This window comes from Mauremys mutica, chromosome 9 (genome assembly GCF_020497125.1).
Source record: "Mauremys mutica isolate MM-2020 ecotype Southern chromosome 9, ASM2049712v1, whole genome shotgun sequence".
Lineage (NCBI taxonomy): Eukaryota > Metazoa > Chordata > Testudines > Geoemydidae > Mauremys > Mauremys mutica.
The window spans coordinates 21,935,070-22,511,785 of NC_059080.1; the positions used below are offsets into that span (position 1 = coordinate 21,935,070).

The 576,716-nt window shown below is 44.5% G+C and overlaps 6 protein-coding genes and 1 long non-coding RNA gene across 29 annotated transcripts; 4 read left to right on the top strand and 3 right to left on the bottom strand.

Moving 5' to 3' along the window:
* Nucleotides 1-23,869: 23,869 nt before the first annotated feature.
* LOC123377525 (protein shisa-1-like) lies at nt 23,870-26,428 on the top strand. Its single transcript, XM_045030558.1, has 3 exons — nt 23,870-24,137; nt 24,928-25,269; nt 26,373-26,428. The coding sequence occupies exons 1-3, from the start codon at nt 23,870-23,872 to the stop codon at nt 26,426-26,428; spliced, it is 666 nt and encodes a 221-aa protein (XP_044886493.1).
* A 53,351-nt stretch (nt 26,429-79,779) lies between these two features.
* Nucleotides 79,780-314,806, top strand: C9H8orf48 (chromosome 9 C8orf48 homolog). 11 transcript variants are annotated; one of them, XR_006582174.1, is made up of 12 exons: nt 79,782-80,052; nt 84,405-84,540; nt 90,849-91,111; nt 97,354-97,479; nt 113,713-113,945; nt 116,629-116,781; nt 118,227-118,317; nt 143,270-143,364; nt 218,793-218,866; nt 233,129-233,252; nt 300,583-300,713; nt 314,688-314,806. XR_006582174.1 is itself a non-coding variant. In XM_045030090.1 (9 exons), exons 3-8 carry the CDS (start codon nt 90,904-90,906, stop codon nt 143,347-143,349), a joined length of 891 nt encoding a protein of 296 aa, XP_044886025.1. In that variant the 5' UTR covers nt 79,782-80,052; nt 84,405-84,540; nt 90,849-90,903; the 3' UTR covers nt 143,350-143,364; nt 152,276-152,294. The 11 variants fall into 11 exon arrangements, 4 of the variants coding, with proteins under 4 accessions (XP_044886027.1, XP_044886025.1, XP_044886024.1 ...); XR_006582178.1 differs by lacking the exon at nt 233,129-233,252; XR_006582175.1 differs by lacking the exon at nt 84,405-84,540.
* Nucleotides 123,093-157,432, bottom strand: LOC123377330. The gene is made up of 3 exons (XR_006582182.1): nt 157,043-157,432; nt 135,815-135,929; nt 123,093-124,858 (listed from the first exon to the last, which is right to left on the bottom strand). It is a non-coding gene; the product is annotated as an uncharacterized LOC123377330 (long non-coding RNA).
* Nucleotides 314,807-314,960: 154 nt separating the features above from the next.
* ZC4H2 (zinc finger C4H2-type containing) lies at nt 314,961-328,997 on the bottom strand. Of its 3 annotated transcripts, XM_045030094.1 has the most exons (6): nt 328,852-328,997; nt 328,091-328,164; nt 319,851-320,022; nt 318,317-318,489; nt 316,800-316,962; nt 314,961-315,117 (listed from the first exon to the last, which is right to left on the bottom strand). In XM_045030094.1, exons 2-6 carry the CDS (start codon nt 328,141-328,143, stop codon nt 315,004-315,006), a joined length of 675 nt encoding a protein of 224 aa, XP_044886029.1. In that variant the 5' UTR covers nt 328,144-328,164; nt 328,852-328,997; the 3' UTR covers nt 314,961-315,003. The 3 variants fall into 3 exon arrangements, with proteins under 3 accessions (XP_044886029.1, XP_044886028.1, XP_044886030.1); XM_045030093.1 differs by lacking the exon at nt 328,852-328,997 and having other exon boundaries at nt 328,091-328,469; XM_045030095.1 differs by lacking the exons at nt 316,800-316,962; nt 328,852-328,997 and having other exon boundaries at nt 328,091-328,474.
* A 19,286-nt stretch (nt 328,998-348,283) lies between these two features.
* On the top strand, nt 348,284-440,954 carry ZC3H12B (zinc finger CCCH-type containing 12B). 6 transcript variants are annotated; one of them, XM_045029235.1, is made up of 8 exons: nt 348,284-348,542; nt 409,782-409,917; nt 427,012-427,207; nt 427,743-428,517; nt 436,071-436,210; nt 437,055-437,289; nt 437,374-437,480; nt 439,043-440,954. In XM_045029235.1, exons 4-8 carry the CDS (start codon nt 427,907-427,909, stop codon nt 440,464-440,466), a joined length of 2,517 nt encoding a protein of 838 aa, XP_044885170.1. In that variant the 5' UTR covers nt 348,284-348,542; nt 409,782-409,917; nt 427,012-427,207; nt 427,743-427,906; the 3' UTR covers nt 440,467-440,954. The 6 variants fall into 6 exon arrangements, with proteins under 6 accessions (XP_044885170.1, XP_044885171.1, XP_044885173.1 ...); XM_045029237.1 differs by lacking the exon at nt 348,284-348,542 and adding an exon at nt 391,119-391,204; XM_045029236.1 differs by lacking the exon at nt 427,012-427,207.
* Nucleotides 440,955-447,666: 6,712 nt separating this feature from the next.
* On the bottom strand, nt 447,667-505,424 carry LAS1L (LAS1 like ribosome biogenesis factor). Of its 3 annotated transcripts, XM_045031366.1 has the most exons (14): nt 505,156-505,357; nt 503,668-503,793; nt 503,394-503,463; nt 501,511-501,592; nt 499,151-499,345; nt 495,093-495,139; nt 488,732-488,841; nt 470,046-470,131; nt 468,760-468,975; nt 467,816-467,954; nt 466,792-467,174; nt 463,516-463,663; nt 456,406-456,451; nt 447,667-448,070 (listed from the first exon to the last, which is right to left on the bottom strand). In XM_045031366.1, the coding sequence occupies exons 1-13, from the start codon at nt 505,341-505,343 to the stop codon at nt 456,448-456,450; spliced, it is 1,794 nt and encodes a 597-aa protein (XP_044887301.1). In that variant the 5' UTR covers nt 505,344-505,357; the 3' UTR covers nt 447,667-448,070; nt 456,406-456,447. The 3 variants fall into 3 exon arrangements, with proteins under 3 accessions (XP_044887301.1, XP_044887302.1, XP_044887299.1); XM_045031367.1 differs by lacking the exons at nt 456,406-456,451; nt 505,156-505,357 and adding an exon at nt 505,364-505,424 and having other exon boundaries at nt 447,669-448,070; XM_045031364.1 differs by lacking the exon at nt 456,406-456,451 and having other exon boundaries at nt 447,669-448,070.
* A 102-nt stretch (nt 505,425-505,526) lies between these two features.
* On the top strand, nt 505,527-531,590 carry LOC123376960 (potassium voltage-gated channel subfamily C member 1-like). 4 transcript variants are annotated; one of them, XM_045029261.1, is made up of 6 exons: nt 505,527-505,553; nt 519,086-519,264; nt 520,404-520,520; nt 525,474-525,589; nt 527,622-528,173; nt 530,241-531,590. In XM_045029261.1, exons 5-6 carry the CDS (start codon nt 527,682-527,684, stop codon nt 531,042-531,044), a joined length of 1,296 nt encoding a protein of 431 aa, XP_044885196.1. In that variant the 5' UTR covers nt 505,527-505,553; nt 519,086-519,264; nt 520,404-520,520; nt 525,474-525,589; nt 527,622-527,681; the 3' UTR covers nt 531,045-531,590. The 4 variants fall into 4 exon arrangements, with proteins under 4 accessions (XP_044885196.1, XP_044885199.1, XP_044885198.1 ...); XM_045029264.1 differs by having other exon boundaries at nt 525,545-525,589; XM_045029263.1 differs by lacking the exons at nt 505,527-505,553; nt 519,086-519,264; nt 520,404-520,520 and adding an exon at nt 521,885-521,938.
* The last annotated feature ends 45,126 nt before the right edge of the window (nt 531,591-576,716 follow it).

Here is a 576,716-nt window from a genome sequence, read left to right on the forward strand (position 1 = left end):
TTCTATGGCCATTCCACATTCTGACATTCAGTCTGGCTACCTGTTTTACTATGGGGGTAAGGTTGGAATTAATTTTGGCTACAGTATGTTACTCTCCAGTGAAATGCCTGTGAACTCATTTTCAATGTACATGCCCATACTTTGGGAATCTTATAAGCAAAAGCTAAGCTTTGCTACATACACTAGCCAAATGCCCATCAATATAACAGTTAGGTTTTGGGTAATTGGACCAGTTACATTTTGTGCAGGAGACACTCAGGAAGCATTTTATGATGCCATTTTTATGGAGTACAGAATGAGAGGGTAATTTTCAGACATCTATCTCTTCAGACTCCTGTAAAGCATGTCCAAGTAGCTGCTCACAAAAGGTGTCTAATTTAACACTGGTAGCAGGAGGAAGTTGCCAAAAATACTGACATCAAGACGATGTGCTTAGATGGGATTAAAGAAACAATTTCAGAGAAAATGCTCTGAGTCCTGAGGACATGCTGAGTTCTGTAGTTTTGCAAGTGAACAGCACATTGCAAAGACTGCTCTTGCTGTGAAACAAAATTCCCCAGCTAATTGATTCTGCTTGGCTGATCCTGGTAGTGTAGCCACATGCATTTCTGAAATACCATTTTGAAGGACACTCCTTTCAGAAATTAACCAAATGCAAGAAACATGATCTGTACTAACAATATGACACACTGTGTATTTAGGAGCCAACTTCATTACAGGTGCAATGACAGTCAATTCAGTGGAATGGCTAGGGTTGCCAGGCACCCGGTTTTCGACTGGAATGCCCGGTCGAACAGGGCCCCTGGCAGCTCCAGTCAACACCACTGATCAGGCCATTAAAAGTCCGGTTAGCGGCACAGCAGAGCTAAGGCAGGCTCCCTGCCTGCTCTGGCGCTGTGCAATTCCCAGAAGTGACCAGCATGTCTCTGCAGCCCCTACATGCAGGGGCCAGGGAGACTCTACGTGCTGCCCCCGTCCTGAGAGTCAGGCAGCATGCAGAGCCGCCTGGCCGTGCCTCCACCTAGGGGCTGCAGGGACATGCCAGCCACTTCTGGGAGCCACCTAAGGTAAGCACTCCAAACTCCCTCCCTCACCCCAATCCCCTGTTCCAACCATGAGCCCCTTTCCAGAACCCAACTCCCTCCCAGACCCCGCACCCCGCCCTGCACGCCGAACCCCTTAGCCCCAGCCCAGAGCCCCCTCCTGCACCCCAAACCTCTCATCCTCAGCCCCAGCCCAGAGCCCACATCCCCAGCTGGAGCTCTCATCCCATCCTGCACCCCAACCCCCTGCCCCAGCCCCAAGCCCCCTCCCACACGCTGAACTCCTTGGCCCCACCCCCCAGCCCAGAGCCTTCTCCTGCACCCCACACCCCTCATCCCCAGTTCCACCCGAGAGCTCAGACCCCTAGCCAGAGCCTTCACTCTCTTCAGCACCCAATCCCCTTGCCCTAGCCTGGTGAAAATGAGCAAGGATGGGTGAGAGTGAGCGAGGGGGGATGGAGTCAGCAGGGGCAGGGCCATGGAGATGGGCTGGGGTGGGGCAGGGCAGCGGCGGGGCAAAGGCGAGGTTCAGTTTTCTGCAATCAGAAAGTTGGCAACCCTAGGAATAACAACAGGCGTACTTGTGAATTTGAGCTCAAATAATTGTGTTAGTCTCTAAGGTGCCACAAGTAATCCTGTTCTTTTTGCGGATACAAACTGCTGCTACTCTGCTACTCTGAACCCTAGGAATGACACCAGGGATGAATTTGGCCCCCCCCCTTTAATGGCACTCAAGAAATAGCTGTCTTTTCAGGAGACTTAAGTGCCTTAGGCCAGGGGACAAGATAATCTGGATTTTTTTCCTTCATATTTTAGGATTTTGACAGTTCTTACATAGCTTCCCAGAGGAGAAAATTTTAAAAAGGAAGTAGCCCAATCCAGGAAACCTGAGGCCACCCAGGAGCATGAAGGTAGAGCTGGGCATAAATACCTATAAATGCTGCGACCTCAGGGGTTCCCATTATTCTAAAGGGATCTTTCGTGGAAGCAGGTTTTAAAGACATGAGCTTTAACAGGTGCCAGAGCAGTTTTGATGAGGCTTTGTATGATTTCAGGACAGCCCTCCACAAAAGACACCTATTGCTATTTAGCTTCTGGGAATCCTCTAAAGAAAGCCCCTCCCCTGAAGCTTTAAGTAGATCCATAGTGTGAGGAACACCTTGCAATATTTGTTCCTATTTTGGCTGGCTGGCCACTTCCCTAGTACAAGATGACTACGTCAATTGCAGTAGATCAAAGACCTTCTACTGGCTGATGGGACCGAGATTCTGATTTTCAGAAATGAAGTCTTGTGACATTAAGGTTTACCTTTTCCAAAACATGATGCTGGGTTGTAGATCATGTCTCATTAATTTAAGAAGGAGTCACACATCTAACATAGCATGCACTGCTAGTCTGAGATTTTATCCCTAAAGTCAATCAACAATTGTGCTGTTTAAACAGAGCCCTATGCAGCCCCAACTCTCACCTTCAAACTGTTTTACTCTGAAGAAGAGGTTGCAAATGCAGACAAATGAGCAACACGCAATCTGCATGAAAAGACCATCCCTTTGTTAAATGCAGCACTATCAAATGGGGAGGCTCAGGTGTCCATGGTATTTTTAGACTCCCCAGTTGCATTTCTTCAGACTGATAATCTGCTAGACATGCTGTGATGGGGCTGTGGCACACCACCTCTAACCTGCTCCGATTCAGAGGATTTTCAGCTAAATAAGGCATCGCTTGCAGAGATTGAAAATCACTAAGGGGCTATCCGGTAGGAAAATGTTCAGATGAGTGTATTTATTTTTATAGCTGTTGTGGCTAGATATTTTTAATGGAAAGAAAACAAAAGACATCAGCAGCCACTCAGATGAAATCTCCTTGTACTTGATCCACTCTCAGCAGAGTTTAGGAAGCTAATTGGTGAACCCTGTGTTTGTAAGATATTTTTATCTAGTTTGTTGCACTTGGAGCAAAGCAAATAATTTTATAATGGATAATTTATTCCCTTTTCCTATGAAGATCTGCAAATAGATTGTGATTTTTTCTTAGGTTCATTGGTTATTCAAAATTATTCCATACAATTTTCAATAAAAGTGATTAACTCTGTGTTTTGCAAATCAAAATTTGAGATGTGTTGCTTAGTTGTGAATTGTCAGAACCTCAGAACAGTCTTTCTGGGTCAGACCAATGACCCATCTAGCCCAGAATCCTGTCTCTGACAGTGGCCAGTGTCAGATGTTTCAGAGGGATTGAACAGAACAGGGAAATTATCGAGTGATCCATCCTCTGTCCTCCAGTTCCAGCTTCTGGCAGTTGGAGGTTTAGGGACATCCAGAGCATTGGCTTGTGTACCTGCCCATCCTGGCTAGTAGCCACTGATGGACTTGTCCTCCATGAACTTATCTAATTCTTTTTTTAATCCAGTCATATGTTTGGTCTTCACAACTTTCCAAGGCAACGAGTTCCACAATTGCTGTGTGAAGAAGTACATCCTTTTGTTTGGTTTAAACCAGCTGCCTATTCATTTCATTAGGTGACCCCCTACCTAGTTCTTGACATGGTAAATAACATTTCCCTGTTCACTTTCTCCATACCGTTCATGCTATTATAGACCTATATCATATCCCCACTCTTTTCTAAGATGAACAGTCCCAGTCTTTTTTAATCACTCCTCATATATAAGCTGTTTCATAACCCTAATCATTTTAATTGCCTTTCTTAGCACCTTTTCCAATTCTAATATATATTTCTGATATCCCATATGTTACATGGTATTGTTTCTCTTTCCTGAATAGATTCACTCTCCAGGAGCATGATGAGGCATGCTCATGTGAAAGGCACTGTTTGCAAACATTCAAGCTACTAAAACTCAGTTTCAGGAACGTTCATGGAATGGAAATGGAAAAGAAGTTTGAGGAAAGCCAGAGTGCACACATTTATGATTTCAAACAAATTCCTGCAGAAAATATTTTGCAATGGTTTCCCACCTCTAAGTTCTCAAACCCCACAGATCATGGATTTTCCCTGGGGATGCCCATCTATCCTCTCTGGTCCGTCTGGCTTTGGTGGGGTTTATGTGTATGCAGTTTTCTTGGAACCCTTCCTTAAAGGAGATACCATAGTGCTGAGAGACTCTGCTCTCATTAACCCCGGATGAATTTCTTGTGAGTTAAGAGATTATTTGTATTCCTTTTAGCACTGCCTTTGGTTGCACTAGGGTAGCTAAGGGCTGAATTTGGCTCACAATGTTTAGTTACGTCTGTAAATGGAGAGATAAAACTTATGGGTAAAGGACTCTTCAGAGCTATTTACAGCAGTGGATAAAGGAGATCGTGTTGCATTGGACCTAAAACAAGTAGGCATTTCCATATATTGATCTGGCAGGTCACCCTTTCTGATTTTTCTCTAGCATAAATGACCATCTAACCAAAGAGAAGAGGTACAGTGCTTAAGAAACAGGATGTTGTAGAGAGACTTTCTCAAATACAATAGCTTTTGCAATATCAACAAGCTTTACACTCCTGAGTTGTTTATTCCAGTAAACAAAACTGTGACCCAAAAGAGTTTGTCAGCAGTGGCAGTTTTAATGTTAACTTTATTTTTCATTGGGTGAATATGGAGTTGTACTTTTTCCAAAGGCTGGACTCAATCCACAGTGACAAAGGACGGATTATCTGCCTCTCAGCAAGCTACTGAAACTTATCAAAGTGAATTCTGATGTGAGTTTAGGGAAGCTATTGAAAACATGCCAAAGATTGCACTGTATCGTGAAAAGGTGTGGGTATTGAAATGCAGTATTATATTAGAACACTGGCAGTATTTGGAGAACTGAGACAGAGACTGTTTGGCGAAGGTACAGAAGGGGATATAATTCAGGACTACAGCCAATCACTAGTTTTATGTGGCTGGAAACAGAATTTCCTCTAGGGTTTTGCCCTGCCACATTCAGATAATTGGTCTTTCTTTTCTGTAATTAAGCTTAAATTTCAGAATGGCTTACAGGTTTGGTATCTTCCCTAGTGGGAATGCTACCAGAGACCCAGACCTCATCCCAAGGTGAACAAGAGAACTGTTGGAGATGGCAGCTTGTTAAAGACTAAATCAAGGGGGATTTCTCTTGTGCCTACAATGCAAAAGGTACTATGGAACTGTTGTATACTAGACTCCAGACTCTCTCTCTCTATGTTGTGCATATCTGTGAACCTGGTTCTGTTTAGCAGTAACACTTGTAGCCGTCATTACTCACATTTCATTTTCCATAGTAAACAAAGGGAGAATTATAAGCTACAGTTTACCCACTTCTTTGCCTTCAGGTGGCTGCATAAATTTTTCTCTTTTTTTTAAATTGATTGATTATTTCATTCAGTGTAAGGAGGAGGCAAAGCATCTGACTAGGCAAGTGTCAGAAAACATTGTCAAAGTAGACACATAAGGCCAAATTCCCCTCTCCTGAGGTTATTGGCATATACGAAAGAATTGGCCTAGACACTTGAAGCTAGAATCCTTCTTCGCTCTGCTTTATAAATCTGTGGAACTACTGCTGTGCCATGCCGGTGAAATCATAGACTTTCTAGAAGAAGCCAGAAAGCATTATGAAGTCTTGGGAAACAGAATACAGCTAGCACTCAGATCTTAATTATCTTTTTATATATCAGGTGCCCATATTCAACCCTGTACTGTCGAGTAAATGCTTCCCTGTTGGTCTTCAGTGCAGATATTCCTCATTTTGTTTTCTCTGTTTCATTGCCTTTTGTGAACCTGAGCTAGATCTTTAAATGCCAAAGTCATTCAATCTCCCATCTGCAAAGGAAGCAAGAAAAAATCTGCTGCTTGCCTTTAATTTTCCCGGGCAGAGCACGTTGCCCTCTGACTTAAAGGATATAGGCAAATCTGCAAGATTTAATTAAAAAAATAAAAGGATGTAGCAGGGCAATGGAAAAAGTTACCTTTTAGCCCATGGGTGAAGGCTTTTTAATAACTAAAGATAATAAAATGTGTGTGGGGGTGGGGACTAATAGTCTATTGTTCATAGGAACTAAAACTGGTTTCTTGTTCTTGTCGAACTGTAGGTTTTATAAAAGAAAGGGCAATTGTTCACATACTTGTTTCATTCAACTGTTACTTACTATGGGCACAGAAGAGGAGCAGGTATCAGGGCTGACTGTAGCAGTTAAAAAAAAATGAATCAAGCAAAGGACAGTCCTGTTTAAAAGGCAATTCTAGACTTCTGCTAAGTGCATCAGATACGGTGCAATGTAGGCCAAACCCTCCTTGAGGAACTGAATTCACTGGAGAAACAGTAGGAGGAATTTGGCCATTTCAGAAATAAAGCTGAACTGGGAGATAAAAATAATCCACAAGCCCTAAATCTTCTTACCAAGATGACCAAAATCATTTGTGACACTGACAGTTTTGCTTCCCTTTTCCTGAGGTCCATTCAGTTTGTGCATTAACCAGGCCTTCATTTTCTGCCCCTTATTTGTGAAGTGTTTAACAAAACTCCCTAATAGCCTCTCCTCCCCACTCTCTAGTACCAGGGAGATCTCGGGCACAGGAGAAAATCTGCCCCTTTGTGGCTCTGCATAACTGTTTCAATATCATCAAATTCTGAGACTTCCACCTATAGAGAGAACTCAATATTTCTTATTCAATGGTATTTTTGGTAACTTTGGTAATTTTTCTCCCAATAATTCTGTATTGTGGTGCAATACCAAATGAGGACCATGATCCTGCAAAGTGATCCACCTATCCAGATCCCTATGCCTGTGCAAAATCCCATTTATTTCAGTGGAACACATCCAGGACTGCTCATCCTTGATCCTGTAAAGAGATAATCCTGGTTTGTTCTAATGACCGTTCTCCATTGGAGTTTCTCCAGCACCACTTGTGTCATCTCATGGACAATAGCCTGTACAACTGAATCTATATAACAATTTATGTTGAGCTCTCCACAAGCTGTAAGTGGGGGTCCTACTGCTGGTATATTATATAATCTCATTCCATTCTTCCTCTTCCAAATGGAAATCAAAAGCTTTTCCCTCTCCTATCTGTATACATTATTTTGTTAATTTTATTCAGATTGTGTCAATTTTTATATATTCCATCTATAATCCTGTTCCATTGAGAATCCAGGAATGAAATTGTCTCTCAGTCAATTAATCTTTTATTTATTTATTTATTGGCAAATCTCCATAACTGAAAAAATGGAAAGGGTAATTATGAAGTTTTTCCAATTTCTGTTATGATCTTATGTAAAAAAATTCTCCATCCTCAAAGCAGGTTCTGTAACAATTTGTGCTGCTTTCCAAATTATTTAAACCCTCTGAAGCAAAAAATGTAAATTCAGTAATTAGAGTAAATGAAGTTGCCTTATTCGATATTCCCAATAGTCAAGTCCATCTCTCCAGTGTTGCCATAATAAAGGGCGTGTTTAAGGTCCCCCAGTCCTGCAACTGACAGCATGTAGGTGGAATGCTGCATCTGGACAGAGACCAATTCCTGTTCAGCCACATGCTGTTAATGGCAGGATCAGGGCCTAAGTGTGTATTTCCCAGTCTTGGCCTCTGGAAGAGAATAGGAAGACTTAATTTGGACAGTCTCTTTTTCCATCTGAATCTCGCATAAATCCTGTTTTCCATTATTCCAAGCCTCTCAGTAATAGCTGGGAGTCCAGTGCCTGCCTTTTCTGAGGATAACTGTATAATATTATTTTTAATTTGAGAGTTATTAAAGGCCTGCAATAATTGAACATCGGGCTTTCCTCGCTTTATCAAAAAAAATTGGATAACTTTATTGAGAGCATATAGAAATAGTGAAAGACATGAGGCAACCAGTTCATACATATAGTAAATCATCTACCTACCCAGTTGCATAGATTTATTTCAGGCTCTGGTTTCTCTTGGAATTTTTGCAGTCAAGGAGTTAGCCCTATGAAGTGAATCTAGAGCCTCCTGAGTTCTGTTGCATGTTCTCCTGCTATTTAGCTGTGTGATCACTTTGTGTAAGTCACTTATCTTCTGTGTGCATCAGTTTTCCTGTCTGTAAAATGGGGATAATAATTTATCATTACCTACGTCTGAAAGGATGGAGAGAGATTTGAGTGGGGGATGGGAAACCCCAAGATTAACCTAGCTAGGGGAGCCCAGAATGTTAAGGCTAACACTGCCTGTAGCAATCCTGTTGTTCTTGTTTATGAGAATAATTTCTTACCTTCTTTTTACTCTCCAACTAAAAATTCGTAAGAATGCACAGTAAAAAACAAATATAATCACTTGATTGATTTTGGCCAGAGGACCCCAAACCAGACCTACTTGGGGAGTGAGGGGAAGGAAATCAGATTACAAACATTGGACAACTGCATGTAAGTGTAGGCCTGTGTTTGAGTGATGATTCAATGTATGTGATCTGTGTGAGGCAGAGTTGCCATCCAGTTTATACAACCACTAACCAGGATTCCACAGACACTACCAGATGTGTCAGTAATAGGTTGACCAATAACCAGTATGTTACAGTTTGGAAGTCAATAAACACAACGGTTCTTCTGATTCACTGTACATATCAAACTTCATCCATCTTGCATGGAACTACAGGCAAAGCACCGCACATTATACTGTAGGAAACAATCCTGCTCTGGAAGGGAGGTAGACAAGATGTCCTAATAGGCCTTTTCCATCTGTAGTTTTTCTGACTGTATGATGTGATTCTATTTTATTGATCCCCAGCCTCTGTCATGCCCAAGAAGGAATGTGTGCTTTAAATCAGCCTTTGCACTTCCCTGATCTTGGGCTGGTTGTGCACCAACCAGTCCCCCACTGTAAGTTAGAGTAGCCTGAAGGCTGCTGTAATGGCCTCAGCTACCAAGGGCCCCAAAAGGACAGTCATGACAGCAAGGCTTGACACAGGGAAACTCCAGTCATGCTCTAGCAGGAGGAGGTAGTATAGGAACCACTCTAAAATTGGGTGATCTTTTTCTGGCTACTCTGGCTTTCGGGCTACACCACCAAGCAACCTTAATGCAGGGTGAAATTGGACAATTAGGGTTACATTCTCCTCTGTCCTTTGATTTCCCTTTGGCTTGCCATGTCTGCCACCCTGGGTCCCATTATGTGAGACAAATAATCAGTGATATGTTTTTATTTAGTAAAGCTGCAGGAAGTTCCAAGTTCAGTTTATCCACCTGAGTCAAAATAGGGACTTGGCAAAATTTGGTTTTCAAACACCTGATGATCATGTTAGACACGTCCCCAGCGTTATTAGCAATACACTCAAATGTTGTGCTCTTTGTCACAGTAAGGCAACGTGCAAGTTGCCCCAACACAGCTCTGCCAATACAATTTCATCCTGACCTGCAACAACCCTTATTCCAGTCCTGAGGCTCGACAGTGCAGTTTAGTCCTGACCTACATCACCATCTGCTATTGCAGCCAGGACTTCTCCCGTTTAGTCTGTCAGCTGTTGATGAACTGTTCCAATTTACTGACACTTTTATGTTTTGGGAAAACATCAACTGAGACTCAAAACTTAGTTTGCATGTGACCTATGTGGCTGTGCCTCATTTGCACCCATAGATTAAAACTGATCCTTTAGGACTATGATACCAGTTATCTCTGCCATTTCTCCCTATCTCATACCCTGGTAGATTGTCTATAAAGCAGTTATAGGGTGACCAAAGGGAAAATAAGACACTGTGCGGGGCTAGCACAAGCCTCCCCGCCCCCCCACGTGGGGCTGGCCCAGCCGCTCATTGAAGCCATCCCCTCCCCTCCCGCACGCGGGGGTGGCCTGAGCCCCCTCCCCAATGCAGGGTTGGTGTTGCTGCTCTCCCGAGCCCTTTGTGAGCCCTGCCTCCCCGCTGCACGGAGCCGGCATCACTGCTCGCCCCCGCGCACGTTCCTCTGCATCCCACTGATCAAGCTGGTGAGAGCAAACAGGACAAATGGCCACTTTTGCCAAAAAAGTTGGGACGTATGGGACAGGGCTTAAAAAAGGGACTGTCCTCGCCAAAATGGGACGTCATAGCGTCGCCCTAAGCAGTTATTCCAGAAGAGTAATGCTGAAGATCTGATTCATTAAGATTCTAAAGTGCAATTCCACTGTGAAAAGTAACTTTGTCAAAACAAAAAAACAAACCAAAGACCCTCATCATGGAGCTACTCGTACATTGTGTCTAAATAATTCTATATCACACTTGCCAGTTAGCAAGTAAAAGAGTATTTGTTTCCTAACTGCTAGTCCTGCACACCCTGTCTAAACTTTTGCAGTCGATCTGGGTTCTTTCTGGCACATGGATCATCACTAGTAAACATATGCAGGCCAAATAGTGCCATCCATTACACAAGTGGAACCCTACTGCTTTTAGTGAGAGAGCACAAGTGTAACTGGTGGCTGGATTTGAAGACCAGGGGACTGCACAGGTTGCTTTGCAACTGGAATTTGAGCCTTTGCCACTCCTGCTATGCTGGCAGAGCCCCCTAGTGCAGACACAGCATAAGCTGACATAAGGAGTTCTGCAAGCATAGCTAAACCACCTCTCTGAATGACATTAGCTAAGTCGACAGAAGTACTCTTCGGTCGGCTCATTGCATTTACACTGTAGGGTTTGCTCGCATAGCTATTTTACACTCCTAAATGACATCAGGAGTGGCCCTAGCCATTCTGCTGGCCAGGGCAGAAAACATTTTCAGCGTGCTCTCCCTCCCTCCCCCCCCTCACACACACACCCCTTCAGCAGCTGAGCAAAAACAAAAACAAAAAACCCCACACAATCAGCCATTCAACAGAAGGGGGGCGGGGACTCAAGCAGTACAGGCGTCAGGCACCCCCTGGAAGTTGTCTCCCAAGGCAACTGCCCTGTTCGCCCTGCTCGAACAAGCCCCAGCAGCAATAGATATGCCAACAAAACTTGATAGTGTAGACTAAGCCTTAGTTAACACATCTGTTCATAATGCACAAGCCAAAATAGACTCTAGCTCACTCTCCCAAAGCTGTGTTGGCTCAGAATGGCTAGCAGGAGTAAAAAGTAGTAAAAACGTGCCTTTGTAACTAAGCCAAGCAGCTGTGATTTTTGATTATACAAGCAAAATAAACATGGCAGGTGAAAAGGTGCCACTTTTACCCTTGCTGTCAGAGTGGCCTCAGTTACCTCAGCTCAGGTAAATCCCATTATATAGATTTACTCAAGATGAGGACCTGGCCCTTTAATTTTAATTTTTTCCAGGGGCACTGGGAAAACTACCCAGTGGAACCTGGGTAGTTCCAGGGGACCTGAACAGATTAATTGGGGGTAGGTTCCCACATGTGAACTGTGGAGTCCTAAAATACACCCCAGGACTGTTTTCCAGCTCACTCTATCACAAATATGGAGCTGCGGCCCCTGGAAACTAATGATTTGAACATAACAGAGACCCAAGCCAACTGTTTCTCTTGAATGGCTCTGTGACTGCTTTAGTATTTTATTGAACTCAGCCAACAAGCCATTTCTCTCCTTGTAGTAAGGAAGCTGTAAATATGAACAACTATTATGGCTGCATGTCTTCAGCTTTTTTATTTTGGAAGCTTGTGAACATATGGGTCTCAGCCCTAGTCTCTTGGCAAGCTGCAGCTGTGGTCCCCAGTCTCTCAATCAATGGCTCCCCCTGGTGGATGGCAACACCAGCAGGATTTCATTGTTGAAACGAGTGATCAGAAAGAGCCTTGTCTGGAAGGAAAGGTTTAGACTGAAGCCTGGTCTACACTACGCGTTTAAACCGGTTTTAGGAGCGTAAAACCGATTTAACGCCACACCCGTCCACACTAAGAGGCCTGTTGAAGAAAAACTTAGTTTTTGCTTTTTGTTTGGGTGCAGCAAGATTAAATACTTTATTATTTTTTTAGTAATTACCATGGAGGGAGAGAGTGCCATAGGACACAGGGTCCTGGACAGGTTTTTTAACTGGTAAACAATTACATTAAGCCTTTATACTTTTTTTACAGACAATTTCTAGCAATCATGGAGACACTAAAAAGCAACAAATACATTTTGTTTATACATAAGCTTTTTTGCTATTTTACTAGAAAAACAAGACTGCAAGACTGCATATTGCAAGGTTGTAATAACTTTCACACAATTCACTTTGTTTTACATTATTTTGCTTTTTTACCAAGCTACCTCTTGCTTTTGCACAGGCGAGAAATATGAGACTGACTAAACGTAGGCACTTTTGCTTCCCATCCCAGCTGGAAGCCATTTGTATCGATTTTGTTAGTCTATGAATGATTCCTAGTCAGGATTTTTACTGTGCCCATTCGATGCAGGGGTGGTGATGCAGTTAAAAATCAAAATAAAGAAAGAGCTCCCGCATGGACGATGCGGACGTGATCACTGTAAGGGCAGGCAAATCTGTTCTATCAGCGCTCCGTTACAGAAGACGAAATTCAAAATCATTTTAAAAAAATCTCCAGACAGACGCCATAGCAGGGACTCAGCTCACTGCTGCGTGACAAGCGTAACGGAAAGCCAAAGAATCAAATGGACGCTCATGGACTGGAGGACTCAAGCTATCCCACAGTTCCTGCAGTCTCTGAAAAGCATTTGCATTCTTGGCTGAGCTCCAAATGCTTCTAGGGTCAAAAACAGTGTCCGCGGTGGGTCAGGGCATAGCTAGGCAATTTACGCACCCACCCACCCACCCCCAGAAGTGAAAGGGAAAACAATCCTCTCTTGACTCTTTTACATGTCACCCTATCTTTACTGAATGCTGCAGATAGACGCGATGGTGCAGCACTCAACACCAACATCCTTGCTCCCCCCACGCTATGGATGGCTGATGGTACAATACGACTGGTATCCGTCCTCATCATCAGCCTATTGGCACATGGGGCAGTGCAAAAGGACTGGTAACCATGCTGACTAGCATCTGTTAGGTCGATCAAGGGCGCCTGGCCCTAATTTTTCCTGGTAGATGGTACAGTATGGCTGATAACCATCGTCATCATAGCAACAGGGGGCTGAGCTCCATCAGCCCCCACCCTTCATGTGTAAAGAAAAGATTCAGTTGCCCCTGAACTAGCAGAGGGATGCTGGGCTCCTCTCCTACACACTCCTTACTGTCCTGTCTGGACTATCATAGCAGCTGGAGGCTGCCTTCCACTCATATCTCACTAACAAGTCACTGTGTCTTATTCCTGCATTCTTTATTACTTCATCACACAAGTGGGGGGACAATGCTACGGTAGCCCAGGAAGGCTGAGGGAAGAACGGAATCAACAGGTGGGGTTGTTGCAGGAGCACCCCCTGTGAATAGAATACAGCTCATAATTTCTGCAGGATCTGACACAGAGCAGCTGTGCTCTCTGGTTCTCTGATACAGTGGTTCTCTAGTACACTTGCCCATATTCTAGGCAGGACTGATTCTATTTTTAGATACCAAAAAGGAGGGATTGACTCAGGGAGTCATTCCCAATTTTGGCTTTTGCGCCCCTGGCTAAGAGCAGCCAGGGGCACTTATGACAGCAGCAAATAGCACAGTGCAAAAGGACTGGTAGCCACGATCATCTTATTACCAATTTATGGTATGGTAGATGGTACAATATGGCTGATAACCATCTCTGCTATCAAGCAAAAGCAAAAGCATGCTGCTGTGTAGCGCTGCTGAATCGCCTCTGTGAGCGGCATCTAGTATACATACGGTGACAGTCACAAAAGGCGAAACAGGCTCCATGATTGCCATGCTATGGCATCTTCCAGGGCAATCCAGGGAAAAAAGGCATGAAATGCTTGTCTGCCGTTGCTTTCCCAGCGGAAGGAGTGACTGACGACATTTACCCAGAACCACCCGCGACAATGATTTTTGCCGCATCAGGCACTGGGATCTCAACCCGGAAATTCATTGGGGCGGGGGAAGCTGCGGGAACTATGGGATAGGTACGGAATAGCTACCCACAGTGCAATGCTCCAGAAATCGACGCTAGCCTCGGACCGTGGACGCACACCACCGATTTAATGTGTTTAGTGTGGCCGCGCACACTCGATTTTATACAATCTGTTTTGTTAAACCGGTTTATGTAAATTCGGAATAATCCCGTAGTGTAGACGTACCCTAAGAAAAGGCAGATCTTGCTGAACTCCTACTGTGTTGTTGCTGACCAACCAGCAGATACATCCGTTTTACTTTCTACAGCCTTCCCTATTCACCCTAAGGTTCTGCTGCTTTGTGTCTGTTTCAGAAGATTTGTAAGATAATGAGACTTGGGAGTTTACTGGTTCTGTATTAATCCAAGAGAAAAATTAAAGTCTAGTTTCTCCTCAGTATATGCCTACCCCCTGTTGATGCTAATGAGAGCTGACATGCACATATTGAGAGGAAACCAGACATCTTTATAAGAGAGGGCTCAGCAGAGACTGAGGCCCAAAAGCTGCAAAAAGCTGTGCCACGACACTGCTGCTAATGCAGCTTTGGCTGCTGGGCCCCTGTGCAGAGGAGAGGGAATTTGCTCAAGGCTCTGCATAATTAAGGATGCATTGTTCACACCTCTGCCCATTCCTTATTTCCAGCACCCTGGGCATATGCTACTGTAGATGAACTGATGGAGCCTCTGGAAGAGCATATCTCTGCAGCCTGCAAAGGCTGTGGATGCCTTACATCTGTACAGGCTCTCAACAGCTGTACAGGCTTTCTCCCACCATGCTGCCAGACTGCACCAGCTCCATTGTCATTTGAGCAGTATGTGTCCCTAGCAGGTGGGGATGGGTTGCAGGATTTGCATTATTAAGAGTGAAATAAATCCTTAAAAGAGGACAAGAGGGAGAGGTGGATCATGGATTGCCAACTACAACTAGTTATCTACAGCAGTCATTGTCAACTACATCAATTAGTCTATAGCTATATCTTCACTGCAAAATGGTTTCGGGGTGGGGGGGGATTGACAACAGGATAACTAACACTCGTTAGCTATCCTGCTGTAAAATCCCAGTGGAGACACAGAACTGTAGTGCTTATAGCAAGGTAGCTAGGCTAGGCCAACATGTGTCGCTAGGACTTCTGGGGGCATATCCCATGATTCTTTGTACCGCAGTAAGCTGAACTGCTCTATGATTCTTTCCTAGCGAAAGTGTGGGAGAATTTGACTGTCTTTCTGGGCACACAGGGGGAATTGTGGGAAGGCATTGGAGGACAATCAACACTTCTGTGGTTTAGCCTGAGTCCTCATTGCCAAGTGGATGGGTTACCAGCCCAAATGAAAGTGTCTCACTCCCTAGCTCTAGCTTATTCAGCCAGGCCAGCAAGCTTGGGTTTAAAGAACCATCAAACTCAGATGAGATGTTTTTGTGTGTGGATCGGAGGGGGATTAGGGGTGACACCCCAAGAGCCCAAGTTAACTCTGCAGTGAAGACACATCCCAAGATGCTAGAAAAGGAAGAACAGGGGTAAGAGAACTGGGACTGAGCTTCAAAACATCAGTTTAAATTGCTCACTTTTTTTGGCTCGCAGATTATTTTGCATTATATCTGAGATCAGTAGGGGAGAAGAAGAGAAAGACTTTGAGCATAAGACCAAAGTAGCACATGACAGAACTCTTCAGTGTTTTAATGTCTAGTGGATTTAGTCTCTTATCTCCGATACCAGCTGGGGAGGAAAATTAAAACATCACTTATAAGAAGTAATGGTCAAACAGCAAAAGGGTCTGAGGTCAGGTTGGTTTTCATTAAGCACCCAAAAGTGAGGAAGCTTCTCCGAATGGGCCAAACCTCTTGGTTCTATTTGGGGGGATAGAAATCAAATTTCTAGAGTAATTTCCGCTACCTCTTGCTTTTGCACAGGCGAGAAATATGAGACTGACTAAACGTAGGCACTTTTGCTTCCCATCCCAGCTGGAAGCCATTTGTATCGATTTTGTTACTCTATGAATGATTCCTAGTCAGGATTTTTACTGTGCCCATTCGATGGAAAGCAAAAATAGTGAAAATAAGGTTACTAAACTATTCCAAACCTCTAGGAAGGTTTGGCTCATATGGGATAGTTGAATGTAGGGCAACAGTTTGGATCAATGTTTATTTCATACAAATCACTCTCCCAGCCTGAATCACAAATGCTCTGTTTTAATCTACATGTTTTTGCTTGCAGTTCCCAGCTGGCATCCCTTGCCTTGCTCTACCATGTTGAATTATTCCTCACCACAGTATCATGTGACTAGAACCGTGCAAAACTCACTGATTTTGGTTCATGTGGGTTTTGTCAGCATTTTTAAGCAATTTGTGCCAAATTCATCCCATGTGTAACTCTGGGGAAGTGAATGGAATTGCATCAGGAAGGAATTTAGTCCTTTGTGCTCACATGGTTTTGTATCGTGGTGAGTTTTGCTTTCGTCTAACCCCATATGGTGAAGCTATAACTCAACATTGAAGCAGTGCGTTTCATCCACCTTGACTGGTTTTGCTCAGAAATAACTCTGGGTCCATCTGAACTGATGACCTAGAGGTGTAAGGTTCTATAGACCATATTCCATGCACTATTCCCCGAGTCTTCCCGTCACTCTGACCACATGCCCCTTTTGGTTTCTTTTATTACAAACTAAAGCCTTCATTGCAGTCAACACAGGCTAAGCGTTGTGCTGTGATAAATCTTATCAGGGAAATCATTAAAAAGGAATTAAAATGATGGATTGTGACAGGTGGCCACAAAAACACAAGCAAATGAGGATACAGCTGAACTCCACAGTGAATCTGTGAGTGGTGCATTATCTGACAGTAAATTCAAAACCATTATAAGGTGACTGGCATGCAAGGTAGCTCTCAAACAAGCAATTCCAGAACTGCCAAGTAGATCACAACCTGTGTCTACAGCAAGTAAGAAAATGTCATGCAAAAAGATCTCAGGAAAAACTAAAGTCATTTCAAGAGAGAAAAAAGCGATAAACAGAAAACACTATGAAGATTCACACCAAGAAACATCAGTTTGAGGTTTGCAACTGACATCTCCTAAATCACTGCTTCATTCAATTCCCTGTGGGGTGAGTGCTTCACTGCAGCATCTGTCCATAAGCAGTACTGTCCTGGGTCAATCACCAAGTACATCAGCTCCGTTCTGGTGAATGCTTCTGAAATACCTCAGACAATATCATTGTTTAAAGACACTGACCTTCTGCGTTTTGAATTCTTGTCTGGCTATCAAATGTAGACCATGTGTCAGGGGCTGCTTCCCCTTTCACCAGGGCTGAATGAGACCCAGAATCTGTGGATGGCAAGTTCCAACACTCCATTTACTTCATCCCTCTGCCCTACAGATTGTGCATCTCATAGAATCATAGACAATAGAGATGGAAAAGACGTATTAGGGCACCCACTCTCTCCTCCCCAGAAAACAGTGCAGGATTAGTCCCTACTGCTTTCTCTACCTTAGTTTTCAATGTCTCATGTAATGGAGCTTCCACCAGTATTCTTAGGAGAAGCTCTTGTTCAGGATCTCCTCATCTCATGTATTCCTGCAACACCTTTTGTCTGGCTTTGACAAATGCAATCTTGCCCCATTCATATGCAATCAGAATGTTACTGCAAAGATTGTTTGCCTAGCCCATCATTTTGACCGCATCACCCTTCTTTGGAATCCTTTGCTGGCTTCCCCTTCTGTATTGCACCAAATATAAACTTTGCTTTCAAGGTCCTTCATGTCCTATTCCCACCCTACCTAACTTCTCATTTACCATTAAGATGTCAACTCCTGCCTCCAATCGGCCCTTGCCCTCTTGTTAAATTTTCAAACAAGCACCTTGGTGCTTTCTCCCTGCTTCCCTCCCAGTTTGGAGGAGCGCCCTGTAAACATCTGCAAAGTTACCTCATTACCCTCCTTCAAACTCTCCTTTTTGGGATGCCTCTGAAAAACCAGACAATGGCGGCTGGCATACAGCGATCACAGCCTGGCATGCTAACCAATATTGTCTCATTCTTTCCTCCATCTGTCTGCAGAGACGACTCGCGCCTGCCATTACCGGGGAGGGGCACAATGAAAAGATGGGGGCCGGTGCACTCTCCCCACAGTTACCTGCAGGATGGGGGAGAGCTCTGTCCATCTCCCACTGTTACAACAAAGACACAATGCGTATTGCGAAAAAGCTCCAAGCCTATGGTATCTCAGTGACTCCACATCAGGGTTCTGTGTTCCTAATGTTTGACTGTGGCCCTTGCTCTGGCATTATTGTCCACAATCGCACTGATGAAACACAGCAAGAGGCTGCTCACCTAGACACACAACACTGAAGCCAGCCAGGAGGTTTCTAATAAGGGATTAATGGAATGGTGTAAAACAAGCAGAAAATTGTGCCTCACTTTCATGCTATCCCCTTTTCCCAAACGAATAACCTTATCAGGCTCCTCTCACTCTGCTTCTGATCCAAGAGCCACACTGGCAGATACTGTGTCTTGTTGATTCTCTGATCTACTTTCACCTGGCTCCTGACTGAGGCATTTACCGAATAAGCAAAGTCTGTTCCTTGCTGAGGGATTTTTTTTTCCAGTGTAAGAATAGCTTGGCATCATATGCAGTGAGCTCCAGGGGAGGGGGCGGAAAACAGGGACACAGAGACATAAGCAAATCAGACAACATGATCTGATCCATTTCTTCAGAGACTGGCACATGCTGCCTCCTCCTCCTCCTCTACATTACATCAAGCAAGGAAGTGATTATCAGCTTGTCCTGTGGTTTCTTCATTAAAACAGCAGCACTCTGGCTCTGCTAAATTACTATCCACAGCATGCCTCCTTCTCCTAAGATGAAGCCCCTTCACTAATCAACCTCAGCTAATGATCTGCAGAAAGAGGTGTGTACCTGCCGGTCATCTCATCAGATGGGCCTCCTGAGTTCTAGCTCGCATTGTTATGGTTTTATGCAGCGTTGTTGTAGCTGTGTTGGTTCCAAGATATTAGAGGGGCAAGGTGGGTGAGGTAATATCTTTTATTGGACCAACTTCTGTTGGTGAGAGAGACAAGTTCTCAGGCTACACAGAACTCTTTGTCAGGCCTGGGAAATAAAGAAGAGCTCTTTGAGGCTCGAAAGCTTGTCTCTCTCATCAACAGAAGTTGGTTCAATAAACGATATTACCTCACCCACCTTGCCTCTTTGTTATTGTTTATTTTTCAGCATCCTCTCCTTGAATAATAAGGTCATAAGCACCATCCTCATCATTAATACTGTGACACCTGCATTAAGGGACCCAACCTTGCCCAAAGCAATGACCCTGACTTGTCCTCAACCATTTTATAGTGTGATAATTAAGATAATTAAGAATACTGATTCTCCACTTGCTTAGACCACTGTAAATCAGGAGTAGCTCCAATCAGCTGAGTTGCTCAACTATAAATGAGTGAGAATCAGGCCCCAATTCCCTAATGAGACCAGAAACTGCTCAGAACTGATTTTAGATATAATAGCATCAAGGCCAGCTAGACAGCTTTGCTCTTCAGTGCCCATAAAGCACTCACACTGCACACACATGGTGAAAACCTTACCTAACCAATCCCAGCCTCCACCTCATGGGCTCTGCATTCCCATCCCAGTCTCTTTGCACAACCAGCCCCGGTCTCCCATCCAGACCACCCATCCAAGTCCCAGTTTTTCCTCAACCTTGGCTTCCAGTGCCAATCTCCTTGTCCAGCTAGTCCCAGTCTCCCCCTGGGCTTCTTATCCAATCTCAATCTCCCCACTTCCCCCTCTGAGTGCCAGTTTCCCTCTCCAGGCACTTTGTCCCATTCTCCCCAACTCATGCTTCTTCTTCTAATCTGTCATCACCCATCTTTGTCCCAGTCTCCCCGTCCCAGGCTCCTTGTCCAGTTTCTGTATTGCCATTCCCACTGGCTCCCATTCCTATTCTCGCCCCAGTAATTAAAGCTGGACTCTGAACTAGCCCCTCATCTCATGGGTTGACCCCTCTACATGCGTTAAGGAATATTGGCAGATCAGTGAAGAAGAAACCTGTGGTATTTCCACTTGTTCTTTAGCTAAACAAAACAATCCAGTGTCCAAGGCAGTCAAGGCAGCACTTTCACCAACCCTAAATCTCCACTCCTCAGAAAAGATGGCGGTCTTGCAGCATTGTGAGGTACACCCGTGAGTTGTAGCGAGGGCCCCGCCTGGTGGTTAGCAAATGAGGCAGATGACATTAATGGTGCACAGCCAACATGGGATAGGATGAGATGGGCTGAATTACAGTGTGTGCATATACAGAAATACATTGTGGTATGTGACTGGTTATCTATAATTGAATTTTGTATAATTTCTCATAGGCAAAATGTATTCAATAACTGCACTCATGAAATGTAAAGAGCTTAGTGACTGCAGGGCACCAAAGACATTTCCCAAAGTATTTGAACAGGAATTAGTGAGACAGTTCTCAGTAGGCACAAGTTGTTAGGGGCATTTTGTCAAAAACATTTCATTGCTGCTGCAGGACAACTGCTAATAGCGAATGTTCTTATTTAATGTACTTATGCCTCATGTAGTACCATGTATTTATTATAGGCCCCGTCCTGTGAGGAGCTGAATGTTGAGAGTGACTGTTTTCAGGGAATTAGAATGGAATAGAATAGAATGGAAACTGTTATCATTTCACATTTATTACAGCTGTTTGCAACCAGCACCCAGTCTGTCTGTATAGAGCTTTTCAGGGGAAAGGATCCCAAAGTAGTTCACAAGTTACATATGCACATACAATCTTTGGACCATCCACACCACATCTATAGCGCAGCCGGCTCTGTGGCAGCAGCCAGGTGGATGACGAGAGCACAGTCCACTTCACAACCATGTGAAGAGGGGAGATTTTGGACAAGGGCACTAGAGCAGCCCCCTGAATTTATAAAAAATGCTCCAGGACATTCATGTCCATGCAGAACATGTGAGCTCAGGTTTTAAGGATTTACCTGTGCACTGAATGAGGAAAAAAAGGAATACATGACCATGTAATTAATGACTGTATCATAATGCACAAAGAGGTTGAACCAAGGTTGCACAGACAATCTTAATTCAGGCATTTCCTAACTTCAGAGTGCTTGATTTTGCAACCTCAATAGTGTACTTTCATTGTAACAGGTGTAGGGGGTTAATTTGATTATTTTTATTGATGCTTATTTTATTGTGACAAACCCTGAGAAGTGCTGAGCACCTTCCCAGAGCCTCTCAGCGTTTATTCTTAATCATTAATAATCAAGATGGAAGTTAGTTTGGTTTAATATAGCTAGGGGTCTATGCCTAAATAAACCATCATTTGCTTTAAGACAAATTTGACAGCTTGTGACTGGACAGAATATAGAGCATCTTCCCAGTTGTTTATGGGCCCAGTCCTGCAAGGTGCTGTGCTCCCTCACCTCTCATTTTCTTCAGACTGGGCGCCGTACCTTGTAGGGGGTGCTCAGCACTTTGCAGGATCAGGTCCTTTGCAAATCAGTCACGCTGTCTCTTGCAAAGCTAAGATGCAGCAGGGCAGAAAGTATATCTCAGTTCACTGAGCAGCGTTTGGAAATCTCTCTTGTTAAATGAAATCTCTATTTAGATTTCAGAGTAACATTTTGAGCAGAGAAGAGGAATCTCCATAAACATATTTGCCAAAGAGCCAATTAAAGAGTGATGCATGAAAGGTGACAGACTGCCAAAGGTGATGAGAGCTGAAGTTTTTGGCAGATTAGAAATACGATTCAACTGAATCTATGAAATTGTCAATACAGCATAAATGTGCATGCCAGTCTATAATGTTATAATAGGAGTAATCAGAGGGGAGATCATTTTGTGCTGTGTTTCTGTGCGTTTGCAGAACTGGACTCTATTCTGTATCCACTATCCATAATTAATGGCAAAACTCCCTTTAAACTCAATGGAAGTCAAGCTTTTATGTGCATTAATGAATGCTGCATCTGTAAAGAGTTTTACATCTTGGAATCTTAAAGCAATTTGCAAATACTGCTGCCAATTGTTCTGATAGGGGAGTGAAAGATGTTGCCTTACCTGCTGTGAGCCTGATTGTCTCATGTGATAAGCACACAACCATAGGCGCAGGAACTAGAGGTGCGGGGGATGCTTCAGTACCCCCAGGTTTTATGCAGGGCTTTGCTTCCGGCCCCGTAAGCGGGGGCTCAGCTCCTGGCCCTGCACCCGGGCTACTGGCCCTTCATGCAGGCTCTGCACCTAGGGGTCCCGACTGCCGGCCCTAGCCTCGGTCCCCTTACTCCTGTCTGGGTGCCCTCCTCTCAGAGACATGGCCCTACTCCCAGCCCCAGTTCAGGGAAGGGGGGGCAGCGGACAGGGGAAGGGGGCTGGCTTTTCAGCTCCATGATGAAAAATGTTCCAGTGCCACTGACCACAACTTCCACTGAGGTCAATGGGAACTGTAGGTACTCAGGATCTTGGCCCCATCTAGTTCCCTCCTCACCTATGACCATGTGCTTAAGTGTTTGCAGGATCAGGGCCTTGAAGTTTTGCAGGGCTTTAGTACTGTTCAGGAACATAGATCTTGTCTACACCATTTAGGTCCGGATCTACAAATGTATTCAAATCAATGGAAGTTAGGAGCCTAAATACCTTTTTGGATCTGGGCCTTACCTAAGAATGTAATTGCAGGGACACTGGTCCCCAAACACTAGAGGTTTACACCCATGCTATATACTAGGGTTTTTTCTAATAGAGCTACATCAGTGTAGCGGCCCCAGACCCCAAATCCCTGCTGAAGACATGCCAGTAGCAAAGCATAGTCTTTTCCTATTTATAATGAAAGAGAGTCAGGCACTCCTGTGTTGGAAAAGGGTCTTGGCAAAACAGTGATTTTTCCTATGTAAATGTTACCGAGGGCTTCTTAAAATATGCATCTTGTTCCCTTGATATGCTTTTGGATTCATGGATTGCTCTGAGCTTTGTGAGGCAGATGTGTGGCAGGTTCTTTGCAATTTTCAGCCTCCGCACCTTTAACTATGCGCAGAAAACAGCATGGCTTGGGTAGGATTTGGAAATGTAGGCCTCTCAAGATGTATTTTGCCAAAACTTTTACACCAAAATCCTGTTCTGTATATTTACATACTTGATTATCCATGTTAAACAAGGCGAACAGTGGCTTATCTTCCATGGTGTTATATAAACGTCCCTTAGCAATTTGTACCAATTACACTAAAGAGCCCTCTGGAAGCTGGCAGTAGATGTGCTTTCCCTCTGCTTGTGAAATTTAATTTCTCACTTGTCATCATGCATTGTTTTTGCTCATTCCCCAGCTGCCCCTCTCTGAGAGCTCATCTGCAGGCCCCTAAGGGAATGGTTCTTTGGTACCAGGCTAGCCCTGTGCTTGCTGCATCCCCCACTCTTAAGTGTTGGCTAACTGTGCCCTTGTTCGGGACAATGGCTAATCAAGTGTGTGAGATGTGCCATCTCCAGCAGGAAACAGAGGCTCTTCCCTGCTGGAGTTTAAGATGGGGAATGGGGGCGGGGGGGGGGGGGTAGATAAGCCAGGAGGAGCTGGGAATGGTTTCAAATTGAGTGGGTCCTTCTTTGTTGTTGGGAGGGAGGGGGAGAGAGAATTGGAGGCAGGTCACTGGACAGGGGATAAAACCTCCTGAGGGCTGAACTGAGCAGAGCTCTACACCAGGCCAGTGGGAAGGCAGTACAAACAGCTCACAGACTGGCGGGAGGAGGCAGCGGCAGCCATACATCCTGGTGGGCTGATTGTGGGTGCAGGGGCATCCTGGTGGGAGGAAGCCTGGTCTGTGCTTCTCAGAAGTGCCCTAAGCAACTGGGGAGTTCAGAGCACGTGGACTAACCAAGGGACAGGCTAGGGAGGGCTCCAGTCTGAGCCCTCTGAAGGAGGGGACGAAAGGCAGGAACGCCGAAAGTTTCTGTGCCATGGAGAGGGGGCCATTGTGTGTCCTGGTGCTGTTGCTGACTCGGGGAAGCACCTCTGGGCAGGATGGAGAGTACTGCCATGGCTGGGAGGACGGCTCACAGCTCTGGCATAGGGGCTTTCGGTGCCCAGAGCACTACGACAGCCCAGAGGCTACTCTGTGCTGTGGCACCTGCAACCTGCGCTACTGCTGCTCAACCAGAGAGGCCCGGCTGGACCAAGGCTTGTGTCCTAGTGACCATCATCAGACCAGTCCCAAGCCTCCATCAGGTAACAGGCTCCTTCTGCACCTGCAGGATAGGGGGTGGACATCAGAGACCTGGGTTCTGCAGTGCACTGTAGGGAGCTGGGATGCTTTTAGATCCATCACTTCAAAACTCTCCTTTTACAGTTCCACATCTTACCCAACTAGCCCATGCCTCCCTCTACAGCTCCACATCTAATCCCCAGCTTCACCACCTTCAAAGCTCCAGCTGCTCAACTCAAGCCTGCTCCCTCGTTAGAGCTCTAGACAACTTGACCCACGGTGGGACCCTGTTTAAAGGGGAATGAGCTAGTGAGTAAAGAAGAGTATTTCTGGGCCCCTCTCCCCCATCATTTTAAAATGGAAGTCTAGTTCCCTTGTAGAATACAAAGTGGCCCCCATAGCTGGTATTGACAGCAAACTGCCTGGGCATTAGGCTACGCTTATACCTGAAAACAATAGGTGTGAAATGCTACCAGATCAGAATACTAGTGTCAAAAGCACTCTGCATAGGTGTAAATGATTATCATAATTTGAAAAAGCAATGGCGCCCACCTCTGACCTAATACCCGGGTTTAGGCAAAGACTTCACTCTAGTTTCTCATTGGCAAGAGCCCATCTTGGTCCTGCTATTCATTTGGAGAGTTAATGGGCTCAGAACTCTTGCTGGTAGGGCGCAAGACTTTGCGGTGATGCTTTAAAGATTTAGTGAAACCACTAGGTATGAGACATAATATAGCTAGGGAAACTTCTGTAAATGAGGACCTTAGTAAAGACTACATGACTGACTTATCTCTCTGTATTTTCCATTTCCAGTGCCCATGTACTTACCTTTCCTCCTTGTTGGGTCCATATTTGTGGCTTTCATTGTCATTGGGGCCTTCATTGGTATTTGCTGCTGTAGATGCCTGAAATCCCAGGATGAAGAGCAGCAACATGGGCCTGCACCAATCCAGAGTCGGCTGCTGGAAGCTGCTGCTCCTCCTTGGTTCTCCAGTTCCAGCTCCAGTTCAGCCACCAGATGCTCCTTGGGTAGTCATCCTCAGACCAATAACATCTGCCTGAGCATGGCTCCACCTTTTCCCATCATAGGGTCCTCTCAAGGAGCCCAGTTCTTGCCTCCTACATCAACCAATGGATCCCTTTTGCAGCCTGTGTGTACTAATTATGGAATACCAATGGATCATACTATCATAACAACTCCAGCATCTTTCCTTAATAGAGCAGTCTATGGACAAACTTCTTATTATCATTTTCCTGTAAGTGCCATGCATGGTGACCAAACAATGTACTCAGGAGCTCATGTCTAAGATGACTTGTAACTGCAGAACTCCATATTATAAAAATGTAGGGTGCTTTTTAGACAAAGTAACAAATGGGAAGTAACACAAACTTCTGAAATCATTAGCATGTGTGAAATGAGAATCCTGTCTTTATATCTATTTCGGAAAAATAGGTCTCATTTTAATTAACTAGTTAATTCAGTATGTACTATCTTGGGGCTCAGGTTCAGTCTCCATGGTTCATTCATTTCTTGGCATGTTTTCTCATGGTAGGGCTAATCTTAGTGGGGGTTTTAATTGTGGACAGCTGCCCAGTGGGAATTGGAGCAACATTGCCGTACTTCTTCCCATAAGCAGCAAACAGCCAGCTGATCTTGGAACTCCTGGTCAGTTACTAACTTAGGCTGAATTTGAACCCAGCTACCTACAGGGCTTTCTTACACATTACCAAATGCCTTAGCCATTCTGCAATCTTAATAAGACTCCATACCTTTATATTTAAAATACTTGTAGAGTACTTTCTCTGATTAAAAACTACTGGTTTTATCTTAAAGGGACATTGTCAAATCATGTCTTTGCCTAAATTTTTATCTACATCTGACTGTTGCAACACAAGCTTATTCTAAGCAAAAGGGATTAGAGAGGAGAATAAAGTGTCTTGTTTTTGACTATACTATGCTGGTATTAGCATTATGCATAGTCAGTTTCACTGTTGATTGCATGGGCCCATATTGATGGTGAACAAAATAATGTTCAGAAAATGTGAATGACTGCAAAAGCAAAAGTTGGAAGAGGGACTAGAAAGCAGGTGGAGTATCTGAAACTATTTTTTACATTTTCCCCCCCCAAATTGCTGGATGTCAAGTTCATGGTGACTGTAAGACTGAACATGTTGCTGAAGAGCTGTCAGTTAAGTGCTGCTACACGAGCAGCTTTTAGGCCAAACCTTTTTGTAAAATGCACTTTGTGTCTGTGCAGATTATTGGGGAAAAAATAATTTTGTGCTGGTGTATGTGTTGCTCTCAGTCTTGTAATGGTTTAGTGAGGCTCTAGCTATGCAACATCGACAAAAAGAGACCCATTAACTGATAAGACATTATGAAAAGGCTTTTTTATAACTGGGTGGTAAAAAGGAGTGAAATGTGGCAAGACCCTCCACCTGTATAACACTACTTCTTTTGTCTTTAGCTTCTAGTAGAGAAGAAAACCCTCTCTATTTTGACTTAAAATACTGTTTACACTCTCAATAAGGAATTATCTTCAGATGTGCACTGCCTAACTGCAGCCATCCTTCACAGCAGGAGTTAACAGCAGGATGCTGATATGTAGAGGTTGACAAAGTATGTTGATCCCAGCTGCTGGAGTATCTAACACTTCCTTTGGTCCAAAAAAAAAATGGGGGGGGGGCCGGAAATAATTACACCAGAGGCACATTAAAATAACTCCACAGACATTGCCAGTAGCAGCAGGTGCCAAGGATTAAAGTTGTGTGAGTAAAAAACAAGAACTTAATCTTCAGCTGATTGGTCAGGATCTTAAAATCTGCATAATAAAGAGGCTTTGGTGACTTCCCTTGGAAGCAGATGGGCTAAATATCTGTTCTGTAAACATAAAATCCATCAGAATATTTGTGTTGATGTGGAGGCATCTCCCATCTAATACTATTGTATAATGTAATGTATCCCATCATATAGATGCTAGAAAGGGCACACATTTCTTAGTATCCTGGCTTGTAGTGGGGGAAGCAATCTGTTCTGGTAAGATAGGCTCAAATTCTCCCCTCATTTGCACTGATGTAAATCAAGAGCATTTCCACTGAAATTAATGGATTTACAGTAGAGTAAGAGAAGGGGAAATTGGTCCCAGTATATCAAAGTTTGCTGTAAGGGATGTAACTTTGGGCCTAATCTGTGTGCTGTACAGGGAAAGAAGTAATAAATGTTTACATGACACAAAGAATTTTGAATTTACTCAAAATTAGTTATCTGGTGGTTTTTTAAAATGAGGATGAAGAGGGAAGACCACCAATATAAAGTACCAACCAAAGCTTAATGGTGCTGAGGGAGGCTGAGCCTAGTTTGTCATGTCACCCAATGCCCTGTCACTGAAAGTAATTGAGGACCTATTTTACCATGGGTTGTATTTCACAGCATCCAGAGCTGGTGTGATAAGAATGGTAACATGTAGCTGTACATTTGCTTTAACTAAATGCCTATTTTTAGAGGGACTGTTGTCTAAGGTCCCACATTTTGGTGGATTCCATGTCCTTTTTCTTAGTAAAAAGATCAGATAAGGGCTAACACCTTTGAGGACAGAACCTAAATCCAGTTATTTATGGAGTATTTCTACCATGTTCCTTCCTGTTTAGAGATACAAAGGTACATTACAATGAAAATGGATGTTACAGCTCTAGTTTCAGGGTCCAGAATCCATACAGTGAAGTGTTAACAAAATGCATAGCTTACAGGGGTGTTAAACAGCACCTTATCGGCAGCAAGCATTGTTACCAGTCACTGCAAGGGAGCATGGACTGTATTTACCTTTCTAATTTGATCAAGTGTGTACATGCCAGACATTTGTTTTAAATTGGTTATATTATATACCCTGCCTTCTCCAATTATAACTTATTTCAATCAATTAGTATTGCTAACCCTCAAGCATTTAAAAATATGAGTCCACCCTATCACAAGATTGATTTAAAGATCATGAGACTTAAAAAATGAAGTGGGTTCTCTATTTGCCTGCTGACTCTTGAGCTTTTAGGGTACAGGTGGTTTACGTTTTCAAGATTTAGTTAAAAAGCTGAGGGCTAGACATCTTTTTACTGAAAGCTGAGATTCCACTGTGATCACTTGATGCCAGAAGCTGAAGCTTTAGGAAAAAACACAGAATATTGTGAGATGTGCAACACAGGTTTATGTTCTCAATTATAATAGTGCCCTGAAACAAAACCTTGTTTCTGAAGGCAGTTTTCAATAGCAAATTATCTCTCTAAGAAGAGAAGGATTAGAGTCTTGGATGATTTGATTTCCTAGCTCTGCCACAAACTTGGTCAAGTTTTTCATTTGCAAAGTGAGGATAACCCCTCCTTCAAAGGTCTGGGATGAGGCTTCATGCACTAATATTCATGAAGTGCTTTGCTATCATTGGGACGAGTGCTGGGAGTGCAACGCACATTAGAATTTATTAAAAATTTAATTAGTTAACGTCTTATTTTTCACTATCAACTTAAAAATGTTGCTGCTGTATTCCCCTCCGCCCCCATGTTTGCTTCTGCAATTTCATAACTTTCACATATTTCTAGGACAGCCTCTGTGTTAACAAGTTTGAGGTCAGTCTGGAAATGAGAACAAAATAGACCAGTAGTTCCCAAACTTGTTCTGCCCTTTGTACAGGGACAGGCTGCAGGTTCGGGCAATCGCAGCTCCCAGTGGCCGCGGTTCGCTGTTCCAGGCCAATGGGAGCTGCTGGAAGAGGCGCGGGCAGAGGAACATACTGGCTGCTGCTTCCAGCAGATCCCATTGGCCTGGAGCAGCGAACCGCAGCCACTGGGAGCCACGATCAGCCGAACCTGCGGATGGGGCAGGTAAACAAACCGGCCTAGCCCGCCAGGGGCTTTCCCTGCATAAGCAGTGGAACAAGTTTGGGAACCACTGAAATAGACTAAAAATGAAAGAGCCTTTGAAGACACTGGAAACACTAATGGAAACCACAGTTCTCCACACTTTCAGCAATGCAGAAAGGGTTCAACAACAGTTTTCGCTCTTTGGAGGCTGGGAAAACAAACAAACTAAACCACAAAGTGTGCAGGGAAGCCAAGAAAGCAAGAACAAATGTTGATCCAAGTGTGAACATGCAAAAGTTATTTAAGTTGTATTTCAACGCAATTTATGTCGACTTAATTTTGTAGCATGGACTTGCCCTTAGTATGTTATGTATAAATCACTTTGCAAACATTACCTAATTAATCTTCATTTAGGATTACCAAGGCACCAGGTAAGTATCACCATCAGTTTCACAGATAGGGAAACTGAGGCACAGAGCATCAAAGTAATTTACCCAAGAATACACAGACAATCACTGTTGGAGCTGGGATCAGAAGTCAGGAGTTTGTCTCCTGACCACAGTGCTTTCTATAATGATGAGTAATGTTATGTCTACATTATGGAGCCTATGTCAGTGTAGATGCAGATGACCCAGAGAATGAGGTTTTCTGTCACCGTAGGAATACTACCTCTCTGAATAACATCAGCTACATTGATAGCAGTGCTCTTCCATTGACATAGCAGCATCTACCTTGGCATAGCTATGTTGGTCACAGTTGTGGTTTTCTCACACCCCTGACCAACACAGGGATACCAATATGACTTTAAGGTTAGACCAAGTCTTAGACATCTAATGCAACTCCAGTGTTCAGTACCAAGTAGGAAATGCTAGGAATAGGAAAGATAACCAAATAGGAAGGAAAAAATAGATAAGCAGAAAATAAAATGCTTTGTATGTTCTTGAAAAGGCCCCATGAATAGTAATCAGCCTGACACATATTTGTTAGTCAGCATAGTTAGCGCAACACAGCAGAGGCAAATGTTTGGTTTGAACAAATTGATCACTTCTAATGGTTCTATTTAAAAATTATGTCACAGGAGAGAGAACAAGGGAAGCAAATGCCATTTCTTTCTCTCCAAAGACTGAGGTGATGCAGTGATGCTGGAACTACAGGTGCTGCCATAACAACAACAAATAGCATATGTATGGTTTCTATCATCTGCACCCCCACTATAAAAATTGTTCCAGCACCCTGAGGAGATGTATTTTCCAAGAGACAAGGCGGACAGGATAATATCTTTTATTGAATCAGCTTCTGCTGGTGTAAGAGACAAGCTTTTGAGAGCTCTTTAGGTCTGGGAAAGGTACTCAGAGGGCAAGTCTACACTGCAATAAAAAATCCATGGCAAGAAGTCTCAGAGCCCAGGTCAGCTGACTGCGGAAAAATTATAAAAGACAAATACACTGCATCACTCTTTGGTGAACACTTTTCACAAAAAGATCACTCCATACCTGACCTGTCAGTCCTCATCCTCAAAGGAAACCTACACATCACCTTCAGACCAGCCTGAGTTTAAATTCATAACTTTGCTAGACACTAAAAATAATGGTCTTAATAAAACCATCCGGTGTCTTTATTACAACAGTCTATAACCCACTAGTCCCCCCCTCTCCCTCTTTGGCTTCTGACTGCAAGGGTGTTAACCAGCCACTTCACCTTAAATTGTCCCATAGAATGTGTGTTAACTACTTATGCTAAACAATCTGTTCCCAACAAGGAAAATAACAGAACACCACTGACCATCACATACAGCCCCCAGCTAAAACCTCTCCAGCACATCATCAACGATCTACAACCTATCCTGGAAAACAATCCCTCACTCTCACAGACCTTGGGAGACAGGCCAGTCCTCCCTTACAGACAGCCTCCCCCCAACCTGAAGCAAATACTCACCAGCAACTACACACCACACCACAGAGCTGTGACAAACCTTGTTACCTACTCTCTCCCCGTATCTATTCTAGCTACACCAGAGGACCCAACCACATTAGCCACACCATCAGGGACTCATTCACCTGCACATCTACTAATGTTATATATGCCATCATGTGCCAGCAATGTCCCTCTGCCATGTACATTGGCCAAATCAGACAGTCTCTACGTAAAAGAATAAATGGACACAAATTGTACATCAGGAATGGTAACATACAAAAGCCAGTAGGAGAACACTTCAATCTCCCTGGATATTTAACAACAGATTTAAAAGTAGCCATACTTGAACAAAAAAACCCTTCAGAAACAGACTTCAAAGAGAAATTGCAGAACTAAAATTAATTTGCAAATTTAACACCATTAATTTGGGCTTGAATAGGGACTAGCTGGCTCACTACAGAAGTAGCTTTGCCTCTCCTGGAATTGCCACCTCCTCATCAATTATTGGGAGTGGATGACATTCACCCTGATTGAATTGGCCCTGTCAACACTGATTCTCCACTTGTGAAGAATCTCCCCTCCCTTCTCTTCATGTGTCAGTATATAATGCCTGCATCTGTAATTTTCACTCCATGTATCTGAAGAAGTGGGTTTTTTACCCACAAAAGCTTATGCCCAAATAAATCTGTTAGTCTTTAAGGTGCCACTGGACTCCTTGTTGAATTTGTTCCATTGTGTATTTAGCTGGGACTCTACTTTTCCCAGACCTGAAGAAGAGCTTTCTGTAGCTCAGAAGCTTCTCTCTTTCAGTAACAATAGTTGGTCCAATAAAAGATATCACTCATCTTGTCTCTCTAATACCCTGGGATCAACACAGATAACAACGTTATTTTCCTAGAGACAATTTACTTTTAAAAATCCTCCACCAAGCAGCCTTGTAAACGGTGGGATGGTTCTGTGACCCAATTAGCATTTTCATTAAAAATGGATCAACTCATGAGGCAGGAAAATGAAAGCTAAGTGTCTTTTATGGAGATTCCATCCCTTACTAACTTTGGGAATCTTGTTGTTTGGCTTAGCATATCCTTAGAAAGCTGGGATATTTTTATGCTGATGACCTTCTTCCTAAAGGAAGATGAAATAGTTAGTAAAGCCTAATTGTCTATTTGCCACCTATTGCACCAAAGTGCTTTGTATTGTTTGACTAATGATAACTCCATCCCTTCCCCCAAATTCTAGTTTAGAATCAATTTACACTATTTCCACCTTAATCTTCCCTAAATACATGGGGGCTATTCTTGATGGATTCTTTCTAAACACAAGAAGAATTGAACTGAGCTAATAAAGAATAGAGCCTTATCACCCAAACCCTTATAGCAGTGGGTCTTAGGATAGAACCCCTACATTTAAGTATAGGGCCTTGTCTACACACACACAATTGCACTAGTTTAAACCAGCTCAGTTAAACTGGTGCAACCTCCTGTGTGGACACATTTCAATTAAAGAGGCTTATTTTTATTTAGCTAAATTGACTGAAGATAAACAATAAGCCTGGGTTAAACCAAAATAAGAGTGTCCACTCAGAGCTTGTCTACACTTGACAAACACTACCTATGCCAACTGGAGGGGATTTGACAATCAGCACACAGTAATCCACCTCTCTGAGGCATCATTCAGTTGTGTGGATTTTTCACTCCCCTAAGCAATGTAGCTGGGTTAACCTAATTTTTTAGCATAGACCAAGTCTCAGCTTATTGCACCACTTTCACTAAATTGGTTTAAAAATAAACCAGTGCAATTCTGTGTGCAGCCACGTAAGTCTACACTGTATAACTCACTCATCCCTTTTGGGTATTCAGTCATGGTACAGAAACAATGCAGGGCACTAACCAATCAATTCTTTATTAATAAAACCTATAATATTAGGTTTCACTGTCGCACCTATAATCCAAAGGTTTCACAATGCTTCCAAACCCCACGTAAAGGTGCAGGACTCACCCCTGGGGTGCCTCCTGCTGGTCACCCAGGGAATTAGCATCTCCAGCCTCCAGAGCACCCTCTGCAGGCCCCCTGTGTCCCTCCTGGACCCTGGTGCCCCTTTACCCAGGGGCTGCCCCTTGGCAATACCCCCACCAGTCTCTATGGGTCTCCCCTCTCTGGGAAACCCCTAACACTCTAATCTCCACCTTGCCTCAGTCTGGGCTACTGCCAGTCATCACCAAGCTCCCACGCCCTGGGGCAGACTGCAGTGTAAAAGCCACTCATCATAGGCAAGGGGGTTCTGACCTGCTGCCTTTCTCTGCCTCCCTGGGCCTTGGACTAGGCCCTGCAGCCTGGGGAGTTGCCAGCCTGGAGTACCCCTGCTCCTCTGGCTCTCCCAGCCCTGCTTCACTCTGAGTACCCTTGCTCAGGCAGGACCTGCTCTCTCCCAGCCTAGATAGACTCCCCTTAGACCTCTAGCTCATAGCCTTCTTATAAGGGCCAGCTGGGCCCGCATTAAGCCAGCCACAGCTGTGGCTGCTTTCCAATCAGCCCAGCCTTTCCCCTGCCACAGCCCTCTCCCAGGGCTGTTTTAAGCCCTTCAGGGCAGGAGTGGGGTAACCACCCCACAAACCCCTGTATGGGAGGTAAGTATTACCAACATTTTATAGTTGGAGAAACTGAGATCCAGAGAGGTTAAGTCACTCTCCTAAGACCACACAGGATGTCAGTGGCAGAACTGGGGAGAGAAACCAGGAGTCCTGGTTCCATATTCTAAAGACTAGAGAGCACCCTCCTTACTGGTATAAACAGTATAACAAATTCTATTTGCTATAAACAGCTATTGGTATCTGCCTAGTATTAAGTTGTTTGCAGTTTACTTTTTATTTTTCGATGGCTTCACTTTTATTCATCATTACTACAATTTTTCAAATGTCACATAGTAAAGCAGCAGAGCTGAATGCTGCTGATGCCATATCTTTCTTTTCATTTTTACATTCAGTGTTTCAAAGGGGTACCATCTGCAACAATTTGTCTCAATCAAGTCGGTTCAAACATCAGCTGAAATGAGACATCTCCCTTATTTTTCAGGGAAAGCTGCCTTGATTCAGTTTTCATCAGCACCAGGTTTTTTGGCAAAGGGTCAAGGGCCATCAGAGTGGGAAAACTCATCAGCACTACAGACTTTTATCAACTCTGAATGAAGCGGTAACAATACATAGTCTGCGCTCAGAGACAACATGGCATATGGCACAAGCACTGGCTTTTTCCTTTGCCCAAGGGTGCTCAACCCCTGCTCAGCCCCAGGCCCTGCCCCCACTCCATCCCTTCTCCCAAACCCCTATCCCTCCCAGTTCCATCCCCTCCCCCGAGCACCCCATCCCCCCTCACTCCCAGCACCTCCTGCCTTGTGCAGAACAGCTGATCATAGGAGGCAGAAGGCACTGGGAAGAAGGGGGAGGAGTTGATAGGTGGGGCCACCAGTGGGCAGGAGGTGCTGCGGGGTGGGGGGAGCTGGCTGCCAGTGGCTGCTAAGCACCCATTAATTTTTTTCCCCATGTGTGCTCCAGCCCTTGAACACCCATGGAGTCAGCACCTATGGCACCCAGTTCCTAAGGCCCTTTCTGAAATACAGCAGACCTGGTTAGAATATAGTTAAAAGCTGTAGTGTAAATCAGACTTAGCCACATCTTTTTAATGCTGTTTAGGTCCCACCTACACCACAACTTTTAACTGTGTTGCAACTGGGTCACCTAACTTGGTTATAGTAGTATGACAGGTGGCTCCTAAACAAGGCCTATTCTACACTAGAGAAGGTTTGCCAGCATAACTATGCTGGCACCCCATCCTAGTGCAGATGCAGCTTATACTGGCAAAAGAGTGCTTTTGCCAGTGTAGCTTGTACTGGTTCCCAGAGCAAAATAAATAATACCAGCAAAAAGACTTTTATGCTGGTATAATTGCATGAAGCCTAGGGTGTTTGACAGTATCAGAACGTCATACAAAACCCCCCATGCCCCTAATCAACATTACTATACCAGCAAAAGCATCTAATGTAGACCTGGTCCATAGGTCAACACTGCTCATGAACATGGCAAATGTCAGGTTCTCACACTATGCTTCTGCTGAAGGTCATCACCTAACCATGCCTCTGTAACTGGGTTAGGCAGTGTTCTTGCCTCCTACGTGTCTGTGCAGAAGTACATCCCAAAGGATTTGCCCCATGTGAAAAATACCCCCAGACCTCTGACCTCAAAGCACCATGGGATAGCTGCCCAGTTTTCACCAGAATACCTGATGCAAACACAGCAGTGCAGTGCAGTACGCATGGACAGACTGACATGGCCAGGAGCCCTGCTTCTGGGAGCAGGTGCTGGACTCTGCTTGCTATAGCCCTGCATCAGAGAATGGTTACAATTGACGTGGTTCTATCTGTAATACAAATGGGGCTGGACGGAGATCGCAAGCTGAGCTAATAGAGTGAGTTTCCACTAAAATAAATGGGACTCCATAGGCTGAAGAGACTGCCGTCTATGCACTGGTATGGGATTTGTTGGGATGGACTGATAAAGATCGGAACCCAAGTTGATGGAGTGAATGGCTCTCTCACTATAGTTTCAATTGCTGATTATTTCGGTGGGCAGACACCACACCCATCTCTTTCTCCAGAACTGTTCAGGTGTCCACTGCCTGAATAGAAATGTCTGAGCCTGAAGCTGCCATACACAGAGATAATGATGCTGCATTTTACTAAGCCAGGTTTTTATTTTGTCAAATCCATTCCTTTTGATGGCATCTATCTGCCACTCAAATTCTAAAGCCCAGAAATACAACAGTCCATGTATGTTTATTATTATTTCTGCTGCTGTAAGCTCTAGGAGCCCCAGTCATGGACTGGAACCCTTTTTGCTAGTTTCTGTACAAACCCAGAACTCTCTCTTTGCCTGTATGGATCTGATAGCGTACTTAATCCAAGCAGTTTTCTCTCCGACCACCTGATAGATTAACAACATTTGAGAGCATGAGCTAAACTCCATCTGACATGGCTGATAATTCCAGTTCCTTTGTACTTCATCTTTAGGTATCCGGGGAACACTGTGGGTGAGATAGCACCAGGATCCAATATTAGTCTCATGGACATGCCACTAGAGCTGGGGAGCCTCTGTGGATAATTGTTTCAGCCTAGAGAGGGGTCTTCTGACCCAAATACATCCCAAGTTTTGGAGAAGTTTGGATCTAGATCTGAACTTCACAAATAGCCCTTAGATTGTGTGCAGCCACGTAACTGTCACACCTAGGGTTCACTAGACTGCACTGTACCAGGGTGGACATTCACTTAGGTACCCCTCCTGGCCAGAGTTCACTTGGTGGTGCCCTGCTACCCATTTCTCTCCTCTGCAGGGCCCCTGAATAACTCACCATCCACAGGCAATTACGGTAAAACATTCCCCTCCTGAGGTCTTATTTATTGAGTCTTTACATCCAGGTGCCAACCCCAGTTGAGGTTTCAGAGTAGCAGGCGTGTTAGTCTGTATAAGGAAAAACAATGAGAAGTCCTTGTAGCACCTTAGAAACTAACACATTTATTTGTGCATAAGCACAACCCCACTTCAGTTGCTCTCTTCCTTTAGGGAGGGAGTCTCCAGCCCCTCTTCCCATTGCAGAGTCTTTCAGGCCTTACCTGGCTGGACCTCAGCCCTATGACTTCCAGGCCCCCAACCCCGTCTCCCACTCAGGGTCTCTAGTAGGAACTAGGCCCAGTACTCCCAGGCTTTACCTGGCCAAAACTCAACAACCTCCCTGCTTCATTGCAACCTCCTGCAGCTCTTTATAGGGGAAGCTCTCTGTTCTCTCCCTGGTGTGGCTCATTCTGAATCAGAGTTGGCAAGCCCCAATCTTTCAGCTGTGACCACCCTGTTACATTCCCCTTTAACCTCAAAGGACTCTGCTGTTTGCAGACATGCCAGCAGCTGTTTTGTAATCTCTTCAATACAGACTGTCACACTACAGGCTCTCTAACGGAGACTTTACTTTTGTTCTTTCGTGTTTTGCTGTCTCGATCTATAATGCAAGCCATTCAGAGTGAAAGTATATGGTTGGTATTTGTATATGGGGGAAAAACAGTTTCTCTCTCTCAACAATTGGCTACCCCCTTCCCCCAATAAAAAACATCAATGGTGTTCAAGCCCATCTCTTACTTGCCATTGACTTTATGACAGATGCCACGCTCATCTTTTAAGCTTTTCTTTCCATCCCCTTCATCTCCTTAATACAAACAGCACCTTCTAATCGGGATTCCAAGCAGGCTATTCCATAAAGAGCCTGCATGATAAGCTTCCACTGGAAGAGCCTAAGATTCTTTGCATATGCTACTGCCCTGATCATTGAGAAAATTAATCCAAAATCTGTGCAGTGCCCACTTCTGTGATCCTATCACACCGGGCGCTCAGAGATAAGTTAAGAGACAGGAAAGGCAGATTTAGAAACAAATTCATGTTGTTTTTGTCAAAAATCTCTGCCTCGCAGACCTAGAATGAACCTGCTGGAGGGGCTGTTTTGGTTTTTTTTTTTTTTTGGAGAGAGGGAGGGTTGTGCCTGTTTAGATAAAAGTAAAGACATTTCTCCTAAGGTTTCATGGATAATTTTCAATTAACTGCCTTAAACAAGGTTTTCTTAATTTCCCTGTGTGGTTCGCTCACATTCTCTGGCTATCAAATTAATCTTTCACCTGAAGATATAATTTTCATGTCTGCTACATAAGCGCAACAATGAAAAGAAAGAGAGCGAGAGAGCGCAATGCATGGAAAAATATGCACCAGAGCTCCAGAGCGTTAGAATAATGGCAGTGGCAAGGTCCTTCCAGTTCTACACTTCTATGAATTGCAAAGACTTTTTTTTTTAAACAGTAGAATGTTTTGTGCATATCAATCAAGGTAACTGACCCGTTCTGTAGTACAGAGTGTAGTAAGAGGAGTTGAATGTACTTAGGGCTTATATGATACTTTATTGCCAGATTCCCTTCTCTGCTTCCAGATTGAGTCCCTGGCCCTGAAACTATTTCGAACTGCTAGTTTTGTGCCACTGACATAAGAACATTAATGGCTCCTGTGCCAGTGGAGGAGCTCTGCCAAGCCCCCTCCTTACTCGCCAATCAGCTCTTATGCTCTAGGGCAGACATTAAGTATTCCTTACAAAATTCCTGTTAAGCAAGCGGTCACTATTTAAAAAGTATCAGAGGGGTATAGCCGTGTTAGTCTGGTTCTGTAGAAGCAGCAAAGAATCCTGTGGCACCTTATAGACTAAGAGACGTTTTGCAGCATGAGCTTTTCACCCACGAAAGCTCATGCTGCAAAACGTCTGTTAGTCTATAAGTGCCACAGGATTCTTTGCTGCTTCTACTATTTAAAAAAAAAATCAACACGTGCAAACAGATCACACTTATTTCCGTCGCTACACACAAGGGAAACTGTGGGAGTTCAGCTATCAACCTGTTGTAACTGGTGGCAAATGCTGATCTGTTAATGATGACCACTGTTAATATCTGTATCCCCATTTAACAGATGGGGAAAGTCAGGCAGAGAGATCAAGGACCAAATTTTCAGAAGTAGCCACTGATATTTGGGGTCTCCATTTTTGGATGTCCAACTTGAAATGCCTGGGGTCAGATTTTCAGAGATGTTGAGCACTCACAACTCCAGCAGAAGTGAATGGGAGCTGTGGGTGCCCTGTGCCTCTGAAAGTCAGGTGCCAGGTGTCTCAGATTGGACACACAAAAATGGAGATACCCAAAATCAGAAGCCACTTATGAAAATTGGGTCTTAAGTGAGTTGCCAGGTAGAGGGTCGGTTTCAGATTCCCAGTTAGAACTCAGCAGTTCCTGGCTCTCAGTCCTCTATTGAGACCATACTATCTTTTAATTTAGGTAAGTTATCAAATGAAAATACTGCACTACAAGTGAAGCCCTTCATGATGCTTTGGAAATTATATTGTTGGTTTTAGTAGGAACAAACATGCTCACCTTGAGAATTTTTATAAGTACAATAATCTGAACAAATTTATTTTACAGTTTGGTATGCAATGACCATGCTCAAGGTTTGAACTAAAACTCTCACGATCGCCACACCAAGCTTTTCCAGTGGGAAAGAGTTTCTGCAAGGAGTTAACTGAATAAATTGTGAAAAGACTCCTATCACTGAGCGAGGCATCTGCACTTGTGGGAGCTTTTTTTCCCCTCTCTCTATTTGATAGGAGCGGTGTATGGATTTCTAAAATGCTAAACTATCATACCTCAGGCAGCCAGGTGCACTGGTAGCTAATTTTTTAGCATAGACCAAGTCTCAGCTTATTGCACCACTTTCACTAAATTGGTTTAAAAATAAACCAGTGCAATTCTGTGTGCAGCCACGTAAGTCTACACTGTATAACTCACTCATTCCTTTTGGGTATTCAGTCATGGTACAGAAACAATGCAGGGCACTAGCTGTCTAGCACTTCATCATGTATAAAAAAAATAACTGAAGTCTGTATAAAAGACCACCCTTATAAGGCATCTTCTCATCTTATTAGAACACACTAGAGAATCCCCTACCTTACTTTACACAGTTCTGCTTCACTTGCAGTAGAAAATCTGCCTCTGTTAAGAAGCTAATTTTTTGTCAGTCCCTTTAGACAGTTTTCACGGTAGGTCTGGTAGTTTGTAAATGGATGGTTCATCCCACCTAGTGCATTAAAAGCCATTGGTTATCAATGCAGAAAGGTAGGTGATATTAAGTGGCATTGAAAAAAATGATGCAAACAGAAAGAGCGATTAGCTAGCTGATCAGCAATAGAAGGCCTCTTATGGACGTCTTCATGAAGAAAGTTTCCCAGAGTGACTTGCTGTTGTGTGAGACAGCGTGAGCTTCGGCCCAAAGCACAAGTATAATCCGAGTGTTCTCCATTATATTGGTGGGACACAGCAGGAGGATAATCCTGCAAGTAACTGGGCCCTAGATAATGACTTCGTACATCAACAATGTGACCTTGTGGGTCAGCCATTGAATGACTGGTTGCCTGTGCAGGTTAGAGGGAGAACACAGCCACTTCCAATGGTCCTATGCTGAGGATTTTATTTCAAATAACCTTTTTTGTAATTTGGCAGATGCCTAGATACTCAGGGGCTTGGAGCTCTGTAAATACCTAAGATGGATAGAGAGGAGCAATCATACAGCTGGGTTCCTGACAATGCTGCAGCTTCCTATCGACTTTAAGAGAAGGCCCAGAAGGAGAGGAAGCCAATAATCTGTACAATACATATCCCATCTAATTAAAATATAGCTTGGTAGGTATTTCATAGGGCTAAACCTGAAAGTAGAATTTTAAATAGTGGTAGACTACAGATCTCATGCTGTGTACCCACGTTGTTATAAATTACGTATAGATTGCCTCGGAGGGCAGCAGCAGCAAAATATATTGCCCAAGGTTTTAAAATATTTCCCTATTGTCTGAAGCTGAAATTACATCATCTTTGGAGATATGAAAAATATTGAGCCAGATCCTTGACCGTGCTCTGTCCCTTTGTGCCAGAGGGAAAACTGGCTAAAACAGTCAGCTGCGGATTCCCCTTGTGCAGTTGCCCCTCCAAGGAGGGTAAAGCTATCTGGTCCTGGGCCCACTTGGTGTGGAGGGCATCTCCCTGAAGAGAAATGTCGGGAACTCCAAGGGAGAGGATTAAAGTGGGCTGTGCTTTAACAATACTGAGCTGGCAGTAGCAGGCTTTTACTGCCAGTAAAGGTTAGGGCTAGAGCCCTTAGGCTGGGGTATCCACCCTACACCTGCCCCTAGGATCAAGGAAGATGGGGAGATGGGAGAAAGGCATCTGTGCTTTCCCCTCCCCACAAGCCATCAGCTATGCCAAGTGCTGCTCAAGTGCACTTGAGGATCTAGTCCACTGTATCCAGCTGAAAGGTTGGGAGACAGTGTGTAACATTCCCCAATTAAAATTTGGCCAAGGTATGGAGAATAATCCCTTGTTGTTGTGTAAAGTCTCATGGGATCTTTAAGGAGTGTTAAGGAGCTTGGGTTTAGTACTCGCCCAAAAGACAGCACCTCCTCTAGCCCAGCAGAAGGGTTGCTGGTTGACCCCATGCTGTGGGTTGCTGGTTCAGTATTAATTCTATGAGACGTCAAATCATGCAAAGTAAACACACTTTCCAAAAGAAAACCAGCTGACGAGCCCAAAGGCTCAGAGGAAGAAAAACTAACAAACCCCTTCCTGATCAGAATTTCACCTGGTGTTCTTTATGGGCTTAACGTGTCAGAGGTGGCCACCTTACAAACCTGCTGGGTTTTGAACACAGGAGCTGGGACCTGTAGTGACATGCTAGGTGAATCACTACATGTTGCTGAAGATGGCTGCGGAATGCTTTATCTAATAACCAGTGACCGAGCATTCTAGATGCTTTGCTTCTTAAACTCCAACACACTAAAATCCACAAACAGATCTGTGGCCGCTTTGGCACCAAGGCCTCTCAGAATTTGATGGTATCATTGGGGCTAAAACTCAGCCTCCTGCTCTAAGATCACAGGCCCCTGACAGTCTGAGCGAAAGGAAAATCCCTACCAGTTGTTAACAGAATACGGCCTAGGACGCACAGAGGAGCAGTTCTGATTCTATCCAGTAGGGAGCAATGGTACACACATGCACCATTTAAGATGATTACAATACTTACTTTGTGAACTTTCAGAAACTCTTTTTTAGGATACCGGGTATGTGCCATTAAAGCTAAGAACGTGGTACTTCCTTTGTGCAGCTGCGGCACAACACAGACGATGATGCACATTATCAATGAATGCCTGCTGGCTAGGTTCAGCGGTGACCTGGAAGAACTGCATCACGCCTCTGAAGATGCCACTGCTTGGCTAGATGACTATGCACATGCTAAATACATAAATAAAATCTATAGGAATTTCTGTTTTCTGATAAATATGAAAATATATCAAACAAGCCTCTGTTAAATCAATACCATGGACCAAAGGAAGGATAATTGGTGAGCTTAAGCATCCAGGGAAAAGCAGTGTATTGATATGTCTGGATGAAAACACTCAATCAGCCAGGGACCAATATAATTCATTACCTAGTTAACTTCTGTTAAGTATCTTCAAAAGCGCATTCCTGGTGGTCCTAGATAAGAGATTTTTCACAGTTCACTGACTGAGCAGAGTACAAACATATTTCCCAGGTCAAAGGCAGGGGCGGCTCTAGGCACCAGCAAAACAAGCTGCTGCCTAGGGCGGCAAAATATAGGGGGCGGCAAAAGGCTGGGGCTGGGGCCCCAGCTCATCCTGCCGCTGCGAGCCGAGGAGCGGCCCGTCCCCTGCAGCCAGGTGGGGCCGCGCTACCGGCTCCGCTTGGGGGAGAGGGGGGGGCCCTTACCGGTAGCGCGGCCCCGCCTGGCTGCAGGGGACGGGCCGCTCCTCCTCCGCTTGTTCCCCGGGTCCTAAACAGCCCGGCAGCCGCTTGCCTGGGGGGGCGGGGCTGAGCTCCGCCCCGCTCAGAGCCGTGTGGTCAGGGGGCGGGGCTACAAGCTCCGGGCCGAGCGGAGACAGCTGAGCTTAGCTTGGAGCTTGCAGCCCCGCCCCCTCCCCACGCGGCTCTGAGCGGGGAAGAGCTCAGCCCCCTCCGGAGCCATGCGGCTGCCGCGCGGTGAGCCGGGGGTAAGCAGCCGGGGCGGGGGTGGCTAAGGGGCAGGGAGTCCCGGGGACACTCAGGGGGCACAGGTTCTGTCGGGGGGGGGGGGCGGTCAGGGGCCAGGGAAGGGGGGTTGGATTGGGGGGGTCTCAGGGAGGTGTTTGTCAGGCACCCCCCGACCCCATTACCCCCCAGACCCAGCTCTGACCCCCAGCTCTGAGCCCAGCCCCTCTAAGGTGGGCACCCCCCTCACCCCATTCCCCCCACAGCCCTGACCCCCAGCTCCGAGCCCAGCCCCTCTGATCCAGACACCCCCCTCACCCCATTCCCCCCACAGCCCTGACTCCCAGCTCCAAGCCCAGCCCCTCTGATCCGGACACCCCCCTCACCCATTCCCCCCACAGCCCTGACCCCCAGCTCCGAGCCCAGCCCTTCTGATCCAGACTCCTCCCTGACCCCATTCCCCCCACAGCCCTGACCCCCAGCTCTGAGCCCAGCCCCTCTGAGCTGGGCACCCCTGACCCCATCCCCCACAGCCCTGACCCCCAGCTCTGAGCCCAGCCCCTCTGAGCTGGGCACCCCCCTGACCCCATTCCCCCCACAGCCCTGACCCCCAGCTCCGAGCCCAGCCCCTCTGATCCAGACACCCCCCTCACCCCATTCCCCCCACAGCCCTGACCCCCAGCTCCGAGCCCAGCCCCTCTGATCCGGACACCTCCCTGAACCCATTCCCCCCACAGCCCTGACCCCTAGCTCTGAGCCCAGCTGCTCTGAGGTGGGCACCTCCTGACACTATTTCCCTCACCCGAGACCCCCAGCTCCGAGCCCAGCCCCTCTGATCCGGACACCTCCCTGACCCCATTCCCCCCACAGCCCTGACCCCTAGCTCTGAGCCCAGCCCCTCTGATCCGGACACCCCCAACCCCATCCCCCACTGCCCTGACCCCGAGCCCAGCTGCTCTGAGGTGGGCACCTCCTGACACTATTTCCCTCACCCGAGACCCCCAGCTCCGAGCCCAGCCCCTCTGATCCGGACACCCCCAACCCCATCCCCCACTGCCCTGACCCCCAGCTCTGAGCCCAGCTGCTCTGAGGTGGGCACCTCCTGACACTATTTCCCTCACCCGAGACCCCCAGCTCCGAGCCCAGCCCCATTGAGCCGGGCACCCCCCGACCCCATCCCCCCACCCCAGACCCCCCGCTCTGAGGTGAGCCCCTCTGATCCAGACAACCTCCAACCCCATCTCCTCACAGTCCTGAGCCCAGCCCCTGTGAGCCGGGCACCCCCCAGAGCCCAGCTCCCCACCCAGCCCTGGGCAACAGCAGCACCACCTCCAGGCAGTGACAGCCCATTGGCACCAACCATCACCATCACCCAGCAACAGCCCATTTTGTAATTGCAAATGTATACAGACCAGTAAAGCATTTAATGTTTTTAAATAATGTATTTGGTGTATTTTCAAATTATTACAAATTAATTTTCACTAGTTATTTTTTACATTTCCAAATACATGTTACTATAGTATTGCAACTTTTTTTTATGGAAGGGGCCCCCAAAATTGCTTTGCCCTGAATCCTCTGGGCAGCCCTACCCAGTGTGTGTGAGGAGCCGAGGAGGGAGGGAAACGGGGTCCCCTGGAGCCGAGCCCGGGCTGCGATGGTGGCGAGGGGCTCCTGGAGTGTGTGAGGAGGTGAGCGGCCGGCTGGGTTTGTCGGTGCTGAGCAGGTAGCCCCGCAGCCGGAGATCCTCGCCTTCCCTCCTGCCAGGGCTGGGCCAGGGCACCGTGAGGCTGAAGAGCAGCAGGTCCAGGGGGCTCTCCAGGTCTTTGGCCGCCAGCATGTCGAGGGTGAGGGCGGTGAGCACGAACTGATCCACCTTGGCCACCAGCAGTGCTGCGAAGCCCAGGGAGGGGGCCGTATTCTTTGCGCCACCCCGTAGCTGTGCCACCACCTGGAAGTACTCCCGCTCCGTGCTGCCCAGCAGCTCCACCCACATGGGGACAGAGTCGCAGCTGGGCCAGGGCTTGGCTGCAGTGTGCTGGTAGCGGATCCCACATTTTGGGGGGAGGCCAGTGCTGGGGCAACAGGGGGTGTGAGTGGGGGGTACTGGTGGGTGGGGGGGCTCATGTCTGGGGGCGGGGTGGGGGGCAGCCAAAAATTTTTTTGCTTGGGGCGGCAAAAAACCTAGAGCCGGCCCTGGTCAAAGGTTTAGTTCTTTGCTAACTCGCTGATGATTTGAATACCTCCTGCTAATGTGGTTCTATAGATGGCTCAGCTAGCTATCTAGGTTCTTATTTTGGTGCCCTCACCCTATTCTGGAGCCTCTCTTATTTAAAAAGACACAATATAATGTGAAACAATGGATCATAAAGGAAAAGTCTGTTGTTACTGCTGATGGTGAGAAATAGGCAATTTGAAATATTAAACCAAAAATAAATATAAAAAGCTATTTGAGGAGCATCGTGTTTTCATTCATGGGGGCTTTGTGTCATCATGTACACCTATGCAAAGTGAGTGGTAGATTCCGGGTTAGAGCATTGCACACCCATTCTGCTCAGGTGAAAATGACAAAACCAGAAACAAGGCAGTGAAGAATCAGGCCCACTGCATTTCCTTAACTTTCTTCCCTGGGAGTCTGAGCCCAGCAGAAGCAGCAGGGGGATGCAGCTATGCTAAACAGAGCTCCTGATCCTTGGGTTTCACAAAACAGGAGGACAAGAGGTAAATTGATCCTGACAGGGTTAGCATCCACTTACCTGCTGTCTCAGGGAGAGGGAATGGCGCTATAGAGAATAGCCACCCCCTCCCACCAGCCTCTCTCTTCCTCCCATAGCATTGAGTCTGGTCGCTGTGGAGCCCCAGATAAGCTATAGAATCTGTGCATTGACCAATCATTTACAAAATGCTTGAAAATGGCTTCCTCCTGTGTTTGCCTGCCCAGTGCTGAGTTCAGGGCTGAAGCTCCAGGGAAGACTGCATGGGCTTCTGCCAACTTTTCAAAGGATTAATGAGCCCAAGACCTGTTTGTTTCTATCAGGGATACAGATTATATTTTGGATGCAATGTAAAACCAAGGTCCTGAATGATTCCCATTAAAGATCCCACTGCACTTTCCATCTTAGCCCCAGTATCCTAGCCAAACAGCAACTAGGGTCATTTACAATCTATCTGCCTAACCAGCTTTTTGGTATACAGTGTTCTTTGCTTCACTGTCTGCCCTAAACTGTTGTGTGGTATTGCTATGGGGTGTTAAAAAAAGTTGTCACTATGCACCCAAAAGATGGATGAATGATAGTGATGGGCAAAGCTATGCATCCTTTCTTAGATACTATGATGAGTGGTGCCATAGTAAAACCCAAGACTGATGGATAAATTAGATAGCTCTTCCCTCTAATTTGCAGAATGACTGAGGTCATTCAGAATAAAGGGGGCTATTTTTGTATTTTTTTTTATGTGGATTAATTTACAGTGGCAACCACTGAAAAATGTAAGCCTCATTTCTGCAGGTCCCCTGGGATGATCACAGCATTTTAATGGATATTAGCTACAGAATCCAAGAAGATCTGCTTTGGGATTAGATTTAGTGACCATTCCTGTAAATGGTCTCATTGACAATGTATTGCATCCTCTTTATAAATTTGTCCTTGAGAGCTACAATGGAATTGACAATGCATTGCTATGAATCACAGCCACAAGATTTATCACTGCAGGAAGAGGAATCAAAAGCATCTCGAAAGAAGATGAGATTTCCAGCAACATCTGTCAGAGGTATCCCTATAACTGATGAGAGACAGTCCTGTAGTTGGAGGTGGCAAGGTTCACTAATCGGTGAGATAGTTTGCCTCTATTTTACAGAGACAAAGCATATGTGATTGCTCAGTTCTAACCACAGATGAATTCTACAGCAGTGATACCCAAACCACAATCCTCATATATACACACACAAGTCCCATCAGGCAGTAATAACAGAGCTGATTATTACAAGAGAAAAACATTTATTTCAGTGCCTTGACTACAAAAAACCCTCCCACACAAATAGAGGAATAATACGTATGAAATGCATTTTGTCAAATAAAGTGTGATGCATCTTCTGGGACAACATTAGTCATTTTTCCTCATTGTTTCCCCAGCTTCTTTTGCTGAATAAACAAGCACAAGTGATTCCCCTTCTCCAGATGATCTGTCCAAGCAAATCATCTTTTCATTTATTTTTCCTTGCTTAGGAGAACATTTTTCGTTTCTATTAAAAGATTGTGGCATGGGAATTCTAGTCAATGGGCTATGAAATGAGAGAGAGAGAGAGAGAGAGAGAAATTCTCTGCTGATAATTTAGATAAAGAAGATATATTTTCTCCCCTGTACTCCCATTAAGGCATGTTCCTAATTTATCCTTATTGTAATGATCATTTCACAAACATAGTGGTAACAACATTGTAGTTGCAATGGTATGTATATATATGCACCACTTTCCTCAGCTGGATTGAATCAGATGTGCGCCACAGGTCCTGTGTTGATAAGAACTAATGGAGATTCTCCTGTAGCTCAGGTGTTAAGAACCTGTGTTTTAGGCACAGAGAATCCAAATTCCAGCACCATAAAGTTCTGAGTAGCCTCAATATACAGCATAGTGACAACCGTAAAGTGCCCAGGTGACTGCAGGTTTGTTCTAATGTAAATCAATGTTTTAAGGGGGGGAAATGTTGTGGGACACTAAACACATTTAATCCTTATTGTCTATTGTTGTTTTATTAGATTATAAACTCCTTGGAATTGGTGCTTTGTTTACTCCAGGTTCTATACAGCAGTGAGCACATTACCAGAACTCCAAAAATAAGAATAAATCTGTTCTCAGCACAACTTGCCCCATATCTGGTCTAATAAGACATTTAACATCTCCTAGCCAAGAGTTTTCAAAAGGATTATCAATTTTGGGTGGCCAACTTTTAATACATTTAAAGGGAGTTGAGTTTCAGAAAGCAGGACTCTTTAAGGTGTGTCTGGTTGTGTCCCTAGAAATTGAGGCACCCCAAGTGACTTGTTACAGCTGAAAATCTTGGGCCATGTATATGCCTGCCCCAGGCTAGTGGTGGTTGTGGGATTGCTTCTTTACCCTAGCTGGTGATCTAGGCATGCCCTGAAGCAGCAGGTTTGATGGCACATGTATTTTTATCCTACCTAGTGTCACTGTAGATGCTCTTCTTATTCATATAATTGTTTAATCCTTATTTGAAACTTCCTAAGCTATTTGCCTCAACAATATTATTTTAATTCCTATTCTGAGGTTTGTGGGAACAGAGCACAGTGTCTCCTGCAAGAAAGATACAAATGATGTTTTTCTCCACTGGAATTTAATCTTTTCTAAGCGACACCTCTTTTCCCTAGTGCTTTGCTTACCAGAGCTTAGTTCTCCTCTGTGTGTGTGTGTGTGTGTGTGTGTGTGTGTGTGTGTGTGTGTGTGTGTGTGTGTGTAGGAATGCAAATCTGCAAAATTGTGGCGGTTCATCTAAAATAGTACTAAAACCATAAAGCCTTCCATCTGCAGAGCACACGGTGCCCATTATTGTAGTATCTCAGTGCCTCCCAAATTTATGAAGTGCTCACATAACAGAATATTTCTCTCCCTTCCCTTCAGGCAGCAGGGACTGGCCTTACTTTTCTTTTCAGAGGCGTTAGCGTGGACTGCTCAAAGAAGTAGGATTTGCATTTTGCTCTGAAGATGCTACTTAAGTTCATGGTGATCCTGGTGTCTGTGGGAGTGAATTCCAGACCCAGGGGTCAAGCATTCTCAAAGCACTTTAGAACCATTATGATTAAGACTCATGGTCCTCCTGAAGGAGGCAAAGTGAAGATACAGATGGAGAGATGGGGGTAAAGTGATTTACCCAAGGTCACTCAGTAAGGCAATGGCAGAGCTTGGAGTGCTGCCCGGGTCTCCTAATTCCAAGTCTGATTTAGTGGCCAGATCATTCTTCCAGATACAGTACAACTGGCAGAAAGAAAGGAAAACAACCAAACCTGCCAGGCACATCACAGTGAATGGAGGTGGAAGCAGGTGGAAAGCACCACTGGCTCCATGTAATAGAAACATTTACTAATAATAGGGTCAGGAAGGAGCTGGACCATGGGTCTGTCCCCTCTCTCTATACCAGCCAGAGAGAGGTGGCTCCAGGCATCAGCACGCCAAGCCCATGCGTGGGGCAGCAAGCCCTGGTCCTGCGGCTTTGGTGGACCTCCCGCAGGCTGCTGCCGAATTCGCAGGACCAGGGACCTCCTGCAGGCAAGCCGCCAAAGGCAGCCTGCCTGCCGTGCTTGGGGCAGCAAAATACCTAGAGCCGCCCCTGCAGCCAGCTGCAGGGATGAGCCATTGCTTCATCCTCCAAAAGGGATATAGCAGCAAGTGCACTTCCATCATTCACAACATGGGCCTGTGTCACGATGGTACAATCTGGCTTCAATTCTGCAGACCCAAGAGGAATAGAGAAGGTCAGGGAGAGTATCTGAATTTTTGGTATCAGAGGGGTAGCCGTGTTTGTCTGGATCTGTAAAAAGCTACAAAGAGTTTTGTGGCACCTTATAGACTAACAGACGTATTGGCGCATAAGTTTTCGAGGGTGAATACTCACTTCGTCAGATCAATATTTTAGTCACATCTGAATCAAACCATCAAATTACCACTACGGTGCATGGCTTCCTGATGTGTGGGATTCTGCAGTGCACATTAAGAATTGCCCTTCTCCCTCTCCACTGTTGTCAGAGCATGTACAGACAATAATATTCTAAGATAAATTTTAGATCTGAAAACAGTACTGCTCCCAAAAGGCTTCACTCACATAATTGCAAATACTTGTTGTTCTCGCAAAACCTCATAACTCCAACCTGCAGTGATTAAACTGAAATTCCCAACCTTGATCCATGGGAACATGAGTCATTAATAACAACTGTTGTGTCGCAACATCGCATCCAGCCATCCTAGTAAACTCTTTTAAGACGCATCTGCAATCACGTTATTAAACCAGGAAAGGCCAGAGAGGATTTGCTGGTCTTGGACAGGAATTTTACTTAAAATAACAAAGTTCATGTCATCAGCATTAAAAATCCAACAAGGCAACATTCGTATTGTAAATCCCAGAAACAGTAATAAACAGAAACTCTGTGTTTTGTGTCTCTTTAATACACGACTAGGTTACATTCAAATTACTCAGCAATCAAAGAGAAATTGGATGGGGATTTTCCCCCCTACTATATGCTGCAATACTAGTTTAGATCCAATTAATTATTCAAAAAAGAAAGCATTGCTTCAGGTTTATCATGGTGAGATTAAACTCCTCTTTTGTGACAAGATTCAACTAATACAATATGGGCCTCCATGTTATGAAGCAGTAAAAGAAAAAGAAAAATCCTAAGGAGTAACTAATGAGTAACTGTCCTCTGCAGCACATTATTCCTACACATGGCCACCACATAATCAGGATCAGGCATTTGAGAGTCGGTGTTTTTGTTTTTAAATGAATCAGCGGGAGAAGTCAAGTTTTGAAGATGACCTTGCTGAGCATTTTCAAATGGCTAAGCAGAGAATCCCAAGCCATGGCTCATGTTATAAACCACACGTGGATAAATAGAAAGAAGATTCAGTTCATGCTCTTGACAATGTTGTAATATATGTTTTTGTTTTCATTCCTTTAGCAAAGCAAAAGCCCCTTTGGAAGAGCACTATAATCACTTTTATTAACTAGGATCATTATATGGGGTATTGTTGCCCAGGCTTGAGAGCACAGACTGATCTCCAGTTTGTGTCAGTTCCAGCTTCCTCTTCTCTTCAGTGAATAGTTACTGCCCAATGTGGCTTATTCTGGTGGTGGGGAAGATACTGATTCTCTGAAGCAGTTTGCAGGGGTCACTGTCCAAGAATACCAGATTACTGTTCTGTTTCAGTATGGCAATTTTTTAAGATGTATAGATAACAGAACCTCATTGTTCCATTAATGTTCAACAAAACTTTGCTCCTACAGTGTAAAACTGTGTATGTCATCCTGCAGAATTGGCACCTGGTGACTGGCACCAGATTCTGAGCACCTGCATTAGCCTAGCCTAGATGTCAGTAGGCACATTCCAATGCCATGCCTAAGTAACTGTGTCCTCACAGGTGCTAAACTCCTGTGTGTGTGTTGCTAGGACTTCTGGAGTCTCTGTGTTACACTAAGCTGAGTTATAGGCGTCTTTTGAATTGTGGGAGAACTTGTTTGCTCTGGTGGGCATCCTGGGCTGGAGGGAATTGTGGAAAGGCATTGGAAGACTGTCTAGCCTGCGTTCTCACTTCCAAGTGAGTGGGTTACCAACCCAAATGAAAGTTGAGTCCAGGCTCTAACCCAACCCCCACCACCCAGCAGGCCAGCTAGCCTGAGCTGGAAGCACCACTTAACTCAGGTGACAGGTTTTGGTGTGGGTAGAAGGGGAATTGGGGGCAATAGCCAAGTAAGAGCCCGGGATAACTGCAGTGAAGACATACCCTAAAGGCCTGGTCTACACTAGAAAATTAGGTCAGTTTAACTACATTTGTCAGGGGTGTGAAAAATCCCTACCTCTCAGTGGTGTAATTTAGCTGGCCTAAGACCCTGTGTAGACCGCCTCTTGGGGAGATGAATTATCTACGCCGACGGGAGAATCCCTCCCGTCAGCATAAGCAGTGTCTACACTGAAGTGCTGCAGCGGCGCAGCTGTGCCACAGTAGCATTTTAAGTATAGACAGTGCCTACATCAACTCCATTCCCATAATAGAGCCTAGAGTTATAGATCAAGCTTCAGTCTCCTGTGATGGCATCATCCAAGTCTTCCATAGATCTTACCTAAGTCCTCCTAAAAGACAGGGGTCATTCCTAATTTAAAAAAAAATAAAATTAAATCTTCCTGAACTTTACAAATTCACTTTCATACATGATCAAGAAGCACAAACACATTTTTGTGTGTGTTTCGCAGTTCACCTTTGAAGAACCAAAACAGCCCAACTGGCCTATATTTCTTTTCACATTGAGGCTGGTGGCTGGGCATTTAACCTCCATCCCGATTGTAACTTCAACAAGTAATCAAAAGGAAGACAAGCAGTAAGCACAGAGACTAGGTCAATAGGTCAGCCTCATGCTTTGTTATATGGTTTCTGATAGATTACTCTCATTAAGTCTGCCATTTCTTATTCTACAGTGTCCTAAGGAAAAGGAAGGCTTAAACGGTGAGATAATTAAAGAGGGGCTGCAGCCTACTTTCTGAAGGACTGAATTTAACACCTTTATTTTTCAGTAGTGTATACAAACACCCACACCTCTCAATCTCGCCTCTACTGTAGGTGCCCTTATATTAGTTTAAAAGATAATGAAGCATAGTCCAAAGCCTCGTCTCACCCAAACTGAGAGTACACAATTTCTCTGACACTGGATGGAATATATGCAGCTGAGCATAAGTATAATGTATTGTATATATTAAGTAAACGTGGATTCATGCAATAAAATTCAAATCTGGATTTTGGATAGCAAAAAGTTTGGAGGTGTCCAGATCTGGGATTTTACTTCAGCCCTTTATGAAGATAGGAACTGTTTGCAAAGTTAGATCTGAAGCCAGTTTTGGATTTCAAACACCCTTGAAGCTGTGGTTCCTCAGATACAGAAGTCAGAAATGTTTGCTGGAGAGGTACATCCTATGATCAGAACACAGGCTGAGGCACCAGGAAGTCCAGAGTTCTAAAACCAGCTCAGCTAATGACTCCCTCTAGGCCTTTTCGGCAAGCCACTTAGGCATTGTGACACTGAGCATCACAGCGCCTAACTTCTAGGCACATAGAAAATCACAGGAGCCACTCTGCGATCCACAAACCCAAGTTAAGCACCTAAGCTCCTATACAATGAATGGGGAAGAGATAGGCACCTAGGAATGAGATCCACAAACCATCACGCTAGTCAATGGAAGGTGCTGACAAGAGGGATGCATGCTAAACCCTGTCCTCTCACAGAGATAGGCGCCTAAGTCTGGGCTTTAGGGAGGCACTTGTCTCTGGTTGAGAGTCACAGATCGGGGGAGATAAGTGTTGAGCTGCCTAAGTCATGTACAGGGCCCAATCCCAGGAGGGATGTTCAGAGGCCACCTACCAGATGGGGGCACACAAAACAGCCAGGGGGATGGGAAAAGCAGAAGGAGGAAACTGCCTCTCTTTAGCATAGTGGATAGGGTGCTCACTCAGGATGTGGAAGAGCTGTGGTTCAATTCCCCCACCTCTGCCTGACAAGGAGAAAGGTAGCAGATCCCTATTCAAACCCTCTCACATGAGTGCTCTATCCACTAGGCTATAGTGTCACTCTGTCTGGCCCAATTAATATTTAATTATTCAATTATTTAATTAAAAGTGGAACAACTTCAATAGGCGAGTTTGAGGGACATCAAAATATATCATAGCCTAGTGGCTAGGGCACTCATGGGGCTATTTTGTGTGAACTTGTCTGAGGGGTCTGATCCAGCAGATAACCTCTGAGCATGCCTTCTGGATCGGGCCCTGCACACACTTAGGCATCTGGCCACCTGTCTTCCCACATCTGTGAATCACTCTGGGGCTTAGTCAGGAGAGAGGCACCTGGGTATCTAGAGCGAGACAGTGGTCTTCATGCCCAGAGGCAAAAGCTTAGGGGCCAGGTGAGTTTAGGCACCTTCAGGGTTAGGCAGCAGCTAAGTGGGAGTTTTGTGGTTCGCAGTCATTCCTTAGCGCGTAAGTGGCTGATGGATCGCATCCTTACGCTCACTGCCTCAGCTTATGCCTCTGTAAAGTGGGGCTGCTATGCTGGAAGTTGGATGGAACTTCACTGAAGCTGGTGGGCATAACAGTCACCTTTCATTCTGGAGAAATGTAAGAAGCAGTTAAGCTCTTTTTAGAATAAAATACCCGAAACAATAGCAGCTTCTGCCCCAAGCACAGACAACATGCAAGGCTGGTCAGAAGCTGAGTTATGTGTTTGCAGGGGGTTTCCCTCAGGGCTGAATGCAAGTGCTTGTGGAGGTTTGTGTGTCAGGAAGCAGAAGCAGTTAGGAAGAGAAGCACTGGTGATGTGGCCATGAGAGAAAGCCGAGAGAGAGCTCTGTTGGGTGGCAGTGTTGGATGAAAAGAGACTTGGAACTGTGAGCAAAGGAACTACCTTGGGTTGTTTGATTTTTTTTTTTACTGTATTTGTGGAAACAGGACTTCGTGTTCATTCTTTGTAAATAAACAGAATTGTACCAAGGAAATATCTGACTCCATCATCAATTTCTCCTCCTAATAGAAACAACCCACCAGACCCTGAATATATGAGCCAATCACTGAGGTCAAAAGGGATAACAAAGGACAATAAAATGTACTTACTTAACCCTTAAATTGCCCCTATGAGCTAACAACTACAGTACTAAACTTTTATCTCTTTTATGCTCCTACAACTTAAAAAGTACCCTTGTTTGGAAACATCCAAATAAGCTGCAAGTAATCACCCTCCAAAAAGCAAAAATTAATTCTGTTTTAATGAAGACAAAAAGACAATAACGACCCTCCTCAGAGCAATGAGTCTGTGCTGCGAACTGAGTCATGGAAGGATAAGGGGGGCTTGCTTGCAGAGTATTTGGTTTGCTGCTTCCAATCTTGTCTGTTAATTGGCATTTTGCCGCTGAGTACAATGAAAGCAGAATGACCTCTTCACTGGTGCTTTTCTGAAGAGGAGTTTGTGCTTCTTTTCTCTGACTCAGAAAAGAGGGGGCTCTCTTCTTCGAATTTCTATCACCAAACTGATGGGAAGGCAGGGATGATTTACCTACTCCATGATGGAGTCACCCTTTCTCTGCATACCGACTAAAGCAACTCTGCCAGAGAACTCATTAAAAACCCTATCCTGGGATTCAAAGATCTTCAGAAGAGCAAACATGTTCCTTACACATTGAGCATAGGTGCTGGAACTAGAGATGCGAGGGGTGCTGCAGCACCCCCTGGCTTGAAGTGGTTTCTATTATACACAGGGTTTACAGTTTGGTTCAATGGCTTTCAGCACCCCCACTGTAAAAATTGTTCTAGCACCCCTGAGATTGAGCATTCTGCTATACTAACAAGAGATTCTCAACACATTGTTCAGGAATAAAATGCAGCCTAATGTAACTATTTGCCCAGTGGTGTTGCCTCTGTGCTTGGCTGTGGTAGTGAGAAAGAATATTTTATTGAAAGGGGAACACTGAACACGAATAGATTTCCTAGTCCCTTCAGCCTCCCCTATGCAGCACACACTCTCCAACTAGACACAGTTTATTTTAGGCCAAAGGGAGAAAATGGTTGTAGGAGTCCCTTGTTAAAATACAGGCAGCAGGACACTGCTATGACTTTGATTGCAAACATCACATGCTATAGGTCTCCTAGATCAGTGATGTGTTTTGGTGTTATAATTTCTATTCTAACAGTCAAAAGACAGTATACTTTTTAAATGGGATTCTTTTTAAATAGCTGCTGCCTCCTGTTGGGAGTAAGCAGGTGTCACAGAGGGGCTTGATCTCAGTATCCTGCAAAACCTATACATAGCAGCCTGCAGGACAGCTGTTACATGTGTGAGCTCCATCTCCGCACAATTTATTGGCAGCTTGGGACTCAACTGCAAAGAGTGAAGATACAGACCACTTGCTAATGTGCAAAAGAGCAATAAAATATAGACACTGAATGGCAGTAGAAGAGTGTGGGGGAAAAGCCCGGGGAGAAGTGGCACCCTTCTGATGAAGTGTTAAAGCAAGGTCTGTCTTGCACACCTTTGGTGATTCGCTAGTGAGTTGATAGATGCCCAAACTTTGCCACGCCAAAACTACATTAGCAGCTTGCCAAGACTCTGAATGTGACACCTTATTTGTATAGGAATTAAAAAAAAAAGCTAACATCAAAAGTAAAAATATGCCACATGCCTATTCATTTGAATGTGTATCCTCAGTTAACAGGCATCACTAGCAATAAGCACCTTTAGTTGATCTGCTTTGTTTTACTCTTTGCCTTATCAATAGGAGGAGAGAGAAGCTGCAGGCAAAAATTTGTAGGCTACCGCAAGTTGCTGTTGGTGCTCGGGCTGTGTTCTACATCCCTGTGATCCAGGTGGAAGGGAAAGATACCAAAAGTTACTTTTCCAAAAGACAAAGGGGATAACCCCAGTTTCCTGTCCAACACATTTATGTTCTCTAAGTGAAAGCTATTGGGTGAGCTTATGCCAGGTTGTTTAAGAGAGAGCCACGATGCCTGTCCTGATGGGAGGTGAGATTCAATGAAAAGGGGCATCCCTTCATTCCAGCAACTGAATTCCATCTCTGGATATTGTTGAGCTTGTGATGGGACGGCTGCTCTATTTGTACACACAGGCCACCATTCTGCCCACAGAGACACAGGTGCCCCCTTTCATTTACATCAGCATATCTGCAGGCAAAATTGAATCCCTAGACTCTGTGCTACTTATAGTCTTTTGTGCAACCCATTGCTGGATACCCTATAAAAGATATTTAAGAAAGCTAAAATTCTCTTTTATTAAACCCCATAATGCTGCTGATTAAAGGCATCAGCCTGCATTCCTTATACACCCAAAACTCCCATGCAGCAGGAATTTTGGATGTTCAGGATTAGGAGCTCGATACATCATTCCCTGATTCAAACATTTTTTAAAGTCTCATCATCCCTTGGCACCACAGGCTGAGTTTGGTGACAGGATGCTGCAGTACAGTCAATAGCTCCTTAAACCTTTTTGTCATTCCATTGACTGAATAATACCTTCATCCTTTCACTCAAGCCTGGCATGCTCCCTTGCACTGTGTATCTGCAGGATACCAGGCCTCTGGTAGCATGCTAAGTGTTATCTCGGTTAAAAAGCAAGAGCTAGGTATACTTGCTCATACAGTTTATTTCCTGAGAAGTACTAAATTTCTGCTCAATACTGAATAAAAGCCTCATGTTGCTTTATTTTCTATCAATCATAAAAATAGCACAAACTCTCTCTGGAACTGCATTGTAACAAAATGAAATGCAATGAGTAGGGATTGGATATTTACTTCTACACTAGATTGTTGTAATTCTATAACATTGCAATCCATTGCAATGAACACTGTAACTGTTTTTGAGGTTATTTGGTAAATTCCTGCATAATTATGAGGTACAATCAAAATACAGTCTGTAATCACTATGAAGTTATAGAGTCTACACTAATGTGGTTACAAGCTATTTAGTGTCTTCTAAAAAAAATCTGTGGAATTTTGACTCAGTGTCATTTGCATTACAAGACCCAATTGCAGGGACAACGTTAGCAGCATTAAATTTCTGCAGTAAGGATTCTTCAGTCTACATCACTGACCAGAGATTACTGAACCTTTGTGAAACCTGCAAGTGACACTGGCCAGTGATACTGATCACAGCCAGAGCCTATGCTCTGGAAATTCATCACAGTGATGGCAAAGCCATAACAGTAGGAGACAGAGATTGTGGCCACCACCAGCTTTTCATCTCTGACTATCAGAGTGAGGCTGGGTCACAAACAACTTTACATTTTTATTGAACTTTTTACAAGCAAAAAGCCATGCCAAGGCCCTTTACAGGAAGGGAGGAGTGTTCATTTCAAAAGCTAAACAAATCAATGATGTCTTATGGTGAGATTTAAAAAAAAAAAGTAACAGTTTTAGAATCATTATATATGAGAGAGAGAGAGCGCGAGCGCGCGCGCACTTAATTCTTCGCATACACACACAGAGTAAATTTAGTGATGGCAAAAGGAGCTGGACTGACAGCCCTGGAAACTGATGTCCACTGTCCACAGTACTTGAAGAATTAAGTGCAATTCCACCAGTGGGTAATAAATCTCATTAAGAGAGCCAGGGGCGGCTCCAGGCACCAGCACGCCAAGCACGTGCCTGGGGCGGCAAGCCACGGGGGGGGGCGCTCTGCCGGTCTCCGCAAGGGCGGCAGGCAGGTTGCCTTCGGCAGCATGCCTGCGGAGGGTCTGCTGGTCCCGCGGCTTCAGCGGACCTCGCGCAGGCTGCTGCCGAATCCGCAGGACCAGGGACCTCCCACAGGCAAGCTGCAGAAGGCAGCCTGCCTGCCGTGCTTGGGGCGGCAAAATATCTAGAGCCGCCCCTGAAGAGAGCCCAATTAATTCTGTCTACGTTAACTGAGAAACGCACACATTGGTCAAGTACGGATGCTTATGCAGCCCTATGGTTAAAGGATATTGCAGTCATAATGGAAAGAGAAATCAGAAAGCACATTCAACAATTGTGTTTAAAATTTACCATAACATATGAAGAGATGGGCTACAATAAAAGCCTATCAGTGCTTCTCACGCAGCACTATTTACAGTTCTGTGCAGCAAAGAACACCCAGACATTAGTGTTAGTAAATCTTAATATTCTCTGACACAACTGGGTTGGGCCATCCATTAGCACCTTCAAATCCTTTAAAAACAAATATCAGTTCAAAGAATTATGCTGTTAAAAATATGAACTTCCTAGGCACCAAGTGGGACATGATTAACTGACCTATTTAGGAAAGACCAACAAAAAGGATTATTTGTCTTGTGTAGCTATTATTACTTCTATTTATGCAGTGCCATCTTCATTTAAGTTGTGCTGTGTTTGTCAGGGATTTCCATGCTGATCAGCTGTCACCACCAGCCATTTACAGGAGCTCAACTGCTATCTATTACAATTCTGACCTTGATAGACATTTCTGTCATGTCATACTCTGATATTCAGTGCTAGCCTGGGCAAGAATATCATACCCAGGGGCGTCTCCAGCCCCCAGCATGCCAAGCACGTGCTTGGGGAGGCATGCCGCGGGGGGCGCTCTGTGGGAGGTCCACCAGAGCCGCGGGACCAGCGGACCCTCCGCAGGCACATCTGCAGGAGGTCCACCGGAGCCGCGGGACCGGTGACCGGCAGAGCACCCCCCGCAGCATGCCGTCGTGCTTGGGGCGGCGAAATGGCTAGAGCCGCCCCTGATCATACCACTTCCTTAGCCATGGAGAACTCTATCTGCAACTAGGAGCAGGGGTTTGAATAAAGTGCCTTCATTAAAAGAAATTTGACGCTGTCTACTATCCAGGTAAGATGTGAAGAAGGTGAAAGCTTCAGCATAAAGATATAGATGTTATAATAGGATTGCCTGGTCAGCACAGCATCAAAAGAAGTTCTCAAATCCACAAGCACCAACATGAATATTCATCCAAAACCTGTGGTAATATATAAGGAGTTTACTGCTCTGATAGTTGATCCTGCACAATAAAGTGCTCAGAAAAGTCAGGGGCTTTTTAAATTGTGGACGTGCTAGCTACAGATATTCAGTCTTCTACCCTTGCAAAGTTTGAGAGGGGGATGGGACACATGCATCTTCCTGTGGTTTAATACTTAGCACTGTATTATACCCAAGAGCAATACTCTTGCTAGTTTGCGCTGCATTTTGCCTACTTTCTCATAGTATAGCAGATGCACATGACACTATATTGGAGGGATGGCCAAACTTACTGACCCTCCAAGCCACACACGACAATCTCCAGAAGTTCGAGATCCGAGGCACAGCTGCCAGGGCTCAGGGCTTCAGACCCACAGGAGGCACCAGCCAGAGAGTGTGGGGCTTTAGCCCCACTCCTGCTGAAGCTCTGAGCCCTGGCAGGCATGCCCTGTGGGGCTGAAACCCCAAGACCTCCCCTTACTTGCTGGGCAGAAGCCCCTTCCCCAGCACTCTGCTGCAAGGCCAAGGCCACAAACTGCCCCCTCCCCCGCCAAAGCCTGGTAGGTGAAGAATGTGGGGGAAGTGCGGGGCTCCGAGAGTCGCATTTTAACTCTAAAAGAGCCACATGTGGTTCATGAGCCATGGGTTGGCCACCCTTGCTATACTGCATGATTTATAATTTAATGAGTATTGGCGTTGGCACCACACAGACTACATATTGAATTACACTTGAATACTTGAAAGTCTAAACAATTTATGGCCACTGGTAATGCTAATACTTTATCATGCGTTGTCTTAAATAAGTTCTAACACAGCAAGTCTGTTGGTCATTGTGCACAGGGATGTGAGTTGTGTTTCCGACATTTAGTGCCAAACTCCCTGTAACATCAGCACACACTGTGCTCACTGCTTTTCACTTCTCCCAGATAACCCAATACTCAGCCCTCCTCACCTGATCATCTCATTGTGGAGCTTTTGAGGACACTGAAGAATTATATGAAGAAACTAGGGACTCCTGGAAGCCCACCTAAAAGCAGTTGCTAGTCAAGGTACCTATCAAAGGAACTGTTATAATAGGAATGCCCAAATGATGACTAGAGCTGCTCAAATAGTATGCCTCATAGTAAGGAAGGAACAGGACTTGGTTGTAATGAATATAAAGGAGATTCTTCACTGAAATTACTGGTCTCAGGCACTGTGACTGCCTAATGTCACCACAAAATGTCTTCCAAATTCATAGCTTAGAGTAATCACTTCTGGAAGAGACTGGCCGCAGACCACCAATTCATTCCACTTCTACAAGTGAACCAGTATTACATGGTAGTGGCTTTAGGTTACTACAGCTTTGACATGCATTTGAACTGGCAACCCAAAGGGGAAAGGTTCCATACTCCATTACCACGTCTCATAAGCCCATGCACATGCTGCAACAGATCTGCTGGAACTAAAAACTTTCCCAAAGTTAGAAATTGTACAGAATTGGAGGGGTTTGGTTCAAGCCCACATGGAGTCCAGGGTAATAAGACAGCTCTGGTAATTCACAAAGTTGGTCCCTGCTTTTCCTACTCCAGTCCAAATGTACATGGTGCCCCAAGTTCAGGCAACTGAATTTTAAGTCTAGGATACTATCTCCCCCACGTGCCCTGTTGCACAGAGATCAGTATAATGTCATGTAGCAAAGACTATAATGCTTAAGAAGCATCTAAAAAATGGAGAAAGATGATGCGTCTCTCCAGTTGATATAACAAGACATTAACTGCATTTGACAGGATTTGTGAGCTGCTCTTTAGGTATGCTGAAAATTGCCTTTCATGCACAGACATTGGCAACCCCAATGTACATCATCATTTAACCTGTCTGCCAACTGAGTATTAGCTTTCTGCCATCTATCTCCTTTCCTGACACCTATCTCCGCCCTCCTGTAGGTGGTTCTGCGACCCAGTAAAGTGAAAGACATGCAATTATTCTTCAGAAATATCCATCATATTACATTGTGAGAAATAGCATAAGATATATATTTTAAGTGTTTATCCTGCTATGTACTCAAGAACTCTATGGTATGGTGATTCACTCTGCATGATAATGTATCCAGTGTGAAAGGAATAAGAAAATAAAAAATGGGAATGTATTTTCATGATCAGATCAGGAATGTTATGAAAATATGAAGGATCTGCGTCTTGTCATAGCAAGGGATGAGGAGTCAGGACTCCTGGATTCTATTTGTGTGAACCTGGGCAAATAATTTAACCTCTGTGCTTCAGTTTCCCTCTCTGTACAGTGTCTAACTTATATGTTGTGTAAGAATGTAATTAATGTTTCAAATATGCTTTGAGATTCTGTGATGAATCAATGCAGAATTTGGCCCAATAATTTATACATTGTACATAAAAAAAGCAACCAATCTGCTCAGAACAATACATGACAGTATGCATCATATGAACTCTGCCTAACCTCTAAGAAATTAGATATTTTAATAAATTAAATTAATTTATATTCCATAATCAAGCTACATGAATTTGAAATTCCTGGTGCTAATGGGAACTCACTTAAAAAGTTATTTTTTCCCCCCCAACTATCTCAATTTTTCCTACAATCAATTAAAATGCATCTGAGGGGATGACAAACCTGCTTGGTGGTTGCAATACCATTCAATTAAGAGCCATTAGTGTGTGCACAAAAGAAGAGCTGGAGGCATCTTATTGATATCTGATGGCCACAGCTAGCTATCAAAAAGGAGCTGGTAGCACCAGCTCAGTTTCTAGTGAACTGCCATTCACATCACAAGAGAGGATAAGTGAACAGATAATATAGCAATGAGTAAAGAGCTAGACAGACATATAGACAGAATATCAAATGTCTGGGATGTTTGCCTTAGTCTATCACCCCAAAATACAAATATATCAGGAGTTTATTGCCTGTTCCCTGACATGCCCCCTATAAGGTGTGTATATGTACTGACATATACACACACTAACTCAGGGGTGGGCAAACTTTTTTGGCCTAACAGCCACATATGGGTATGGAAAATGTATGGTGGGCCATGAATGCTCATGAAATTGGGGGTTGGGGTGCAGGAGGGGGTGAGGGCTCCAGCTGGGGGTGAAGGCTCTGGGGTGGGGCTGGGAATGAGGGGTTGGGGGTGCAGGAGGGTGCTCCGGGCTGGTACTGAGAGGTTCGGAGGGGGGGGGATCAGGGCTGGGGTAGGGGGTTGGGGCATAGGAGGGGATTAGGTGTGCAGGCGCTGGGCGACACTTACTTCAAGCAGCTCCTGGAAGCAGCGGCATGTCCCGCCTCTGGCTCCTACGTGGAGGCACGGCCAGGCAGCTCTGTATGCTGCCCCGTCTGCAGGCACCGCCTCTGCAGCTCCCATTGGCCGCAGTTCCCTGCCAATGGGAGCTATGAGGGCGGTGCTTGGGGCAGTGGCAGTGTGCAGAGTGGAGCCCCTGGCTGCCCCTTCACATAGGAGCCGGAGGCGGGACATGCCGCTGCTTCCAGGAGCCGTGTGGAGCTACGGCATGCATGGAGCAGGGCAAGCCCCCAATCCTGCTCCCCAGCTGGAGCGTGGCAAGCCCTGGACCCACCCACACTCCAGTGGGAGCTCAAGGGCCTGATTAAAACATCTGAAGGGCCAGATGCGGCCCCCAGGCCATAGTGTGCCCACCCCTTCTCTAACTAAAGAAAATGTCCATCTGCTTGTGACCAGATGCCAAATTCAAGGTTCTGGTGCCACTTTTCAAAGCCCTGATGGGATAAGCCCAAGCTACCTAAAAAATTGCCTCTTCCTCCACAAGTATGACCATCTGTAATAGCTAGTCTGTTCCTCTGGAACAGGGGTTCTCAAACTTGGTTTGCGGCTTGTTCAAGGTAAGCCCCTGGTGGGCCACTAGACACTTTGTTTACCGGAGTGTCTACAGGTACAGCCACTTGCAGCTCCAAGTGGCCGTGGTTCACTGTTCCCAGCCAATGGGAGCTGCGGGAAGGAAGCAGTGGCCCAGCTCACGCCACCGCTTCCTGCAACTACCATTGGCTGGGAATGGTGAACTGCGGCCACTGGGAGCTGTGAGCGGCCATACCTGCGGACGCTCAGGTAAACAAAGCGTCCCACAGCCTGCCAGGGACTTACCCTGAACAAGCCACAAACCAAGTTTGGGAACCCTTGCTCTGGAACAATCAAATGCTGAACCACAAGGGTGAGACTCATGCTCATAGAAGACTTCTCAGAAACTGGTCTGTGATTGTCTTTCTTCATTTAAACAAAATATTAGAAAGACCATGAATCTCAATGTGTTTGAAATAACATATGAAGTCACTTCTTCAGCTTGGATTTCTCTAATAATGATAGTAACCAATCAACAGAGGGATGGCAGGGGAGAAGCAGAGATCCTTGCTAATGCTTTTAGAATCTGTAAGATTCTCAGATAACACAGTGATAAGCATGATATAAAAACCTAGTTAAGAAGCCAGTTAAATATTTGTTTAAATGGTAGAGTGATAAGTTAAACACTGTTTCTGTGGAAAGGCTTCAATTTCTAATAGAAGGTATTCACTGAAGTGTCAAAATGGCTCATCATTTTGAAACAGAGTCTGACAGATTCCAAAGGGAGCCAACCTATTATTGAGGAAAGCTGTTTAGCTGCTTCCAGTACTGATCTGAGCGAAGCCTGTGTTGAGCTCTGCTTTCCCTTGAAAAGCTCTCCCTGTAGCAGCAGGCTGGGAGTGCTTCAGAAAAGTCCATGGAAAAATCCCAAGTGAAAACAATAAAAAAAGGAAGAAAACTCAAGCATTTACTATACATGTTCTGGATTCACTTCTCTTTCAGACTCTGACTAATTTCAAGGATACACACAACCTGCCTAAAGAAACAACTACAGATGCACTATATTAAAGTACTTGGATATGCAAAGAGTATCCAAAAAAGCACCTGTGATATTTGCAAACTAACTATTTTGCACTGGGAAAAAAATGCACATTACTCTTGCAAACAGGTACACATGAAGGCAAATGGTTAAAAATCCACATGCTAATTAAAGCACTGTGTATTTGGGAAGAAATCTAAAAATGATGAAAATGGGAAGACAGGCAATAAGGTAAAGATAGAGGGCTGATTTTGTTCTCCCACTGGTGTAAATGAGGAGTGTAACATTTCAGGGCAATTGCACCTGTATTTCCCCTCAGTGGTCCTGCAAGGGAATCCACTCTCAGGCTTCTGGATTCCATGGCTATTTCCTCTCTTGGGTTGAGACCAACATCTCTCTCCCTTCTGACCAGGGTATTTCCAGGTTGTACAGTTCCCTGCCTTCACTGTGTTATCCCCAGCAAACGACAGTTTGCCTAAGCAGGCCTGCTTGTTTTCTATTCTGAGGTGGTTAACCACATACTTCTTTCTAAGCATGCCTATTTTATCTTAAGAGAAAACATGTTAAAAACAATAAAATAACCTACATGCATGCAAATAAGCCGACCAGAGATCACCCCAACCCTAACATGGGCTCTGGCAGGAGCAGTCCTTCCAAACCCCACCCAAAAGGGTTTCCTTGTGGTTTCAAGTATCTCACAACTTCAGCTCAGAACAAGCATAGTCTTATATGGCCTCAGTAGCAGGGGCGGCTCTAGGAATTCGGCCGCCCCCAAGCATGCAGGGGGAGCGCTGCCAGTCCCTGAGGCTCCCGGGGACCTCTTCCAGACGCGCCTGCGGAGGGTGCGCTGGGAGGGCGGCAGGCGGCTCTGGCGGACCTTCCACAGTCATGCCTGCGGGAGGTCCACCCGAGCTGCAGGACCAGCGAACCCTCCGCAGTCATGCCTGCGGGTAGTCCACTGGTCCTGCAGCTCCGGTGGACCTCCCGCAGGCATGACTGCGGAAGGTCCGCCGGAGCCGCCTGCCGCCCTGCCGGCAAAATGCCGCCCCAAGCGCGCGCTTGGCGTGCTGGGGTCTGGAGCCGGCCCTGCTCAGTAGGGTCAGTCCTTCTAACATTTCCCTAAGGATTGAGGCCCGCTGTGCTGGATCAGGAAGAAGGACCTGAGCCTGTATAAAACCAGGCTATTTATCCAAAAATCCTTTCTTTGTCTGGTTGTCCCTGGAGAATCCAGTTTAAACTAGCATATGTGAACCTCTCCAGGGGCTTGCTTCAAAGGGTCTGATAACCCGAGCAATTATGTTACCATCCCCTCCTTCTAGAGGAGTTACATATAATCTACACCACCACATACACAATTGCATTTTTAATACAATGGACGCTAAAGGTATTAAACCTAATTCAATAAGGTTTAACTTAATTCAGTAAAGTTTATCTTAATTCTACAAGATTTGTCCAGGATGTTGCAGAATATTGTTCAGTCTGTCACAAGTAGTAACTCTTTTGAAGTTAGTGGAATTATACTGGTGTAAGGTAGATAAAACTCAAACCTAAGGAACCCAAGGACATGGAGGTGCAGGCAGAGGCAGTTATTTTGAAGACAGCTTAATACTAGAACAGGGAACTCACTGTGCTTTGTTATTGACCCAGTTTGGTTGCCAGTTGCTGCTTGATAAACAGATGACATATAGATTTCAATTGATCTTGCCGGAGAAATTGATAAAATGTATAACATGAACATCATGAATTTAGCTATGCAATTTCCAAAAGAACAAGGTATCATACTCTCTGGAAATGTTTGGGATGCTGAAAAAAAAAAATCACTGACATTGCATTACATATTCTTGAACTAACAGGCGTTACCATAAAAAAATCACTCTCTGAAAAACATTTTAAACTTCCTTTTTCAGATGCTGTTTTTGCCTCCCACTTAGTTTCCCATCCCATTGAATTTGTAATAAATGGAAAAAAATTGATAGTGTGTTTGTGTTTCCTCATACAGAAAGGTGAGTCTATCATCATTTTGAAGTGATGGTGGGAGGAAGTGGCTGCACTTTCCTATGGATTTTAATGAGCTCCTCAAACCAATTTTAGGATTGTCTTATTTGAATTATGATCTGCTTTGTGTCTCATATTTTGTTTAATTACACTGTAATCGTAAGATGAGAAGGATCCAAAAGCACCTTACTGTCTACATATGCCTTTCCCATTGAAATGTTGCCAACTGTGAGGATGAACATGTGTGTCAGCTGTTTAACAGCACAGCACATTAGGACAAAAAGTAAATAATAATATATCCACTTGAAAGTGCAAATTAAAATTAGGAAAGCACAATATAATTACTCAGCTTGGAATCTAGGGCAAGTCACAAAGCCTAATACACAAATCTTTGCAAAAACAGACTCGTGAGCCTTAGTGATCAAAGTGGTAAAGTATCTTATTGTTTTAAGTCTCATCTAAAGACAACACTTTCAACAGCATAATGTCCTCTAGCACCACATGGAGGTAACAGATTTGTTACTGACATGGAGCAAAAAAATGCTAATTACTTGATCTATCATAGCACTTCCTTCAGGACCAGTGCTTTTCTTGGAAGTCTCTCATCCACATACTTACCAAGTCTGATCTAACTTTGCCTATAAAAGCTGACAAGATCACAATACAAGACAGTATGGCTGCTTCTAAAAAGGAAGTTTACCTTTTTCACAAAAGATTGTAGCCCCTCCCCATGCTATTCTGTAGCTCAATGGAAGTAACACCCTACTGTGTCTTCTTTCTGCCAGGCAGAGCATAATTAAAAACAGACACCTGCTAGTCACTCCATTACTGTAATAAAATGATTCTTTTTTATGTGCAGTGGCTCATGACTGGAGTTCTAAATATTTTTTACCATGGAGTCCCTATTCCCTTCTGTCTGGCACCAAATACTTATGAAATTAAGTCACTCAATTTTAACAAGGCGCTTGTCCTTCAGCCAAGTAGTCCAGCCAAGATTACATAAACTGCATGTTTCCATAGCCACCAGAATATGAATAATTCTTTATTTTCAAGATTTAAATAATTCTATAAAATTCAATATTTACCCATTAGAAAAATTCTTCAGTTTCTCACAAACACCGATCTGTAACATTGTTATTCCATTTCATCTTGCAGCACCATTTAATTCCTGTCTACTTAAACCTGTATAGTAATGATGGTTATTAATATTTCATCTGTGTGCACAACTTCTGATCTGCATGGACAACTGCCAGTCTCAAAACAACACTAAGCCGCAGACCAGTCCATTTCCTAATTGAAGATATGGATTAATTGGAATTGAAACCACCATTTTCAAATGCAGCAGGACCTCTGCAGTAACCCCTCAGAGAGAAACATATTCCATACCATTTTCTGTGCAATATTTTTAAGTTAAGCATTCTGTTCAATGATTTACAGAGTCTGGGTGCTACTTGGCAGCACTTTCAATGACTACGCTGGTAAAGAAAAAAAAATATTGATTTTTTTACTCTAACACACTTATTTCTCAGATTTCAAATATTTGAGTTCTAAAGTTTCTGGGTAAAACACCTGGGTATATTTCATTAACGAGTTACATAAATTTTACCCATTATCAGAGTATGGTGTAAGGCCCAATTAGTTCTGTCCACAAGGTAAATGGGTTACAGTCACCTGGGAAATGCACACACCTATCAAGTATGGATTCTTATGCAGCCCTATGGTTAAAAGGGATATTGCATTCTCAGCCCTGGTCTACACTATGAGTTTAGGTCAAAATTAGCAGCTTTAGATCGATTTAACCCTGCACCCATCCACATGACAAAGCCGTTATTTTTTACTTAAAGGGCTGTTAAAATCAATTTCGGTACTCCTCCCCTGATGAGGGGATTAGTGCTGAAATTGACCTTGCTGGGTCGAATTTAGGGTAATGTGGTTGCAATTCAATGGTATTGGCCTCCGGAAGCTGTCCCAGAGTCCTCCATTGTGACCGCTCTGGACAGCGCTCTCAACTCCGATGTACTGGTCAGGTAGACAGGAAAAGGCCCGCAAACTTTTGAATCTCATTTCCTGTTTGGCCAGCATGGCGATCTGCAGGTGAGTGCAGATCTCATCAGCAGAAGAGACCATGATGGAGACCCAGAATCGCAAAAGAGCCCCAGCATAGACCGAACGGGAGGTACGGGATCTGATCACTGTATGGGGAGATGAATCCGTGCTATCAGAACTCTGTTCCAAAAGATGAAATGTGCAAACATTTGAAAAAAATCTCAAAGGGCATGAAGGACAGAGGCTATAACAGGGACCCGCAGCAGTGCTGCGTGAAACTTAAAGAGCTGAGGCAAGCCTACCAAAAAACCAGAGAGGCAAACAGCTGCTCCAGGTCAGAGCCACAGACATGCCTCTTCTATGATGAGATGCATGCCATTCTAGGGGGTGCCCCTACAACTACCCCACCCCTGTGCTTTGACTCCGTCAATGGTGTAGCACGCAACAGGGATGCGGGTTTGGGGGGATGAGGAAGATGATGAAGAGGAGGTTGAAGATACCTCACAGCAAGGAAGTGGAGAAACTGTTTCCCCCCCCCCCCCCAACAGCCAGGAACTGTTTCTCACCCTGGACCTGGAGTCAGTATCCCCCCGAACCCACCCAAGGCTGCTTCCTGGACCTGCCAGGTGGAGAAGGGACCTCTGGTGAGTGTACCTTTGTAAATATTAGACATGGTTTAAAAGCAAGTGTGTTTAATGATTAATTTGCCCTGGCATTCGTGGCCAGTACAGCTACTGGAAAGTCTGTTAATGTGTCTGGGGATGGAGTGGAAATCCTCCAGGGACATCTCCATAAAGCTCTCCTGGATGTACTGCCAAAGCCTTTCTGGGGAGGGCAGCTTTATTCTGTCCTCCATGGTAGGACACTTTACCACACCAGGCCAGTAGCACGTAGTCTGGAATCATTGCATAACAAAGCATGGCAGCGTATGGTCCCAGTGTTTGCTGGCATTCAAACAGCATCCGTTCTTTATCTCTCTGTGTTATCCTCAGGAGAGTGGTATCATTCCTGGTCACCTGGTTGAAATAAGGTGATTTTATTAACGGGACATTCAGAGGTGCTCATTCCTGCTGGGCTGTTTGCCTGTAGCTAAACTGAAATGTTCCCTGCTGTTAGCCACGTTGTGGGGGGAGGGGTGAAGCAATCATCCCAGAGAATTGTGTGTGGGGGGAGGAGGGGGGGTTAGTTGGGTTTGTGCTGCACGTTAAAAGGAGGAGGAGCTGCGGTTTTCGGGTTAAATGGCCAACCCAGCAGCTGCTTGGTATGGGAAATGAGGGCACTGCTGTTTGAAACCATTCCCACATGTTATGAAGGTTAAAGAAGCCAAAAGACTGTCTTACCATGGCTGCCTGCAAGACAAATTCTGTTTCCTGGCCCTGCACGAAAGATCTCTCACACCAAAGCGGCATACTCTCAATAAGAGGCAAAATGCAACCTTGTACCAAAAGCACATGTGCTATGTAATGTTAACAGCAAGGCTTACCGTGAAAGAGTCTACCCATTGTTTTCTAAAATGTGTCTTTTTAACTACCACTCTTCCTTTTTTTTCCCTCCACCAGCTACAAATGTTTCAATGCTCACACTATCTTCTCCTTCCCAGAGGCTAGCGAAGATTAGAAGATGAAAAACATGCACTTGCAATGAAATGTTCTGAGCTCACACACTGAAAGAGCCCAGCAGAATGTGTGGAGGCAGACAATGTCAGAGTGCAGGAAAGCACAATATGAACGTGAGGACAGGTGGCAGGCTGAAGATAATAGGTGGCATCAGCTTGATGACAGAAGGGAAGAGGCAATGCTGAGGCTACTGGAGGAACAAACTGATATGCTCTGGCGTATGGCTGAGGTTCAAGAAAGGCAGCTTGAGCACAGACCGCCGCTACAGCCCCTGTGTAACCAACTGCCCTCCTCCCCAAGTTCCATAGCCTCCTCACCCAGACACCCAAGAATGCAGGGCGGGGGGGGGGGAAGACCCTCCAGGCACCCAACCACTGCACCCCACAGGACTGCCCAAGCAACAGAAGGCTGGCATTCAATAAGTTTTAAAGTGCAGTATGGCCTTGTCCTTCCCTCCTCCCCCACCCCACCCAGTGCTTCCCTCCTTCCCCACCCCTCCCGGGCTACCTTGGCAGTTATCCCCCTATTTGTGTGATGAATTAATAAAGAATTCATGAATGTGAAGCAACAATGACTTTATTGCCTCTGCAAGTGGTGATCAAAGGTGGGGAGGGTGGTTAGCTTACAGGGAAGTAGAGTGAACCAAGGGGTTGGGGGAGGATTCATCAAGGAGAAACAAACAGAACTTTCACACCATAGCCTGGCCAGTCATGAAACTGGTTTTCAAAGCTTCTCTGATGCGCACCGCACCCTCCTGTACTTTGCTAACCACCCTGGTGTCTGGCTGCGCGTAATCAGCGGCCAGGCGATTTGCCTCAACCTCCCACCGCACCATAAACATCTCTCCCTTACTCTCACAGATATTGTGAAGCGCACAGCAAGCGGTAATAACCATGGGGATACTGGTTTTGCTGAGGTCTATCTGAGTCAGTAAACTGCGCCAGTGCGCTTTTAAACGTCCAAATGCACATACTACCACCATTCTGCACTTGCACAGCCTATAGTTGAACAGCTTCTGACTACTGTCCAGGCTGCCTGTGTATGGCTTCATGAGCCATGGCATTAAGGGGTAGGCTGGGTCCCCAAGGATAACTATAGGCATTTCAACATCCCCAACGGTTATTTTCTGGTCTGGGAAGAAAGTCCCTTGCTGCAGCTTTTGAAACAGACCAGAGTTCCTGAATATGCGAGCGTCATGTACCTTTCCTGGCCATCCCACATTGATGTTGGTGAAACATCCCTTGTGATGCACCAGTGCTTGCAGCACTATTGAAAAGTACCCCTTTCGGTTTATGTACTCGCTGGCTTGGTGCTCCGGTGCTAAGATAGGGATATGGGTTCCATCTATCGCCCCACCACAGTTAGGGAACCCCATTGCAGCAAAGCCATCCACTATGACCTGCACATTTCCCAGAGTCACTACCCTTGATATCAGCAGCTCTTTGATTGCATTGGCTGCTTGGATCACAGCAGCCCCCACAGTAGATCTGCCCACTCCAAACTGATGCCCGACTGACCGGTAGCTGTCTGGCGTTGGAAGCTTCCACAGGGCTATCGCCACTTGCTTGTGAACTGTGAGGGTTGCTCTCATCTTGGTATTCTTGCGCTTCAGGGCAGGGGAAAGCAAGTCACAAAGTTCCATGAAAGTGCCCTTACGCATGCGAAAGTTTCACAGCCACTGGGAATCATCTCAGACATGCAACACTATGTGGTCCCACCAGTCTGTGCTTGTTTCCCGGGCCCAGAATCAGCGTTCCATTGCATGAACCTGCCCCATTAACACCATGATGTCCACATTGCAGGGGCCCATACTTTGTGAGAAGTCTATGTCCATGTCTATATCCTCATCACCGCGCTGCCATCGCCTACTCGCACTTTTGCAGGTTCTGGTTCTGCATATACTGCAGGATAATGTGCATGGTGTTTACAGTGCTCATAATTGCGGCGATGATCTGAGCGGGTTCCATGCTTGCCATGCTATGGCGTCTGTGCTGAAAAAAGGTGTGAAACAGTCTACTGTTGCTCTGATGGAGGGAGGGGCAACTGATGACATGGCTTACAGGGTTGTCACAGAATGGCCCCCTCAAGGATTGAGCTCACAACCCTGGGTTTAGCAGGCCAATGCTTGAACCACTGAGCTATCCCTCACCCCACTATTCATGGAGGGAGGGGGGAAAGCAAATGAATACAAAACACATCCGGTCTCTTTCTTATTTTGATCCACTCCACCACTCTTATACATCTTAGGCTGGCAGCAGACAGTGCAGTACGACTGCTAGCCATCGGCGTCTCCCGGCTGCTTGCCAGAAGACAGTGCAGTACGACTGCTGGTCATCGTTTTCTCCCATTTATGTCCAGGCACCCCCGGCTGACCTCACCAAGGCCAGCCAGGAGTACACATCTGCCTAGGCGCCTCCGACCGACCTCACCGAGGTCAGCTAAAAGAGCACCCAGGAGACGATGATGGCTACCAATTGTAATGCACTGTCTGCTGCCAAAAGGCAATGAGCTGCTGCTGTGCAGCAATGCAGTACCATGGTCTGGCAGCACCCAGGAGACATACGGTGACAGAGAGCTGAGTGGGCTCCATGCTTGCCGTGGTATGTCATCTGCACGGGTAACCCAGGAAAAAAAGGCAAGAAATGATTTATTGCCATTGCTTTCACGCGGGGGGGGGGGGGAGGGGGGAGGTTGATGACATTTACCCAGAATCACCAGCAACAATGTTTTTGTCCCATCAGGCATTGGGAGCTCAACCCAGAATTCCAGTGGGCGGCAGAGACTGCAGGAACTGTGGGATAGCTACCCACAGTGCAATGCTCCAGAAGTCGACGCTAGCCTCGGTACTGTGGATGCACTCTGCCGAGTTAATGGTCTTAAGTGGGGACACACACAATTGACTGTATAAAATCGATTTCTAAACAATCTACTTCTATAAATCCAACCTAATTTCGTAGTGTAGACATACCCTTAGTGGATGGAGGCATCAGAAAGCATTTGCCTGTACTAAGGCCTGGTCTACACTACGCATTTAAACCGAATTTAGCAGCATTATACCGATTTAACCCTGCACCCGTCCACACAATGAGGCCCTTTATATCGATATAAAGGGCTCTTTAAACCGGTTTCTGTACTCCTCCCCAACGAGAGGAGTAGCGCTGAAATCGGTATTGCCATGTTGGATTAGGGTTAGTGTAGCCGCAAATCGACGGTATTGGCCTCCAGGAGCTATCCCACAGTGCACCATTGTGACCGCTCTGGAAAGCCATCTGAACTCGGATGCACTGGCCAGGTAGACAGGAAAAGCCCCGCGAACTTTTGAATTTCATTTCCTGTTTGCCCAGCGTGGAGCTCTGATCAGCATGGGTGGCGATGCAGTCCCAAATCCAAAAAGAGCTCCAGCATGGACCGTACGGGAGATACTGGATCTGATCGCTGTATGGGGAGACAAATCTGTTGTATCAGAGCTCCGTTACAGAACACGAAATGACAAAGCATTTGAAAAAAATCTCCAGGCTATGATAGACAGAGGCCACAGCAGGGACTCAGCACAGCGCTGCGTGAGAAGCGTAACGGAAAGCCAAAGAATCAAATGGACGCTCATGGAGGTGGGGGGGGGGACTGAGGACTCCAGCTATCCCACAGTCCCCGCAGTCTCTGAAAAGCATTTGCATTCTTGGCCGGGCTCCAAGTGCCTGAAGGGTCAAAAACATTTTCCCGGGTGTTTCAGGGTGTATGTCGTCAATTTACACCCTTCCCCCCCCCCCCGAAAGAAAAGGGAAAAAAATCGTTTCTCGCCTTTTTTCAGTGTCACCATATGTCTACTGCATGCTGCTGGTAGACAGGGTGCTGGAGCGCTAAATAGCAGCATCCTCTCCTCTCCCCTCCCCTCCCCGGTGGCAGATGGTACAGTGCAGAAGGACTGGTATCCGTCCTCGTCATCAGCCCATGAGTACTCCTGGCTGGCCTCGGTGAGGTCGGCCGGGGGTACCTGGGTAAAAATAGGAATGACTCCTGGTCATTCCCAGCAGATGGTACAGAACGGCTGGTAACTGTCCTCATCATAGCAACTGGGGGCTGAGCTCTATCAGCCCTCCCCACCCCCCGTCATGTGTAAAGAAAAGATTCTGTACTGCCTGGACTATCATAGCAGCAGAAGGCTGCGCTCCTCTCCCCCCCTACCCTTTAATGTCCTGCCTGGACTATCATAGCAGCTGGAGGCTTCCTCCACCTCATTTTATCTCACTAAAAAGTCTGTGTTTCTTATTCCTGCATTCTTTATTACTTCATCACACAAATGGGGGGGACACTGCCACGGTAGCCCAGGAGGGTTGGGGGAGGAGGGAAGCAACAGGTGGGGTTGTTGCAGGGGCACCCCCTAGAATGGCATGCAGCTCATCATTTCTGCGGGATCTCCGGGGCTCTGACATGGAGCAGCTGTACTCTCTGGTTCTCTAGTACACTTGCCCCATACTCTAGGCTGGACTGACTATTTTTAGACAAAACATAGGAAGGGAATGACCCAGGAAGTCATTCCCATTTTTGCCTATGTGCCCCCGGCCGACCTCAGCGAGGCCAGCCAGGAGCACCCATGATAGCAGCAGATGGTACAGAACAACTGATAACCATCATCTCATCGCCAATTTACAATGGCAGACGGTGCAATATGACTGGTAACCGTCTCTGCTTTCTTGCAAAGGCAAATGAATGCTGTTGTGTAGCCGTGCAGTACCACGTCTGTCAGCAGCATCCAGTACACATATGGTGACAGTGACAAAAGGCAAAACGGGCTCCATGATTGCCATGCTATGGAGTCTGCCAGGGCAATCCAGGGGAAAAGGGTGCGAAGTGATTGTCTGCCGTTGCTTTCCCGGAGGAAGGATTGAGTGACGACATTTACCCAGAATCACCCACGACACTGTTTTTGCATTGGGATCTCAACCCAGAATTCCAATGGGCAGGGGAGACTGCTGGAAATATGGGATAGCTACCCACAGTGCAACGCTCCGGAAATCAACACTAGCCTCGGTACATGGACACACACCGCCGAATTAATGTGCTTAGTGTGGCCGCGTGCACTCGATTTTATACAATCTGTTTTACAAAACCGTTTTGTGTAAAATCGGAATAATCCCGTAGTGTAGACATACCCAAAGTGTGGCAGAGCTCCGACCTTGTCCCTGTGGGTCCCACGCTTCTAGGTGGTTTATGCTAGCCTCAGTGGCTCACTGTGACCCTCCACGTAGCCCTTCTCACTCTAGGGCCAGGGTTACAGTCTACTGAGCCCTTTTCATCATAAGCCAGCAAGGAGGTTGGTGAGAGAACTCCCACAGTCTCTGTTGTCCCTAGGGCTTATTTCAGAACAGTTTAGCCTCCTGTCCTGACAAGGGCCTGTCTTCCCTTCCCAGGAGGTGTTTCTGTAATAGCAGGTTGGGAGGGAACCCAGGTCTGCCCTCTACTCCGGGTTCCGGCCCAGGGACCCTAATGGTAGCAGCTATTGGCAGCCAACCTTTCACTGCCAGAGTTGCTACATTTCCCTGAGCCACTTCCCCACAGCTCTCCTGCTTCTCCCTTCTTCACCCTTACCTTAGGGCTCCTTTATCGATGGCTTGAGGGTGTCTTCATTAACCAGCCCTTCAGTCACACTTCCTCTCCTCTGGAGTGAGCCCTTTTATAGTATGAAAAGGGCCTTTAATTAGAGTCAGGTGTTCACATTACCTTAATGGACTCACCTGACTCTTTGCAGGTTAATTGGAGTCAGGTGTTCTCATTAGTCTGGAGCAGCCCCTGCTCTGGTCAGTCAGGGAAAAGAAAACTGCTAATCCAGTAGAGTGTATATCTGCCTTCTACTACTTTGTTGTACCCAACTGGCCTGGGTCTATCACATAAGACATTCAACAATTATGTTAAATGTAAATATAACATATGATGAAGAGATGAGCTGCAGTAAAAGCCTATCAGTGCTTCTCACACAACACTATTTACGGTTCTGTATAGAAAAAACTCCAGTACATTAGTGCTAGCAAATCTTAATATCCTCTGACATAACTGGGTTGGACAATCCATTAGCATCTTCAAATCCTTTAGAAACAAATATCAGTTCAAAGAATATGCTGTTCAAAATATGAACTTCCTAGGCATCAAATGGTACATTACAACGATAAACTGACCTGTTTAAGAAAGAGAAAAAAGAAAAAAGAAAAAAGAATTATATGTATCCTGGACTCCAAACCAAATGACTCAAACATGAAGATAATACTTTCCCTGAGTAAATGTCAAAGGAATAAACCTGTTAGAGTAATATATTTTTCATGCACCAAAATTATTAATTTAAAAGGGATTGGGTGGATCAGGAGATTGAAATGAAACGTCAGAATCTTTCATCTCAAGGAAATCAATTCAAATTCTGACCAAGTCAGTAACCTAAAGTCATTACCTATTTTCATAAAAATGGGTAATGAGGGTTGGCCTAAGCTGGTGATCATTTATGTCCCAGAGCATGAAAACAGGAAGCCTATCTTAAATGACTCCAAATTGTGTTCTTATTCATTTTGGAATCTTACTATGCTGTTAGCTTCACTAAACTCCTGAGACGAAAATACAACAATAAATAACAGGTGAATCCTTGGGTTAGAGATGTATTAGCACATGGTACACATTTTCTTGATATAGAGGGCAGACCTTTCTGAATATAATTTTTTTTTTTACATTTTCTCATAGTGGACCACAACTATGTGTGTGTTCTCTTTTCACTGTCACAGCACCAACTCTCATTTTCTGTCATGTGCATTATTTCCCCTCCCATTCACAATCACTCAAAATCTCTGTAGCATCTTTAGCAATTTCACAAATGGAAAAATAATATGAGGAAAGTACTTAATGCAGGTGTTGCTTTTTTGATTTGGCAGGCTGAGTAGAAAGGAGAAGGGCCAGCACAGTGTGAGCAGCCAGCTCTCTGTACATGCCAGCAAATGCTCTGCAGACCACAGCCTGAGAACCATTGCTCCAAAGCATTGCCACCTCCATCTTGCGCTTTACTGTCGCTCTTCAATTATGCAGTCATTAGCTACACCGTGTATCCTGATCTACAGTGGCTAACCTGTCTTTTGTACATTATTCTTTTGTATTACAGCAATGCCCAGAAGCCTCCTTCAAGACCAGGGCCCCAGGGTGCTAAAAGGTGCCCAATGCTAGCCAAACATGGGCGAAGACGAGGTTCCTACTTTGAAGCTCTCACAGTCCAAACGTGACCCCAACAGCGCAAGCCAAGCACAGATCAGGACAAAACACTCCAGTGACATGCTGCAGGAGGCAGAAGGCCAAGCCCTGGGAAATCCAGCACCTGGGGGGATTTGTTGTCCCACCCCAACCTCCTTGCCCTTGGCTTTGTCTTGACTAAGGCTCTCTGCAAACAAAGGGCAGGTTTTCACCACCAGCCAACTCCAGACTGGCCACTGTCAGTAGACAGGATCCTGGGCTTGATGGGCCTTTAGTCTGACCCAGTAGGGCCCTTCTTATCAGGGCCGGCCTTAAGCCGATTTGGCCGATTCCCCTGAATCGGGCCCCGCCCCTGACAGGGCCCCCGCTCTGCAGCGTCTCTCCCGGAAGCAAAGCTCTGCGTCTCCCGGAAGCAGCAGCTGTTGCTAGGCAACTAGAGACGCTGGCCGGCTGAGGCAGAGGGGGCCCCTGGCTGTACTTGCAGGTCAGGAGGGGGGAGGGGGGAGAAGGCACATGTGCTTTGCAGCCTTCCTTCCCCTTCCCCTCCCCCTCCCCCACCCCCAGCACTCACCTGGAGGAGACGCCGAGGGAGCTTCTGGTCTGTGGCAGACAGGAATCTCTGCAGTGCACCCTTCCAGCGGTGAGTGTCTGACCCTGCGATTTCCCCAAGGGTTGTAATATTGGGCTGGTTTTGTGGTTTACGTGGTGTTGCTGTTTGAGGGTGAGTCTGTGCCTGCCTGTGTCTGTTTCAAAACTAAAGTTGGGATCATGTAACCCAGGAAAAAAGCCCCGAGCCGGTACTTAGTGCTGTGAACTCCAGGTGAGAGAGAGAGGGAGGTTTGGAGGAGGAAATCAAATACATCAAGAGGGGAGAATGCAAAAGGTCTGCAACAGGGCAGGCTGAGACTTTTATCTCCCTCCCCCCCCTGCAGGAGGGGAAACTGAGGCACTGAGTGATCAGATTCCCCTCTCCAAATTATTTGCAAAGGAGGAGGACGGGGGCTCCTGTCCAAACCAGTTCCCTTCCCATCAACTCTGCTTTCCCTGCTGCAAGACCGCTGTAGGGGATGAATATTTCCATTAAACTATGGCTCCTTCGTTTGCCCTGCAACAATGAAATAGACCGGCTTGGGGGGGGGAATAGCCCCCCCTAAAGCTTTGTGGATATTAAGGGTTTTTGGGGGGGGGCATGATAATATTCTAGATCAATCAAATGCCCAGCTCAGCTTTCTAGCCATCCAGCAGCTTTAGGGCAGGGAAGGTAGGTGCTCTTGGTGCAGAGTGGTCGCAAAACAGGGGTGAATTTAGCGGGGGTTTGTGGGGTCTGCTTGAAATCCCACCCGATGCAGCCACACAGAATCATTGGCAGCGCTGGGAGAGGCCAGGAGTGGAAGCAGGTGCCCTGGGGGTGGGGGACATTTGCCCTCAGTCCTGGGCTCTGGGATGGACTAGGCTGGGTGGTGGGTTCAGTCTAGTCTTCCAGCCTGTTGCTCTCATTGGGGTTTGTGGTTTTCATCTGGCTCCACCAAAAAGATCAAACAAGCCCAGTAGAAAAGGGGAGTGAGAAAGGCGGGAAGGAGTTTGTAAGGGGTTTAAGTGACCCATCAGCGAAAGAGTAAAAACAGAGTTTGACTGGGTTTCCCCCCAGCCACCACTCCTGCAAACACTGGGCAAGGGGCAGCTCCATCCCCCACTGAGGCTATGGTGAGGGACAACAGGGGAGGAAGGAAGCCACATGGCAGTCCCTTCCCCCCAGCACCCCCCTCCAGCCCCCAAACTCTGTCCCAAAGCCTGCACCCACCCCTCCGCACTCCCTCCCAGAGCCTGCACCCCTCCACCCTTCCTGCACCCCACCCCGTGCCCCAGCCCGGAGCCTGCACCCAGCACCCAAACTCCGTCCCACTCAGCCCTGGGCAAAGCTCCTTGGTCTGGCTCCCAGTCCCTCTCCAAGGGTTGCAGCTGTCTGGAGGTGCCTGCCTTCCACACCTTCCTCATTCACACCTCATTCATTCATTCAATAGGGCAATTGATTACAAAGTGGAGAGAAGATCTTATTCTACTTCTAGCAAAAAGACATTTCTTTTACCTTAATTACACTACCTTAGGGGCCTGCTATAACATATTACTAAGGTTCAATACAAAGTCATGTAAAAGTTATACAAAAATGCATAATGCAGAGATTTATCTACAACTCCATTGATTGACTGCTGTGTGCAGTAATATAGTGACCCCTGGGTCTTTGAATAAGGCTATATACTGCAGGGGGGGGGGTGCAGCAGCGAGTCGGGGGCGAGCGGGTGGGCAAGTGGCAGGTGGGCACAGAGGTGAGCAGTGAGCCAGCAGGGGGTTTAGGGGCAGGCATGGGGGTTTCTGGCAGGGGAGGGAGAAAGTGAAAGGAGGTGAGTGGTGGGTGGGGGACTGACTAGGAGGGACGCAGCAAGTCAGTGGGGGACTAGGGGGTGAAGAGGAGTGTGATGGTGGGGCTGAGCGGGGAGGGGGTGGGTCCTATTTTACTGCTGTGATCTGGTCACCCTATGTGTGCCAGGTTTCAGAGTAGCAGCCGTGTTAGTCTGTATCTACAAAAAGAACAGGAGTACTTGTGGCACCTTAGAGACTAACAAATTTATTTCAGCATGAGCTTTCTTCGGATGCATAGAATGGAATACTTCTTTTTGCCTATGGGTGCCGTTTCTGCCCCCTCCCCCTCAAACCGTCCTCTTTGGCCCACAGCTGTTTTGATGGGGTGGCGCTGAGGAAGGAGGGTTTGTTTCTGCGAGGCGAGCGGCGCTGGTGGGGGCAGTGTTTCCACGGGGCTGGGCAGTGCTGGGGGGAAGGAGGGGGCATAAAATAAACATTATTGAAGAAAATCAGTTGTACAACTATCAAAACAAATTATTTTCCTAATATGAAAGTGAAAATCTATAATTAATATTTTTAGAATGTGGTGACTTCTATCAATATGGGCAAGAGATCAAGAGATATTGGTAGAAAGTACCCAAGTGGGAGTAAGAAAAGAGCCATATACAATATTATGTAGTAATATATAATTTTGTTATTATGTATCTAGTCATGGAAAGTAAATAATACATGTAAGAAATGAAAGGTGGGGGGTTTTAAGGTTTTTTTTTTTTTTTTTTTTTTTAAGTCATCCCTGCCGGGGCCCCGTCAAAACTGTTCGAATTGGGCCCCGCACTTCCTAAAGCCGGCCCTGCTTCTTATGTGCGGACACGGCCCTGGGGGCTTCTACCGCCCCGGAGCTAGCAGGGGTCAGCCCTAGGCTGAGCTTCATTAGCTGAGGCAGCCGGGCCCGCGCCCAGCCAGGCTGCCCGGGCGCTTTCCCCGTCCGCCACTGGCAGGCCCGGAGTCCGGGCCCCCTTCCCCCGCAGCAGTAGCTGCAGCGGAGCCAGTCGGGCCCCCGCCCCGCGCGGCTAGAGAGCCGGGCGCCGCGGCCGCGCTCGGAACCGAAGCGCGGGCTCTGGGGAGGCGAGCGAGGGGAGGCGCCGCGGCGCCCGGGGCGGGGAGAGAGGCCGGGCTGGCTGCCTGGGCAACGGGAGCGGCCTGCAGGAGGAGGTGAGGCGCGGGTTTCCCGTTCGGAGTTTCGTTCCTCCAGAGCGGCTCCCCCGTGCGGGGGAGGGGGCGACGCAAAGCCCCTTCCCCGGTTTGAGGTGTCCCCGTGTTCCGGGGTGGGGGTGGGGGTGCGCAGAGCCTCTCCTAGTTCTGGGGTCTGCCCGTGTTGGGGTGGGGCACAGCACCCCTCCCCGGGTTCTGGGGTCTCCCCGTGCTTGGGGGGCACAGCGCCTCTCCTAGTTCTGGGGTCTCCCCATACTGGGGGGGGGGCACACAGAGCCCCTCCCCAGGTTCTGGGGTCTCTCCGTGCTGGGGGGGCACAATGCCTCTCCTAGTTCTGGGGTCTCCCCATACTGGGGGGGGACGACACACAGAGCCCCTCCCCAGGTTCTGGGGTCTCCCCGTGCTGGGGGGGGGGCGCGCACAGACTCCCTCCCCGGGTTCTGGGGGCTCTTCCTCTGCTAGAAGAAGGGGGAATTTTAGTGCAGGAGCCTTTGCAATAACATTGGCTGGATCTTTGACACAATACGTGCTGGCCTTTTGCATCTCTCATGCCCTGTGGGATCAAGCCTGGCTTAGAAAATGGCAAGGCAACACTCCAGCTTGCAGGAAATTGTGTTAGCACTTGGCAGTTCATTGTGGTATTGTCCTTCAGTGTGTCCTAGAAGTGCTGCTATGGAAGGGGGTGTGAGCAAGATGGGATGTGCACCGGAGGATTAATGTAAAGCATGAGTACACACTGCTGGTCTAGGTCCAGCAGTGGATGGGAGCAGCAGGCCACATTCATTATTTCTTCTGCACTCTGCAGCAACTGGATGTAGGCTGCTTGGTTACATGGAGTGGGAGGCCCTGAAGTTTATCTTGAGCTTGAGAATTCCTCTCCTCGGCCTTGCTGTACTTCACTGTATTTTCCTCAAGTAAAGTGCTTTCTTTGTGCTTTTCTCCAGTTTTCAGGAATATTTATGCCATATAAAGATCCTTCAGCTCATTTAGGAAGAATTGGGATGGTAACACCAATGTATTCCTGATCAATTTCCAGTTTGAGTTACTGCATTCTGCCTCCCTGCATTTCCCTTTCAGTTTCAATTGAGTACAGTGCTGATCACTTCATGTTCTAAAATGTTGGATAATTTAGCTGTGAGTTGCCCTATTCCCCACCAGAGTTAGCTGCATTTTCAGTCATGAGGAAAGCAATCCCCTTATAGTTTGCTCTAGGATCCCGGAGAATGAACATTTCAGTGCATAATATATACTATCTTTTCCTTTTAATAGCTGCCTTTGTATTTCTAATAAGAACTACAGGTGGAATTTGAGTAATCAGAATTATAGATCCCCAATATGTATTTTTCAGTGACAATTTAGTAGCTGTTATTACATGCAAATATAGGGGTTGTTTTCCCTTGCACACATAGGAGAAAAAATATTTGAAAACATTATCTGACAGATTATGGGGGTGTCAAGGAAACACATGACAACTCTATTTTTCCCCCTTATTCTCAGCTGCCAAACCTTCTTACAATGCCTAATGTAGTTGCCTCTCAACCACCTTCCCACTGCCAAACAGTTCTGCAGCCATAATTCAGGTTGGGGTACTAAGTGTTGCAGAAATGTTTAATGATAAACATCTCCTAAATCCATTATATTCTTGATCGTAACTTAGAACACCAACTTAACCAGTAGAAAGCATCCCCATTCCTGACGGTCGTACTACCAAATCCTGACACGTCCCTGTCCTGATCACAAGTAGCCTCCTCTGCTCTTTGTCACTGTCTTTTTTCTATTGGGGTGTTTAGAATTGTACACACTATTCCAGGTGCAATGTCACCAATATCACACAAGGAGAAACTGTGGCCTCCATAACTCACCACATGGTACCTCTGCATTTTTTTTTTTAAAAAAAGAATATCTTTATGCACAGTGAGTTGCAAGTTTTCCATGTGTTTGTGAACTTCTGTGATGAGCTCTTATTTCTATGTGACATAAGCCTAATAAACAAAAATGTGATTTTTGTAAAACCTTCCTTTGTCAGAAAATTAGGCAGTATTCTGAAAGAAGATGCGATCACTACTAGAGTCTCAAGGGAAAAGAGAGAGCAGTCAAAAATGTTAACAATATTAGGAACCACTAGGTGAGGGATAGATAAGAAGACAGAAAATATCATAATGCCACAGTATAAATCCATGGTACGCCCACACCTTAAATACTGTGTGCAATTCTGGTCACTCCATCTCAAAGAAGATATATTGGAATTGGAAAAAGTACAGAGAAAGCCAACAAAAATGGTTAGAGGTATGAAATAGTTTCTGTAGGAGGAGAGATTAAAAAGACTGGGACCATTCAGCTTAGAGAAGGGATAAGTAAGGGGGGATATGATGCAGGTCTATAAAAATCATGAATTGTGTGGAGAATGTAAATAAGGAAGTGTTATTTACTCCATCACATAACACAACAACTAGAGGTCACCCAATGAAATTAATAGGCAGCAGGTTTAAAACAAACATAAGGAAGTATTTCACACAATGTACGGTCAACCTATGCAACTTGTTGCTATGAGATGTTGTGATGGTCAAAAGTATGTTAAAGAAAGAATTAGATAATTCATGGAGATTATGTCCATCAGTGGCTATTAGCTAAGATGATCAGGGATGTAACCCCATGCTCTCTGGGTGTTCCTAAGCCTCTGACTGCCAGAAGCTGGGACTAGCAGCAGCTCATGGGGAGTCTCTCTCTTGATAAATAGCCCTGTTCCGTTCATTGCCTCTGAAGCAGCTGACTCCAACCACTGTTGGAAGACAGGATACTGGGCTAAATGGACCATTGTTAGGAAGTAGACTGAAATGAGTGATGTAAATTTTGTTCCCTTCCATCTAACAAGTTACATACCTTGCAAGCAGAACACACTTAGGCCATGTCACACTAGCGAGCTTACAACAGCACAGCTGTGCAATTGCTCATGTAGCTCCTCTGTGCATATGGGAGAGAGCTCTCCCATTGACATAATTAAGCCACCACCAGTAAGTGGCAGTAGCTATGTTGGCAAGAGAGCTTCTCCCGCCGAGATAGTGTTGTCCACACTGGTGCTTCTGTCGGTGTAACCTATGTCGCTCAGAGGGGTGGTTTTTAATATACACCTGAGCGACATAAGTGATACTGCCAAAAGTGCTAGTGTAGACATAGCCTTAGTCTATGACTGCACAAGTTAATTTGCTGACATTTGTTCATCATTGGAAACATACTGCTGCTAAGACTGCAAGTGGTCCTGATGCTAGTGCAAACAGAACAGTGTTGCTAAAAGATGTCCAGAATAGTGCTGGGTGGTAAACAGTTTTCCTGTTCTGCATAGGAATGATCTTGAAACATTTAGAAGCTTTTTGTGAAAAACAAGAACAAAAAACCCTCATTCCCCCATTAGCTAATAGCTCACTGGTTAAGGGACTACTTATTTGGTATGTGGGAGATCCTTGTTCAAATCCTTGCTCTGCCTGGGTTCAAGTCCTGATCTAAATTACACAGAGCAGAGATTTGAATTAGGGTCTTCCACATCCCAGGTGAGTAGCCCAATCACTGGGCAATTGGCTATTCTGGGGTTAAATTCCATCCTGGATGGGAAAAACCTTTCCTGATGAGTGTTTCATTGAAGCTGGTGCATTCCTGCAAAAAGAATTGATTTCAACAAATCAATATTTTTCAATTAAAAACATTAAATCAAAAGTTTCCTGAATAGCTGTCGTTCAGAACATGTGGTTTGTGAAATCAATTTCCAAATGAGAAATATCAATTATAGTATTATACTTTGTGATAGAGCTTTACAAAAAATATTCTTCCTGCACAGGAATTACAAGTTTTTGAATGTTTCTTTTTCTTTATTTCAAACACTAGTCTACATAGAGAATAGTTTCTTCCCTGATTTTACTTGCTAGTGCTTTAAATAGTTTGAGAATGCGGTGGTCCATTTGGAGTGTGAATTACTGCCTACAAAGAGAGAAGAGAGCACCTCTTTTCCTCTAGAATCCTTCCCATGTTCTCTGGCCTCATGTTACAGCAACCTTTTATTGCCACTTCTGTAGCTGGCCAAGGGAGTTACTACAGAGCATTTCAAACCATATCACCTCGATGATTCCTCTCTCCCAAAACCCTCAATAGAGAATTGAGCCTGCTGTTTGCAAAAGCAAGTACATATCTCCCACATCCTCATTATTTTACACAAGACCTGCTGTAGTAGGAGCACATCTAATTTGGTCTGAAGTCTGTTTAGCTGTAATTTTAGCTTTCCAGTATATTCCAGCCTTGTGTGAAAGATTGCTGCTAATACTTAATTCAGCTTGTTTAGTAAGTTACCATTTTGTATTGTAAAGGCAAGGTGATGTTGGTTACATTTGATGTTATGAAATGGTTCCAGCTCAGCCAATCCATCATTTTGCTGAATTCCTCCAGTTCCTTCCCCTTCTATGCCTACTGTGACTGAAACTTCACTTAACACCAAGATATTAGGTAAGTGTTTGCGTTAGAGTACTAATTGACTCCCAGCTTGCATTTCTTATTGTTATCCTCCCGTGGCCTTGAACTCAATAACCAGTTTCAATCCTGCATTAATGCTTCTGTAACAAGCAGAAGAATTACATCAATGTTTATTAATATTAGAAGTTTAGATCAGAAAGTTCTTTTGATTGTTGAACCAGCCTAAAAGCAAAATAGAAACCCTTTTACAATCTGACATTGAGACCCTAGCCTATTACCTTCATAACCTATTCATCATTATGGCAGCCACTAACAGATGCAGTAGATAATAGGCTGTGAAACACTAATTCGTATTTCCATAAGTAGCTCTTAAAGCTTAATACATTACAAACCATCCTTAATTGAGCCTCACAACCTCCATATGTGATATTTTACAGATGGGCAGGCCAAAGCCTAGGGCTTAATTTGAGAGGTGCTAAGTACTGGCAGTTTCTGTCAAAGTTAGTTGGAGCTGAAGTAGAGCATCTTTGAAAATCTGCCCATAAGGGCTATATATTAAAAGGTATTTATGTGCTTAAATATCCAATTAGGTGCCTAAGTGGGGTTTTCAAAAGCACCTAAACAGATTAAATATCTAACACCAGTTGAAATTAATACTAGTTTGGTGCCTAAGTTGCTTGGCACTTCTGAAAATCCCACTGCATCTTTACGTGCTTAAATACCTTTGAAAATCTGGCTTTCACCAACCTCACAGTGAGTCGAGCATACTGAACTGCAAATAGAAGCCAGGAATCCTGCTCTAGACAGTAGGGCCCAGATCCACAGGGACTTAGGTAATGTAGCAGACAGCATCTTGGTGCCTAACTTTTAGGCACCTAGAAAGTCACAGGAACAGCACTGTGATCCACAAAGCTTGAGTTAGGTGCCTTGATTTCCTACCTACCAGGCTACAGAGGATACATCTACACTGCAATAAAAATATCTGCAGCACCAAGTCTCAGAGCCCGGGTCAATTGACATGGGCACAAAGGACTCCGGTTGGAGCCTTGGCTCTGAAACCCCATGAGAGGGGAGCGTCTCAGAGTCTGGATTCCAACCTGAGCCCAAATGTCTATACGGCTATTTTTAGCCCTGCAGCTCTAGTCAATTGACCTCAGTTCTGGGATGCGATGCCTTGAGTTTTTTATTGCAGTATAGCCATACCCAGAGGCAGTCTCACTCTCTTTCTCTCTGGGCTAATGACTATTTAAGTATTTATCTACAGTGGAACAGTCACTGGGGCAGAGAGAGATTGACTCTGTAGCCTAGAAGTGAGGGCACTCAAATGGGAAATGGGAGACTAAAGTCCAGTCCCTAGTCCCCCTTAACCACTCTCTCTTTCTTTAGAGACATTGGAACAGTGTCAATAGGAGAGATTGAGGGAGTCCCCACATCAGAATACCATATAGGCAGTGGTTAGAGTACTCACCTAAGAGGTAGGAAACCCCTCTTCAAATCCTTACTTCCCCAGTTAGTGGATTTTGTTGGAAGAAGACCAGGCTGACCCACAGGCGGATTTGAGTAGATGGGCTTCTGTATTGCAGTACTTGTTCCCCTGGACCCAATTGTCCAGTAAGCACTAGATTAGTTACATCGTACTCTTTTTATCTACATTAGTATGTAAATTCCTACATTTATTACAACACCCCCAAAACCCTTATGGAGTAATATGAACACCCATACAATGAATATTGATAACACTATACTGAATATAATTATCCCTGCCCCTGATTACTATTTACCTCATTAACATATTCTACCAATACATTTTACTTGAAGATATACTTTTCTGCTATAATTGCGGTCATGAACTCCTTGGATCAGCAGTTTGCAGGGAAAGGAGAAAGGGGCCATGACCCCAAACTCGCCTGTGCAGCTGGGAAAGAAAGGGAGAAGGAGATGATACTACTTTACCCAAAAAGGCATCCTTTTGATCCCCACATTCTTCAGGCAGCTTCAGCCTTATCAAACCCTTAACAAGGAGAAGTGAGGGGAGAGGGGTAGCCCTAAATATACCAGACACAGAAAGATGCCTTCACTTTATCTGTCAAGCACAGAAGCGGTGCTTGCCCGTGCCTTTACTCCCTAATGCCATCTCTGTTCACCAGCAGTTTGCCAGTTTTCTGCTTTAACCCTTACATATCCCAACAGATTTCTCTGGGGCTTAGGCAGGAGATAGGCATCCAGACACCAAAAGTAAGGCAGCGGCATGCATGTCCAGAGGGAGAAACTTAGGTGTTGAGTGAATTTAGGTATCTGCAAGGTTTGGCAAGAGTTTTGGAGATCGCAGTAGAGCTTAAAACTGGGACTAAGGTGCATAAACCTCAAATTTAGGGATGTAAATCTTGGATTTGTGGATTGGGACCTAGTGTCAGGAGCCAGGGTGGTGGAAGTCATGGCCAATGGTTAGAGCCATATGCTGTCAGGCCTGAGGGGTCAAGCCAGAATCAGTAGCCAGGATCCAGAGCCAAGGGTCCAGTTGGAGTCAATAGCCAGGAATCAGAGAACTGGCTGAGGAGGCAGGAACAAGGGAGTTTATCTCAGCAGCAGATCAGAGATTTGCCTTGATGCATAGACTATTTCTTGGTATTTCCTCCAGGCCTAAATAGTAGGTCTGGGCCAATCAGAGGTGACAGATGGAGCTGCTAGTCATCTCTACCATTGGTGGTACTTCCCTGCAAAGATTGGTCTTCCAGGATGTATGGGGCATTGACAGTAGCATTGTTGAGGCTGCCTATTAGCAGCATGGAAGCACTGCCCACCTGATGCCCTGCAGATCCATGGTTAAGTCCAACAAATCCTCACACCTAGATCATGCTAATTCTCTGCTGATTTTTAATTTAAAAAAGAAGCAAACAAAATATTTCAACAAAATTAAAATAACATTTAGAATTTAGGGAAAGATGTTTCTTGCCATATGAACTTTCAAGAGTCCCATATTGAGTTAATATAAGAACTGTCTTGACTGCTAAAATAATGTTTGTGGACAGTATCTCAGGAATTTATTATCTGTGGGTTTAGAACTATTTTTGCATTATTAGCTCATTCAGAATTGACAGTAGAAATAAAGACAGACATGGTTGCAGGAGATGGACATTTGTGTTCTGAAGCCTGGGAGAACAGGAGCAGCAGCTATTATTGATCAGATCTTCAGGGATACATACCATAAACCAGTGCAATGCCATTGAAGTCAGTGAGTTCCCAAGTGGCAGAATTTGGCCCTTAGTGATACGTAGGGTTTGTTTAATTAGATAGACTCATATATGTTTACTTTGGCAAGCAGATGATATTAGCTAATACATGGATGTGACTTGGTGTCAGGTCAGATATTTTCTTATGTATGTTGTAACTGTATATTTAAGATTGAGGACAGATGAAAGAATCTCAGAGGTTTTACAGCACAAAGATTATTACCCAGCTTGTCTCAAACAAAATGCCATAGGTGATGTTATCAATACACAGTTCCCATAACTTTTTTTTTTTACAGAAACTGTTCAAGGTACATGATAACATTGACAGAGGTAACACTTTTAGAGAGGTGTTAAGTTTCTGATCTTGTACCTAAAGGCTTGCAACATGACCCGTATAAAATGGATTTACAAATATATTTCTGGTTAGAAATGAGGAATGCCTGTATATGGACAAGGTTCAGATTAATGTGTCACACCATTCAGCCAACTATAATAGATCTTTTTTATTTTTTTTTGGCCCTGATCCTGCGCTATGGAACTCAATGGGAGTTCTGCCATTAGCTTCATTGAGAACAAATTCAAGCCCTTTGTGTTCTGGTCTTCTGTTCACCACTATACACAGATCAATGTTAGCTGAAATTTAGGAGTATACTTAGAACATTGAATGCAACATATAATTTGGAAGTTAAATCTCTGTGTTGCAAACTTTTGCTTTGTGGCATTTGGAGGGTGCATATTCAGCTAAGATCACTTTAGTTTTATAATTATATCAATGGGAAAAAGAGTAGCTGTTGATTGTCTGGGGTCTGATCGTGCAGTCCTTATGCAGGGAAAATTTCCATTGAGGTCAAAGATGGCAGTTACATGCATGTCTGAACGCAAAGTTAAATAATATGGGTGAAATCCTGTCTCAGCTGAAGTCAGTGGCACCCATTGGTTTTAATGGAGCCAGGATTTCACCTTATGTATGTACTGCAAACTCAAGCATTCTAATTAGTTATGTGTCACTGTTAGTTGTATATCCATGTTTTGCTCTCTTATTGTACCAACTTAATGTTTGTATGTGTAGAGTTGAAGTGTAGGCCCTGATCCTGTAAAGACGAATGCTAGTGCAAAACTTCAAGCACCTGAATAGTCCTGGTGACTTCAAAAAAACAAACTATCAGAAGAAAACAGTATTTATATACATAATTGGCCATGGATCTTGCTTATTTTATCCTCTTGATCTTGCTTATTTTATCCTCTTCCACTAGGATAGTGACCTACCCACTATTTCCTTATTCATGAAAATCTTGCTCCAGTATATATTTTGAGTACTCAGTGGGACTACTCTTGCTTAACATTTAAGCACCTGCATATTTGCAGGATTAGGGCCTTAGTCCTTCATTCCAGCATTCTTCCTTTACAGGAGTTATTTTTTGTGAATCTGTTTTTAAATGTTGCCATCATTATAAAGACTTTGTTCACAGAATAAATCATTTTTAACATGGGAGTACCTGTCCTCAGAATCTTTAGCCTCAGATAAAGAAAAATAATGACTTTCTCTCCAAGGAACAATTGTTTTGTTAAATTATAATCTTTTTTTCAATAAGAGGTTGAGCTGTATTTAAATAGAGATTGGCCTTTTTTTTAATTTGACTTGGGCATTTGAAGTTTGGAACTGATCTGTTTTACATGAATGAACAAGAAATGCAGATTGGATCTAAAATGGATGGCAGTTTTTATTACTCAAGAAATGTGGGATTAATATTTTATTAAACAACCTAAATTAAAGACTAGGGAAGGAAGGGTACCTATAAGTACTTAATCATGTAAAGACATTTGTAGGCATACAAAAAACTCTGATCAAGCTGCTTCTAATTCCCTGTTAGCTGTGCTATAACAGTACCTAAATTGAGCAGTGCGTTTCCATGATTAGAGTGGAGGAAATGATGGTTAAGACATAATCCTAATGAAAGAGGATAAAGTAAGCACATTTGATGCTTTAAAATGTATTAATGACCAGTTATGTATGTGAGTATTGTTTTCTTCCCGTAGTTTGGGTTTTTGGGTTGGTTTTTTTGTTTGTTCATTTTCTTTTTTCAGATTTGGAATAAATCCCCATTAATTTAAGTATACCAAGCAGTTGATGTCTTTGTTTTCTTTCTAATTTTCAAAACATAAAGCTGAGTAGTCCAAGGACGTTTTGTATTTCTGAGTGGCCAGTCAGAGGGATAAAAATCCACAGTAACATAATTTCAATTTCTTGGTCATTTTTTTCATATTCATATGAAAAAATATTACCCACAATTTAGTGTAAATTCTTAACATTAATTCTTAATACCACAGTTGCATGGTTTCTTTTTAAAGTCCTGTTATGAAAGCTGAGCTATCAAAACTTCTGCTATAGAAGGCAGTCATCATAAATGGTGATAGCCTGAATTCCTTACTTAGGGCTACAACCTTGTTTACATTGAGTAGTACATTACTCCAGGAATAGCTCTCCTATGAATAAGGTTGGTAAAATGTGGTGGTCTGTTTTTACTCAGGCAAAATGTCCATTGACTTGAGTGGGAATTTTGCTTAAGTAAGGAATTCATAACTTGGCCTAAGTCTATTCGTAAATCTGTGAAAAGTATAAAAAAATAGAAATTCAGCTAATTTGACACATTATCTGGTTCTGCACATTTTTAGAAATTAAATGATATTGTCTTATGGTAGTTTTGATATCAATAGACTTCAAGTATATAGTTTAATCTTTTGTGAGCAACTACAGTGATAAGCCAGATTTAGTACAGTTATGGCTGATGTAATGAGCTGTACTTATCTGCAGTAGTAGGTTATAGGGTATGTACCTCTGCAATGATGTTAAAATAAAATCACTTAAATTTTGATATATTGCAAATTCATGAAATAACTATTTCAGACTCATATTTTGAGGTTGACCTATACCTTGCACGCGCACACGCACACACATGCACGCACGCACACACACAAGTCTGTAACAGCTATTTGCAACTTGACTGAGTAAATTGCACTGATGATTTACAGAGCAGTAGTCCAGCTGAATCTTTCTAAGAGCCATGTGTTACCAAATCTGTTATGGGTTTTTCTTTTTATTATTATTTTTAGTATTCTACTTTGGTGACCAGCTGGATTGAATACTCGGTGCTTTGAAGAGGAGTAGATGGAATCAGGCCAGAGTTGCAGCACTACTCTTTCAGACTATTTTGAGGATACATTTGAATCCTTCAGTGAGGAGGAGGAGGAAGCCTGCAGGCAATATGAGAGTGAACCATTTGAATCTTATTGTTCCACAGAGGAGTTGGAGTGGCCTGCTGCTGTGTCAGATATATCTGAAAGCGTATGGCAGTCAGTAAGCCAGGATGCTGAAGGTATGCAAGGTTTCTGTGCATTTGAGTCAGTCCTCCACCCAATTTTAAAATTACACAGAAGGGCACAGATCAGCGAAAACAAAATAAAAAATAAAAATTACATCCAATTTTCTTGCTGTGCACAGCAACAGAAGCCTCAAAACATTGGCTTCCTCAGCCAGATCTGTAATTTTGCTGAATCAAGACTTAATGGAGAGTATATGAGGAGGTATAATGTACCAAATTGAGTGTTTAGGTATGGAAGCCCTTATTCAGTCTTCCTGTGTGCTGGAGTTTTATTGGTATGATAAACAGCTCTTAAAGATACCTTGACTGAATTTCCATTTCAGAAAAATAGCTAGACTGTAAAATAGTTTCCCAAGGGAATTGTGGAAGCTCCATCACTAGGGACATTTAAAAGTAGACTAGAGAAAGACCTGAAAATGTACTGTTGTTGTAATCATGTTGGTCTTAGGATATGAGAGAGCCAGGGTGGTTGGAATAATATATTTTATTGGACCAAGTATCAGAGGGGTAGCCGTGTTAGTCTGGATCTGTAAAAGCAGCAAAGAGTCCTGTGGCACCTTATAGACTAACAGACGTTTTGGAGCATGAGCTTTCGTGGGTGAATACCCACTTCGTCAGATGCATGACGACGAAGTGGGTATTCACCCATGAAAGCTCATGCTCCAAAACGTCTGTTTGTCTATAAGGTGCCACAGGACTCTTTGCTGCTTTTATTGGACCAATTTCTGTTGGTGGAAGAGAGAAGCTTTCGAGCTATACAGAACTCTTCTTTTGACCTGGAGAAGAGCTCTGTATAGCTCAAAAGCTTCTCTCTTCCACCATGAGAAGTTAGTCCAATACAATATATTACGTCACCCACCTTATCACTCTAAAAAATATATGTAACATTAACAAACCTACAGCAGGTAAGGGTAAAAGAAGCAGAAGGAGGGGATAAAACAACTAACATAATAGGTGTCTTCCTTCTTTGACATTTTGGTAGTGTTCCCCATCCTCCTGCAGTCTCCTTTTCTACCCTTTTGTTTCGTCTGGGAGATACAGTGGTATCTTCAAGCCATTGATCAGCTGCTATTTTAAGCCTGCCACATTTTCTTGGTGTAAGGGTTTGTTTACTCTAAGATAAATAATTTATTTTTAAAATGTGTTAGCTAAAGTGGTTTAACTAACATGTTTTAAAAACTAATATAGACAGAGTAAGTTGCGTTTTAACTTGCGGTAGTTGTTTGTGTCATAACCCAGCCTCTCACTTTGGGTTCACCTTGGCTGGCTAACAAATGTTAAAATATAGTTAACCCTGTCTGAACTAGAATTTTAAAACGGGTTAGCTTAAAACATTAGCTAACATATGCCTTTTATCCTAGTGCTCCTTAAGGTACGTCTACACTGCAATAAAATACCCAGGGCACAGCCATGGCTGGCTTGGGTCAGCTGACTCGGGCTTAGGGGACTCAGGCTGCAAGGCTAAAAAATGCAGTGTAGATGTTCAAAGTGGGGCTGAGGTTAGCACCTGGGCTTTGAAACCCCTAGAGAGAGAGGGAGTCTCAGAGCCCAGGCTCCAACCCACTACACTACAATTTTTAGCCCTGTAAACTTGAGTCAGTTGATTCGGGCTCTGAGACTTTGGGGAGTGGGGTGGGGGGGGGTTTGACTGCGGGTTTTTTATTGCAGTATAGATGTATCCTGAGTGTCTTTCCTTCCCTCCCTGACCCAACAATACATTTGACCTTTCTCTCTACAAAAGTAACTGGCACTGCTACAGTTAAGGATCCAGCATAAAACTTATTTAGGCATGAAAGCTTATTATAGGCCAGTTTCTGCCCTTGGATTCACATGTCTTAAATGGAAATTGTGTGCACCCAAGGGCAGAACTTAGCCTTATAGATCAATGTGCCAAAGATCTGTGTAATGAGATAATGTTTGCCTTGGTAACTTGTTCATGCCACATTATATAAGTGTCTTCTTCTTCTAGCCTTAGTTCCATCTGTTTGGGGTCAGCTCTTCTAGTCCCTCCTTCTGGGAAACACCCTAGTTCATATGGGGCATATTAAGGACTCATTTAATTGATTTCTTTGGCAGTTTTACAGCCAGCTGTCAGCCTGACACCATTCCTCCTCCTTTTTCAACCAGCCTTGGGACCAGATATGATGGAATTTAAATGAATTGTCTGATATGTTAAATTTAGTGAGTTGGTTCTGGATCTCTGTTTTCATAGTGCATACATTTTAATAAACTATTCCTTTTTCTGCAGAAGGTTTTTTTTAAAAAGTGCTCGTTATACAGCCAGAACAGCATATCTAGAGGAATAATCATCCAGCACACAAAAGTAAAATATGGAAGAAATTGACTAGTATAAGGAATACATATAAAAAGTGAGACAGCCTTTTCTTGTAAAGAATACTTGTTAAAGAGGGGAAAAATCTGCAAGATTTGACAGTTTTCAGCTGTGCTGTATACCTGTTTTAGGGAAAGTCTACGCTTAAAACGCTGCATTGGCACAGCTACGCCGTTGTAGCGTTTTAATGAAGACACTCTGCACTGACGGGAGAGAGCTCTCCTATCAGCACAGTTAATCCACCTCCCCAAGAAGTGATAGCTGTGTTGATGGGAGAAGCTCTCCCTCTGACATAGGACTGTCCTCACCAGAGATTAAGTCGGTATAACTGTGTTGCGTTGGGGTGTGGATTTTCCAATGGAAGTCTGTACAGTAACTCCTCTACTTAAAGTCATCCCAGTTAACGTTGTTTCGTTGTTACATTGCTGATCAATTAGGGAACATGCTCATTTAAAGTTGTGCAATGCTCCCTTATAACATTGTTTGGCAGCCGCCTGCTTTGTCCACTGCTTGCAGGAAGAGCAGCCCATTGCAGCTAGCTGGTGGGGGCTTGGAACCAGGGTGGACCTGCAGCCCCCCCATCCGTTCCCCTCTCCCCTAAGTTCCCTGTGCAGCAGCCGCCCAGCAGGCTACCAATTGCTGGCAGTTCAGCTGTCCCTCTCCCCACTGCCATGTGCTGCTCCTGCCCTCCGCCTTGGAGCTGCTCCCAGGAGCCTCCTGCTTGCTGTGCAGGGGAGGGGGGAAGAGGTGGGCTAATGTCAGGGTGTCCCCCTCCCCCCCCCACTCCTGTAGCCCTATCTCATATACCTTATCTCCATGGGGGGTGGGGATGGACACAACAGGGCTCAGGACGGAGGGAACTTGCTGGCTGAAGCTGCTGTCTCAAATTCCCGATCTTTTTAAAGTCAATGTACTTAGAGAGGTGTCAGCGTACTTAAAGGGGCAATGCGCATCTCTCTGTCTCTCTCTCCCACAAACAGGGTGTGTGTCTCTGTCTCTGTCTGCCATGCTGTCTCCCCTCTCTCCATTCATGCTGCATTGTAAAGTGTGAGGCTACATTAACAACAGTGTGTTAACCCTTGAGGGCTCAGCCGAATGCTAGTTTATCGTTTAGCAGTAAGGCATTCCCTGGGAAATATCCCACCCTCTTCCACCCTCTAACTTCACCACCTCAACCAAGCTTCACAATCATCATTGCTGTGTACAGTCTTAAATTGTTTGTTTAAAACTTATACTGTGTGTGTATATATATATATTGTGGCAAATTGCCGGCACTATTATGATGGGTCCTGCACTTTCTCCTCTTGTGGGGGTTCAGGGCACCGTTTCTCACCCCTGAACTGGGGTATCAGCTGTCCCACTAGTATCCCAGAAAAGGGGAGTGGAGAGGGAGGGACCTGGGCCCACCCTCTACTCCAGGTCCCAGCCCAGGGGCCCTAGGGATAGTGGTGAACCACTTGAACTAGCGATTCCTTCCCCTGGGCTACTTCCCTCTCTGGCCCTTCAGCTTGTGGGGCTTCCTGCCCTCTCTCTGCTTGGGCCAAGTTTCTCCCAACCCCTTGTGTCTGTAGAGTCTCTCTGCTCTACACAAGTCGGGTTTCCCTTTACCTACGGTCTTGGTCTTCTGGCACGCCACAACTCTCCTCCAAACTGCTTTCCTCCAAACTGCTCTGCACTCCAACACCAAACAACTCTGCTTCAACTCCTTCAAACTGCTTTCCTCCAAACTGCTCTCCGCTCCAACACCAAATCACTCTGCTTCAACAAATCCAGCTGTCTGATTGAAGCAGGGTTTTTTTTATCAGATGACTGGCTTCAGGTGCTCTAATTACATAAGAACATAAGAACGGCTGTACTGGGTCAGACCAATGGTCCATCTAGCCCAGTATCCTGTCTACCAACAGTGGCCAATGCCAGGTGCCCCAGAGGGAGTGAATGTAACAGGTAATGATCAAGTGATCTCTCTCCTGCCATCCATCCCCACCCTCTGACAAACAGAGGCTAGGGACACCATTCCTTACCCATCCTGGCTAATAGCCATTAATGGACTTAACCTCCATGAATTTATCCAGTTCTCTTTTAAACGCTGTTATAGTCCTAGCCTTCACAACCTCCTCATGCAAGGAGTTCCACAAGTTTACTGTGCGCTGTGTGAAGAAGAATTTCCTTTTATTTGTTTTAAACCTGCTGCCCATTAATTTCATTTGGTGACCCCTAGTTCTTGTATTATGGGAATAAGTAAATAACTTTTCCTTATTTACTTTCTCCACACCACTCATGATTTTATACACCTCTATCATATCCCCCCTTAGTCTCTTCTTTTCCAAGCTGAAAAGTCCTAGCCTCTTTAATCTCTCCTCATATGGACTCGTTCCAAATCCCTAATCAGTTTAGTTGCCCTTCTCTGAACCTTTTCTAGTGCCAGTATATCTTTTTTGGCTTAATAGGTTTCAGGTGCTCTAATTAATCTGTAGCAGCCTCTCTTCCCTCTACAGGGAATAAGGCTTTCATCATCCTGGGGTTTACATATCTCCCATCTATCACTCTCCTGCTGCCCTCTGGCCGTGCTATATCACTATATATATATATATAATATAGTTTTTTGTGTGGTGAAAAAAATTTCCCTGGAACCTAACCTCCTCTCTTTACATTAATTCTTATGGGGAAATTGGATTCGCTTAACATCATTTTGCTTAAAGTCGCATTTTTCAGGAACATAACTACAACGTTAAGTGAGGAGTTACTGTAGTGTAGACAAGACTTTAGAGCAGGGTTAGTTAGCAGAGTTTTCCATATGGCGGGGGGAGGGCTTGCTGAGTCAGATTCTCAAGTGGTGTAACTCCATTGAAGTCACCATCAAGTCCCATTGAAAACAGTGGTATTTAAGGGGACTCAGTAAGTTGCAGAAGCTGCTCAGCAGTCTGCAAGTTTGGCCCTAAGCTTCAGTCTCTGAAAGTTTCTCTTTGTGTATCCTATACCAGATTTTTCTGGTGTATTTAGAGAAGAACAATCTACGAGGTTCTTAATACTCTGTAATAGAAATTGGGTAATTTTTGAAGGTGAAAATCCACATATTTCCTTCATTTGTTCCTGTGGCTTTGAGTTTCTTTCCTTACATTTAGGTAGTGTTCCATTTCACAGAGCGAAACTCAGTAACATCCAGGCAGAGAATTCTTTGACTTCTCCATTTGGTTTTATTTTGTCTCACTTCTCTTCTTTCAGCAATGCATTTTCTAAGCTAACTTATTTTTATAGCGACAAAGAGTCCGGTGGCACCTTGTAGATGTATTGGAGCATAAGCTTTCGTGGGTGAATACCCACTTCGTCAGATGCACGTAGTGGAAATTTCCAGAGGCAGATATAAATATGCAGGCAAGAATCAGTCTAGAGATAATGAGGTTAGTTAAATCAGGGAGGATGAGGCCCTCTTCTAGCAGTTGAGGTGTGAACACCAAGGGAGGAGAAACTGCTTTTGTAGTTGACTAGCCATTCACAGTCATTGTTTAATTCTGAGCTGATGGTGTCAAATTTGCAAATGAACTGAAGCTTAGCAGTTTCTCTTTGAAGTCTGTTCCTGAAGTTTTTTTGCTGCAGGATGGCTACCTTTAAATCTGCTATTGTGTGTCCAGGGAGATTGAAGTGTTCTCCTACAGGTTTTTGTATATTGCCATTCCTAATAACTGACTTGTATCCATTTATCGTAGGAGAACACTTCAATCTTCTTGCCTGCATATTTATACCTGCCTCTGGAAATTTCCACTACATGCATCTGACGAAGTGAGTATTCACCCACGAAAGCTTATGCTCCAATACGTCTGTTAGTCTATAAGGTGCCACAAGACTCTTTGTCGCTTTTTACAGATCCAGACTAACACGGCTATCCCTCTGATACTTATTTTTATAGGTGATCAGTCATTGTTGTCAGACTCTGAAACTATAGAAAAAAAGTTGACTGGAAAATGGATCAGCTGTCTCAAAAATAAAGAAGATAACATTAAGCAAGGCAAATCTATCATCAAAACACACACAGGTGAGTTCAAAATCTGTATTAAAATCATTGCTTTTTAAATCTGAATTTTTCATATTTTAGTGTGTATATTTTCAAGTCTGTCCAATAAATGAAAAAAACACATTTTTTCTTTCATTCCTTCTCTAAGTTTGTTTTAGAGACACCTCTTTGCCTTCTGCATCTTGTATAAATTTTGTATCTGTGAAATAGTGATATCGGAGACCCCATAGGCACATTAGTCACTAGAGTTATGTGAAGTTTTTTTAAAATTTAGATTTGACAAAATTTCATTTTGATTAAAAAAAAAACCTTCAAAATTTTGATTCATTTTTTTAACCAGCTACAGAGCTGGTTGGAGTTTTTTTTTTTTTTTTTTAATTTGTTTCAATTACATTTTGTTTAATGAAATGTACATTTCCCCCCACCCCTATCCCCACAGTGGTTCTGTTGGCTGTAACATTAGCTGCTCCTAATCTGTGACAACATAACAGCTTTAACCAAGACAATGTAGTATTATGTAAATAGAGAGAGAGGAATGCTATTCGCATGTGCTTGGCATGCCTACAAGAGTGCTGTCTTCAGGGGAAGGTGTTTAAGTCCCTCTCAAATTTTTCTAAGGAGGTCAGAACCTAAGTTCCCTGTAAGCTGCATGGCCACATGGCCATGCAGCAGCCTATTAAGCGCCGTGCAGGAGCTCAGGGAACCTCCCCTGGCCCCAGCCTAGCCTGGCCCCCAACCTGCCACAGCCGGAGCAGCCCCTGGGCCCAATTTTGCCGAAGCCCGGACCTTCTGTAGCCCGGGGACCCCTATCCCGGGGTGAACCTGGCTGGGGTGGCATGGCCCTGACCCAGCCACGGCTGGGGGCAGCGTGGCACGAACCCAGGTGGCTTGGCCTGGATCCAGTCGGGGCAGCGCAGTCTGAACCCAGCTGCGGCAACCCAGCCCAGACCCAGCCGTGGCGGCCCGGCCTGGACCCAGCCATGGCCAAGGTGGCCTGGCCCAAACCTGAGCAGCCCAGCCTGGGCCTCTCGCGGGGTACCCCGCCCCGAAGCCAGCCCCGGCCCAGACCTGAAGCGGCCGGGGCGCCCCTCCCTGAACCTAGCCCTGGCCGGACCTGCGGGGACCAGGGGAAGGGTACCTATCCTGCGGCCTCAGACCCAGAGCTGCCACGCCGGGTACAGGCGCCTCTCCTCTCCAGCCCAGGTGCTGCTGTTGGGAGAGAGGGTTGGGGGGAGAGAGGGTTGGGGGGAGTGCTCTCTCCCCACCGTAGTCCCAGAACACCCTCCTGCACTCCAAGCCATAGCCCTCATCCCCAGCCCCATCCCAAAGCCCAGACCCCAAGCCAGAGCCCTCACCCCCTGCACCCAACCCTCTGCCCCAGCCCTGAGCCCCTCATCCCCAGCCCCACCCCAGAGCCCGCACCCCCAGTCAGAGCCCTCACCCCCCTGCACCCCAAACCTCTGCCCCAGCCCTGAGCCCCGTCCCACACTCTGAACCCCTCGGCCCCACCCCCACCACATGAATTTTGTTATGTGCACTGATATGGAGGTGATATGTCACACATCACCTCCATATTGCTGCACATAATAAAAGTCATTCTGCACATGGGTGGGAAAAATTAGAGGGAACACTGGGCAGAGCCACAATTATTTAATTTAAAAAAATTATGAAACAAGGACTTTGCCAACAACAATTGAAATAAAAGTGAATTTTCTTGAGTGAACGAACTCAGAATTCTTTGGGTCATCCCTAAGTCCTTGCTCCAGCAGTCAGATCTCAGCCAAGTGAAGTCCTATGGTATCTGGGTCCCCAACCCTTTTTAACCCCTCTTCACCATAAAGACCACCCCCCCCAAAATTATAAAACAAGCAGGGAGGGGAAGGGGCCATAAGCCCAAACCCTTTTTAAATTCACACTTAAGCATGTGGCCAGTAGCCACACAGTTGTGAGTCAGAATTCCTGACTCCCAGTCTGTAGCTCTGACTGTTCTATTAAAGAGCTCAGGAATGCCATATATGACAGTGTGATGTGGTGTATCTACCCTACGACACTTGGTATAGAGTGCAGGCAATGATAAGGACCTGCTAAAAGGTCCAGATAAGGAGGAACAGATGACGAAACCCTCGTGGCTAATATGGAGACAGAGAAGCTCCTGAAGTGGATGCTGGAGAGACAGCAGCAGCAAGTGGCCCACAGACAACAGCAGCAGGCCCAGCAGATAGCCACCCAGCAACAGATCTAGATGGTCCAGGATCAGGAGCAGCAACAGCAGTTGGTCCAGGAGCTGGCTGCCCAACACCAGACGCGGAAGGAGTGCGTGGTTCAACAGATGGTGATGCTGCTGCAACTGACCAGGCCACCTAGACTTGCCCTGGTGGGACCAGAGGCAGGGAACTTCTTGGCGGGGTACCGTGCAACTCAGCCAGATGGACCCAGTGATGATCCAGAGGCATTCCTTGTCACTTTTGAGCGGGTCAGCACTGCCACCCGATGGCTGCAGAGCACTGGGAAGCCCTGGTGGCTCCATATTTGACTGGCCTAGCACAGTCTGCCTACCGTAACTTGGATTCTCATGAGGTACCGGATAACCCCAAAGTGAAGGCAATCATCCTGGGCCACACCACCATTAGCCCGAACACCTACCGGCAGCTGTTCTGCCAGGAATGCTATCCGCCCTTGGAGCCTGACCTCAGGCGGTGTTTCAGTGCCGTCAGGACTGTTGCTGGAGATGGCTAAACCCAGAGAAGTTGACTAAACCCCAAGTGACGGAGGTGGTAGCCTTGGAGCGATTCACCCAGATCCTCCCCATCGGGAGAAAAGAGTGGGTGCAATGTCATCACCTGGCAAACCTTGCAGAGGTGGTATCCTTGGTGGAGGACTATCTGACCACTGAAGGGCCCAAACAGCAGAACCCTAAACCAGGGAACCCAGGGGCCGGACCGCCAATAGAGGGAAGCATAGGCCCAAAATGGAGAGGCCCCAGAACAACCCTGGGCTGCTGCTGACCAACTCATGGCGGGAGCCAAACAACACATCCACCCTACTGTGAAAAAGAGTCCCATCAGGTGGACTTGGGGTACTGAGATCTGACCCGTGCATGGGAATACCCAAAAACCGATGCTATGAGTGTGGTCAATGAGGGGGACTTCCAGTGTGATTGCTGTTTTATGGACTGCAGCCATGGCCAGGCATGGGTGAATAGCACCCCAGTGACGGCCCTCATCGATTCAGGGTGCCATACTGGTCTGGGCTAACCTGGCGAAGTCCCCAGACCCGCTGGGGGCTCCTGTCCACCTGCAGTGCATCCACGGGGATGTATAACCGTGCCTGACCGCCAGGGTGTGCCTTGAGTGTGCCTCGGTGAAGTATGTTGGGTTGGCTTAGCCCCAGCACTGGCGTACCCAGTGATCCTGGGACACGACTGGCATGGTTCAGAGAAGTCCTGCGTGAGTGGGAAAACCAAATCTAGAGGAAGGGAGCCCTGGGCCAGCAAAGAGGGGACTTCTGGGCCCTGAGGGACCTGAGGACCCGGATGTAGGTCCCCCAGACTGGCCATAAACACCAGTATAACGCCCTGTCAAAACCAAGACATTGGATGAAGCTGGACAGGAATGTCTGGCAGTTGATGGGAACTTCCTAAGGGAGCAGAGGGAAGACCTGACCCTAAGGCCTTGAAACAAGTCACAGACCCCGAAGAGGAGGGGGGCATACACCAATGGCTACCCCAGGGGACACATTTTGAGGTCCATAACAACCACCTTTACTGGCTGACCAAGGATCCTCAAGCACAAGAGGACCTCTGATAATTGCTGGTCCTCTGGAGATTCCAACAAGTCCTGCTACTGCTGGCCCATTCAGTGCCCTGGGCACGTAGGGTGAGAAAAAACCTTGCAAAGGGTGGCTGTGACTAGGGTTCCAAGGAAGCCACACTGAGATTGCTCAATTAGGGCAAACTGTAAAGAATGGGACAGACAATCCCCCAAACTGGTGGTTATTCTAATACTTGGATTTACCAAGCCAGCAACAAAACAGCTTCTACAATAGCTTACTGGTGGCACAGAAGCCAAAACACAGTTTCCTTAAAGCAGCCCAGCCTTGGGCTTCCACCCAGACAGCCAAGTCTAATACGATGAGGATTATTGAAAATCTTGTTCATCATATAAAAAGTTCTACCAATCCTAAAGGATTGGACACATTAACTTCCAGGTTAATACATTTTTCAGATCTTACCCAAATATACACTTACAGCCAATTCTTATTAAGTAAACTAAAATGTATTAAAAAAAGAAAAGAGAGAGAGAGAGTATTGGTTAAAAGATCATTATACATTCAGAAATTAATACAGTACTTAGGTTAGTTTCATAGTAGATATAGTGAGCTTTAGAATTGCTAAGAGTCGTTTTTAGAATTAGTTTATAAATAAGTTCAATATCCAAATATTCAATATCAGGGCGGTCCAGATGGGACTGGAGACGACCGTCTTACAACTCAAACTTCCTGTGAATGAAGCTTAAGCAGATCTGAGATGAAAGGATCAGGTCCCAAAAGCCCTTTATACATTTTCCGGGCATCCTCTTGACCCATGCAGTCTTTGGGTGAACAATAGGCTTTTGAAGTAACCCTCTATTTCCTAAGCATCACCGCTAATTAGCTACATGGATTAACATAAGGCAATTGCCTATCTCCTCCATTTGCAGGTGATTTGCTATATATTTCAAAGAGAAATCGAAACAGTGATATCACTATATTTACAGTTCATTTAAATGTTAATATCTTCTTTTGATCTCTGAATTAAGAGAATACAGCAATAGACAGGAACTGTTTGATTACATTCTAACAATATATATGTAAACACACAAAACCACAAACATTATCTATCAATATGTCTCTAAAGATTGAATCTTGGTCAATTGGCATGCAAATTGCTTAACCCTTTCTGCCCCGTGTCACACTGGCGCTTCAGTTCTGACCCAGCATGCACAGGAGGTGCGAGACTTTTGTGCCTCGTGCCCATTATGTCAGCAAGCCGGCCTGAGGGGAATACTGGGGGCACTCCTGATCCCACTCCTAGTCGCAATGCCCTTGAGAGAATCGGCATGGACTTGGTGGGATCCTTGGAGAAGAGCAGGTCAGAGTTCTGTTACATACTTATAGTTGTGGACTACGCAACTCGGTACCCCGAGGCTGTCCCACTACGTGCGACCACAGCCCCCACCATAGCCACTGAGCTCCTCAAGATCTTTGCCAGGGTTTGGGTACCCTGGGAGATACTAACAGACCGGGAAACAAATGTGTTGTCTAAAATGCTGGCAGAATTGTGCCGCCTATCAAACATCTGAGCCCTCAAAACGGTGTGCCACCTACAAGCCAATGGCCTGGTAGAGAGGTTCAACGGAACCCTGAAGGCCATGCTCAAGAAGTTTGTGGACGACGACCCACGGCAGTGGGACAAGCTGCTGCCCGTGCTATTATTTGCGGTGGGTGAGGTCCCCCAAGCCTCTACAGGATTCTCCTCATTTGACCTCCTTTATGGGAGACAGCCCAGGGGGATCCTGGACCTGCTCTGAGAGAGCTGGGAGAAGTCCAGGGTCATGGGGTCGGTCCCCTATATCTTATAGATTCGGGAATGTCTCCAGGGTTCACACAGGAGAATTTACTTCAGGCACAATGAACCCAAGAAGTTAAGTACAATCGGGGGACCAAGCTGTGAGCCTTTGAGTCCAGGAACACGTCCTACTCTTATTGCCATTGTCAGAATCCAAGTTACTTGCCAAGTGGCAGAGACTGTTTGAAGTAGTTCAGAGGGTGGGACCAGTGGATTAAGAGATCTGGCTACTGAGATGACGGAGGGATCTCCAGATATATCATGTTAAGCTCCTGAAAGTGCGGAAGGCCTGAGAAGGCCTGCTGATTACCCTTTACCCTCCCACACCCAAGCTGGGGCTGCTTTATTGGGAAAGACCTTGACCAGAGCATCAGCTACAATTACAACAGCTGGCCCAGGCCTTCGTCACCGTGTTGTCACCCACCCCAGGCAGACGGGTGTAACCAGCCACCATATAGCCACCAGCGCAGGGCAGAAGGTCTGAGATCATCACTGTCCGCTTCCCAAAAGATGTGGGAAGTGGTCTGGAAGGAGCTTGAGGTGATGCTTGCCCTGGGAGTCATGGAAGAGTCCTGGAGTGAAAGCCCAACGGGACAGTGAGGTTCTGCATAGACTTCAGAAGGGTCAACGCCATCTCACGTTTCAATATCTACCTGATGCCATAGATAGATGAGCTGCTGGAATGGCTGGGAAGTGCAAATTTTTTATCGACCCTAGGCTTGACCAAGGGATACTCGCCCTCTGACCCCGACGTGAAAGAAGATGGCCTTCCCTACATCATTTCAGCTTATACCAATTTGTCAGCATGCTGTTCGGACTGCATGGGGCCACAGCCACATTCCAATGGCTGATGGGTTGACTGCTGCAGCCACACAATTGGTATGCAGGAACCATTCCTGTTTCATCTGGACTTTTCAAAACCCTTCATCCTCCAGACGGACACCTCAGAAGTCGGAGTTGGGGCAGTACAGTCACAGGAGCTGGATGGGGAGGAACATCCCATGCTCTACCTAAGCCAAAGATTGTTCCCCTGGGAGACTAAATATTCAATGATTGAGAAGGAGGCCTTGGCAGTGAAGTGGGTATTCAAGGCCCTGAGATATTATCTGATAGGGAGCCCCTTTCACCTCGTTACTGACCATGCACCCCTAGGGTGGATCAACACCATGTAGGACACAAATGCCCAGTTTATGCAGTGGTACCTCTTCCTCCACCCTGTGAGTTCAGCGTACTACATCATCCAGGCAGGGCCCATGCTAATGAACACTTCTTCTCCCAGGTGGGAGGAGAGGATGAAGAGGGAGGGCCCCCGCCGGGTCCTATCCTGAGGGGAAGGATGTGTGACAGGGTGTATCTATCTTGTGAAAGACAGTCACAAATACAGACACAGTTTTATGGATCATGTATCGTCAGTAGGGGAGAGGCACTGCGGATTTATCTGGGGAATCCCTAAGACCATTGTTTTTTAAAATACGTCAGAATCATATAATTTTCTCATTTAGAAAGATCTTTATACTCCGGGGCCCACTAATTTGTGCTCATTTAAGGAGTGATAAACAATGATATAGCATTAAGGAAATCTTTCACCTCTGATATTTTTCCCCTCAGGGTTAGGGATTGGCAGGTTTAATCCTTTGAATCCATAATTATATTTCTCACCAGAGCAGTGAAGGAAAAAAATGAAGGGAGACGAGGGGAGAGAAAGAGTTTCAAATGTTGTGGCCTACAAATGTCTATTCCTCTCGGAGTTAATCAATGCTATAGTCTGTAGCCATGAGAGCCTCTTATTGTTTTATCTACTCGGAGACTATCTTGATTACTTCTTAATTGTTTTTATACATAATTGAAGATGAGCTCATCTAATACTAGACTGCTGTATAATTAATGTCCCGTCAGTAAACTTAGTGAAATTCTATCAGTATACACATTGAAATATTACTCTTCAGGTAGGGCAGCAAATTTTTTCCAAATCTTACCAGTGACATTGTTAGATATTAATAAATCACATGCCTGCCTATGGGAATATCCTGAAATAGCCTTTTATGTTTTAAGTTGTAGTTTTCCTTCTTTCAGGTTCCAGATAAAACTGGGATATTTGCTTTAAGAAAACAAGAAAGCTTCTCTCTTTATTATTCTTTCCTTCCTACCTTCTTAGCCTGTTTTATTGAGTACATGCACTTCAGAAGTGACTGTATGCTAATTATACAAAAAAGATGTCATATACCTATATAAAATGACTAACATTAACTATAAAATTTACCACCAAAAGCAACAATTCCTAAATTGCAGATGTCTGTATTTCTGAAAGTTCAACTGGGAGAATTTAATAAAAAGGTTTAGACAAGTGCTTAATTTAGAAGTCTAATTTCACCTCTGTGGGCTTGTCAATGCTGAGCCTTTTCTCTTAAAATTTCTCCCATATGGTACCACTGCATCAGTTGAAGCAGCAGTGAGAGCTCTAATATATCCATTTTAGCTGCTGGGTTGTCTAGAACGGTTGTGAGCAGGGTTTGATGACATGGTAGTTAAAATACATGTCAACACTAGCACTTCCACCATCACTGGTGTGAATGGAGCTGCACCAGTGGTAGCAACACAGGGAAATTTTAAAGTAAAAAAGGCTCAAATAGATATAAGCAGTGAGTACATATAAACTTCTATTTCAGTGGGGCATATGTGTTTTTGTATATGCATAAAGGGGAGCAGAGAGACCTATTTCTGTGCATCTGAGGATTTTTTTTAACCTGGCCTCATATATTCCTGACTGCTGAATAGATATAGTTTTTCATTTTGGTGTGCACAGGTTTCCACATGCCCAGAGGCAGTAACTATTGACATATTTAACACACTACCCAACTAGGCTTTAAGGAGCTGTAAGGTTGAGAGGCAAACCATGATCATCTTGTGCTGGTCGATAGCCTCTTTCATCTGAGGGCCTCTCAGCATATAACATGCATTAATGAATTAAACATCACAACATCCCTGAGCGGCGGGTGGGTATTATCACCCATTATACAGAGAGAGGAACTAAGGCCCAAAGAGACTGAATGACTTTCCAAGGTCACACAACAAACCTAAAGTAGTGCCAGAAAGAGATCCCAGACCTTTGGACTTTGCCTTTGCTGTAACTACTCTTCCCTGCTTCCTGTCCTCTCTGTGCTCTCAAGAAAAGCAAGACAATGCAGAATAGTTAAGGCTGACCGGTTCTGTTGTACTTAGATATGACAAATACATGAAGGGTTATGGAATACATAGAAACATACGAGGTGTCACACCAGAGTGAACTAGTCAGGTACGTTGCCTCTGGCTGATATTCTGGTTCTGATGCCAAGCCCAAGTAAACAGGCTTGTCGTAGGAGAGGATTCAAGAGGCGGTTTTTGGTGATGGAACCCTCCCCCACCCCATAAGCTGTGGAGGGCAGCAGACTGCACTGGAGAAGGGAGAGTTTGGACAATAGATCACACATAGACAAAATCCAATGGCTGCATACCTGGACCCACTCTCCTCTCCCCTGAAACCTCCAGCACCATGGATTACAGTTCTGTAATATGCAGGGGGGGTGGAATTCCTGCAGGAGCCCCCAGCAAACTGCTCCCCAGTGTTGGGAAGGACAGGGCAAGAATTCTGTCTACTTCGGTTTGAATTGCAAGATTTTTGTACTGCATTGGCTTATAGCTGACACTCAGAGGAAGGGAGAGGCATCCCTCTCATAATGTTGATTGTACAATATGATTTCAAGGATCTGCTTCTTGACCAGACTCACCCGACCCCTTCCGACATAGCCAGTTTGTTCCCTGAAACACGAGGGATATATACATTTGAGTTCCCTGCAATAGCTATACACAATTGACCTAGTTAAGAACACAGAGCCTGTCTTCTCTTTTAATCTGTCTCCTATTAGTTTGCTCAGCAATTTTACTGTTGTCAGGTAAAATAATAATATATGGCACCTTTCCTCCAAAGAGATCCCAAAGCACTTCACAAATATGTACCATGCCACTGAAATCTAGCCACCTCTGAGGTAAACTTCTAGTGCACAACCTGGGGTGTAAAGGGAAATGAGGAAGTTCTGTGGCTATACTGGAGCTCAGACTAGATCAGGGGTCCCCAACCCCCGGGCCGCGGCCCGGTACTGGGCCGCGGCCTCTTACAAACCGGGCCGCGAACCGACCCAGTGGACCTCCCGCAGGCGTGCCTGCGGGAGTTCTACCCGAGCCGCGGGACGAGCGCTCCCTCCGCAGGCATGCCTGCGGGCGGTCCAGCTGAGCCGTGCGACCAGCGAACCATCCGCAGTCATGCCTGCGGCAGCTCAACCGGAGCCGGTGGACCTCCCGCAGGCACGCCTGCGGGCGGTCCAGCTGAGCCGCGGGACGAGCGCTCCCTCCGCAGGCATGACCGGTCCCTGGTCCTGAAAAGGTTGGGGACCCCTGGACTAGATGATCACAGTTGTCCCTTTTGGTCTTAGAATCTATGAATCTATAAACCCTCACCCTTAAGAAAAGTGCTGTTAAAGCTTTAATGTCCATGGAGAGCCAATAAAGCAAAGACAAATACCTTTATAATGTCTCATCTGGAAGACCTTGATCCTGCAAGGTGCTGAGAGCCCTCAATTCCTGTTGACATCAGTCTTAACCAGGCAGGAGGCATTCACACCTTACCAGATGTGGCTCCAAATGATCAAATACTTATACACCTCTACCCCGATATAACGCAACCTGATATAACACGAATTTGGATATAATGTGGTAAAGCAGTGCTCCGGGGGGGGGGGAAGGCTGCGCACTCCGGGAGATCAAAGCAAGTTCGATATAACGCGGTTTCACCTAGAACACGGTAAGATTTTTTGGCTCCCAAGGACAGCGTTATATCGAGGTAGAGGTGTATTTAATAATAGTAACCTGATTTACCACTAGCCTATAGCTACTCTGTATTATCCAGTATACACAAATATTGTGAATTCCTTTTTTGCCTATTAGGCATGCAGCCTGTTAATCCGTATCTGAACTGTCTACATATTTAGACAATTTTGAAAATTGATCTTGATACGCAGAGTTAAAATCTTTCTGAACAGCACTTATCATTCAAGCATGGGTGCTGCTTTTCCAAATTAATTTTCCTTTACCCATTTTACAATTTCTCTTTTTAAAATACCAGAAATTGGTAGAACAAAATAACAACAAAATGCTTGCCAAGTTTCTAGTATTAAATCAAAGTCTGATTTGAATGATAAAAAGTGCAAAATAAATGAAACACTGAAAAACTATACATTTCTTTTTATTTTATTTTCACTTATATAACATTCAAACTGTTTTTTCTAAGTGCACTTCCATGTGGAAAGCAAAAACCATGTAGGTCAGTGAGTTATAAACCACAAAGCAGGGTTTAAAATATAAACACAGCGACTTGCTTATCTACATGGTGTGTGTTCAATGCCATTATAATGAGAGCGGCTGGGTGAATCAGTTTGTTGTACTTGAATTCCCTAATGTTCAATGTTTTATGATCTTATGAAGTATGTAAAATACAATTCTATTTTGGTGCCCTTCTCTGAGCCCCTGAAAATAAGGACTTGGGGATGACCCAACATGCAGGGTCCTGGGAAACCAAGCATCAATGAAGCATGTTTCTGGAACAGTAATCAGCACTGTCAGGGATTGTCTGTAGAGAGATACACAGTGACATTTACGTCTGCCACCGCAAATGGAGAGTGAGCATTCAAGCATGTCTAGCCCAAAGATGGAAAGAAGAGAGAAAAGACAGAGAAAAAAACTGTATTAAAACCAAACACTCTGTATATGCCCTTTCTTAGCATGTGAAAGACAGGCCAATACTGTACATATATGCAGGAGTCTGAAAGGATTAGAGATTAATAACAATGTACAATGGTATGGAATACCAGTTTTTACAAATTTACAGTGTGTAGTAACTTAAATCATTCCTTTTTATTAGCTGCCTCTTGTTTCAGTAAAATTTGAGTCCAGGATTCTCCAACTGTTCATGTTAAAAAAATAGTCTGACATTGATTGTGTCTGCCGAGACATTAAATCAGTGACTTATGATATGTTGTGCATCTGAGAGTCGAAGATCCCATTGCTTATTTAAAGGAATAAAGGACAATCTCACAACCCTTGCCAACATTCTTTCTCACAATAAATTTGACTCTTATTTCTAGATTCATAGTTTCCAGGGCCAGAAAGGACCATTGTGATCATCTCTAGTCTGGCCTCCTGCATAGCGCAGGCCATTGAATATCCTCAAAATAATTCTTTTTTTGAATTAGAGACTATCATCTAGAAAAACATTGTCTTGATTTAAAAATTGCCAGTGATAGAGAATCCATTACAACCCTTGGTAAATGTTCCAGTGGTTAATTACCCTGACTGTTAAAAGTTTATGCCTGATTTCCATCCATATTTGTCTAGCTTCGACTTCCAACCATTGGATCTTGCTGCTAGAGGGTCCAAAGGTGAGCATGAGCTTTTGCAGGGTTCATGGCAGCTGATGTGTTTGCATAGTCTGAACTAACATATGCTGATGCAAATCAGATGTAATGCCATTTAAGTTAATGAAGTTAGGCTGGTTTTAAAATGGGGTGAGATGTGGATTGAACGCCTATATTTTACTTTACTAAAATGTAATATATAACTTGGTAACATGCTATGACAGAGCTGGCATATGTAAGGCGCTGTTTCAGAATACATTTAATTCCATTTTAATTCAAATGAGCCATATACATTCATGCTGTATGTTAACTCCTAACTTTCCAGGCTATGATTTTTGTCATTGCTTGACAATGATTCTATGCACCACCTCCCACCTAGAATATTACTTTTTAAAAGGAAGGTGAAAGTTTTTAGGGCAGCCTTGCAAAGTGGTGCATATTTACCAGCCTTGCACAGAATATTTTTGCCCAGCCTTAACATGATAATGAAAATATATATTTTACATGCCCATAAAAAAGACAAAGAAAAAAGAAGTCTCTCCATTACCCCCCACAGATTAGTATGTAAATAGATATTGACAAAGATGATGTACCAGCTATTACTAGGACAGGGAATAAATGTTCAGAAATGTATGGGCTGTGTTTCTGTCCCTAAGCCCTGCCTGAGAAAGTCCTCTACTGCTCCGATCCTCAGAGGTTCTGTGAAGTTACCTCTCACTTGATTTTAAGAGGAGCTAGTTTTGGAACAGAAAACCTTTCTAGGGAGCTTGAGCCTGAGAGGTGCTGACCACCTACAGGAATTTTGAGGATCATGACCAGAATTTGGTCTAGTGGCTTAAGACTTAAGAATGATGGCTCAAAATCAACCTTAAACTTGCAGCTTCCTGTTAATCATTTGATATTGGCAGACAGAAAACCAGATTAGGGGGACCTGATCGGGCTTGGTATTTCCTATCTTCCTATAATTTCTGTGATTGTCTGAGAATTAAAGAATATATACATAGACTTAGGGAGAAGTTGCTTAAAAGTGACCTGAAGAACTTTTTACTTTTCAAAAACTTCATTCAGGATTTTGTGTTTCTCCTTCCATCAGGTGATGGTAGAATTAATTCCAAAAGTGACTGAAAGAGCTGGAAGTCCTTATGCTGTTTCTGGTGCTTATGATACTGTCAGAGTCTTGGCAGATAATCAAAGGAAGAGCTGAGTTTTCAAGTGTTCTGTTTTCAACTGTGTTAATTTGTAATTTTTAAGTCTGCACATAATATCTGTTATTGACTTGGGATTCTGTAAAAAAAAATTCAGTTCCTTAGTAACATGCATTAAAAAAAGTATGTGCAATGACCGAGGCATGTGTGGGTCAAGCCTAATGGTCAGAGCAGAGAGTCAAAACCAAAGACAGTGTGAGGTACCAAGCCAAAGGTCAGAGTCGGAGTCAGGTGCCGAGCCAAGGGTCAGAGCCAGAGACAGCATCGGGGTAAGGCAGAGGAGCAGGGGCCTGGAGTAGTATAGGACAGCAGGAACTGGGAGTAGATGGGGGTCTGGAATGGGGGACAGGTACCAGGAGCATGCAGAGAAGCAGGAAACAGGAGCAGATAGGAATGAAGGGCTCAGGAGACAGGTAAGCAGAAAGCGTCCAACATCACAGCCAGCCAAAGATTTCTTCTTGTGCAGACAATTTCCTATTGTTACTTCCTGGTTTATATAGTACTCCTTAGCCAGTCGGGGGACTGGATGTTTCCCCCAAGCAGGAGATTTGGAGATGAGGCCCTCTGTGAGCTAGTCCTTCCCTGGACTCTTCCCTAGTTACTCAGGTGAGTTGCTGGGTGGCAGTCATGGCCTGAGGGCTGCCTGTGGGCTCGGGTTTGAGCCCTGTGATTCCTCACAGTATGTTGTATATATGTGTCTCTGTGAAATAAATACAACTCAAGTACTGAATTTTTGCACTGGTAGTTTTCTTTTTTGCTTTATCCATTGAGTTCATTACATGTGAACACGTGCACAGTTGATTAGTGTAATTAAAACTCGATGCCTCTCCAGTGTATCAGTCCAACTTTGTAACATGGCCTATGTGCTGCGCTTGTAGGAGAAAGGACTTGATGGCTGCAATTATCTTTTCCAGTCAAAACTCTGTGATCTTACCTAAGAAAAAGGCAATTTTGTTGTAATGATTTTAAAGTATGGCTCATTCTTATTCATGTAAGCGGGATACGAGGTAATACCATGTCTTGCTTTATCGTTAGTGGAATTGATACACCAAGTCATAAGGAGGAATAAATTACCTTGCTATAATTGATTCTGAACTGTGGCTGTTACAGTTCACTCGCTTTCCTTGTCGTCCCATAAAGAAGGCTTACTGATTTCAACTTCACTTAATCTTAAATATAGATCGCTTGCTCTTTATAAAGATAGGCTGCATTTCTGAAAGGATGTTCTGTTTCCTTCCAAGATGCCAGAGCTACATCTTGTAGACATCACACTAAATTCATCACGACATATTTAAGAGGAATTTTGTACTATAGCGTATTATTATTTTTGTAATATTTGTATTGTGGGGAGGCCCTAAGGCACCAGACAGAATTGGAGGACTACTGTGCGAGGTGCTAGGATGTCGCTCTGGAATCTTGGTGTTGGTCTCTGAGGAAGACCTGGTGTCTGCCCTGAAGAGTTTACTATCAAATTTTAGACAAGATACTACAAAGGAGTGGAACAGCCTATCGGAGGGAATTGTTACAGTGGTACAATTACACTGTCACATAGACTTGGCAGGGCACAGCTTGATGTTTCTGAATAATATGAATTTAAGCACATGCAGTTGGGTTTTGGCAATCATGCAAAAGCGAGTTGAATGTGGATATAGGGCAGGGCTTCTCAAACAGGGGTCGCCGCTTGTGTAGGGAAAGCCCCTGGTGGGCTGGGCCGGTGTGTTTAGCTGCCCCGTCTGCAGGTCCGGCCGATCACAGATCCCACTGGCCGCGGTTCGCTGCTCCGGGCTAATGGGAGCTGCTGGAAGCGGCGTGGGCCAAGGGACTTACTGGCCGCTGCTTCCAGCAGCTCCCATTGGCCCGGAGCAGCGATCTACAGCCAGTGGGAGCTGCAATCGGCCGGACCTGCGGATGGGGCAGGTAAACACACCGGCCCGGCCCGCCAGGGGCTTTCTCTACACAAGCGGCTTCTCCTGTTTGAGAAACCCTGAGAAATACTCTTTGCCCTCCATAAAACACTTAAAAACAGTGCAACAGATGAAAGCTGCATGGAGCCATCACTCAACAAAGCAATGCTGCTAATGAAATATGCAAATAGTAACCACAAGAAATTTGTTACTCATTTTATCTGGTCTTTATGGGCTGGATCCAGTGCCCATTGAAGTCAATGGAATGACTCAAGTGACTTCAATGGGTGTTGGGTCTGGCCTTAAATTCATTATTACGCTACTATCTTAATTGTAATTTCTCACTTTTTTATTTATTATTAAATGCCACCTGAAAGGAAGAAGGAAATGAGAGAGTGAAAGATAATGTTTAAACAGAACCAAATAAAGAATTTATTAGATGAGCATTGAAACTTGGGAGGAAAGTGTTTGCTAATGAAATAACATTGTCCTTTTAAAAAAAAATGTATGAAGATGAACTGTAGATTATATAAATATATTTTAAGTGTTTTCCAGCTGTTGCTTTTAATAGAACTGTAACTACTAAATGTGTGTGTGGTTTGCTATCAGATCTGGAGTTCTGACTTCAAATGTTAATGCATTTTGCTCTAGCAGATTGCAGTTCCTGCTAAGAAGGGGTTAAATCCAAATTAAGCAATCATATGGTCTCCATTAGTGTATTTAGTGTCTAAACTAAGAGTAACCTCTGTATTGTTTTATTTACCACGTTTACTTTTTCTCTTTAATAAATCTGCATTTGTCTTGTGTGCTCTACATCAAGTATTTTCTTTGCATGTGATCATTAGCCTATCCCCTTTCTTTTGGACTGTGTTTCCTTTTTGGTGCATCATAGAGGTGTTTATACTTTGTATTTTTCTAAATGGATTATACCAGATTTACATGTAAATGTTGCATTGCTATTATGAATGCAAATACTTTCATACCTGATGTTGCAGGATTTTTTTAACTACATGATAAGAGATCACAATAGAAGACTTGAGATTCTTCTCTCTGATATAGTAATTGCGATTTTTGTTTTGTTGATGCACTGTTGACAGAAATCACTGAAGTATCAGATGAAGAATTGGATGCTCTGCAGTCTTTTTGCGCCATTAAGATAAGCCAGATCCATCGTCAGTTGAACTCTAAGCAATCAAACAGCAGCAAACATAAAGATCTGCAGCATGGATTTACTTCAGAGAAGCCAGTGACAGGTGACTTGAACTGTACTATTCCTGATCAGCTAGTGAACAGAATCCATCTGAAAAATATCAGTGAAACAATGAAACAGGTACTGTAACCAAAACATAAATCATGCCTGTTGGTTGGTTGGGTGGTTGGTTTTGGAGGGCTGCTAAAGAAAAATTGAAACGATACAGGTCAAATCCTGCTATCCTTACTCATGCAAAACTCCCATTGACTTCATTGTGAGTTTTGCCTTAGTGAGGACTACAGGATTTGTGTTTCTGATTTTCTCATTAAAGACCATGCTGCAGAAATGCTTTTAGTAAGTAGCAAAATTATATAAAATGTTGCCTACTGACAAAATTCTGATTTTTCACTGAGACATTATATACGATATGAGTAATTCACAGAGGCAGGGGTGGATAGTTATTGTCAACCTCTATGACCGTTAGGTTAACTGGGGAGTAGAGTTGTAAGTGATGCTTGTCAGGCTGCCCGTGCCCTTTTGTGTACAGAACTGTTCTGGAAGTGACTTGTGGAAATGTGCTCACTTTCCAGGAGGTTTGGCCATCCCCACTATAACAGTGCCCCCATTGGTTAATGTACAAAGTGGCATTGGCTCTGCTCAAAAGAGGTAAGAAGCTGTCTTGCTACTTCAGCCACAGAGTGCTGACAGGATTGCAGTCAAAAGAAGTGGTGGATGACTGAAACCTCCAGGGCAGCCTGGGAAAGTAAAATATGAGAGCCCTTCCTCTCCCCTTATACAAGAGTTTTGTATAAACTCTTTATTGTAGTCCGGAATTAGGACTGGCTATCAAGACACCAGCACAAAAACAGAAATATGTGTAAATATACACTTGACCAGAGCTAATACATTCTGGGCCAGATGTTTCCTGATTGCAAGAAGGGAAGGCACGAAAAAGCTCACCCCTTATGCCTTTTCTCTGCCCTGGTTGCAGTCCCTGGTGTCTCCTGAGGTCATACTTCTCTAGGGAATATATGAATGTGGCAAGTAGGGGAGTGTTTTTTCAGAAGGGTAAATATTGCTGGATAGATCTTCACCTTAGGGTCACTTGGCCATGGATGTATCTGGCCTGTGGCATGGTTTAGCTTTTGACTGGAAAACTGACATCAGTGTTCCTAGATAAAAAAGATAATATCCACGGAGACAAAGGTAAAATATTTTAGCACATAGGTATGACTTTAGCCCTTTCACTGTGAATGACACATTAGCAAAATACCTTTTAAGCTAAGATTACATGGAAAATTGTTGGCTTTTATTTGTCACTCTTTTGCACGAAAAACAAGAAGTGTTTAGACATATTTTAATAGAAACATTCCTAAATTCCTGATTCTTTGATTATTTTTTTTGGCCAACCTTTAATTTTTAACACTTGCCTAAAGAATAAAATGTGCCTGATAGAATCTGGGTTGCATCAGTGAGTTTGGTAAGATGTGCATGTGTCATTTTAACAGTTTGAAGGACTTTTCTTTTCTGCCAGCCCAGTGCTCCTTTCCCATAGGACAGGCAGACTGAGACAAACAACGCCTCTTTCCACTGTGTGTGTGTCAGGAATCACAAAACTGTTGTTTATTCTCCAGTGATCCTTGAATTCTAACTTAGTATTTGTAAGGGGTTTTGAATATGTTACTGTGACAGTCATCACCTACAGATGCCTTTACCAATAAATCTTGGTGTTGGAAAGTGTCTGTGCCTCGTTTGAAATGGGTACAGCATGTCTGCATTGGAGAATAATATTGATAGAACCAAAAAATGAGTGTTGAATAATAATTGCAGTCATGTATTTTGCTTCAGTTACTACCACATACATTTGCTTTAATTTACTGCCATACAGCATGTAAAAGTAATTGTTAAACCATTCATCAGCTAACCCTGTGCCAAGTGAGCAGAGAATAGTGGGGTTTGGTTTTTTTTACTTGTTTCTTTCTTTTTGGTGTTTTTGAAAGTCAGTTCTGGGATATCGAGAGCTTCATTTTTTAAACAGTTTTGAAATTACAGCTACTTACCTCCTTTCACTACGCTAAAATGTAATAAAAAAACAGCTACTAATAAATTTGTTACAGTCTGTAAGCCTGACTCTTCTTTGCTTACATTGGTTTTACTCTGGTGTAATTCCATGGAGTTAGTCCTGATTTACATCTATGCAAGTGAGATCAAACTCAAATCCTATATAGATATTCTATCCTGAGATTTGTATAAAGCCTTTAAGCACACTCAAGATTTTGTGGTAAATAAACTAACACAGACTTTAATAAATATTGTTATTCAACACTTGAAGGAAACTGCTTGTACAATTTTACTTTGGTTTTAATTCAGAACTGTATATACATATTTGAACCAATATCGCTTTAGGGTTCTTTTTCTTAAAAGTTTCTTTTTCTTAAAAGTTGTGAAGATATTTATTATCTTTTAAAAGATGGCATGTAGGTTTCAGTTAGCCTACTACAAGAAAAATCTGTTGTATTACCAGTCAGTGATATGATGGCTGAAAAAAAATCAGATTAACCTTAAATGAAACAAAGTTACTGCTGCTAGAAAGGGTAGCACATGGGGGAAAGCAAATGTAGTTTAGTGTAAAAGTCATTCAGATCGGCTCATCGAGATGATATTGTGAAAAAGATTATGAAGTAATTTATGGCTCCCTAGAAGAGCAATTCTTTCTGTTCAAAAGCTATATATATATATATTATTTGTTATTTTTAATAGAAGCAATCACCTTGCTAAGATATATGTTACTCATTCATTTTTTCAACTTCTCATCTTACAGGTGAAAGAAACTAAACTACACCAGCCTTCACAATGCCATGATTGTAAGAAAAAGTGGACAGAACTGGCCAAGATTACCTTTCTCAGACAAAAGAAGACTTTAGTGGAGAATGCTTTATTCCAAGATAAATTAGAAGAACAGATTTATGTCAAAGTAAGCAAATGTTATTAAAACAAACCCTCCGGTGCATTTTGTACACACTTGCAGTTGAGGAATCCGTGAGCCAAATTGCATCCTGATTTATGACCATGCGGTCGCATAGACCTGCATGCAGTGTGAGTTGGGATGGAATCTGGACCCATGTTGTTACTAACCTGCATGGGGCTAGATCCTCACCTTGTGCTGATCATATCTATGGAGCTACTCTGGTTTATATCAGCTGAAAATCTGGCTCACCATTTTCCAGAGATTTTTTATTTTGGCTGTGTCTGGATTGATTTCCCATGATCTGTTTTCTGATTGGCTAGCCAGGAACATAGTAAATTATATCATTGTTATATGATGCTTGCTGGTTACATCCACACATGCTTCCATCCCATTTTCTCTCTTTTCAGGGAATGGGGTGCAAGGTGACTGCCGCATTGCATGGATGCAGAGGCAGTTTTACTGTCGCGGAGGCTGTTCCTACTCCTCTTTCTTAACCATGACTGTATTATGGTGCTGCCATTTGAATTTCATCAAAATAAAAAGTGTTCTCATGAGGTTTCAGATAGAAACCTTGTCTATTTTTCCTTAAAGCTTCAATGAGCTCAAGATGGCAGCCACCTTGTGAACTGTAGATCTGGAAGGCAGAAGTTTTTCATTTACAATATTCTCCTGCTTGGCATGCACACTTCATCCCTTATCTTATGGATTCTCAAATCACCCTATCTTGTACCTGAAGCGAGTTTTGTAGTTGCTAGTTTCCCCACTACTCTTCATTCTAACCTATCTAAGTATGTACACCATACTCATCATCAGGGTTCATGAGTACCTGATGCAACGGAGGGGAGTGAAAACTGGCCATAGACTCAGGGAAAGAGGAGGAAGAGTGGCTCTGTAACATACTCTTTCCATCTGTCAGTGTTACAGAAGCCCTTCCAACTCCATATTCTGCTATTCAGACTCTTTGTTTCTGTATTATGCCTGGGGAGATGGGTGGTCTGCAGCATCATTGACAGATCGAAAGGGATTTCCTCTTGGAAGATAATGTTGACCCGATTAGCATTCTGTCCCATGGATTCCTACTTTCATGCTAGGAAAGCCTTCTGGAGTGGGTTGCAGTAGGCCCTGACAGCATGGGCGTGCACCTAGGGAACTGAGTAAAGGCAGTGAGCCTCTTTGCCCCTGCCCATCTCAGATGTCCTGAGATCCCTGGGATTTCTCTGGTTTGCTGGTTCTCACATCCTGCTCACTCTGATGTGGGGAGAATCCTCATTCTCTGATGCAATGTTCTGCAGGATATTGTGAGCTGTAACTCATTAAATTTGCTGGCCCTTCTATGGGTAGCTCTGCACAAGGGATAATTTGGCCCTTAAGATGGCCTGTATCATTATAGTATGTGACAGATGGTAGGTGTCCAAAATAAAATGCCTCACTGCAGTTTTCTTTTATTTCAGGACTCGCTCACACTCATAGGAGAAATACACAAAAACCTCCCCAAGCTTTCAGAGGATCCAAGGATTATATGGCAAAGACTGAATGAGAAAGGTCAGAAAGTGTAGGGCCTGGTTATGATGAGTATTAATCAAAGAATGTAAGAGCTGGCAAAAATCTTCTGGTGAAACTCATGTGCCTAATGCCTACTAATGAGAACTGTTTTGTTAGTGACAAACTGATCAGTGGGCAAATATTCCTGCAGGTAGAACCAGATATTCCCAGAGCACAGGATTCCAGATGACAGTCCTGCTTTGTGTCCTTCCCGAATGCAAAAGTTGCGGTACAGTGTAATCCAACCAAATACATTTTTCAAATTATGGAAGCTGACATTTTTGTTATTATTATTCTGACAAGCAATAACTATTGTTTTTGTGGGTTTGCTTATGGGATTTCAGAGCAGCTCACTGCTTCTTCCATCTGTACAAAAAATAGATGGTTCTGTTTTTCTGGGTGGGGAGGTGTAATTATTGGGCTTCAGCTCAATCTTTACCTTCTGCCTCCTGATAAATTGAAAGCTAGAGCCCCAGGTGGAGGAGAGAAAGAGAAGGTTGCAGAGTAACTGTAAAAGGAATAAAATGAAACTAGGCATTTATAGAACTGAAATAATGAGAATATGAACTGAAATAAATCAGTAACCCTGAGAATGCCAATAGGACAAGAAATGGAATTAAATTAATCATAGAACCTGTCTGGGGTGGATGTTTAGAAAGAGAAAGAAAACAAAATACAGAATAAAAGTGGAATAAAATGTCAATTAAGATAATATTTTGACTGTTTTCTGAACTTGCTGATGCATTTGCTGTCACTTTCTATCGATTCCTGAAAAGGAATGTCACTATCTCATTGAGATTATCTCTGGGTGAAAGTCTGGTACTAATAGGAAGTCCAAGTAAAGGGGCTTTGCACAGGAGAACTCTGGGGGCTGGAAGCAATGAAATCCTTCTGCTCACTCCAAGCAAGGCATGTGGGCAGCAGAACTATGACCACTACTATGGTCAACATCATGGCTTCTACTGACAGCCGTAGCGTATTCCATCATCCCTCACTGGGGATATGTAGCCAATGGATCCACATGAGTTGCAGACCCACTGGCCTCCTCAACCTCCATATTTTCAGCACGTTTGGGCCTTCCACAGCAATTGAGGATCGGGGAAGACATTTGTCTATCAAATGTGTATATGAAGGAGATCACTGCCTAATAGTTCAGTGGCATGTTGAGACATTAGAATGGTACTTTGGTGTTGCGTTTTTTTCCCTTTTGGTAAAAGAAAATCTATTGATGGGGTTGATTTGATGTTCTGTTTAAACCAACTACAGGTATGTAGTTGTTACATATACTATGTACTGTAGCTATCAGATCAGTGTACCCAGGGTTGTGTGTTTGGCCACATGGTTTCATGATGCACAAATCAATATAAAGCATGAAAATAAATTAGGATGGCGGGAATTAGAGGTTCACTTAGATTATCCTTGATCTTGTGGTATAAATAACCTCCATGAACGATTTCATTAGTTTTGCCTGAGTAGGTTAGGCCTTCAGTGAATCTCTAGAGCAGTCTTAAATTCTTTAATACTAGCTGTTCTCATTCTTTCACTGGCAGCTTATTCCACCTTTTAACAATCCTCTGGGCATAGTAGCCCATCCTAAGAACTCCCATTAGCATCACTTTCAGTTTTAGATCACGACTGCAACTTATATAGCTATCTTATATGGTGAGCAAGATGCCACTGGATTTTTTTGTTAATGCACGAGCCTTAGGTATCTTAAAATCCCCCATAAGTCTTCTGTCTTCCACTTTTATAACCCTGTTCACATTAGACATTCCATCTCTGCCCCATATTTGTCTTGTGATTCCACTCCCCCTCCCTTCCCAAACTCTGGCTAATTCTTTGTTGACCTTTTTTGAACTCCATTAGCTAAAGTTCCCCCGTTACTCAACATAAGGTCTCATAAGGGCTCTGTTATGGAGCAATGGTAGCAAAGTGCACACACAGAAAGGGAGGCCATGCCTAAGACCCTTTGAAAATTTACCCTTGCATAACACAGTGCAAGATAATACACCAGTGTAGCTTTGTTTCATTACTAAAAACAGGCAATATTAGATACAGGGTTCTAAATACATATTGATAGGACACAACAGTGCATTTGAACTCTGCTTTTGGTGTCCAGATTGTCATTGGAAATCTTGAAGTATTTCTTTTTAACTCTTAGTTCTCAACTGTTTGTTTAAATACACTGAATTATAAGTTCTTTGGATCAAGCACTTAACGATTTTATTTTCCCGCAGTGCACCATTCACACCCAATTTAGAGAGGCAGTTCAGAAAATTCATTTAAAAATTCAGCACCCGTATGATCTGTGGTGTGTATCTTTTTCTGCTGCTCAGTACTGCAAGCTCAGAACAGTTTTGGAGTTCTTCTCTTCCATATTTTATCAACAGTAACTCTGAGATCTGAACACTTATTTTCTGTTACCTGGTTGCAGCTATTGCTGATGTACAGTATGAAGCAAATGAGAGCGGTTGCCCTGTAAATTACTTATTTCATACTCCTGCAGAGACTGAGACTAGTAACCAAAGAATTTTGACATGGAGACCACAGAAAGGCGCCTAGATCAGTGCTCTTCCTTTTACACTCCCCAGGAGCCATTTATTTTTTTGAGAGAGATTTTTGTTTTGATCTGGAGAAACATCTTTAAAACTGTGATCAAGAAAAATTTATTCATCTGGTTTCCTTGTCTGTGCTCATTGGGGTATAAAAGGAGCGAGACTGATGAGGGGTGAGTCATACAATAAGCAGATGTGGCACTGAAACAAATTAGTCCATCCATTGTTAAGTGTCATTTAGAGTTTTTCTTTTTTGGTTTTCATACTGCACACTCTTACCCTTTTTTAATCCTCTGAATGATTTGTGAAGCACTAGAGTTTATTGCTATGAACATCTTGCAAATGCAGAAGTGATTTGTTTTGTTACATACACTGATTTATTTTACATATTCATTAGTAATGGTTTTTGTTAGGCTGCACTTTGTTGCTAACGTGACCATGAATGTTGCTGAATTGACAACCTGAAAGATTATTATCTTGAAACTAGCACCAGACTGATACAGCATTGGCTGCTATGGCAGTGCATTCTTCCCCTGAACTGTCCCACCTCTCTCTGAAGAGGTCAACTCCAAGCCCATTCATTCCTTAGCCTCTTTTCTGAGCACCAGTTACAGAAGTGGACTCTATGATATGGATGCTTGCCACTAGAAAATAGGCCAAAATGTCCATTTCATTCCCCATAGGCCACTGCAATGCCTTAAGATGGTAATGATGTTCGATTGCGACTGACTTGAACTGGATTTAAACAAGGGCAGAGGTGAAAAACTGTATCTCTCATTTCCAATCCCTTGTGCTACCTGCTGCTTGGCTAGTTTCTTTACCAGTAAGCCTTATAGCAGTTTTAAATTTCTTCATTGTGTGCAGGCCACACTCACTGTGAGAGAAGTTTAGAAGTGCCAGAAACACTCTAGTGCCCCCTGCCTGGTCAGAAACTCATCCCTGATCAACAACCTACATAGCTTCATTGGTGCCAAGATTATACAAATTCACCTTTCCTTCCTTGAGACACCTTTCACTGTAGCCAATGTCATCAGAGCCAATGAAGCCCGTCCAATCCCATTAATTCAAATAGAAAGTTTGTCAGGAGCGTTGAACTGGTGGCAATGAAGTGAAAGGTTTACTGCTTTAAAGAATAGTGCCCTCCTGTGGGGATGAATCATCGTATTGTCACAGTGCCCAGCTTCTACGCCACTGCAAATCTGGACTAACTCTACTGATTTCAGTGCAGTTAACCCAGAATATATACCCTGGTATCGAGTTTGAAAGTTGTTCTAATATGTATATATTTAAAAATAATAATGTGCCCCGTGTCTTCAAGTTACAACTTAAATATTATCTGGTATAACAAAGAAATTACCTTTTATTGTCTCCACTGAATAAAAATGTAGCTGGACACACAAACATGCGGAAATTGCTGCTGCATACAGTATAGATCTTATAGTAAGTGGCACTTTGTTAAAAATTTAAAATGTTTCAGAGTTTTTTATTTTGACAAATGTATATGTCAATAATGTATGGATTAGGTTTGCATTTTTGTCCTCCCCAGTCTACTGTCCCTTTCTCTCACGTAGTTGATATACTATAGGTCTTTACCTACACAGACATGAAAATGGGATTGATGAGTTGTGAAGGGTGGTGGCGGGGATGCCACTTTGCCCTTTCCCCAAATAAGGTAGTGGGTACCTTGTTCTTTTCAGAATATGCCTTTCAAGTTACTAATAAAATAGACCAGGGGGCCGTATGAAAGCATTATCCACCTTCTGGACATGGGCAGTCACTGCTTGCTTGCTTGCTTATTTATTTTTTATTTATTTATTAATAAAATAGTACTGTTTGTTCTCACAATGAATAGTGTATGATCCATAAATACATTGTAAAATAGATCCATAGCATGTAACAGAGTCTGCCTTTAGAATATCCTATGAAAATCCGTATTTTTGTTGTTAGCACTGTTAAGAACATTTACATCTTTAATCTTCTTGCCAGTTTTTAAACTGAACTTTTTTGCCTACAGAAGCAAGTGTACAGCAATATCACAGTATTATAGCTTGTTTAAAAATACATACAGCACCGGCTAATGGTAATTGCAAGCAAGCTATATACTTGAGCAGGGTTTTTGTTTGCATTTTTTACATATTTTCTACATTTTAAAACAGCTTCTTATACTGATGTTACATCCAACACTTTGTTAGAAAATATTACTTACATATGTTACCCACAATAGAGTCGGCATCTTTTGCATGACATAACATTACAGGCTACAAAAATAGAAACACGCCATTGTAAGCCTGGTTAAAAATAATTGCAAGCTTTAAAAAAGTGTGTTCAGCTTGCATGCTCCTTAATAAATCTGGGACCATCATGTGAGGTGCTGAGTGCCCTCAATTCCCATGGACCCTAAACAAAATAAATGGAATTATTATCAACATACAGTCTGCTAGCAAACATAGGGCTCAATCCTGCAAGCCCTCTGTGCATGGAACTCTTCTTGAAGTCTTTGGGAGTTCTGCCCCAGAAGGCTTTCAGGATTAGGTGGTAATTGGGTAAAATCCTGTGGCCCTTACTCAGATAAAGCTCTCATTTGAGCCAGATCATCTGCTAAAGCAAATCATCATAGTTCTATCAACTCCCATCAGCTATGCTGATTGGAACGAGCTGAGACTCTGGCCCCTTGACTTCCATGGGAGTTTTGATAGAATAAGGACAGCAGGGTTTGACCTACTGTTTTTTAGTAAATAAAATGCAGATTAAAATACATGGTTGCATTTATTTTACTTTGCACAGATGAGACAACTGAATATTTTTGATTTATAAGGAAGCTGTTGGAAATTTCCAAACCATTAAAAATTCTTACAAATTAGGTAAAACCAGGATATATTTAGGTGGCTGTTTCAATATGTAGCTTCCAGTAGTTAGTTATTTTTCACTTTCAGGTAATGCAGGAATATTTCATGTTGGATTGATTTCTTTTATGAAACAAGTCCTGACATGCTTTGGAACATGCTCTTTTCATGGTCTCGCTGATATTCCTCTTGCGCTTTCTGCAGTTTTTTACCCCTCAGTTGCCACTTGTGGAAACAGTAGGTCACTAAGGATGTCATTATCAAAGAGAAAATAATGATCAGCACTATTATTAGTGCAACTGTGGACGAGAGGGACCCTTCTAGCTGTTTAGTTTCAGTGTCTCCTGTTGCATTCAGCTTAGCAAAGTTTTCATATTCCGTCAAAGCCAAAAGTGCAGGTACAGGAGTTTCATTGAACTTGGGCCTCATTGGGATTCAGTAGTTGCTCTCACTCACTCAAAATTTCTGAACAAACATGAACTAGGATTCCCACGTAGCCGACGTTGTCCATAAGAATTTTTTTTCTCAGCTTCTCAAGGCATAGATGGGGCTCAGAAGTATTGTTTGTTTATGAAGCCATGCAGGTTATAAGGAAGAGGATGTGTCAGAAAGTTAACAATGCACGTCATCTATATCCAAACGGTGTATAAGTCAGAAACTGGTGCTCACTGTCACCTTCTCTGTCAGAAGAAAAAGCTGCTGATCTCACTGCCAGTTTTTGAATCTTTGTTTTCTTGAATGGATAATCAGAGAAAATCAAATCAATTTTCCTGTAACATTCTGGTGGCAGGGCTCCTCCTCAGGCTTAAAGGAAAAATAAGTGCTACAATGAGCATAGTTTACATCTTATGAATTTGCTTCACCGTGAGTGTTTTCTTTCCCCTGAAGTATTCCCCAAAGAGAATAAAATCAAAGGCAGATTTTTTGCTGAGAGACAGACTTGGTTTTTCTAACATCATAGTTTCTAACAAAATCAGTTACAGGAAAAAATCTTTCATTCTAATGAAGGGCTTTTGTTTCCTCTTCTTTAATATTTGTTCTCACATTCACCTTGTCTGGAAGAGATTTTATTTTTTGTCCTTTCTAAGCTGGAAATTCAGAGATGTCATCACTGATTGCAAAGCTGGGGTCTGGAAAAATTACCTAGGTTAAGAATAACATAGGGTTAGGTAAGAGTTTTGCTTTCATCAACTGTTACATGAGCTAAAAGCTAGAATCTTAAAGACTTGATTTTGTATACTTGTGATATAGCTTAAAACCACAAGAATTGTTTTATTACTGTTTGCCGTGAATATTGACATAGAACCCAATCTTGCAAAAATGTAATAATGCGAGCAGTTCCACTGAAGTCAAAAGGGGCTAGTCTAGTGAAGGACAACTGGTGTGAGGAAGGGTTTGCAGGATCAGAACCTCATTGCGCTTCAGATGTCATTTTGAAGTTCAGTTTAAAGTTAGGAGGGACCATACTCTGCTGTCCTGGCTCTGGCAGAACTGCCATTGAAGTCATTTATTTCTCCCTCCAGGATAGCAGGATTTGGCACCAACATTTTCTTTTGGGAAGGAGAGTGATGAACATCTGTAGAGCTATTTATTTGAAATAACAGATTGCTCCAAACCCCCTCCACCCGACTTCCAAATGCTTCAAGGCCAAAATTCGGTCTTGGAGATGTTGCATCACAAGCATTTGTTCTAAGATTCTCCATATAACAGGATGCAGTTGTAACTGATCCTACTTATGAAAATCTGTGGCTCATCCCACTCAGGCTAGCAGAGAACTGAGGGTCTGTTTTACTAATTAACAGCACTTCTAAGCCATTCTTGACTGTAATAAAGACTGTTTACTAATGATTAGCATTCTGTTGATGTTAGAAGATGTAAATGAGCAGTTCTTGCCAGTTAGAAACAATATGTTCACTAAGTGAAAAATAAATGTCTATTTTAAAGAAAGTTTAAAAGCCAGCATTTAGTTTAGCTTAGGACAACAAAAAACTTGTTGATAAAGCTGATTGCAAGTTTATTGCATATAAGAAAACTATAGGTGGAGAACACCCAGCTTCTTTAATGAGTAAGTCTACTGGTTGCACTGTTCAAAAAGGATATCTCAGGAGGTTTTGAGCAACACGGTTATTATAATGCTATCCAACTCACAAACAGCACCGTTGTCAAGCAGCCTAAGGCAGGAAACTGGAATGAAGGGATTTAAGACCATTAGGAACTGCCTGTCTGATTTTCAGTGTTGCTGAAAGCCCACCACTCACTCTGAAGTCTATGGGCATGGAGTATGCTCAGTGCCTCTGAAAAATTAGGTCTTGTCATATCTTACCCAACCAATCATCCATCTAACGTAGTATTCCTTCTCTAACTGGCTTTTACCAGATACATCAGAAAAAGATGTAAAATCTTCATAAGACACCCGGACAGGTATACAATACTATAATGTGAAGATGAGTGGGGATTCTTCCCGGCTCCATTTGACAATCAGTGAAGGTGGCCATGTTTTCAAAATCAAAATTGGGGTGCTTTTATGTCAAGATATTTTAGGACTGTAAACTAGAGCTCTGAATTCTTGCTCCTTTCTTTGGTTGAAAAGCAACAATGGTCTTCTGGGTAAGGGGAAGTTCTACGGCCTATGTTATAGATGAGATCAGACTAGATGATGACAATGGTCCCTTCTGAACTTAGAATCTGTTTATCTGTAAGGCAACTGGATTGACAATCGGAATCAGGAGGTCTCAGCATTCAGTTCCTAGCTCTGACACAGTTTCCCTCTGTGATTTTGGGCAAATCACGTATAAGAAAACAACAGGTGCCTTAATTCCCCATCTGTAGAATGGGGATGTTAATGTTTCTTTTGTCTGTCTTGTCTATTCAATTTGTAAGCTTGTTGGGGCAGGGAATATATTTTACTATATGTTTATGCATGCTTTGGAGAGTGGGTCCCCAATATCAGTCAAGGCATCTAGGCACTACAGTGATAAATAATAATCTGCTCTGCCTGCAGCAGTGGAGTAGCTCAAAGAAAAGCTTTTCTTTGCCTCTTCCTCCTGCATGTCTATCCATTGCTGCCCTCCCGTTCATGCTTCTGGCAACCATAGAGAGGAGGGAAGTGAGAGACAAAGGAACCACAGGGTACCCCCTCTTTCCCAGCCGGAGCAGAGCTTTTGTACTGCCTAGACTGAAACTTCTACGCATCAGAAACACACTGCAGTGTTGTCATCTGACATGTTATCACAAGAATTGACCCTGTACACTGGTTGAAGCAAAACCAATACTCCTTATATGAAGAGTTAGACATGTTAAAAAAATGTATAGCAGTACAGCTACCTCTGGAACAAACACCTAGTAAATATAAAAACCTGCGGGAAATACCTTTTCACACAATGTTTAATTAGACTGCGGAACTCATAGCCACAGCAAGACCAAGAATGTAGCAAGATTCAAAAAAGGATTGGACACTTTTATGGATAACAAGAATATCCAGAGTTATAAAAAGTTAATGCTAAAAAAGAATGTTGGAATGGACATAAAATGTTATGTTTCAAGGTTTAAGCCAATCTCAAACTGTAAGAGAGCAGGATGAGACTTTCATAAAATAACTGATTATCCCACTGCCTACTGCAAAGTTTTTTGTACCTTCTTCTGAAACGTGGTGCTGGACATGGTCAGAGTCTGGACTAGATGGACCATAGGTCTGATCCGGTCTGGTAATTCCTATGTCCCTATGAATCTTTTGACTGATGAAATTAAAGCACAAGGTATTTCAGGGATCCCTGAACAACATGTGAAAAATCAGAATTGTCCCAGGATGTATTTTACAATCAGTTTATGCTCAAAACATGAGTATTAGTAGCTCTGGGCTTTTATTTTAGCCCATGGTACGGCACATATTATTATTTTTCATAAAAGTGTTTAATCCTTTTTTAAATAAAACATCCTCCAACTGAGGCGATTTCATCCTTTTTCTTATTCAGCCTGCATTTTAAAAGTGCAAACTATACTATGTTGTTATCTGTAATTCTCATCAGTCTTTTAAGTAAAACAGAGTACTTTAAAAGTAATGACCTTCAAAGAGCCCAATCTCCACTTAGCAATTAATTTGTGTTCATATGATCTGTTCTTTTGAGCAGAAGGGTAGCAGTTAAAATTTCCAACCACCTGCAGTATTTTGCAAAAACTGTTGCAGAACCTTGGAAGATGAATACATTTCCTGCATAGTGAATGTATAAGAGAAGAAAGAAATCCTAGCATCTGCTTCTATTGAAGTAACTTATATTTTTGCTCCTGAAACCTCTGCTGACAGGATGGGGCCCTTAGTGCTACATTTAAATTTGGCCCAGGGCCTTTAGGGTTGCCTTTAAATCATCATATTAGCCACACACAAAAAAGTACACATATCAAATTTCAGAGTGGTAGCCGTGTTAGTCTGTATCAGCAAAAAGAACGAGGAGTACTTGTGGCACCTTAGCCCTGGTCTACACTGGAGGGGGGAGGGGGATCGACCTAAGTTACGCAACTTCAGCTATGGGAATAACATAGCTGAAGTCGACGTACTTAGATCTACTTACCACGGTGTCTTCACTACGGTGAGTCAACTGCTGCCACTCCCCTGTCGACTCTGCCTGCGCCTCTTGCTGAGCTGGAGCACAGAAGTCGACAGGAGAGCGCTCGGGGATCGATTTATCGCGTCGATCCCCGCTGGATTGATCGCTGCCTGCCGATCTGGCTGGTAGTGAAGACATAACCTTAGAGACTAACAAATGTATTTGGGCATAAGCTTTTGCCCAAATAAATTTGTGAGTCTCTAAAGGGCCACAAGTACTCCTCTTTCTTTTTACATATCAAACTGTGAATGTAAGGTCAACTGCTCCTCCCACTGAAATGTAAAAGTCAACAGCCTCTCATGGGGAAACTTCTCATTTAAAAACTATTCAATAGGATCTAGGCCCTTTTTTAATACCTAATTTCTTTCGCACAGCCATTTAGGACCAGAAACAGCCATGGGCCCTTAATATGTAGGAGAGTTCTGCTGTATTTATCATATACACTGCTAAACTTGTGCCAGAGGAGAGGGAAAAAACACTTCCAAGTGGAGAGTTTGCCTGCCTCTGCTGGTTTTTCACTACCTGAACTTTTTAGAATTTAAAGACTCAGGGTGAAATTCTCGCTCCATTGAAATCAGTGAGAGTTTTCAAGCAAGGACCAGTAGTTAATTACAGTGTAAATGGGAAAAAAAAACAAAGGCAGATTTGTTTCTAAATTAAATGGTTTTCAGAGGTTTTTTTTTACTAGTTATCAATGCATCTTTTGAATGACAAAAGAATCTTTAATGTGGAACATATATTAAAAGCTAAAAGTATTTCATAGTAAAAGCTCACACAAAACAAGAATGTCCCTCCTTGAAGCTGACCCTCAGCAATAAAAATGCAAATGTATTGGTTCATTCTGAACATTGGGCAACACGTTATTTCTTATGTTGTTTGGTTGTTTTCATGTATCAGTGAAATGTCTTTGGTATCTCTTGCTTAAGCATTGCTGGAGTTCACTTTCTTAGAGATCTAATACCGCAATAATGTATACACCTAAATTCCATTAACTTTTACAAGTATATTGAGCACATTACAATGGAGTGAATAAAACCTGTTAATTTTAAGGTGACAAAATGTCTCACACTAAGGATGTATAAGGTGGCTCAGATTGTTGATCAGAAACAAAAGAGTATGCTCTTGGTACAATAGGTATCACAGTTTAGAGTCAGGTTCTGCCACCCTTGCTCATGTTGAGTAGCATCTTCTTATTCTGAGCGACAGTACTACTCAATTTGAGTTAGGGAAGCAGAATTGGATTGTAAGATCCTTAATGCAGGGATTGTCTTTTCTTGTGTGTTGGCCTCTAATAATTTTATTTGATTGAACAAATATACATTCCTGAAGTGTGTTCTCTATACGTCTAAATGGAATTCTCCAATAGGGAGTCAGCAGGTGGATTTTGAATTTTCTTCCAGTTTTGGGGGAGAGAGGAAAAATGGAATGTTTGATTATCATTTGCATGAAAAGCATTCTTGGTCCTCCCCTTCTTTGCCCTCCCCCCAAATGAAAGAGTGCCTCAGACAAATGTTAATCAACAGCTTTGTGACTTCATATAGGAAGTTGCCCGCCCTGTATGTGAGAGCAGAATATGGCCTATTCTATTTATCACTGCGCTTTTTAATAATAAACTAACAATTTGCATTTGACTCATTTGCAGAATCCTTTAAAACTAAACACTGGGTGGGAGACAGAGCTTTCCTCATGTTTTTTTTCCTATTTCCTTTTTGTATAACTAGGTTTTGCCAATCTTCATTGCAGTTAAATTAGGAAGGGCTGAATATTGTGAGGTGCTGTTGACCTTTACCTCCACTGGAAAGACTGGGCCCAGAATTTTCAGGTTAGGTATGAGAAATGTTAATGAGAGTCTATTAATATATACTGTGCATTTTTGTAATTGATCCAGATCTTGCTTGTCTGAATTTCAGATTGTATCAGCTGAATAGGAATGGATTAGAGGGTCTTATAAATCACCAACAAATGTGAGATGTGGTGTCATCCACTAGTGGCCAAAAGATCTTCTCTACGGCTATTGGTGTAGGCTATAATTCTGAAATCAAAGGCAAAATTCACTTTGGTTTCAGTACAAGCAAGATGTCTGGCCCCTGAGTTGTAACATACACATCCTCCATTTTTAAATAAAATAGTATTATCTTTAGCAGTTGTAGCATCTTAAATATATATTTGGGGATTTTTGTATATCTAGTTATAGGGTGTCATTCTTCCTTCAGATATCTTGTAGATTTTCCTGCTGCCTTTTGAATGGTATATTGTGTTTTATTGTATTACGGAATAGTGTTCCTGGTTTTTCTGTATTTACATCTGTTTGATGTAGGGATATTTGTAGTAAATATATCCATCATAGTGTAAACCAGATATGTAAATGTTGCCTCTCTTTCTTCAGAGCCTGTGTGGCAAGACAATGAGTAATACACTCCTATGCAAACCAGCAGATGAAAACCAGAGTGGGAACAAATAAGGGGCAGGGAAAGACTTCAAGAAGCAAATAGTATGAGGTTTCTGGCTGGCAAATGAATTTTGGTTGTGCAAGGGATTTTTCATAGTCTCCGGCATAGGACCAATGGACATATTTTTTAAGGTGTTTAGGCATCCTACGTTGCAGATAGGCACTTCAATGGTATTTTCAAAAGCACTTAGAGCCTAGGCACTTCTGCAAATCCCACTAGGTGTCTGCCTGCATCTTTAGGCACTTAAATACCTTTGTAAAACTGGCCCTCCGTTCCTGAACCTGTGAAGAGCTGAGGAACCTGAACTCCTGCTAACGTCATGGGGAGCTGACAGTGGTTCATACATCACAGAAGGTGCTGGACGCCTTTTAATATAAGGACTTAAAAGTAAACTTGGGGATATTACAGAGCAGAAGCCTCATCTCAAGGCATGCTTGTGATGTCACTAAGTGTAGGAGTCAGCACCTGATCAGTTTAGTTGAGAAGTCCAGAAATACAACCCACTTTTATTTTAACCTTCCTGATCTTGTGTCCCAAAGTAAAGCCACAACCTGTGCTACACCAGACTTACATTTATGCACACACTCCTCCCAAAATTAACATTTTGCATTTTAAAAAAAAAGCCCATTGCTATTATGTCCTGTGATATAACAGGACACTTAGATGAAGATTTAAGCAAGTCAATTAGTTCTTTAATTAAATCTATAAAATTCCAGCCCTAATCTCTTAGCATATTTTACTCTATTTTATCTTAATGAGAGAGAGAACTCAGCTTTTAACAGTTTTCAGTCTGGTGACTCCTGTTTAGCTTCATTAAACTGTATTCTGAAATATGATTTTGCTTTTCTAGCTGTTTTAATAGATCTGTTTTGTGGAGGGATAGTGTTTATTTCCTATTTCTTTTTCTGTGTTGGTGCCTTCTCCACTGCAAAACAAGGCTGCAGCCTTTAGCGTTACTCATAATACTCTTTTCAGCATTGGTGTGAGATTCATGAACTCAACAGAAGACCCGGTCCTGTTCCTATAGACACCAACTCTAATGAGACTAATTTCTCCAAGAAAACACTATAGTATTTTCAGGTAGCTTTTAGGTACAGATTTAAATTGACAAAAGCAAGTCACTTCAGAGCTGAAACTGCCACTGTCCTTAAGAACATAAAAATGGCCAATGGTCCATCCAGCCTAGTAGCCTGTATTTGACAATGGCCAATTCCAGCTGTTTCAGAGGTATTTAGACTGAAGCATCCCCTGTCATCCAATCTGAGCTTCTGGCAGTTGGAGGTTTAAGAACACCCGGAGCATAGGGTTGCATCCCTGACCATCCTGACTAATGGCCATAGATGGACCTATCTTCCATGAACTTATCTAATTATTTTTTGAATGCAGTTATACTTTTGGCCTTCATAGCATTCCATGACAACAAGTTCCACAGGTTGATTATGCATTGTGTGAAGTAGTACTTCTTGTTGTTTGTTTCAAATCTGCTACCTATTGATTTCATTGGATGACCCCTAGTTCTTGTCTTATATGATGGAGTACATAACACTTCTGTATTCACTTTCTCCACACTGTTCATGATTTTATAGACCTCTGTCTTATCTCCCCTTACTTGTCTCTTTTCTAAGCTGAACAGACCCATTCTTTTTGATCTCTCCTAGTACTGAAGCTGTTCCATACCTGTAATCATTTTTGTTGCCCTTCTCTGTACCTTTTCCAATTCTAATATCCTTTTGGAATTCCAATTCTAATGTTCTTGGTAGCTCAGTGAGCTAAATTCTGAGATGCTGAGCACACACAATTCCCAATTATTTAGATTTAGTGCAGCACTATTCAGCATGTGGCTTCTTTTGCCTATATATTGCAGAAGTCTCTAATATGTGTTTTCATACACCATATTTGCTGCTCAACTTAGGCAAAATATAGCATGTTAAGGATTACTAAATTTCCTCACTTTTTCTGGTTTATATAAAACTCTTAAGGATTTATATTTGATTTTTAATTTTTTTTATTTTAAACTAGAAAATCTCGAAGTACAGGAAAGATGAAGCAACAGACCTATTTTATTGTTTTGTGTTTCACCTATTTTTGAAATTCATATTTATCTCATTGACTTAATGGTTTCTTCTCAGCTGTGGTGGTCTAACATGTTAATTGTGTGCAGCTATGACTTAATACACATTAATGTCTTCTTAGGCATGATTACTGTCTTTCATGCACTGCATATTTTTATGGATTAATGCCCCCCAAATCAGTGCTTTTCTAGTTATACATGTGCAACACTTATTTTAACTTCAGTGTGTATGTTGGGGTGAAAGGGTGGCTGATAGTCTTAAGCTCTGAGGAACTTGTTTGCCAATATTTTACAGTGCAGTTGTGAACCTGTAGGATTAAGTAATGATAATGGTTGTGTTGAATAACCCTTACCTATAGCAGCCCTTCTGGGCTATAATGCAGAGTTTTAGCCACTTCATAGGGTGTTGTTCCTTTCAGGTGTCCACATTTAATTTATTTAAAATACAAGGTAGGAAATCAGTATATGGAGAACCATGTTGTATTGTAATGTTATTCTCTGAGCATTTGAACAGGTCTGTTCCTTTAACGTATGCACTTAGAAGTAGGCTTCAGTGCATTGTTAAAATTGTTTTGATATTTCTGGTCTCAAAAGTACATACAATATATTTCCCCTCAAAGGATGGTTCTTGCAGATAAGCCACAATTTGTTTTTCATGTCAGAAAAACAGTCTTATATAATCAGATCCAAAATGTCCCTCACACCAAAATGTCCCTCACATAACCAGGCACATCCTTTCTTCCTTCTTGGACAACTTTTTTCTTCTTTTAGTTCCACATTCTTGTCCTTCCATACCTGGTCTCTACACTGATTCCCACCTCTCTCACCTTTCAAAATCAGGGGGAATTATCAAGCATTCTAGGAGATCTATAAATGGGCTGGATTTTTATGATACATTATTCTGTGAAAACACAATTCTGAATTCCGAACAGACCCTAATGTGTCTCGGAACCTGCAAATCTGATGCTTAAAATCTCTCAGTGAATGTATGGTAATTTTTTTAGAGATCAGCTTGTCCCCAGTGCTCCATCTTACATCTCTCAGAGTCAGAGCAAATGCTTACTAGACCAGATCCAAGTAGATTGTTTTAGTCAACCCATAAATCGTGGAATGGATTAAAAACCTGAAAGCTGCTTGGAACTGAAATTTTTTTTTTAAACCGGAAGCAGAATCCTCACAAAATAAATTAAAATCTCAAAACCTTCATTTCCCTTTCCATTAACTTCTGATTTTCTTTGCAGATGCAGGAAGGTTCTGGTTCAGAGTTAATGGATTGGTTGTAAAAGGGAAATGAATGAATGAGTCTCTCTTCTCCCCCCACCCCTTCCCTTTTTTCCTTTACCATGCTCGTGATAAATATAATTATGGATGGGATGTTTCCATGGATTTTAAATGAAAAAAAATGGCAAGACTGAAACTCATACAGGGATAATATTTTTTGAAGTTGCCAGAGAGCAGAAGATAATGTTGTGAACATTCAATTGCTCATCTAACTTATTTAAAAAAGAAAGACTCTTTCACCTTCCAGCCAGTGTGCCTGTTCTGGATGAACAGACCCAGCATAACACTGTAATGTATTCAGCACTGTGGGAATTGCACCTTCCAAGATGTGCAGGAAAAATAACAAGTTGGAGGAAAGAAGTGGAGCGGAGGGGGCGGGCAGTGACGGATGGTATTTTGGATGCACACGGAGAGTATCTCTGGATTTCTGGAAGGAGATCACATTTATTTATCTTTCCTCCCACTCCCATTCGTGGGCTGGGTGTTGTCTGGATCCCTAACAATAAAGGGTGATAGAGCAGGAAAAGCATCAAGCCTCCTGTTTCCCCCACCCACACTTTAAAACAGAAGTAATCTCCTTTTGGGGATAGAAGAACAAAGGTGCAGTGGAGCTGGGCTCTGTCTGAGCTGAGGCTGAAGAACAATGCAGTGAAGGAGAGGGAGACAGACTTTCCTTTGACATTCCTGGATATTCTAATGGGGGCTCACTTTGCCTTTAACTTGAAAGAACATAGAGAACTGAGAAGTTATATGAACTGCATTACAGATCAATGGGCATGACATATATTAGTGTGTGTTACATGTATGGGTGTAGGCATGTGAAAGGAAGGTTACATGTTATAGGTATGTGTGGAAGAGAATGTATGGTATGTGTGTAAGGGTGGGTTACATGTTATGTGTGTGGAAGAAGGGTGCATGTTCCATGTGTGGAAGGGGGTCCCTGATGAGTGCATGTGTGTGGAAGGGATGGGGGAACAGTTAACTGTGTGGGAGGGGTAGGGTGCCTGTTATATGTATGTAAAGAAGGGGTGTGTGCATGGCATGGAAGGGGGAAGGGGTGCATGTTATCTGTGAGAGGGCAAGGGGCTGTGTGCGGGGGGGTGCATAGTGTATGTGTGTGGGGAAAGGGACTGCATGTTATATGTGTGTGAATGCATCATGTATGTTTATATAGAGTTGGGTCACATAAAAGGAGTCCATTAAACCGCTCAAAGTGCAGCAAACCGCCAGGGTTGCCTTGTAGCTTTGCCATCATCGGAAGTGGTTTATCTCTCCAAACACTGTGCCGTGCGGGTCTGGAGCTGTCCAGGTGCTGAATTTCTCTCCAGCCCGTTTTATGCAAAGAGGCGACGGCTTGCGGTAGCTGACTAAAGCAAAATGCAACGCTGCAACTTCCTGCCAGCCGCTCTCTTTGCGATGCAGCCGCCTGCCCCTCCGGACTAAAGGCACGTCTGGAGCATGCATTGTTCAGTGCTCTGATCGCCTCACGCTTTCCCCTTCTTCAAGCCCCAGGTGGTCACAAAATCAGCTCGTTAGACAGGTTTCCCGGGAAAAGGCCACGCGTGCCCCCTGCCCCGTGTGCACAACAGGAAAATAAAGGGGTTAGAATTTGTTTTAAAACAAAAACACTCCCTGCCGACCTCGCCACTCCGCACAAAGGATACAACTGGATTCATTAGAACCGTGCAGCACTTACCTTGCCCGGCCACAGGAGCTACTTTGGAGAGGGAGGGTTGTCAGGGGCTGGCAAAACAGAGCCCCAAGCATGAAATCTGCCACGGTGTTAACTAACCATTCTCATCCGCCGTGGTCTGTAAAACGAAGAGGCAGATAGTGCCGAGTATGCGGGTTGGTCGTGCTGCAGACCCTGCGAGGCTGGAGTAGCTGCACACACCAGCCACCTCAGCAGCACTCACTGATCCCAGCCAAAATGTTCAACTTTATTTAGGAGGGAGAATGGATCACATGAGGAGCTTCACCAAGCTGGGAGGAGCATGTTAGTGCAAAATCAGGTCACTAACGTAAAAAGCCAGGACTTAGTCATAGACACAAAGATTAATAGTGTTAGCATAATCCAGGCATATAAAGCAGGCTGAGACAAAGCCAGGAGATACTCACAGGAATTAAAAGCATCGCTGTTTTCCTCTCTTGTCTATGTCATTTATCAGGCTAATCTATTGCTCTTTTTAACAGGCGAGTTTTACTCATTTAGTCAAGAATAAATTAGAATGGGAAAGAACAGTTTTCACCTTCCAAGTGCTGTTGGCATTTCTCGCTCTCTCTCGCTCTCTCTTTTTTTTTTTTTTTACCGGCTGTTAGTTTAAGATTTGTACAGGTTTGTTTGTTTTGTTCTATTTTGGGCAGGTTATTTTTTAAAGCAAGGACTCAAAATTATTTACCTTGTCTATCCCTCTGTCTATATCCTGGATATTTGGAGGGTTTCCTGTATGATCTAGTCATAGACACATCCCCAAACATATCAAAATCCCACAGGGAATAATATCATTTTTACAATGGTGTCTGTGATTCCAATTCTCAATTTATATCTGTTGATCAAACAAAAGAGAGAGGCCTGATAGTCAAGATCACAGTGTCTCAGTGGCTGAAGAGCGGTGGTAGAAGTTTCTGCAGTCTCCTGTATAGAACAATGGCCTATGGCCACCATCCTCCTCCTCCTGTTGACTTCAGTGGGAGCATAGTTAGGAAAAGAGCTATCCATCAGTTCTGAAAGATTTGTTACAGCATGACCAGATATGTAATTGCCTTGTCTGTTCCACCACCAAATACACATTCAAAACCCCACACGATCTAGGATGGACTTAGATAAATCGCATTTAGATAAATTAAACTTAGTGGCCAAAATGTTCAAACTTGGATACCTAAACCTGGGAACCTAAGCACATATTTCGGCACCTGCTTTCTGTAAGTTGCCTGATATTTATAGAAGCTGAGTAACTGTTGCTCCTTTTTTCAATATGCTTTTATTTTGCATCCCTCCCCATGCCACCTTTTCTTTGTCTGCATTTTATTTTAGACTGTAAACTCAATGGGAAAGAAGAGCGCTAAGCACCTCTGAAAATCAGGCTACATTTTTATGTGCTGAAATAAATTTCCTATCCCAAACAGGTTATAAAAAAAAATACAGACAAAGGGAAATCAGTAAGGGAATGGATATGTAGGACTGAGCCCTGATCAACCCCCTTCCCCCTGCCACCCCCCATATTAAACCAGCCTTTGGTGAAACTCAGGGAGTTAACCATAAAGATGCACCATAAAGCCAAAATGAGTAGCATATATTCTGTTAAAATAAAATTATTTGGAAAAGGGCTATGCACTCCAAACAACAAAAAATGACTCAGCCAACTAACAGAGTGCAACTATTCACAGAGTAGCATTCTCTCTTCCGAACTAGTAGTGTGGTGCAGTGGCTGCCCCACACAGGAAGAAGAAGGGGTTAAAAGCAGCACCAGGGAAGCTGTGCAGAACCCACTAATCAGGAAAGGATTTATTGAGCCCACCAATAGGGGGAAGGCTTGCTGGAGCAGCTAATCAAGGCCCGCAAGGGCCATATATAAAGGGCTGCTCAGGAAAGCAGAAGGGAGTCTCTCCCTGGAAGGCAAGGGAGGAGGCTGCCTGAAGAAGTGCTGCAGGGGCAGGGGCAGGGGCAGGGGCAGGGGCAGGGTGAGCTGCTGACTGACTGACCACTGCCAGACTATGGCCTCGCTATAAAGTCTGAGAGAGTGCTGGGGCTACAGGGGAAGTGGCTCAGGGACAATAGGCAGCAGGTTGGATGAGGGCAGTAGGTGGCTGCTGGCTTCAGGGTCCCTGGGTCGGGACCCAGAGTAGTGGGTGGGCCTGGACCCCCCCAACCCCTTGTATCCCATCTAACAATGAGGAGAGTGGCTGGTATCCAGACTGCAGTTTGCCCCTGAAGTGAGGGGCTGGACCTTGAACTGCAGTTGGCCGCTGAGGTAAGTGGTGGGACTAAGGACTGCTGGTTCCCCGGAAGCAGGGAGATACTGGAGTGGGGGCACAGCTGGAGTACTGTGCCCAGAAGAGGATGCTGCGGTCTGGAGAGCAACATGGGTCCAAAGAGTGGAGACAGCAGTGATGGCAGGCGTGACACCACTAGCTGAGGATCCGAGAGCTAATTTCCAGGACAGCCAGCAGGAAGTGCCGCGGTGGTGGGTTCTGCTTGTTACAAGCAGAAAATAAACCAGCTTTGGCAGTTAGACTGAAGCATTGACTATTCCCCCTTTCAAATTATTGTTATACACACACCTTCTACTGAAATGTCTTTTTCAGTTGAAAGAGCTGTGTGGCCAGTTACAAAGCTCTAACAATTGAAGCTTCTACTAGGTTGGATTAATGCAAGTGAGGTTTTTTCTCTTCATTTTAATAGGCACATTTTAATAGGCTTCCATCCACCTCTACTGCACCCTTCCCCATGCACTTTTTTGAAAGAGGGTTTTTTTTGTTTGTTTGGTTTTTTTTGTCTCTGAACACTACTGGACAAAAAGACATCCTTGTATCTGCGGGAGTGTTTGAAAGTATTCTCATTTATTTTTATGCTACATAGACTTATTTTCTACAACATTTGTTTTTAGTCTAGCAACTTGCCTAACAAGCTAAAATGGTCTGCAGTCCATCGGATTTTCAGAAGAATATCACTGGATAAAAAGACTATCAACCCATTAGAAGAATGATATAGAAAATGTATTTGTGTGGCATCACTCTGTCTCTTTCAGAAAGATGATCTTAAGAAATCCAAAGGTGCAATAAATCATCTATATCATAGTTGCGTTCATGACAAGACACAATGGCCATGAGCCTGATCCAAAGCCCATTGAAGTCAAAGGAAAGACCATATTCTATTCTCACAGATGAAGGCTTGAAAACGAACAGCTGGACAAGATCTTCAGGCACTGAAATGGACTGAGAGATTTTCTCCTAATCTGCAGTGAAATGCTCTTTGTTTTTTATCATGGAAATCTTTGGCATCCCAATCAAATTATTGACATTTCAACTGCTCATTGTGTCTGTAGCATTTTATTTTATTTAAAGTAAATTTTATAACGTGGTATTACACCACTGTGGGTTTGGCTCTGGCAGCTACAGTTTCAAGTTTAACAAAGTGAAAGTCACCTTTGCTACTTGCTTCAGAGTTAGTCTCTAGGAATACAAATAACAAAGGTAGTGACCACACATACATTCACAAGTACAAGGTCTAGACATTTTACAAGTTTTATTAAAGTTACGATTACCCAGGTATAGAGAAATTCTATATGGACCTATGTACAAGTTACAAATATAGTTATACTCACATCCTTAACACTAGCGTTAGGGTGTAATGGATCTCATGGATTGATCATCTGTAGAGGGATGGTTCCTGCTGGAGTGTCCCATAGAGAGCTCAATTTTTCCGTTCTGGGCATCCCCTTCTTATAATGTGATTCTGTCTATACTTACATTCTGCGCATGTTCATAAAAGTGTCAACCCTCTTTTCTCTTATTGGTCTGTCCCCCCTGGAAACTTAAGGGACCCCAATTTTCTATAGGCTGTGTCAGTTCCATTTATTCTCATTAGCATTGACTCACAACCTGTATCCTGTGGTTAAGACACATGTTGGAGACAGATGCAACTTTACAGTATTTTTATGATCTAATAGTTATCTTCTGGGTAATTTTTTTGCAGTCTTACCAGTTGGTACCTCTTTTCCCATCGTCTTAGGGCATCGGGTTATTTTCTGGTCATGTATGTCATCATTTCTTGTCTCCAAGGCCTAAAATAGCTAAGCTAAAGTCTTGCAGGCCTCAGCCTACAGGTTCTTGCATTTCAGCTTGTCTTACCCATGTCTAATACTTTGATCAGTATATAGAGGAACCATTTTTATACTTTTGTAATTCTACAAATTCATTCTAATTAACATACAATGAATATATATGATATAACATTGATATATCATAACATCACACAATAAATGGATAATAAACTAAAATAATTGGCTACATGTCTTAAAAATTATATAATTAGTAACACTTCACACCTCTAGACTGGCTTTTATCTAAGGGTTTAAAGTGCTTTATAAACATTAACTCAGTTTGACGCTGACTGTGTGGCATAGGTAAAAGGTATATAGGGATTGCTTTCAAGGTAATGTTTTACCATATCTTATCTTCAGCACTTATTTTGTTGTCAAAGTGATATCTCATTATGTAAAAATTTCAGCAGAAAACCCTTTAGATGTAATGATTACTCTTTCACCTTGCTACAGAGAAAAAGGAATGTAGCATTACTTATGATTTTTGCTTTATATGGAACTATTGGAATCCAAAACTGAACAGACATATGTTAAAAAAAGAGTGATTAAAAGTTAAATTTCTCATCAAAAACAGGCCATCAGATCTCCTCTTCATGTGGTGAAGTTATAAATATTGACTGCATGAAAAGAGCCAAGATTATTTGCCAAACATAATGAAATAAAATCAAGTTACGTAAAAAGCTTCAATGACTTGTATTTGTTGTTCTTTCTGTCAAGTATTAGGGAGAAAGTATGATTTTATTGGTAGACATAAAATTTATTTTATTGAAAAATCAGTTTACACTTTACTCCTGGAAGAGAACATAGTACAAAAATGGCTCACATCAGTGCTGTCACCATATGAACTGTTATCACTAACTTTAACTTGCTCATAAAACACAGAGGGCTGAAAGTAGATTTCAAATAAATTGTTTAGAGTTATCAGCAAATGTCCTACTAACAGGTGTAATATTGTACATGGGTATTCATGGAATTCTGTATGAGGGCATATTGAAAAGTTGGGAACTGTTTTTTTCAGAAAGGAAGCAAATGAGAAGGAACATGATAGAGCTACATAAAATAATGAATTATATAGAGAAGGTAAATCAAGAGCTCCTATTTTTCCTGCCTCAGAATATAAGAACAAGGAGGCACTCAATGAAACTGAAAGGCAATATATTTAAAATTGTTAAAAGGAAATACTTTTTAACGTAGCACATTGTTAACCTGTGGAACTCATTGCTACAAGATAGCACCAAGGGCTGGAGCTTAGTAGGATTCAACATTCACAGGGGAATGAGAGCATTCATAATTAAATATAGTATGTTAATACGATAGGATAATTTTTAAAAAATGTATAGGGGACATAAACCATCATGTTTCAGGCTATAATCCAGTCACTACCTGACAGAGTTAGAAGGAAACTTCTTCTTTGAGCAGGTTAGTCTTTAATTTTCCATTAGATGGTTTAATTCACCTTCCTCTGAAGTATCTGAAACTGGCCAGTTTCAGGGCCAGAGGACTAGATGGACCACTGGTCTGATCCATTGAGTCAATTTGTATGTTCCTACCATAAAAATGGTTCTACCACCTCTCCCAGACAAAAATACAGATTCCGATCTCAGTTACATCCATATAAATCTTGAGTAACTTCCTTGCGGTCAACTACTGGGATGCAACTGTATGAATGTACACATGCATAATTTTCTGACTAGCTAGAAAATGACTGGTTTCAGAGTAGCAGCCGTGTTAGTCTGTATCCGCAAAAAAAACAGGAGTACTTGTGGCACCTTAAAGACTAACAAATTTATTGTAGCATGAGCTTTCGTGAGCTAAAGCTCACTTCTTCGGATGCATAGAATGGAACACACAGACAGGAGATATTTATACATACAGAGAACATGAAAAGGTGGAAGTATGCATACCAACAGGCAGAGTCTAATCAATTGAGATGAGCTATCGTTAGCAGGAGGAAAAAAAACTTTTTGAAGTGATAATTAAGATGGCCCATAGAAGGTGTGAGGAGAACTTAACATAGGGAAATAGATTCAATTGGTGTAATGACCCAACCATTCCCAGTCTTTATTTAGACCACAGTTAATGGTATCAAACTAGATACCATTAACTGTGGTCTAAATAAAGACTGGGAATGGTTGGGTCATTACACCAATTGAATCTATTTCCCTATGTTAAGTTCTCCTCACACCTTCTATGGGCCATCTTAATTATCACTTCAAAAAGTTTTTTTTCCTCCTGCTAACGATAGCTCATCTCAATTGATTAGACTCTGCCTGTTGGTATGCATACTTCCACCTTTTCATGTTCTCTGTATGTATAAATATCTCCTGTCTGTGTGTTCCATTCTATGCATCCGAAGAAGTGAGCTTTAGCTCACGAAAGCTCATGCTACAATAAATTTGTTAGTCTTTAAGGTGCCACAAGTACTCCTGTTTTTTTAGAAAATGACTGATACCATTAACTGTGGTCTAAATAAAGACTGGGAATGGTTGGGTCATTACACCAATTGAATCTATTTCCCTATGTTAAGTTCTCCTCACACCTTCTATGGGCCATCTTAATTATCACTTCAAAAAGTTTTTTTTCCTCCTGCTAACGATAGCTCATCTCAATTGATTAGACTCTGCCTGTTGGTATGCATACTTCCACCTTTTCATGTTCTCTGTATGTATAAATATCTCCTGTCTGTGTGTTCCATTCTATGCATCCGAAGAAGTGAGCTTTAGCTCACGAAAGCTCATGCTACAATAAATTTGTTAGTCTTTAAGGTGCCACAAGTACTCCTGTTTTTTTAGAAAATGACTGTTTCTTTGGGAAGATAAAAAAAAACTATAAAAGAAATATTCTGGAATACAGAAATCTAATAAGAGTATTCTAATGCATGTAAGATAGGTATGTCTTGTTTTACACTGCTGTATTGCAAAGGTCAACTGTTAAAGAATCCAACATGCTTTCAAAATGGCCCAGAGTAATCCCAGAATAGATCTCTGCCAGCACCAACCTTGTCATTTCTTGGAGGTTCTTTTGTTGTCTTTCTTGACTCAGAGAGAGAGCCAGTTAAATTTAAACACCAATCACATCTCTGGATGGCAACTTTCACTTTACCCAGAGAAGTAGAAGTATTTTCCTGTAAATGAAGTTTCAACCACTATACATATCTTCATTTGTTTTGTATCTGCAGTTGACTTTTTCCTCTGATTTTCATTTTAAAAAGAAAATAGAGAAGCTTTCAGAGGGGAGGAAGGGCCCATCCATCAGTTGGCAGATCTAAGGTTAACAGGCTCATTTTCTTTCAAAAGGGAATCTACAACAACTGCCTCTCTTTACTGCAGGGATTGCTTGGAAACTTAGCCATGGAGGGAATGTGCCTGGGCTTTTCTGCAGGGAATTACCTACTCTGATGGGTCTGTAGGAGAAGGAAGCTCTGGTAAGTCTGCTGATATGGTCTGCATTTATCTGTCTTTCTACCTCTCTTGCACCCATCACAATAGTATTTGAGTGCAAGGGGTCAACATTTTGACTCCCTTTATTTGAACCTCCAGATTCCTGGGCTTTTTGATCTTTACCTGACCTTGGCTCTCCTGACCTGTTATATGCTCTCCTCACCATGGGATGCAACCCATTCATTTCCCCTGGATCACAAAGAAATACACTTTTGTAAAACTCCCTATTGAGGATATCATTGTTCAAAAGCTACTGACTGTGTATGTATGATTTTGTCTTGGCTAACACATTGTCATTATGTTCCGTAACATCTGGTGGCGTCAGCCTTGTCATGCTGACACAAATCAGCTTGTGTTGAGAATCCAGATTTTTTCAAGGGCAATAGCAAATAGTTGGGTTGCACTTGTCTTTAAAGAGAGCCACATTTTTCATGAACAGCTTGTGATGTCATTACATAAATCAGCCTTTGTGTTAGTGGATTCTTAGCATGGTAAGAACTTTCAATTTACAGCCACAGAGTGTACTTTAGACCTTTCAGCCATGTTTTGAATGCCTGTGCGGCATGCACTTAGCAAAAGAACTACAACACTCTGGGCCCACTTCTGCCACACTTGCATGTAGAGTACATCATCACTAGATTTTTGTACCTGGAGTTAATTGACTGCCAGTTAACTCAAAGTAGTTAAAATGTTTGTAAAAGCTAGTATGGACAATCCCCACGTGTTTGGTCTACAACACTAAAATCTTTTGTTCTTTACCCAGTGATGATCCCTAGCATAAAAAAAACAAATGTTTGTAGCCTGGATGAAATGTGTGGAGTGTGTCCATACTAGCCGTTACAAACGTGCAACTACCTTGAGTTAATTTGCAATCAGCTAGTGAAGACTTCCCTCAGTAGCACCATACTTCTCAAGTAGTTTCACTGAATTCCTACCTGAGGAGTAAGACTTTTCCGAGATTTAGGCTCTCTGAAGTGTATTCAGCCTTCTGTTTCCACCAGCAATTTATATGTCCTCTAACTGACCACAAAAATGTGTTAGAGTGGAGTATTTCATATCTTGTCTACAACTGTATTGTGAAATAAAACAGAGATAAAAGACTGTAGATGCAAGAGTATGACAGAATTGCAGGGAAATTAACATTTTCTATCCACTTCACAAGGTGTTGTGAGACTCAGTTCATTAAAGTTTGTAACCTGTTTTGATGCCCTTAGAAAAACTTGCAGCATATACATGCAAATTAATATTCTAGCACTCAGAATGCATATACATATATACATCTAATCAAAGCAAAATGCATTATTGTGCTAATAAAATGTCTGTTATGTATTTATGTATTTGCACCTCTATATATGTGATGATAGAGATACATGCCCTACACTCAATCAGAAAATAATAGTGTAACACATTTATAGCTACTATAAACCATTTTTATTTCATTTTATTTAATATAGAATCCCGAACTCAAGGTCGGATTTAACCATCTCACCCAGTAAAATCCAAACCTCTTTGGTTCTGATAGCAGTCTGTCTGAATGTAATGTGATTCAGGAAGAAAGCCAGAGTTTCTATTAAATCCTGATTTTTTTAGAACAAACTCTGTTTTCACCCATAAACTCACATATGTTCTAGATTTTGGAACCTAAGCTTTGACAGTAGAATGACATCATTATCTCTATCTCCGCATTCCACCTTGGCCCAGCCTATGTATGCTGCTGCTGTGGTGTAATGGGACTGGAAAAAGCTGGCCAGGAGAATTCCCAGCTGATTCTGACATAGGGCAGTGTAGTGTGCTGGGGGAGGAGGGACAGGGACAAGGACAGGAGACGCTTGTTGGGGATGGAAGGGACAGGGCTGCAGGGCATAGTGCAGTGGAGATTGTGAGTAGTACTGTGACCTATGTGCAGCTGGGCAAAGGTTGCATATGTTGCAGTGAGGGCTACACCAGCTCCCAGAACAGTCTAGATTTGGGAGGATGCAAAAATGGATTCAAGTCAGTTTAGCCTCCCCGCTCTGGACTACTCCCGTGCTGTGCGTGTATAGGAGGGTCAAACACTTAGTTGCTTCTGTAGACCAACCCCATCACACACAAACCAGGCGTTCCTTACGTTCCTCCATCTCCCCCACCCCTAAGCTTCCTGTATGCTACCCTCCCTTCCCCTCTATTTCAGGGACTCCCTGCAACCCACACCTCATCCCCTTCCTCATGCCTGGGGCTCTGTGTCCCACATTCCCCCTTCCCCTATACCTTTCTCTGCCCTCTTCCTCTGATGCCAGGGGTTCTGTGTGTGCTGCCATTACCCCCCTTCTCCCTGTGTCCCCACCCATTCACCCCTTCCAGGATCTCATTCTCCTTCCCGCCCTCCCATGTCAGAGGCTCCTTGTGCCCTCTCATTCCCCCTTTTCTCCCCTTTTCCACCCTAGTAGGAGCTCTGTGTGCCCTCCCATCTCCACCTCCACCACATGCCAGTGGCTGTGTGTCCCCCTCACTCCCCACATCACTGTCTCCTATTCTTCCCTTCCGGGCACAGGTTTCGTGTGCCCTCATTTCCCTCTTCCCATCCTCCTACCGTTTCTTATTTATTTTCTTTTAGTCTGGGAGATAAGTCATTCAGGGTGTCCCCTTTTTAAACTATACTGGGAAAATGGGCAGAGGTGAGATGTGGGGTACTGTTATGCTGGGAGGTGTTAATGAGAGCCTGGGGTCTTTGATCTATAGACAGTTACTGAGGTGTTTGAACTTGTGGGGTCTATTTACCACATGTCAGGGGCACCATGTGTCACCCATTCTCCCTTTCTGTGCATTGCATGATACAGTGGTCTGGGGGAAATAAATAGTGTATAATCATATAATTAAAGACTGTGGCATAGAGCATATGCACAAGGGGGTCAAATTAAGTTTGCACAGGCAACTTTACTTATGGCATTTCCTAATTTTTGAGTGCTTGACTTTGTAACCTGAATAATGTTCTGTTAATATCGTGTGTGTGTGTGTATAAATACTGTTTTATAATAAAACTGGCTTGTCTCCAAATCATGTCAGTTTCACACTGCCTGCTGTTACCATATTCAAAGTGGAAGCAGCTGGTATGCTAAAATGAGCTATGGACTTTGGAATCCTTTAAGGTTAGGAACTGAGTGGTTGGAGTGAGATATTTACACAGGATGGAATCTTTGTTGGCCTGTTGGATTCCTCCCACCATTTTTCTCCACTGTATTTCATAGAGCAAAATAAAAAAAACCAAACCTCTCTCTGAGGTGTGCTGCTGTTCTATTCTGACAAGTGACTCTAAAAATGCCATGGTGGGGTTTTGTGGTTAACGTGTCTCCGTGATGTCTCTATCAAATATGCCCAATTCACAAGTAAAAAGATGCTTATTTTTTTCTTCATAACTGCCAGCTGCAAACACAGCATGGGAACTGAGAGTCAAGCTGAGGTCTGCTCTGTCACATATCACTAACAAAAAAGATTCTGCAGTCAGAACTTAGTTAACTATTCTGTTGATAATGCTAGCGCCAGAATACAATCTAGCTCCCTCTCCTATTTCTGGGTGGGCTCTGCATTGCTAACTAGAGCAGGGGTCAGCAACCTTTCAGAAGCGGTGTGCTGAGTCTTCATTTATTCACTCTAATTTAAGGTTTTGCATGCCAGTAATACATTTTAACGTTTCTAGAAGGTCTCTTTCCAGAAGTCTATAATATATAACTAAACTATTGTTGTATGTAAAGTAAATAAGGTTTTTAAAATAAATTAAAATGCAGAGCCCCCTGGACCGGTGGCCAGGACCCAGACAGTGTGAGTGCACTAAAAATCAGCTCACGTGTCGCCTTCGGCACGCGTGTCATAGGTTGCCTACCCCTGAACTAGAATTTTTAAAAAATAGCAAAAATATATACTAGTTATTAAAATAAGCAAATATATATTTGAATACACACAGGGAACAGGTCTTTTGAATAGGAAAGTATGGTTTTTACTTAGACACTTCAGAGCAGAACCACATTTTAAGGTACCTCTTTCGTGATCTTAGGGAAATGGAACCTTAGAGAAGTCCTGTTTGGATTATTCAGAAATAAAGAGCAGAGTGAAATCTGAGTATTCTGTCCACTTTACCCTATCCTAGAATCTTTATACAAGAGAAAGGTCAATACATTTGGAACTAATGATGTAAATAACTTTTAAAGGCCACTTTTAGAATATTTACAACAGAAGGATATCATGAAAAATATCATGGATAGGATTTTAGGACCTATAGTTGTTTCATTTGCAAAATTCCCATTGAAGCCAGTGTATAGAGTGGCTGCACATAGTCTAGATTTGATCTGATAATCTCTTATAACAGTGGAGAGTAAATCGATGACCTGTAGGTATCCAGAAGGCATGTTCCCCCCAAAGCACAGCATTGCTCAGCTGGTCAGATGTAATGGGCTGGAGGTTCATCCTCTAATTACATCAGGTGTTGGCCGCAGCTGATGGCAGGGAATCAGAATAAATTGACCAATGGTCTGATATGTGTGGGAGTACAATTCCCATGCTTCTACCTCTCCTGCTAGAATTTAAATTAGGCAATTCTAAAAAGATAATTTCAATGAGTTTAGGAAACTCAAGTGACAACATGGTTTTGTGCCATCACAAACAGCATTTAATTACTATGTTTATAGTTTGTCAGGCCAAATCCTGAAGACCTTACTTGTCTTTTAATCCAAAGTCCTATTAACATCAGTGAGGGGTTTGACCTGAGTAACAATAGAATGAGAAATGAGTGAGGATTTTAGGATTTCATCCGTTATGCATAAAGAATAATCTTTTCATTCTGGTAGTAGTTTCCTTGACCTGTGTGAGATACTCTTCCTGCACTGAATCCTTTGCCTCTGGTACTGTAACTGTAGAAGCAGATATCTGATTGCTAAAAAGGACAAGACAGGACTCCTAGTTCATACCCCTAAGGGTTCAGTGAACCTTAGATAGAGGTAAGAGGAAATAGGGTCACACAGATGAGTTTTGGAAACTCACAATACTGTGTGTCACTTCCTTGCTGATTCATGTACAAATACATCAAGAAGGAAGTGACACACTTTATAGAGAGGTGTTATACTGCACTCAGCAGAAAAACTGGCATCTTATTTCAATAAGTGTTTAAAACTACTCAGTGTCAGATTATCTGTAAATTCCCAAGAAAGGTTTCCAGAGAGGAGCAAATGCTAGGGCTCTGGATCTGCCAGTGGAACTCTCAGCTATTAATGAACTCTTCAATGTTTTACTTTATGTCCAGCAGTGGTGGAATTAATGCTGAGTCTAGCCACAAAGTAGGGGTGATTACTTAGTGTTCTAAACAGGACTTTAGAAACATATAGACTACCTGAAACCACCAGTTTAACTCCTGGCAGGATGAGTTTACCCTATCATCCTTCCCATGTAGATAAATTCAATTCCACATAGTTTGCTACGTGGCCTCTTTCAGTGACACCTTAAAAGCGGTAAACTAAAGGTCTTATGGTAGTGTTTTGTAAGAATAGGGATTTCCCCAGTGTCTTTGCCCATTACTGTGCCACAGGTTTGCCATGTGTTTTTCTCCCAGGTGCTGTCCATTATCCCTAGAGGTAGCTACAGTTTGGTGGTGAAGAGATTCCTGTGTGATTGCTCAGTTCTTTGAGATCCCCTACAATGAAAAGCACTGTATAAATGCTAATTGTTTAGTTTTCTCTACCTGAACTAGAGGGAAAGTCAGTTCAGGGTTGAAAACATCTTCCAGCTGAAGCATTATTTTATTATTTCTATTCTTATTTTGATTTTTTCCTCTGTGCCCTTCATTCTTATCCTCTTTCTTATTTAATTTATTTATCCATGTGCATGGATTTTGATGCCTTGTGGTTGTTTGATGGTCTGAACACAGGACTGGGAGCCAGGAACCCCTGAGCATTTGTCCTGGCTCTGACATGCCATGCGGTGTTAGGCAAGTCCCATAACCTCTCTGTGACCCTTCCTCCCCGTCTGTAAAATAATAATACCCACCAAGGTATTATGAGAATTAATTTGCTAATGATTGTAAGGGGCTTTGAAGATTAGTGCTATATGTTACTTATTCCTGTTAGCAGGAAAGTCATAAAATAATACTGCACCACATTTCTGTGGAGAAATTTTTTTTTCAGTGGGGAAAAGGAAATTTTTCTCCCATATTTTATTTTATTTAGAAATCCCCTTTGTCTGACAGAATTTTTTCCATACATGCCAGAAGCGATAGTCTCAATGGTTGGCATTATCGAGCAGTTTTTGGCTTCCACTGTCTAGATCTGAAATGGGCACTCTTAGGGAAGGGCTTTTGATTCAGTAATTTGCTTTCCCAATTGGCCCAGATTGCTGGCATTCAGGGAAGGCTAGGCTAGGCTCTCCTCTTCACTCAGGCTTTTGTTTGAAGGACAGGACCTGAATAGCGCAACTGGCTGCTGTGACTGCATGCATTTGTGTGGTGGGGAGAGGGGCAATGGTCATTATCTCTGGGTTAGCATTCATCAGTGTGTTACTCTGGAACTGCATAGGGTAGGAACTGTTCTTCATGCACCCAGAAGTTTATGCTGGATGAAATTTTGTGAACTGAAAAGTAAACAAAATAAATATGAATCAGACTCTACAGCCCTAAAATATCAGAAAGCAGAGGATTAATTAGGTGGATCTGATGCCTTCAGACTAGATATATCTGAGCTAGTATGATTTAAACACTCCTATCTGATTTAAAAGTGCCTAGGTTTTTATAAAACTTTTTACATTATGATCTTTAAGTTTAAATTTTGCCAGACAAGATTGCTTCCTGATTATGCAGACTTAAACAGCAAACAGCTCATGTATCACACTGTGAGACCCTGCAGTACCACTGGTACAGCAAACATAACACATGCCTTCTGATAAAAGGCAGCATAAAAAAAGCTCCCTCCAAATAAAGAAGACATGGCACAACTGCAGAATGACTTGTGATACCTATTTCTCTCAAATAAGTCACTTTGCCATCTGAAGAGCACTCAAGCAATGAACCAGACATTTCCCAGATAATAAACAACAATGGAAATAAAGTTCCTACCACACATTAGACTGGACAGAGCACTAGAGGACATACTGCAGAGAACAATCCTGTACTTACCCACCTGAGGACAGATTATGTGACCTACTGAATGGCAGAATTTAGAGATGGAAGAGACCTATAGGATTATGCAGTCCACCCCGAAGTGCCAGTGTTTTGTCCATTCTAGTTTAAAAGCCTCAGGCAATGATTCTTTCAGTGATTCCCTTGGGAGATTATTCCATAGCCTAATACATCTAACCTAATAACTGTACAAGTTATAGGAATCATCGATTGCTGCTTTGATTCCATGACATTTCTGCATTTTCCTAATATCTGGACTCAAGCTGTAAAATTTGGATCTTTGGATCTGGATTTCAAACACTCCAACCCCAATGTTCTTGAGTATCTTGATTTGGGATTTTAGCTCACCCATTATAAAGGTAGGGACAATTTGGATCTAGATTTGAATATTAGTGATGATGTCAGACCCTGAGTTTTAGTTTGGGCCTATCTTTCCTGACATTATATACAGGTCACAGAGTTTCTTCAAGTAATTGCGCATTTCCTTTCCAATGTAGGTGTGTGCACATCCCAAACACAGTCACTGGAAAATTTGCCCTCAGTGGTATCCATCGCGTTGGCTCTGGCGCCTTCTGGTCCTGTGTGCGCATAGCACCAGTATAAAGAGCCCAGCCAACCCTGTGGCCCCTCAGTTACTACTTACCACCCACGATAGTCGCTGAAACTGTTCTCGCTCTTGCAACTTTTCTCCGTGGACTTTGTTTCTCTGTTATTTGTATATAATTCCCAGTATAGTTGTACATAGTTGTACATAGTTGATTAAGTCTTAGCAGTTAGTTTCTCCATTGTTAGTGGAGTTTCAACTGCTCCCAGTACCGAGCTGCTCTTTGAGTATGGAGAAACTATACTTTTCTGACAGTACACCGAACCTAGCTCATATATGTGCCGTGGTCTGTGTAGCTGGAATAATTACTCCTTCCTGTGAAGAAAATGAATTTGCTCCCAGAAAAAATTGAGATAATATGTTTAGCTCCCAAAACAGCTTGTGATTTGTTTTGACTTGTCTTGTGTTGACTTGTGGAAAGTTTTGTTTACACTCATGTGTGATCACAGTACTGTCACTTTTCCCATTTCAAAGACCTTAGTATTTCATGCTCTTCCAACTTGTTCAGGAAAAGGCTGTAAAATGAGTCCTGAAGTGCTTTGCTCCCTTCTTTCCCCCGGCCAGTTGCTACTGGATCTCATGGCTTTCCTAACCCTCCATTCAGTAGCTGTCATTTTCTGTATTATAGCTGTCAGCAAAGGCGTGGCTTATACTTAAGTTTTGCTGGCATACCTATGTCAGTTAGGGGTGCAAAATTTTTTTTATACCCTTATCACTATGCTGTTAAAAACCTTACTATAGATGCAGTTGTATAACTGTGCTTACACCAATGTAGCTTACGCTGGTTTCCAGCATTTCTATACTGCTCTAATGGCATTCATGCTAGAGAGTTTTGCTGCTTTAACTATGTATAAATATATCCACAAAACCCTCTTATTATAAACCCCTAAAACCCCATTTTTCAGAATATTTTTGGTATCATTAAAAGTGCTGTGAAATTCTGCTGTGTTGTGCCATAGATTCTGCAGTGTACAGGGAATGTGGGAAAGCTCCCTCAAAAGACAGTTAATTAAAAAAAAAAAATCCTGTCAAACATGCCACTTCTCAGAAGGCTATTTCTCCAACCTTCTGTTTTAGCGGCTTAAGTTTTATTAGCCGCTAAATCTGTCTTCATAATGACAGAACTGCTTAAAGCTGATATTTCACATGCACATTTCAGGTCCCAGACGCTCAGCAACTGCTGAACACCCAGAATAAATGATCCACAAATACACATCTTTGAGGCTGTAGCTGTGGGATTCCAGACCATCTGTTGCTTAAAGGAAGACAGTAGCCTGTTCTCTTCATGTTTCTCCCTTGCAAGAGCTACAAGGCTCTGAACTTCCTCTTCCCCTCTTAACTTTAAATCACTTGACAAGTTAATCGGCACCTCCTCATTGCCTGGAGCTATGGTGCTTTGAATGAAGTCCAAACAAATTAACTATTCAACAAGTTATGAACCAGCTCAGTGTGAACTGACTTGAATAAGCTGAGGATCAAAGCAAGTGGCTGTAAAATGAGTCCTGAAGTGCTAATAACGTGTAATAACTTTTAAAGGCTTAAATGAGAATGAATTAAACAGGGGTGGGGGGGTTGTTGAATTCTGCTCATTTAAAAAAAATAAAAGCACAGACTGTGGCTATGTTGTGGTTGTGTTTTGACAGAAGAAAGCTGGTGATGAGCAGTATAGAACTGCATTCTATTTCTAATGCTGTTTATTCCAAAAGTGACAGTGTACAAATGGCCAAGCCTGACAGATATGTTTCCTGTGCATACTAAGTCATATCTGCTTCATTCATTGACAGAAATAATTTTTACTGCTGTATAGTCTCATATGCCCTAATGAGCCAGTGCCACCCTGGGAGACTGAGCTAGAGTCTTCTTTCTTGAGCATCAGCATTGTATACTAAATTCAAATCTGAATCACCTGTGCAAACCCGTGGCCTGCAATGTGTTTACCCAGCAGTGAATGAGGGCTTAATTTAGCCTGCAGGACTTTTACTACTGCTGCTAACATGTGAGGGACTTGAGCTGTGTTCTGATACCTTACACAGTTAAAAAACTGTATCTTTATTTTTTTCTGAGCATGTTTGATAACGCAAGAGACAATCAACATGCAAAAAAATGCCTGTTATGACATTTTAGTCATGTTTCAGTCAAGAACTACTGTGACAGGTTCCCCCACCTGGAACTGGGGTACCACTGAGCTCTCTGACCCACCGACCTAGGTTCCCTTTCACACTGTGCTGCTGTGACAAGCTGCAAAGCCCTCCAACCTGCACTTTCACCAGCATTCACACAGGTAGGGATACACCCAGCTGCAATTACACACAGGCTGTCTAACCATCAGCTTCCCAGGCTAGGACCCCACAGGAGTACTATCCTGCCCTGGGCAAATCTGGCCAGTATACAGGTTTAATACCCGGTCCGCCTCTCCCTCAATCTAAAGAAAACAATGCACACTTGTGGTAACCAAATGGAGATTTCCCCCAAGCACTCCAGTCAAAGCTTACTAGTTTAGATAAAGCAAAAACAAGTTTATTAACCAGAGAAGATTGATCTGTTTGCTATCACTTGAAATCTAAGCAGATTACCTAGCAAATAAGAAAAATGCAAACTAAGCTTAATATACTAGATAGCTAGGGTGAGAATCTACTATTCATATCCAAACCGATGGTACAGGCAGATTTGTAGATTCTTAAGGTGCAAGCTACACTTGTTTTGCAGCTTGGAATCCCCAGATGTTTCATACACAGGGTAGAAATCCCTTTAGCCTAGGTCCAGCACTTCACCCAGGTCAGTCTTTGTTCCTCAGGTCTTTCTAGGAGTCATCTTGTGTGGGGAGTGAAGGACCACAGATGTCACTCCCTGTCTTTTATAGCATTAGCATATGGTGGGAACCTTTTGTTTCAAAGCCTGGTTCCTGGACTGGTTTGTGTAAAAATACTGACATCCCACGATGGAGTTCAGAATCATGTGGCCTGGTCACATGTCCTTGTAGAGCCTTAGCAGCCATTATTTACAGGCCATCTGGAGTGTTCTCAGGAAGCTCACCAGGTGCGAGATAAGCTTCTCCTAAGGCCTATTGTTTTCTCTAATGGCTTATTGCCCTGAATTGGCTCTTCCCAACCAGCTATGTAGCCTGAAAGCATCTCATCTAGTGGAGGTTACACAGATATAACTACATTTGAAGTACAGATACACAGTATTTATAACTTCAGATACAAGAATGATCATGCATACAAATAGGATATTCATATTCAGCAAATCATAAATCATATGAGGGGTCATTGGAAAAGTTATCTTGCATAAAATACATCATAATTATGCTTAATCATATCATAATATCACTGAAGAATATAGGGTGCAGTGTCACAACCAGACTTACGGCTAACTCAAAAACTTTCCATCCTAACTTTGGTCCTCGATCTTTTCTCTTGTCTTGGCTCCCACTAATGTTATCAAGTAGCTTGTGTTATTAAACACTTTGTGTCCTCCTTATTAATGCAGGGAGAGCTTATATTTAACAGTTGATTATTTTATTGTAAACATTACATTATGTGACAGACCCAGACCAGTGGGATAGAGGAGTCTGGTCGAGGGCAAATATACTGGTCACTGGATGAGTAGTTTTCTGTTCCCTGAGTGACCAGAGCAGAGGCTGCACTAGAGTAATCAGGAACCTGCTAGAACCAATTAAGGCAGACAGGCTGATTAGATCACCTGCAGCCAATCACACCAGGCTAATCAGGGCACCTGGGTTTAAAAAGGAGCTCACCCCAGTCAGGCAAGGAGGAGCCAGAGAAGAGAAAGTGTGTGAGGAGCTGGGAGCAAGAGGTGCAAGGAGCTGAGAGGGAGTGCTACTGGAGGACTAAGGAGTACAAGCGTTATCAGACACCAGGAGAAAGGTCCTGTGGTGAGGATAAAGAAGGTGTTTGGAGGAGGCCATGGGGAAGTAGCCCAAGGAGTTGTAGCTGTCATGCAGCTGTTACAAGAGGCACTATAGACATCTGCAATCCACAGGGCCCTGGGCTGGAACCTGGAGTAGAGGGTGGGCCTTGGTTCCCCCCGCAAACCTCCCAACTCCTGATCAGACACAGGAGGAGTTGACCCAGACTGTGGGGAAGATCACTGAGGTGAGCAAATCTGCCAATAAGTGCAGGACCCACCAGAGTAGAGGAGAAACTTTGTCATAACTAAATAGTAGCAACCAGAGACTGGTGTTGGTTGTATATCCTCTGGGCTCTTTTCTGTCCTAAGCTCTGTCTTCCAAAATGGAGGAATGGCCTTTGGTCTCTGCAGCCACAACTCACATGTGCATAACAATAGCAGTCCTGCCAATCCCAAGCATTAAAAAATCATAAGATTTTTAAAATAAGCTTGGTGCTCTTTATTTGCTTTCTGGTTGATAAACCCGTACATTCATGTTTCCCAGACTTTCTATACAGCATAAAGGCTAGAAACTTTTTAATATAATTAAAATGAGTCTCAACTCCAGCATCTGGGGCCTTAAGAAAAATATCACGAGATCAGTGATAAAATTGTGGGAGCTGGCAATACAGCAACAGCATCTCCTCAACACAGGTATTTCATGTACTAACTCCTGCTTCTTTCAATTGCCCAAAGCTGCAACAGCTTCCTTCTGTAGACATGGACTGCCCTGCTTATTAGTGCTGCAAAATTAGAAGATATAAAATGGACCTGGAGGTTTGTGTGTCTGTGAATCTCTGGATTCGTGCAGTAGATGCAATGTGTAATTCAGAATGGGAACACCAGTTTTCATAAGCTCAAAAGACCATCCCAAATTTAATTCAAACTTGAACTGTTTAAGCTTGAAAAAAATTTAATGAGCTTTTTGTCCCTGTAATGGGGTGGCACCCACATCTCATGCATGCCCTTTTCCCTGGTCAATAGTGCCTGCAAACAGTTCTTTTCAAGCAGCAGGACACACCTATCTTTCATGGAGGGCCCCTTTTCTCTCAATTAGGTGTGAGCCTGCTTTTATTTTTCAGTCTTACATCAGGGTGACACTTGCCTCTCATAAGCACCCTCCCCACCGCTGGTTCTCTTAGCTGGTCTTCAGCAGCTCAGCCCCCCGGCTGAGTGGCACACATTTTCCCCCCTTCTGGCGTATACAGTCCAAGTTCATTCTTGGCCCTGGTATGGGGCACTAGCTCTTAGGCTTCTTCACCAAGTCACTGCCTTCTTCACCACCCAGCCAGGGTCCATCTCAGCACTCTTCACTGGTGTCCTTTTCAGCAGCCCTACCTGGGCTCAGTCCACAACCAGACCAGCAGGGCCCTTGCTGGTCTGGCCAGGTCCTAGGCTCAGTTCTCTGAGCTCAGCCTGCCTGCACTGACCTTTTCATGGTCCTCCTGTTACTCTATCCAGCCAGGCACCAGGTCTTTAGCAGCCTTCCCTTGGCTCAGTTCTGCCTGGTGAGCTCTCTGTAGTGAGCTGTCCAAGGCCTGCTGCTCATCTAGCCAGCCAGACACCCAGTCCTCCCTCATCAAGCTCCATACAGCAACTGAACTTTTATGCGCTACTGTTTATCTTTTATAGGGCCTTTCTGGCCTTGGATTGGCTGCTCCATCAGCCCCTCTGATTGGCCACTCTTCTGCAGCCACTCTAGGCTGCCTGGAGGGTTTCTCGCTGCTCTGTCCTGGGGCAGGGTGATGCAGTCATACAAGGCCTCCAGCAGGGGGCCTCTGCACTTAGTCCACCCTGACACAGTCCCCCAAATATTTTTTTTAGGGATTGGTGATAGCACACACAGCCTTCAATCTCTAGGCCACAGTTTGGAATCCATTTCAGCTATATCATGGCTAAAAGTCATTACCATCCAGTGACTATCTAATGGCTTATGAGAAATGAAATGGGGGTCTCAGAGAGGCCAGTTCTTAGTGAAACACACAGAAACCCTCTATCCTATTGAAAATGAACTTACATCTGTGTTGGCAGCCTTAGCATAGGGATGAGGACAAAGGTTGAATAAGCCATGGAGACTAGACTTCCCTCTTGTCCCTATAGATAACTCTGATTATGTCACAATGGCAAGGAGAGCTTGCATTGTTGTAGCCTATGTTGCAACTGTTCTGTGGCTAAATGTTGCCTAGATACCATGTGAAGGGTGCATTAGAAATTAGATTGATAGATTCGATCAGATAATTGAACTCTCCAGGTTTCTCAGTTTGGTAACCACTACCAGTACCAAATTCACTGAAGAAATTAAAAGACATTTTAGTTATAAAAAGATTGAAAATAGGCCCAGAAAGAAAATTAGTGGAAGGAGCTCATTAGGTGTCAGTGGATCACTTTGCACCAGCATGCTGATTCTGAGCTGGTGTTCGACTGGAATTCTGCCTGATTCTGGGTAGGTTTAGAGCTGCTTGGATGGGGATGAGCAGCTCTCTGGTGTTGTAGTCTCCAATGGGAAGGAAAGAGGAGCCTTTGCAAAAGCACATTTGACACAAACAGCAGACACTGCAGCCCGCAGCACTTCAGGAGGGAGTGAATGACAGCTGAGCATTCCATGCCCATGTTGAGTAGCATATTTTCTAATTACCACCTTGCTCCTCCCACCTCTCCACAATACTATCTCTTGGATTCTGTCCCTTTGAGTTTTGCATTTCTGTCACTCTGAGTTAGGTCACGGTACAGTGCAGGTTGTCACTTTGGGTTACATTTGATTGCGCTGTCTGGAATGGGATCCAACATAATGTAACATGACATGGTTATAATGGAATTTAACCTGTCAGAATCCTTCCAGCAAACCTTTCACATTGTGTCATCTGCCTGCTATGGAGTTGAGTGCTGAGTGCCTGATGTGAAAGTCTGCTGAATCCAGGAGGAATGGTGTAGAGAACAAGATGCCCCTTGCTGACCAAAAGTCCAGTCTCTTCTGAATGCTTAGCACATTGCTTCTAGCTTCACTGTCACTTCTTGAGGAGGCAGACACCTTTTCACGTATTCAAGTTCATACACTGCAATTTTACTTTATGTGAAACAAGAATGTAAATTTTCTTCTTTTAAAAAATTCAGTAATATAGTGCCTTTCATCCAAGGATCTCAAGGTGATTTACAAGCATTAATTAAGCCCCTCAGCAGCCCCATGAAGCAAGCATTTTTGTCTTCACTTTACAGGTAGATGAACTAGAGTACAGGGAGGCTATGGCCTACATTATCAAAGTGCACATTCGTTGTGGGGTTTCTCACCTTTTGGGTGCTCAATTTAATAAACTAGAGCTGGATTTTCAAAGATGCTGAGCACTCACAATTCCAATTCACTTGAGGGGGACCAGCAGGTGTGCAGTGTCTCTGAAAATCAGATCCTCTGTGTCTAAAAGTTCCTCATCAGAAACAGAAGAACCCATGATTACTAGACCAATATTTTCAAAAGTATCCAAGCGACTTGCTCAAGGCACACACTGAAGCAGAACCAACCATGGAACCCAGGAATCCTGGCCCTAATCTTGTGCAGTTACAGCTGGACCATGTTTCCACAGTTGATGAGGTCAGATATGCTGCGCAAGTTTTCCCTGCACAGGTAGAAATGCATCTTAATTCTGACTTTCTGATCCCTTTTTACTGGAGTTTTATGCCTTTCCTAAGCAAAGACAGGGTGGGTGGTGGTTTGTGTGATGTAGACAGACCAGTATGAAATCAGCAAGGGCCTGATTGTCCTCTCATAGTGGCTTTACAGCAATATATCTCTAAGAGATGATTTACACCACTGTGAGAGGAGAATTAGGCCCTATATTCATATATAGAAGGCAAAATTATGTAGCCTGTTATGCAGAAAGTCAGATTATATTATTATAATGGTCCCTTCTGGCCTTAAAAAAATCTATAAATTTAACTGGAACCTAAGCTGGATCTGAATCCACGTTTTCAGGGATGGAAAGCCTAAGGTTTGGGCTACACTAGCAACTTATGTTGGTATTGTGCCTTTACACTCCATATTCCTTATGGAAATCTGCTTATGATATGGATATGGCATAACTGAGATATACTTTATGCAAGATGGCTTGTGTAAGATATCATTGGAAAGGTTGTGATTTACTGAATGTGATTATCCAGTTTGTGTGCCTGTATCATTTCTGTATCTGAAGTTAGGAATATAGACCATGTATCTGTATTTCAAATGTGTTACTTCGGGTGACACCCACAACTAGCCCTTCAGGTACAACAATGAAAAAGCTAGACAGGGCTTATGGCCCATCAGCAAAGACAATGGACTGTGAAAGAGCTTAGTCTTCCTGTGGATGCTCCAGATAGCCTACGAGTAATGGCTGCTACAACTCTGCCTAGACATATGACTGAGGCACCTGCTACTGGACCCGTCCCCTCCCCCCGTTGGAATGCCAAGTGTTTTTCCACTGCAAGACAAAGGGTTCCCGCCATACACAAAAACTATGTAAGGCAGGGTAGTGACATCATCATGGTTCTTCTCTGCCTCTCCACCCAAAGAGACACTGAAAAACACCTGGAAAGAAGAACTGAACTGAGGGGAGAAGAGTTGAGCCCAGTCTGGAAGGGCATCTAGCCTATGAGTAATAATACCTGAAATTTCAAGCTGCAGGTCAGTGCAGCTGGCCTTCAAGACTCTCTGTAATCTGCCTGTGACAATATTTAGGGTGAGAAATTACTATATGTAGTAATTTCATTAGTGAATCAAGCTTAGTTTGCGTGTTTTGTTTTATTTGCTTAATAATCTGCTTTGCTCTGTTTGCTACCCCTTATATTCACTTTAAATCTGCCTTTTATAGTTAATACATTTGTTTTGTTTATTATTAAACCTAGTTGATGCAATTTCTAATTGTGGGGGCAAGAAGTTGTGCAGAAGAGGGTGAATTTTTATGAGCTTGTGCTTGTGCTGTGCAGATTTTGCTATACAGCACAAGACAATATACCTTTGGGTTTATCTCCCAAAAGGTGTGTGCACGTGAGTGCTCGGTGAGTCTTCTCACACAGAGCTGACTTCAGTCTGTGTCTGCAGCTGGGTGTGGCCTTACCTGTGTGTGTGTGTGTGCGTGCTACAAGAGGCTGGAGAGCCTAATTCAGCAAAACAGAGAGAGGGAATCCAGGCTGGTGGAGCAGGAGAGGCTCAGTGAAACACCAGTATATCAGGTGGCATCCCAGACGGGGATCCAGCCCATCACAAGTATAACTACATTACTCAGAGGTGTGGAAAATCCACACCTCTGAGTGATGCACTTACAAGGACCTAACTCCTGGTGTAGACAGTTCTATGTTGACAGGTGGGCTTCTCCCGTCAACATAGCTACTGCCTCTCGGGGAAGTGGCTTACCTACACCAACAGGAGAAGCCTGCCCATCAGCATCTTCACTGAAGAGCTACAGCAGCGCAGCCTTTTAAGTGTACACAAGCCCTAATTCATTAAGCATTTGCACTACCTATCCCATCCACCAGTCCTAGTCAGATTAGTCTTGCTAGTGGAATTCTGGGCAGCTGGCTAAGGATACTGTCTCCTCTTCAACGAAATTATTTTGCCAATAGAGCAGATGTATGGTAGTTTGGGTACTTGAGGGCCAATTATGGCAAAGCAGATAACCCAGATTTAACTCTACGCACTATGTGCGAAGCCTGATCCTGCTGCCACTGAAATCTGCGGTAAGACTGGTCCATGACTGGGCCCAAAGAGATACAAATGGCAGCTTGTGCCCAGTATTTGCAACAGCTTGGCCTACAAAAGAAAGCACATGTTGAGGCAGCACCCTTGCAGCCCACAGAATGTAATGACACTCCAGTAAAAACATTGTAGCTTGGTAATGTTTCATTAGCTGGTCAGCTGTAATGAGCACTCTCCTTTGATAGTCATGTCCTGAAATGCTCTGGCTGCCCTCAAAGAGTTTGGCTAAACAAGATGCTATAGAGATCAGGGGACCCCGTCTTTTACAAACTGAAAGTAATAGTACATTTACATTATTGACATTACTGCAGGATTGTGGCCACAAATTAACAAGCAGCACAAATTCAATCCATGGGCACAGAACCCCTCTTTTGTTCTCTCCACATGCCAATCACTGCATAAGATAATGATACCTTCAGCGAAACATGATGTTATTAGGAAATCAATGTTTTGTTTGTGCCATGGGTGTTCCTAAACCACTGTTTTTTCAATGTGACCATAGGGGGATGACTCAAATTACTATGCTGTCAACACATCTGTTTCCTATATAATTTGTTGTTGCATTAAGTTACAAGAAGTTATTTTAACAAGTACTGAGGCAGCCATATTAAGTATGTGCACTACAGAGCTTGCACTACAGTGTCTTCTAACAAGACACATCTGTTATTTATCTTATTCAGTTTAACATGGGCTCTGTGATAAACTATTCAGATAATGCTGGACTTGCCAACAAATAGGCTCTTGTATACTACAGAGACCAGGCACGGTTCAAGCACTGTTATTTTAACACTTAGAGTTAAGCCAGCTTCTACCTGAATTCCATATCCTACTGGATGCTCTGCACTCCTGAAAAGATGTTTCCCCTCATTGCCCAAGAGAAAAGGGGAAATGGCTTCTCACCACTCTGACAAGCCATCCAGATGGGGATCTCACTTTCTCCCAGCTGTCATATTCAGACCTTAACAAAGCAGCCTGGTAAAGCATGCATTGAAAATGGTGCTGTTGATTCATGTTCTAGTCATGGAATTCTTTTCTCTGATCCATGCTTCAGAGCTTCTATTAATGCAGGAAGCAAGGGCTGAGTTTGAGAGTGCTTTTTTGAACAGCAATGGACAGCCCTCATCCAAGAAATGGGAGATTTGCCTGGAATTTAAGAAACCCAAGGATTACCACCCATCTCTACCTCCCGTGTTTCTGTTGTACATATTAGAGTCTTATCCTCATTTCACAGGCACAGGAAATACAAAATAAGACTTTGGGCAGTGAGTGAGGTTGTCTGACATGAGCACTATGTCCAATTGTTTTTTCAAAAAGGGTCACACTCATGAATTGTTGGCCTTGCTGGTCAGTTTGGCAAAATCCAAGAACTGTAAAAATCATACAAGCAGGTGTTTGCGAGTCTCTTTCTACGGCAGGGTCTTCCAAAAATGCGAAGCCTCATGCGTAGAGACATTCCTACAAGTTCTCTCTCCCCTGCAAAGTATAAGATGGATGGAACATAGACTGATTCCTAAAGTAACATTTTCAGAATAATATAGCTGGACCGGGCCTCCAAGCCAAATATCCCAGAACTTTGGACAAGTTTGGATCCAGATCCAGAATAAGAATCTCGGGCCTATTTCTTTGTTATAGCTTCCTCTCCAGAAGACATGAAAGGGCTACAGGAGTGGCTAGAAATCAAAGCCCAAAACAACACTTAAGTTTTTACCCACCCTCATCCCCTGAGAAAAGCATGGAAGAATGGAGATGGGGGCTGACCTTTTCTTTACCCAGTGATTCCTTTTATTTCATGACCTGCCAGAAACCTGATCCAAACAGAGAAAACCAGACACCTTTAAGATTTCCCCCCAATCCCCATACACACTTCTTTAAACCCAGGAAAACATCAGCCCTTTCATGTCTGATTTTCCTGGGAGGGGTGGGGAATGAGGAGAGGTGATTTTATTTTCCTAAATCTGAACTCCATCAGGTAGAGAGAGAAACAGAAGGAAAGGGTTTACTGATTTGGACTATATACCAAAGTTCAGTGAATCGCAGTCCAAAAGATACGGAGAAAGGGAAAGTTAGAAAAGAGAGCCCTATGTTACCTTACAACCAGGGTCCTCACCACTGCCTCTGCAGAGTTTTATGGTTGTGTTGTTGCTATTAGATCTCTGTCCACATACTGCAGAGCTAAAGCTTAGTTAGGGTCTGATCCTGAGAGTTGCTGAGCATCCATAATCCCCACTTTCGCTAACAGGAGTTTTGGGTTCCCAGCAACTCTCAGGATCAGGCCCATAGCTCAACAGAGTATTCAGGTTTACATCAGTATAAATATCCTATTGTTTTGGGGGCAGGAATGCTACTTACTTCTACCCCTTGGCTACAGTCTTTGTTGCACTCCCTACAATGAGATGAGCAAGAAGAGACTCTCAGATACCATGACGATTGGCATAGTTAAGAACCACATATAAATGGGTCTAGATAGATTAGACAAGTCCTAGTGGAGACTCAGAGGGCTCTTGTGTTCTGTAGCGTACACAGGAGTGTGCAATGCATCCATGCAGTAGAGGTTTCCCTGAGGGGATGGAACAGAAATGTCACCACTTTAGACCTAACTTCATCGCTCTGTTATACAGTGGGGAACAAAAGGTTTCAGAGGAAGGAGTGCAGTTCCCTGAGCTGCTTTCGGTGTTAGTATTTGCAGGACACAACACACAAACACCCTGAGGGTTTGGTTCAAATCCTTTCAAGTTTACTTCAAGAACCTTTGTGTGTGCAGAACTAGCCTGCCATCCAAGAGAGTATCGGTTTCTTTGTACACTTCACACTTAGCCTGTGTTCCCATGTAGCATAACTGGGAGCTCAGCCTGTTAGCTTCAGATATCAAGCGTGTTGTTGATCTGTTTGCTTTGATCTGAAATGGACGTGAGCTGTCCTCTGGTTCTTCCCCTCTCAGTGGAGCACTTTGTGGTCGCACCAATAAAAGGAGCAGTGAATGATTTCCTTTCACGCAAGTGTGGGGGAGCCAGTGGCTGAGCCCCTTTGCTGGATTACAGTCAGGAGTGAACAAGCTCTGCCTGCTGGTGTGTGAGTAGCAAAGGTATTTCCTGGTGTCTTATGGACACACTTGGGGGGAGGGACTCCTAAATCCCTGAAGGGAGCAGGGTCACTAACAGACCCACGCTTTTTCCAGGGCAAATAATCTTTTGTGGGGCAGATTGTGCTATTGAGGTACAGGCCTACATTGGTAGTGGGAGGAGAACTCGGGGAAGCAATCCATGAGATGGAGAGAGAATGATGGAGGAAAGGAGGCAGGTGACTTCCTCTGCAGCTGCACAGGCAGCAGGGAAAGAGCCCTTGATTTGCTGAGAATTCCCACTGTTACTGTCTCCTCCCATTGCCAGCTCTGCTTCCTCTCCTTTGGGCCTCAGAATCCTCCACCTCATAGGGACATCAGTTTTCTTTCATCTACGTAAAACATCTTAAATCACAGCAGATTCTGAAAGGTCAGTTGTCTCTTGGTCAGTGCGCCTGTCATCTCCATAGACCTTACAGACAGACCTAGGGGTTCTCTTACCTCCTCTTAATTCTGCTCTTTCCTGGCTCCTGGGAAATGTATCCTGCTCTCTCACAGATGGCTGCCGAGAGGGGACACCTGGCACTTCGTGGCACTCTTTACACTGTTCAGATAACATTAATTACATCTCCCAGGGAAATGGCCACCTGCCAGCCTTTGACTCAAGATTATGTGCACAGTGAATGGCATGCAGCTCCACTCTCTCTCCGCAGACATGTAGCTCACCCTGCTGAGAATAATTAATCGCCACTTTCCAGGCGTTCATGCACGCCCTCCTCCTCATCCGCCAAGACACATCACAAGCATCATCTAAGTGGGGGAAGGTGTGGTGTTGTGGTTAAAGCACCACGCTTGGAATCAGATGTTGAGAGTGACGACTCTGGCTCTGTCACATACTACTGGCCTAATCTTGAGCAAGTAATTTAACCTCCAAGTGCGTGCATGTCCCTATTGGTAAAGAATATTTGTTTGTGTCACAGGAGTGTTGCAAGGTTCAGTTTACTGAACTGTGTAAAGTACTTTGAGATCCTGGGATGGAAGGTAGGAGGCATTATATTTTATTCATGATTCTTTCCCTCTGTGTTTCACAAAAGTATGTCTGGCTTTTTCCACAGGCAGGGAGCTAAGCATTCTTCCCACCCCATCCACTACACTCTTACACACATGCACAATCAGGACTTTCCTCCCTGGGCAGACATAGCAGGAGTGCTCTCCATTGGCAGGAGAAGTGAGAAGACACCAAATGAGGGAGATTCAGCAGCCCTCTGCACCCCGGGAATGGGAGTAAATGGACTCTCATTCCTATAACATTCAAAGGGGATGGGGTTCTCTGGAACCATCCAACCTGTCTTTCCTCCTTCTCTACACCCCTGCTGTAGCCTTTTAGCTACATCCTTTCTGAGTCATAATTTCTTGTTTCCAGTCACAGATCCCATTAGCAGATCACAGCCATTTTGCAATTATTGTCCACTGGGATTTGTTAAGTGTCTCACTGTGGAAGTGTTTAGTTTTTCTCCAGCAGAATGCATTTGCTAGGTCTGCTTGACATGTCTGTGACTCTGATTGAGTTCATTGCATGAGACCCCTCTCAGTTGCAGTATGGAACATCTTAAGAGGCTTATCCCAATGGGGTGGAATTTTCATAAATAAATGCTCCAATCAGCTTGTTTTCTGCTAAGTGCCTCAGAGCAGCATCTGAAGTTGTCTCTGCATTTCTCTTCCTTGAGTAATCAGATTGTTCCTTAGGCAGGAAGGGCAGTGTGGCTCATTGATGTCTGTTCAGTTCCCTGTAAAACACTAGGCAAAGGAAGAAGCTTCCAAACCTCAGTTATGATGTCTGGAGAAGATTGGTTGATTCAGGGCTTTGTTAATAGACTATGGAACTATCCCTCAGTAGGCTGATGGATATCCTATGTGCAATGAGTGGCTGATCTCTCTTCAATTCCTGAGGTATCTTCATTACAACTGGCCCTTTAGTTGGCAGTTTCAAGAGAAAGTTGAACAGAATGGCCCCGCAGATGGAGCTACTCTTAGGGTATGTCTACACAGCTGCAGCAGCGCTTTAACATGGCTGTTTAGTCGCGGCTGTAATAAAACCACCTCCGTGAGGGGAATAGTTACCCATCCTGGGAGCATGGCTCCCAGCACTGGAGCACTATCTACACTGCCACTTTACAGCACTGAAACTTACATTGCTCAGGGGTGTGTTTTTTAACACCCCTGAGTGAAGAAAGTTTCAGCGCTGTAAGTGGCAGTGTAGAGAAGGCCTCAGACACACATGCGAGGCCTTCTGTCAGAAGCTGAAGCCTGGATGGTCAGGTTCAGTGGCTAGAACCATAGGCAGCTGGACTTGAGGGGTTGAGGCAGCCAAAGTCTGGAGCCAAAGATCAATAGCTGGAGTCTGGAGCCTAGAGTCGAGCTGGAGTCAATAGCCAGGAACCATAGCCAAGGGTCAACCAGAGTCAATAGCTAGGAACGGGAGTCAAGGGTCAGACTGGAGTCAGTAGCCGGTAACTGGATCCAGGGGTCAAGCCAGAGTCAAGAGCCAGGAACCAGAAGGATGGGCAAGGAGGCAGGAGCAAGGCAGAGTCTATCTCAGCAGCAGGTCAGAGATCTGCCTTTTTTCACAGACAACTTCCTGGTACTCCCTCCAGACTTAAACAGTAGGTCTGGATCAATCAGCAGTCATAGGAGGGGCTGCCATTTATTTCCAACATGGGTGGCACTTCCTGTAGAGTCTGGTCTCGCAGGATGTATGGTGCATTGACCATGGCCCTGCCAAGGCAATCTGTTGATGATATGGAAGCACTGCCTACCCAGAGCCTGCAGACCGAGGTTCAAATCCCTGAATTCTCCCATCTTCTTTGAGCAAGAATGATGAAAGGAAAAGGGAGGTTAGTTTATTTGCCCCAATGAAAAGAAAGATAGGAGAGAAGGCAGCTATTGTCCCCAGGCAACAGAGGAAGGGCTAGATCCCCAATCAAAATGTGAATCACAGCTGTTTATTTCAGTCCCTCCCAGGGCTAACTGCATAAGGACTAAGCATAGATGTCAGTTCATACGCAGGTTTAGCAAAATTGACATGTGCTTATCTCTTCGAACTCTGAAGAACAAGTCAACTCATCTGAAGGATGGGTGAGTAGGTCGGCGGGTATGCACTATGCATACAGTGCTCAGAAAGCAGCAGCACTCAACAAAGCCCCCAGCTTTATTTCTTTCCTGACTCTTGTATTACAATAGAGTAGGATCTGAGCCAAAGACCATTTCCAAACTCTTTGTCCATATCATGCACCAAACGAGACCTGTGGATCCAAACATTTCTGAACTTGGGAGGAGTTTGAAATCTTCTCACATTGCAGGGGGTTTGGATTCTTCCCATCAGAGAGATACACTGGAACATAGGCGCTGACTCTGTGCAGTCCTGGAGCACCCATGGACAAAAATTAGTGGTGCTGAGTACCCACCGGCAGCCAGCTCTCCCACTCCCTCACAGCACCTCCCACTCACCACAACCAGGTGTTCAGAGGTGTGCAGAAGGCGCTGAGGGGGAGGGGGAAGAGTGGGGATGGGGTACACTTCAGGGAGGGGGTGGAAGTGGACGGGAAGAGGCAGGATGGGGGTGGAGCAGAGATGGGAAGAGGTGGGGCAGGGCCGGGGGTGGAGTGGGGAGTTGAGCATCCCCAGGACCCGGAGGAAGCTGGCGCCTGTTCACTGGAGTGGCCCACTTGGCTCCAAACACAGCTCTGTGTCTGGGGTTCTGGTTTGGGCCCATCTCTGCAGAGCAGTAACAATTCGTTCCTGCTTCTCTGCTGTTTGGCCATCAAAAGCAAACCTTACCACTTTGCACACAAATCTCTATGTGTGGGTAAAATGACTTACCCAAGGTCACACAGTGAGTCTGTTGCAAACCTGGTCATAGAACCCAAATCTCCTGACTGTCCTGTGCCTTGATCACAACACTGTCCTTTCTCCTTCATATGTTCTACTCATGAAAAACAGTATCCTATCCCTGGAATTTCCTCCCTATCTCTGTCTCCCTACTCCTTGATGGTCTGCATTCTGGAGATCACCTAATACAGCTGGTTTAAAAATTTCCAACATTTTTCTGTCAGAAAATGCTGATTCAGTGAAATCAAACCATTTCACGAGAATGTATCAATTTAGTTTAAATTTTCAATGAAAAATTATCAAAACATTTTGTTTCTATAAAGTCAAAGGACTTCATTTCAACGTTATTGATTTCACCATATATTATATTATATTATATTTATATTTATTATAAGAAATGATAAAGTTGAAACAAAGCATTTTGATAAGGTCCTTTCACTGTTTCCTAAATTAAATTTTTCTGAATTTTCATTTTGCAGTAAATTTTGAAATTTCAATTTTTCATTCTGATCCAGGATGAAAGAAAATTTTGAAATGTCAAAATTTCCCATGCAATGGAAATTCTGAGTTTAAAGCAGCTTTAGATCCTATGTTTTAATATATTATACTTAAAGAACTACCAAGATGCCTAGAAAATAAGCAAAGCTTCTTATGATCTTTCACTGCTGTATCCCTGTCTTCCCATCCACCCTTACCCTATTGTCTTCCCTTGCTATGTTCCAACTGTAACTTGAGGAATTCCTGTGTTCCTGCCATGCACACCTATAGTGCTGTACAGATAATCACACAGAAAGCATATTTGTGAAATGCTCCAGTTCATGGCTGGTTTTAAAAAATATACACATGACATGTCCCCCATCAGACAGATGTGAAATTGAGATTCCTTCCATCTGTCTCTCCTGGCCCTTCCAGGTGGGAGTCAGAAACACCATGACTCATTTAAAGAGAGAAGAGGATAACAGCGTCCTGGCCATCATCCCCAGTTATAGCAAAATGGGTTCTAATGACCAAGGCATATGTGAGTGAGTGAAGGCTAAGCATGTTAGAGTTTCTCTAACTGCCTGCACAGTCATTGAGCTGCTGATATTTAACTTATTATTATGTACAACTATGTGAAATACCTTGTCTGAGTGGCACTGTACTTAACACTACATCTTACTCCACAGCTTCACAAGGAGCTTATTGGGAGTGGAGAAAGCCCAGCATTTTGCAAAATTGAGACCAAGCACCTGGCAGGATCATGTTCTTAACTTTGGACTGCTGTACATCCTGTATTCAAAACTAAAACATTTCACAGTTTCACAAGTGCCACAAACAGCTTCTAAAAAATAATGATTCCTGACTTTCCGTTCTTTCCTTGATACAAATTATTCATCACTAAAAGAGAACAGGCATAGAGCACTCTGGAGATGCGGGTCTCTCATCACCAAAAGTGTGTTATAAATTTGAATGCAGCTTTCTCTCCAGGGCTGGTTGGCCTGCCACTTGAAGCACACTCCTTGGCAATCAGCTGAAACATAACAAAGCAAATGCCAGCTAAGCCACTTACTAATTTATTGGACCTGACATCAGGGGGATGCAAGAGCACTTCACTATGCCGAAAATAAAGGCAAAGAAACCAAACACCAACCTAGAGCAGCCTGGGCAGTTGGCAGAGCTCTTTTTAAGCATTTACATTATTTCACCTTTTGTAAGCATTTACATAGCACTTTTGTTGTCTTATACTTTCCAGATTGCTTGGCACGCCATTATCCTCTCTGCCAAAGTGCATTGCAGAAATGAGCATTGTACAGTCCCACTTTTAGTAATGATTTGTTCTGTTTGTAGCAGCATCAATGGGTATGAGCCCATTATATAGCTAAATCTGTATTATGCAGGGTAAACAGTTGAGATTGAAATTGTTTGATGTTGCTATTCAGCTAAGTCTGAATGCAAACATTGCCATTTACCATAATTAGTTTTACTTCCTGCCCCACTCCCTCCCTTCCATCTTATTCCTTTCATCATTTTCCTTTGCAAGGATGTCACACTTTGCTATTCAAATGACAACTCCATTCTCTGCAACATTCCATGAAACTCCCAGGGGACCAGAAAGGAGGGGCAAAGAGTTAAAGCTATCAAGGAAAGTAACAAACTAGCATGATAATTTTACTATATATAAAAAAATCTTTGTTTTCTGAAATTTCAGCTCCTTCCCACCAACATAATGATTACAGGTGGAAGACCACATTGGACTCATCCATAATATGACCCTCAGCTGAGAATGTTCTATACAGGATTGGAGATCAGATGTAATCAATAGTTACCTAGGCCCTACACTCCATTAGATCAAAGGCATGTCCTCATAGAGAGAGCTCTTTTTCTGAGAATCGCACATTGTTTTTCGTTATCGTTCCAAATGACTCTGTTCCAACTTTCCCTAGTAAAGGAGAAAAAAAACTTTGATTGGCTGCTGCAAGTTCTCCTGGAGTCCTGACAGCAGAACTTTTCTTTCCTACCTTATCTGTCTGTCAGGAGAAGAGTTGGTCAGGCAACTTTTTTCCATCCTGTGAAAATCTTTGAGATATCAAAACAATTTCTTGTTCTGAATTAGAATATAAAGTTAAAATCTGGAAAATTTTCATGAACTGAAAATCAAAAAAGAAAGAAAAATGGTTTGGTTCAATTAATACATTTCATTTTGATAATTTTAAAATGTTTCAATTGATTATTGACCATTTTTAATTTGTTAAAAATTTACTATAGTTTGCTTAAATTTCAAAACAAAACATCATTTTGAACTGAAAAATGAGAATTTTTAATTTTGATAATGTCAAAACATTTCATTTAAACAATTTTTTTGAGTAAAAAATTAATTGAAACTGACACTTTTCCATAAAAAGTTTAAGTTTTGGAAAATCAGCATTTTCTGACAAAAAATGTTTTGTCAAAAAATCCGTAAGCGCTTTAGTCAAGAGTCTTTGGTGAAATTGGATTATTTGTTTCTCTTCCTTGGTAATGGATTTGGGAATGAATAGCTTCTCTTTAAAATCCCCATTGATTGTATGAATGTCTTTACAAATTGTTACAATTTATAAAAAGATAAGTTGTTCCCAAACAGTTGTCTGGATCAGTTTAAAGGGACATGGATTCTTCTAGCGTCATGAGAGAGGATGCTTCTGCAGGCATTTGAAGATCTGCAGATGGTGAACCTCCAGCACTCGAGGGTCAAAAAACTGACTGAAGGTGAGTTACTGGAGCCGTGTCATCCAGAAAACATTTGTTTTCAGGAAAATTGCATTGGAGTATATCCATGGATATATGGGACTTCGCAGGCCTCATCATTTTGCAAATACTGTATCCACTTGTAACTTTGTGGCACTGATGAGGGCAGGAGCCAGATAAGCTCAGACACCTATTTCTTGATCTAAAGGAGAATCTCTGATAACTCTGCAGCATAGAAGCTACGATACAGACATAAGCTGTTGCAATGTAGTGTGTCTAAAAAAACAAAAGAAGGTTGGGGAAGGGAGACACTCTGTTCTCCAAACTCTCACTTCCCTCCTTAATGGTGTAGCCTTCAAGCCCATCCTGTTGACCAGTCGGTAGGGTTTTGTGCTCTCTGCACTGCCCCTCTCATTCCTTTCTTTCTCAATAGGAATTTCATGCTGCGGCTTCTCTGGCACCAGACTATCAACTCTGCCTCTCCCAGAAAAGTTAAAGCTATGTGTGGTTGTCTGGACAGAGAACAAGTTTTAGCCTAAGTCTGTATCTGATTCTGGACTTGAATCTCAGTGTCAATATTCGTGATGCTGAAATGTTCATTTATATTTAGACTCTATATGAATTGCTTTTTTTATTCCTATTCGCTGAGATTTTTTTTTATCCACCTAGAACCCCTTTCATATGAACAGCCCATTTTCCCCCTTTAATTCTGCCAAACCTGGTGTCTTATTGATTTACTAAGTGAAGAAGAGTGGTGGATGTACAGGGCAATGGATGTTTCCTCCCCTTGGGAAGGCTGATAAATTCTACATGAAGTGCTTCTGTGGGAAATGTTTTCTCCAAGTGCTATTACAGTGGCATTGGAAGGAAGTATCATTCACTACAGCTTCATCTTAGATATGCATAATCAGAGAGATTCTTTGGTCTCAAGATTTCTCCTGTAACTAATGCCATAAATGTGAACTGCTTATGTATGAAAATGGCTTAAAAGGATACACAGTAACCCCAAGGCCTCAATCTGCAGCTGCTTCAAGGAAGTGCTCCTTTGTGGCTCCTTGATACTGGAGCCATTATGAACTAGAACTGACTGGCTGTGGTTCCAAAGGGCCATCTGGGAACTGCCAGAGCCCAGTGCACTTGCCTATGCCCCTTCCCTTCACGTGAGGAATCCACAACTGGGGAAACCTGCCTGCTTACCAGCCTCTTTGTGCCACTAGAGGAGGGGTCAGGATAGAGCACAATATTAATTTTGGAGCTTTCAGACTCATAATTTCATCAACAGATTAAGGCAAGACAAGGCAAGGTTGTGGGGGCACCCCAGGGCTCCACCCCTGCAGCTCCACTCCCATGCTGCCATCTTCTTGGCCAACAGATGAGGGATTGAATCAGGAACCTCGAGAACTAAACACTTGAGCTAAAGAACCATAGACTCGTATCCTGTATGGATCAGGCACTGAGGGTGACCTGTAACACTTATTCACCAGTGGGTTACACAAGCTTCCGTGCACACCCTCTCTAGCCAGTGTGACTCATCCTTGGCCTGTCAGAAGAAGAACAGAGTTCAGGCTCCCCATCCTTGGATTTATGAGACTGCAGACAGGGGGCTGGTTAGTGATGATTATCATGGTGTAATCTGTAACATAGAACTTTGTTCTCTAAGAACTGGCCTGAGATCCATCACTCAGTTCCCACGGGCCACTAAGCAGCCATCAGATACTTCAAGTCACTTCGTTGCATTTCTTATGGTATCATTAAAAAGGCAGTACTGAGTTTGCTGTTTGGTGTGTCCACATGGAGAACAATACCGTGTCCAGTATATCTAGAATCCTTGGCTGTAAAAGCATTACCAGAGCTAAACAACAATTTTACTCCCAACCTCCTTCACTTTTCATTGCCAAGTACAACTCATAACTGAAAGACAGGAAAATAATTTGTAATTCAGACTTGCCCCCAAGAATTCTCTTTCCCTCTCTGCTTCGATGTGAACTTGAGAACCAACCAGCACCCTTTGATGTTTACAACTACTTTGTCAGGAAAAATCTTGCCTTTGGTTTGGCTCTGACCCTTTGCAGGCAAGAAAAAGTACCTTGTCCTTCCTCTGTAAAGGGCAGAGAGCAAATCTATGTGAGCAAAGCACTGGAATAATGAAGCAAATGGCAGCATATGCCACTTGAAACAAAAGACAAGACATTGACACTGACTCTCCTCTCTCACTGGCTTGGCACGTTGGAGAATTGGGCCCATCATTTTAGCCTGGTAAGGAGGTTGGAATATATTGAAATGAGTTCCAGGTGAGTCAGGAAATAGACTTTAAAGTTTCCTTAACATTTTAACAAGACATGATCTGACTTCAAGCCTCTTTTGTGTGCAGCTTTGTTTAAACTCTTGCTAAAGTTTCCCTTTGTTGATACAGTCCCTTTCACGGTAATGTGAAGGAGTGAGGGCAGAAAAAGAGAGTATGTGTAAAAGCCTATAGGCTCCCACCTCCAACCTAATAAAGCTCTGCAGATCTAAGCAACTTGTTGCCTTTCCATGTTCCATGTCTTGGCTGACTGGGTCATGTTGCTTATGAAACGCCTTGCTTAGTGAGGGCACTGACTGAGATGATTGACAGCCTCTGCCTGTCAAAGGACCAAACTGGCACAATCCGCTGCAGGGAGCTTTAAAGCCTTTAAAAAGAGTCGAGTCTCTTCTGCTCACAGGAGCCCATTAGTGATTTTCTGCTTTTGAATCCTAGTTTAGGAGGTACCATTAGGATCCCAGATAACCTTCTCATCGACGTCGAAGGGATTTAGTGAGAAACACTCGCTGTTTGATTCCCTTCTCACCACAGTAACCAAAAAAAAAAAAGGCAGTTAGAATGGAAAATATTACCTCAGTGAGGATTCTGTGGGATTCTAAAGCTTTAGCACATAGCATTAAGAGTGTGAGATATTGATTATTAGGTACTAGAGGACAACATATTAATAATAGAATATCACTGTTTAATCAGACAGTGTATAATAAGTGAAGTGTCTGATCACAATGTGATAGCAAGTCTCTGTAACAGAGGTGTCTCAAATCTGCAGTGGATTGTAATTAGATCCCCTGCCACCCCCCGGTCTGGTATGATACTCTTGCCACTTCTGCAATTTTTGCTGTCAAGATTGAAGAGTCAAATGAGGCCATGTCTGATCTTCCACCATAACCAGCGTTCCCTGTGTCTTGTTAACATTGTCAGATCCTATCAGAAAAGAGACACAAATGGCTGCAGCAGCCCTCTGCCTGACTGCTTCTGCCACTACTCAGAAGCACAGGAGCAGACGAATGTGGCATCATTGCCTGTTATCTTTAGCTAGCACCAGCCAGGACACAGAAGATCTATGAGATTTTTTTCCTTATATACTGCTGCAACTTCCAGAGTTCACCTAATGTCATCAAATAGCAGAGAGATATTTTTTTTTAATTTCCAATTACAGGTTTCCTCTTTCAGGTGTTCATCAAGATAAATTGCAGCTGCTGCTCTGTTGCAGTGGGGTACAGTTTAACAGGGACCAAGCACTCCCATGCCACTGTCAGAGTGTCATGTCAGGGAACATTGTAGGTTGTATCTCAGTTGCTCATTTCCTGAGAGGTTGCATGAAAAAGCCTCATCTTATCACAGAACTATAACTGTAACCTAGATCTCTGCCCTCCACCCAGCTGCAGTGCAAAGCAATCAGGAAGTTACCCTAATGGGGCATTTGGGGAATCCCCAGTGGCAGAAAGTCATTCTAGCAGGCTCTATAACACATACTCCCGGGCACAAAAGGGCATGTCAGGGCCAGAGCTGCAGCACTTTGTACTCTGGGGATCTCCAACCAATGGAAAGTATCAGAGAGGTAGCCGTGTTAGTCTGGTTCTGTAGAAGCAGCAAAGAATCCTGTGGCACCTTATAGACTAACAGACGTTTTGCAGCATGAGCTTTCGTGGGTGAATGCCCACCGTGGGCATTCACCCACGAAAACCAATGGAAAGTTCCTTTGGGCTGTTCTGAGTTATGCTGAAGGTTTTACTTGATCACAGCTGTCCTCAGGATCAAAGGTGCAGAAAGGTGGCTCAGAGCTACTTTTCTCCCCCACCCTCCTCATGCACGTATGCCAAACAGAGCTCGGTTTGGCCCTCTATTTTCTTTTCTTCATACTCTTGGGACCTGGTCTCTTCTCTCTAAATTGGTGTATATCAGGAGTAACTCCATCAAAGTCAGTGGAGTTCCACTGGTGCAAAACTAGTGTAAAAGGAGGATCAGGCCCTTGATCTAGCATATGCTGAGCTCTGAATCCAAGCACACATCTGAATTTTCCAGCTACCTTCCTTCTCTGTTTTTGGACAATACTAAACCACTGATCTGAGCTTTGAAGTGGAGGAAGGGTCTAAAAAATACAGATCTGGACTGTGTGGTTTGGGTCCTTCTCTGCACTGCATAAAAAATGGGGCATCCTTGCCACCCGCCCCTCATGGTAGAGATTGTAATGACCCAGTAAGAGTAGCTAAATTGTGCCTGGCAGATGCCGATGAGTGAAGGTTTGGATTGCATAATTAAGTGTGTGTGGCAGGCTGCAGACAGGGATCCTTGAGTGGTGATGCTCTGAGCTGGGGCTGTGTAAGCTTCTGGGATAAAGCAGGCTCCCTTTTTGATGTGACAAGCGTGTTTCATGCTAATTTTATTAAGGTGACCTCCCTTCAGGCCTGCAGCAGGTCCCCAAGTCTTTGCAGTAATTATTACGTCCATGAAGTTCTTAAAGAGGAATTTCTCCATAAGGCAAACTTGAAAAATGAAATCAGAATTTGTGCAGGATAGAGCTCCCAAAGCACCTAACAAAAGGCTGGTGCTGTCTCAGTAAACAGTAATTTCTTAGAGCCATGTTCTGCCACCATTGCTCATGCTGAGTAGTACTTTACTCCATGAGGAGGCCCATTGATTTCATGGAGCTCAGAGCTGGGACTGTGTAAGCTTCCAGGATAAAGCAGATTCCCTCTCTGTCCTCACAAGGATATTTCAGTGTAAGGGTGGCAGAATCCAGACCTTTTTTAAAGCTGCGAGGGTCAACTGTGAGAGAAGATCTGAGTAGCTCTGATTCTCCTAGTGCTGCATACTTTTTCATTTTTGTCTTTCTTCCTGTCTTTCAGGATAGAGTCTTATCTGGGTCCTTCAGTCTGGGCGTGAGGCAGCATATGCGGCTTTTGAAATGTTTGCACATACTGCAAAGGTCTCTTTTTGCTGTTATCTTGCCAGGGTGCAGCTGAGACTCCATGAGAGAATTTAAGATCAAAACAACTTTCATATTTGTTTCCTATTCTTCATTCAGTATCCTGACTGGAGCCTCTTGGGCTCTGTGGTGGGGTGTCCAAACCTCACATTGGAACGGAAGAGGTTAGAGAGCTGCTCTTGGGCCCAAGCGGCCCCACCTCACCTACAAAGCCTGCACAGGCCAGAGGAGGAGCAGAGTAGCTCAGTGACAGGCAGATGGTGGAGGTGAGCAGCCTGACACTCTGAGCTCCTGAGAAGGAGCACTGGAGGACTGTTTGCTGCCTGGATATAGTGAGCTGACCAAGCCGGCAAAGAAGGCACTGGTGACTCTTTGAAGGTCATAGACTTTATCTTTGTGTTTTAGTTCCTTACTTTACTCTGTGGGAAGAGAGGGGACTGGTATGAAGTGATCCAGGGGGACAGCTACATAGCACTGATGGGTGCAGGACTTAACTGCCTACCGTTTGGTCCCCGATTGGAGCATGGTGGAGAGGGTGGTTCTGGGCTCCCCTACCAACCACTAAAGAGGGACAACTACAGAGGCCTGTTCTCTGATGTGGGGAACTTAGTTGAAGGAAGAAAATCCTGAAGAAAAAGGGTCTGGGCTGTGAGATCTTAACCAAAGAGGAGGAGTCCTGAGTCCTCCTGCTTAATCCTGAAAGCTCCCCCATTGTTGGATTCTTTATGCATACCCTGAAAGGGACAGGCTTGAATATGTGACCTGGCTGGTAAGCAAAGACAGATTACTGCAAAGTAGAGTAGCAGTGAGAAAGGGGGTTGCCCGGGAAAAAGACAACTTGCCACATGCCCACCTATCCAGTAGGCAGGGCCGGCTCCAGACCCCAACGCGCCAAGCAGGCGCGTGGGGCGGCACTTTGCCGGCAAGGCGGCATTTGGCTCCGGTGGACCTCCCGCAGTCATGCCTGCGGGAGGTCCACCGGAGCCCCGGGACGAGCGGACCTGCCGCAGACATGACTGCGGAGGGTCCCCTCTTCCCTCGGCTCCGCTCGAGCTCCCGCAGGCATGACTGCGGCGGGTGCGCTGGTCCCGTGGCTCGGACGGAGCTCCCGCAGGCATGCCTGCGGATGCTCCACCGGAGCCGCGGGACCACTAGACGGTTCGCAGGCACTTCTGCCCCGGCCGCGGGACCGGGGAAGGGCGATGCGAGCGGCGCGGCGCGGCGCACCGCCCTGCTTGGGGCGGCGGATTTTCTAGAGCTGCCCCTGCCAGTAGGTGGTGCTGTGGGTGAGTAACCCCTTTGCAGGTCCCTGGGATGGTGATTTCTCAGTAGCCAATGAACCTTTACAAAGCATTAGGATAGAACTCTAGAATGAATTGCTTCATCCTCAGAGAGTAACAGAGGCTAAAGTTCACTAAAGTTCAGGGAGAGTCAAATGCAGCTATGTTAGATTCTAAAACAAGAGACACACACACTGAATGGGGAATTCTTCGCTTCTGCTTGGTTTTAGGCACTGTCATTCAAGCTGATCCAGACTGAAGCACAGTGTTTTCCTGGGGCTGTGTAGTGATCCTGTTTTCCTGATGGGAAAACAGCCCACACAGATGTATTCCCATCTGAATCACATCTGCTAATTAGAAAACACTGTCACCAAATATTTTATCTGATGTCATGAAAAGTCATTTTGGGTGTTGTACCAGCGTCCACACATTTTGATAACAAGCATGATGATATAATATAAATTGGTACATGCTGGTTTAAAACACAGTTCACTAATCAGTATCGTTCTAGCTGAGATTGTGCTAGGATTTTCACTGTAAAACGTCCCTTTCAGGATCTCTCTCTCATTATTGTGCCTCCATACTTCAAAAGCAACTTTAAAATCACACATTCTGCTAAGATCCATTTCCCCGGCCCCTCTGGGGCCAGTTCCATACACCAGCATTTGCCCCCTGGTAACACTGTTTCACAGAATGATACAGTCTATGGCAGTGGTTCTCAACCAGGGGTACACATACCCTGGGGGTACTCAGAGATCTTCAAGGGGGTACATCAGCTCATCTAGATATTTGCCTGGTTTTACAACAGGCTACTTAAATAGCACTAGTGAAGTCAGTACAAACTAAAATTTCAAACAGACAATGACTTGTTTATATTGCTCTATATACTAAGGAATGTGTAGAAACGGAAGGCAAACATCCTGGACCAAGACGCACTCTATATACTACACACTGAAATGTAAATACAATATTTATATTCCAATTGATTTATTTTATAACTATATGGTAAAAATGAGAAAGTAAACAATTTTTCAGTTACAGTGTGCTGGGACACTTTTGTATTTTTACATCAGATTTTGTAAGCAAGTAGTTTTTAAGTGAGGTGAAACTTGGGGGTACGCAAGACAAATCAGACTCCTGAAAGCAGTACAGTAGTCTGGAAAGGTTGAGAACTACTGGTCTAGGGGGTGAAGATTTGCTGAACAGGACAGAGGGATTCTATGGGAACGGAAAACCATTGTAAATATTGTAGTGCCCAGGTTTTGGGTTTTTTTATGTGCTGAATGACCCTTCTTAGCCAGATGTGTGTGTTTGAGGGGAGAGGCCAGAATGTTCCCCTTCTTAGCTAGGTTTGTGAGGTTATACTCCCCCCTTCTTAGTCTGGGGTGTATGTAGTTCCCTTTTAAGGAAAGCCAAGCACCCCATCTCTTTCCCGATTTTGTGGGATCTGGCTACCTCCACCTTCTCCTCAGTGTCTGCCTTCTCACTGTGTTGTCTTCGCCCCTCATTCCTGGAGGGGAGTCAGGTCTTGGCTGACATTTTCTGCTCATGGTGCTTAGGAAAAGACCAAGACCAGATTGTCATCTTCATTTACCAGACAACTGCTAGGAGCAGAAATGGACCAGGAGACTTCTTGGACCTGTCTAATTGTCCCTGTGTTCACTAGTAGGTGCAAGTTTAACAATTCAGGGCAACTGCACTTGTAGTTCCCCTCAGTAGTCCACCAAGGGCACCCACTTTTAGACTTCTGGCTTCAAGACATCACTTCTCTTGGGGAAAAACCCACATCTTTCTCCCTCCTGACCAGGGAATCTTTAAGGCTGCACAGTTTTCTGTTGACACAGATATTCCTCAGCAAGTCCAACTGCCTAAAGAAGCCGGCATCTATGCTTTGCTTTCTCTCTGAAGGCTATGAACTATGTGATTGCCAGCAGTCACAAGCTACCACACAGCTCTTTCTAAGTAAGCCCATTTATTCTTAAAGTGAAAGCATTACAGAGAAAATCTATTAAAAATAATAAAACCATACACACATGCTAATAAACTTAGCAGAGGACACCCCAGCTCCAACTTTGGGTTCTGGTAGATGTCAGTCCTTCAGAACCCACACCTGAGTTTTCCCCATGGTTACAAGTTCATAATTATCTCAGATTCAGAACCAGAACACAGGCTGGGCAGTTTAGCCACTTCTTTGTACAGCTTGGGCCTTTGATTTCTGGTCTCTGGGAAGTTAATTAGCAGACAATGATCCACTTCTCAGGGCATAGCTTCAAAAGGCTGGATTTTTGCATAACTAGAGGCGGGGAATTTGCATTAATCTCTCCCTAGGTATTTGTCAGGAAAGCCACTTCATACTTATTGTCCCAAAAGTCTATTCTTATCTAGCCCACTTTCAGTATAGTCCTTTGAACTCCCAGACCTCACATCACATCTTCCCCCTTAAACAGGATACATGCAATCCCCTCCCACAATAATACATAAACTTTGCATTTAATAGAATTAACCCCAGAGATACTTAAACTTGATTCAATAAGATCCTAAGGATATGCAGGAAATTACCATGTCTGTCACAAAGTGCACTTTGGTTCATATTCAAAAGAGCCATTATTCAGAGCTAAGGGATTTCTGAAGTCCTTTCCATCCTCTTATGGGTGTTAATCATCCTTTCCTTGGGCTTGTGTGTTATTATCAGAAAACTTCATCATGATGAAAGGCTCTGAAAAAGATTTACCTGGCCCTCATGCAGGGATCTGAGTTTGGGTCCTGATCTCCCGACTCAATCCCTGGGATCCTCCCATCAATAACTCTACTGAGAAATGGGAAGGACAGAAGGTCAGCATGAAAAGCCTTTGAAAGGGAATTTTTAAAGTGGGAGGGAATGAAGGTATTGCAGAGGGCATCCCCCTTACCTTCCAAAAACAAATGGTTCAGAGAGGAAACTCACTATACATGCTAATTTTAATAAAATATTTCCTTTCCTTTAAAAAGCATCCCACTTCCGTACAAGATACAAGGCCACTCCCATGGGAGTGAGAGCTGCGGTACTGGTCCTACACTTTTCAGAATGACTTTAATTGTGATACTTACATTTTAAATGAAGATTTGTATGGTGAATTCATGTCAGTGAACACGAAAGCACATTCCCAAAATTCAGTAAGGACCTGATCTAGGAAAGCATTTAAGCAGCTGCTTAACTTTAAGCACATTAATTTGAAATGGATTTAAAGTTAAGCATTTGCGTAATTGCTTTGCTAATTTGATGGAGGGGCTATGAGAGCAGTTCACCTTTGGGAGGACTGTACCATTATTGCTGGATCCTTCCCTGGGGCCAGTGATTCAGGAGAAATGATTCAGCGCTGTATGTTATTCCCCACAGGGAGGTGGAGTACGGACAGCGCTGGGAGAGCTCTCTCCCAGCGCTGGCGCTTTGACTACTCTTAGCACTTCAAAGCGCTGCCGCGGCAGCGCTTTGAAATGCAAGTGTAGCCATAGCCTGAGTGAGGTCTTTGTTCACCCACAGAAAGAGTAAGTGAGAGAGAAATAGGGAGGAAAAGAGAGAAGGGAAGAGACAGAGGTGGGAGGGACAGTAAACTCATCAAGTCTCAAATGCTAATTCCTTTGGAAGAGCAGTCAGTAATATAGCCAAAATCGCTACAGTATTCCCTTATTGTGAAGAAACATGTTACTGCAACCTCCTGCCATCCCCAAAGCATCAGCAGGAGGGTGGACCATTAAACCTCCATACAAAAGGTTATTAATCACAAGAAGACCTTGAACATCTCCTGCATTCCCTAAGAGAACCCGTTCACATTCTGTTCTCCTCACAGACTCATTCTGGTTGATCACTCTCACTTGTGTATAAATAAAAATATAGTAATTCAGGAAGAACCATAAACCTCTTTCTGAAATAATAACTTGCAGATACAGTTGAGTGGAAATAGGACACCTATATACCCTAAATTTGATGTTTGGTTATCAATGCAGCAGGTATATAGAATTGTTCCAGGAAATTACACTGTCTGGAATGCCTATATGGGTTTTTTCAAGTATCTCCTAGGTGCATCTTAAAAACCATGATCATTAGATGAGATTTCTGAATTGATACAATATAATATAACTCATGCTAATATAATGCCTTTTATGCATTGCATTGCCTTTCTTTTTTCAAAGGAGTAACACAAAGCCACACTCATTCATGGGGAAAAAAGATGGGGCTTAGTTAAATTTAGGTTCCAAAACTTGAGATAGGCTGATTTGTCCGTAGATGGACATATAATGAACAGTTGCACAATGAATTCAGATTAAGGGAAGGCATGGAAAAAAAGTAATTTTTAAAAAGATCTTCAAGTTCCATTTCAGATTTGTCTAAAAAGGAAATTGAGAATCCAGGAAAATGGAATTTTCTGTTGCTTAGTGTCATTACATGTAATAATCACATGATGTTACAGTAATATGCACCAGACTCCTTTAGAGGTATGTGTAGTCTTATCCTGAGTGTACTGAACCTGCATCTCACAGATTACTGAAGGTTCTGCTTCTCTCTTGAATGTTGCCATATTTGTATAGCTTGTCATGCCAACAATATATCATTGACCTGTATGTGTAGCTGCTTGTGAAGCAGCAGGGGCAGATGGAGGGGTTGTGCAGCTAGGGGGGCAGAAATGTCAGCAGAAGCCAGGAGCAGATCCATGAGTGGCAGCAGTGCAGAAATATATTCAGAAAGAGCAACAGCATGGGCAAAGGTAGGAATAGGAGCAGGGACAGCGGATGAAACAACTGTCAGCAGCAATGGTTTCTCCTCCCAGTCTGCTCTCAGACCAGCTGCTACAGGCACTCTTACCTCCCTGAGCCAGCCCCTACGTTGAATACATGAGGTCCTGCTGCTGCAGCAGTTGTTATTGATGACATTACTAATTTATTTAGCAGGCAGGAGTATTTGGAATGGGAGGGAGCATTCATCTGTAATGTTCACATTCCCCCTCTGATATAGGCTGCCCTTGGCAATGGGCCTGCTGTTAGTCTCAAGCCTGTTACAAATTATTTGTTTCGTTCCGCTGTTTAATCCACTTCTTTGGTTTGAATTGCTAATTCGTGTGTGTCAGAAATATAAAACTATTGGTTTGGTATGGTCCCTGAGTTGCCATCTCTGCACAACACCTGAAGTGCCATCTGCCACCTTGTTTTTAATCATTTCATTTACAGCAACATATGGATCTGGGGGTGAGGGGGAGGGGTTGTGTGTATGTTGTTATGCATGCTAGTGTATGCTAACTGCTTGGGTGTGGTTGTATTTGTCTTTGTCCAGTGTTTGTGAGCAGGGTATGTATCTGTGTGTTTAATTTCATATACTCATCTATATGTGTGCTGTTCTGTCTACTTGTGTTTGTGTGTATTGGACTGTACATGTATACCTCTGTGTGACTGCATCTATAGCTACTTGTGTGCTAGGCACATGGAAACAGTTTTTTTGCTCCCAGTTGCATCTTTCTTTGATTTTGTTTCAGAGTCTGTTGATCTCAGGAGCAGTAGCTGAGCCTGTGCCCCACTCATAGGAGGGCAAGGGCTGGTTATCCCCTAACACAAAGCCCTGTTTCGCTGTCAGTATTCAGGCTCTGTTTTGGTCCTAGCAGGGGGGTGGTGTGTCTTACAGTCACTTAGTTATTTTTAAAAGTTGCATGATCCAATCTTGTCAGGAGTCAGTTGATGTTACAGGGATAAGCCAATGCTTAAAATGGTTCTAAAGGTTCAGTCATGTTTGGCAATACCAATGGAGGCAAAAGACTGGGTAGAATAAAGTTCTGTCTCTAGGTTATAAGCCCTAGATGGAGATGTCTTAGGAGATGATAAAACACTGTCGTCTCCTCAGAGGTGGGAGCCACATCGCCTCTTAATAACACTAATAATAATAGTTCAGAAGGTACAGACCCAGTCAGTTCTTAGTGGCAGACTGACAAGAACAATGTAGGAATTGGTACTGACAATTCATTTGGCAGCAATCTTTGTTCTTTCTCATAGCTCATGCCACTAGGAGGTGCTGGTTAGAGAGAGGTACTGTCCTTCAAATGTGGCATAAAATCAAGGCCCTGACTGCTTGCACTTATTGAAGATTTCGTGGCAGTTTTTGCAAGTGCAGTTTTGTCACTCCCAGAGCATTTTCCAATGTAGTAACTATACTGAGCCTTCCTAGATACCCCGTCCCATTTGGACACAGTATTCTTCTTGCAATTCCTGTCCTAAACTGTTATATGTATTATTATACAGCTGGCATATTCCACCCTACCGGTGCCCCTCACACCAAAGATTGGCAGCAGTGAAAAAGAGCCAGGCCTACCCCCCTGGGAGCCGTGATTGATTAAAGAGCAGGCACAAGCAGAGAGAGAGAGGGCCTGATCCAAGTATGCTGTCAGCTAGGGGACTCAGAAGAAATCTCTCCCCTGTCTTCTTGGTGCCAGCCCACCTCCTGTCCCCACTGGAAAGAAGGAATGCTGTTCTGAGAAGGAGCACAGTCCTGCCCAAGTGGGGGCAAGAGACAGGCTCTGGGACATTTGACTGACATGGGGGAGAAGTCATACACGGAAGCATGTGTTGTTGATGATGGAGGGAGCATCATCTCAGGTAGCATGCTGGGGCCATGGCTGCAGCCAGGCCAGAAGGAGCAGCCTAGACTCAGAACAGGAGTCCTGACCAGCTTGGCAATCATTGGATACCAGGCAATGCAACCGGGAGACTGGGATGCATCCTCCCACCACACACAAGCACCAGCCATCAGTGCTAGGGCAGAAGGTACCTAATTTGGGACTAGAGATTGGGGCTGGTGGGCTTTGGACTCAGGTTAGAGATAGCACTTCTCTGTATATTTAGGCAATGGGGGTGCAGTACGGTCAGGGCCGGCTCCAGGCACCAGCTTATCAAGCAGGTGCTTGGGGCAGCCACTCCGGAGCGGGGCAGCACTTTCAAGGATTCGGCGGCAATTCAGCGGAGGGTCCCTCACTCCTGCTCGGAGCGAAGGACCTCCTGCTGAATTGCCGCAGATCACAATTGCGATCGCGGCTTTTTTTTTTTTTTTATTATTGGCTGCTTGGGGCGGCAACAGGGGCGGCTCCAGGCCCCAGCATGCCGAGGGCGGCAGGCAGGCTGCGGGAGGTCCGCCAAAGCCACGGGACCAGCGGCCCCTCCGCAGGCAAGTCTCAGAAGGCAGCCTGCCTGCCGTGCTTGGGGCAGCAGAATGCCTAGAGCCACCCCTGGGCGGCAAAACCCCTGGAGCCGGCCCTGAGTATGGCTGGGAGTGAGGGGTAAGATTGACTTCCACAGGGTCCCTTGTTTTGATCAAAGGTTTGTCTCTGCTCATATAACAATGTTGTAGAGTTGTGTGCAGCAGTTTCTGGAGCTAATTCCTCTCTCCTTGAGAGTGTGGCAGGGTACTTTGGGGTGGGGGTAGTGGGAATCAAGCAGATTGTCTCAGAGGCATATGGCTTGGCACTTGGGATCCACGTAACAAACCCAAAGTGCCCCCGCCATGTTGCCTATCAGAGGTGGATGAAGTGATTCATGGGGAGTGTTTGTGTAAAGTTTGTCAAGATATTTTATTTGGACAGTCCAGCAAAGACTGATATTCTTGCTTTATTGCAGTTTTTACAATAAGCTATTTTATGAATGGTAGGTGGTGGTGTGCGGGATTGTACTTAAAAGAAATAATTCAAATAATAAATACTTTACTCCTCTGTTTGGTATTTGCTGGCACAGGAGTCTCAGAAAACAAACAAACTGCTAGCTCAGCATATCATTATTTGTTTTCAAGATTTATGGCTATAAAGCACTGATATTAATTGCATGATAATATTCTTTGAATGCAAGGATCCTATTTACTTTGTTACACTTTGTCTACACTGCAGTTCATAACCCACGGCTGGACTGTGCCAGCTGTCTCAGGCTCGCAGGGCTTGGGCTAAGGATTTGTTGAACTGCAGTGGGATCCTTTGGGATCAGGCTGGAGCTCTCCCCTCCCCCCCCGCAGGGTGCCAGAGCTTGGGCATGAGCCTGAGCCCAAACGTCTACACTGCAGTTAAACAGGCCCTTAGCCTGAGTCCCGTCAGCCTGAGTCAGCTGGCACAGGCCTGCTCCAGGTGTCTAATTGCAGCATAGACATCCTCTGAGGCCACAGGAGGGTTTGAGGATCCTCTGTTTGTCAAATATGAGTTAATTCTTCTGTCAGCGTGTTACTGAATATTTGTGTCTGCTGTTAGCATCAGAATTGCTGTTTTGTTCAGAAACAGATAATCTGAACTGACTCTACCGTCAAAGGTTAAGCAAATAAATAAATAGTTTTAAGCCATTATGTGCCTGTAGTGGGAATATTAACTCAGGTGTTTTATGTTAATCAATTAACATAATCACTATAGAGAAATGCTGATTATGAATAGAGAGTGGGTTGTGGTTTTTTGTTTTGTTTAAAGCTAATGGCTTCTAGACCAATCTGTAGCCCAACTTCCCTCTTGTTGAGAGATATTCAAGAGCCACAGCTGAAATATTTTAATTAGAACTGGCCAGGAAATGACTTCCCTGTCTTGGGGAAAAAAATGGGATTTTGAGAAGTTCTCTCATTCTGAATCGGGACAAAAATTCTAAATTGCAATGATTTTCGTGAACCAAAAATCCAGAAAACCTTCAGTTCAGGTCAATCAGTGTTTTGTTTTCATGATTTCAAAATGTTTCTTTTCAAATTTGACCTTTCTCTTTTTTGAATGTTACTATAAGTTAACTTTCAAAACAAAAATCTATTTTGAACCCCAAAAATGGAAAACTTTGTTTAGAAAACATCAAAATGAGATGTTTCAATAACTTTGAAACTTTTTTCAATTTTTTTTCAAAACAAGAAATTTGAAAGTGACCCTTTTCCACAGAAAAATTGTTTTTGACCAATTGAGAAACCCTTTCCCTCTTTAAAACCACTGCATGTTTTTGAAATGATAGGTGTGCTCACCAAGTCAAACAAACATCACTCCCTTGTTGTTTGAAACTGCCCTACCGACCATGCCATCTAAACGCTCTAGAGGTGCACCTGCCTGGAGTAGAAAGGAAGTATTGGATCTTCTGGCCCTATGCGGAAAAGAGGCTGTACAGCTACGGACCAGTCATAGAAATGTGGACATCTCCAAAAAGATTTCACACAGGATGGAGGCAAAAGGGTATGACAGGGATCAGCAACAGGGGCACGTGAAAGCGAAGAAACAGCAGCAGGCATACCACAAGGCCAGGGAGGCCAACAGTCAATCTGATGTCAAACCGCAGACCTGCCACTTATACAATGAGTTGTACACCGTACTGGTGGAGATCCCACCAGCACCCCGCAGACAACCATGGATACCTTAGTGGAGCCCTTGACAAAGACCCCTGCCATGAACATCAAGGAGGAGAAGGGACAAGGGGGGGGTCCAGCTATGTAGTGAGCCAGGATCTTTTCAAGACTCCACTATAGTCTAGTGAGCACTGACAGCTGAGCACAGACAAGCCAAGTTAGCAGGACACGGATCTCTACTTTTCATTGTCTTACTTGTGCAAGAAGAGGTAGAGGTACAACAGAGGGAGAGTTATCTGGTTTTCATTCCCCTCTAGGGGGAGGCAGGGAGGCATGCGGAGCAATTTATGTACATAGTGATGACCCTTGAATCCTCCTGAAAGATCTTGATTAAACTTTCATGGAAGTACTCTGCAATTCTGTCCTGAAGGCTTCTGGTGATGGCTGCCTTATTTCTTTGTGGTAGGACACTTTCCCATGCCACTCTGCGATGACTTCACCAGGGACTGTTGCTGTGCACAGGCCAGGTGCATGTGGCTAAAGATGGTTTTGGGACACCAGGAGCAGCTATGTTCTGTGCCTTTGTGACTCTCAGGAGTGAGATCAGCTACCATCATCACCGCCTGTGGAAAATAGTTCCAGTACTCAGTGCATTGCCATTATCCAGGACACAACAGTCATCTATAATCACTGAGCTACCTTCTCACTGAGATCTAATCTAGTGTGTAAACACTGCTAATGCCCCTTCTATCTGCCAGAAGTACCTTCAATTGTCATTCTGCACCTGCTGAGCCAGTAGTTGAATCTTTTCTTACAGCTGCCAATGGGGCCAGTGTATAGCTTCATGAACAAGGGGTCCTCTGGGTTCCCCTATGATCACTATTTGCATTTCACCATTACCAATGGTAATCTGCCAGTCGGGGACAAAATGTCCTGCTTGCAGCTTTCTGAACAGTCTTGTGTTCTTAAAGATGTGAGCATCATGCACCTTCCCTGACCTGCCACATTGATATCAGTGAAGCGCCCGTGGTGATCTAACGATGCTTGTGTAACCATAGAAAAGTAGCCTTTCCTGTGCTCTGTGGAAGGTGGGCTGGGACCAAAGTAGGGATGTGCATACTGTCTATTGCCCACCACAGTTTGGGAACCCTATAGCTGCAAATCCAGCCACGTTGCCTAGTGTTACAGTCCTGTGCAGCAGGATACAATTAATGGCCCTACACACTTTGATGACAATGGCCCTGACTGTGGATTTTCCAGCTCCAAAATTATTTCCTACTGACTGATAGCAGTCCTGCATTACAAGCTTCCACAGAGCAACCAACACTCACTTCTCAGCTACGTGCTGGAGGCCTGGGGCAAGCTCAGCACACAGATCCAGGAACATCAAAAGTTTTACAGCCACTGCTCAGAATTACAATGCAATCCCACGAGTCAGTGCTCGTTTCCTGGGCCTAAAGCAGTGCTCTACCACCTGCAGCTGCTGACCATGAATGTCACCAACAAGTTGGAATTGGTTTTTCCTCTGCCCCTGAACGACCTGTCCTCAAAGAAGTTGTCATGTTCCCCATTACTGTGATACATTCTGCAGCTCTGCAAATACCAAATCATTCATCCTGTATTTGCAATATTCATTATAGTGCAGAGCTGTACAGGCTCCATGCTTCAGAGAGCAACAAGGGTTGTGTGCATTTGTAGGATTTTAAAAAAAGATGAGACTTGTGCGATAGGAATAGCATTAAGAGATGGAGAAAGTCGTATGATGGGAACTTGACCCCTTGCAGAACTCCTGTGTGCCCCGCAATGCATTGCTAAAATTCCCCAAAAGGCATTGTGATACAAGACCTACCTACCCCTAGTGCACTGCACTTTGCATCAACACTAGCAGTCCTGATGAGTATGTGAAGTGCCAGTGCAAGCAGCCAAGTATGCATGAACAAGAGCAACATATTAATTGTGGCAGATTTACGCCAACATAATTTGTCCACCAAAGTTTGAAGTATAGACATGGCCTCAGACCTTTTTGAGGTTTAGATGTAATGGTTGGCTGTATCATCTGGGAGCAAATCTGGAAGCCCCAAACTTTGCTGCTATGCCAGTTCAGAATGTCCTCTGAATTCCATTCCACAATACACAGCCCCCCTGATCCCTAGCTAAACTGATGGGCACTGTGGTGTTCAGTGATTATGGGGCTTACAAGAGATCTGCTTCATTTTGTGTCCAATTCCAGCCGGCTATACGTAACATGATCTTCACTGTGTTCCACACAAACTCTCTGGGAAGCTCAGTCCTCAATACAACAGACACCAGCGTATAGGTGTTTCAGGAATCAAACTCCTGAAAGAATGTTCTGGGACCTCTGTGGAAGCACCTTTCCATAGTTCCAGATGACTTTCTCCACCCCTGCAAAATAACATAGCTAATAGAGTGATCCACGTGGCTGAATGTTTTTAGGTGCTTTGAAATAGACCCTGTCAATGTCAGCCAGTGGCTTTATTCCCACTGTCCTATGGCTGTTCTTGTTGGTTTCTATGTTAGTGGGAAGGAGTGAATTCCTTTGTCTGAGACTGCAGCCTCTTACTCTTAAGACTCCTTGGTATGATCTATCTTATATCCATTACAAGATGTCCCGTTCCCACCCCCGAGATTGCATCCAGATGAATGTGTTTTTATTCACAAGCAGAGCAAGTTAATTTACAAGGGTTCCCAGTACTCAGAACACAGGAGCACTGGTACTTTTGAAACATTCCTTGTGTATGATGGATGGGGCACATTATCTAAATGCTAATAAATACTAAGCCACAAATTAGCTTCATTTTTCTTCATTCTTCTGTTGCCTGTGGTCTTTGAATGACACTAAATCTAACATCTGACACATTATAATACTAACTAGTTCCAATTTCTTTCTTTGTTTTTTGGGGTTTTTTTTTCAGTTGGACAATACAGATGTGCCTGGGTTTGTATTACAGCCTCATAGTCTTAGATCCTCAGATACAGCCTAAGAGCAGATTGTATAGTTTGGCATGGAGGGTGGAAAGGGGGCATAAAGCTCACCTGGTACAGGAGTCTGTAGGCTAGTTTATAAAGTCTATAGAAAGTTTCATATTCACTACTAAATTGCATAAGACTTTTGCATAAGGGCAGTGTCCTCTAAAAATGCACATTTGACCACATCTGTGTAGCATAATCTACTTTAGCTGATAACCACTTTGTATAACATTTTCAGTTATAACTCTTTAAAGTCTTATAGCCTGCTCGATATTAGGCCCTTAAACAAAGGTAGATGAATATAGGTTTTTTTAAAATAGGAACTGTCACGTGAATTTTGAGACAAAATTTCAAGTGCAGGTATCTGAGCTATGTTTACACAAATCTGCATGCACATCTGCTGCACCCATGTAACCCTGACAATGCTATGTGCAGTTAATCATTTTACGCAGGATCATGCTCATTTGCTTGTGCAAAAGGTGAACTCATTGGTGCAGCTCATGTGCAGTTTACAAATGCAAGGAAGGTGTATCTTTGAAAATCTGCCACAGCATGTTCCCTGTGTTAATATACATTTGCAGTTGTTTGTGTTAAGAGCATACTCAGCTATAGTATCTGCTGGCCAGACATGAAGCAAACAAGCCATCCAGCAATGGATTCTGCACATTCATCCTACGTGTTATTGCAGATGAGATTCAAAGCAGGAGCCTTTTGCTGCCTATGGACCACCTCTACCTGGAGAACTAAGGGGCATCTTCTTCAATAGGGACCATGCTGAGTTCCTCTCAGCTGGAAGCTGCCCTTTGAGTATCGTACACTAGCAGGTGATTTAGAATAAATACTAGAAAATTGCCTGTGTACTTTTTTTTTTTTTTTTTTTTTTTAGACCTGATCCTACAAGGTGCTAGGCTCCCTCAACTCCCTTTGGGTATATCAACACAGCAATAAAATACCCATGGCTGGCCCATGTCAGCTGACTTGGGTTCACTAGGCTTGGACTCTTAGAGACTAACAAATTTTTATTTGCATGGAGTGGAAAATACAGGTATTTATACCTGCTACTATATTTTCCACTCATGTATCTGATGAAGTGGGTTCTAGCCCACGAAAGCTTATGCCCAAATAAATTTGCTAGTCTCTAAGGTGCTACAAGGATTCCTTTTTTTTTTTTTGCTGATACAGACTAACACGGCTTCCCCTCTGAAACCTGGGCTTGGATTGCGGGTCTGTAAAATTGCAATGTAAATCTCTGGGCTTGGGTTGGAGCCTGGGCTCTAGGACCCTCTCCCCTCACAGGGTCCAGCCCAAGCTTGGATATCTACCCTGCAATTTTATAGCCCTAGCCTGAGTCAGCTGACATGGGCCAGCATGTGTGTTTTATTGCAATATAGACATACCCTTTGAGGTCAGTAGGAGTTGAAGATGCTCAGTACTTCACAGGATTAGACTGTATGTTAGGTAAGTGTGAAAGAAGCTACTGTGGACATCAGTGAAGTGGAACAGGCTGAACGAAACAGGATTTTTCATAGGTAAATTAGTCTATTACATTTATAATGTGCATACCACTGAAGAATCATATACTCAGTCTCTGAAATGCAGCCAACATTGAATGTTAACAGGCCATCCAATATATTCTGTGCCCCACACACTGTTCTGGTGAGAGAGCCGTAGTGGGTTTGCATTCCAATAGTGTTGGAGGTGACTGGCCATTCCTCTTGCACCAAGCAGTTCATGGGACAGTAGTGAGTTGTAAATGGACTGTGGTGAGAAGGGATTTGGTCATTAAAACTATTAATAGATGGGTGTGTGGTTGCTATGAGAACCAATCAAGGTCTTACCTGCTAGGTGTGAAAGCAACAGTTCTCCCAAGACATCTAGGCAGACTTCTAGTGAGTGCTGGAGAAGAGGCTCTGATTATGGTACATATTTGTACCAGTGACATAAGGACGTGTAGGAGAGAGGCCCTGGAAGCTAAATTTAGATGGTTAGAAAAAAGGCTCAGTTCTTTGACCTTAACCCCTACTATAGTCTCATAGTTCATGAAATGCCCAGATCTCTTTGATTTTTTTTTAAAGAGGGGTGGGAGAGAGAGAGAGGCAGGAAATGTCCCATTCTTCACCATGCTGGCATTTAAATCACCCCAGATCTTGCAAGAACAGTACACGAGAGGCTGATAATATTGAATCTGATCCAAAAGTCTGTTCCTGATTCAGACTCAAACTCAATCCATGGCTAAAACCCGACCCAGATCTGAACACAGCCTACTTGACCCATATTTAACTTGTATGTCGCTGCATTGTTATTGGCTTCTATGTTTGTTCTTTTAAGCCCCATCCTGATCCCATTGAGACCATTGGTTTCAATGGGATCATATTTGATTATTTTTTTGTTGTTCATTTCATTAAAAAAGACTGATAAAAAGCACCTGATGAAGGAAATAACTGTTCAGTGGACAGAGCACTGCACTATTCGTGTGCCATTTGTAAACATTGAAGAGTCGATCCTAACAGGCCTGTGATTTGATCACATTCCTCCATATACAAATATAAATGAGACAATCTCATTAAAAAATTGAAGTGGCATTAAGTTCAGGTCTTTCACATTTAATTCTATTCAGCTCTCCTGCCATTTATTTCATTGCTCTTCACAAAGAAATTATGTTTCCAAGTTTCAACATTTGTTCTTATCTGTACCACCAGCTCCCAGCAGACCTCCCTATTTCAGCCCATAATATCACAGCGTGTATCCATAGAGATTGGAGTAAAGTGATAAATAAATGTGGTTGGGAAGAGCATGCTTTCACCTTGTGTAGCTGGGACAGAAACAGGGAGGAGATCACCAGCACCTCATAGGCTAGATTGGGACTAACTTTGAATATGGGGAGGGAGGCCATGAAGAGCCTTCATCTGCACCCTCAGGTGCTGACTCTGTGGGTGCTCACTGGCAGCCCCATGGATCAGCGCCTCCTGCTCCTTCGCCCCCAGTGCCTCCCATCCACTGAGTTGCCCTGCTGGTCAGCGCCTCCCCCGCCCTCCCAGTGCCTCTTGCCCAGCATGATCAGCTGTTCAGTGGTGTGCAGGAGGTGCTGGGGGGGGAGAAGTGGGGGCAGGAAGAGGTGGGGGATGGGGCAGGAAGAGGTGGGGTTGGGTCAGGGTGGGAAGAGGCAGGGCGGGGGTGGGGCTTGAGGGGAAGGGTGGAGTGGGGATGGGGCAGGGGCAGGAACAGGCAGGGCAGGAGTGGGGGCTTGGGGGAAGGGGTCGAGTGGGAGCAGAGTGGGGGTCGAGCACCCTCTGGGAACAGAGGAAGTCGGCACCTGTGTCTGCACCCCTCCATTTCACCCTGAGCAGAGGCTAGTCAGGATCACAGTCCTTGCACTCCCAGAATGCAATACTCTGTAAGGTATTAGCATCCCTCAGTAGTACAGAACAAAGACAAGACATGCCCATACGGCGGGTCCCTGGTGTGCATCGGGGTTGTGTTCTTGAAAAGGGTGACAGATACCAAAACAACAGATACTGGGGACCCGCTGGTACAACAGTGACATAGACAGGAAGGACACTTGGGTGGGTTCTGGGAAGGTGGGCAATGATGGGGGGCGGAGGGGTAGGAGCGATCGGACCACCTCTTCTCCCCTCCAGTCGGCCTGGTGGAGGGGAGGGGATGATAGACGCTCTGGCCAGGGTCTCCCGGAAAAATGGGGGGACCTGTAAAAATGTATGCCCCTGCACCTCACCCGCTCTGCCCACCTGCCGGGGAGTGGGATCAGGGAGTTGGGGCTTGCCCCGCTCTGCCTGGCGCTGGAGCAGAGCCAGGACTTTAGGGGGTGAGACTGGATGTTAAATGGGTGGGTCGCGGCCCACCTTGGCTATGCATATCTGTCACATATCCCTCACTCATCAGTAAGGGAACATGTTCCAATTCACGTCAGTCCTGATCCATATATCTGTCGTTTGCAACTTATAGTACAGTACTGCAAATGATGGATATGCAGATCGGGACCAACATGAATTGGAACATGTTCCCTTATTGATGAGCGAGGGATATGCGAAACAACGGATAAGAGGGAGACATATACTGGGGACCCCCTGTAACCACACTCCCCTCTGCACTAGCCAACGGAGTCAAGCTGGTGCACTGGGTGCATGTGCACACAGTCCTCTGTCCACTGATGTAGCATGGCTGGCTTCCACTGTGTTGTGTACCTCCACAGTGCCAATGTCTTAATAGTCATGTTTTATCCCGGTATGCACACAGGGTGTACAGTATAGAATATATTAATGATGATATAGGACTTGGTGTGCTCCAGTGGATGGAGCACAGCCTGGGAGTCAGGAAACCTAAGTTCAAGTCTCAGCTGTGTCACTGACCTGCTGTGTAACCTGGGGCAAATTGCTTCACCTCTCTGTGCCTCTGACCTTTCCACCTTTAATCAATTTAGATTATAAGACCTTTGGGGCAGGGACTTTCACTGTGCGGCCTTGGTCTTGGGTGGGGGCCCCTGGTCACTACTCAAATACAAATCTGTATAAAATTCCAGGATTATCACTGTGTGACACTGTGAAGCCTAGAATTGCTGTTAAATCTGTGTGATGTGATGGAAACAGCTGCAAGCATGGCTGAGAGCTCTTTTTGTGCAGAATATCACTAGGTTCAATCATCACTGGGATTCATGATTTATTACCATCCAGTTCTTAAGTTCTCAGTATTTTGATTTTATAAATTACACCTGTGTGTCAGCAAGGCATGTATCTATGTTATCATGCCAAGAGACCTAGACCATTGTGATACCAGATGGATACTCAGTGGACCATCCTTACGCTACAGTTAATTTGCATGCAACAGTTTCTTTGGCTAGATGAGGAAGACTGCACAGATGAATTACTTGTCCCAACTGCCACATCTTTTGTAAACCACCCATACAACAACAAGTACAGCAGATACAATAACGCCAAACACATACAGCACACACCTCTCATTCGCCACCCGCACACTTCGACACATGTCTCCTGGGACTGTCACTCTATCTGTGTGTCACTGTGAAGCCCAGAATGTCTGAGTCTGTATGATGCAACGGAAACAGCGACAAGCATGGTGGCGAGCTCTTTCTGTTTACAGTATCACCCGCTTCAGTCATTACGGGGCCTTGTGAGAACCAGATGGAATGTTGGAGCCCAAAGGTTCTGTGGCGGTTGGAATGTGACAGTTGATCAGAGAAGGTGGGAGTAACAGCTCTGTGGGACAAGAAGCAGGTGGCTGTGCCTCCAGCCGGAGGGAAGAGCTGTGCACAAACTTAGGGGAACATGTGCAAACAGCAACATTGCTCACCACAGCCCAGTGCCTGGAAACAAGAGTCCCGTTTCTGGCTTTTTTACATAAGACTTTATGAATTACATCCGTGCGGCAGCTGGGCTTTCAGCTACTAGTAATAGTAATAATAATAATTAATGAAAGTTAAATTCAGGAATCCTCCTTAGTGTTTGTTTTCATCTGCACACATGCAGATATTGCTGTTACCGATTCTGCCCATTAAAGCTCTGATTTCCAAGTGCAGTGGTAAACTCTAGTGAACCTGTCTTTGTAATGAAAGTAGAAACACAGTGAGCCTTGTGTGGATTAGAATTACCCTTTTTATCAATCCCTACTTAGAAGGAAGTTGTTCTCAAGATAAGAATGGCCTTGGCTGTTGGAGGGTTCCACTTCATTTGTGACACGTCTGTAAACATTTGCTCTCAGTATAGAGCAGGTAAAATTTTTCACACTTTCAAATATCGTTATTTAAACTTCAGATGGTCTCCATACAAAATCCTGGCCCGAACATACCTATCTGTTGGGAAGTTAAAATCTGAACCCAGATTTAAGTTTTGTGCCTGGCCCATCTCTAATTCAAAGAAATCTGATTGAAAGTAGAAGTACCAGATTGGGGAAGACTTTTCCTTGTGTCAGATGTGAAACATAAATCTGTTTACCTTTCACTTTTTTCATCACAGTCTCTTTATCTTGCCACATTTGTTAATTATTGAAGATACTGTATTTGTCCATCAACAAGAGTCTGCTCTTTCACATCATCCCCTTATTAATATTGTTAGTATTCATTATTTATATTCTACTGTGAAGTCACAATGCTAATTTTTTTGTCATTTCGTGAATTTTCCAAAGTAGTGAGCACTGGTTGATGGTCACTGCAAGAAATTAATGCTTCAGTAAGAGGCTGACTTCTCTGTGATCTAGTACTGAACCAATACTGCAGTATGATACTAGGTACAATGTGCTACTGAAAGTTCCATCTTTAACATGAGATTTCAAACCAAAGTATTTTATTTTTCCATGGCACTTCTGGTGAGTGTGGGGGTGGTTTGCCAGATTTCAGTTTGGGTATTTTCATTCTATCATCCTAAAATCCCCCTCTAGTTTTTCCCTCTGGCTATAAGTCACAGACTGATGTGTAGTGTTCCTCTGCACTATGAAGCACCCCAGAAGTGGTAGCATTTCATTAAGTGGTGGAAGAGATTCATGTACATAATGTATATTGGGATGAAAGGCATAGTAGGATGGGACATAACAAACTATTACTTCACTGATTGTTACCACGATTAATGGATTGTGTCAGCATGTATACCCCTTACAACACTGGCCACTGTGCTCCCATGCATGTATTAATAATTGTGAAATATAAGCCCATCTCCTACAGAAACTTATGCTGATGTATAACTTTACACATTGCAAGCAGTCCCTTTGGATTTTGCAATGCTGGTGGAGGGACTAGAGATCACAGGCCCATCTGATCTGAGGACACAAGGACCAGAATCATGCCTGGTGCCTATAGCGTAAGTGAAAGGAAGAAAAGGCTCTTTAAACCCTCTTCTGTTCCCCATAGCCTCCTCCTCTGCTTAGGACCAAGTGCTATTTGGGCCCCTAACTTTAAAAGGATACAGAAAACGAAAGTACATCAGGGACCTTCATGTCCTTTCTAGAATCCTGTTTCATAGTTAGTCCCATTAGCCTAAGGAAGAAATGATCATGGTGCCATCCCTGGAAGCATAAAGGTTAACAACCATGGAAGTAATGAAAAAAGATTCATGCTGATGTGAAGAAGAAAGATGCATGTGCGGTTCAAGTTCATCTTGGAAGAGTCACATGGAAAATGCCAATCCAGCAATTTGAATGCTGTCTGGAAATGAGATGTACGAGGGGGCTGTGAAAGTAATGAGTGTGAGAGCTACAGCCCAGGAGGCTGCAGTCACTAATAACTCCCCGCTTCCCCTCCCCCCCCCCGTCTCCCTCCCAAGTGCACAAGGTGATTCTCCTCCACGAATACACATCAAGGTGACTGAAGACACCAATAAAGAGATGGTTTGTTTATCTTGCTGGGCAGTTGCTGCTTTCTGGTGAGAGAGACTGTTGCTGACAGCAGTGGCTTAGGCGAATGCCTTTACCTATGACTTTGGGGCTAGTCTGGCTGGAGGGTGCGGGATCTGGGGTGGGGCTGGGGATGAGGAGTTTGGTATGTAGGAGGGGGATCAGGGCTGGGGCAGGGGTTTGCGGTGCAGGAAGGGGTGCAGGTTCCAGCTGGGGGTGCAGGCTCTGGGGTGGGGCTAGAGATGAGAGGTTTGGGGTGCAGGAGGGTGCTCCTGGGTGGGATCGAGGGGTTTGGAGCGCAGGAGGGGGATCAGGGTTGGGGTAGGGGGTCGGGGCATGGGGAGAGGCTCAGGGGTCTAGGCTCTGAGCGGCGCTTACTTCAAGCGACTCCCAGAAGCAGTGGCATGTTCCTTCTCTGGCTCCTACGCGGACGTGCGGCCAGGCAGCTCTGCACGCTGCCTCATCCACAGGCACCACCTCTGCAGCTCCCATTGGAGCACCGGAGGGGGCCATTTGTGTGCGTAGGAGCTGGAGTGGGGCCATGCCATGGCTTCCGGGAGCCACATGATGTGGCCCCCGACCCTGCTCTCTGGCTGGAGCGCCAGAGCGGAGCCATGCTGCGGCTTCCGGGAGCCCCTGCACCCCGGCTGGAGCGCCAGAGGGGGGCAAGCCCCAGACCCCACTCCCCAGCGGGAGCTCACGGGCCGGCTTAAAATGGCTCGCGGGCCGGATTCGGCCTGCAGGCCGTAGTTTGCCCACCCCTGCCTTAGAGTCTGATCCTGTTTCCATTGCAAATCTGACTTCAGTGAGAGTAGCATGAGGCCCTAAGAGAAGAGCCAGCAGGTTTTATTGGACACATTTGGCATGACCTGTATCCACCTAAAATGCTTTGGATCCATTTCTATCATTCCAAAACCCTGGGCTGAAATACTGATGGAATGAGAGCCCATTGCATAGAAAAGTAGGAGGAGTGAGGAAAGTGATTACAGAAGGGTACCTCACATTAACAACCCCTCTATGAGTTTCAGAACAAGACAGTGCAGCCTTTCAAATGCTAGTAAAAAAACCCAATATTATTATTGCAGCAAAAAACTAGTTGTTTTCAAACTGATTTCCAGTATAAACCCATTTTTATATAGCATAATAATAATAATATTCTTATCTCTATAGTGCCTTTCACCATGAATCCCAAAAATGCTTCACAAACCACACCTTACCAGCCACAAAAAATTGGCCATTTTAGCAGTGTTTGTTTTTTAAAAGATTAGTTGAGAATTGAAAAATATCCTTCAGAGCCTTAGAACAATTCTTAATAAGGGCTGTGTTGAATCCTCTTGTTGTTCCCTGTGGTTCTCACAAACCTCAACAAAGAATATTTACTGGAAAGACTAAAATAATCCTGGACTGGAACATTCCTTCTAGAAAACAGAACAAAAATTGCAATGGCAACATATGTAAAATACAACTTTATTTTGAAACCTTATCCCAAGATATTTAACAGAGCTAAATAGCTTGCTTACAGAGTCACACAGAGGGAAAAAGAATTTAAGAAGGCTGCAAAGGGAAATTTCCAGATCAGAGCTGAACTTAGTCAGTCATAAAGACAAGGATATAGAGAAAGTCTCTTTAATATTAAAAAAACAAAAAAACTGTAAGGGAGAAGAATCTTGCACCAATGCAGATGAAACTGTGAGAAGGGAGAGGGAGGAATCTGGTGTCAAGTGTAGGGAGGGAAGGAGGGAGAGATGAGATCAATGAGTTAAAATGATGAAAGTATAGTGGGGTTTAAAACGAGGAGGGCAGTTTTGAACAGGTCCTGAAGGGATTATCTTTATGAATTATTCATGTTGCAGTTGCTCCCGAAGTGTGCTGGGGGCTATTTCAACACACTGGGGCTCAGACATTGTCTCCCTAAGAGCTTACTGTCTCTGAGACTGAAGGGTGCAGAGGAAAGGACTGTTAAAGTAAGAGAGAGGAGGGAAACTGAAGGGGAGAGGGGTAGAAACTGGGATACAGGAGAGATGAAGGGTGGGAAACACAAGCAGAGTGGGGACAATGAGATTAGGCAGTTTAGGGGCTGTAATGGAATGGGAGGGGAGGGATGAAGGGGACCAACAACCAGTGGCAATATATCAAATTAGAACAATCCAGAGTCAGAAGTAAATGAACGATGCTGTGAAGACTCCTCTTGGCTTCTACGTCTCTTCAGGTGGCGGGGACACTGCTGGGTCCAGTGTTCTGAGTCCAGTGTGGGAATTGGGAGGAAATGCAAGTTCTTGACTCTACCCACTACATCATTGGTTGTACCTAGGGCTGGCTGCTTTAAGGAAGATGCCCTCGGATCTGTGACTTTTTTTACCTTATAAGCTCTTTCTGGCTGTTGCGGCTGTTCTCCATATAGAGCTGCTAGGTCTGGTGCCCTGATAGACCCCTGTTGGCCTGTGGCGGGGAGGGCTTTGGAAAGCTCTGACTTACCTCCCACACCTGAGCAGGTATAGATGGTATAGGTGGTACTCATCACATGTCTTTGTGTATGTTTGTGTGTAAAAGATTATTATTTAGGTTGCAAAGTCAAGCACTGCAAAGTCAAGCACAGTGACAGGATAAATGGGCCATGCATGTACGGAGCCTGGCCCAGCTGTCTTCTTCAGCAGCTCCCTAGCATCCCCAGTGCAGTGCTGTTGATTTAGCAGCAGCGCACCATGACTCCAGGCCAGCCTTGGAATGTTCAGGGATTTTTGGAAGACTGCCAAAATGTCCCTGAGGTACAAAAGTGGGACAAGGGATGTGGGAATTTTCAACACTTTCTATCTCAGCCAAATCAGAATGAGATAAATTAGTAGCCTGAGAGGATTCCCCTTGCTGAAAATCAAAGATCTGCTATGAAAAATGCAGGTCACAAGAATCCTTTATAAAGGAAACTGTTGGGTAACTAACATATAGGGGTTGCTACCAGCCCTGCTATAATGCAAGACACTGTGACAGGGTCTAAAGGTCTTGCCTAGGGCTAACAACTAATGCCTTGCTTAGGCCTCACCCTCAGGTGCCATGAGTGCAGGGGACTGGACTAGATAACCGCTTGAGGTCCCTTCCAGTCCTATGATTCTATATAGTGAGCTAATCAGGGGAGGGAAAGGTGGCTGGCTGTTAGGGGATGAGGGGGTCACCTAAGCTGGAAGGGGTTTCTAAAGGGGTCTCTTGTAACCAGTGTGTTCAAAACACCTCAGGAATGAAACCCTGAGGAAGAAAACTGAGGGCAGGTCTACACTGCAGCAGAGCAGCCGCTGCAGCGCTTCAGTGAAGATGCTACCTACGCTGACAGGAGGGCTTTTCCCATTGGCGTAGGTATTCCACCTCCCTGAGAGGCGGTAGCTACGTCAATAGAAGAAGCTCTTCCATCGACAGAGAGTTGTCTACACCAGGATTAGGTCGGTTTAACTGTGTCACTCAGGGATGTGGATTTTTCACACCTGAGCTACAGAGTTATACTGACCCAATTTCCTAGCGTAGACCTGGCCTGAGTGAAAGACTATTGAGGTGGGGTGAGTTTTTTGAACTGGCTGATCCACCCCACATGAAAATTGCACATGCTGGAGAGCTGCGAATTAAGAAGGTCCTTGAGAAAGGCATTTCTGTACTGGAGGCAAGAGGAGAGGAAGGCTTGGATATTTTTACAGGGTAAGTAGCCTTCAAGTGGTTTTTTGACAGAAATGTTTTGAGTGAAACTACACTCAAAAGTGCCAGTTGGAAAATATTGAAACATTGTTTGCCACTGTTGCAGTGATTGAAATCATGGCAAGACCCCTGAGTCTAATATAATTTTGATTTGAATCTGTGAGCCAGATGTACGCTCCCAAAGAAGAGACTAGTTGGAGGCAATAGGCTAAACTCTGTTCTCAGTTATGCTGGTGTAATCTGATCATTGTCAACTGTTGTAGTGTATCTGTTAAATAGTTGTCATGTTCCTCCCCAGAGGTGGCCATATCTTATAGGTAGTTAAGGACATTCAATGGGATTGCATCTGTGTAAACGAAAGCAGAATTTGACCCAGAATTTAAGGCTGGGTTTCAGATAGTGAGAACAGATTTTTTTTGTTAAAGGGACACACTTATGATGTAGTTCACTTTTTTTCTGTACCTATTAAACCCTCTGAAGCTTGAAACAGAAATCTGTTTCTCTGCTATCTCTTTTCCCCACTCCCTTGTTCACGTGCACATGTGTGTGTACACATGAAATTGTATGACTACTGTGACAGACCCAGACCAGTGGGGTAGAGGAGTCTGGTCCTATTAGTATCCAGGAAGTGGGCGGGCAAAGCCCGCCCACTGCTAAAGGACCTCCCCCCAGCCTAAGGGGAGGATCCACAGGGCCGGGACACTAACTAAGTACGTGGGACAACCAATGAAAAAAACAGGATCGGGAGTGAGGTCATAGGGCTAAACGAAGGGAACCTGATGGGGACACCGAGCAGAGAACCCCGGACAACGCCCACTGCTCCTCGAAGGCATCAAGGGAGCCAGTGGACGCCGCCCAGAGGAACTCCGCCCGGATGCGTGAACGGACGGAGGAGCGGAAATAGGCCCCACAGTTGCAGGAAATCCCATCGGCCAACCTCCTCTCTCTGGTTTTATAGATGGCCAGTTTGGCCAGGACTAAGAGGAGGTTGACAAGGAGATCCCGCGACTTCGTGGGGCCACGGATAGGGAGTGCATAGATAAACAGGTGAGGGGAAAAGTGCAACCAAAAACGCAACAGGAGATCCAAGAGGAGCCGGAACAGGGGCTGCAACCTGGCGCACTCTAAATAAACATGCGCCAGGGTCTCCTTCACGCCGCAAAAGGGGCAGGTGTTGGGGACAGGGGTAAACCGCGCCAAGTACACGCCCGTGCTCACGGCCCCGTGAAGGAGCCGCCAACTGACATCCCCGGCGGGCCTCGGGACTAGGGCAGAATACAGGCTGGCCCACCGGGGCTCCTCACCCTCGAGAGGTGGCAGGAGGTCCCGCCATTTCGTATCGGGGCGGGACGCGAGGGTGAGGTAGTGAAGCGTGTGGAGCACGAGCGTGTACAGATGTTTTCTTGGCGCGGTCTGAAACAAAACCGGCTGCAGATCGGGCAGCCGGCTTGCAGTGAAAGGGCGAGGGGGGTGATTGGGGCCACGGGGCAGGGGCCCGATAAAAAGATCCACAGGGCCCGGGGTGGAAGGTGGGCGGGGCGTGCCCTCTCGCAGGACCCGGTCGAGGTAAACCCGAGCAGCGGGCAGTAAAGCGGCCTTCACCTCCTGAAGTACGCGCCGGGGGGTACGAGGGCTGGAGAGCCCCATGCGCTGAGCGAGCGTCAGGGGATCCAGCCAGTCTCCCCGGTCGTAGTCCAGGAGGTCTCCGACCCTGGTGACTCCTGCCAAGACCAGCCTCTGGCGCACCGCGGGGGACTCCGCCACCTGCACACGGAGCTGGGGGTTGTGTAGCAGGGGCTCCGCGAGGAGATCGACCCCCACGGTGGCCGCCACGGACCTGGTCGTTGAAAAGAGCTTCCAGGTCCGGAGGAGGTCTTGGTAGAAGACCGGCAGCCCAGAGAGGTCTCGCGGAAGACCTCTCGGATGGAGAGAAAAGAGCTGCCGGTCGTATCGGAGCCCTCGGAAGCGACGGAGGAAGGTGTGTGCCAAGACGCTCCACGCCGGACTACCCACACCGTACAGGAGCCTCTGCAGGGCCTGGAGGCGGAAGACGTGGACCTGAGTGCGCAAGCACTTCAGGCCCTGCCCCCCCTCCTCCAGGGGCAGGTGGAGGACCCCTGCAGAGACCCAGTGCGTTCCTGGCCAGAAGAACTCCAGAACCGCCGTCCGGAGGTTGGCCAGGAAATCCGGGGCCGGGACCAGGGTGTTGAGCCGGTACCAGAGCATGGACAGGACTAATTGATTCAGCACCAGCGCCCTCCCTCGAAGAGAGAGGCACCGGAGTAGCCCTGTCCATTTCCGGAGCCGCGCCCTCACCCCGCCCTCTAAACCATGCCAGTTCTCCGGCGGAGACGGATGCGTGGCAGAAAGGTAAACGCCGAGATAGAGCAGCGGACCCGCGCTCCACCGGATGGCCTGAAGCGCGGGTGGGAGGGAGCTCGCCTGCCACCCGTCCCCTACCACCAGGCCAGAGCTCTTGACCCAGTTGACCCGGGCGGAGGAGGCCGCCGAATAAATGGCCTGGCAAGCCTCCACCCGCGCCAAGTCGCCCGGGTCCTGGACCACGAGGAGCACATCGTCGGCGTACGCCGACAGGACCAGCCGCAGCTCCGGCTCCCGGAGCACCAACCCCGTCAACCTCCGACGGAGGAGACAGAGGAAGGGCTCGATCGCCAGAGCGTACAGCTGACCCGAGAGGGGGCACCCCTGCCGTACTCCTCGCCCGAAGCTGACCGGCTCGGTCAGGGTCCAGTTGAGCCTGACCAGACACTCAGCGGAAGTGTACAGCACCTGGAGAAAACCCACAAACTGGGGTCCGAAGCCTAACGCTTGCAGAGTGCCCAGGAGATACCCGTGATCCACCCTGTCGAACGCCTTCTCCTGATCCAGGGACAGGAGGGCGAACGACAGACCATCCCTACACCCTAATTCCAGAAGGTCCCGGACCAGATACAAGTTATCAAAGATCGTGCGGCCCGGGACGGTGTAGGTCTGGTCCGGGTGGACCACGTCCGCCAGCACGGACCCTAGCCGAATCGAAATGGCCTTCGCAACGATTTTATAGTCCGTGCTGAGGAGCGAGATGGGACGCCAATTCCGTAAATCGCGGAGGTCCCCCCTCTTCGGCAATAAGGCGAGCACGGCTCGCCTGCACGAAAGAGGGAGGACCCCGCTCCGCAAAGACTCGGCCCAGACGGTGACTAGGTCTGGGCCGAGGACGTCCCAGAACACGCGGTAGAACTCCACGGTCAGCCCGTCCATGCCCGGAGATTTATTGGTGGGCATGCGACGGAGGGCTTCCGAGAACTCGGCCAGAGTGAGAGGCAGCTCTAGCCGGTCCCGGTCGCCCGCGCTGACCGTCGGGAGTCCGTCCCAGAGCACTTTGCAAGCGTTAAGATCGGTCGGATCCGGGGAGAAAAGAGCCGCGTAGAAGGCCCTGGCCCTCCCGCAGATCTCCGCCGGATCCGTGAGGGGGGTGCCGTCCTCCGCCAGGAGGCAGGTGACGTGCTTTTGGGCCCCCCTCCTTTTCTCCAGGGCGTAGAAGAAGCGGGAGCCGCGATCCATCTCCCGAAGGAGGCGGATGCGGGATCGAACAAAGGCACCCCGGGCTCGATGATCCTCGAGGGCCCGGAGCTCCTCCCGCTTCTCCCGGCACGCTCCGCAGAGGGATGGATCCTCGGGGCTGGCGGCCAGACGCCTCTCCAGCTTCAAAACCTCCCGTTCCAACTGCTCTATCGCCGCATCCCTCCGTCGGCTGGCGCCCCGGGTGTAGTCGCGGCAGAAGAGCCGGGCGCGCACCTTCCCCAGGTCCCACCATCGCCGCGCCGAGGGAAAGGCGCGTCTCTGCCCTCGCCAGGCCAGCCAGAACTCCCGGAAGGACGCCACGAAGCCCACGTCCTCCAGCAAACTATTATTAAAATGCCAGTAGGCCGGCCCCGGCCTCTCCGCGCAGAGAGAGGCCGTCACGGTGGCAAGGTGGTGATCAGAAAAGGGGGCCGGCCGAACGCTGGAGGAGTGGGCTCGTGAAAGGTGGAAACGTGACAGATAAATGCGGTCCAGCCGGGAGTGGCGCGACCGATGGGCCTCCACCCGGACGAAGGTGAAAGTCGAGACGTCGTCCGGGTGGTGGTCGCGCCAGACGTCCACCAGGGAGTGGCGTTCGACGATCTCCCGGAGGACGTCCGCTGCGGCCGGGCACTGCTCGGTCCCCGAGCGGTCCCGTTCCTCGAGGGTGGTGTTAAAGTCCCCGCCCAGGACCAGGCACTCACGAGGATCCAGAGAGCCGAGGAAGGCGGACGCCTGCCGATAAAAACGCAACCTCTCCGGGCCCGATGTCGGGGCGTAGACGTTGACGAGATTAACCACAAGCCCCTCCATGCGGACCCGGAGGTGCAGCAGGCGGCCCGGCACAGCCTCGGCGACCCCCAGCACCTCGGGCCGTAGGTCGGGGGAGAACAGGGTCGCCACTCCCGCCGAGCGAACCGAGAGGTGGCTAAAGTAGACCCTGTCCCCCCACTCCAGCCGCCAGCTAGCTTCAGCGGCCGGATCCGTATGGGTCTCCTGCAGGAAAACCACAGAGTACCCCCCGACCCGAAGGAAGGAGAGCACCTGGCTCCTGCGGAGACCCATCCTACAGCCCCGGGCGTTCAAAGTGGCAAAGATGATCGTCGCCATGAGGAGTGCTGGGGGGGATCCTCGCTGGCAGACACGCCCACGGCCTCCGTCGGGCCGCGCAGCAATCCGTGACCAAACCCGTGGGTGAGGAGAGAGTCACGGAAGAGGCAGACCCGCCGGTAGGTCGCGGCGGCCTGCTTCCCGGTCCCCTTACCCTCCCCTATGAGGGCCTTTGCGGCCCGGAGGATTAGATGGAAATCCCCCCACCGCTGGAGCGCGAGTTGGACTTTGTTACGGGAGCCACGGACGTCCTCAAGGAACGCCCGCAGCTCCTCCCTCAGCGCATGGGGGGGCGGGGTAACGGATCGATGACCGTCCCCCAGCGGGGCCCCCATCACAGCCCCGTGGCCCACCAAGGCGGGCAGGCAGGGGGCAGACCCTCGACGTGGCGTCCGATGGGCCGACGCCACGCGGCCCGCCCCGCTCCCCAGTTCAACAGGGGGCGGCGGAAGGAGAGCAGCAGCCCCTGATGGGTCAGAGCAGGGAAAAACAACTAAGGCCGCACCCTGGGGAGTATCCCGAGGGGCGGCAATGGCATCACGGGAGGTGGAGGGGACAAGAGTAGGGCAAGGGGTTGGTTGGCCCACACCCAAGAGGGACACCCCCTGGGAATCGGGTCCGGGCAGCGGGGCATCGGCCGTCGCCTCGATGGGCTCGGCGGCCGTCAGCGGGGTGCCACCCGCAGCCGGGATGATGGAGGATCCCAGGGGACCCTCAGAGGCAGGAGCAGAAGCGGCAGTCAGGGGAGGGGAAACCGGGGACAGGGGGACCGAGGTGAGGTCACTCAGATCGAGGCCCGCTAGTAAAGGGTCGTCCTCCCCCTGCGTAACCGGGGTCAGACCCAGGGCCTCGATCTCCTCGTAGATGGAGGGGAGATCGCCGTCCGCCACCCCGGGGCCCTCCCTGCCAGCACCCGAAGCGACGCCCACCTCAGCGCTCGCAGGGGGTGCGGATGGCAAGCGGGCAAGAGGGGCTCCCTTGGGGGCGTTCTCGGGAAAGGACCCCAGAGGAGGGGCAGCGTCACCGTCCGGTGCTGCCACGTCGTGCCCAGCCAGCACCACAAAACGGGCGTCGTCAGGGGGCAAAGCGGAAGGTTCGTCATCAGAGACCCCCTTCCTGCTCTTCCGGGGGGCCTCCGAATCCGAAAGATGTAATGGGACCGGAGCCTTCCGCTTGCCCCGCTTCCCCTGCACTAAGGACCAGCCCTCCATGGCATCATCCGGGGGCTGGCTAACAGGGGTCAGGTCTGGGGGCAAGGGCAGCGGCTTAGGGACTCGGGGAGGCAACGGAGGGGCGACAGGAACGAGGGAGGAGTCTCCCTGGGGCGGGCCCTCTCCCACGCCCGGCATTATCTCCGCCGCACCCTCTTCCACAGCGGTGGACTGAGAAGGAGGAGGGGCAGCGTCAGGTGCTGGGCAGCTAGGGGCACTGGCGGTGACGGGGCCGGCGCCATACCGGGGCTCGGGGGTCCCGGACGCTCCTCCGTGCCGGGCCAAGGGGCAGTCCCTCCGGACGTGCCCCATCGCCCGGCAGAGGTAGCACCGGGCCTCCCCCGTTGAATAATGCACCCGGTAGCGGGCTCCCTGGTAGGGGACCACAAAGGACCCCTCGAGCGCCTCTCCGTCACGTGCCGCCGGCGGCAGTTGAAGCTGCACCTGCCGGCGGAACGAGAGGACGTGACGGAGGGCGGGGTCCTTGCAGCCCAACGGGAGAGGGCTGATGACAGAAATAGGGCGCCCCAGGGCAGAAAGGGCGGGCAGCAGGGCGGCATTGGGCAGGAAGGGAGGGACGGAGGTCAGGACCAAGCGGACCCCCAGGTCTTCCAAGGGTTCCAGGGGCACAAACACGCCCCCCACCGCCAGACCCGTCTCCACCGCTTCCTGGGCGGCGGCCTCCGACGCCAGGAAGAAGACCACCTTCCCGTACATTTTGGAGGCCGCCACAATGGCCGTGGGCCCCACTACCCTCGCCAACGCCCTCACATAGGTTTCAACGTGGGGCGAGGCGGGCACCAGGAGGCAACGGACGCCGTGCTTCCTAGTCAAGGTAGGAAAGGGGCCCCGGCCGCTAAAGATGGTAGTGGAAGCGGCAGGCGGAGGAGTAGCGGCAGGCGGGGGGGCCGCCGCCACCTGGGCATATGCCCTGTGGGCCGGGGGAGGGACACCTGCGGAGCTGGTAGAGGGAACAGCGGGGAGGGATGCCGCGGCCGGTAGCGGGACCACGGCAGCGGGGGTAGTCCCCGCCATGGAGGGCCTGGTCTTTATAGCTGGGCCCTTACCCTTCTTCCCACCCCGACCTTTCCGACCGGCTGGGGGGGGTCCCTCCGAATCGGAAGGGGCGAAGGACGTGGCAGCAGCGGACGTCTCCCCGATACTCGCCGTTGCCGGTGCCCCAGCGGGGGCAGTGGCAGGTAAACCGGCAGCGGCGGTCGAGGTAGAGGCTTGGGGATCGGACACGGGGGTTTCGGGAGGAGGGGCGGTGGGAGCATCGCGAGGGGTCTCCCCCGCCGCGTCCCCTGCCATAACGAGAGCGGGAAGGGGGACAAACAGCGAGGGGAGGGGAGGGAAAGGAGACGACCACTCCTCCCCGCTAGGCTGCAGGCAGGGGAGGAGGGTGCCAGAAAGGGAAGGCTAAAGGGGCATGGGGAGCAAGCAAGGACCCAGGGGCGGGAGGGTGGCAGGCCACCGACCCAGAGGGGAATTCCGGCTCCTCTAGTTGCACTAGAGGATCAGGGGGGCTAACAGCATGGGGGGGGTGCAGTGAACAAGGGCAAACTCAAATGGGGGAAGGGCACAAGTGCATGGGAGGGGGCATGGGCGCACGAGGGGAGGGGCCAATCAGGGCTGGGGGATCACAGGGCCGGGGGGGAAAATCAAACTAGGAACAGGGCAGTGGGACCACGGGGCTAGCTGCAGGGCTGGGGCAGGACAGTCAGGGCCTCAGAGGAAATGGGTGGGGCAGACAAATGTGGCAAAGGAAAGGGGGCCAGGCCAAGGGTGGGGGGTGCGCCCACGGGCACTTGTGCAAAAAGTCAATGCAGCTGGCTGCTGCTGCAAGCCCAAATGGTGGAGGTGGGCGTGGCAAGCCAGGTGAGCAGCTCAGTCCCAGAGGCAGGAGAATGAGGCAGATGGAAAAGCGCCAGCGGGGGTGGTGGAGGGGGCAACGACGGTGGTGGGGGCAAAGGGGGACACAGATGGACCGGGGGCAGGCTCCACACCACACCCCCAGTGTCCCAACAGACACAGTCCAAGCCCCCACCACAAGAGCACAGTCCGAAAAATACTCAGTCCTTAGGTGCCCCCTCCACGGTGGCCTTCAGAGTCTCTACGTGGTCCTCCAGCAGCAGCAGGCAGCACTCTCCTTCTCCTCGGGGCTCCAGCAGCTCCCCAGCAGCTAACACAGCAGCTCCAGCAGCTCCAGGTGGTGGTCTGGTGGCTAGGCAGGAGGGACCCCGCTCAGAAGATGGTGGTGGTGGCTGCCTCAGCAACAAGGACTGGAGCTGGGGTCCCTCACTCCCCTCCTCCGGGGAGCGGGCCAGCAGCCCCCCCCCAAGGGGCTGTGGGTGGAGCAACAGCAGCAACTGGGTGGTGGGGGGGAAATCTACTAGCCAGCCAGCAAGCAGACAGCAGAGAAAGGGGGTGGGTGGTGGTGTCTAGCCCAGCCAGGGGAGCAGCCGGAGCAGGAACAGCAGCAGCAGCGAGGGCCCAGCAGGAACAGCAACAGCAGCAGCAGCCCTCTCCCTCCTAGCCTCTACAGCAGAGGAGTCAAAGGGGGATCTTCTGGCCACTGGAGAAAGAATTTTCTGTTCCCTGAGTGACCAGAGCAGGGGCTGCACTAGAGTAATCAGGAACCTGCTAGAACCAATTAAGGCAGACAGGCTGATTAGATCACCTGTAGCCAAACAAGGCAGGCTAATCAGGGCACCTGGGTTTAAAAAGGAGCTCACTTCAGTTTGTGGTGTGCATGTGAGGAGCTGTGAGTGAGAGGGTGTGCTGCTGGAGAACTAAGGAGTACAAGCATTATCAAACACCAGGAGGAAGGTCCTGTGGTGAGGATAAAGAAGGTGTTTGGAGGAGGCCATGGGGAAGTATTCCAGGGAGTTATAGCTGTCATGCAGCTGTTACAAGAGGTACTATAGACAGCTGCAGTCCACAGGGCCCTGGGCTGGAACCTGGAGTAGAGGGTGGGCCTGGGTTCCCCCCAAACCTCCCAACTCCTGATCAACAAGAGTTGACCCAGACTGTGGGTTCTACCAGAGGGGAAGATCACTGAGGTGAGCAAATCTGTCAATAAGCGCAGGACCCACCAAGGTAGAAGAGGAACTTTGTCACGCTACATAGAAGATAGGGTGACCAGATAGCAAGTGTGAAAAATCGGACACTTTTTTTCAAGGGTGGGGGTATGTTGCATATATATATATATATATATATATATATATGACAAAGCATCTAATAGTGGGATGGTCCTGATAATATTGGGATGTCTGGTCACCATAGAGGAGAACACTTCAGAGTCAATGTCACAATGACAAGCTGGTTTGGTTGTTTAGAACACAGCCAGCTCTTGTGAGTTTAGCATCACTCTCTGAGCTATTTTTCCCACCCTACCATGAACTATTCTGGTCTCTGCTTTATACATGACTTGCGTACACTTAGTTTTGTAAGGCTGACTCTCCATTTCTAGCTCTGTGAAAGAACTGATCTATGTACCCTGTTAGTGCTTCATAGACCATGGACAATACAACGAAATCTATAGAAAGACAGACCCATTTTTAGGCAATTTCTTGCACTTGAAAGACAACGTGAAGCACACTGAATACAATCATCTTACACTTTGTTAAATTTATTTATCGCTAGTCTCATGTGGATACATAAGACAGGTTTGCCTGCATTGATTTTCCTCTGCAGACCATTTGAGCTCTCAGACACTTTGAACTGGTCCCTGTGTGTTTGACATGGTTTGTTGCCTTTGGATATATAGCAGCACAGGACAGGCTTCTGAGTCTCTGAAACCAGTTGTTTTGCATTTGAACTTTCTTGGTCTTTTCATCGTGAGGCTGACATGCAAGAGCAGCTTCTGGCTGATATTTTGAAAACTTCTTGCTAGCTTCCTTATATGTGTCCTAGTCAAGTTGATTAGCCCATGACAGCAAAAGAAAGTTTGCCCATTGGGAGGAAGTCTGTGCTGGATGCTGACTGTAGGGTGACCGGATAGCAAGTGTGAAAAATTGGGATGGGGTGGGGGGTAATAGGAGCCTATGTAAGAAAAAGCCCCAAATATCAGGACTGTTCCTATAAAATTGGGACATCTGGTCACCTTAGCTGACTGAGGGTTGATTTTGCTCTGTTACACTAGTGCAAATTTTGGAGTAACTCTGGTATAACAGAGAACAGAATGGGACCCCACCCCAGTTCCCTTGACAGGGTTTGCAGACACAATGGGACAAATTCAACTCTGGTGTCATCAATGGAGTTACACTAGAGATCATGCTGGGCCAGTGTCTCTTTCTTGCACCCCATATGGTGAGACTTGAGCCCTGATTGTGGGTTACATGTGACTCCAGTACAGGGTCTACCATTTGGGAATACCGCTAATGTAAGGAGCTACCCCAGACAGCATAGAGAGAGTGGAATATCTTTATGCTGCCCCCTGCCCCTTATCATCCTGCAGAAGAGGAAGTATTGCTAGAGCAGTCAATTCTAACCATTCTGGCCATTGCAGGATGCTCTAATCCTTAATCTGGAGATTGGAACAGTGGCATAAAGTCCCTTGACTCCCTCAGCCTATGAGTTGCACTGAGCTTGGAGCCAGAGCCTTTGCATTCAGTTCCTGGCATGTTAATACCAGAAAGATGTAGACAAATTGGAGGAAAGGCAGAGAGATAATAAAAATGATTAAGGGTCTGGAGGGACTGACTTGGAGAAAAGACTAAAATAACCAAAAATGTATTGCTTGCCTTAAGGGCAACTCGGGAGACTATGATAATGGTCTGTGGAGGATCTCATTACTAAGGGCTGGGGGTAAAGGAATTGTTTAGGTGATCCAGGAGGCAGCATGGTCTAGCTCTTGTATAGCACTTTTCATCAGATCTCAAAGTGCTTCACAATGGAGGTCAGTATCATCATCCCCACTTACAAATGGGGAAACTGAGGCACAGAATGGGGAAGTGACTTGCCCAAGGTCACCAAGCAGGCCAGTGGTAAAGCCAGGAACAGCACCCAGATCTCAAAAGTTCCAGTCTAGTATTCTATCCAGCAGGCAATGCTGCCTCCCTGAAGCAGCATGTTCTAGTGAACAGGGCAAGGATCACAGGGTTAGAAGTGGGATCTCTTCCCAGCTCTGCAACTGACTTGTCGAATGATCTTGCACAAATTGCTTCATTTCTTTGTGTCTCAGTTTTCTCCTGTGCAAAGCCTTTTGCTTTTTATGTATTGCAACTTTCTGTTTCTAATAATCTGTGTGCAAAAGCCATTTTGTTCCCAGAGATCAGTGCAGGCTGTTGGAAAGGACACACTGTAAGCTTTCCCAGGGAAACTTTACTTCTGTTCTTTCTTATCTCTTAATTTAAGAAAGCTGGTTTTCTCTGTGCATAGAAATAAGTACCTTTCCCTCCCCATCCCCCAGAATAACTGAGATTATGAATTTTTTTGAGCTGTGTTGAGATCTATGGATTAAAAAGCCCTAACATTATATTTAAAAGATACTGGACTGTTAAAAGTAATGCAAAAGCGGTACTGCAGTAGCTTGTGTGTCTAACAGAGTACTGTATAGTACCTCATCTAAATGGTTATAGGTGGGAGTAATTGAGCAATGAAATATTGTACGCTTGCCACAAGAAAATTCTGACTGGTGAGATCCAGTTGAGATAGTGATAGTCTCCCAAATGAAGCTGGAGTAGTTTCAGCACTTGAACATACTTAAAACTGGACTGGACAAAAAGAACAAGAGTACTTGTGGCACCTTGAGAATATACTGTAGGAATAGTCTTCTAACCTTCCAGCCCTTTGGCAGGACTGTGTGAAACAGGCCTTTCCGTGTCTAATTTTTAAGACTCTTGCCAGGGGGTGGAGGAGGAAGGGCAAATGTGGAACCGCATTGTCCTGCTCCAACTGGTTTGTGGTGCACATGCATCCACAGCACCTGAGCTCATGCTAGTAGGCAGCCACACACTTTTGCATAAGCAAGCATTTAAAAGCAAGAGGAAGAATATATCTTACAAGGCACTGTAGTAATCAGTGTGCTCTCAGGAAAGTCCCTGAGATCTGCTAAGGTTAATTGGCTATTTAAAGCTGTCACCACAGAGTCTCCTGACAAACATGATTTTACTGACTGAAGTTGGCAGTTGTTTGTCACCTGGCTATGTGACTTGCAAATGAGTTGCTGTTCTCACTTGAAGTTGAAAAGTCTAAGGCGACTGACTGTGAAGTGACTAGTCTGTATGTGTGGCTCTGCCCTCTACTGGCTAGAACTGGACCCCAACTGTGTCATAGAACTTATACAGTGAGATGTTTAGAGTCTCCTCAACTAGGCCAAGCAGTAGGGTCTTGTGCTCTTGGAGCAGGAGGATCCAAGTTCTGTTCCTGTAGGCAGAATAGTGACTGCCCTGGAGTCCTGGGTGGCCATGGGTGTGTTAAAATATGAAGTCTTATGTATTCGATACCAGAAATAATTCAAAAATATTACTTAGGGTTTTTTTCTCAATTGTATCAGCTAGCAGGTTAAATGCCAGCCACTGCATAGCCAGCTGATCTCTGCTTATGTGCAAACACACCAGTAGGTTTTACATGGCTCCATCACATAGCAGAAGTTCTGTGACACTTGTTTGCAACATCACAGTACAGTGTGTGAAGCCTCATGACAGGAAGCTCAGATACTGCGCTCAGGTACAGTCAGATGAGGTTAAGGTGGCTAAAATGATTCTGAAAATGCCAGTATGGGTGTTCACAAAGATTCTGTGGTTCCTGGAGTGATTCCCATGCTCCAGAGAGGGGATGGTCTCTGACAGACACTCCCAATAAAGCCCTGATCTCAAAGGCAAGACCTTTATGGCCAAGGTTCCTCATGAACAATTAAACATGTCTCAGTGGGATGTTTCTAGATTTAGGGGATGCATCAAAGAACTAACACCGCACCAGGTCAAAAAGTTAAATAGTCTCCAAAACACTAATAGGCACATCAAAAATGTGTGCATATAGATTAAAAAAAAACCCTCTCTAGTTTAGGCTGCATAGCAATCTCCATTCAAAGGCCTCTCTAAAACTCTTGCTCTTTTGGCAGACGTTTTCAATGCTTAGGGGTCCAATCCCTGCAAATAGCCATATGAGTAATGTTAGTCATGTGTAAATATTTGCAGCATCAGGGTCTTGGGCCCTGATCCACAAAGGCATTTAGGCACCTAACTCCCATTGGTTTCAGTTGATTCTCAAACACTTTTTGAGAATATGGGCCTCAATTTATACAACATTATTTATTTATTTATTTGTTTATTTAGCCAAAAATTCAGCCATGTCAGCACAAGAGTGCAGAAATATTTCCATTATTTAAAAATATATATGTGACTTAAATGCTTAACCATGCACCCTTAATACTTTGTGTAGCTTGTCTGTGTATATTTCATACAAATGTAAAACTGCTGCACATGCTTCTAGTCTAGAATGATGAACAATGGGATCAGTACACAGGCACTGTGACAGAATTTGTATTCTGGTGTTGTGGGGTTCTTCACTTATTTGGAAGTCTCCGTTAGGCAATGGTGCTTGGTTTAATTTTGTGGTTTTCCTTTGTTTTTTATCTCTCCAAGGGGTGGGGAAGGGGAGGAAATAGTTAATAATTACAGTTTTCATTCTCAGGCATTCTGTATATGTAACCCTTCTTCCAGGCTGAGTTGATAGCAGCAAGGGCTGGGTTCAGTACATAGGGGTCCCCTCCCAACAACGTAATGCAAAACCAGCTTGAGCCCCCACCCAGTGACCTGGGAAAATCTTACACACACCCCTGGGCACCTCAAAGAGGCAATACTTCCCCTCTTGCAAGCACAGAGTCTCGGTGTAGCAGAAAATGTTTAATAACATGAGGTAAACGACCTCAGCATTAAATTGGGAAAACACCACAACTAGGGTTCATAGACCAAACCATGAGCAAAGACCCACCTCAGCAAATTGGGCCACATCCTTTCCCTTTGGTTCTTGAGTCCAGCAACCCAAAAATCACCCAAAGTCCCAAAAGTCTCTGTCCCTAGTCAGTGCAGCCCCAGAGTTCAAAAGTTTATCTGCAGAGTTTTACCCCCTCCCCAGCCTGGGTGGAAATAGAGGGGGGAAAGGGGCATCTTACATGGTCCAAGGCCAACTGCCCCGCCTCTCCATGGGGTTCTGCTGCAACCTTCACCACAAGCCGCTCCACTCCACCAGCCGTCCCATGAGCTGCTCCAGCCATCCCTCAAACTGCTCTGCTCTGCCACTCCACCAGCCGTCCTGTGGGCTGCTCCAACCATCCCACAACCTGCTCCGCTTCACTCACCATCCCATGGGCCGCTCCAACCATCCCGCAACCTGCTCCGCTCTGCTTCACTCGCCATCCCATGGGCCGCTCCAACCATCCCGCAACCTGCTCTGCTCTCCCAGCCACTTAGCAATATATCTTCAGGCTCCGCCCCTAGTTAACTCAGCACTCAGTGATTTCAGCTTGTAGTAGGGGAGCCCCAGTGCTGGTGCACCATTGGCCCAAAGTGAATTCAGCACAGCAGCCTGTAACTAGACTCTTAATAGAATCAAAATTAGCTCTGCTTTTCAACAGTGGAGAGAAGAGGAGGTGCAAATGACATTTCAGGCCCTCAAAGGGAGCCCACATGACCAGGCACAAATACCCAGCCCCCAGCCTCCCTCCCTCCCTCTCTCTCTCACTCACTCAATTCACTGGGTTTTGGAACCCATGTCCCTTATCTAGCAAGTGCTACTTAGTTGATGGTGAATCCCTCTGTCATAAAACAGTTCCACTGGCCTTGATTCACATAATCAGGGTAACAACACTTTATTCTTCCTGCCCCATAACAGAGAAACTGGGGATTCCACAGCAGCCAAAGTGACCATTTGGGTGGCTGTGGGCTCATGCTAGGCGGGATGGGTGTGCCTATGCAAACAAGACCAGCCCCTGAAGTTGTTTTGCACAACTTGCCATAATTCACCACCAGATGTCAGGGTAGAGCTCATCCTGACTCCGCTTACACATAAATAAATGAATCAAGGTGGTAGGGTGGCTTAAGGGATTTGGAATGGATGTCAAGCTTTTATTATGGTGCTTTGAATCCAACCAAAGCTAGTATGTTAGTGACAAAAAGTTATCACCATCTGATGGCTCTTTGGCCAAGGTTTCAATCTATTTCCTAATATACAGAAAACCCCCCTATCCCTCATGCCACACATTGCTCCCTTCTTCATGACAATCTTGGTGGAGAGCTGAAGTAACGTGCCCAGTGCTATAGAAGGAATTGGTGGCAGAGCTGTAAATGGAATCCAGGAGTCCTGGCCCAATACATGATGAAGCCCCAGCCCCAAGCATGTTCAGGTGGTGGAATATGTCATTGCTCTTTCTGTTTAACATTCTCTGACTCTTCTCATATTAGATATTTACTGAAGCTAGGTCTTTCTAATGCACTTCAAAAAAAAAAGTGGTGTATTTGTGTGGGATAGCACACCTATCTGCTCTTCCATTCACAGAAAACTTCCCTAAGCCTCTAGTAATGCAGGAAAATATTGCATGTATCTGCACCTCTGTTTATCTGTATGTCATCATATGTGCAGTATATGCAGATTTGAAACTGTCATGTCTTTTATTTCCTGGGTACTCCACCCTTCAACTTCTACATACTGTCCCTGTGTATATCCTTTAGGAGTTATTGTGTTCTTAGAGTTGCTGTAGCCTGTTGCAGAGCAGGACACAATCTGTTCTCAGACTCAGTTCTTTCTTGTTGTCCTAAACTTTTTATAAAAAGGTACGTGTGGCTGAAAATTCTTTTGCTCTTTCTATATTGAAACATTACAGTATGACTGGGGACATATCTGTTTCTGTATGTATAGTAAGTGAGCATTAGTGGAGAGTGGGACAGAGAGAGCAGGTAGTACGCTGAAGAACAAAACTGAAGTGAAAAATTTCCTACAGCTTTTGCCATTGTTTGGGTAGGGCACAAGAGAAGATGCTGTTGGTAGGGATATCAAGGTTTTCTGAAAGAATCATCCAACTTAAAATAACAGAAGCAGCATTTACCCGCACCCAACACAGAGCTAGGGAAATCGCACTGATTTTATACGGTATTTACCCAGGGGTTTCTCATTACAGTTGAGGTGTTTTCTTGTTTCCTCTCATGTATAGTTCAAATCTGTTGTGCATACACAGATAAAACACAGATGCACACACAAAATCAGGCAAAGATGCAGATGTGGGCAGACAGAAATGGACATTCAGACCCAGACGCACATGCCACTCGTTTATGTCTTGTATATATAGAAATGTTCCTTCCTCTATGGCAGAGCTTTGTAAGGTAAGATTGAAGACAGATTTAAAAGTAGATTGTACCCCAGGGGAGCTCATGCCTCTGAAACATTGGAGATGGGATGGCAGAGTTTTCCAGACCCCAGAATAATGACCCTGAAAATGAGCTCTGACAGGTTGGATGTGATACTGCAGGGCTTACTGGGCAGGGGAACAATTTCCATATCAATATTCAGAGAGCCTTCGGGTGCAATAGCCTGTGCAGGGACAAATATTCATTTGATTTTAGATGGGAAGAAAAGGCCTCACTTTATACTGGGGCTTAAATAAATATATGGAGATATTCCTATCTCACAGAACTGGAAGGAACCCTGAAAGGTGATTGAGTCTAGCCCCCTGCCTTCACTAGCAGGACCAAGTACTGATTTTGCCCTAGATACCTAAGTGGCCCCCTCAAGGATTGAACTCAGAGTTTAGCAGGCCAATGCTCAAACCACTGAGCTATCCCTCCCCCCTTCTTTACAAGCTGAGTCAACAAAAGGTCAAGAGTTCAGCATGCACCAATATGAAACCAGCGTTCTTCAGAAAAGTCCAGTGCCACTGTTGAGTTTGGGAACGTGAACCAAGGAGGTATCGGATTCATCAGTGTTGTGATGATGCAATGTATTAGGGCTCTAGCCTCTTTGTGCTGGAGACCCAAATTCAAATTTAGGCTTGTCTGGAACGTCCCATTCTTGTTCTGTTTGTGTAAACCCCCAAATAATGACAAATCGACACAACTGGACTTCTCCAGTCAAGGGGCTAGAGAGTGGAATAAGCAGTAGATAGTTCATGTCAAGGCTGAGATGCATCAGAAGAGCTGTGGAAGGGCACAGAAGCAGAGTAAGCAGAGGCTGTAACAGGTCTGGACTGAGGTGCATTGATAGAATTGGGGTTGAAAGCAGGACTTGTGGTAGGATGTGTTGCAAATCTGGACTAAGATGCATTGGCAGAGCTGTGTTTTGAGAAGGGGTGTCTATATTGCTACAGCAGGGGTGTTGCAAGTTCACCTAAGTTCCACAGGCAGAGCTGTGGAAGGGAAGTTCACACAACACCTGCGTGCTCTGTCACAAACATTACATTTGTTCACTTGAAAAAAAAAAAGTAATGTGTGTTAGTAAATATATAAGAACAGAGTTTTCCATTGGAAAACCAAGCCACAACTTCCTGACTGAGTCTTCCTTCTGAGTTTCTCTGTCAGTGCTCTGTCCACTGTTTTCTTTCCCATCCAGCAACACAACAAATAATAAGGGAGAAGAAAGGAACCAAATTTTTGCATACTTCCAAAAATAAGAGTTGAGCTGTGGCTGGAATATGGCTTTATTCCTAGGCAAAGGTTTGTTGAGGTTACCTAGCAGCCCAGTGTGTTTGGCACTCTCCAAAACACACACGCATTCTGATTGTAACAGAATTGGTATTGTCCTTCAGTTGAAGCTAAAGGTGTAGCATGACTCTGTTCCCTGTGGGTTCATCTCAGAACCAAGGGATTCTGGGACTTATAGTTCCCAGGATGGTTAGAGATGTAGGCCTAGCAGCAACAAATGTTGGGAAGGAAAGCTGCATTTTGCTCCATCTGACGGGTTTTGCTGTTGGGTCCTTTACGTCAAAGGGCTTTGGAAGAGCCTCAGGCCAGGGCTAAAGGGAGAACAAAAGGACTGGATAAAGTTTCTTGAGGAAGAGATGGGGGGGGAGGTTTGGCTAAAAAGCCTGAGAGAGCTGAGCCCTGGGAGGGGAATTAAGGAGCAACTGGGGGTATCATTATTATAACTTGGAAAGGAGAGCATAGCTGGAGAATTTGTTTCATGTGGACATCTTTTTGCATTGGACCTAGGAAGGAATGGATGATTGATGATGATGTTGTTGTTATTATTATTAGGTTTGGCTGGAGACTTAAATGAACTCCCAAGAGCAAGGGAAACTCAGGAAGGGACTGTACCTGATAGCAGAAAGGTAAGCAACTGTTACACTACCTCAACAAATACTAAAATTTGGTATTAAGTGAAGAATTGGCTACTTTATTGAACACATACAGCACAACAGGAGCATACACTAAACAAGCCTTGTGAAAGTTCTACTTACCTATTAGCCTGAGAGGAGTTTCTCTTTTTTTTAAGGCCAAGTAAAATATCACTCCAAAATGTTTTTTTCCTTTTTCATCATTGTAAGGAGCGGGTGAGGAGATTGTGCTCAGGCTGGTAAGTTTACTCCAGCCTTGTGAAATAGTCTTGAAAACTCTCCTGTAGTGTCCTGAAACAGTGCTTATTGGGTCTTATTTGAAAATGGGGAGGGATTTTTTGGGGAGTATCTCTACTACTACAGTTATCTTAAAGTCCATTTCCTGGGCATTACATTCTAGAGATTGTGAATTATACCTGGGATTGAAAACAATATATATATGAATATCAAAACCTTCCCTCTGCTAAAAGCCAGCCCTCTTTCCTGATGAGAGAACCTGTTAGGTTTTTGGGTGAGATCTTTCTGACTGCCTTAGCTTGAACTGAGCTGCAAGAAGGCCATGTGATTTGCCCCGACCCGCCCACTTCCCACTGAGAAATTCAGGCCACCACATGCCCTGTGGGTTTGACAACTCTGCCTATAGGTAGCCCTGTCTCTCTCTCTCTCATTTTTATAATACTCTACACATGGGGTTGCTGACTTGTCATACAACCTTCGGGTATCAAAATAATTTCCAAATTCCTGTTCCCCTTCTTTCCTCAACTATCTTTCTAAGTTTATTAATAACAAAACTGAGACCAGGTAAAATATTTGCATGAAAACGAGTACTTATTCCCAGTACATCAAAACTCTTAGCTCAGAAAAGTAATCTTCAATCCTACCCTGTTCCAAGAACTGTGAAAACTATATCTTCCTATCCCACTAATAATAGCAAGTTCTTGGAAGCTCTTATTTCCCTGCTGGCAAATTCAAACTGCTTAGTGGAAAATAAATGATCTGAATTATTTTTCCTTTATAAATTCTGAATAACTCTTAAAAAATACTGCAGGTATCTTGAGGTGACATTTGCAGCCACACACCATGTGGATATTTATTCACAGTGTGTGTAAAGCAAAGGCATGTTCACTTCTGTAATAAGTGCTGCTAGCCAACAATGATTCTGAAGTATCAGCTATCTTCCAAGACCAGATAACAGCAGCAACACAACATTTAATATGGATGTCCTTTCCAAAAGCAGAATCGTAGAAAATGATTACTAGGATTTGAAACTGGCTTCTGTCCAGTACAATCTCTGCAGAGCTAAGCACACATTGCATCCTATTGATTATGAAGTCTAGTTAAGTTTTGCAGGGACTGTGAAAAAGAGAAACTTTCTATGACTTACAGGCATAAAGAGAGACTTAAAAAAAGCCAGAGAAACTTGTCTTCTCAAACAGATAATTAAATATATCCATAGTACCTTCCATTAGAAAATCTCACAGTACCTTATAAACATGAACAAATTAAGTTCTCTGAGAGAGAACTGATCCCCATTTTATAGATTTGGAGACGGGGACAAGAGTAGGTGGTACACTGAGAGAAGTGACTTACCGCAGGCACCCAAGAAGACCTATGCCAGAGTTGGGACTAAAAGCTGTAATATCTGCACTCACTCCTATCAATATACTACCATGGCTATAGGTCAGCTCTCATAGAGCTATGCCTTAAACCACTGAAGTCCATGGCAAAGCTCCCAGTGACTTCAAATAGAACCAGAATTGTTTTTTTCAGGATTGCCTAGGAAGACACACCCAAACAGCACAGGACTGATGTATGAAGAAAACATACATTAAGAGATTAGAGAGCAACCCACAAGCAGCTATCCTGTGCAAAGAAATAGCTTAACACGTTTGAGCTAAACATGGTGTTTTGTGATGGGAGAGTAGGAGGAAGCAGACGGTGTTAAGAAGGAAAGAGAAATGCAAAGGGGCAGACCATTGGGGCAGATGGAGTAAGAGGTAGGAGTAGAGTTATAAAGGAAGGAAGGGAGGGAAGGGTGTGGGAGTGGAAGGAAAAACGGGACAGATGGAGGTAAAGGAGAGTGGGAGTAAAATGGAGGATTAAATATGGTAAGGCAGGAAGGTGAAAAGGGAAGGAAGGAGATAAGAGCTGAGTAAAGGTAAGAGAGAACAGAGAGGGAGATGCAACTTGAACTGCAGGTGGTCTCTCATGTACCCATAATACCAACTGTGGCTTTGCCTATTTCAAAGTTTCCAAAACAAAAAAGGAGAGTTCCAATCTAGCTTCCTCTGACTAGTCTGTTGCTCTGTATCTTTCCTTTTGCCTCAGTTCTCAAGGGAGGGAGGGGGAGACAAAGGACTTAAGTCATTTAAAAAAATTAAAATACTTGGTCTCTTCCAGAGTTAGTTTGAAGGCTCATTTAATAGGAAAAACTTTGCATTTAATCCAAGGGTAGATGAGGGCAAAAGACACAGCAGGAGCTAGTTAGACTGTCAGGCAAAGAATAGACTTGCTAGTAAACCTCTAGTTCTCACTATAATCCCAGAATTAGAACTTGGAAGATCCTGGCACCCAGACCTGTCCATAGACTACTTTTCTTTTTCTCATCTTCTCTGATAGATTTGGGGAATATATACAATATGTGGATAGATCCTGCATGCATTTTAGAACATAAAGGATTGGCATGAGACCACTGAACTTGCCATAAATGTCCCTAAAATCAGATTGTGAGCACTTGGAGGTCAACAAAGACTTCTTATTTCTCTGTCAGAAATGAAGAGTACTTTATAAATAGTTTTTGTATATAGTCTACGTATCAAAGAAACTCTGATTCAAAGTGGCTTCCCCCCAAAGCATAAAGCCTTCCTATGAATCAGAATCCCAAATGTTAGCAGAGCCCACAGCTCTTGAATGTCTGCATTGCTTTACAGGAAGAGATACTGGTGATCAAAAAAAACCCTGTATTCACACACTGGACATCATTGTAATAATCTGTGTAAAATATGCCTTGTGAAGTATCATTTAAAAGCTAATAATACACTGATCATCAATATTCTTGAGTAATGTATGTACAACATGCGTACTGAGGTACGAACATAAGCTCAAATTATCACTATGATGTGCTTATCAGACAACTCTGTGGAGGGGTAAACCAGTTTCTCAAAGACAAAGGACAAACTGATACCTTAGCCAGGTGTCATCAAAGTTGATTGGCAATCACCTGTCCAGTGGCCATAGTTTGGCAATGAAGAGGGGCAGGAACAGATCAATTTGCATTTTAGCAAACAACCACATGGAACCTCTTTCACCCTAGACTCCATGTCTCCTTTCTCACAGCTAGAATGAACTTTATCTAGGGTAGCCCTTGGGGAAAATGCATTTCAAATGGTGACTGGACTATACAAGTGAAGGGCAAAAATACCACAAGCTATCTCTCTCTCTCTCTCTCTCACCTAAGAAAACCAAGGAACCGATCTTTGACTTTGGGCTTTAATCCTGAGAATTTGGTCAGACATGTTGCTGGTAACCTGTTATAAGGATTTTACCTTGAATCAAGTCTAGCTTGTTAAGTTTTAGCTACTAGAAAGTGTCTTATCTTTATTTGTCTTGTAACCATTTCTAACTGATACTTGTACTCACTTAAAATCTCTCTCTCTCTGTAGTTAAATAAACTTGTTTTATTTTTAATCTGAACCCATCCAGTGCTGTGTTTAAACTGAACTGTTTGGTAAGCAAACTGGCATGCTGACCCTTTACAGGGGCAATGGACCTTTAATCTCTGAACTGTCCAGGAGAAGGCTGGACAGTGCAGAACACAAATGTTGGGGAAAATTTGGGACTGGAAGTGTGTTGGGGTCACCCTGCAAGTAGTAACCAAGACTGGTGGAAGCTAGAATGTGATTGGTGTGTTGCTGATAGGTGCTGAGGTCAGAGTTGCTGGACCAGGGCTGCAGCTATACACAGACACTGAAGGTGTGACCTGCATGCTGGTAGGCTGTGTGTGAGTGGCTCTGGTTGAGAGCTGCAACAGCAAAGCATTGTAAGACACCCAAGGCTACGGTGCAGCTAGTGACACAACCCCTCACTGGTCTGGATTGCTCCCCGGAATGTTACAATACTATCCTTAAGATGCCTCAAAGTTCTTCTTGCTTTGCCTGCCAAGACACATCTGAGAGGTTAGGTATTTGAAAGGGGAGGAAGTTGGCAGCTGTCCTTTGTGCAATCCAATTTCTCTCTTTGGAATTTCAGTCTTCTTGCTCTGCTGAGATATGGCCTTTTGGATCAACTGAGATACAGTTTGGAAAATCAATAGCTTTTCAGCCTTTATGACAAAAGGCAGCAACATCACATGCTTGTTTCTTATTATTCTAAGTATTGTTTTTTTTGTTTTGAGAAGAAAAGCATCTCTACCTAGTTGTCAGATTTTGGGCACCATATCAAAGAACATAAAATAGTTATCTTTCACCATAAGTAGGACACATTTATCTGTCTCTTTTTTTGTGTAACGCTCAAATCCAATATAGGAAATGAGGGACCTGTTAAATGTCTCTCTTTTGTGAACAGCAATGTAGTCAGTTTTAGACACACAGAACAAATATGAAGAGTATGAAAGATGCCTTTCAAGTCATGGATTCATGGGGGTGGAGGGGTATAAACTGAAACAATAGCTCCATGTACCAGGCTTGTTTATATAGAAGACTTGCATTCTTTGGGTTTTTTGGTGTCAGTCTTTGTGCAAATTATTTTATCTTTTAAGCCATAATAATCAGCATTTTAAATAATATCCACATATGAACAACAAATTGGTGGTTACTGTGCCATAAATTCAATATTTCTGCAGCAGAATTTGCAATTGATATCAAAGGGTAACTTGCCTTGTTATTTTCCTGATATTTTCCTGTTGCCTGTATACTCAAATAATTTAAAATCAAATTTATTATAACTGTATAATTTTAAAGCATTTTTAGATGAAATCCGAGTCATGTTGAAGCTAATTGGATTCTTTTTCCTTTGACCTCAGAGTTCCAATATTGATTTTTCACAATTTTGTGCTAAATTCAGCAGACTTAAAAGTGGGATGGTGTTGGTCATTTGACCCATTTACTTGCTAGTAAAAGGGCTACACTTCTGGTGATGGATGTTTGTATATGCTAGGACCTGCAGGCAGAATGTAGAGGAAGCTGACTACCTGGATTCTGCTTCCTCCAGGAATTGCTATACTAGTTTGGGCCAGTAAAACCACCTAGTCCAGTATCCCATCTTCAGCATTATACAGTATGAGCAGCTTCTCAGGAAGATATAAGGATCCTTGTAATAAACAATTATAAAATAACCTGCGCAAAGGGAAAGCTTCTTTGTGTAACTCCAGCAACTATGGTTGGCTTATGTCCTGAAGCAAAGGAGTTTATACCTTTTTTTTCCCCCCTCTCCAATATAACGGTAGATGTTCACACTGGAGCAGCTCCTCAGCTAGTGTAAATTGTCATAGCTCCATTGCAGTCAATAGAGCTATGACAACTTACACTAGCTGAGGATCTGCCCCGTTATCTGTATAAATACCTAAACCATTTTGAATCTTACTTTGTTTTCTGACTCTTACCCAGTTTCCGATCCCTGACGGTACAAGGCTCTTATCTCCCAGTACTTAGTCCCCTTAACTTCTTAGGCAAAACTTATATCAGACTTTTTTGAAAGTCCAGATAAATTATATCAATCAGCTCTTCTGTATACACTATTTAGTTTACATGTTCAAGTGAATTCAAGTAGATTAGATAGATCTGACTTTTCTTTGCAGAAGTCATGCTGGTTGGTTCCTCTCACCCTATTCAACTAGATGTTCTATAATGTTCTCTTTAATCATTGTTTCACCAGTTTACCTGGTACTTAAATGAGGTTCAGTGAGCTGTAATTCTCAGGATCACCCTTGTGCCGTTTGTAATGATTGTTACAACACTTGCTGTTCTCCAATATCAGCAGCTGACTTTAATGGAAAGTTGGCATGTATTTGTTAGCAGCTCAGTGGCTTCATTTGGAAATCCCCTTGAATTTTTGGACATCCTAGGGATTTGTTGCTTTTCTTTTTTATAAGTCCTAGCACTGCTTTGGATATTTCACGTTCTCGCAGCTCTGTCTTTCTGTTACCTCAGTCCTACTCATTTCGGGTATGTGTATCCACAACATCCTCTGTGGTGCAAAGAAATCATTTAGCTTCTTTCCAATGTCCCTATCCCCCTCAGTTGGCTCCCTTACTCCCTGGTAGTCTGTTGGAGCAACTGATTGAATTCTGAGTAGTTTTATATGAGTAAGGACTGCAGCATGAGACCAGATACATAGGCGCTGGAGCACCCACAGAAAAAAATTAGCAGGTGCTTGGCAGTTCCCCTCTCCGCCCCAGCGCCTCCCATCAGCCAGCAGCCCTGCTGATCAACTCCTCCCCCTCCCTGCCAGTGCCTCCTGCCTGCTTCCATCAGCTGTTTCGTGGCATGCAGGAGGCTTAGGGAGGAGTGGGGATGGGGCATGCTTGGGGGAGGGGGTGGGAAGAGGCAGGGTGGGGTAGGGACTTGGGAGAAGGGATGGGTGGGAGCAGGGCTTGGGATGGAGCAGGGGCAGGAAGAGGTGGGATGCGAATGGGGGTTTCGGGAAAGGGGTCAGGTGTGGGCTTAAGTTCCCTCTAAGCTGCCTGGCCATGCAACAGGCTATAAAGGACCATGCAGCCACAGCAGCCTGGAGAAGAGAGAGGTAGAGGGTGGGTGGAGATGGAGAGGGGAGAAAGTTGGGGCGTGCAGGGCTGCCCCGGGCTTCTCCCTCAGCTCCAGAGCTCCATGCTGGCCCTAGCCCCAGGACTGCCTGCACCCCAAACTCCTCATCCCTGGTCCCACCCCAGAGATCACACCCTCAACTGGAGCCCTCACCCACCCCATACCCCAGTGCTCTGCCCCAGCCCTTGAGCCCCCTCCCACACCTTAAACCCCTCATCCCCACCCCAGACCCCTCACCCCCTTGTACCCCAACCCTCTGCCTCAGCCCTGAGCCCCATCCTGCACCCCAAAACCCTCATCCCAGCCCACCCCAGAGCCTGCACCTGCAGCCAGAGCCCTCATTCCACCGCATCCCAACCCTCTGACCCAGCCCTGAGCCCCTTCTCACACTCCAAACCCCTCAGCCTCACCCACGCCACACATCACCTCCATATTGGTGCACATCATAAAATTCATTCCACGCATAGATATAAAAAATTAGAGGGAACATTGGTGGGGGCTGGGCCTGGGATGGAGCAGGAGGCCCCAGCCCCTGAGGAAGCCAGTGCCTATGCCCAGATAAGACAGATGCCCTAGTCAATAATTGCTGACTTGCAGAATAACTACCAAATCATTCTTTGTTCTAAGCATGCTCCTGATAGGTCCCTCTTCTTGACCAGATGTAGTAACAGCCCTAACTTCAACCCTTAGGAGAATTTGCTGTTCATCAGGAAAATTTGCTCTGAAGCCAAGGACCTGACAACTCCTCTTGGAAGAGAGAGAACTCTAGGAAGGAAACTAAGACTGTATTGTACTGTTAAAGGTGATTTATAGAGGTTTACTACTGATCAGCAAATCAATTTGTAGGATGCATTCTGCCTTGCAGGGCATGGGCATAAAGATTTTGGCATTGGAGGGACTGAAGCAGCTAAATGTATATAATTTAGAAAAAAAGACTGCTCCAAGGGGGCATAAGCAAAAAGACTCTAAATGTCTTCAAGATAACAATATGAACAAAGTTAGGAAAATACTCTGTTTTAAAGATTCATAGATTCCAATTCCAGAAGGAACCATTGTGATCCTCTAGTCTGACCTTGTGTACAATAACAGGCCATAGAACTTACACAAAATAATTCCTAGAGCAGATCTTGTAGGAAAAAAAAAATCCAAGCTTGGATTTAAAAATTGTCAGTGATGGAGAAACCACCACAACCCGTGGCAAACTGTTCCAATGGTTAATTACCTCAGTCAAAATTTTACACTTTATTTCCAGTCAGATTTTGTCTAGCTTCAACTTCCAGCCATTGGCTCATGTTATACCTTCCCTGCTAGACTGAAGCACCCATTATTAAATAGTTGTTCCGCAGGTAGATACTTATAGACTGTAACTGAGTCACACTTTAAGCTTCTCTTTGTTAAGCTAAATAGATTGAAGTCTTTGAGTCTATTACTGTAAAGTGTGATTTCTAATCATTTAATCATCCTCATGGCTCTTCTCTGAACCCTTTCCAATTTATCAACATCAGTGACTTGAAGCTAAGGATGGAAAAGTTTAAGCTAAACATTAGGAAAATATTCATTTTAACTCAAAAAGCAACTGAATCCTGGTGGTGATGGTCGGGGGGTGAGGGGGGAACATGATAGAGTCAGGTATCATCTTATGGGAATTACAGGCTAATGGTTAATGAAGAAAAGCTAACTCCTCACTATTAATTAGATTGACTTATAGATGTCAGAAACCAGCAGTAGTTTAGCGAGTCCATATTCTTGCTGTAGTTGGTGGTAGGAAAAATATTACCAACATTAATAGCATGGGTAAGGGTTATATTGAGTTGGAGAACAAAGGTCTCGGATCTGTTTAAATCACGTTTATCATTCCAGTAAGTGTTGCCAGCATTAGCATTATTTTGATTGCCATTATATGGCCAGGAAACACTCTGGATCATAGCCAAACTCCTAAAAGCATAAACGGAGAAGCCCTTGATTGGTTGTATTCCTGAAAACAAGCAAAGTTAGGTAGAGACCAGGTTTTATTTACTTCTGTAAATAACTCACAGAATGATTTTAGTTATTACCATGCAAGAAAATAGAAGTTCAGTTTAGTGCTGATTAATGCTATAGTATGGGATAGTAAAAAAAAACCCTGTATTTAAAGTGTTAAGGTTGCAAAATCAAGAACTCACAAGTTAGGAAATGCCAGATTAACATTCCCATGAAACTTTAATTCAGCCCCATTGTGCATATGCACAATAGAACACTGGTCTGTCAGTTCAAACCAACAGAAGAGCCTTTCACCTATGATTGACCTAATTAGGGTCAGAAGAAACTGTTATGGCTAAAACAAGAATTAGCATAAAACAAAACTTTACTGGAACTGAAACATTTTTGAAACTCTGACAAAAACAAACACAACAACAACTGGTTTGTTGTAGGTAGTTGGTGAGGGTTTTGGCCTTTTTTTTGTTTGTTTTTGTGAATCTGACAGACTGAATGTGAAAGTATATTGGTTCTTATACTTCATGTTTTTAGTCAGTTTTGAAGTCTGGGTTTCATGCACTAATACAACCTTTAGGCTTTGTCTACACTGGAACTTCATCAGCAAAACTTTTGTCATTCAGGATTATTAAAAAAAAAAAACACCCCCCGAACAACAAAAGTTTTACTGACGAAAAGCACCGCTATGAACAGCGCTTTGTCAGAGGAGCACTCTGGTCTCGTGGGGGGTGGAAGTTTTGTGTCAGCAGGAGAGCTCTCCTGCCTGATAAATAGCAGCTACACTGCACACCATGGCTGTGGTGACACAAGGTAGTGTAGACAAAGCCTTAGTTCTAGTACTCTGCAGGAGAATGTTTACACTTAAAAAAAAAAAAAAAAAAAGAAACATTTCCATCCATACGAGATTCTGCAGTGTGTGTATATACTAAAACTAATGTTTTGAGAGCATCTCTTTTAACTGTTCTTGGCTAAAACAATATTACTATAAGAGCAAAGTACGCCAGAAGAGCTCAGGGTTGTGTCTTCATAGTGGAAGACTACAGGATACTGATGGAGATGAAAAGATTGTTGCAAGGGGTATAAAATCTTCTGGGAGTTTAAAGTATTTACAACTCACTTGGTGCAGTTGCTCAGCAGAACTAAAAATGAATTGTTCTTTAATATCTTATTTACGGGCCTATTCATCACTATGATTCTGCCATTGTCAAGGTATACAGCCAGGAAGGGACTCAGTCTATCATGATTTCCTATTGCTGTTTTGCACTGAGGAAATCCTATATCTTATAATATACTAGAGTAAAAAGGACCCAATAAATCAAAACAATGAAATAGCCCCTTTTGTTTTTTCACTTAAATTTGAGGTAAATATTTTCGGAGTAAATCCAGCTCTGCTATCCCGAAGTTGGAAGCATGACGGTGCAGCTGATACACCAGGACAAACTTGGCATTTGGGTGTTGTCCTGATGGTAATGCTTAATGCACCTAATATATACAAGCCTTTTCTTCAATGAACATCACAATCACTAGTTTAAAAAAAACTTTGAAAGTGGAGCAAGCCTAAATCCTGGTTCAGTAAAAGCAGCGTTTCGGGGGACAGAAGGAGGGGAAGAGATATAAATATTCCCCTGCAATGTTGAAAATCCCAAAGCAACAGTGTTGAGCTTATGCATGAAAAAGGAAGTGAAACTGACAAGGTTGGTTTTGATCTCTAAACCAGGGTGGATTTATTTAAACCAAAGCTATTTGAATCAACTCTTCTAATTGTGATTTAAATAAGCAGTAAACCTTGGTCTAAATCAAACTTTAATCATGTTTTGCATTTGTACTTCAGTTATTTTCTTAACGAAAGATTGATTGTCATTAGTTCATAGCCATTAAAACATGTTATTTGCAAATGAATATAGCTTTTACACTAAATTTGGTGCTACTTTTTGCTAACCAAAAGGATACATTACTTAAGCAATTTGATAGCTTAACTTACATTTATTCAGAATCTTAGTTTTTACATTCTTTATTATCTTAACATGGTAAGTGATGCATTTCTTATTTATTCAATTTATTAATTTTTTACTTGTGATGTTTCAAGCTCTATTTGGATGGAAACTAAAAGTCAATTAAAATGCACAGAACAGTATTTAGATTTTTTATTAAATAAAACTGCCTTAAAAGTGCTGATACATAAACTTATCAAAACATGTTTTGCATTTAAAACTCATTTAATAAGCACAGGAAATATTTGTAGTTAATAAATTAAGTGATTGTTTCTGGTCACCACATGCTTCAGGATTTTAGAATTAGTAGATCTCACCTTCTCACACCTAGTTTTTATTCACAGATTGGAAGAGGAAAACAAGCTTTCCTGCTTTTTCTGCTTCCAATTAGTTTCTTAACTTTAAACGAACTAGTCACTGAACTGAACTAGTTGACTAAACTGAATTGAAGAAAAAAATATATATATATAGCCCCTTCAGAAGAGGTGACTGCTCTCAAAGCTGGTTTAGCATGTCAATAAACTCTGATTCCAGATGTTTAGCCATTAACTTCCACTAGTTCAGCAGTATGACTTCCTTTAAAAATTGGCAGAAAAAAATATACTGCTTAAAATTATTTTTTTTTAATTTTGTTTCAATGATTTTAACATGTAATAAGTTTGAGCCTTAAAACAGGTTATCAATTTCAAATTTAATTTTATATAGACCTATTTAAAAATAAACCTGTTTAAATAAAATCTGATTTAAGTTTAAAAATCAGATTTTCTTACTATAGATTTTTATGCATCCTGCTCTGAACTGAGTGACATATAAAAATGTGAATTAACATCAGTGATGGGGAAATCAAATTATCACATTTGCCACCTCAATCTAAGGGTATGTCTACACTATGAAATTAGGTCGATTTAATATGTCAATTTTTAGAAATCGATTTGACACAGTCAATTGTGTATGTCCCCACTTAAGACCATTAAGTTGGTGGAGTGTGTCCACAGTACCGGCTAGCATCAACTTTCAGAGCGTTGCACTGTGAGTAGCTATCCCACAGTTCCCGCAGTCGCCTCCGCCCATTGGAATTCTGGGTTGAGCTCCCAATGCCTGATGGGGCAAAAACATTGTCACGGGTGGTTCTGGGTACATGTCGTCAGCCCCTTGCCCCCCTCCTCCCCCGCCCCGTGAAAGCAACAGCAACAAATATTTTCTCGCCTTTTTTCCTGGGTTACCCATGCAGACGACATACTATGGCAAGCATGGAGCCTGCTCAGCTCACTGTCACCATACGTCTCCTGGGTGCTGCTGGCAGATGTGGTGCTGCAGTGCTACACAGCAGCAGCTCCTTGCCTTCGCAGGTTAGCAAAGACGGTTAGCAGCTGTATTGTACTGTCTGCTGCTGTCTCCTGGTTCCTTCTGGCTGGCCTCGGTGAGGTCAGTCGGGGGCGCCTGGGCAGACCTGGGTGCTCCTGCATGGCCTTGGTGAGGTCGGTCAGGGGCACCTGGACATAAATGGGAGTGACTCCAGGTCATTCCCTTCTTTAAGTTTCACCTAATGGAGAGTCAGTCCTGTCTGTAGAAGCAGCAAAGAATCGTGTGGCACCTTATAGACTAACAGACGTTTTGCAGCATGAGCTTTCGTGGGTGAATACCCACTTCTTCAGATGCAAGTCCTGTCTGGAATATCAGGCAAGCCTACCAAAGAACCAGAGAGGCAAACGGCCGCTCTGGGTCAGAGCTCCAGACATCCCGCTTCTATGATGAGCTGCATGCCATTCTAGGGGGTGCCCCAACAACTACCCCACCCCTGTGCTTCCCTCCTCCCCCACCCCTCCTGGGCTACCTTGGCAGTTATCCCCCCATTTATGTGATGAATTAATAAAGAATGCATGAATGTGAAGCAACAGTGACTTTATTGCCTCTGCAAGCGGAGATCAGAGGAGAGAGGGGAGGGCGGTTGGCTTACAGGGAAGTAGAGTGAACCAAAGGGGCGGGTTTTCATCAAGTAGAAACAAACAGAACTTTCACACTGTAGCCTGGCCAATCATGAAACTGGTTTTCAAAGCTTTTCTCATGTGCAGCATGCCCTGCTGCGCTCTTCTAACCGCCCTGGTGTCTGGCTGCGCTTAATCATTTCATCTTTTAGAAGGGAGTTCTGAGAGCACAGATTCGTCTCCCCATACAGCAATCAGATCCAGTACCTCCCGTTTGGTCCATGCTGGAGCTCTTTTGCAATCCTGGGACTCCATGGTCACCTGTGCTGCTGAGCTCTGCATGGTCACCTGTGCTGATCAGCTCGCCACAGTGGCCAAACAGAAAATGAAATTCAAAAGTTCGCAGGGCTTTTCCTGTCTACCTGGCCAGTGCATCTAATTTGAGAGTTCTGTCCAGACTGGTCACAATTGAGCACTCTGGGATAGCTCCCGGAAGCCAATACCATCGAACTGCGTCCACACTACCCCAAATTTGGCCCAGCAGGGTCGATTTCAGCGCTAATCCCCTCGTCAGGGAGGAGTACAGAAATTGATTTTAAGAGCCCTTTAAGTCAATAAAAATGGCTTCGTCGTGTGGACAGGTGCAGGTCTAAATTGAACCTAAACTCGTAGTGTAGACCAGGGCTAAGATTTTGCTGGTATGAGAAATAAGGAGTTATTAAATATGTCTTTCTTGATAGTGTTTCCCTTTCAGGTTTTATGTGACTGGTTAGGTCATTCCAGATTAGCCTTACTTTTACAATAACAAAGGCACAGAAGGATCAGGTAATATCTCAGCATATTCCAGGCCCATCTCTTTCTTAAAGCTACATGGCGACCTTTCCTTTTCAAAGATCCCAGAAGACTAGCTATTCCTTCTGGAGACCTTGATTAGGTATTGCATGCCAAGCAGAATAAGCAACAAGGAACAGTGTGTGTTTGTCATTCTGCTAGTCTTTCTTTGTCCTCTTTGTTGATTGTTCAGTTCCATTTAACAATCTGGGGTATATGCCCTCTATTCTGGCAGTTTGACCTGAGATTAATGCTCTTAGCTGTGTCCCAAGCCAGGCAGAGTAAAAGGGTGTTTGTCAATGAGGCAAATAGTTGGTAGCTTCTGGAGAGAGGCAGGGAGGAGTGTGAGGAGAATACCAGAAGACCCATTCTGAAGCCAGACTGGCGTGTGCTAGCTGGCAGTGGCGAGGATGAGCTTGGGCAGTCTGAGTTCTGGCCAATTAGCAGAAAGAGGGAGGGCTGCCAAGGGGAAGATTAGGAAAGAGGATTTGTTTCTCTGCTATTTTTCTATGAGCAAAGGGCTGCAGGGACTGTTGCAAACTCTGAACTAATGGCACACGGGGAGCCTCTTAAGTAACCATTGGGAAACCCAGGTGATCCAAACTCCTCCACACTTTAATGCAGGTTTGAGTTTGAATTTTTGAGCGGCAGCTCAGATTTAGGGTTGTCACCTCTGAGGATTGGAACCAAAAAATGGGACATCCTGGATGTCCCTGCGCTCATAAAACTGGACAGCTGGTGGTATGTACTGAGCACCCTTACATATTTTGTATGCAGCTACCTCAAAAAAGGGATGATCCTGGAAAAGCTCCAAAGTTAAGCAAAGATTGCTAGCCTGCTGCACCTCACCCTGATGCTCACTCCAGCACCCCTTCTCTCCATCTCCGAATACCAACAGCAGGTAAGCTCTCCTGGCTTGAAGTATGATTTCAGGATCAGGCCTGTAATGTTGTATATTGAGGAAGTCTTTCTTTTTAGCTGTAGGTGCTTTTAAAAAACACAGCACCCTCACATTTGATTGTAAAATACCGCACCCATCCCAAGACGCTAACACACCAGCATTTCTGGCAACAGGATAGGGCAGTGTTTCAGAGCACTTGTCTTTAATTCACGCTATGCTGAGAGCCACCTGCAAGCTTTCATTAGTCCTTTGCTTCTGAGAGGTTGAGTGGTGGTGGATTTGCATCTCTCTTCATTCACAAGTTAGAAGATATTGTTTTCCCTTCACTCATGTACAGGGCCAGTGCTACCGTTAAGGCAAACTAGGCGGTTGCCTAGGGTGCCAAGATTTGGGGGCACCAAAAAGCGGTGCCCCCAATTTTTTTTACAGCGTTCCTCCCCAAGCGTGCGGTCGCTGCTCCACTTCTCCCGCCTCCCAGACTTGCAGTACCAATCAGCTGTTTGGCGCTGCAAGCCTGGGAGGAGAATTAGAGTGGGGGCGGGGTGCTCGGGGAGGAGGCGGAGCAGAGGTGAGCTGGGGTGGGGAGGTGACACACGGCTCGGGGGGGGGGAGGAGAAGCTGCCACAGGGGGGGTGCCTCAGGGCAGGGGGGAGCTGCCACGGGTGGGTGCCTCAGGGTGGGAGGGGGCAGGGAGCTGCAGCAGGGTTGCGGAGGGGGGGCGCAAGGTGGAAGTTTTGCCTAGGGCACGAAACTTCCTTGCACCGGCCCTGCTCATGTACTAGAAAGGGGATTGTGTGCAGACAGCTGGCCAGACCTGAGGCTGTTAGCTTCAATCCTTAATTCTCTCTTCAGCTCATGGACAGTTGAGGCAGCAGGCATATGATGTTGCTAAACTGCCTGAGACCGCTACTGACGTTAGTGAATGGTAATAAATCCTTGTGTTAGGGCCTTTATCAAACTGATTTTGACAGGGTTCTTCTTTAAAAACAATAATAAATGAAAGTAGCTGTCTCCTCCTGCCCAGTCCCACCACCCTTCCTTCGGTGGCCACCTTATGGCCACACACAAGGCACTTTGCTCTTAGCCTGGATTCACATTTCAAAATAATAGCTTGTCATCCCTATCTCAGTCTTAATTAAATAACAAGCCAAGCATGGGCAGAGAGGAGATTTAACACTGCCGGGCTGCCAGCTCTGGAGAGGAGATCCAGGTAATTTGTCTTAACTAGACAATTTATTAGCTTTTTATTCTTTAAATGGAGGATCGCAAATCTTTTGACTATTACCAAACGAAAAACCACTTTTGTGAATGAAGAACTGGTAGATGTTCAGAAGAAGGATGGTCCATGGGTGTTGTGACGATAAACATATATTAAAAAGATGGTGAAGTGTTCTGAGATCTACTGATGCAAAGCGCTGTATAAAAATAGGCATTGTTATTATTTTATTATCTCCCCAGGACCTATTTAGAATTATTATCTCCCCAGAACCAATTTTTCTCCCCAGGACCTATTTAGAATTGCACCCACACAGAGCCTACTCTTAGTAAGCCAACTGTTGCCAAAATGGTACCAATGGTGGAATCAGTCTAAGATGGGCCCTTGGCATTTAAGGAGAAGCCCCTGATGATTGTGTAGTGGAAGGTCACACTAAAGAAATAAATTAATCTATTTGTTCTCTCCTTAGTGGATGCTTGGCAAAACCCTGCAGAATCTGGCCTTTCCCAACAACTTGCCGTTGAGTCCCAGGAAGGGCTGCAGGTCCCGGGGTGAGGTGTTGGCAGTGCTGAGTGGGGGGCCCAAGACTGGAATAGCAGGCAGGGCTGTGGGTCCCAGGGTGAGGTGTCGGCAGTGCTGAGTGGGGGGAGCCCCAGGGCTGGAATAGCAGGCAGGGCTGTGGGTCCCGGGGTGAGGTGTCGGCTGTGCTGAGTGGGGGGCCCAAGGCTGGAATAGCAGGCAGGGCTGTGGGTCCCGGGGTGAGGTGTTGGCAGTGCTGAGTGTGGGGCCCAAGGCTGGAATAGCAGGCAGGGCTGTGGGTCCGGGGTGAGGTGTCGGCAGTGCTGAGTGAGGGGCCCAAGGCTGGAATAGCAGGCAGGGCTGTGGGTCCCAGGGTGAGGTGTCGGCAGTGCTGAGTGGGGGGCCCAAGACTGGAATAGCAGGCAGGGCTGTGGGTCCCGGGGTGAGGTGTCGGCAGTGCTGAGTGGGGGGGCCCAAGGCTGGAATAGCAGGCAGGGCTGTGGGTCCCAGGGTGAGGTGTCGGCAGTGCTGAGTGGGGAGCCCCAGGGCTGGAATAGCAGGCAGGGCTGTGGGTCCCGGGGTGAGGTGTTGGCAGTGCTGAGTGAGGGGCCCAAGGCTGGAATAGCAGGCAGGGCTGTGGGTCCCGGGGTGAGGTGTCGGCAGTGCTGAGTGCAGGGCCCAAGGCTGGAATAGCAGGCAGGGCTGTGGGTCCCGGGGTGAGGTGTCGGCAGTGCTGAGTGGGGGGCCCAGGGCTGGAATAGCAGGCAGGGCTGTGGGTCCCAGGTTGAGGTGTTGGCAGTGCTGAGTGCGGGGCCCAGGGCTGGAATAGCAGGCAGGGCTGTGGGTCCCGGGGTGAGGTGTCGGCAGTGCTGAGTGGGGGGCCCAGGGCTGGAATAGCAGGCAGGGCTGTGGGTCCCGGGGTGAGGTGTTGGCAGTGCTGAGTGCGGGGCCCAGGGCTGGAATAGCAGGCAGGGCTGTGGGTCCCGGGGTGAGGTGTCGGCAGTGCTGAGTGGGGGGCCCAGGGCTGGAATAGCAGGCAGGGCTGTGGGTCCCGGGGTGAGGTGTTGGCAGTGCTGAGTGCGGGGCCCAGGGCTGGAATAGCAGGAAGGGCTGTGGGTCCCGGGGTGAGGTGTCGGCAGTTCTGAGTGGGGGGCCCAAGGCTGGAATAGCAGGCAGGGCTGTGGGTCCCGGGGTGAGGTGTTGGCAGTGCTGAGTGCGGGGTCCAGGGCTGGAATAGCAGGAAGGGCTGTGGGTCCGGGGTGAGGTGTCAGCAGTGCTGAGTGCGGGGCCCAGGACTGGAATAGCAGGAAGGGCTGCGGGTCCCAAGGTGAGGTGTCGGCAGTGCTGAGTGCAGGGCCCAGGGCTGGAATAGCAGGCAGGGCTGTGGGTCCCGGGGTGAGGTGTCGGCAGTGCTGAGTGAGGGGCCCAAGGCTGGAATAGCAGGCAGGGCTGCGGGTCCCAGGGTGAGGTGTTAGCAGTGCTGAGTGGGGGGCCCAGGGCTGGAATAGCAGGCAGGGCTGCGGGTCCCAGGGTGAGGTGTTGGCAGTGCTGAGTGGGGGGAGCCCCAGGCCTGGAATAGCAGGCAGGGCTGTGGGTCCCGGGGTGAGGTGTCGGCAGTGCTGAGTGGGGGGCCCAAGGCTGGAATAGCAGGCAGGGCTGTGGGTCCCGGGGTGAGGTGTCGGCAGTGCTGAGTGGGGAGCCCCAGGGCTGGAATAGCAGGCAGGGCTGCGGGTCCCGGGGTGAGGTGTCGGCAGTGCTGAGTGAGGGGCCCAAGGCTGGAATAGCAGGCAGGGCTGTGGGTCCCAGGGTGAGGTGTCGGCAGTGCTGAGTGGGGGGCCCAAGGCTGGAATAGCAGGCAGGGCTGCGGGTCCTGGGGTGAGGTATCGGCAGTGCTGAGTGGGGAGGCCCAGGGCTGGAATAGCAGGCAGGGCTGTGGGTCCGGGGTGAGGTGTCGGCAGTGCTGAGTGGGGAGGCCCAAGGCTGGAATAGCAGGCAGGGCTGTGGGTCCGGGGTGAGGTGTCGGCAGTGCTGAGTGAGGGGCCCAAGGCTGGAATAGCAGGCAGGGCTGTGGGTCCCAGGGTGAGGTGTCGGCAGTGCTGAGTGGGGGGCCCAAGGCTGGAATAGCAGGCAGGGCTGTGGGTCCGGGGTGAGGTGTCGGCAGTGCTGAGTGAGGGGCCCAAGGCTGGAATAGCAGGCAGGGCTGTGGGTCCGGGGTGAGGTGTCGGCAGTGCTGAGTGAGGGGCCCAAGGCTGGAATAGCAGGAAGGGCTGCGGGTCCCGGGGTGAGGTGTCGGCAGTGCTGAGTGGGGGGCCCAAGGCTGGAATAGCAGGCAGGGCTGTGGGTCCCGGGGTGAGGTGTCGGCAGTGCTGAGTGGGGGGCCCAAGGCTGGAATAGCAGGCAGGGCTGTGGGTCCCAGGGTGAGGTGTCGTCAGTGCTGAGTGGGGGGCCCCAGGGCTGGAATAGCAGGCAGGGCTGCGGGTCCCAGGGTGAGGTGTCGGCAGTGCTGAGTGAGGGGCCCAAGGCTGGAATAGCAGGAAGGGCTGCGGGTCCCGGGGTGAGGTGTCGGCAGTGCTGAGTGGGGGGCCCAAGGCTGGAATAGCAGGCAGGGCTGTGGGTCCCGGGGTGAGGTGTCGTCAGTGCTGAGTGGGGGGCCCAAGGCTGGAATAGCAGGCAGGGCTGTGGGTCCCAGGGTGAGGTGTCGTCAGTGCTGAGTGAGGGGCCCAAGGCTGGAATAGCAGGCAGGGCTGCGGGTCCCAAGGTGAGGTGTCGGCAGTGCTGAGTGGGGGGCCCAGGGCTGGAATAGCAGGCAGGGCTGTGGGTCCCGGGGTGAGGTGTCGGCAGTGCTGAGTGGGGTGCCCAGGGCTGGAATAGCAGGCAGGGCTGTGGGTCCCGGGGTGAGGTGTCGGCAGTGCTGAGTGGGGGGCCCAAGGCTGGAATAGCAGGCAGGGCTGTGGGTCCGGGGTGAGGTGTCGGCAGTGCTGAGTGAGGGGCCCAAGGCTGGAATAGCAGGAAGGGCTGTGGGTCCCGGGGTGAGGTGTTGGCAGTGCTGAGTGTGGGGCCCAAGGCTGGAATAGCAGGCAGGGCTGCGGGTCCCAAGGTGAGGTGTCGGCAGTGCTGAGTGGGGGGCCCAGGGCTGGAATAGCAGGCAGGGCTGTGGGTCCCGGGGTGAGGTGTCGGCAGTGCTGAGTGGGGTGCCCAGGGCTGGAATAGCAGGCAGGGCTGTGGGTCCCGGGGTGAGGTGTCGGCAGTGCTGAGTGGGGGGCCCAAGGCTGGAATAGCAGGCAGGGCTGTGGGTCCGGGGTGAGGTGTCGGCAGTGCTGAGTGAGGGGCCCAAGGCTGGAATAGCAGGAAGGGCTGTGGGTCCCAGGGTGAGGTGTCGGCAGTGCTGAGTGAGGGGCCCAAGGCTGGAATAGCAGGCAGGGCTGCGGGTCCCGGGGTGAGGTGTCGGCAGTGCTGAGTCGGGGGAGCCCCAGGGCTGGAATAGCAGGCAGTGCTGTGGGTCCGGGGTGAGGTGTCGGCAGTGCTGAGTGGGGGGCCCAAGGCTGGAATAGCAGGCAGGGCTGTGGGTCCCGGGGTGAGGTGTCGGCAGTGCTGAGTGGGGGGCCCAAGGCTGGAATAGCAGGCAGGGCTGTGGGTCCGGGGTGAGGTGTCGGCAGTGCTGAGTGAGGGGCCCAAGGCTGGAATAGCAGGAAGGGCTGTGGGTCCCAGGGTGAGGTGTCGGCAGTGCTGAGTGAGGGGCCCAAGGCTGGAATAGCAGGCAGGGCTGCGGGTCCCAAGGTGAGGTGTCGGCAGTGCTGAGTGGGGGGCCCAAGGCTGGAATAGCAGGCAGGGCTGTGGGTCCCGGGGTGAGGTGTCGGCAGTGCTGAGTGGGGGGCCCAGGGCTGGAATAGCAGGCAGGGCTGCGGGTCCCAGGGTGAGGTGTCGGCAGTGCTGAGTGTGGGGAGCCCCAGGGCTGGAATAGCAGGCAGGGCTGTGGGTCCCAGGGTGAGGTGTTGGCAGTGCTGAGTGGGGGGCCCAGGGCTGGAATAGCAGGCAGGGCTGTGGGTCCCGGGGTGAGGTGTCGGCAGTGCTGAGTGGGGGGAGCCCCAGGGCTGGAATAGCAGGCAGGGCTGTGGGTCCGGGGTGAGGTGTCGGCAGTGCTGAGTGGGGGGCCCAGGGCTGGAATAGCAGGCAGGGCTGTGGGTCCCAGGGTGAGGTGTCGGCAGTGCTGAGTGGGGAGCCCCAGGGCTGGAATAGCAGGCAGGGCTGCGGGTCCCAGGGTGAGGTGTCGGCAGTGCTGAGTGGGGGGAGCCCCAGGGCTGGAATAGCAGGCAGGGCTGTGGGTCCCAGGGTGAGGTGTCGGCAGTGCTGAGTGGGGGGAGCCCCAGGGCTGGAATAGCAGGCAGGGCTGCGGGTCCCAGGGTGAGGTGTCGGCAGTGCTGAGTGAGGGGCCCAAGGCTGGAATAGCAGGCAGGGCTGCGGGTCCCAGGGTGAGGTGTCGGCAGTGCTGAGTGGGGGGGCCCAAGGCTGGAATAGCAGGCAGGGCTGTGGGTCCGGGGTGAGGTGTCGGCAGTGCTGAGTGGGGGGCCCAGGGCTGGAATAGCAGGCAGGGCTGTGGGTCCCAGGGTGAGGTGTCGGCAGTGCTGAGTGAGGGGCCCAAGGCTGGAATAGCAGGCAGGGCTGTGGGTCCCAAGGTGAGGTGTCGGCAGTGCTGAGTGCAGGGCCGAAGGCTGGAATAGCAGGCAGGGCTGTGGGTCCCGGGGTGAGGTGTCGGCAGTGCTGAGTGGGGAGCCCCAGGGCTGGAATAGCAGGCAGGGCTGCCGGTCCCAGGGTGAGGTGTCGGCAGTGCTGAGTGGGGGGCCCAAGGCTGGAATAGCAGGCAGGGCTGCGGGTCCCGGGGTGAGGTGTCGGCAGTGCTGAGTCGGGGGAGCCCCAGGGCTGGAATAGCAGGCAGGGCTGTGGGTCCGGGGTGAGGTGTCGGCAGTGCTGAGTGGGGGGCCCAAGGCTGGAATAGCAGGCAGGGCTGTGGGTCCCAGGGTGAGGTGTCGGCAGTGCTGAGTGAGGGGCCCAAGGCTGGAATAGCAGGAAGGGCTGTGGGTCCCGGGGTGAGGTGTCGGCAGTGCTGAGTGAGGGGCCCAAGGCTGGAATAGCAGGCAGGGCTGCGGGTCCCGGGGTGAGGTGTCGGCAGTGCTGAGTCGGGGGAGCCCCAGGGCTGGAATAGCAGGCAGTGCTGTGGGTCCGGGGTGAGGTGTCGGCAGTGCTGAGTGGGGGGCCCAAGGCTGGAATAGCAGGCAGGGCTGTGGGTCCCAGGGTGAGGTGTCGGCAGTGCTGAGTGAGGGGCCCAAGGCTGGAATAGCAGGCAGGGCTGCGGGTCCCGGGGTGAGGTGTCGGCAGTGCTGAGTGGGGGGGCCCAAGGCTGGAATAGCAGGCAGGGCTGCGGGTCCCAGGGTGAGGTGTCGGCAGTGCTGAGTGGGGGGCCCAAGGCTGGAATAGCAGGCAGGGCTGCGGGTCCCGGGGTGAGGTGTCGGCAGTGCTGAGTGGGGGGGCCCAGGGCTGGAATAGGAGACAGGACAAAAGGCCCTATTGTTTATATTGCAGTAGTGCCCCAGATGTTCTAGGTGTTGCACAAACACACCATGGATCAGATACCAGCTTCAGCTTGTGTTCTCACTCTGACCCTTCCAACAGGTCGGAGTGAATTTTTCCTAGGAAATGCTACTGGCCCTGAACACTCCTGATTTTCCAACATCAGGCCTGACTGTGCAGATTTCTGCTGGATGAGGGAGAGGAAAGAGAATGTTGTTAGAAAGCTTAGGCAGTGTTCAAAACCCGGATCTGAATTTTGCAAATGATTCCTGCCTTTATAGCAAGCCTGAGATCTGAAAACCCATGCATTCAGAATGAAGAACTGAACTTACCTTGTGTGACTCCTCTGTGGGGGAGAAATCCTAGCTCTGTATCTTTCCTGTCTCTTTCAGCTGTGTGACACTAGAAACTTGTTTACAGCAAACAAAACCTATATAGGAATTATATGGACTTAGCTTAATAATGCAGGGCAAGAAGCATGACCTAAGTAACAGCCTTATGGCCTGCTCTCCAGGAAGTAGCTTCCTCTGTACCTCACACTGCTGCACAGCAGAGAATGAGGGATAAAAGGTATTAATAGGAATCCACGCAGGCTGTGAGGTCAGCATGCTGTTTGGGGGAGCATGTTGGTGCATCTTCACTAATAGATCAGGATCATTATCACTCCAGAGAAGAAAGAAAAAACCCAAAGTAAAGGCATCTGGTATGAGTTATGTCTCTGAGCCTGCTGGAACTCTCCATCTTCCTGAAGTACTTGCCTCCACTAAGCCTCACAGCTCGCCAGCAGCCATTAATCCAGCACATGCCTGCCAGAAAGCTGATACTGGGCAGAAGTCAAATATTTCTTCTCTCTGACAGGTTGAATTTTTTTAATATATATTTGCTGTAAGGAGTCAGAGTCCAGAAGTAGTGAGAGCTGTTCAGCAGAGTCCATTGGCATGTGTGTCAATAGGAGAGAAAAAAAATTCAGGCCAGCTTCCTCTTCATAACAAGTTAGAATATGCTCCTGTGCTGGCAGCCAACAGGATAAATAAAGGAAGGACTTAGAGCTGCTGGGTACTAGGGCTAGATTATAGCAATGCGTGCCTCTATAGTAACCCATTCATACACAGTAGCTCCTTCAACGCAGTAGTTTCCCTTCTTCATGATACTAGGAGTGAAATAGAAGTCAGTGGCAAATACTATTGAATTCAGTGGGGCCTAAATTTCACTCCAGATGCCTTAGAGCCAACTCCCAAAAGCATTTGCTCATGCACTAGACCCATTCTGTTTTTCTTTGTGTGGGGGTTTCTTAGATTGCAGTTTTATTGGGCAAGGACAATGCGATCACAGTATTAGTTGGAATGTGTACAAACTATGGCAATAGATGTGTTTTGAACAAAGCTCTGCTTATCCGTGTAGAATGGTGTATATTAATTGTTTCCAAATGAACACACCCAACGGTTGGGCAGGGTCTGAAGCTCTGGCTCTCAAGCTGCTCCACTTTGCACGTGGCATGTTTTGAAGAATGAGGATGGGTGGCTGGATGAATGAATGAAATATCATCCCAGAAATGTTGATTTGCAAAGCCTGATGGCCAGTGTTCTTGGGGAGTTGAGAAAGAACTGGATGTGCTGGATGTTTACCAAAACATACCATCTGGATAATGCAGAGGAGTGAATCTCACACACAGATTTCTTTACACTTTTCCTCCTGTTAGAGAACTACCCGAGGCAGCATAACACCAAAGGCTCCCTGAAGCTTTGGTATAGCCAACCTCAGTTGCAGTTTAAAGCTTTCTGGGTCCCATTAGCTGCTTCCAAGTATGACTCTAAAACAATTGCCAACTGACCTTTGTGTAAGAGGAGAGATCCCACATTCATTCATTTTCCCTAAATCCCAAACTCGGTAGACACTGAATTTATTTTATCTGAAACTCCAGTTATCCAAACATTTTTGATCTTCCCTCAGACATTCAGATAATGGGCCTAACTTTTCATCACCCTGCACTTTGTGTAGTCATTTACACCAGTGAAAACAGTACCAATCCTGATTTTAGATGAGCTGCAGGGCAGCAGCGAATTGGGCCCAGTGAGTTTACCTGTAAATAATATCTGGCAACTCAGGTTGCTGGCATTATTGGCTGCTAAGAGTCATGAGCCCGCCTGCATCCACCTGCATCTACTGCAGCTTTTCTTTTAATTTCATAGTTCTGGAATAAGAACCTATCACCCAAGTAGTTTAATATTGGACACACTAAATGTTTTACATCAACATATACAGGTATTATGGTGGTAGGTAGTGAATAAAAACCAGGGTAGAGAAGTATGTGCTATGAATAAGCATATAGTACCTTTCAACTGTGGTTCTTAAAGCACAGTACAAACATTAACTAATTCTCACTTCTAGTCTCCCACACTGTGTGTGTGCGTGTGTGCTATTATCCTCCTTTTATAGATGAGGAAATCACAGCTGTATCTATGGCAGAGCCAGGAGAGAACATGAGTATCCTTACTGCTAGCTCCCTGCTCTGACCAAACACTCTAGACACACCCCTTCCTTAAAACACATTTTACACATGTACATTTTGCCTTCTTGTTTCCACAAACTGGACATATGATTTTAAAAACTGGCTCAGCCTGGATTGCTACTGTGGGGCCCAATTCTGCTGCTTTTACTCACCTGGATAATTCCACCAACTTCATTGGAACTACTCATCAGAGAAAGGCTTGCAGGATCAGGGCTTGAAAGAAAGAACTTGATCTCATAGTCAGAGAATGAACTATAATCAAGTGGATTAGGGATATGTAGCACAGGAAGCAGATTCACTCAGCCAGTAAATTGACTGCCTCGTTACAGGTCTTCTTGCTACTTCAGGTTCCAAAGTGCAGTATAATTGGGACTCTGTTCAGAAAACTCATTTATTTTAATGGAATGAGTAGTATAAGCAGATCACTGTTTTTATATTGAATTGAAATCTGGATTTAAAAAATGGAAAGCAAATTTGATGTCCAAACTACTGTGGATTTAATAATTCCCATATACCACTGCAGTCTGTAAGGGTGCACGAGCCAATAGTTGACCCTCAAAGTTGCTGAGCTAGTGAATTTCCCAAAAAGCAGGTGAGTGCCGAGTATGGAAGAAAAGTACTGGAGTTTATCTTTGAGTTGCTAAAACTTATCAAAGGCAGGATAAACTGATAAAGAGCAGGCATAGCCCTTTAGATAGTAAATACTGTGAATACTAACATTTTGTTATGAAATAATCACTGCAGCATGATCATTGTTATTTTCTGTCACAGATTACTGCTCACTGATGCTCAATGTCATAAGTGCAAACTAGGTTTCCATGAACCATACAGTTTCTATTTAAAAGAGTAAAATGCAGAACATTTCACTGCAGTGATAGCATCTCTGGGTCAATTTAGTGATAAAGCAAATTTGCAATGGGAATGGTTGGGTGGAGGTGGTATAATTTTTCTAAACTGAATTGTCTTTCTGGAATTCTTTATCATAGGCATTTAGGTCTAGAGCCACTTTGCATCAGCTCCTTCCACCCCTCCCCATATCCCTCAAAATAATATGCATACCGCTCAGATGATGTTCCAGGAATTACCATGATCAGAAGGTGGGGCTTCTGAAAATGGCAGAAAAGGACACATACCATTTGCCTTAAATGCAGTTGAAGTTGTGGACCATAATGTATTCAGTTTGAATGTTATTTGAGATTCTTGATGGACTTGTTATTTGAGCTTTAAAACAAATATCCTATTAGCACAGTTCTCTGGATCTCCCAGTATGTTTCCAAGCCCCTTGTTTGACTGCAAATTTAAACAACTTATGCCAAATGTACTATGGTGCAGCTGGCATGCCACCAAGCATACCTGATACAGCTGATGGATATACCTCCACTGCTACCAAGTGCATCCAGCATATCCTAAATGTATCTCTGGTACTGGGCACCTTTTGATCCACCAGATGTACTAGCCAGGTGTCATGAATACAACACAAGTGCTACAAAGCATAATGCATATATCTAGTGGAATGGACTTTTTAAGTTACCAGACATCTGGTATGTGTAGTGGAAAGTATCTGCAGTGCTACCAACCATATCAGGCTGTGCCATTGAAATATACGTTCCACTGTTACTGAATGGATCATGCACTTCCATTGCTACCAAACAGATGGCAGTACATCCAGGAGAGTGACTATCCAGTGCTACCAGGTACCCAAGCTATATCCTCTGGCATGCCCCAGGGTGGAGCATGTCTAATGAAATGCACCTCCAGTGATAAGCCTACTAGGTACTAGAGCTGTTTGTAAGATGTCTATGAAACTTTTTATTTAAATTGACAAAATCTAAATGATTTTTTTGCAAAAATTTCATTTTTGTTTTTCAGCCAGCTCAACTGGCTATAGCCTATTTCCTGATATGCTGTGCTTCAACTGGACTTCCATAAACTACAACAAGTGGTGCAGAGGACTAGAACATGGGATGAAATTCATCCCTCATGTTATAAAATTGAAATGACAGTGAATTTGTCCCATGGTCGAACTGCAGGCCATGTAAACTGCTCCTTCTGCTCAGCAGTTAGTCAGAGTACATTCATGATAAACCCTGGTAAGAATGGGCATTTTGCCTTCTAAAACCAACTCCAAAATTCCCTAGCTCCCTCTGCAGGCTTGATCCCTCACATACCTTTCACTGAAGGAATCATTCATGTTCATATTACTAGCTATTAATTAAAATAATTTTGTAGTCATTATTTTACATTATGTTTTTCCATCCAAGAGAAAAAGAAAGATGGAAAGAAAAAAAAAGGGTCCCTTTCAGTATTTCTCTGCATTTATGTCTGACTTGTGCTACAGAACATTCATTTATACATGAATAAAGTACTAACAACAGGTCTTACTCACAAGCAATTCCTCTTGTGATGTTGTCATCAGCAGCAGAACAGATTTTAATAACCAAGATGCAGTTTTATCCTAGTAAGCGTCATTGGTCTACAACTACTGATCCTTGGGGCACCTTTGTCTAAATATTACTAAGAAGAAATTACAAATGAAGACACTTTGTGCAGCTCAGCTAGAACAAGTGTCATCCATTGATGGCAATAATGCAACATCTAGAGCTCAAAGTGACTCAGGAGGCAGGATTTTGGAGTCTTGCAACCCCACGCAGGTGGGATAGGCTACCTGCTGTTATTACTTATACTGCACTAAAGGTGGCTCTGGTGCACTACAGGCAAAAATAAAAGACAGGGTCCCTGCCTTGAGGCACGTACTAGCTAAGCCTTCTGAGTAACTGACAGTGGATGTGGGTGGGTTTGGGCAGGAAAATGGTAAACCAAAGGAGAGTGATAGTAACACTAATATTGAGTTATTTAGACTGTATGTATGGGCAGGGAGTGGGTCTTGTAAATTGCTATATAAATGAAAGATGCTACATAAATGTTTTATAATAACAATGATTAATGCAGCCTTTTGGGGTGTGGGAGGGACAGGGAGTGAAAAGGAAAAGCTGGGAGTGTTACAAATTTCAAGTTGCACTTTTTTTTTACACTGGGGACATTTTTCTTATCAACTTGTGCATGGAGCTGAGAAAATATAGGCTGAATGTTGCATATTAAAAGAATCTATGCGGAATCTGAGTTCTAAGTGCATAATTCATCTTCTATTAAATCAGACTCAGGACGGGGGGTTTCTGCTGCTTTTGTCTAAGATTGATAATAGAATTAAAGAGATGAATTCCCACCAGAGACTCTCAGAGCTGCTGTTTAAAGTCTGAGATTTCATCTATGCAAAACTGTATGCTCTAGTCCAGTGGTGGGCAACCTGCAGCCCACAGGCTGCATGCAGCTCATCAGGGTAATCTGCTGGCGGGCCGCCAGACAGTTTGTTTACATTTGCACGGCTGCCCGCAGCTCCCAGTGGCTGCATTTCACCGTTCCTGGCCAATGGGAGCTGCAGGAAGTGGCGCAGGGACATGCTGGTCGCCACTTCCCGCAGCTCCCATTGGCCGGGAATGGCGAATTGTGGATTACCCTGAGGCGGATTACCCTGCGGGGCCGCAGGTTGCTCACCACTGCTCTAGTCTTAGTAAAATGAATCTCAGAAACCAGATTACTTGGCAAACTGAAACACAGCCTATGGAGACAGTGCAAGAATGATTTATTGAATAAATATATTTCAATTGGGGTGGGAGGCTGCTATCATAGCTCTATGAACAAATAGGATGAAGTCAGTGTGCCTGCTTCTGTGTTTGTGTGGTCCAAGCAATGTATTACTTTGTTTGCACTGATGTATCATTTCAAAAGCTTCTGAGAATTCAACAAAGATTGTTCATTATGCAGAGCGATGGGAATGTTGTTGGAAAACAAACTCATTGTGTGGCTAACCTGTACTATAGACTATGTTAAAAAATAACCTTTCTGTATCACATGGGATTTGCTGATTTGGGGAGAAATTACAGCAAAATGCAGTGGGCCAGATTCTGCTTTCACTTTCACAGCTATAAATCAGGAGCAACTCCATGTCCTTAAATGCACTGAGTCTGGTTTTACAGTGATGTCACCAGATCAGAATTTGGCCCAGTGCTTTGGCTGTGTACATGCTATGGTGTCTCAAAAAGGTGATATTCTGCACCTGCTATTTACAGACTCCTCTACTGTGTCACAAAAACAAGAACAATGCTTTCCAGCAATGGGTTTTCTGCTTTTTAAAATCTGACACAATGCAGGTTACATTGAGATTTTGTAGTCTGATATTGGGTGCCTTCAAGGAGGTAGATGAAACAGTAACTGTACAGCAGTGTAACTCTATAAACTTCACTAATTTACCCAGCATAAAGCTGAAGTAATGCAATGGTGAATAAGGCCCATGATCTTTAGCAGCACTTGAATTGGATTGTTTTAATTCTAGCGTACAGCCTGTACAGTGGAGTTCTGGGGTCACTAAGTGTCTAAAAGCTAATAAAAAGAAAAGGAGTGGGGGTAGACACAGTTCTACTAAACTGACCCTTCAGTAGTAGGTTAAGGTAATTCCAGTAGGTTGAAATAGTTCTGTCGAGTCTAGCTTTTTGCTTGCAAACTAATGTCATGGGAACCTCAGAACTTTTAATGAGAAGTTGTTCTCACTCCATCCTGGTGCAGAGGTGTGTGCTATGAAGCAAGTGAGAGAATCCATCCATCTGTTCTTAAAGTATCACAGAATAGATGATGAAACCAGTCAAATAATTCCGTGCACACCAAAAAATTAATCCCCAGTACCTCATCTTAAATCCGTGTTGACTTTTGGGTGTTTTTTGTTCGGTGTTGCTTGGTTTTAGTAAGTTAAAGGTGATTTCTGTCAGGTCTAGTTTAGTTAAGAAGGTTGAAGGTGGCTTAGGCTCCACTGGGCCTTGGGCATGTTGGTGTTACTTTTAGCTGGCGATGGATTTAGAGTGGCTCAGGCTCTGGCTTAGTTTTGGCAGAGTTATGGATGGTTTTGTAGTACATGAGCTATGATATGCTGACTTCTTCCACAGGTTAAGGTGATCTAGTCTAGTTATTATGGCTGCTTGCTGCTGGTGATGGGCGGTGGCTTTGATTAGGCCATAGACTATGTTTCTGATTCAATTCCATATGTCTGTGATAATGACAAGAAGTTAAAGGTGTTTAGTAGCGGAGTCAGGAGATGATGGCAGGTGCCTGGTTGTGGGATGTTCCAGAATCTTTGAATTATTCTGGCTTAGTACAGGCAGCTTGTGGCTTGGGTGCTTCCAGCATTTGGCTGAAATTCCTGCCTTCCTTCAACCCCCTTCTGTTGTGCTACCTAAAGGTGTAGACCAGATCCACAGTTCATGTAAATTGATGTAGCTGTATGGATTTCTGTGGAGCTATGTGGATTTACTCCAACTAAGGATCTGGCCCAATGTCTACAGACTGATCTAACTTTTTCCACTGAAAAGTTATTGTCTGTCTGGAGAGCATGATGGGCTTAGGTCATCAGTTCCACAGAGATTCTAAAACAGCTTGTACAGCATATTTTAGCTAAGTGAGGACTTATAACTTCCAGAAGCAAAGTGATTTTTCAGTGACATAGAACTGAACTTTGATCAGTGGACCCATAATTACTGTTTTAATCTTAAGAGTTAATTCACCTTCAGACATGATAGTAAAAACATAGCTTGCAACAGTAGAAATCAATGCAGAAATCCAGGGAAAGGCCTGCTACTAAAACGTGAATCTAATAACTTTATTTTGCTACCTAATGCGTGGATTAGAGATTTATACAGTAGTTCATCCTCAGCTTGAACTCTGCAAACTAATCAATCATAACAATAGTAGGTCTTGTCAAAAACTCCCTCTGACCTATATTAAAATAGAAATCCATTCTATGCAAAACCTGAGTGCATTTTTTTTAAACAGACCAATCCCTTTTGAAGGACTTATTTAAAAAACTCATCTTTTCTGTGTCTTGTTGGAGAGAAAATGCATCCTTGAGGGCCAATCTGTATGCAAAACAAGTCAACTTTCTGTTTCCATTTATTTTCCCATCCAGTCATGCTGTCTAGCTCCCACTGAAATAAGCAGCAAAATTGTCCAGCTTCACTGGGAGCCGGGTTAGGCCCGTAAGTACAGTATTGCAAACTATGCTGAAATCGTGGGATGGAGGCCTTTGTGATTTTCTGCAGGAAATCTGAACTCCAATTACAGATAACCTGCAATAAAACTCTTTATGCTAACAGCTTGATCTGATATTCACAGTGGATGCCTATCTATAAAATGGGCCAAAGCAAACTCCCCACGTTTGTAGGTGGTTGAAATCTGGATTCAGAACCAAAACTAGCAGCTCAGGCTCATCTGTAACTTATTAGGGATCTTCTTGCAATCCTGTTCCTTATTCATCAAAAGAAAATTTCATTCATTGCAGCCCATCTAGAAAATTATCCTGAGGGAATTCCATTCATCACAGTTTGCTTGTATCTTATATAGGCTTTCGCTTAAATGATAAATTGTAATTCCTTAGGAAATCACTAGGTGGCACATGGCTATGTGTTGTCACTGAAATCTTAGTGAGCTGCAGAAAAGTCTGCTTGTATGTGCTGTAATAAAGAAGCATTAGAGTCATACCATGGTCATCTGCTTTTACCTGGATAATCCATTTGATCAGATACTTGTTGAAATGCTGTTTGGTAAAGTAAGGAGCAGGAAATCTGTCTCAGGAAGGTCTAGGTCAGGGGTCTCAAACTCAAATGACCACGAGGGCCACATGAGGACTAGTACATTGGCCCGAGGGCCGCATTACTGACACCTCCCCTCCACGCCGCCCTCGGCCCCGCCCCCACTCCACCCCTTCCATGAGGCCCCGCCCCTGTCCTGCCTCTTCTCCACCCCTTCCCTGCCTCCATTACAACCCCCTTCCCTGAAATCCCCACCTCAACTCCACCCCCTCCCTGCCCCCAGGAAGGGGATTGAGGTGCAGCAGGGGGCTCAGGGCAGGGGGTCAGGGTGCAGGGTACGGCAGGGGGTCAGGGTGTGGCAGGGGGCTCAGAGCAGTGGTTTGGGGTGCAGGAGGGGTGTGGCAGGGGGTCGGGGTGCAGGGTGCGACGGGGCTCAGGCAGGGGGTTCAATTGCAAGAGGGGCTCGGGGGGCGGGCTCTGGCTCGGCGCACATCAGGGGCAGGGCAGGCTCCCTGCCTGTCTGCCCTGCCCCTGCGCCACTCCGCTCCAGGAAGCGGCTGGAACATGGGGGAGGAGAGGCGCAGGGGTGTGTGTTGCTGTTGCTTCAGGCACCGCCCCAGCATCTCCCATTGGCCGGGAACGGGGAACCGCGGCCAATGGGAGCTTCTGGGGGCAGTCCCTGAAGCAACAGCAACACACACCCCTGCGCCTCTCTTCCCCCACGTTCTTTCCGCTTCCCGGAGCAGCGCGGGGGCAGGGTAGGCAGGCTGGCAGGGAGTCTGCCCTGCCCCTGGTGCGCGCCGGGCCAGAGCCGCTCTAGGTAAAGGCTGCGGGAGGGCAGGGGGGCCACGAGGAGCTCGCGGGCTGCATGCGGCCCACGGCCCGCGTGTTTGAGACCCCTGGTCTAGGTCTTCATCAGCTTTTAGTGCTGCAGGTTGCTATCCAAGTCTGTCGAACCATCATGGAGCAGGGCTTGTGTACAGTGATTAAGGCTACTTCTTTGACATAGCAACATATGCAAAAGTAATAGTTTGATAAAAATGAAAAGTGTTGGCACATTATTTTTGATATTGTTTCTTTTCCATTAGAAAAGTGATATGAAGAGATTACAGGTAGTTTAAAAGCATATAAAGAGAGCAAACATCAAAATCTATATAGAATATATAAATGTTATCAAACACTTCCTAGTATGTCTTGTTTTGACAAAGCATGTTTCCCATCCTAAGTATAGTTTAAAATCATTTAGAAACTGAAGGAACTCTCCCATATTCCACTATATTGGGCATGTCTCAAGCCAAATATGTAAAAACTCATGGAGTCTTGCTCTGTAAACGTCAGGCTGGGTGACAAACACCAGAAATTTTCATTTTGGGTTTTTCAAATATATTTATTTATTTTAAAGGTTCTTAGTTTTGTCATGACAGTGACACATGCAGTGTTAGTAATGGGTGTCCATTTCATCTGGGTAAATGCTATTTTGTTTCAAATATCCCAATTAATGCTGGATGTAGACTATCTAACGCACCTATTTCCTTAATATCTAAACCCCAGTTCTGAAGCAAAGCAGAATTCTTATCATGTGTTGATATGTCCATCATCTTTACCCAGCATTAGAGATGAGCAGAGGATGGAAGTTCTGTTTTGCAAAGGAGTTTGAGATTTCAAAATTATTCTTCTTTCCAAATCAGAATGAAAACAGAAAATTTCAAAATTCTCTGAAGGAAAATCTGGGGGAAAAAAATCATTTTGGGTCAATCGAAAGATTTAGTTTTGACAATCGAAGCATTTCATTTTGATTCAGCTTTGTTTTTTATTATAATATTGATATAAAATTTTAAAACAGCCATTTCAAAATAAAATAATGAAACATTTAATTATGAAAAAGAGAAAATAGGATGTTTCCACGTTGCTGGAACTTTTTTTTCCAAGTTTTCTTTCAAAACACAATTCCTGTGAAATTTAGCACGTTTGATTTTCAACTGAACTGCGTAATCCAATGGAATATGGTTCTGTTGAAATGTTTCTGGCCAGCTCTACCCAGGATACCTTTTTAACTCAACTCCTTCATGGGAGGCCTGGTAACTGAGCTCTGAGAACAAACATAGAGGGAGTTTCAGTTACATTGAATTCTTTCTGGGTCTGATCTGATGCCCAGAGAAGTCAGTGGAAAACCTCTCATTGACTTCGTTTACCTTTGGTCAGGTCCTTCCTGCATGCTTTGAACAAAATCTTTCCAGCCACAGGATGTTCCTCTGAAATGCAAAGGGAGAGAGAACTGAAGCAAAAGTTCCCACTTTCTCTGTAGCATGTTCTCTGTACCTCAGAGTCACTGCTTTGATTTTTGCACCCAAACTTGCTTTATTGCAGTCTCCTCAGTGTGTGGGCTCTTAAATGCTTGAACCTGTGTCTGCTTTCCACCCACCCAGCCTAACAAATACCCACTGAGCTTGAACAAAAAGAGACATAGCAGATATCCTCAGATGTACCCTTACTGCAACAGAAGGTATCTGATGAGATCATTCACACATTACATAAGAGATACTTTATATTCAGAGAAAGTCCAACCATGGACCAAACTCATCCTGAAAACCAACATACAGTCCCCTAATCCTCTTACTCAATGTGGAAATTAGAGGAATTTGAGAAAGAATGGCATGGTTTAGAGCAAGATGTGTCATGAGAAGAGGAAAGAGAATAGAAAAGATCTCCAGTATGACATGCCTAAGCATCAGCATTAAGAGTCTTAACCTAATGAGTTTCCAATGTTGAACATTGCACAGGCACCATTTGATTATACCCTGACAGCAGCTGTTGCTATTCTTGTTACTGACCCAAACCGCTTTCAGTTCATTCTATCTAATCAGATAAATAGTAGCAGATTACATTTATATAGGACCTTTGATCTCAGTCTAATGGGCCACGATCAATTTGTACTTCAGAGCAGAGGGCCAATACTAGCCATATGCCCTATTTAAACTCAAAGTTAATGGCCAAATCTTCATTGCAGTTCTTAAGCAAGGTTGTTGGGTTGGGCAGACACACAGGAGGGAGAAATCCAGTTGCAGAGACACTTCATGAAGCCTACTTACAGACCAATGGCTCAAGCAGCCCTCTGCTTCCCTTATGCACCCCCATATGAAGGACTGGAAAATGGGTGCAGGGGCAGAGCTGTTGGCTCCTCCCACAGCCAGCTCCTCCTACAGCCGGCTCCAGCCATGCCCACTTGTACACTGCTGCTCAGGAAGCCCCTTGAGAAAGTGTACCACATTGTGGCTGTGTCCAAATCCTCCACTCTTCATGTAGCAGAACCACACAAGAGCTGATGATCCTCCAAGGCCGTGGAAACCGGGGCAGGATCTGAAGCAGTGCATGGCACTTCATGAAGGCTCATTGTGCTGGGCTGAATTTCTCTCCTTTTGGGGGCAACTCTTGAATGAGTCAAAGTTGACCCTGCTCAGTATTTTGATACCCCAAATTATATCTCATGTGTTCATGACCTTCACTGATGGACTTGGAACTCTCCCAGGGTTTTCCTGTCTGTTAGTGCATGCTCCTTCGAAACTCAGGAAAGAATCTAATGTAGCACTATAGATTAATTCTCCCTGTTGTTGCTGGACATCCACAGCAGTATTACACAGTGCAGCTGTTATTAAGCTTTCTCTGAGCCACATTCTCAAACTGCATGGAAAGCTTCCTCCCTCCCCCAGATGAACAGGTTATCCCAGGAGTCTGTTCTAGCCCCAACCTTGTTCAAGCTATACATCAGTGACCTGCCATCAACCCAGTCATGGAAGTTCATCTATGCAGACGACATCTGCTATGGGCTATAGACTCTGACTTTCTCTGAGCTGGAGAAGACCCTGAGTGACGATGCTGCAAAGCTGGCCGACTACTGCAGGACATGGTGTCTTCAGCGTAGCACTAGCAAGACAGTCTCTAACACATTCCACCTCCACCATGCCAATGCTAAGAGGCAACTAAACATCATAATGAACGGGCAGAGGCTGAAGCATAAAGCTTACCCAATTTATTGAGGCGCGACCCTTGACCGAACACGGACATATAAAAGCCACGTGAGCAAGATAACAGTGAAGATCAAGACATGCAACAACCTTCCCAGCCAACATGCAGGTTCTTCTTGGGGAGTGGATGCTCCAACCCTAATAATCTCAGCCCTTGCCATCTTGTACTCAATACTGGAGTACTGTGCACCAGTTTTGAGTCGGTTGGCTTACACCAAACTTGTTAAGGTGCAGCTCAACTGTATCATCACAGGAACTCTCTGACTGACTCATTTTCCATGGCTTCCAGTTCTGAGCCACATTGCTTCCCCTTCCATCAGGAGGGAGATTGCAGGTGGCAAGCTGCTTGGGAAGGTACGTGACAACCAGGGCCGGTTCCAGACCCCAGCATGCCAAGTGCGTGCTTGGGGCGGCATGCCGTGGGGGGCACTCTGCCGGTCGCCAGGAGGGTGGCAGGCGGCTCCGGCGGACCTCCCGCAGACGTGTCTGCAGAGGGTCCGCTGGTCCTGTGGCTTTGGTGGAGCATCCGCAGGCGTGCCTGCAGGAGGTCCACCGGAGCAGCGGGACCGGTGACCAGCAGAGCGCCCCCCGCGGCGTGCCGCCATGCTTGGGGCAGCGAAATCACTAGAGCCGCCCCTGGTGACAACCCAAGCTTGCCCATATTCAGTGACCTTTTTAGCCCACCAACTACATGTCTTTCATCATGACACCCACTGTGGCTAAGGCTGCCATGCCAGCACATGACAGTGGAGTCCCTGTTGTTAACATCAACCACCAATCAGTTCCTTGTCACAGATCCTACTGCTCGCTCGCCTGGTGAGATTTGTCCTGTTATATCTCACATAGTTTGAGATGCAGGTTTTCACCCTGCAATCCACAGACCATTGTGGTATATGAAGAAATCTAGGGAAAGGTGTCTAGTTCTGATCCACCGCTATATCACTTGGTAATGTGTGATGCCAGGCCTTTGAAAGAACTAAAACAATTGCAATGAACTGCCTCTATTGCCCTCTGCTGAGCAAAATGTATACATCAAACCTACTCAGGAGCTTAACCGCATTGCCTTTTCTGGCTTAAACTAATCAAACTGCTCGCTGGAGAGAGCCAGAGTGGGTGGAGCTGAATGTGATAGGTCCTATTCCCGCTGCTCCCTTTATGTGGTTGTAACAATGGCTTGTGACGGTTAGGTAGATACTTACATTTTCTGTGCATAGCAATAATGGATTCCAATATGCCTGGCACATTCTGATTGCTCTGTTACCCAGTACTTTTCCTGTAACAGAAACGGCTACTCTCTTATGCCCAGAGGTTCTGAAATAAAGCAGGCAGGAGAAGTAGCCCAAGGAATGCTGAATTTGCCACGGCCATCTCAAGAGACAACATAACTCTTCCCCCACTGTTGAAATGTATTCAGATTGTTCAAATACCTGCCTCCCATCTGCCTATATCTCTAATCTGTCTCTCACTTAATTTATTAGTTTTCAGTGCACCAAGAAATAGTAGTGAAGGTCATCTCTGCTCAGCCGGCTCTGATTGGACACATTTGTCTTTCTGATGACAGCCTGTCAAATGTCAAGCATTCTCTTGATTGAATGCAAGTCGGTTTTGACAATCAGCTTTTGAGAACAGAATAAAAATCAGTTGAGGTACCGTCCCATTTACATTTTCTGTGAAACAGCAAGGGGCCAAGCAGATGAAGATAAGAAAGTTTTTTTTTTTCTCTGCCTCTTTTTCTGTAATGATCTAATTATTATGCACACATGGGGACCTGTCGGAACAGCATAGCTATGAAATTCATGAGAGCATTTGGTTTGAAAAAAAAAATCCACCAGACTCCAGAGCCTATTTCTCTAGATCATTGTGTGATTTTTAGTTAAACTGTAACACAAACCAGGAGCTAATTTAAGGTGTCAGAATGTTCCATGCTCTTACTTGGCGCATATGTTTCTGCTGAAAATAGATTCTTAGAAACTTAGGGAAAAAAAACAAGAAAACTCTCAGCACAGACAGTCTTGACCTTGCACCTCTTGTTAATTCCCTGAATTTGAATAGCACTGTTCGGACATGTACATCCAGGTGTCCCAAAGGCAACTCAAATGAAACCAAATACCTTCCCTTACAAAAAAGCAAAACATACACACAATACAAACCACTGTGGAGTTTTTGTAGGTCTATTGGCTTGTCAAAATTACTCCAAATATAAGGTCTGATAGGGCAAGATGCTGAGTACCCGCTGGGAGGACCTGAGAACTGGCCAAATTCTAGCTTGGATAATTTGCTCTCCTTTTATTCAACCTGCAGTTTCAATTAGATACAGGCGTTCTCAAACTTCATTGCACCATGACTCCCTTCTGACAACAAAAATTACTACACAACCCCAGGGAGGTAGGAGGGGACTTAAGCCTGAGTCTGCCGGAGCCCCGCTGCCCCAGGAGGAGGTGGGGGAGAAACCAAAGCCTGAGCCCCACCATCCTGGGGGGGGGGAAGCTGAAGCCCAAGGGCTTGAGCCCCAGGCAGAAGGCTTGTAACCTGAGCCCCGTCACGCAGGGCTGAAGCTCTTGGCCTTCAGCTTCAGTGGGGCTAGGGCTTTGTCTTTGGCCCCAGGTGGTGGGGTTTGGGCTTTGGTTTCAGCCCCGGGCCCCAGCAAATCTAAGCCAGCCGTGGCAACCCCATTAAAATGGGGTCCTGACCCACTTAGGGGTCCTGACCCACAGTTTGAGAACTGCTGAGGTAGGACATTCTCTTTCACTTCCTGCCTTAAATTGTAGTGTAGTGTTGTGACCGCTGTCTGATAGAGCACAACTATAAACCTCAGTGGTGGCTGCATTTTGGGTTGGGTAGGGATTTCTGTCTATGGCATTTATGAATTGCTTTAGTGGACATCAGGATCAAAGGTGCTTTATAAATATTTATTATTGTTATGTGAATTTAGTTTGAAATTATATATTTAAAGACAGCATTTCCTTTTGGTGTTTACTGAATGCATGAATGTCCCAGATCTTTTCTGCTATTGGTTTGCCTTGTCAATAGGTTCATGACTACACAGTTCAATGATTGTTGATTTTACCTCAGTATAACCCCTCCTTGGGTGAGACAAAGATTGCTACATAGAATTAGCTTTTCCGATGGTACCTTTGATTCTTCTCTTCCCTTTGAGAACCGAGCTCTCTACAAACTTGTATAAACACATTAGCTCATCTGTATTGAGCTGTTCAGATTGCTCCTTGCCTGAATTATCTAGTGAGCTGAGGCTGTGGTGCTCATGCAGCACTGCACTTTAATTATTGCTCATGTTTCTTGCTGACCCAGATACAGTTCTTGGTGGGTGACAGGCAGTGCAAAAGCTACAGCACATCTTGGCTGCGATCAAAAAATAAACTGAAGTTTTCTAAAACACAGGCTTCCTTCTCTGCATGTCTCCTGGAATTTCAGATGTATTTTCTTCTATTTAAAAAAAAAAAGGCATTCTTAATGTAACATAAATTCTCCTTTAAAATGAGTGTACCCACTATAGCTCACTGGTGATTTTGCTGATATAGTACAAATGGTTTGCAAATGAATCCAATAAATATAAAAATGCTAACAGATATAAGAATTGTTTAGGCGGAACATTGGTTAGTCTCAGTCCTGTTCTTAGTGGATAAGTATTGACAGTACAAAATTCACCCTCACCATTGGCATGTTCTAATAGAGAGGTCATGGACTGAATGGGCCATGGAGACTGAATTCATTTTCCAGCCCAAGAACGATTTCTGCCAGGTTAGAGTTGAGGCACGTTGACAGAGCAGAATGGGGAAGCTTCCATGGCAGTTATCCATGTTGTATCTGCTCTGTGGATAAACAGAGATCTTAGATCCCTCGGGTTGTCAATATGGCATGTTTCCCTCACTTCAGTTCACACACACATAAGCAGAAATTTTGTCCTTGCTTTGCTGCTTCTTTGTCCTTGACTTGATCTGATATTAAGAAAGGGAAATATCTATTCCATCTATCTAGGGCTGGATTCACTAGTATGCTCTGGCTATTTGTGCTGCTCTAGCAACACAAAGCAGCCATAAACCTGACTTAACAGACCAGTTATATCAAGTTGATGGCTGCTCTGCATCGTTGAAGTGGTACATAGCGTCCAAAGTGTTACCGGGAATCTGGCACTTAGTATTTATATTGTACCATCACTGTCATATCTGAGTGCCTAATTTAGGCAGCTATCAGGAAAAACCTCTTAGCAGAGAGATTAGGCTGTGATAGTCTTGTAAGGGCATTGGTAAAACCCCCCTCACTCGGGACGTTTCAAATTAGACTGAACAAAGCACTAGCAAATGTACCATAGGGAACAATCCTGCACTGGTAGAGAAATGAACTGGCTTATCTAATGGCCTCTTTCATTTCTAACTTGTGATTCTGGTGTCTGTGTGAGGTCTAGTTAGGCAGCACCAACTGTCTAAAAGAGTCTTATAATAATGTTGGAGATCTAATAAGAACTATGGTGAGTACTTGCACAGCACTTTGCATTTTCCAAGCCATTGCAGAGAAGTTAGTGCTGGGTGAATAAGTAGTAATGAATAACTTATTTGATGAATAGCATCTCCTTTTCAGGTTACAAGTTAGTCTGTGAGCAGATTATGGTTTTCTTGAATTTATCACTATTCTACAAATACTATAAAATGAATGATTCTTGGATCTGTACCTAGTTTGTGATCAGTTCACTAGAGTATTCAAAATTCAAACTGCTCTGACTTGTTACATGCAGTAGGTGACATGGAATTGTTTCTCTTCCTGTTGGATGAAAGTAACTCTTTCAGGCCACGGGTCAGGACTTTAAGCATGTGCTTAAGGGCTGTATTGAAGAGGGAAGTTTCCCAGACTTGGGGCCACAGTGAGGTTTCTGGTGCAACTGCAAATATTCATGTTTATGAAGCTGAAACATTTTCTGTAGTTATTCTGTAATATTCACTGATTCCATAAACATTCTTGCCAGTAAACATGTACTCTAGAATAGTCTCAGAAAGCAAATGGGGCATGAATGTGGCTGGAGCCAGTTTTCTTAAAGATTTATGTTTTTTAAATTCACTGAAAACATTTTCCAGTCTTCACTCGGCTTTGTTAATGAATCTTCACAACACACTTGGAGGTAAGTTAGTGAGTATTATTATCCCAAACTTATTATGGGAAACTAAGACATGGACAAATTCTGGCCTGGGCTTCAGGGGTGCAGCATTAGGACTGGCTTTTGCCACAGAGAGATTAAGTGATTCTCCATAGCCACACAGTCATATAAGCAGAATGGATGTTCCTGTCATCCAGTCCTGTGCTCACTCCACTATACCATACTGCCTCTGTTTTTCATCTTTGGGGACAAGCCTTCTCTGAAAAGATGTCCTTACAATCATCCTATACCTTCTGCTGACCTAAATACCCTGTAGTTTCAGCAGGAGATGCTATTCTTCATCTTCTCTCCTCCAGGAAAAATCCTGTCTTAAATTGCTGGGTAGGATGGTTTCTGCATGGTGGCTGCATTGCATTGATGGGTGAAGTAATCCCTGTATATACCATCTGCAAAAGTATTCTGAGGTCCTTTAAGACCAAAGTACAATACAAATGAAAGACTGCAATTACCAAGGATGTCAAAGCCTTCCCATCCATCACCCAGGGGTTTTACAGTTCTTGGAAGCTATATGTGCCCCTCAAACTGCTAGTCTCGGGCAGGCATGGAATTCCCTCTCTCCCCCACCCCCATGCACAGCCCCATTGACCTAAACTGGATTGGAGCTGCCTCCCCAAATATAGAAGGCAAACTATACCTATGGCATTAAGTAAGCTTTAACTAACTAGCCTTTGCAACATTGCTGTGAGATATTATTCCCATTTTACAGATGGGAAAACATAGACAAAGTTAAATTACTTTCCCAATGTTACACAGGAAGCCTATATACTAATCACATTGCTTAGGCCACTGCTGGCAGGCCCTCAGATATCATGGTGTTGTGGGATAGAATAGCAAAGGCAATCTTAGGACTCAGGCATTTGTAGCTCCCAGTCCCATGCTCAGGTCACAGCCCAGGGCTTTCTACATTACCTTTCTCTGTAAATACATACTTTTTCCTCAATCCATATTTTACAGGCACCTTTCCAGGGCATGTGACTTATTTTCCCCCCTTTTGCCCCTAGAAATTTTAACAAGGGATCTTATACTAAAGCACTCGGAAATTGAATATTTTTCAAAAGGACTTTGCCATTCTTCAGTATTGTTATTCATCGTCTTGTTGCTATTATTACTGTGCAGAGCTGTAGTTTCTGGCTTGAGGTATTTCAGCTGGTGAAACATTAAGCCCAATTGGAATGAACTTTTGTGAAACATGTAATGAGACTCACCATGACCCTAATTTCAGAAGTGGCACATTTTACATTATTACACAGCTAAGATGGGGAAACAATAAGCACAGCCTCAGCAGGGGAAAAAAACCTAAAGTGGCCTCTTTCTGTCAGCAGTCCTGAGCTCCCAGGCTTAATTTCTTTCCTTTTCTTTCATCTCAAGAAAATGTCCTTTCTGATTTCCATTTGCTCTTGATCATTTCCAGGTGACAGGCCTGTCTTGTTCTGCTCTGTTTTCTCTCTGCTGCTGCGTGTTCAGTCTTTCCATAGGTGAAGCCAGCTCAGTGTTAACCTTCTCTTTTGTTGTTAGTCAGTGACTCAGCATCCAGATTCCAAGGTGGTGGGCACCCTTGCTAGCTGGTTTATGATGGGAAATCGGAGAAGGTAGAGAAGGCAAATACCTTTTGAGTCATCTAGCCCATTTCCTCTCACATGCTTCAGCTAATGCATAATTGTTCTCTTATTCTGTGTGCTTTGGCCTATTCATTTTTAAATGACCAGCCTCTTTAAGAGATTGTTCTACAGTCCAACAGATCTTACAGTTAAGATATATCCTAATATTAAACCCGAGTTTTCCTTTGCTTGTATTCATTCTTTTACTCGTTCTTTATATGCCCTTGGAGCGCCCTAACTAATTCTTGTCATTCCTTGGCCTCTCAAGTACTCGTATAAGGGTTATAATTTCCACTTTTTAATTATTGTTTAATATTTCCTCATGAATCAGGAATTAATCATGTGAATTCTCTTCTCTGAATTATTTCCACTATACTAACATCTTGCTGGTACTGAGATAGTGAGAAGTGAGTGTACTATAGCTGGTTTGGATCCACTAGGCCACAGGGAGATGAATTGTCACCTTCCTGCTCCATGACGATGCCTTGGTGTATGCAGCCCAGAATCACACAGCGCATTTTGGTGTGTTTTTTGCTGTGTTGTGTCGCGCTGCAAGCTCATAACTGGTTTTCCTGCTGCCTGTTTCTCCTAGGTTTTTCCAGCATTCCTGCTCTGCTTGTGTCTCCTACTCATTGACAATCCATATCTCAGTTTCTTTTTCTCCAGCTGTGGAGGTGCTATACAGAACAGGCTTAAACTTCCTGCAGAAACGATGCTATTGGTTCATTAGATTAGAGCCCATATTGCTCATGTGGCACCCAACTATCATATCACTGTCATGGTTTGTGCTTACACCAACAGTTTGTGATGATGTGAAGATTGGTCTTAGACACTTGTGGTGGAGGGGCCATCTAGCTAACGTCCATGGTAACTGACATCACTATCCTGTGAGGATTCAGAGATGAGATAGTGTGTGCTTGTGAGTGTCCTTTCCATCTTCATACGTCCCCCAGCCATTTCTTTTCATAGTGCCACACCTCCAGTCCCGTGAGCTAAGAATCCACTCCCAAGTATGATTACAACTGTGACAGGTTGCCCCCCTTAGGATGCCACCTGCCTGTTATGCCAACCTGGGCACCCTTTTTACCTGTCTTGCTGAGCCAAGCTATTAAGCTTCCTCCAGCACACACACAGGCAGGGCCACACCAAACTGCAGAACGAAACAGACAGTGAAATCAGTTCTGGGAATGCTCAGCCTAGGGACTTGCCCAGCACTCAGGTGTCCACCTCCCTTGGAGTGCAGACCCAAAGATATATTATGAAATCCACCTCCTCCCTCAATGTGGAGGAGGGTATGCACAGCCTCTCCCTATGAATTGTACACACAGGTTATGTTATACATAAAAATAAGTTTATTAACTACAAAAGGTGAATTTTAAGTGACTATAAGAAATTACAGACAGAACAAAGCAGATTACTGAGCAAATAAACCAAAGTACACAAGCTAAACTCAATATACTTAAGAAGCAGGTTACAAAATATAATTTCTTACCCTAAAGAAATTTTAGGGAGGTTGCAAAGTTTTTGTGGTTCAGAGTTCCAGTTATATTTCTTTTCAGACTGGCCTCCTGTCTCAGTCTGGACCTTCCCCCACCTTCCCTTCAGGTCGCTTCAGCAGTCTTTCTTCTTGGGCTGACAGGTCATGGAGAGGAAGATCCTGTTTGCCTTCCTCCCCACCCTGAAATAGGATTCCTTCCTTATGTAAATCCTTTCTTTCCCAAACTTGACCCCCCTTCCTTTCCAGTGGAAAGTTACAAGAAGTCCCAGGTAATGTTTAGTATCAGGAGACAAGACCACCTGACCGTAGTATCACAGTGTCCATGAGTCAGTGGCAGTATGGAGCGTTGGCAGGAAGGCCAAGCCTTTTCACAGTCCATTATCCTCTCTGATGGGCCATCAACCCTGTCTGGCTTTTCCATTGTTGTACCTGAAGTGTTAGCAGTGGATGTCACCCAAAGTAGCCTAGTTGAAATTCAGATACATAATCAATATTCCTAACTTCAGATACAGAAATGATACAGGCATACAAACTGGATAATCACATTCAGTAAATTATAACCTTTCCAATGATATCTTACAAGACCCATCTTGCATAAAGTACACCTTGGTTATGTCATATTTTATATCATAAGCATACAGTAACTCCTCACTTAATGTTGTAGTTATGTTCCTGAAAAATGCAACTTTAAGTGAAACAATGCTAAGCGAATCCAATTTCCCCATAAGAATTAATGTAAATAGGGGGGATTAGGTCCCAGGGAAATTTTTTTTTGCCAGACAAAAGGCATTATATACATTTTAAACAAGCAATTTAATACAGGTACTGTACTATAGTTGGGAGGTGCCCCTGCCTTACCCTACACAGGCATAGCCCACTGGCACTGGAGGTGATGCAGGCAAGGAGAAGCACGTTGTGCAGCAGCAGCAGCTTCCCCTACTCTGCAAGCACCAGGGGCAGGGGGCTCAACCCTTAGCCCACCCACTCCCCCCAAGCCCCCATCCTTGACCTGCCTCTTCTCTCCCCCCATCTCCTCCCCCTTTACTTCCCACGCTGCGTCCTTGCTCCTTCTCCCTTCCCTTCCCTCCCTTCTAAACGCCGCAAGCCAGCTGATTTCCCTGGGCGGGAGGCAGGGGAGGGAGGGGGATCCTGCACGCCGAGTCCTCGCTTCTCCCCCCTCCCTCCTACCCGGGGCAATCAGCTGGCTTGCAGTGTTTAGAAGGGAGGGGAGGGAGGGGGAGCCTGCGCACTGAGTCCTCGCTCCTCCCCGCTCCCTCCTGCCCCCCAGACGCCGCAAGCCAGCTGATTGCTGTGGGCAGGATGTGGGAGAGGAGGGGGAAGGCGCTGATCCGTGGGGTCTGCCAGCAGGCGGGAGGCGTTGTGGGGAGGGTGAGCATAAGGAGGCTGCCAGCTGTGGAAAAAGCAGGCAGCCAAACAACCTAAGAGTGGAGCTTTGCACAACTTTAAATGAGCATGTTCCCTAATTGATCAGCAATGTAACAACAAAACAACGTTAACCGCGATGACTTAAAGTGAGGAGTTACTGTATTTTCATAAAGAATATGGAGTGAAACGTCACAACAACTCCTCAGTACAGAAAGTGTAGCAGTTGGCAGTGTGCCCATACAAGCAGGAAAGCAGCTAATCCCAGCAGCTCTTAATAAAGCAATGATTTTATGGTTTGATGTCCTTGTTGTTGTCTTTTCTCAGTTCAGCAAAGATGGTGGCATGCCCCAAGGGCCAGCCCTGTATGCTGTCCTAGCTGGGAGTAATGCATGCGGTCAGATAGCAGGCCCGATGGATTGAAATATGGTGACCTAAATGAGAGAAGAAAAGCAATGAAATTATTTCATGTCTTTATGCAATATTCTGAAGGGACAGTTCTGTGGACTGTACCATATGTCATTGGAGCAGGGAAGCTGGAGAAAAACATTTCAGAAGTCTGGTGGGCAGTGCTTAATTTGTAATGAAAGAAGTGTTGGGGCTCAAGCTATTTTTTGCCTTTACTTTCAAAACTGAGGCAGCAAGTCCAGAGGTGCCAGGGCTGTAAACTGCCAAGCCTAGAAGTGCCGTGGCTCAGCCTTGGCACTCCCTGGCACAAATTAAGCACTGCTGGTGGAGGACAGGAAAGAAGAGGAATCAGACGAGATCTTTGTAACAGAAGGGAAATTCTGGCTATCCTCATTGCACAAGCATTGATATCTTTCATTCATTCACAGAAAGGATGTCAAGGAAACCTTTTGAGACTTTTTTCAAATCACTGCCAGGACCTTGAGTAAATCAGATCTTATTGTTCATTCACAGGGTGACATTTACTGCCATTGACATTACAGTGAAAATTGCAGTAAGTGGTTGTGCCTTACCCAAATAACGGGGTCCCGTGTGCTTGGCATAATTTAACCTACACAGTAATGTCAATCTAATGAGTTACTTATTTGCTTTTGTAAAGCAAGAGCTTCACATTGATGGTTCAATAATCGATTTGGCCTTTTGCTAAAATGAAGCAAATAAAACCCACTTTAAAAGCAAAATCTTTGTTAGCAGCAGGAAGCCTGAGAGTCTTTTAACTTTAATACGTTTGCTAGCCAACTTTTGGAGTTAAAAATAAAGTTAAGAAATTGGAGGACTGGATTGTCTAAAGCTAACAGCTGTTGTTCTCCCAACAAAATCCATTCTCTTCCCCCAGTGCATGTGTCTCAAATTCCTCAGAGAGCCCTAAGGGTTCATCCACTACCAGCAGTTTTTCACACTTTAACTTAAGGTGATTAGAGATACTATTTTGGTCAAGGAGGACTGGATGGGATTCTGTTGGGACCTGGGTAATACCTGCCTTTAGTGCTATGGTGGCTGTGGGCCCTGCCTCCATCTATGGGCATGGATTGGATGAAACAGTGAATCTAGGAGAGCAGGAGGGAGAAGCACAGCTCACAGCTGAGGGCAGCCAACTCGCTTCCCTTATGGGGGAGGAAGCACAGCCCTCAGGAGTGACGGGAAGCAGATAAGGGACCAGCTGGAGGCTGGGAGGAAGAATCTATCTGAAGTTGTTTTACAAGCATATGCCATTCTGGTAGATCCAGTCCATAGCCTTATATACCTTCAATTCACTCTTGTCCATTCGAGGTCTGCTGTGGTGCTACCTTAGCTCAGAGCATGCCAGTTCCTTCCACTCAGCAAGAAGGGAAGCTCACCACTTGGAGGGGAATCCTTGCTGAGTCCCACACAGCCAACCCGGAAGGTTGACTTTCATCCGTTGTGGGTCAATGCCCATGCTTACGGAGGCTCAGTGATACAGTGGCCTCACTTGCTAGCCTTCCATTTATGGAGACAAAGACTCAAATCCTGTTTAGGTTGCATCTAGATATTGCTAGCCATTTATCCAGATGCACCCCTACTGTCTACTCGAGAGAAGCCCAGAAATAAAGCAGATGACGTTTCTGCACATTATGATTGAGGAGTTATGGCAGAGCAGCATTGGGAGAAGCCCTGCCCTTCTCATTCTCCAGCTTGTGTGATCAATCTCTCTTTTATTAGCCTTAAATCCACTCTGAACATTTTAAAGAAAAAAAGACACTTTTTGCTAGTTATGACTTGAGCAAATTAATTTCTTTGGGGCTCTGGGGGGAAGGTTTGTTGCCGGTAAATATAAGCTTTTAGCTCATGCTAGTAATAGTGTCTGGTTAAGTAGCAACTTCAGCATATGGGCTAGTTTGCTGTGTTCTCTTCCCTGGAGAAGAACTCCATAATATCTAGAGCTGTAGGAGAGGTTGGAAAGACCACCTCCTGGTGAACAAGTGCTCTTTTTGAAAAATAATAATAACAATAAACAGATCTCCAAGCTCATAAACCCCAGCAACAGCCTAATTACAGTTACATGTGTTTGCTGCAAGGCACGCCTGTGCCCGTTTGGATGCTGCAGTCTGTGATGACTGAGGAGATGGGGAGGGGTGTTAAAGGACAGCAAAGGGCTGTCTATCAGAGCATCTATTTAATCTCAAATTACCTTTTCAACACCTCAAAGATTTACCAAAGAGGCTTTTGAGTAGCATCAGGATAAGCCAGCCTAGGCTTCACCAACTTCTTTATCCACTGGGGACTGAAAACATCCCATCCTAATACCCAGTTAAGAAATCAGTTCATTTAAGATAAAGGTAACAATCCTTCCTTCTTTAAGATAAAGATAAACAATCCTTCTGCCCCCTTGCTCTAATGCCCATGACTGCAGAATCCTCTTCCCGTCTCTCTTTCTACCTCTTATCATAGGAACATCTCCAACCCCTTCCAGGGTTTCACATCACACTTCATGATGATTTCAAGGTCACCCTCTTCCCCTCTTGAAGGGAAGGATGGTCTAGTGCAGTGGTTCTCAGGATATGCAAAGGTCTTCCAGGGGGTACATCAACTCACTTAGATATTTGCCTAGTTTTACAACAGCCTACATAAAAAGCACTAGCGAAGTCAGTGAAAACTAAAATTTCATACAGACCATGACTTGTTTTTATTGCTCTATATACTATACACTGAAATGTAAGTACAATATTTATATTCAATTTGATTTTTTTTATAATTATATGGTAAAAATCAGAAAGTGAGCAATTTTTCAGTAATAGTGTGCTGTGGGACTTGTATTTTTATGACTGATTTTGTAAGCAAGTAGTTTTTAAGTGAGGTGTAACTTGAGGGTATGCAAGACAAATCGGACTCCTGAAATGAGCACAGTAGTTTGAAAGGGTTGAGAACCATTGGTCTAGTGTTTGAAGTGCTGGCCTGGAGGTCTGGATTCTTTTCTTGGCTCATTGTGGGCAAGTCACTTCTCTCTATGTCTCAGCTTCCTTATCTATAATAATATTTCATGAGGAGGATAGTCGGGGGAGGCTGAATACGTTAATGCTCAAAGCTGGTGATAAGCATCATAGAAAACACAGTAGGTATATCAGATAAATACCAGTGCTAGAGGCCTCAAATTAAGATAGTGTTGTCACTAGGACTAATTAAAGCATATGCCCATGGCAGAGCTGTTGCTTTGATATCTGAAGGACCCTGATTCAAGGCCCTGAGGGTCTGATGAGTGGAAGATTGACACCCAGCAGGGCTGGCAGCAGTAATGTCTTCTGATAAACTAAGTCAGGATTTGAACTTTTCCCTTATTCAGAGCTATTCATTCTATTGTTTATGCCAACACATTCCAGCCTCGGGGTTGCTCTCAAACTACTGAACACAGCTACTGCTTTGGATATTTGCTGTTCATCATCCATTATTCATGGATTTATTCCACTACTTGGAGTGTATATTCTTTGGGGTAGGAACCATCGTTTGGTAACATATTTGTACAGTGCCTGGTACAACAGGGCTGAGGCCTCCAGGAGCTCCAAGGGATTTTGTGATGGCCATGAATACTCATGCAAATACATTTGTATGTATGCACACATGCAAATCCATATTGGCACAACTACTTGTGATACTGTCCCATTCTGTGAACATTCTTGGGAACATAATTTCATTTCCATGAATGTTTGTGAAAGCTAATACAAGTGGGGTGAATTTGCAGTTTCTGTTTGAACAAACGTTTTTGCAAATACTTTTTGGCAGGATTCACTGCAGTCCCAATTTCAGTGATACCACCTTTTTCCTCAGAAGAATATTATTATTGATTATTTTTACGACAGTACTAGCTGGTGGCCAACTGGACACTGTACGAACGTAGAATTAGAAACAGTCCTTGTCCTGAAGAGTTTACAATCTAAGTAGACAAGACGGACAAAGGACGGGGGAAAGGGATATAATGTATGAGCATAGTGATGGTTTGCAAACATGCTCTGCATCTCCCCCTGGTTTGTATTGAAGAAGTTTCTTGATGCTTATGCTTCTGAAATTGAAACAGTGACTAACAACACCAGAGAGATTTGAGGTGCGTAAGTAAATCAATTCTAACAATGCCCAGCAATTGACTATGCTCTTTGCACACATAATTCCAGCAGGGCTGTGATGTATGGTGCAATCTGACACTAGGGACAGATGGCACATAAGTCTAACCCTGAAGCATAATTCTATTGTCCGTCATACTCATTACCCGCTTGCAAAAGTGACCCTTCTCCTTTTCCCCATGTTAATTAGTTCATCCTAATTAATGCCAACTTCTTGCTAACCTTACCCTAGGGGGTTCAGAAATAGCAAAGCCACAAACTCTGTATGGCATACAAAAATAGGACACTGAACCATACAACAATATCACTGAAGCATTACTCTGTAGTGCAATTAATGTCAGCTCAGGGCCTTCATTTATTTTGAGGAAATCTCTAAAGCTATAACAGTTATTGTCAAGGCTAAATCCCCACTCTGGCACTTCAAGTGCAGAAGGTGGGGGCCCACAAGGATTCTAAAAATTAATACTGTCCACTCCAGGCTTGTATTAAACTCCCAAGGTTACAGCTTTCCTCTGAACTTGGATGAATAGATTCTGCCACCACCCAAGTGCAAAACCCCTTTGAGAACCCAGGAAGGTGCACTAGGGAATTCCTTCCTGTGGGGTACTCTCAAGCCCTTTCCCCACCACCCTCCAGGGAAGAGCTGCAAAAGAAAAAACAAAGAAAAACAGCTGCTGCCACCAGCTAATAAAAAAAAAAAAAACATGCACAAGCCTCTTAAGACAACAGAACTCCAATCCTGTTCTTAAAAAAGGTAAATTTTATTAAGAAAGAAAGAAAATACATCTGAAAACTCAGGCTATTGCTAGATTTAAAAAGAGCAAATACAAGAATTAAGCATCAAGAATAGCTTTCTTGAGGTCCAGCTTAAAGGTTACAAGCAAAACAAAAGCACCTGGGGTTAGCACAGAGAAATCCATAAGCCATAAAAAAATAAGAACTAAACCTAATCGCATCTTCCTAGACATTTCCTGATCTACTTACATATCTGGGGTTTCAAAAGAGTAATTTCTAGGTATGATACAGATGATTTTTTCATACCTGGCCCAAAGCTTCTTACAGCATCACTGCTCTGCCCTCCTCTTCCCAGAGAACAACCACAGACAAAGGGGAAGTTTTTTCTCAATTTTAAAAAGTTCTAGCCTTCCCATTGGCTCTTTTGGTCAGGTGCCCACTCAATTCCTTTTACCTATCCATAGCAGTGAGACTTCTTTACCTGTAAAGGGTTAAACAAGTAGAGAACAGCTACTAAGAGGGATTTTATAGCTAACTGTCTGGCTGGGTGTCCATAACAGGGAGTTACCCCTCCCCGCCTTCATTTATCACAGTTGTACTTTACTCCAGCAGATGAAGTAAAGTTTTCTGGAAAATGCCAATATGAGATTACCTGTAGGTTTGGGATGGGTTTTTTTTTTAAATAAAAGTTGAAGCTGGCCAGCTATCACAGCATCACTTGCAGATTTAAAAAAAAAACTCAGAAAAGAGAGAACCCAACAATAAACCAGTCCGAGAATCACCTGAAATCTGCCACAGTCTCTCTCACAAGCAACGTAATTTCAGCCCCCCCTCAGACTTCCAACCATCTCTTAACCTGTTTCCACTACACCAGTGGAGTGATGTTTAAAGAAGACACACATGAGATTAATGGAGGTACTATAGATTTTGGACCAAATCCATTCCTGTGGTAACTCCATGGCCTTCAGCAGGCTTACTCCAGGAATGAAAGTGGTTTGCTGACTCTAGACAATGCGACTCTGTGCAAGAGGAAGGGTCCACAAAGGTGGATCCCATTGAGGAACTGGAGCCTAATTCTAACAAGGAGGTCTTTGTCAGGAAGGATACCAAAGATTGCCTCCCTCTCTATTGCACCTGCAACCTGGTACATCATTCCTTGGTATGCAGGGCTTATCACCAACTAATGGAGGTAAAAGATTTGTGGAAGCCCTTTCATACAGGTTGGGTAGCCCAGGATAACTGTCTCATCATGAATATTACAAAGACTGAATGAATATGACTAGTAGTTTGAAGTAGTCTTGAACTGTTTCTGTGTCAGTCATGGTCTTATTTTTTACCCATGCTGATTCCACAGGGTCTCCATTTAAAGATACGCTTGGAGGGATTTGATTTTTATGGGCAAAAGTTGGTAAATGCCGATTTCACCATACACACACAAACTGATGAAAAATATTTCTATTGATAATTAAAATGTATAGATTGGAAAAGAAGAAAAATGCTGCTTGATAATTTATTAGCATTTGATTTAAGGCAGTGGTGGGCAACCGGCTCATCAGGGTAATCTGATTGCGAGATGTGAGACATTTGGCTGACATTGACCATTCGCAGGCACGGCCCCCAACAGCTCCCAGCCACTGGGAGCTGCAGCAAGCGGCGGTCAGCACAACCCTGCAGCCTGCCACTTCCCGCAGCTCTCATTGGCCAGGAACAGCCAACTGCAGCCACCGGGAGCTGCAGGGAGCCGTGCCTGTGGACTGTCAACATCAGCAACATGTCTCACGGCCTGCAATCAGATTACCTTGATGGGCCGCGTGTGGCTCTGAGGCCGCAGATTGGCCACCACTGATTTAAGGATATTTACTTTGTATATTTTGATGTGATGTTGCCAGTTTGTGTTTTAATGGTTACAAAACTTTAACTTTTTCAATCTCAGTCTCTACTGTTATTAAATAATTACTGTCTCACCCCCAGTAACTTCTTGCAATTGTGAAAATTTAAATAAATCAAAATTTAAAAATGTTCAAACCCATAATTTTGAGCAACTATGAAAACTCATAGATAAAAATTAAAAAATGCTTAAAAATTAACTATATTATATCTGTCAATTATAAAAGAATAAAAATAGAATTCTGACAATAAGTAATAGAAACAAAATCCTCCCTCTTAATTTGTGTTTGAATTTCCCCATCTCCATCAGCTGATTACACCTGGCAGTCATACAGCACAAGATCTTCCTCTAGGTCCATATCTGAATGTTGTTATTGAGTCTTCTGTACAGAATCAGTCTGACATCCCTACTGTGGTGGGACCAATTCAGCAAAGGCTGTGGATGCAGCAGCACTTGGAGGGTCAGAAAGAGTCAGCATCAGGGCTCAGAGCAGGGAAAGACTGAACTCAACATGCCATAAACCTGTTTTTTCCCCACTCTTAGCTCCTGGAAGCTACTAGTTTGCTGCTAGATCATTTGGAAAATGACCTTTCTGCACTGAAACTTAAAACAGTCTAAAGGTGCGGGATGCAACTGGAGTGGGTTATTTGAGAGAGGGTTCATTATAATCGGCACTTAAGGAGGAGATTGACTGGAGCCCACCTGGTTGCCAAGTGTCTTGTGGGTCTTTGTTGATGAGGAAGTAGCATTCCCTTTGTTCCCCATAGGCAGGTAGCATACAGATGTGCAACTGAAATATTTATGATTCCTCCAGTCCTTCCTCTTAGTTAGGTGCAAAACATTCCCATGGCAACAGGCCATGTTTATTGCACTGAGAAGGCTGTGCCCCAGCTTGATGCACATTTCCATCCAATTTCCTTTATTTCACCTGGATCTTCACCTAATGGGTCATTAAGCTCATTTGTAAGAGATTCCTTGGAGGGAGCAGTAAGTGGCAGCACAGTATCCATAGAAGGATTTGATTATAGGTATAGCATCTAGTTAGAAACACCTAGCTCCCTGCAAGCCTGCAGATTTTAATACTGGCTAGGTTGACTTGGCTCTGTACCCTGCATACAATCTGTGGTGTTTTTCATCTATATACCAGTTAAGAATTATTATTTATTACATCCTGCCAAGATTAACCATTTCACTGCTAGACTAACAGATATATTGGAGCATAAGCTTTCATGGGAGAATACCCACTTCGTCAGACGCATGAGTCTGATGAAGTGGGTATTCACCCATGAAAGCTTATGCTCCAATACGTCTGTTAGTCTATAAGGTGCCACAGGACTCTTTGTTGCTTTTTACAGATCCAGACTAACACGGCTACCCCTCTGATACATTTCACTGCTGAATTTCTTATTTGAGTTTTCAAGTAAGGATTTGCAAGGGGCAGAAATTAGTGGCAGTTTGGATGGTTCAGAGAAGCACTTAAGCATGTGTGTATGTCCATCTCTATTTAGAGCAGCACTTATACACATGGTTAACTTTAAGCATGTGCTTAAATCCCATTGATTTAAAGATAATCACATGCTTATGTGCCTTCCTGAATAAGATTGCTTTTCTTAACTGGGTCTGAGTGGATCAAGTGAGTAATGAAATGGGAGGGGAGGCACTGGAGCAGTGGGCAAAGAAAACCTGAGCAATGGGTGGCAGAGGTAGCAGCTATGCCAGGTGGCAGAGGAAGGGAGCTGCAGCTACTTTCTAGCTGCCCAACACAGGCAAAGAGCTGCCTGTTGGTTGTGGTAGTGGGGCTGTGGTGTGTGCTGGTGAGAGCTAGCTCTGTGTTAAGAATTGTGCATATGGGGGTTGCTAAATTCTAATTATTTTCTCAGGTGGGTTTGGGGTAATTTTGAGTGACACCTCAGAAGCCCTATCTGCTCTGGGACAACACCTAGCATATATAAAATGCCTTTCAAGCTGAAGAATTCCAAATGGAATTATAAACTGGAGGTATAGGGATCACTTGCTTCCCACTTTAAAATGCAGCCATCTCTTGGGAGCAAGAAATGCTGTAATAATTCTGTGTTGGCTACATCCCTTCCTCTAGGAGGAGAAGTAAAGAACTTCTCTACTGGACCCACAGCTAGTCGTTTGGGATGTAATGAACCTAACTGGAATTGCTCCAGGATACCCTTGCTCTTGCAAAAATAAATAAATCAGGTTTACATTTCATCCAAAAGAAGACCCAAGTATCGGCCCCTGACACCATGCTGGAGAGCCTTTTTTGTTTGTTTGTTTTGTTTTTGTAGTGACAAATAGGGGAGGGATCCTCCATGTAGTGAATCACCGATATCACTTCTTACAGTAGTAGGTTTTCCTGATAAATCTCCCCTTCAGGTACTGATCAGGGCTGCTACTACTTAGCTCATGAGATTTGACAAGCTCCCTGCCTAAAGTGCAGTAGAATGGAAAAGTAAACAAAGACAGACAAAAGTATTGATCTAGAGACATACCAGCATTTCCTCTTTGTTTTTAATTCATAGTGATCAGTTTTCATTCACCCCACAAAAGTAAGGTATTGGGAACCCCAAAGAGAGAAAGACAAGCAGCTGTGTTCAAGCCTCTTTGCTTTGCAGAGATGTTTCCCTCATGCTGTCTGAGATGTCTAGCCCCAGCCTTTGATGTTCTGTGGTGTACCTAGAATGACACCGTCTAAAACCGGCAAGGGATGTATTTTCCTTTCAACTTTTTTCCATGAAACTATTCACTCTGAAGTTGTCCCCCAAGCACCCTCTTTTTCATCAGACCCCAGTGACTGAGTTGTCATATATGAACAGTGATTTCCCTACACCCCCCCTGAATTTTCCCAACACCCCCCCCCAGTTTTGTGCATAGGCGGCAGGTTATATACATTTGCGGTGCTCGGGCTCCAGGAATATTCAGGGCCGGGTGCCCTGCTCCAGCAATATTTGGAGCTGGGTCTCTCCCCCGGCCCTGCCTGGATCGGGCCCTGGCTCCCGCCCCCCGCCGCATCCCTGCCTGACAGAAAGCAGCGCGGCACCTCTCCCCTGCCTGCTTCTGCTGCCGGAGTAGAACGGCTCCCGGCAGAACTGCTGTCTGCTGCCCCAGGGTCCTAATGGCAAGGCAGGCTGCCCTTACCCCGTCCTTCCACCCTAGCACTGAGCCTCTCCAACGCCCCAAATCCTCATCCCCAGCCAGAGCCCTCATCCCCCTGCACCCTAATCCTCTGCCACAGCTCTGAGCCCCCCCTGCAGCATGAACCCCTCATCCTCAGCCCCACAACCCTCACCCCTGCACTCCCTCCTATTCTCAGTCTCCCTCCCAGAGCCTGCACCCCCTCTCAGAGCGTGCACTACCTCCCCTTTCCCACACACCCCTTCCCACCCCCAAACTCCCTCCCAGAGCCTGCACCCCTCACCCCTTCCTACACCCCCACCCCCAGCCCAGAGCCTGCACCCAAACTCTGTCCCAAAGCCTGCACCCCACACCCCCTCCTGCACACCCACCCCCTGCTCCATCCCAAAGCCTGCACCCTGCACCCCTCCTGCACCTTAATCCCCAGCCCAGGACCTGCACCCCAGACCTCCCCCCCCCAAACCCCTCCCAGAGCCTTAGGCAGGTGGGGGCGGAGTTTGGGGGGGCGGGTTCTGGGCACCACCAAAATTTTTACAAACTTGCCACCCATGGTTTTGTGAGCTAGTTACATAGCAATTTAGTGACTGTTTGGAAATCTGAATTTAAACTGAAACATTAATACTTCAAAAGCTTATACAGTGTATGATAAAATACGTGTATCTGAAAAAGTATATTAGATTTGAAAAGTATGAACATAGACTAGCTTCCTTATACAGCTGTTTTTTATGATGTCAGTGCATTCATTTCGGTGATGTTGGCCAACCTAATAATTTCAAATGATGATTTGTAAGCAAAGTCTAAATGAGCTCTCCCTGACAGCTAGTGATGAGCTGGGGGTTAAGGCTTCAGGGCCAGATTATATTTACAGTCACACCTAATCTACCTAGGTATCCAGCAAACAGAGCTGTGTTGTCCAAGTGATAGATTTTAGCTGGGGTTGGGTTACAAACCACTTGAATGTGGAGGTAAGGGGGGATGAAATGTTGTTCTTATTGTATGAGTAAAGGGCAGTAGAACTGTATTTTGCCTGTGATGATTTGAAGGCATCAAGAGAGAGGGTGGGGACCTGTCCCTCTCCACTGTTTAAAGACAGAGCTGATTAGGCTCCATAGATAGTCTTTTGTTCTGTTAAGTGACCACTGCAGCCGAAATCACTGACAATCAGGTCTAAGTGCTTAGTCCTGTTGTGGGGACAGTGTTCCTGTGGGACAGTGTTTTTGTGTAAGAGACAGCCCAGACTGCACTAGCAGCGAGGTTCCCGCACTGAGAGCTCAGCTGAAATCACTGAGAGCTGGTGGAACCTCAAGAGACCAACTCACAGAGGTCACAGTGGTAGGTGACAGCAGAGGGTGACTGTGCAGGGCCATTGGCAACAGAGCGGTGGAGTAAACGGTGGCACAACGAACAGCCATGGCCAGAGCAAACTGTGCCTTTTTGTCCCCCACCTGGGAGGTGAACTCACGTGAAAGCACCTCTGAACTCTGAGTCTCCACTGACCAAGGACAACACCGGTGAGCGGGGTGCAGTGGAGGGAAAAGTGAGGGGCACGTTAAATAAACATTTGTTTGCTGGACTATATTTTAGTCACTTTGCTCCAGAATGCTAGATTTGTGACTGGGAATGGAAACTTATGTTTCCTAGTAGGCCAAGATTTTTAAAATGCAGTATTTGCCAAGGTTGTTATCTCACATTGTTGCTATCTTGGGAGGTCATTATGTTGGGGAGTTTCTGTACTAAACATTTTTATTATAATTAATTTTTACATAAGAATGGTCATACTGGGTCAGACCCATGGTCCATCTAGCCCAGTACCCTGTCTTACAACAGTGGTCAAGGCCAGGTGCTTCAGAGGGAATGAACAGAACAGGGAATCATCAAGTGACCATCCCCTGTTGCCCATTCCCAGCTTCTGGCAAACAGGCTAGGGACACTCAGAGCATGGCGTTGCATCCCTCTCATCCTGGCTAATAGCCACAGATGGACCTGTTCTCCAGGAATTTATCTAGTTCTTTTTAAAATCCTGTTATAGTTTTGGTCTTCACAGCATCCCCTGGCAAAGAGTTCCCTGGGTTGACTTATATTGTGTGAAGAAATACTTCCTTTTGTTTTTTTTAAAACCTGCTACCTATTAATTTCATTGGGTGACTGCTAGTTCTTGTGTTATCTGAAGGATTAAATAAAATTTCCTTATTCACTTTCTTCGCACCAGTCAAGATTTTGTAGACCTCTATCATATCCCCATTAGTCATCTCTTTTCTAAACTGAAAATTCCCAGTCACTTTAATCTCTCCTCCTGTTTCATACCCCTGATCATTTTAGTTGCCCATCTCTGTACCTTTTCCAATTCCAATATATATATTTTTAGGATGGGTGACCAGATCTGCACACACTATACAACGTGTGCACGTACCATGGATTTATATAGAGGCAATATGATATTTTCTGTCTTATTATCTATCCCTTTCTTAATGACTCCCAACATTGTTTGCTTTTGTGACTGTTGCTGCACATTGAGTGGATGTTTTCAGAGATCTATCCACAATGACTCCAAGATCTCTTCCTTGAGTGTTAACAGCTAATTCAGATGCCATCATTTTGTATGTATAGTTGAGATTGCTTTCCAATGTTCATTACTTTGCATTTATCAACATTGAATTTAATTTGCCATTTTGTTGCCCAGTCACCCAGTTTTGTGAGATCCCTTTGTAGCTCTTCGCAGTCTGCCTGGGACTTAACTATCTTGAGCAGTTTTGTATCATCTGCAAATGTTGCCACCTCACTGTTTATTTACCCATTTTTCCAGATGAATATGTTGAATAGGACTGGTCCCAGTAGTGACCCCTCAAGGATACCACTATTTATCTCTCTCCATTCTGAAAACTGATAATTTATTCCTACCCTTTGTTTCCCATCTTTTAACCAGCTACTGATCCATGAGAGGATCTTCTCTCTTACCCCATGATGGCTTACTTTTCAAAAGTCAATTTAAATTAAATACTTTTTTTTAAATTATATATATTTTTAGAAATCTAGATCTGTTATGTGTTTTGGTGTAACTTGCATTTTCCTTATGTTAAATTTGCATTATCCTAACAAAACATTTACTTTATTCACTTTCTTCACATCAGTCAAGATTTTATAGACCTTTAGCATATTCCCCCTTAGTCGTCTCTTTTCTAAGCTGAAAATTCCCAGTCATTTTAATTTCTTCTCCTGTTTCATACCCCTAATCATTTCAGTTGCCCATCTCTATACTTTTTGCATTTCCAGTATGTCTTTTTTGGGATGAGGTAACCAGATCTGCACACAGTATTCAAGGTGTACATGTGCCATGGATTTATATAGCGGCAATATGATATTTTCTGTCTTATTATCTATCCCTTTCTTAAAAAAGCAAAGGTTTCAGAGTAGCAGCTGTGTTAGTCTGTACTGCAAAAAGAACATAAGCTTTCGTGGGCTACATCCGATGAAGTGGACTGTAGCCCACGAAAGCTTATGCTCAAATAAATTTGTTAGTCTCTAAGGTGCCACAAGTGCTCCTGTTCTTTTTAAAAAAGCAAACAGAATGTTGGGAATCACTGACTGCGGCTGCACATTGAGTGGATGTTTTCAGAGAACTATCCACAATGACTGCAAGATCTTTCTTGAGTGTTAACAGCTAATTCAGACTCCTTCATTTTGTATGTATAGCTGAGATTGTTTTCCAGTGTACATTACTTTGCATTTATCAACATTAAATTTCATCTGCCGTTTTTGTTGCCCAGTCACCCAGTTTTATGAGATCCGTTTGTAGCTCTTCGCAGTCTGCCTGGGACTTAACTATCTTGAATAGTTTTGTATCATCTGCAAATGTTGCCACCTCACTGTTTACCCATTTTTCCAGATGAATATGTTGAATAGGACTGGTCCCAGTACTGACCCCTCAAGGATACCACTATTTATCTCTCTCCATTCTGAAAACTGATAATTTATTCCTACCCTTTGTTTCCCATGTTTTAACCAGTTACTGATTCATGAGAGGACTTTCCTCTTACCCCATGATGGCTTACTTTTCAAAAGTCAATTTAAATTAAATACTTTTTTTTAAATGTATATTTTTTTAGAAATCTAGACATGTTATGTGTTTTGGTGTAACTTGCATTATACTTATGTTAAATTTGCATAATCCTAACAAAACATTTACTTTATTCATATCTCTTTTATATATTTCATTGGTCCTGACACCCCCCTAAATTCGAACACCCCCCCTAATTTCAATTCCTGGGGAAACCACTGTATATGAATCTTGATTATGCAGCACACCAAACAAGCATGGCAAGGTGCTGAATCATCTAAATACAGGAGAACGAAAGGACAGAAAACTTACAGAGTTCATTTTCTCCAATCAGTCAGGCTTTCAGTTAATGCCTTAAATCATACCATACGAACTGGTTCAGATGAAGATGTGCATTCATGACTGGGAAGGCAGTGTGTGCATGTGGCACGGAAAGGGAGAGGAGGGGAAAAGAGCAATCATTGAATCTTCTCTCTGGAAACTTAAGCCAGCCCTGGAAAGGCACAGCCTGATGTTACCTGAGAGTGTGGCTTCAGCTCACTAACATAGAACTCTACACGTTGCAAGTTCAAAGCACTATGGACATTAGATAACTAAGTCAAACAACAGCCCTGTGATACGGCCCCCACTTTAAAGATAATTCTATGATTCTGATTTAGCTCCAGTCTAATTCATTTGGGTGCCTTTATATTTTATTTTTATTTTATTATTTGTTTTGCATCTAAGTAGCATCACAATCAAGTTTCTTAACTCCTATCCATGTGGACTGGTGTTCGGTTGCATCACAGCAGATCCACAGTATTTCAAGTCCAAAACACTTTTTATTCCCATTTAGGCCAATTTAAATAAAACAGTAATGACATTTATTCTAAAAAAAGAAGAGTTATTTGTCAGTGAATCATGTTCTCTGTTTCTTGCTGAACTCTAATGTTTTGCCTGTATGTGCTTACCACACCCTTCTGGACTTTGAAACATGCATTTTCTACCTTTTTGGCTGTAAAATTTATGACTATGTAATGTGCCTATGTCACAACTGCCCTCTGCTGGACAGAATGATAGACCTGCTCAAGTGCGTGCTGTGTCCATAAACTGTAATGTTGCTGAAGTTGAAGAGGGCTGTGCTTCTGAAGTAGGAAAATGTGAACTCTCTTCCTCCCTATAAGTGAGAAGTTCTTGATGGTGTGCTCCCTTGTACTGACCAAAAAATACACATGCATTCTGCCTCCAAATTTCAGGTAATGCCTCTATCTTTAAACTAGCTCCATTCTCAGTTTGACCGAGTAGCAACACATCCACAGTGGACAATACAGTTTGGCTGGTGGGTGGAGACCAGTTCTCAAAATAACAGCCAAGGACTTATTAGCCCAGTAAGGAGACCTTGGTTGATATTGTAACCTTTGCAACATGGCATGATGGAACTACTGTGTGCAGAACATCCCTTTGAAGCTGAAGTCCCCTTATTCTATCGTTGATCATCTAAGATCATCCAAAGCATACCAGCCCACTGAAGCTAAAAAGTAGTTCTTACTAGGTTGTGGGTTCGGGAAACATCTGTGAGCAGTCATGGTGAAGGAATATTTCTAACTCCATGTGCAATGTCATGGGAAATCCTCTCCAGCTATGTGATCGAGGATTCAATCAATCAAAGAAGAGATTGGACTTGAAGAATCCAAATAAGATTTACCCCAGATTCACCCCAACAGGAATTTGAGAGCTTAGTGCTGGGTAGATGACTGCATGGTTATGGACTCATTCAATAGACAGGATAGTCATTTTCATACGAAGTCTGGGAGATGCTTGCTTGTTGGGGATTACTGTGAAAATCAGGGGAGGGGGGTGTCTTCCTACATGTTTATATTTAATTTCAGAATCCAGTTCAAAAAGCAAAACAAAGCTCTCTTCTGTATGTGATTTGCATATATTTTTGGGTAGATCAGACCGTCCTTCTCCACACCCTAAGACTTCTGGCTCCCTCTTACTAGAATTTCTGACATTTTCCCACTGCTGTAAATTAATCCATTGACAGCACAAACTACCCCAAATCCTGGTTTGTTTTTATAAAAGCCCTGCACTTCTATTTCTGACACAAATAACAGATACATTTCCTATCATTTCCAATTTTAAGCTGTAGTTTTAGAAGCTGAAATAATCAGGCACAAGAAACCATTTCACTGTGTATCTCAAAATATCCCAGGAGAATTCTCCTTTGGCAGTGAGCAGTAACACTTTACCCATTAACAAGGTTTTACTAGATCTTCAGGAGAAGCACAGAACTGCTTCATGAGAAAACAGAGCATCTAGAGGTCAGTGACATTTTCAACCAAGCTGAGAATTGATGTCTAGTTCTGAAGAGCCAAGCTTTTTGTTTACCTGGTGCAGAAGTAGAGATGAAAAGATGAAGCTTGGGGAAACTTTATAGCCTCCATTTACAATCGTCACTTTCGGGCAACAAACTGATCCTAAGACAAACACCTTGTGTTGCAATCTTGTGATGCTGCATCATCAAGTCAAGTCACTTTCTCATCACAGCACAACTTGATGGTTTTGTGCTACAGCATAACGTCATTATGGAATAAGATTTTGCCAGTCTGAAAATACTTTGCAAGGCATTTAAGTAATTGTACAAGGCTAGAGGACCTAAAACTGCCCTTGGAGAGCCTAACCAACAGAAGAATTTTGAGTGGACTCCAAGAGGGGAAATTAAAATCTAACGTCACCTGTGATTGCACATGAAGAGACTGAAAAATACCCAGACAAGGGAGATTTTGTTTTAAAAAATCATTGAAAGCTATATTTGCATTAGACCTGGGCTTTCAGGCTACTGACCAGATGAACCATTGAATGGTGACCCACACAGAAGTCAGCCAATAGGTAAATTGTGTGTGCATTTGCTCCTTTGTGCCCATGCACTCAGGCACTTCAAACCCTAATTGCATAATTGCAGGGATCTATTTTGTTTTTTAATGAGAAAATGTAGACAAACCTCTTGTTTCCCTGTAAAACACATATTCCAGTATGTGTGTGATTTGATCAGAGCAGAGATGTTATAGTGTCTGGGGTAAACATGCTTTTTGATGGGCAGGCAGGATCAGTCTGCAAAATCATGTGAATGGCATGCTACAGTCTCTTGTGTAAATCTGTCTTAGTTGTTTATAGGTTTTTAATCCCAATACACCATAACAGCAGCAATATACCAGCAGAGCTTTTCCAGTCTCCCTTGCCAATCTGCCTGCCAAGTACATGGTTGGAGGGATACCCTCGTTTTTACTAGTGGGATTTTTTAACCTTTTAGCTGCTGCCTTCCCTGTGTTCCACTGGAATGCTGGCAGTGGCATCTCAAAGGGATGCCCAATATCTTGTATCATTCATAAGCAGTAAGTGACAGGCTCTGCATTCAGCTTCTGGAAACTCTGGCTGGTAAGCATTCTTTGTTAATTAAGCATCACAGGGTACCTCTACCAAGTGTCTTTACAGTACTATTGTTTGTGCTCCAGGTACATCACATCATAGCTGCAGTTATGTGGAGCTCCCTTCCTGCTCTCTGGCTCAGCCTTTTATAATGCTTGCTTTCTTCTCAGAGCTATCCCTCTGGTGAGCTGATTACCTCATTAGCTCATGGGTGCAAGTGATCCCTCCTTCCCTTCCAAACCCAAACTACCTAAGTCCCTCCTACTTTAAATACACCCAGTGCCCTGGGTATTCTAAGGGTACACAGCAATTAAACACACATGGCTGGCCTGGGCTCTTGGGCTCGGGCTGCGGGGCTAAAAACTGTTAGGTAGATATTCAGGCTCAGGCTGGAGCCCGAGCTCTGGGGTCCTGCGAGGGGAGAGGGGCCCAGTGACAAGGCTCCAGCATGAACCTGAACATCTACATAGCAATTTTTAGACCCACAGCCCAAGCCCCAGTTAACAAACCCAGGTGAGCTGTGCCTGTGCCGCAAATCTTTTATTGCAGTGTAGACATACCCTCTGTGACCAGGATGCTGGCGTCCAAAGCTCTCAATTTATAGCTGCTAACAGCACCCTGTCACAGTCCTCTGGTATACCAGAAATTTTATGCAGAAGTCTAGCAAATTGAGTTCTGGCCTGACAGCTCTAGCAACTGAAGACCTCCACAAAACAGGGATACTGCTACATGTGGCAATGCATCCAGCACAGCTCAGATTCAAAGTCAGGACAAGTCTTGTATTATTGCAGTTCACCAAATTAAGGCCTGTACTTAGCATTATGTGAAAACTCTTCCACTCAGTTTCTGATGTTGTCATATTAACCACATATGACAATCCTTGTCCATGTTATCAGTATGTCATCATTAATCTATTTTATTATGAGCTGTGTTTATATCAGCCTCTCATAAACTGCTACGTGAAGGAGTAAAGTGATCTCTTTTTGTGGATGATCAAATGTTTTTTATAAACACACTAAAATTACAGATTGTTACAAAGACAGATAGGAGGGGGCAGTGGTTGACAATGTCAGTTAGACTACCATCTCAATAGACAATTTTAAAAAAAAAAGGACTTCCTTGTGTTGCTTGGTTGGTTGGTTAGTTAGTTTTAGTTATTTGTGTGCTGATTATGTACTTGGCATTGTACAGATATATTTGGAGAAGAAAAATAATATTGTGGTTCCATACCAGGAGGAAGAAAAATTCTGTGTTTTTAAAATTAGTCTAATTTAATCTGATACTACAAACACTAAAATGCCTTAATCATATGGTTATTGTAAGGTGTCACTACAGGGCAGAGATAAAAGTTTTTTGGGTGCCCAAACTGTGCATTTCCTTACCTTAATTTGTGTGTTTGTTTTCAATGTGTAACCTGAACTCTGATTTTCCTGGTTTTGTAATGCTTGGGTTTGGGATTACATTTCAGGGACGCTGTAGTTTATTACCCTAAATTACTGATATACACTCTCAACCTTAATTCTGTTTTACTGTAGTTTTTGCCTGGGATTTACATAGTACCTATCACTGTGGTATGTAAGTGCCTGCATTACTGCAGTGTTACACTGTAAAAATGGGTTGCTCTGGAAAAGGCTCACTCGGGTTTATCATGAAGAACTCTCATGACAGCTTCAGCAATAATGCTAGCAAATATAATACAGAAGTATTTTTACATATGAACCTTTCATGTCAGTTCCTTTAGTTGACGAGAACTCCAACAGAGAGCAAAGACAAGATGACTTTAGTACTTGGCAACCCTGCGTCTCCCCTATTCTGAACAACTGTAAAATCAAATGCAAACAATGAGAGCCTTGGATTGAGACTAGTTGATGATGGCCTTTCCTTCCATTACCTCTCCTACAGCAATCATCCATTTGATAGTCACTTGTTTATAGTCATGCACCTCGCCCTTCAATTACTAAAGGTGGCATGGCATGGCCTAGCATCAGGAGATAGAAGGCTTGAAAAAACTATATAGATCTGCCTGCTGCAAGAGACAGAATCAAATGCTTTCTTTTTTTAATCTGATATCTTTTGGTGTGTGGGTGTGTGTGGAATCTTATGTCACTATATCTTTCTCACTCTTAGCTCCATCTGTATATAGAATAAAGTGCCGTAACTGTCCAAAACGCCAACAAAGCGTTACAAATAGATTTTTAGTCCACTGTGTTCTCTGGGAAAAAATGATTTCTCTAGCTTGTCTTCACCACTCACTGCTGTTCTGTCTGCTGAATGGTGGCCAGACTCAGGGACAGACTTGTGTGATTAGCTGAGGATATCCCATCTGGCAGCCAGACTCCTTATACGTGTGCATCCTGCATATTACTGTAGTTCCACATTCAAATCAGGGACCTTCTTGATCTATGGGCTGCAGCTCTGCTGGGTGAGTCCAAAAGCCAAAATGGGCTCAGCTGGAAGTTGTTCTTGCATATCTAACAGCTTTCTGCACTGTGGCTTTAAGGCTAGTCTACCAAGGCAATCCTGTTATAAAATGATTTGGTACTACCTATATCAGGGGTAGGCAACCTATGGCACGCGTGCGGAAAGCGGCACGTGAGCTGATTTTCAGTGGCACTCACACTGCCCGGGTCCTGGCCACCAGTCCGGGGGGCTCTGAATTTTAATTTATTTTTAAATGAAGCTTCTTAAACATTTTAAAAACCTTATTTACTTTACATACAACAATAGTTTAGTTATATATTATAGACTTATAGAAAGAGACCTTCTAAAAATGTTAAAATGTGTTACTGGCACGCGAAACCTTAAATTAGAGTGAATAAATGAAGACTCAGCACACCACTACTGAAAGGTTGCCAACCCCTGGCCTATATAGATAGAATCTGACTGTCCCCATAACTGAACTATAGTGTTGGACTGCCCAGGGTTTAACCTGGTTACAGGGACACAGGTCCCATCTGTAATAAAAATTTTAACAGTAGAATCAAGTTAGGGGACAACTATAAGCCTGAAAGGGGTCACTTTTATGAATTAATCAAGGTGCCAGTTAGATTTTAAAGCTGAGATCTGACAAACTAGATTTGCCAATTGTACATGTGTTATAGCAAATATTAGAATGGAATATAATAGGATAACCTCTTTTTACTGAGACATGGATGTGTTGGCCTACTAATTTAACTCCAGGTTCTTTTCAGGTCATCTTTTGCCTTGAACGGTATCTCTCAAATCGAACACTTGGGTGCTCTCAACCAATGAACGGTTTGTTAATTTACTCAGTCAGAACCACATAAGCATACAAGCAATAGTGCACCAATCAAGTGGAGACGCAACCAATATTCTAGCCATGTACTGAATACCGATAGTGTCTCGCAAGCATTTGTCAAACACTAGAGTTGAGGCTCAGCAGTTACACCAAGGAACAATGTACATAACCACAATTTCTTATAATGTTTATGATGATCAATTCTTTATTACTTAACACATTTGTCTCACTGCCAGTGTTTCTCCAAGGAGTAAGGATGCACTTGTCTCTAAGGCATTTTTAAGAATGTGGTCCCTGCTATTGGAATGGGTTGGCCTGAAAGGGACAAGTTCAGAATATCAAAAACAGTTACTTAAAGTTATGGTTCAGTACTCTTTTTGACCAATTTACTTGGACTTGCAAATCTAAAATATCATTACATTAGGTCTTACTAAAGAGTGTAAACTCAGCAAGATGACCTACAGTTATTTATGTTAAAGATAAATATGTCAAAGAACAGACTGGATAGTACAATCTTTGATATGAAATCTCACCACACCATCTTATCCTGTTAACCTGAGATGAGGGGAGAGTCCTTTTCACATCATTGTATGTGAAACCATCAGCAGAGAACCCCTGAAAAATGTGGATCATTTTCCATACCTTGGCAGCCACCTCTGACAAACAGCCAGCATTGACACAGAAATTGAATCCTTTAGAAGACTATTCAAATGAGTCTTCAATGATAGGAATCTGCAAACAGGCACCAAGATCTTGGTTTACAAGGCAGTTGTCATCCCCACCCTTCTCTATGTGTGAGAGATCCAGGTAACCTACAAACGACATCTCAAGCGGCTGGAGTGGTTCCAACAGCGCTGCCTCAGGAGGATTCTCAGGATCAGCTGGGAAGACCAATGCAGTAAAATCAGCGCTCTCTCTGCAGCCAACATCAGCAATATAGAAGCGCAGGTCATGAAACATCAACTCTGCTGAGCTGGCCCATGTATACAGATGCCTGACACTCACCTCCCGAAGCAAATACTCTTCTTTCAGTTAAGTTAAGGGGAGAAGGACTCGCAGAGGGCAGCAGAAGCACTTCAAAGACATACTCCCCATCTTAAAAAGGGAGCCATCAACCCAACAAACTGGGAAGACTCAGCACTGAACAGAACACAGTGACGCCACACCATACACCAAGCCACTGCTCACTTTGAGGAGAACAGACATGCTCATGAGACAGAGAAGCGACAAAGGAGGAAAGAAAGGGCACAACAGTCCAGCCAACAACTATGTCTCCTCCAAGACTACACCTGTCACTTCTGTGGTAAAATCTGCAGGGCATGAATTGGGCTCCTCAGCCACCTAAAAATTCACCATCCTTACATAGAGGGATAGCTGAAGAAGAGGAAGGCCCCACCCAGATCAGCCATGGGATAGGCAGGAGCCCAGTAACTCTTAACAGGGCTCCAAGTATGTAACACCCTGTCATATGGAGCTGAGCTTAGTGGCAAGCGGGCTCTACACTACGAAATTAGGTCCATTTTATAGAAGTCAATCTTTAGAAAGTGATTTTATACAGTCGATTGTGTATGTCCGCACTAAGCGCAGTAGCTTGGCAGAGTGCGTCCTCAATACCGTGGTTAACACTGACTCACAGAGTGATGCACTGTGGGAAGCTATCCCACAGTCCCTGCTTCCCATTGGAATTCTGGGTTATGCTCCCAATGCCTGATGGGGCAAAAACATTGTCATGGGTGGTTTTGGGTACATGTCATCAGTCTCCCCTCCCTCTCTCACTCCCTCCTTGAAAGCAACAGCAAACAATCCTTTTGCGCCTTTTTTCCTGGGTTACCCATGCAGTGTTATTTTCTGCATGGGTAATCAGTGTGGGTGGACTGCATGAGCTTGGAAAACATGTCATCGCAAGTGCGTTTTTTTTCGCCTTCCAATCTGCAATAACCTCAGGGACAGAGATGATACGGGGAGCATAGAAACATTTGCACCTGTGGGGGGGGATAAAAAGGAAGAGTAAAATTTAAGAAGATACATTTCTGAGAACAAAAAGGAGACTCTTTCACAGTGAATCAAGCAATTCACAGCAGATAGCACATGTGCTTTAGGTACAAGGTCGCATTTGCCTTTTATATTGAGCACCTGCCAGTATGGTGACACATCACACATGGCTGGGCAACAGAATTCGGTTTCCAGGCAGCCATGGTAAGCCAAAGGGTACACAGGGTTGGCTTCTTCCACCTTCATAACATGTGGGAATGGTTTCAAACTTCAGCGCCCTCCTTTCCCATAGCAAGCAATGCCGGTTGGGTTTGCTGTTTAAAAGGAGGGGGCTGCGGTTTTGGGTTGGATGTGCAGCACACCTCTCCCCCCATCGCATGGCTATTCTCCAGGGTGATCCCTTTTAGCCAAGCGCAAACAGCCCAGCATGAATGGGGTCCTTTTGCTGTTCTCTTACAAAAATTCCCCTATTTCAACCAAGTGACCATGAATGATATCACTCTTCTGAGGCTGACACAGAAAGATAAAGACCGAATATTGCATGAATATGACCCAAACCCAGGACTATTTGCTGCCATGCTTTGTGCTGCAATGATTCCAGACTACTTGCTACTGGCGTGACGTGGTAAAGTGTCCTACTGTGGAAGACGAAATAAGGCAGCCCTCCCAGAAACCTTCTGGAAAGGCTTTCAGAGTACCTCCAGGAGAGCTTCATGAAGATGTCCCTGGAGGATTCCCGCTCCATCCCCAAAAATGTTAACAGACTTATCCAGTAGCTGTACTGGCCACAAATGCATCCCAATTCTTCAGGGCAAATCAAACATTAAACACAATGGATTTTAACCCCTGCAGTGTAGTTACAAATGTGCATTCACCAGAGGTGCCTTCTCCGCCTTCAGGGTCCGGGAACCCGCCTTGGGAGGGTATCGGCTCCAGGGTGATGAAAAGGTCGTAGCTGCCAGGGAGAATGGATTCTCCACTTGCCTGCTGCACATTCTCCTCCTCCTCTTCCTCATCCACAAAATCCTCCTCCATGTTGCGTGAGACTCCCCCCTTGCAGGTGTCCACAGACAGTGGTGGGGTACTAGTAGGGTCCCCCCCTAGAATGGCATGCAGCTGATCATAGAAGCGGCATGTATGGGGCTCTGACCCGGAGCGACTGTTTTCTCCTTTGTCTTTTGGTAGGCTTGCCTGAGCTCCTTAAGTTTCACGCGGGACTGCTGTGTGTCCCTGGTGTAGCCTTTTCCACCATGCCTTGTGTGATTTTGGCATATATATTAGCATTTCTTCTTTTTGATCAGAGTTCCACCTGCACAGATTCTTCTCCCCATACAGCAATCAGATCCGGTGTCTCCCGTTCGCTCCATGCTGGAGCTCATTTGTGATTCTGGGGGGACTGCATGGTCACCTGTGCTGCTGAGCTCGCCACGCTGACCAAACAGGAAATGAAATTCAAAGTTCCCAGGGCTTTTCCTGTGTATCTGGCTAGTGCATCAGAGTTGAAAGTGCTGTCCAGAGCGGTCACATTGGTGCACTCTGGGATAGCTCCTGGAGGCCAATGCCGTCAAATTGCACTACGTTGCGTCTGCACTACCCCCAATTCGACCCAAGAAGGGTGATTTTAGTGCTACTCCCTTCGCCGGGGAGGAATACAGCAGTTGATTTGAAGAGACGATGGAATGGGGTTGGTTGTGTAGCTGCATTGCTTATAAAATCGACCAAACACGGCTAAATTCGACCTAACCTCGTAGTGTAGACCAGGGCTGACTGATGGTCAGAAAGTGGATCCAGGCTCTGCCAGACCAAGGAGGGGAGTGAGTGCGTTCCAGACTCAAGGCCCACTCAGTCAGAATGTTCCACTGCCTTTTAAATTAGAACTAGAGGACTTGTAGCATGAGTGCCCCTGGTGGTGGCAGCTACACTGCATCACAGGGTGAGAGAGACAGTTTACTAATTGAAGGTCTGACTCTCATCTCCCCTTTGAGTAAACGGGAATCTACCCATTTACATCAGTGGACATTGACTCAGGCCCTAAACATGCAAGGGCCAAGCAAGGGATAGTAAATAAGTCATGGAGAGCCTCCCATTTACAAAGCAGAGTTATTTAGTGCCAAGCTTGCAGGGGAATGAGGATCATTACAAATGAGTGTGAATCTGACTCTGTAGATTTTCCTTATTTATTGGCTATAATGTGCCTGAATCACAACACATAGCTAAACTGCATGCTGTAATTCCTGTCACTAGTAACACATATAGGCCATCCATCTCCAACATAAAAAATACATGAGGTTGGGGACCTGTTTGGGTAAGCAGGGGTTTTGTTTGGTTTGTTTTTTTCCTCCTGAATTTACGTTGTTAGAAATTTCCTTCATTGATTTATTGCATCTGCTTTTGTTCTAGCACAACCCTGATTGTAGAATGACCAGCTTCAGATGTAGCAGATTTTAAAGGCTTTTTATTTCACATGGCTTTTGGTTTTATTTTTCAGAGAGAATAACATGGCCTAGTGTTCAGATCAAAGAACAGGGAGCCTGGAACTTCTTAGCTTTGATGCTTTTGACACTGTTTGCCATTGGGCAACTCAACATCTCTTCTTCAGTTTCCCCCACTGTAGCATGGTTACCTATTTGCCTGTTTACTTAACTGAACCACCAAGCTCTTACCACAAACTGGGTAACTATGTGATCTGATTGCCTTCACTCTTCTTACATCCATCTTCACTATTATTACTCTCATTCTTCCTGTCATGTCAAAATAAAAGAATTTTGAGACAGAGACCATATCTTTCTATTTGTCTTGTAACGCACGAGCATACCCCTGGGCACTGTAAAAATAATAACAATGGGAAGATGTGAAACTTAATATTTGCAGTGTTTCGATGATAAAAACTGCTAATAATATTTTATGACTTTATCCACTTTTCAACTGTTGTGGCAACTTCAAATGTTTTAGCCTTTAGGGCCTAATTTTATTGAAGTCAACAGCAAAACTCATAATAATGTCAGTGAGAACAAGATCAGGCACTTAATGCCTTATCCTGTAATCCTTACGTGTTCAGGAAGGACTGTGTGTGCAGGAGGACTACCCCAAAATCTGCTGTTTTATTGTAAAGCATCAAGGCTATTTTAGGATAAATTCCATATAAAGAATCATTTTATTATAAATGATTTAGCACCTAGATTTTAGTCCTTGCTTTGTGTTCTCCATTTAGTCAATAAAAAGTTGCTAGATTGTATGTGAGCAAGAAAGACTGAAGCTGTTATCCACTGGGGAGAGTTTGTTTAGGAGAGAGGATGCCGCACAATATCATACACAAGTAACTTACCGATGTGCCAGATGCAAAATGATCTGCCAGATTTGTGCATTTATTTTTCATTAGCAAATTTCAATGCAGAGCAGGTCGTTGCTTTACTCCCCAGAGAAAAAGGTTCAGGATTCATTGTGAAGAATTATCACAAGTGAACTGAATTTGGAGCAAGACAAAGAAATTAAAGCAGGGTGTTTGCTTGAAGAAAGCCACTGCTGTTGTAGGAATATTTCTTCAAACTAATGTTTGATCACCACCTTGTGCTTAAGAGAGTGAATTACAGCTCACTGCATTATTGTTTGTACACTACTGAAAGTTGCCAAATATGTTACCTTTCTTTTCGGTCTGAAATTTTTCATATGTTCTCATATTTGCCCAGCAAAAGTAATACTATTCATTCAAGCAAACACTGTGGTCTAGTGGAGTCAAGAGACCTGGGCATCAATCCTGATTCTGACACTGCCTCACTGTGTGATCTTGTGCAAATCACTACTCAGAGAGTCTCAGTTTTCACATCGGTAAACTGAGGGCAATGTTACTTCTTAGAGGCAATCAGCACACCTGCCTCTCCACTTGAAATCCCTATTGTCTTCAGAGCTTCAGGCCCCACTTTCTCTGGTGACAGCGCTACATTTTGACACTTGTTGAACTTCTCTGCACACGTTGCCATAATAAACACTTCCCCAGCATCTGCTGGATCCCTGCAACTCTGACACTGGCCTTCCCTTCATCCTTATCACCAACCCTACTCCCTTTCCTGTCACCATTTCTATCCTCATGGACTCTCCCTCTGAAGCTCACAATATTCCCCACCCTTCTCTCCTCACATCTCCCCTTTTCCTGATTTTTTCCTGATCCAGTGATTAAATCAAGAGCCTGAGAATCAAGACTCCTGCCCATTGGTCTCAAACATATTATATAGAACCAAGTGTGGAGTGGCAAGCACTTCTTGTGATAAGTTATGTAGATTTCAAGAAGGCTTTTGATAGCATACATGGAGACAGTCTTTGGAAAATTATGGCATGCTACAGAATACCAGCAAAAATAATTAGAATAATCAAGGATCTGTATGATAATACTGAATATGTAGTCAGAGATGGTGACACCATTAGGCAATGGTTTGCAGTGACAACTAGAGTAAGGCAAGGGTGTTTTATTTCCCCACTATTGTTTTCATTGATCAATGAAAAGTAACTGGAGCAATCAAGGAATTTTATGGACAAATGAGAAAGTACAATTTGATTACCTCATTTTTGCTGATGACATTGTCCTGCTTAGTTCAACACATCCCTTAATGGAAGAAAAGACCCAACTTTTGACAAATATAAGCTGGTTTATTCATAAGCAAGGGAGAGACAAAATATCGGTGCAGCTTCACCTCTGTAAGCTCTCTAGTGTAGCTGTGCCCTTAGTTTCAGACAGGTGAAATCTTTGGCCCATTGTGAAAATGCTTTCAGGATTATTTTCCTTCTTATGTGAATGGCTGATGCAGGAGCTTTTTCTGATACAGTTTTGACAAACATGGTGTATCAGAAGTTCTTTCTGGCAGCGATGTGACTGAGATCAACCCTATTCTGAACTCCAGACCTAATTAATGAATGGTCATTTCCCCCATACTAGCTGCATTGTATTATGAGCAAAGCATTTTGCCTCCTTATTTCCAAAGACAGCCCTTTGTCTGGTTTGATTCTATGTATTATTATATGTGCCTCTGGCACATGTTACCGTATGCCATTAGGGATTCCATCAAATTACCAGCTCAAAGAGCTGTATGTGTTGTTAGGATGTTTTTGCATAATCAGAAATTGGAACACCTCACATAAACCCAAAAGAACAAACAGTGCCCACCAGCTTTAAATTTGCCCTCTAAAATTTGCACTAACATCTACTTAGATCAAAATAAGAAAATATTATTAATTTGTAAAATTAGCATTTGAAATTAGGGCAGATTTTCACTTCTCAGTGTCCCTTTTAAAATTACATATGCAGCTCCCAGCCAGCCAAAACGAACTCTCCTCGGCCTGTGATTCCTCAGGTGAATGTAGATTGGCAGAAGTACCATCAATCAGTTAAAATAACATTAAAATTAGAGAGGGGAAAAGCACAAAGAAGTAGAAGCTCTTCAGATGTTTTATCTTCAAATGTAAAGTTCAGAGTGGGTAAAATTGAGCAATGGTACAATTCAAACAGCTCATTTGCTGCAGTAAAACTTCTATCTGATCTCCCACTAGCCAGGATCTTTAATTGAAAGGAATGTATGCAGCACTTTAAAAGGAATCAGTCCCTCCTCTTTATGTTCCCTTTAGGTGTTCCTGGCCAGCGATAGCTCTAACTCTTTCTTTTAAGGTTTTCTTTATTCTCATCCTCAGTTTCCCACTTGGTGCCATTTTGTCAGAATTAGGTACCATAAGAGAACAAAGGTAAAGAGAGACACAATCCAATGACTGAAGTATATTGTATAATGTGTTTTAATTCAAATACTTCCTTTAATCAGCTTCATAGCTCACTTCCCAACCCAAAATCTCCCCTCAGTTGCTAAACCTAACTGCTCACTTTTTCTTGCAGGAATCCTCTGGAGATGTAGGGGAAAGGAGATTGAACTGGAAAAGGGAGGGGAGGGAAGAAGCCATCATTGGGGTAGGGAGAAATAAAGAGTCTGGTAAAGGTGTGGAATGTGGTTTAGTCAATGTGTGGTGGGCAGGTAGAAGCCAGAATGGGATTGTGAGTTAGGGGTGTGGACACCAGCATGGCAGGAAAAAGGTGGAAGGGGTGTTGGACTTGGAGGCCAACTTTATGTGTGCAGGAGTAGGGTTTTCTTGGGCAGAGGGATGCTGGCTTGGCAGACTTGTGTGGGGAAGAGGAAGGCTGAAATAGGGCTTTTGTGGTGGATAAGGAAAGGTTGTCTTGAGGGAAGTGTTGTGGTGAATTGTGGTCTGGAATGGAGTTGTGGGACGGGGAGGGAAGCTGGAGTGGGATCATGTGTGTGGGAGATGGAAGGCTGGAGGGGGATTTGTGTTGGGGGAAGCCTGGTGTGGGGATGTTGGAGGCTGTCATGGGGTTATGCAGGAGGTGGCTGTGTGCTGCAGATATATGTTGGTGTGGGAGCAGATGAGTGGGCATATGCAGGCAGACATGGGGTGGAGAGAAAAGGTTGTGTGCTCTGTGCACAAAGTTAGGCTTGTGTGGTCATGTGCTGGGGGGAGGCTGGTGTGGGTTACAGAGTGGGGGAAGGCTGGAGTGGTGGGGGAAGAGGCTGATGTTTGTTTTATGTCCATAGAGGGGAGGCAAGTGCGGCACAGGGTTGCACTGGCATGGGGAGCACCAGGGCTGGCACCAGCGCAGCAAGCAGGTGCTTGGGGTGGCGGGTCCTGCTCGGAGGGAAGAACCTGCCACCGAAGTGCCGCTGAAGAAGCAAGCAGCGCGGTGGAGCTGCCGCCAAAGTGCTGGTGATCGTGGCTTTTTGTTTTTTTCCCCTGCCACTTGGAGTGGCAAAAACCCTGGAGCCGGCCCTGGAGAGCACAGGCCAGGAAAGGAATTGGAGCACAATGGAAGATACAGCGAGACCTGTCTGGTGTAGCTCTTGGGGTGACTGGGGACACTCTGCTACTCATGTCCCTCTGTATATTCCCTTTGACCTGCAGTAACGATGTCCACTTTAGAAGCCTCTCTCTTATCCTCTCATTGATGGAGAGGGTTGTCACTCTGCCCTTATGCCCGCCTTCCCTGCATTCTGCGCTGGGCCAGAAGAGAGCATGGGACCAGTGAGTGGGTGTGTCCCCACATGGACTGTGTGAGATTGGCCAGCAGTGGTTCTCATTCACGCACAGTTGTGGATTGTTACAGTGCCCTGCCCCAGCTGGTCCTCTCTCCACTGCACAGTGAGTTCAGTTCTCAGGTGGCAGAGATGATGGCCTTGGTTGTGTAGGGTCCATCTGTCTTGTGGGGACAATGGGCCACAGGGCTCCTGGTCTGGATCTAGAATGGTGACCGTACCCTGAAAGCTGGGGGCCCTAGTTGTTGAACCTTCTCCCAGTGGGTGAAGGTGGTGCTAACTAGGTATTAGCCCCCTCGCTTTTCAGGCTGCTGTGAGTGGTAGCAGGGCTGTCAGTGTTGGTTCGCTCCCTGCTCAGTGATGCCCCCATCTATAGGCAACACAGCTCCTCCTGTTTGCCATGACAGGTGCAGGCCCCTCATGGATTGCCCAGTATGGCCCCCCAGCCTCCTGAGATCCCTGCTGCTCTGGACCACCCCTGAGGGGATACAGTGGTCAGTTGGCAGCTCCTGTAATGGAGCACTCACAGACCCCAGCCTGCTGTACAGGAATAACTGGTGGAGAGGTGATTTGGCTCCTATGTGGAACAGGTCATCCCCCTCCCCACAAGGTTGCATGTCTGTCCTTCCCTAGCTGAGGAGCTGAATTTGTAGGACTGTCAAGTGGGCCCCTTTCTTATTTGGAGAGTTGGGGTAGGAAGATGGAGTGGGTTCAGACTACTTACACAGGGCAAGAAGCTACTGTGTAAATACAGCTGCTATTTTTCAAACTCTGTAAAAATATGATTTAAATAAAAGTTCCGGTTTGTCACAGGATCATGTACTGGGAATTGATCATTGTATGTATTCTGTTCAAAGCTAAGAGTACTAGCAAACCCCCTCAAAGATCTCCAAAGAAAGATAGGCATAGCCCAATCTGTGAGAAATATGTAAAAGGTAAGGAGTTGAAGGCCCAGTCCTGGTCTCTCTGCTTTGAAATCAATGAGACTACTCATGGTAGTAATGGAAATACATTCATGTACTTTGGTGTGTGTGTCTGTGTCTGCATGCGCATGCACATCTGAATGCATTCAAAGTCAGAACAATCCTGTAGCACCTGGCCTCCTGTGAACAGAAGCCCGAGATTGAGTACCAAAGAGGTTAACTTGCGAGTCTACAACATTTATAGAAGTTTTACTAATATACATAGTGTGCGTATAAATGACCAATAATTAAGACTCCATGTTTTGTACAGCAAATACTTGTGAATACCACAGCACTATCCTCCTCCATTTCAGTACAGTGCAATCAAAACAGTAGCTGTTACTATTAATTTTGCTATTAAATTCAGCTTATTCTGAGTAGTGTTCAGTATTCTGCAGATCTTTGTAATGGAAAAACATAGAAGCATATAGGAATCTAATTATTAAGCTAACTGACTGTTAAATAGTTGACAGTGTTGACTCTACAACCTAATGAGGACATTAACACTCTATTGCCCTGAATGGGTCAATTAACACCTTTCATTGTGTTGGGTTTTCTACAGACTGGTGATATAAAGGAGTCCTCAATTTAAAAAAAAAAAATCTTCACACGCATAAGAGCTAGAGCTTTTCAAATGGAAAGATTGGATTAGGAAGTGCAATTATATAGTAAATGGGGGAGAGGAAGGAGAAGAAGGAAGTAGCTATGTAAGGGCTTGGCTACACTTGCAAGTTGCAGCGCTGGTAGAGGCTTTCCAGCGCTGCAATTAGTAACTGTCCACACCTGCAAGGCACATCCAGCGCTGCAACTCCCTGGCTGCAGCGCTGGCTGTACACCTGGCCAGGTTGGGGTGTAGCGATTGAAGCGCTGGTGATCCAGCGCTGCTCATCAAGTGTGGACACACACCAGCGCTTTTATTGGCCTCCAGGGAATAAGGAGATATCCCAGAATGCTTTAAACTAAATTACTCCCTTTGTTTTGTTATGCAGCCTCTCTTTGTTTTGTTGTGAACCTCCGGAGCTTCCCGTTTCTACCGGAGCTGCTTATCAGCTCCTGTTTGCTGTGATCAATCTGTGAACAATCAAATGAGATCCTCCTCCCTGTTGTGAATGAGCTCTGTGGAGCTCCTCCGTTGCTGCTGCTATCTAAAAAACAAACACAGCTCCTGTTTGCTGTGATCATCTGTACCTGGCTGTAAACAATCAAATGAGAGGCAGGCAGGGAAACAGCGGGGAGTCGTGTTGCCTGCATGCTGTTTGCAATTAAGAGTTAAGACTAAGGGGTCGGAAAAATGTTCTGATTTTTCAAGTCAGGAAGCTAACACACAGTGTTGGCTCCAAAAATCCACTCTCTCTTTCCCCCCGCTCCCTGTCACACTAGACCCCACTCCACCCCCCTCTTTTGAAAAGCACGTTGCGGCCACTTGAATGCTGGGATAGCTGCCCATAATGCATCACTCCCAACAGCGCTGCTAATACTGCAAATGTGGCCACACACCAGCGCTGGTAGCTGTGAGTGTGGCCACACACCAGCGCTGCTCCTACACAGCTGGATGACCAGCGCTGCAAACTGTAAGTGTAGCCAAGCCCTAAGTGACTGTATACCCAGACACTACATAGAGCCCTGCTGATAACAACAAACCTCAGTAGAAAATGTGCTGACATATGTGAAGAGAGAATCCTTACTGGAATCTGGAAAGTTGATTGATTGATTGATTGATTTCTTTGATGAATTTATCAGTATGGTACTGGAATCACACATCCTTTGCTTTTGTTGCAATTATGGCTGCAATTTCAACTGCTAGTAGAGTGAAAAATTCTTAGACCTATAAAGGCTGGACAAAATGGTTATGAATGATATGGGGCTAAGTCTTCATGATGTGCTTTCTTGAGGGCAGCCCTTAGCCCTCCGTCCTCAAGCCAAGGTACCACTGCACAGCGGGGCCATTTGCAGGTGGTGGAGAGAGAAGTGAACACCAGGGAAATGGGAAACTCCAAATAGGAAGAGTTGGAACTGAATCAAAAGGGCAGAAAGAGGGCTGAGGATGAGCTGTGCACAAAAACTGGTTGGATAGGAGGGAGGGAACTAAGCTACACATGAAAATAGCTTCACTTGATTATGGAGGCACTAAAGATTACATATGAAATTTTGCTGGTTTAAAATTCTTTTGCTATCACTATATAATAACTGGCTATAATACTGCAATTGGTACAGGCTTGGCTAAATTCTGTATTTATATGGAGCTAGGGCCTAATCCTGCAAACATTTAAGCATGTGCATAACTTGTCATGTGAGTAGCCCTGCTGAATTCAAGGAGATTGGTTTCACTGATGGGGGAGTGGCACAGTCTGTGAAGGAAAGCATAGAGTCAAGTACAGTAAAAATCTTAAATGAATCAAGCTGTACCACAAAATGAGTAGAAATATTTGTCTGACCACCTCACCAGGAAGGTGACAGTGAGCGTGAAATGCTTGGGGAGATTAGCGTAGCTACAAAAACAGAAAACCCAATAATAAGGGGGGATTTCAACTATCCCTATGTTGACTGGGAACATATCACCTCAGGATGGGATGGAGAGAAAAAAAATCTAGATACCATTAATGACTGTGTCTTGGAGCAGCTAGTGCTGTAACCCACAAGAGAAGAGGCAATTCTTGATTTAGTCCTAAGTGACACACAGGATCTGATCCAAGAGGTTAATATAGCTGAACCACTCAGTAATAGTGACTGCCATGTAATTAAATTTAACGGGGGGGGGGAATACCAAAGAAAGCCACCACAGTAGCATTAAACTTCAAAAAGAAAAACTACACAGAAAGGAGCAGGCTAGTTCAATGGAAATTAAAAGGAACAATTACAAGAGCAAAATGCCTGCAGGCTGCAGGGAAACTTTTAAAAACACAATACTAGAGGTTTGAAAACTATATGTATACCCCAAATAATTAAAAAAAGCAAGAGGCCAAAAAATGCTACCGTGGCTAAACAGAGTAAAAGAGGCAGCTAGAGACAAAAAGGCATTCTTTAAAAAGTGGAAATCAAATCCTACTCAGGAAAATAGAAAGGAACATAGACTCTGGGAGGTCAAGTGTAAAAGTATAATTAGGCAGGCCAAAAAAGAATTTGAAGAGCAACTAGCAAAAGACACAAAAACAGCAAAATTATTTTTAAGTACATCAGAAGCAGGAAGCCAAACAAGCAGTGGAGCCACTGGATGATTGAGATGCTAAAGGAGCACTCAGGGGGGACCAGGCCATTGAAGAGAAGCTAAATTAATTCTTTGCATCAATCTTCACTGCAGAGGATGTGAAGGAGAGTCCAACACCTGAGCCATTCTTTTTAGGTGACAAATCTGAGGAACTGTTCCCAATTGAGGTGTCAATAGAGGAGGTTTTGGAACAAATTGGTAAATTAAACAGTAGCAAGTCAGCAGGACCAGATGGTATTCATCCACATGTTCTGAAGGAACTCAAATATGAAATTTCAGAACTACTAATTGTGGTATGTAACCTATCATTTAAATCAGTTTCTGTACCAGATGACTGGAAGATAGCTAATGACACCAATTTAAAAAAAAAAAAGTTCCAGAGGTGATCCTGGTAATTACAGGCAAGTAAGCCTAACTTCGGTACCAGCCAAATTGGTTGAAACTATAGTAAAGAACAGTATCAGACACATAGATGAACCCGATTTGTTGGGAAAGAGTCACAGCTTTTATAAAGGGAAACCATGCCTCACCAATCTATTAGAATTCTTTAAGGGGATCAACAAATATGTGGACAAGGGTGATCCAGTTGATGAAGTGGGTTCTAGCCCATGAAAGCTTATGTCCAAATAAATTGGTTAGTCTCTAAGGTACCACAAGGGTTTCCCTTTATAAAAGCTGATTCCTCTTTCAGAAAGCCTTTGACAAGGTCCCTCACCAAAGGCTCTTAAGCAAAGTAAACAGTCATGGGATAAGAGGGAAGGTCCTCTCATGGATCAGCAACTGGTTAAAAGATAGGAAACAAAGGGTAGGAATAAATGGTCAGTTTTTCAAATTGAGATAGGTAAATAGTGGGGTCCCCCAGGCATCTTTACTGGAACCAGTATTGTTCAAAATATTCATAAATGATCTGAAAAAGGGATTATACCAGTGAGGCAGCAAAATTTGCAGATAATACACAATTACTCAAGATAGTTAAACCCAAAGCTGACTGCAAAGAGTTACAAAGGGCTCTCACTAAACTGGGTGATGGGGTGACAAAATGGCAGATGAAATTGTGTTGATAAATGCATAGTATTGCACACTGGAAAACATAATCCCAACTCTACATACAAAATGATGGGGGTCTAAATTAGCTATTACCACTCAAGAAAGATCTTGGTGTCATTGTACTAATTCTCTGAAAACGTCTGCTTAATATGCTGCAGCAGTTTAAAAAAAAAAAAGCCTCACAGAATGTCAGGACTCATTAGGGAAGAAAGAAATAACAAAACAGGAAATATAGTGCCACTATATAAATCCATAGTATGCCCACACTTTGAATATTGCATGAAGCTCTGGTCGCTCCATCTCAAAAAAGATGTATTACAATTGGAAAAGGTGCAGAGATGGGCAACAAAAAATAAAAAAAACCTGGGACTGTTCATCTTAGAAAAGAGATGAATAAGGGGGATGTGACAAAGGTCTATAAAATCATGAATGGTATGGAGAAAGTGAAGTGTTATTTACACTGTTGCATAACACAGAACGAGGAGTCACATGGTGAAATTAATAGGTAGCAGGTTTAAAACAAATATAAGGAATTACTTCACACAATGCATAGTCAACTTGTGGAACTCATTGCCAGGGGATGTTGTGAAGGCCAAAAGTATAACTGGGTTCAATGACAGAGTACAATTTTTAGCTTTATAATCCACTAGGTTATTTGGTTTCTAATTGTTTTATAGCTTTGTTGACCTGATTATTTTAAGCTTGTTATCTGCTCATAAAACTACATGCTAAAATAGTGAAATGATGCTGTTCAGGTGAAAAAAATTGCATGGCTGGGTTTGCTTTGTGTAGATGCACTTATGGTATGAAATGCTTGCCAGGTGAACAAAAAATGTCAGTTTGTCATTTGTGGAAATATTTTTTTTAAAAGCTTGAGATGCCAAAGAAGGAATTTTTATTTTTGTGTAAATTTGTCTGCCTGTGGATGCTAACCTCTGAAATTTGAGCTCATAAAATATGTATTTAAGTAAACGACTTCTAGATTATCAATTCCTCAGGACAGAGACTGAGGTGTTTTTTATGCCAGAGCATCTCATTAGTACTTAACTAATTATTAAAATTAATAATTAGTGATGATCACAAATAGATCTCAGCTATATTTGTGAAAATTGCCTCCTTGTGGTAAATAATGAATACTGCATCACACTGTTGTACCACAGTCTCTTGTCACTGCCAATAATAATGTATGCATTATATATAATACATAGGTATAATGTGTCTATTTCAGTATAGTGTGAGTGATTTTAAAATTGTTTGAAAATATTGTTTCAAAACATTTGTTTTCCATCATTTGTATAAAGCAAAACCTTTTTGAAGGATGTGCGTTTTCATTAATGTCCTTCCAGTTGTATTAATAAATCAACACAGAAGGAATTACAGCCATAAGTCTTGTCTGTTCATGGAGTTATTATTGATTAACTCTTCCTGATTAACTCTCTATATAGACACACTTAGATATAAAAGTGAGTAGCTTAACCCACATGGTTTAAGGGAGTTATTCCTGATGAACTATCCCTAATTACATGTGTATACAAATCCATAATTGCTAAACTTCCAGTTTCTAATTTCTGTTCAGATGTCTATAGCTTGCAAACAAAAGTGGTGATCTTTGAAACTACTAGGTAAAAGGTTTTCAAAACCTTGTCTTCTTGCAGAGATCCAATTGTGTTGACAAGATGACTTGCTGATTTTTTTTTTTTTATTTTTTTTTTAGCAAAACTCCATTTTTCTGGGGCAAAAAAAAATGAGTTTGACTTGATGTTATTTGCACAGGTTTAGTCACAGTCAGTGATATTACTATCTAGATGCTAATTCTAGATGCTACATGGGATTATCTGACAGACATAGCAGAAAAGTCTTGTTAAAGCTAAACTTTATAACAATTTCCTTATTGTTCTTTCCTTTTTTAGAAGCTGTGACAACTACTAATGATGGTGGCACTATTTTTAAGCTGCTGGAAGTGGAACATTTAGCGCCCACATGGTTGTGTGAATTGGCAGAACTACAAGATAAGGAGTCTGGAGATGGAACAATGTAATTGGTACATATAGCATGAATGAGTTTGAATAGATAAGGGAATAATTTATGCTGCCTTCGCCTAGCCAAAATAAAAATAGAAGCCATAGAAGTTACCATACAGGATTGGACCCAGTGCTCACCCAGTCCAGTATCTTGTTTCTAACAATGGTCAGCACCAGCCTTTATAAAAGTTCTCACAGCTATCCCATTTGGGAAAGGTGGTTACATACCTGCTGATAGATAACTGTAAATGTGATTTTTATGCATGGAACTAACTACAGACAGTAGTTGCTCACAGTGGTAGAGACTTTACTCAAATGAATTCCTGTCACATTCAAGACTAGGGTGACCAGATGTCTGGATTTTATAGAGACAGTCCTGATTTTGGGGTCTTTTTCTTATAGGCTCCTGTTACACCCCCCTCCCCCATCCTGATTTTTCACACTTGCTGTCTGGTCACCCTATTCAAGATTGACAAAGCCTAACTTGTTCCTAATTCTCCCTTTCAAAAAGCTGAAATAATCCAGCACTAGGCTGTACCTAGTCACAGAACTCTGATAGCTAGCTAGAATAATAGGGTTGGAAGGGTCCTCAGGATATCATCTAGTCCAACCCGCTGCTCAAAGCAGGACCAATCCCCAAATGGCCCCCCTCAAGAATTGAACTCACAACCCTGGGTTTAGCGAACAATGCTCAAACCACTGAGCTATCCCTCCCCCCAGCTCTTCTTTTACTAGAAAAATCAGGGAGATCATTTTTAAAATAAAATGATTTTCTGACTAATCTGGAAGGTGAATATCACATCACTTGTGTATGCATTGAGAATGTTAGTGGTAGCCACAGCACTTTGTACCTGTGTTTGTAAATAGAGAGGAGAGCACTAACCTAAACCATACTTTCACTGTTTTGAACAGGGCATCTCTCTCTCATAGTATTTCCCTTTATTCTCAATTAAGCACATTTCCCTCTGTACTCTTCTCAAGCTCCCAGCTCCCCTTGTTTTTCCCCTTCCTCTGCATAAGAGAAGTCTAATTGTGTTTAAGGTGCAGAACGAGGAGTTCAAAAGATCTGGAATCTGTTCCCAGCTTTGCTGCAGACTGACTGACTAGCCCTAAGCAAGTCCTTTAGCCTCTGTGCACAAGGGTAAAACAAGAATAACCTCAAGATACCTTTGAGAGATGGGGGAAAACAATATTGGAGTTGCTCTGATATTATGAGGATGTGTCAAATGCGTATAAGGAGAAATTTAATTAAGGGTCACATTCTTTGGTGTTTTGAAAGTGCCAGTGACCTTGATATCTAAGCACTGATTTCTCTCCATGACTCGTTCTTATCTGAACAATCTTAGCTACAGCTGTTCATCCCTACCCTCTTCTAAAAGAGTGCTCTATCTGCCCAAAACATCCCCGCTTAAATGCATGCATGCAGGCCATATGTACTTTTCTAGATATGTTTGCTTCAGTTCTGAGAGTTCTTCAGAATGTAATAAAAAACCAGAGTTACACTAACAGCAACCACTGCTGACAGTTTGATAGATTCCATGTGTAGTACAATACATACATCCCTACTTTTCTCACAATCACTACATACCAGTTCACTGATTTGAATAAGTAAGATACTCATCTCTTCAAAATAATTTGTTTGGATAAGTCTGATGTCCACAATTTGATCTCCAGTAAAGTATGGCAGACCTCCTTCTTTAGAACATTCCAAGTGAAGATACTAACCTGCCAATTTACATCTTCAAAATGTTGTACAAATATTACTTAATGTACTGTACTCCATTAGAATTCAATTTCTTAGCTTTAGAGTGCCGAAGTCTGCCAAATGTAGTTGTCGTTTCTTGGTGTGGATGCTGAGTCAGCTACAGTCTGAGTCTTAAACATTAATATTTGGAACGTGTTTTTTAACTTGTCCAGTGAACCATAGCATTCAGCTTTTCATGTGTTTTCCCCATAGGTAACCCATTTTACCCAGAAGCCCTCTTATCTTGTGATTCTGATTACACCTAACACTCTGTGCATGTGAATGAAGGTGTCAATCCTCTTTTTTCCCTTATCTGTATTGCACCCCATTTTTCATAGGTTGTTTGTAGTTCCTTTTATTTTCCAGGTTCTTACAAACTAGTTGTTTAATAGTTAGTTCCAGTATCTTTCCAGGTATCAAAATTAGGCTGACTGGCCTAAGATTGCCCAGGTCCTCTTTGTTCCCCCTTTTAAAGATAAGTAATATATTTGCTCTTTTCCAGTCTTCTGGGACCACATCTGTCCTCCAAAAGTTTTCAAAGATAATTGCCAATGGTTCTGAGATTGCTTCAGCTAAATTCCTTAAGTATCCTAGAATGAATTTATTTCCCTATTTTGGCTTGCATTAATTCCTCCTTGTTAACATTACTTGTGTTGAGTATCTGATCACCATTAACCTCTTTACTGAAGGGTGAAGCAAAATAGGAATTAAACACTTCATCTTTCTGGATGTCATCCATTATTAGCTCTCCTCCCCCTCTAAGTAGAGGACCTATACTTTCCTTCATCTTAGTCTTGCTCCTAATTGCCTTTTATGTCCCTTGCTAGTTGTAAATCATTTTGTGCCTTAGCCTTTCTGATTTTGTCCCTACATGCTCATGCTAGTCTTTTGTACTCCTCTTTAGCCATTTGTCCATGTTTCCTTTTTGATTTTCAGGTAATTAAAGAGCTCCTGATGGAACCATATTGGCCTCTTACTGTTCTTCCTATCTTTCCTTTGCATCAGGATAATTTGCAGTTAGTTGTGCCTTTAATATTGTCTCCTGGAGAAATTGCCAGCTCTCCTGAACTCCTTTTTCCCTCAGGTTTTCTTTGACAAGAACTTCAAGCTCTTGCTTTGTAAGAATGCATTGGTATTATCTTTATCACCACTAGCCTGTATTTATGTATAAATATCTACATGGTGAATGGCACATGGAATGGATAAAATTGATAGTTTTCCCACCAGCAAAGAGAAAATGGGAAATAATGAGACTTTCTCCCTTTTGCTACTTGTAATAATTTTCTTGTGTCTAGACAGCATAATTTCTTTCCTTTCCATTTCCCCTGTAGCAACGTGGGACTCACCCCTGAAGCACCTCCTGCTGGTTGTCTCTGGGAATTAGCTCATCCAGCCCTTGGAGCGCCCTCTGCAGGCTGGTGTCCCACTGCCACTTGGCCTCCCATGTCCCTCCCAGACCCAGTGCCCTGCTATCTGGGATGCTGCCCCCTGGCTGTACACCCTTCAGTCTCAGGGTCTCCCCTCCCCAGGGAACCCCCACCCACTATCCTCACCTCACCTCAGTATTAGGCTACTGCCAGTCATCATCTAGCCCAGGGGTTGGCAACCGGTGGCTCGCGGCTTGCCAGGGTAAGCACCCTGGCGGGCCGGCCCGGTTTGTTTATCTGCCGCGTCGGCAAGTTCGGCCGATCGCGGCTCCCGCTGGCCGCGGTTCGCGGTCCCAGGCCAATGCGGGAGGCAGGAAGCCGCGGCCAGAACATCCATCGGCTCGCGCCGCTTCCTGCCTCCCGCATTGGCCTGGGACCGCGAACCGCGGCCAGTGGGAGCCGCGATCGGCCGAACTTGCCGACGCGGCAGATAAACAAACCGGGCCGGCCCGCCAGGGTGCTTACCCTGGCGAGCCGCGAGCCACCGGTTGCCGACCTCTGATCTAGCCCCAGCACCCTGGGATAGACTGCAGTTCAGCCTACTCATCACTGGCAAGGTGGGGTTGGGACCTGCTGCCTTTGCCTAACCCTGGGCTGCCCTCTGCAACCCCCAGTACCTATTTGCCTTATGCTAGGCCACAGTCTGGGGTTTTCCAGGCTGGCGCTCCCCAGCTCCTCTGCCTTTCCCCAGCCCTGCTCCACTCAGGTACTCTGTCTCTAGCTCCCTGCAGCCAGGCCTAGCTCCCTCTACAGCTAGAGAGAGAGACTGACTGTTCTCCTGGCTCAAAGCCTTTTTACAGAGGCTAGCTGTGGTCTGTTTGGGGCATGGCTCCCAGCTGTGCCTACTTTCCCACTCAGCCTGGGAGCTGCTTGCCCCAGCCACAGCTCTTTGCTGGGCTGTTCTAAGCCCCCCAGGGCAGGAGCGGGTGACTACCCCGCTAGTGGGCGCTGTCCGGGGTTCTCTGCTCGGTGTCCCTGTCAGGCTCCCTCCTTATGACCCTTTGACCTCACTCCTGTCCCTGTTCTTTTATTAGTTGTCCCCCGCAATTAGTGGGTTTCTGAGGCCCTGTGGTACCTCCCCTTAGGCTGGGGGGGGTTCCGTTAGCATGGGGCGGGCTTTGCCCGCCCCGTTTCCCGGAAACCCAATAGATACATCCCCTACTCAGGACACGTGGAACTTTAAAGTTGACTAAACAAAACACGTTTTGAGTGCTAGCTAGTTTACTTTATAACAAATCATTTACCACTGCTAGATAATCTAAGAAGCTTTTTTCCTTTCCCATTTCTTGCCTGGATGTTTCCCTACATCATTAGCACTTGTCTACACTTTTGATCACCCCTCCTTTCTCATAAACTTGTGCTGGCCTCTTCGCCTGTTTTGTCACTGGTCCCTGCACAGAGTGAGCTTCCCTGCAATAAAATGGAATAGATATAGATATAAATATTGGTAACTATCTTTTTTTTTCAAAATGTTTTGTATGGAAGGGATTCAAATAAATATTTAGGCTTTCTTAAACTAGGCTTGGCCTGGATCTCTTCAGTGGCAAAGCCAGAGATAAAAAACAAGCTCTGTCGTAGACAAAGAGCATAAAATTTTCTACAGAGGCAGCTATTGCCATTTTGTGCATTGGTAATCTATCTCATCCAATTGGTACCAGATGAGGTGAAGGTGGGAAGTTTCTCTGCAAAGGAGCAGAAGCAGCAAGCTGGAGAATGCCCCCTGCAAAGTCAACTGAAGATCACATGCTACTAGCATTTCAGGAAAGCACTTTGTTCTGAAAAGTTAATGATTCAAAAATACGTGTCTGGCCAATGCAAGGGAAACCCACACGTAATATCCCATTGCCCCCATTGCACAAAATTAGGAGTTAGGGGGAACTGTTGGCGCTTTGATACCTAGATCAAGAACGCCTCCAGTGTGTGACTAACATAAATCCTCCACATTCTTTCCTTAATGTGAATTCTCAGCATGCTTTTATGCTTCATGAATGTTGCAGTTCTTAAACTTGCAGCAATCGACTCATGAAAGGGCTGATTTAAAACTGCTGCTCTCATTTAGTATAAAAATTTAAAATTGCTTCATGTCTTTAGAACTGTTTGTTCAGGGGCAGTGCTATGGGGTAGACTATGCTACTGCTATTTTTGGTGCATAATATTTCTGCCTTTGCTGTCAGCACTGGGTCAGCGGATTGTGGTGTTCTGGCAATAAGCTAGTTAGTGTGCTGCGGGGAGAAGTTGACAATGAAACAGTAATTAATGCAGTCTTCCTGTATTCCTGACTAAGACAGAACATCAATAGAGATTAATATAATTGTAGTTGACTGAATTAAATGTGGCTTATGTTGGTGATGAGACTTTCTGTTTGATAATGCTTATATTAAGTGGAATTAAGTTGAGGCTGAATTAATCCATTGGAAGTGTGACTTCACACTCTTTGTATTTGACTCAGAACAGTAAGTCTAAATCTGGTTTCTAAGAGAGTAAGCAGATAGTCTGGCACTCTTTGTCAAATTTCTTATTTCTGTGCCAGTAACGATTATGGACCAAGAGGTCTATCCTCTTCCCATTATGTACATGTAATCTCTTGACATTAACAGGAGGTGTATGGAAAAGGGAGGGGACCCCTTTTAGGACGCTATTTACATTCAGAAAATGACCTTGTGGAAATGGTTGTAAGTTATTTCCCTTCCCACAATACCTGAGGCTCCTGTGCCAGAGTCAACGGGATAAAACAGTTTCCCCACCATCAGATGTACGATGGTCAGCCACTCAATCTCAATCATGCTAAAAACGGTGATCATTCTTGTCTTATCTTTGCTAGCAACTAACCTTATATACCCCAACTGAGGAAGGGCAAAGGGGATAGGTTGCCGACAATCACTGTTGGCAGTGGGTTACTTTCTCAACGCTGCCTCTCTGTCTGTGAAGAGTATTTTTCAAACCAGCCCAGCAAAGCACGCGTTTACACATGGAAGTTAAAGTTGTTAAGAACTTGCACTGTGACTTGCCTATTGAACCCCCTCTCTTGGTTTCTTGTAGCTCTGACAGTACTGGCATGCGAAAGATGCTGGTGCCAGGCAGTGAGGAGCAGGAAAGGGGCAGCATTCCAAACAACACAGAAGTAACTTGCCCAGAAAGCTACTTCTGGCTATGGGTGGCTCTGACTCGGGGAACACGTCCTTGCAGTGCCTGTGCCTCCCTACCTCTACTTGTCACCACCCTCCACAGAAACCCACTTTAGAAACAAACCTGAACATATTTTTAATAAAAATCCTCTTCACAGAAGCATCTGAACTCACAGCAAGCATTCAGACAAATGTCTTACGAATTTAGGACCAAACCGGTCTGTTTGAGGTAGCTGAAATATTTCTTTAGCAGTTGAATGTGCAGAGGCTGGAGCTTAGCTCTAGATGGTGTTTAGTACCTCACAGACTTCGGGCTCTGTGATCTCATTATGTGCCCAAGGAAGGTTTATGGGAGTTTTGCTGCTGATTTGTATGGAAGCAGAATCTGGAACGGAGGAGGAGAATCAAAATGAAGCTGAACCAAATGCTCATTAACAAAGTGAATACCCTGGGGGGATTTTTGGTGTTGCTTAGATAAGTGGCTCTCAACCTTTCCAGACTACTGTACCCCTTTCAGGAGTCTGATTTGTCTTGTGTACCCCAAAGTTTCACCTCACTTAAAAACTATTTGCTTAGAAAATCACACATAAAAATACAAAAGTGTCACAGCTCACTATCACTGAAAAATTGCTTAGTTTCTTATTTTTGCCATATAATTATAAAATAAATCAATTGGAATATAAATATTATCCTTACATTTCAATGTCTAGTATATAGAGCAGTATAAACAAGTCATAGTCTGTATGAAATTTTAGTTTGTACTGACTTCGCTGGTGCTTTTTATATAGCCTGTTGTTAAACTAGGCAAATATCTAGATGAGCTGACATACCCCCTGAAAGACCTCTGCTTACCCCCAGGAGTATGCATAGCCCTACTTGAGAACCACACTCAGATAATGCGAAGAGAGTTCATAGATTCAACCAAGGAGGACAGCGGGGTAGCAGAGGAAGGAAAATTCCAAAATGGTCTAGAACTATTTCCAAATTGAGTCCAATCCTATTTCATCTTTCTGAATGGGTGACGCTTTCCAAAAGTTCCATTTTGGGTATCAGTTTAATAGCTTAAACATCATTTGATCATTTAAGGAAAAAGCTCCCACTACTGTTCACAGTGAAAACTACCTCTTCAGGGTATATAGAGATCTAACTTGGGAAAGAAAGAGCTCTATCCAAAACCCATTTTTTAAGACGCTCTTGCCATGTCTTTATCTTAAACAGCTGGCAGATTCTTCTAAAGGATTCCTGTGTCCCACATCTCGTCAGCTTCTCCGTGGCTCACTGAACCAGTGGTTCCTGTTGACAGTGTTTTTAAGGGCTGAAATCTGAGTCCCTAAAATTAGGCTCCTGAATCCATGTCCAAGTGGTCTAACATCCCACATCCCACTCGGTATTGAGCACCCACAAATTCCACTCAAGTGATTTTAAACAGACTAGTTAACTAGTGAAAAAGGTTGTGGACATTTATGTCAGTTCAAGAGTGGCTTGTTTTCTATTAGCTGAAGTCAAGCTAAACTGCACTAAAGCCATTAGTAAGCTGAAAAGGGAAGCCTGCTCAGTAGTTTCCTCTGGGTTAACTAAACTGCAACAAACTTGTGTGTAGATAGCTTTTTAAACTGGATCACAGTAAAAAGAGGTTTCTTTGTCCTCTTGTGGGTCTGATGTTCACAACTGAACACCTCCAAGTGTACGGTAATTGCACAGGCAAAATAGGCATTCAGGTGCATCTAAACAGGGTCTTTGTGTAAATGGTCAGGGGGAGCTGTGAATACTTCCATGTGAAAATACCTGCTTGTGAAAGTCAAGACTCTGTTTCTTGGCATCATTCTATCTGGATTCAGAAATCTTTTGAATACAAACAGAATAGATAGTGTTCCAGGAATGTGACTGGGAAGCTTGGATAGTGCCAAGCACTGTTCAGGCCTGGCCTTGTCTTATCTTCCTTTCTACTCCTCACTCCTTCCAAACAGAAGCTCATTGCACAGGGACCTTTATTTCCTTTAGTCTGTAGCACCTTCAACTTCATCAGCTTGCTGTAAGAGGGGTATTTCTAACTGTATTCTAAACTAAGGAACTGAGCTTTTAGCTTGCAAAACATTGGCTAATCATGACTAATGCAATCAAATATATGTGAAAATACTCCACAGAAAGAAATGTGGCATGAAACAATGTTTATTAAAAAGGACTGTACAGACACGCTGAACATTTAGCACATTACTCCAACTGGGCACAGGAGTATAATATTTAAAACACAGAACCCATTGAAACTCAAGGCTAGCACTAATGCGGGAAAGGCAGAAGGCTCTCAAATAAGGATGAACAGTGTCTTTTGTATTTTACTTACTAGGGATGTTAGTTAGCTCTTACCTGAGCCCTGCTGGAGCAGTCTGATCTTAGAAGCAAAACAGCTGGGGCTATACTTGCAGAAATGGCCTCTAATTTTGTAACTTGAAGTTGAAGGCAGGTTCATTTAATTGCAAGCATGCCTGATGGTAGGGTTGCCAACTTTCTAATTGCAGAAAACTGAACATCACTGCCCCTTCCCTGAGGCCCTGCCCCCCCCTCACTCCATCCTCTCTCCCTCCGTCGCTCCCTCTCCCCCACCTTCATTCACTGTCACCAGGCTGGGGCAGGGGGTTGGGGTGTGGGAGGAGGTCAGGGCTCCGGCTGGGGGTGTGGTCTCTGGGGTGGGGCTGGGGCTGAGGGGTTTGGAGTGTGGGAGGGATCTCCGGCTTGAGGATGGGGTACGGGCTCTGGGCTGGGGGCAAAAATGAGGGGTTCAGGATGTGGGAGGGGGCTCCAGGCTGGGGCAGGGGTACAGGAGGGGGTGAGGGCTCTGGCTGGGGGTATGGGCTCTGGGGTGGGGGCCAGGGATGAAGGGTTCAGGGTGTGGGAGGGGGCTTAGGGCTGGGGTAGGGGGTTGGGGAACAGGAAGGGGTTCGGGGTGCGGACTCTGGGTGGCACTTACCTCAGGCAGCTCCTGGGGAGTGACCACATGTCTCTCCAGCTCCTAGGCGACGGTGCGGCCAGGGGGCTCTGCGTGCCTGCAGGGGCTGCCTCTGCAGCTCCCATTGGCTGTGATTCCCAGCCAATGGGATCCACAGAGCCGACACTCGGGGTGGGGGCAGCACGCAGAGCCTCCTAGGCAGAGGGACATGCCAGCCACTTCGTGGGAGCTGGCTATGGAACCTGCCTATATCGCCAACTGGACTTTTAATGGCCCAGTCAGCACTGCTGACCGGAACCGCCAGAGTCCCTTTTCGACCGGGTGTTCCAGTCAAAAACTCAACACCTGGCAACCATCAGTTAAGTCCTGAGTGCACATATTAAAATATGAATTGTTATAGGTGCAAAATTAGAGGCCACTGTTGATCTGTAGAAGCTTTTACTTTACCAGAAAATACAGAAGTTATATAATAAGATCTATGGTGCAGATAGTTTGCTCATATGCCTAAAAAAAGCAAGAAATCAATAAGGGTGTCATTTCTGAAAAATTCTGGATGGGGGGGTGACAAAATTGTGTCATCATATAGAAAATTATATGTGATTATATTATAATCCTGCAAAGTCGGGGGGGGGGGGGATGGGAGGGGGATTGCAAAAAACAGAAGACATAATGGAGCATACAGACCTATGAGAAATCTCGGGGGACCACTACCCCCCTTTCCCCATAGCAAATGAGGCCCCTAAAAATCAATATTTCATAATATAGGTTTGTATAGTCTCTTAACGAGAAAAAAGATGAGTGGAAAAGAAAGGGCCCAGTGCTGTCATGTCAGAAGCCATCCAATAATCTTCCTGCAATCTGCAATAGGGGTAACAGGGGAATACTGTTTTCCCTATGAAAGAACCCCTCTCCCTTAAATACATAAACTACTTTTCACTCCTTGGTGTCATAGTTTGACTTACTACTAGAAATACACATTATTCATATGGCACAATTTTGTAAAAAAGAAAAAAAATACAAAAACAAAGCACGCTATTGATATGGCACTGCTTTGTAAAGAATATGAAAACAGCCATGTAAATACTAATACATGATTGGTATAAACTAGATATGCTACATGCACATATTATAAAAATGTGTTTTTCCTTATTTAAAAAAAAAAGTTAGCTTGTTGAACACGAAGATGCCAGAGACTAGATTTAAAAAGAAAAGTGCAGTGCACTGACAGTGCATCTCCAAGCACTCTTCAGTTCAGTCAGAGCTCTGCTCTAGAAATCCCCAACGAGGAAGTAACTCTGGAATGTAACAGTGAGGTTAGAGTAGTCAGGACAGAGTCTATCCCTTCAGCTATCCACAGGACAGGATGTCACAAGGACTTTACAAATCTACTTTTCTGAGCAAACTACTTCATTGCAGAACCATTTGCCCAATGTCCATTGTCACTACTTTTTGAAGTTATGTATATATGCTATTAACAGGATGATGCTGCCTCTCATGAATTCAGATTAAGGGCCCTTATGCTGCCTTCTAACTATACACATTTTCCATTCACCCCAACAGGAGTCGCACTATTGAGGAAAGGTAGCATATAACATTTAAACATTTAAAAGTAGAATACAGCGTTTATTTTTATTTTTAACAAACAGGAGTCAGGACATAAGACTGTCAGTCAATGTCACCACTGCCCTCTACTGAATGGAATGTCAGCTTTGATCAAGAATGTGTCTGATCGGATTACCTTCTAGTGGCTATATCCCACAGAGGCTCTTAGTCCTAATACTAAATCTAACAGAAAAATGCCCATTTATATTGAGTGGTAGAGGCCTGTATTTTCAGAAGCAGAAGGTTCTGAGTGCTCTCGCTGCTGATAGATGTTTATATGGTTATAAAACTATTACAACACTACAAGATTAACTAAACTTGCAATAAGTGGCTTATTTCAATAAAATCCCGTTGGGACAACTGGGCCTATAACGTTTTGCCTGTTGGGAATTAATCATGAAAAGTAGGTCAAGTTATTTTTTATGCAGAATGATATAAACAGGTGCAAGAAAACCAGACAGAAAAACTGAATTTGTCCAAACTCAAGAGTGTACTGTAAAACTCTAGGATGGTGTTGAGAAGTGAACAAGAAGGAAAATGTGAGTGTGGCAATTAATTAACTAAAACTAGTATGTTAGAAACCTGGCCTAACTGGTGGACAAATTAGAGAGGAGAAGAGCTATTTCACCCACCATTCCCTTTGTGGGTCCTTAAAGAAAGAGACTTTGTGGGGAAAATACAGAATAACAGACAGACAACTGAAGCAAGCTTCAACATCCTGGCTGCCACTCCCACCATTTCCTGGGACCCCAAGCCTTTGCCTTCTTCATGCTGAGAGATGTCCTGACCAGACCGGGCCAGAGAGAGGGACTCAGGTGACATCACCACCTCTATTGGCTCCAGCTGACTCCCAACCACCACCTGGGAGGAAATGGGATCAGACTTTAACAAGAACAACAACAGCTCCAGCCCAGCTCAACTAACTTCTTCTCTTTTCCCCAATAGGAGCGTTATTACCATCTTTGAGACTGTCCAACAAGAGATTTTTCCTTCTAAAACTCTTACCAGCTAAAGGGAACAAGGGATGTTGTTAAAATTAAAGCCTTATTTAATACTGCCCATTTCAAATGCTTTAACTGTTTTTCCTTCTTTTCTGTATCTTTAATAAAAGGTTAATAAGGTTTTTAATGGTGTGTTTGCCATGGTACTAAGCAGGCTGATGTCTCTGTATAGCAAACTCTGGACAGAGACTGGGTTATGTTAAGACCTTTGGCACATTTATTCCATCTAAATAATACAACCACACAGTCACCCTGTGGCAAGCAGCTGTGGACTTAGGGCAATTCATGTGCTTTGGCCAGCAAAAGCTTTTTATGTGGGCTTGTACAGTCCCCAGTAGCCGGTAAAGTCTCATCACCAGAGGCCAGGGTGTGGCTTATTCTGTGTTTAACTAACAAACAAAAATCCTTAATACCGTGGTCCCCCAACTTTTTCTGTCACGCCTCCCCTTACCAGTAATGGAATCTATTCTCCCCCCACCCCCGAGGAGCTGTGGTCGGGAGACGGGTCAGGGCCCGGGGCTGGGAGTGGAGCTGTGTTCAGGATCAGCAGCCAGGGGCCCAGGCTGGGGCTGGAGCAGAACTGGGGGCAGAGCGGGGCTGTGTGTCCCTCCCTCTCCAGGGGGGCTGGCCTGGCCTGCCCCAAACCTGAACACTCCTCTATGCCCTCCTGGGGGGGGGGGGAGAATGTCCCACAGTTTGAGGACCTCTGCCTTAATACAACCACTCCAGCACAAGTATGGATGAAGGATTGGGGCAATGGAGAGGGGAGAATAAAAATTTAGGGAGGGGGCTCCCTCCTTCTGTAATCCCAAGTGTTATTGAAAAGAATATTTAGTACTTTAGAAATATTCTTAATATTCAAGGCTCTTTAATTTGCACAATTCCCCTGTGAGACAAGTCAGTATTATCAGCCCTACTGAAGAGTGTCAATCACAAAGCAGTTAGTTATGTTCTCAAGGCACCAGGAGTAAGTGGTATAGTTGGGATTAGAAACCAGGAGGTTCTAGGTCCCTGTTCTTGCCCTTCCTCAGAGAAGCTACTCTTACTTTGGCTGAAATAAGGAAAGGCGCTCACCCTATATCGGGGGATTCTGATAGATACTCCAGCCGGAGCTCTGTTGGCACATGTGTAGAGCAAGAAGTCAAAGTCAGCTCTGGAGTAGAACTGGTTGGAAAATGGCTTTTTTCTGTGGAAAATTTAGATTTTTTTTGTTGGAAAACAAGAAGTTTTTATAGGAAAGTGCACTCGTCTGGTGAAAACTTCCTTTTGTCAAAAACTCAGTTTTCAACCAGTACTACTGAGGAGTATACAAGTGAAATTCCTTGTGACTTCAATGGGCGTTGTACCTGCCTACTCTAAAGCTGATTTTGACCCATAGTTGTAAGGGGGAGAAGAGGTTTAGAATGGCTAATATTGCAGTCAATGATCACTAAAATCCAGGGTATTTTATGATTTCCCCTGAAGAACTAGGATTAGCTCTTTGGCTCAGAGCCCAGGAAGTCCACAAATGCTGTTGAGGCCCTAGTTAGTTCTTAATTGAATTGAAGTCTGTTTTACGATTGCTGAAAATGGCCTAATTAAGATGCTAAACATAATTTTATATTAATATGGATACAATGGCTTGATCCCCTTCCCAAATTTTAATCCAGTTCTGTAGGAACTGGATAATCAAACCCCATAAAACTGAACTATATGTTGATCTCCCGTGTGCCCATATCCCTATTTTTTCTGGTCATTTCAGACATACCCCCAAATCCTTGGATATGATGAGTTTTACTCTATATCTAGCCCATGTAATCTTGCTGGTTAGGTCAAGGCATGGGTCTCTAGCATAGCAAATGGATATTCAGCAACTTCTGTGCCTCAAGTGGGTTTCTGTTAGGAGAAAATTAGAGTAATCTTTTAGCAACAACTCTCTCTCGCTCAAAAAACAAACAAACAAACAAAAAAAACCGAACTTGCTGTAGTAACACTTAAATCATTAAGAATATTATAGTTGTATAGCCAGTGCCTGCTTTTTAGCAAAAGATACTGTGTGGCAAACAGTGTAGGGCTAGAAAAACACAGGGACATTTTGGCAAGTACAGTAGAGGTACCTTAGGTCTAATGTATTTAACTATGAAACATGTATCTTCAAATATATCTTCACAGGAGGAACCATCTGTCCTTCTCTGCAAAATGCTCATCAGCATTGAGACTACTTGCATTAGAGGTTCCACTTGACTTAGGAGTCAGAAAGATGGAATGACTAAAATGTTAAAGTGTAGCACCATCAGCACTTCTCCTAAAACCAGAATGTGAGGACTGGATGGAAATTAAGACGGAACAGAAACATTGTGCTTACGTCACATTAACTAGAAAACAATGGGTAAGTTAAGTCTGCACTTCAATAAACTGGCCACGTTTACAGTTCTACTGGAAAGGGATTAGGATGGGTCACATGTTTTTTCCATGGATTTTCTGTGTTTCACTCATCCTGTTTCCTCTTGGGTTTTTTGGGATTCCGAGACCGGCTCTTTGCTTTGCAGAGTGGACATATTGGTGCGTTCCGATGAATTTGCTGGTGACATGATAAACAGGCCTGCAATGCAATGTTACATTTTATTAATTTATTTATATTGAAATAGTGCCCAGGAGTCCCAGTCATGGACCAGGACCCTGTTAGCAACCTATTTCTCTGTGAGGTAATAAACCCATGAAGTTCTGTTGAGACACACTGCTTATTGAGCATGTTACCTGCTCTAATAAGTTAACTTACTGTACAGGAAAAATAAGTAAGGCCTTGCATACTCAGTGGTGAACTGGAACTAAATTCTGCGGCAAGGTTCCTAGATCCTACAACAACTTCAGGTCAGTTGAAAACTAAAGGATTTATTTAATTAAATTTTCAAATGAATAAAACTGCCAGTGCAGCCCCACTTTATCATTTATTTTGATATTAAATTCAAATCTATTTTGAGCTTTCCCTCACATTTTCGAGATTTTTGTACTGACAATGTCTGACTGTATCAGAAAAATTGTTTAGGAGGCCAGTTGTGATTTCATAGATTTTTAAGTCAGAAGGCTCCTCTATCTAGCTCATCTAGTTTGACCCCGTTTACAACAGGTCATAGAATTCTACTCACTTATCCCTGTATTGAGCCCAATAACTTGTGCTTGACTAAACCGTATCTTTCAGGATATGTCTGCAGTGGAGCTGGAGATGTAAACTTCCAGCTCGGGGAGACGTGCCCATGCTAGCTCTGATTGAACTAGTGCCCTAACAAGAAGCCAGGTAGCCATGGCTACATGGGTGGTGGGACAGGCTGGCCACCCAAAATACATACGTAGGCTACTTGGAGTGGCTAGTCCATCCCAGGCACCCATGTAGCTGCAGCTTCAAGTCTAGTTTTAAGCATGCTAGCTCAGTCAAGGCTAGCACAGGTACGCCTCTCCAACGTGGAAGTTACACCTCCACATCCAGTAGGCATACCCTCAGAAAGGCATCTAGTTTTAATCTGAAGACATCAAGAGATGGAGACTCAACTACTTTCCTTAGCCATGTCTATACGCAGCAGCATAGTTGTACCAATGCAGCTGCGCCGCTGCAGCACGTCTGGTGAAGACATTATGCGGACAGGAGAGAGCTCTGCCGTCGCCATAATAAAACCACCTCCACAAACGGCAGATGCTACGCTGGCGGGAGACACTCTCCCGCTGATATAGCGCTGTGCACATAATGCTGGTGTAACTTATGTTGCTCAGGAGAGTGGTTTATTCACACCCCTGAGTGACATAAGTTATGCTGACATAAGCTGTAGTGTAGACATAGACTTAGTAGTTTCTTCTAATGGTTAATCATCTTCTCTGTTAAAAATGTGCGGCATATGTCTGATTTGAAACTGGCTTCAACTTCCAGCCACTAGTTCTTGTCATGCCTTTCTCTGTTGGGCTGAAGAACCCATTAGTACCTGATATTTTCTCCTTGTGACAATGTTTCTCAAGCTCAGGAAGCACAGAGAGTAGAAACTGGCAGTACCTGTCCTATGACTGAAGAGTCCCTACGGGGGGAGTCATACAAGATACAGAGCCTGATTCTGAACTCTCACTGACTGGTGCAGCTCGATTAACTTCAGTGGAATTGCCCTTTGTTTACCCTAAAGCAGGCAAAATAAGAATTGGGCACATCATTATTTTCAGTGCTAATTCCTTTATGAACATGATATGTTCCAATCACCCAAGAGAAAAGCCTGTATATTTGACCCCCAAGAGACAACGCCTCACCTTCATTGGAGGTGGCTGTTGTCTGAAAGTGGCTGTCTGTCTGGTGTCCTGTTTCCTAGCCACTTGTAGCTGTTGGGCAGCAGCTGCAGCTGCAGCCAGAGATTCTGGAATGGGAGGTTCCTGTGGTTCTGTCTGCCATTCAGCTTTCTGCTTTTCAAAGTAACTATACAAAAACAAACCAAAATTATAATCAACTGTTGGCCTGTCATTTATTTATTTAACAAGCATTGATTTGTAATGACTCTTCTGTGCTAAAACATCATGGGCCAAACTCAACTCTGGTTTTCTTCTTCTAGAATCAAATGACTTGCACCAAGGACTCATTTGGATCAAGTTTTTTAAAATGGGATAATGAAAAATAGTTAAAATACTACATGAGGCCAAAACCACAGGCCCACTGACAATCATTAATTAAGGTTCATCCTAATATAGATGGAGAAGACTTGTCAAGTAATGAATTCCATCCACTCTCAAGATCTAGGTTTTTGCAAAGTTTTTAAAGTTAATGAGCCAGATTTGATCATGTAACTAGTTAGTGGAATAACTATAGCAAAGTTGATATATTATGTTTCAGGTTCTTGTTTTCAAAGTTTTATCTGCAACAACAAGCCCTAAGAAATGTTTTTTACTCTTCATTTTTAATATCAACTGAGATTTTGGAGCACAATTCTGCAGCAAGGGATGAACGGCATAGTTATTAATTTAATATGTTCCAGGGGTAAGAGTTGATTTTATATATTTAAGACCACAGGAGGATCAGGTTATTCATAGTGGATCAGGAAGAAATCTCCATGTCCCCACCCAATAATATCACATGAGCCAAAGCAGAGAATTTGTCCCCTTCCCTTCAAGCATGAGGGGTTGGTCTCTGCTGGATACAAGGCTAGATGGGTCATTCTCGATAGAAGCATTAACGTCCTCCCTGGTTTTCAAAAAGAAGAGCATATCCTTTATATTTCTTCCATAGATCCAAACATTTGGATTCAGCCACAGTTTACCAGATCAGATTCTGTGATTTATTTATTTTTTTAACTGCTGCAGCACAAATTTGAACTCTGACCAAGACTCACTAAAGCCACCCTGTAGTAGAAGACATAGTGTGGGTGATAGTTTTGGGTTCCTCTCCTCTCTTGCATCATATCCATACCTGCTACTCAAATGGAAGGAATGGATCCTTTGGAAAAAGTATCATGTAATGTAAAAAAAAAAAAAAGAACCAAAACCTTAGATTCAAACACCGTTTAATTTGCAGGTCAGAGCTGAGGTTTGCAGCTTTGGCTGATCTAAATGTAACTTCGATCTTTGCCCCATATTCAGACAGAACCCTTCTGGAGGCTTGTAAAAGGCTGGCTAATTTGTGTCGCACATACATGCTTCCTCCACTTTCAATTAATTTTGTTTTTCATGATTGCCTCTGAGTTCCTACATTCCAGCTGGGCCCAGAAACAAAAATGACAAAATGCCAACAGAATCATAACTGGTTACAAGGCGAAATAATGTTTGATCTGGAGACTTACTCAAGAGAGAGTTTCTCTTCCTCCTCACACAGATCTGGCAGCCTCTGCAAGCCCAGAGTCATCCGTAGGGCATCTACATGCTCCTTAAGGGGCTTGTACTCTTCATGCAGGCGCCGAGTGGACTCCAAGAGCTTGTTGAGGTCATTCTCAGACTGCTTGATGGTGTTCTCCATCTGAAACAGGAGACGACATTTGCTTAACAGATTGCTCCATTCACAGCTCTCTGATTCACCAGCCAGAGGTGGCAGAGTGCAAAGATGATGTTGCCCTTTAGAAAGTGGAGCTTTTCACATTCAGATGGGTGCAGAATAGTCAGACAATGAAATGGACAAATAAGGAGTTAACATTCTGTGGGGCGGAATATGGGCAGGGAAAAAGCAGCTGGAAGCAATTAGGCCAGGCAGTGTTTTTTGTGTTAAACATGTGAGAGGTAGTGTCAAGAAAGGATTCAGCTTGCACCTCCTTCCTCTGCACAGCAGCGCAGGGAGGGGAATGTGGTAACCGCTTAGCTGGATCACCAAATGCAGGCACTTTGGAAAGATTCTCAAGGAAGGTTATAAAAATAACCTTAAAAAAAAATCTCCACTGGGGCAGGGCCAACTCATTTGCATTATTTCAAGCCTTTCCAAATACACCATGGTTTCAAAAGTTTAACTCTGATGTTGTTGAGTACATGTTCCACTTGGGAAAGAGAGTGAGAGAAGCAGCAGAGAGAAAGATAATCTGATGAAATCATCGAGTGCAAGTGGGACAGTGTGAAAGAGAAGCAGGGAGTAGAGGGGGTGAGAACATTCTAATGACAAATGAAGGTGGTGTATGTGCCATATATTCAAGGCACCCACTTGTGCCTTCCCACTGTTTGGGAGCTTTTCCATCCCTAATACAGAGCACAGGCTTCCCTTTAGCTCAACATTTTAAAAATATTTACTCGCCCTTAAGAAAAGGAAAAAGTGTGGGTCTAAAATTGCAGGTGAATGGAGTTGCTAATTCAGAATGGTTTTGCAAACCCAGCAGTTCCCAAATCCTCAGCACTCTCCAGTGTACCCCTCTAATAATTAGTCTCCCTATTTTGTATTAATATCCTTCACTCTCCTGCTTGTTTTACTATTTGTATTGCAGCAGTGCTTAGTTGTCTCAGGGAGAAATCGAGGCTCCCTGATTCTAGGCACTATGCAAACATAACAAACCAGGTTCTAGGTGTTAAATTAGGCAGCACTAAGAGGGTTATTTGCTAGAAAGAGTCAGAATAACGTTACTATGGCTGCTGGTACCATTGCAGCAGCAATGGGTTTCGTTGTTCATTCCCTTTGACCTAAATCCCTCCCATGTCTATTATTGAAAATCATCTTGCCTGATACAGACAAGCACTAACAGTGACTAACTTTAACTCATTTGATACCATCCATATAATCCTTTCATGCTGTCAGGAAAGCTCAGGTTGCATATCTCTAATCTGTCAACTGAATATCCTTAGGACAATCCATATGGAACTATATATAAAGTATATCCTGCCCACAATCCCCCTGCTACGTACCACATTTATGTCAGCATGGATCAGCCGCAGCTCCTCCACATGGGCCATCTTTTCCTGCAGCAGAAGGTCCATCTCCTGCTTGTATTCCTTCAGGTGCCTCTCCTCTGATTCCAGGGCTTCGAACTCTGCCTTCAGGCGTGCCTTGATCTTTTCCATCTGCAAAGTCTTATTCCTACAACCCACCGGAAATTACAAATATAAAGGGACAACTGCCATAATGTCAATGTAAATTCTGTTTGCTCAGAGACATCACTATACAAGCAAATGTGTTCACATCGATAGCAAGGGGTTGGCAAAAGTTGACAAGGTCAGAACTACAGTATATCTGTGGCTTGCAATGTGCAGGAGGTCAGACTAGATGATCATAATGGTCCCTTCTGACCTTAAAGTCTATGAAAGACTGGGGTGGTCTGTGCAGAATCCTGGAATCAGGGAACTCCTGGGTTCTAATCCCAACTCTGTCACTGGTCTTGTCTCCACTACAACTTTTTTATTGTATTGGACAATAGAGTTAGATTACATGAAATTTACCACGATTTAGCAGTTACTGTAGATCAGGACAATTGTGTTCAGCATTGTATCAGTCGTGATTAAACCTTAATCACAAGAGAGGAAATTCTAGAGAAATGTTCATTCCTGCTGGGCTTTAAAGGAGCTTCTGAGAAATGGGAGTATAGGATGCAAATGCCAACTATCTCAACAGTAGACTGAGCCACTAAAATGCAGACTTATGCTTTATACAAAGGATGCTCCAAGATATCAAAAGTTCTGATGGCATTTCAAAGCATCTAAAAATTCTACCTGCAGTCCACAGGGTAGTCTCAGTTTTCTGCTGACCTCCATCACATTTAATGCTATTTGTAACTGCAGCTCCCTTTGTTCTACATTCCAGTTTTTGTTTCTTCTTTTTAAAATGGTGCAACCCCATATTTCTACACATAAAAGCTATGGAGTCCGGAACAATGTCTTTCCCTCCAAAGCTAGGAGAGAGAGACTGGCTGTTTAAGCAACATAGCCGAGCTATGCTTACTATTAGTTGAATCGACACGGCTTCATGACCATCTCCATTTTAAAACAGTTGCCCAGACAGTCAAGAACCTGTTCTAGTTCCCAATCCAGTTTAGCCAGGCCATGATTCAATTGTATTCCAGTCTTCACTTGCCAAAGACATGATCTTAGAGATACAGCCCCTGCTTTCATCAGAACTGTGCCCACCAGCTCTGCTATTGTGAAGGCTTTGGAGTTGCTTCTGTTACCCCTCCTCTTACATCCCTTGTGTCCAGTTCCAAGAACAAATACAATACCTGCCTAAGCCTCCGGTACTTCTGATCCCTCCCCTGTGCATTTTTAAAGTAGTCTATAGCTTCAAAAGATCGAAAATGAAAACCAGAGGAACTGTGATCATTCTGTTGAGAAATCAAAATCTGACCAAAGAACTTCAAAGGGACCAGGATCAAGTCTTTGGGTAACAAATTCTGGCTCCGATCATGAGTTTTATGGGTGGGACTGAGATAACTGCAGGAGATCCAAAATATAGCACCATGGGTTATTTTTCTAGGGTGTAACAAACCCATAGCAGAAATGTCCAACACTGATATCAATAAAAGGAGACTTTAAAAAAAAATCCTGAGTGAAATTTTACATGCTTCCTTGGAACAAAATACAACGAAGTCCTTCATCACATGAGACATTTTAAAAATAGCCTTAAAAATAAAAAAAAATCTCCCTCTAGACATTGGATTAATGTTGCTTCTGATCAGCACCATTACACTGGGGAATAGAAAAGCTGGAAGCAGAGATGTGCACAGTAGAAAGCCAGACATGGAATTGGATTGACTCAGAGGTCACCCAGAGACATTTACAAAGATATTCACCTAGATGAATATTTTACAGTTACAGTAGGGTTGCCACCTTTCTAAATGCTGGTAACCAGATCCTTAAGGATCCGCGCCGTACCCTGCCTATTCCACCAAGACCCCACTCTGCCCCCACCTCCATCACTCACTCCTCTCTCCCCACACCCGCTTTGCTTGCAGAATTGTTTCCACGTACCCCCCCCCCCCCCGCACACACACCCGTGCCACCCAGCTGGGCTCCCTCTGCTCCAGAGCTGGAATGGGAGCTGCTGCAGCATGACTAGGAGCCTGTGTGCAGGCAGGAGGTAGCCCCAGCTGAACAGGGGCTGGTGTGGGTTAATGACGTAGCGCCTCCCTCTACCCCACCCAGACCAGACTTTTGATGTCCATCAGTACATCTGACCAGACACTGCCAGGTCCCCTTTTGACCAGACTTTCCGGTCAAAAACCAGGCTCCTGGCAACCCTAAATGGCACCCAGACACAGAAGCCAAAAACCGGACTGTGTGGGTAAAATCTGGACGAGTGGCAACCCTAAGCTATAGGCATGTATATTTCATATGGTATATGCCATGTATTATTAAAGAGAATATTATATATTTTATATAGATACAAACATTTTTTTAAAGGAAGCCAACTGACTCAGTTTTGAAGAATGAGAATCAGCCCATGAAAGTAAAAATGGCTGGAAAAAAAAACAGTTAGCTATAAAAGCATTATATCGATAAAAGTCATCCCTAATCAAACCAGAGATCATTTTGTCAAAACAAATGGCTACCTGAATGCATAGATTTCTACAGCCAGAGTTTCAACAAGAAAGTAGTTGCTGACTGGACTTCAGTTCCAGTGGCCCAAATCAAAGTATATTAGGCTCTGTGAAGAATTAATGGTCACTTAAGAGTTTTTAAAACGACCGCAGTAAACTCTGGGGAGTTATTTAGTAATAATAATAAAAGTTGTCATACTTTTTACTTTCAGGATTAATAGTGCCATTTTCTCTATATGAAGCAAACATTCATAACGGATAATCTGATGAAAATTAAGAAGAAAAACATATTATACAACTCTCTCTAACTCACAAATTTACAAGAGTTTGGAGAGAAGTCTTTCATCTACTGAGGAGACAGGATGTGCATGATGTCATAACAGTTTTAGAAAATGAATGCATATTTATTTTATATTAAGATTTATTACTTTTGAGTGGGAGGATGAAGAGAATTAGAGCAACTGGTATTAAAATTGGTTATTCTTACAGTGTTAGGGCCCAATCTTACAGAGATTTACACAAGTGCTTAACTTTATGCACTGTGAGTAATGTGAATTTTTCAGTGCACTGTTATTAATTATGTGCTTTCCAGGAGCATCCATAATATGCTCGGCATTCTCACTAAGACAGAAGACAGTCAATGCCCAGAAGAGTTTACAGTCTAAGGCCCCAGTCCTGCATCCAGATCTGTTAGCACTGAACTCTGACTCCATGTGCCGTGCCATTGACCTCAATAGGACTTTGCAAAGGAAGAGGGGGTTGGACCAATACATTTGGAAGCAAGAGTAGGGTGGGACAGAGGGATTCAATCAAAATATATGCACTTTTAAATTTACATTATGTAATTTTAAAAAGTAAATATATTAACTATACTGTCCATTATACTTGGTCAATTTCTTGTAGCCATCACAAAAGAAGTAGAGCTGTCGATTAATCGCAGTTAACTCATGCGATTAACTCAAAAAAATTGTGATTAAAAAAATTAATCGTAATTAATCACACAAACAATAGAATACCAATTGAAATTAAATATTTTTGGAAGTTTTTCTACATTTTCAAATATATTGATTTCTATTTCAACACAATACAAAGTATACAGTGCTCACTTTATATTATTTTGATTACAAATATTTGCACTGTAAAAATGATAAACAAAAGAAATAGTATTTTCCAATTCACCTAATACAAGTACTGTAGTGCAATCCCATGCATCCAACGAAGTGGGTATTCACCCACGAAAGCTCATGCTCCAAAACGTCTGTTAGTCTATAAGGTGCCACAGGACTCTCTGCTCTCTTTATTGTGAAAGTGTAACTTACAAATGTAGATTTTTGTTTGTTTGTTACATAACTGCACTCAAAAACAAAACGATGTAAAACTTTAGAGCCTACAACTCCACTCAGTCCTACTTCTTGTTCAGCCAATCACTAAAACAAACAAGTTTGTTTATATTTGCGGGAGATACTGTAAGTAAGAAGCAGGCTGCAGTATCACCTGAAAGTGAGAATAGGTGTTCGCATGGCACTTTTGTTGCTGGTGTTGCAAGGTATTTCTTTGCTGTTACTAGTCAGTTTCATTTTCTAATTCCAGCATACTGCCAGAATGCAACAACATTGGAGTTTCAGGGGACTGTTCCAACCCAAACAATTAACTTTTAATATTAAACAAAGTACACCTGAATTATGAAGACATTTCCATTAATATTAGGGCATTTAAAATATTTATTTTTGAAAACAAAAACCTAAATTTGAGACCTACCCTAAATAGTTGATTTTGCTCTCATTTCTATTCTTTTTCCATTCTAAGTTCCTATACTGCCCTCCTCAGCATACTGTCTGAGGGTTTGTCTACACTACAAAAATCAAGCTGACCTCGAGCCCCCGAATGAAGTTGATAGTACGTGGCCACACCATGCTCATTGTCTCGATGGAGTGCATCCTCGCTAGCAGTGCCCACATCGATGCACAAAGCAGTCCTTCGTGGGTAGCTATGCCCAAGTGCAACTTGCTGCAGTGTGTGTTGGGAAGTTTGTGCAATGCCTCATGGGACCAAAACATTGTCGCAGGGGAGAATGGGAACATTGCATCGGCATCCCATGATGCACTGTGCTCAATGGCAAACAACCCAGTGGTTTTCGCACCTTAAAACCGCCGCGCATGCACCATAACCCCAGCCTGCTCAGTTGTGCACTCTTGCTGTGAGCATCTCAAATACCTCGCACCTTCTCCTGCAGTATTTCCAGAGCAAAAGTAGGGTCTTCTGCATGGAACATAGCGGTGTCCTGCAAGCAGCCCTGCTGCAAGCCATTGAAGAAAACAATTCACAATTGCTGCTGGCAGTCACAGAGCAGCTGAACTCTGTTAAGCGCCGTTTCTGGTCCCGTGGAACAAGCACTGATGGGTGGGACTGCATCATTTTGCAGGTATGGGATGATGAGCAGTGGCTGCAGAACTTTCAAATGCAGAAGGCCACTTTCCAGGAACTTTGTGCAGCCCTTTCCCCTGCCCTGCAGTTCAATAACACAAAAATGAGAGCTGCTCTGACAGTGAAGAAGCACGTGGTGATCACTATTTGGAGGCTTACAACACCAGACAGTTACTGGTCAGAGTAGGTAAATCAACCGTGGGAGCTGCTGTGCTCCAATTATGCAGGGCCATTAACCAACTTCTGCTACGAAGGGTAGTGAGTCTGGGAAATGTGCAGGACATAGTGGATGGTTTTTCTGTGATGGGGTCTCCTAATTGTGGTGGGGCGATAGATGGCACACATATCCCCATCTTGGCACCAGACCACCTTGCCAAAGAGTACATAAACCGAAAGGGATACTTTTCAATGGTGTTGCAAGCACTGGTGGATCACAGGCGGTGTTTCACCAGCATCAACGTAGAATGGTCGGGAAAGGTTCATGACGTGAGCATTTTTAGGAACTCGGGTCTGTTAAAAAAGCTGCAATCCGGGACTTTCTTTCCAGATCACAAAATGAACACTGATGACGTTGAGATGCCTATAGTTATCCTGGGGGACCCAGCCTATCCCTTGCTCCCATGGCTCATGAAGCCATACACTGGCCATCTGGACAGCGGTAAGAAACGGTTCAACTATAGCTTCAGCAAGTGCAGAATGGTGGTTGAATGTGCCTTTGGTTGTTTGAAAGAGCGCTGGAGAAGTTTCCTAACAAGGTTGGACTTTGGCCCTTGGCCCGTGCCGCTTCCAGCAGATCCCATTGGCCTACAGCAGCAAACCACGGCCAGTGGGAGCCACGATCGGCCGAACCTGCGGACACGGCAGGTAAACAAACAGGCCCAGCCCGCCAGGGGCTTTCCCTGCACAAGCGGTGGAACAAGTTTGGGAACCACTGAATTAGAGTATGGTGGAGCCTTTTAAGTACATCAAATCTGTCTATGTACTTTAAAATAAATCAGGCATAAAAGTACAACTATCCAGAGCTTGTGATTTCTTATCTGGCCTATTTTGGGCCAAAACCAACATGCCTTATTCACCTGATCTGTCCCAGTTAAATGTGGCTGTCTATTTAGGCCAATATGGTAATCAGGATTTAGTTCTTTCATGTAGAAGGATTCTTAGATTTCACAGATCTTCATTTCGCTTTCATAATTTACAAGGTCAATAACTACAACAGCAAAGTGTGTCAAATTAAATAATTACAGTTAAATTCACCTTTGAATCAAAAAAGTAATGTACTTGATGTTCCCAAATACAAAGTATTGTAAGAACCAAGCAGAAAATAAATCATATATTTAAATCCAATTTTACAACAATCAGGTCTCAACAGAACTTCTAACTGGCTGATGATCTGTTTTAAAAGATGACAATTATGGCAGTTGAGCACAGAAGTTTCAGAGCCTCAGTATTAATCCGGAACATGTTCACTGTCCTGTCTCTCATTGTATGTATTTTGGTATACAAAAATAATTTGAGGCCTGTCTTGCCACCATTATTCATGTGAGCAGTCTTTGCGTGAGGAAGGGCTTGGCCCTTGTATGGTAGAATAATTTGCTTCTACATACTCAGACAGTATTCCAACTAGGAGATTTTGTTAAAGGTGTAATGGCTATAAAAACTATAGTAATTGAATTGTTGCTTATTCTGTGGTTTGATTTCAGTTTCTTTTCTCAATCGATTAATACAGGTTTAAAACTGACCATGCGACAGTGACTTTTTTATTCTTTGTTTTATTGATTTCCCCCTCCCCACCCGCACTCCACAGATAACCTGTCTCTTACATTTTCCTGATACAAAAATATAAAAACACAACTCAGCATGCTGATAAGCATGGTATAAATACCTACATATATATCCCAGTCACAGCTATTTGTTCTTCCTCCCAGCTACTTTCAAAATTATTGCACTTTCCTTATTACATGCTTTTGCTGTTAAATGCACAAATTAATGTTACGTGCGCAACTCAGGCAGTAACTGGAACATCATGTTCATAAACTAAAAGGTGCAAACTGAGCATTTAAAGCCAGACAAAACAATCCACCCTGGTGCCATACATTGTTGCTTATGATTGACTATTCCTGCAACATGTCCTGTGACTCACTCTATGAAGGCCACTATATAAAAATTAATGGTATATTGGATTGCACTGAAGAATGGAGAGACCCAGCTTCCTGCCTTGCTGGTAAACCTCTTTAAGGGAAAGTAATAGCAGCCTTAGTGCCATTGTGTCCCTGCTTCATCATCATCATCATTCCACCCTATGCCCCCAATAACTCCTTCAGAGGAGAGGACCACCATCAACATCAGGAAGGGAACAGGGAAAAGAACATTCACCAGTCTGACTTCACACAACACCCTTAACCCTAACTCCTTCCTCCAAATGGGGGTGAGAGAGAGAAAGAGAAAGGTGTCAGCTGGCTAAACAGATCTCCCAAGATGCAGTTTTCTTTCCTTTCAATCCTTCCCCACAAGAACCCACCAAATTCCTCTGCAAGCCACAACACTGTTGCAATGCATACTACCCAACGCATTAGCTATACAGACACTTTTGCAGGGTATTATAAGTGATTCCAGCCAAATCAATAAATTTTATTTAAACAAACAAACAAAACCCCACTTCCCAACCCTACCTCCCTGATTTCAAAGCAGCTTCTGTGCTCTGGATGCATATTTGGCTCACGTACATACATCATATTCTGTAATTTTCTCCCCCACCTCCCTTCAAACATTTCCTAGATGCAGCCACCCAGAAGAATGCTAGGAATGAATGAGTAAAAAAAAAAAATCCTAACAGTTTACTGGAATAAATAATAATTAAAAAACAACAACCGCTTTAAAACAGATCTCCAGTTGTCCATTCATAGCTGCCACCTTCCCCGCCCCCTCCCCTTTTTATTACTTAAGGCTAATCTCTGGAAATACATGACAATCACCGCCCCGTAATGCATGTTTCACGGCACCCACTCTCACAGATGCTTCTTTTCCTACTTTCAAAAATTATCTCCAGCTTTCATCCCAGGGTTTTTCGTTGTGGTGTTTATTTTATTTTATTTTGTAACATAACAGTAGATTCTTCAAATCGGTGTAACTCATTCACTCCTTCAAAGAGAGGGAAAATAGCTTAGTGTTACTGATGCTGCACAAAAGAAAACATACCTGATCTCTTTGATGCTTTCCAGTTTGCACATGATTTCTTGCTCATCAGCCATGCTTTTCACTCCAATGTAAGCCTCCCGTGATGTACAAAATGCCAGCCCCCCCAAAAAAACAAAACAAAACAAAAATCAACTCATACAATAGACACAATGTAGCCACCCACTCCGGGTATATGGACTCTGAGCCTGTGCGGTATAATCTAATGGGAACTATGGGAGTTGGAGTCCAGTTCCTTATTGCAGCCCAGGCCTGTGCAAGAGGAAAGACTACAACGCCCACAAGGCAGAGCAGAGCTTTCTTACTCCTCTTCCTGCAGTCACACTTTAAATCAATTTGTCACAGCTAATTATGTCAAAGGTTGCTAGTAGTGTAAGGGAGCCGAGTTCCTCCCCCTGAGGGGTGTGGGTTGCTCTTTTAACTGAAACGATACACTGACGTATAAATGACTACTGAGAATCACTTGGAAACATTCATGATTTTGAGGAAAAGGTAAATTAAATCACACAGAAAAAATGCTCCGAACAGTTTTGAGAGACAGGCAGTTTCATGTTTAACATTTTAATTGATGCTCAGTTGTCCAAAGATATGCAGAGGCACTGAGGTTTCTTTGGGCTTTTGTTTTCACTCTCAGTCAATACAACGGACAATATAAGTGATACAAAAGAAGAAATAAATCACAAATGTAACCTTTGTTATTAAAAATTAAGATTTAGAGTGATCCTCAGGCACCTTTCATGAGGCTCTCAAAGAGATATACATACATTGATGAATTAGTCTCACAGTCCCCTATGAGACTGTTAATTATTTTTGTCTGGCTTCCACAATGTGTTATCTGCAATGTAGACAGTCACAAAGACAAGGGGTGAGATTTTCCAAACATAAATTACTTAGGTTCTCTCCCTTTGTCCTGAAGAATTTATGAGCAATAAACTCTGCACTAGTGGACCCATATGTGAGCATGGGGCTCCCCATTGGTGTGGGGGGGTGTCACTCCATGCAGAGCTCATTATAGGTTCAGGGCCTAAATAGGCAACAGAGGGCCTGATCCTGCAAACACCTACTAATGAGTGTAACTTCACTCACATGGGTACTATCAGTGAGACTACTCACAGGAGTAGTGTTTGCAGGATAAACCCAAAGAATGAGGAGAAAAATTCCAAACGCCTTGGTTTAAACATAGGGAAACTGAGTCACAGAGAGGTGAAGGGATTTGCCCAACGTCCCATAGCAATCCAGAGGCAGAGGTTAGAACAGAATCAAGATCTTGCTGCCAGGCCATTCCCTGAATGACAAGCCCAGTCTTCCTCTGCTTTTTTGCTGCACGAAGCCTCAGCATTAAAATTGCTTCTCATCACTGACTCCCCATCCAAACATAATTGAGTAAAAGCAGGTTGTCCACAATGCATCCTGCATAGAATACTGGTTTCCGTGTATGGTACATGACTGAGCATCTTGAAAATCTGTCCTGGATGATTTTGTTTGCATGCTTTTGCTTGTTTTTATGGGGTATGTGAGTGGTTAGGTTTGCTTATAGAAAGAGGAGGAAAGAGTTATAATGATTACCCTTGGTTTCTATTACATTAATAATAATTAGTAATTAAAATAGTTTTCTTGGCATCTTCACAAATATTAATTAATTGAGTCTCACAGCATTCCATTAGGCAGTGGCAATGAAAATTAATTTCACACCCAAATCCCCTTGAATGCTGTAGATTTCAGACCTGTACCCAAACTTTGCCTGAGTTGCTATCACTCAGTTTACAGATGAGGAGATGGAGGCACAGTGAAGTTAAGGGACTTACCCAAGTCCATGCTGTGAGTCAGTAGCAGGGCTGGGAGTAGGGCCTTAAACTTCTACTGTCCAGTCCCCTGATTCAATCACTAATCAAACTACCTTTTGATGAATAATGTATCTGAACACGATTATACACACACACACACACACACACACACACATATATATACACATTGTAAATCATTTAACTGTGATACTAAATTGCTTTTAGAAATGGAGTCCTATTACTGAATAATTCTACTTTGCACTCTTCTTCTGAACTCCTCACAGTGCTTTGCAAAGATGGGTAAGAAAGAGAGCCACAGAGGGTATGTCTACATTGCAAAGACCCATAGCAACAAGTCTCTGAGCCCGGGTCAACTGACTGGTGCTTATGCTACTGGGCTAAAAATAGCAGCATAGACATTTGGACTCAGGCTGGAGCTTGGGCTCAGAAACCTTGGGCGGGGAGGGCAGCATCTTGGAGTCAGGGCTCCAGCCACTAATTTTGATACTTGACTATGGATTTAAGTGTCTAACTTTTCGGCAACCAGATGTCCATCGAATCTGGAAACTGTTGTCTATCTGTAGTATCATAATGGGTAGCTGTGGGCATTTGTGCTGCTGCTGGTCTCCTCTGAAGAGATTGATCTGTGTTCTCATGGAGTCCCTGATGTATGTGTGTCAAACAGTGCTAGTTGTGAGGAATATTGCCATTTATAAACTGGCATGATAAGGAAGGCCACAAATCTCCTGGGTACTCAGCTAAGCTGGAATTAAACCACAAAAGAAATTTCATCTGATGTCTCTGTACAAACAATACACATGGTCTGAAATAAATGGGCAACAGCCAACAGCAAAGAAATATATTGGAAAATTGGGCACAGAAAGGTGTAAATTATACTTCCTTTCACCAGCAAAGCTACCTGAATGGCAAGGCAGATTCACCCTTATTGAAGAGATGGTGGCATCTATCTCAGCCCTCTTATGGGTCCCTCACCAGGAAGCGGGTGGTATGTTTAACTTCCACTGGGGCTTTCTATGAGCTCTGCCAATAGGTGAGTCTCCAAAGAGCCTATGAATACATGCTGATTGCCCTGGACACACACCTTTTCTGCCCAGCACCATCTTATTTTGATGCTGAACCCCTTGGTAATTGGAGTTGAAAGTATTTGGACCACCATCAGCTGGATTTTTTTTACCTTCTACCCAAATTAAATATGGGATGTCAACGTGTGTGATGCGGGACCAATCTATCAATATCTGGACCCCAAGAGAGGTGTGAATTTTGAATGGTGAGAATAATTAACCTTTGGAACAATTTACCAAGAGTTGCAGTGGATTCTCCATTGCTGACCATTTTAAAATCAAGATTGGATGTTTTTTCTAAAAGCTCTGCTCTAGGAATTATATTGGGGTGGTTCTATAGCCAGTGCCATACAGGAGGTCAGACTAGATGATTACAATGATCCCTTCAGGCTTTGGAATCTATGAATTCCATGAAAAGTTTGACAAATGGCAACTCTAGTCCCCAAAACTCCAGCTTGTCACCTCCTAAATTCAGCCTGAGCTCCACTGATCCAGGAAGCATAAGAAACTAGTTCAGTTGTGAAATTTCTCGAGCACACAAGGCTGATATCAAATCCCCCCCCCCCCCACATTGTAGCTTTTTATTAACCTCTTTCTTAAAAGAAGTAACTTGGAGCTTAATCCTGAATTCTTTGTATACTCTCAAATCCCTATGAAGTTAGTGGGAGTTTGGGATGAGCAAGGAATGCAAGAGCAGACCCCCGGATAGTTTTAGAAGTGGATTTTTTTAATGGCAAAAACTATTAATCTTCATCATGCACAAATGGGCTGAATGATTTCCCCTCTATGTTGTTTGCTGTCTTCTCCAGTCAGCTGTTACCTCTCAATTGTTCTCTGCAGAAAATTGCTCTTTTCCAAGTGTGGTTCACCCACTTCTATTTGCCACTGTTTTTCCCACATGTAGGCTTGCCTTGGCCCTTTGGAGCAGGGATCCTATTTTTATATTTGCCGTTGAAATGTCATGCACTCCTATAGTGCCATAAAGCAAACACAAATCTTAGAATGTAACCAGTTAGTGATATTTTAATGGTCTAAATAACGGTTGTCAGGGTAAAGAACTTGTGACTGATTTTGAAAACTCTCCATGCATTGAAGTCAGTGGGAGTTGCCATGTGAGATTTGTGTAGTGAACAGAAGGCTTGAAAATCAGACCTCTTTCATGCCAGTTTTCTACCCAGAGTCCAGTTTGTAGGAAAGTTATAAACTGAAGCTATGAATGGGAGGAGAATGGGGCTCTCCAGCGGGAGGGAATAAAAAGCCAGGCTTCAAAGGTGAGGTTCCCTGACACCCATCCTGGGTCTGAGGAAGAATGGTCCTGGGGAATAGACTGAACAGCCCTGAGCTAGGAACTCTAAGAGCAGCCACTCCTGGGGAAAAGGCTTGGATTGAACTTCACATGGTCTTATTTTTCATTTGTTTGTTAATAAAGTCAAGCCCCAGTAAGGGGGTGAGTTTTGAGTCTATATGGGGCAGGCAGACTGGCTTAGAACAGCTAGGAAAACCACCTGCTCCCAGGGTATAGTGGTGGAAACATTGATGCACTCGTTGCATTGAATCTTGGAAGGCTTTGATTTTATTATAATAATAATTAAATTAATAATGTGTAGCTCTTATATAGTAATTTTCATCTTTAGATCTCAAAATGCTTTACAATGGAGATCAGTATCAGTACCCTCCTTTTATAGATGGGGAAACTGAGGCACAGAGCAGTGACATGCCCAAAATCAACTAGCAGGAGCAGCGGCAGAGCTGGGAATTGAATTTTTATCAGCAAGGGTCTGGTTTTTTTAGAAATGCTGAGCACTCACAACTGCCACAAAATAAATAGAAGTGGCAGTACCTCTGAAAATTCAGGCCTAAGTTATTATTATTTGTATTGCATTAGCATCTAACAGCCCCCTTTGGACCAGCACCCCATTGTGCTAAGCATTGTACAAACACAGAACAAAAAGATGGTCCTTGCCCCAAAGAGTTCTAAGTTTGAGTATAAGACAGGTAGATACAGGAGACAAGAAAGCACAAGGGAATTAGGATACAATACTGGTCAGCATCATAGGTAGTGGTCTCAGCACACCCAGCTGATAATTAACCAAAAGGCAGTAACTGTCTATTTTTCCCTTCTCACAAAGACAAAATATGATTATTATTAATATTCTAATTGTTATTCATTATTGTTAATACTCTACATTTACAGGAAAGGAAAGATAAAAACCCATGTTGCACTTGTAGATAATGACTGCCCTCTCTTTCTATCAGTTCAGACTGGCAGTCAATTAAGATATTAATATGGGAAGTTACAATTATTATTAAATATGATTTTATTTCCAAGTCTGCTATGAATCTTCAAGGTAATAATGTTGAGGATTTATCGGTAATATGCAAATATAATTTATGTAAATTCACTCCTTGTGGCCATTGCAGAAAAAGAAGAATTTCTCAAATAAAAAAATGAATTTATAGCATTTGTGAATGGTAGCGATGCTTTGGTGATTTTGATCAATATTTCAGGACTTCCCCCTATGAAGCTGCCATGCCATTTTCTTACACACACACACACACACAAAGGGGGGGGGGTCCACAACCATCTTCTTTATCATTATACATCTTTTATACTAAGCTGGGATATTCAAGGCCTGATCCTCCTTCTACTGAAGTCAATTGGCAAACGTCCATTGGCTTAAATAGTATAGGATTGGGCCCTTTGTGAGCTGTGTGTTCAAAAGAGGCAGGCTTCTTTGATGCGTGATTTAAATGGATGAACTAATTGATTTGAGGGGGTAGAAGGAAAGTTAGCTGCGGTGGGCCAGCCAGTCTCTTGTTGCTAAGACACTGAGGGAGCGAGAGCAGTTGGGGTGAGGAAATGACAGCATGAGAAGGGATGATGCCATATAAAATATGAGACATGAGTGATGAGAACCCCACTCTCCCAGCATGAAGGATAATGATTCAGATTTTTATTTATTTTCAGTTATGAGCTAAAATTTGCAGGTTGAAAAATTAAAACACTGACCTTGTAGCTTCATAGTTCACCAGTGATTTCAAAGAAATTTTAAAAGACATTCACAAATTGTGACAAAATATTCAGATTCTCGGAAGAGCAAGGAGTCTTCTCATTAGCTACAGCAACAGTCTACCTATTTCAAGTGATATTCAGGTGCTAATGGACTCTGAATTGGCTGTAATGTTTCCTTCATTTATTCTTGCAGACTTTCACCTATTGACTCTTTTGTGCTGACCCTTAGCTGGACAACATCAGGTATACTTCTAGTGCTCTCTAAATAATAACAAAGGGATAAGTCCTGTAGCTAATATTCAGGCAAATGAACTTATGTCTTTTAAAACCAACAGATGTTAAATTTAATGCACTCTTTTTGTTGTTTGTTGTTTTATTCAGGTTCATATACTGCACCCAACCCTGTGGTATTGCAGCTTCTTCCAAAAATGTAGTAAGGGTCATGACTAGCATCTGTTGTGTAGTGATTCTTTTTTTCTCCCTTCCTCTCCCCAGAGGGGGAAAGCCATGTGAGAATTTAACATTTTTATTGTATTTTATTTTATTAATACTTTCTTATATAAGTGATGTGCTCTGTGTTTATATTGGCAAAAGCAAAGTCTAAGACATGTGGCTTGTGCTGAGAATGGAAAGTGGTAAGGTTTCAGGGTTTTTCGATTCTGCAGGAGTTCATTGTCCTGTCAGAGTCCATTCTGCCATCTTGGACAGCCCCCTGAGAAAGCTCTGTCTTCTGCACAGACAAGCTTTATCTTCAGCTCTGTTAGAGGCTGAGAGTCTTGTCCTTATTAGGGAGGAATTTAAAGAGAACGCTGCTTCTCTGAAGGAGCAATTATTAGAATTATCAGACATGACAGGGTCAATATAAAGTTTGTCAACACATCATCTGAAATCACTAAAATTCTCAGCTAAAGAAACAGCTGAATTGATTTCACCCACAAAATTACTAACGTTAGAAATAAAAACACCGAAGTGGGCTATCCAGTCCATCACTTTGCAAATGCAGGATTGTTCCCTAATATACGTTATCTATTTCTGTATCCAGTCCAATTGTTGCAAAGTGATGAGTTTCCATCATTCCGCATGGAAAACTCCTCCCCACTCGAGTTGATTTCACTGTTAGGCTGCAAAGCTGCACAGGGTTTCTTAAAAAGGTGGTGTATTTTAAATATTGTAAAGTGTGTCCCTAGCCTCTATTTGCAAGAAGCTGGGAATGAGTGACAGGGGATGGATCACTTGAGGATTACTTGTTCTTTCATTCCCTCTGAAGCACCTGGCATTGGCCACTGTCAGAAGACAGGATACTGGACTAGATGGACCTTTGGTCTGACCTAGTATGGCCATTCTTATGTTCTTAAATATTTAATATATGAAAAGTACAAAATGATTTTGACAAAAGTTTCCTATCTGCTTATGTCAATGCTTACTTCAGCGAATTCAAGGAGATATGGGATGCTTAACATAAATGAACAGGATAATGGTATAGGCCACACACACATATAGTAATAAATATTATGACCACTATATATTTATATGCTAACGAGTAAATATTAGTCAACATTAATTTCATCATTATTTGTACAAGAATTTTCATAATTAATTACATAGCATAAGTAAGGGAGAAACAGGGTATGCACAAGTATTAATATTAGGGCCTGATCCAAACCACATTGAAGTCAGTGCGTAGACACCCGCTGGCTTCAGTGGGTTTTGGAGCAGGCTCTAAATCAGTGGTTCTCAACCTATTTACCAGCTCTCTCTGTGTTGTGTGCAGCATCCACCCAATATATATATTACCTGTATGGCCCTGAGGAAGTCACATGGGCCACAGCTGTGTGGTGATTGGGCCTCAAGCAGCTCGCAGGTTGAGAACCACTGCTCTAAATTAATACTAATCCTCTGAACTGTGTACCTACCTCAGGCCCAACTTGAGTTCACCAGTCACCATAGGCAATCTCTGTTGTTTTAACCAATTTTCTGCTCACTAGAGTGTAGAGATCTGGTATCAAATTATGGGTAGGAGTTCCATCTCCCTATGTCCTTTACCTTTACTGCCTCGGGGTACTGTAATCTTCATTGCTGGAATCCTTTGAACTTTCTCCATGTTTGATAGCCCAGAGGCTTTTTTCCCCAACCATAAAAGAGTCCATTTATTTTTGTACAGCTCTTGCTACTAAACTTCTAAATTAATATTTTTTCCAGCAAACACAGAAGCACAAAAACAGGTGGGGAGTAACTAGGTTCTCAGTGCAATCATATTCAGCTAATTGTGTGGGGAAGGCACAGCTGATCCTGGAGGCTGACATCTCTCAGTATTCCAGTGAAGATGAAATGTCTCAAGATTCATGCCAATTTGCACAGAGAAAAACTCCTTTCCAAATCTAAATCTAATGATCAGTATAATCATGAGGGAGTGGTGTCTAATGCAGAGGTGGGCAAATTACGGCCCGGTAGCTGCATCTGGCCCTCCAGACGTTTTAATCCGGCCCTCAAGCTCCTGCTGGGGAGCGGGGCCTGGGGCTTGCCTCGCTCTGGTGCTCCAGACAGGGAACAGGGTAGGGGGGAACCACAACCAATGGGAGCTGCAGGGGTAGTGCCTGAAGACAGGGCAGCGCGCAGAGCCACCTGGCTACGCCTCCGCATAGGAGCTGGAGGGGGGACATGCCACTGCTTTTGGGAGCTGCTTGAGGTAAGCGTCGCCCAAAGCCTGCACCCCTGCCCTCCTCCTGCACCCCAACCCCTGCCCCAGCCCTGATTCCCCTCCTGCCCTCCAAACCCCTCGGTCCCAGCCCAGAGCACCCTCCTGCACCCCACACCTCTCATCCCAGCCCCATCCCAGAGCCTGCACCCCCAGCCAGAGCCCTCCCCCTCTGCATCCCAGCCCCCTTCCCCAGCCTGGAGCCCCCTCCCACACCCTGAACTCCTAATTTCTAATTTCTTGTCCCACCCCAGAGCCCACACCCTCAACCTAAGCCCTCACCCCCTCCCGCACCCCAACCCCCAATTTCATGAGCATTCATGGCCTGCCATACAATTTCCATACCCAGATGTGGAGCCTCAGGCCAAAAAGTTTGCCCACCCATGGTCTAATGGGTAGAACATGAGTTTAGTAACTCAGGCATCTGGGTTTATTCACATACTGATGCTTATTTCCAAACCTATTTACACTGAAGGTGAATGATAGCTTTCCACTCTGGCTTAGTGATCTTGGGCAAGTCACTTAACCTCTCTGTGCCTTAGTTTCCTTGCACATAAAATAGGAATGATACTTACTTACTTCACGGGGGTGATATGAGAGGTGTTTGTAAAGCACTTTGGAATTGTTGGTTAAAAGGCAGTCTTTAATGGAATGTCTACACTGCAATGTAAGCCTGGGGTCAGGCTCAAGACCAAACACCACTTCTGTCTACACACAATTTTGTCTTACTTGAGCCAGTAAGCCCTCTGGGCCCAGGCCCTAGGTCCCGACAAGGGGGACTCAAGTCCAAACTCCATGGTTTTGCCATGTGGACACAGCTCAGGCTCAGGTCCCCCAGACTTGTCCTGAGAGTACCCCAATGCTATCCTACAATCCCATCAACCATTGTTTCCTGTCCCTTCTATCCCAAGACTAACCAATCAGCTCCTAGAAAATGGAAGCAACCCCCTTGGTTCAAGTACAGCAGCTCAGGCGTTAACTCTGCCATTTTATTCTGACTGTTAAGCAGGAAACAGAGTGACCAGTCTCATGTTTGCAATGGCTACCAACAAGAAGTCTTTTGCCATGGGATCACAACCAGAGAACTGGCAAAGGCCGAGGACTTCGAGACCTTCAAAAGCCTGACGGACAGACTGACTGCAGAACTCTGCGGAAATTGCTGCCAGAAGGAGGGAACCCCAGGAGGCCTCACAGGCCACGCGCAGATTCCCCGCGCCGGGCCGTAACAACACCGCCAGAGAAGGCAGGAGAGGGCACGTCGGCTGCCGCTACAATCCGGCAGCTGCATCCCATATACAGGAACTATACAGGACAAACCGGCCGAAAGCCATGAGGGAGATCCTCAACAGGACCTCCTCATACTGTGCCATCCAGCCCAAGAGACTCCACTCTTACTTCAAGGATGTGTTCGATAACGAGGCCCAGACCAACTTGCGACGCCCGGAGTGCCTTCTCCCGCTACCCCGAATCGACCTCACAGAAGATCTGGAGCGAGATTTCTCCCCCAAGGAGGTGCAGACAAGGCTGACGAGGACCAAAAACACCGCCCCTGGAAAAGATGGCATCCGCTACCACCTGCTGAGGAAGCAAGACCTCGGCTGCTTGGTGCTTGCTGCCATCTTCACCAAATGCAAGCAGTTCCTTCGTGTTCCTCGCTCCTGGAAAAAGTCCATGACCTTCCTCATTCACAAAAAAGGGGACCGAGACGACCCCGGCAACTGGAGGCCCATCTCCCTCTGCTCCTTCATCTACAAGCTGTACGCCAGCTGCTTCGCGGCAAGGATCACGGAGTGGTCAGTTTGCAGGGGCACTGTCAGCTCAGTCCAGAAGGGCGTCATGTCCGCCGAGGGATGCTACAGCATAACTTCCTCCTTCAGACTGCCATCCAGGAGGCCAGGAGGTCCAAGAGGCAGTGCGTCGTAGCATGGCTCGACCTGACCAATGCCTTCGGGTCCATACCCCACCACCACATCTTCGCCACCCTGGGAGAGTTCGGGATGACAGCTACCTTCATTCAGATCCTCCAGAACCTTTACAAGGACTGCACCACCACCATCCGTGTCATGGACGGAGAGACAGACGCCATCCCCATCCGCCGTGGCGTGAAACAAGGATGCCCCCTCAGTCCCATCATTTTCAACCTGGCCATGGAACCACTCATCCGAGCCATCTCCAGCGGCCTGACCAGCTTCGACCTGCATGACAAGAAAATCAGCATTCTGGCCTACACGGATGATCTGGCCCTGGTCGCTGACAGCTCAGAAAGCCTCCAGCAAATGCTCGACGTCACCACCCAAGCCGCCGAGTGGATGGGCCTGCGTTTTAACCCCAAAAAGTGTGCCTCCCTCCACGTCGACGGTGGCACAAGGGCACTGGTCCGGCCTTCGCGGTTCCTTATCCAGGGCGAGTCCATGACCTCCCTTGAAGAGGGAGAGATATACCAACACCTCAGCACACCCACAGGAGTCCGCGTCCAGCAGACCCCCGAAGACACCATCGCGGAGATCCTGCGAGATGCGGCCCAAATCGACTCCTCCCTGCTCGCCCCCTGGCAAAAGATCAATGCCCTCAACACCTTCCTGATCCCCCGCATCTCCTTTGTTCTCAGGGGATTGGCCGTGGCCAAGGTGCCCCTGAACAAGGCCGACAGCACCATCAGACAGCTGGTGAAGAAATGGCTCCACTTTCCCCAGAGGGCGTGCACAGACATCATCTACATTTCCCACAGACAGGGCGGTGCCAACGTACCTCGGATGGGTGACCTGTGCGACGTTGCGGTGATGACCCACGCCTTCCGCCTCCTGACGTGCCTGGACCCAACAGTGAGGAGCATCGGACGGGAGGCCGTATGGGATGTGGTCAGGAAACGCATCGCCAGGGCCCCCTCCGAGCGGGACGTTGCCACTTACCTCAGCGGCTCCCTGGAGGCTGAGTTCGGGAGAGAGGGGGGAGACCTATCCTCTCTCTGGTCCCGCGCCCGCAACGCCTCAAGACGTCTGGGTAAGAGGATCGGCTGCTGCTGGAAGTGGTGCGAGGAACGCCGGGAGCTGGGAATACTGGTGCCACGCGTAAAGACCCCGGACCACACCATCGTCACCCTGACCGCCAGAGCCATGCTAGAAAGGTCCCTGAAAGATGCCATCCACTACCACTACGCCGGGAACCTCAAGCGGAAGCCGGACCAGGGCAAGGTGTTCGAGGTGTCCAGCAAGTGAGACGCCAGTAACCACTTCCTCCCCGGGGGCAGCTTCACCAGGTTCGCCGACTGGCGGTTCATCCACAGGGCCCGACTCAACTGCGTTCCCCTCAATGGAGCCATCTGCCACGGCAACCGGGACAAGCGCTGCAGGAAGTGCGGCTACGTGAACGAGACCCTGCCGCACGTCCTGTGTGGATGCAAGCAGCACTCCGGAGCCTGGCGGCACCGCCACAACGCCATCCAGAACCGGCTAGTGAAAGCCATCCCACCGTCCCTGGGGAAGATCACCGTCGACTCCGCCATCCTAGGGACAGACAGCCGACTGCGACCCGAAATCGTCGTGACGGACGCAGAAAAGAAGAAGGTCCTCCTGGTAGACATCACGGTGCCTTTCGAAAACCGGTCACCTGCCTTCCACGAGGCCCGAGCATGGAAGGAGTCGAAGTATGCCCCGCTGGCCGAGACCCTGAGAGCCCAGGGCTACGAAGTCCAGGTACACGCCCTGATCGTGGGAGCCTTGGGCTCATGGGACCCCCGCAACGAGCCGGTTCTGAGAGCGTGTGGGGTTGGTCGACGCTACACCCGGCTCATGAGACAGCTCATGGTGTCCGACACCATCAGGTGGTCCAGAGACATTTATACCGAACACATCACCGGACACCGCCAATACCACACTGAGTAATTGAGACAGCCGACCAGGGAAATAACCCACTTCCTTCCCTGAGGGACCAAGGGATGCACCCCACCCATGTACCTATCCGCTCCATTGATACTGACTTGGACTTCTTATTCATTCCATGGGTGGCGAACCCAAGCCCACTTATTCACTGACACTTTAAAAACCCTTGCACCCCAATCTGGGTGTATGCTGGTTATGCGATATGTATGTATCTTTTCATCCTTGCAAACGATATCTGTAACCCCCCATAACCCAAGCCTGACCCCAGATGTACAGTACCTTCCCTCTCAACCTGTGTATATTTCATTTTAAACATTTACTTTAATAAAATTTTTAAATCTGTTCTTAAAAAATCTCTAATGCAAGGCAAGCAAAACATCCGACTTCATGAATAACCATGTGTACCAGGAAATAGCAAAGAAGCCTGGCAGCATTGTGGATTCATTGGATGGGTGACCAGTGCATGGAACAATTAAGCCACCCAAGAGTGATTATCATAAAGTCAGGAATGAGAACCACACCTCTGGCAACTCCCTGTCATCCTGCCTCTTTTACAAGGAGTTTGACTAGGTGCTGGGTACTGTGTGAAGCATGAGCCAACAGCAATTCAAAGTAGCCTGATCAGCTGGGCTGGTGATCTTCTGACCCCAGAAACTAATATAGAACCAGAGGGGGCCTGGCAGGTGCTAAATCAGGCTAATGAAGTGACTCTGGTGCTCATATCGATCCCCAAGGAGGCTTTGCCACTGGAGCAGCTGCAGCGTGTCCTGGGTCCATACTCAGAGGAGCTGTTTGATAACCTCCAGGAGGAGCAGCCTGCCATGGAGTAAGCAGCAGAAGCAGGAACGGCAGAAATAGCCTTGGAGCTTGTTGAGTTTCTGGCCCTGTATTTATTGTTATTAGCATAAGAATGGGAGGGATTTACAGTTTATGACCCAGTGCAAAATTTAGTACAAGACAAAGGTCACAATGTGTATCCGTTAATGGCGGAATGCATGCCAGCACCTTGGTGTCACCTTACCACCACCATGTAGAATTCAGAATGGATCCCAGGATGTGCGAACAACAGTTAAATAAGCATTTACATTTTATTTTGTACTTGATACTCATGTGTGCCAGGGTGTTAAAAGTAAGACCCTTATATTGTCTCCTTTTTAGTATGTTGCTCCATATGAATCTGCCATACCAGAGTAACAAGCCACCTGTAAACAGTAAACTGTTCTGGGGGGAGGAGAGGAAAATGTAGGCCATGGGTGACAAAATCAATATGTGAAATATGGCTGTGGGTTTGTATGTAGTCCAGAAACATGTGGCGGGGGGAAGAAGAGGAGTAGGGAGGATGGCTGTGTAGTTCTCTGAGAAGCTGTATTATTGTATGTGTCCGCATGTAGTCTATAGGCAGATATAGTCAGAGCAGTCTGTATTGGAAGTCATTGCTAGGATCACCACACTTATGTACAGTATCTAGTCTAGTCCTGTTTACACTGTCAGATACTTCTTGGATCCAACTAATTGCCCATTTTCTTCCCTGAATCTTACCGTAGGACCCAGGTTGAGCTTTTCAAAGCTGATTAGGGGACTTTGCCACACAATTCTCAGTGGAATTAATGGAAGTTGTGTGGCTAAATCCTTTAGTTGACTCTGAAAAACTCAACTCTAACTATTATCATATTTAATCCAGTTTAAAACCAAGATTGACAGACAAATTTTTTAAAAAGTTTCAACATTAAGCGGATTGAAGTCAATGATAAATCCCCCATTTACTTCAATGAGTGCAGAATCAGTTCCATTACAGTTGACCTAAGAAATGTGTTATTTACATTTTATTTTATATGATCCAACAAATTCTATAGTGAACATTTCCCAATGTAGTAATATTTTAAATACTTGTCGTCTGGTATATTTTGCTGCTCCCTTTGTCAGAGCATCTCAAAGAGCTTTACAAACAAATAATGAATTACGTCTCATAACCTCCACTGATATGGGCAGAGGCAATACTAGCCCATTGGAGCCCTAAGCAAGAATATTTTGGGGTCCCTGTAAACAGGTCAACTCACCCCTGCGGCACCTCCTGCTGGTTGCTCTGCAAATTTAGCTCAGTCCAGCCCTGGAGCACCCTCTGCAGGCTGGTGATCCACCTGTTCGTAGGCCCCCGGGTCCCTCCCTGGACCCGGTGCCCTTTTACATGGGGCGCTGCCCCCTAGCAGCAACCCCTTTCTCTCTGGGTCTCCCTTTCTCTCTCAGGGAACCCCCACCCTCTATCCCTACCTTGCCTCAGTTTTTGGCTACTGCCAGTCATTGTCTAGCCCCACACTCTGGGGCAGACTGCAGTCTCAGCCAACTCATCCCTGGCAAGGAGGGTTTGGACCTGCTGCTTTGTCCTACCCTTGGGCCGCCCTCTGCAACCCACAGTACCTATTGGCCCACTGCTAGGCCGCAGCCTGGGGCTTTCCAGGCCAGAGCTCCCCAGCTCCTTAGCCTGTCCCCAGCCCTGCTTCACTCAGGTCCCTGGTCTCTATTTCCCAGTAGCTAGGCCCATCTCTCTCTATAGCCAGAGAGAGAGACTGTCTAGCTCCTGGCTTCTCTGGCCTTTTATAAGGCCTGTGGCTCAGTTTGGGGCGTGGCCCCAGCTGCAGCCACTTCCCCAATCAGCCTAGCCTGAAGGCTGTCTTCTCAAGCCCTGCCAGGCCACTTTTTAAACCCCTTCGGGCAGGAGCAGGGTCCACCCTGCTACAGTCCCCCATATCCCGTACTTACCCCCTAAAAATACTAATTGCATTATTTCCACAAACCAAAAAACATACCAACACAACACATACTAATACATTTGTTAAGAAGTCCAAGTTAAATAAGATGAATAGTATCGGGGCTCCTTGGAGCTGCTAGGGGCCCTAACGGTTGCTTAGTCTGCTTATGCCTAGATCCAGCACTGGAGGCAGGCATTATCTCCACTTTACAAATATGGAAGATGAGGTGAGTTGTTCAGAGATTTTCCCAACTGACATGGCAAGTTTGTGACATAGCCAGGAATAGACCCAGGATCTCCTGACTCACAGTCATAAGCTATACTCACAGAATTTATTGAACCGAGTTAATTCATGGGGTGTAAATCTAACGGGAGAATGAATCAGGTTCATAAGGCTTTGGTCCCTACTTTGACACTGAAAATTTGTGTGTGTAGCAAAGTCGAGACTCGCCGGTGTGGCACCTCCTGCTGGTTGTCTTGGGAATTAGCTCTTCACCAGCTTATGGAGCTGCTGTCTGGTGTCTCACCTGCTGCTGGTCCCGTGTCCCTCCCAGACCCCAGTGCCCTTTACCTCGGGGTTCTGCCCCAGGAGTACCTCCACTCTCTGGGTCTCCCCTCCCAGGGGAACCCCCAACTCTCTAAACCCACCTTGCCTCAGTGGCTGCTGCCAGTCATCGTCTAGCACCCACTCATTGGGGCAGACTGCAGTCTGTAGTGGCCACTCATCATTGGCAAGGGGTTAGGACCAGCTGCCTCTGCCTATTCCCATGTACCTCTGTAGCCCCAGTACCTCTGTAGGCAGCCTGGGGGTTAACCAGGCTGGAGCTCCCCAGCTCCCTTGCCCTATTCCCCAGCATTGCTCCAGTTCAGGTACCTTTCTCTCAGGCAGCCAGCCCTTCTCCCTCCAGGGCTGGAGAGAGGCTCCTCAGAGCTCCTGGCTCACAGCCCTCTTATCAGCCTAGCTTCGCTGCTTTTAACCCCTGCCTATCAGAGTGGGGCAGCTACCCCACTACAGTATGCAACACATTTTATTAATAGATTAAGAAAATTTAGACATTTTAGTTACATTTTTCACATTGGCCTGGGGACCACAACGTAGCTACTTTGCTTTTCTCCTTCAGTGAACCAAGTTGTAAAATTGCCTTAGCAAGGGCAGATCAATACAGGATAGGAAAAATACAATATGACTCACCATAGAATTTCTCTAATAAATTATTGAAGTGTGCTCTATAGCCATGTCAATAAAAGTTGAACTCATCTCACTTCACACACTGTTGTAAATACACTTTAATTTGTGATGCTGTTTTGTACATCACAATTCAGAAAAAAAAAATGTTAGAAAAGCCACAGCATCCTACGGATGGAAAAGGGATGCCTGATGCTTAAAATGGGTGATAGCATGATTCAGTAGATAGGGCCCTGGACTGGGAGTCAGACCTGGATTGTGTTCCCAGCTGTGCAGGTGACCTGCCTTATGAGACTTTGGGTAAGTGACTTTACCTCTCTGTGGTGCCATTTCCCCATCTGTAAAACTGGGATAATGATCACCTTCCTTTGTAAACCACACTGAGATCTGAGATGACTGAGATGAAATAAATAATCAGGGTTGGATTAACCCTTTTGTGGGCCTGGCGCCAAACATATTTGTGCGCCCCCATTGAGGCAATGGAGCATGGTGCGGGGAGGTCAGTCCCCGGACCAAGGGGCTAGCCGGGGGCATGGCATGGCATGGCAGGGGCGGCCCTGCTCCGCCTAGCCCAGTGCGAGGGCACTATTTACAAACTAGCAGTTGCCAGACGCACAGTGTCCCTGTGATACCAGCATGCCCCTTCCCCTCGGGGGGCAGGCCCATGCCACAGAGCCCCCCACCCAACACCCCCCTGACTCCCTATAATCAGAGCCCCCCTAGACCCACTATGCCCAGCGCCCCCCCGATCTCCTCCAGAAATGCACAACACCCTACACAACACCACCCCTGTCCAGCACTCCCCTGCCCACAGCCCCACCACAACCGCCCAGCACCCCCTACAGAACCCCCACTCTCTAGTGTTCCAATAAACAGATCTTCCCTGCCCCCTCACAGCCCAGCACCTCTCCCCCCCAACTCCCCAGAGACCCACTCCCCCACGCCCTGCCTCCTGGCTGCACTCACCGACCCTGCTGGGAGGTGACTGTGTCTGCTGGGCTGAGCAGGCAGCGCAGCCAGGGCTGGTCCTGGGGCTAGGAATTGCTCCGTCCCTTCAGGAGTGGTGCGATCAGCCAGGCCTGGGCCTGCCCTGGCCAGGCTCCCTCAAAATGCACTTGCCTGGAGGGGCCCAGCCAAGCCCCCCACACTGTCCGTCCCCCCAGGCTGAGACTGGACAGGTTTCTGCACCCAGGCGGCTCAGCTCTGGGGAGACAGGCGGAGCACCACAGGCCTGGAGCCAGGGGTGCACTGGGGTGGGGTCCTGCCGGGGGGCAGAAAGGAGCAGGGGGTGGGGCCAGGGAGCGTAGAGGAGCCCTCGGCCTGCCATGAGGCAGGCCGAGAGGAGCAAGTGGTCAGTGAGGGGAGAAGTGGGGTCTCGAGGCGCAGTGCAAGTAGAGCAGGCCGGGGCCCCTTCTGAGCATGGGCCCGGCTCCATTAAGCCACTGGTGCCATTGTAAACCTGGCACTGTAATAATATCAATATTATCTCATTGGCATGGAGATTACAATAAGTGATGAAATCAAGAGGAAATGTACCCCAGTATTTGGAGCTCTGGAGACCTCTGTCCCATATGAACCCTCCAGAAGGAATAGAAATTAAAACAAATAAACATAGTCTTTTGTTTGGATTTCAACCTTCCCCTGCAGTACTGGAAAGTCTGGAGATTCAGGGTATGGCTACACTTGCAAGTGTACAGCGCTGCCGTGGCAGCGCTTTGAAGTGTGAGTGTGGTTGCAGCGCCGGCGCTGGGAGAGAGCTCTCCCAGCGCTGCAGGTACTCCACCTCCCCGAGGGGATTAGCTTACAGTGCTGGGAGCCGCGCTCCCAGCACTGGGGCACTGTTTACACTGGCGCTTTGCAGCGCTGTAACTTGCTGCGCTCAGGGGGGTGTTTTTTCACACCCCTGAGCGAGAAAGTTGCAGTGCTGTAAAGCGCCAGTGTAGCCAAGGCCTCAGAAACAAAAGCCTCATGCTGGTGCAGGAGAACCTGAAAGTGAAACTGACCAGTCTGATGGCCCTGTCCAAGCAGAATGAAATGAAAAAAATAAACAAACAAATTTTTATTTTTTAAAAGAATTGTGTTGAAATGTCTCCAAACCTCTGTCTGGCCTTGGTATGTGGATACTCCTCATGCTTATGTCCTAAGCATTTCTGGGAGCCCTCCTCTTGCTTCTCCCAGTGTGATGAATCTGCTGGAAGTCATGAGTCAGTAGAGGACAGCATGAATCTACTAAGGAGTGAATCTACTGTTCTTTCTCTCTGCGTTGGTCTGCAGGAGGGGGGGCATTCTGGGGAGTTGCAAGGAGTTTGGCAGAGTGCCAGGAGTTTTAGGGCCTCTGCCATATCTGGGTGGAAGAACAATGCAGAAGGGCTCCCAATGAGATGTACTGCAGGACTGAACCCTGGCCAGGGGACTGCAGCAAATGTAAGTACCTGAAGCAGAGGAATGGATTGCAGTATTGCCAGCCCTAAAGTTTAAAAATCATGTCAGGCGCCCGACAAAAATCATGAGATTACAAAAATAAAATATGGTTATTTTTATGTCTTGATTTTTGAACCTTTAGAATACACTTGGATCAAATTTTCAAACTTTTCTTCACAGTAAGTCTAAAGACTTACTTTTTTAAGGAAAGCTGAGACTCTCATGAAATAACATAACCCTTGGAGCTGGGGCATTAAGAAAGACATCCAATTGCATGAGACTCGTGATAAAACCACAGGAGTTGGCAACATTGGTGCATCCAGGTACTAGTCCTGCGGAGCCCTATCTTTTGGATATTTAATTGTAACTTATCAATCTTGTGAACCTGGGGTATTTGCAACATTTTCTGCCAGCCCTAGTAAATCATCCTTTTGAGTAATCTGTGTGTAGGAGTGATTATTACCCACCAGATACTTGACTACAGGGTCTAGCAGCTGACGTGCCTTGAATGCTTGTACATGTGTCATGGTACTCTTAGCACACTATGATGTACTTTATCAGAAAAAAGCTGATGCACAATAGTGACCCCAAGGGTGACCTCCAGTGTTCCTGACTTTAACATTTCAGGTGCCCTTCACAGTGAATCAAGAGTTGCCTTGCTTGCAGTGTCCTGCATAGGTTGTTGACAGTTCCATGGAAACCCATATAGATAATGCAGGTGAGAGAGATGTGTGTCTGATTTGATAGATCCCATACTGTTGGCCTAAGGCAGGTTAATAGAGCTATGAAAGTGCAGCAGAAAAAATAAGGACAGCATCAATTTCCCATGTGTGCTCCACAGTGTATGTATACTTCATGATTCATGCATACTTCCTGCTGTTTAGCACAACCTGATGCATTCATGCTGGAGACAGACTATAGGGGGCACATGTAGCATAATGTATCTTTCGCGGTATAAGCTCTTCTATCTACAAGAGATAAATTATGTACACCTAATTTTGTGAGGTGCTCATCTACCAAGGTGAAGAGGAGACGCCTAAACGGCTGTAGCATGCTGCACAACTGGGTGCGCTGCATACCTATGGCGCACATTTTGCACACTAATGATAAATGGATGGAGACGGCAGTGAACATATTGCTGTCCTAGAGCGGGCACAGGCGTTCAATGCAGCCTTCAAGCATGCTGCGTGCTCCCTGGATACAAGCTGCACTGCCGCTGCACGCATGCAGCCCTCCAATGCCCGAAGCACTAAGAAGTGGATCGTGCGCAGGCTTCGGTGAGTGGCGGGAGCGCGCGGGCCTCGCTCGGAGACTCGCGCCGGCAGCAGTGGGCAGAGTGGGCGCGAGCTCAGCGGGGCCGGGCGCCGTTGCTAGGAGACGGCGCTCGGGCAGGCCGGTTGAGGCGAAAGCAGGATGAGGCGAAAGCAGCGGCCCCCGGGCCCCCCTTGGCGCTGAGCCCGCGGGAGGAGCCCGTCTCCCGCCGCTCCCAGAGCCCCCGGGTTCCCCGGCCCCCGATGCGGTGGGAGCTGGTGGAAACGGCCGCAGCGGGGCCCCTGCAGCGGCGGCGCCAGCCCCCGCCCGTCGCCAGGTCGGGGCGCGGCTGTGCCCCCAGCCCCCGAAGGGAGCCGCCAGCAGCGTCTCGGAGACCGGGTGAGGCAGCGGCCGGGGCCGGGGCGGGCAGAGGGTCTCCGTGCCTGCCGCAGGCACGGAACGGGGAAGGCCCCGCCCAAGCAGCCTCTCTGCCTCCGCCCTCCTCCGCCGGCTTCGGGAGCCGGTGCTGGTCCTCCCTCCGCAGGAGAGCGGCCTCCAGAAGGCCTAGCGGGTGATGGGGCCTGCCATGGGTGGGCCTCCCTCCAGCACAGGTGGCCTCGTCCTCCTGGGCCGATCCCACCGCACCCACGCCGGGCCCGGGTTGGGCATCACCGCTGCGCCGGGGGTAGCCCTGTGGGGCTCGGTGTGGGCGGTGTCACCCCCTCCCCCCCTCCCGGACAGGATGGGCCATAACCCCTGGTGATGCTGTTCTGGGCCCCCAGCTCTCGGTGCGAAGTGTACTTAGCAAAATGCTTGTTGGGTGAAAGAGGCTGTTGTGTCAGGGTCATTGCAGTGGCTAAGTCAATTGGGTACAGGACTGGAAGTCAGGTTATTCTCTCCCACTTTCCTTGTATGACTGGTGGAAAGGGGGTTGCATTTGAATCCTGCCTAAGAGCTGTCCTCAATTTAGAGAAGGGACTCCAGGGAAATGAAAACTGTCCCAGTGACAAAAGAAGGTGATTTTATTGTGACATTGAAGGGGTACCTGCTGACCACCATTTACGCTTCCATTAGTTTCTCATATAAAGTAACTGTGGTTAATAAAGAAGTCACTTATTACAGTTAAAACTTGAGAGAGGCTTGAGGAGCTAATTTTTTATTTTAATCTTATGGTTTAAAATTAAATTCTCGTTTAAAAAAGTTAATGTTGCACATTTGTCTATTTTGCTAATTGTCAGCTAGTTCTGTTGGATATTGTATTTAACTGCTGTGAGTTTCCTTCACAAGTTAGTCAGTATACAATAAAGTGTAATGGAAAGGTCATATTGTGTCTTGATTTGGTAAATTGTGCAATAATTCTAGAGCCAAGTGAATATTTGCTTGTATTTATCTACTGATGTATTGGTTTGGTCTTAGTATCTTGGAATTGTCTTCAGTGACATGTATGTCCAGTTGTTAGGGTGAGCAGACAGCAAATGTGAAAAATCAGGATGGGGGTGGGGAGTAATAGGAGCCTATATAAGAAAAAGACCCCAAAATCGGGACTGTCCCTATAAAATCAGGACATCTGGTCACCCTACCTGTTGTAAACAAGAAGTTCTGAGTACAGGAAAAATATGAAATACAACAGTCTTAAAAATTGGTGCTGCTTATGTCACTGATGCTTTATAGCAGGGACCATGCAGTATTTCAGATCCATGTTCTTACAATCAACACTTTTAGTCTTTTAAATTGATGTGGCTATAACATTGTTTTTTACTCAGAAAATAACTTGTATTAAGATGGTATATTTTTTAATTGGAAAGGAATTATGGACAGAGTATAGGATATGGTACTGGAAAGATCAGTGTGTAATTTGTAATGAAAGAGGTGCCAGGGCTCAAGCATTTTTTTTACATTCATAACTGATGTAGCAAGCCCAGAGGTGCTGGGACTATGAACTGCCAAGCCAAGGGGTGCTGGGGCTCAACACTTGCGAGCCCTAGCACAAATTAAACACTGTGAAAGGTATATTTTGAAGGTGTGATCAGTGCACCCAACTTTAAAATGAGCTTTGTTTCTGGCTGGAAAATGGGATAGTGGAGAGTCTGGAGTCAGTCCCAGATATGGGAAAGGTTAGGTGATCTTTTTGCAGAATACTTTTCCCATAACAGCAAGTGTAGAATGACTCTGAATGACTCCTTTGTTTTGCTCTTCTGGATCTCTCTTTGCTTTGTCTTCTAAAGCGAGGCAATGTTTAGCTACTTTTGGAAAAATCTGTTGGGAAGCTTCCTATATAAATTAAATTGATTTTTTTCATGTCCGTCTTGAAGGATTCACTTGCTAATAAAAAAAGATACATCCCTACAAAATCTTTTGTATCAGCGCCAGTGAGATCCAGGTCCAAATGACTAGTAAGAAACTCAGCTCTTATTCCCAACTACTAGGAATGGGAAGAGAGCTCGAGTTCCATTAGGGAGCTATGGTTAGTTGCTTCTCAGGGTGAGTCTACACTTTGAGCTGGGGGTATGATTTCCAGCTCAAGGAGATGTACTTGTGCTAGCTCTGATTAAGCTAGAATGCTAAAAATAGTGCATCTTCAATAGTTTGAGTGGTGGGAGGGGCTAGCTGTCCAAAGTATGTGCCCATCAGAGGCTCTAGGTACATACTTGAAGTGATAGCCTTTGCCACTGCTCACACTGTTGCAGCTGTGTTCTATTTTTAGTGCACTAGCTCATTCAGAGCTAGCCTGAGTATGTTTCCTTGAACTGTGAGTCAGACCCTCAGCTCAAATTGAAGACATACCCTCAGAGGCTCAGTATTTTATACCAGTGAGTCTCTGAATAGCATGTGACTCATATTTGAAGCTCCCCTTCCACTCCGCTCTGATTGCTGGAAAGGAGAAAATTTTCTGTGCTTCAAGGGTGTGTCTGCTACTTTGCCCTTCTCAGCATCCTTTTTCTTTTTGTTTCCTTGAGGGATGTCTTTCCTCATCTGTGAATTGCTCCATTGCCTGCTTCTGTTGCTGTTCAGCTTTCCCAACCATCAGCAGAATGAAATTGACATAATATCTGTGAGTTTTTCTTCTACTCAAGAGTAAGGAGCAATAAAATTAATTAGTGTTGTGGCTTTTACTCTGCTGCTGCTGCTTAGAAAAGTAGAGGCACTGATGTTGTCCGGACTCAGAAAGACAGCGCTGCAGAAGTTCATATTTGGAAGCAGGACTAGAAAAATGTACTCACTTGTAGCAAATAGTAATCTTTCCTGAGCAAGTGCTGCCAAAGTCTGCAGAATTTAAGCTTTCATTTTTGGGAAAAAATAAACTCCAACCTTTGTGGTTGTCAAGAAAACCTTCAGAATGTGAACAGAATGTAAACTGTTGTAGTATCTTTCTGACCTTGTAGATGGATAGTGCCATCACTGTTAATCAGAGCTTGACCATGAAAGCTGCAGAGGGTTCAGCACTTTTGAAAATTCATTTATGGAGGTGCCTAAGTATATATTTATTTTTAGAAACCCATTTGTTTTTGTTTTAGAAACTAGCCCTAAATCTAGTAGGGGTAGCATATATTTTTCAAATCCCATTTGGAAGATTTTCTTCTTCAAGACATTGATTCCACAGAGCTTGCCTGACTAATAAATGCAACTGTGAAGTGGCATTTTGTATTTGTCCCTCTTTTTCCCCACTAGACCATCCAGACTGCTGTTGTAAACTATGATATATGCTGGCTAGACCTTAGACCAGCGGTTGGCAACCTTTCAGTGTGCTGAGTCTTCATTTATTCACTCTAATTTAAGGTTTCACGTGCCTGTAATACATTTTAACATTTTTAGAAGGTCTCTTTCTATAAGTCTATAATATATAACTAAACTATTGTTGTATGTAAAGTAAATAAGGTTTTAAAAATGTTTAAGAAGCTTCATCTAAAATTAAATTAAAATTCAGAGCCCCCTGGACAGATGGCCAGGACCCAGGCAGTGTGAGTGCCACTGAAAATCAGCTCGCATGCCGCCTTTGGCACGTGTGCCATAGGTTGCCTACCTCTGCCTTAGACAATGCAGCTGGAAGGTTAGGTGCTCTTCAAGCACCTGCAAAAACTGAACCATTCCAGTAACAGATATTGTAGTTAACAAAGCAAACACAATGCTATGTGGCAAATATATAAATCTCTTTTATGTAAAAATATATAAATATGCAAGGCCAGGTACTACACAGTCTTCTAAAGGTATAGCTATTTTGTTCTGAAGACAAATGGCATGCTCAACCAGCTATAGTAATACAGACAGGCAACTTCATTAGCTGCCAATCTTAGTTGAAATGGAGATTACAAATAGCAAATATAAATACTTTAGCCAATATATTAATTCACTGTCTTTCAGCCTTAAAGATAACAAAATGCAATGAAGACTTTCTTACATAAACCAAGTCAAAAGCAGCATATGTGGCAGCAAGTCATATTGAGCTATCATGTGACAATGGATTTTAAGGCTTGCACGGCTTGTTGTGGGTCTGTTCTGGACCCACATTGAGCTCTATGGTGAGGTACAAAACTGAACTATAGTGTGTATACTAGCTCCCTTTACCAAGTGTTTTGGATATAAAGGTATTAACTTTAATAGGGGTAAACCCCACATCAGCAAGAAAATAAATCCCTTTTATGCAGTTGTTTTCCTAATTCTGTTCACAATTTGTGTTAGAAGTCTCAGATCTCATTTTGGTGTGTGTCATTAAAATACCAGGCCCCAAACGTAGAATATTAATTTTGAAGTGTTTTTAGCAGTTTCATGTCACTGTGTATAAATTCAGAGTATAGTTCCTGTGTAGTTGGATATCAGCTGATCTTGCTGTCCCCCCCCTCCCTTTTTTTTTTTCGGCTGATGCTTTTAAAATAGGCTAAATCAGTGTTTTCCAAACTTGGGACGCTGCTTGTGTAGGGAAAGCCCTGGCGGGCTGGGCTGGTTTGTTTACCTGCCGCGTCCGCAGGTCCGGCCAATCGCGGCTCCCACTGGCTGCGGTTTGCTGCTCCAGGCCAATGGGAGCTGCTGGAAGGGGCGCGGGCTGAGGGATGTACTGGCTTCCGCTTCCAGCAGCTCCCATTGGCCTGGAGCAGCGAACTGCGGCCAGTGGGAACCGCGATTGGCTGGACCTGTGAACGTGGCTGGTAAACAAACTGGCCTGGCCCGCCAGAGGCTTTCCCTACACAAGCAGTGTCCCAAGTTTGGGAAACACTGGGCTAAATGATTGAGTTGACCAAAAAGCAAATCAAAAGAACATGTGAGTATGACTAGTTTTATTAATGGCTGCTTTGGTTCTTTGGTCATGTCTATACTATCTGAACTATAGCGGCACCTGTGGCACTGTAGCTATGCTGACATAACCTTATAGTGGAAGCACATCTTAAGGCGATGGAAGAGGTTTTTCTGGGTCACTGTAGGAACACTATGTCCCTATGCAAAGGTAGTGAGGTTGACGAAAGCATTCTTCAGTGGATCTAGTTGCGTCTATGCCAGGTGTTAGGTTGGCATAGGTATGGCATTCGGGGTGTTGATTTTTCACAACCCTGAGCGCTGTAGCTATTGTGGCAAATTGCCGGCACTATTATGATGGGTCTCACGCTTTCTCTTCTTTGGGGGAGTTCAGGGCGCCATTTCTTGCCCCTAAATTGGAATATTAATTGCCCCATTAGTGCCCCAGAGGAGGGGAGTGGAGAGGAGGGGCCTGGGCCCGTCCTCTACTCCAGGTCCCAGCCCAGGGGCCCTGAGGATAGTGGTGAACCACTTGAACTGACGGTTCCTTCCCCTGGGCTACTTCCCTCTCCTGCCCTTCAGCTTGTGGGGGGCTTCCTGCCCTTCCTCTGCACAAGCCAGGTGCCCTTTACCTAGGGTCTAGGACTTCTTAGCCCACCGCAGCACTTCTCCAAACTGTCCTCTGCTTCAACACCAATTTTCTGCTCCAACTCCTCCAAACTGTTCTCTGCTCCAACACCAATCCTTTCTGCTCCTACTCCCACACTGTCTGATTGAAGCAGGGGGGTTTTATCATGTGACTGACTGCAGGTGCTCTAATTGGCATCAGGTGCTCTAATTGGCGTCAGGTGCTCTAGTTAATCTATAGCAAACTTTCTTCCCCGTACAGGGAATGAGGGTACGTCTTCACTACCCGCCGTATTGCAGGTAGCAATCGATTTCTCGGGGATCGATATATCGTGTCTCACCTAGACGCGATATATCGATCCCCGAACGCGCTCCTGTCGACTCCGGAACTCCACCAACCCGAACGGCGGTAGCGGAGTTGACATGGGGAGCCGCGGACATCGATCCCGCGCCGTGAGGACGGTAGGTAATTCGATATAAGATACTTCGACTTCAGCTACGTTATTCACGTAGCTGAAGTTGCGTATCTTAGATCGATTTTCCCCCGTAGTGTAGACCAGCCCTAAGGCTCCCTTCTAACCCTCTCCTGCTGCCCTCTGGCCATGCTGTATCACACTATATTGACCTAATTTTTAAGTGTGGACCAGGCCTTTAAAAATAAAGAAATCAAAATATCTGACAGAAAAGAAGACAGGAGCGGGCAAAGGATGGATTAATGAAAAGCAAAGAGAAAAGAAAATGAAAGAAGAATTAATTGTGGGCAGTCTGCTGGAAGAAGCGCAAATAGAAAATCTGCATTGTTTTTTCAGTTTGGTAGATTAAAGAAAACAAAAAGAAAACCTATTTTGATTTGTCTCCTCAGCCTTCCCCCTCCAACAAATAACAAATAAGAAGATATTACTTTTCCTAATGTGCAAAAATGATTTTTCTCTTTCCAATATAACTAAATAGTTGAAGGAAAAAATCTCAGTCTATGGCTTGTTTGAGCTACAATACTGTATCTCATCATAATGCTTAAAGTACTGATTTTCCATGATAACCAGTTGCTGATCAAAGAGATATTGTCAAGGCTGACAGGCCAAAATATGACTGTTTTCAAGTTCAGTGCTCTATAAAAGCTAGGAAGACATAGCTCTAAGGAGCTCAGTTTCTCACTCTTTCAAGAACTTGGTATCATTACATTACTTTTGTAAATGCATTCCTAATGCAGGAAGGATTCCAGCCTCCAAATTGAGAGATGTAATATTCTTAGTATTAGAATTTTCTAGGAAAAATTACTTTCTAGAAAAATGCAACCTTACACGAACAAGGCAGAGAGAATCTAAATTTTGAATACACGGGACAGTCCCAATTAGTATTTCTCCAAAGAGAATAAAAACGAGTTAAACCCAATGGAAAATTAAATCTGTCAAAATAGTTATTTTTTTCACATATGGTAAAATAAATCAATTTATTTATAAACAATTTGACATTATATCAGAACTTGCAACTGAAAGATTGTGTATTACACACAATTTTCACAACATGCTGAGGTAGGAAATATTATATTCATTTAACAAATGGATAAACTGAGGCACAGACCAGGGAAATGTGTGACTGGACAAATCATTTAGTAAATGGCAGAGATGTGACTAGAGTTCATGTACCCCTTTCACATTTTTTTCATAGGTGGTTTATTTTTTTTTATTATTATTTTTGTTGGCATTTGGCTAATTACCCAAACTGCATGAGTAAAGAAGAACATCCTCCACTTTTCTCTTCCTAGTTTTGTGCAATGAAGTCACAATGCTGAATTTATGACCTTGCAATTACTTCCAAAGCATCAGCAGACTTCTGGGAACATGAAATGTAGTCATTTCAGTGTACAGGACTATATCTATATGGAACCTGTGAAGGACCATGTTCCTCTGCTGTTATTTGTAGGAGACCAGACCCAGAAACCCTCCCCCCCACTTTGGTGCAGTCTTGTCTGAGTCTGGACTTTAAACGTTTTTTTTTAAAGGACAGAGAAAAATAGGAAAAAGCTGTTTGGAAAATGATATCCCGTTGTTTCTTCCTGCATTTGAAATCATGAGATATCTTTTTATAGTTATTAAATATCTGATTGGTGCTTGATACTTTAACTCTCTGGATGCTGCAGATATACAGTTTTCTTAAGTGAAAAGGTATTGGACTCACAGCCCTTTGGCCTGAAGTTTCCTATCCACTGAACAGGAATACTACAGGGATTAACCATGTAAACTCCTCACATCTCAATCCATCAGTGTGTGATTATGACCTAGAAGTGAGCTGAGGGATGTCTCACTTTCCAGAATGATTTAATTCTCTGCTTATCTTCTGAGACTGCCAGCAAGAGTAGACAGGTGCTTACCCTGGAAACATGTATAACTCTTGTTAAAGCCAATGGAACAATTAATGCCAACTGCAATAGTGGTTTTTGTTGTGTAAACATCTGGTTCTTAGAAATTGGAATAAGACCAATTCAGCCCAACTGCTAAAGCAATAAACATTCCATAAATCAATCAAGTCATTTCGTATAGGTCTCCAAACAGCCATTGGAAGGTGATGACTTTCAGAAACTATTCATTGTACATCCTGAAGAGTCTTATTGGGGGAAATAATGAGGCTGTTGAGCAGAGCTATTCAGACACCCCCAAAGCAGGCATAGTGCACTAAATTAATTCCTAAGTGTAGCATAATTGAAGTGAATGGAGTTATACTAGAGGTGTATTTGGCCTACTATGAATTTTTATTTTCATAGTATATCATATTTGAAAGCCAGGGCTTTACAGATTTTGGAAGCTGAGTCTCCCTTCAGGAAAATGAAATTACTATTACTTACAGTTTGTGTTTTATTGTAGCACCTAGGAGCTTTGGTCATGGACCAGTACTCCATTGCGCTAGGCAGTGTACAAACACAGAATAAAAAGATAGTGCCTGCCTCAAAGAGCTTGCAATTGCAGTATAAGTCAAGAGACAACAGATGGAATTACAGATAGACTGACTGGGAGTACTAGGCAACAATGAGACAATATGGTCCTTTGAGGAAAGATTGGAAAAAAAATGAATTTGTTTAGTGTGGAGAAGAGAAGACCAAGGGACATAAGACTTCAAATACACCTCTAACTCGATATAATGCTGTCCTTGGGAGCCAAAAAATCTTACCGTGTTATAGGTGAAACCGTGTTATATTGAACTTGCTTTGATCCACTGGAGTGCGCAGACCCCCCCCTCCCTGGAGCACTGCTTTACTGCGTTATATCCAAATTCGTGTTCTATTGGGTGGCGTTATATTGAGGTAGCAGTGTATGTAAAAGGTTGTTATAAAGAGAAGGCTGAAAAATTGTCCTGAGGATAGGATAAGAAATAATGGTCTTAAATTTCAGCAAGGGAAATTTAGGCTAGACATTAGGAAAAACGTCCTAACTGTAAGGGTGGTTAAGCACTGGAACAAATTACCGTGGGAGGTTGTAGAATTGCAGGTTTTAAGAATAGGTTAGACAAACAGCTGTCAGGGATGGGTCTAGATAATACTTAGTCTTACCTCAGTGTAGGGGACTGGACTAGATGACCTATCAAGACATTCCTGCAGCCCCACCATATGGTGGTAAAGGTCTTCTGAGACCTTAAAAACATAAAAATGGCCATACTGGGTTAGACCAGTAGTCTTATCTAGCCCAGTATCCTGTCTTCTGACAGTGGTCAGTGCCAGGTGCTTCAGAGAGAATGAATAGAACAGGCAATCATCAAGTGATCCATCCCTTGTTATCCACTCCCAGCTTCTGGCAAACAGATGCTAGGGACACTCAGAGCATGGTGTCGTATCCCTGACTATCATGGCTAATAGTCCATGAAATTATCTAGTTTTTTTTTTTAAACCCTGTTATAATTTTGGCTTTCACAATGTCCCCTGGCAATGAGTTTCACAAGTTGACTGTGCATTGTGTGAAGAAGTACTTCCTTTTGTTTGTTTTAAACCCGCTACCTGTTAATTTGATTGGGTGAATAAATACATTTCCTTATTCACTTTCTCTACACCAGTGAAGATTTTATAGACCTCTGTCAGCTCCCCCTTAGTCATCTCTTTTCCAAGCTGAAAAGTCCCAATCTTTTTAATCTCTCCTCACATGGAAGCTGTTCCATACCCCTAATAATTTTTGTTGCCCTTCTCTGTACCTTTTCCAATTCTAACATATATTTTTTTGAGATGGGGTGACCAGAACTGCACCCAGTATTCAACATGTGGGTGTACCTTGAATTTATATAGAGGCATTATGATATTTTTGTCTTATTATTTACCCCTTTCCTAATGGTTCCTAACATTGTATTAACTTTTTTACTACCCCTGCATATTGAGTGGATGTTTCCAGAGAAGTATCCACAATCACTCCAAGATCTCTCTCTTGAGTGGTAACAGCTAATTTAGACCACATCATTTTGTATATATAGTTGGGAATAGGGTGACCAGACGTCCCGATTTTATCGGGACTGTCCCGATATTTGCTTGTTTGTCCCGCGTCCCGACCAATGTTAGGTCGGGACACTGGACAAACAAGCAAAGGCTCCGGAGCCCGAAGGGCTCGTGCCCTCCCCTGCCCCGACTCCGCCCCCTCCTTTCCCCATTGGATCCTTCCCCAAATCCTCGCCCCCATCCCCGCCCCCTCACTGCCCCATTGTCTCCCTCCCCAAATCTCCGCCTCTTGCCAAGCATGCCATGCCCAGGAGACTCAGGGGAGTGCGGGGCTGGGGTGAGTGTGAGTCTGGCCTGGCCCCGAGCAGGCAGGACTCGGGCGCGGTACCTGGAGGGAGAGTAGGGGGGCGGCCCGTGGGGCTAGGCGGCGGCTGTTCTCCCCACCTGGGCAGCGGGACTCGGGAGCAGCCGCTGCTGCAGCTCCCACTGCTGCGGGGGGAGGAAGTGGCCAAGCACCTGGCGCTCGGCGGATGCGGTGCCCGGGCCTGAATCCCTCGAGCCCGGGCCTGCTGCGGGGCAGCGCGCACACTGCGCTCAGCCCCTGGCCAGTCGCGTCTGGGCTGGCTGCCCAGCTGGTGCAATCCCGCGGCGGAGGCATCGGCAGCCCAGTCCCTTTCGTTCCCCTGCAGGACCCGAGCGGGATGCGGGGGGCTGGGGCCTGCTGCCCCCACTCCGAGGCCGCCCGCGGGATTGCACCAGCTGGGCAGCCAGCCCAGATGCGAGTGGCCAGGGGCTGGGTATGCGCAGCGTGCGTGCTGGGTCCCCGCAGCAGGCCTGGACTCGGGGGGTTCGTGGGCGCCAGAGCTGCAGCTGCCGAGCTTGGCCAGCGGCCGCTTCCTCCCCCCGCGGCAGTGGGAGCTGCAGCAGCGGCTGCTCCCGAGTCCTGCTGCCCAGGTGGGGAGAACAGCCGCCGCCTGGCCCCGCAGGCCACCCCGTACTCTCCCTCCAGATACCGCGCCTGAGTCCTGCCTGCTCGGGGCCAGGCTGGACTCACACTCACCCCGGCCCCGTGCTCCCTGAGTCTCCCGGGCCTTCCTCCAGCGCTTGCGGAGGGAGGAGGAATCGGGGGTGGGGGATTTTTTTTTTTTGCTCTGCCGCCATTTTTTCCCCCTCTGCCCCCACCCCGCTCCCCCACGTCCCGATATTTGACCTGGGTGATCTGGTCACCCTAGTTGGGAATATGTTTTCCAGTGTGCATTGAATTTTATCTGCCATTTTGTTGCCCAGTCACCCAGTTTAGTGAAATGCTTCTTTGCAGACTGCTTTGGCCTTTACAAAATTATTCAAAATAGTTTTATCTGCAGTTTTTGCTGCCACACTGTTTACCCCTTTTTCCAGATAATTTATGAATGTGTTGAACAGCACTGGTCCCAGTACAGACCCCTGCGGAACACCACCATTTACCTCTCTCCCTTCTGAAAACTGACACTATATCATCCAACCCTTTGTTTCCTATCTTTTAACCAGTGACTGATTCATGAGAGGACCTTTCCTCCTATCCCATGACACCATACTTTGCTTTAGAGTCTTTGGTAAGGGACCTTGTCAAAGGCTTTCTGAAAGTCTAAGTACACTATATTCACTGGATCACCCTTGTCCATATGTTTGTTGACCTTAATTTATATATCTTCCATTTCCCTTTGGCTGCCCCTCTGCCTCCTGCTTTCCCTTGGGGGTGGGGAGAGTGAGTGTGGGAGAAGTCATTTCATATTTTGGGAAACACTGTCCTAAGTATTCATCTGGCTGGCAGTTTGGAAATGCCAGCACTCTAGGGGAAGAGTTATTGACTTAGGACAAAATTCACTTTTAATTTTTTGTGCGGCAAAGAAGTAATCAAAGGGACATGAAGATATATACATTTAGATCAGAAGGCCTTTAATACCACATGGTGGGGCTGCAGGAATGGCATGATAGATTGAGAGCAGCTAGGCTGCTTGTGTGCAGAGACCACAGCCCACCATGCTGACTCTAGAATTATAGAAATGTAGGATTGCAAGGGACCTCAATAGGTCATCTACAAAAGACCGACAATTTCTAAATCTGGCTTTTAGGAATTGGAATACTTTTTTAATTACTTTTTGTCCCCAGTGTTTAACGTGACTCTAACTGAAGTTGAAAAAAATATTTTGTATTCACATGGAATAATCAGGCAGTTTTCCAGTTGCATTCTATTAATAAGAAATGTAAAGTTTTCCCTATTAAAGGTTAGGTGTAACTGAACTATTTTGACTTTTAAAATTTTAAAAATGAGCTTTAGATAAGCTATTTCAGCTCTAAACCAAAGTGTTTTTCAAATGTAGTAATCACTCAGGAACTTATCTCTCTCTCTAAAAATTACAACCTGTGCCAGTGGTCCCCAAAGTGTGGAGCATGACCCCCTAAGGGAGAACGGAGGAACGTTCGTGGGGGGCACATGGGAGGCCCTGGGCCAGCCCCCAAGGAGGGTGTGGAGGGAGCGCCACCCAGCCCCGCTGTGTCCCTGCTGCAGATTCACTCTGCCCCGCCCACCCAGGCCACCTCCGGCCCCAGCTGTAGCTCTGCCCTCGTTCCCTCTCCACCACCAGGCCTGCTCTGCCTCTAGCCCCAGCTCCTCCCCCATCTCGAGTTCTGCCCACAGCTCCGCCTTCAGCCCAAGCTCCTGTGTTGAGGAAGCCTTGGCTGTGCAGACAGATTCCATTACTGGTAAGGGAGGGCGTGACAGGAAGAGGTTGGGCACCAATCCCCTATATGCTTGTGATTGTACTAGTTATTTGTACACACTATTTTAATTATCATACTAGTGCATAGAATGCATCAATATGTAATAATGTTGCTCCATATGCAGTACAAGCCTTACTCCTATTGCCTGATAAAGCTACACAAATCTTGAACCATCCATTTTTATACCTATCCATATATAATAATTCCACACCTATAGCCACATATATAGTGCCAGCATATAAAATTGCTGTACATAATATATAACTACCTACTACTTGTGTACAGATGGATATTTTGGAACTTTGCCTCTAGACTCTGTTAACTATTTGCTTTTAACATCTAGGTACATCTCTACCCCCATATAACGCTGTCCTCAGGAGCCAAAAAATCTTACCACGTTATAGGAGAAACCACATTATTTTGAACGTGCTTTGATCCGCCAGAGTGCGTAGTCCCGCCCCCCTGGAGTGCTGCTTTTCTGTGTTGTATCCGAATTCGTGTTATATCGGGTCACGTTATATCGGGGTAGAGGTGTAATTAAGTTTGACCGTCTACTCAGTGGTCCTCCAAGGCCTATGTGAGGACCTCATTAAACCATCCAGTCAGTAATAGTGAAGAGTGATGTGTACAAAGGACAGGGACTTAATCAGCGCAAGCTTATGACCTGCCCTTACTGGGAATTCTTCGTTCGTGGGGAATAATGGGTAGGCATAAGGTAGGCATATGCTGAGCCAGTCAATGTAGCACACTTGCAGCTCCAGACATCTAAGGGTGTCACAGAACTGTTATTGCTCAGTCTTGGGTAGCTGAATGCCACTTTTAAAAATGGCTAAGATATTCAGGAACAATTGTGGATCCCATTCATTGTGCAGTTTAAAGTCTTAATGTTAGTTATTTTTCATTTTCTTAGTGATATATAAAGGTCTTTTGAGTCTAGGTGTGCTGCAAGAATTGAAATAATTTTAATTAGTGCTTCTCTTTATGCTGGGAAAAAATATTCTATAGAATTATTATGGAATTGAAATCCTCTTTGAAATTGATGGTAGATATGCTTGCCAGATTCACTGTGGAAATTGTCCTAATGCAAATTTGGCTTATTTCTTTGTAAGGGGGAAGAAAAAAGTTAAGCACTAATTTTTACAAAACGTACTTAGAAAATGATACAGTCCTGATTAATTTTATGAACAAGGTTAAGAGAAACGTTATAATAGGACGTATCAGAAATTGTGAATTTCAAGGGCAAAGTAGTCTCAATATACTAAATTTTCTGCAAGCAAGGGGTTATGGCTTAAGGGTGACCTGTTAATGGAAAAAAATTGGTCTTGTGCCTTTTTTGCTTCTTCATTATGTATTAGGATGGCCTGAAATTGTGGTGGTTTTTGTTTGTTTGTTTTAAACAACTTCTTAGTACTTCTTTTTGACATTAGCAAATTGGGTCCTGTGTATCCTGGAAGACTGTATGGCTGCATCTATACTAGGCTTTGTTGCTAAAAGTTTCCCACTCTTGCTACCAGTGGTTCAGCCCTGCCATGGTAGACTACTGTTGTATATTAGGTGCTGGTGGCTCTGATGTTTTTACCACCATGCTGTCTTACTCTGCTCAAAGCAGGTATAGATGACAGAGTAGTAAAAATGCAGGAGGCCTTAGCCACCTTGTCAACACTGGTACCTCTTTTGTTGCCATATGTAACAGGGTGGTGAGTCCCTTCAGGGACCAGAGGCATGGGGCCCACCAACCCTAGTTACTAAGGAGGCACATCTGAGCATGGATCAATGTGGGAGTGGGACGGACTGAGCCAGGCCACCCCAAGCTATTACACTTTCAGGGTCCTGGGCCAGGACCCAATGGAGCAGGAGGACTCAAGTCCTCCTACCTCACCCCTGACACCTGGCCCCAAGAAGGGCAGGCCAAGGGGTTACCTTCAAAGAAGCCAGTCCAACAGGGACCACATCTAGAGGGCTTGGGACATATTGAACTGAAAGGTTTCAGAGTAGCAGCTGTGTTAGTTTGTATCAGCAAAAAGAACAGGAGTACTTGTGGCACCTTAGAGACTAACAAATTTATTTGAGCATAAGCTTTCGTGGGCTACAGCCCACTTCATCGGATGCAAGAGAGACTGGGGTCAGAGGCCCAGACTGACCAAACCATCCTGCTACACTGCCATGAAGTTAAGCAGGGGACAACAACTTCTTGGAGAGAGAGGTTGAACCTGTCACATGAGGAAATTTATAAAGCAACTATTTGGTCTACATCACATGTGTTTTGAAAACACTATAAAAGTGAACTTAAAGCAGGTGAAGATTTCACTGGAGAATTCCTCTTGGGAAGGGGGTATTTCTGCTGGTCCAAAGCTGGCAAAGGTGACTTTTTTGCCTCATGCATCAGCTCCGCCACCTCCTTCAGTAGAACTCCATTGCCTGGTATAAAGAAAGCAGAAGAGGGGAAAGAAGGGGAATGGGTGGTCATGGCAGAGCTCTAGTACACCCAGTCCTCAACTGATGGACTGTCCTTGATAAACCTCAACTGAGTGGTGCCAATTAACTCTGTCCTTGTGTGGCTCCCTGATTTTCAGAAACTCAGTCCCAATATAAACTAAGGCTACAGTCATCTCCCTGTCAATCCCCTAACTCCACTGTGCCTGAGATTGAGCCCTAAGTCTTCAACAGATGTAGCCTTTGATAGAGTTCTACCGCAAGTAGTGTTTCTCAGTAACTTTCCAGGCCCACGCCGCTTCCCGCAGCTCCCATTGGCCAGGAACGGTGAACTGCAGCCACTGGGAGCTGCGGGTGGCCGTGAAAATGTTAACAAACGGTCTGGTGGCCTGCCAGCGCATTACCCCGATGGGCTGCATGTGGCCTGTGGGCTGAAGGTTGCCCACCACTGCTTTGGAAGCTTTTGATTTTGGTTCCATCTTGCAAACCCTACCAAAATTCCAGTGCAGATCCAGAAGTCAGATCTGCCTTCAAGTTCCCTGGAGTAAAGAGGTACAGATTGCTGGACATGAAGTATCTAAACAAAATTTTGGAATTCCCATTCTGCAGAAAACGTCAAAATTTAATGTTCTGTTCCGTTTCAGTTTTTTTCTAATTTTGAAATTTCCCATGGAATATGAATTCCAGTTTCCAGCCACTTCTAGTAGTCTTCCTGAGTCTTCAGAATGAAATGTTAATGGCCTGAGACCCAAATCCTTGCCCTGGCACATTGCCTGAACATCTGGGTTCTGCACTGGAGAGTTATTATTAAATTATCATAGTGCCCAAATATGCAGTCAGGATTGAGGTTCCTTTGCATTGGGCACCATACAAATATAGAAAAAAGACAGTTCTTGCCCTGAAGGGCTTACAGTCAAAAGACTGATAGATTAAAGTAGGGAATGGGGATACAACATACAGGTAAATGATATGGTAAAGAATTGGCTCAGCTTTGTTGGTTATATAAATTGTAGGATTTTTCTTTTTAATAATGGTGGGTTGTAGGAAAAAGAAAGAGGAATAGTCAGAGTTTCTTGCTTGTCTAGCCATGATCAGCACACTTGGTTTTGTAGGCATCATAGAAGAGGTGAGAGGTGGGAATATTGATGGAATGAAAGTAGGGGTCAAGGTCTTGAGAGGTTACTAGATTAGTTTGTTAGAGGCTAAATTGTGAAGGACCTTTAAATGTAAAAACAATTTTGTGTTTGATGTGGAGGTAAAAATGGGAGCCAATGAAGAGACTTAAGGAGTGGGTGGCTGTGGTCAGAGTGATGAGCAAGAATTATTTAGCAACAGCATTGTGAATAAACATAAGGAGAGCAAGGTTGCTGCAATCAAGGCTAGATAAGAGATGATTGCAACAAGATGTGAAATGCTGAGGGCTTAGATGATAGTTTTGGCTGTGCTAGAAAGCTGGATTTTAGAGATACTGTGTAAGAAAAAGTGGTAGAATTTAGAAATAGCTTGAATGTGTGGGTCCAGTGATGACTCTCAGGTTATGGGCCTGACTGGGAGGATGGTGGTGGTAGAGTTAGAGTTCAGGGGGGAAGATCAAGAGCACAGTGTTTAGCCAAGTTGTCATCTTAAACACAACTGGAATTCCGTAAAGAGATGTCAGAAATATAGGCTGACATTAAACTGGATAGGCGTGAGTCAAAGGTGGAAAAGAGACTGCTGGGTTTTGAGCGTAAGATCTGATAAGGAAGTAGAGCTGTTTGACTAAGAGTTCCTGCAGAGTTTGGAGAAAAGAAGGAATCCACCTCACCTCTATACGTTGCTCTGTGGGGGAAAAAAAAAAAGCCTCTCTTGAGATGATCTTTTGGTAATCTCCATGCTGTTGCATGCATATTTGTCTCCATCGTCCCTCTCCCCGCCCTCATGATGGGAGGAAGTGGAGAATTTCTAGTGGATCTACATTGTGACTGATAACTGGCCACCATGCTCCATAATCACAGAATCTTCAGTGTTCCGTAAAGCTGGAGTGTGCTACAGAAGGGATTGTGCGGATTCCCCATTCCTGCCCTCAGTGCACAGTTGAACTGCTTAATGTCTTTTGACTGCAAGAGTGCCCTCTGGAGGATTTGCCTCTAAAAGATGCACAGTGTTTCATTCCATGTCCCTGGTCTATTAACACTGAAACACTTCTCTCTCTCTTTCTCTATTTTAATTTTACCCTCAATAATAATAATAATTAAAAATAAATAATATGTCAGCCTCCTCCAAATTCTGTGTAAACTTACAGAGCTGGTAGTGAGTAGGATAAACCTTTTGACTGGAGACGAACTGTTTGATTTTTCAAGGACTGAAAATTCATTTTTAGCGTATAATTCTGGCTAGATATTTTTCCTGGTAGTATGTCTCAAGCATTCCTTCAAGACTGGATTTCTAAAGAAAGTATTTTTTAGCTTGCAGCTCATAAATACCTAACATTTAAACAGTATTTTTAAGTGTGTATGGTTTGTGTTTAATTGGTATGCTTCTGTTTCTGATACAGCCACTTTAAGGATGCATAAAAATAATCCATTTGAGGAAAATTCTTCTCTTAAATGTTGATATAGTACATTTTCAATAATTCCTTTAAGAGCAAGTGACTCACTGTCATGCTCATTGCCTCTATAAAACAATTGTGCCAAGTTACATTCTTATTGTTCTGCTGTGGAGGTGGTTGAGAGAAAAGATGAGGCAGAGACAGAAAAGTGGCAAATTCTGCTTTTTCTTCTTATTTTTTTTTAAATACTACATTAAGTTGATTCCCAAAGGAGAGAGTCTCTTAACTTCTTTAAATAAAAACATTATTACAAACCACAGGCAGCTGTTTAATATGAAACAGCAATTGACAAGTATTCTGAAGACCAGTGTGGTTAATAAACATTTTGCCCATGGAGAGAGAATTCCAAGTTCCTCCTTCCTGTTATTGTTCTATAGTTTACCTGTACATTAAATGTAAACACTTTATAATAGAATTCAGACTTACTCCTTTTATTTAAAATAAATGGGTGGAGGTAGAAGCACGGCACATTAGTAGTAACTTTGCAAGTTGAACTGAGTGCATGCTTCAAGAATACACTGTAGAAAAATGGGAAAGTGCAGTTTCTTTAAAGACTGCTATAATCTGCCCCATTTTACGACTTTTGTGTCCTGGCAAATTGCCAGCATGTTCGTCATTTGGACAAAGGTTGGATTTTGACAGCATTCTAAAGGAGACATCAGTGATAGACTCTCACGAGAGCTGTAGTATTCTGCAAAAGGGTTAATCAGTATCCAAATTACTTGTGCTGTGCTGGTTTTTCTTTAAACACACACTTTCTGCTAGTATGTTTGTTTTCATCACTTTTTTTGTTTTCTTTAAAAGAAAACCTGTACAATCTTTGGTACTATCTATGGGACAGAGGATGAGCTGGTGAAAAGTTACAAAAATAATCTTTTTCCTGTATCTGCCACAACTTTATTTTACAGTGAGCTAGTGTAATTTTTTGTTGTTGTTGTTCTGTTTTTTTATTTCAGCAAAGTGATTCAGTATAAAAAATGTAGGGCACATTTCTTTACATTGTGGTAGTTTTGCTTCATTAAGGACTGAAAGAATAGGCCTCTGCTCTGATTTGTATAAAGATAAAGTTTCTGAATTCATCAAACTGACAGTGTTGAAACTTCAGGTTAATGTGTTGAGACTGACATCACATTACTGTTTAAAAAAAATCCATTAAACTGAATGAAAATGCTATCATTATAAGGCTCTAATTATCAAGGGACTAGATTTTTTGATCTGCCTTTTTAACACTTCTGTTACAAATACCATTTTACTTAGTGCATTTCTAGGGAATGCTGGTGGTATGTGCATGTGTAGGGGTGAATGAAGTAGAGATGCACATTTCTGGACTCCTGTTTAGAACATCTACTACAGGAGTGGCCAGCCTGAGAAGGAGCCAGTATTTACCAATGTACATTGCCAAAGAGCCACAGTTTTAGTTATATATATATATATATATATATATATATATATATAATATATATATATATATATATATATATATATATATATAATATATATGATTGTGTGTGTGTGTGTGTGTGTGTGTATATATATAAATGTATAATAAATATACATTATCAACTTAGAGAATGTATAGTTAATGATAATAACTTAATCTTTTACTTAGTGCAGGGTTTCTCAAACAGGGGTCGCCGCTTGTGTAGGGAAAGCCCCTGGCAGGCTGGACCGGTGTGTTTACCTGCCCCGTCCGCAGGTCCGGCTGATCGCGGCTCCGGGCCAATGGGAGCCGCTGGAAGCGGTGGCCAGTAAGTCCCTTGGCCTGCGCCATTTTCAGCAGCTCCCATTGGCCTGGAGCAGCGATCTGCGGCCAGTGGGAGCCGCGGTCGGCCGGACCTGCAAGCGGGGCAGGTAAACACACCGGTCCGGCCCGCCAGGGGCTTTCCCTACACAAGCGGCAACCCCTGTTTGAGAAACCCTGACTTAGCGGCACTTCTGGCAATCTTTGCTTTCAGCAGTTCTTTTGAAGTTTGGTTTGTGTTCAGTTGTGCTCACACACAGCAGTTCTCTTAAGTGGCTGTCTGTCAAAACGGATTGGTACTTGAATTTCATGTTTGAGTGTCGAGAAAACAGACTCACAAAGATAGGTCGAGGCAAACATCGAGATTAATTTTAGGGCTGCACCTCTGATGTTGGGGTATTTATCCTTTGGTACAGATTTCCAGAAAGTAAGGGTCCCCTCTGTCTTCTGAACAGATTTCAATCTGCCATCTTCCAAAAGTTCTGTTATTTCCATCTGGGATGTTGCTTTATCAGTGACTAAAGGGGGCTTCAGACAATCGGCTTCAGCACTGAAAGGGTCAATCAGTAATCTGATTTGAGGTCTTTTCTGCTGCTAATCTTGGAATCTTTCCTCAAAACTGTCCTTAAGATCTTTAATCACGGTCGCATACCTAGTTGTGCTCCTTTTTAGGAGTTCTGCTTCATCTTCTTTTGATTTGGCTTGAAGTGATATTGAGGGAAAGTGCATCAGCTCTCCCTCAAGCATTTGTCTATGGAAACAACTGCAGTTTGTTTATGAACGCAAATACACCTTGCACTAGATCAGACAGCAACTGGAATTTTCTTTGTAAGCCCACGTTTAGTTTATCCAAATGCAGCAGCATGTCTGCAAGAAATGCCAAGTCTAGAACCCATCCAGGATCTGTAAGCTCGGGGTGTATTTTGTGCTATTTTACCGGTTCCAGGAGCTTGAAAAAACAGGAAATAACCTCTCGAGGGCCATTGAACTGTACAGTGAAATGGCAAATCGTCAGGGGAGTCGTGTTCATCCAGTTCTTCAGATTTTGAAATTGTCTGTGATTGAGTGCATTTGAGAGAATGAATTTCACAGTGTGCAATACAGGTTTCATGACATGATCAAATTTGAGATTTTTAGATATCAGTTGCTCCCGATGAATAATACAGTGAAATGTCCAAAATTCGGGAAAGCGCTCGTCACACTTACAAAACCCTACTAATCCATTCGCAGATCCCCACATGGATGAAGCCTATCCGTTGCAATGGCAGTGAACTTCTGCAAAGGCAAATGGCTTTTCACAACTACCAACATCAACGCCTCCTTTAGATCTCGTCCACGAGTTCTGTCCTTTAGTGACATGATATCGAGGAGTTCTTCCCTTACAACACAGTTGTCAGATACAGTGTGGACAAATACCGATAATAAGGTTTATCCTATGCATGGCATGACTCATCCAAAGTGATGCTTGAATACTCACACTGCTGAATTTGCAATTCAGCTCAGAGATTCTGCGTTCTATTGTGTGGCATGAAAGCTGCAGGCCAGAAATTTTCTTCTGTAGATTCTTGTTCTCTGGTGACAGGATTGAAATCACATCAGTGAGGCACGTTTTTATAGGCTCTCCTTCAGAGTAGGGCTTTTCACGTGGACTATGTGCCAGGCCACATAATAGCAGGCTAATGTTACAATCTGCGATTGGTTGGCAAATCTGGTGAAGAACTGGGCTTCTACATCTGTTTGTCTTTTCAAAGTTTTCAGTTTTAAAGTGTGGAGTTCAGAACCTTGTGGGAATTCCTGATCGATATGAGCATGGCTAGAAGTGAAATGACGCTGCAAGTTTGAAGATTTGAACTGAGATACACACGTCTGGCAAAGAAGACATATGGCCTTACCATTTACGTTCAGCGAAAAAGTACTTATTCTCCCACTCTTGTTGGAAGCCTTGATTTTCATCTGTGTGTTTTCTGTTTGCACTTGCCTTCCATTGTTAGATAGTGTAAGAAAAATTAGATGGTGTGTAAATTTTTAATCAAGTCACCATGTGCTTTATTCAAGGAAGCAGCCATGTTAGTCTGTATCCGCAAAAAGAACAGGAGTACTTGTGGCACCTTAGAGACTAACAAATTTATGTCAGCATAAATTGTCATGGGCTACAGCCATGAAAGCTTATGCTCAAATAAATTTTAGTCTCTAAGGTGCCACAAGTACTCCTTTATTCAAGAAGACACTGGCGCTGACCAGGGGGTGCTAGACAACTGGCTCTGTCCCAGGCCCTGACCATCACTTAATCCCTTTCCCCAAGTCCCCACCCGCACCTCTGTCCTGCCTCTTCCCGCCTCTCCCCCCAAGTGAGCCGTGTCCTTGCTCCCCCAGGGCCCCCTGCATGTCTCAAAACAGCTGATTGCGGCAGACGGGAGGCACAGGGAGGGAGGAGGTGGTGCTGGGGGGGGAGGGGTGAGGCTGTGCACCACATCCTCTCTCCTCCCCCCTCGCCCCCAGAGCTTCCTCAACACCGTGAAATAGCTGATCATGGTGGCCGGGAGGCGCTAGGGGAGGGAGGGGGGCTGAATGCCACGTCCTCACTCCTCTGCCCTTTCCCCCCAGGGCCTCCTGAACGCTGTGAAACAGCTGATTGCAGCTGGCAGGAGGCACGGGGGAAGGATGGGGCTGATAGGGCTTGCACCCACCATTTTCCCCCCCAGAGTTGGCTCCTAGCAGGAGCCGCATATTGTCTTCTGAAGAGCTGCATGCGGCTCCAGAGCCACAGCTTGGCCACCCCTGGTCTACTCTGTTTGTTGTGGACTTCAAGGTGGAGTCAGATTATTCAGTTACCTTGCTGTCTCGAAATTCACAAAGAGTGTCCTTAATACCTACCCACCAGTTAGAGAGCTTACTCCAGCATGGATCTGAATGTAGTCCTAGCTAGAATTATGTAATCTTCTCCCTTTAGTCCTTAGAGAAGTGGTCATTTGAACACTAGCCTTCTGTGCAGTAAGTGTCTTGCTGTTGCATACTAAAAGTTCCCTAGTGGGTTTTGATATACCCTGCTTGAAAATGGGCAGCAGGATCCACTTGGTGTGGGACATTTAATGTGTGGCAGGCTAGCACAAGGTGTATTTATCCTGGTTTGATGCAAACCAAGGGCTTGTCTACACGATAATTTAATTCATGGCAAGTTGGGATGTTAGTCTGCCCCACAGTAGCCTGCCATGGACTAATTGTGTGGACCCCACTGTCATGCATTAGCAGTTCATTGGTTTGCTTTGATATAGTCCCATTTCAACAAGGGGGGGGTAGCTCACAACCCAGCTTGCTGTGAACTAAATGTTCATATAGACAGACCAACAGTTTTCATTTAGATGAGCCTTTAGATAGTTGGGGAGCCACACTCCCTTCAATAACTTTCAGCATTGAAAGTTTCCCACCAAAAGGGGGCACTTGTGCACTCCCAAGTGTCAGTTTGCTATGATAATGCAGGCTCAAGGCTCTGGGGGATGCTTTCCCCACATTTATGACTATACAGAAACACCCCTTAGAGAACTACAAGAACTTATATTTTTCAAAGGTGGTTTTTTACTATATCTATTGTTGGCCCCTTGCTACTAGTATATGCCACTTATTTTGATTTGATTTATTATTGGTTGTATAGGGTTTTCTAAAAACTATATTGGTGTTTTTGTTGTACTCTGCTTTTACTTAATTGTTGTATAATACCCTGTTGTACTGGAGTGTAGGGGAGCTATAAAAATATATAATTTGTTGTTGTTTGTTCTCCTCTTTGTAATCATCTATTTAATAGATAAATAGAATATTTCAGTTTCCAGGGATGTTGTTCTGGCACCATTCACATATACTAAATTGGCACACATTTTAAAAGGCAGAAAAGTATAGCATTTTTTTAAAGTCATTTGGGGGTGGTTAGGGAGGTTACTAATTAGACAAAATTAAACTTTTTGCTAAATTAAGCATGAAAACATCTTCTATACACAGTACTTTGATGTTAGCTGTGAATGTATTTAAAAAAGTTATTCCAGTTTAGTTGGGATGCCACCAGAGTTTGACACTTTGACACATTTGTGATATACCCCATAACTGAATTTTTTCAGTGCTTTTGGAGAGCAAAAGCCAGGTGTCAACATCAAGCACTCAGCTTTGTTATGGCCTGAAGGCAAGACCAGATCCTAACCAAAACTAGTGAAAAGCTCTGACCACTGTAGATGAACATAGCTAATCCTCAGATTAATGGCATGTATCATCATTTGTCTTTTTTGTCCTCTAGAATTCTGTGCCCAATGTAAGGGAGTGAGGATGTAGCCGTGAGAATGTTACCATGGAATGTTTGGCAACAATTAATGAATAATATGGAAATTCTGCCTCAGAAAATATAACACACATCTTATATTTATCTTTTTTTAAGTAAAATGACTCATGGCGAGTGAAACTTAATAAAAAATTGTTTCATAGTCTTGGTAAATGCTGGGTTTCTTCTAATTATTTTGATGGCATCAGTTTTAAAAAAGCAAAACTTATTATTTGACTTTTACCTGGTATTTGATAATCTATGTGGTACTTAGAACATAAAGACTCCATTCACACAGGCAGGAGTTATACTATTTGAAAGTTTCCTACCTAGTAAGCTTTAGTGCATAATGAAAATCTGCCACTGAGAGTAGTTTATATGAAGGCTTGCACAGAATGCTGAATTGTCTTTCTAACATGTATGTGCTTGGTGTCTGAAATATAAAAGACTTGTGTGTCTCAAGTTGTAAGCAAGATTTTTGAAGAAGTGGCTTCATTCTAGTCAATGCAGGTTAGACAAAGATGATTCAAGTGATCAAGAATTTTGAATATGTACATCAGTTATATTTATATTTCAGACTACCATATATGCTGTGGCATGCAAACTCATTTAAACCAATATTCCTAAAAATATGATAGGATGTCTTTTATTTGGTGATGAACAATCCCTGCCATACCTTCTTATGTTTCATTTTCCATCCAATCTAAAGAAAAGAAAAGAAAAAAGAAAGTTTTCTATCAAACAAGGGAAAAACATCCATCCATCGCACAGCTTGCTAGTTTGTATGGTCTTGTATTGATACAAATCAGGGTCTTGATCCAGAGAGCCCACTAAAATCAATGAAAAGACTCTGATTAACTTAATGGACTTTGTGTCAGATCATTTGCAAGGTACTTATGAACAGAAGAATTCAGGTCAATACTTCTCATATGTTTTTATACTGCACGTTTGGTTGTTGGGTTTGGTGTGCAGGTGGCTGGGTGCTGCTGGTGGCCTGTAATATACAGGAAATAAGACTGCCCTTACATTCTATGATTCTGTTGTTATCCTTGGAGCTGCCTCTAACTTTTCAGCATTTTTCCTCTCCTCCCTCAATTCTCTCTTTAAAACCCACTTCTGTCACAAAGATTTCCAACATTGATCAAACTATGTTTTGCATCTTCTCAAGTCTGGACTGCTGTCCAGTGTATTAACTTGTCTAAATTGAATTTTAAGCTCTTTGTCCTTTCAGGCATTCTGTAAAGTTTTATGAATGGTGCGTTACACAGTTACAGGCAAGGCTGGTATTATTACCTAAAATTAAAATTGCCGGACACACCCCATTATAAGAGCTATGCCAAACTACAACATTTGGGCTGAAATTTTCCATGGCAAGTGTCTCAGTGCTTCCCTCCTTCCCGTTTTGCTCCACAGACACAGGCAGTATGGCGGATGAAGCTGCTCAATTTGGATGTGAAAGGAACAAGAAATGGACCTGTTTGGACGCAGGAAGTAGAAAACTGGTACAAAGTGCTGGGAGGGCAACTGGAATTGGGAGTGTAGGCTGGTGGGGTTTGATAGGGAAACTGGGACTAGTAGTTGGGATGGGGAGAATAGTCTGGGATTGAGAACCAGAATTCTGGGGGGGAGGGAGACAAGGGACTGTGTGAGAACTGGGACCGGCTGGACAAGGAGATAGGACAAGGAGCTGGGGGGAAGAGGGCAGAGCATTAAGATTGGATGGGGAGCCTGGGGAGGGGGTTGGAACTGGAGCCAGTGGGTGTGCGGAACATGGGTGGGGTGGAGTTGGAGTGACTGGAGACCAAGGTGGGGGAAGGAGACATATTGGATGGAGGGGGACTGGGAATGACCGGGCGAGGAAAGGAGATTGGGGTACATCTACAGTACAAAATTAATTCAGACTTATTCTATTCGAATTTTCAGAAGTGCTTTTATACATTCGGTGTTGTGTGTCCCCACTAAAGCGCATGAATTCAGTGGAGTGCGTCCACAGTACTGAGGCTAGCATCAAATGTCGGAGCGGTGCACTGTGGAAAGCTATTCCACAGTTCCCGCTGCCCTAAGCTCCCAGTGCATGATGAGGCAAAAACATTCTTGTGGGTATTTCTGTGTGTGTGTCGTCACTCACTCCTCCCTCCGTGAAAGCTACAGTAGATGCCATACTGCCAGCAGACGGTGCAGTACAGTTCACCGCCTGTCTCCTGGTACTATGAATGCACCTCGCATGTCCTCTCGTCTTTCTATCTACTCTTTTATCTAACCATTTCCCACCTTTTTTCGGCCACCATGAACCGAGCAGCACAACTTCCATCGTAAACTCTACTCTCCCGCTCTTGCAGCTCTAGCGAGCTTCCCGCCTCTGTGAAGCTACAGAAGACAACCATTTACCGTCTTTTTATCAGCTATCTTGAACTGAACAGCTCTCCTATGTTTCACGCCCTTTTTCCAGGATTACCCATGCAGGTGCCAAAATGCAGCAAGCATGGAGCCTGCTCAGATCTCAGCTGCAGTTTTGACCATTGTAGATACCTTGCGCATTATCCAGCAGTATGTGCAGTACCTGCAAAACCGGGCGAGGAAGCGACGACAGCGCGATTACCATATTGATGAGGACATGGACACAGACGTTCCTAGAAGCATGGCATGTGGCGGTTGGGAGATCATGGTGGCATTGGGCCAGGTTCATGCCGTGGAACACCGATTCTGGGCCCGGGAAACAAGCACAGACTGGTGGGACTGCATAGTGTTGCAGGTCTGGGATGATTTCCAGTGGCTGCGAAACTTTTGTATGAGTAGGGCCACTTTCATGGAACTTTGTGACTTGCTGTCCCCTGCCCTGAAGCGCAAAGACACCATAATGAGAGTAGCCCTCACAGCTGAGAAGCGAGTGGCCATAGCACTGTGGAAGCTTGCAACGCTTGACAGCTACTGGTCAGTCGGGAATCAGTTTGGAGTGGGCAAATCTACTGTGGGGGCTGCTGTGCTGCAAGTAGCCAGTGCAACCATTGACCAGCTGCTATCAAGGGTAGTGAGTCTGGGAAATGTGCAGACCATTGTGGATGGCTTTAATGCGCTGGGGTTCCCTAACTGCAGTGGGGCAATAGACGGAACACATATTCCTATCTTGGCCCCAGCACACCGGGGCGGCCAGTATGTAAACAGCAAGGGGTACTTTTTCATGGTGCTGCAAGCACTGGTGGATCACAAGGGATGTTTCACTGACATCAACGTGGGATGGCCGGGAAAGGTGCATGACTCTCACATCTTCAGGAACTCTGATCTGTTTGAACAGCTGCAGGAAGGGACTTACTTCCCAGACCAGAAAATTACCATTGGGGATGTTGAAATGCCTATAGTTATCTTTGGGGACCCAGCCTACCCCTTAATGCCATGGTTCATGAAGCTGTACACAGGCACCCTGTACAGTAGTAAAGAGCAGTTCAACTATAGGCTGAGCAAGTGCAGAATGGTGGTAGAATATGCTTTTGGATGTTTGAAAGCGAGCTGGCGCAATTTACTGACTCGGTTAGATCTCAGCACAACCAATATTCCAATTGTAATTGCTGCTTGTTGTGTGCACCACAATATCTGTGAGAGTAAGGGGGAGACGTTTATGGCGGGGTGGGAGGTTGAGGCAACTTGCCGGGTGGCCAATTTCGCACAGCCAGACAACAGGGCGATTAGAAGAGCACAGCAGGGCACGCTGTGCATCAGAGAAGCTTTGAAAGCCAGTTTCATGACTGGCCAGGGTACGGTGTGACAGTTGTTTGTTTCTCTTGAAGTTACCTGCCCCCTCTGTATATGAAAGGAAATAAAGTCACAATTATTTAAAAAAAAGTTCTTTATTATTTGTTGCACAACACATTGAGAGAAATCAGAAGGTAGACTGGGGGAGCGCGGGGGCGGGGGTTGGGTTGGTAGGTGGAGGAGGAGGGAAGGACAAGTCCAGAAACCAAATTAAAAGTTCGCGTATGCCAACTTTCTGCTGCTTGGGCGATCCTCTGGGGTTGAGTGTGTGGGTCCCTGTAGCCTCCTCCCTCGTGTTCTTGGGCATCTGGGTGAGGAGGCTATGGAACTTGGAGAGGAGGGACTCGGGAGGGCAGTTATACAGGAGCTGCAGCGGCGGTCTGTGGTCTTGCTGCCTTTCCCGCGTTAGATCCACCATACAGCGGAGCATGTCAGTTTGCGCCCCCATGAGCTTGACCATAGCATCCTGCCTGCTCTCATCGCACGCGTCCCTCCTCTCTTCGTGTTCCTGTAATGCTTTACGGGACTCTGCAGTTGTTTGCCTCCACGCATTCAGCTGGGCCCTATCAGTGCGGGAGGACTGCATGAGCTCAGCGAACATGTCGTCTTGAGTTCGTTTTTTCTGCCTTCTAATCTGGACCAGCCTCTGGGAGGGAGTAGATAGGGACCGCATTGAAACATTTGCACCTGCGGGAGGAGAAAAAGGGAGGGTAGTATTTTAAAAGATACATTTCAGAGAACAAAGGGGACATTCTTTCTCAGTGAAACAGGCAATTGATAGTACACAGCACGTGTTCTTTCTGTACAAGTTAGCATTTTGCCTCTTATCCTGAAGTGCCACTTTGATGTGAGTAAGCCATCACACACGGGCAACAGAATTCAGCTTACAGGCAGTCTCGGGGCATGCGGCGTTCTGCTTCTTCCACATTCATTTCAATGCTGTCATGGGTAGTTGGTTGGGGGTTGAGTTTTGCCTGTGGGGGGTTGACACGGACCTGGTGGGGCACTTGACCGGGGGACCAATCGGGGAAGAGAGTTTGAGGGTCCCGGAGAGCGGGAGCTTGGGTCTCTGTGTTCTTTTGTTCTGTGTTCTTGGCCGTCTGGAGCTGCACCAGCCTGGACGCTTGGTCGGGTCTGCTCGTCTTTCTGGGCTGGTTTCTTCTGTTCAGGCTGGTGAGTGTTGGAGGTACTGGGTAATTTCATGTGGGAGTCCTGTGTCTGCAGTTCTGTGTGTTTGTATTGATTATTCGTAATTTTGCCTGTATTGTTTGTACTGAGGAAAAGGGAGAAATTTCTCCAGAGATTAATAAGATTAGACCCTATGAATGTCTATCTTGGATTCATAGAGATTGTATTTTTTTTCTTTTTTTATTCTTTTAATAAACTCTTTTAGGTTCAGGACTTGGTTAAGTTCCTTACCTGTGGATTCAGGGGAAGGAAGCTAGGCGCCACTCTGTGGAGACAAGGGTTGTCTCCAAGCAGAGAAAGCAGGGAAGGGAGAGGGAAGTGAAAGGAATCTTTCTCCCTCTGTGATTTGATCTGTGCTTCCTCAGGAAAGTCTCTGGAAGGAGGAGGGGGGAACAGAGGGGTGTCTCGATTCACCGAATCAATCGAGTGGTGGCAGCGAAAAGGAAACCTACCCTAAGGGTTAGGGTGGGGGGAGAATACATGCGGGTCCCCATCTTTGAACCCAAAAGCTCAAAGTGGGGGTGAGACCCTATGACAAATGCTTTCAAACTGCTGGGCCCTCTTTCCCATAGCAAGCAATGCCTGGTGGGTTAGCCATATAAAAGGAGGGCCTGTGGGCTCTCTGGGATGATCGCTTCACACAACCCGCCCCCCCCCCCCCGCACCCACCGCATGGCTCCACTGAAGCTCTGAGCAGGGATGAGCCCTTTAAACTAAATGCAAACAGCCCAGTGCGGCTGGTGCTCCCGCTCTCCCCCCTCCCGGTGTGGCTCCAATCAGGCTGTCATTCACCAGAAGTACCTTCTCCAGGGTCATGGTTCGGGAGCTCGCCTTGGGAGTGGAGGGAGACTATTTCAATATCTTCATTAACGATCTGGAGGATGGTGTGGACTGCACCTTTAGCAAGTTTGCAGATGACACTAAACTGGGAGGAGTGGTTGATACGCTGGAGGGTAGGGATAGGATACAGAGGGACCTAGACAAATTAGAGGATTGGGCCAAAAGAAATATGATGAGGTTCAACAAGGACAAGTGCAGAGTCCTGCACTTAGGACGGAAGAATACCATGCACTGCTACAGACTAGGGACCGAATGGCTGGGCAGCAGTTCTGCAGAAAAGGACCTAGGGGTTACGGTGGACGAAAAGCTGAATATGAGTCAACAGTGTGCCCTTGTTGCCAAGAAGGCTAATGGCATTTTGGGTTGTATAAGTAGGGGCATTTCCAGCAGATCGAGGGATGTGATCATTCCCCTCTACTCAGCACTGGTGAGGCCTCATTTGGAGTATTGTGTCCAGTTTTGGGCCCCACACTACAAGAAGGATGTGGACAAATTGGAGAGAGTCCAGCGGAGGGCAACAAAAATGATTAGGGGGCTGGAGCACATGACTTATGAGGAGAGGCTGAGGGAACTGGGATTGTTTAGTCTGCAGAAGAGAAGAATGAGGGGGGATTTGATAGCTGCTTTCAACTACCTGAAAGGGGGTTCCAAAGAGGATGGATCTAGACTGTTCTCAGTGGTAGAAGATGACAGAACAAGGAGTAATGGTCTCAAGTTGCAGAGGGGGAGGTTTAGGTTGGACATTAGGAAAAACTTTTTCACTAGTAGGGTGGTGAAGAACTGGAATGGGTTACCTAGGGAGGTGGGTGGAATCTCCTTCCTTAGAGGTTTTTAAGGTCAGGCTTGACAAAGCCCTGGCTGGGATGATTTAGTTGGGTTTGGTCCTGCTTTGAGCAGGGGGTTGGACTAGATGACCTCCTGAGGTCCCTTCCAACCGTGAGATTCTATGATTCTATTGGCTCCAGTGTTAAGAATAGTTCCTGGCTGAGGGGAAAACGGATTCCCCACTTGCCACCTGTGCACTGTCGTCCTCCTCCTCCAATGACTCATCCTCCTCTCTCCGTGCAACTCCCCCCTTGCAGTGGTGGGGTAGTGGTGGCATCAACCCCCATAATTGCATGCAGCTCATTGTAGAAGCGGAATGTATGGGGCTATGATGACCCAGAGTGCCCGTTCACCTCCCTGGCTTTTTGGTACTCTTGCCTGAGCTCCTTGATTTTTGTATGGCACTGCTCTGTGTCGCTGGAATAGCCTCTTTCCATCATGGCCCTGGAGACTTTAGCGTACGTATTTGCGTTCTTTTTTTTTTTTTGGAACATAGTTCTGCCATAACAGACTCGTCTCCCCAACATGCGATGAGATCCAGTACCTCCCATTCGGACCATGCTGAAGCTCGTCTGCGAATCTAAGACTGCGTGATCTCTTGTGATGGTGGACTCTGCATGGTTGCCTGTGATGGTGGACTGTGCTGATGGTCACCTGTGCTGATGGTGACCAAACAGGAAATGAAATTAAAAAGTTCCTGGGACTTTTCCTGCCCACCTGGCTAGTGCATCAGAGTTGAGAGTGTTGTCCAGAGCGGTCACAAGGGAGCATTCTGGGATAGCTCTCGGAGGCCAATAACATCGAATTGAATCCACAATACCTTTAACCCGGGATTGCGATCTCAATTTAAGCGCTATTCCACTTGCCGAGGTGGAGTACAGAAATCAGATTAAAGAGCCCTTTAAAGCGAAAAAAACCCCGGTTTGGTGGTGTGGAGGGATTCATTTTTTTTCTAATTAATTCGGCTAATTCCAAAATAACCGACTTGTGTAGACCAGGCCTGGGAATGTGTGTGTAGAGGGGGGAGACTGGAACAGAGTCTGGAGGGGTGAGACTAGGACTTGCTGTGCAAAGAGATTGGGACTGAGGTGAGAACCTGGAGGAGTTAAGATTAGGATTGGGACATGGAGCTGGGGTGGGGAAGGACTGGAATGAGGACAGGGGAGAAGGGTCCACAGTTGAGAATGGACAGAAAAGTCTGTGCCTACTAGAGCCCACTTCCATCGAGAGCCTGGAAAGAAACCCAAGTCTCACCATTCTTCCGCTGTCAGTGTATATCTGTAAAACCCACTGGCAAAGTGTTAACATCCCCCTCTTTTGCTTGGCCGCATAGATGATGAAAACTTCCTGCTGCTATCGCTTACTTTTGTTAGCTCAAATGGCAGAGGTCTGTGTGGTGGATCTAAAGATTCTGACCCTGCTTATGACCTGTGTGTGTATCAGTGTGATGCGACGTGATTGACTTTCTGTTACTTCAGTTTGCTTTTTTAAATCTAGGAAATTATACACACAGACTACATTAAAAGAATATTTATTAAGGTAGCAAAGTCAAACACTCAAAGATAGGAAATATCAAAATTAAGTTTTGTGCAGTTTTTAATTACTTTTCACATACTATTTTTTCCCACGTGATCCTTGCTTTATTCATTGCAAAGGATGCTCTTGCTCTGGAGATGAACCAAAATTGTGTAGTTAAGGAGTCTGTCTGTAGGAGCCCTGCATCATTTGTTGCAGAATTTGGAGGTGTGTAATAAATGAAGCAGGGGTCAGCAAAAAGTGAAAGAGTAAGGTGTCGTGGGATAAGAGGTAAGGTCCTCTCATGGATTGGTAACTTTTTAAAAGATAGGAAACAAAGGGTAGGAATAAATGGTCAGTTTTCAGAATGGAGAGCAGTAAATAGTGGTGTCCCGTAGTGGTCTGTACTGTGACCAGTCCTATTCAACATATTCATAAATGATCTGGAAAAGGGGGTAAACAGTGAGACTGCAAAATTTTCAGATGATACAAAATTACTCAAGATAATTACTCAAGATAGACTGCGAAGAGCTACAAAAGGATCTCACAAAACTGGGTTGACTGGGCAACAAAATGGCAGAAGAAATTTAATGTTGATAAATGCAAAGTAATGCACATTGGAAAACATAATCCCAACTATACATATAAAATGCTGAGGTCTAAATTAGCTGCTACCACTCAAGAAAGAGATCTTGGAGTTATTGTTAATTGTCTGAAAACATCCACTCAGTGTGCAGCCACAGTCAAAAAAGTGAGCAGAATGTTGGGAATCCATAAGAAAGGGATAGATAATAAGATAGAAAATATCATATTACCTCTATAAAAATCCATGGTATGCCCACATCTTGAATACTGCGTGCAGATGTGGTCGCCCCATGTAAAAAATCATATATTGGAATTGGAAAAGGTTCAGAAAAGGGCAACAAAAATGATTAGGGGTCTGGAACGGTTTCCATATGAGGAGAGATTAATAAGACTGGGACTCTTCAGCTTGGAAAAGAGATGACTGCGAGGGGATATGATAGGTGTCTATAAATCATGACTGGTGTGGAGAAAGTAAATAAGGAAGTGTTATTTACTCCTTCTCATAACACACGAACTAGGGAACACCAAATGAAATTAATAGGCAGCAGGTTTAAAATAAACGAAAGGAAGTATTTCTTCATACAATGCAGAGTCAGCCTGTGGAACTCCTTGCCAGAGGATGTTGTGAAGGCCAAGACTATATCAGAGTTCATAAAAGAACTAGATAAATTCATGGAGGATAGGTCCATCAATGGCTATTAGCCAGTATGGGCAGGGATGGTGTCCCTAGCCTCTGTTGGGCAGAAGCTGGGAATGGGTCACAGGGGATGGATCACTTGATGATTACCTGTTCTGTTCATTCCCTCTGAGGCACCTGGCATTGGCCACTATCGGAGGACAGGATACGGGGCTAGGAGGACATTTTGGTCTGACCCAGTATGGCTGTTCTTATGTTCTTAGCAGCACCATGCCCACCACTTCTTTCACTATTTCAACTGAATTTTATTTGACTCATTATTTCATGATTTTATGTTGTAGAGTCAAAATTGTCACTTGTCTCAAAACGGCAATTAAGTTAAAAGTGTATTTTAGTCATTTAAAAAAGTAGTCCAGCAAATTTATGTGTCATTATCATCAGGAGCCACTAGTCTGTGCTTATAGTACATGGTAATTTTGAAGTGAGGATTATGTTTTTGTGCCTTATAACATTGAAAGATTATAACACCAATAACAAAATGCTGTTTCATCTTTCTCTCCTGCTATTGTTTCCATGTTTTTTAAATCTTATTTTACCAATAATCCCTGAGCGTGCTAGCATATGCTACTGGCAGGAACTCAGTAGTTCCATTAATCCATGGTTATCCTTTTTTATTCTAGTTATTGTATATTGGTAGGCATACTGGTCAGAGACTGTTGTTGCTTCAGATAGCCTTATTCCCCAGAAAGATTTTTAAAAGACCTATATTCAGGAAAGAATGTACAGAGGATGACCTATGTTAATAGGAAATCAGTGAGATAAAGAATGAAAAGGGAAAGTAAAGGTAAACTGTGAAATTCACATTGAAGCCTGAAAACATGTAATAATTTTTTGTTAATGACACACAAACGCCAACTCATTTAATCCGAGTGAAGGAACTCATTTCACATAGTTTAAGAAATATATAAAAAAAATATATATACAGGATTTATTGTCTTCTTGACACACATAGTAACTTGCAATGTTATTACTGTTTTATGTTGTCAACATTGTTAGATTTTTCTTCAGTTAATTAGTTTTCCTTACGTCTCAGATAAGGCCAAATGATCATTGCAGTTATTTTTACCAAATATTGCTCAAAAATATATTGGTAAAATCTAAAGAACCTAAAATGTAGTACTATTCAATGAACTGTCTCTTGGCTCATAATCCAGATGGGGCAAAGTCCTGAGAAAATTCCTGTGGTAATTTTCAGTCCTGTGTTTCAAAATCTGCAATGATGGAAAAGTAGGAAGAGTTAATTAATTAGGCGAACTCCCAGCACTCATAAAGATGACAAAACAGGAACTTTTTTCAGTTAAACTACTGCTGTTCATGGTAGGTTTCTGTTCCTTGTAATCTCCTCTTTGCTTGCATGTTAGGGGCCTGATCCAAAGCCCATTAAAGTTACTGAAAAGACTCCTATTGACTTTAATGGGCTTTGAATAGGCCTTAAGTCAAGAATCATTTTTAAAACTTAAAAAAAAAAAATTGCCATAATAAATTCTGTGTCTTGATTATATTGATTTATTTTTTCCTTTTTGAATATATTGTCTGGCAGCACTCAAACGATTTTATGTATACAGAATATTTGCCATTCTGCTGTGTTACTTTTCAAAACTAACTGGCAACATCCTATTCAAACTACATTGTTTTTATTAAATGTAACCTAATTACAGTATTTTATTACTGGACCGATATTTTCTTTCTGTTTTATAACTAGGTAAATTATATTGACGCAGGTCAGTACTGTATGAACAAAATACAGATACTTTTGAAACACTTGTTCTCTGAATCATGTTATCAGCTCTACCAGTTAGTCGTGACTCTGGTGAAAAGAAGTGTTTAGGTAAAGAGGCCTGGTTGCTAAGCAACAGGCATCAGAGGCTGAGACTCTTAAAGCTACACTATATAGTTTTCTTTCCATGAGTAATAATTGTGCTTTCATATTAAAAATTCACAAAGGTCAGATAGCTCTGCTTTTTTTCTTAAATTGGTGCTCGTATCTGGATATTGTAGGGAAAAAAAAGTGTCCTTGTTTAGGCTCCACAATATGAGCTCTTGTTTTTGATCATTCTGCAGTGTACATCAGTTCCTCCACCTCCCCAACTTTTTATTTATACCAGCAAATATTGAACCATTTTCAGATATTTAATGATTTTTTTCATGAAATCTCTCCTCCTTTGCATAAGTGGAATCGAAATTTTAAATTTATAGTTTGTGTGCCTATCAATAATCCTGTGATGCAGTTGCACTGACTTGAAATATACAGTAGAAGCAGCAACAACAAATTGAAGTGGGAAAAGTAATCTGAAAGTAGCACTCCATAGTCTACAAAAGAGGATTCTCCATTAAAACCGCTTGTGCAGAGAAAAGGTGGAGTGAATATAAGGTCAGTAAGGTTGGGGTTGGTTGGAGCCAATGGGGAATGAATGCGAATTCCCAAGTTGAGGGCTCTCCATTGAATGCCATACCTCCAAGTCTCATTTACCTCCCTAAATTCAAATCTTAAGATCTGTAAACATCATTCTGGATGAAATAAGTTATAGAATATAATTTTCTGTGCTCTCTCTCATTGCCAAGCTTACAAGGGGGAGAATCCATGGTTGTGAGGGGAGCTGGTCCTATAATGGGGAGCACGTGCTTCACCTTTTCACCCTTTGCTTCTAGAGACAATTACAATCTCTCTTCACTGTCCCCTGCCAAAGACTGTGGCTTAAAGCTAAAATTTAGCTCTAAAGAAAAATCAGAATGGTTTGTAGTAGAACATATGCCATTAGTCTGCAGTTTTCTCTTTATCCTACTCACAGGATAATGTTCCTATACCAGGAAAGGTAGCTCTTACTACTGTGGATTAAATTTGTACAAGATTTATTCTATGTCTTCAATTATTCCCATCGTTGATGAAGGATCCCACAAAGTTTCACCCTTGGCCCTGTCCTTCTGCACCCAGTTCCTGGGTAGTGTTATCCATTTACAGGGCTTCAACTTTCATGTCTCTGATGATTCACAAATCTACCTCTTCATTCTGGACCTATCTCATTCTGTTCAAACCTGCATCTCAGCCTGTCTTTCTGACATCATCTCCTAAAGTTCAGCCATGAATTTAAATTCAATTGTACTTGTATGTTCCGTCTCCCAGATACATGGGCTTGTAATCTGAGAGTTCTCTTTGACTTGACTGTCTCCCTAGACCCATGTATTCAGGCTATGTCTAGATCTTGCCACTTCTTCCTGCATAGTATTTTTAAGATCCAGCCTCTTGTGGAAGTTCATGTCACTGAAATTCTCATCTGGGCCTTTATCTTGTGTTGATTAGTACAGCCTCCTTTTTTCTTACCTTCATTATTGAAACCTTGCTGAGTCTGTTCAAAACACTTGTCACTAGTGTCCTTTTCCAGGCTCATCATTCTGACCACTGTTCCCTCCTTTCCTCCCTTATATCCTTCCATTAACTCTGCCTTCTCCAATGTATCAATCAATCAAACATAAGCTTTTTGACCTTATTATTAAGGGGCTTAATTGTTTGGCCCTACCCTACCTGTCAAGCCAGTTATCCTATTGCACAATTGACTACCCTCTTTTCTCTGTCAATGATGCTAGCCTTGACTGCCTCTTTGTCCAATTCTCCTATAAGCACTTCTGTGATTTCTCCTTTGCAGTTCATTACTTGTGGGAAGCAAAACTTCAAAATCCATCCTTAAGACTTACCTCGGGGATACCTACATAACATAAAAATGGCTATATTGAGTCATTCCCATGATCTGTCTAGCCCAGCATCCTGTCTTCTGACAATGGCCATTGCCAGATGCTTGAAAGGCAATAAACAGAACATGGCAATTATTGAGTGATCCATCCCCAGTTGTCCAGACCCCGCTTCTGACAGTCAAAGGTTTAGAGACACACAGAACACGTGGTTTCATCTCTGACCACCTTGACTAACTAATAGCCACTGATGGACCTGTCCTCCATGAACTTACCTAATTCCTTTTTGGCTTTCACAACATCCCCTGGCAATGAGTTCCACAGGTTGACTGTGCATTGTGTGAAGTACTTCCTTAAATTTGTTTTAAACCTGCTGCCTATTAAACACTCCCATCTAACGTTGCCTCTGCAGATGGTAAACTGAGACTACTGCTTATAATGCAAAAATGTAGTTGTTTTACTGTAAGCATGTCCTCCCTCTACTGCTGTCCTGATTTCTGTTTCATCCACTCCTGGCCTCTTGTCATAAACCTAGACTGCATGCTCTTTTGGGCAGGGGCTGACTATTTTAACTACATATCTGTACAGCACATAGCAGAATGTGACGTTGATTGAGGTCCCTAGGTCAGTGGTTCTCAAACAAATTTTTGCTGTGGTCACACATGCAGGCATAGCAAATTCATGGTGGCTGTCGTTTTCACACTTAAAATATTATACTAGTGATAGTCAAGTCGTGGTTATTTAGAGGTATCATGTAAATAAAATAATAAATATTTTCAATGTAAAGAATGAGATGTACTATTAATAATACCACACAAAAGTTACACCGTCCTGCACCTGCACTCCCTGGTCAACACTGTCAGCCCCGGAGCTGCTTTTGAGACTAGGCTCTCCAGCAGCACCAGTTACATCATGCAGCCTGTCCCAATCAGTGTCGTCCTGCTTCTGCCTGGCTCCTCCCACTGCAAGCTGATTAGGCTAGAACTGGCCGGATGGTCCCGTGGTGAGTTACACTTCCCTCCTCCAATAGGAGGTGAGCAGGGAGACGGGGATGTCTGGCCAGTCAGCGCCCTGTCAGGTCTCCCTGTCGGTCAAGACAAAGCAGGTGGGGTGAGGGGTCTGGTTCTCTTCCACAGCCAGAGGGGGCAGCCCTTCTACAGTACATTCTAATGAAACACCACTGGTGCCCTCCTTGGACTTGGGCTGCTGCTGCAGGGAGTAGAGCCAGTGGTGACAGCAGGGAGCTTGGGGAAAGGGCTCCAGGACTCCAATAGTCACAGTGGCCTCACAGGAAGCTTCTAGTGGCCTCATGCAAGCCTGTGTGCTACTGTACTTCAAATAGTAGATAATAAATTTATTTTCAGTATGCTTTAAAGTATCAGTGCCATATGTGATGTTGCACTCTATATGATTTTATGAAAGTATGCTGATGAGTGTGAATACAATGTAACTAAAATATGCTTCATGCAAAAGGTCTCTTGTAAGGTATCATTACAAAGCTTATAGTCTACTGAGTGTGGTCATCTTATTTGTATAAATGTTTTCACTCTTGTATCTGAAACTAGAAATATGAAATATAACTCTGAGGGCCTATTGTAATTATGCAAAGTGTGGGCCATTAATGGTGGTTTGGAATCTTGATGGCTCCCATTAACCAGGACAATTGTCTGTAGATTGCTCTGTTTTGCTTGTGAGTCTTCCTGTATATCTGTGTGCTGGCAAGTGGGTAATGAAGTCTTACAGTGACGTGATCATGTCATATGAACTGGAATCCATCTTTAACTTGGTGCTTTTCCATTGAGAATGGGGAGGTGGGAACCCAGAGGGACAAAGGATTCCCGCCTTATGCAAAAGATATATAAGTGGGTAGAACAGAGAAAAGGGGGCAGCCATCATGAGAAATCCCCTAGCTACCACCTGAGCTGGAACAAGGGCTGTACCAGGGGAAAGGATTATGCCCAGACTTGGAAGGCGTCCAGTCTGTGAAAAAAACTTATTGAAACATCTCTGAAGGTGAGATTTTTATCTGTTTTCAGTTTTATTACTGTATTAGACTTAGATTTGCATGTTTTATTTTATTTTACTTGGTAATTCACTTTGTTCTGTCTGTTACTACTTGAAACCACTTAAATCCTACTCTCTGTATTTAATGAAATCACGTTTTACTTATTAATGAACTCAGAGTATGTATTAATACCTGGGTGTGGGGGGGACAAACAGCTGTGCATCTCTCCCTATCAGTGTTCTAGAGGGCGAACAGTTTGAGTTTACCCTGTATCATCTTTATACAGGGTAAAACGGATTTATTTGGGGGTAGACCCCATTGGGAGTTGAGCATCTGAATGTTAAAGACAGGAACACTTCTGTAAGCTGTTTTCAGTTAAGTCTGCAGCTTTGGGACACGTGGTTCAGATCCTGGGTCTGGGTTGGAGCAGACTGGCATGTCTGGCTCAACAAGATGGGGTGCTGGAGTCCCAAGCTGGCAGGGAAAGCAGGGGCAGAAGTAGTCTTGGCACATCAGGTGGCAGTTCCCAAGGGGGTTTCTGTGATCCAACCTGTCACACATGCTACAAACACGAATGTTTTTTTCTGAATTTATTAGAAGTGCAGTATAGAAAAACTCAGTGCACTTTTTGTTACTATAAATGCAGATAAGTTAATTGCATGTATATGCTGCTACTAAGTGGAAGTTGCTATCAAAAGTATTACATTGTATTATCAATGAGTTTTGTCATTTGAAGTGGAAAGGACTTTTATAGGAAATTGACTGCATTTCTGGGGGGAAATTTTAAATATTAAACTGTCCCATATTTCAAAATTTATTTTATATTTTAATATTATTTGTACAATAAGCTTTTAAATTACATATAGGACAGTACTGTTGTCATTTTTAATGTGTACCTGTAGTATGTACCTGTAATCTAAATTTCAGATATTGTTGCTACTAAATGGATTTTTATGTCTGGAATAACTAGCTGGGGATTTGCAGAAATGAAGCACTACATCTTTCAAACCAAAAGTTGTTACTAGAAATCAACATTTAATACAGGGGTCGGCAACCTTTTGGAAGTGATGTGCCGAGTCTTCATTTATTCACTCTAATTTAAGGTTTCGCGAGCCAGTCATACGTTTTAACGTTTTTAGAAGGTCTCTTTCCATAAGTCTATACTACAGAACTAAACTATTGTTGTATGTAAAGTAAATAAGGTTTTTAAAAAGTTTAAGAAGCTTCATTTAAAATTAAATTAAAATGCAGAGCCCCCTGGATCAGTGGCCAGGACCTGGGCAGTGTGAGTGCCACTGAAAATCAGATCGCGTGCCGCCTTCGTCACTTGTGCCATAGGTTGCCTACCCCTGTTTTAATAGATTGCATTTATATCTAATACACAGTCAATTCAGGAGCTGGCCCTTTCCTTTGTTTAAAAAAAACAACAACAAACCCTGAAAGAGAAAACAGAAAAGAGTAACATAGTAGATGTGTGTTTTGCATTCCTTTGTCCAATTATTGGAAACAATGTTGTATTAATTTAAATATCTTGACTGTTGCATTTGATTTTTGATTTTTGTACTTTTCTTGAAAAACACTTCTAATGGAAGACTTCTCAAATGGCAAGATTGAAAATGTGTGCAAGCATAGCTTGGTTTTCAGTCATTGCCAAGCTTGAAAGCTATGTTGCACATATACACGAGTGATTTAAAAAACAAACATTTAATATAATACTTAGTAATTTTCCTTAAAATTATATTCTGTAAAAACTTTGCTTTTAGTACTAGAAATGGTTTCAATGGAAAAAGAGGCTAAATTAAAATAGTCTGGTGACCTTTCTGTGAAGCTGGAACAGTGTCTTGTATTCATAATCACATTTAATTAATTTATATTACAAATAATCCACCATAAATCGTGCATGTAAGTAAATTATTTCCAAATCTTAGGTAGCAAATATCAGTATTTCTATCCTGCTTCATTTTTTCTGTTCACCTGAGAAACCACAATTGTTATTTTAAAGTTGGTCTGAAGACATACAGCAGGCCTTGCTTCAGTTTGTGGCATCTATTTTCAAGCATTCTTCAATTAAAGTGATAAATAGCATGGGAAACAGAAAACAATATTTACAGAGCTATAAATAATAATAAAAAACCTTTATTAGACTAGACTTTTAACAAGAACCATTACCCACATAATGTGACAGGGGCCTTGCCTTGGTTGAGGATGTGGTGGGAAGAAAGCAAGATAAGCTATTTAAGCAGAACTAAAAGAAAATCTGTAGCAGAGCAGCAATGATCATTGGAAGGCTAAGAATGCTGGGGGAAAAATAGTACTAGAGAACTCAGACTTGACCCAAAACAGGAGGCTGAACTCTATTAGCCACATCTTCATTTCATGAGCTGAAATTCACCAGTTAGTATTATTCAGTCCAACCCACATATACACAGAGGAAAACAGATTGAAAATATAAAAGTGGAATGGCATAATTAATGTGGCATGATTTTCCTAGTACAACTTCTACAGCTGAAAACTATTATAAGTAGAAAAATGTGCTGAAGGTTATGCATTTCAGAAGTACCGTGAGTCAGCAGTTATAGTAGTTGGACATTTTTTATTTTATTTTTATTTATGGTAAGTAGAAGGGAAGAAATATTAAAACAAGATTCACACTGAACTTTGTTCTTACTCTGATTTATATAAACTAGTGATGTCCTATTTAACAAGCAGGATTGGATTGGTGATACTACTACAACACACACCTGTTCCAGTCTGTCAAGCTATTCTCCAAAAAAATCCCAAACAAAAAAACCCAAACCAAATCACCCAATTTATGTTATAATCTAGTATGGTAAAAGATACATGTTAATGATTGTGTGCTATCTAAACCATACAAAAATATATTATCATATATGATACACAAAATATAAAGTGATGGTGTTAGTCATGAGATAAAATACATAATATACTCCTTTCTCTATGATTTCCAGCACCTATTGATTCAAGGTGTTGACTCCTTAGGCAAATCACTACCACAGGATTTGCCCTCATAGCTATCTCTAAAAGGTGCAACTTTGGGCATTTTTCTCAGGTTCATACATGTGATTGGCTCCAGGCCAGGGGCTCAGGGTTTCTGATCCGCAGGAGCACCAGGGCTCAGGGCTTTAGACCTGGGAGGGGGGGGAGCCTGGGGCTTGGGGCTTCAGCCCTACAGCTCCGTTCCTGGCTTCAGCTCCATGGGCGGAGATGGGGCTCAGGGCTCCCCACGGCTCCACTCCTGGTTTCAGCAGGATGGGGGCACAGGGCTCAGGGCTTTAGTTACGGGGTGGTGGGAGCACTGGGACTGAAACTGGCATTGCCCCCTCCTCCCGTAGCTAATGCCCTGAGCCCCAGTGCCCCCCATGGGGCTGAAAACCCAGCAACCCCTGAGGGACTGAAACCAGGAATGTAGCCGCAGGCCTGAAGCCCTGAGCCCCAGCACTCCTCCTGGGTCTAAAGCCCTGAGCCCCAGTGTTCCCGAGGGTCAGAAGCCCTGAGTCCCCCACCCACACCAGAGCCCTGCCACCCTCCCGCACAGCTGCAGCCCCCAAACCCCCCATGGCTGAAATCTGGAGCCCCACCCCACCCCCCATGTGGCTGAAGCCCCAAGTCCAGCAGGGCTAACGCTCTGAGACCCCCCTGCTGGGACCTGGAGTTTTTATAGTATGTTGGAGGGGGGGGGGCCTCATAAAGAAGAAGGTTGAGAACCCCACAGTACAGTATTTGCTGGGTTTTTTTGTTTCCACTGCAGTCTGATTGATTACTTCCAGTTCCACATGGTGTCCGGTTGACTGGTCAGTCTGTAACTCTGGTGTTCGTATCTTTGAGGTTCGACTGTAATGGATGTTTTTAGAAAATGCAATGTGACATGGGTAGGTGTGATAATTTTTACGAGTAAACATTAAATCTTCTACTTTTTTATGTTTGTTGTATCCATGTTTTTAATATTTATCTTTGCAATGGTCTTAAACTTTGAATTGTCTCAGATGGGGCAGACTCTTCATTTGATAAATATGAGTTGGTGTCTCAAGTCACTGTCATTTAGCAATATCGTTGAGGGGAAAAAAAGAATCCTTTATTCAATACTAGGTGAGATATATTACACAAATATAGGAATTAGAAATGTCCTCAGACGTGGAATGTTGAGCCATGATGGAATTATATGTACTGGAATCAAACCATTTTACAGCTAAGTACATAAGAGAGGCTAAATTGTACAAGTTAAAATACTGCCGCTCTCATTCCTCCTTTTCCCCTCTGATCTTATTAGTATTTTGTGTATGCCTTTTTACCTCACAAATGAAATGTATAGATTATGTCAGTGAGTTACCACAGAGGTTAATTAAGCCCTGTAGTTTTTGGAGGATCAAGAATTCAGTCATTGTTTCAGCCACACATTGTATGTGTGTTTTATGTCTCTTCAGATCTGTAAACTTTGTAATGATGATTTTGGTGAAAATCACATGCAGCTAGTTTTACCAAAAGGAAAACACAAAAACAGATCAATATCAAGGAAGTATTATACAGCCTCGCTTGCTATGTATTTGCTAACAAAGATGATAATTCTTTGATATTGATTCGTTTGCCTTGTCCTAAATAACATTACTTGTAGGTGGGGTGTACTTGGCATGTTTAGGGGCTGATGGAAAAGGGGACATAGGGTTGTATTTCCTTCACTAAAGTTACTTTTTCACAAAAAGCTAGAGAGGTTTACACTGAGCTCAAATTCTGGAGGTACTTAAAGTAGGAAGATTTTGTTGAACATTTTTACTTCTCCATGCTTTTGTTTACTTACAGATAATATTTCTTTTGATCAAAGGTATTGATTTTAAAACAGCTATACAAAACTATACATAATGTGAAATATTGAAAAACTAAGTGGAGGACTACTAGCCTACCTCCCTGCCCAATATCAATTCCTTAGTAATTCCATGCAGTTCTCACTTGTGTGTGTGTGCTGCACACACATTTGTCCAGTGGGTCACATTTGAACGATGTGCCGGAGTCCAATAAATTCTTTATAAGAGTTTCAAATTAAATTACAATAACTTAGACTTATGATGAAATCTGAATGTCTAGTATAATCTATTTCAACATTGTCTCGCATTGAAGCATGTATTTAACTTGCATTTGAATAGTAGAAATATACAAGAGGTAATCTAAGCAGCATTGTGTACAATTTTGATATTAGTTAAGTAGAGGATGCAAGTTTTAATACTGAAAGAGCACAAGGAGATGGCTCAGGTGCTTTAGTGAAGCAAGAACGTAAATAACTTGAATTTGTATGAAACTTTGTTGATTGCTTCTGAAGTTAAAATAATTTTGCAAGGGTCTAAAGCTATATAGCAAACCCTTCAGCTATAAATCACAAAAAGAATCCCTGTAAATTCTCATACATCCCAATTTTATTATTTCAGTAATAAAATCAAAACACAATTGCAGTAAATAGTTACCTGTCTGGCGATGGTTAAATTTTCTAAATTTATTTTTTGAAAAGTAAATGTTCTTTGCAAGTGCTATCAGATTGTGCATTTGGCCTTTAACACCCTAATTCCCGGAGACTGATATTTAGTTTTATAGGTGGATCTGATAGCATTGCCTAGAGCAGGGGTGGCCAACCTGTGGCTCCGGAGCCACATGCGGCTCGTCATAAGTTAATATGCGGCTCCTTGTATAGGCACTGACTCCAGGGCTGGAGCTACAGATGCCAACTTTCCAATGTTCCGGGGGTGCTCATTGTTCAACCCCTGGCTCTGCCACAGGCCTGGCCTCCACTCCACCCCTTCCCACACCCTCCCCTGAGCCTGCCATGCCCTCGCTTCTCCCCCTCACACTCCCTCCCCCCCCCCACCTCCTTCATACCACAAAACAGCCGATCGGGAAGTGTGGGGAGGGAGGGGGAAGTGCTGATCGGCAGGCTGACGGTGGGTGGGAGGTGCTGCGGGGTGGGGGAGCTGATGGGGGGGCTGATGACGTATTACTGTGGCTCTTTGGCAATGTACATTGGTAAATTCTGGCTCCTTCTCAGGCTCAGGTTGGCCACCCCTGGCCTAGAATTAAGACTGCCTAACATTGTCCATTTTATTTTCTTGTTTTCAGTGGCTTATAACTTTTTCCCTAATAGCCCAAATGGTAAATACATTGTTTTGCCAATTAAAAAAAAAAAAAAGCACAACCATTTAATTGAGAAGCTGTGATGTTTCCATTCTTTGGAGAAGGGACTTGAAATTTGGCAGGAGGCGACTGGAGTGAGGAATGTGCCCTTTGGTTGTTCCTGTGAAAATCAACCGAGATTTTTCCCAGTTATGAGCTTCTTTTTCACATGTGCTCAGCAGAAATTTATTAGAGTTTGGCAGCTAAATTCTCTGAAGATTTTGTCTGTACCTAGCATGTTCCAGTGCAAGGCTGCAGGACTTCACCTGCAGGACTTCACCTGCAATTGCGTGTTCCAGCTGCTGGGGACTGCTGTAGCACCAGGCACAGGAATGAGTGCAGGGAGACTTTCTCTCTTGTGCTCTCAGCTCTCTTAGAGGCACCAGGGTGCATAGTATAATAAATACCACACAAGGCCAAGTTAAGAGTGAATGGGCAATCTTAATTCTGGCACTTCCTAACCGTTGAGTGCTTGACTTTGTCACCTTAGCATACTTTTACTATAATGAGTTGTTTTTTTTTTAAATTAAACTGTATATCTATGTTAAAGAACTATGTAGAAGCTTTGATAGGGAGCCGGGCCCTCTTGGACTGTACAAACATGGAGATAGTCATGGTTAGGACTCCATGTCTGTCACAGAGGTCATAGATTCTTGATTTTCCGCAACCTCCGTGACTTCTGCAGTAGCCAGTGTGGCTGATTCCAGGGCCACCCAAGCAGCTGGCCTCGGGGACAGCCACACCAGCCACTAGTGGAGCCGCTCTGTAGCCAGCTGCTCAGGTAGCCCCGCAACCAGCCACACTAGCCACTGCTAGAGCTGCCCCTGTGCCAGCCGCACTGGCTGCTGTTCGGGCGGCCCCAGGCAGCTGGTCTCGGGGACTGCCTGAGCAGGGGCCTGGGACAGCGGCAGCAGACGCAGCTTGATGGCCCCCAGCAGCAGCCCCGGGGGTGGTCGGAGCAGCAGTGGGGGGGTGGCCCCAGTGGCCGCCAGAGCAGCGGCCCTCGGGGTGGCTAGAACAGCCACTGTGCAGCAGACCCTGGCAGCTGGTGCCACTGGCCCTGCCCCTCCACCCCCAGAACAGCAGCCTGCCAGTTCCCCACCCCCACCCAGAGCAGCGGCTTGGCCCCTGGAGGCAACCCCAAGCACCTGGGGTCCCCCAAAGCAGCAGCTCCCTGTGGGCCCCCAGAGCAGCAAGCCACCAGCTAAGATTTAATCAGGAGTATTTTTAGTACAAGTCATGGACAGGTCACGGGAGAGGGAGATGATAAAAGATAAACATATATACACTTACATTTTTGTAATTACAAAACAAAACAAAAATCTCAACTTTCCTAACTTCCCTTTAGTCCAGCCATAATACATTGGTTGACTTCTTGTAGGTATTGTGGCACAAGAAGGCCTTGAATATCATCAGAATTACTGTTACAGTTATTTGAAATATAATAGCACCTAGCTTTCGCAATCAAAGACCAGGGCTCCATTGTGCTATGTACATTACAACAAATACATAAAAAAAATCCCTACTTCAGAGAGTTCACAAACTGGGCTAATGATGAGATGCAACAGGTGGAAGAAACAGAAAAGGGGTGGGTAAAAGGTAAGAGGACATGATAAAAAGTAAAATGAATACACTGTTCTTAATAAATAGTACGCAGCTCACTGCTTGCCTAGTCATTTCCAGATGGCAGTAGTCTAGTCCTCACAGCAGAGCTAAATTTAAGCAGAGATTTGAAGGAAAACAAGATGGTGGCTTTTTGGATTTGATGGGGAGTTCTCAAGCATAAAGATGCTTGAGGGGAGAAGCAAAAATAGAAGTGATCAACAACTGGCATCATTGATTGGGGCATAGATGATGGTGGTTGCTACGATAAAATACTGATAGCTTGGAATGAAATAGTGAAGGGATTTAAAGGTGAAGACAAAAGGGTTGTATATGATGCAATGGGAAAGAGGAAGCCAGTGGAGGGATGCAAAGAGCGGGGGAGGTGATAAGGTTAGAATGATGAGCCAGGAGGATGATCCCAGCATCAGCATTTTGAGTGGAGTTGGATTGGGGGGGGGGGTTACATTACACATGGAGAAACTTAGATGCGGGGAGAGCAAATGATTTTCTCAAGGTAGTGCACTGAACAGGTTGATGACAGAGCAGCAAGTAGAACTCAGATTTCCTGATTCTTCTTCGAGTAGATGCAGCCATGGGTTCCACTTAGGCGTGTGCACTCTCAGTGTACTGGAGCTGTAGAAGTTTGCCTAGTAGTACTGTAGAGGGGTGGTGCTCGTGCCTCGTGGCTGTAGCTAGAAGGCAAGGTCTGTGGTGGTGACTGTTTATATGCTGCAGGCCCAGGTACTGATGGCCCTTCTTCTTGTGGAGTTTCTAAAGTCGCCCCTTCTCAGTCCATCAGCCCTGGAACAGGATCCACCTTTGGCCCAGTTAAGGACCTCGCATTTGCAAGTAGAGTTTTTGCAACAGAACACCCACAAATTACTGACTATCCTTCAGCCATCTGCCCCGGAAGATGCACCCTCCCTGTCAATGATGCTCTTCTTGAACTGGCTAATACCATCTGTAGCATGCCAGCTTCAGTACTGCCAGCAGCTAAGCAGGCGGTTTGAGGGGTTTTACTCCCATCAGGCCTCAAATTCCCTAGTTGTAACTGCAATGAACAACAGAGCTCAGCTGGACAGGTTTAAGACAACCCCCAAGGATAGGGACTCTAAACAAATGGACTTCATGGTCAGGAAGATTTACATCTCCTCTTCTTTACAGATGCTAACTACTAACCAGCAAGCCTTGCTGTTCAAGTACAATTTTGTTAACTGGACAGCAATGTCAAAGTTTGCAGACCAGCTGCCCGAGGCCTTGGGAGAGGAATTTCGCGCATTTGTCATTGAAGGATGCTTGGTGGCTAAGAGGTCCTTGCACTCCACACTAGACATTGCGGACGCCTTGGCCAGGGAAATGACCTCCATAGTCACCATGAGAAGGGTTTCACGGACGCAGAATTCAGGCATTGCCTTCAATATCCAGCAAGCCACTGAAGACTTATCCTTTGGCCAGATGCTGTTCTTGGTCAAATCTGACGAGATGCTGCACTCCTTCGTACTCCAAGGCTACCCAGCGGTCCTTGGGCTGTGCATAGGTGCCACAACGGGGTGCAGCAGCAACAGTACTGTCCACAGTGCATATTTGATCAGCCATTTCCCTCTCTGAGGCAACAGGACTACCGCATAGAGGGGCATAAATCCCAGAGGAGGAAGCAGTTGGGATTGGGGATCAGTCACTCCACACTCCCTCCCCTAGCATCCCCCAAGTGCCCTTTTTGACTCCTTGGTCCAGAGCACTGTTCCAGTCATTGCTCCAAGGGGGACAGATGTCCTGCTTTTGCAGTGCTTGGGGCTTGATCACTGACAGCTGGGTCCTAAGCACCGGGAGATCGGGTTGTGTCATCCAGTTCTTTTCCACACCTCCCCCTCACTCTTCAGGGACCCCTCTGACAGGATACTGCTCCTCGAGCAGGTCCACTCTCTGCTGGCTTTGGGAGCAGTGGAGGAGGTTACTCCAGAACACAAGAATCATGGCTTCTATTCCCAGTACTTTCTGGTACCCAGATCCAAGGGAGGGGTAGAACTCAACCTCAACCTTCATGACCTCAACAAATGAATCAAGTACATTAAGTTCCAAATGGTCACTCAGTTGACCATTCTCCCTGTGTTGTCTCAGAATGATTGGTTTTCTGCTCCGGACCTTCAGGATGCCTATTTTCATGTGGTGATTTTGCTGAGCCACAGAAAATTCCTTTGATTTGTTGTGGCAGAGTGCTCCTTTCAGTACACAGTGCTTCCATTTGGCTTCTCTTCTGCCTCCCAGGTTTTTACCAAATGCATAGTTATTGTTACTGTGTATCTCCGGAATGAGGGAATTCACATCTTCCTGTATCTGGATGGCTGGTTACTTGAGTCACCTACATGAAATACATGGCTGGATCTACTCAAAGTGGTTACTTATAACTGTGGTTCTTAGATATGTGATTCAGATATGTATTCCATGACCCACCCTCCCTCTGCATTGGAGTCTTGTTTCTGGGTAAATTTGGTGCGAAGGAACTGAGGGAGGGTCAAGGTAGTGCCCCCTCATGTAGCCAGGGAAGGGGCTACAGCCATGAGGTGCCTCCTATGGATACTGCTAGTTAAATTTCTCTGGCTCAGGTGCACTGGATATGCATGCAGCTAAGTGGAACACACGTCTTCATCACATCTCGAAGAACCACAGTTACAGTAAGTATCCATTTATTCTCAATCCAGTACCCTCTCCACTGGACCATACTGCCTCCCATTTCAGTCCAGTGAGAGTTCTTGAGTGTTCGGTGCTTCTGAAATGCAGGTCACTTACCTAAGTATCTATACGTGAATTTAGGTGCTGAATATTGGGTAACCAAGTCTGAAAAAATGTAGTCTCTGTGTATACAAAATTGAGCTAGAACAGTGTTTCCCAAACTTGTTCTGCCGCTTGTGTAGGGAAAGCCCCTGGTGGGCTGGGCCAGTTTGTTTACCTGCCGCGTCCGCAGGTTCAGCCGATTGCGGCTCCCAGTGGCTGCGGTTCGCTGCTCCAGGCCAATGGGTGGTGCTGGAAGTGGCGCGGGCCGAGGGACATACTGGCCTCCACTTCCAACTGGCCCAGCCCGCAAGGGGTTTTCCCCGCTCAAGCGGCGGAACAAGTTTGGGAACCACTGAGCTAGAAAGCTCACAAGCGTATACTTTTTATTGGTGTTTTTTTAAAGATTTTTTTGGTGCTTACTTCTGTATTAGAAGTACTGCAAGAATAGCACTTCTCAGGTATTCTGGTATTTACACATATAGTCCTAGCCGGAGCCAGTAAATGCAGAGACCTATGACAGATAATGAAGTGTCAGGATGAAAGTTAAACTTTTTTAAAAATTTCAATAAAAGGTTCAGAGAGCGAGATCTTACATTATCTGAAACATTTTGTTCATTCTTAGTTATCTCTCTTTCAAATTTCATAAGTATCAGAAATCAGTATTAACCTCACAAGCAGGAAACAGTATTGTGAGTTAATGAAAATGAGTGGAGCTTTTGGTTCACTTAATCCTTGAGAAAGTTGCTATATTTTGACCTGTTCAGGAATTGCTGTTGAATCAGAGTTACATTAACTTGTGATTTGTAACTCTGTTTTGTCTTTAAAGAAGGTCAGTAAGAGGATGCAGTCATATATAATTTACAAACAGCACATAAAATAAAAATAGAAATGGGCAATTAGCAAAATACCTGTCTGTTCAAAGAGTATTAGCTATTTTTAACTCCTCATTTAGGAGATTACTGATTTCTGCTATATGTTTCTGTGTCTATGCTTCACTAGCTGTCTCTGATAATTAGGTCTTGAGTGTAATGAGCAGAGAACTTCTGCAGATTTGTCCTTCCTTGGAAGCTTCCTTTTAGTCCTCATATGAAGATGAGACTGCCTTCATAGAGTGAGGTGAGCTTTAATTTTAACACGCCACTCTACTCCTTCTGCCTTGTGTATGTGAAGGGTCTACATCTGTGTCCATTTGTGATGGAGCCTCTTGAAGTTAGAATCCATGCTCCTGACTCATACTGAGCAAAGAACCAGTGCCTGCCTCAGGTATGTTCTTAGCTTTCCCAAGAAACAACAGCAGAGTAAAATTAATGTGGTGGGTTTTTTTTTCATTTTCACTGGTTACCCACAAGATTCTGAATAGCAGCTATAAAAACTGACAAGACAATTGGTTACATGTTGGGGAAACTATGGACAGTAGAGGCTCTCTTTACAGCCTTAGGAAGAAAACATAGGATTGAGTCACATTTGAAAGGTTATCTTCAAAATTATCATGTGACAGGGTGCTGGCTGGCTCAGGAAAACTGAGCCAGACCTCTGTCATGCTAGCTCCAATCAAGACTGAGTAAATCTCTGTCATGCTAGCTCCAATCAAGAAAGGGGAATTGGAGCTGATTGGCAAATGGAGAACAGCTGCCGGCTGTTAGCCAAGGCTACATAAAGGCTGACAGGAAAGAAGCCAGGGGTAGAAGGAAAGGGAGGAGCCAGAGAATTAGGGTGAGCGGGAGCTCCTTTCTGCTGGCTGCAGGAGCTAGTAGTCCCTGAGTCTGTAATATTGAAGCTGGTTGTAGCTAGAAGTGGGAAAGGATACTGTAAATAAAGATCCTGGGTTATTGCACCAACACAGAGGTCTCTGGGTGGTTTGTGGGCGCAGCAGGGGTAGAACCGAGGGGGGGAGCAGTGATGCCCTGTTACACACAAGATCTAAAAACTTTAAAATAAATAAATAAAGCCTGCATCATACAGAAATTGAAGGTTTAGGGTAATATTTTTCAAAAGTGCCAACAGGACTTAAGAATCTAAGGGTATGTCTACACTACAAGAGTAGTTCGATTCAACTTAAGTCGAATTTGTGGAATCGACCTTATGAAGTCGAATTTGTGTATCCACACTAAGGACACTAATTCGACTTTGTGAGTCCACACTAATGGGGCAAGCATCGACTTTGGAAGCGGTGCACTGTGGGCAGCTATCCCACAGTTCCCGCAGTCCCCGCTGCCCATTGGAATGCTGGGTAGAGCCCCCAATGCCTGCTGGGGGAAAAAATGTGTCGAGGGTGCTTTTGGGTAACTGTCATCATTGAACCGTCACTCCCGCCCTCCCTCCCTGAAAGCGCCTGCGGGCAATCTGTTCGCGCACTTTTCTGGTCAGTGACAGCGCGGACGCCACAGCACTGCGAGCATGGAGCCCGCTGCAGTTATGGCCGTTGTCAACTCCTCGCACCTTATCGTCCACCTCTTCCACAGTCAGCTGCTGAGAAATCGGGCTACTTTTCAATGGTGCTGCAAGCACTGGTGGACCATAGGGGACGTTTTACCAACATCAACGTCGGGTGGCCGGGCAAGGTTCATGACGCGCGTTTTCAGGAACTCTGGTCTGTTTAGACGCCTGCAGGAAGGTACTTTCTTCCCGGACCACAAAATAACTGTTGGGGATGTGCAGATGCCTATAGTGATCCTCGGGGACCCAGCCTGCCCGCTAATGCCCTGGCTCATGAAGCCCTATACAGGCGCCTTGGACAGCGACAAGGAACTCTTCAACTACCGGCTGAGCAAGTGCAGAATGGTGGTGGAGTGTGCTTTCGGACGTCTCAAGGGGAGATGGCGAAGCTTACTGACTCGCTCGGATCTCAGCGAAACCAATATCCCCATTGTTATTGCAGCTTGTTGTGTGCTCCACAATCTCTGTGAGAGCAAGGGGGAGACCTTTATGGCGGGATGGGAGGTTGAGGTAAATCGCCTGGCTGCTGATTACGCTCAACCAGACACCCATGCGATTAGAAGAGCCCAGCGGGAAGCGCTGTGCATCCGGGAGGCTTTGAAAGCTAGGTTCCTCAGCGAGCAGCGTGACCTGTGACTATTCAGTTTCTTTACAGAGAAGCTGAACCTGCCCCTGTTTCTTTACCCAGTTACTGTTGACTATCCTCTGCAGTTACATACCCCGTTCACCCCGTTTCCCCCCTTCCAACACACGTGTAAAAATAAAATACATGTTCCATTGTTACTTAACAAAGGTTTCTTTATTACTGACTTTGCGTTAAAGGGTTGAAACTGGGATGCAGACTGTGGTGGGTAGGGTGTGCAGTGATGTAAAGACCACCTCTAAACTCAACGAATGACAGGCTCCTGCTCCTAGAGCGGTCCGCAGTGCCGGACTGGTTGTTTCAACGGAGCCTGCCATCCCTCCTTTTTGGGACTCCGTGTGCGGGGGCTATGTGACCTTGTGGCGGGGGAGGACGTTTACAGATTCCCCTGCTGCGTGGCTCTGTGGTCCAGGACAAGGACCGCTGCATAAGATCTGTAACCGCCCTCCCCCGCTACAAAGTCACGTACCCACACAGAACATGGAAATCACCTCCCATACCGACCAGGGTGCCTACTGACTGCACTGTGTGTGTGACCTGCTGCTGATCCTGCCCCTGTGTCTGTACCCTGGTAAAGGTGACTGTCCTATGCAATTACCAACCCCCTTCCCCACCCCCCCCCCCTTCAAACACAGTCTTCTGTACAAAAACATGACGGAAACAGTAATTAACAGCAAAGTATTTTTAATAATCAACTAGACAGTTAGGGGATGAAACTGGGATTGGGGCTTGGGTGAGTCTGGAAGGGAAGGACTTCTCAAAATTTAGGGAATGGGAGCTTTTGGGTACTTGAGCACTCTGCTGGGGTGCGGTGACAGTTTTCACGGCCCCTGGCGCCCCTCCTTCTTGTTGTTTTGGGTGAAGGGGGTATGGGACTTTGTGGCGGGGGAGGGCGGTTGAAGATACACTGCAGGGGGGCTCTGTCCTCCTGCCTGCGGTCCTGCAGAATATCCACAAGGCACCGGAGCGTGTCCGTTTGCTCCCTCATTAGTCCAAGCAGCGTTTGAGTCGCCTGCTTGTCTTCCTCACGCCACCTCGCCTCCCGTTCGCTGTGTGAGCGCTGGTAATGAGAGAGGTTCTCCCTCCACTGGCTCTGCTGGGCCGCCTCGGCTCGGGAGCAGCCCATAAGTTCAGCGAACACCTTGTCCCGTGTCTTTTTCTTTCGCCGCCTAATCTTTGCCAGCCTCTGTGAGGGGGATGCTGGGGCAGGTCTGGAGACAGTCGAAGCTGTGTGATGGGAAAAAGGGAGTGAATTCCTTGCAAAGATACATTTTTGCGAACAGTGAACACAGTCTAGTCTGTCTCTGTGAACAAGACCATGCACAGCACCTATCTCGTGCTCACTCCTGCTGCAGGCAATCCGGAAAGCACAAACTCTGCCCCTGTTCCACCCCATCGCGGTCTCTCCCGCCCCTTGGAATTCAGGGTTGAGATCCCAGTACCTGATGGGGCAAAAATCATTGTCGCGGGTGGTTCTGGGTAACTGTCATCAGTCGTTCCTTCCTCCGGGAAAGCAACGGCAGACAATCATTTCGTGCCCTTTTTCCCTGGATTGCCCTGGCAGACACCATAGCATGGCAACCATGGAGCCTGTTTTGCCTTTTGTCACTGTCACCGTATGTGTACTAGATGCCACGGACAGAGGCGATTCAGCAGCGCTACACAGCAGCATTCATTTGCTTTTGCATGACAGCAGAGATGGTTAGCAGCCGTTCTGTACCGTCAACCATGCCATTGTAAATTGGCGATGAGATGACGGTTACCAGTCCTATTGCACTATACCTTCTGCTGCTGTCATAGGTGCCCCTGGCTGAGATCAGCCGGGGGCGCAAAAGACAAAACTGGGAATGACTCCCTGAGTCAATCCCTCCTTTATGGTATCTAAAAATAGAATCAGTCCTGCCTAGAATATGGGGCAAGTGTACTAGAGATCCAGTGTATCAGAGAACCAGAGAGCACAGCCGCTCCGTGTCAGATCATGCAGGAATGATGAGCTGCATGCCATTCACAGGGGGTGTTCCTGCAACAACCCCACCTGTTGCTTCCCTCCTCCCCCAGCCTTCCTGGGCTACCGTTGCAGTGTCCCCCCATTTGTGTGCTGAAGTAATAAAGAATGCAGGAATAAGAAACAGTGACTTGTTAGTGAAATGAAATGAGGGGAAGGCAGCCTCCAGCTGCTATGATAGTCCAGACAGGACATTAAGCAGTGTGGGGGAAAGGAGACCAGCATCCTGCTGCTATGATAGTCCAGGCAGTACAGAATCTTTTCTTTACACATGAAGGGCGGGGGCTGATGGAGATCAGCCCCCTGTTGCTATGATGAAGACGGTTAGCAGCCGTTCTGTACCGTCTACTGGGAAGCAGTAGCACTCATGGGCTGATGATGAGGACGGATAGCAGTCGTATTGCACTACACCTTCTGCCGCAAGGCTGATGATGACGACGGATATCAGTCATATTGTACCGTCAGCCACTCATGAGGCGGGGGGGGGGATGCTACAGTACAGTGCCGCAGCATCGCGTCTACCAGCAGCATTCAGTACACATAGGGTGACATTTAAAAGAGTCAAGAGACGATTTTTTGCCCTTTTCCTTCTGGGTGTGGGTGAGGGGGGTACATTGACGAGCTATGCCCTGAACCACCGCGGACAATGTGTTTGACCGTACAGGTATTGGGAGCTCAGCCAAGAATGCAAATGCTTTTCGGAGACTGGAGGAACTGTGGGATAGCTTGCGTCCTCAGTCCCCCCTCCCTCCCTCCATGAGCATCCATTTGATTCTTTGGCTTTCTGTTACGCTTGTCACGCAGCAGCGTGCTGAGTCTCTGCTACGCCGTCTGTCTGGAGATTTTTTAAAAATACTTTGGACCAGGTGTAACATTACAGTAATTTCCCTAATTAGATGCAGGAGTCGCCGAGCGAGATCACCCTGAGGAGGGTCACTGAAGGAGATAGAGAGCGCATGCTGTGTGAAAGCCAGCACAAACCAGGGGCCTATGCTGCCATGCTCATGGAGGCAGTGCTCCCAGAGTACCTGAGGATAGCCTGGCGTGGAAAAGTGTGCTACCACGGAGCACCCAATAAGGCAGCTCTTCCCTGGAACCTCATGCGGAGGTTTTTCGATTACCTCCAGGAGAGCTTCGTGGAGATCTCTCAGGAGGATTTCTGTTCTATCCCCATATATATAGACCTCCTTTTCACATAGTTCAGATTCCTGTTACATTAATAATAAAAGTTTACATGTTTAAAGCACTTACCGACTGATCCTTCCCCTGATTCAGGGTCCGGGGTAACTGCTGGGGAGGGTTGGTAGGGGATCTCCGTGAGGGTGATGAAGAGATCCTGGCTGTCGGGGAAACCAGCATTGTAAGCGCTGTCGACTGCCTCCTCCTCCTCATCTCCTTCCTCATCTTCCCCGTCCGCGAACATCGCCGAGGAACTGGCCGTCGACACTATCCCATCGTCGGAGTCCACGGTCACTGGTGGGGCAGTTGTGGCAGACCCACCGAGAATGGCATGCAGTGCCTCGTAGAAGCGGCATGTCTGGGGCTGGGCTCCGGAGCGTCCGTTTGCCGCTTTGATTTTTTGGTAGCCTTGTCTCAGGTCCTTGATTTTCACGCGGCTCTGCGTTGTATCCCGGCTGTATCCTCTGAGTGCCATGGCTTTGGAGACCTTCTCGTAGGTCTTTGCATTCCGTTTTTTGGAGCGTAGCTCCGAAAGCAGAGACTCATCGCCCCACACAGCGATCAGATCCAAGACTTCCCGGTCAGTCCATGCTGGGGCCCTCTTTCTATTCTGAGATTGCCTGGACTCCTCTGCTGGAGAGCTCTGCATCGTTACCAGTGCTGCTGAGCTCGCCCCGATGTCCAACCAGGAAATGAGATTCAAACTGGCCAGACAGGAAAAGGAATTCAAATTTTCCCGGGGCTTTTCCTGTGTGGCTGGTCAGAACATCCAAGCTCGGACTGCTGTCCAGAGCGTCAACACAGTGGTGCACTGTGGGATAGCTCCCGGAGCTACTAAGGTCGATTTCCGTCCCCACCTAGCCTAATTCGACATAGCCATGTTGAATTTGGCGCTACTCCCCTCGTCGGGGCGGAGTACAGAATTCGAACTAAAGAGCCCTCTAGGTCAAACTAATTAGCTTCCTGGTGTGGACGGGTGCACGGTTAAGTCGAATTAACGCTGCTAAATTCGACAAACTCCTAGTGTAGACCAGGCCTAAGTCTCATTTTTAAAAGTAATTTAGGCACTTGAGAGTCTAAGGCCTTGTCTGCAGTTAGATTTACTGGTATAACTAGTTTGGTTAGGGGTGTTATTTTAGTAAAAAATGGAACAGTCATACTAGTAAAAGCCATAGTGTGAATGCAGTTATACCATTATATAGGTGACTTATACTGGTATACTAATTCCCCTTCTTGTTTGGGAATAAGCTATACTGGTATAAGTACTTTTATATGAATATATAACTATGCCCACACTAGGGGAATTGTATTGCTTTAATTATACTGGTATAGCTAAGTGGTTCCGACTATATTGTAGACAAGCCTAGGGTCAGTTTGAAAATGGGACTTAGGCTCGTAATCCATTTAGGCACTTCTGAAAATTTTACCATTAGCCTCCCCCCACCTCCATCAGAGAGAGATTCCTGTTTGCTCCTGGCAAGTGGGTGTTTCAAGCCTTAAATCTCATGTGGGGAGGAAAACTTCCTTTAATCATGATCACCTGCAGCTTGAAAATCACACTTTTAGCTATTTCTGTTATAAGAAACAACTAAAGTGACTATAAATAAAATATATTACAGGGGAAATATTTTTCCTGTGTTTTTTTCCAATTTATTTGTTTAGCTGTGCATTTGACCACACTTAATGTACAGCCAGTTTAATGTTTCCCCTGTGTAATTTGCTATACACAGCCACAGTCAGTATCAGTGTCAAAATTAGGCAGATAGTGAATATTTATGCATTTCTCTAAACATATCTGAAGGAAAAAATGTATTTGGTTTTACTCTCCACATAGTTATTCGGTTTCATATTTTCAAAACACTTGTGCAACATCAATATGTAAAGTGGAAAACAAGCACTTAAGAAAGAGAAATTTCCCAGCACTTAAGCATAATCATACTTCTCTCTCTGCCTTTTTTTCTTTTCGGCTTCCTACTTTTCCACAGGTTTAAATAGAAACCTAATTTTACACTTGGCTTATATCCCTTCTGGGTGTTTTCTAATTTGAAACTTTGAATTTGTTTAGTTGGACAGCAATAATAAAAAGACCAGCATGGCTGACTAAATCCTTCATTATTTGTTTGTTTAACTTTCTGTGAAGAGATACAGGGGATGTTTTGTAACTGTAGATTCAGACTCTTACTAATACTCCTCAGTTACAACCTCTGTCTATTGCTTTGTGTGCCTTTTACACTAATAATAATAATAATAATAAAATCAACCTAAAACCAGTAGCAGCCCAAAACAGATTTCCCTCCTTCACAAACATCAGCCTTTGTCAAGAGCCCCTCTCCCAAAGCATGAGTAAATGGATAGGCCTTCCAGAGTGCCCTGAAGGTGCCCATACTATTTCAGATGCAGCAAGGGATGGGGGTATAGATTCTAAAGCTGATAAAATCTCATGGAGAGCAGTCTAGTGCCACTCCCCTCTTTTGGAGTGTCCCTAAACACACAATGACATTGTGGGTCCCATCCATGATTTGAACAAGGACCTTAATGTAGCCTTGATTTGAGGTGACTGTAAATGACTACAGCTGTGGCTGTATAGTACACAGAGGGTATGTCTACACTACTCGCCGGATCGGTGGGTAGTGATCGATCTATCGGGGATCGATGTATTGCGTCTCTTCTAGACACGATACATCGATCCCCGAATGCGCTCCCCGTCGACTCCCGAACTCCACCAGGATGAGAGGTGGAAGTGGAGTCAACGGGGGAGTGGCAGCCGTCGATCCCGCGCCCCAAGGACGCGAAGTAAGTCAATCTAAGTCGATCTAAGATACGTCAACTTCAGCTACACTATTCTTGTAGCTGAAGTTGCGTATCTTAGATCGATCTCCCCCCAGTGTAGACCAGGCCAGAGAGAAGTGGTATGTCAGTATTTGGTCTCAAACACTGGTCTTGAACCCAGGCCCAGTGGGCTCTTGGGAAGCAGCTTTGGGCATCATGCCATGCTGACTCATCCAATTATCAAGGAATTCACAGATGAATGTGCCAGCTTCTAGGGTTCTGAAAATCTCCTACCTGGTTGGCCACATGATATTGACCCTGATTGATTGGTGACCGTATATAAACTTCCTGCTTTCTTTCTGGTCTTGTCTGAGCAACAGACCATTGCCCACTACTTTTTACTTGGACCCTGCTTGACTCTACCCCGCCTGACCCTGCCAGCTATCTTGCTTGTACATTTCCCTTAGATTAGATCACCTGCCTATTGGACCACTTGCGTGAACTCTGATCACTGATCTTGACTGCCCTTTGACCCACCTGACCTTTGGACATTATATGGTGTCTCATGTAGAAGGGCCGAAGCCGTTTAAGGCTTTATAGGTCAAAACCAAAAAATTTTTTTTAATTTAAATTTAAATTCCTCCTAGAAACCAATAGGTAGCCAGTGCACTGGTGTCATGTGTTTCTGCTAGGATACACCACTTAGGGCAATGGTCCCCACATTTTTCAGGGCTGCAGGGGTGGAGTGGATGCAGATAGGGGTAATGGGGCCGAGGCTGGGGATGCAGCTGGGGGTGGGTCTAAGGCTGGGGTTGGGAATGGAGCCACAGCCAGGGGCCAAGGCTGGGGGCTGGGGCAGGGCCAGGAGTGGAGCTGCAGCCGGGGCCAAGAGAACAGGGCCAGGTGCAGGGCTGGGGGCTGTGACTCGGGGCTGAGCCAGAGGAGAGCTTGGGGTGGGGTGGGGCTAGGTGGCGCTTCCTCCCTACCCCCCCCCATGGAGGTTGGCCCGGGCCCCTCTGTGCCTCCCTAATGGGGCATGCCCCACAGTTTGGGGACCTCTGACTTAGGGTATGTCTACAGTTGGAGCTGGAGGAGTTAGTCCCAGCTCAAGGAGACATGCTCAAGCTAGCTCGCTAACAATAGAGGGTAGTTGCGGCAGTGCAAGGGCTAGGGTGGGCTAGCTGCACCAAGTCTGTGCCCATGATCTTGGATGGGTATGTATTTGGCATGGCTAGCCCTTCCTTCTGCCTATGCTGCCAAGACACTTGTGTTTTTAGTGCACTCGATCAAGCAGAGCTAGCCTGAATACATTTCCTTGAGCTGGGAATTATACCTCCAGCTCCAAGTGTAGGCATACCTTTAAAAAACAAGATGCTGCCACCTTCACCATCTTAAGTTTCTAGGCTGATTTAAAACTTATGCTCACATAGGGCTTTGCAGTAGTTTAGCCTTTAGCTGTCAAAGGGATGGATTGTGGTAGCAAGGTCAGCAACTGGTTTCTATCTACTAGCCAAACGTGGATGAAAGCATTCCTTGACATTGCTGCTATATGACCTTTTTAGCAGCTGATGATTCAGCAATTCCCCTGAGATTGTGAACTCTAGTTAAAGGTATGTTGCATTATATGGCATTTGAGAATGCTGAGGAAATGACTCATTTCTGGATTTGAAATTTATAGCTTGAGAAGATATTCAACAAAGTAAACATCGATTCAGGCTTCCTTGGCTTTGCCATAACTTAAATAACCTTCTGTTTCGTACTGGACTGATGATGAATCATGCATCAAGATGTATTGCTTAATTATTTGAAAATCAAGGCAGTTTGGAAGGATTTGACTGAATCTGAACTGTAATTTATTCAAAATACATTAATTCAAATTACATTCCTATTTCTGCTGGTGGAAACTAGACCAAGTGCATATTCCCACATCAAAAATCATAAACTCAGAAAATTAGTTTGAATTTCAAATTCTCAACATCATAGTGGGTTACTACTCCCTCATCTCTACTGGAAGCATTTTGGGCTCCGGTGACCATGCATGTATGTGTGTGGTATGTGTGAGTGAGAGAGAAATATCTAGGATATCAGTCTGGCATATTTTACTGCTGGGTGAAATCTCATTAGATCATGTTTTTATTTATATTTAGTATCTAACAAATAGAAATAGTTACTAATTGCTGTTTGATCAAATAGCAAAAAAAATAGCTTTGTGACATCCCTGATTTGAAGTGGTTATTTTTCTTGGTATTAAGCCACCACTAGAGCTGGTCAAATAGTTTAATGGATTTTGCTGATGCTTCTGAAAAAAATATTCTAATATTTTTTTTCCATTCTTTGCCCATCTTTATCCACTGCACTGGCCTCTGTATTTCCCCTTTCTCTGTGTCTCTGTCCTTTTATTTATTTATTTCAAATGGCACAAACATTTGAAAAAATGAGGGAGGGACCAAATTCCAGATGAATTTGACTGGACAGCATAATTTTTTGATGCTATCATGAGGGACTTCAAAGCTATAAAAATCAGCTTTTACAAATGGTACTGTGCCACATTCTTGGAATAATATGCTATTGCTGTACAAATGCTATGTACATTATTTTATTTTTTTAAAGTATCATTTACGACTATAATTTGTGTGCAGATGTGATACATTTTGTATTTGTGTATAACACTTGTAGGCATTTATTACAAATGCTGTTGTAATTAGTATAGGGACTGTGGTCTTCACCTGAACAAGCAGATTTGTTTGAGTTAAGTGCTTGTTAATTACACAGCTTCTATTTGACTTCTTTTAATTTGGGCCAATATATTGTACTTCAACTGAATTTTGATAATTCTAGCAGAAATAATTTTAAATTTCTTTTAAATAAATTATAATTTATTTTTCAGAACCTTTTTCAGCAGTATTGATACAGGACATCTCTAATAAGGGAGAGGAGTGAAAGTTCATGGAAATTCTGGCAGAGATCTCTCTCAAGTGAGTCCTGTAGACTTAACTGGTAAGCAGCCAGTATGAGAAATGCAGGTCAGTTAAGATTTCGGACTTTTGATCATCAGTTGAAGTTCACTATGTATATTGGTTATCTGTTTAATGATGTTCTTTGAACACTTATCTATGTCTCTCTCTATATGTGTGTGTATCTATAAATATAATAATCTAATCCTGGTGTGTATTTGATGACAGTCTTTTGGCCAGGAGGATCTGTTGGGGCCGCATGTGCACCTGGAGTGTTCTTATGCTCCGGTATTAAGATGTGTGTGTTGGGGCACTAGGGAGTGGGGATTCTGTGGAGGTATCTGGGCAGTTGTGGTGGGTCTGTGGGCAGGGGAGTGTTGGGCATTTGTGGGGGAGGTCTGGGGGGCGCTGGGCATAATGGGTCCAGGGGGGCTCTGGCCATAGCGCGGATGTTGGGTGGGGGCAGGCTGCGTGGTGTGGCATGGACCTGCCCCCCGAGGGGAAGGAGTCTGCTGGCAGCACAGGGCTGGATGGGCCACTGTGCATCTGGCAACTATGGTTTGTAAATAGTGCCCTCTCACTGGGTTGGGCAGAGCAGGGCCACCTCTGCCATGCCAGGCCCCATTGCCCTGGCTGGCCACTTGCTCTGGGGACTGACCTCCCCGCACCATGCTCCATTGCCTCCATGGGGGCCCACAAATATGTTTGTCACCAGGTCCACAAAAGGTTAATCCGGCCCTGCCCAGGTCACCAGGTTTTAAGTATTGTCCCTCTTGCGAGGCAGCAGTACTGGGAAGTCTCATATCCCCACAAATGTTCAATCTGTAAATTCTTTTCTAAGGCCTTGGCTACATTTGAGAGTTACAGTGCAATAAAGCCACCCACCACGCTGTAACTCACTCCCCGTCCACACTGGCAAGGCACATACAGTGCTGTATCTCCGTGGCTACAGCACTGCAGGTACTCCACCTCCCCGAGAGGATTAACAGCTGCTGTGGAATGGCTGAGATGCTGGTGCTCCAGTGTAAACGGGGAGTAACCTTATTAAGCAGTGATTGACCTCCGGAAACTCCCCATAATCCTTTTAAGTGAAGCTTCCTCTCTTGTTCCCCTCTTTGTTTTGTTGTGAACTCCGGATGCTCCGGGAGCTGCTTATCAAAAAAACAAAAACAGATACTGTTTGCTTTGAATGAGTAGAGGCAGGCAGGGGGCTCCCTTTGGAACGCCCACAGCTAATGTTTGCTTGAAGAGAGAGGTGGTGTGTGTGTGTGGGGGGGGTCCATTTTGGTGAGCGGTTGCTTCTCTGGTCTGTGAGAAAAAAACAAACAGCTGCTGTTTGCTTTCAGTGAGTGAGAGGGGGGTGGAGAAGGGAGGGGGGTCGGAACTTGCGAGGCAGAGTGCTGACACAGTGTCGGCATTCCAAGAACCCACTCTGTCTCCCCCCACGCTCCCTTTTGAGTGTGTCACTCCACCCCACCCCCCTTTTGAAAAGCACGTTGCAGCCACTTGAACGCTGAGATAGCTGCCCATAATGCACCGCTCCCAATGCCACTGCAAATGTGGCCACAACAGTGTGGACAGACTGCAGCGCTCTCCTTACTGCGCTCTACAAAGGCTGGTTTAACCCAAAGCGCTCTACATCTGCAAGTGTAGCCATACCCATAAAGGCCTTTAAAAGGTGGGAAGGCTCATTTACAGATGATTTTGTTAGACTGCTCTTTCTGACCAGCTTCAAATCCAAGTACAGCTGACTCTCCTGGACAAATTCCACTTCCATCAAGGAGCACTCTTGTGAGTTTAGGATTCATTAGCTTTACTATCTACAGAACTTAATGTTCCTTTGATGGTAGTGATACCCACAGTCACGTCAGCACTAGGTGTCTCCCCAAGACCACTCCTTCCCCTTACAGTTGAACATTGTGGTTTTGGCAGCCCCTCCCTCAGACTTGGAATGCTCATTCTTTTTGTCTTCTGAGTTGCAACATAATGGACAGGGATCCCCTACTTATTTCTTTATGGCCCCTTCCTGGGAATTTTATGGATTGGAAGCGGAATCAAGAACTCGTTTAGGTCCAAATCTTATAGGGAACATGAGGGTAGGCGTATGTCCTGGTATCCTGTCCTGTGGCCCTCAGGCCTCTTACCTCTACAACATCCGAAGGTGGCCTAGCTGGAATCTCTCAGTCCTTGTCACCTGAGTCATCACACAGGTACATAGAATTTGTTGACAAAGAATCTGAGTAGTGGCTGAGCCACTCCACACTTTATGCCCTTGATATGGGAGTATGAGGAGACTCAGAGCTCACGCGTGGCCTCAACAGACATTACTGTCCAAAAGATCTGACCACAAGCACATGGGACACATGCACCGAAAGAGGAATAAAATACATATGGACAACACCTCTCAAAGAGCTTTTGTTTCTGCTCTCTTGTTCTTTGCTCCAGGTGAGGTTGCAGCAGCTTGGGGGCTGCACTAACTTGTGACAGTTGGGAACAGTCCTGTAGGGATTATGTGCTAGCTGGGGATAGACAGAAAACAACATTTTCCATTCCTGCCCACAGCATTTCCCTTTCCACCAGAGGCTTCAGGGCGGGAGGCAAAGAATCCAGTTATGTTGGCCCTGCATGATGGGAATCTCAGCAAGGGATTTGCAGATGGTTTTTGCTCCCTGTGCAACACCTGCCTGTCACAAAGGAAGCTGAACAGAGCAGAGAATCTGTCCCAAAGCTATATATTGTGACCTCTTGACCTTTCTGAAATATTTGTCCCTCAAGTTGAAAACACTAAAAGTATACCTCTGATGTAAAACAATTAAGATTTTTTCAGCAGAAATAAAACAGGATCTTGGTAAAATGTTCAAGACTTGTGGAAGTTTTGTACTGTGAAACTTAAGATTGCATTTTACAGGTCACATGGGGAAGCAGGAAATGCATGATTAAACCAGCAAGGTTTTGTTCTTTCCATTCACGAGTGTTTTCACTCTAGTTAACAGAAGGGGAATTCTGTCATTTAGACTAGTATTGCATTGTAAGAAAAGGACAAGTATTGTGTATGGAAAAAGGTTATCCTCAATACCCTATCTATATTTTTAGAAACAGCCTTTCCAAAACAATTTTAAATTGATGAAAGATGGGCACAGAGAAAGATATACACTATATAACACTTGCCTCAAATAAAACATAAAGGATTTCCTCCCTTTCATTTTAATGATTTTATTAGATTTTGTTCTTCATTTAAAGTGAATTTAGTGTTTGTAAAAAATACTGGAGAGATGCAGCATGGTCAGTAGCAGTGCAAGCTTCTCTCTGACCATCCTGTCAATGTATCCTAGCCTTGACTTTGTGTTGAGAAAGGAAATATGTTCTTGGGATTAGAGGGTACATCAGTTCCTTGGCCCTTTCATTCCTTGGGGTGTCTGAACAGATTGCCAACAAGGAAACCAATTGTGATTATATCTTTTGTGAATTGGGCATGTAGTCACTAGGAACTGGATAAGTACCATAAACTCACCTCTTGCAGACAACTGAACAGGCATGGCAAACTGAGTAATGGTTTGTATTAAAAATTAACTAAAAGTGGAAGGCTCCATATTGCACTTTCAGTCCTCTGAACCCATAAAGTTTTTATTTTATTTTATTTATTGACTACAGCCTATGAGAATTAAGAATAAAGGGTAGGGATTTTAAAAGTGCCTGTGTCATTTAAGAGCACAAGTCCCAGTGAAAGTCAATGTGACTTTCTCACCCAAAATAAGTACAGTACTGTAGGAGAAAACAACATTTCATGTCTACATTTCAAGTTACTAAACTGGATTTAGTATGTAGTGAAGCTATTCATGTGCTTGAGTGTTTTGAGAATTAAGGCCTTAGATTGTAAGGTCTTTGGGACAGGGATTGTATCTTCCTAGTTTTTCAGACTGCACTTTGCACATTGTGAGAGGTACCAGAATACATATAATAGTGCACTCTCCAAGCTGTATAGAGAGGGGAAGAGGGAAAGAGAGAGAGAGAGATTGATTTGTAGAGATTCTCTAAAGGAAGTACATGCATTTTTCTACCTGGCTATTCTGTTTAGGTTCTTTTACTGTGCTCATCATCATAGAATCTGTGTAGTGTGACTAGGCATCTGTCATGTGTTTGTTCTTTAATCCTCTCCCTGGGGGCGAAGTGTGTGCTGTGCAGTGTCTTGTTTTGTTTAAAATACATATATACACCTGTTGCTGTGTGTTAGAAAAGGCAAGGTTAAAGAAATGGACCTTGCACTTGGAGCAGAAAGTAGTGAGGTTTGTGACAGCCCTTAGTTCTTGGGGAAGTTCATTAAGCAGTCTCAGACTGTCCCCAGAAGTTCTATCTCCCACACAGACAAGCTTTATTCTTCATATTGAGAGTTCCATTTTGCCAGAGGAATGTAGTTGTTGACTATAGTCTTTGTCCTGGAGCTTTAGATGGTTTTTTAGATATCCTGGGCCCAGCCCATGCAGCACTTTGAAGATAAGGACCAAGACCTTGAACTTGATTCTAAATTCTATGGGAAACCAGAGTAGAGGACAGGTGTGACATACTCACAGTAGCCTGTGTTGCTGAGGAGATGTGCTGCAGCGTTCTGGCTCAGTACTTTGTAGGAATGATTAAAAAAGACTTGGCAGAAAGTATTTAGAACTGTTCTTGAAGTAAAAAAGATTCAAACAGAGCTCATAAATACGAAGTATTCTTTTAGATAAAGTCTCACTTAAACTATTAAACATGTTTTTGGCAATAGTTTAACAACTTAATGTTAACAGTAAAGACTAGTAAACCAGATAAGGAAATAAAAGCGTTTTGTATAGCAGCATATCTTGGGTCACCAAGCATTCCATTTATTTATTATAGAGTTCCAGTCTCTTCTAGTGAGAAGATGCTGTTTCCATATGATCTGTAATAGTAGTGTTGCTTTGCCTTTCTGAGATGTTCTTGCTCCATTTTTGCTGAAACAGGGTGCTGGATAAGATTTCTGGAAGCATTTTTTTTCCAGTTTAGCATCTCTGAACCAGGCATGTTAAACTTCCAAGATTTGTAAATAATACTAGATGAAAAAATGAGTTTTGGAATATACTAGTTTTTCCTCGCAGAAATCAATGTTTTTGGACTGCTAATGTTTTTAAACAGATGTCAGCATTTTTGCTGACGGGACTCTTCCTGAGTATTGCTTTGGCTATACTGTAGTCTATTCTCTCAAATCTTCAAATTATGAATTAATACTGAGTAACGAAGTGAAAGTGTGTCAAACAAAGCTTATAAAATGCTGAAAATCAGTCTTAAATGTTGGGAAAACAAAATATTTACACAATCACTTTCCTCTCCTGACTGTTAGGACAGAAAATATGCTGAACCAAATGTGGGTGACTAGCTGGCTACTGCAGAGATATGTTAGGTTTCCCCCAAATTTGCAAGCTCTGTGCATGTAGATGTGGGGCTGGATTTGTTCCTAGGCCTGTGGAGGTTCTCGTGACAGTGGAGTAGGTGCAGTTCTGCTGTACAAATGGGTAGGTTGGATGGGATGTGAAGGCCACTGCAGCGAGAGATCTCTCTCTGCACAGGCTGAGTCTAGCTCCATAGGGGGAATCCCTGTGTTCGGCTATAGCAGAGGGAAAACTAGGGGATCTGCTGCCACAAAGATCTTTTGATTTTCTCCTGGCAGTAGTGGGAATTTGTGGCATAGAGAGTTGTCTAGAGCCATTAGGCTGAAGTAGTCACTGTGAAAAGGTTCTGCAACTGTTTTGTGGGCTACAGAAGTGGAAGAATTCCTTTGTACACACCCTTCTGGAGATGCCCAGTGCTTGGCACACTACTTGGTAATAAGTGTTCTTGTCAGGATTAATTGTGTCTTTATCCCAAGAGAGATGGAACATACGTGATGGGTTCTACTTGTGCTGGTTATGGCTTGGTAGAAACTGAGGAAGAGGGCTAGTGGGGGACAGACAGAACCTCTTCCACTGTAGTGTTTTTTCTGTCACTGAATCCATGACTTATCAAGGAGAGAGAATTCTGTAACGTGATTTAGTTTTAAATTAGTTGGAAGTTAACTGGAGCTATTTTAAAACAAATTTATAATTACTACTTCATAATTATTCATTCAAAGATAATACTGATCATTAGGTCACAGACAGTACATTTTCTGTTGCCATGTAAGAGGAATGACACAGCTGAATTCCCCTAGTTAACAGTTTTCCACCAAGAGTTGACAAAAAAAAAAAATGAAGACAAGAAACTCCTGGGTGAGTCATGGAAGTGGGCGTGTTTTAGTAGAAGGAGCTTTCATAACACATCCACCAGTGGCCAAAGACTAGGAAACCTTGACACACTTAGTCTGGCAGAAAGCAATCCTTGTGAATATACAATACAGCTTGCCAACATGGATTAGAACTGAGCTGCTTTCTTTAGAGGCACAACAGAAGTGAGTATGCTAGCAGCAGTGACAATGTTTGTTTTTAAAGTGGACTGTCTAGTTGACATGCTTTTAAATCAGTTTTGAATTCAGGCCAACCTGGCTTTCTGTTTTGAATATATTGTTTTAGTTAATTAAAACAATATCTCGTCTCTAGAGAAACGTGTGCGATTTATTTGTGGTGTTAAAAAGCATAAAGTTAAGGATATTGTGGAATCAAGAAAATATGAATGAATTAAAGATATGAAAGCACATTTTGTGTGTGTGAAAGAGAGAGCGCAATGACATTTACATATGGGTAGTACTTTATTTTTAGTAAAAAAATATCTTTTGAGAGCAAAGTTGACCTGTGCGGTTAAGTTGGCTTTTTTTTTTTTTAAGTCTAAATGTGGAAGTGAAGAGTAGTAGCATAACAGTGCTCACAGGTATTTCATTACTATTTTAAATCTGGTTCTAAAATTTGAGTAAATCCAGTTGCTTCCAGTTCTAGTTATGCTGTGTAACGTCATCCTTACAATGACTGCTATGTTTTGGTAAGCCTAAAATTTGTGAATAGAGACAGAAACTCTTGTCTTTGGGCTGCTCCCTTTACAAGATAGTAATAGCAGAGAAAAAAATAATAAGAAAGGAAGGTGCTCCTTTTTTATTCAGGGATCATATTTTTACAGAGTATAGCTATACATTTTATATTACTGGGTTTTTCTTATAGTGTTTTTAAGTAGAAGCCACTGAAGCTGGAAGGGTGCTTCTCAGCACAGGTAGACAGCCGCACACTAGCACAGCTATTTTTAGCGTGTGGCCACAGAGGCACAGGTAACAGTTAAAGCTAGCTGCCAGAGTACAATCCTTACCACCCCCCTGGGTATGTACTCAGGTGGGTCTCCTGAGCTGCCACTGTGGCCAACCTACTATTTTTAGTGGTCTCACTTGAGCAGAGCTAGTGCATGTCTTTGTGCCCACGCTGGGAAGCACACTCCCAGCCGTAGTATAGACATACCCTGTATGGGGGTTAAGGGAAAGGATGCCGTTTCTAGTGGTTTAAAATATTGCATAAATGTTTCTCATAGAATTTAATTAGGTTAAGCCTCTAATACTTGGTTTAAACAAATTACTTAAAATATTTGTTTAAATGAAATTTCTTTATTTGGTGGTTAATGATTTTTAACTTGTATGCTCCCCTTCCACTTCAAAACCTTAAACTTTTAAGACTGCTTCCAAGCCCATGAACTTCTGCCTACCCACTTATGACCAGTTTCACACCGGTGAAAGGATTAGGGTTATTTTCCAGGGATCCAGAAATTAGGCATGATACCATTAAATAGCCAAAAAAAAAAAGTGACATTTCAATTTATGTAATCAAGTAAAGATGCAGAAAAATACTTATTTTAAAAAAATACTTGGGAAGGGGATGAATTGGAAAGATTTTAAAACTTGGATCTGTACTATTCTACTGCTTCTCATTTTGGCCACATAATTTACATCAGAAATACAAAGCTTAAACTTGAGAAATGTTGTTCTTTGCTGAAGACATTGGGCCATATTGTTAGCTGGTGTAAATAGGTATAGCTCCATTGACATTAGTGGAGTTACACTGATTTACATCAGCTGATGATATGGCCCTTGATATCATATCTCTTTAATCTTTCTACACTGTTATTTTTTGGTATGTCCTTTATTTCAGGTCTGGGTAGACTGAGATGGCAAATTTGAGCCCCAGTTAAACTCCTGTCCCAGGTAGAAAGCTGGATGATAATACCCATATTGTATATTGGAAAGTAGCTATTAAATACTTGACACAGTAGTTTACTGCAAGTATACCAGAGGAAACAATCTTTGCTGAACCTAAGGAGTTTCCATAATGAAGTAACAGTGTACACATAAGGTTGGGGATATGCCTTGGGTGCATGATGTTAATAAACAACGTGTATGTTTCTAAAAACCTAACTAACAAAACATGAAATACTCCTTTGTTTGGAATGGAAATTTGTCTGTCTATCTATCTATCTATCTAAAAATAAATAAATTAGGGTAAGTTTCTCCAGTAACTTATAGTACTTAAGATGTGATTCTTATTTATCATTTAACAATTCAAACCAAACCCTAATTTCTAGATTGATTGGCTCAAAATTTAGCCTCCTGTTATTTTTTCTTCTCTAAGTTTGCAAAGTTCAAGTAATTCTTTAAATGTGTAACTATTCTGTCAAGACATGCTTTAAAGCTCTTTTAAAATGCCAGATTCCTGTTGTTCATGTGGAACCCTACAAGAGCACATCACTATGTGTGCAAGGTGGAGGGAGGAAATTGTTTTATAAGGAAAGCTTGTAATTAAATTTTCCAAGGAATGAGGAAACTAAAGGTTATGAAAACATTTTGATACTTCGTGTGACTGATTTGGAGTTGCTTTGTAATAATTTTTTAGTACAATATATTTGTCTGTTGTAAGGGGTTTACTGTGAATATATTGGTTTAGTTTAATAGCAAGCTGTTGGAAAAACAAACAGGAATGTAAAAATGACATGCAAGATATGACCTCCCTCAACAAACACTTGGGGGTTATTACCAGACAATGGGGGAGGGCATTTGCCTGGAGGAGATTGACTTGGCCTCCTGCAGAACCCACCAAACTGGTTTTGGACTAACTGGGCTAAAAATAGCAAGGAAGAGAGAATAAAGAACTGGAGCCATAAAACAGGAATTCTCTCTCTCTCTCTCTCTCTGGGGTAGTTACTTTTGGGGAACAGGCTGAGACCCAGGCCCCCAGAGGTTTGGGATGTGAGGGAAGATAGGCCTGCCTAGGAAGTAAGGTAGATGTGTGCAGACCTTTTTGTTCTTTTACAAATTCTTTTCTCTTATTGTCATGGTTACAGGGCACACCATACCTTAGGCCCCTTTTTGTCCCTATTGGGTGCACCCCTCATATTACAGACCTGGGTTCCTGCACCTTACTTTGGGTGGAACCATGTACTCCTCCAGCCACTTTAGACTGGATCTCTCGGCTGCGGCCCCCGTTTCCCAACCATATTAACACAACAGGCCCAACTAGGTTTAGCACCTGTAAGAGTTTCCCTTCAGGAGCCTGTGACAGTCTGTTTGCAGTAACACAGAAACAGCACTACTCAACAGGGCCACCCAGAGGATTCAGGGGGCCTGGGGCAAAGCAATTTTGGGGGCCCCTTTCATAAAAAAAAAGTTGCAATACTATAGAATACTATATTCTCATGGGGGCCCCTGCAGGGCCCGGGGCCTAGGGCAGATTGCCCCACTTGCCCCCCCATCTGGACAGCCCTGTTACTCAAAGAGTCCTACATGCTGATTTCCCCTTATCTATACCTTAATCTTTCCTTGCAGGTATTTGTAAGTTCCCCTTAGACAAGGTAACCCCTCATCTCTCGTTGGGAGAAGCAGACTGTCCTGCTTACAGGACACATGTTGTCTCTGTGTTTCTTGGCATCAGTGGGCAGCCGACCTACTTCCTGAGCCTAGCATATTAAGATTTAGGGTTCCCTTTGAACATAGGTTTAGGGCTAGTCTACAATTGAAATGATATAGTGGCACAGCTGCAGTGTAGCAATTCAGTGTAGAGATCACTACAGCAACAGGAGGGGCTCTCCTGTCACTGTAGTTATCCACCTCCTCGAGAGGAAGTAGCTAGATCAAAGGAAGAATTCATCTATCAGCCTAGCACTGGCTACAGTCGGGGGCTAGGTTGGCTTAATTACATCACTCAGGGGTGTGGATTTTTCACAACCCTGAGCGATGTAGCTGAGTTGACTTAACTTTTCAGTGTAGACCTGGTCTCAGACTTGGAAAGAGTAAAACTATCCTTAACATGGATGGAGCCAGATAGGCATTATTCCCCAGTAAACAGCTTCCCTGTTGTTTCTTCAGGACTTTTATCTGTGTCATTGTTTTGCCTTCCCTGCTTGGTTCCTTTTAACCCCTTTGATTATTCAGACAGGAGAATATTTTACAGGTAGCCCAAAAGAGATTATATTTATAAATAATACTACACATAACTGCCTCATTCTCCGCACCTATGTAATTTGTTCTTTTGTTCCTACTGTAAGATTAAACAATAGACCATTTGAAGAAGGCTGTTTTGGGTCACTGTAATTCATTGGTCCTAAGCTCCCAAATGGAAAAACTGGTTGGGCCTGCTGGGAAAGCATGGTACAGTAGATCAGGACCCTGTCTAAGACCTAGAGAATTGTGTGATTGCACCTTAGGGAGGTAAAGGCATGAGGCCTAAGACCTAAGTGGTTGTTCTCAGAGATGCCAGAGAAGGGGTGAGAGGTGGAGCTAGCCTTGTAACCCTAACAATTCTTAATGTTTTCCCTCTCTGTGTTTCTAGGACACTTATTGGTGTTGGTACATAGCCCTGCAGTTCTGAATTATGGAATTAATTTTTCCTTGAGAATTCCTTAAAAACCTAAGAACATTAAAGTTTACTCCTGGGGGAATTCTGCGTCAGTGACTTCTGACGGGGAAGCAAAGGGAAGCCGCAAGAACGATCATGGGCCACTCCTTGGCAGTGCAGACAGTTCGGTTTGGGCACCCAAAGTAGCTGGTAGAGACATAAATCATTGCCTCAGTAGGGGGGCCCTGGGTAGTCGTGTGTGTGTATGTGTATGTGTGAGAGAGAGAGACACTCTGTTCCACTTGCTATTGCAGCATGCTCAGTGTGGAGGGGCAGGGCTTTGGGATATTTCTGAAGAGGTAGGCATGGGGCATGCTCTGTTCCCTCAGGCAGAGGAGAATGTAGCAGCCTGCCTGTTTAGTGAATTGATCCCATTGTTCTTAGTGAATTCCCCCAGGAGTATAAAACAGGTGTAAACATTTTAAGTCTCCTTTTACATTGTCAAAATGGTGTAAAGCAGCCTTATTGTAAAGGACAGTATGGCCTTATAAATGCTTATGGTGCTTTAGTGATTAGAACTGAATTTTTGGACTGAAAAAACTCCTTATCAAAATGTGCTCCATGAACTGTTTTCTACTGATCTTTTTGGAGATGGTCAGTAGCCAGTATAAATTGTGAGTTTGAGACCCCAGCCCTCACTTGCTCGTCAGTTGCCTATGATGCAGCACTGAGGGGGTTTGGTGATTTCCTCCAATGCTCCCCACTCCCATTCTCCATCCATTGTATTGGAGTTTAAATAAATTACCAAAATAATTGAAACTAGCTGGATTATATTGCATTATTTTGACAAAAAATGCAGAATTTTAAAATAATGTGTGCAGAATTTTTATCATTATTATTTTTTTTTTTGGTGCAGAATTCCCCCAGGAGTAAAAGTTGCACTAATCTTTTGTGCATATGCCCATTCTATGGTGTGCATGCACCTTATGGTAAAGATGGGAGTCTTTTCAGCCATCAATACCCATCGGGTACACATGTCCTCATGCTTCTCTGTGAGGGCATGTAAGGGTGAGGCGCACCTGCCACTATTCAGTTCCTCTCACTGACTCACGGCTTAGAGACACAGCCCAACAGTTGAAGAGACTGCCAGCCTTTTTGATAGCCTTACTAACTACTTCTACAGTTAGAGTATAGTAATAGTTTTTACTAGCTTTAGAAGTTAGTAGTTCAGTTGCCTATTGCAACCTTTAGATCTTACTTGCTGTAGCATTATTTGATTCACCTAGGTTTAAACACTGCCCTTCGTGCAAGCGAGCTCTCGCAGCTTCGGATGGATACTCAAAATGCCTCTACTGTCTGGGATAATTGCATATTCCCAGTAAATGTATGATTTGCAAGTCATTCAGTTCCTGAGCTAGGAAGGATAGGGAAGCTCACCTTCAGGACTTCCTAATGACCAAGTCAGTGAGACCTGCTTCTGAACCAGGCTCTCTAGACCACCTGTAGAGGGACCTTCTGAGCCAGAGTAGACATGGACTCTTTACCTTCAAGAGCTCCAACTCAAATTACAACCTTGATAGTCATAAAGTCTATGATGACCGCTTCCTTCTCAGTCAGACTGCAGGGAGCTAGAAGCCTCAGGGACAGGTTGCCCACGAGGGGTTTCTCTAAGAGGAAAACCTCCCCACAGTGCTGAACGTTGTCTGACACTTTGTGACCCAGAATGGTTCTCGTAAATTATTGTGCACTTCTTTTCCTGAAGTTATTTTGCATTTCTTAAGTTCTTTTGCGTTTCTGCTGCTGGAAGGCCTGTCCTGGATTCTCCCCCAAAGCTAGTTGCAGTTCTGTGGGTAGTGATTGATGTAAATGAAGTGACATGTGGTCTGATATCTCTGAGTTGAAAGGTCTTACGTAAATGTACAGTTTAATAGTATCAAGTATCAGGGGGTAGCCGTGTTAGTCTGGATCTGTAAAAGCAGCAAAGAGTCCTGTGGCACCTTATAGACTAACAGCCGTATTGGAGCATGAGCTTTCGTGAGTGAATACATGCATGCATCCAACGAAGTGGGTATTCACCCACAAAAGCTCATGCTCCAATACGGCTGTTAGTCTATAAGGTGCCACAGGACTCTTTCCAGTTTAATAGTAGTAGCGGTGTTCAGATACTATGATGACGGGCACTCTCCAACTGCTCCATACTAAAAAATAAAAAGAATTCCTTGTTCAGATAAATCTGTCAGCTTCATTTGTGAAGTGGCTTCTTACTTCGATTATTAAGTTTATTACTCTTAAAATTATTAATAAAAATAGAATAAATTGATAATCTGTACTTTGCCAAATATGGTGGGTGCCATTTCAATTCTGTTAAATACAACTTTTGATTATTAGCATCATTTTCCAGAGAACTGATCCTGTCCCATTGACTTTAATGTTAATGGGATTTGGATATTAGCAACTGTCATGCAGCTTGTTGACAACTTTTTGACAACCTGGGACTGCCACTCTCTGTGGAAAGCTCTGGCTACAGGCAGGCTTGTGGGACTGCAACCAGGGAAGACAGCACTGGGATGTGCCAAGCCTAGGTCCCCAGTGCCAGAGCAGGGTTTCATTGAACAAGGGGAAGACCAATTTTAAAAATAAAATGTTTTTATTATATTAAATAATACTATAGGTTTATTTTACGTCATTATAATTAATACTAGTCAGCACTTCCATTATTGGCCTTCTAATTTTAGTGGCTGTTACATTTCTTTCTGTGGAACAATTCTTTTATCATATTTTTAGGATGGAAAAGCTAGTTCGGGTACTTTTTAGCTTCAAAATAAAAAGGAAGTTAACAGTTTCAGACACTACATTGATTCTAATTATGTTGTATGTGCAATAATGGTTTTTTTTCCCAAGAAAGATTCTGATACTTATTTTTAGCCAACAAACTTAGTCAATCACTGTACATCAGGGAAGTAATTCTCATATTGCTCTCTGATGTGTTAGACCACAGAAGCTACATAAGAGCCACTTTGATCTCTTGGGGAGCAGGAATCTGTTTTTAAAAAAAAGTTTCTGAATGCAAATTTATATGATAGATGCTCTTCTGGATAAATAATTCACTTACTTGGTTGAGTTCCCTTGATAATTTTTTCTTTCTTTTAATCCCTGCTCTCATTCTAAAGGGATGGAAGATGCATGAAAGGGAGTGAAGAAAGGAACATGAAAGAGATGTAAATTTCCTCTAAGTGGTGTTAATGTTCCTGACATAAAACCCAGCCAACTCTAGTCTCTTTTTTGGTCTTTCAGTGTCTCATCTAAGGCCAGGTCTGCATGACAGGCCTATATTGATATAACTACATCGCTCGGGGTGTGAAAAATCCACACCCCTGAGCGACATAATTACACCAACCTGACACCCTGTCTAGATAGCACTATGTGAAGGGAGAGCTTGAGCTTCTCTTGTTGACATAGCCACTGCTTCTCGGGAGGTGGATTAACTACACCAATAGGAGAAGCTCTCCCATTGGCATAGTAGCATCTTCACTAAATCACTAGTGCTGTACATGACAACAAGCCCTTATAGACACCCCCACCCCCACCCCAGTCTAATGGCAATACAGCTCACTGGGAGAGGACACCTTTGTCTATGAGTCTCGATTGAGACTGTGAGAAGAGAATAGGTTCCGGAAACTCTTTGCCTTTCAGCACCTCTCCTTAGTGGTTACCGGATTCTCTGTCCTTTGGGGCCATTGCCATAAAATTATCTGTGCAACAATAATCTTAACAAAAGCAAGATTTATTAAAAACAGAAAATGAAATTAAAAGAAAATAAATGGTTTGTGTAACATCTAGATAAATACTTCTCATAAACTAAATATAGAAGGTATTTTCATTTTAGTTGCAGAGTAAAAAGAGAAAAATAAATAGCTCAGATTTCTTGAAAGCAATCCTCTCTCTGAACAATCTGTTCATCTGTCAGTTTCTCTTTTTGATCATATAGCAGCAATCCTCTTATTAAGCCCCCTGATCGAGGGCTAGCTACTTCCACCACTTTTCAAATCTGTTTTGTCCAGTTAGCTATACATACATTAGGATTTGGACTCATCATTTTTTCTAGGCATGGATTGTTGAGGATACAAAGTTCCTTTTATAATTATTAATAGCCATCTTTCAAATGCTTAGCCTACTTCAGATATCACTTTTCACAGACCACCTTGTCTAGTTGTTTCTAGTTAATCAAGTTTCTTGTTAATCAAGTTTCTTGTTAAAACTCCCTAAGCAATTTTTTTGGCCAAGAAACGCTAACTATGGGTAAGGTCCTCAGGCCCTCTGTCAAAATATTGCTGTGTACTTTCTTGTTTCAGGAATTTTTAATGAGTTATGAGCACAAAACAACAATCCCAAGACAGTTCTCTCACAGGGCCCTTGTGCATCTCTGTAGTGACTCCTGCCTATCTGCTAGCCTACCATATAGTGATTTTTAACAGGTTCTGGCTTGTCAATTTGATTGGTTACTGTGGTATATTGAAGCATGTAGGGAAGCATGTGATCTGGGTTTTCAGTACTCAGTCTGCAAAAGAGCCAGTCTGGAGCAAGGTGGGTTGAGTTGTCTCTCTGCCTTAGGTTGCAGCCTGCTGTGCCTCTCTCTGTGTTTGGTCGTTGTGTGTTAGATTTCTGTATTCTGAGAAATAAAGTGGTGTTATGTTGCAACCTTTCAGGAAAAATGTTTGTTTGTTTCTAGATTTGGATCACTTGATGATTATCTTGTTCTGTTCATTCCCTCTCGAGCACTTAGCATTGGCCACTGTTGGAAGACAGGATACTGGGCTTGATGGACTTTTGGTGACCCAGTATGACCATTCTTATGTTCTAATTCTTTGCGTATGCCATAAATATAACAGTTTTATGTGATGGCAGAAAGGGACTGAAGGGGACTCAGGAAATGTCTATGTGGTAGGGTAATACGCACTATGTGGGGTGTGATTTCTAAAGTGCACTAACATATTGTGCATATGCCATTCCATTGATGGTGTGCATGTGCCTCATATGGTATAGATAGGCGTCTTTTCAGCCATCAGTACCCAATCCTTATAGCTCCAGCATGGCCCAGCCAATTCTGGTTCACAAATCTATTGAGTCTCTCAGTATCTTAGCCCAGGACCTTACCTCTGCTTCCAGACCTGTGTAAGAACCAGGGACAGATTCCACACCTGAACCTAGCATCCCCTGCACCTCACTGCATGGATGTCATCAGTAGAGCAGGCCTGCACCTCCTCAGTTATGGAAGTTATGATAAGCAGTAGAAAGGACAAGACAAACTTACCTGTCAAAATGGACAAGGTGCTCTCATTGGTGCCAGTGGAAATAATTGATTCCACATTACCCTTCAATCCTGCAGACTCTCGATTTACTCAAACTAAAAATCTTAGCTTGATCATGGCGCACCTAGTGGTGATCTTATCTTGCCACCTACTGATTGAGGATCACACGACCGTGGTAAGGTTCTTGAGAGTCCTAAGTAAAGTATTCCCACCTATCAAAGACCCACCTCGGGACTTGAAATCTAGAGCTCACAGCACTCATGGGACTCATATTCAAGCCCCTGGTTGCCTCAGCTCTATTACACCTGTCAGTGAAAATGGAATTTTTGATAGTGATAACTTTGGCCAGAAGAGTAGGAAAGATTCAGGTGTTCATGACTGACCCTCCATATACAGTATTCTACCCAGATAAGGTATTAATGAAGACATATCCTAAATTTCTTCCTAAAGTAGTCACAGGCTTCCATCTCAACCAACCAGTATACCTACCAGGATTCTTTCAAAAATCTCATGCATCCAAATCTGAGGCAATCTTGCATACATTAGATGTGAGGAGAGCCTACTACCTGAATAGAATGAAACTGTATTGAACATTGCCAAACTTGTTTGTCTTCGCTGAGGGAAAGATGAAAGGCTCTGTGGTTTCAGTCCAGAGACAGTGTAATGGGATTTCTGATTGTATTAAAATGTGATGAGGTGACCAAGGTAGAGACACCAGCTACGATCAGGGCCCCTCCACCAACGGTGCAAGTTGTATCAGCAGCATCACTGAGAAACTTAATATCTGACATTTGTAAAGCTGCTGCTTGTGTGTGAATCCACATGTTCACGTGATATTATACCTGAGGAGAAGCCTCTAAATCCAACACAACATTTTAATCATTATTTTGTTAACTGCTTAAACTTATACCTCCTAAATATGATAACTGCTTGGGAGTCAGCATCAGTGGAATGGGCATATAGACAATCACTCAAAGGAGAAAGGAAAGTTACCCATGTAAAATAACTGGAGTTTGAGATCTATTGTCCATATGTACATTCCACAACCTGCCCTTTCATCCCTTATACCTCAGAGTCCTCTTGTAAGGGATTCTGCATTGAGAAGGAACCAAATGTTGGTGCAGAAGCACGAGCACTGAAGAGCACATGTATGCCCTACAAGTACTGCTGGCCAAAAAGTGTTCCATCTCTACTACGAAGCGCGTGCACATCGTCAGTGGAATGCACATATGCACAACACAGCTCGAAGAACTCCAGTTACTGTACATGGTAAGTAGTTTCCCTTCCCTAATGTGCTTTAATGGAGTGCTGTTTGTAAAACAGTACTATGTTAAAGTGCACCAGGGAACTTCTAGTGTGCAGTACATTAGTGCACTTTGGAAATTACACCCCCGTAGTTGCACATTACTCCATTGTGTAGACAAGCCCTAAGTTACAATTTATGTTCTCCAGAACCCTGCCTAGTTATATCTGAGCTAGCCATGGTGCAGGCATGTAAAGACCTTATGAGTAAAAATAATGGATAGTCAATTTCTGTGCTTCTGTATGCTGATACCATACTACTCATTCCCAAAAGCTCCTATGACCGGCAATAAACTGACAGTGTTTTTACTTCAACTGTGAATTTATTGTGTTGGAAGTGTAGTAGTATTGCCATTAAGTTATATATATATAATTACACACAATTAAATTGGAATCTGAATGGTTGGGGATCTCTCTTGCTTTTTAAATAAAAGCATGGTAGTCAAACGTTTTTGAAGAATTTGACAAAAGCTAATTGTGTGTGTTTGTGTGTTTTATTTAGGATTATATATTGGCTTTGTATACACTAGCACATATCAAGCAAGACAGATGAACTCCAGCCTTGTGTGCACTTTCAATTAGCTACAAGATGCAATTTAGTATGAATCCCAGGCAGCTTTGGAAGTGAAAGAGAAGTCTGAGATCTCTGGCTGGAAGCTGAACGTGATGACGGCCTGGTCTATGGTGGAGAAGTTGAAAATGGAGAAGAGGCATTCCAAAGAAGAGAAGAATGTGGAACAGGATGCTGGGGACTGCAGTGCTGAATCTGAGGAATGGACAAGCTCAGAAAGTGAGCCTGAACAACCCTGCTTCAAGAACAGCTGTAGCAATACTCAGTGGCGGGAAAAGGAAATTTCTACTAAACCACATAGGCAACTCTGTCGCTCTCCTTGCCTGGATCGTCCAAGTTTCTCACAAAGCAGTATCCTTCAGGACTTGAAACTGGAAGAGTGTAAAATAAACTTGGATAAGGAATACCAGGCTAAAATGGATTTTGCTTTAAAGCTTGGGTATGCTGGAGATCAGATCCAGGCAGTGCTGAACAAGTTGGGAGCAGATGCTCTAATCAATGATATTTTGGCAGAACTCGTGAGACTTGGCAACAAGGGTGAATCAGAGGGACAAGGCAGTGTCGGCAGTAGTAGTGGTACTCTGGTGCCCAGGGGTCCTTGCCCGAAGGAAATGGCCAGCCCTGAACTGTCACTTGAAGATGAAGTAGTGGATAACACTGACAACTTAAGACCAATTGTCATTGATGGAAGTAACGTGGCTATGAGGTAGGCCTCAGTGTAACCTTTTTTCAAATAATACACCAGTATGTTTATATATAAATATTCAATTTGAATGACAAAATCATGTTATGTTGACTATATGCTCCTGTTTAACTTCTGTTTCTTTCACCCACTGTTCAAAATATGTTGATACTCCTCTTTTTGCAATCCCTGCCCCAAAAATGAGCTCCCTCCATATCATTCTTTTTGGCAGTCCTCTGCTCCCATAAATCTATTAATTAACCAATAAATAAGAGTTTAGTTATACTGCAGCAAAGGTTTTGTTTTTAAGTTTTTGAAACACTTTATCAGTCTTGTTCTAAAATCTGTAATGGCAGCTTGGACATCAGAGTGGATGGAAGAGTTGTTTTAAAAGAAGCTTGATAGCCAAGACACGGATAGTCTCAGCTAAGGGTGCTTTTTCAATATACAGTGCTTACCATGGGGAAAGGATCAGTCTATCTTTGGTCTTGTTCAGCTTGAAACAGGAGGAAATTCCCTAGCCAAACTGTGTGATGTGGTTCACTGATGTCAAGATTTCTACAGGCAGTGCTTATCCAACAGGCATTCTTTATTATTGCCATCTCAATTTTCTTTTAAAGAACTCTCAACCTGAATTTTTTTAACTAAATTCAGAAAATTCAATTTTTTTTATAAAACACATTTAAAATTTTATGCTTTGAAATAAATTAAAACATTCATTTGGAAGTTCTTTATAAAGGCTTTTCTCCTTCCCTGTTGCTGGTTGAATGGGTATTTTGGATGGGCTTAATAACAACAAGACAAACATTTCTCTGCTCAACTATTCTCCCATCCCTTTTTTCCCCTGTGCTGATATCTCCCTGCTCCATCTTCAGTTTCAGCTTTTCTGCTGAGCACTATGTTACAGGGCCTGGGGAAGAGCATGCATGTGAACTGTCTGCTGCATAGTTCATAACTGATATCATCCTGACCATCAACAAAACAATGGAATTGACTGTACACAAAGTAATCTTTAAATATATATATATATATTTTCTTTAATCACGTTCATTTTAAGTAATCTTGGGTGTTACTTGTGACAATAGTGGGTATAAGGCCTCATCTACATGATGCGTGTGGATGTGGCTGTATTGGTATAAAGTTGCTTTATACTGGTATTTCTGTACGAGATGTGAAATACGCTGTGCTGTTAAAAGGCATGTTTTATACCAGTGTAACTGTGTCCACATTAGAGACTGAGCCAGTGTTTTAAAAAAAAAAGAAACAAAATCATACTCCTGAAGTAATTATAATAGGACAAAATGTGTATTGACCAGCAGTTCTCAAATAATGGGGCGTGCCTTCCTTGGAAGGCACAGGAATGTGTTAAGGGAGGTACAAGCTGTGAGCTTTAGCATCTGCTGTCAGCCCAAGGCACCTGGGGATTGTGCAGAAGGGCTGTACCCACTCAGGAGGCGGGGGGGGGGGAGATAAAGGGAATAGCTGGAGCGCCATCACCAGGGAGGGTCACATGCCCCTCAGCAGACACCTGGGGGGGCCCTCGCACATTCAGAAGGGAACCGCAATGGCGAAGGAGCAGAATGCCAGCAGTTCCTCTGGTGTGGCTGTACTGTTCCCATCCCTTCCATGCAGCTGCCTCACCTGGGTCTATACAGCTCCGCCGGAGGACAGGGGTGGGGGCGGTACCAGTACAGCTGTACCGGAGGAGCTACCTGTGTGGGGCCACTCGGCGGCCCCACGTTCTGCTCCTTTCACCGCTGTGGTTCCTGGGAAAGCCCTGCGGTTCAGTTCAGTGCTGAACTGAACCGCAGCTTGGATTCAGCACCCCACACTGGCAGCTCCTCCAGTGCGGCTGTACCAGTACCGCCTTCTTCCTAGTGCTCTGGCGAGGGCTGTACAGACCCCAGGAGACACAGCTGGGTGGAAGGGCTGGGGGAAGTACAGCCTCCTTTTGCCTGAAATCAATATCCGGTGCAGTGGGAGGACAGAGCCCCCCCAGGTAATGTGGTATGGGGAGTGGATGGGGGCCCAGGCTGGGGGCGGGGAGGAGTGATGTGGGGGATCATGTGGGGAGCTCACATGCCCCACCTTTAGCTGGTGCCTCCCTTTATGTCCCACCTTCCCCTCCTCACCCCCTCAATCCCTCACAGGGAGGTGGAGGGGGGGTGTCTCCGGTTGTCAGCCCCCCATGGCAGCAGCAGCACAAAAGTAAGGGTAGCAATGGGACGTTAAGTCTGCTGTGAAAATTGATATTTGTTAATGTCACTTTTCACATTGCCATCCTTACTTCTGTGCTGCTGCTGGTGCAGTGTTGCCTTCAGAGCTGTATGCCCATCCAACAGCCCCTGCTCTCTGTTCTGCCTTCAGAGCTGGGCAGTTGTACATGTAACTTTTTGGAGGAGAGGGGGTGTAAATAACTACAGACATAAAGAAGGGGGACCTGATCAAATAAGTTTGAGAACCACTGGTATAGACCAGTTCAGACAGAAATATTATTTTCAAATTGATGGTATCCCTTTAATCAACATATGGTAAGAATAAAATAGTAAATATTTTTCATGTTTGTTTCTTGGACAATGTAGCTAAATTGCCAGATAAGTTACATATTTAGGACCATATTCTGTCCTGGTAAAAATAGCAGCATCTCCCCAGTTTAAATACTTTGAACAACAGAGCTGAACTTGGTGCTTAGACTCCCTTTGCTGGTCCCTATGCAGCAAGCTCTTTAAAAGTAGATTTTCATTTTGAGGTGAACACATGGGATTAACATTCAAATGTTTAGCTTTGGTCTGGTATTTTCCACAAATTTTGGAACTATCAAAGATATCCAGTCAAATATAGAGAATTTGCCCAGAAATAGGACCGCGTGACTTTCAGTCACTGACTTTGCTTTTGACACTCTCCTCCAATGGCTTTTTATCAAAGAGATATATATGCATTTGTTCTAGTATTTCACTTGATTTTTTTCCTGGGCCTTCATATTGCTTACGTATGGATTATTAAAGTTGTGTGGTTTTGGACTATGTTGATCAGCTATCATTTTAATTATGATATTGGTATTTAGTAAAACAGACCACATGCAAACATCTGTTTCTCTATACAGTAGACAGCAGTTCTCAAACTTTTGTACTGGTGACCCCTTTCACATAGCAAACCTCTGAGTGTGACCCCCCCCCCTTATAAATAAAAAACACTTTAAAATATATTTAACACCATTATAAATGCTGGAGGCAAAGCGGGGTTTGGGGTGGAGGCTGACAGCTCACAACCCCCCCGTGTAATAACCTCACGACCCCCTGAGGGGTCCTGACCCCCAGTTTGAGAACCCCTGCAGTAGAACCTCAGAGTTACAAATACCAGAGTTACGAACTGACAGGTCAACCACACACCTCATTTGGAACCATAAGTACACAATCAGGCAGCAGCAGAGACAAAAAAAAGAAAAAAAAGCTAATACAGTACAGTACTGTGTTAAACAAAAAGGGGGGGCAGTTTTTTAAAAAAAGATTTGACAAGGTCAGGAAACTGTTTCTGTGCTTGTTTCATTTAAATTAAGATGGTAAAAGGCAGCATTTTTCTTCTGCATAGTAAAGTTTCAAAGCTGTATTAAGTCAATGTTCAGCTATAAGCTTTTGAAAAAACGATCATATCACTTTGTTCAGAGTTATGAACAACCTCCATTCCCAAAGTCCTCATAATTGAGGTTCTACTGTATTACTTTTGAGCATGAAAGAGGATGTCTTGATGAACTTTTTAGAATTCATGGCATTGCCTTTCTTTCCCTAAAACTATAGTTTTAACAAAGGTTAAGATTCATAAAGATCGCTCATAAACAGTTTCCTTTATTCCTTCCCCAAAACAACAGTTTCATAAAACTTGTTAATACTAATTCTACAGTATATTGTATAAAGTCTGTGAGATACTTAACACATCTATGCATAAGGGGGAAAAAAGTACACAAAATAACGACAAATCTGCTGGGAACACAAGACATTGATTGAAGTATGTTTCCAGGTGTGATGCACACCTGCTCTAAGGAAGTGGCAAGGTGTATATTTCAGTGCATGAGGTCTTATTTGTTTGCAGAAGACAGAACATGATTAACAGATTTCTTTAGTTAGTACCAATTTGTCCTGGCTAACTCAGTGTTTCCAGAAGTTCTGAAAGCTGAGTGGCCACTGCTGTCCTTCTCCTTCAGGAAAATGAAATCAATTGCAGCCCCTGTGATTTCTTTCCCGCAACTCCAGATTGTAATGTAAAAAGTGTACACATCTTAATTATTCTATCTTTCATTCTCTCCTTCCCACTAGTCTTAAATGCCCCCTTGCTCCCTCCTCCACACTTCGGGAAATGGACGTTTCATGATGTCTCATCATCTATGCTTTGATGAGCAGTAAAATAGTTAATGATGTTGATGTTTAGGGTGATATTCTGTGCTATGCCTCTGAGGCCTTTTCTACCTAGTAAAGTTTCCTTGATATAACCTATGGTGTGAATTTAGAAGGTTAAAAGTATAACAATACCTGTTTAACTATAGCAGGATAACTGGTAAAACTTTCCCATGTAGACAGTCCCTAGGAGGTGACCACAGAACTCAGAGCCGAGGGAGAGACAAAGTAGTTTGAACTCTTCTCTGCACACTCCCAATCCTGGGGTGCTCCAGGGTTTAAGAAGTTCCCAGTCTCTGCAGCCTCACAGTTCTGTCTGAAATCTTCATAGGGCTGCATACTATGACCCTGGCCCTGATGAGCAAAAAAGATAGTTCCATGTTTGTGTATACAGAGACTAGGCAAAGGCCCAAATGTAAATTTTGACCCACTATGTAATATTTCTGTTGAACAATACATCACAACTGTTTTGTAAATCAATACACCATGAAGTAGTAATTGGAATGTGAAAATAAAAGCTGTGCCATTAATAGCAAGTTTTATCTTTGCAACTGTGCAGCTCTATAATAAAATACTAATTTTCTAATGTAAAAGTGCACTGCCCAGCTATGTAATGTTAATTGTCAGTATTGGCTAATGAGAGAATCAAAGCAGTATTCCTAAAATGTAGTTGCCAGAATATCAGAAACTGGCAAAATTAGTTGCAGTTCACCATTGCTCGATTGCTGCTTAATAACCCAACTACATTTCTAAAAACAGTATTAATTTCAATGGACTGTTTATCTTTTGGAGTTTGTGGCTACCTATATGTGCCCTAAACAATCACTGGGCTGTCAGTTTGGAAGGTGCAGGCTTAATGGGAAAACCCTAAATGGGGAATGTTTTGGCTTACAGCTCTGATTTGTAAAAAGCATGATGTTGTTTGTAAGTACAGTAACTCCTCGCTTAACACTGTAGTTATGTTCCTGAAAAATGCGACTTTAAGCAAAACAATGTTAAGCAAATCCAATTTCCCCATAAGAATTAATGTAAATGGGGGGGTTTAGGTTCCAGGGAATTTTTTTTCACCAGACAAAAGACAATATATTATATGTATATACACACACTATAAGTTTTAAACAATTTAATACTGTACACAGCAATGATGATTGTGAAACTTGGTTGAGTTGGTGAAGTCAGAGGGTGGGATATTTTCCAGGGAATGCCTTACTGCTACATGATGAACTAGAACAGCTGACCCCTCAAGAGTTAACATGTTGTTGTTAATGTAGCCTCAGGCTCTACAAGGCAGCACAAATGGAGGGAGGGGAGACACACACTGTGTGTGTGATGTGTATTGCTCCTTTAAGTATGCTGACCCCCTCTAAGTACATTGCCTTTTTAAGTAGATAAGCAAGTTGAGACAGCAGCTGCTACCAGCAAGCTCCCTCCGTCCTGAGCCCTGTCATGTCCCCCCGCCCTGCTCTATGGAGATGGGGCAGGAGCGGGGGGGAGGGGAACATCCTGACATTAGCCACCCCCTGCCCCGCACAGCAAGCAGGAGGCTCCCAGGAGCAGCTCCAAGGCAGAGGGCAGGAGCAGCACATGGCAGTGTGGGGAGGGACAGCTGAACTGCCGGCAATTGATAGCCTGCTGGGTGGCTGCTGCACAGGGAACTTAGGGAAGTGAGGAGCTGATGGGGGGGCTGCCGGTCCACCCTGGTTCAAAGCCCCCACCAGCTAGCTCCAATGGGCTGCTCTTTTTGCAAGCAGTGGACCAAGTCGGCGGCTGCCAAACCACGTTATAAGGGAGCACTGCGCAACTTTAAACGAGAATGTTCTCTAATTGATCAGCAACGTAACAATGAAACAATGTTAACCAGGATGAGTTTAAGTGAGGAGTTTCTGTATATGGCAATTGGTGAATCATCATCCAAGTTATTTTATGAAATATATTCAAGTGCTATTTTTAATTTTGCTCTGAATTTTGTAGTACCCTTGTATGCTATTTTAGCTCTAAAGACTGATACTTGCAGACTTTTAAAGTTTATGCTCTTCTACTGAGTGGGTGTAGTAGTTGTGTGGGTGTCCAGGCACTATTATTTATAATCTTTTTTACAAGATATATCACTTTTTCACTCTAACCAAGTAGCTTATAAGAAATCTGCAGTTGTACATCTGTGCAATGCACATCCACAATGGGTAAAAAAAAAAAGTTAATCATACCCCAAACTGAAATATCTCAAAATACTGTTTTTTAAATACAAATATAAAACAGACAATACACTGAAATAAATTACTTTTCCAAAATGCGGGATCTGGTCTGGGTTCTCACATACAACCAAAATACCAGTGAGTGAGCTGTAATAGATTTGTACAGTTCTCAATTATTTTTCTACCCCATCTGGCCTCTCTCCTCCATAAAACACATTTTAAAAGTGTGCAGTTAAGATGTTTTCTACAATAAAATAATCAGAATTATTACATATATCAAAAAAAAATTCTAATATCCCTATATGCATGCATGCATACACACACTCACACAGAGTAAAATTAAGTCACTGGTGAGAAATTAATCTACTGATCAAATAAAATACTAAGGCCCTGATTCAGGATAGCACTAAGCATAATTTAATGTTAATTCTCACTGACTTCCATATGATTTCATTTGCAGTGCTGACTAGTGCTCTCCTGAATTGGGCATGAAAGGCCTATAACATCACTTAAAGATTTAGGACCTGTTCCTGCAATTCACTGCCTACCATTGTAATGTAGCGGTACATCCATGAACACAGTGAGTTGCACAATCAGGACCTTAAATGATTTTCAGCAAACTCTTTAGAAATCCATATTTCTCTAAAACTAACTTATGTTGCCATTTTCGAAAGTGAATCAAGTTTGTAGAGTGATTTAAAGACGCTTCATCTGAATTGTATGCTATTGAAATACGACTTGATTCACTAACAGAGTAAACTATAATCTTTGAGAAATGCTTGATGTTTCATTCTCCTTTTAAAAAAAAATTCATTTAGAAAAGGAGTAATTTTTGTCAAACTCTTGCTATTGGTGAAATCTCCTATTTGTTCTTTTTGTGTATAGGTATTATAAAATGCCTATACCATGGCTGTAAGCATCATTAGCTAGTTCTTTGTTGTCATTTGCTAACTCTTTCTGAGCCTAGTTTAAACGAATACTTTGCCATATTTTTAAGCCATGGGAATAAAGAAGAATTTTCCTGTCGAGGAATTCAGCTAGCTGTTGAGTGGTTTCTGGAGAAAGGACACAAAGATATCACTGTATTTGTACCTGCGTGGAGAAAAGAGCAGTCTCGACCTGATGCACCAATTACAGGTAGCATTTCAAAAAGATTTACTTTCATCCTGTGGTAAAATAATTGTATTATTAAAAGATTGTAGCAAAAAATTGTTTCTTGGTTTAAAAGGATTATTTTAAGCATGGAACAAATAATTTGAGGCAATGTTAATTCAGTAAAATGATATTTTGCCTTTCATCCCAAAAGATATTCCCAACAGCTTCACAAACTTACGCATATGTCACTACTGAAATAGTCAACTTTTGGGTGGAGGATGGCGACCAGAAGGTTCAGCACTCAAATTGAAACTGAGGGAGTCCATTATAAGTACCTGCAAGTAGGAATAATCTAGGTTTTTCTAATACTGATAAAATACGTTTCTGTCCTGTGGAGAGAAATATTAATATTTCCTCCCAATGACAAGGATTTTAGGAAGATAAGGATAGCTTTTTGGCCTGACTCCACCTGCTTTATAGTTGCCAAGCAGCCCAGGATTCCTCTGACAGAGGTGGAATCCTTGGATGGTGATGTAGAGCAAGCATAGACTTTAGACCACAGTATTTGCACGTGTATTGAGCCAGGAATAGCAGGTTGATTGTACAGTGCTGGTGGAATGGGAGTGGGTGAGAAGCCTAAATATTTGTAAAGTGCTTTGAAATCCTTAGAAGAAAAGTGCCATATAAGTCTTGATGCTTACATTTCCCTCCATGATCACAGCATCTGAGCATATTGAATGCAAAGTATTATTGTTAGTCAGGAACTACTGAACTCCCTTTCCAATATAAAGTTAAAAAACAACAACCAAAAAACAGTTTTTAGTGAGAACTTGGAGTGGCTTGTTTCTTAATGCAGTTATTTAAACCATCTAAATTTATCTTGCAGATCAAGAAATTTTACGTAAATTGGAGAAAGAAAAAATTCTTGTCTTCACCCCATCTCGGCGAGTTCAGGGAAGAAGGGTGGTCTGCTATGATGACCGGTTCATAGTAAAACTGGCTTTTGACTCAGATGGCATCATTGTGTCAAATGACAATTATCGGGATCTTCAGAATGAAAAGCCAGAGTGGAAGAAATTCATAGAGGAACGCCTGCTAATGTATTCTTTTGTGAATGATAAGTACGTTCTTTCTTGATATTGTGGAATTTACAGTTAAAGTTCACAGTGGAAAGTAAAATTGATATTTCATCTTTTTTCTTCCAGATTTATGCCTCCTGATGATCCTTTAGGACGCCATGGTCCAAGCCTTGAAAATTTCCTAAGAAAAAGGCCTGTTATTCCTGAACATAAAAAACAACCATGCCCTTATGGTAGGTACACAACAGTCAGATTGAGTTCTGTGTACAAAGGGAGACTTAGTAAAAAGTTAATATCATGTAATTAGATTTCCCTTAAGTTTTTAAAACCAAAACCTGGCTTGTTTTACACCTCTACCTCGATATAACGTGACCCAATTTAACACTGAATCAGATATAATGCGGTAAAGCAGTGCTCCCGGGGGGCGGGGCTGCGCACGCCGCTGGATCCCAAGTTCAATAGCAAGTTCAATATAACGTGGTTTCACCTATAACGCGGTAAGATTTTTTGACTCCCGAGGACAGCATCATATCAAGGTAGAGGTGTACTTGCTAGCATCCAGATTGGACACTAGCTTCTATCTCCACTTTTTTTTTTTAAAGAAACATATATAGCAGAGCATTTGGGATAGGGAAATAGTTCAAAAGGTGAGAAGACACATAGGTTTTCAACTGTGAAGCCCTGGGTCCAAATTCATAGTGGATATTTATCCACATTAAAAAGCCATCATACCATTTTGTATAATTTTACTCAAAGGAGAAGTCCTGAACTGTGTAAGTTCTGTGATAGTGATATTCCTTTGTCTTGTACAGCAATGAGCAGATTATCAGTGCTCAACAGTTATAATACGAGGGAGAGCACTACAGTTCACAGCTGAGCTGAGCAGGAGACATGCTCAGTAGCTGCCCTTGTATATACAAAACTCCAGATTACTCTATCATAGGTGCCAACTCTCTGGGTGCTCCAGTGCTGAAGCACTCACGGGGAAAAAAATAGTGTGTGCTCAGCACGCATCAGCCATCCCCCGATCAGCTGTTCGGCGGCCCCCGCTCCCTAGTGCCTCCTCCTAGTAGTGCCTCCCACCCACCGCCCATCAGCTGTAAAGTGGCGGGCGGGCGGTGCTGGAGAGAGGAAGCGGAGTGGGGGTGGGAAGAGGTGGAGCGAGGGTGGGGCACTGGGGAAAGGGAGTGGAGCAGGTAGAGGCAGAGCGAGGGTGGGGTACACTTGAGGCAGGGGCAGAGCGGGGGTGGGAAGAGGTGGAACGAGGGTGGGGAATTGGGGAAAGGGGTGGAGTGGGGGCGAGGCCTCGGCAGAGCAGGGATGGAGTACCTACCCAGAAAAATGAAAGTCGGTGCCTGTGCTCGTCTCAGTTCTTTATTTTCATAAGCATCTACTTTCACTCTACAACTCAAAAAGTATTATAAATAATACGGTATTGAACACTGAATCTTTTTGTTTAACTCATTAGAGAGAGAAGGTGGGTGACGCACTATCCTTTATTGGACTAACTTCTGTTGATGAAAGAAAAGAGCTTTTGAGATGCACAGAGCTCTTCTTCAGGTCTCGGAAGGTACTCCCAGCCTCACAGCAAAATGCAAATAGAACAGATTGTTTAGCATAAATAGTTAACGCATAGTGTAAGGGACCATTCCAGGTAGAGTGGCCCATTAACACCTCTACAGGCATCGGACAAAAAGAGAGGGTTAGTGGGTTATAGATTGTTTAGCTTACTGTATATAGCTTTCTGTGGGATTGATTGTTTTTGACATGTTTAATTTGGAGACTTCTTTTGCAGGCAAAAAATGCACCTATGGACACAAATGTAAATATTACCACCCAGAACGCGCAAATCAGCCTCAGAGGTCAGTAGCAGATGAGCTTCGAATAAGTGCCAAATTGTCTGCTGTGAAAACTATGAGTGAGGGAGCTTTGGCCAAATGTGGCACAGGATCATCCATTTCTAAAGGAGAAATCAATTCCGAAGTGAAACGCATTGCCCCAAAACGCCAGTCAGACCCAAGCATTAGATCAGTTGCTGTGGAACCTGAGGAAAGACTGTCAGTAGCTCGGAAGTCAGAAGCCAACTCTGTCCCTTCTCTTGTTTCTGCATTAAGTGTACCAACAATCCCTCCTTCAAAAAGCCATGCTGTTGGTGCATTAAATACTCGTTCTGCAAGCAGCCCTGTACCAGGTTCATCGCAATTTACTCATCAAAAATCCTCACTAGAACACATGGCCAGTGTGCAGTATCCTCCCATACTGGTCACCAATAGCCATGGCACTTCTGTTAGCTATACAGACCAGTATCCCAAATACGAATCTTTAGGGGACCATGGCTACTATTCCATGCTCAGTGAGTTCTCCAATTTGAGCATAAGCAGTATGCGTAACACAGATTATTATGGGGCTGATGCAGACCAAGGGATGTACTCTAGAAATTCAAGCCCCTGTCCTGACACTCGCTTAAGCCATACAAGTAATGATTCTTATTCCTCTTATAATGATTTGTATCTGGGTGTAGCAGATGCCAGAGCAGAAGACAATGTGAAGGTCCACAGACTTTCATCCCAAAATCGTCTTCAGCCTTTTTCCCATGGTTACCATGAAGCCTTAACTAGAGTTCAGAGTTATGGAACTGAAGAGCCCAAACAACTCCCTCGCAAACAGTCTGTTTCCCATTTAGCACTGCATGTCCAGCATCCAGTTGTTGGAGCACGGTCCAGTTGTCCAGGAGACTACCCAGTGCCTCAGAATGTTCATCCATCAGCCACTGCACAGCCAAGCCGTGCCTTGGTCATGACAAGAATGGACAGTATTTCTGACTCACGGCTTTATGAAAGTAACCCTATGCGGCAGAGAAGGCCACCCCTCTGTCGAGAGCAGCATGCTAGTTGGGATCCATTACCATGTGCTGCTGATACTTACGCTTACCACTCTTATCCACTGAGCAACAATCTCATGCAACCATGTTATGAACCTGTAATGGTAAGAAGCATGCCTGAAAAGATGGAGCAACTGTGGAGGAATCCATGGATTGGGGTATGTGGAGAGCCACAGGAACAACATATTATTCCAGAACATCAGTATCAGACATACAAGAATCTCTGCAATATTTTCCCTGCTGGTATTGTCCTCTCAGTAATGGAGAAAAATCCCCATATGACAGACGCACAACAGCTGGCAGCTATAATTGTTGCCAAATTGAGAACAGGGCGTTAAAATGTTAGAGCTTCTTTTTGAACTAATAGTATTGAGTGTATAGTGGGCAGGATCTGGAGGAAAAGTTAAAAATAAGGGAAGTGGGCAAATCTATTGTAAATATTTTCTAATTCTGTGGTATAAAATTCTGTACCCTATAGCAATCATTAAATATATGTGTGAGGCACTATATAAAAGAAGATTGTATTGTAAATATAATGAATATTTTAGGATTTCAAAAATAGGGCATTTTAAAGGTATTTTACAGGAAGTGCATACATTTTTGCATGAATATATTATTTAACTAAGAACTACAAGGTTACACTTTTAGAGTCTAAAGCTGTTCATTCAAAACTATTGTTAGCAATTATATTGCATGTATCAATGTATATTTCAATTTGATTCTAAATATATAATTGGCTTTTCAAAATATGCTCTATACATTCCAGGATCATACGACTTTGGCTTTGACACTGCATTCCTCTGGGTCAAATATTTTATTTTAATGGGATAACAGGCAAGAAAAAAAATTCTGTGTGGCATTGTTTGCGCAATTAGTATTTTGCTCAGGGGTGGGAACCTTTGTAGCTAAATGCCTCCATAAGAGGCGTTTATTGGTTTTTTTAAGCTGCACTGAATGGACGCCCTTTTTGAATCTATGTATATTTCAACATTTTGAACCATTACTAACTCGATATGTCTCGAGCTAGGACTTGTTGACTTCTACTGTAGTTTTTTTCATGAAAGTTGAGAAGGCCTGGTTTATGGCCTTTTGTTTCTTCATGAGAAGGTGTGACACTGCCTAAATGTTTCTTACTGTGAAACACACAGAACGTGAGGCTGCAGTCAGGGTTGTTTCTGGTGTTTTGATAATGGCTTGCATGCTGCTTTCTGGTTCTGTTTGTCTGAGGACCAAAGACTACTCTATCACTACTTCCACTTGCTACTGTAAAACCTGCATTGATTCTAAGTGTATCTTGTGGGCTATTTATCATGTGCAAAATGTGAAAGCATTATAGATGCAATTAAAGTAAATGTATTAGTATGTTGGCTGTTCACATCATTTCACACATGATAAATATTCTAGTGTCCACACAGGTACCGCTCAGACTACTTACATATTTTGTCATGGCCATATCATTATGTGTTCAAATTGCATTAAACTTGAAGATTGTTTTCTTCATGCCTGGAGTATTAAAAATAATTGTTTTAATTAGTTGCAGATCATTGCTGTTAATAAAAATGAACTAATCTTCAAAAAGTTAGAAAAATATTTTTACTCTTGACCAACTTTCAAAGCATATCTTAACTAGCATTTTATATTTTTTAATTTCCAATTACTTCATATTCTCTTCTCTTTTATGGTAAAAGCAGCTGAGAGTAATGCCTCAAATAACCAGAAATGACCTTTTGTTTGTTGATACAAATTGTATCTCTCTTTTTCTTGATTGTATAAAAAAAACTGTACAAAAACCATCTCTAGATTAACCTCAGTATTGCATTTTCACCATGTTTGTGACACTGTGTGTCACAGGGAAGTAGCCCATGGGTAATTATGAATCTTTTTATTTAAAATGGGCACTTGTAGTTTATAGACAAACAAGGACAACTTTTCAAATCCACTTTATTACAGTGTGCACAGATATTGTGTGTACGCTTAAAAGCATATTACATAAGTTATCTTTAGTCTATTTATTAAACAAATACATTCTTGCAATGGAATTTTATGTAAAAAATATCAGTGTTAATTAATCATCTGCATGTGTTTATAAATAGAATTGTAACAATATAACTGCTGTAGACCCTGCTTAACAGGTTAATTATACCTGTATGATTTAGTTTTTAAATGAGATTTTGTGTACTCACACTTTCCATCTTGCATGGAATTAAATGTGTATGTAGAAAAATGTTTTCCTTCTCCCCACCTATACAGACTCTTGCAAGATGGTTTGATAGAATGTCTCTCAGAATACTTTATTTGTAATACTGAGCAGGGGTTACTGCATAAGGTTTTGGATAGTTTATGGAGATAATGTATCTTGTAGGAATTGTCTAGTCATTTTAACTCTTTCACTGACTTTAACCTGATAGTAAATTCAGTCTTCTTCAGGGCCTTGTATTTATTAGGAAGGAGTGAGAGAAGAATCCTAGTATAAATCCAGCAAACCCTTTCTCTAAGGCACTTCTTTGAAGGCATTTTTTTCCTAAGATGAGCCAAGAATGTTTACATTGTGTAGAAATATGGAAAAAAATGATGAAGTCTTGTAGAAATGGTCTGCAGAATTTTTGCTTGTAAGTTATTCCTCTTAAAAGTAATAATTTATAAACATGGTTTAGTCTCTTGATCAGGTAATTTAACGTAGAGCATTCAGCGATCCACATACGTTTTAAGATGCCAATTCAAAACACTGACATTCGTTAACCTTCAGCACTTAAGGTTAGAGTTCTTCAAACACAGAAGAGTTGATCTCAAGAAACACACGATCATTAGTGTCTTATTGTAAATATGAGTTTGTATAAATGCTCTTTTTGAGAGCACAATATTTAAATATACTTTTAAATTTGTGTAATAGAAAAATTCCAGAATATATATTTAAAAAGAAAAAAAAACTCCAAAGATTAACGTAGTCCTAGATAAAGAACAGCAAAAAATAAAATTGGGTGAAATCTTGACCTATTCAAGTCAGTAGGGCCAGGTTTTCATCCCAGGGCTCCCTAGCTTGCTGGTCTTCGTGTTCCTCAGCTATCTTACTTTTATGTAGTTTGTCACTGAAGATTACATTACCTTCAGTTTATTAGGCAACTGAGTAATGATCTGGAATAAACTAAATGTATTTCTGGAATGTTACCTGAAGCTACTTAATGTTTTTGTAAATATCACATGGTATTTAGTATTGTATTAGCTTGTGTATATAGATTATTTGACTACTATTAGTCCTGTTGGCGTACTATTGAGCTACAGTAGTTTGCTTTATCCATTTGTAGAATTAAACGTTACTGTTTAATTGTTGTAAACTTTTATAAAATCTCTTTGGGTTTTTTGGTTGACCCAAATATAATGTAAGTCTCAATGACAAAAAGAGTGAAAATGGATGTTAAACCAGTACATGGTCTTTGTAAATCACTGTACTAAGTGTGCAATGCTCTACCTGATGCTGCATGTAATGCATTCACTAGCATGGCCGTATTTTTAGCTTTTTGTAAAGTTTTGATTAATTTAACTGTTTTTAAAATGCAAAGAATGTGTATGGTTGATAAGAACAAACTGTAAAGCAGACTGACTAAAGAACTTATCACCAAAGTACTTTATTTATTTATTTTTATTTTTTTAAAGCCAGTTTACCTCTGAAAATGTGAATTTTTGCCTTTTGGAGTGATTTGTAATGATTAAAAAAATCAGAGTGATCAAGATGTGAATGAAGAAACTTTCCCATATTATCCACTTTTAAGAATTTTACCATAACAAAACATTTGGAAGATGGCATGTATATGGTTCAGTTTCCTTACCACCGCCTAAGAAAACTCCATCAGGGCCATACTGTGAGCCCAGTCTTATTCCACAGCAGCATGTGAGAACAGCACTGTTCGAGAACAGCACAGTAATTTCAGAGAGATGCTGTTCTTAAGTATTAACCTGTTTTGAACTATCAATTGATTACTTGAATGGGGAGTGGTGCAGTAAGTTCATAGTGTTGTTCAGACCATTAGATGTTTCACCATTATATGCTTCAACAGTAAAGGCTGAGTTGACAGGTTTTTTTTTTTTTTTTTTTTAATGACAGAGCATTTCTCTTGCCTAGGGCTTCTTGTTGCTGAAAGAATGCTGTGTGTATGTGTATTATATGTAAAAATCCCACCACAATATTTCAAGATAAAGAATGTAAGTTCACTATCACATAGAAATCACAGTATGCTTTCCCTGTTACACTATTTGGTTAGCCTCTGAGAAAGAAGCATAATCTGTCACTTTGGCCTGTTTTATTTAGAACATGCATGTAGTGGTGGTTAGTGATATAGTGTGCAAAGTCCCCATAAAACTTATCTGAATGTATTTAAAGGTTTGTCAGTGGTATTATGAGGCAAACATAGAAGACTTTTTAGGTTGATTGTAAAATATTACTTGTTCTCTCCCCCCAGTAATGTGTAATGGGTTTGCACAACTATTAAATATGATCAGAACACTTAATGTTATGAATTATATATGGATTTACTTATTCAATAAACTTATGAAAGTCCCTGCACTACCTGTTTCTAGTTCATTACTTTAGGTAACTTGGAGTATGAAAAGCATTCTGATGTGTCCAATTTCATTCTAAATTTGTTTAGGATTACGAGATTAAATCTGAGCTTTTTTTACATACTGACATTTGCCAAGATCCTGCAAGCACAGAAGTACATGAGTAACAAGTCCTCCCATTTAGCTAAAAGGACTATTCATGTGTGTAAAAGTTACTCAAATGCTTAAGTGCACCACAGATCAGGGGCAAAGTGAGGGGTTTTGCATTTCAAGGTACAATGCATTATCTAGGAAGTTGAAAAGTGTTGATTGTTAAAGAGAAACTGAACTCAGAGCATGATGGATGGTAAATAAAGGAGGGAACTTTTTAAAAAAACAAATGCTTTCTATGCATGATTTGGGTTCTTAGTGTAATTACCTTTTTTAAAGAAATTTCAGTTTATCTTTAAGCGAAATCAGCTCTCTATCCAAATATACAAGTGACCCAATAGTTTTATCTAGCTTTTTAAATAATCTTGTCCCTTCAGATGAAATGTAAGCCATAGAAACACATCTTTCTAATGTTTTTTTAAGATGCCTATTCTTTTTAATTAAAAAAATAAACCGTACTTACTGATAACATGAACCAGAGTTCTTGTGGGTAGAGGCTTACCTGAGGTGAAAACCATTTTTAAAAAAAAAGAAAACAGTCAAGAAATGGAAGTGCACACACTATGTAAGAAGCCTTTAAATCTAGACGAAGAAGAGTGTGAGGAGTTAGGAAAGAAACCTATGCTAAATTTGGGAAAAAAAATGTTTTATACAATGCTGATTCTGCACAGAAACGGATTTGTAGACTTACTTATTTTCTATGGACATTTCACTAGTACATCATCAGTAGCTTACACCTACCGTTTTAAAAATTCTTAGGGCTTTCTTTAATTGCTTTTCCAGGTCAATCTGTAAATGGAAACCTAAATTAACATGCCCCAATAATATAGGTCTTTTGAAATCAGTTTTAATGCCTCCCTAAGATGTGCTTCCATAAAATGGTCTCATGCCACATTAATCTATTTAGAATGATATAATGCACCTCAGGGCATGTTAATAAATGTCGGTACCACAATAACCAAGTCAGTACACAAAATATTCTTCCCAGTTCAATATGTCACGCTGATCTGTATTCAAAGCCAAAAAGTTATCTTACTAGCTTTACTAATTAGCTCCATTAATTAATATACTAATATTAGTTGCTGGATTCAAATTCTGACATTGGGAGCCAGGGACAATTCATTCAGATGTACTGTCCCTGGCTCCCCAACCTCTGTTTGAAGGGGAGCCTCAGGCCTTTAATCCCTCTTATGCAGGTGGAGGAATGCAGAAGCTATCAGAAAGTGGGTTGGTCAACGACAAAGGGAGTAACAGTTCAATGGCATGCTTCCTCCCCCAAGAATCCAGAATTCACTGTGCATTGCCTGGACCCAATATTTATCCCTGTGACAATTTATCAGGTATCTCCCCTCACCTACTCATGGCTGTCTAACTTCCCTTTGGTCATGGTCTTTCAGATAGCTTTCAATGCACAGGAATGATCCTGTCTCAGGAAATCTTATGTGGGATAGGAAAACATATCTACCATGTTCCCTTCACCCAGTGCAGTTTTACTTCTAATAAAGAAAGCAACCAGGTTTGCTTGCAAGATTTAAATTCACAATACTTGATGCACATGTTTCTAATAAAATAACAGAACCTCTAGAAGATAAAGGAATCAGAAGTTAGATGCATTTGCCAAGATCACACTTCCTGCCTTTCTAAAATGCTACATTTGCTTTGATAAAACCCCCCAAACTATCAGATACGATAATTGGTGGCTTACTCCCTTGTTATCTGGCTTCTGAGCTGGCTGGTTTGTATATGTTCAAAAATTTTCAGTACTCTCTTAATTGCTTTCTATATTACTGGACTTACTTAGGCACATAATTTTAATGGTATTTAGGTTTTAGGCCTTGCAATGCTCAATGGATCAATGCCTAAATACCTTTAAAAATACAGGCCTTGCTGTTTATCTGTACTTTCTCATTTGTAAGAGCCTTTGTTACCTTTAATCTCAGGCTGGCCAGGAATTTCAGAAGTAATTATTTTGAGTGCTCAACTGAAGATGCCATAATGGGACCTGCTTTCCAGAAAGTCTGAGCACTTACCCTTTGAAAGGCAGGTCTGTCCAGCTGGGTAATCACAGTCAATCACTTTTTTAAAAATTAGTATCTCTGTCCCTTACTTTTTCCCTACAACCCACTCCTGACTCTGCTTTTGCATGTGGCTTCATTCCCTGTTTTTTCATTTGCAGGAGTTTGTTTAAAACAATCCCTCCTTCAAAAAGCCTGTTAGCTGCTGCCTTGTATTCTTTTCCAGAAAAATTTCTAGTCTGTTGCAGCTTGACTACGGTGTGCTCTAAAATTTCCCACCATTCTACCACACTGATGGATTTTAATATTTCCCTTTACATACTAGGCCCTCAATCCTGGAATTGGATCTGTGAATCCTTGCAGCATCAGGGCCTTTATTACTTAATTTGCTAAATGTTCCGATGTGTAAGGAGCAAAAATCTTTAATTAAAGTCAGGTCATTGATCAAAGACCTCAACCCAGCCTGGAGATAGCTGGTCCTCTTGGAACTGTTCCCGAATCTTGTTCCAAGACATTTAACGGTGAAGCCAAAGGACAGTTCTGGGATTTTTATGCAAACTGACTTTCCTTTTAAACACGGTAGTGTGTAAGTCTACCATATAGGCAATATCTGATCGAACAGGGACAACTGGGTTATCCTTTTACATCTATCTTTTAAAAATTAACACGCTATCTTTCCCGACAAGAGAAATCCAGCCATGTACATGATTAAATCATGAGAGGAACCAGACCATGAGCTTCACTGAAAAAGAAAGAACTCAGTAGTGATCTATTGGAAATCAAGTATCTTTTTCAAGAATAACTGAACACAAAAGGGAAGCCAAGATCCAGGAAGAGAGTTCACTTTTAACTGGGGAATATTTTATTAAATACAAAAAGTTTAAGAAACAGTGAAGGATTCCAATGTATGTTAACCCTAAAACTATATTTCACATAGCTCAGTTAAAAAGAAGTAGAAATTAACTTTTGTTGTTAAATAGACGAGTTACTAGATAAATGACCTCAAGCACAAATCAAGTTACAAAATAGTCATATACACTTATATTTCCCTTAGGAATTTTTTGCATGATGGACTGTTTTAATACCACCATGATATCTCTTTGTGCCACTTATCTTGTCTAAAACTGGCTGCTCAGAAGAGCTGAAGGCCACTTTTTATTCTATGGAGGTCATTCTGGGTCCACAATAATCCTTCCATCACAGCTCCATTCAATTCAGGATTGCTGCAGAAAGAAAGAAAGAGCAATTTAAAAACCCCAGTGATTTGTGTAACCCCTAAAGTGAAGAAAAATCACTTTGAAAACCTTTTTTCACGTTGCCAATGAGAGCAGGCAAAAAAAGGAGGTTGTGATGTATGCCCTTTGGCACCACACTCTTGGCTCATTTTCAACTCGAGCTGCAGTGGCTGGAATGTCCCCAGTCAATATTCAGGATCAACTGTGAAGCTGCCTTTCCCCTCTACAGGTTAATATAACAGCTGCTAATGTGAAAGATGCAAATAGGTGCAGAATTACCGGTGCAATAATATTTCAGCTGAACTGCTCTTTGGAATCAGGAACACTGATATATCAAGCAACATGCTAATTCAGCAAGCAGTCAACGTGAGACCTGCCTATGCCAGGCGATACCTGGTATGCACAATACAAGTGGGCACAAGTCTCTCAGCCTTGCTGTATCAGCCATTTTCTATTTCTGAGGTCCTTGTTGAGGTTGTGACCACCCTGCTCTCGGCAAGAGGGCCACAGATCACGAATAACGTCAGGAACTCCCCCCTGTTAGCAGGGTGCTAAACCAGTATAATCGGAAGGGTGGTTTTGAAATAAAGGTGCAGCCCTGGGAGTCGGGAGATATAGATGCCACTCCTGGCTCAGCCAATGACTCCCACTGCTTAGATCAGCGGTAGGCAACCTATGGCACACGTGCCGCAGCTGATTTTCAGTGGCACTCACACTGCCTGGGTCCTGGCCACCGGTCCAGGGGGCTCTGCATTTTAATTTAATTTTAAATGAACTTCTTAAACATTTTAAAAACCTTATTTACTTTACATACATACAATAATTTAGTTATATATTATAGACTTATAGAAAGAGACCTTCTAAAAACGTTAAAAATGTATTACTGGCACGTGAAACCTTAAATTAGAGTGAATAAATTAAGACTCGGCACAGCACTTCTGAAAGGTTGCCGACCCCTGGCTTCGATCACAGGAGAGTCTCTTGCGCCTAGCCCAGTGCAGTCTTTATCCATAAGTGGGGCTCCTACCACCATACCAATCACTTCTAGAAACCAGAGCATACTTAGCGTTTTGTTTAAGGAATGTATTGTTTGGGCCACAGTGTTCTAGGCCATTTCCAAATATAGAAGGTGGCTCGCTCCCTCACAGTTGGTAAAAGTAAACCTTTCCACTGCACAAATTACCCTCCATGGGGACGTTTTAACAGTGTTTCCGAATCCCAGGGAGAACGACTGGGGAACAAGGTAAACCATGCTATTCCCATCAACACTGCAAGACACGTGTGGTTGAAACTAGTAAAGACACTACCAGGTTGTTACAAGACCTTCAAACAGTAAATTTTACAGCTCTTATTCATTTTCCTGGAGTTGAGAAGATGTGAACCACGGTTACATTGAACAGTTAAATGTCTAAAAGATGCACCTGAAACCTGCACTCTGGAGCTGTGAGAGCAGAGGGAAATCCGTGCTGTCAATTTCAAGTTTTTCTTCTCTTCGTGCTCAAGGACAGATCAAATTTCAGTTACAACCCAGCAACCTCCACAATAAGTGTATGTTCTCTACTGACACTATTTGATGTAACCCCTGGGTTTAGATACAGACTACAGTGTCTCTTACCTGCTGACTCATCACTCAAGGGCACTGAAATCCAGTGATTAATCAAGACTATTAAAAATGAATCCTATTTCTGAAATGTCAAAACTATCTTTTGACATGATCTCCAAAGCTGTGCCCTGCTAGCAGCTATACCCAGCCACCCACAGACAGATCCCTTCTGGCTATCTTATTGCCAGCACAGCTATTTCTCCCTGCTCTCAGGCAAGTGTGGAGAAAGCAGTGATAAGAGTAACAGAGAGGTGGGAGAACCAAAGGCTCTGCCTGCCTATGTGCAAAGAGCAGGAAATGGGAAGGGATTCAAAACTCAGCAGCACCATTCCTAAAACACCAGTAGCCAGAGGCATCCACAGAGTTGGAAGGCAGGTAAAACTCTTCCTTTAGGGCCTACAGTAATTCTTAATTTATCCCCTCCCCCCTTGCAGCTTTGATCTGGGACACACCATCTGGTAATCTGCCCTCCGCTGCCTGAGATTGTGGAGTTAGTGGCCAGTAGCAAATCTATATTTGTAAGTAAAAAAAATAAGGTGGCTACAAATCAGAATATAGAGCAATGATTCATCATACACTTTTTACAACGACAGAGATGGGTGCACAAGGAGGACTCCCACAAAAGACTTCAGACTCAGGGTTAATTTCAACAGAAAACAATTCCCAACACACCCATCTGCATGGCTACTTGTGCTCTGGTTAGTCTATCTTAAGAGAGGAGAGGCCTGAACAGGACATTCAGTTCCCTAAGAGCACAGATTGTTTAGCTTTACAGATACTTGCAGAGGGAGATTTTCCTATTTCCTATTATTCCCGTTACAGAAAATGAAGTTAAAAAATAAAATACCTGTGGGTAGGGAGAGCAAAGATATGCTACCCATATTAGGCTTACATCCTGAACATGGCACTGCAGCCTCTGAGTCACAATAACAGGCAAAAGTATTTTAGGGTGCCAGTCATGCTAGTCTAGAATGGTTTAATGAAGGCATTTCAAGCTGTGCTAATATGTACAGGTGAAAACAAACAGTACAGTGTTGTAACTGCCTTCAGTTCAGACTTATCTGGGATTGCAACCATCCAAGTAAAAGATTTTCATTGTAATAACCTAGGCAATGAGTACTGCAACGGCCTTGTATAACTGATTTCAGGTTCCCCTCAGCCGAATATCTGAGTATGTTTTACATGACTTAGGCTAATATGAAATTAGTTCATATTCCAAGACCATCAGCACCATAACTAAACTACCTTTCATTAAAGAAAAAAAAAAGGAAAAGAAAAAAAAAAAAAGAAACTGGGACTCCAGAGAGCAAGCATTTGAACACACACTTTGAAAACCAGGCTGGTTATAAACTAGAAGACCCACTAAAGAGCACAATCCTGCATTGGAAACGAGAGGAACTCATGGTAAGATTTTCAAAAGTGGCTAAGTTTCTTAGGATCCTAAGTCACTTTTGGACATAGGATTTCAGGGTAAAACTTTAAGTCCATGCCAAAGTCATAAGTGACTTTTGAAAATGGGACTTAGGTGCTTTTTAAAAGTTTTACTCTTAATGACTCAATACCAACAGCTCTTTCCACCTGATCATCAGCAAGCAGGTGTTTGGCTAGAATAGGAATATTTTGGTTTATTTCAGGAAGTTCTGAGCAGCAACACCACCTGTACAAACATCCTCGTACAACCTTTAAGTGCCTGTCAGACCACAATGCAAAATGTCTTAGCAAACAAAAGCCACACAGATGGATCACAGCTATATCACACAAAAGGAGAATTCAGTGACCAAGGCAGGATAATAGATTTGCTTTCCTAGTAATGGAAAACTACCATTATGCAGCATGGTGACAGACCTGGCTCACCTCTCCTCCCCAGTGACATACACACCTCCTGACTAAGAACGCAATTGACATGCTTTCATCCCCAGTACAATGAAAAATTCTGTGGCCAGACACTGATACTCGACTCAAAAATATACGTCAGGATGTTTGCCCAGAGCAATTTCGTAACACCAGATTAGCTGCCATTCATAAAGTATGAAACTAGGCCAACTCTTGAGCAGAGCATTATGACTTGGGAATCAAGGAGAAAACACTATCTACATGGTAAAGACTGCCCTGCAGCTAGTTCATTTTCACAGACCTTTTCCTGATGATATATTTCCACAGACAACCACCTTTGTGCTACTGTGGTAAAACCTCAAGATTTATTTAACTGTTCATCAGGACTTGACTCTTTTGGAACAATCTTGCTGCTCTAAGATGCAGGTGTTTTGTTTCTGAAACAACAGGCCTGCTACTATATCTGATGGAGAACTCTGGATCCCTGGAGAACTAGTTCAAATGGCTCCACAAGAGACTAATCTGAGCGACTAAGAGGGCAAGTGTGTTTGTTAGTCACATTGAATAAAATAGGGCATGATTTAAAAAAAAAAAAAAGCCAAGAGTTTTTACCAGACACCAGAAACCTCGGAGGAAAAAACTCTGTGGAACAGTCAACACTTCCACCCCTTGAACTGAAGGCAAAATCAGTGAAGATAAGACTTTATATTCTTATTTCTAAGGTTTGTTGTTTTTTCTAAAACTGCCCACTGCCCTCAAGTGGCACAGATCCAATGTTGCCTATTTGCAGCTTTAGGAAGTCAGCAGAACTTCTGGGGGCTTGGGAGGGAGGGCAAGGTGCAGCTCTGAGCTCCCAAGTTTTATCAGAGACTGAGTGGGAGCTATTTACTAAAAAGCATAGAGCCCAACCAAGCCAGCCAGAACTCAGGTATGTGTGGAATTACTGACAGATAGGCACAACTAGGCACTCTTCAGCAGCTGAAATATAAATGCAAGGTGATTCAAAAGCCTTCAAACAACCCAGTGCTTCTTTCCAAGCCAGTGTTAATACTGCTCTTCCTACTGCTGGAGCTACCCCTCCCAAGAGCAATATGCAATGTATTAGATACTTGTGCCCACTGACAGCACACCTGACCATTACGGCTGCAGTACAGGGTGCGTTTCTGTTACATGATTTCCCCTCTTTACCTTTCCCCAAATTAAACTTTTAAACCCCAGCTTCACAGCTCCACTGCATTTTGAGATGATGAATAGTAAACACAGGCCAAAGAGGATTTCCTGAAATGCAAAAGGAAAGGTACCACTGGCCATAGTTCTCAGGAAAGAATGCCGCACAGTATTAGCTTAAAAACTCAAGAAGGCAAAGCTAAAAGCACTGGTTCCAGTACCTACTCCAATATCTCTGTACGTGTATTTATGGCACTCACCTGAGCTGTAAGCCACTGCCCATGTTCTTGTCATGAGCAGGTAAAGTCCTCTCCAACAGGAGAGCCACACTTTGCACTCACTGACATAGCTGAAGGATCAGGCTTAACAACACAATTCCTAGAAGTGTCCTGTTTTAGCTTTTCCCGCTTGGCAAAGCTCCTTGGTGCATGCAAAAGTTCCCTATTCAGTCTGTAATAATAGTACATAAAGTGTATGCCATGTGTTACTTTGGGCTCAGTGGAGTGGGTGTAAGGACCACATTCTGGGCCTAACTAAACCTTTCCAGGGCTGGGCGCTGATGAGGTGAAGCCAACCTCTGTCAGTGCTGTGCTGCTGTTCCTAATCTGACCTCACCCAAGTGACCATCTCTGGAAGCCAGATACAAGCAGCAACGCAGTTAATTCTACAGTGTGACATTTCTGGCAGCCACAATCACCCATACTCTGTGCTAATTCAGAAGGAGAAGGAGTGGATGTCAAAAACTCACTTTCCATCTCTTTACATCACAACTGTGCTGGAACTCAGGATAGAAAGTGCTGAACAAGGATGCAAATTGTGGAAATGATGTGGGGGAACTGGTGTAATTTCATCAGGTTGCTTAAACATTATAATACATTTTGGGTCCAAAGATGGCCCACAGTCTGCCATGCTGACTGCACAGTGCCTATGGAATTTACTATCCAGATGGCAACAGACTGCCTAATTTTATCCCTAATATATGAAAACAAGCTAAACCATCTTGTCCTGTTGATCTGACCACATCACTCTCCTCTTAGAATCTACTGCCTCCTTGCATAGCACGTCAAGTTTAAAGTTCTTGTCTTTGCTCTTCCAGACCCTACCACAACTTTGCCCTGACTTTCATCTCAGTGCTCACCTCATCTTCCCCATCCCTCACCTTCATCAACAATGCCAGTTCTGACACACAGTTTGTCATCTTTTCCCACTCCTGTCTGTGCCAAACATACAATACCCTCCCACCATCCCCGTTCACACAGTCACCAGCTTCTCATGTAAATCCTTCATAAAGGCTGACTCGCTTCTTTTGCAATGCCTACCAGGAGTTCATATAAAAAGTCCAACTTCATCCATCCTATGGGATTCCCAGAGGTCCAGACTTCTGTGTCTATCTTTTAAACTGTAAGCTGTTCCAGGCTGGGCTTGTCTTGTGTATCTTGTGCAATGCATAGCACATAAATAGCATTTAAAGACGACTCTATCAACTCACAAAACTATTTAACTCCTTGGCTCTTTTATACTGCCCTAAAATTGCCTACAAATATACAGAATACAAAACTAAGAATGTATAATTATGACACTAAGAAAAAATGAAGGCTTTCTGGAAGCATCTCCCGATAGCAACATCTATTAGACTACGGCTGAGTCTCCCAAAGTCAATCAGAAACCTCTTCACTACTGCCATTTTAAAACATGACACCAAAGAATTCTCATTCAAGAATAACTCCCAGCAACTCACAAATTCTACAGCTACTTGTGGTAATTTCAACATCAGGGATTGTTCCACTACTAATTGTTTTAATTATATTTTTAATAAAACATCAAATAAACTAAATTGCAAAAGACTCTGGAGACAAATACTGCAGAGAACAAGCTGCACTGAGTGGAAGGTGGACTTCCCATGGTCTAGTAGGCCTTTTCAATCTTTGATTTTTAGGATACGGATATGTGTTGCTGTGCATTGTTAAGAAGCTGCCAAGTTCCACCCCAGAGGTGGCTGCACTTCAGCAGTGGGCAAGATCATTTCCGTAGATACACCGTTTACAAATTGCTTTGGGTACCACATTGATAAGAGGGACTCAAGAAGCATAAGGAACAGATTCATAGATTATAAAAGCTGGAAAGAACCATTGTGACCATCTAGTCTGACTTCAGGTTACATAAGGCAGTGCAAGCTGCATGTCTTTTGCAGTGCAGTGCTATGTGTGGGCTAGTTTCTGCTGTGTTGTAATTGCAAGAGGCTGCAGCTGAAGTCAGCTGTTAGGTAATTTCTTCAGGAAGGCAGATGCATCCTACACGTCACTTGCCTTCTTCCTCTTTCACTTCCAAGAGATGCTGGGGAGAGCAGAGAGCTGAAGATAAAAGTGGTAAATAACCCTCACTCCCAACCACAAGACATTAAAAAAAAAAAAAAAAGCCTGAGTCACAGAGAAATGACATTTCCAAAGGTATCATTAGTTGTGTGTAGTTGGTTTTCCCTATCACTGCTTCTATAAATCCTACCAGTCAAGGCCTCTCCCCCCAGCAATACCACAAAAAGTTTCCCACAGCCTGCGGGGAACTTATCTCAAGAAGCAGTTACTGCTCTCTTCAGGGTTGGCTGTAGTCTTCCATTCCATAAGAATGACTGACCGGCAACCTTCCTCCCCACTCCACTTTGAACAAAATACCCACCCACACCAACAACTCTGTCACAAATTCACACTTACTACCGAACTGAGACCTGTATTCTGCTATCACCTATTGCATTCACTTCTGCAACACCAAGTTACGGAGCACTGACATAAATTATACATCAAGAGATAAAAAAAAAAACAAAAAAACCCCAACATCCCTCCCCCAGAGTCTTACAAAATGAGAGAGAAAGAGGGAGAGAGAGAGAGACACACACATGCACACACACACAAAAGCTCTCTGGATAGATGCAGATATGTAGATAAACTAGATGCCATTTGTCATTAGTTATTCTAATGCTGGGAGGAGAATCATTATGGGGATTTCAAGGGGAATGATGCATGCACCCAAGGAACATTTTGCTGCAGGCAGGAAGTTAGACAGTTTGAAAGTACAGTGAAAACAGCTAAAATGGGTCAGATCTGTGGGACACTGGAGGATTCTGTGGGCTTTCACCCAATTATTAAAACTGCACGACTCTGTGGTGGAAGTGAAGGCACCACATGCATATATATCTGCCAGCACAGTATGCGTCCCTGTAAAGCCAGTTTAGGTTTCATCCTCCTGGATCAAGCAAATGTGCAAATCCACTTTTCTGTAAATTTTCCCACCAAAAATACATCACAGGTGGTTATCAGTCATTTATTCTCCAGTCAAGGTAAGAGCTGTGGATGAGAGTGCAATTGGGGTGGAAAAAATTACAATACTAGCTTAAGAACTAAGGAGAAATTTTAAGGCTCCCGCCAGTTAAGCAACTTTACCAATGTTTCCTGTCTGTTGTTCCATAGCTATGTTATACAGTAAACATTCCAGTTATCCACTTGAAGGAAAAAGTTAATCTGGGTCCTTAGTTTTACCAAAAACCTCTCACAATTAAGTCTCCAACAAACTAGTTTCTATTCTGTTTTTCTGTTCTATAGCAACATCATTGGCTCACTGTTCAGCATGCTGATGAGTCAATCTATCATTTTACCCATGGACATTCCTACCCCACAGGAATCACTTTTTTAAATCTCTGCCCTGTTTTATGTGTCAAGCAAAGTTTACCACTCATGTCAGTCTGTGGAAACCACAGCAGATTGTCAGAGGTCATCTGTGGAGAGAAAAAAAAAAGTATTTCTTTTAATTTGTTGTTTGGGGTGAAGTCCTAAGTAGGGAAGCACCGCAAATGACTTCTGAAGGCCTTTATGTTCAGAACTAAAGACATATGTTCTGGTCTGACTCACTGCTGTGATGGACAATTGAATGCCACATTGCAAAGGATACTTTATAAAGAAAGGAATTTTGCCTATGAGGTTGGAAATCCATTTCTGTACCAAATTACCTACATAAAACCTTTTTCTTTACTGTTTTAAAAGTACAATGGCTCTAAAGTCGCAGTGCCTTTTTACCCCTCTTCCTGCCTTCTACAGGCTGAAAGGGTCATTTGGGACCAACTACAAGCCTGATTTTTTAAATATTCTCTTAACAGCCCCTGGAACAACTGCAAAGTCAGTTATAAGGAGTAGGCTTTTAAATCTTGACATATAACATCCTATACAAATTATGCAGTCTGGGGGAAAGTCTCTCAAAGGGTTTGCCAGGAATTTCTTCATGTTGCGACTACTTTTTAGAGTCACAGCTTTTACTTGGTCATCATTTTCATTTAAAAAAACATTTTTTAAGATCCTTAATTTTGGTTTAAAAATAAATAATAAAATTCTTTGCAATTATTTGGTGTCTTTCAACCAAGACTTTCGAAATACTTTACACACAGTAAGCCTTGCCGCGCGACTGCACTTTCCATTTAAGGATACAATGGTGTGTTGCATTTAAAAGTTGTATCAACAAATAGAAGAGGGGGGGAAAATCACTCTAGAAGTTCTCCAGTTTTTGCAAGGAAACTCTGGCAGGTTTTACCCTGAAAATGGCTACAGCCCCTGCTGATATTTTATGCCCCAAAATCCATTTAATCAACATGGCCCAGTCCAACTCTGATGTACCAAAGGTTACGTTCCATCAACTTCCATGAGAGAGGAACAGTTGCTAGCAGTAGTATCATAGTATTCACCTGCTACTTCCTTTTGTTGTGCAATTACAATAGCTTGAACTACCTCGCAGTATTTAATACAGCAAATGAATTTCACATAAGCAGCTAAAGAAATGAGGAAGAGTGATCAGGTGCAGCACTGCTAAGAGAATACAATACTCAAAACAGCAGGTGAGCAAGAACCAGGTGTTCCCTGGTGTCATATACAGTGTCTAAGGCCATTTCTGCTTTCTACTTGTAAGGAACTGTTCACAGACTCTAAATGCAAAGAGTTTTTTCCTTCTTGTCAATCTATGTGATGATGTATGTACCCCATACAGGTGGTGGAAGGGTTAATGTGGGCTTGAAAGACCAAGTAATCCAGCTGGCTACACCTGGAAGGTGGGCACACCCTAATTAAAGATGATTCCTAGCTGGGTAATGGCTATAAAGAGAGGAAGTCTACCATAGCAAGGTGCTGCAGGGAGAGAGGCAAGAAATCTATAGTCACTATTTTGTTGTAGAGAGACCTGTGGTGAACAGGAAGGCTCCTGCAGGGCAATGAGGAAGGTTGGGGAGGGAAGACAGCTGAAGACACATGACTGAAGCAAGCTCTTGTGGTTGACCATGACACCAGGATGAGAAACCGGACCTGTGGGGAGAAGCCCTGGATCGTGTTTCTTATTACAAAGAGCCCAGAGGGAGCTGGAAGAAAAGCTATGGTAGGAAGGAATCCAGGGAGGCAGGACTGTGTTTGGCAGAGCTTGGCTGCCCATTCAGGGGTTCCTGTGTAGAGGATGGGTCTGGGTTCCCCTACCAGCCACTAAAAAAGTGGTGTCAAGCCCCTGAGATGCACATAATGAAAATTCAGAGCCTTGAGAGGTGGTGTGATGACCACTGGGTCCAGAGTCAAAGACCAGAGACCTGATGCAAGAGTTTGGAATTTCTTGTTGTACTTTGCTACACTGGAAGAGATGGGACTAAATGTGACCTGGCTGCAAGACTGAGTCTTGAGAGGGGATGGACCACTGCAGGGGCGGACTATCAGCAGGACCACTAGAGCTGAGAGCTGCCAGCCACGAGAGGGCACACCAATGGTGAGTCTACAAGGAGCGACAGAAGCTCCCTCAAAGTGGGGGGCCCTGCCCCCGTACTGCTCCTTCCCCTGAGGCCCTGCCCCTGCACTACCCCACACTCACTCCTCTCCACACACCCCCAACACCCCATCATTTACCCTTACGGCCTGTAAAAGTGTTTAGAAGTGATGGGGCCCTGGTGTCCCCTGTTCTGGTGCCCCTGGAGTCTACCTTTCCACAATCACAAACATTGGAACCAGTGCCTGTAGGATTCCTACAGCTCAGACATTACAGCCAATGTTAGATAACTCTGTAAAATTCTAGTACAGTGATTTATAAGCAACGCTTGAAAACTGCAGCTGAGGCCATGGCTACACTTGCAGATTTGCAGCACTGCAGCAAGGTGTGAAAAAACACCCCCTCCAGCGCTGCAAGTTGCGGCGCTGCAAAGCGCCAGTGTGATCAGAGCCCCAGCACTGGAAGCACGGCTCCTAGCGCTGTACGTTAATCCCCATAGGGAGGTGGAGTACGGACAGCGCTGGGAGAGCTCTCTCCCAGCGCTGGCACTCCGACCACACTCGCACTTCAAAGCGCTGCTGCGAGAGCGCTCCCGTGGCAGCGCTGTGCAGCGCTAAGTGTAGCCATAGCCTGATGTTGGCAAGTAGGAAACATTCTGTGGGGAGTGGGTGTAAGATGGCAGGAGTGGAGTGAAAGTGACTAGAATGTGGTCAATGCCATTGCTGCTCAGAAAGCAGCTGTGACAATAACCAGAGTGGCTCCCACAGCAGTACTACAAGCATGGACTTGATGTCTGAGGGAGGCACTTTGTGGTGATGAGTATTTGTTCTTCCCCTCCTCCCCTCTTTCCAAACAATGGAGGAGAGAATTGCTGCCTCTTGTGTTTCCTTCCAGCAACTCAGCAAAAAGCAAATCTGTTTGCTTTCACTGTCCCTTAATGTTATGAGTTGTAGAGGTGTAGGAGTGACTGGGGAATGGGGGAGGGTGAAGAAGAGCATGTAGGGTGGGGAGAGATCCCCTCACTTTCTAGCAACTCTGAACGGAAGGGTGGAAAGCTGTAGAGACCTTCTATGCCCACTCCTCCCCGCACAAGGAGGGGAGCAGAGACTTCCCCCCTTTTTCCCCACCCCCGTCCCTTTGCAGTAGCTGGGTGTGGTCAGGAATGGAGAAAACAAGACACACTTCCGGTTCATCTAGGACAGTGGTTCTCATTATGCCTACCCGGGTTAATCAAAGGGCATATTCTGCAGCTGGCATCTAGAGTAACAAGTTGAAATCAAACCTGAGGAATGAATCACACTGTTCTTTCACATGTTTTATTGAAGCCTCCATAAGCAGGAGTCTCTACTGTAGAGCAAAACCAAGAGTTTGTCTACATGGCCCTGCAGTTTTGACTGGAACGGGAGGGGGATGAACCTCAGTGTGCCCCATAGTGCTGTGCTCTAACTCCCCCCTGTGGATGCCGCAGGCATGAACTATGTAGTTCATGTTAATATAATCATCTTCATTTTCATCTTCAAATAGAACTATGTTAATGTGAACCAGGTACCTTTTAGTTCATGCCTGCAACAACTACACAGGGGAGTTAAAGTGCAGTGCTTTGGCACACACTGCAATCCATGCTCCTGTAGTCCGAAATGTGGGACCGTGTAGACAAGTCTTAAATCTACTGATGGGAAATGAGTGACCGTTAAAGAACAAGCAACCAGTCTCCTATCAGACCATTTGTTGTCAATGTGACAAAACTAAAGTTCTACCACAGCTCCCCATTCTGATGTCTTCTCTCATCGATCTAAATATTAGTTATATAGCTAGATATTGTATTCTTCAAGGAAAAGGCTCCATACCCAGCAGTATCAATTTTGGGATATAGAGATTTAATTAAAAATAGATCTCTAAATTCCAAGATTTGCCCTACATGAAACATGTTGTGATGGTTAGAGTTCATGGCTTGGGTGACTTGGAAAACAAGCAATATGCTACAAGTCTGAGGGGTTGGAGATCTCACTTTAATTACCAAACACACCAATGTCTAATTTTACCCTGACCAATCAAGCAGCAACATAGTCCTTGGGGCGGACTAAGAGAAAAGTGTACTATTGTGGCTCCATTCAGTTGACCATCTGTGCTTACTGTGACGGCGACAAGATGGGAGAAGTAATATCTTTTACTGGACCAACTTCCATTGGTGAGAGAGAAAAGCTTTCGAGCTTACACAGAGTTTCTATGACTGAGGCAGACTGATCTGATGATGGGATAAATTGAGGAGTTCCAATTGGAAAATGGGGCTGTCGCTCTCCAAGGGTTAACCTGATGCAACACACAGCAACATCCAAAGCCAGCTCAGAAAGGTCACCTTGCACTACAAGAATATCTAATGAGCATGAATTATTCCATAGCAACTGTAATTGCCATAGCTGCTTCAGTTACAGTAACCAAGTGGACAAAATTCCTTGAATTGCATGCAGTAAACTACAGTCCACACAATCCACTTGGTCTCTTTACTGAAGGCTTGTTTTTGCCTGAGGTAAGAAGAACTTGTCTGTATATTCCGTAGTCTGAAAGACACCAACAATTGTTCTAGATCTTGTTCATTCTGTGGGCCAATGATGTGCAAGAGACTTCACAGACCCACTCACTCTCCCAACACCCCAATCCTGAAATATATGGATCTCATGTTTCCTTCTTCAGAACACTAGGACAGGCTTTACAGACCAGTTTGAGAACCCCTGGGTCTAAAGGTTTTCAGTGTGGTAGCTATCACAAATGCAATGGGTAGGAATGCAGGAACTACCATTTACTTATACTATATATACTCATTCATAAGCCAAATATTTTTGGTAAAAAAGTGATGCATCAAAGAGTGGGGGTTGGCTTATAAATGGGTCTACACCAAAATTTGATGATTTTAAACTCTATGGAATCATTGAATTGAATATCTAATACAGGGATCAGCAACCTTTGGCACGCAGCCCACCAGGCCGGTAGGCTGCCACGTCCTGCCACGTCCGCAGGTTCAGCCAATCATGGCTCCCACTGGCCCACAGTTCGCCACTCCAGGCTAATATGGGTGGCAGGAAGCAGCGGCCAGCACATCCCTCGGCCCGCGCCGCTTCCCGCCACCCCATTGGCCTGGAGTGGCAAACCGCGGCCACAGGTTGCTGAGGGGCACCATGCCTGCAGACACTCCAACTAAACAAAACGTCCCAACCCGCCAGCGGCTTACCCTGATGGGCCGGGAGCCAACGTTTTCCAACCCCTGAAATATAGGGTTGGCTTATGAAAGGGTCATACAGTTTTTGCTATTTTTACCTATCTGTTTTGGGGGGTCAGCTTATAAACAAATGGGCTAATGAACAAGTATATACAGTATTTTGTTTTCTAAGAAGTAACAATTTCTGTGCCCCTATACTGCAATGTAAGAGACAAAATTGATTTGACAGTGAAACAGCCTTGCCATGGCAGAGCTATTAGATTAAAAGGGCAAATACCATAGACAAGTTAAAAAGTATTAAAATGGAATTGCTAACTCCACATTAACCAGAGCAGTCCCATTCCCTACAAGAAAAGACTCAGCTAAAGCTTCCTCCAATACTACCATCTCCAGCACACCTTGTAATTCTTCATTGAGGCTGGACACAACCGGGGGGGGGAGGGGGCAGATCTTTGGCTAGTATAAATTGTATTGCTTCTTTGAAGCATTTATCTGTCCAACAGGTTAAAAAAACAACAACGCTGTTGAGCTGCAAAGAGACGACAACACAGATTCTCAGACAGGAAAAAAAAAAAGCTGCTTTTATAATGGTGGCAATTACAAAAAAACTTCTCTCAATTATTCTTGGTGGAAGAAGATATAGGGAACAAAGATTAGTGTAGGGTACAATTCCTCCATTCAGAAAATGACTGCCACTGCTTTCTAAAAATGCATAGTGAGATGCTGGATGAGATTCAGAGGGTGTATACGTCACTGCCAGGCAAAGATAATTTTCGTCCCTGATTTTCTGAAGGTTTACAGAAACACACACACACACACACACACACACCATGATGAGAATAGCCATCAGGGATGCCTGACTCAACTGTGGTTAACCAGAGACTGGATAGCTGAGACTGTACTACATTGATAATGAACTCATTCAGTAAACATTTTGTAATAGTCACATTGAGCACATGAAGTGAGCCAAGTTTCTGTTTGCTCACACCGATTTCCAGGCATATTCATCTCCATGGTTATGTAAAAGAAGCACCATTCTATATTATGACATATATTCTGCAGTTACTCATTTCCTGTAGCCCTCTGTGATAAGACTGATTTCTCTTTTTAGTCCCTTCCACCTGAATACCTCAAAGTGCTTTTACAAACACTTGTTCATTAAGTCTCAACACCTATCCCATGCAAGGTAGGCTAATATGGGAAAACTGATGCACAAAGAGGTTAAATGACCTGCCTACGGTTATGCTGTATGTGCAAGAGCCAGGAACACAACCCAGGTCTCCTGGCTTCCACGCAGGGCTTAAACCACAAGACCATGCTGCTTTCCATTAAAGGCATCCTGACCACATCACATCATAGAGCTGCTGTTCTGGTTACTTGGATTTTTAACTTAACTTGAGGGATCTGGGTAGGAGGTAGTGATAGTAGTTGCTGGGAGAGCGTATTTTACCCAGTGACATCACTGAATGAATTTGCCAGTGGTTAAAATAGTACAGTGTGGACTACCACATTACCGTGTTAATTTATCTTGTCAAGGTAAAGGTCTCTGTGCTCTCTGCCTTTTTCCTGTGAGATTCAGCCAAGCACTTTGCTCAAAACAGATTTTTTTTTTTAATTTAAAGTAACCCTCTCCAACCTCTTCCTGTATCCTCAGACTAAAAGTCAATGAAATGCTAGCAGAGAGAAAGAGAGAGAGAGAACAATTAAACATTTCTCAAACTGCTACAGCTATTAACAGGAACAGCTGTCTCAGACCCTTCTTGTGTTGGTGCAGGGCTGAGCATAAACAACATGTACTTGATGGCATAATGGCAGAAACCCCCACCCATACCACTACTTACTTTGTACTGGGGGAGTTCCTTCCGTCGCCTCTTGTTACTGGCTGATCGAGCATGGACATCATAGAATAACTATCCACCAACAGGCTATCGGGGTCATCTGTCTGACCTGGAAGTTTCCCAAGAGGAAAGTCTTTCCACTGCACTCCATCTGAGTAGAAAAACAACATTCATGGTACAAAACAAGAAGCGTGCGCTTTCTAAATAAACTTCAGAAAACAGTATATGGGCTGTTCGTGCATTTCATATCTCATGCAAGAATTGTGTAGCATACATTAGGGAATAATATCTCCAAATTTTGATTCTGACTTCTGCTGCTTCTCCAAAGTGCAGCTTGTCCAAACATTTTGGGATACTCTGAGTTATTAAACCCCATAGATTACAAGGCCAGAAAGGACCATTCTTGTCATCCAGTTTGATCTCCTGTATAACACAGGCAATAGAACTTCCCCAAAATAATTCCTAGAGCAGATCTTGTAGAAAAATATCCAATCTTGACTTAAAAGTTGCCAGTGATGGAGAATCCACCACAACCCTTAGAAAACTGTTCCAATGATTAATTACCCCACTGTTAAAAATGTACACCTTATTTCCAGTCAGTTTGTCGTGCTTCATCTTCCAACCATTGGATCATGCTATACCTTTCTCTGCTAGATTGAAGATCCCATTATCAAATATTTGTTCCCATGTAGCAGATACTTATAGACGCTGATCAAGTCATCCTTTAGCATTGTTTTTCATTAAAAGTTTGAGCTCCTTGAATCGATTACAATAAAAGATCAGAAACTGTAACTTAATCATTCTTCTCTGAACTCTCCTGAATTTATCAACATCTTTCTTGAACTGTGGACACCAGAACTGAACACAGCATTCCAGAAGTGATTGCACCAGTGCCAAATACACAGGTAAAATAACCTCTCTGCTCCTATTTGAGATTCCCATTTATGGATCTAAGGCACACATTAGCCCCTTTAGCCTCAGCATCGCACTGGGAGCTCACGTTCAGCTGATTATCCACCATGACCCTCAAGTCTTCTTCAGAGTCACATTCTAGAGCAATTTCATTTATTTATTTAAAAATTTACTTGTGGCATTTTGAAAACTAGCAAAACTGTTCTTGTGCGTTAATTCAACTTTACACTTTGGAAAAGCACCTGATTTGGTTCCTAAAAAAAATCCAAAACACGGAAAGAGCCACTTGCACACATGTAAGACACTCCCCTATTTTAAGGAGCAGAAAGCTGCATGTTTGCCACCAGCAGTTTGCTCCTTTGGTTTCCATCCACAGTAACCTCTTTGCTGGTATCCCCATCAGCAAAGATAGAAGCAGAAGAGAGGAAATATATTTTAACCAAATGGGAGTTGGATAATTGCAACAAGATCACTTAAGGTAAGGGGGATTCAAACTGGGATTTTTCAAAAAAGCATAGGGGAGTTTGACACCAGCCTCCCATTGAACTTAGCCTCTTTAGAAGTCCTAGCCTAGAAGTGTTAGGAAAATACAGTAGTAATTGAAAATAGGAACTTGCCCTACAGAATAGAAGGGAAGCAAGATAAAAGCTGGGGGAACCCTGAATAACCTGTAAAGAATCTTCTGCACATGACTGGGAGGGAACGTGAAAAAGAGGGAACATATCAATCCCTGGAAAGTACACATCCTCTTATCAGCTGGTAGGTTCTTACAACAATGATGGGCACAGTTACATCTTCCCCACCACTTCCTACTTCTTTATTCAGTTTCTGATAGTCCCCGTGACAGTGTGCCAACTTGGACAGCAGTAATGAGGCTGTTTGTTTGTACCTCATATTCAAAGTTCAGCAGATAATGCCAAATCCAAGACACCTCCCAAATTTCATACGCCAAGTCAAACATAGGTGTGTCGCATATCATTGTTTGGAAAGCAAGACTTCTCAAAACCTGTCTGCTTTCCTGATAAAGGGATGGCTGCTACTTTGGAGAGGGGAGAACAGGAACCTGATCAATCTAAAAAAATAAGTGGTATTTCATGTTCCAAGTAAGAATGTTAGCCCAACGGGGAATGGGGGTGGAGGGTGCAGGAAGAAGGGCAAAACAGAGCAACCTCACTTGTCAAGCTACTGAAAGTGGAACCAATATAACAGAACCACGTTGGCAGAGCCATGCACACAAAGCAAACACAGCACTGAAAAGGTTCTCTATTCCAGCCAGCCACAGAATGTGAACCGAATGTTTCCAACTCCTGCTTACCATGGAAAAGTTGCTCATTTCACTGTTACTTCATTCTCCCACTCACCTGAACATTCAACTCTAGTGACCCAACATCAATTTGATTAAAGGTAATTGCTTAATATAAAAAATAATGTACTTAGGAAAAGTATCTGAGTTAATTGCCTTTTGCATTGTTGCGAAGTATCTGGAATGCCTTCCCTGATCTGACTCACCAGTTCTTTCCTCCCCATCCCCTCCCCCCACAAAAGTCTTCAACAAATCGTGCTTCTTCAATGAACCCTGTAAATCTTAAAATCCTCCTAGCCCCTCAAAAAATAAGTATTCAATAGTAGTGGGACTTAGTCTTAGAACTAACAATGTGCTTGCTAAACTGCCCTAAACACAATAGTTTAATCTCCTAAGGATTGTAAAACTTTGGTCTAATTCCAGTTGTTGGGTTTAGTGTGCAGTTACTGGGTGGTGTTGGTGGCCTGTGATATACAGGAGGTCAAACTAGATGATCTTGTGTGGTCCCCCTTCTGGCTTTTAAGACCCCATTTGCTCCTTGAATTTCTTGTCTCATTGCTTCCATTTGTATGTTGGCTGTGTATACTGCAAGCTTCCTGGAGCATGGTACTTGTCTGAAAAGCACTTTGCACACCACTGGAAATACATAAATAACATTTTTAATGAACTCTTGGTCTGATAAGGGGAGGCTTTCAGCATGTATTGCCAAAGTCCATGAAAATGTTCATATTTTCTTTGCTGCTCACCGCTAACTCCACACCCTTCTCCATCAACGAGGTAAACTGGAATTTTAACCACAATGATATGAAAGTTAATGAAGCACTAGCGGTGTGTACCTGTAAAAAGTAACCACAGTGTCATGGGAGCCACAAGAAGGGAGCTGCCCATAAGTGGCAGGCTGTGAAAAAACAGTTTACAGGGATTTAGCTTTAACATGGATTTGAAGTAAGCTTCAGTCTTAACCAGGCTGAGAGGACTGAGGGGCCACTGTGCATTTCAATTTATATTTAGTGGTGACAAAGAGAGACCCAGGACATCAGAATAAGTCTTCAGATCACTTTTACCTGCAGTGATCTGCCAGATGGACCCATGAAGTGCTGCCCTTTTCTCAGCAATAACCATCATGTTATCAACATGAAGAAGTTCCTCAAAAGGCGTTGGCTCAGCTTCCATCTCTTCCTCCTCAGCTTCCTCCTCCCCATTGTCTTCTTCCTCACCAACACCACCCAGTACAGTTTCTCGCCTTTCCACCCTATGGCCTTTGGCCTGACTCTCCTGTCTGGCCTTCCACTGTAAGCTCTCAGTGGTGTAAATTGGCTGCCCGCTGCTGTCTGATGAAGAGCCTGGACTGGAGAGAGAGCCTCCTTCTTGGGTATAGATGGAGGAGAGATAGAGAAGGTTCTCCTGAGCATCTGAAGGCAAAGGAGGCTCCATGTCTGACAGGATCCTAGAAAGAGAAGGAGGGAACCAAAGCATTACAAGCAAGAAGAGACTCCAGGACAGAGGCTTATGGAATCCAGCAGCTCTTAAACTGGGGCTCTTCTAAACCCGCTCTCTCATGCCATCGAGATGGTGCACATGACAGAGGTGGTAATCCTCCCAAGCTGAGTGGGGTCCTAGGCTACTTACTCTCCCTCTTTGTTTTCTTAAATATTCTGATTTTTTTCTTCATTTCCCCCCTAATGATTTTCATGAAAAAGCACAGATTACAACCCTTATAACCTCTCACTACTTTGTTAACCTCAACCAGCTTCATCATGATTCTTTGCCCATATTGCTTTTCGGATACCTCAAATGTGGATTTTTTTTGTCACCAATTTCTAGTTTCTCAACTCTACTAAATTAGTTTTTTGAAAGAGAGACCTGAAAAATTCTGCTGCTTTCTCTCTTGTAGCACCAGTGGAGAGCAGAGCAGAAACAATATAGGTTTAGTATACACCAAAGGGTTTCCACAGAGGTGACAGCAGGTCAGTGAAGGAGTCCCAGCCACAACTGAACATACTTCTTTTCAATGTCTCTGAGCAGGTTGCATATGATCTGCTTCCTGTCCCCTCTTTTCTTTTTCAAAGAGATGGGGGTCACACCTACCGCTGCAGGAGGTGTGGGGTCGCCCAGCAAGGAGCTTCCAAACATTCATCAATGAGCTTTATCCACTGCAAGGAAACTCTACGGTGAAACAGCTTCCTTTTGTTTATCTGACTCTGTGAAAGGCGTCTCACTTTCCTCCCTTTAAAAAAAAAAAAAAAAATGAAGAGGGGACTCTCAACGTAAGAAAAATATGTTTATAACCAACCTTTTACATTTCTATAGCACCTTTCACCCTTAAGAGGCAGAGTTAACGTGCTTTACAGGCCATCATTCCAACCAGCTGTGGAATGCAGCTGCCTCTGGAGTGAGACACAACATACGAATATTTGGCAGTTTCAACAACTCTAAAAGTTCAGGACAGGAAGTGAAGCACAGCCCACCCAAAGGCAACATATGCATAAGTAGGAAGAACAAAATGAGAACAGCCATAGTGGGGTCTGGTCAGGACACTAAGAGTAACCCCGGGGTGTTGCAAAAGCAGCACTGTATGACCTAGTGGTCTGAGCACATCACTGGAAGCCAGGGATTTCTAAGAACTGCATATTATGAGAAGTCCAACTGGCATCTGTAATAACAAAACTACTGGTTCAGGTTTTATGTATAAAACAGAACTTTAGCAGTGCATTGCTCTCAACACCATGCTGGGGCATTGGTCCCTTACAGGAAAAATTACCACCTTTCAAGTCTTGATAAAACCCATAATGAAGTTTTGGAAATCATTTTTCCATATATTACAATGAACTAAACGGTACCCAGAAAGTGCAAGTTAAAAAGCATGAAAACCAAGATCTTGAAAGCCATAGTAAATTAATGTGACCAGTACAATTAGGATCCTGAATTTCTGACTTGAAAGAAGTATCATCTTTCCCATTCCTTGCACTGAAACAGGAGAGGATTTTAAAGCCATCTTCATATAGAATCTAAAGAATTTCAGACTCACTTACTGGCTTTAGCTTTGGTGTTGGCAGTCAAAATCTCAGCAACCCAGTTGATCAGGTACTGAGGCCTGTGTTCTGAAGATTCAGAACACTGCTTCAGGTCAGCAAACATTTTCTCTAGCAGGGTCTGTGTAAAGTTTCGGGACTGGAGGCCCTTTAGCAGAGGCTGCCAGAAGTAGTAAAATGTCTGAGGGATTTTGAAATCCAGCAACTGTTTATTTTCTATGGGGAAAAAACAAAAACACTACACTTAAATGGTAAAGTATTTTAAACATAGTATCTGGTTCAGTGATAGCTCAAAAGTGAGTAGCATATACTGTATTCAGTGGCCCTATATTACTCCTGGCATCCCACTCTGAATCAGTTATAATCAGTAAAGACAGGAAAAACAATGAATGGATAATTAGGTAAGTAATACAATTTTTCAAGGAAAGCAGAAAATATGAAGCTTGATCTAATCATGTTGTAAGCCACAGGAAAACCTCTCTCTGTTTTGCTAATGCTTTGCCATCATAAGCTCAACTCCCACATAATTAAGAGCTAATCTATCTAAAAAGGTACTATAAAAAGGATTAGTATAGGGTAAAGCAACATAGTACTGAGCAGCTCCGAAGAGCTCTACTACTGTTGATATAATTACAGAAACGTGAAAATAACCCCCTGGGAATCTTAGCTGGGGATTCTCAATTGGTCCCAATGGAGTTAGTCACCCGATTTCCAATGAAAATAGGGCTTGGGTGCCCAACACTCTTTAGACTGGCATTTTAAAGGGGCCAATGTTCATGTCTATCAGTGCAGTCTCACCCAGCCTGTGAGCAGCAACACAGAAGTGAGTCACAGCTAGAGGCAGTCATACAAGGGTAAGAAAATTATTTTTGACCAGTTCCAAATGGAAATTCCTGTGGTCTCCATGAAAACCATAGCTACTGTAGATACAGCAAGAGAGGCATACAGTCACAATCAGACTTAGAAGGAAGCCTCCGCTTGCAACCACTTAACTGCAACATTGACATGGAAATTCTGCCTTCATGCGTGTAGGAGTGGGTACAGAAGCAGAAGGCAGACATGAAAATAAAAGGGCCTCCAAAAAGATGGGGTAGGATTTACAAAAATGTGGAGTAGACAGAAGGGGCAGGAGAGTAGGCCTGGCGCAAGTACACAGCATGTTTCAAGACAAATTGAACTAATGCAAACTTAGTTTTTCATCATAATGAGAAAACATATTAAGCCTAACTCACTGTCTTACCCTGATGTGTTCATTTAAGGGATTTCACAAAGTCTGAGACACTAACCTTCACACTTGATATTTAAAGTCTCCAGCTGTTCCACAGTTGGAATGAGAGAGCCATCATCTAGCAGAGCTTCAGCCACCACCTCCCTAGAACAAATAGAAATCTCCATTAGTCCCACCCGTACCTTGCATTTCCAAAGCATCTCTTGTCCTGACCCCCAAAACACTTCACCTGCTATACACATGGGCTTCATTTCACCTGCTGCTGAAATGTGGTGGGACGTGGCAGCTCCTTAATAGGCAGGTTTGGCAGGATTTAACTTTAACCAACTAAGGTCATTAAATGTCAACTTCAGCTGACACCCTCAAATAAACACCAAAACAAAACAAAAAAACCCAATTGATAAACAAGCAGCATAAATGCAGCCTCCATCCCCCTTGCACCTGCAGGGATTGGGTGTCACCAGCCCTGTGGCAGCACAGAGAGCCCTGTGCAGCCCTGCCATCACAGATCTACTTTCTCACACACCAGTTGGGAGTGCGGGGGTCTCTGCTCTGCTCTACCAAGACCCACTCACTCAAGTCCCATGACAGTGGAACTGCAGAGGGCTCCCTGAGACACACAATCCCTGGAGGCACAAGGTGTGAGAAGATGGCAGCAGTCCTGGAGGGACAGAGCAGAGATCCCCAGCCCCGACTGTGAGGAGTACTCCAGCAGGAGATATTCAGTAGTGGCATGGCCTCTCCCATGGTTGGGGGATTAGCCAGGCCGCTGACACCCAGCAGAAACTTCAATTAAAAATTGGTAAAAATAAAAATTGAGTTCTGCCAAGCCTATTAATAGGGCCCCAAAACACTATACGAACTGTAGTCTAGGAGTTAAAATACCCACTAAAACTGGAAGGGAAATACAATCCTCCAAACCAGAATGTGACCAGGACACTATGGTTAATACTTGTACTCTGGTAATGGGGGAAAATCCCAAGGCACTGAGATTTCAAAAGCAGTGCAGGGGATTCAGCACTATGTTTTTCATTAAAATGATTCTTTTCGATATGCGTGGTAGAGGTCTAACAACCAGGATCTATAATGACCACAAGCAGTCAGGACTGTTAAGTCCCATCTGAAAGATGACATCTCTGAACCTCTGGCAGAAAAGCATCCCCATCACTATGTTAAAGATACCAGTTCAAATGTCAGAAGAAGGGCACCCCCTACTGAATTGCCAATGCCATTTTCTGCAGTACCTGGGATGTACTTTGAGGTCTCCCATCCTAACAGCAGCCATGGTTAGCATGGGAGAGCTGAAGCTCACAGCCCAAGATGGCGTGCAATTGCTAGTACAAGGGCTTGGTGCAATGGAAGTGGGAGACAGAGGAAACTTATTTAAACTCTCTGGTTCAGATAGGTTGAGCTGGAGGTTGGTAGTGAGAAGCAGCAGTAGGTCCAGGTTTAAATTCCTACAGCCACTCATTATTTGAATAAGGGCTTCGGCTTAGTCCAATGTTTGGTAATACACAAAGGACAGCATTAAAAATAACAGCGCAAATATCAAACCAGCCATTTTCAAATGCAGAATGCTCAAGTGAGAGGAAATGGCATCTCTGTTTCTATTTTCTTTGGGTTTACAGAGGCAGAACCAGAGTTAAACAAGACATGCTTTGTTACAGGATGTCTGAGGCTTTTATTGTCCAGTGTGGGGGGGGGAGGGAGATCCCCAAACCCAAATCTGAACATCAAGGCAAGTTAAATAGACCTAAGATTCTATAGACATGAGCTGAATTCAAAGGCCTTTGGGTGCAGGTAAAACATACACAAACACTACACCAAATTGCAGCAACTAAGTGATTCAGCGAGACCCCAGCTGCTAGAAAGGCCAGCAGCAGACTGTGACTTGCTTACAGAATAGGTTCAGATTTAGATCCCTCTCTTTTCTGGAATCTGTTCTAGGATAATTACTATATTCCTAGGTACAATGACTGTTCCTCACTGACTATTTAAGGTCACATCCATGGAGATGCAGCCTCAAACTTGTGATTATGCAAACAGGGATGACAACCACAGTTGACTCAGGGAGGCGACTGGATCGATCCCCTGAGGCAGAGGTGGCCAACCTGTGGCTCTGGAGCCACACTTCTTGTATAGGCACCAACTTCGGGGCTGGAGCTACAGGTGCCAACTTTCCAATGTGCTGGGGGATGTTCACTGCTCAACCCCTGGTTCTGCCACAGGCCCTGCCCCCATTCCACCCCTTCCTGCCCCCTCCCCTGAGCCTGCAGTGCCCTCGCTCCTCCCCCTCCCACCCTCCCCAGAGCCTCCTGCACACCATGAAACAGCTGAAGGAGCAAGGGGGAGGCGCTGATCAGCAGGGCTGCTGGTGGGCGGGAGGCGCTGGGAGCAGGGGGACGCTGATGTGGGGCTGCTGATGTATTACTGTGGCTCTCTGGCAATATACATTGGTAAATTCTGGCTTCTTCTCAGGCTCAGGTTGGCCACCCCTGCCCTGAGGCCTCAGGAGATTCTTTAGCACTGGAAAGTGATTCTGCTTTTAATCTCTAGCGACATCTTTCTGCCTTTCCACCACTGCACACACGTGGTCTATATGGACAGAACCATAGCAATGAACTGGACCCAGAGTCATGTAGGAATGCTAAATGACATGTTTTCTCAGGTTGTATGGAGTACTAGAAGAGGTTAGTGGACCCCATTAGCCCTGGACTCTGCCACCTGGATTGCCAAAACCAGTGACCTAGTAAACTTGTCACTTTTAGTCTCCTTCCCTTCCTGCCTTCCCAGCAGCTTCTCTGTTTTCCTGCAAACAGGAGACCACTCCCATCGCTGCACACAGATATCTTATTGCTCGTTGCCCAGCTTACCACTTCTGCCAATACCATCTTTCAGCTGATCAGTGCCATCACCTCCGTGCCAGGCCTTCCCTACATTCCAATGTGACCCTTTTCCCCTCCTCGATGGTTCTCAGTCTGAGGGAAGGGCAAGGAACAAACATCAGGTAGGAAGTGGGTCATACCTTAATTCCCTGTCAACGCCCAGACTGGCACTGCTGTATGGCCAAGCCAGGCACGGCACTTCAGATGGTGTGGGAGAACAGGCCAAGAAGGGGACCCTCGCAGAGTGCACACTACCAGTAGCGCTCTCATACAGACACAAACCAAGCTCACGCACCCCTGTTCATCCTAACTGTGGTAGCGTGTCATAGGGAGAAGGCAGCCTCTCAGGTAGGAAGGTCTGAGACCACTTAGGGCTTCATATGTTAAACACACCATTTTAAATTCCACCCACTTGTCAATACCCAGCCTCAGCAGATCCTGGAGCACAACCCTATTGTGCTGAGGGCAAGAAACTGTACTTATCAAGCAGCCTACCAACATTCTGCACTAGCTGCAGCTTTCCATTACATTTAAGATCAAGTCCCAAATACAGTGCATTGCAATACTCAGTCTAGAGATGAGAAGACACGGATCATAGTTAAGGCTACGTTCATGTCACGGAGGTCATGGAATCCGGGACTTCCAGAGACCTCCTTGACATTCTCTGCTTCAGCCCCAGGGGTTGTAGGACTCTGGAGCTGACAGCCAGTGGGGCCCTGGCAGGGTTCCAGCAACAGGCGACAGCAGTGACAAGTGACAGGAAGCCCCCTGCAAAGTTCCAGCAACAGGTGACAGACTCCTGAGGGGCCAGAAGGCGACAACCTCACGCGGGAGAGAGGGGGAAGCCTCAGGCAAGCGGCTGGCGTGTCTTGTTTTCTCTGTGGGAAATATGGTTACCCTGCAGCTCCCAGCCGCCCTGGGCAGAAGGAAAACCCCACAGCTCCCAGACACCACAGCGGTGGGGGAAACTGCAGCAGCAAAAGTCACAGACAGGCCCTGGCTTCTGTGAATTTTTGTTTATTGCCTGTGAGCTGTCCTTGACTTTTACTAAAAATAACGGTAACAAAATCTTAGCGTTAATCATAGTGCAAGATCCATAACCGGGAGAGAACACAGCAACCTCACCCAATGCTACTATTTGATCATCTGGAAACAGCTGGGAGTGAAACCAGACTCCAAGTCATGGGCTTTGGTCACAAACGTTGATTGTACACCCTCAGAAGGGCTGAGAGAACCTCACCCAACTACTCTGCTTCTTTCCCCCAGTGACTGAGCTACAGCCAGCTTGCTCTCATCCATGGGCCGATAGCACCCAGACACCAGGAAATGCATTTGGCTGCACTCTTCAGATCAGATGAGACAGCAATTTAAACCTGGGCATCGCCAACATACTGAAAATGCTTCAGACTATGCCTCCTCACTACATCTCCTCATATATGCACTGAATAAGAAGGGTGACACAGTAGAGTCTTCCAATACCCAACACAAGAGTGTCCTTGGAGCAGAATACACCAATCGCCAGTTTGCACCTTCTAGCCACCAGGGAATTAGCACATTTTTGAAGGGTTAACTAGGAAAATGAAAGCAAAAATTCTTTCCCATTTTTTAAACATAAATACACCTCTACCCCGATATAACACGACCTGATATAACACGAATTAGGATATAATGCGGCAAAGCAGTGCTCGGGGCAGGTGGGGCTGCGCACTCTGGTGGATCAAAGCAAGTTCGATATAACACAGTTTCACCTATAATGTGGTAAGATTTTTTGGCTCCCGAGGACAGCGTTATATCGGGGGAGAGGTGTATCTGCAAAAATTCACAGGAAACTGTTGATATGCCCCATCTTCCCAAGAAAGAGGGCTATGGTAGTTCTTTAAGAACTAGTCTCTCTTTACAGGCTTCCTAGAGGTGATATCTCTGTAGTACCAGTGGCACTAGTTAGAATTCCCTGGACTGACAGAGTATTTCTAGCACTGCCAGAAACATGCACAACACAGAGCAGTTCCAGTTGGCTCCTTGGGGCCTCTGTACAGTTAAGCAAGAGAGTGCTTATCAGGCCAACGGTATGCATCATAAAGCATGCCTCCTGTTCTCTCTGCTGCTTTTGCATCCAAATACCATTCTCTGCTCTCTCTTTGGGGTCAAAAGGCAATTGGCAGATTCATGGCAGAACTTCAAACTGGGACCGAGAAGCTGTAGGGAGGCAGAGGTTTTATTTTTAATGCTTCAGTGGCTTATTGGCCATTCACTTGTAGTTTACAGACAACTCCAATTAAGGAAGGTAGGTTTGCTCTTAGAAGAGGCAAGATCCATTGGCATTATCAAGTAGGAACCTATGCTATGCTACAGCATTGGTGTTGCTATATAAAGATCAATGGAAACAAGAGTGTGACAGGGTCTTATTTTCATTTTTAATATAGTAATGTACTACTGCTAATAAAAAAGGCAAAAGACACAGATAGGATTCTTTTATGGGAGATGCTTTTAATCACTCTTGACTCTCAAAGAAAGCCTGTGGGAGGAAGAGAAATGTCACTCCAGTCAGAGCATCATTTCCAGCTGCTGGAAATAGGTACAGCATCCCCTTAACTATAAATATAACAGCCCATACTGTTCTTTACAAGTTTGTAGCTCTGGACTTAGTAATAAAGATAGAATGAGAGGAAGTGTGGTCTAATGCACCAAGCATGGGACTGGAAGCCAGATAATCCTGAATCCAAATCCTGGCTCTGCCCCTCTGGCTTATCACATGGCCTCCATCAAGCAATTTCACTTTTCTGTACCTCAGTTTCCCCATCCAAAAGAGGAGTAGTTCTTGAACATGTTTGCTATAAGTCACAGCAAAGAGATTCCAGCAGAGTTTGTTCCTCCAGCAGTTCACCATTCCCCAGCTATCTCACCTGCTTAGTGCAGTACATTTGCACAGCATTTCTGAGAATGTGGCTGTATCTGTGGGTAGTGGCACCTCTCCCATTTCGTCAATCAGTTCCACAGGGCCGATGGATGAAAAGAAGGATGCTTCTATTTTTACAGGCCGACATGCATACACGCACCACAATTTTTAATTGTAACTAATGACTTTTTGATGCATCAGTTTGTAGATGCTCAGCCCAACACACACTGAAGGGGTCTGATTTTTCAGGTAAGCGCTCAGTAGATTACTTTTACAGCACCTCTCTAGTTGTGCCTCATAGCTGTGCATACATAAATTAACACAATATCCATCTTTATATCCAATTTTGCATTATGCTCCCTTCAGTTTGTTCAATGGTTTAGTCCAGCGATTGTTTTCAACCGTTCTATTTTGCCCACACAGTGTAAGGGACAAAGGCTTAAATTCTCTCACAACCATCTGCAGATACCAGGGGAGGTCCCAGCATCCACTGCCTAGAGGCCCGGGGTCCATCATGATGGGCATCGAGCACTTTTGGTGGGCACTTGCTGACAGAAGAAAGAAGCCCATTTCAGGTTTTTGTAGGACTGTGTTGTTGCTTCCTTTTCTTGAGCCTCTCCCTGTAGGTTCCAGGCATGGGAGTGGACCCAAACAGGGTCTCAAAGGACATGACTGCATGAAATAGCCCAGATCTCAGTCAACTGCTCGTCCTCTTTCCTATAGTGGACTCCAAGATGGGAAGCAGGAGTTTGTTTATGGAATCGGGGGGAGGGGGGGTGCGTGCGGGCACAGGGAGAAGAGAGAGACACCAGTGGCTTTTGGTGCAAGCATGAGATTTGCCAGCTATGCATAGCTTTCTTGTCACTTTTGCAGGAGTTTAGAAGAGACAGCTGCCTCCCTGCAGTTGCAGCCCTAGCCCTCACTAAATGAGTTCAGTCCTCTACCCAAGGGAAAAGACAGTTACTCACCGTAGTAACTGTTGTTCTTCGAGATGTGTTGCTCCTATCCATTCCAGTCAGGTGTGCGCACCGTGCGTGCACGGCATCTCGGAACTTTTTTACCCTAGCAACTCCGGCGGGCCGGCTGGCGCCCCCTGGAGTGGCGCCGCTATGGCGCCTGTTATATACCCCAGCCGGCCCGTCCGCTCCTCAGTTCCTTCTTGCCGGCTACTCCGACAGTGGGGAAGGAGGGCGGGTCTGGAATGGATAGGAGCAACACATCTCGAAGAACAACAGTTACTACGGTGAGTAACCGTCTTTTCTTCTTCGAGTGATTGCTCCTATGCATTCCAGTCAGGTGATTCCCAAGCCTTACCTAGGCGGTGGGGTCGGAGTGAGACGTGGCGGAGTGTAATACCGCTGAGCCGAAGGCTGCGTCGTCTCGAGACTGCTGCACCAACGCGTAATGGGAGGCGAAGGTGTGGACCGAAAACCAGGTGGCCGCTCGACAGATGTCCTGGATGGGGACATGGGCCAGGAAGGCGGCCAACGAGGCGTGCGCTCTCGTGGAGTGAGCGGTGAGGCGGCATGGTGGCACGCGAGCAAGCTCGTAGCAGGTCCGGATGCACGCTGTGACCCAGGAGGAAAACCGTTGGGAGGATATCGGCTCGCCTTTCATGCGGTCAGCAACCGCTACGAACAGCTGGGGCGAACGCCGGAAGGGCTTCGTCTGCTCAATGTAGAAAGCGAGTGCCCTGCGGACATCGAGGGTATGTAGCTGTTGTTCCCGAGGCGAGGCATGCGGCTTTGGAAAGAAAACCGGGAGGAAGATCTCCTGGTTCAGGTGGAAGGGCGAGACCACCTTTGGGAGGAAGGCCGGGTGAGGTCGAAGCTGCACCTTGTCCGCGTGGAAGACGGTGTATGGAGGACTAACAGTTAGAGCGCGTAGCTCAGAGACTCGCCTCGCTGATGTAATGGCTACGAGGAAGGCCGTCTTCCAGGAGAGGTAGAGCAGGGAACACGTGGCCAAGGGCTCGAAGGGGGGACCCATCAGCTTGGCCAGCACGAGGTTCAAATCCCAGGTCGGGGCAGGACGCCGCACCGGTGGGTACAAGCGGTCCAGGCCTTTAAGGAAGCGGGAAACCATCTGGTTGGAGAAGATGGACCGACCTTCCACGGATGGACGAAAGGCGGACACTGCTGCCAGGTGAACCCTCAAGGAGGAGACCGCAAGACCTTGCTCCTTAAGGTACCAGAGGTAGTCCAGGATGGTAGGGATTGAGGCCTCGTTGGTCACACCAGAGCGCGAACCGCTTCCACTTCGCCAGATAGGTGGAGCGAGTGGAAGGCTTTCTGCTCTCTAGCAGGACTTGCTGCACTGCCGCCGAACAGTCCCTCTCTGCGTGGGTCAACCACTCAGGTACCAAGCTGTAAGATGGAGGGACTGCAGGCTCGGATGGCGGAGCGTGCCGAAGTCCTGGGTGATGAGGTCCGGCCACAACGGAAGGGGGATGGGATCCCGAACGGAGAGCTCGAGCAGCAGGGAGTACCAATGCTGCCTCGGCCAGGCCGGAGCTACGAGAATGACGGCGGCTTTGTCCCTCCGAAGCTTCTGTAGCACCCGGTGTACGAGCGGGAACGGAGGGAAGGCGTAGAGGAGGCGATCCTTCCAGGAATACAGGAAGGCGTCCGACAGGGAGCCCGGCGAGTGACCCCGGAACGAGCAAAACAGGTGGCACTTCCTGTTCTCCTTGGACGCGAATAGGTCTACTTGGGGAAACCCCCACCTCTGGAAGATCGTGTGTACTACGTCTGGTCGGAGGGACCACTCGTGGGAGAGGAACGACCTGCTGAGATGGTCGGCCAGCGTGTTCTGCACACCCGGAAGAAAGGACGCTTCCAGGTGAATGGAGTGGGTCACGCAGAAGTCCCACAGGAGCATCGCTTCCTTGCAGAGGAGGGAGGAGCGGGCTCCGCCCTGCTTGTTCACGTAGAACATTGCTGTTGTATTGTCCGTGAACACTGTCACACAGCGGCCTTGCAGGTGGGTGCAGAAGGTGCGACAGGCCAGACGGATCGCTCGCAGCTCGCGTCCATTGATGTGGAGAGCGAGCTCCTGGGGCGACCACAGACCCCTGGGTGTGGAAGGTCGCCCAGGTGAGCTCCCCAACCGAGCGCTGAGGCATCCGTGGTCAGAGTGGCGCGACCGGGCGAGGCGGATGGAACGGGACTCCCGCACAGACGACCTGCGGGTCTAGCCACCAGTTGAGGGAGTAGAGGGTCGGCCTGGAGACTGTGACCACCATATCGATGGGATCTCGATGTGGTCGGTACACCGACGCGAGCCAAGACTGGAACAGGCGGAGGTGGAGCCGCGCGTACGCAGTGACATACGTGCATGATGCCATGTGGCCTAGGAGGCGGAGGCAGGAGCGCACCGTCGTGGTCGGGAAGGAGACGAGGTCCCGGATGATGGAGACCATCGTCTGATGTCGAGATTGCGGTAGGCAGGCTCGGGCTAACAAGGAGTCGAGGACCGCTCCAATGAACTCCACCCGCTGTGACGGAATCAAAGTGGACTTCTCGGCGTTGATGAGAAGACCGAGTCGCTGAAAGAGGGACAGGATTTGTGTCATCTGGTCCATTACCAGCTGTCAAGACTGTCCGCGAATCAGCCAGTCGTCGAGATACGGGTAGACGTGTATCTGACGACGGCGGAGGGCTGCGGCAACCACTGCCATGCATTTGGTAAACACCCTCGGTGCGGTAGCGAGCCCGAATGGTAACACGGCGAACTGGTAGTGGGCATTGTTGACCACAAAACGGAGGTAACGTCGATGAGGAGGATAGATCGCGACATGGAAGTAGGCGTCTTTCATGTCGAGGGCGGCAAACCAGTCTCCCGGATCCATAGAGGGAATGATGGTCCCCAAGGTGACCATGCGAAACTTGGGCTTGAGCAGGTATTTGTTCAGCTCGCGAAGGTCCAGGATAGGACGTAGCCCTCCTTTCGCCTTGGGGATGAGAAAATAACGGGAATAGAATCCCCTGCCCCGCCTGTCTTGAGGCACTGCCTCTATGGCACCCACGCTCAACAGAGTCTGGACCTCCTGTAAGAGGAGTTGCTCGTGAGAGGGGTCCCTGAAGAGGGACAGGGAGGGTGGGTGGGAAGGGGGGGGCGAAACAAACTGAAGGTGGTATCCCGACTGGACTGTTTGAAGCACCCAGTCGTCCGTTGTTAATTGGGACCACGCCGAAAAGAAATGGGACAGGCGGTTGTAAAATAAAGGGGTAGGATTCGGTAGGGAGAGTGATGGGCCGTCCTCGGGCGTCCCATCAAAAGGCCGGCTTGGAGCCTTGCGGGGCCTTGGAAGGGGCCTGGCCCTGGCTAACGCCTGTTTGCCGGATTGACGATGGCGATTTTGCCCCGGCCGCCTGCTGTTGTACGGGCGGTACCGCTGTTGAGGGAAAGACCGGGAGGGTTGTTGCCGGAAGGACCTGCGCTGTGGAGCTGGAGTGTGCATCCCTAGGGTGCGGATGGCAACTCGACCGTCCTTCAGGGTCTGGATCCGGGAATCAGTCTTTTCGGAAAAGAGACCCTGAGTGTCAAAAGGCAGGTCCTGTAATGTATATTGCACCTCTGGCGGCAGGGTGGAGGACTGGAGCCAGGAGATGCGGCGCATCGTCACGCCGGAGGCCAAGGTGCGAGCCCCCGAGTCCGCGGCGTCGAGGGCGGCCGTGATGGAGGACCTGGATGATTTCTTGCCCTCGTCCAGCATTGCCGAGAACTCCGGGCGGGAGGCTGTCGGCAGGAGCTCCGTAAACTTTGCCAGGGACGTCATGATGTCAAAGACGTACCTGGCGAGGAGGACCATCTGGTTGGCGATGCGCATCTGTAGGCCGCCCGCCGAGTAGACCTTGCGGCCTAACAGGTCCATTCTCCGCGCGTCTTTCAACTTTGGCGCAGGGGCAGGTTGACCATGCCTCTCCCGGTCGTTGACCGACTGGACAACCAACGAGTCCGGGGTTGGGTGAGTATATAGATACTCATAGCCCATGGGGGGGACGGAATATTTGCGCTCAACCCCACGAGCCGTAGGAGGGATGGACGCAGGCGTCTGCCAAAGTGTGGTGGCGTTTTTCTGAATTGTTCGCACAAACGGCAACGCCACTCTCACGGGAGCCTCGGACCCGACGACGTTAGTTATGGGGTCCTCGTCCTCCTGGACCTCCGCCACCGGAAGAGCCATAGCCGTCACCACGCAGCGAAGAAGGTCTTGGTGGGCCTTCAGATCTATAGGCGGAGGCTCCTTGGCCGAAGCTCCGGCCACCGCCTCGTCCGGTGAGGACGACGAAGACAACCCCTGGACAGCGGCCTCTGTCGAAGGATCTGCAGACTGCTCGCCAGCTGGGTCGGGCTGCATGGACTCCTCGTGGTCCGGCTCACGTGCAGGAGAAGGGGGCGGTCAGCTAACCGTCGCCTCTGGTACCCTGCGCTCGGAAGCAGGAGGTCTCGGGGGCAATGGCACCCCCTGAGTCTCGTACTGGGCCCACGGCACCCAGAAGCCCCACTGCTGTGCCCCCTGAGGATGACCTTGTGGGGTAGGCCGAAGGTGGGCAGCGCCGTCCACTGCGGAGGTGACCGATGCAGAGCGGGACGGCCATGGCGGTGCCGAGGCGCTGATGGAGTGCGCCGCCGACCGAGGCAGATCGGGCCCGGACGGTGCCGAGGATCGGTGCAGGCTCTCACGGTGCCGGGACGGTGACCGAGACCAACGGGAGCCGCGGTGCCGGGAGCTCGACCGGTGCCGGGAGCTCGACCGGGAGCTGGACCTGCGGTGCCGGGAGTGGCTGCGTGGGGAACGGTGCCGGGAACGGTGCCGGGACGGAGACCCTCGTCGGTGCCGACGCGACGGCGATCGGGACCTGGTACGACGTTGGGAGTGCGATCGGTACCGCGATGACGAGCGGTACCGAGACTGCGACCGACGTCGAGACGGCGATCGGTACCGCGATGGGGAGCGGTGCCGAGATCGCGATCGACGGGACGGGGACCTGCGGCGGGACCGGGAGCGCCGTCCGTGCCGTCTGTCCGGAGAGGGCGGCCGAAGCATCCTGGCCGGTTTCCCTGCCGATACGACAGCCCGCGCCGGCGGTGCCGGGGGCTCGGTGCCTCTATGAGCTGTATTAGCTCGCGTGCCGAGGAGAAAGTCTCCGGCGTTGATGGCAGCCGGCGAGAGCGAGCGGTGCTGGGTCTTCGAAGCCGCTGGCTTAGGCTGTGGTGCTGCGGTGCCTGAGCGGCTTGGTGCCGCCGGTGCGCTCTGCACCGAGGAAGCTTGCGGTGCCAGCGCGGACGGTGCCGGGGGTTGGAGCGACGCCTCCATTAGGAGTTGTTTCAAGCGAATATCTCGCTCCTTGCGAGTTCGCGGCTTGAAGGTGGAACAGAAAGAGCACTTATCTGTTCTATGTCCTTCGCCCAGGCAACGGAGGCAGGCGTCGTGTGGATCCCCAATTGGCATAGGCCGCTGGCACGACGCGCAGGGCTTAAAGCCCGGTGCCTTGGGCATGAGCCCGCACCGGGGGAGGAAAGGGAGGGGATACCCCCCTTAATTAGTTACGTTTAGGATAAGGTTAACTATGAAAAACTATCTACACTAAGTACTAAACGAACTATATACACGAGAAAGTAGCGAGAGCTAGGGTTGTGGAGGACAGAGAGCACTCCACAGTTCCAACTGGCCGTCACGGGCGGTAAGAAGGAACTGAGGAGCGGACGGGCCGGCTGGGGTATATAACAGGCGCCATAGCGGCGCCACTCCAGGGGGCGCCAGCCGGCCCGCCGGAGTTGCTAGGGTAAAAAAGTTCCGAGATGCCGTGCACGCACGGCGCGCACACCTGACTGGAATGCATAGGAGCAATCACTCGAAGAAGAATTTAGTGTGTGCACACGCTTGCTTACTGACCACCCTCCACTGAGTGAAGTGTTTTTCAGAAGATAAAGATCCACTGCCCCACCCCAAATTTTTATTGTAAGATAAAAAAATCCACATCCTAAATTGTTTTATTTTCAATTAGCTGTTTTGTGCCCTGCATGTCTCCTCTGTGGGAGCGGAGTACCAGACACGGACAAGATCAGTTGAGCACCACTGCAGCTGCTCCGAGGCCTGCACAGAATTGAGCACTGGAATACTGACAAGGGGTAGGGCTGGTGTGCTAAAGCTGTCACAGCTGACACTGAAGGATAGGTACAAACACCATGCTGGGAGGACTAACCGAGCCCAGTACAGCTGCCAGGCCTGTAATTCCCATCGACCCTGGCACTACATAGTGAGTGGGGAGCAGAATTATGGGGAAACGTTACCAGCACATCCCTGTTATTTCAGGTAGCTTAAATTACAAAAACCATTGCAAAAAGGTAACAAAACCGCCAAAACCTGCCACATGGTGCAAGAGTAGGAGGGCCCTGTGTAAATCACAATTTCACAGAGGGCCTGGGATGCATGAAAGTGCCACCAAACCCTGATTAAAAAAAATCCTTGAAATTGGCCAAATTTACTTGTAAAATTCATTCTGTGCAAACTCTGTGGGATTCAATACTTTGCCACTGTGATGATTTTTAAAAACAAAATAAAATTACAATGATGATTTACACAAGGCCCTATGCATGACAAGATCAGGTCTCAGGATGCTAGGGAACCTGCCATTTTCCAACTGATAGTCTGGGCTGGTTCAGGAAGGGAGCTTTGCTCTATGCTTTGTCTTCTCTGTTTCCTGTCTGCCGTGACCAAAGCAAATGTGCAGCAACGTGCACACCAAGACTTTCTCTCTCTGCCAACTCAACTCCTCCTTCCCCTGGAGGGAAGAAGAAAGTCAATTCATCTGACTCATTTCTTCCTTATTCAGGCCTTCAATGTGGAGCAAGGAGGGTTAAGGACTAGCCCTGCTCATCTTGCACACCATGGGAAGAGGTTCTAGTGCCAGACACACCCACATTCTCCCATGCCTGGGTTGTGCTCCCTTCTTCTATGGGGAAAGAGGAACCCGCCATCCCTCCCCCAGACTGAGAACAAAGATAAAATGCCTGGAGTCCTCCCGGTCCCCTAGGCAAAATGCGGATGTCAATGCTGATCCTAGAGTGTGTAGGTGCATAGGTGCCAATGTAGGAACCTGGCAAGTGGATGCTGGGTCACCCACTGGTGCCTCTCTCTATGTATCTAGGGCACGTATGGGGAACAAAATTAATACTCTGTCAGCTGAAAGGCACCATGACTATGGGGAACTGGGGAAAAAGTTGTATATGATGGCAGGGGCAAAGGATGCCCCCTTCCCTCCCTCTCTCCTCCCCCGCACACAAAAAGTTTTGCTAGAAAGTCCATCCAGAGGTTGTCCTGTCCTTGGGCCAGAGAAGTTACCTGTGCCCAAGCACGAACGAAAGGGAGGTTGGACTGAAGTCCAAAATTGTGAAACCAGCACTTACAGGAAATAAATTTTCTTGGATGTTTGGAGGAAAATATCAGAAAATGAAAACAAGTCTAAGGCAGTTTATTGCGATTGCGAAATCTCTCTCTAGCACGGTCACCACTGCAGGCTCCAGCTCTCTGTTGGTTTTACAAGTGGAGAATTGGTATTTTGCAATCCCATCCTCCAGAGGTGGCTGCCATTAGCAAGAATTTCCTTGTATAACAGTAACATCCCAGTGCAGTGCAGCCAGTTTCATGTGACCCCAGCAATCAGAATACCCCATAAAAGTACCTAGCAAAGAACTGGAACACAAGCCACAAGCTATAAACCTTGTTACATTAACAGAGACTCACTTCCCCCTTCTTTCTTCCTGCTTTCACTGTTTGGAGTCTTTGTTTTTCTAGAGAAAAAGCCCTAGTCATCATTACATAACGCAACAACAAAAACAGCTAAGTAATGGCATCTGATTACATTTTCTTAATAAAGCTACGAGGGACACATTATGCAAGTACCTATTTTTAAGGGAGTGGAGTGTGGGGGCATGGCAGATTCTTCCCCCACCTTATAAAAACTCCTTCATGTCACAGGCTATGCTCAAGCCCCATTCTCTGTCATCTAGTCACTGCACCACGTCACTGCTCTGAAACTCCAAGGGAGGCTCCCAGAGGTGAAATTTGAACAGCGAAAGGTGGAAGTGAAACCTAGGTTAGATGGCTTTTATAGCTAACCATCTGGCCACAAGGTTTCCTCTCACCGTAATCTTATCCTGCACAAGGTCTCATGTCTCAGGCTCTCTTCCTACTACAATTGGTACCAATGACCAGGAGCAGAAAGGCTTTATATCCCTTTCCTGGTCTTTTGAGCCATCCAGTTCTCCAGAAACCAAGGACATTGACTATCAAAAGTTAAAACAATTAAATAAATTAACATCAAGAGCTGAAAAAAAAAATCTACTTTTCAGTTTTGTGCTAGTTTCTACAGATGTATCTTGTGAAGTAGCAGAGATATCATTCCAACTTCTAGCCTGATTCACACTCTGCCTGTTCTCTAAAGCAGTGGCTCTCAACCTTTCCAGACTACTGTACCCTTTTCAATCGTCTGATTTGTCTTGCATCCCCTCCCACCCCCCGTTTCACCTCACTTACAAAATCAGACATAAAAATACAAAAATGTCACTGCACACCATTACTGAAGAATTGCTTGCTTTCCTATTTTTACCAGATAATTATAAAATAAATCAATTGGAATATAAATATTGTACTTTACATTTCACTGTATAGCATATACAGCAATATAAACAAGCCATTGGCTGCATTAAATTTTAGTTTGCACTCACTTTGCTAGTGCTTTTTTCATAGCCTGTTGTAAATCTAGGCAAATATCTAGATGAGTTGATGTACACCCTGAAAGACCTCTGAATACCCCCAGGGTACGTGTACCCATGGTTGAGAACCACTGCTAGAGGCTTACTGTATACCAGGGGTCGGCAACCTACAGCACGCGTGCCAAAGGTGGCACGCGAGCCGATTTTTGATGGCATGCGGCAGCTGGCTGAGTGGCTCAGCTCACCGCCGCTTTGGGGTTCCGGCTGCTGCCCTGTTACCAGCCGGGATCCTGACTGCCGGCCCCACTCAGTGGAATCCCAGGCTTGCAGCAGGCTGAGCAGAGCAGCCCCCCCTAGACTCCAGCCGCTCGGCCCGCTGCCGGCCCGAGCCGCTCGGCCCGGGGTTCCATTCACTCAGCCAGTGGCGGGCTGAGTGGCTCAGTCCACTGCCCGTCTGGGGTGCTGGCAGCACTCAGCCTGTTGCCAGTCTGAGGTTCCGGCTGCCGACCCTGATCAGCCTCCGGCCAGCCTGGTGAGCAGAACCCCAGGCTGGCAACGGGCTGAGGGGGGCCGGCGGCCGGGATCCCGGCTGGCAAGAGCTGGCGGCGGAACCCCAGACCGGCAGCGGGCTGAGCAGGGCCTGGGATCCTTATCTGGGGTTCCAGCCACCATCCCCACTCAGCCCGCTGCCGGTCTGGGGTCCAGCTACTGGCCCTGCTCATCCTGCTGCCAGTCTGGGGTTCCGTCCGCCAGCTCCTGCCAGCTGGGATCCCGGCCGCCAGCCCCCCTCAGCCTGCTACCAGCCTAGGGTCCTGCTCACTCAGGCCGGCAGGAGACTGAGCGGGGCCAGCAGCTGGGACCCCAACTGGCAAGGGGCTGGCAGCCAGAACCCCAGACTGGCAGCAGGCTGAGTGCTGCTGGCACCCCAGATTGGCAGCGGACTGAGCCACTCAGCCCCCTGCCAGCCCCGCTCAGCCCACCACCGGCTGAGTGAATGGAACCCCAGACCGGCAGTGGGCTAAGTGGGGATGGTGGCTGGAACCGCAGACAAGGATCCCAGGCAATGGATAAGATCTGCATTTTCATTTTATTTTAAATGAAGCATCTTAAATATTTTAAAAACCTTATTTACTTTAAATACAATAGTTTATTTATATAATATAGACATGGAGAGAGACCTTCTACAAACGTTAAAATGTATTACTGGCACGCGAAACCTTAAATTACAGTGAACTTGGCACACCACTTCTGAAAGGTTGCCGACCCCTGCTTTATACCCTCAGCTCCAGTATGAGGAGTGGCTGTAGTGACACCCATCAGCCACAGTAACCAAGAGCAACACAAAAACTTTCACTTGAATGCAAATTAACGCCAAGAGGATTCTCTTTCATGCTTTCTTGCTCTACAGAACTCCAGCCTGGTACCCAGACCTGTATACAGCAGAGAATTTAATCAAAAGGGCTACCTCATAAAATCCCATCCGACTCACTCCGTTTATTTTGCCCAAGTGCTAGCAAAGAGAAAGCACTGCTCAGATACTGAATTCAGCCAGAAACCCAAAGAGAATTCTTCCAAGCACCCACATTAAATATTCACAGCAAGATACACATGATATGCTTACAAAGAGAGAGTTTGCAACATAAATAATTTAGGGAAAACATTAGTACAGCTCTGCTATGCCAATGGTGGAGAGTCAGAGCTGCAGAGCTCTGAGAGCGCTCAAGTATGCAACCCTAAGGCCACTGATTCCTTAGCATTTCATCACCTCCAAACATTTTTAATTGGGCTGACACAAATCCACCTCTCCTACAGCATGTAATGATATTTGGTGGTGTAAGTAGGGCAGCAGCCTCTAAAAGGCCATTCAGAGGCACAAACAGCTCCAAGTTGTCAAGTGAAATATTTTTGGAGAAGCCTAACTAATTAAGGCCCAGACAACATTCTGGGTGCATTTGGAAATGCACTTCAAGTGCTGAATGTACCTAGTACACTCATACAGCATAGAGAGAACAGTGGAGAACAGAGCAAAAGCTGAGAGAGGACACACCTGATGACTCACCAAACCCAGAGCAACGCTTTAGACAAGCTGCTAACTTATGATTTCAGGGTTTGTAGGGGCAAGGTTTTCACAGACACAGCCATTAAGGAATATTGCAAGATGGTTTACCGTATCATCTTGCTCTTAATGGAACAAACATACCGGGCTATGTAACAGTCCTAACGTGAAAAAAAGCTATACAACATAGGATTCTCCAGACAAATGACACTTCCTTCAATTGGAGCAATGATAATTCTGTCCTACCATCCAATGATCTTTCAATTCCCTCTTTAAAATCCCCCTGCAACTGATACCTAAAAGAAAATCAACCAATGTATGATGTCCAGGTTAAAGGGCAAATGGGAGCAGCTGACATTCTTTATATTTCTAATTATCAAAAACTTTGCAGCTGCATTTCTAACGTATATTATATATTTGATATCTCTCTCCGAGCCCCGCATGTGTCACTTGTCTCAGACTGCAAGATTCTTGGGGCAGGGACTGGGGCTTCATACGACTTTGTACAATGCCTAATGAGGCTCCATCCCAATCGAGCCCTCCAGGATCTACGGTTATACAAATATTTAATGATGTGAACAGAGCTAATATTGCCCCACAGGGGTCTTGCGAAAGTTAGACCATGTCCACCTCATAAGGCTGTTGTGAAACTGAATTAATAGGTGCTTTGTGATCCTCAGATGGAAGTATAACATACACAAGGAACCACTGCTCTATTTTCTTTCAATTTCTTCATCTCTGCTGCCATTTTGCCTGCTGCCTGTATGAAGCACTACACATCAGTGCTTTACAGAACTGGGTATATTCTACTTCTCGGGTCAAGCATATTTCCAAAGGGTTAAATACACAAAACCACCCCATAGGTGAAAGTGACCTTGACTGAGTTGTCAATTATCCCCACCCACCCACAAGCAAATGACTACTGCTGTTAGAGCAACAAAGAACAAGGAAGTAGAAAGAGTGGTCACATATCCAAGGGCCAGCTGCACACACAGGCCACTGGCAGGGGAAACGTTCTTTAGCAGAAATCAAGAACTAAGACCACAAGTGAGTTATCATCAGCAACTTATGACTGTCTGTGACTAACAAAGTACACAGTAAAATGGTGCAAGGTGACAGCCCTACAGCTGTACAGCATTATGGTTCCTGCTGGAGTATGCAGCTTCTCTCCAGATAAACTGTACCTGCTCTCTTGCAACAAGTCTTTAATCTGAGCCAAAATCCACTCCACCTCTGAGGAAGAATTACACCATGCTTTGCGGGCCTTTCGTAAGGACTGAAGCTCCTGAAGAACCTGCATAAGAGAGAAAACAATATCAGGAAATAAATATATTTTGTTGCATGGGAGTCACTGAGAGCCAGGAGGCACTACTATAAAAAGCAGATGCATAATCCAGACATTTCATTCATAACCCTGACAGTGGCTCTCAGAGCTTCCCTCTCAACAGCATTATAAAACACTAATACAGAAGTGTTCTAAGGACAGGCCTAAACTGAAAGGGGAGCATGATCAACAATTCAGAGGCAGGAAATTAGGTTCTAGGACTCCCTGGTTCAATTCTCTGCTCTCCAGCAAGTCCATCCCTGTTCCCAAGTGCCCACCTGTAAAATACATAATGCCTACTTAAGTCAGGATTTTGCAGAGACCCAAGTGTCAAATCAGCTTAGTGACCTATGCAGCATTCAGGATGCAGTAGCAGTTAGAAAACAGCAAGCAAGATGTCAGGCTACAACAAGAATAGGAAAGTCTAATGCTAGAGACATATGCTGCCACTCTAGAAATCAGACTCGCCTTCAGCTTCACACACACACGTTAGCACAAAGGGGTGCAAGTTACACACTTTGCTAATAGGGACATTTGCACCCAGGGCAAGTGGCATTTCCATCACTACCTTGAAAGGTACCAGTAGATGGCACCTTCCGTTTCGGCTGGGAAACCACAGGCATGCCAGTGGAGGCTGCAGGTGATGTGACATCACTGAGCGTCTAAATTTCCCAATGTCTTGGTGACATGCTCTCGCAGTTTTTGTGCATGGGAGAAGGTGCAGAGACTTTTCAGCAGAGGGCCCTCTGCACTGTATTTCACTCCCTTCTGTGGTACACCAGAGTCTTGTGGGGAGGGGTGGCTTAATATGGCTTCTGGTTTTAAGTATCTGTGTCAGTGGGTAGATGGCATTAATTTACTGAGCACTGACACGATGGTGTTCATCCTGTATGGAAAAGAGACATGGCCATGCACTGCCAAGCTGTCAATGTAAATCAGACTCAAACAATACATACATGATACAGGTAGGTCAACCCTTTGTGTGCTCAGTGATTTTTTTTTAAAAAGACATTTCAACACTTGGTGTGCACCACCAGCAAGACTTCCTGCAGAATTCTGTTCTGAGGAGGCTGATAAATATGGAGAGTTACAGAGTCCCAAACACAGGGGTAGGCAAAGACATTGTTGTGCATATGATGAGACTGAAGGACACCAGTTAGGCCCTGGAAGAACTTAAGAGAACCGTGATTTCTTGTGCCTGTCTGAAGTGAGTTTAATTTGCTTAGCACAGTCACAATGATGAGGTGCAACAGATGTTTTAGGTAACAAAAATCAAGTCTGAGATGTGTCCTTAATATCACGAATCATTAAAATATCTTCAAGCTGGTTACACATGAACATGTTCAGGAATATGCGTCCTTATGTTAGAGTATTTACTAAAGAAACTCACCTAAGCCTGATCTACACTTTAATGTTTTACTGTTATAATCAATTCAGTGATTTTAGCTTTACCAGCATAGTTAAAGTAGTACAACCTCCCTAGAATGGATAAAATTATACTGATATAAAGATGCCTTATACCAGTATAGCTTGCTGAACGGTAATTGCTATACTAGTATAAAGGCACCTGTACACCAGTATAATTGTACTATAGTTGAACTGCAGTTCAGACAAGCCATTTATAAAACTAGTTAATTTCCAAAATTTAACATTTCAAATAAATCTGGTCTTGATTCTAGAGATCCAGACCTGTTTTTATGTCTACAGACATCCACTGTTCCCACGTATGGACCTTAAAGAGCAAGCCATTGGCATTTTACAGTCTCTAAAATGCAAAATCAGACTGTATATTTTATCAACAGCAGCTAATTCAAGAATATCGCCAGTTCAGTGATGCAAGAACCATTTGTATCCCGTGCAATATTTAAAACCAATCTTAGATACAATTAGGATTACTTCATAAATCAATCAAGTTAGTTCACACCACCTCTGAACTGTTGGATGGAAATCTTGTAGAAATAATAATAATAATCTCACTCTTCTGTTACCTGTGTATTGCTTCCACAGAGTTTAACAGTGTGAAAAGTTATTTCTTGCCATTAATCATTTCTATTGTTCATTATATGTATTCCCTCCACCATGAAAACACTTACCAAACATATCACATGAGGGTAAAAAAAGTTTAGCTTATAAAGTTGGACAACAGCATATTGCACAGTCACTCTTATCATACCAATGTTAAAGGTGTCAAATATGTTCATCAGAAACCTTCAGGCCTGTATTAAACTTAGGTTTGATTAGTGTTATTAAACATGTGATTTTTTTTTAATTAGCAACATATCAAATCTCTAAGTTTAAAGTAGAAAATATTTGAAGTAAACTTATCTGGCTTCAGAATCAACAAAACTCCAGATAAAATGAAGTTTGTGAGCTAATCAGGTGTTGGGATGGGATGGGGATTAAAGCCAGAGATTGGGATTCAGGACTCCTGGGTTTTAATCCCAACTTTGCCTCCAATTCTCTGTGGGGTTCCAAAGAAATCATTTAGCCTCTCTGGAGCAGTTTCCTCCACACTTTTAAAATGAGGATAATTTGCTTATTGTACTGTAAAGTCTCAATGTTTGTAAAGTTCTTCAACACTCCTTAATGCAATGTGTCATTATATACATGCAAATTATTACTATCCTCTATATACCAAGTCTGTGAAACATTCTAAAACTATAAACCACATGTAATTGCTTCTATGAAACTCTGCTAACTCCATCCGGAACTTGCTTAGTCAAGTTCCAGTAATTGCTTCTTGGATTTGCAGTGATGAAGTCATGCCTCACTCAATGTGATTTTGATTGCAAAGGATTTTCCCCTTGAATATTCTAGGATATCTGGGCACTAGGGTAAGAGCAGAGGAAGGAGACACAATAAAAGAGCTGCTGGGGAATTTTATCCATGATGAATCAATTGTTTTAAAAACAAAATTAAAAAAAAAAAAGTAGTATTTGGAAGTTTTCCCCTCCTACACAAAGCAACTATGTCACCTTCTCTCCATCTTTCCCACTCTCTCCCCCTACATTGCCAGGTGCTGTCAGGTCATAATAAATAACTTTGGGCAGACTATTAAAAAAAACAACAACCCACAAAAGAGCCCTGAGTTATTGGAACAGTCACTTCCTGCTGTGCTCCAGAAAAGGGTGGGAGTGCCTGAACTTTCCAAAAAATGACGTGTAAGGCCATTTATTACCTGTCCCATCACTGCACTGTATCATATTTAATGTCTGGCTAAATTAGGCCATGTTTTTATTAACGGTTTATTTGTAATGAGAAGGAATGGGAGGTAAGAGGGGTTTTGAGGATCCCAATACTGAAGAACTGCATTGCTAGATGTGATTTACCATATTTGTTCCAGAATGGAGCCAATACAGGAAACTATTCCCCGCACCTGCCCCTCTTCCCCAAACCCTTTTTGTAAGAAATATATAAATATTCCCCAGCAGATATTTAGCAATGATTTTGCAGTAAACCAACCTATGTGCTGAGACCTGCACAGTTACATCTATGAATTTATAATTCAGATCATATATTTAACATAATCCAATAGATAAAAAATGAAAAGGGCAAAAAAAGAAGCATTCAAATAGGAGTTTTACAGAGATCCTGTCCATGGACCTCTAACACTGTTTGGTGGGCATAATTCTCAAAATGCTATAGTCAATATATTAAAAATGAGAGGAAATGTTCACACCATTTACGCCACTGAAGATTTATTTTCCAGCACTCAGCTACATTCCCAGGCCTTTTCCATAGTTAATAAGCACAAATTGGAAAGAACACCTTACATAAGAGATGTTCGACAAAAAGGCCGGTACACAGGATAGCATGAGTGGAGGGTATGGTTTCAGAAGCAGAGCATGCTAAAGGGTTTATTTGGTTAGTTGATCTCAAAAGCAGGGCATTTACACATGGTCATCCATGCATGCCATTTTGATTAAATAAAGTTGCTTTTCTTTTGCAGTTGACACAGAACTAAGGGAGGGGAGGGGGGATTTTTAAATGCACAAGTGGGAATTAAGTGCCCAATATCTATTATCTTTCAATGAGATTTGGGTGCCTTTATTGCCCTTTGTGCCTCTGAAAATCTCACACCAGATTTAGGGAATTGCCAGGAGACAACTGTCCAGCCAATAAAACATTATATATACACACTTATCAACCTGAAATCTAGCCAATGAGTTAAAAAGTAATTCCAGATCGTACACCAGCTCCTTCCCTTCCACTGCCAGTTTATGTACAATTTCTCATTCATTTTGTAACTTTTTCCTCTCCCCTATCCCTGTTTTAATGACCCAGGAGAAAGACACTGACTGTGTTTCACAGTTTCCCTCTATAAAGTACTGTGAAACAAACAGAATAAACTAGAAAGATAATTTCCTTTCTAATCTTTCAGTTAATGATCATAAGTATTACTTGTAATAGCAGTAACATTTTTCAGACAGAAATGTTATTTACATACACAATTACCGAATACACTGTTTCCCAAGGATTTTAGGAACTGGGATGGGGATGCGTCATGTTATCTCTACATATGCCTCACGAAGAAATCTGGATGTTTATTTCAAATACATTGTAAAGTTGCCAATTGTGGTTCTCACCTATGGTTTAGTTAATGGTCTGTGGGGTGGAGAAGAAGGAGTTACTGGAAAATATTACTTTAGGGAAATGGAGATGAAAAGTTCTCAACAGACTTGATCCAAAGCCCATATAAAACCAATGTAAAGACTCCCACTGGCTTCAGTCCCTATCTGAAGGTCTTCTAAGCTGCTTGTCACCAGGGTATCTCAACACGCTTTACTAAGGACATAAATATCATTATTGTTGTTTTAAAGAGAAGGAAGTTGAGAAACTGAATTATTTGCTGCAAATCACAAAGCAAATTAGTGGTAAAATTTCAGTAGGAGTAGAATCCAGGTCTCCTGACTCCCAGCACTATCCTATCAACTGAACCCCGACACAAATACAGCAGGCTAGCTGATGGAAAAGCTGGACTGAAGATCTTAGACAGTTTTAAAATGACTGATATCAACCAGCTTCTAAAGGATTTAAGTCCAATAAATAAAAATACATTGTTATGCACCCTTCAGGAATAGAAAGGCACAAGATTTGCTGAGACAGGTTTGGGGCTATTACATATAAACACAAACAACCATGCTGCAATGTGTAATCATGTCAGAAGCCACAAGAAGCCCACATTTCTTGCTCTCTGCAGTGAATCCATGACTGATTTGCTTTGATGAATCACACAAGACAGTACCAGAAGAGAAAAGAGCACAGCCAGGCTCCATAACAAAGAGCTCTCTCTTCATCAGCAATGCTCACAGCCCCATCTACAGGCCATTGGATGAACTGCTACACCACTGACAACACAGTGCCTTCACACCTTAGATAAGAAATGGAACTTCTGAAACTGGCAAAAATCACCTAAGTTTCACTCTACTGCTACTAGCAGGACTGCAAAGCAGCATGGGCAGAAGCATCAGAAGTACTGGTGTGACATTCCTATGCAGGTTTTTCCCCTAGGATGATTTAAAAATTGCTGGGGAGAAAAAAAGAGATTCCTATAATTACATGTAAGGCTAAGATTTTTGTCATGGTTATTTTTAGTAAAAGTCACAGACAAGTCACAGGCAATAAACCATAATTCACGGAAGCCGTGACCTGTCTGTGATTTTTGCTGCTGTGGCTCTATGGTTCCCCTCACCACTGTGGTGGCTGGGAGCTGTGAGGTTCCTCTTCTCCCTGTGGCAGCCGGAAGCTGCAGGGCCCATGGTGGCTGGAAGTTGCAGGGTGACCATATTTCCCAAAGAGAAAATGGGACACCCCCCCGCCACTTGTCTGAGGTGTCCCCCTTCCCTTCCCCCGTGCAAGGCTGTCACCCATCACTGGAACCCCAAGGAGGTCCCCCTCAGTAGTCTGTCACCTGTCGCTGGAACCCTGCCAGGGCCCGCTGGCTTCCAGCTCCAGAGTGCCTCAGCCCCTGGGGCTGAAGCAGAGAATGTCATGGAGGTCTCTGGAAGTCACGGATTCTGTGACATAAACCAAACCATAATTATATGTGAACTGAAACTTCTGATATAAACTAGCCAATCTTTCACACAGATATTCCAAGTCAGGCCTTGCAAGGCATGTCAGTTTCTCAGTCTTTCCATGAGATTTGTTAATAAAGCACAGAAGCAGTTACACAGCAAGGAAAGAGGCAGCGCCTGAAGAGTTAATCAAATTGCACTTACCCCAAACTGCTGATTTTTGTAGGACACCAGCAGCTCTCTGACTTTCTCTAGAAATAAATACAATTACATGGTTTAAACAACAGGTAATGAGGAGCTAATATAATTCCCATTTCACACAGAGAAATGGAACCTTCCTATCTTTAAGGAACCAGTGAGCTATTCTCTCCAAAATGACCCCCCTTGGGCAAGCAATTTACATACTGTTCAATGCTTACTCAAGGCCTAAACAGTGAAATGCAGAGATTATATAAATCCACACCTGGCAATTCTTTGATTATACCAGATTAGCAGTTCTCAGTCTCTTCAGTTCAATACAGGAATTGCCATACCGGATCAGACCAGTGGTCCACCTAGTCCACTATTTTGTTTCCAACAGTGACCACTTCTGGATGCTACAGAGGAAGGTGCAAGAAACCCTGTCATAAACAACTACGAAATAACCTGCCCATAGGAAGAGATGTCTTCTATACCTGACAGTTAGCAGTTATCTTGTGCCTTGAAGCATGAGGGTTTCTAGCCCTTATAATTTTGTTTTAAGTCCTATGTAATGCAACTGCGGACCTCATAAACATACAGTCCTTTTTGTATTCCTACTAAACTCCTGACATCGAGGATATATTGTGGCAACAAATTCCACAGGCCAATTATGTAAGTCAAAAAGTATTTCTTTTCATCAGTTTTAAATGTTTGTCTACCTCTGCACCTCTTCTGTTTCTATTGCATCTCTGAGAGAAGATGACCAGAAATGAAGATAGTGTTCTGGCTGAAGATGTAACAGTTCTTCCTGCATTTGTTATCACTGAGTTTTATCTGCCATTGGGCTGCCCAATCACCTGGCTTTGATTAGGTCTTCTTGGAATTCTTCAAAGTATTTTCTAGTTTTAACTATCTTAAACAATTTAATCATATTAGGACATGTCTACACTAGAAACGTGAGTCGACCTGCGAGGTCAACTTTCAACCATCGCAGTAATCGCTACTATGTCCAGACTACCCTTCTCCTGTCGGTGGTGTGCGTCCTCTTCAGGTGTGTTTCCACCGACTTAAGAGGAACAGTGTGCTCTCAGCTCCACATGTAGCTTCCTGCTGGAAACCCAGCAGCTGCCCTGAGCCTGGGGGTGGGGGCCAGACGAGGAGGATAGCCAGGCTCCCAGCAGCAGGGAGCTTCCTTGCAGCACCAGGGCTCCCCACAGGGAGCGGAAAGCCTCCAGTAGAAGCCTGGCTGGCAGTAGGGAGCCGGGCGGGCACAGCCCAGCTTAGAGCAGGGAGCCCAGGCAGCAGCTGGGCTGGGAGCAGAGAGCCAGGGGGCAGCCAGGTTCCAAGTGGGGAGCAGGTGAGCACATGGAGCCATGAAATTGACAACAATGACAGCCAATAGCCCACGTAAGTTATGCAGTGTCTACATGGACACTGCATCACCCTAACTACACAGACATAAGCCCTAGGCCTCTCATGGAGGTGAAGTTATGATGTTGGTATAGTGGAGCACTTACATCAGCAGAAGCAAGGCTGTAGTGTGTACACTGACATAATTAGGTCGACATAAGCTGCCTTACGTCGACCTAACTCTGTAGTGTAGACCAAGCCTGAGTCTCAAAGAATAGGATGTTGGCTCCTTCAGCCAATACCCTCTGTCTCCTGGTCACTTTACCCACACAAGACCACCAAGTAATGTAGACTAAGTTTACAACTGAGAGGCAGGGTCTGAAAGCAGACCAACTGATAAAAAAAAAAAATCAAAGTCAAGAAGGGTTCATTTAGTCTTACCTCCCATATTAACACAGGTCATAGAATTTCAGCCAGTAATTCCTGAATCAAGCCCCTAACTTCTGGTTGAGAGAGCATCTGTCTGAAGCTCTATTAGATTGTGACCCCTAGATTCAATTTCATGCAGAGATTGGTATATTGATAAACCCTGCACCCAACATTCTTCCTCTTAATCTATTTTTTTCAGGAGGCATTAGAATGATTCTGCTGTGAGAACTGCTTCTACCTTTTCAGCTACTATTCACTACTCAACACTTCCCATAACTATAATACTGTTCAATTACACAAAACTGCTACTGATCCAGATCTCTTTTCAGAAGGCAGAAGAGCTGATTCAATAGAACATAACATAAGAATGGCCATACCGGGTCAGACCAAAGGTACATCTAGCCCAGTATCCTGTCTACAGACAGTGGCCAATGCCAGGTGCCCCAGCGGGAGTGAACCTAACAGGCAATGATCAAGTGATCTCTCTCCTGCCATCCATCTCCATCCCTCTGACAAACAGAGGCTAGGGACACCATTCCTTACCCATCCTGGCTAATAGCCATTAATGGACTTAACCACCATGAATGTATCCAGTTCTCTTTTAAATGCTGTTATAGTCCTAGCCTTCACAACCTTCTCAGGTAAGGAGTTCCACAAGTTGACTGTGCGCTGCGTGAAGAAGAACTTCCTTGTATTTGTTTTAAACTTGCTGCCTATTAATTTCATTTGGTGACCCCTAGTTCTTGTATTATGGGAATAAGTAAATAACTTTTCCTTAGAAGAAGGAGCTAGACCAGGCTGAACAGCATGTGTCTGCAGCTAAGCAGGAAAATGCAGAAGAGAGATAGGACTATAGCTGAAATTGACTAAAAATTCCTTCTTTAGAGAGGTGACTTGGCCAGCTGGGAAGTTCAGTCTAACACTCGACTTAAGCCAACAGTTAGACAGACACAGGACTAGAAAAAAAGAATTAGAGTGACAGACAACTGAGGTGCATCTGATCTGCTGGTGTCCTCTCTCTTTGAAGGTGTCTCCTGCTACTAAGAGGATTGATGATATATACCTGAGGCCTGATTTTTTTTATTTTATTTTTTTTAAATAGAATGGACTCCTATTTTGCATTCACTTTTATGGAGGCCAACTGACATCACTTAGAAGATTATCTGATCATGCCCATTCAATAGAAAGACACTGCAGAGACCCCTAGACTAAATAGGTGATCTAGGCTTTTCAGAAGTGTAGTGGGGAGAATGGCATTAGAGTGGAATTTGAAATTAACCCTTAGATTTACAGTCAGAGGTTGAAACCTGGTTTGATTCCAATCTAATACATATTACCCTTATGGTACTGGGGTTTCCACTGCTAAGAACAGTGATTGTGCTGAAATCCAGACAGCTGGTATGAAAAAAGTCAGACCCACCAAGAACCATCAAAGCCCCAAACAGCAATTGCACCACTTGTGCTAAGGGAGTGTAACAGGATGGCCTACCCCTTTAAGGTCCAGGAGGCCCAGGGCTGCCAGCCCTGTTTAATTAGCCCCGCCCTCCCACACCTGAGCTGGGTGTAGGACTTAAAAGGAAGAAGCCCAGCAGTTATGGGCTGATTGTAAAGAACAGCAGAGTAACAGAAGTAGAGTTAATGCCTGTGGTGAGTCCCTAGAACAGGGGGCCAGGCTTCAGGGAGGCAGAGAAATGGGGAGCTGAAAAGAAACCTAAGAGGGACAAGAGGTTCAAGATTATGGGGTGGAGGGTGCAAGGTTCTTTGCAGCATTTAATTTAGCGTGTAATTTTGGATTTCTACTGAAGAACCCAAAGAGAAGCCCTGAAACTTGCTATTTTGTGAAAGAAGAATATGATTATTAAATTCTGTTTGATTTGAAAGGACTTCATGCTGGCCCAGGGCTAAGCTGAGCAAAAGGACTTTGAAGAAGCCATGTGGGAGAAGCCAGCTTGGGGCCTGACCACTTACAGCTGGACTTCAATACCCCAGAAGGGCATTAAACTTTTAAATGACCTGGCTGGAGGATTAGGTCATGGAGGACCCAGACAGAGACAGGCCATCACAGGACCAATTAAGTGACTAAGGGGAAAGCTCAGCAACACCACACCTCATCACAAGGAGGTGCCAGTTGGTGAGTAACTTCTGTGCATGGGATGCTTGCTCTGGGGGTGGAAGCCTATAACAGGGAGTATATCCATCAAGTGGCAGTAGCAGCAGTGCTTGTATGTTCTTTAGGCTCCCAGCTACTAGAAGAAGACAGTGATCCAACTCAGATACTCTGTCACTGTTTCCCAGACACCCACCATGAAGCTCCTTGTGTTTCTGATAGCCCGGTGGTTGTGGGTTCTGAGCCTCCTCTGAGTCACTGTCCATCTCTGTCTCCGTTGCTGCTGTCTCCAACTCCTCATTCTGCTCTTCTTCACATTCTCTAGCCAGACTATTACCCAGCTGACGGCTCCAGTATGTCCGCCGTAGCCACTCCAGCACCACATCACAACCTGAAGGCAAACACAGCATCACACACATTTGTTCCCTCTTTATGCCAGAGAAATTCACTATTTATTAGAATAGAGCAGGCACTTGCTTAATCTGCACTAGTGACTAACATCTTTTGAGAGCTACTGAATTCAGAGATGAAATAATACAAACGCTATGGATAATGTGACCTGCTGCTAAGAAAGGAAGTGTCTTCTGACTAAACAGCCAAGACACAAAGACAGCGCCGGGGTGTGTGTCAGCTGTCACCTTGTTAGATTCTAAACCCAGATGATTTGTCCAAGCATTGGAAGTTTTGAAAACTGATCAGATTCTTGTACTGTACCCATCACTGTAGTATTCAAGCACCTAATTATAGTGCGTGTTACCTATGCAAAGACTATAAACATACAATTTGCCTGACAACCTTTTTTCTAGTCACTATCTCACTGCTATAACCACTTGGAAGAATTCAGCATCTACTCCAGCTTAGACCTGTGGTTCTCAACCTTTTTGGGCTCAAGATCCATTTGCCAGTGTTTATCACCTGTTGTGACCCAGTAAATAGTCTGGGGGTAGAGGCCCTGGGGTGGTTTTAGTCAGGCCCTGCCCTCCTGGAGGGGTGTGTCCTGTCCAGCACTCACTCCACAGTGTCAGCTCCTGTGCTGTGGGGCTGGCTGGGCTTGGCTCTCCGCTCTAGGCTTTGCAACCTCAGGGGTTGCAGCACTGCTCAGGTTTGGCCCCATCCCCGACTGGTCCAAATTTGTGAGAGTGGAGTTGTGACCTGTCTCATGGGGTTGCAGTGCCACTCACTCAAATTTGGTCTACCTGGACTGCTGTTGTCATGATGGCTGGGCCAGACCCGAGTGGTGCTAGGACCCCCAGAGGCTACAGGGCCTGGAGCAGGGAGGTGAGCCCAGCCAGCCTGTGGGACAGGAGCTGCTACCTGACCTTTAGAAACATTCTGGTGATCAAATTTAGGGTCCTGACCCAAAGGTTAAGAAACCCTGGATTGGATAACTTGTCTTCTAGCAAAAATCCCTTTCTATCTAGCACCTCAATAATTAAACCAAAGTTTGCAGACTTGGATACGTACACTGACACTCAGGCTGCTTATGCAGAGGTGCTGAAACTATCACTGCTCACTATCAGTGAGACTGATAGTGGGTGCTGCCAATTCTGAGCACCTCTGAAATCAGAGCTCTTAATCTAAGTCCCTCTATGTAGATTTAAGTGCTAGAATTTGAACACACAAGTCCAACAATCTTGTTTTTAAATCTATTAATTTCTGCTTTACAGGAGTAATCCCAGCATCCTTGCCCCACTCCATCAGTAAGGAATGGCAGACAGAAGGGGTTCAGGGGCACTTACAACATGCTACCCAGTTTTCAGTTACCATAAAATGGTGCCAGCTACATTTAAAAAAAAAAGGAATGTGTCATTCCTTCCCTTAAAAGCAATGGATCCGTAGTCCTTTCCCTCCCTTCCTCCACATGCCTTTCAGCTGGCTTGCGAGGCTTTTCAGTTTGATTCTTATCTTGAGTTTTAGATTCCCCCTTTCTCTTCTCCCAAAACAGGAAGCTTTGGAGGGAAAGGGCCTGCCTCCTTCATTCCCTCAGTCTCTTGACCTCTTTCCCCCTTCCGTGATCCTTTCACCCACACCACTCTGCTGTCCCCAGCCTAAGGCCTCATTTCCCCTTTAGCCAGGTAACCCTCTGTAGCATCCCACTTCCCAGATTCTCCTCCTCCCCCCACCCCAGTGACAGCCTCCCTCCAGTCACAGGCATGCCTGTCACACTCATCTGGCAAGGCCCTCCTTGCCAAGCCCTCTGGGGCTGCTGCCACATCTGTCTCTACATTGACCTCTCCTGGGAGTTTACGGATCTGCTCTCTGCTACCATGGTAGGGTGACCAGATGAGAGGGAGAAAATATTGGGACACATAGGGGTGCGGGGTGTCCACCAGTGGAGTGCAAAAAAAAAAAGGCAAGTGCTGCTGGCAGAGTGAAATATCTGGATGTCTGGTCACCCTATACCATGGAGACTGCAAACCCATGTCCAACAGCACCACTTAGTGGAATACTGAGAACAGCACCTGGGAACAGCAGCAGAAATACAACAACCAGCAGCTCCCAGAAACATAAAAGCTCCTTAGGTACAGACTGTACCTGTGTGTACCTGCCTCTCACCTTTTCGGCAGGCAACTAGCTGAGGCAGTTTCCCATGGGTCAGATCATGGCGAAGGTTCACAATCCAAATTGGGATGTTCATCTTAGAAAGAATCACAAAATTACTATACAAGGCATTACATTTAATTACAGCCAGACATGCAGGCAAACAGCCACCCAGACAAGACAGAACTCAGAGTGTAAAAATTCCTCACAGCCGGTGACATTCTCCTATGCAATCCTGGCTGCCTAGAACAGCCTTCCTTCATCTGTGCCTCACCCATTCTTCAGTTCATTACAAGCCTCAGCTGAAGGTACCGTCCCCCGTACCTTCACCTCACCATTTCTCTCCCTCTGCTACTTTTCTTGTGACTTTAAAGTGACACAACCATTTCTATATCTAGTCAGTTAGATGTAACTTCAGATCATACACCAGCCCCAAGTACCAGTTTGTTTTTATACTCAATTACAAAATACATGTAAGTATTTTTCCTCTCCAACACTTTGTTAGAGACCAAGCCCAGCAACAGGGGATGGTCACTGACCAAGAGAAAAACAGTAAAAACTGACTGCACAAAATACACTGCAAGCAATTCTCCCCTCCCTCATCTTTCCATTCTCAGGATTGAATATTATCTGCAACAAAGTAGGTAACACTTTTCAGACAGAGGTGTGATTTACACCAGGGTCCCTTTAATTACACAAGTTAATCCTGTGAAATCTTTTGAGTCAATTTGTTTTAAAGACATTACAACATATTATATTAAACTCTGACTTCCCTTAAGAATAAGATCTGAGGGGGCAGAGAGTTGAGTATTTTGATGCTTGTCTGGGTAAGGGAGACATTTTATTCTGTCCCTGAAAATTAAAGTGGTCCAGAACCATGAAAGTTAAATATCAAACAGACATGGGCCCTGTGTGCAAGGCAGGGTAGTACCTACAGTGTAGTCTCAGAACTGACCAGACAAGCATTTAACTGACACTTTCATCACTTTCCCCTGGAAATTGTTCAGTAATAGGAAGGACACCACTACCACAGGAGTTCTCTTGCCATTCAGCTCAAGTTTCTTTTGCTTAGTTTGATCCCATTACTATAGCTGAATCCTGAGCTTTTGTATTCATGGTGAGGGGGAAGAAGATCCACTTCTCTCCTCTGAAGCTATCCAGTTCAAAAGGAGACTGAACACAGCCACATCAGTGTTGCACAGGGATTATGGCTAGATTAGCCATTGCCCTCCAGTGAGATTTCAACACTGGGCTTAAATTCAAAAGGATTTTATACTAGCCCATATCTAGCCACAGCTCAATATCCAAGAGATGCAAGTACATATATTTTGGGGTGGGGGGGAGAAGACGTGCTATGTGTGTCAGGGAAATCTACATAATCAGAGCTGTGTCGTCGTCTTAGGAATAGGTTCTCCTTGCTCCCCAAACAATATTCATGAAAATAATTCTATTTATTAATCCTAATCTAATTTAAATGCACACACAATCAATGTTTTAGATGTAAACTACTTTGAGTTATAACATTTAATTGCTCAGATTAGGGTGGATTTTGATTTAAATTAAAGCATTTTAAATCACCACACACACACACAACCTTGCTTTAAATCTTTTAGTTTATTTTCCTAAAAAAAAAAATTGACTTTCAGTGGCTGGTAACCATGAAAACGTTAATTTACAACTAAATATCTTTATACTACATTTGGTACTCTTTTTTCCCCACCCCACCGAGGAGGCTATGTCCTTCCTCAAACGCTAAATCATTTTAGCTGGCAAGAGCTAGGCAACAAGTAGCCAAACATTTTAACATACAACAGACAAACATCACTGACAATTAGACATCCTCATATATGTTGTCTACGTGCACATGTAAAGCAGCAAAGAACTCTTATCAAAAGTACCTCTTTAGCTAGTCGTCTCAGGGGAATGTTGACAATTTTCTGCTTCCGCTCTGTGATTAGATTCACAAACCTGTGCGGAGGTTACAAGCAAGAGAAGAGTATTTCAAAGATTAAAAATAGCTATCAGAAAACCTGACACTCATGGGGAGAGTTAACCCCCACATTCAACTGGGCTATTGCTGTCAGGGAGCTACACAATGGAATTGCTCAACAGTATACTGCACTCCCCCAGAGACTAAAAGGTCTTTGCACGGTTGGAAAAGGATAGTCTTACCTTACAAGAGCCAGACCATATGAAAGGACCAGTTCATGAGATCTCAGGTTACCAGATGTATCCAGGATTTTACAGCGAATCAGATCTGCAGTGCAATCCACAGCTAAAGGCATTCTGTGCCCATACCTAGAGATAGGGAAAGCATGACAAACATTTTTATACCATTCCCATTAAAAAGGGGAAAACTGCAAGAAGTTAGTTGCCTTAAGGTCTTCCTGCTGGATTCATATCCTAGTCCATGTAAAATATCAGTTCACAGCACAAAATCACTGAACATTCTGCTTATGAGCAGAATAAAGTAACTTGCAAGTGTTGGATGGCGATGCAATGACACTGAGGGGTTGGAAAAACAGGGGTGCTGTGAGCCAAGACGGAAGTTGGCAGTTCTCTGTAACTTGGACAGTAGGATTAGTGTGGGTTAGAATTGAGGTGTACTTCCAGAGTTTCAGGGGAGGTGGTTCCCCCAAGAAAGCCAGCAGGGAGTGCTGCAAGTCAAGGCTAAAGTGCATCAGCAGAGCTTGCACGTGTGGGAACTGCATTTAGGATCACAAAGGGATTCTATGGGTCAGGAGTAACGTGCAGGGACAGCACCATAAAGGTCATAGGTCTGGAAAAATGGGGGCATTGAAGGGCAGAACCAAAATGCACTATTTGGAGCTGTGTACAGTGATCAGATGTCCCAATTTTATATGGACAGTCCCAATTTCTGGGTATTTTTCTTATATAGGCTCCTATTCCTCCCCCCCCCCCCCCTCCGCCACATCCTCTCCTGATTTTTCACATTTGCTGTCTGGTCACCCTAGAGCTATAGGGTGAAGAGCAGGGGCGCTGTGCCAGTCAGAGCTGATGTGGATTGGCAGAGCTGCAGAGGACGCAAAGGGGCTGGGCCAGGGCTGATGAGCAGGGACAGCTGGGAGTCAGGACTGAGGTGCGAGGTTGGAGCAGGAACTCAGGGGCATAGGTGCTGGAACTAGGGGTACTACTGCACCCCCTGGCTTGAAATGGTTTCCATTATATACGGAAGGACCAGTTCATGAGATCTCATGTTGCCAGATGTATCCAGGATTTTACAGCGAATCAGATCTGCAGTGCAATCCACAGCTAAAGGCATTCTGTGCCCATACCTAGAGATAGGGAAAGCATGACAAACATTTTATACCATTCCCCTTAAAAAGGGGGAAATTGCAAGAAGTTACTTGCCTTGAGGTCTTCCTGCTGGATTCGTACCCTAGTCCACGTAAAATATCAGTTCACAGCATAAAATCACTGAACATTCTGCTTATGAGCAGAATAAAAGATCCACGGGCTGGACGGAGCTGCAGTGACTCTGAGGGGTCGGACGAGTCATGGCTCTCAGCACCCCCGGACAGGGCCGACAGGGCCAGGCGCTCTCGGCCAGAGCTGGACAGCGGGGGCTACGGCCCGGCCCCGCCTGACAGGCTCCCTGGGGCACTCTGGAGCCAGCCCCTCCCCCCCGCGCCCCCTCACCTGCTCCGCCAGCCCGACACCCGGTCCAGCGCGTCCCGCTGCAGCCGGCAGTCCCCGCAGTACAGCCCCACCATCACCTGGTCCCACTCGGCCTTGCTCCGCCAGGCCACCACGCTCCGCCGCGGCGGGCGCTGCCCGCGGGCGCGGGCCCGTCCCCCCGGCTCCGCGCGAGCCCCGCTACCCGCCATGTCGCGCGCCCGGAACCCACCGCAGGGGCCTTTCCGCGGGGCCACGGCCCGGGCCAATCAAAGCGGAGATGGCCGTGAGCTTCCGCCCTCTTCCATTGGCTCCTCCACCGAGCACGTGGCTGAGGGCGGGTCCTAGCTGTGGGGTGAGGGTGCGGGCGCATGCGTGTTGCGCTGCAGCCGGCCGTACAGCGTCCCCTAGCAACCTAGCAGGTAAGCGCCCGACTGGCCCCGCCCCCAGCATCCACTTGTGCTGGGGCGCCGAGCGCGGCACGGGCTCCCCCCGCAGCCCCCGCCCAGCCTCGTGTCCTTCTCAACCCGGCCCTCTAGGGCCGGTTCAGCCCCCCCGCTACCGCCCCAACCGGCCTCCCCCCCCCCCGGCTGTCTGCCCCCCCGCGAGTTTTGAACCAGCGGCCGGGAGCTGCTTCCCCCACCCCCCGCTCGTCGGCCAGACGCTCCTTTTCCCCTCACTGGCTGGGGAGCGATTTCCCCCCCCATCTCCCCTTCCTAGCGGGGAGCATCCCGGTCTGACCCCCCCTCCACCCCGTTCCCCAGGGCGGCTGTCTGGTGTTTCCCTGGTCCCTCCAGCTACCCAGCCTGCTTCCTGCCCCAGTCTGTTATACCAACTCCCAAAGGGGCATCCCACTGCTAGCTGGAGCAGAAGTAAAATAGCTTCATTTCCTGGCTCCAAGCCCAAAAGTATGCACGCACTCACCCTGTTTTGCTGGCCAGATCCCAGCCCAGACCCATTCGTCTGCCCCCATCTCTGCTACTTGGCTCAGTTGGGGGGTGTGACACATTGGCAGAGGGAATGGTGGTGCTAGGCGGCTTGGGCCAGCACAGCTCAGGCAAGTGGCAACACCAGGCAGCTTGAGCCCGCTTTGTGCATCCCGTTTTCAGTTTAGAGAAATATGGTCACCCCAACTCTTTGGATTTCAGATGGGTGTCATAGTATATCAACTTTCTTGAAATAAATTTTAAACTGGGTTTACACAGAGCCTCAGGAGCTTGTGTTGACTCCAAGGCCTCCCTTTATTCCACGTCAAGCAAAGTGGTAGGTCAGCATGGCTTGTTGAAAGTAAACTACTTTGCAACAGAATGAAAATCACATTTCTCTTTTCTTGTTCTGTTTCTTTTGCAGGGTAGTTGCACCTTCAACTAAATAAAATTAGCTCATGTGAAAGTGAAAATATTTTGCCTTAACAAATTCATCACATCTTTTAAATCCTAGTCTAGACAAAACCTAAAAATCAGACATGACTCAAGGTGGGTGAGGTAATATGTTTTATTGAACCAACTTCTGTTGGTGAGAGACAAGCTTTTGAGTGACACCAAGTTCGAAAGCTTGGTCTCTCTCACCAACAGAAGTTGGTCCAATAAAACATATTACTTCACCCACCTTCTCTTTCTAATATCCTGGGACCGACACATCTACAGTTACACTGCATACAAGTGAAGGTGACATACACAGAAGGAACCGGGGCTACCGAGAGAAAATCAGGCAATTTCTCTATACAAACTAAGAAAACTATACAAGCTAGAACAATACAAACATTTAATACACAACTTTATTCACACACAAAATATGAGAGGGCAGGATTCCTGGGTTCCGTTGCCAACTTTGCCATCACACTGCATGAGTTTAAGCAAGTCATTTAGCGCTTGCCTACACATGGAGCTATTCTAGAATAGCTATTCTGAATAACTCCATATGTGGACACTCTTATCTTATTCCAGACTGAGTATCCACTCATAGGCTTTGGCTACACTTGCACTTCAAAGCGTGCTAAGTGTAGTCAAAGCGCCAGCGCTGGGAGAGAGCTCTCCCAGCGCTGTCCGTACTCCACTTCCCTGTGGGGAATAACGGACAGCGCTGGGAGCCGCGCTCCCAGCACTGGGGCTTTGACCAAACTGCGCGCCGCAATTTGCAGCACTGGAGAGGGTGTGTTTTCACACCCTGCTGCAGCGCTGCAAATTTGCAAGTGTAGCCGGAGTTATTCAAGAACAGCTATAGCATTTTAAATTCACACCCTTCCATATTCAAATTAGCTTTCAGGTGTAGACCAGCCCTTAATTTCAGTGCTTCACTTTGCCTGTCTATAAAATGAGGATAATGTGCTGTTTCTGGCGTTGTCAGCCTCAGTTAACTGCCAATTTAGAAAGCTTCTTTGGAATTTTCTCTCTCTCTCTCTCCGGCAGCTCTTCTCACTCCTTTCCAGTAGTTCTTCTTGCTGTTTCCTGACTGACTTCTGCCTGCGATCATCTGCCTTTTATGCTGTCCTGTCAGAACTGTTTTTTATACTATTTTAATCTCTACTGAGTATGCTCACTACTAGATATTACCTCATCCTTAGCTACCAGAAGAAGCAGCCCCAAACCAGCCCAAACTGGAGCTGTTTGACCTCTTCTCAACCTTATGCTTCACATGCTCATTGTCCAGCATTATCTCATTCGTCACATGCCTACTTGCGTTGTTTTACCTCAGAGCCATGATTGCCTCATCTGATGTACTGCCCATGCTCCAGATCTAGGCCTACTTTGTGTCCATACCTCATTTTATACTGAGTTCTGGTCATTTGACTTACAATGTCCAATGGTAAGTAACCTGAAACTTTCTGTGGTGAAATGACTTCTGCTTACTCAAGCTGGGGTAGCGTAACTTAGGTTGACTTATCCCAGTAGTGAAGACAAGCCCTTGGATAATAGAGGACAGTGTCTCGCCCCAGTCCAAGGTTTGGTCTCAATAGTGTCCTATTATTTTGAATGAGACTGAACATTCTCTCTTCTGTATTTGAATGGGGTAAAACTAAGACAAGCCTGGCAATCCTGGACAGTAATAGGAACTTTGAGAAAGAGCTTTTGACATTGCCAAGATATGCCCACAGTGTCCATCCTGTACGGCACAGCAGTGTTCTCTGTCAGTTTGTAGTGCTGCCTCAACTGTACACACTGAGTAATATCTGATTTCTGCATCAACTGGTAATCAACAAACTCCTCTTGAACCTCCCTATCTCAGCTGGAGAGAGATTGAACATGTACAGGTATCTACCAACAAAGGGCTCAATGTGTTCAAAAGTGCAGTTCTCCCTACTATCAGAGTTCACAAACGCTGCCATCTTTAACATTTCATCATTCAGAGGTAGCTTCTTACATGTATACTTGGCTACACTCGAATGCTCTGGCTGCACAAAAAGAACTTCTGTTTTCTGCTCTTCCAACTTCCAACCTGTTTTGTGACCAACCCTACAAACAGATGTGTCTGGAAGCTGATTGTCCAAATTAACAAAGTCTACATCTATAAGGGAGACAGCATATTTTTGATCACTTGCACCTGAGTAAGCTTTCCTAGCAGTTTCCTCACAAAAGTAGAAAACACACCATCTATCATGTAAATACAAGGATCGTCCCTCTGCAGAAACTTGTTAGTGGTGCTAAACACTGGGAGGACAGCCTGATAGAACAACAGATACACTTCTGTCATAGGATCCCTGAAAGCAGCACTTATTCTTTTGAATCTTGCACAGCTATCAATAGACAAAAAGCAGCTTTTGAGAGCTGCACACTGCTGTAACAATCTTTTAATAGCTATTTCCAGGCTAAGACATCTAGTATCAGAGTAGCAGCAGTGTTAGTCTGTATCCGCAAAAAGAACAGAAGTACCTGTGGCACCTTAGAGACTAATCAATTTATTTGAGCATAAGCTTTCATGGGCTACAGCCCACTTCATCAGATGCATGTAGTGGAAAATACAATAGGAAAATATACACACACACAGAGAACATGAAACAATGGGTGTTACCATACACACTATAAGGACAGTGATTATCAGCAGGAGAGAAAACATCTAGTATGAACGTGCATCAGAATCTCTGTATTCAACATCACGGGAACTACAGAACTCCTCCAAGAATGACTTTCATTTTGTGCTTTTGTCAAGTAACAGTAGCAATCAGTACATAAATCTTCAACATAAAATCCTGACACTTTAGAAAACTGTGAAGCACCAGCAGTATAGTGGATGATGTGACATGGACATCCCATGAAATATACCCATGCATTCTTACTTTGTACCAGTGTCTTCAATGAATTATTCTTACCCATGTTTACACTGGCATTGTCTACAGAAAACCCAACACAGTTATCCTCAGTATCTCATGTGACATCATTCTCTCATCATGTCCTGGAACAAATTTATTTTGCAGTGGCTGCATGAAGGCCAGTAGTGAGGCATAAATCAAGTAAATGGTTGTCACTAGATGTTTCTAAGCTTCTGTCGTTAGAGCCATCAACAGAGAGAGAAAAGGCTTCAGTCTTCATTTGTCTCACAAGACGCTCTTGGAAATAGGGAGCAATGGCACCATTCAGCATACATGTTGATTTGATTCTTGCAGATGCATAAAGTTGGGCAATCCGGCTGGCAGGGAAAGTATCTTTAAACAGGGGCTGCAGGTGGTGCTGTGCAAACACAGTTATAACTTTCACTTCTGCACATGTCAATGGAGAGGGGTAAAAACATTTATATTTCGTACTCAAATTGTAATATGCAAAAAAAAGAATATTTTTTCAAAGCTAAATATAAAAATGGGAAATTAATAGACAGTTAAGGAACATTCAAACAATATAACCAGATTTTCACAAACTTGTATGTTAATAATATACAAATAAAGTGGATTTTTTTAATGTGATATAAGGATTGCAAGTTTGTGTCTGTGTAACTCTATTTGTAACATACAGTATTTTAATAATCCTGTTGATGTGGATAAGGGTATCAGCTTAGTTAATTAATATTTAACCATCATCAGGACACATTGAAAACTGTACAGAAACAGAAAAATCTTGGTCCCAATAAAAGTTAATTCAGAAAAACAAAATTTTCTGAAAGAACATTGCAGAGTTTCTGACAAAGTACTAAGATTACAGTTTTATCAAAAAAACAAAACAAAAAAAGTCTAATTATTGCAGGGACAAAAGATACTAAAGGAATTTGCATCTGTGAAGACACTCCTCTGCTATTTGTGTGGTGTATTTTACTTTCTAGTTTATGAGTTACATCTTTTTCTCTTTGATGGCCAGAGGACTGCTACCAGTGACACCAGAAGCAGAGCTAGGGGAGGTTTGCAGGAGCTGTAGTCACCCTAAAATTTGCCTTAGGTGCCCCTCCCCACTCCCGTAGCCACGCTTCCCAGCGCAAAGGTAAAATATTATGCAGAAGTTTGGGTGATATGGTATGGCATTGACACCCTTACTTCTCTGCTGCTGGTGGTGGCGGCGCTGCCTTCGGAGCTGGGATCCCGGCCAGCAGCCGCTGCTCTCCAGCTGTCCAGCTCTGAAGGCAAAGAGGAGAGAATGGTGGCTGCTGGCCGGGCACCCAGTTCTGAAGGCAGTGCTGCCACCATAGTGCAGAAGTAAGGGTGGCATGGTATGCCACACACATGTAGTCCCCATGGTTACCACAGTACACAAGCTTGGAAAGCAGCTTTCCAAGTTCTAAGCATATATTTATTCAGACCAAGTGAGATAAGCTTAGGAATATGTATGAGAGTGAGATAACATGCTGATGAGTGAGTATCACACCCAATGAGTGAGACTTGACATGTCTGGAAGGACGCTGTGGAGCCTCAGAGTGCGGCCAGTAGGGGTGACAGGGCCAGGCCCTGACTCCCTACCCTGGGAAGAGGGAGAGGCCACAAGGAGGCACTGACTGACTGACTGCATCCTGGACCTGTGCCAGCCGACCTACCACCATGACAAGGAGTACAACTCTTCCCCCCACAACATGTACCCCCTCCCAATACCCCCTTCCAGTACCTACGCCCTTCCACTTCCTCCCTCCTCGGGTTGTGGGCTCCTGCATATTAGCCACCCTGTGGCCCTGGTTAAATCCCCCCTGGGTACCTGTGCAAGAACCGAACTAACACCCCCACTCTCCTCTTAGGGCCGGGATAAAAAACAGGGGCACAGGTTCCCAACTGCTTTAATCCACGGAGCCCACTCCTCACTCAAAGCTAATAACAAACTTTCTTAAATATTTTTACATACCGGTTAAGTTTTCCATTATATCCTCCCTCAGTTTGCTAAATTTGCTGTTGTTGCCTGTACTTTAAGATAAAGTTAATTAATTTTTCTTGACTCAGGTTTCCCCCCTTCCAAGGATGCTTGCACCTCTCCTTCTCCTGCCTCTCCTCACTTCTGCTTTGTTTTTGTTTTAAAAGTTATACTTATTACAGAAATCTCTATTGCTAAAAAGATGAAGCAACTGAAAATAAAACAAATCAAAAAACAAACAGAGAGAAAATAAGGTAAATGCTTTAAATAAGCCCAGTGAATTAATTAGTTTAACTCTTCAGGAATGTAACAGCTGGAAATACTCCTTTCTTGAAGATATGGTTGCCAAGCAATAGAAATGTTAACTTTACTTCTAATACTAAGCACTAATTAATAAGAAACATGGGCTTTTCTTATTTCCATTTAATAGCATTTTTTACAGTAAAAGTAATAGACGATGCCTTAAGTTACTAAATTAATACACAAAGGGAGGAAATAACTTAATATGGATTTTTATCAGTCCTTATTAAAAGTTTTAAATAAAAAGGTAACTTGCTTATTTAAATGTTTAATTCTTTTGTTTGCCTGCCTTTTTAAAATGCATTTTTTAATAATTTTGTGCTCTTAATGCCTTATTTTGTTGATATGATTGTAATTCTGGTGCCATTTGTTTTTAATTGTAAGTTTGTCATGTATGTTGTCCTGTGTTGTATGTTGTGAGCATCATGTGACTACTTTTTTGTTTTTATTTTGTTGCAACAAAAGTCGATTTTATACTTTTTTTAATATAAGTGTTACCACACTATTTTAATATTATGATGAAGTGTAACCATCATAATACCAATTAATTATTTTTTTTGGCAAAGCTCATAAAGGCCTCCATTATAAATATATGTACATATATTTTTGCTTCAATAAATAATACAATTGCAAACAAAAATAATTCTCTTTTATTAATCACAGGTTTTTTATTTAAAGGGAAAATATAAGGGGAAACAGCAGTATTAATGTAAAGGTAATAGTAGCAAAATGGCAGTTTCTTGTTTGTTTTTTCATAAATTTGATTGTGCCTTTATTAAATATTAAAATATAGTTAAAAGAATGTTATAGCAAAAATGGTAAAAAAAAATATAACAATACATACTGTGTCTGGTTATGTTGCAAAATGTTAACACTAACCAAACAATTTCAACAGGTTTCCCCCTTTGTGGGTCAAATACAACCAAGTGTCATAAAAGTTTAGTACCCTCCAAGTGTTGGAATAGACCTGCATTTAAAGTTCAGTTTGGTTTAATTTTTATACTCTTTTCTTCTATGTTATGTTAAAGGGAAGTAGTTGTTAAAGTTTGTGTTTCTAAACAGTTAACAAAAGTGGAATTGGTGTGACAAGCAAACTCTAGAAAGGTTGGGTAAAAACTCTGTTACCAACTCTTTTGCTAAAAGGGAGTGCTCAGCAGGGGAGAGCAATACACTGCACAGAAGACTGTTAGCAGCTATTTTAGCAGTTATGCTCTATAGTATAACAAAATAAATAATGTACATTTTAAGGAAGTAAAAATGACTGTCTGCAAAAACTGCAAAAGCATTTGAAACAGTTATACTGTATTTGTGCTAAAAAAAAAAAAAGGAAAGTCTGCACAAAAGCATACCTTGTTTTATAGAGTACTTGGTCCCTATTACAATGTAAACACACTAAGTTAATCTGTGTATCAAACCTTGGGCTATTGAAAACAAGAGAAATGTAAAACAAACAAGCGAAAACTTTATCATGTTAACCAACTCAAGCTGTTAAGGGTGGATCCCACAGACCAAAGACACGGGAAGATATCAGTGCACAGTGAAGAAGCCCCTGGGTATCAGGAAAAGAAAAACAAAGTCCTTTGTATATAACAGACTGGTCAACTAATTTCAGTCAATTCAGACAATTAAGTATGCAATTGTCTACAGAGCCATTATAGAAACCACAAGCTGGGCCAGGTCTAATTGTTGTTTAGAAATGGATATTATTAAGCAAAGTAGGTTCATTTCATCTGCCTGTGGTTGTAAATCTTTATCACTGAAATACGGATGAATTTGGCTACTGTTTAAAAGCAACTGTATCGTTGCTATATGCTACTTTTTTTATTGATCTACTAGCATCTTATCAGGAATGTGCACAAGATTCAGGGGCTGGGCAAAAGGCTAATCAGCAGTCTGGTATCTTCCAAATAGTAGACTCAAAATCTAGATGCAATGATTGAGTATATTTCAAGATTATTTGAATGTGGAGACCTATTTAAAATAAGGGTAATATGAAAAATATGTTTGTATATTGGGGGGGGGTATAGTGTGTGTGTGTGTGTGTGTGTATATATATATACGTATAAATTATTTTGACCACCTGGCAGTGGAAACTGTGTCTGAACCTGTAATTCATGGATAAGGGCCTGGCTACTAACAAAACAGTACATCATTTATAATGTGAATAATATTGTTAAACTGTTTAACAAACTAATTGCAGCAAACAGTATAAAGGCAAGGAAAAAACAAATTGGTGAAGAAATTATTTGTACTGCTTATGAAAGTTATGTAGTAACTACCCTAACCAACTCATTAGGGAACATTTAAAAAGGAAAATAGAGCAACTGGTGCGCATTGCCCAACTTAATAGCTGAACAACAAGCAATTGGGGATGGTATTGCTTACACCCCCTGGTTTGTACTTTAAGCCTAATTTTAATGGTGGTTCAAATGATTACCACCACTATCGTCTTGGAAATGTGCAGGTGAGTAATAAACTTGAAAAGGAGAGCACAGAAAGACAGGAATATAATGCAAATGAAACAAATACTGATATAAAAAGAACGACAGAAGCAGGGGAATGTAGCTAAGGCGTGGCCCAAAATGAGTAATTAGCACCTGGAGGGAGGTCTCATTTTTTGGAAGATAGGGTTAGGGAAGAAATAAATTATTAGGTTGAAAACAGAATGTGCTAAATTAAGATAAGTAAATAGGTCAGTAGGCCAAGAAGACAGAATGTCTACGCCAACTAAGATAAGAGGGAAAACAGAGAACTATTTACTATTAAATAGATAATAAGGGACAAAGAATGTAGAGATGAGGTAAAGAGCAAGTTGAATCAGAATCAGTGCGTAGATGTATAGTAAAGGCAATGAGATGTGCAATGTATATAAAGGGAGAGGGTTTCTGTGTAATTTTGGAGCTGTAATCTACCCTGCATCCACCCCCACTGCGTTTGACTCTGACCAACTCTGCGTAGCACTGCTGTATGTAACTTGCCATTTGCATAAACAAATTTTCTGTTAATACAAGTCATGGGGTCAGTGATACTGCATTCTAATTAAGGCACATGTTGTTCAGAACAATTTTGTTTAGTGTCAAATTACAAATATGGAATCCTGCCAACAATTTTTGATAAACTGGTTACTGTCCATTCAGTAGGTTATCTGGAAAACAGTATCTACCAGAAACAACCAAATCTACCTCAACTACTGGTGTGTTACAGAGCAATGCAAACCTAAAGAGCACCACACCCAGCTTGTTATGTCAGGAATGTTGCAACTCCAGTGTGTGGCCACAATAATTCAGGCCAATCTAATGGACTGAGGGCTTGGCTACACTTACAAATTTGCAGCGCTGCAGCAGGGTGTGAAAACACACCCTCTGCAGCGCTGCAAATTGCGGCGCTACAAAGCGCCAGTGTAGTCAAAGCCCCAGCGCTGGGAGCCGCGCTCCCAGCGCTGTCCGTTATTCCCCACAGGGAGGTGGAGTACGGACAGCGCTGGGAGAGCTCTCTCCCAGCGCTGGCGCTTTGACTACACTTAGCGCTTCAAAGCGCTGCCGCGGCAGCGCTTTGAAGTGTAAGTGTAGCCAAAGCCTGAGAAGCTAGTTGGTCCTGTCTTCTGCCCAGGAAAGCTTACCAGACGGTGACAATCAGCAGTAAGGGCAATCCATAACATGGATGGACAGTACTGTGTAGTAACTAATTACAAGAAAATTTATATATGAAGGCCTTACTTGTAATGTCACTATTTCAAATGTCTGTTTAATCCTCATGTACTTTGAACTGTGAAATATATTGTAATAGTGCCTATTCCGGTTTTTTTAAATGGGACTAAGAACAATTGGAAAAAAGAAATTGTCCACAGGTCGCAAGAGGGAATGCGCAGACCACTGGACATGTGGGGCATGAATGTATGGATGGGTAAAGCAAAATGACCAAGAAACCGTGTTTAGCCCACTGGGTCATTTTCAGTCCATACATTTTGCTTTTCCGGGATAATGGGTAAACATCCTCCCCATAAAAAGACAAAAAGCAGGGGACTGTAGTAGATAGAGTCTGGAGCACTATGCCTGGTGCAAGATTTGAGGCCTGAACCAGAGGCTGTGAACCAAAGTCAGGCCATGTAGCAAAGTAGATGCTTACAAGTTCATTGTCCAGTACATGAACTTGGCAAAGTTGTTGCTAGTTTATTAGCTATTTACATAAATATATTTTAGCTAGTACAGATGCATTCCAATCTAATACAAGATAAGATGGTTTGACAAAATAATGAATAGGGATGTTTTGTCCAAAATATCAGGAACAAAGGGAGGTAACAAACAGATGTCATGAAATACATAAGGAGGTGTTTAAGTTGTGTTTTCTTGTTGTTTGCTTCGGCCTATAAGTGTCACGGTACTTCGCTTTAACCCTTTGTCCAGCTGAGGAGAGCTGCGGAAGGTCTCGCCGCTGAGTGAGCTGAATCCATTGCAATGAGCATACATATGTTACTGCAACTGTAGACATTGATCCAGGGAGCTAGTACCGTGCTTCATTGACAATAAACCTGGCTGAGTGCCTTCACCACTGAACCGTGTTTATGGTCTTCCTTTATTAATAAACTCAAGGTCTGCTGGACTAACCTGCTGCACTGTCTACTAATAATAATGAAGCTTCAAGGACAGAAGCAATAAGCAGCCACCTTAACTGTGTGTTATTGCAGTTTGGGTGCTCTTTAGCTTGTTATTAAGGATTTGTGTTTTATAACATCAATAAGAGAGTTGTTAGCTTGTTATTGTATTAGGAATTTTTGTTTGCACCAATAAAGGGTGCTTTGTTTTGGAAAAGATACTTGTCAATCATTCATCAGAGGGCTGTATCCGTATCCTCTAGTATTTTCTTGGGCACACTGGAGACCCATACCTGATGAAAAAAGATTGGGTTTGAGGGAGCCTTTGGTAAGCTTGGCAGAGGACACTAGGTGAGCTACTCGGGAGGGGAGAGGGGGGTATCTAAATTCTGTTTTTTGGGGTAACAGTGGGGGGGGGGGAATTGATCTCACTTAGATGCTTGGCTGATCATGCCGACTTGGAGTGGAAAGATGCTGCAAAGCTCCCTGGACTGAAGAGGGAATATTGGATTTTTTTTTCAGGAGCACAGAGTAGAGAGTGTCATTAATTAATTAATTCTCAATTTGAATTCAAGGCTGAAACCTGGTGTTAAAAGGCTCAACCCTGAATCAACCAATGTAAGGGATATTACCTGTTTTCATAGATTCCAAGGCCAGAAGAGATGATTGTGATCCTCTGGACTAAATTCCTGTATAACACAGGAATAGAAATCCCCAAAATAATTCCTCTTTGAACTAGTGTAATTTTTTTTTTTTTTTTTTTTTTTGTAATTTAAACATCCAATCTTGATTTATAAATTGCCAGTGATGGAGAATTTACCACAAAAAAAATTACCTGGGTAAATGTTCCCAATGGTTAATTACCCTCACTGTTAAAAATGTACCCCATCTTTCCAGTATGAATCTGTCTAGCTTCAGCTTCCATCCATGGGATCTTGTTATAGCTTTAGCTGCTACATTGGAGAGCTCATTATCAAATATTTGTTCCCATATAGTAAGTGCTTAATATATCTGCCTTTTCTGCATTATTATTGACATTATGTTTGAACAGGATGATAATGTGGCAGACTGATCCTATGGGGGCTCAAGAGAGAGGTCAAGAGGGGGGCTGTGCATAGATTGGGATAAAGAGACTGACCTCTTAGCAGAGCAGAGTGAGTGGGGTGGATCAGGTAGGGGGTTGGAGGGGCCAGCAAGACACTAATGTGGTTTGCTGAGGAGTTTGGTAATAAAGGGTTTTCTGGAAGAAGACCAGGGAGCAGAACAAAGGGGTTCTGTGCGCATTAGACAGTAGGGGAGAGATTGGCCATCAGGGCCCATCTCTCATATATATATACGTACATGTCAGGCATGGTCTTTTTTTATAGTATTGCTTCTGGAATGGGCCTCACACCCTGTCTTCATGTATCTGATGGTCCTCATGGAGCTGAAAGAATTTAGCAGAAACACAACCCTACAAGGGAAATAATTTATAGAAATCAGTCAGGTAAAATGGTATGAACTGAAATAGGGTATATGCAGTGAAAATCCTGGCCAGATACAACAAAGGGAGTTACTCCCAGCAGTAAGGCCACCCTTTCCCATTTGGATTATTAGAAAAATAACAATCTCGTTCGTAGAGAGACTGAATGAATTAGGCTTAATCTAAATAAATGGTCCCTGAAAGCTAGAGGAGACAGCTAGCTCTAGTCCTGTCTGCTGCTAGAGAAACTCCACCCCACAAAGCTCTCCAGCATTGTATCGCACAATAAACATTATAATATCGAAATAAACTTTGCTGGTGAAACATGACCTGAGAGAGGGGCGCTGTGCCTCACAATTACCGGTTTTATAAAAATTCTTCCACTGGTATTTCCTATGCTGCGGACATATTATCTAGTGAGGTCTCTAGCAGACTTAATTTATACACCACCATCTTATGAGGATCTCAACATGATTTATCCCCCTCACTAGATGGTTCATGGCTGCTGCTTACAGAATCAGAGAAGTTAAGTCCTATAAGAGTTCATCTACTCCATCCCTAGAATGCTCCACTTATTCCGTGGCTGAGAAGTTGGCTGCAAAATGCACCCATCATTATGGAATTGTGCAGAAGAATATTAGTTTTAAAATCCCTAGCCCCTATAAGTGTGAAAAAAATCACCCCCATGTGACCCAAGTGTAAATGCAGTACAGTCTGCCTGAGTCTGCAGTCAGCCTGAAAGAATAGCTTTGAAAAGTGTAAGTGCCTCTTTTCATCTCAATAAATTGTTAACTCTGGATCCTGCTGGTTCCTGCTGATCACTTTAGCAGAGACATCCAGCTGATGATGTGTTTATTATACACTCCCATACAACTGGATGCTGTGAAGCACAACAATACCCTAGCCAGACTTCAAACCTCTGGCTCTGTAGAAGGAGTTTAGAGAATGGAGACAGTGAGTGGAGGCCTATAGAGACTTGTATAAGAAGAAAGACTGAAGAGACTGGGATTATTTAATTTGGAGAGGAGTGTGATATTAAAAAACACCTAAATGGATTATGTACTCCCATTGACTTCTGTTGAGTTTCAATGGGAATTAGGTGCCTAATTCACTTATGCACTGCTGGAAGTCCCACCTGAGATGACATGACAGAGGTATGCAAAATATGAACAGTGTGGGGAATTTAAACTCGGCACTATTTACTCTACTGGGATATTCAGTGACACTTAGAGGAATACATTCAAAACTGTTAAAATGAAAGTACTTTTGCAAAGCACAGAGCCCTGGGTACAGTGACAGATTTGGACTTTACAGTGAACTTTGTGTCTTGTTATTTATCTCCTTCAGATGGTGAATATCATTTATGGGAGCTCTTCTATACCGAGATGCAGAGTGGCCATCCTGGAAATGTATATCTCCCTGCTGAGGAAGGTCCATTATGTGATGGAATTGAGCTTGTCAGAGATTCACATAGCCAGAAAGGAATCCAGCAACATGAAGGGATCCATTTCTGTGAGCCTCCTGAGGTAATTACTAATGCCACAGCTCCTTTGCCGTCACCTGGCATTGCTCCTTGCCCCTATTGTAGCCCAGCTCCTGCATCACTTCTGCAATGTCCACATAGATATCTTCATTCCTGTGGTTACTCTACATCTGGCATTGCACTGCCCCTTCTCTCCAGAGGCAGTTGAGATCCAGGATTTCCTTCATGGTCCATGCAGCAACATGTGATTTAGCTGGGGATCTATCTTTGTGCAGAACCATACCAATCTGCTCACAGAGGTGGTCTAGGAGGTGTGCTCGCACAGGAGGGCTATCAGGAAAAGAAGCATTTCCAAAATATGCTGGGGATTTTAAAAAGAGTGTGGGGTGAGCTTCTGGGCACAGTGCCCCCTGGGCAGTGAAGTTCAAAACAATGACTAGAGTGGTCACTGCTGAGAGAAATGAGGCATAGTGAGACTGTTGCTGATGGACTGTTTTTTACCAAAATAGGTAACAGTGTCCACGCTGGTATTTTGCCAGCAGAAGTATGTTGGCTATGGACTTGCGTAATTTGGGGTTTCACCAACAGAATCAATTTTGAGTGAGGATGTATGCAAACCTGTAGTGACAAAAGGAGACTTCAGCTAACAAAACTTTGTCGCGCAGACCAGGCATAAGAGATCAAGTGGATGGAGAATATATTTCTGTTTTGCTGAACACATAGAGGTGTCCTTATCACTGCATTTCATCCATGTGCTTTAGTTCAGCTAGGCTCATTTATGTGTAATTTTTATCTTGAGCACAATTTTGTACATAGTAATAGAATAGTTCCAAGTGTCTGTGGTCTAGTGAGTCATGCCTGGAGTTAGAGACCAGGAAGTCCTGAATTCTAATCACAGCTCTGATGCTGGCTTATCAGTTCACCTCTCTCTGTTTTGGTTTCTTTTCCCATTTTAAAAATTGGTGAAGTTTAAATATATTGTAGAATAAGAGGAACCCATATGGCCTCCAAAACCTACGTCCTCAAGTTTGATAGGGAGAAAATGATGGAGACTGAATGATTCTTGATACCTTGCAGTTATTCATATTAATTGGATTTTGATCACCGGTTAACAGTTTGATGTCCTCAGATACCATTTCTCTCTTATTGTGGAAACCATGCCTGTTTCATCTTGTCTTGCAGACAGCAGTGGAAATTCACCCTCTTCCAGAGCAGCAACTATCTGCAGTGAATTCAGCTGAGGCAATGCTCCACAGCATCACCTGGGATTATGATTTGCAGTGTATCTGGAAGTGCCTTGTAAGTGATTCTTGTCATCTTAGTATTGAACAGTGATTTGAGGGTTGGTAGCATGAAGTGTACTATAGCTCAAACGCACTTTCAGGCTTTAGGGTGCAGGTAATAGAGTGTAATCCTCTTTCTCCTTCATAGGACCTTTCTAATTCCATATACCAAGAGCCATAGGGATTATTCCATATGGCCTTATCAAGAACACACGCAATCTAAGACTTGAGCTGGCTAAGCTTCTAGATGGACTATTATGAAGCAGTATGGAGTGCACAATGTATTCAAACGAGGAAACAGCTTTACTGTTGCCATCTTTCAGTTACTTTTCAAGTCATCTTAATACCCACCTTTGAAGAATGGTTTGTTTGCTGGTGCCTGGCAGATGATTTATGCACTATGCATGTGTAACAGGATGGTCTGCCCCTTTAAGGGTCTCGGGCCACCAGCCAGCCCTGTTTGAGAATCAGACCCAGCTAGTAAGGGGTCCGGTGAGCCCTATAAAGGGCTGAGAGAGTTCACTTGGAGGGAGATGGGTTTCTGCGCTAGGTCCTGAAACAGGAACTGGATGGAAGGGTATGTTCTCCTTTCAGCCCTGAAAGTGGCAAGGGGAAACAAATGATGTTTTGCCTATGTTTTATGTTTCAAGACTAAAACTGCCCTGAGGGAAGATCCTGAAAGAGATCTGGGCATAGAGCTGAGTTTTTCCTGTGCCTCCAGTGTCCCTATGACCTATATTCAGGAGGGATGAATCCCCATATTCAGGAGAGGGGATGTGGCTTGAGCTCTAACTCTGGAATGTGTGCCGCACAAAGGATGTCACTTTTGGAAATGAAGACTTCGGTGGTTGTGTGTTCTGTAAATGGTTCATGTCCTAACACCAATAAACCTAGTCCTGCCTGTTGTCCTAACAACTACATCACTCTCTGGCAGCAATGACTGAGGCCGTCTCCCTCTTTCTTCTTCTCACCACAAAGCAGAGTTAGGTCACTGTGTTCTAAAGCACTTAGGATTTCTCATCTGTTCCTCTTTTATTCTTTTAAGTGAATTAAGCACTGGTGAAAAGTACCACTGTGAAAGCCCCAGAGACTCCAGTCTCTCTCTTTATCCTCAGAAGAGGAACAATATAAGCATCAGTTGTGCAAGCTCCCTCTAGCAATGTGCCTCTTCCTTGGTGTGGAGGGACTGCTTCTAGGGGTGAGTACGGAGTTCAGTCTCTGGCCTTAGCTTCTCTACTAAGAACAAGGAAATCCGTTGTTGCCAGTTGTGATTGTTGTTTCTATGATGCGGACACTTGTTGCTTAGGAACTGGATGGATACCCCTAACTCATTTCAAACAGACAAATGACTTTCAGGGTCACATTCTTTCCTGTGCTGAAGGCTGGAGGAGGTGTCAGGGGCCAGTGATGGCTCCCTCATCTCAGGCAGTCCTGGTGTGCATTAGAGCAGCCTAAGAGGGATGTTCTAACTTAGGCCAGCAGGTTATCATCAACAGTGGCCAGACTGGTAGGAGAGAATATGTCCCTCAGTTGCTACTGACTTGAGATGGAGGCGAACTGGTGAACTGCTTTGTATCCCCAGTGGCTGTTTCCTGCCAGCCTTTCAGGACCCCGGCATATTTTATACTTGTTCAGTATTCTTAGGCACCATTTGTATTTAATAAACTGCTAATCATCTCCACCTGCAACTCATAAATCTTCTTTCTTTCTTTAAAGAATCTTCTGGGGAGTTTATTCTACCTTTTCCAGATTATAAATTCTTTGGTCAAGATACTTTTCCCCGTTTATACTCATGTAAATGAAAAGTAACTCCAGTAAGTAAATTAAGCCACACCAGATTTAGGCTGGTATGACTGAGAGCATAGTTTGGCCTTTCCTATGTATCTGAGTATGAACAGATGGGAAAAACATCCCAAAACATTTGTTATACACAAAAGCTGTTTTTATTAAATCGGAGAGAAAATACAGAGAAATGCTATAAAGAATCTGGTATTGGAAAACAGGAAACAATAGCTCAGATGTTGTTAGCACCTGGATCTAGTCACTACCACTATCTTCATTTCAACTACTAGTGGATCTGAATCTGTTTTGTTATAATACTGTCTTTGAAAACACAGCAAAGTTTATTACAGTAATAACTTTCCCAAAAGCTGCCAGGCCCTGGGTCTGAATAAATCTAGGTCAAAATGAAACAAGAGATTCATTACCCAAAGAAAAGTGAAATGGGGGAAGAGATTTGAAGGTCACTGCCAAGCTCCTGCAGTGCTTCATGCCGGGAAAGTAAATTCTCAGAAAATACCAGACAGAAAGAAAACTTGGAAAAGGGCCCTGTTCTCTGGAACTGGATTTGCACTTTCCATCTGTGTTTAACAATGATCAGAAAACACAGGCTCTTGTTGTATTGCTATCAAAGGGCCTTATTCAGAGCCCAGTAACAGCTTGTATCATTTTGTTTCCTATTATTTCAGTGGCTTTTCGCATCTGGAACATACCTCTGGGCTTCAGTAACTAAAGTGAGTGCAAAAATGTTAATGTGCTCATATGAAAATGTACTGTAGGAGGTGCTGTAACGCCTGTGAATTTAAATTTTTCCATCAGATATGAAACTAAGTAGGACCTTAGTATAGATGGGGAAAATTGAGCAGCTAACACCAGACCATAACACCTTGCAGGAACTAGAGAAAGACCTGAGGGCTATAGACCAGCTAACACTGTTCGGCCCTGTGGCCTGGAATTGCTATCGGTGCGCCTGCCCAGAGCTTTAAGTTAAAACAACTGCTAGCTGCCCCAAAGGGACCATTCTGGCATTCAGGGACCAGCAATGCTTTGCTATACCCCCTTCCACCAGCTATGTCCCTGTGCTGGATGCTTAGCCCTGTGCCACGTGCTTCTATCTGTAATGGCTGCGTGCCACCCTGGGAATCCTCAGCTGCCTGGCTAGTGCAGCTGTACAGCCCCTTTAGCTGCAGCTGCAGGTGCATATCGGGGGACCAAAAGTAGCCCAATTAATCAGCCTGGAAAGTCCAAATACAAATACCTCTTTTCAGAAAGAAGAGAAAGGGATTGCAGAGCCCTAGGGAGCATAACTAGGTGTAGTGGGTTAAAATGAAGCAAACCAATCTTAGGTGGAATAACTGGTAGACCTTTCTCTGATGAGGTCTGAATCTGCCTCTTTGCTTGTGTAATTTAAAACTAGACTGGAGCCTTAGGGTACGTCTACACTGTAATAAAACACCTGCGACTGGCCTGTGTCAGCTGACTCGGGCTTGCAGGGCTCAGGCTGCAGGGCTATAAAATTGCAGTCTAGACATTCGGGCTCGGCTGGAGCTCATGTTTTGGGACCCCATGAGGAATCTACACTGCAATTTTATAGCCCCCCCCCACCTGAGATCCATGAGCCCAAGTCAGCTGTCACAGTCCATCTGTGAGTGTTTTATTGCAGTGTAGACATACCCTCTTAGGAAATAGCCTAAGGCTGGGGTGAGAAAGGTGACATGAAAAGTCCTTTTTGTCTCTAATTCCTTTGAATAATATTACAAGTCGTCTGAGAGAGAAAATCTGGAAACTGACTTTGAGGAGTAATTAAAAGACCATCTGTCAGGGTTCCTTCCCCTCTCTGAACTCTGGGGTACAGATGTGGGGACCTGCATGAAAGACCCCCTAAGCTTATTTCTACCAGCTTAGGTTAAAACTTCTGCAAGGCACAAATCCGTTCCTTGACCTTGGACGGTATTGCTGCCACCACCTAGTGATTTAGACAAAGATTCAGGAAAAGGACCACTTGGAGTTCCTATTTCCCCAAAATATCCCCTCAAGCTCCTTCACTCCCTTTCCTAGGGAGGCTTGAGAATAATATACCAACTAATTGCCTTTAATAAAAATACAAACCAGACCCTTTGATTTTAGTGTCCTAAAAATAATCAGGTTCTTAAAAGAATAACTTTATTATAAAGAAAAAAGTAAAAGAAGCACCTCTGTAAAATCAGGACGGAAGGTAATTTTACAGGGTGATAAAAAGATTTAAAACAGAGGATTCCCCTCTAGGCTCAACTTAAAAGTTAGAAAAACAGGAATAAACCTCCCTCTTAGCATAGGGAAAATTCACAAGCTAAAACAAAAGATAATCTAATGCATTTACTTACAATTTCTGTAATTTTAGAGGTATCATTTCAAGGTATCTTTTCAAGAGATGGGTTACCTGCTTGGTCTCTCTCTCTATCCAGAGGGAACAAACAAAGAGAGCACAACCAAACCCCCCCCTCAAAAAAAAAAAAAAGATTTGAAAGTATCTTCTTTTCCCATTGGTCCTTCTGGTCAGGTGCCAATTAGGTTAATTGAACTGATTAACCCCTTACACATAAAATGATTCTGGACCTCTGTCTGGACCTCTTGCCAGGAGGGATTTTATGTTACTGCATACATAAAGGTTGTTACCCTTCCCTTTATATTTATGACACCATCTCAAACACTGTCTAAAATAGTGAATTTTCTTTTAACAGTCTCAGCAGTTACATATCTAAAATCTTCCTAATATGATCAGGGACCAAAACAAGTTAAAAATTTGCAGGTGCAAAAGTTTATTCCCTCTGCAGCTAGAAATGAATGGAAAGCCCTTTAAATGAAAGGAGGGTGACAGCTCTTTTTTTAATTTAACTTGAGTAAGGAACAGTGAGGGAAGGAACAAATTTTCCCTGCATTTCTGTTGCTCAACATTCTAATTTTATATTGGGCCCAGGAAGTTTGAGCATTACATATTTTCAAAATACCACTGTTCTTTGAGGCTGTAAGAAGCACAGCGGGTGGCAGAGGGAAGAATAATGTGGCCAGGAGAACATCTGGCTTGGCAGTTGTTGACATGTTTGAGTATTATTCCTTAGAGGATGAAAAGTGATTGCTGATAGGACAGATTTGGAGGGGATTGGGGGGGTTCAACATATTTTCTGTTTGATTGGTTGGTGTTGTTTTCTAGCATCCATGAGCCCAAGCTTGGAGCCCAGCCACTGAACATCCTGTTTTCACTGAACTTGTCTCTTCATCTAGGCTTCTTCTCTCCTCTGGTCACAAAGCTACTGCAATAACTCCAAGGTAAGGATTTGAAATGTAGCTTTTTAGTTGATTTCTCACTTGGGATTTGTACTGTTGAGCAAGAGGCATCGAGCATCCTAAGCAGATGAATAAGAATTTAGCAAAGGCATTTAAAAATCAGCATTTTACACAGCTACTTGCTTGTAAAAGGAAGGAGAATGCTCCCACAAAGTTCCAGTAACAGGTTTTCTGAACTCTGAGAAGGTTACTCTAACTTGCTGTGTCACTCATATCCTTGCTTCAGTATTTGAGTTTATGTGCTGCAAGCACAAAGCAGAGTATGTATCTATGTACTATGTGGGCCCAATCCTGCTCCCATTGAAATCAATGGGAGGTTTGCCATTGACTTCACTGGAAGCTGGATCAGGCCCTCGGTGTGTGCACACGTGTGTTGAGGGCAGTCGCTGTGGCAGCCAAACAGCAATTAATTTATGTTTCTAGTGAACTTGTGAGCCAGCCTCAGCCTTCTCTTACCAAGCCTTCTGGTGAAAGGGAACTATATGGGGAACCTAGTAACATACTGTGATAGTGTCCAAGCCCTTCACTTCTGGACTGTAGGTTCAAATCTCGATTACCAGCAGGTCACAAGTGGAAAGGTGCTCCCATTCCTTGGTACCACACAAGGGAGCCGGTGCTTCTTTGCCCAAGTGCTTTCCACAAAGACAGAAGAAGGTGACAACTGGACCACACCATTGTATAAAGTACAGACAGGAATGAATTGGTGGGGTGCACGAATGTGAGTGGGAAGGAAAGAGAGGGCAGGTCTAGAGCAGCTCGCAGTGATACAGGTCAGAACCGAGAGGTCTATCCCAGGACTCCCATAGAAGGGGGTGCAGTATGTCAGAAATGACAGAGGTGTCTGTGTGCGTGATATCCATGGGTCCTTTCCAAAATGCCCCAGTTCTGTCATTGCCACATGTTGTATAGTGGAGAAGACTGAGGTTGACTCATGAAATGTCTCTTGTAATGACATTAATACAGAACTGAGAAACAGCTTCCACACATTTAGGGTCAACATACTTTAAGCTTTGGAGAATGGAGCTGATATTGGGTTATCAGTAACTGTACATGAATCATGCTGCTCAGTGACAGAGTCCTGGGCAGCAGCGTCTGGGATTGCTATGAAGGCATCACATTCAGCCCCTGGAGAAGGGAGTGCCTCATGTTGCTCATGAACCTCTCCCAGCTGACCCAGGGGTCGTGTTGATAGACTCCAGGAGGAAGCAGCATCCTATAGTTGGGCAGATAGTTACACCCAACATGAGTCCAGAGGGGACAAATAAAGAGGCAAAGTGGAACCTCAGAGAACATTTACCTTCCCCCTCCCAGAAAACATGGTCCAGTTGACAGTCATGCAGTCATATCATCTCACTTGTGACTCTCCAAATCATCAAGGTACTGTGGAGAGAGGAGAAAATCTCCCACACCCAGAAGGACAGGTGAAGTCTAAAAGACCCCCTAAAGCTCTGGGATGAAGACTGTGGTCGAAAGCTCTGCTCCTCTGGCACATGGGAAGCTAATACATGGGTATTTCTTGTCCTTATGTGAGGCAGAGTTTCTGAATTCCCTCAGGAACTAAGGACCATCACAAACTTCACCACCTTGTTCTCCAAATGCACGGTACTTTTCTTTGACCTTGCCTTCTCTAACATAAATACATGGCAACATGTATATTAAAACATATTATATTACATTAAAAAACCTCTACCAAAAACAAGACACTCCACAGTATACCCTTCTCCCCTAGCGTGAAGATGAGAGAACAAACAACACGTGACAGACAGTCATGTTTCTTAATGCACTATTGGAAGGCGTCCAGATGAGTGATGCGCGCAGTTGAAGAGCCTATATTGAATAGAATAGGTCAGTGGTGAGAGGAGTCGGGCACTTTCTCTAGGAAATTCCAGTGCTCAGGGAAGTTACAAAATGAGCTTTAATGGAGTGGTGTGACATTCCATGGAAAACTGCCCTGCTTCAGATTTGCAGCCTTGAGGGTTTTAATTTGCATTCTTACCCTTTCTCCCTCCTGTAGGCTTGCTAGAGATTAACAGAAGCCAATCAGAACGTGAACCCACCCCTTGACACCTGAAGGATGGATGGCTCAAAAGAGAAGATCATCCTGAATGTTGGAGGAATCAGACATGAGACGTACTGCAGCACCCTCCGGACCTTCCCAGGGACCAAGCTCTGGAGCCTCACAGAGCCCAGTGCCAGCACGCTGTACGATTATAACCCTACCACCAAAGAATTCTTCTTTGACAGGAGTGCTCGGCTCTTTGGCTATGTGTTGAGCTATTACAGGACCAAACACCTCCATTGTCCTGTAGACACCTGCAGATCAGTCTTAGAGGAAGAGCTGGCTTTCTGGGAGATAAGTGATGCACAGCTAGCACCCTGCTGTTGGCTGAAGCTGACCAACAAAGACAGCCAGCCAGAGGAATTTAATGTTTGGGATGAGAACGAACATGCTGATGACCAGTGCCTTATAGTCCAGGTGGAAAGAAGGGATTTCAGCTGGAGGGCCAGGTGGCAGCCAAAGATCTGGTCTATCTTTGAAAAGCCCTTTTCCTCTTTAAGTGCCAAGGTAATGCTCCCAGTGGAGAACCAGATAGATTCGTCAGAGTAAGCCTGAATCTGTTCGGGTGGAAAAAGCTTAGGAACTTGCAGCTCTAGTGCACGGGTTCAGAGTCCTGCTTACAGCTACGGTACTTGAATAATTAAATAAAACATCCCAGAATAACAACTTGATTCACCAATATTTTTAGTGTGCAGTTCAGCTTGCTCTGATTCGGGTAGGTGATGCTGCTATTAGTTACACAGAAGTATTTGCCTTGGTATTCCAGGGCAATTTGTGAATCCTAGAGGTTTCATGAGTTTTAGCACTAATGATTATTCATTTGAAAGTTCATAGTAGAAATGAGCTATTTACTATGAGTTATTTTTATATTATAAAGTTTTACTAATCCCATTTGGGAACTGACACCAGACTATATGACTTAGGTAACCCCCTTCCTTATTCAACATGACTAATAAACAATTGAAGTGATAATTTCATAAACAAGCTACAGCAGTGGTGGCCAACCTGCATCCCATCAGGGTGTGCTGATTGCGGGCAGTGAGACATGTTGCTGACATTGACCGTCTGCAGGCATGGCCCCCCCGCAGCTCCCAGTAGCCACGGTTCGCCATTCTTGGCCAATGGGAGCTGCGGGAAGCGGCAGGCCGTGCTGGCTGCTGCTTTCTGCAGCTCCCATTGGCCAGGAACAGCGAACCGTGGCTACTGGGAGCTGTCGGGAGCTGTGCTTGCGGACAGTCAACATCGGCTGTATGTCTCGCAGCCCACAATCAGCTTAGCCTGTTGGGCCGCATACGGCCTGCGAGCCACAGGTTACCCACCACTGACCCATAGGCTCTAAATCAGGGTTTCTCAAACAGGGCCCGTGCCGTTTCCAGCAGCCCCCATTGGCCCGGAGCAGCGATCCGTGGCCAGTGGGAGCCACGATTGGCCGCACCTGCGGATGTGGCAGGTAAACACACTGGCCCGGCCCGCAAGGGGCTTTCCCTACACAAGTGGCGACCCCTGTTTGAGAAACCCTGCTCTACATTATTCCTCCAAAGCATTTGGCAAATATTTTTGAAAATAAGGATCAGTTCATGAAAGGTTCTCTAACTAGAAACAGGATAAATGTGCAATTAATATAGGGTCTGATTCTGACCTCACTCCAGTTTTACAGCTGACTCCACTGACTTCATTAAAATTGCTCCTGATTTACACCAATGTAAATCTGTTATTTGTAAAGGAGAGTTTGACCAGCTTTAGACTTACTATCTACCTGTTATTAAACAATACAAGGCATATAATTTGGAAGCCTGCAGAGTCAGTTAAGAGTCTGTGGCTCAAAATCAAACATTCTTCTTTACCTGTGCTCTCTACCAGGTCACCTGCTTTTCTAAACCTCAGCACGGAATTTAAACCAGTTAATGGTTGAGCTAATGCTAAACATTTATGCCAGGGCCTTAATAACACCCAGGTGATTTCTGCTTGTGCTATCGGGGAAAAAAGTGCCAACTCTCAGCTCATTTTATTTTCTGTAACTAAAATGCTGTTGTGTCTCCCTGCTAGTGCTGGGCCCTGGCTATGGCCCTTTGCTGTGCCCCACTGCTCTGCATGCTAGGGCTGCGCATTTGCTACTGTGCTGTGTACAGTTAAATAGTTATTTAGTGCATTTCATTAATTCCTCTCCTCTCAGAACAGGCACTTGGGGCAGCAAGTTTGGAGAAGGCAGAGGACATTTTCCAGTCTGTCTAGAACAGCTGAGTCACTTGAGCCAGCGGCTAGGGCAATCTCAGTGAATCTGTCCACATTGCTCTAGCTGTCAGCTGTCTCCCCTTCCCTACAAGTACAGATGCTAATAGTTCACATTATTTTCCTTGATCCAGATCCCCCTCTTGGCCTTGGACAGGTAAGGATGGAAAAGAAAAAGAAACCTTCAATGTATGAATCCATTCCTAGATGGAAATTGGGTAAAAGTTAGTCTAGGAGACGGTAATGTTTGATGCTGAGAATCCTGGATGTGAAGTGAGGCTTTGAAGTTTTGTGATACCCTCACACTGACCTGATCCTACGTTTGACCTTTCTGTCCCTCTGCAGTGCCTGGCTATTATTTCTCTGCTGTTCATCATTGGAATCGTCATCATATTCTGTGAGGAGACGAAGGCACAGTTCGAGTACTCTGCTGCTAACTTGACCATTTTTGGCCATTCTGATGTGATCCACAGCATCCATGAGCCTTATTATCACCAGGCCCCTTACCTGCTCCACCTGGAGCTGTTCTGTGTCCTCTGGTTCACTTTTGAGTTTTCCATGCGATTTTTCTTCTGTCCAGACAAAAAGAAATTCCTCAGGAATCCTCTGAATGTGGCTGATTTCCTCTCCCTCTTCCCAGTTTACATTGAACTCTTCACCGCCGAGCAGATTCACAAAATGCCTAACCTAGCGCTTTGGCTGGGTTTTGTCCGCGTAGTCTACCTCTTCAAACTCCTGAAGATATTCAAGCTAATAGAGACCCCTCTGATCCTGAGAGTCCTGTCCTACACGCTCAAGTCCATCATCCGAGAGATCTGCTTCCTGCTGATGATCCTGGCCTTTGAAACCCTCTTCTTTGGTTCTCTCTTTTTCTATGGCGAGTTGCTGGGTATTCATTCTTCTTACCGGGCAGATTTGCACTTCACAGACATTAACATTTGCTTCTGGTGGGCTCTGATCACGCTAACCACTGTGGGCTATGGTGACATCATCCCTCTCACCATCTTTGGCCAGGTGATGGCAGCCTTTGCTGCAATATTTGGCATGTTAACTATTATCATTCCAATCCCCATTTTCCTGGTCAAGTTTAAAGGCTACTATGCTACTGCCATAACCAAACAGAAGCTGAAAATGAGCAAAAAGCAATAATGCGATTGACTTCAGACCATTGCTGCCTTGGGGCACTTCAGAATTAATTCCAGTGTGGTTTGTTTCCACCACTTTGTGAGAAGAAAACACACTCCTATGAAAAGTCCATGCCACATTCATTAAGACTGCCTCCTTGCTCCTTTGGTATATTTCAAACCAATGTCAGGTACCCAGATCTAAGTTATAGCTTTCTATTTTAGTGGCTAATCCTCTTTATGGCCTATCCCTATATCAAACAGCACTACACTGACACTCAGCGAGACCCAACTAGCACTGAAATCTCACCTATCCCTTGTCAGAACAAGATGAGAAAATTCACTGTGGACAGTTTCATCAACACACAAGATGTTGTTTTTCTCCACCAGCAGGAAAAAGCAATGCTGTTCACTGTGCAAAGCTATGATAAGTGATTCCCAGAGACGGCAGGGATGAAGGGCTGCACTGAAGTATAGACCAAGAATCTGCAACGTGCTAAATGCTCTCAACCCCAGTGATGCCAGTTCAAAGTGGGGCCTAACTAGGGTGACCAGACAGCAAATGTGAATAATCGGGGGGTAATAGGAACCTATATAAGAAAAAGACCCCAAAATCGGCATATCTGGTCAGCCTAGGCCTAACAGAAAAATGTATAAGGTGCACACCCTGGCAACAGCCTTCTGCACGCTCTCTGGGCTGGATAATCAGCTGGTGTAAATCAGTGCAGCTCCACTGACTTCAAAGAAGCTTTGCTGATTTATCCTGTCTGAGGATATGGGTCTGTGTGCCTCACAGGGACAATCACACCTTCATTTTCATAGATACCTTTTTACGGAGAGAAATGTGTAGATAAAATCTAAGGGTCAGATCTTCTCCCTAGCATCTGCTCCCAGAGGGGGATCTTCCACATGTCAGATCTCACCGTGCATGGAATGGGGAGAGTCAGGTATCTCAATGGCACTGGACCCCACCAAGAGGCTTTTACTGAATCCTGGTGTTGGGAAGGGGGTGAAGATTGCGTGGACAGTGAGGCAGCCTGCATTAGGCTGTGGCAGGCTGGGAGGAGAAGAGACATGTAGGGATGCACATTATCTTCCCATCAGCCCTGTTACCCATGGTGGGGAACCTTCCACCTTTAAGAAGGGACCTGGGACAGCTGCAACTAGAGGAAGTCCTTATAGTACTTTTTCACAGGAGTCCATTGGCACAGGATGTGTGTGTGGAAACGCAGATGGCAGGGAATACATAAAACTGGATGCTGACACACAGCTCCTTCTAGGCAGGGTCATACTCCCCCATGGAACAGTACCTTCCCCACCATGAGTTCGACTGGGCGGGGAGCAATCTGGCCCTAAGAAATTCTGCCCTGTCTTCTCATATTTTATTGAAGAAGCAAAGGATGTGGTATATTTTGTCTGATTTGCCTGCACATAGAGGCCAGTGTGAACTAGTGAACAGATCTAAAATCTGTAGTTCTTATAGTCAATATTTTTAGTGATTTTTTTTCACTTGGCCTGATTCTGATCTTCACATACCCCACTGCCAATCTGGAGTAAATACTCTGAAGTGAGGGAGTTACATTAGTGGGGTAGGAAAAAAAAGAGTGGGAGATCAGAATCAGGCCCAATAAGTTGGTGATGCATTCAGTGTGCAATAAGGGACCCCTTCAATGGCAATTCCCTTGGACTGCAGCCAGAGGCTTCATATCCTAGTGGAAAGATTTCAGAGTAGCAGCCGTGTTAGTCTGTATCCGCAAAAAGAACAGGAGTACTTGTGGCACCTTAGAGACTAACAAATTGATTTGAGCATAAGCTTTCGTGGGTTACAGCCCACTTCATCAGATGCATCAAATGGAACATATAGTAAGAAGCTATATATACATAGAGAGAACATAAAAAGGTGGAAGTTGCCATATCAACTCTAAGAGGCTAATTAATTAAGATGAGCTATTATCAGCAGGAGAAAAAAACTTTTGTAGTGATAATCAAGATGGCCCATTTCAGATGGTTGACAAGAAGGTGTGAGGATACTTAACATGGGGAAATAGATTCAGTTTGTGTAATGGCCCAGCTGCTCCCAGTCTCTATTCAAGCCCAAATTAATGGTATCTAGTTTGCAAATTAATTCCAGTTCAGCAGTTTCTCGTTGGAGTCTGTTTTTGAAGCTTTTCTGTTGCAAAATTGCCAACTTTAAGTCTGTTACTGTTTTTGAATGTTATGATTCCTGATGTCAGATTTGTATCCATTTATTCTTTTGAGTAGAGACTGTCCAGTTTGGCCAATGTAAATAGCTCATCTTAATTAATTAGCTTCTTAGAGTTGGTATGACAACTTCCACCTTTTCATGTTCTCTGTATGTATATATATCTTCTTACTATATGTTCCATTCGATGCATCTGATGAAGTGGGCTGTAGCCCACGAAAGCTTATGCTCAAATAAATTTGTTAGTCTCTAAGGTGCCACAAGTACTCCTGTTCTTTCTAGTGGAAAGAGTTTGTTTGAAATTGCAAAAGCAATCCGTTCTAGTCCACTGGTGGGGCTGGGTTTTTATGAGAAATCCTCTGTAACTTTTAGTGTCCCTGGATGAAATCCTGGCTTTATTGAAATCAATGGAAAATTTCTATTGACTTCAGTAGGATCAGAATTTCACTTCCCATGTCAAATGGATCAACACGTGCAGGGCCGGTGCAAGGAGGTTTCGCGCCCTAGGTGAAACTTCCACCTTGCGCCACCCCCCCCCCTCACCCAGCAGAGACCACCACCACTCCCGCCAGGGCACCCCCCCCCGCAGCAGCTACCCCCCCCGCAGCAGCTACCCCCCCCCCACCGCAGCAGCTAACCCTGCCCGGGGAGACTCCCCTTCCCCGGCAGCAGCTAACCCCGCCCAGGGATACTCCCTCCCCCGCCGCAGCAGCTAACCCCGCCCGGGGAGACGACCCACCCCCCGCAGCAGCTAACCCCACCCGGGGAGACTCCCTCCCCCCCCGCGGCAGCTAACCCCATCCAGGGAGACTTCCCCCCCAGCGGCAGCTAACCCCACCCGGGGAGACTCCCTCCCCCGCCGCAGCAGCTAACCCCATCCGGGGAGACTTCCCCCCCAGCGGCAGCTAACCCCACCCGGGGAGACTCCCCTCCGTGGCAGCTAACCCTGCCTGGGGAGCCCGCCCCAACTCACCTCGGCTCCGCCTCCTCCACTGAGCATGCTGGCGCCGCTCTAATTCTCCTCCCCTCCCAGGCTTGCCGTGCCGATTGGAGGAGACTTAGAGCAGGGGCCGTGTGCTCAGCGGAGGAGGCAGAGTGGAGGTGATCTGGGGTGGGGAGTGGTTCCCCTGTGTGTCCCCCCCCCGTTACTGCGGGCGGGCGGCCCTCCCTGCGCCAGCTCACCTACACTCCACCTCCTTGCCTGAGCGGGCTTTTAGGTGCCCCCAACCACTAGACGCCGTTTGCCTAAATGGTTGCACCAGCCCTGAACACGTGTTCAGTATCTCATGATTTTTACATATCAAAGGGGTAGCTGTGTTAGTCTGGATCTGCAAAAGCAGCAAAGAGTCCTGTGGCACCTTATAGACTAACAGACGTATGGGAGCATGAGCTTTCGTGGGTGAATACATGCATCCGACAAAGTGGGTATTCACCCACGAAAGGTCATGATTTTTATGTAACCAGAAAAGCTCTGCTTTTAATAAAAATAACGAAACAGCACTATTCTTTCAAGAAACAAAACATAAACAAAACAGTATTAAATATAATATTCATTACATTTTATCTGCCTATAGATATTGTTATAAACTAGAAAGATTAAACTTATAATTTTGTAATCTTTATATGCCTTATATTCTTAATTTTTTTCCTTATAATATCCAATACTGTATGCTTCTGTTGAGGTAAAGAAACAAGATCAGATACTGTGGCTATTTCAACAAAGATGGGAAAAAGTTATGTTGCTTAGTAGAAGAAAAACATGTCATTTATACTATTACATCTATGAATTTAAATCCTATTAAGACTGTACCTTTATTAAAATTTCTATTAATGTATGTCCATCAGTGTGATTATGTTGCAAAGGGCATGAGTTTAAAGGCTGCTTTACTTTTATTAAAACTTTTATTTGCTTTTTTTGCATTAATGCAATTAAAAAGGAATTAATTCTCTCTAAAGAAGAAAAGATTTGCTTCAAAAAATTTCGCATATTAAAAAAACACCAAGTGAGAAACAGAAAATTTAAGATCAGATTCTCTCCTGCATCCCAATTCTGCTTGGCATGGGGGAGAGAAGAGCCATCAGGGCAATATTATAGCAATCTGAACCTCTGTATGTGGCTGGTGTTAGTTAGAATAGCCTTGGTGTAACAGGGTGGTCTGCCCCTTTAAGGGCCTGAGGCCAGTCAGCTCTTTTTGATTATCAAAACCATCTGGAAAAGCATCAAGTGAACCCTATGAAGAGCTGAGAGAGCTCAGTTGGTGAGGTCTGCAGGAGGGAGATGAGTTCTTGCAATTAGTGCTGAAGCAGGGGGATTGACAGAAAGGGAAAAGTAGGGTAGTCTCATCTCCTTCCAGCACTGAAAGAGGTAAGGGGGAAAGCCCCTGCAAGCTGGAGTCTGGTGGGCAGAGGAACAGCTTTGTTTTGGTGTTTTTAGTTTAAGAATAAAACTATGCTCTGAAGGAAGGATCTGAAAAGGCTGGGTGTGGAATGGAGACCTTCCTGGGCTGGAGAGCCAGGCCAGCTGCCTACATGTGGGGATGTTATACCGCTGGTATATAGCCTTTATGTGACCTGATGCCAGATGTAAGTTGAGGGCGTGGTCCTGCTATTGTGGGGAACTTTCTTGACTTATAAACTACCCAGGTGGAATTGGCTAGCGAAAGGATCTGAGTCCTCGTTCCCACTCCTTTTAAGTGGAGGACTGCCTGACTTCGAGGATTTCCCTTCCACTCTACTATGCAGCGGAGTCCTCATAACCTCAACGAGGCTGGACCCAGGATTCCTGGGAGGCTGAACCCCTAGTCTTGTTGTGGTCTCTTATGGCAGGGGCTAGGGGAGGGATCGGCAACCTTTGGCACACGGCCCACCAGGGTAAGCCCCATGATGGGCTGGGCTTGTTTGTTTACCTGCTGTTGCGTCCGCAGGTTCGGCTGATTGCAGCTTCCACTGGCCACGGTTTGCTGCTCCAGGCCAGCGGGGGCTGCGGGAAGCAGCGTGGGCTGAGGGATGTGCTGGCTGTAAGGGGAAAAAATGAAAAAGGATAAAGGAAACAAGTACTCTGCTGTGGGCGCACAGGGAAACCACAAACAGCAGTCTCTGGGAGATAAGGAAAGTTTAGTCTGCTCCTCACAGGTCCCAGGCCCTGGCCGTGCTGCAGTGATACCAGAGGTCAGATCAGACACCTGCTCTGGCAGCAGTCATGCACCCTCAGGCTCTAGGTGGCAGGCCCCTTCTTCCCAGCACAGGCCCTCCCCTGGGGGTCACAACCTCCCTCCAAGTCCGGCCACCAAGACCTCTTGTCTGGTGACATCTCCCTGCGCTGGGCCCTCACTGCCCAGGGTCCACCCTTCCTCTCCCCAGCTGCTCAACACGCTCGGATCCTGTGTTACTTGTGGCACATGGACATCCACTGCCTAGCTCTGGGCCCACAGCTCCCTGCTGTAGCTCAATCCTGGCTCTCCATCAGCACAGCTGGCCTGGCTCCTTCATTGGCCTGCCGGCCCTGTCAATCAGGCTGACCTGGAGCTTTGGCCTCGCCCCATTGGCCTGGGGACTGTCAGTCTCAGGATCTTGATTTCTCATCAGCCCTTCCACTTTCTTTTGATACTGGGAGAGGCCAACCAAAAAGCCCCACTAACTAACAGTGCCCTAACGAGGGCAAGGCGAGTGAGGCACTTGCCTCGGGCGTGGAAGGTGAGGGGCGCAGAAAGTCTCTCCTTCAGTGGCAAGTCCTTGCCTCCGAGAGGGACTGAGGGACCCGCCCCTGAATTGCCACTGGTCATTGGCAAGGGAGAGGGGCGGCACGTCTGTCTCTTTGGCAGAAATTCGGCGGTGGGTCCCCCAGTCCCTCTCAGAGGGAAGGACCTGCTGCCAAATTGCTGCCGAAGAATGGCAGCAATTTGGCGGCAGGTCCTTCCCTCCGAGAGGAACCCGCCGCTGAAGAGCCAAACGTGCCGTCTCTGTCCCTTGCCTCGGGCGCAAAAATCCCTAGTTACGGCTTTGCTAACTAAGTTTCAGTAGGGGGCCAACGCTCCCCTTACACCAGTGGTTCTCAGCCAGGGATCCGCATACCACTGGGGGTACACAGAGGTCTTCCACAGGGTACATCAACTCATCTAGATATTTGCCTAGTTTTACAACAGGCTACATAAAAAGCACTAGTGAGTAGTGAAGTCAGTACAAACTAAAATTTCATACAGAAAATGGCTTGTTTATACTGCTGTATATATTATACACTGAAATGTAAGTATGATATTTATATTCCAATTGATGTATTTTATGACTATATGGTAACAATGAGAAAGTGAGCAATTTTTCAGTAATAGCATGCTGGGACACTTTTTTGTATTTTTAGGTCTGATATTGTAAGCAAGTAGTTTTTAAGTGAGGTGAAACTTTGGGGTATGCAGGACAAATCAGACTCCTCAAAGGGGTACAGTAGTCTGGAAAGGTTGAGAGTCACTGCCTTACACAGAGGAGGATCAGCACAGCGTAGTGTAGCTCAGCTGTGTTCTCTGCCCAGCACTGACAAATGGTAGCGGGCAGCAGACATAGCAGCTGGCTTCACAAGAGGAGTTCCCTGCTGGCTATTTATAGCTGGAATCTGGCCACTTTGTGCCACCTGAGCTTAATAGGGCCAGCATTTGGCCCCATTACACCCATTTTAGGAGTCCAATTTAAACCTGCTGTGTAACTTTCACCACTGTTTATTGTACACCACTGCTATACGTGGCCCCTACTTTCTAAATATAAGGGATGATACAGAATGCTGTTGCAGTACTCTTCCCTCGTGATTGGAAAGATGCTCATCTCTCCATCCTCCATCAACTTCACTGTCTTCTTATCAATCCCCATCCCCACTTGTTTGTTTTTCTTTCTCCAGTTTCTGCACAGAGAACTGAAGGTTTCCATGATTAATGAATATTACTGACTATTAAGTCTTTGTCCAGCTGGGGGTGTTCTCATACCGCATATGACAGACTCCAATCTGCACAGTCAGCATGACTTGGAAATCAGAGCTAGGCCTAAAAACTCAGTCCCATGTTAATCTGGGGTTTGTTCCCTTTGTCATTGTGTCAGTAATTTACAGCAGAAACATAGTCACAAAACAAAGGCTTATAGAAAATGTTAACTAGCAATTGAGCCTGCATTTTTGCTACTCTCCCACATTTTAGGGATCTGTCACACATCTGGGCTCAGAAAATTAAGACATAATGACAGAAAAAATGCAGATTCTGAACTGGTGTAAATTAGTGTAACTTTATTGAAATTGGTGGTGTTACATCAATTTATGGCAGCTGAGAATCAGGCCTTGTGTGCACTGAAAGAGGTAGATATTCAGAACCCCTACACACAGTTGGCTTTAAGCTGGCTAAATCAGATCAATATTGATGGTCTAGTTACAAGAGTGGTACATGGGAATTATCTCTCTCTGTCTATGGAGTGTTGTCAAGCTTTATTTAGATTTCAATTATTCATTAATTATCTCTGTAATGTAGATTGCAAACTCCTTGGGGGAAAGAACCTCATTTCCTTAGATGTCTAATGTGCCATGCATACCAACCACACAGTATAAGTCAAATAATCACATTAACAATAATATGAAAAATGTAGAGACTCCAGTCCAGTAAATGACATAATCCACTCCAGAGAAGAATCATCCAGCCAAGTTACAAGGTGTTGAAGACAAAAATAATCAACTCAGCTAAATATTGGAGATGCAGTAGTAGCTCTGGGAGCTTTGTATAAAAAGTCATTGTCCTGGGGGGAAATCTTCCTGTATATTAATAATATATGTTCTGGAAAACTTTACCTCCACACCAAGTTTCCTCACATGAGGAGGGGACATCTTGGGGCTACAAATAAGGTGGGTTATTTTTAAGCTCCAAGTAGTGATATTGATAGGCAAAAAATGTAACTGTGCTGACATGGAAAGATACAAATTCTCCTGTAAGGAAGACTTGGGGGCAAAAATGAGCTTAAAAAACGATCTATGATGGTCCCAATCCTGAGACTGCTGTTGTCCCAGGCTGGTCCCTGATCAAGCTGTTTTGATTGCTCACAGCCCCAAGAAGCTGTTTTTTGCCAATTGGGACTCAGTGGCATCCTGGCCATAACCTCTACACTGGGCAGCAGGAAGCAGGGCTGACTAGAGTGTGTGGGGGGGAAGCTGGTACAGATTACCGGGGTCTGGCAGTCCGGAAGGGGGCCAGGGGCCTGGCTTCCCCGGCTTCGTTGACCCTGTTTAGCCGGTCCGCCCTTGCTGGGGAGCCCGAAATTTTTTTTTCCACTGAGGCCCGATCCCGCTCTCGTGGGCCCTGGAGGAAGGAAATGGCAGAGCAGTCACTACACCACCATCTTCATTCACGCATTCAGGGGGAAATCCCTCACTGCCTGTAACCTCCAGTTGTATTACATGGGCGTGGGTGGTGGGTGAAGTGTCCCCTTGGAGAGGCTAGCCCCCTGTCCCGCCTCTTCTGGCTAGGCCCCACCCCCACTCACTGCTCGCAGTCTCCCTCGGCCCGCCCATGGCCCCACCCCATTCTGCCTCCACTCCGCCTTTTCCCTTGAGGCCCCTGCCCCCGCTTGTTCCTTTCCACCCAGCTCTGTCCCTGAGACCGGAACAGCTCTGTCACTGTGCCCCTGCTGTGGTGGGGAGTGAGAGCTCCTCCTGCCCTGGGGCCATGGCAAGGGGGAGATTTTTCCAGGGACCCCAAATCCACCACTGGTGCCCCCAGGCAGCATGGGGTTTGGGGAGGCTTAGCCTCTCCCAGCCTTCATTATGCGCCACCCCTGGGTTTCTGGCTGCTTTGTGCCAGGGTACTGTCACAGAGTGGCTGCAGCACGGCTGTAAATCTAGCCCTGAGCACAGAATGCAGCCTGTATGCAAGGAGAGCATCTGCTTCCCTGGCAGGCTTTTAGTAAAATGATGGTGTCGTGGTTTGTCATCTCAGCTGTTGTCTCCTTTCAGCTAGCACTAGAGGTGGGACCAAACCACAATGCCCAGGAGTGTTTGGATATGGGATTTGAGTTCAACTCAAGGAGAGAGGGGCGGCTGTGAAATCCAACTATGGATCACATTTGAATTCAGACCTATCCTTCCTACCAAAGCTGAGGAGCCAACATTTAAATTCAGGCTCATCTCTAGATGCCCCAAAGCAGCTTCACTACTGAGGCTACCAGGTTATCTGCGAGTCCTAACACGGTAGTGACCTGGATCAGGGCAAGTAAGGCTCATGTTTTATGGTGAAAGGGGAAGTGCTGGGATCGGAGAACAGCTTGTGGGTAAGATCTTGTGCCCACCCCCTCTATGCAGCAAGGCGAGGCTTTCACAATGAACCCTCAGGATAGGAGTCAAAGGGGAAGGGAGTTTCCCCGCACACAAGTCTGCACACATTGGGCTGAGTGCTACACTATGGGAAACAATCTCTTTGTTTGTAGGGCAGGTGCACCCCCCTGCCCCCCAGGGAAGGAATGGTAAGCTCTTCCTGTAAAAGAAGAGGAGCATCACCACCTACCATGGAATGGGAAAAGCGTCTGTAGCAAACTCATGACATCCTCTATGGAAGGCTCTGCTTCAGCACCTTATCTCCTGCCTGCACCAGGCAGAGGGAGCAGGAAGGATGGGGTGATAGGCCTTGCCTTGGGGGCTTTCCAGCCCAACCCAGCCCCATCTTCTCTCTTGTTGTTCAAGCCATGTATTGTATCCTGTAAAGAGAAGATCATTATAGCCTCTGTGACAGTATAATGACAGGTTGCAGAGAATCCAGCCCACTGGATATCGCCAGACAATTCCACTACCACTAAGTCCCATGCAGCAGACCAGTAGCATTAAAGAGCAGCAATTTCCATTTTAAACTTCATGCTTTGAATTGCTGCCTGGGATGAAGCTAAATCCAGGTTCTGATCCAAACACTGACTGGACTGGACATCATCCTGATCTGCCCTATGCTGTACAGGAGTTGGAACGGTGCGTGAGATGTGGGGAATTCCTCTTCCCCTGCCCACCAAAAGGCATCTATTGTTGTGACCCTTTCTTCTGGCTGATGAGGCGAGGAGCTCGCTCCCAGTGAGTCCATCAACACAGTGGTGTTGGCCAAAGGGCGTTCTGACTCAGAGAGCAGGGATGTGATGAATCTACTCTTTATTTATTTATTTATTTTATTTGAAAACAAGTATCAGGCATTAAGTTTGATACTGAGCTTCTAAACCTCTGATGTAAGGAAATGGGGTTGGGGGGAGAGGTTAGGGTTTATGATGGTATTAGAATAGGCCTCAGTGACATCATATCCTTGCAGCTCTCTGGAGCCCAACCACCATTGTTTGGTGTGTGTCACCTTATTACATCATCTCTATATAGTACCTAATTCTACTCTCAGACAGTCAGATGCAAATGCCCTTGAAGGCAGTGGGGAGCTGCAGGAATCAATGCAGACTGTGTGCATATACAATATTTATATACAGGTTATGGGTAATAATACTGGATGCCTTAATTCTGATCCCCAAAGATCTAGCTTTCTTTCAAGCCTGACATGATAAGATCTATGGGGGGGAAGAGACCAACTTTTTGTTCAGTGTTTCTACAGCACCTAGCACAATGGGGTCCTGGTCCATTATTAAGGCTCTTAGGTGCTAATGCAATAAAAATAATAATTATAATTAATGGACAGTTCAGAGTGTGGATATACCTACAGGGATATGGTCGTACAATCTTTCAGAGAGAGCACAGGATTATGTACAAAATATACAGCTTCAGTAACATGAGTAATTATTCAACCTAGCTCTTACTCAGGTCTAGGAGATAACAAATGGGGTCAAATATTGATATGTTACTATTTTTTATAAGGCTACAATATGACCTCTATAGAAATACAAATAAATAATCCAAATTGTATATAGCACTTTTTATCCTGAACCCTTTTAATATACTGTATTTGTAAGGATTATTCACCCACCACAAAATGTGAGCAACTCTAGGGGGGAGCCCTATAACTATTCTGCTGGGGCAACACAACATGATAGTTTCTAGAACAGGAAGTTGAGGATGATGTATCCAGGGGTTATTTAAGGAGGCAGAATTAAATTACCCAAATGGAATTTGGCCAGCATACTAGGGCTAACACCCATAAAGTGCTATAGGATCTTTAATGACTACAGGGGGGTAGAAGCTTTGTTCATCTCGTATCTCATAAAAGATGGCATCTCTGGTGGCATAGTCCCCAAGAGCATCACATCTGTGTAGTGGCACAATGTGGCAGCAGAGAGGACACTACAACCCGGTTGTACTGTTGCCAGTTCTTGCAGCCTTGGAATCTTTCCATGCAAGCACTGACTCAGGGTATGGCTACACTTGCAGCTGCACAGCGCTGCCGCGGGAGTGCTCCCGTGGCTGCGCTTTGAAGTGCGAGTGTGGTTGCGGCGCTAGTGCTGCAGGTACTCCACCTCCCTGTGGGGATTAGCTTACAGCGCTGGGAGCGAGAAAGTTGCAGCGCTGTAAAGCACCAGTGTAGCCAAGGCCTCACAGTCTCTCTTAGAAGACAGAAGAAAATCAGAGCCTGATCTGGTACAGCTGCCTGCAGGCAACTCACTTTCTCTCCTCATGCCTCCCTCAGCTTAGCTCAGTGGGAGGCTGAAGCTGAAAGAACTGTATGGTCACTGGCCTTTATGGAGATGGAGACCAGCCCTAGGCCACTTTCTTGGCTTCATCCTCCTTTTGGGGGACTCTCACCAACTGAATGTCTCCACAGAAAGAATCTAACAGGATAGGACCATTCACCTGGGTTTAGGATTGTAAAATCTGTCTCTCTTCTTTCCCTGCTAAATGCTACCTACTCCCCCAGCCCCAGGCAACTGTAATCTGTCTGCGATTTGCAAGCCTGCCAAAGGGGTGGCTTTTTAAGGTGTGTCATATCAATTACTTCCAGACTGGGCTTGCTCAGGGTGCCTCCGAGGACTTGTTAAGGCTCATCATCTGCAGTGCTGAAACTTTCCAGAGCTGCTTGAACTACATCAGAGCAGGGCCTCCGCATGCCACGATAAGTACCAGGCTGCTGTATAGCATTTCCACCTCTCTCCATCTGTTGCTTGTCTTCTTAGATTGTGTGAACTCTTCGGGAAATTAACTGCATCTCCCTATGTGTGTGAATGGTGCCTGGCATGTTGTGAGTGCTACCACAATACTACAACAACAACAAAGATAAATAGCTGTCTGAGGCCTCTGATTGCTGGGTTCCTGCTGGATTTGTATCCTGGTTCTTCATTGTCTTAGTCTCTATTGGGTTTCTGGGTTCCGCCTGCCCAATGCTAAAGGATCCCCCCCGCTAGCCTAAGGGGAGGATCTACAGGACCTCAGAAACCCACTAATTTTGGGGGACAACTAATAAAAGAACAGGGGCAGGAGTGCGGTCAAAGGGTCATAAGAAGGGAGCCTGACGGGGACACCGAGCAGAGAACCCCGGACAGCGCCCACTGTTCCTCGAAGGCGTCAAGGGAGCCAGTGGACGCCGCCTAGAGGAACTCTGCCCAGATACGTGAATGGACAGAGGATCGGAACCAAGCCCCACAGTCACAGGAGTCTGTGGGGCAAGAGTCTGGGGCAAGAGGCTGTGTTAAAACAGGCACACTCTATCAAGAGCAAGTGATCCAAAATGTTTAACATGGCGGGTAGAGGAGACATGTTAGAGACATAGCAGTCAAACATCATAAAGATGTAATAGCTACACAACCAGTCTGTGAGTTCAGCACAACCTGATGGGTCCTAAGCACTACCACAATATAGATAATAAGAGGAGTCAGAAAGGGCTATTTCATTCTATGTAGGTTCTTTTTATCCTTCACTCATCACCATGGATTCTGAGCCCCTCGCGTTATTGCTGCTTTTCTCCCAAGAGTTTTGCCACTGATTTCAGTAGATGCAGGAGTCCACTGCAGGAATCCACTACAGTAGATATGCAGAAACTAGTCATCTAGCCAGCTGTGGCATCCAGCCTGGGGGCGGGGGGTGGGGAATGAAAAGAGAACTACTTAACTAGCGATAGTCATCTTGCATATTGTTAACTTTGGAAGGCACTCAGATACCACAGTGATAGGCCTAGTGAAGAGCTGAATAGAACAGAATAGCTTGGCTCTCCCAAAATACAGTCAGATTAGGGCAGTCCCTCTTTGGATTCTAGTAAGCCCAACTCTATAATAATCAAAAAATGATACCTGTAGCCTTTCTTTTGGATGATTGCAAGGCAATCTGTCTCCCTTTTGTGTCAATCCCATCTGTATTTTATTCACAGACCTTCCTTGCATCTCTCTATAAGCTGAAAATGCCCCTACTGATTTTCTTAGTTTGTCTGCCCTTAAAAGGGCTATTTCAGATTTTGTCTTTAAAAAATAAGTCTTTATGTGATGGCATCTTATAAAATGCTAAATAACATTTGAAGAGATGAGCTTGTGATTAAAACCCTGGACCAGAAGCCAAGTGATTCATGTTCTATTCCCAGCTGTGTTATAGACTTGCTCTGTGACCCTAGGCAAGTCAATCAATCTCCTTGCCTCAGTTTCCCCACATATAAAATGAGGATAGTGATATTCACCATCTGCATAATGGCAAAGTGAAAGTTACACTGCACTAAAGTTTGCAAAGTGCTTTGCAGTCCTGTGATGGAGGATGCTATAGAAGTCCAAAATATTATTAATACAGTAATATGTCTCCATCCCAAAACAAAGTTCAGTTCCCTTTTTAGTAGGAACAAACTATGTAGAGGTTCTACCCTGGCCTGTCTGAAACGGTGGTCCTGGGGAGTGCTGACTAGGATGTAGTCTGATTGCAGTAAAGCAATTATTCCTTCCAGAAAGTCTCTGGTAACCAGACTCGGGGTAGATTCTAATCTCTGTTAGAGTGGTACAAATTCAGTGAATTTATTCAGGATTAACACTAGTAAAAACGAGACAAGAATCCAACCCAGTGGGTCCAATTCTTGGTTGGTTTCACATCTGGGCTATGAAGAGTTTGGTCCTTAGTTTTCATTTCTTGATAAAAGTCTCCTTTTGATTTAGTGCACAGAAAAAGGACATTTTAATTTGCAATCGTTGCTATATTCGGTGCTAGCATCACTTTTCAAAGTGATCAAATCCATCCTATATTTGCCCTTTTACTGGATCCCCTGCTATTGATTCAGCTGCCTTGGTTTGCGAGGGATTGTGAGTAAGACATTCTTGTCCAACACCTCCTTGAAAAGCGGAGCATTTGGGAGCAAGGCATTGCCAACATTTTATGGGGCGAGGGGTGGGCTGGTATATTTCAGTCCCATCCCTTCAGTTCATCCTCCATCAAACAGCCCTTCTCATATTTCAACTCTGCTGCTGCAGCAGCCTATGTTCCAGGCATCAATATTTTATGTGGCTAAATGGTTCCCCTTTAGGAAAAGTAAAAGCAGTTTTTCCTGTTTGTGAAATCTCAGCATTGCTGAGACTAAGAAATCCTGCATCTTCACTACAGTCCAGGCTTGCAGAGCTCCACTGCCTTATAGGGTCTGAAATCCCCTGGATTCACTGAAGGGGTGGGCCAGGAATGCTGCCTTTTCCTCCTTCTGGGTAATTCTGGGAGGCCCTGAAATGACGTCATGGTACATTTTAGGCTACAATAACAGGAAATTGTCAAGTGTTTACACAGGCAGACGGGGCTGTGATGTGATTTCTCTCCCCCCGATTTTACTTCCTTGGTATATCTGTTTCCTCCGATTAAAATACTACACAGTGACAACACTAAAGGAGGAAAAAGGAAAGGGGGGAGGGATATGGAAAGGCAAAATTTAAGCGGATGGCTCCCCTGGTGTGATTTACACACTGTACATACACTGTAGTAGTGCAGCAGCTTGGACACAAGAGGCATCAGCACATCCTGCTGAGAGAATAAAGGGCACAGATCTCTGAACCACAGGAACAAAAAAGAAACCATCCCAACTCTCAGTCCTGGGGTAAATAAGTTGCTTGGGAAACCACCTCTACAACATTTGCCCTGTCTCTCCAGTGGGGTTAGGCACCCACTTGTACACTAAAGAAGTTTTAAGACAAGAGTGAGGTTGGTGCAATCATTTAAAATGAAAGTTCCAGCGGCAGGGCCAAAAGGTGGATTGGATACACATCAGGGTGCTGGGTGCTGCACCACCATATGAGGCCAAAGTCAAGTTTTGGGCCAAGCTTCCAGGTTAGGGTCAGGCAGGGTTTGGGGATCAAGCTCCATTTAGATCAGGGTTCTCAGCCTGCCCCTCCCATACTGTTGACTGGTGGAAGGAATCCTAGCTAGATGGATGGAGGTTCTAAGGGCCAGGGGTTCCAATGTGGAAAAGGATGAGAACTGCTGGACTAGATGGCTTTGAAATTTTGTGAGGTGTTCTGTTAAGATTTTGGCCTCCTGTGGCAGAAATCTGAGATCGGCTAGACTCGTGGGCACAGGTGCTCTCTCAGAGTTTTGGTTGCAATGGAACTATGTCTGCAAATAGGCCCCTTCCAGTTTGGGGTCTAAATCCAAGCCACAGAGCAATGTTTTTTGATTAGGGTATTGGTAACCAATGCATCAGAACTAAACTTGGGATTCAGATTCTGGCCAATTGCTAGTTTCAGGTAACTGTTATCTTGGGCCTAATTCTCCTTCCACCTACACCAGTGTGACTCATTAACTTCAGTGAAGCTGCTTCTGATTTATACCAGGGGGAGTGAGAGAAGAATGAGTCCTTTTGACTCAACCTGATTTATTAAATTCACTCAATACAAATGATTGGTGTAATTCAGATTTCAAGTAATGATTGTTTTTACTTGAGTAGTAAAGGATCAGTGCAATTAGCAATTAATTTGTCCCTCCTGTAAGTCATTATTTCTATTCAGGGTGAAATCATTATTTGGGTTTTCTGGAGTGTAACTGCAGGAATGGGCCCTTAGCATGTGCAGGCCTCTCCAATGAGGCCTGAATCTAATCTCACTAGTGCTCCTGTCGTTCAGAAATAACTGAAGTTACACTGGGATTCAGTCAGAACCAGGTCGCTGCAGAGTGGGATTCACAGAACCTGGGGAGCTGCTATCCATAACCTGGCAACTGTCAGGTTCTATTTTCATCTCTTGAGATTTTAAACTAATTGCTCAGTTGCCTCTCCAGCACAGACTAGCTCTTCCGACTGCCTACCCCATCATTAGGGCTGTGGACCGGATTCATCATTATGGTTTAATTCCATTGACTTCATTACAGTTACATCTGGGATGGATTTGGCCCTGTGTGACTCCCTAAGAGGAAAATTGTGCATATAAATAATATAGCACATTTCCTATTAATAGGATTGCCAACTGTCTAATCACACAACCTCAAACACCCTTGCCCTGTTCCTGCCCCCGAGGTGCCGCCCCTACCCCACCCCTTCTCTGAGGACCCGCCCCGATCACTCCATCCCCCTTCCCTCCATCGCTCGCTCTCCCTCACCCTCACTCACTTTCACCAGGCTGAGATGGGGGTTGGGATGCGGGAAGGGGTGCGGACTCTGGGCTGGAAGGTGGGGCCGAGGAGTTCAGAGTGTGGGAGGGGGCTCTGGGCTGAGCCTGGGGCAGTGGGTTGGGGTGCAGGAGGGGATGCAGGGTATAAGCTTGGGGAGGGAGTTTGGGTGCAGGAGGAGGCTCAGGGCTGGGGTAGGGGGTTGGGGTGCAGGAGGGGGTGAGGGGTCCAGGTTCTGGGAGGGAGTTTTGGTGCAAGAGGGGGCTCCAGACTGGGGCAGGGGGTTGGGGTGTGGGAGGGGGGGTGAGGGCTCTGGCAGGGGGTGTGGGCTCGGGGGTGGGGCTGGGGTGCGGGGCTTGGGGTGCAGGAGGAGGCTCCGGGCTGGGGCCAAGGGGTTTGCAGTGCGGGTGGGGGTGCAGGGTCAGGAGGGAGTTAGGGTATGGGAGGGAGTTCTGACCTGGGGCAGGGGGTTGGGGTGGGGGTGCAGAGTCTGGGAGGGAGTTTGGGTGCAGGAGGAGGTTTCGACCTGGGGCAGGAAGTTGGCGTGTGGGTGGGGCTGCGGGGTCTGGTGGGGAGTTAGGGTGTGGGAGGGGGTTCTGACCTGGGGTGCAGGCTCCAGCCAGGTGCCACTTACCTCAGGCGGCTCCCACTTGGCTTTGCAGCAGGGCTAAGGCAGACTGCCTGGCTCTGTGCCACTCCCGGAAGCGGCCAGCATGACTAGCCCCTAGGGAGAGGCGTGGCCAGGTGGCTCTGTGCCATGTGTGCGTGCGGCCCCCAACTTCCCGCAGCTCCCATTGGCTGGGAACAGTGAACCGCGGCCACTGGGAACTGCAGGGGGCTGTGGCTACAGATGGCCAACGTCAGCAAAATGTCTCATGGCCTGCAATCAGATTACCCTGATGGCCTCATGCAGCCTGCGGACTGCAGGTTGCCCACCACTGGACTAGATGGACCACTGATCTGACCCGAAATGGCCATTCCTGAGTTTCTGTATAAAATTAAGGAGTTACACCTTTATGGAGAAAATAGAAAGAGCTACTTGAAGAAAACTGATGCACCATAATGCACAAAGGATCCAGAGAAGAACACAGACAAGGCCCCTAAAAAATGGCCTATTCAGCCTACAGAGTTTTGACTCAACTTCCTGTGGAAAAGCTGGGGGAAAACTCAGTGGGATAAATCAGTGCAGGAAAAGAAACTGGATAGGTAGAAGGAAGGCGACTGTTCAAAGATAAATGCTGTGATTGGGTTCTGTCTAGTCGGTATCCCCTATAAAGCAGAACATTACAGTAATGGAGGCTGCACAGTAGAAGGCAAGTGGAAGAGTCTCAAGCATCCTAGTTACAAAGACAGGATAAACCATATAATAATACCTGGTGCTTATTAAGTGCTTTGAAGCCCTGGGATGAAAAGACAGTATTCTTTACGAAAGACAGTATTCTTATTCTGAGTTATAGATGGGGAAACTAAGGCACAGAAAAGAGAGGCAACTTGTCTAAGCTCACCCAATGAGTCAGTGGCAAAGCTGGATATACAACCCAGAAGGACCGCCAGTTCAGAGTTCCAGCTACATGCTGCCTCTCAAAAAGGGCTGTGTGGGTGAGAGGAGAGAAGAGAAGAGGATGGGCTCTCAAAGAGGAAATGCTGATGGAGAGAGAGTGAGGCTAAAAGTCTGCTTGAATGAATGTCATATGCAAACTAAAGGGCACAGGCTGCATGTTAAAGAGCTGGTCAAACACGATGAACATTTGGGCTGCATTACTCCACACAGTGTCATTAATGCATGGATTAAATCTTAGCAACAGCAGCGATAGGGAATTACAGAACTTCAAAGCCATTGCAGAGTCCAACTGCACACTCAGAAGAGGGAAATGTGCCAAGAAGAGCTTCCTGCCTCAGCCTGTCCCATAATTTCCTGCTTCTCTACTGTATCTTCCTTTCACTGAAAGAGTTCACTCGGTCAGACTGTTAGAACTGGTCCAAACCGATCTATCAGGCCTCATAGTTTTTCTCATTTGCTAACAGCAGCCTGGGAGCCCGCTTTGTATTGTTGTCTTGGCATCCAAGAGGGTGAAAGACTTGAGTGTAATCAATGGTGTGGAGATAAAGGGAATCCCCCATTATGCTGTGTGAATGAGTGAGTCTGGCACTGTGTGTGACTGTGGTTGTGTGCAAACAGCTCTCTTTGTGAATGACTCCCAGTGTGTGGTGTCAGAGACCATGTGTTTATATGAACATGCTGTGTATGGGGCTCTCTGTGCAATCTCTGGGCGTGAATGCAGGTAGGTATTAAAAGCCCAATCTAATGTGTTTTACCAATGTGTCTTCAAAAGGAATCGGAATCAGAAATCAAACAATTTGGGATCAAATTCTGCTCCGAGTTACAGCCTTGTAACCCTGTTGAAATCAATGAGCCGGATTCTGATCCTTGTTACTCTGGTGGATGTGTGGATTTAAGCTGATAGTTACAGTGGTGTAAAATCACTGTAAGATCAAAATTAGGCCCCGGAGGTTTACACAGGTGTAACTCAGTGAAGAATTTTGCCTTTGAGGTATTGTCTGCTGTAGTTTTGTGCACTCATTTGTATTCTGGTCAGTTTTTCTTGAGCATGCTGTTCAGAGTTATGAGAGGGCAGCACATGGTTTCACTCCTGCTCTAGGGCTATTGAACTAATTTAACCCATGTGGTTTGTTGTTGTTTTTGGTGGTGGTGGTTTCTTTGGCATGTCTGTTATATTTGCATGTGGATGAACCAGGAGATGATGGAGCACATGGCACAGGCAGCTCCGTGCTCTGTTCCTACCATATGTAACTCCAGTTGTATAGGAATCTGCATCTTCATAGAAAGCAGGAAAAAGCCAGCGGAAGCATCAGTTTCCTTTGCTGCTAATTTCTAATTTAATTCTGTTTGTTTGATGCTAATGTCAGCCGTCTGTCCATGTGAGTCAGTGTTTGTGTCTGTGTCTGTGCAGGGGCTGGGGCCTGATTTTCTGTCAAGGATCAGCACCTCTGAAAATCAGGCCCATATATATGTGCATGCTGGACCAGGGGTGCTGTGCTGGAACAATTTGTATAGTGGGGGTGCTGAGAGACCCATTGAACCAAACTGTAAACTCTGTATATGATGGAAACCACTTCAAGCCAGGGGGTGTGGCAGCACCCCCAGGATCCCTAGCTCCAGCATCTATGTGCTGGACTGTATGATACATTTTGTATGTGTATATAAGGAAGAGGATCTTCTGTCCTGAAAGGTCCCAAAGGTCAGGCTAAGTCTCCAGACAGGGAGTGGAGCTTGCATATTCTGGGCATCGTGCCATCTTGACATTTCATTGTCCTACTGCAGGACACAAATACCACAATTGAGGCATAATCCAGCAGGGTGTTACCTACATACAACTATGTAACAGGCTAATGCAACATACATTTGTCCTTACCACTGTTCTGAAACAGAAAGGGTTACTGTGTATTTATCAGCTATCCCTTAGTAATCACAACCTTTCTCTTGTCCTAAGCTCTCTCTTTTATTTCTACAAAGAAATAGGTCTTTATATTCTGTTTACCTAGAGCAGTGGTGCTGGGGCAAATTAATGCAGAAGAGTCAAGAATTCATGCACTGAGGCTCTGTAGCGGGGTGATCACCCCGCTCCGGCCCTGGAAGGGTGAAAGCAGCCCTGGAGAGGGCTGCAGCAGGGTAAGAGGGATTAAGAACATCTGGGGAAGCTGAGTGGGTAGCTGACCACAGCTGCGGCTGGTTTAATGAGGGCCCAGCTGGCCCTTATAAGAGGGCTGGGGCCAGAAGCCAAGAGACAGTCTCTCTCTAGCTCTTGAGAGGGATGGGCCTGGCTGCTGGGAACTGAGCAGGGTACCTAAAGTGGAGTAGGGCTGGGGAAAGGCCAGAGGAGCTGGGGAGCTCCAGCCTGGAAAACCCCCAGGCTGCAGGCCTTGTTAAAGGCCCAGAAAAGGTACTAGGGTTGCAACGGGGCAGCCCAAGGGTAGGCAGAGGCAGCAGGTCCAAACCCTCCTTGCCAATGATGAGTGGCAATTATGCTGCAGTCTGCCCCAGTGAGCGGGGGCTAGATGGTGATTGGCAGTAGCCCCAGACTGAGGTGAGGTGGGGATGGGGGTTGGGGGTTCTCTGGGCAGGGGAGACCCAGTGAGACTGCAGGGTACTGAAGGGGGCAGAATCCTGGCAGAAGGGGCCCCGGGGTCCAGGAGGGACATGGGGGCCAGTGACAAGGTTTGCAGAGGGCACTCAGGCTGGAAAAGCTAATTCCCTGGACGACCAGCAGGAGGCGCTGCACCAGTGAGTCGTCACCCCACTACAGGCTTAGATAGGAAAATGGAGAGTGTGAAACGTGGAAATAATCAGTTCTATTAATTATGACTGAATGGGCAACAGTCCCCTATAGCACCTTTCACACCACAGGATCTCAACATGCTTTATGGACTCCATGGATACAGTCACTTCTGCCATACAGAAATACAGCTGATGTTCCCTGCTAGCAGCAATGAGCAGTGCGAATTATCCAGTCCTTCCAAATGAGCGCACCCAGGAGGGTTAAGCATTGCCATGACTTGGCACTTATCAGTTTCTTTCATCCAAGGGTCTCAGAGCACTTGATAACCATTAATTAAGCCTCTCAGCATCCTGGTAGATCAGCATTAATATTCTTATTTTACCAATGGGGAAACTAAGGCACAAAGAGGAGTGTGACTTGCAATAATTCCTTTGATAAATGGGTCCATTGTTTCAAAGCATCCCATTGTCCCAGAGAGGATACAGCAGATCAGAGGCATCATTTCCATACCATGGTGTGATGGTAGCAGCAGGGCTGTAACTTGGAGTTTTGTTTCAGAAACTGTTAATGGGTTTTACGGACGCTCCCCGACTTACGCAAGCATTCTGTTCTGGAACGCCTTGCATAACTCAAATTTTGCGTAAGTTGGAAACGTATCTCTGACCATTGTGCAACCTCCTCCCTCATCTTCTATTTCTAGCATACGGAACTTTTTCTGTAAGCTCAGATTTGCATACGTCGGGTTTACATAACTCGGGGAGCGTCTGTATATTTTGAGCTATGAAAGACCCAGATAAGTGGGCAGCCATTGCAGGCTATGTCCTCGCACTGGACCAGGCATCAGTGGACTTGCTCCAGATTTGTATTGGTGTAGCTGAGATGAGATTCTTGCCTGCAGACTCTCTTCTATTAATATATTGACATTTTAAATAATAACCCACAAGGACATGATGAATGGTGATTAAAGCAGGGACCTGCAAGTCAGGATGCCCGGGTTTTATTCCCTGCCCTGCCATTGATTTACTGTATGCCCCTAGCTAAGATTCTTCACCTATTTAGAGCTCCTGAGAGTAAAGGTGCTATCTAAGGGTAAAGTATTACTGCAGTTGTGCTGTAGCAAACTGGCGCAAGACAACCCAGTGACGTGGAGATTGGCCACACCCACAGGGCCTCATTCTGCCCTTTCTGACTCTCCAGCAACCTCACTGGAATAGAGTTGCATAGGTCAACTGAGGCACAATTTCATCCTCAGAATTTTGGGGTGAGGTTAAATCAGTCTCTCACTTATCAGCCTTGCCTAGGTCCCTGGGAGGGACCTTTTCTCACTCTACTTCAACGGTCCCTCTAATTTTTTACATCCGTGCGCAGAATGAATTTTGTTATGTGCACCATGGAAGTGACGTGTGGCGGGGGTGTGGCCAAGGGGTTCGGAGTGTGGGAGGGGGTTCAGGGCTGGGGCAGAGAGTTGGGGTGTGGGGGCGATGGCTCTGGCTGGGGGTGCAGGCTCTGGGATGGGGCCGGGGATGAGGGGTTTGGGATGCAGGCTATCCCCTGGCTGCGGCGGGGAGAGAGGACTTCCCCCAGCCTCTACCCTGCTGCAGCAACTCCGGGGATGGGGCCAAGGGAGAGGCGCCGCGCCTCTCCCCGCCTGCGTGGCCCTTGATAGCGGCTTAGAGGGAACTTAGCTCTTCTCCTCCTTCCATTTCTGTGTCCCATCTTGCACGGGCCTTCTCTCTGTCCTTTTTCACAGTCCCACCTCTTGACGTGAAAGACTTCTCCTCTGCAGCTTGTGGCATCTTACATTGCATTGACCTTCCATCTCATTTCATATCTCAGCCGTGAACATCTTTATTTTTCTTTATATTTTTCACGCCTGCTGCTGTTTAACTTTTTAAAACATTCTGGGCTACGATTTGTCTGGGAGATACTATAGAAAACAAAATCCCATACAATGTAACCTCCCGACAGCCTCAGAGATCACTGCTGACCCTAGGAGGTGCTGAGCACCTCCTGCCCATGGGAGCTGGAAAGTAATATCTTGCAAGAGTGGGCCCTGGATAGGTTAATTACATCTGGGATATACAGCTCTTCTTTGCATCATTAATCAAGTCAGTAACTGTGTAAATCTTCTTTGGGAATAGTGGCAACTATCTGGTGTTCTTATCTCTCCTTTGAGTGCTGTGGGGGCAGCCCATTGTTCTTCATCACCCTATCAACAACTCAGATTGCAGAATAATCTATAGCAAACAAGGTGGTGCTAGGGCTGCATGAGAGCAAACAAACAAAGGAATAATGGACTTGTGATTTCTACTCTCCTTTCTGTTGATTTTTCCTAACTACAGCCAAATAAAAAACCCTCGAAGATATGCTCTATAAAGGGCTTGTATTCCCGTACAGCACTGTAGCACTGGCGCTTGCTGTAGGACTGTAGTGGGAAAAGTTCTCCAGTGGACAGCATTGTCTACACCCCTGAGCGAAGTAAGCCTGTAGTATAGACCTGGCCTAAGGGCTTGTTTGCGTTATGGAGTTTTGCACCAATGTGACTGCACTGGTGTAAATGGGCAGAACTGGTGTAAAGTCAGGTAAAATCCCACTGCTACAGCATTTTCTGCTGACAGCTTTGCACTGGTATAACTCCAATGTTGCAAAGATGCCTAATACAGATAAAGCTCAGCTCTTCATGCATAATGCAGGAGAGGGTTAAACTCTTTGCCTAATAGATCAGGATAAATCCAACAAAGTTAACTTCTTTTAGGCCCTTATCCAATTCTTATAGAAATCAACAGAAGACCTCTCATTGACTTTTATGGGAGCTGATTCCGGTGTTTGTGCTTAAAGCCCCAGCTCCTGGAGTCACGTGAATACATCAAAATCTCAGCATTCATTAAAAAAATTTTTTTTACTTTCTAGCTCTCATTGTGAAAATGTGACCCCTGAAGGTGCAAAAGCCAGATGGAAAATAAAAAGAACGCAAAATAAATTATTTTAAAAATTGCATGGTTTTTAAACTAATCCCATGATTTGTTGGGGCCTGACTCATTATTCTGGAGTACTGGAGCAATTCTATGGATCCAGCCCTTAAGAGAATCCGCAATATGGGAAGAAATTCAAAAGCCATTCCCCTTGCAGTGAAATGGTGATTCACCCTGTAGTGAGGTGGATAGGCCTCCCTCCTCTGAGGTGAGTAAGGGTATGTCTACACTACAAGACTATTTCGAATCAACTTAATTCGAATTTGTGGAATCGACCTTATGAAGTCGAAGTTGTGTATCCACACTAAATACACTAGTTCGACTGTGCGAGTCCACAGTAATGGGGCCAGCGTCGACTTTGGAAGCGGTGCACTGTGGGAAGGTATCCCACAGTTCCCGCACTCCCCGCTGCCCATTGGAATTCTGGGATTTCCCCCTAATGCATGCTGGGGGGAAAAATGTGTCGAGGGTGGTTTTGGGTAACTGTCATCATTGAACCGTCAATCACGCCCTCCCTCCCTCCCTCCCTCCCTGAAAGCGCCTGCGGGCAATCTGTTCGTGCACTTTTCTGCTCAGTGACAGCGCGGGCGCCACAGCACTTTGAGCACGGATCCCGCTGCAGTTATGGCCGTTGTCAACTCCTCGCACCTTATCGTCCACCTCTTCCACAGTCAGCTGCTGAGAAATAGGGCTACTTTTCAATGGTGCTGCGAGCACTGGTGGACCATGGGGGACGTTTTACCAACATCAACGTCGGGTGGCCAGGCAAAGTTCATGACGTGCGTGTTTTCAGGAACTGTGGTCTGTTTAGACGCCTGCAGGAAGGTAGTTTCTTCCCGGACCACAAAATAAGTCTTGGGGATGTGCAGATGCCTATAGTGATCGTCGGGGACCCAGCCTACCCGCTAATGCCCTGGCTCGTGAAGCTCTGTGCAGGCGCCTTGCACAGCGACAAGGAACTCTTCAAGTACCAGCGAGCAGCGTGACCTGTGACTGTTCAGTTTCTTTACAGAGAAGCTGAACCTGCCCCTGTTTCTTTACCAAGTGACTGTTGACTAGCATCTGCAGTTACATACCCCGCCCACCCCGCTTCCCCAACTTCCAACACACGTTTAAAAATAAAATACATGTTCCACTGTAACTTTACAACGGTTTCTTTATTGATGACTTTGCGTTACAGGGTTGAAACCGGGACACGGACTGTGCTGGGTAGGGTGTGCAGTGATGTAACGACCGCCTGTAAACTCGAGGAATGACAGGCTCCTGCTCCCAGAGCGGTCTGCAGTGCCGGACTGGATGTTTCAACGGAGCCTGCCATCCCTCCTTTTTGGGATTCTGTGTGCGGGAGCTATGTGGCCTTTTGGCGGGGGAGGACGGATACAGATTCCTCTACTGCGTGGCTCTGTGGTCCAGGACAGGGACCGTTGCATGAGATCTGTAACCCCCCTCCCCCGCTACAAAGTCACGTACCCCCCCACCCACCCAGAACCTGCAAACCACCTCCCATACCGACCAGGGTGCGTACTGACAGCAGTGTGTGTGTGACCTGCTGCTGATCCTGCCCCCATGTCTGTACCCTGGTAAAGATGATTGTCCTGTCAAATTACCAACCCTCTTCCCCCCCTTCAAACACAGTCTCCTCTAAAAGAACATGACGGAAACAGTAATTAACAGAAAAGTATTTTTTATTATCAACTAGACAGTTAGGGGATGAAACTGGGATGGGGGCTTGGGTGAGGCGGGAAGGAAAGGACTTCTCAAAATTTAGGGTATGAGAGCTTTTGGGTACTTGAGCACTCTGCTGGGGTGCAGTGACAGTTTACACGGGCTCTGGCGCCCCTCCTTCTGGTTATTTTGGGTGAGGGGGGTATGGGACTTTGTGGCGGGGGAGGGCGGTTGCAGATACACTGCAGGGGGGCTCTGTCCTCCTGCCTGAGGTCCTGCATAACATGCACAAGGCGCAGGAGCATGTCCGTTTGCTCCCTCATTAGTCCAAGCAGCGTTTGAGTCGCCTGCTTGTCTTCCTCACGCCACCTCTCCTCCCCTTCGCTGTGTGAGCGCTGGTACAGAGAGAGGGTCTCCCTCCACTGGCTCTGCTGGTCCGCCTCGTCTCGGGAGCACCCCATAAGTTCAGCGAACATCTCGTCCCCTGTCTTTTTCTTTCGCCGCCTAATCTTTGCCAGCCTCTGTGAGGGGGATGCTGTGGCGGGTCTGGAGACAGTCGAAGCTGTGTGATGGGAAAAAGGGAGTGAATTCCTTGCAAAGATAAATTTTTGTGAACAATGAACACAGCCTAGTTTGTCTCTGTGAATTCTGGGTTGAGATCCCAGTGCCTGATGGGGCAAAAACCATTTTCGTGGGTAGTTCTGGGTAAATGTCGTCAGTCATCCCTTCCTCCGGGAAAGCTACAGCAGACAATCATTTCAAGCCCATTTTCCCTGGATTGCCCTGGCAGACGCCACAGCGTGGAAACCATGGAGCCTGTTTTGCCTTTTGTGCCTGTCACCGTATGTGTACTAGATGCCGCTGACAGAGGCGGTCCAGCAGCGCTACACAGCAGCATGCTTTTGCATGATAGCAGAGATGGTTACCAGCCATATTGTACCATCTACCATACCATAAATTGGTAATAAGATGGGCATGGTTACCAGTCCTTTTGCACTGCACTATTTGCTGCTGTCATAAGTGCCCCTGGCTGCTCTTAGCCAGGGGCGCAAAAGCCAAAATTGGGAATGACTCCCCGAGTCAATCCCTCCTTTTTGGTATCTAAAAATAGAATCAGTCCTCCCTAGAATATGGGCAAGTGTACTAGAGAACCACTGTATCAGAGAACCAGAGAGCACAGCTGCTCTGTGTCAGATCCTGCATAGATTATGAGCTGTATGCTATTCACAGGGGGTGCTCCTGCATCAACCCCACCTGTTCATTCCATTCTTCCCCCAGCCTTCCTGGGCTACCATAGCATTGTCCCCCCACTTGTGTGATGAAGTAATAAAGAATGCAGGAATAAGACACAGTGACTTGTTAGTGAGAAATGAGTGGAAGGCAGCCTCCAGTTGCTATGATAGTCCAGATAGGACATTAAGGAGTGTGGAGGAGAGGAGCCCAGCATCCTGCTGCTAGTCCAGGGGCAATTGAATCTTTTCTTTACACATGAAGGGTGGGGGCTGATGAAGCTCAGCCCCCTGTTGCTATGATGACGATGGTTATCAGCCATACTGTACCATCTACCAGGAAAAATTAGGGCCAGGCGCCCTTGATCGACCTAACGGATGCTAGTCTGCATGGTTACCAGCCCTTTTGCACTGCCCCATGTGCCAATAGGCTGATGATGACGATGGATATCAGTCTTATTGTATCATCAGCCATCCATAGCGTGGGGGGAGCAAGGATGTTGGTGTTGAGTGCTGCACCATCGCGTCTATCTGCAACATTCAGTAAAGATAGGGTGACATGTAAAAGAGTCAAGAGAGGATTGTTTTCCCTTTCACTTCTGGGGGTGGGTGGGGGGCTGCGTAAATTGCCGAGCTATGCCCTGACCCACCGCGGACACTGTTTTTGACCCTAGAAGCATTTGGAGCTCAGCCAAGAATGCAAATCCTTTTCGGAGACAGCAGGAACTGTGGGATACCTTGCGTCCTCAGTCCCCCCTCCCTCCATGAGCGTCCATTTGATTCTTTGGGTTTCCGTTACGCTCGTCACGCAGCAGCGTGCTGAGTCTCTGCTATGCCGTCTGTCCAGAGATTTTTTAAAAATACTTTGGACCAGGCGTAACATTACAGTAATTCCCCTAATTAGATGCAGGAGTCTCCGAGCGAGATCACCCTGAGGACGGTCACTGAAGGAGATAGAGAGCGCATGCTGCGTGAAAGCCAGCACAAACCAGGGCCCTATGCAGCCGTGCTCGGGGAGGCAATGCTCCCTGAGTACCTCATGAAAGCCTCGCGCGGAAAAGTGTGCTACCACAGAGCACCCAATAAGGCAGCTCTCCCCAGGAACCTCCTGCGGAGGCTTTTCGATTACCTCCAGGAGAGCTTCGTGGAGATCTCCCAGGAGGATTTCTGTTCTATCCCCATATATAGAGAGACCTCCTTTTCACATACTTCAGATTCCTGTTATATTAAGAATAAAAGTTTACATGGTTAAAGCACTTACCGACTGCTCCTTCCCCTGATTCAGGATCCGGGTTAATGGCCGGGGACGGTTGGTAGGGGATCTCCGTGACGGTGATGAAGAGATCCTAGCTGTTGGGGAAACCAGCGTTGTAAGCGCTGTCGCCTGCCTCGTCCTCCACAAACCCTTCCTCATCTTCCCCGTCCGCGAACATCGCCGAGGAACTGGCCGTCGACACTGTCCCATCGTCAGAGTCCATGGTCGCTGGTGGGGCAGTGGTGGCAGGCTCCGTAGCGTCCGTTTGCCGCTTTGATTTTTTGGTAGCCTTGTCTGGGGTCCTTGATTTTCATGCGGCGCTGCGTTGCATCCCGGCTGTATCCTCTGTCTCTCATGGCTTTGGAGACCTTCTCGTAGGTCTTTGCATTCCATTTTTTGGAGCGCAGCTCCGAAAGCACAGACTCCTCGCCCCACACACCGATCAGATCGAAGAGTTCCCAGTCAGTCTATGCTGGGTCCCTCTTTCTATTCACAGATAACATGAACTCCTCTGCTGGAGAGCTCTGCATCGCTGCCGGTGCTGCTGAGCTCGCCCCGATGTCCAACCACGAAATGAGATTCTAACTGTCCAGACAGGAAAAGGAATTCAAATTTTCCCGGGACTTTTCCTGTGTGGCTGGTCAGAGCATCCAAGCTCGGACTGCTGTCCAGAGCGTCAACAGAGTGGTGCAGTGTGGGATAGCTCCCAGAGCTAGTAAGTTCGATTTGCATCCACACCTAGCCTAATTCGACATAGCCATGTCGAATTTAGCGCTACTCCCCTCGTCGGGGTGGAGTACCGAATTCGAACTAAAGAGCCCTCTAGGTCGAATTAAATGGCTTCCTGGTGTGGACGGGTGCACGGTTAATTCGAATTAACGCTGCTAAATTCGAATTAAAGTCCTAGTGTGGACCAGGCCTAAGGGAGTGTTACATGCCCCTTGGAGGGCGGAGCCTAGGCTACCCCGCCCCCCTTGCCAGAAGGACAGGGTCATGGCCGGCAGTATAAAAGACCAGACCCGCAGCCCATTCAGGGGGAAGCCTGCAGAGGGGAAGGATGTCCCGCCGGTTCCGGAGCAGCACAGAGCAGCTCCCCCGTCTGGCTCAGCCCACGCCCCGGACACGGACGACAACTGGCCCGGAGTGCCTGCTGCCGCTTACCCAGAGGAGCTGGACGACAACTGGATGTCAGAGGTACCCACCCCAGAGGAGGCAGGAAGTGGCCCAGGGGCAGCCGCCATTGGGCTGGCTGCAAAGCCCAGAGCCCCCAGCGTTGGCGTATTGCGGCTGGATCCTTGCAATCCCAGGGCAGCAGATTCTGTCCCTGCCAGGGCCCTGGGCTGGGATGTGGTGGAGTAGGGAGGGCCTGGTCCCCCTGCCCCCACCCCGGGTGGCTGACCCTCGTTCCTCTGCAAGGAGCTCTCGCTCTGAAGAGGAGTGGCCCCGGCCCCTTAAGACTATTGTTCGCCGGCTGCCTGAGCCCAGGCCCCAGTTAAACTGAGACAAGCTTGGAGGTGGGCTACCACCAGCCCTTCAGTGACCTCCCTCCTCCAGGGTAAGTGAAGGAGTGTTACATACCCCCATTCAAAAGCGTGGAGCCAGATTCTCTGCTACTGTAACTCTGGAGTTATACCACCAGAGAATTTGGCTCTTATTGGGTTAAAGCAATGCAGTATTGCCAGCTCTCATGATTTAATCTTGAGTCTTGCAATATCTCCTGTTTATCTTCAAGCCCCAACTCCTGGAGTCAGGTGATTATGTGAGAATCTCTGTTTTCATTTAAAAAAGGGTAAATTTCTACCTCACTTCATTGTGAAGAAAAGCACGAAAGCATGACATGAGTATGACCTAAAGGCTTAAAAGCCAACCTTCTCCCAATATTTGTTGTTGTTTTTTTTAAATAAAAATCCCATGATTTTTAAGATCCAAAAAATCATCAGATTGGCTTGTCTCATTATTTTTGAATGCTTGTGATTGGCTATGCTATCAGGCACAGAAGGGACTTGGAGGAGGAACATCCTTCACATACCAGTGTGCCAAGGACTCCATGAACAAATTGGGTTTGGTCACCCTCTCCTATGGGGTAACCCACAGCACCATGGGGCAACAGCCTTAGTTGTTCCTAGAGTTCCTCTCTAATGAATGAGCAGCGGTTTTGGCCTGCAGAATTCACGGTCCCCATCAAGATTCACATGGATCCATGCTGCGAGGGATTGCTTTGCCCTCTGCTGTCCCCAGAATCCTCCTTAAAGGAAGGGACTGCAGAATTATTACTGCAGATTCACAGCTGCTTTGGAAAGGGGCAGAATGCCAGCGAGTCATCATTCCCTCTTGCCACTGCTTTCAGGGTGTCTTTGTTGCTTTTGGCCATGATTTGTTCCCTTTGGTGCCAAGAAGCAGAGGAAGGAATAGAACAATGTATCTATCTTTCCTTAACTGAAATGCAGTCACCTCTGGGGTGGAGCACAACTGCTTTTCTATAGTAGACAGTAACATCACACATTGTCCATGACAGAAAGGATATGTTTGGAAAGCTGCCCTCAGCATATCCAGCCTTGCTGATGGCTCCAAGCTGTACGACATTTTCACAGCAAAAGACTCTCTCAGGCATTGATAATGCTGGTGGGTAGCTCAGGTGGGAGAAGGTCATTTGGTAAAGACAGGGAGGCATTCCAGCAGCTGCTGGGTGATAGAACTTTACAGCCTTCTTAGAAACTTTTAACCTCTGCAGGGGAGGCCTGGGGAAAGGGAGAAAAGAACCTTTATGAAACAAAGGCCTGAAATGTCACAGCACTAAATAGAACCCAGAAAATGTTCTGGCTACTGAATGAAAATAGTCCATATACCAAGCTGCTCTTTGCATCCACTGATTTCCTTGCTCACATTCCCTGGAGCCAGGGTAGTCAATTTATTTTTTGTCGAGGTCCGAATTCCTTAATTAAGGTATAGTCAAGGTCCAGACTCCAAAGAAACATATTTTACTGTAATAACAGTAATAAGTAAATAAAAAGATTTTGTGGTACATTCAAAAGCATCTGGCGGTCCAGATTTGGCCCACGGTCTGCCGATTGATTACCCTTCCCCCAGAGTGTCAGTCCAGGGCTTCTTGCTTTATAGCAAAACTTCCAAAGAATTCAGCACTATGGACTGGAGCCCTTGCAGCTCTCTGTATAATATCTTCTTATATGCAAAGTCCTTGCCTACTCAACTTTTGGTAGTAAATTCCCATTAGTGCTCAAAACTGCTTAATTACCAGCGCCATTGAGAATATAATGGCACAGATCAACACAGGGAAAAGAGCATACGAAGTGTAGGTACTTAGAGCATACCAAATGTACCGTACTTTAGCACTATAGGACCCAGTCCTGTGAGGGGCAGAACACCCTCTACCCCCATTGTCTTCAGGGAGAATTTAAGGTGCTGAGTACCAATCAGGATGGTGTCCAAAATCCTTCTGATTCATCAGTTATGCTTAATGATCATTAGCTGCACATTATCTTTTGCTAATGGAGGCTTTGGCATCTTGAAGGCTGGAGGATTTGAGAGAGAGAATTACCTGGTGAGCTTCAGCTTGTTCAAAGCACTGTGCAAACAGCAGCTAATTAATCCTCCCTGCCCCCTGGGAGGCAAAGGAGTGCTGGGGGTGGGGGAGCACTGAATTTTACAATCCCCTCAAAATATGTTTTTGGGTTTGCAACATTAGTTTTGCATTTGGGAGCCTTTTCCTAGTAATAAAAATCCAGAGGATTTATGTTCAAGGGAGATTCTATTTAGTGAGACACTCCCTGCCCCCAAATCCCCAAACCAACCAACCAAAAGTAAGTGGTGGCGGTGGTTGTTTTAAAAGGGAAAGCCAGTGTTCTCTATTTAGGCTAAAGGACCCCCGCAAAAGCAAGGTTGGTATAACTGGGGCAATCTGTCATCCAAGTACTACCACAGTATTTGTTCTTTACTATGCCTAGGGCCCTACCAAATTCACAGCCATGAAAAACATGTCACGGACCGTGGAATCTGGTCTCCCCCATGAAATCTGGCTATTGTAAGGGGGGTTGTGGTATTTCAGCAGTGCAGAATTAAGGGTGGCCATATGATACCATGCCACCCTTACTTCTGCACTGCTGAGGGTGGCAGTGCTGCCTTCAGAGCTGGGCGTCCAGACAGCAGCTGCCGCTCTCCAACTGCCCAGCTTTGAAGGCAGCGCAGCAGTAAGGGTGGCAATACGATGACTGACACCCCCTGCCCCCCGCAATAGCCTTGTGACCTCCCCCAGTTTGAGAAACACTGACTTAAAGGCTTTAAATGTTTATATTAGGGCTCTCAATTAATCACACGATTAATAAAAAAAATTAACTGTGAATAAAAAAATTAATCACAATTAATTGCACTGTTAAGCATATTTTTGGATCTTTTTCTACTATAACACAGACTATAAAGTGTACAGTGCTCACTTTATATTTTTTATTACAAATATTTGCACTCTAAAAATGATACTATTTATTTTGTTTTTCAATTTACCTCATACAAGTACTGTAGTGCAATCGCTTTATCATGAAAGTGTAACTTACAAATGCAGATTTTTTTTGTTACATAACTGCACTCAAAAACAAAATAATGTAAAACTTTAAAGCCTACAAGTCCACTTAGTTCTACTTCTTGTTCAGCCAGTTGCTAAGACAAACAAATTTGTTTACATTTACAAGAGATACTTCTGACTGCTTCTTATTTACAATGTCACCTGAAAGTGAGAACAGGCGTTCTCATGGCACTTTTGTAGCCAGTGTTGCAAGGTATTTATGTGCCAGATATATTAAACATTCATATGTCCCTTCATGCTTCAACCACCATTCCCGGGGACATGCGTCCATGCTGATGATGGGTTCTGCTCGATAATGATCCAAAGCAGAGCAGACTGATGCATGTTCATTTTCATCATCTGAGTCAGATGCCACCAGCAGAAGGTTGATTTTCTTTTTTGTGGTTCGGGTTCTGTAGTTTCTGCATCGGAATGTTGCACTTTTAAGACATCTGAAAGCATTCTCCACACCTTGTCCCGCTCAGATTTTGGAAGGGACTTCAGATTCTTAAACCCTGGGTCAAGTGCTGTAGCTATCCTTAGAAATCGCACATTGTTACCTTCTTTGTGTTTTGTCAAATCTTCTGTGAAAGTGTTCTTAAGATGAACATGTGCTGAGTCATCATCCGAGACTGCTTTAACATGAAATATATAGCAGAATGTGGGTAAAACAGAGCAGGAGACATACAATTCTCCCCCAAGGAGTTCAGTCACAAATTTAATTAACACATTTTTTTTAATGAGCATCATCAGCAGGGAAGCATGTCCTCTGGAATGGTGGTTGAAGCATGAAGGGACATATGAATCTTTAGCGCATCTGGCATGTAAAGATCTTTCAACACCGGCTATGACAGTGCCATGTGAACACCTGATCTCACTTTCAGGTGACATTGTAAACAAGATATGGGCAGTATTATCTCCTGCAAATTGTAACCAAACTTGTTTGTCTGAGCTATTGGCTGAAGTAGGACTGAGTGGACTTATAGGTTCTAAAGTTTTACGTTGTTTTGTTTTTGAATGCAGTTATTTTTATACATAATTCTACATTTGTAAGTTCAACTTTCATTATAAAGAGATTGCTCTACAGTACTAGTATTAGGTGAATTGAAATATACTATTTATTTTGTTTTTTACAGTGCAAATATTTGTAATAAAAATAAATATAAAGTGAGCACTGTACACTTTGTATTCTGTGTTGTAATTGAAATTAATATATTTGAAAATGTAGAAAACATCCCAAATATTTAAATAAATGGTATTCCATTATTAACAGTGCGATTTATTGCGATTAATTTTTTAATGGCTTGACAGCCCTAGTTTATATTTTTAAATACATATTCATGCTTTGTGACAACACTGTGAAATTTAAGATTTAAATATCTTAAACTGTAATTCAAGATTTTTAAAACGCTATGACCGTGAAATTTACCAAAATGGATCATGAATTTGGTAGGACCCTGTGCCCCCCTCTCTTCCATTATAGCTGCTCACATACCATGGTTCTGTGTGTTGTATAGGAATCTAGACAAAACAGAATGTTTCTTCTGTCACATGTATGGGATTAGGAGATGAACGTGTGATGTTTGTTCATGTTTAGCCACAGAGAGGTGATACGGCTGTTCACTAATCTGTATCTCAGTACAATCCTCTGTACAATAAGGCCATGTCTACCCCATGAAATTATATTGACCTTATTTAGGTCAGCATACAGTCACTGCAGTTATTAAATCGGTTGTATGTGTGCACACTTGGAGTCTTGTCTCAGCGATTCACGTCCTCACCAGGAGTGCTTTTATTGATTTTGTTAGGAGTGTGGGGCATTGTGGGATGGCTCCTGAAGGCCAGTAGTAATTGATATAAGCAACATAGTGTCTACACTGACCCTGTGTTGACCTAATTACATCAGCAGAGTTGCCAACTCTCATGATTTTGTCATGAATCTCATGATAATTATTGTTTTCCTTAAAGCCCACAGCTCCTGGAGTCAAGTGGATATGTGATGATTTCAGCCTTCATTGTTACAGAAAATGTAAGTTTCTAGCCCTTGTGGCTGTGGAGAAAGCTTCAAAATGTGACCCCAGTGCACCTGGAAAAACTCAAAAAGCAGAAGGCAAGTAAAAAGAACACCAAATCTATTATTTTTACATAATCTCATAATTTTAAAGCCAATCTCATGATTTTTGGTGAGCCTGACTCATGATTTTTGAACATTTGGGGTTGGCAGTGATGCAGCAAACATGACTATGCTGCTTGGGGAGGTGGTGTTACTAATTGGCGTAGAGAGGCACTTACGATGGCGGGAGCCAAATTTAAGAGAAGACACTTCCACAGCTAGGTGGATGCAAGGCAGGTTACACTGGCCTAACCATGTAGCCTAGACCAGGTGTAAAGCTCTGTTAATCTATGCCTGTTCCCTGTTACATCTCAGTAATGACTAGAGTAGCCATTTGGCCAGCTTTTTCTGTGACTTAGGTTTTGCTATACATCTAGAATCCACTTTAAGATGAGGAGAAGCCAGTTCGGGTTTTGTGTGTGTGTGTGTGTGTGTGTGTGTGTTTTTAAATGTCTTCAGTAAATAAAAAGCAACAAAGATTCCTGTGGCACCTTAAAGACTAACAGATGTATTGGAGCATGAGCTTTCGTGCATCCGACGAAGTGGGTATTCACCCACGAAAGCTCATGCTCCAATACGGCTGTTAGTCTTTAAGGTGCCACAGGAATCTTTGTTGCTTTTTACAGATCCAGACTAACACGGCTACCCCTCTGATACTTCAGTAAATAAAGTTCCTGTATCTGAAGAAAAGTGGCTGGCAACTCCCTGGATATTTTTAAAGGTTCCAAAAATAGATCCAAGTCTCAGACAAAATGAATGGAGCCAAGAGTTAGATGGAAAGAAGCAGTAAAGGGTGGTTTGTCTGAAGCAGTTATTACTGAAATCCTCCTCCACCCCAAATGCCACTACCTTGAAGCATGGGCCAGTTTTTATTCCCAACTTTATAGCCTTCTGTCTGAATCTTATTCCCCAGCCTGTTTGTTCACTTGTTAGGTTTCAGTGCAGCCTGGGAGAAACTGACTTAACTTTGGTAGGGGAAAAGTAGAGGGAGGGTGCTCACCCTCTCTGTGTTTGTGCTCTTTGGAAAGTGTGGGGTGGAGAACCAATACCTTTGGAGTCAATCCTGATTAGCAAATCGACATATCTACCTGCAAATCAACACAACGGGCCAGATCCTCGGCTGGTGTAAATCTGCCTAGCTTCACTGACTTCAGTGGAGCTAGACTGATTTACACCTGCTGAGACTCAGCCCCTGCATCATCCAACTTCAGGAACTTATTCTGCAAGGTGCTGAAGCCAGGGGGAGTTGATTTTAGTGGAAGTTAAGAGCCTAAATACCTTCAAGGATCTGGGTCTCAGTGCCTCCCAGGAGGTGCTCAGCACCCTGAAGAATAAGAACCTTATTTTGCATATGGTCTTTCATACAAACTATCTTCCAACTCCCTTGCAGAGCTAAATGATATAGTACAGTAGAGTGGTAATTATAGAAAATGCAATCACAGTGAGGCGTCCTTGTGGCACCTCGTTGTTTTTTCTGATACAGACTAACACGGCTACCACTCAAAAAATGCAATGACACCGGAGTCTTCAGTTTATTTACTCCTTAGATCAGAGTGAACGACAGATTAAAAGGTATAGGCAAGAGAGAAGAGATCTCGATGTAATGGGAAAGAGAGAGGGAAGGTTCTCCAAGTGGCAGGAACTGCAAAGGAGAAGACTCTCACACCAACAGTGGTGAGATTGTGTAACAGGCCAGTGATAGATGAGTGCAGGAAACAGAAACAGGAGCAGTGACAGAGGACAGGACAGATTCAGATCTGGTGTAACTCCACTGATATCAATGGAATTGTGCTCACTTACACCAGAGATGTTATACCATGAGGTGGGACTAGGGAAGTCTATGGAATGTTGTAAAAAAGAGAAGGGCCATTTAGAAACAAAGGCCCTGACTCTGGTCTGCAGTTAAGTTGCATGCTACCTTTGTGCCTCCTGCAACATGGAGACAGCTGGGGACCAGAGTGGTCCTTGGTGTAAGCTCCAGCAGCCTCAGGGGCTGCTCTAAATTATGCTGTGCTGCTAAACAGCTGCACTGAGTTCCAGCCATGCCCTCCAATCCACCCCCAACCACACCCCATGCCAGCGTTGCAAGGGGAGAGGGCATTATAAAGCTTTTACATTGGTTCTGTACTGGATAGGAAACCTCCCTTTAGAAAAGAGGATTCTGGAGAGCGGTTCCACTCCCTTTGTGGCCCCTTTACATTACCAGAGTGACATCAAGAGGTTATAGCTTTTGGCCTAGAATACTGAAGTGACCGTGGAGCTGGTGGATGGTTTGAGGATGAGTTTATCCTTCTCCGTATGTGTGAGAAGACAGCCAGTGGCATTTTGCACAGGCTAGGGTCACTTGCTATGAAACAAGGTCATGGGAGCAAGACATTACAGCTCGGCATCAAAGGGCACAATGTGCTCTCCACCATAAGGGGAGCAAGCACCAGGGAGAACTGCCTCTCAATGCTGGGTAGCACCTAAGAGTCAAAGGGCTGTTTTGTCCTAAGAGTTTCACACAGCCCCAGACTTCAGCAAATGAAATGAAGCTTTGTGCTTAGAGTGGTGCCAATATGGCAACGGATTATTTAATGGTCTGTTAAAGCTGTTGCTTTGGCTGCAGCTAGTGGTGTAGGAGGAGTTTGCTGTCTCGCTCTCTCACAACTCATGGGCTGTGTCCTCATTCTGCTGTTGGAGCTGTTTGTGAGCTCTGGCAGGGGCAATGCCAGAATCCATTGCAGGGAGCCATAACAATCCTGTGAAAAAATGTACAAATTCTCCTGGAACTAGCCAAGAGGAGAACACATCCAGTCCGTGTGCACTGAGACAGAAAACCAGAAGATCCCTTCTGACCTTTTACCTCTCTATTCAATGGTTAGCTAACACTTATATCTATTCTGTCTGTAGCATAGCACCTTTCAAAACCCTGAAGGCACTTAAAAAGTACATAACTGTAGAGGCAGTCACCACCAAAGCACAACCACCTCTGGGGTGGAATACGACAGAAGGAATACCATGTACGACAAAAAGCAGTTTAGGACAGGAAGTGAAGGAGAATACCGTATCCAATTAAAATACCAGAGAAATTTAGGTGGGTAGAATAGAATTCCATATAAATTTTCACCTGTGACTGTCATGAGATGTCCCCAGACTTTATTCTATCTCTCTCTGATTCCATGATTAGTTTCCCAAGTAAGGTTTTAAGCTTAACATACTATGCCACCTGCCATGATTTGGTCAGTAGGATGCACAAGTGGATCTATGGTTTAAACTTGCAACTAATAGAAAGTGCTGTAACAGTGAGTCACTCATTACCAGAGTATCTGAGGGCCTAGAGCAAGAAAGTGGATCTGCTTCACCACTGCCTGCCTCTATGTCGGGTTGGATCAGGTCATAAAGGATGAAAAGTGAATAAGGAGCTTTATTCCTCACTTCCTTGGACCTTGTGTCATTACTTACACCTGTGTAAAGTGCATGCCAAATGTGTCCCACTTAGAATGGCAGCATTTTACTCCCATTTTGTGCTCACTTTGCACAGGTTTGGATGTCGACACAAGGTGCAAGGAAGTGGAGAATAAGTCTCCTTATTCCCTTTTCATTCTCTGTGACCTGATCCAACTCCTGTGGAAGTCAAATATCCATTAACTTCAATGGGATTTGGATCATGCCCTTATGCAGTGTGTTTACTTGCTATATTTTACCCAGTTTGGGCAATGAAAACTCAATGATCACTGTCCCTCTTTTCTAATTTGTTTCACTCTCTGGTTCTTGCTCATTAGCACAGTGCTGCAATGCTTGGATTACAAAACTGCAAGGGAATTTTTTGCCTTTAAAAATAAACCATTTGCATTGACATAAATAATGGAAACAATTTTCTCTCTCTCTTTTTATGTATTTTTATTATTATTTTTTCATTAACATGTTATTTATAAAACTTAAATGTGGCTCTAAACTAATGGAAGTTCACAGGAGGTTGTGGGTGCTCAGCATGTCTGAAGATTAAGCCACAAACTACTTTTGCTCTGGTCAAGGAGAGGCAAATTGACCAGGAGTAACTCTAAGAAAAAGGAGGTTATTGCAGCTCCAGGGAGTTGACTGCAGCTAAAGGGTTTAAGAAATGAGGTTTGTTATTGCTGCCTCTTGAGAGCTTTCATTTTCCTGTCTGACGCTTCCTATCTCATAAAGCGCGCCCTTTATTTCCTCTTGAGCCTGTGCTTCCCTCCCACCTCAACCACAGCTGCTTTGAGTAACTTGTAGGTCAGCGACGCCACAGGGCATATTTTATGCAGATACTTTTATGGGTCCTGAATCTGATACAAAGCCAAAGGGACCCTTTCCATTGACTAAAATGGGCTTTGGAACAGGCCCATAATTTGCAAGTTTAACTCATTGGTAAAAGTAGAAAGATGGGATCAATTAGCTGTTTTTTCCATCCACTTTTAAATGTACTTATAGAGGACAATTTAACTCTGAGGTAGGGTCCACTTCCAAATTCCTCTAAAACCCAATTTCACAGTCCTTGTAACCACATATTTGGCGAGTCATTGTATCACTTCAGCACTAATGCCAAGTTAATAAGTGATTTTTTTTCCATGCAGTGCTTAAAAAGAAATGAAAGGAATTTCAAGAAAAATGAATAGTGTCTCTCCAAGTCCTGCAAAAAGGAACATGGATTTAAGAAACAGCCCCCATCTAAAGGCCTTGTCGTCTTGTTTCTAAGCAGGCAACACTTCCTTTGTCATCAGAATAGGAACTGCAGGATTGGACTCTCACTATTAAAGCCAAAGGAGTGCAAATGTGGGCAGGTCAGGGAGATTTTTGGATGGTCAGCTGGAAGGCAGCTTATGGGGAATAATGATTTAGGGTATGTCGTTTGGGGGTCCTACAGCATAAGTAAAAGCGTAGCCCCTCAACTAATTTTTTCAGTGATGTTAGTTGCAAGTTTCTATCACTGACCTGCGATTGTATTTAGAATAATGTCCTGGGGGATCCAGGAAGCAGTGCTGGGTCTGACGTGCATTTATGGCCTTGTCTTCGCTGCTAGAAAAGGCGTATTTTTTACCTCAGAATAAATAATGTGGATGAGCTATCCTGAGTAAAAACACAGTGAAGACAAGGCACTTTAGTTTACCTTGTGGTAAAACTAAGCAAGGCCATATTATACCCCCGCCTATTGCCGACCTCACCTAGTTTACTTCACAGTAAAACTAAGATGCTTTGTCTTCACTGTGCTTTTTGCCTCAGAATAGCTCCTGTGTTAGTTACCCCAAGGTAAAAAAAAATACCCACCTTTTCCAGCAGTGAAGACAAGGCCTGTGTGTGTGTACGTGTTACCCATGTTGGTGTTACATGAGCGAGGAGTGGGACACATGCACTGAGAGCTTTATTTGTTTCCAAAGCTGAGTGAAGCAGAGTAGATATGTTACAGGAATGCTGTGTACCTATGATGGGATCAGTGCAGAGTTTCAGTATAAGTAACCCTGTATTGACCTCTCTTATCTTATCTTCAAGATCCAGGACACTCTTGTAAATCTCAGATTCTGGTCAGATCCAACAGGCTTCTTTCCCTATGCTCACTGGGTCAAATTCACCCCAGTCTAATTCTATTGGCCCCAGTGAATTCACCTGAGGGATGAATTTAGCCCAGCCTTCTTATTACAACCTGATTTTAGAGCTGTGCCTGAATGCCCTGCTTTTGCATGCTATGAATTAAATGTGGGGAGCACAGTCTGGATCCACAGTTATGCTGATGGAGGAAGTGGTGTCAATGACCACTCTCTGCCTAACATCTTAGCTCTTCTGATCTATCTCCACTATCCATCTGTGTTTGTAGCGAGTGGCTGCTGCTGCGGTATTTCAGCACTTCCATTTTATGCTATTAGACTATATTGATATGAAAAGCACTTTCAAAATCAGTTTATTCCTGTGGCTTCTTTAGACAGGTTTATATTAATAGAATCGTAGAAACATAGGGTTGGAAGGGAACTGAAGAGGTCATCTACTGCAGTGCTTCTCAAAGCCGGTCCACCGCTTGTTCAGGGAAAGCCCCTGGTGGTCCGGGCTGGTTTGTTTACCTGCCGTGTCCGCAGGTTCGGCCAATCACCGCTCCAGGCCAATAGGGGCTGCAGAAATGGGGGGCCAGTACATCCCTCAGCCCGTGCCGCTTCCCGCAGCCCCCATTGGCCTAGAGTGGCGAACCGCGGCCAGTGGGAGCCTGCGATTGGCTGAACCTGCCAACACGGCAGGTAAACAAACTAGCCCGGGCTGCCAGGGGCTCTCCCTGAACAAGCAGCGGACCGGCTTTGAGAAGCACTGATCAACTGCATCCCCTTGCTCTGAGGCAGGACCAAGTAAACCTAGACCACCCTGACTGGTAGTTGTCTAGCCTGTTAAAATCCTCCAGTGATGGGGTTCCACAACTTCCCTGGGAAGCCTATTCCAGTGCTCAATTATCCTTATAGTTAGATTTTTTTCCCCCTGATATCTAACCTAAATCTCCCTTGCTGCAAATTAAACCCATTACTTCTTGTCCTGCCTTCAGTGGACATGGAGAACAATAGATCCCTCTTCTCCTTATCACAACCCTTAATGTATTTGAAGACTGTTATCAAGTGTCCCCCCCCCTCCAGTCTTCCTTTCTCAATACTAAACATGCCCAGTTTTTTTTAACCTTTCCTCATAGGTCATGCTTTCTGAATCTTTTATCATTTCTGTTGCTCTGTACCCAGCTAATATTTCACAACCCCCTTCTCCCACCTCCCTCCATCTTCCAGACTGATTCTGTACGCTATCACTCAGCCTATTTAAACTCTTGTCTGCCCATTAGACTCCCTGTATCTCTGCTAAACTTATAATTGCCCTTTAAAGTCTTGAGAAATCCCTAATGTAAATACAAGCATTCCTGACATATTCCTGTCCAATATTTACTAGTACAATGGGACACCTTTTGGAACCCAGAGTGCAGTCCCATTGGCTGAACTATGCATCAGAGTTCTTGTAGGGGGAGAAGATGGCTATCCTCCACCCAGAACCAGGGAAATGCTGTATCATCATTACTTAAGCCTCAGGACTCCCCCTGAATGGGTCAGAAGAGCTGATGGTTCTGCATAGTCATAGACCCAACAGTCTTGTCCCAACTCTGTGTGCTAGAATGCAGGGAGCCCCCAAAGAGCCCATCTCACTGGCACACCACCGGGGGTCACTAAATTTACTCCTGGGGGAATTCTGTGCCAAAAATCAATAAATTCTGAGTACATTTTAAAATTCTGCATATTTTATCTGTCTACATAACACAATATAATCACGTCAGTTTAAGTTATGTTGGTAATTTATTTAAAAATACCTGTCAGCAAGTAGGTCTCTAACAATATAGACCCAACAAAAAAAAGCTGATTTTTTTTTTTACAAATAGATTCCTTACTAAGCACATTAATACAAAACTTTGAGTAGTTCATTTAAACTACAATACAGAAATGTATTTCCCATACCCCTCAGAAGCAGTGCAAAGGCTTGCAGGAGGCAGAGGTAATGGAGGAGCTGAGGGAGAGGGAAGGAGCCTGGGAGTGAACCTGGAGGGTTATTGAGTGTGAGTGGAAGAAGTATGGAACAGGGTGTTTTTTTTGCGGGGGGAGGAATTGTTATGGAGTTGGGGAGCCTCTCCCATGCAGACCCTGGCTGACCCCTAGCCTCTCCCATTCAGTCAGGCATATCTGCCCCTGTCCCCGTGCGTCCATGCACCCCCCCATCCATGTGTGTCCCTGTACCCCCTACCACCATCCCCATGTGGCCCTGCAGTCCCCTCCCATTCAGCCACTGGCTCAATGCTGTCACCCCTTTAGCTCCTGAGCCCATGCCCCAGTCTGTTCCCTCCACTAGCCCTTCTGAACCCCAGTCTGTGACTCCCCCCAGTAGCCCTGTGTGTCTCACTCTGTCCGTCCAGTGCCTCCTCACCTGTCCCTGCTGTGAGGAATTCAGCCTCTCTGGCTGGCTGCCCTTTTTTCTGGTGCCACAGCAGCCCTTGATGGGCGAAAGGTGTGACTGTAGTGACTCTCCAGTAGAATCGATAGTCTGCAGAGAAAAAAAATCTGTGGGGGGGACATGAATTCTGTGCACGTGCAGTGGTGCAGAATTCCCCCAGAAGTATAAATTGTATCTGCACTTTCTGCAGCAGAATCATATTGGCTCTGCTGGATCTAGGCCAGTGTTTCTCAAATGTGGTCACCGTGGCCGCATGAGGCCATCAGGGGCTTTTCTTGCGGCCACAGCCTCCTGGGCTGTGATTGGAGGGGGGGGAGGGGATGCTCCTGGATGCACTGCCTTGGAGTTGGTTGTTGGGGCTACCAGTAGGGATTGGGCCCTGCTCCCCTCTGGAGTCATCTGTGGCACAATGCTGCAGGAGCAGGCAGCCAGTGAGTTCCCTGCTTTCTCGGGGGCAGTGGGGCTCAGGCTTTGGGCTTTAGCCCAGGGCTGGTGGGGCAGCAGGCTCTGGACATGGGCCTTCGGGCTCCATCCCCAGGCTTTGGCTGCACGATGGCAGGCCCCAGACTTTGGCCACACAGCCTCAGGCTCCGTCTCGTCCTCCAGCCGCGGGGCTTCGAGCTCTGGCAGTACAGCTTCAGGCTCCAGCTCCCTGCTACCTCCTCCAGCCCCTAACCCCCATCTCCCCTGGGCCACACTGCCTCCCCCAACCCTCCATCCAGGGCTTAATTTGTCCCCAGGCTTGCAGGGGCTGAGTAAATCTGCTGTGAAAAGTGATACATGTATGTTTGTTAATATCACTTTTCACAACAGACTTACTAGCTATCAATAAATAAATTACAATTATTTGACCATGTATATGTGCATATTTATTTGGTTTTCCTAAAGCTAATTAAGTATGTTAGGAAAAAGTGTGAGAGTGGCCACCAGCAAGAGTTAGTGGCTGCATTCTGAGGCCACGAAAAAATTTGTCCTGAGAACCCCTGATCTAGGCTCATCACAGCAATAGAGGAGGAGGCAGCATTTGGCCCTATAAAATAAAATATTGGCCAGATTTTATGCCTGCCTGCCTTAAGAGTGTCTCTTTAAGTAAATAAGTTTGGGAAAGAAACAGAGTGACAGAGAAGCATTAGAGAATTTGGATTCTCCATTTCATGTACATGGGTTATTTCTTTGATTGCTGTTTGTTTAAAACAAGGTATCACTTAGAATGGACAGCAGTTGTGATTTTTGGCATGCCTCAGGTGACTGGTCATGGGCTACGGAGCATTTAACACCTACTTCTTTGGTTACAATCTGCTCCAAGTTGGTTGTGACTTTAGTAACTGTTTGACGGCCTGTGTTAAGTAAATTTGGGTGTGTATACGTTTCTTGTTTCAGTTCCTACTGGACATATGCCCAGATCACAAAAACCACCAGGACAATTGACGCCATGGGGATTGCTTGCTAGGCATATCAAAAAGACCAAGGGTCAAAACTGAACTCTCCTCCTGGGTGGGCGGGGGAAAGGGTGACTTCTGGTGAGAGTGAGGCGAGAGAGCCATTGGTGGGCCAGAACTTGGGAAGATCGCACTGTGCTGTGAATAAATAGGGGATGTCAGTCTCCAAACCTTCTATATATTGTTCTATTTCATATAGATTCTTTTACCACACTCATCACTGCAGTATCTGGCACCCAAACTGCCACAAAATGGCCACTGTTTGTCCTCACTAATTATCTTATATCTTATATAGGCTGCAAATTCTTAAAGTCCTACCCTAGAATTATATACAAGGCCTTTTATTTTTTCTTACTAGCAAGTAATGCAGGGTGTGACAAGTGGACGTTATCGATCCTCTCGCTCCTATATAGTACCAAGGAAGAGAGAGAGAGCTGCATTCTACAAGTGCTGCAGCTTCTGGATCAGTTTCAAAGGAAACCTGAACAGGAGCAGGTTCCAATAATCTAGCCTGAGGCTGAAGGCATGAAGAGCTGTAGCAAGGTCCGCATTAGAGCGGAAGGGGCATTTGTGAATAACTCTGAGATACTTTGGAATGAAAGATGCTGTAGAAATGTAAAATATGATTGTTAATGAAAAGTATCCACCCTGCATGTTCAGACCTTATGGTCTGAGTGGAGGGACGAGGCAGACCTACTGTACGTAGGGTGAAAAGAATAGTTTGTAACAGCTCAGTTAATCATCAATGAAGAACAGCCTAAAATGGCTACATGGGAAATGCACAGGTTCTCACCTTGGGTCAGTTACTGCCAGTGGTTCCAATGTGTTCCCTAAGCTTCCTCCCTAGCAGCAATGGCTTTGTTCCCTGATAGGGACACTACACATGTGCTTTGTTGCCCTGTGGCATGTTTGATGGCATCATTAGCTTCCCCCCTGTCCTTTTTGGGCGGGGGCTCTGCAACTTGCCCATCTTGTGCACAGGAGAAGTTAACTTACGGTTCTCTTCCAGGAAGCTGCATGCTGGAGAGCCACGTTAGTGCTTGTATTAAAATATTTCTATTTAATCCACAATTTAAAATCAAATCTTTACCACTTTCTTCCACTTAAAAGACAATACTGCTAAGCTTCTTAAACTAGGAACAATAAATCATCACTACATAGGGCAGGTGAATACTTGCATCATCAAGGAGGATGCTTAATGCCACCTAAGTCTAATCTAATTTTTAAATACTTGAATATTATTTGATTCCTGAGCAAACTGAGAATAACAGCATTTTGAAGGCCTTGGGCAATGTTATTCAATCTGTACTGCCTCCTCTAGGGATCTTGCTTTATTTGGGCCCTAAGAAGCAGACAGTTCTCCCTTTAAAACTCAGCCCATTGGTCTAGCGCCCCAATATCTCTTCTGTACCTTGCATGTGGCTTTCATGGAATCCATAACCGGGCCTGAGCTCAAGTCACACAAGACTGTGCAGGGAGTGCTCAGCAAACAAACCAGAGCTTCTGGAATCCATTCTCTTC

Coding starts and splice junctions, on each gene's coding strand:
- LAS1L (XM_045031364.1), bottom strand. CDS start 505,343: ATGGCGGGTAGCGGGGCTCGCGCGGAGCCGGGGGGACGGGCCCGCGCC. Junction 468,976..470,045: donor TTTAAATATCAAGTGTGAAG/GTTAGTGTCTCA, acceptor TTTTCCCCATAG/AAAATAAACAGTTGCTGGAT. Junction 467,175..467,815: donor ACCCCACACCTCCTGCAGCG/GTAGGTGTGACC, acceptor TTCTCTTTCTAG/GATCCTGTCAGACATGGAGC.
- LOC123376960 (XM_045029261.1), top strand. CDS start 527,682: ATGGATGGCTCAAAAGAGAAGATCATCCTGAATGTTGGAGGAATCAGA. Junction 528,174..530,240: donor TTTCCTCTTTAAGTGCCAAG/GTAATGCTCCCA, acceptor GTCCCTCTGCAG/TGCCTGGCTATTATTTCTCT.
- C9H8orf48 (XM_045030090.1), top strand. CDS start 90,904: ATGGAATCAGGCCAGAGTTGCAGCACTACTCTTTCAGACTATTTTGAG. Junction 91,112..97,353: donor AGTAAGCCAGGATGCTGAAG/GTATGCAAGGTT, acceptor TTATTTTTATAG/GTGATCAGTCATTGTTGTCA. Junction 97,480..113,712: donor TATCATCAAAACACACACAG/GTGAGTTCAAAA, acceptor CACTGTTGACAG/AAATCACTGAAGTATCAGAT.
- LOC123377525 (XM_045030558.1), top strand. CDS start 23,870: ATGGAGAGGGGGCCATTGTGTGTCCTGGTGCTGTTGCTGACTCGGGGA. Junction 24,138..24,927: donor CAGTCCCAAGCCTCCATCAG/GTAACAGGCTCC, acceptor TTCCATTTCCAG/TGCCCATGTACTTACCTTTC. Junction 25,270..26,372: donor ATCCCTTTTGCAGCCTGTGT/GTACTAATTATG, acceptor GTGTCTGTGCAG/ATTATTGGGGAAAAAATAAT.
- ZC4H2 (XM_045030094.1), bottom strand. CDS start 328,143: ATGGCTGATGAGCAAGAAATCATGTGCAAACTGGAAAGCATCAAAGAG. Junction 318,490..319,850: donor TCCATGCTGACATAAATGTG/GTACGTAGCAGG, acceptor CTCCTGTTTCAG/ATGGAGAACACCATCAAGCA. Junction 315,118..316,799: donor AACAGCCACCTCCAATGAAG/GTGAGGCGTTGT, acceptor ATTGCATTGCAG/GCCTGTTTATCATGTCACCA.
- ZC3H12B (XM_045029235.1), top strand. CDS start 427,907: ATGACGGCCTGGTCTATGGTGGAGAAGTTGAAAATGGAGAAGAGGCAT. Junction 428,518..436,070: donor GGAAGTAACGTGGCTATGAG/GTAGGCCTCAGT, acceptor CATATTTTTAAG/CCATGGGAATAAAGAAGAAT. Junction 436,211..437,054: donor ACCTGATGCACCAATTACAG/GTAGCATTTCAA, acceptor TTTATCTTGCAG/ATCAAGAAATTTTACGTAAA.